At 43.4% G+C, this 576,716-nt stretch overlaps 1 protein-coding gene across 1 annotated transcript; it reads left to right on the forward strand.

Moving 5' to 3' along the window:
- The first annotated feature begins 86,336 nt into the window (after positions 1 to 86,336).
- EPHB1 (EPH receptor B1) lies at positions 86,337 to 456,759 on the forward strand. Its single transcript, XM_056850342.1, has 16 exons — positions 86,337 to 86,409; positions 213,529 to 213,593; positions 236,204 to 236,885; positions 372,619 to 372,774; positions 385,317 to 385,652; positions 404,233 to 404,414; positions 408,128 to 408,290; positions 415,576 to 415,684; positions 416,875 to 416,939; positions 430,669 to 430,791; positions 433,123 to 433,370; positions 434,770 to 434,985; positions 450,486 to 450,635; positions 452,663 to 452,856; positions 454,788 to 454,943; positions 455,818 to 456,759. Exons 1-16 carry the CDS (start codon positions 86,337 to 86,339, stop codon positions 455,924 to 455,926), a joined length of 3,027 nt encoding a protein of 1,008 aa, XP_056706320.1. The 3' UTR covers positions 455,927 to 456,759.
- The last annotated feature ends 119,957 nt before the right edge of the window (positions 456,760 to 576,716 follow it).

Consider the following 576,716-nt stretch of genomic DNA (forward strand, 5'->3'; position numbering starts at 1 on the left):
GGTTGGCCTTGGTTAGTACTTGGATGGGAGACCACCAAGGAAGTCCAGGGTTGTTAAACAGAGGCGGGTAATGCAAACCACCTCTGAAGTCTCTTGCCTTGAAAACCCTATGGAGTCGCCATAAGTCGGCTACGACTTGACGGCACTTTCCACCACTACCATCGGAGAACCTTGGGAACTGTAATTCTCAGTGGCAGGGACGACTGTCAGCACTTTCATTGGATTGCCTGTGTTTGATCCCTAAAATTCTGTTATCTGGGCTAGGCCAAAAACAAAGCTTGTAGCAGGTCAGGAGCAGGGCTACCTAAGTAAACAGTCATGAATGCACTCCTCCATATCTATCCTGGTACATTTTCTCATCATATGACTCTGCCATCACCAATCCTGCATTTCTTGGCTCATTAGAGATTAATGAAGAAACTACATAAACATGAAATGTCGCATGTCTTGGCTATACAAGGGACGCATTTACCCTAAGTGAAAATGATGCTGTAAGAAGCATGCAGCTGAAAGTAAATGCTTTGTCACAGGGCTCATAGTAATCATTCAGCGTAGCCCAGAGGGCTTCCATGCATCCCTCATGATTTCACTTGCAAGCCATTTCTGTTGAGTTTTGCAATATGCATTAGGTCTTGAGGAATCTGTGGCTGTTTCAATAGAATATAAGTGAAGATGGCTTTAAGACATAGAAAATATAGAGTTCTCAGTAGTTCTCATTCTAGTCTTTCACACTATTCTATAGATGTCGTAACACATTTCATGAGTCCTGTATAACGAGCAAGAAATATTTGCCACTTAAAGTCTCTCTCCTTCCTTTGGCACACAAGTGTAAAAGACAGAAATTCAATTTTAAATGCATTTGTATCAGGTTTTTAAATTAGTTGATGGCCATGTGGGAAGTCAAATTTACTATCATTTTTCAGACATATATTTATGATGTGTGATGGTTTCCTATTGTAAGCCTCTGTGGGTATCTTTTAAAGATAGAAAGGCAGACTATAAAGGGCCTAAATAAATATATAAATCACCTTTCTTGCATCATTCTGTATTACTTGTTCTACCAAAGCAACTTGTTATTCCTCTACCCACCAATATATCTGTAGAGTTGAACACATTCTGGGATGGCTTTTCACATGTTAACTTCTGTTCCATCTACAGGAATGTGTTTTTCATGAAGCACGGGTCCCTTAGGTGATTTCCCCTCCTTTAAACAAACAAACAGGAAAAGTTTTGGTGAAACAGGCAAGGCTTTCCCCCAATGCCGTTTTTTTTTTTTTTTTGGGCCAGGGGCTAATTATGCAATATTAGTGGAAACATGATCAGTTTCACTTGGGATGGTGGATGGCAAAAGAAATTGACTCAGCCAATCTGGCCTCCCTCCCTCCCCTTTTATTTATTTATTTATTTATTTATTTATTATTTTTTCCTATTTTTATTCCCATCTCTTCCCTTATTGTGGGTATCCTGTTGTTGTCCCTTCCCCAATCCTTTCCCCTCTGTCCCACTATGTTTTAAGGTAGCCTCTGGAATGTTTGATAGACATTGACGAGTTTTAAATTGAAACTGATGTTTGTTTGTTTTTAAGTGTTGCTGGAACTGATGTAAGCCATACTGAGCCTGACTGGGTCGGGAGAGGGTAGCATAGAAATCAAAGGAATAAATAAATGACTGGAGAGCCAGCGTGGTGTAGCGGTTAAGAGCGGTGGTTTGGAGCGGTGGATTCTGATCTGGAGAGCCGGGTTTGATTCCCCACTCCTCCACATGAGCTGTGGAGGCTAATCTGGTTAACTAGGTTGGTTTCCTCACTCCTACACACGAAGCCTACTGGGTGACCTTGGGCCAGTCACACACTCTCAGCCCCACCCACCTCACAGGGTGTCTGTTGTGGGGAGGGGAAGGGAAGGTGATTGTAAGCCGGTTTGAGTCTCCCTTAAGGGGTAGAGAAAGTCGGCATATAAAAACCAATTCTTCTTCTAAATAGATGCATGTCATGGTAACACCAAGACTAGACTATTGTAATGCACTCTAAAAGGGTCTGCTCTTGAAATCAGCTTGGAGACACCAGTTGGCCCAGAATGCCACAGTTTGGCCATTATCAGGAGCTAGGTGGTACACATATATATTACACCTATTCTGCAATCACTGTATCAGTCACCCATCAGTGGCCAGGTTCAAGGTACTGGATATCACATACAAAACCCTACATGGCCTTGAACCCTCATATGTACAGGACTGCCTCTCCTCCTATTCTCTGCTGTGACAGTTTCTCTCATCGGGGGCCTTCTGTAGATGCAACCTTCCAAATGGGCAAGATCAGCAACCGTCCATACATGTGGGCTTCTCTGTTGTGACCCCCACTGTGTGGAATGCTCTGCTTGAGGAGGTCAGGAGGGCTCCCATGCTGCTGTCATTCCATAAACTATGTAAAACAGAATTGTTCAGGAGGGTATTTCTATAGAGATAATAATACTATAATTAGAATGGTTCAGAAGAAAAATTATTAAGGGAAAGGGATGGTGGTGTTCAGCAACAGAACCCAACTTGCAGGGGCTATTCCCCTTAGCTGAGGGTGGCAGCTACTTCTGTCTGGCCAGGTCATGCCTTAAACAGGCAGGGTGGGGCTCTAGATTGCTTACTAAATATCCTATTGATCACATCTGTTTACACTATGAGCCACAATGAGAAGAATGGACTATTAACAGAGTAAAATAAAATAGAAAAGGGAATTTCACACTTAGACAAATTAGTGATTGTCACTAACCACTGAGTCTAGTTGCAGGGCAGTATGGGCTAGTATTCAGACTATCCAACTGGAGGAGGGAGGAATGTTTCCACCTGCAGTAGCTGGAGGGTGTACCTTGACGTATAACGTGTGAAAATGCAAAAGATGGGAACAAGCAGTAAGGCATGTTAACTGAAGCGAGGAAAGTTTGCTGTACGATCATTAAAGCATTTGAAAGCGCACATATAATTTTGGCCCCAGCTCTGCCATTTCACCCTGAGGCTTACAAAGAGCATGATTGCATATTCTGTCTTTTCAGAAATGTGCCAAAAACCCCATGTGCCAGGGGAGACCATCAGCTCCACTGCAGTGAACTATACTGCGCATTTAGTCCAAGAAACGAAGAACTCTTTTCAATCTATCGTAGCGTGCTGCTCAGAATGATACATAACCTTTAGTAACTGTAGCGTGCAGACATTGTTTGGTGCCATGGTCACGTAACATGGCATGGACAGCAATTTCATATGCATGCAGCAAGACACTTTGCGCTCCCCAGGTGGCATTTTTAAAATCATGTGAGACGGGAGGATTGGTGCTGACAGCTCCTCTCAGCCAAGTCATTATGACCATCTGCTCTCAGCTGCACTGAGCCAACAGCTTCTATAAAGAGAAGGCAGGCCACAGGATGTTGGGGGCTCTGGCAGTAACAGGATCTCTGGAACTTTGCAGAGGAGCTGACTGTGTCTTTCTGGCTATGCGTTTTGGACATCTTAGCTAAATATCCCAATTTAAAAGCTTGGATAGAGAGATGTTACACTGGTTTCTTATTCCATCAGAGCAACTGAGAACCTGCTCAAATGGTACTGCTCCCATTTAGAGGTCACTAAAAATGGTTCTGCGTGGCAGCAGCTTCACATGGATTTAAGCGTGTGACATCTTTACCTTCTTACAGCATGGATCAGGTCACTCAGTTCTAGTGCCACACTTTGTAGAAGGTGCAAGTTAAGAACTATGCTCCTCTCACTATAGGAGATGTCAACTATCAGGACCAGAGAAAGGTGTTTAGCCTGTATTCTGTGTGACTGTTTCTGAAGGTCTGTGGATGGAGAGGGAGAAGAAATTATGTGGTCCTATTGCAGATCTGTTTTTGTTTTGGCAATGGCAGAATGTAAATATTGTTGATGTTTCACTTTTGATTTTTAAGTCTGTACCTTTCGTGCGTCATCTTGAGTATAACAGATGGGGCAGGATAATAGCTTATGAATAAATAAAAATGCAGATCATGGAACGGTGGGGGCTTGAAATACCATTTATTATAAGGGCATAGTACCTCTCAGTAGCGTTGATTTAGTGTAGTTATTTGGATATGTTATTGGTGGTGGAAAGTACCGAGAAAAATGGCTAAAGTGAAGCCTGTGTGCCTTAAAGTAGTGGATCCTGAACGTGCTGTCCAGTGCGTGCCAGTTGCCTGCTGATGTATTTCTTGGTGCTTTCTTGCTTCTTCCCCAGAGCATCTCCTCACTAAAGCAAACGAGCCATTTCTGGCCCAGGACTTTTGTTGCTGCAAGAATCACCCATATGGAAACAGCTGCCTCCATGAAAGCGAGATATTTGGCTTAGAATCGCCCACATTTTGTGACTGGCACAGCTCCAATGGCAACCATTTTACGGTGGTGCTCATTACTTGTTGTCAAAAATCCAAAAGTGGCCAAAGATTAAAAAAGGCTGGGGACTCCTGTCTTAAAGGAATGGATGAAGAAACAGAGATCAAGAAACATAAAAGAGTGTAGAAAAAAAGAAGCCATATGGATGATGAGCACTGTATAACACAGTAAGTCCATAATATGCCCTTTGAATGTACACTGCTTGAGTCTATAAATGAACAGATGCAATACATAAAATGGTAAATTCCATGGAATTTATACTAGAGTTTTTCAAAGACCAAAAGAAAATTTGAAAGCATGGAAAATAATATTAAACTGCAAATACACTTTAAACTGCTTAATGTTTTAAAAGCTGTTAAAGAGAATTAATACAAGTTTAAAATGAACCTTTAAAATAAATTAAAAGTATGTAAATATATACAAAATCAGAAAGAAATTGTACTTTTTAGGTGCCATTAAAATGCTAAACACAAAATAAACAACTGATGTATATACAGAAAAATGTTGTCAGCCATTAACAAGTACAGATGTTTCATAGGCACATTTTGTTGTCAAAAAACAGAAGGAAAATAAAGTATGTAGATTATAATAAAGTAACCAGGGTGTTTTAAAAAGGAAAATAGTACGACAAACACATTGTGAAAATTCTACGTATTCTTTCCACCAAATGACTGGTTTCATACTAGTTCATGATCCCCTCCCCCTTCACAGCCATGATCCTCTATATTTATTGATGGGATCAGAGCAGGGCTTTTTTTTTAATGCTGAAATGAAATAAACTTATCAGTGCATGTTCTAGAATGTGCTGTGAATGAACCTTTGAGCTTCTGTATATCAGGTATAATTCTGAAACTGGAAAACCTGTATTTATTTCCCCATAAGAACATGATCAACTAGGCTGGTTTAGACCAATGGCCAAGGCTCCTCCTTTTGGTTGCCCCCATTACTGGTATTCAAGAGTTAATGCCTCTGAAACATGGAAGTTTCAATTAGAAATTGTGGCTCCTCTTCATCCTTCTCTTCCAGTGCCACAATATCTTTTTTGAAGTATGGTTGCCATGGTCCCTGTCACATTGTGGGGCAAGACTAGCCACTGTTTTGCCCCCCCTTACTGTTGCTGCCACCATTTCAGGTAAAATCCAGTCCCCCTTTTTCTCACATGGATTGTCTGAAGCCAGCCTCACAGAGGTGTCACTCAGTAGCATGCCAAAAAGCCAGGCAGCTGAATAAGGACTTCTACAGACTTCCTCTAGTTAAATCAACTTTATTTCTACAAGACACAATCTCAGGGTATTGCGAACGACAGAATCTAGTTGCGCTAAGGAAAATAAACAAAATAACAGTTGCTAACTAAAGTACTTATAATCCATGTTACATCTGATCCTAGGCAGTTGCAGAACGCCCCCATCCCTGGTGCATCTGCAGCCTCTTGAGTATCATTCTCTAACATCCTTCATGGTAAAACACACACTCCAAAAGTGTCCAAACAAAGAGCCCCCAAACAAAGGAACAGCTCTCTTACCCCACGTGCGCTCTGGGGCCGTCAGCCAATCTGGGTGCAAGCCTTGAGGTTCCAGCCCACCAAACCTGGACCCTTCAATCAAGAGGTGTTAACACATCAAAGATCTAGCATGTTATCCCCGTCAGTTGGAAAACCATGCTCTGTATCCAGCAAAGAGCCCCTTCTTCCTAGCCACAGAGATGCCTGGACCATTTTAAATCACCATAACTGTCAAGGCATCTCTTTCCCACCTGCCTCCATCTCATCACAATGGTGACAAGAACAAATGCAACTACATCATCTATCTATGCAAGGGCATTACAATGGTGGCCATTTTGTTTTTGTCAGACTTTGCACTGTCTCTTAACCCCAGACTTCAGAGGGGGATTACAAGGGAGTCAGAGAGATAGATAGGTCAGGACACTGAACTTCCTTTCTTCTGCTCTGTTTGCTATATCCCTCTGATGTTTAAATTGCTACTCAGGGAATTTTTCTTCCTTCCGCTTTTTCACCTTCTCTCCACACCCCTTTCTCTTCTCCATCATGGCACCAAGAGGGCATCTCTATCCATCCTAGTTAGTTAGACTAGACTAGAAACCTATCTCTACCCTATCCTGCCCAGTATGGAGCTTCTTACAATATAGGCAGAGTATTCGTTTTACAAAGATAAAAAAGGCTCTGTGTGTAACTTGGTTCAATAGCAGCACACAAACCAGATGATGCTCTGCTACGTGTATGTGCCTTTGAGCACTCTGTTATGCTTAAGGGTTAAAATCCCAACAGTTTTCAACCACTTTTCTCATAATCCCTAGCATAGAATGTATTTTTTTCCACCACTGCTGTGCACTGAATAGAGTTGCGCATCTAAATATTGCTCATGACCCCAAGATCTCTTTCCTGGTTAGTCACTGCTTGTTCAGAATATATATTTAAAGTTAGGCCGCAATACCTCCTTTACCAAGATGTTGCCCGCTCACCCAGGTTAGAAAGATGCCTTTGGAAGTCTTCACAACCTGCTTTGATTCTCATTATGATGATGAATAATTCTGTGCCATCTGCCTGCACCTGCAATGAAATACATTGACCGTTCCTCTGGGTCTCCACTGCAGCATCTGCCCTCACTGAGCCTTCCCCCTTTTGCTGCTCAGCAGCTCTTGTCAGAAAGTTATGTGGGAGCCCTCCCCGCAAAGGCAGCAGCTGAGCCGTGCACTGAACAACTTCCCACACTCCGATTCGGGATCAAGCCATTCATTCTAGAATCCTGCAGAATTAAAGGACAGAACGAGAGAGTCATGACAAGCAAAGGGAAGCATAAGCAAATTAACAAATAATAAATAAGATAGAACAAAGCTCAAATGTAAGGAAAGAAAGCAGGTCACCCTGACTCAGCTCTAATTAAAATAATTATTGCTGACAAGTTACAAAATGGACAAAAATTGTCACTTTGTTTGGTAATATAAATATTCATTGCTGGAGAGCAAAATTGTTACACAAAAGTTATTAGCCCACCCATCTTTTTTGGTAGAGGAAGAAGAAGAGTTGGTTTTTATATGCCGACTTTCTCTACCACTTAAGGAAGAATCAAACCGGCTTACAATCACCTTCCCTTCCCCTTCCCACAACAGACACCCTGTGGGGAAGGTGAGGCTGAGAGAGTGTGACTAGCCCAAGGTCACCCAGTTGGCTTCATGTGAAGGAGTGGGGAAACAAATCCAGTTCACCAAATTAGCCTCCGCCGCTCATGTGGAGGAGAGGGGAATCAAATCCGGTTCTCCAGATCAGAGTCTACTGCTCCAAACCACCTCTCTTAACCACTACACCACGCTTGCTGGTAGTCTGCTTGTATGCCTGTGCTATTTGTTGCTTGTTGCATCCAGAAACTGCCTCCTTGAAACAGTATCTGGATCCTGCTTTTTCAGGCTGAATAAGACATTCAGTAGATTGACTCTTCATGTGGATATGAGAGAAGTGATGACAATGAGTTCCCCATTTAACTCTGAAATTGACATCACTCACCTTCCTCTTGTTTAAGACACCTGGATCAGACACGCCCACCGGGGTCTGGCAATTACTACATGACCAGGCCTCTGGGATAATTTGCTGTGATGCTGCCAGATTAGTTGATTAAATGCTGTCAATAACGCCATGATTTAAATGCTGTCAATAACGCCATGCTTTTTATAGCTTAGCCACCCCTTCAAGAGATGTCAAAGTATTTAAAACCCACAGCAAGAACTCTGCCACCTTAAAGACTAATATATGGTTAGTATGAGTTTCATAGGCAAGATTCTATTTCATCCTGACCTGAGCCTGGCTTTTGCCAGGGCGGGTGGGCTAGAAATTAAAAAACAAAATAAAATAAACAAATTAAATGAACTCTCTGTCGTCCTGTGCTGAAACACACTAACTAAAGTGGCTGCTCTTCTGCAAAGTGTCTAAGGCAGTAGCTTCAAATACTACGCTAACATGGGAACTGGAAACAGATGGCTTTATGGGCCTTAATGGAAGAAATCCATTTCCATAAATAGAGAACACAAAGCAGGTAAGTGCTTTGCACACCGATGATGGCAACAGACATGAAAATTAGACTGGCACAAACCGTTAAAAAGACTCATGGTAGAAAAAAAAGTGAAATAATTACGCTGTGGCCTTGATGCACAAAGAATAGGATTGTTTAGCCTCGGAAAAGAACAGCTCTTGTTATATACAGAAGTCCCAATCCTGTTGCAGTTCTCATTCGGTCATCTGGGCTGAAAGAATGACTGCGTGTTGGAGGGGTGGGGGGGCAGCAGCTAGAACAGGCAGGAAAGCTGAAGAGAGCTCCATACCGCCCCCTAGCGGCCAAGAAAAACAATGACAGAACTTTTTGTTCTTAAACTGTTGTGATGATAACTTTGAGAAAACGCAGAGAAAGATGACATAATAAGCCAACACTGATGGACTTCATTTGAGAACAGAGTATAATTTCAGCAAGTTAGCATTTGCTGATATAAAATAGGATGTCTGAACAACAATAAGAAAAAAAGTCCAAGATAAATGGCATCAACAAAGTACCGAACCTCAGAACATAGCATCAGAATAATTTAAAGTTCACTCGACCACCAAAAAATATATATGACTACAAAGCAAGCATGTGACTGAAGCTGGCCATGCCTCACCCACAACTGATGAAAGATTATTGGCTTTGACATATACTCTCCATATACTTGCTAAGAGCCATCTGATGGTCTCTTTCTTTCTGAGGGCAGGATCTTTGCATTTGTTTTCAGCATTACAAGATGCTACCTTTTTTGTCTCTTTAGAGACTCTGTGCCTTTAATAGTTGTCTGACATCAGAAGTTTTACAAAGCCATCTTTCCCCATTGCCATCCCTGTGCAAGGAAGTGGTACACTAATTGAACTGGTGCCTGCCATTCTTCTATTAATAGTATGGAGGCGGGGCACTAACCTGACTCTCACCATCTCCAGGCAGCGGTTTTGCTCCTATAAGAAGCTTCCAATAATTAGGTCTTTCCTTATTATATCCCATCAGCCTAGGTATGGGAAAACTTGCTATAGTGCAGTACACTGCAATTGTGTTCATATTTCTTGCCATAATTATGGGGATTATAAAGTAATTGGGGGAGACCTGCAAGGACTTTTGGGAGGCATCTCATTTTGTCCTCCCTCACTATATCCTCTTTCCCTTCCCTGAAAGCCCCTATAGCCTCTCCCCTTTTCCTGCCCTCTTCTGTCTTGCCTCCTCAACAGCCAACCTACCTTTATCTGTCCCTCTATTTTCAGCTTTTTCTCCCCAGGCAGCGTCTCCTTGGGAAAACTTTCCATGGTTCCAGTTGCTGGGTTGGCCACCAGCCCAGCTGCACAGTGCTGAAATGACAAGGACATGTCGGGGACATTTTACTTTCTCCTGTATCCCCCTCCACACACTATTTCTTTTCTTTTCTTTTCTTCTCCTGGCAACTCCCATATCCTTACCATATTTCCTTTTCTCCTTCCTACCCACCAACCTTTTATCTTGTCGAAAGCTTTCACGGTCAGAGTTCATTGGTTCTTGTAGGTTATCCGGGCTGTGTAACCGTGGTCTTGGTATTTTCTTTCCTGACGTTTCGCCAGCAGCTGTGGCAGGCATCTTCAGAGGAGTAACACTGAAGGACAGTGTCTCTCAGTGTCAAGTGTGTAGGAAGAGTAATATATAGTCAGAAAGGAGTTGGGTTTGAGCTGAATCATTGTCCTGCAAAAAGTATCAAAGGTAATGCGCTAATCATTGTCCTGTAAGTATCAAGATAATGTGCTAATGAGGGTGTGGTATGTTAATATGGTGCCATATTAACATACCACACCCTCATTAGCACATTATCTTGATGCTTACAGGACAATGGTTAGCACATTACCTTTGATACTTTTTGCAGGACAATGATTCAGCTCAAACCCAACCCCTTTCTGACTATATATTACTCTTCCTACACACTTGACACTGAGAGACACTGTCCTTCCTCTGAAGATGCTTGCCACAGCTGCTGGCGAAACGTCAGGAAAGAAAATACCAAGACCACGGTTACACAGCCCGGATAACCTACAAGAACCTTTTATCTGTCCCGCATCTTCAGCTATATTTATTATTGACTTGCTTCATTTATGCCCCACCTTCCTCCACCATGGGAACCCAAAGCTCCTTATATCATTCTCCTCTCCTCCACTTATCCTCACAACAACCCTGTGAGGTACATCAGGTTGAGAATGTGTAACTAACTCAAGGTTGCCCAGTGAGCTTCCATGGCAGAATGGGGATTCAACCCTGGATCTCCCAGATCTTAGTTGAAAACTCTAACCACTACACTAGACTGGCTTTTGTGGGGTGGCTGTTGTTGAAAAGTAGCAAGCAACCAGGCCTGGGTAAGTCATGCAAATCATGTGGCAGCAAGTTGGTTGGTGGGTTCTGCCAAACCTGGCTCCGATGAGTCCTCTCACAAAGGGCAAGCATGCCCTAGAAAGGGCCCTGATCCCCCCTGCTTTTTCCTGACAGTAAAATGAAGGGTGGCAATACTGTTGTGATTGCCTAGCAATGGCCAATGAAGGCATCTGTTCTCAAAGCTACATGTACTCCTTTTACCATTTTTAAAATTTCATATTTTTCTGCAAACCTGGGGCTTTTCTCAGGGTTGTGGAAAGATTGGTCTTTTCTGCCCATGGCCCCAGTCTCCAGATTTAAGTATCCACAGATGGGGTCATGTTGAGGATTAGATTTATTGATGATAAAAAAATGAAAACAGACAAACCTTTGGTTCTATCCCAGCTGTGCAAATAAACTACTTATGTACTTCTTGTAAAGGTAAAGGTAAAGGTCCCCTGTGCAAGCACCGAGTCATTCCTGACCCATGGGGTGACGTCACATCACGGCGTTTTCTAGGCAGACTTTGTTTGTGGGGTGGTTTGCCAGTGCCTTCCCCAGTCATCTTCCCTTTACCCCCAGCAAGCTGGGTCCTCATTTGACCGACCTCGGAAGGATGGAAGGCTGAGTCAACCTTGAGCCGGCTACCTGAAACCAACTTCTGTCGGGATCGAACTCAGGTCGTGAGCAGAGCTTTTGACTGCAGTACTGCAGCTTAACACTCTGCGCCACGGGGCTCCTATGTACTTCTTGTGATGGCTAGGAATTATGCATTTTGCCACCATATAGTGTTGGATTTTACCAGCTTTTCTGCTAGCAGAATAGGAAAGAGGGCCACCAAAAATGCTGTGCTGGGGATCATTGGACCCATTTGGATTAAATCCATATAGTACAGAGACTGCAGTAAGGAGGAGAACCCAGTGGCATCCAACAGAAAAGTTGGGCTCTACCTGCTGCTAAGATTAGTCTAATAAACATGTGAGATTATATAGTTTACATAGGGTTCTGTAGGCAAAAGCTTCTTGATCTGATATGGAGCAGGACTTCATGACAACTGTGGAACTGCCCTGGAACATCTTAATAACCATGCATATAGTAGATTATACATTTAATTGTCTGTGCTGGTCAAATGGCAATTGGTTTAGTTGTGGAGGATATTGCAACAATTCTGTTGTAGTAGACCGATGATTACTTGGTAAGATTTAGTTTGCTGGGAGCTTGAACCTCTGCAGCAATAGGACATCAGTTAGGTTGTTCCATGCGTGGAGGCTGAGGGAATCAACGGACGTTTAACAGCCCTCAGGGGGTCCTGCTGAAATGGGCCTCTCCTTTCAAAGCCCTGGTTGACCAATGGACATGATGGACATGACCCAAGGGGCTGACATGATCACTCTGCTCTCTTCCATCCCATAGAGCCTAGCTTTCTCCTTGGTTTTATGAGGAGCTGGAAATTATGGAGAGTGAATTCAAAAAACTCAGAACAAGCGCAAATGAATGCAGGTTAGAGCAGTGGTACTCACCCTACAACTTACAGAAAGCTGCATTCGCAGTTACCATCAACCAAAAGAGCCACGTTTACTTCCAACTGTGGCATGAGGTCTGGAACTTAGAGAGGCTCACAGCTTCCCTGTACTTCTGGTGATGTCCATTTCAAGTTAGAAACTAGCTGTGAACCACAAGCCTCACTGGGCAAGGGCCTTGTCCACTTACCTGTCCTATGTTTCAGGGGCACCCAATGAAGTTGATGGGCAATATATTTAGGTCAGACAAAAGGAAGTGCTTCTTCACTCAAAGGGTGACTGGCTTGTGGAATTAATTGCAGTGGGATATGGTAATGGCCAATAGCATAGCTGGGATTAGATAAATTCTTTGAGGATGTCTATCTTTGGTCACAGTGAATAAGTGGAACCTCCAGGTGCAGAACCCTCTAAATACCAGCCTCAGTGAAATCTTCTGAGGATATGGAGTATCATGAGATCAGGCAGCAGTGTGGTCCACTGTTTGGCTGGGGAATTCTTCCAGCCATCTTCCAGGCCTGCCATTCTGCTAGCAGGTGGCTCAGCTGTTGGGCATGGCTCCTCAAAGGAGTGTCATGGCTGCACCAGTGCCTCTGGTATTTCCGTTGCTGCTGCTGTGCTGGTGCCAGCCAGCTTCTCCTCGGGAGATAGCAGTAGGGGCAGGGGCACGTTAACAGGATCAGCTGGGCAGCAGGTACCCTCCCCCCCAACCAATGATGCTGGTAAGTGCAGGAGTCGGCTCCCTGACCTCATGTACTCTCATAAGTATTAAAGGCTACTTGGTATCAGTGAAAAATGGGTCAAGTTATAAACCCTGATAATAGCAATTGCTAAGTAAATACATTCTTTCATAAAGGCATCATTGATCAATTCAGTTATGTAGTATCTAATCTAAAACAATGACAGCTTGTATTAATTGGTCCTAGACAAGTCACCAAGACATCTAACCTCTTGACCGCGAGGAATACACATTAGCGTGCCACAGCAGAGAAGCGCTGGGAAAGTTTTGCACCGTTTACTTGCATTGTGTTTACTGAAAGCCCCTGCAATTAATCCTTTATCTCGGTAAACCTCTAATTAACTCCCATGCTTTTAGGAAAATGAAACAACACAGCAATCTGCCACCAGTGAACAATGAGATAATGCTGATGTCACCAGCTAATGTTTCAAACTGTAAAGTCGCACTTAGGATGCCCATTGTTTCTCTGCACAATGTATTTGTTACTGGAACCATCGGTGACAATGTCATCCTCCCAAAGGTTACTGTCCTACCTTTCAGAGCAAATGTTTGTTCAGGAGCTGCAGTAGCACACAGGAAAGTGGAAAAGGGTTTTTTTATCTGATGTCCAAGTCCCAGGAAGTGACTTGCGCAGTGACATCTTTATAGTCCTATTCAGCATCTAGTTTTACTGGAGGGTTGCTTTGCTGATGGGTGCAGGGTAGGTGTTAGAACTCTGCGGCTACTCCTTGGCAAGTCTCATGTGCCTCAATACAGTCCTCTCTTGTCTCTGGATTAGTAATTGTGGGGAGGAATACAAGATGGTATTCCTTAGGGGTCAGATTTGGAGAAGGGACCTTCAGTTTCTGCTTGGGGAGGGACCATGCCCCAGTGGTACAGCACATGCTTTGCATACAGGAGGTTCCCATTTCTGGCATCACCAGTTAAAAGATCTCAGGCAGCCAGTGGAGAAAGGTCTTTCTCAGCCCAAGACCCTAGAGAGTCACTGTCAGAGTGCATAGTACTGAATTAGATAGACTAATGAGCTCACTGGTCCTGAGCGAGAACCAATATGATACTGAACACGGAGTCATGGGCTTGTGAGCTTTTACAGTGAAATACTAAGCAGAGTTATGCCCTTCTAAGCCCGTTGACAATTGATCTGGAATAGTGTAACTCTGCTTAAGAGTATACTGTGAGTTAAAATCCCTGTCCACTTATTGGACATTGGTCACACAGAGACCAAACTTACTTATTCTCCTTAAGATACTTTGGGAATTGGGTATGTGTGTAATTACAATTACATGAAGGGAGGACCTCAAAGAAAAGCCTAAGCACTTTTCCTGTGACTATGATATTTATAGCTGGACAAGGATAGTCAAGATGGTGATCAGAGTTGGTGGGATGATCAGAGGCAGCGGAGTACAAATAGAACTGGCTTCAGCCTCTAAAACCCTGAATAGTCTAGATCCAATGAATCTCAAGGAGTGCCTGCTCCCATATCACCTTTCCTGAAATTTTCGATCAGCAGGCGAATCCCAGCTCTGGGGGCCAGCTCATTCATATGTAAGATTGGCATCTCCAAGAAAAGGGTTTTTTTTTTAGTAGCTGCCCTAGAACTTTAGTTCTAGAACATTGATTCATGGCATAGTGTTCCCCATTACTATATATTGATGTTAAATTGGACAATGAAATAAGCTGACAGGAAGAAAGTTGAATCGTTTGAAATGCAGTGTTGGAGAAGAGTTTTACAGATTTATGGACCGCCAAAAAGACAAATCAGTGAGTTCTACACCAAATCAAGCCTGAACTCTCCCTAGAAGCTGAAATGACTAAACTGAGCCTATTGTACTTTGGTCATGTTACGAGAAGACAGCAATCACTGGAAGAGACAATCAGGCTAGGAAAAGTTGAAGGCAGGAGCAAAAGAAGAAGACCCAACAAGAGATGGATTGACTGTATAAAGGAAGCCATGGCGATCACTCTGCAAGACCTGAGCAAGGGTCACCATAAGTCGGAAGCTACTTGACCGCACTGAGCACACATGCACACACACACACACACACACACACACACACACACACACACACGTAAAAGTAGGAATATAAATTCTGTACATTAATTATAGTAAAGATGAAAATGGATGTGTTTTTATTGTTGCTTCTACCCTTCTTCTTATTCATCTCGGTAGGTGACTTGCTCTTTGGGGCTGGCACCATTTCTAAGAGTCTTGGTTTGCGACCAGACTGTACCTTTAAATTCTTTAATGAAGTAAGAGACAAGGGAGTCACTGGCCATTAACGCATGGCCGCTTTGTCCCTCCACTCTTCCGGGAATGTAGCGAATTGGCCAGGTTGACACACACGTGCTTCGCCCATGCACGTGCCGACCTTTCCTCCTTTCCTCTTTTGTTGCAACTTAAATGGAAGGCGCGCAACAGAGGAAGGAGTTCGCCTGTGCATGCCCAGCGCCCGGGTCAACTCCCCGCTGGGAGACTTCCATGGCCCAACAGCAGCAGCGGAGGCTCCTTTCCCCGCCGGGTAGAAGCTACTGCCAAGCCCCGGTGGGGGTAGCAGCAGCGGTGGCAGCACTTTTCTGCTCCCCCTACCCCTCCCTCTCTGCGTGCCAGGGAAGCTGATGATGTGATCCGACAGGGGGAAGTCGGCTGAGGCAGCGGCAGCGCCTCCCTCCACTGCTGGTGCCTTTGCTCAGTGCCGCTCCCACACCCTCCTTTCTGCAGTCCTTCACCGCCACCCACAGCCGGCTTCTCCTGGCCCTCCACCTTGGGAACGGCAGGGTGGAGGAGCAGAGAGTGGCAGCAGCTCCTACTGGGTGCTCCTTTGCTCCATGCGTTTGATTTTTGGGTTCTCAATACAAAAAAGAATGTGCCTTTACAGTCACAAAGGAGTCATGTGTTAATGACCACAGTCTCTCCCAGATGCTTTCCCCTGACTCTCTATTTCTATGAATACATACAGACTTTTTCTGTGTATAATATAACTAGAGATATACCTTTCTAAGCTCATTGATTTCAGTGAATTTAGAAGGGTGTAATTCTGCTTAGGATTCCACCATTCTCCTTAGGATTCCCTTTGGGCATTTTGAGCAGTGAAGTAATGTCAAGGTAGTGAAGTAAAACTGTGCAGGATGGTACCCATAAATGTCATCCTGCTCCTCCAGGCTGCTGTCAGTTGAGGAAGACATGCCCACTGATGCATCCTTCCTAGCTAGGTGTTTCGTGCCAGATTCTTTTGTTGCAGCTATTCTAATTTTCGTCTTTCGTCTTTCCCCCCTTTCACTTCCCACGTCTCTCTTGACAGACTGGGGCAGAGAAGGAGGACCAAGAAGAGTAGCACCACAGCTGCTTCAGCATTCAAACTCCCAAAATTTGGGGGTTTGCGTGTTAAATCGGCTGTGACGGTGCGGTGCTCCTGGAAGTAAAACCAGAAGTGGCGTAATTGCATGCATGCGCCCATGGCCACCCTAGTCCCACCCCCTAAAACCTCCTGATGATTGGGAGGGGGACCTGACAACCTTACTGATGTCACATGCCCTCAGCTCAGTAGTTCTGTAAAAGTAGACCACCGCTGCTGTAGGCAGAGGTTTTGAGGGGTGGTATTTAAAAAACTAACCCTCCACGTCTCCTCTCATGCCCCCAGCTTGTTTTAATTATGTTCCTAATATAAAATAGTTGCACAATGTATGCTATATCATATCCTTAACTGCTATGCAGCAGTCTTGCTAGAAGTTTAAGCCAGGCACAAAGCTCTGAATGTGTTCTGTAGGTAGTCCTAACTACTTCTATAATTGTCTTTGTACAGAGAAGGCTGACTGTGTGAGACAGCAGAAAATGCTCTGCTCCCCATTCTGACTGATCTTTATAGGTGATAAGGTCTTCAGGGCAGAGATCGTGTCTAAAGGAGCATGGCCTTTCTCTTGATCTGGGCCGGGTACACTGACGTCAACAGGTAGGTAATAGCATCCATCTGAGTGAGTTTAAAACCTCCGCTTGCTTTGAGACCAGTTCCACTTCAGAGTTGGCAGCAATAGCAATTTCATTCTATCCCTTTCACTGTGAGCTGCGGCTGACATTCCCTTTGAAACTGAGGTGGCGTAGCCTGGAGATACTTTTCAGAAGAGAAAAAATAGGGGCATTTTGAAGGGTTTCTCCCAATTGTGAGCAGATTAAATGCAAATTAGTTTCTTCTCTGCCCCTGTAACTGGTGCCACTTGTAGCATGTCTGCTAGCAATTCTGGGGTTTGTATTCTGTATGACATACCTCCTCTTTACTGCCTGTTGCTATTATTAAGTGGTGAATGCAGAGTCTTCTGAGACCCACTGCATGCTGAGATGTGTAGAACCCCTCAAGTGAGGAGGCTTTGTTTTTGTATTATTATTTTTTGTAAGTTCCTGGACTTTCTTCTGGTATTTTCCCATTTGACTAGAGATGCAAACATGTGACTTTGGGCTCCTAGCCAGTCTTGCAACTCATCTTATCTTTGTTCTGAGGCTGCTAGTAGCACTGTCTTATAAAAAGGGGAAAATGCACAAATTGGCGATTGCTTAAAAACAACATGCTCTTTTGGTTGTAATGAATACACATCCAGACCAACATTTTGGTAGGCGCTAAAGTGAGCAAGTCAACTTACCCTGGTCAGGTTTCCTATACAGGCCTCACTGATTTCTTAACTCTAAAAATTGTTCTAATTTCACAACCCACTCTAATATTCCTCTTGAATGCAAGTCTGAGGCAGCATAGAGGATGTATAAAGTTGTTAGTATTCTAGGTGTTGCCTATGACAATAAGGGACTTCGTTGGGTGAGACTAAGGCCCATGTAGAGAGTATGATGTAGTGGTTCCAGTATGAGACTTCAAACAGAAAGATCCCCATTTACCCACAGCACTCACTTGGCAACCTTGGTCCAGCCACTCTCAGTCTGCCTCACAGGATTGTTGTAAGGATACAGTTGAAGAGGGGAGAGCTAGGACCTTGAAGGAAGGCTAGGATGGGTAGAAGTAGTCCAGTATCCTGATTCCAACTATGTCCAGCCAGAGGCCTCTGGGAAATTTACAGGCAGAGCATAAAAGTTCCCATAAATAGCAAATTCCAAATGAGTGGATCCAGTAAAGTTCATGGTTCACATGTAACAGCAAACCCTAGTTTGTCCATTAGTTCATGCACCTTGTGTTGAAATTATGGTTTGATTGTAGTTTCTAGTTCTGGTTTATGATCAAACTGTGATTTGTTTATATACTCACACACACACAAAAGCCTTTATTGGCATATAATGATTTGTTTATATCAGTACATGATTAGAAGATGGGATATGGACAGTCACTGATCAGACTTCTACCACCTAAGTGAGGAAAATCGATTTGTTGTGATTCCCTTTCTCCAATGTTATACTGCTCATGTGAATGGGCCACTTGTATGAGGAGCTGAATGCTCATATCAATTAAGTAACATAAACTCTTTCTGTCTATATCACTGTGGGGCCAACAAAGCTACCAACTTGTGAATGAAGCTTTTAATACTGAAGGGCATTATAGTCTACAGCCATGGTGGCCACCCTTTTCACCAAGTGTACCAAAATATAAAACAATGATGCATATAAATATAAAACAGTGCAATAGGGTTTGGATTGCAGAAATAAGCTTCCCGTACAAGTTGTGCATATGGGCCTTAGCTTTATATCCCTCTTCCTTCTCATATTCCATCACTCTGGTATTCTGCTTCTCAAGGCTGGATGAGAACTGAAAGATGGTTTCCTGAATGTGTGCTCTTCCATGTCTGCTCAAGCATTCTTGAACTTCCAACTAAAATCAAAATATAAATGAAGCTTTATTTGACCAAGAAGTATACATATATGGAAATAGCTTACCATTCTTCAATACCAGACTTATGTTTAATGCCCAGATAAGCTATTGGCACTCATACCCATGGAAAAGCAATGAATGAAAATATTTATCACCTTCTGGGTGCCAGTTATGCAACTATGAATGAGTGTGGTTAAAACAGGGCACGGTTTAGCATATAAATAGCCAAGCAAAATCTGATATCATACTCCTGTATAGTAGCTATATTGTCTCCAGTTCATTAAGTCTGCGAATACATTTCATCGTTCAAGGGCAGTAGAAACCTATTACTGAATGTCATGTCAAATAGGTAGGATTAACAGAACAACTGTGGGTAAAACAACACTACATCACCTCCTAGGATGTTGGGGAATATGCCTTCATTCCTTATAAGAACACAAGAACATAAGAAAAGCTATGCTGGATCTAATCAAGGTCCACCAAGTCCAGCAGTCTGTTCACACAGTGGCCAACCAAGTGCCTCGAGTTTAAGATGCAGGTCTGTCAAAGGCTAAAATATCACACTGAACAATGTTAGAGCCATCTGATTAGTTAAATCACAGCAAATTATCAGACCTGGATCTTACACACCTACACAGTCTCAAGGAGCAGTGGAAAGAGATCTCATTAAAGCTATCAGTTAGATTGGCATTGTGTCTGGTTTTGATTCAAGAGGAACTAGAAGCAAAGGCAGTCTGTCTACACAGACATGTACTTCCTTGGAGGTGGCATTAGTGTTAGGGATGCCAACAAAGTGACAGATAAGAGCTGTGCCCCAGGATTCCTCCCTACATTGCAGAGGCAGCAAAATGTCATGAGCCAGCCGGTGCCTGGCTCAAAGAAGCAAGCTGCTTTGCAACTTTGGGTTAATATTGATTAGACCATCGTCCTTTATATCCAAATTTTGTGATATTTACCAGCCATTTGTTGTAAAATGTAAGCATTTTATTTTCCCATGTGGCAGCCCTTTCTGATATCTGCAGTGTTTGAGAATCCCACCCTCCCTGCGTGCTTCTGATTGGCTGTTCATTTCAGCTTTTTCCTTTAAGCACTTTACATATGTATCTCATCAAAAAAAATTGTGCTTTATTTTTTAAAATAGTTTGAAATAGTTTTTACATTCCTTTGCTATTTAGAAAGTACTCTGTGGCTTTGTGACTGACACAAGGGCCAGCCAATCATTGCTGTGCAAATCTGTACCTGATCAAACTTGGGGGGAAAAACAGGTCTCCTGAGAGTTCTGGGGTAGAGCAGGACCCTAATGAGTGTGCTCACCATGAAACTTACACATTCTCCCCCAAATCCTGGAAATGGTACTAAGATTTTCCTAGGCTTGCCAACCTCCAGGTGATGCCTGGAGACCTCATAATTACCAGATTACTTCTGAGGATACAGGGTTGTCTGCCCAGCCCTTAGCCAGCCCTTGTGTATCTGGAGTGAGAGGTAATGACCTGGCCACTTTCTTGGTACATTGGACAGGGTCCACAACTGGGGAGCTGTGCACAGAAGAGCCACAGGTAGCATGTCAAAGAGCCACATGTGGCTCCTCTGCCACTGAGTGAGTATCACAGTTCTAGGCAATTTATCTCATCTTCAACTGTGGATGCTGCTTCCTTATCGTGCAGCAAGAAGACACTTGTACTTTCTTTGGGCAGCTATTTAGCACAGGGAAAAATGATATATGTTCTCTCTTCACAAAGAGGGTTGCCGGCTCCATCACAGAGACTGCACCAATGTGGGAAACTAGTTTTTTTAAAAAAAATCTGTACCACACTGGACAGAAGAAGAGAATACTGAGATGGCTGAAGGATTGTGATGTCTAGTAGGAAAATTCTTCACCTAAACCAGTCATAACTCTGGAGATCCATCCTCTAGTAAAAATTCCATTTGTTCCAAGAAATAACGACTGTTCATCTTCACAACACATTCGCGCTAGAAATTGTTGACAAGGTACAACCACCTGCAGCCTGATTTCATTATATAGCGGTAGATGCAAGACTAATAAAGTTTGAATAGATATGTTCTGTGGGATTTAAATAAACCTACAGACTTGAATTAAAGACAAGATTACTCACAGAATTTTATTGAAGTGTTAACTATACTCAGGACTGTAATGTCATTCAGCATATTAGATTTTTGAGAGCAGATTTTTGAAAGCAGAGTGAACAGAGACAAGGATCTTATTTTTAAATTTCCAGATATCACAAAATCATACCTGTTATCACAAAATCATACCTGCTAACAACCCACGATACTAAACAGGGAATAGGGAATAATTTTTGCATGCTCACCCACTGTGACTGTTCAGAACCATGTCAGCAGAGTAGCTGTTTGATTATTAATGAACAAGTAATTTCAGTCAACAGGAAATAGCCTCAGAATATGTTTGTATTTATCAAGAGGGTAGCCAACAAGACCTACTTTTGTGTCGTCTAAGTGGTCTGAGATCCTTCAGCAGGCCCTAGAAAGAATTCTCAAAATTTGTCTTAGTGACAGTTCCCTAAGCAAGCACAATAATGTTCAAAGCGCCATATAATGTTTTGGCTGGCATTTCTTGTCCTTCACTGCAAACAGATAACAAGAAAAGGGAGGAGGGAACTGTGCCCTAATTTTTTAGCAGATCTGCAGGCTATACCCAGAGCTACTGAGAAGAGCCACCAGCCTCCAGACAAAGATTTTGTTTGGGCCCCCTCACAACTCAAACATCATTAGACAACTCATTCCATGGCTTGCTGTTAGTAAGGTAAAGTAAAGGTCCCCTGTGCAAGCACCGGGTCATTCCTGACCCATGGGGTGACGTCACATCCCGACGTTTCCAAGGCAGACTTTGTTTGCGGGGTGGTTTGCCAGTGCCTTCCCCAGTCATCTTCCCTTTACCCCCAGCAAGCTGGGTACTCATTTCACCGACCTCGGAAGGATGGAAGGCTGAGTCAACCTTGAGCCGGCTACCTGAAACCAACTTCCGTTGGGATCGAACTCAGGTCGTGAGCAGAGCTTTTGACTGCAGTACTGCAGCTTACCACTCTGCGCCACGGGGCTCCTTGCTGTTAGTAGGAATATGATAATAATTGGTCATCTCTCTATACACTGTGTACTTTTCCATTCCATTCCTCACATTTAAATTCCACTCCGTGTATCTCTGGGCTGTGCACATTCCCCTCCTATTTGATTCTCACAATAACACTGTGAGGTAAGTTAAACCAACTTACCTCGACCAAGGTCATAACGTATGTGTGTGTTATGGGCTGTCAAGAGGCTTCCAACTCATGGCAAACCTATGCATTAATATCCTCCAAAATGTCCTATTGTTAACAGCCTTGCTCATGTCTTGCAGACTGAGGGCCGTAGCTTCCTATATACAGTCAATCCATCTCATGTTGGGTCTTCCTCTTTTCCTGCTGCCTTCAACTTTTCCTAGCATCATTGTTTTTTCCTAGTGAGTCATAATTCCTTTCCCCAAATCGAGGATTTACTGGATGCATAGGCACATACCTGCGGTGCCTTGCCCAGCTCTCTGGGGCCCAAGACTTTTGTCCCCTTGGTTCCCCTCTCTTGGTAACCCTAGCTATAGCTTCAGTATAGATTTTTGCATTCATTGTGAGGTTTATTTTGACTGAAGGATATTTGTGAGTGAATGCCTGTCTCTAGTCATATTGAAGTTGAGTTTTATAACTGTAACCTACCCCACAGACAAAGCTAGCTGTACCAGTTCGTATGTTGAATACCACTCCTGTTGCCCTCAACCCTTGGAGCTCACTGAGGCCTGAGGTAAGTAAAAAAGGTGGTTTAAAGCCACCGCAGATCCCTTCCTTACCTCTCAGGCCTTGTGAAAACATTTAGAAGGCAGTAAACAGGATGTCCACTTCAGCAGCAGCTCTGCCTTTGTTCAATAGATAGAGATTACAGCTCTTTGTTCCTAAGGGGTACAGGATGCTACATTTCCCATAAAAAGCACCAAATGAGTGACAGTTAGACATATTTCTCCCACAAAGAAGTGGAGAATCAGTACTGACACAAGTTAGATGAGCAAATTACAAAAAAGCACCAAAAACAAAAATTACACACAAAAAGGATGCATAGCTTCTTTTTAAACAGTAAGCAATTTTGATTGCTATGCAATTATCTCTCACTGACTGCTCCCTTTTAAGACAATTTCATTTAAATGTTCAGTTTATTAATTATTATGCCCCTGCCAGTCCTATAAACAGTGTCTTCTAAACTGAGGTACTTTGGAAATTTAACACTTTTAAGTGCAGTAAGTGAAGTGTTAAAATGGAATTCTTTATATCTGGCCGGGGGCAGTATATTAACACTTATGTGCAATGCTACACCAGTGTTATTTATGCACTTATCCTGAGGTGACTGGAGACAGAAAGAGCAGCACGTTGCACGGAACAAAGCCTTGAGTGTTTGCACAGCCACTGCAAATGGCTGCCAAAAGAGGTGGAGCCAAACCCAAAAAGCCCACCATAGGAGGCAGAACCAAACAGGATACCTCCCTCCACTCTTTGCAGAAGAATCATGTGGCAACCATGCTGAACACATGAAGCTGCATTATTCAGATACTGGCCATTGGTTTGCCAAAGTTAGTATTATCTGTACTTTGGATGAAATAATGGTCCAGCCATGGGAGGAGAGCAACCCTGGAGGAGGAGTGTGTGGGCTAGGGTTGCCAAACATGGCCTAGTAACCAATTGGAGACCAGGGAGGGGACATGGAGGGGGTGGCCATCAGCAATGGTGTCAGAGCTCTTCTGGGAAAATCTGGAAGTGATGTCATGCCTTTCTAGGTATTGCTGGAAACTCTGTGGTAAAACCATCTTGCAGTTCCTACAGCAACATGACATCTCTTCTGGTTTTCCCTGGAAGTGGCATCATGTCGTCACAGTGATGGTGCCCCCCATGTCTCTGCCCTAGGCTTACCAGGTCCCCCCTCTCCTCTGGCGGTAGGTTTTTGGGGTGGAGGTGAGATCGCACATGCGGCTGCACCGATGCGATCACATCACTTCCAGTTTACACCCGGAAGTGCCGCATCGCAAAGGGCTTTTACTACTCAAACTGGGAGTCTGAGTGGTAAAAGGCCTGTTGTGATGTTGCACTTCTGGGTTTGCCCACCACCACCTGGCACTTGGCAACCCTACTTTGCCCCCTGTCTCCCACTGGGTGCCAGCCCATCAGATGGCATCCCTATACCCACTGTTGGTGTGTGAAAACAGGAAAGTTTTTAAAGTGTTTGCATCATGCTTCCTGCATAGCTATGCAGCAAGGTTGAGTCAAACTCATATTCCAACCCTGCAGTGCTTTAAAGTGCATATGTGATTCTAGTGTTAATTTATTCCAGAACCTCTGGAATCGAGTAGACTAAAACAGTTCCAGCAAATGACTAAACAAATATGTGGGCACCTTCTAGATGGCACAATTCTGTGAATATGGACACCAAGGGAAACGTTTTCCATGTTGAAAGTGGATCATTTTTTCCTTCTTCCCTTGGCTGATATTTGTGGGGGTGTTATATTTTATAGAGAGGTTCCCCAACTCCAATTCTTCCTTATCCTTCAGTAAATATTAGCCAATACAGTAATATGGGATTCCTTTGGTCAGCAGAAGATATTTTTAAAGCTCTGTGGCCTCCTGATTATATTCTAAAATCTCACCTGCAGTGTTCAAACAATTACTACATTTTCTAGGTGTGGGCAGTAAAGTTGTATTTAATGGTCTACAATGAATATTCATAGGAAATCATCGGCATACATTGTTCATGCAGACTTATTTAAACTCCATCACGCTTCTTAAAGGAACTGGAGCAAAACAGCCTCTGGCAGACTCTGCCCTCATGGCAAACATTATTAAATTCTGAGTGAAAGTTGACAGCATTGAGCATAAATTTAGCATTGGTAAATAAAAGCAAGGAAGCAGAGGCACTTTCCTAAACTCTTTGCAAGGTGGACAGATATTTTGTATTTCAAAAGTCCAAAATTAGCCAGTTATATCCAAGTTAAGAGTAATTTTCTACTACTGCTCTTTAAAATACTATTTTTAGATTCAGAAAGTAAGGTGTATAAAAATTAAGGCTGAGCCAAATCAGAGGGGCACATTTCACACAAAAAAACAAAAATCTTTGCATTCTTGTGATATGTGCTTGTTTCTTTCAGTGGTCATTAAGAAGGGCCTGGAAAGGGGGTGGAAAGGTTTGTGTCCGTCTCCCTAAAAAAACTTCTGTCTGTCCTTCCTCTCAGTGCCTTTCTGGGGGTGATACTCCCAAGTAAGTCTGTTCACAGCCCAGGTTGGTTTCTGAAGCTTCTCTTCTTAAAGTTTAAATATCTTCATTGTATCTGTTATTAAAAATCCCACAGTCACATTGCAAATAAGATTTGGCTGCATTCAGATGTTGCTGAGGGCAAATGGACCTGAGTAAAAGATGGCTTAACATGCAAAAGTTCAGGATACACACCTCCAGAGAAAACAATTTTACCTGCTGATTTATTATTTATTTTTCACATTTGTATTCTGCTCTTACTCTAAGGAGCACAGGGCAGTGTTTCCAGGGTTAGCTGATATTATGCTTATAATAATACTGTGTTAGACTGAACACATGAACACATGAAGCTGCCTCATACTGAATCAGACCCTTGGTCCATCGAAGTCAGTATTGTCTACTCAGACTGGCAGTGGCTCTCCAGGGTCTCAGGTCAGAGGTCTTTCACATCCCCTACTTGCCTAGTCCCTTTAACTGGAAATGCTGGGGATTGAACCTGGGACCTTCTGCATGCCAAGCAGTTGCTCTACCACTGAGCCACGGCCCCTCCACTGATAGATAATGGTTGACACTACTTAGGTTGACAGTCTAGTCAGGTTCACACAGACAAAACATGGGGATAGTAAATGCATTGATGGGAAATGGGATTGTGCATTTTGTCTCCACTTCCAATCTCTTGCATTCAGTGTCCTTTTGTGACTGTGAACACAAACAACTTGTATAGATGTAGGCTCTGTATGCACAATCTGGTACCCTCCAAAATGCAGGGTCGTCAGTTATGCAGAGAGTGACAGTACAATCGTAAGCAGAGTTTACACCCTTTGAAACCCACCGATTTAGAAAGGTGTAACTCTTCTTAGGAAGATCTTCTGCAAGCACTTACTCTGTTCTCAAAGGGATGTTGCTGAATGGAGTTTGAAAACAGGGACCACAGGCATGATCCAGCTCTCTCCATCCATGGATTTTGAGTATATGGAAATGACCGGTGACTTGGTTAAAGTGAGCCACCCCATGAGCTTAAGGGCCAAGCAGGGACTTGCACTTATCCTTCTGAGTCAGGTCCCCCCTCCATATCTATGGTCACACACATACATGTTTGTGGTCAGTTTCATACATTCCTGTTATTGGTATCCTTCTTTACCAGTGTTCTGGTATGGATTTTCCACTAGGTTGACTGGGGCATTAATGCTAATAAGGGGAGTAGAAAAAATGAACACAAATGAAACACAAATTACCTTAGTAGCCACCTTGGATTAAACCATGAGAATTTCCCCTTTGCCTTTTAATGTCATAGTGTACAACTGCTGATAAATGGTAAGGCTTATGAAGATAGAAGTAAAAATTAACCATGTAGTCCTGAATGTTCACAGTGCACCTTTCTCTAAAATGTAGGTGATTAGGATAACATATATTCCTCCACTTAAATAACTTTTCCTACTGTAAAATGGAATCTTTACATTGGGCATCCAATCTACAAATTCAGTTGTGATTTTACTCACACTCTGCTACTAAGGACAGCTCCTCCTCCCAGGCATTCACATGCAGAGGGATTTGCTTATGTGCCTTTGCTTGGAAGCAAAGATTAAGCTTCCTCTTTATATCCTGCATTTTGCACACTTGTCAAAGTCTGGTTTGCCACCTGGCTTGCTTGTAAACTGATTGCTCTTCTGGTGTTTCTCACTCCTGGTCAGCCTTTTTGTTTTATTTTTTATTTCAGCCTTAATTCTGGTCCAATGTGCAATTCTGTAAGTTCATGTCTCTATTTAAATGCATGAGAAATAGCCTTTCCATACCTCTAGGAATGCAGTAAGGCTGTATTGCAATAACACTAATACTGTTGCTTTACTTGGAAATGAGGTTTCTGCTAAAAAAGTAAAAAACAATCCAGAAGTTCTTTATTCACTTTCCCACTGTTGACAGGAGAAAGCCCATAGTGGCCTTAGAAAATCCATTGGCCAGTAGAGATATTTACACTTCTTGCCCCCTTTCTGCCAAGTGCTGAAGTCAGACAAATGGCTCAGATTCATTCCAGATACAGTTGTCGCTCTGGGATTAACATGAAGTGGTTTATACACACAGTGTAGAGTTACTGTAGTCTTTAACCTCCTACCACTCTGGTTACAGAATGAAGTTGACAGTGTAAGAAAAATATTACACATATAATTTTTGCTCTGCTAGTAGTTCTAAAACCTGTATTCTACATTAAAGACGACCACCTTTTTCAGTATAGCAGTGCTGTCTTCCACATATTCTGTCCTATGCTGTCGTGCCGTTGCCGGTTCTCCAGTACTTGTGGCCGCCTGCGTCTTTGGCTGCCCTTCAGCTGTTGGATGGCAGCGCCTTCTGGCCCCAGAGTAACCCAGCACCAGCAGGGAGTAACCCATCTCGAGGGTTTGGTCAGCCCTGCCCCACTCCAGGTAAGTAGGGTCTGGGGCCTGCCCCCTCCCCTCCTTCATCATCTTTGGGCTGGGGACTTCTGACGGCCCGGGAGCCCAGTTGGGAGGGCGACGTGGGACATATGCTCACAAATAACGTTGTGCCAAAAACTTTTGGGGTAAATTTCAGGTTCAGGTTTATTGGGCCCGATTCCCCCCCCCCCCCGGTAAACCCGGAATAAGCCGCATACCCATACTGGTAAATATCAATATTCAGCTTATTATCGGGTTTATGAAAAAATTCTGGCCAATTATAGTCTATGGGGATTTTTTTCAAAGTGCCTGTGAGGGCATTTTTGGAGGTAGAGTCCCTAAATTTGCAGCATGGCTGCAAGGGACTCTCCTTATGGTCACCGAAGTTTGGTGAACATTGGGACAGGGGGTCCAATTTTATGGGCCCGCTAAGGGGTCGCCCCCATCCTACAGGCATTTGCGAGCTGAGCTGTCCATTGGTTTTCAGGTTCAGAAGTTCAGCGTTGCCAAGGACTGGCAGAAGTAGCCGATTGGCAGGCTGGTGCTTCAAAGTCTGGGGCTCCCTTTGTAACTGGGGCACGTAGTATGATGTCCATGCAAATTAGCTTCCACACTGAGGAAAAAGGCTTAAATGCAAGAAAAATAAGGCACAGAAAACATTACTTTTGGTGGCAAATGATATCCTATAAACAGTCCTTTTTTATAGTCATCAGAAAATCTGATTTCAAGAGGTGGTCACGGTGTGATCAGCCATGATCAGACTCTTCTGCATACCACACCTAATCCCATCATGCCTGCTATTCACATTTACATACTGTTAACATTTACATACTAATGCTTGTCTGAATTCACTCTCTACTTAAAGACAGATGGATTCACATTCTAGCTGTATCTGAAGAAGTGAGCTGTGGCTCACGAAAGCTCATACCCTGCCAGAAAATATTTTTGTTAGTCTTTAAGGTGCTACTAGACTCTTGCTCTTTTCTACTCTCTCATTCAGATCATCTAGTGATAATCTGCCATTATTATGTGATTGGCATTATTATGAAAACATATTTTGACTGTTGCATTCAGTCACATAAATAGTTTAGCATGACCCCCAAAGGCCCATATATTATATCCATATTTTTTATTTATATATACACATATAATCAGTGTATATAATATACATATATAATCAACAACTTGTTTAGATGATAGAATAAATTGTGTTGGGTTGACCTCTATGAATTGTTAATGAATAATTATACTTTTACATTATCTTATCCATCTATTATCTACGAATCCATCTATTATCAGGCCTTTGCTGGCCCACAGAGAGCTCTTTGCCCTCCATCTTTGCACCCATGTTGCTTTTGAACACAGCCAATGAAGTTGATGGGCAGTAGATTCAGGATGGACAAAAGGAAATACTTATTTATACAGCAAGTGACTTAAATGTGGAATTCACTACCAGAGAATGTGGTGATGGCCACAGGCAGCTTTAAAAGGAGATTGGATAGATGCATGGATGAGAGGTCTATCAGTGACTAGTAGCCATAGTGATTAAAAGGAACCTACATGTTTGGAAGCAGTCAACCACTGAATCCCAGTACCAGCAGGCAACATCAGGGGGAAGGCCTCAGCCTGTATGCCCTGCTGTTGGATCTCAAAAGAAAATGTTTGGCCACTGTGTGAGACAGGATGCTGGACTAGATGGACCACTGGTCTAATCCAGCAGGGCTCTTCTTATGTTCTTATTTCTTATGTCAATAAAAATGGCATGCTGACTCAGCTTTTTCCATTTCCTAATTGTCTTCCAGAATAGTGTAGTGGCAGAATAATGGACTTGAATATGGAAGGCCCAGGTTCAAATCCCTACTCTGCCATGAAAGTTTGCTGGGTGACCTTGACGGAGTCACAAATTCTCAGCCTAACCTACTTTACAAGATTAACAACCAACCCCTTTCTTGTGCCCAAGAATTCCCAAAATTTCCGGTTTGTGGCTTGAATGCCCAAGGCAGATATCAAGGTGTATTAATAAACAACACCTAATCTTACACCAATCTTCCCTTTCCTCACTAAGACTCCATGGCAAGTCTGTGATAAAACTCTAGCAGATGAGATCTTCGACAAGATCTTTCACTGAAAAAGACAATAAAGCTAGGAAACGTGGAAGGCAGCAGGGAAAGAGGAAGACCCAACGTGAGATGGATTAACTCTATCAAGGAAGCCATGGCCCTCTGTTTGCAAGACTTGAACAAGGCTGTTAACAACAGGATGTTTTGGAGGTCATTAATTCATAGAGTTGCCATAAGTTGGAAGGGACATGACTACACATAATGCACACACATACACACGGCCCCAGGGCTTGCCTCTTCTTCCTCCCCTCCAGGCTTGCCTCCCCCTCCCCTGCCACCATCTACTCACAGCAATAGACCCCTTTCTGCAGCTGCCGGCCTGGAACTAGGCTGGCTGCGCCACCACCTTCTTGTTATTTCCTGGGCCGTGGGCCCACCCAGTCACACTCGTAGAACACCAAGGCGGCCCCAGGCCTGGATGGCAGCCATGCGGCCAGGGATGCCTTCTTACATTGGTGCGCTGGCTGGGGCCTGCCTGAGGCATACACGTGCTGCATGTAGTTGCACCTCAGAGTTGGCCTCACCTCGGCACCATGTGCCTGCCTCTTCGGCAGCAGCAAGTGGTGCAGGCTGACGAGGAAGGGCTGTGTCACCCTTATGTGCTCCCTGTGTGGCGTGTGCAACAGCCAGGCAGGCAGCTGCACCTGTACCCAGCTCTGACCTGGCTGCCAAGGTGGCACCCCCTCTGCCCACCACCTGGGGCAGCTGCCTCTTCGCCCCCCTAGATCCAGCTCTATATTATGGTCAACTAAGAATGCAATCTCAAGTAGAGTTACACCTGTAAGTTAATAGAAAGCCTCTAATTAGGCCAAGTAGCCAAAGGTGTTTGCACCAAGGAGGAAATTGTCAGGGAAAATAAAGGGAAGCAAGTTACTTGCATTGGACCAATTGGCGTTAGAAACACTGGACTACAACAGGTTAGCAACAACTTTTTCTGAAATTTTCATAAAAATGAAGTAAATCAAGCATGTTTATCCCAGACTAAACAATTAGTATGGAAGCATCTGTGGAAGCATTATTTGCCTTCGAGCCTGAGGTACATGTTGGAAATTATCTAGAGTAATGTGATCTTTTCTCCTTGGTCAACTATGGAGGAAAATATTGTGAAGGAATAAGGAAACAGGAAAAAATCCATGAGCAGGTTACTAGTCTTCTGCTCACAAATGTTTGTACATATTTCCAGTAAAATCTCTGTGGGGTTTTTTTTGGGGTTTTTTTTTGCATTCCAATGTACAATTTCCTTTGCCAGGAAAAAAACAAAACCAAAAACCCTTCATCAGAATCAGATCGTAATAGCACTGACCAGAGCAAGGCACTGATGAGGCAGACACAGTTTTAATGGAAGGCCCCATGGCTCCCTTTTGTCCTATCACTGAATATGCCAGTCATGCTTAATTGTCTCCCAAGTATGCCATGGTTTTGTGTTACAGACAAATATCCATTAGGGGATAGACTGAGACCACTACATTAATTTCACTTGTGTCTGAAGCAACATTGAACGTGGGTCTCTAAAACTCAAAGGCTAATGCATTGGTCTGTTATGCCACTATTCACTTCCTAACTCCCAAGACAGCCATTTATGTTTTATTTATGAAATTGTCTAAGTTGACTTGATTTATGAAGGCAAATTTACCGATACAGTTATCTCAAAAAAAGGAAAGATAGGACACAGAAAAGCCAATATCAAATATACAGGCCAGCTCTGAGATACCTTCTAATTGGCATAGCTTTATTGATTTCCAAACAGCAAAGCCAAGTTGAATTAGACCTAGCTCTAAGAATTCTTTATAATTGATCTAAAATTCTGGAAAATTTCCAGAAAGCTTCAGCTATCATTTAACATCCTACACTCTATTTATTTTAACAACTTGGTTCGTAGTAAAATGCTGTTGTATTTGTGGAATGGTGCATTGAATTAATCCTGATTCAAAACAAGCCCTGACCCATGCGAAATTTGTTTTGGTGCAATAATTGTCACACTCAGATGTGGGTTGGGATCAATGGTAGTATAGAACTCAGGTTGGGTTGCGAAAATGTTTGTGAAAAGATGGGTATGGAGCAGGTATAATAAATCACTGTGTTTATGCACATATGTATTGTGTATTAAGTTAGAAGTAGATATCTATTGGTATGTATGTTTTGACACTTTTTTTGAAATATACAGGATGGCCTGATTTCATCAAATCTCAGAAGCTGGTTAGTATTTGGGTAGGAGACCACCAAAGAAATCCATGGTTGCTACACAGAGGCAGGGAATGGCAAACCACCTCTGAACATCTCTTGCCTTGAAAATGCTACAGGATCGCCATAAGATGGGTACGCCTTGACAGCACTTAACATACATAAACATGAAATATCTCTATTACAATTATGATGATCTACATTTATAGCTTTCCTTTCTCACTGAGACTCAAAACCCAAATTAAATAATATGAAAAGCAATTCAATCAGATAGCAAAGACCTCCAGTAAACAATGTAGTAGGACTAGGACTACAGAAACTCAAAACCAATGTAAATAAAAGCTGCCCAAGGTAGGCCAGGGTCCCCAACGTAGCACCTGAGGGTGTGTGCACCTACATCTTCCATGATGCCTGCCAAGTGTTTTTAGAAAGTAGGTGGAGTCAGGTACAACATTTGCTGAGCGAGGCTTCTGATTTACTGTGCAGATTTTTTTCAAAAATACTTTGACAGCACCTGTGACCACTGCACAAAGATTGTCACTGTGTGGCAGTTACAAGCAGTGTGTAAACAAGAAAGTGCTTTTAAACAATATGTTCATTTTAAGAAGGCTTTCTGTTAAGTAGAGCTTCTGCCTGAAATGTTGAAGAGTTACTATTAGAGTTATGCATAACTTCACTCCTTAACGTTTTGTGGTTTGCTTCACCTCCTGTGATACGCATTTTGTGTATCAGAATTCCTCTAGGTTCAAAAGGGTTGGGGACCCTAAGGCAGTGATACTCACCCAGTGGCTCAGGAGCCACACGTGGCTCTTTGTTATTCCATCTGTGGCTCTTCTGAGCAACATTCCCCTATGTGGCACCTGCCTTATGTTTCAGGAAAGTGGGCAAGGCCCTTGTCACAGAGGGGCTTGTGGTTGGCATTTGGTTTCCACCTTGAAACAGCCATCGCTGGAGGAATGGGTAGGCTGTGAGCCTCTGTGCGGTGCAGGCATTGTGCCAGGGTTGGAAGTAAATGTGGTTCTTTTGGTTGCCCTCTCCTGCCGTTCCCCCCCCCATATCCCGTGAGAAAAACATCTGCCACAATCTGCATTAACAGCTAGGAAGAACTCCTTTAGGTATAGAGATTCACACCCTCCTGAGGCATTGTGAACATGAGAAGATCGAGTCAAGCCATCCCGGGGATGTGCAAATCATTGGTGCCAGCTTAGTTTACAAATTGTCACTGCCCGATCTCTGTAGCTGAAGTCTTTGATCCCTATTGTTTTAGATAGGAGCCATCTGGGGAATCTCAACCCACCCCACCCCTAGAGAAGGGTATATTTTGCCCTCCCCAACAAGGCAGTTTGGGTTCTGTCCTACCTCTCCCTTCTTTACCGTGTGTGTTGAGTTTTGCGGAGCTCCACACACCCCTTCCCTCCGGTGACTTGGCTGGCTCAAGGCTCCGGTACATCCCTCCCCCGCTATATTTTATTTTGTACCTATAAGCCACGGATTTTGGACATCTCCACTTCTAGATCGGTAACGTATTACCCAATCAACGACATCCTCTCACTTGAGAAACGTCTCTAGTCCTACCTCCTTTTTATTCTTAGTTTCTTGTATGTATGTATTTGCAACACTGAATGAATGAATATATAAACACTTTTAATCTTGAAATCCTTGGTCTGTCATTATTCTAAGATTCGCTGAAAACAACTCTGGTATACATTGGGTGATTCCGCTATATAAATAAATTAGTGCTGCTGCTCATGCTAATTTCCCCAATCAAAGAGCAGTTTCGGTAACAGGCCATCTCTGGGGATCAGTGAAGCTGAAAGAATGCCTTTGGTTTTGCAGCTGCTTTAACTGGTTTCTCTAGCAGTAATGCTGGGTCTAGCATTAAGACCTCTAGGCTCTTAAGAGAGTCAGCAAGTATCAACTGGCCTCCATCAAACTGGGAAGCACCGTATCCTTCAGGACCTCATACTTCCCAATTACATTACCTCCATCTTGTCAGGATTCAGTTTCAACCTATACAACCTTAGCCATTTAACTAGACAATAAGGTACTGGTTCAGAACCATCTAGCCTTTAGAAACCTGACTGGCAACTGGATTTACTTGCAGGCTTCTCAGCTGTTTCTGATAAGAGGTGGGATTGAATATGATGCGCTGGGACGCCGTCCTCATGGGGACCCTCATTTTGGATCCCCTCTACATGTGCATATCTTAGCATGGCACTAGCAATTAAAGTTGGAATCTTTATCAAACCAGTATCAAAACAACAGTGAGTCACGCTGAGGGCATGAAAGGAATGTAAAGGCAGCTTCTCCATCAACCAGGCAAATGCCCACCTCTGGTCCCAAGGACCCAGGAGCTTCCTCTTGGATAATTTTATCTAATTCAGTGATCCAAATATGCAAAACAAAAAGCAATAGGCCAATCCCAGCAATTTCCTCCTTATCTTAATGGCTATGCAGGAAGGTCTCTGTCATCACGGTGTAGTGGTTAAGAGTGGTGGACTCTAGTCTGGAGAACTGGGTTTGATTCCTCACTCCACCACCTGAGCGGTGGACTCTAATCTGGTGAACCGGGTTGGTTTCCCCACTTCTACACATGAAGCCTGCAGTGCTGGGTAACCTTGGGCTAGTCACTATTCTCTCAGAACTCTCTCAGTCCCACCTACTTCACAAGGTATCTGTTGTGGGGACAGGAAGGGAAGGTGATTGTTACCCCAGCTTTATAGTTAGCTTCTCTGCTCTCCCCACCCCACCCCAATTCTGCTGAGCTTTCTCCAGCCTGAACTGGCTCGTATGATGTTGTTTGTTTCCTCCTCTTTTTCTTAGCCTTCTCTCCTATAGGCAGGTAGTTTGGTGGGCAAAGGTTTTAATTTTTTTAACAGTCTCATTTTTTGTTTTTATTCTGTAAAATTGTCATTTTCTATGCAAAAGCCGCTCAATCTTTTAAAGCTTATTTGCTTTTTCTGTTAGTCAAATAAAAAAAAAAACTTCTTTTATTTTTAAAAGGCTATTTCCTTCATTCTTGCAAGTGTCGGTTTGGCTCTTGACCTTGGTATATATAGGGTTAAAAATCTTGATATTGAATAACCCACAATATAACTGTTTGCTCCATGCTAGCAAGGGGACGCTTTTGCTAGTAACAGGACCTGCACGTGTCTAGCGATTTGGGTAACAAATAGGAACCATGGATCCTCATGGATGTCTGTGGGTTTTTTTCTGCTTCTTCATACATGCTGCAAGAGAGCACACAAAACATTTGCCTACCCTCTCATTCTATAGCATTTCCTTCTGCTTGCCACAGAGTGTTTTGTTTGGTAGGTGGGGGGGGGGTATATATTTATTTATTTAGTACTTTTTTAATGCCATCTCTCCAAGGAACCTGCCCAAGGCAGCTTGTATTAAAGCATATTAAAAATGTTAAACATGATAAAAGCTAATTAAAACCAACCCGGAGTGGAAAAGGTAACATTATACATCTTAAAATGAATTGTAACCAGTTTCAGACTAAAAAGCAGACCATTAAAAATCAACCCCTTAATTAAAAGCATGGGCAAAATGGGACTTTTTTGGCCTGGCTCCTAAAAGATGGTGATGTAGGTGAGCCTTAAGAGAGAGGGTATTCCAAAGGTGAAGGGCCACCACTGAAAAAAGCTCTGTCTCTGGCCACCACCCACTCAACCTCTGAAAATTGTTGTACAGAGAGCAGGGCTTGTGGACTTAGCTGGCAGGCTGGACAATATGGAAGGAGGTGGTCCTTCAAGTTCCCTAGCCCCAAGCCATTTAGGGCCTTAAAGCACTTTGAAAGAAGGTTATTGGCATGTATTCAACTACACCGTTCCAAAGACTTAATGGCACTTAAGTGTACAGAAGAGGTGGCAGTGATTTCTCCTAATCCCCCTGCCCCCAACTCCAGATGAACACATTGCCCCAAAATGTGCCAATGTTTATGCACGATCTTCTGGATCTCATAAGAGAGATGATTGAATTCTAAAGAAGCAAAGATTCTCGGCTTGGTAGACTTGCTGTGTATCGATGGTTTCAGCAGTTTCTCCCTGTCAGTAGTTGCGGCTCGAGTTAGAGCAGTTTGTATCACTTGGGGATGAAAACCTCTATTGTTAAATTTCTTACATAAGTCAGAGGCAGCAATGGTGAAATCTTGATTAAATGTAGAATTACGTTTTATTCTAAGAAATTGGCTGTACGGTAGATTCAGGCGTAGGTGGAGTGGATGGTTAGACGCAAAATGCAAACCCGCACCCACGTCAGTTGGTTTATTGTATGGTTTCACAGCTGTCCTGTTCCCTGCAGTCCTAAAGACCGTCAAGTCAAGAAATGATATAGATTGATGATCCATAGAGCCTGTAAACTGTAAATGTGAATTCAAAGTATTCATCCACTGAAAGAAGGTGGAACAAGAGGAATCAGAGTCCAATATACAAAACAGATCATCAATATACCGAACGTAAAAAAGAACGTGGTTCCGAAAATACAAGCTGTCTAACAACATATCCGTTTCAAACGCCACCATGTAGATGTTGGCGACCGAAGGGGCGCAGGCTGCGCCCATCGCTACACCCTGAGTCTGCAAATATAATTGGTCTTTATAACGAAAAAAATTGTTATCAAACAAAATATCAATTAAACTTAAAATGAAATGAGTGGGGACAGATTGGTCTTCTCGAGTGTCAAGTTTCCTCTCAATGATGCTTCTTGCCTCTTCCAGAGGAATATTCGTATAGAGAGAGGATACATCAAAGGTGGCAAATACTGCGTTGTCTGGCAGAGCAAAATGTTCAATTTTATTGATGAATTCACTAGAGTCTTTGATGTATGATGCAGTACGTTTGCTAAAAGGCTACAAAAAGAAATCAACATATCTGGATATTGGTTCCAGCAAACTGCTAATGGCTGAGATAATAGGACGACCCGGTGGGTTCTGTAACATTTTGTGTATTTTAGGTAAGGAATAAAAGATAGGAACTCTAGGATGTCTAACCATCAGAAAATCTGCTGTCGCCTTGTTAATATAGTTGAGGGCCAAGCCCTCATGGACAACTGTTTTAATGACGTTCATAACTCTGAGCGTAGGATCAAGAGCCAGAGGAGAATAAAAGGAGCGATTGCTAAGTTGTCTTAGTAGTAGCAGGAGATCTCCTGCTAATTCAACTGATCTCCAGCCTATAGAGAGCAGATCACCCCTGCCCCCAACTCCAGATGAACACATTGCCCCAGTTAGGGTTGCCGGCTCCAGGTTAGGAAATACCTGGAGATTTGGGGGGTGGAGTCTGAGGAGGGCGGGGTTTGGGGAGGGGAGGGACTTCAATGCCCTAGAGTTCAATTACCAAAGCAGGCATTTTCTCCAGGGGAACTGAGATCTCCAGCCACTACCTGGAGGTTTGCAACGCTACCCCTGGTGCTGTTCCTGCGGGCCTACTGATCCCCAGGAACAAAATGGGGGGGTTTAGTGGACAGCAGTAGGAGTAGGGTTGCCAACTGCCAGGTAGTAGCAGGAGATCTCCTGCTAATTCAACTGATCTCCAGCCAATAGAGAGCAGATCACCTGGAGAAAAATGGCCACTTTGGCAATTGAACTCTATGGCATTGAAGTCCTTCCCCTCCCCAAACCCCGCCCTCTTCAGGCTCCGCCCCCAAAATCTCCCACCAGTTGCAAAGAGGGACCTGGCAACCCTAAGTAGGAGGTGGAAGAGGGAAAGTCCTGCTATGCAATGTCAATAGATGGATGGAAACACCTGGTTGATGTGTATTAGAGCAAAAGGACAAGGTATCCAGAAAGAAGAGGAGGACTCCCCCTTCCTCACATGCCCACTTTTTGTTTTGGGCAAAAGATGGATGAAGGGGAACATTATATTATTTAGTAAGGCTACATCCCATAGGAAGATGGATTTGTCCCAGAGACCATGCACCCCTTACTTTAGGCTTAGTGAGTATTTCGGGTTTTTTTTTAATTGTGTGGTGACAGCTGTTGATATTTTTGCTTTGAGAACATACACTTTTTTAAAAAGAAGACAACAATGGTATTGATGCAGTAAGGAAACAAAACAGCTATGGTCCTTATGATGTCCAAAGCACTTCAATAAATCAGAAGTTGGGTTTGCATGGGATTTGTTAAGAAGAGGAAAAAATGATCAGGGCATATAAAAAGTAGTATTGGATGGGCATGTTGAAATATGGGTGACATTAGAATAGGAGAGTATTCCTGGGTTAATTGGAGAACTCGCCACTCTTTTTCTTTGAATGTCTCTTGGAGATTTGCTCCCTATCCAGTTATATTTACAGTTAGAAATTGTTTTTCTGATATCTAACAATTTGTAGCAATGTAGTACAAAACATTAATATGAGGGTGTGAGGTGAAGAGTATTAGGGGTGTGCACCATTTTTTCCAGTATTTTTCGGGTTTGGGTTTAATAGTCACAGATTTTTAGAAAAAGCCGAAAAAGCCGTACCCCCATATAGGTGTGGGTTTTTCCTCTGCCTTTTTTTGGAAATTTGAAATTTTTTGGCTCTATTAAACCTGAACCCAAAAATTCCACACCGCCTCCAAAGTCCATGTGGGTCTCGGAGGTGGCAGGTGGCGCAGAGTTGAACGCCAAGTCCAGCATTCAGCTCTGCACAGTCTGCCACCTCGGAGCCCACATGGACTTCAGAGGCAGCAGCACAGATAGGGTTGCCAGGTCCCTCTTCACAACCGGCGGGAGATTTTGGGGGCGCAGCCTGAAGAGGGAGGGGTTTTGGGAGGGGAGGGACTTCAATGCCATGGAGTTCAATTGCCAAAGCTGCCATTTTTATTTATTTATTTAGAGGATTTATACTCCACCTTTCTGTTATAAATAATATATGGATGTTACAGAGGAGGGAAGACAAATGGAATGCTAGGGTAACTAAAAAACTGAATGCGAAAACCTCAGTTAGGACAGGATATCAAGAGTATTTGTTGAGATATTGTTGAGATATGAAAATAATAAAACTGGCAACATAGCCAATGTTGTCTTATTAAGGATGTTTTAAAACCCAGTGGTTATCAGCTTGCCTTGTTCACATAAGAAAACACATTTACGTACGGTCACCAGGAAGGAGGAGGACCACTGTAGCCCTGTGCTGACAACCTGTGCATGGTGCTGATTCACTATGTGGGAAGGGGAGGACTGCCAGATCTGGGTTGGGAAATTCCTGGAGATTTGGGGGTGGACCCTTGAGGAGGGTGGGGTTTGGAGACGGGAGGGACATCAGTGGGTTATAATGCCACAGAGTCCACTCTCCAAAGCAGCCATTTTCTCTTTTTAATTTTTTTTTTAATTTCAGTACATAAACAGCCATTTTCTCCAAGGGAAATTATCTCTGTTGTCTGGAGATCAATTATAATCTTAGGAGATCTCCAGACCCTACCTGGAGGTTGGCAACCCTAGGGGAAGGAGAAGGCATGAGTGCACTGGCCCTGTTCCTTCTGCATGATCACAAGTCATCTTCACAGTGCAAACACACCGAAGTGAGGGAGAGGCCTAAGGTTGCCAGGTCCCTCTTCGCAACTGGTGGGATATTTTGGGGGTGGAGCCTGAAGAGGGCGGGTTTTGGGGAGGGACTTCAATGCCATGGAGTTCATTTGCCAAAGCTGCCATTTTTCTCCAGGTGATCTGATCTCTATCGGCTGCAGATCAGTTGAATTAGCAGGAGATTTCCTGCTACTACCTGGCAGTTGGCAACCCTAAGTACAGAGCTGAACTCTGCACTCAGCACAATAAGGTATTTTGGGTTCCCCCCCCCCCCAGTTCAGCACACCCATACAGAATATAATGATGAGATACAGAATATCACTGCAGGGGGGTAAAGTGAATGGAATTTATACGTCAGTCTTATAAAATCTGAATTCATCCACAAAAAGGCTAAAAACAATTAAAAGGCGACAAGCTACAATCAAACACTAATAAAGAAAGATTACAGGTATCAGTACAAATAAATGACACAATTTAAATCTACTCTAATTGAACACTAACTATATGGTTACTGAATTTCTGTTTCAGCTAAACAAAGGTAAGATGGGGTACGATCCTATGAACACTGTCCTGGGAGTGAGCCCCACTTAATAACATGGGGCTTGTTTTTGAATAGACCTGCTTAGGCTTGCTCCTGTGGTCATATTTAAATATGTGTACTTGCTGAAGCCACAGCCTTCAATTTGCAAGATCTGAGCAAGGCTGTCAAAGATAGGACATTTTGGAGGACTTTCATTCATAGGGTCGCCATGAGTCGGAAGCGACTTGACGGCACTTAATACACACACACACTTGCTGTAAATATACCATTAACCAAGATAACCCAAACCAATTAAAATTTCCTTTTAAAAATGAATAATGCAAATGTCTGCTTATACCCTGTGAACTTTGTATTACGCGCAGGGACTCCCTGCCCTAGAGTTACAAAGCTTTTCCTCAATCTGCAGAGCACGTAGATTATCCCTACTCTCTCCTTCCTCCTGTCCTTGTCTCTGCTTTAGAAGAGGCCAGTGTAGAATATGAAGTGCACAAGGAGGCTTGTGCTGCAGCTGCCCAGACACAAGGCTGTGCTTGTCACAGCAGTGTGGGTCTCATGTTTCCCTGCAACTGTAGTGTTGCCCCATATTGGCTGTGGCTCAGTGGTAGAGGATCTGCTTGGCATGCAGAAGGTTCCAGGTTCAATCCCTGGCATCTCCAGTTAAAAGGACTAGGCAAATAGGTTATGTGAACGACCTCTACTTGAGACCATGGAGAGCTGCTGCCGGTCTGAGAAGGCAATACTGACTTTGATGGACTAAGGGTCTGATTCAGTATAAGGCAGCTTCATGTGTTCACTGCGCAGAACTGTAAGGGGTATTCAGCCTAATGCAGTTCAATGGAAGACTCGCCATTCACTTCACTGGGTAGATCATGTCTTTAATAATGTACAAAATTAAATTCAGTAGTTCTCCTGCAACCTCATCAGAAACTGCTACCACAACCAACACATCACTAAATCACCTTTCAACCCTTCCAAAACCAAATAAATACTTAAATACAATCTTCTTTTCCCATGTCAATAATCAACAAATGAATTCACGGACCATCTGTCATGTGTCTGTAACAGGATAAACTCCCATTGGGACTATATTTTTCACTCATATGCAGCCACAGAACAATTTTCTAAATAACCCTCAAATAAAACTTGGGCTGCTATCCAGATATCTTTGACGTGAAGAAACCCGTCTAACAGCATCCATCATTCTGCAACATGTTTGCATTCCATAACATTTTTTCAAGAAACTACAAAACATACAGATTTTAAACACTACTTTCTTTTGGGGGGGGGGGAAACCATTACTCTAACGAGCTAACGAAATTCACGCCACACAGACTCCTACACACCACCTTCTATTTCCCATATTAAAACATTTAAATGTATTTTACTTTCCTTTAATCAACATGTACACACACAAGGCAATCTTCAACATTCTCAAAGTGTCATACTCGTTAACTGCATTCTTTACTGATTACAGCTGTAATGGAGCCCTATTCAAATTTTCCATTGGTGATGATCAAGGCTGGACCTGGACTCCCAACACTTCAGGCAGGAGGCCGAGGGCCGCTGCCATGGTCTGACTGGACCTGTCACTAGGCTGGAGGGATCAGCGCCTGTGGTTGCCTAGCAACGATATGCCTTCAGGCCCTCCATCCTGAACCTCTGGCACAGCAGCCTGCATCCACCCCAAAAGTAAGAAAGGCTGGAGCTAGCTGAGCTCTGTTTGCCTGCTGGCCCGGCTGGCCTTCCACGTACTTTGTAAAAATACAAAGTTAATACATTGATACGGATCAAATAAGCCTCTATAGGATACTTTGGCATGAAATGTACCCCTGATCAAGATTACTGTTATCCTTCTGGAATAGTTTTATTCAGTTCTTTGCTTTGCATATCTGAGTGAGCTTGGTGCTATGTGAGCAGTTCCAACCCACTGCTTTTGATTTTGTAGCAACTGATGTAGCCTGTTTTAGTTCTGGCTGCTTTGGCTGTGTGTGTGTGTGTATGTGTGTGTGTGTGTGTGTGTGTGTGTGTGTGGGAGGGAGGGGGTGTTGTATAGGTATATGATCCTGTATAGGTAAGTCATCAGGATATTCTTTACAACAGATGGGGGTTACTACAACACAGAACTTTACTAGCCTTCTTATGCTTAGCAATATCGCTTATTAATTCGTTTAGGAGATTACAGAGCTCTGGGATCTCTATACCAGCAGAGTTTGGGGCAGGGTGACAGATGAACTAGATGAGATGCTGAGAAAGCCAGAGTTGGATCTTCCAGTATTTTAAAAAGTCAAAGTGCAGGATCAGGACCACGATGCAAGTGAGAAGGATTTAATCTTTCCTGCTCCTTGTCCTGACATTGAACCCCCCCTTGCAGTGTTAGTCCTGAAAAGGAAAAACAATCTTTGTGGCATCCATTACATTAGCTATTATGTAGTGTCCAAAGCTTATGAAAGATTTCTACAGGCTTTCCCATATTTTCTTTATCCTTTCATTGTGGATCAGAGCATCAGGTAGGGTTGCCAGGTCCCTCTTCGCCACCGGCAAAAGGGTTTTGGGGTGAAGCCTGAGGAGGGTGGGGTTTGGAGAGGGAAGGGACTTCAGTGCCATAGAGTCCAATTTCCAAAGCAGCCATTTTCTCCAGGTGAACTGATATCTATCGACTGGAGATCAGTTGTAATAGCAGGAGAACTCCATCTACTACCTGGAGAGAGGCAACCCTGGCATCAGGGGCTGATTGTTTGGCTACATTACCCCAATCTCTATAATCTTGTGGCTGTAGAAGACACAGGAATAGCTTGAGTAAATCTTAGGAAGGCCAAGGTTTAATCAAACCTTGGAAGAAATATTGTAAAATAAAATGCTGTCTCACAGGGTGGTAACCAGAAAACTGTGCAACTCTTTGGCTTTTGACTCCATGAGGTGATCCTAAAAGCTGACTAGCAGGATACCTGATACTTCATTCTGTCAGACTTCACACATTTCCAAAATAATAACCATCAGACAGAGCAGTCAAGCAGCCCTCCTGACTAAGTGAACAAAGAGAGGGTCCTCTGTGGTCACAATTAGCATAGTCTCCAAAAAAACTCTTGATAATCTCTACCACTCTGCTACCAGCATATAATCAGGAAAGCATGCAGATTTAGAGGGTAAAAAAGACTGGCAAATTAGGTTCAGTTTTACCCCACAAATGCCACCCATCACCATGACTCTTAGATGAAGCTCACATCTCAGGAAGAGGTAACATGATTTAACTCTCTTCCCTGATCTCCTTCTTTCCTCCTCTCTCTCCTGTGGCCTCTGCCCCTTGTAGTCTGTCTCTCCCTCCCGATTGTGGCCCTGCTTCAAAGTTCCCTGTCTCTTTCCACATCTGCCCTTTATGGTGCCTACCTGACCCAGCCCAGATGCCACAAAGTTTCCCTCCACAATTCTTCTGCTGATGCCATCTTCTACTGCCAGCAAAATCCTACCACTTCGAACCCCACATTCCCCCCTCCATTTCTTGCTCTCACCTCCTTTTCTTTCCTTGACTTCCTTCTCTGCAACCCTCTTCTCCTTTGTCCTTGGAGCCACAGTACATGCAACCATACTCAGGTGGGTTCCTTTGGACCAGCTGTGGGTGGGAACACATTTGGATGTTTGAATTGCATTGATGGCCCTTGTGGTCTCTTCCAACCTTTGTGATTTTGCTAGGACATGGAGTAATGGATTTAAACTAAGGGAAAAGTGATTCCACCTAAACATTAGGAAGAACTTTGACGGTGAGGGCTGTTCAACGGTGGAATGCGCTGCCTCGGAGGGTGGTGGAGTCCCCGTCTTTGGAGGTCTTTAAGCAGAGGTTGGACGACCATCTGTCAGGAGAGCTTTGAATGTGGGATCCTGCATGGCAGGGGGTTGGACTCGATGGCCCTTGTGGTCTCTTCCAATCTTGTGTGATTTTGTGATTTTTTTTTTGCAGTTTAAATTTGCTTCTCTTTCTTGCCTTCTCCTACCCTTTGTAGTCAGTAAAATCTGTAATTGCCTCTCTTAATTCTTAATATCACTCCAGGATGTACTTGTGTTTACAGAAAAGGTCCAATAACAAGGGTTGAGAAAGCACTTGTGAACAGCACCTACACTTGTAACCCCTGTTTCCTGGGTTACAGCTGCAATCCAAGAGAAGATTATTCCAAAATCTAAAATATGTTCTATGTTGTTCTATGAATATGGATAGTTCTCTGAACAGTAAACTCCGCAGTTCCCCAGCTCCCCAGCACATACTATGTGGGTGGCTTGCTGTGACTCAGAAATGTTTGTCTATTTATTTATTTAGAGGATTTATACTCCACCTTTCTGTTATAAATAATATATGGATGTTACAGAGAAGACAAATGGAATGCTAGGGTAACTCAAAAACTGAATGCGAAAACCTCAGTCAGGACAGGATATCAAGAGTATTCGTTGAGATATGAAAATAATAAAACTGGCAACATAGCCAATGTTGTCTTATTAAGGACGTTTCAAAACCCAGTGGTTATCAGCTTGCCTTGTTCACATAAGAAAACACATTTACGTACGGTCACCAGGAAGGAGGAGGACCACTGTAGCCTTGTGCAGACAACCCGTGCATGGCGCTGATTCACTATGTGGGAAGGGGAGGACTGCCAGATCTGGGTTGGGAAATTCCTGGAGATTTGGGGGTGGACCCTTGAGGAGGGTGGGGTTTGGAGACGGGAGGGACATCAGTGGGTTATAATGCCATAGAGTTCACTCTCCAAAGCAGCCATTTTCTCTCTCTCTTTTTTTTAAATTTCAGTACATAAACATAGCCATTTTCTCCAAGGGAAATTATCTCTGTTGTCTGGAGATCAATTATAATCTCAGGAGATCTCCAGACCCTACCTGGAGGTTGGCAACCCTAGGGGAAGGAGAAGGCATGAGTGCACTGGCCCTGTTCCCTCTGCATGATCACAAGTCATCTTCACAGTGCAAACACACCGAAGTGAGGGAGAGGCCTAAGGTTGCCAGGTCCCTCTTCGCAACTGGCGGGATATTTTGGGGGTGGAGCCTGAAGAGGGCGGGGTTTGGGGAGGGGTGGGACTACAATGTCATAGAGTTCAATTGCCAAAGTGGCCATTTTTCTCCAGGTGATCTGATCTCTATTGGCTGGAGATCAGTTGAATTAGCAGGAGATTTCCTGCTACTACCTGGCAGTTGAGCACACCAAACCAGCTGGTTTGGTTTGCTCAATTAACTTTACAGCACGCTAACATTTGTTTGCTACTACCTGGCAGTTGGCAACCCTAGAGAGGCCCAGTGCGCTCATGCCCGCTCTCCCTCCCCATGTGGTGAGTCAGCACGCAGCTGGGTCATCTGCACAGGGTTTGTCAGTTGTCGCATCCTTGGGGCAGCTATTCATAAGACGATTGCATGGTGATGCCTTGTGTTTTTGGATTTCTTTATCATGCACAGGTGTCCACCAGCACACATCTGGACAGCCAGCGTGGTGTAGTGGTTCAGAGTGATGGACTCTAATTTGGAGAACCGGGATTGATTCTCCACTCCTCCACTTGAGCAGCAGACTCTAATCTGGTGAACCGGGTTGGTTTCCCCACTCCTACCCATGAGACCAGCTTGGTGAACTTAGGCAAGTCACAGTTCTCTTAGAGCTCTCTCAGCCTCACCTACCTCACAGGCTGTCTGTTGTGGGGAGGGGAAGGGAAGGTGACTGTAAGCCGATTTGATTCTCCTTAAAAGGTAGAGAAAATTGGCATATAAAAACCAACTCCTCCTCCTCCTCCTCCTCCTCTTCTTCTTCTTCTTCTTCTATTTTTACATACAAACTGTTTATTAGACTGGTTTCCCAAATTAAACCATAAAACTAATATGCTACAAAAACAAGCAAACAAAAAACTAAACAAAAACTATGAGGCTTCGTGGCACTCAGGAAAGGCTTTGGTAGCACAGGAATCAATTTTTTTCATTCTGAATGGAGACACAATAGAATATTTTGTAATTATTAATTCTCAGCTCAGCTAGTTTTTTCCTTAGGGAACACTAGTTGTTCATGTAGATGAGAGTTGGAGATTTTCTTTTTTCTCATTTTGTATTCTTTTCTAGTCTGATCTTATAAGGTCGTGCATGTAGTCCTGCTTCTCCCACAAGGGTTCGAATCCATGCTAGTAAATGTGCTGTAAAACAACACTGTGTTGCAAAGCATACCATGTGTTCCTGTCTTTGGATGAAAAATAACCATGTGTTGCTGTCTTTGTTTGGATGAAAAATAACCATGTGTTGTTGTCTTTGTTTGGATGAAAAATAACCATGTGTTGCTGTCTTTGTTTGGATGAAAAATAACCTGATGCATGCCCCTCCACAAATGCAAAAAGAGAAATGGAAACACAGCGTATCAGAAGAAGAATTTCCCTCTTGTTAAATGTCAGATTTTCAGGTGACATGCAGCAAAGCTGAACTTTCTAGTGAGGACAAATGGTACCTCCATGTCCTCTGTTGAGGGACATAGTCCAGCATTTAAATTTAGTTAAACATATTAGCAGATCCACCATTCCTCCTCCATCTCCTCTCTTAAGATACCTGCTTCACGTGAACATATCCTATACAAAAGCTGATTGAGAAGGAAAGGGGGCCAAAGCCAAACTTCACTTTGGCCTAAATTTCCTTTATATTAAAGAGATGTTGATGGATTGGCTCAGTTACTGTGATCAATGATAGCCCTGTTGCTGGTTAATCAAAGCACCCTGCAGTCAGCACCAGGTAATGTTGAAGGCTTGTAGCAGTTAGGTCTAGAATTATGAACAGGTGCTTCACTTGCTGAGAGCCTTCCTGCATTGTGTGGTGTTGGGCAGCTGGGCAACAGCCGGAGACAAGTCCTATCCAGACAAGCCCTATCCAGACAAGCTGTTTAGTCCTGAATTTCCATAGTTCACACGCTCGTTTTTAGGCACAATCCAGATGCCATTGTGGTCAGCTTGTGGCATTCTTCTATTTTCTGTGTTGTTCCATATTTTTCAGACCAATTATGTGATAATCTTTTGACATAAAATATGTCTGCACTGCTCCTTTCATTCGCATCTTTCTTCTTTGTCTAAATTACTTCCTTCTTGATCTCTGCAGCTGGCACTGCTGCTCATGAATAAATGGGGAATTATTTTCGTATTTTTTGGGGGGGGGTCAGAACCTCCTCTGCTTCTCACTTGTCTTGAAAGCCCCTTGCTGGGGTTGTCATAAGTCAGCTGTGACTTGATGGCACTTTACACACACGCACACACAACTCTGCTTAGTATTGCACTGTAAGACACCTGAGCAGAGTAGGCTTATCATGTTTACGCTTACGACAGGAGATCTCCACCCCCACCCCCCGCTACTGCCTGCCACTGCTTACCTGGGCAGTGGGAGGAAACTGGTTGGTGAAATGTTGGGGGTTCAATCACCATCCATGATGTGATGAAACAACTTTCAGCAAGACCTGGAAGAGATGTCATCATGTTGGAGAGGCCAACACTCTAGCGCTCATCCTAAACTCTATGGTTTAACCATAGTGAGCTGAGCAAGGATGTGATGTTATACAGTCTGCCCTCTGAAGCTGCCTTTTCCTCTAGGGGAACTGATTACTATAATCTAGACATCAGTTGTAATTCCTGGAGAACTCCAGGCCCCACCTCGAGGTCTGCAATCAGATCTTCCTCCTAGATGCTCCCGTGCTTTGTCAGTGCTCTTGGGTGACTCAATTAGTATGGGAGCTTGCTCTGATCAGTTTGTGCTGTTCAAATATTCATTCTAATCATGCAAGAAGATTAAAGCAAGAAAAAGAGTCAGCTCCTTTCTTCTCCTCCCCCGCCCCCACCCTTTTCACCCTGCAGTGAGACAAGGCTACGGGAGAGCGGGGGTGGTACATCACAGAGAAGGGAACCAGGCAAGAAAAGCACCTTACATGGAGTGTTTCATTAGTGCTAATAAAATGGGGGTTGCTGGCATAGAGGTGGGTTTTTAAGCAAGTGCCTCTGGCCTATATTTGTGGGCTTGTCCTTTTGAAATTGCTTTCTTAAAGCTACTTGTGTTCTCATTAGGATTCTAGGCTTTCACTTCTGTGTTCCTCAACATTTTCTTTCCTACAGAATCCACACTCCCTCCCCCCATCATGCTGAACTTTTCATAAAAGCTCTGGCACTAGATATCACATCTGCACAGACAACTAATAAGAACAGGTGAAGTTAAAAATAGCACAATGTTTGGAAACCATAAAATGGACTTCTGTTGGGTGGGCCCTACTGACCTCTAGATTTTCAGAATAAGTGAGGTGGTTTATATACCACATTGGTGATATTGTTGAACCCCAAATGAGCAATGTAAGTTAAATTTAGAATTCTGGAACCTGAAAATTGTGCCCCGTTCCCAATCTTTAACACGGACCCATGCCCAATTCTAGCATAACCCAAGGCGTGCCCTGTAGAAAAAGCTGAACTGAAATAAAAGCAGAATTTTTTTTAAAAGGCCATAGAAAGTGCCTCTAATATCTTCAGTTCTTATAAGCCCTAGAAAAACAGTTCTTCTGGATTCCTGCAACAAATATATAATAGGGTCATACAGAGCCAGAATAGTGCAGTGGTTGGATTATGACCCCAGAGACCTAGATTTGAATCCCCTCTTGGCTATGGAAGCTTGCTGGGTGACCTTGGGCCAGTCACTTTCTCTCAACCTAACTTACATCACAGTGTTGCTGTTGCAAGGACAAAATGGTGGGAGAGAGAACATTGTAAGCCATTTTGGATCCTTACTGGGGTGAAAAAGCAGGGTATAAATGGCTGAATAAATGAAGTTATTGGGTAATCCCCCCATATTTGGAAAAGCTATTAAAATGGATTTGAACACAAACATAAAACACCAGATCTGCTGACAGGAAGAAAGTAGATTCCTTTGAAATGTGGTGTTGGAGGAGAGTTTTACGGATACCATGGACCACCAAAAAGACAATTCAGTGGGTTCTAGATCAAATCGAGTCTGAAATGTCCCTAGACGCTAAAATAACTAAACTGAAATAAAAACTGAAGCTAAAATGACTAAACTTTAGTCAACATCATGAGAAGACAAGAGTCGCTGGAAAAGACAATAATGCTAGGAAAGGTTAAAGATAGCAGGAAAAGAAGAAGACCCAACATTACATGGATTAATTGAATTGAATAAACCAAGGCCCTCAGTTTGCAAGAACTGAGCAAGGCTGTTAATGATAGGACATTCTGGAGGACACTGATTCATAGGGTCGCCATGAGTCGGAAGCAGCTTGATGGCACTTAACACACACATAATGCTCTGTCCACTACCCAGGATTTTAACTCTGATCCCAAGTGAGATGGTCTCTTTCTTAACACCTGGTAAATTTCACTGTGTTGTTGTTGTTAGCCAACTAACTGGAAATTGTCAAAAGTTGTTCCCTTTCCTTAGCAAAGCGATCCTCCCTACTAGATTTCAGCTAAACAGAAGAAAGGATCTCAGTTTTGTAGGTGGTCCAAATTCATACTTGTAAGTGTATAGCTTTTCTGATCTGGCTATGCTGATTCATATACCCATAACCTCAAGGCTAAACTATGCAGTATTGCATATTAGGGCTACCCTTGCAGACAACTCAGAAACTACTATTGGAACAGGTGCAAAGGAGTAGTAATGTGCCTCCTCAAGAAGTCTTTTTTAAAGTAGGGAACATTGGCATCCTCCAAATGAACCATAAACATAAAATTATCAGAGAATGATTGCACACCCCTAATTCCTCAAACAGCCCATTCTTCTATGATCCTTCAGGGATCCTTGCTAATTAGCCCTACCATTGCTGAGCAGCCCACACTATTCCTACAATCCCTAGTTATGGACTAACCAGTAACCAGACCACCTCCCAAGAGCAGGATGTGAAGAGCCTTGTGAAGCTCATTAATCTTATCACTGTCAGCAGTCAGTTCTCCTCACTGGGCCTGCAGTCTAGCACTCCTTCTTTGCTCATGTAGCTGTGCCCTGAGTCTCCTGCACCTCTGTTCCAGAGGCTTTAGGGGGTTCTCTGGTGGCACTGCCTGTGGTTGGACCTCTGACACAGATGAGTCTCCTGGGCTGGGTGGCTGTAGACACGGGGAGGACCCACCTGCCTGTTGCTGCTCAGCCCACTGTTGCTCCTCTCTTCTGTCACCTTCAGCTTCAAGTTCTTCGGCATTTGAGGATGCCCCAGCAGGTTGACCCATAACACACTCATCACCAAAAGCCTGGCAGAAAGGATGGGTAGCAGGATTATGGTATCTATGAAAGACAGATGTTTGGAGTATATCTGGAACCATAGATCAAAAGGAAAGAATTGCATGGAACACTGGGGGGAGGGATGATGCAGTTCACAGAAGGACAAAATAAAGATAAAAATGGAAATTTTATGTAGTAGGAGATTGAAAACAGGAACCAGACAATGCTGGGAAAGATAAAGTGAAGGAAATGACATTCCTATTTTCAATCTAATTACTCAGAAGTGGGTAGGTATAGGCTGAGAGAGATGTGGCCATTGGCCTGCCTTCATCTTGGATGAAAGTATCAGCCAGTGACAGCTCAGCAATAGAAAGCAGAAAATCTGAGTGAATTATTGCAAGGTAGACAGAATATATTTTACAATGTGACAGTGGGCTTCCGTTCTCTTATACCATAGCAAAGAATTGTGGGAATTTCTGATTTAGCTAAACGTCATTGCCTTGATAATCTTAGGATTTTGAATGGTCATATACCCCAACATTTTCTGAAAGGCAACGTATCCAGTCTGTTATTGAGTTCCAATCAAGCATCATTGGCTGAAAATCTATCCTCTGTTTTATGCAAAGGGCTTTGTCCACGAACCCTAACAATTCTTTTTGCTAAAGAAAACTCTGGATCCCTTATATGACAACATATTTTGAATGAACTGGTATATATCCAGGGTTTATGAACATTTATTTGGTCTTTAATGTCTGAACATACATTTGGCAAATGTGGACATGGGTGGGATCTGCTTGGACTTGTCTAAGAAAGAATTCTATCATTATGCTGTTATGATGCCTTCAGGATTAAGCCCTATGTTTGTGTGCCATTGTTCAGGAGACACGTTTTTGCCCTTGGATGCAATCATCCATGTAATTATCTTATGACTGATAGGAAGGGGGGCAAAATCACATTATCGTTATGATAGCAGGCACAAGGCCATTGATCAAGGTGACAATTGGAATTAATCACAGAATGGAACACAGGAGCCTTCCTGTGAATGAAAGGGGTGGGGGAGACTTCATTGACTCCATTGCAGCCAGTCAGAGCCAGCCTTCTTGTCACGGCACAAGTGCCTTAGGCAGCTTTTTGAAAAAAAGAAGACGCAGGCAACAATGTGATCTCTGTGTTATTTTCCCACTCACGTTGCCTTTCTGCATATGATTCTTTAAAACGTATCATTTTTATTAAGGGTAAGTTTATGACTTGAAACTGAATCTGGTTGAACAGAGCAGAATGCTTTGCTTGATGATATTTTCCTGGGGTTGTTTGTTTCCCAAGCTTCAAAAGATATATTGTGTTTTGCAGCCAGATAAGGACATTTCTGTGGAGGAAAGCATTTTTCCCCCCAATGCCTCTTTGGAAAGAAGGGCTTTTAGTTTTTTTTAAAAAAATATCTCCACTTGAAGTGTGCTTCTGTTGAACTGTTGCTTTCTTCATTCTGGAAACTCTGACTAGATGCAACCAACAAATTCCCCAACACCAAACATTTCTGTCACTTTTTATTTCTAGCCCTTCCATAAAATTTAATCTTAAGATTTATTTTTTATGCGAGGGAAATGAAAGTTGAAGCCAGATTAAGGCAGAAAGCCATCTGTCTTCAGAGGAAGTAAGTTTTAAATTTACATCTGCCTTTGGTAATCCTTTATCTTCAAAGAGAACAAAAGATTTTACCTTTAGTGACAGGAAAAAAGCAAAACCCTGGCAGTCAGCATTGCAGTCAGCTGCAGAATGGTATGATAACCGTGTGACTGATGCATCCAATTGGAGCCTTTAGTCATTAAGGAAAAAATGTCACCAGTTGCTAATTATAGAGTGAAGCTGCAACATATACTTTGGTTGATATAGAATGTTATTGCTGTTTTGATTCGGAAGATAAGACTGTCCTGAAGTAAACGGCCTAATGAGTAGGTATAAAAACACCCTTTATTTAGGTCTGTCCACTGATTAATATTTTTGTGAAGTAACTAACCAGTCAATGTATGCATTTAAAAAAAAAACACTCTATCTGTGATATACTGTATTTACACAAAACGAAAGCAACCCTGAATTACTGTGCATAACTGTAATTTGTATGTAAATTTTAGAAGATCCCCTTCTTTCTCTTAATAGCACTTGTGTGCGAGGGGGGGCGGGGCAAACACCAGTCTTCCTTTCAGGTAGATAGTGTATTACAGGATGTTTCTATTTCCTTTAAAAAAAAAAGTCTTGGAGAAAAATTCCTCATGGCCTAAGGAAAGTTGCCATCACTGTATAAGCAGGAGGCTGGGGGCGGGGGTAGGGTTGCCACCAGTGGGAGGTTTTGGGGCGGAGCCTGATGAGGGCGGGGTTTGGGGAGGGGAGGGACTTCAATGCCATAGAGTCCAATTGCCAAAGCAGCCATTTTCTCCAGGGGAACTGAGCTCTATCAGCTGGAGATCAGTTGTAATAGCAGGCAATCTCCAGCTAATACCTGGAGGTTGGCAACCCTAGGGGGGAAACAAGTCCTTAGAAGGTTCCCAGATGATATCCTCTTGCGTCAAGGATAACCCTCCATGGTTAGGGGTGTGAGCTGTTGACAGTGAGCGATTTGCTCATTAGGAGCATAGAGAGATGTGTTTGTGACAAGCATTTTGGATACATGGTGACTTTGGTTGTCTGGTACCTAGAGTTACAGGCATCATGCACTGTCTAGATAGGCTGGTAGGTAGGTAGCACAGGAGCAAAGTCCTTAGTTGCACTTGTCAGCACCAATAATGACATGTGATCCTGGAAGAGAAATTTAGATTGCTAGGCAGGATGTTAAGGACCAGGCTGTCAGCCTTAGCATTTTTGGGAATTCTACCTGTTCTATGGATGGGGTCAGCTCTCCAGGCAGATATTTGGCATCTCAGTATGTGGATAAGACTGTGATTTCAGGAGCAAAGGTTTAGATTTATGAGGGGGAATCTTGGGAACATCTTGGCCAACTGCATAAGATGTGGTCTGAGCTTCTGTTTTCCTTCCTGTTGCAAGAATTTAAGCCTGGATGTGGCCAGAGGTGCAAGCCAAAGGGCAAGGGCCAAAGAGCTCTTGACTGTTAGCCAATGATCTTTGACACTATCCCTGAATGAGCCAAGCCACTGGATCCTGGACTAGTGCAGGAAGTGGTATAATTACTGTCGAGGGCAGGGGTGGGAATGTCAGGCCCGGGGGCTGTTTAAGGCCCGCGAAATCATTTGGACTGGCCCTTCGTGGGTCCTGGCAGATCTCTAGCTCAGAAGGATCTAAGACTGGTGATCCGATCCCTCCTGCGGACAGGAATAGCCTCTGTTCAAGGCAGATGTGAGTTTGTTTTGCTGAGAAAAGGAACCCTTCCCCCCCCCTTGCAGAAGAGTCATTAGCTATGGAGCTGCTAGGACCCCCCAAGAAACTGTATTAACCCTTTCCCACCCGGGCTGTGGAGAAACATATTCCCTCTGTACTACAAGAGGGCTGGGGGCGGAAGTGGCGACAATAAAAGGGTTAAAGGGGGGCAGGGGCAGAATGCACGGGTGGGGGAGAAGTTATTAGCCAGTGTGTTCTCATTTCATCCCTGCAGGCGGAGGTAGCAGGAGCCGGCTGTAGAATCCGGCCCCGACCATGCAGAGCAGGAGCAACTCCGGCGGGTGGCTAGACAGCTACGCCCGGCTGGTGCAACAGACCATCCTGTGCCACCAGGTGGGCAAGAGTGCTACCAGTTGGATGCCTGCCTGCTTGCCTGTGCCGGGGGGGTCATCTGGGGCAGCTGCCTGCTTGGGGCTTGGTCGGCTAATTTTTAAGTTGATAATTTTGTTTGGCCCACAAATGATGTTATAAATATCCAAATGGCCCTTGACGGAAAAAAGGCTCCCCACCCCTGGTCTAGGGCTTTTTCTGTTTATTTAAATCAGTGGTTCCCAAAGTGGGCAATACCACCCCCTGGGGGGCAGTGGGATTACCTAGGGGGGCACTAAGAGGCAAGGGGGCAGCAGGGGGGTGCTAGAGGTGGGCCCCTTCAACTGTGTTGTTAGATAGGGTTGGGGGCGCTGGGGTTGAGTTTGTGTAACCAAGGGGGCGGTGGCCCGAAAAGTTTGGGAACCATTGATTTACGGTAAATTACATTTTTGTATTTGGAAACTGCTTTGGGTCTTCACTGGGGAGAAAGGTAGGGTAGAACACTTTAAATATATTACTAAATTGGTAAAGATCTGTTGGGTGCTGTGGAGCAGTTTGGGACAAGTCAACCCTGTAGGAAAAAAGATGGGCTTCACTTGAACTGAACTGGAACCAGATTGCTGACTCTTGATGCCAAAAAGGTTGTAGAGCAGCTTTTAATTGAATTCTTTCAGGAAAACTGACTGGAACTAGTGAGCACCCAATCTAAGGTGAGCCTGTCCCTAAGGAAAAAAGCTCATATACCCTACCAGAAATGTTGTTAGTCTTTAAGGTGCTGCTGGACTCTTGCTCTTTTCTACTGCTATTGACAGACTAACAGGGCTGCCCATCGTGAACAGTCTTACCCAGTCACAATCACCCACACATTTATGCCTTCAGCCTAACATTCCATAAAACAATGACTGGCAAAGAAACAATAACATTGTAGGTATTTTAACTCTGTTTTTATACTCTTTTTGGTTGTTTTAATGGTGTATGTTTTTATTGTACTGATTTTATAGTGTATGTTTTTATTATAAAGGTCTTATAATGTAATTTTATCATGTATATTTTAAATCGCTGCCTTGCCATCCCAATAAGGGCAGAAAGGTGGGAAATAAATTTTATAAATAAGTAAGTGCAGGCAAACGTATCATTCCAAACTCCTGTTGAACTTACTCCCAAATCCTGCCAATCCACTACAAGCTTAAAATTGTCTCTTTTGTCCATTTTACCTATCTGTCTGCTCTTCCTTGCTTTATTTTATCCAAAACAAGGTAGCTTTCTAGGGGATTGTACAGTATAATAAATGAGATTTGCTGTGTTGATTTGTGTGTGTGTGTGTGTGTGTGTGTGTGTGTGTGTTTTGAACAACTTGAAGCCACTTAGGATGAAATTCAGTTGTACCTTAAGGTTATTTATGATCAATTCTTAACTTCGAATTGTTAGGCCTCTCTCTCTCTCTCTTTCTGACAATGTAGATCTTTCTTTCTCTCTAAATGAGACTTTACAACATAGAATACTGTAAATATTTTTAATTTCAGTTCATCCCCATGTAAAAGGCATTGCTGGTCTTATGTCCTTTGCTTTGGTTTGTCTGTTCTTGACAGCATCAGGATTTCTAAGTGATTTTCTGTCATCACAGACACTTGAGCAGCGGCCCTCAAACTTTGTCATAACCACCATTTCCAAAGCATGAACATGATAAGCCAGGCTACCTATGGTAGCAGTGTCTTTTAAAAAAATAATTGGGCAGACAAGAAGACCAAAGAAAACTGAGCAAGGCTGTATAAAACCACTGCACATTTCTGAATCCACAGAATTCCTCCTTCAGATAGCTTAGAGGAAACTAATGGCTCCCTTGTGGCTAGCCCAGCAGTGGATATAAACCAGATGGATGGGGGACACCAACAGATTGCCCTGATGCATTGATAGGGTTAGCATTATAGCAACAGGACCAGGGCCCATCTCAGCAGCTTTCTCTGCCTCCTTAGAGATGGAAGCCTCTTATTTTGAGAACATTGTCCAGAATGTTCACGACAGCAGATTTTTTGGCTCTTTGACCCACCATCTGTAAGAACAAATAGGAAAGTCATCCATCTACATTGCAGGCTGGCTGCCTCATGCCTGGTATATGCTCTTTCCACAGGTCATGTCTTGGTGGCAGCAGTGGCAGGCTGTACCTGGCTGACTCCATTTGATCAGAAATCAAGTATAGCTATGACAGTAGCTGGTTAATCACACAAATTAATAAACAGTGCTTTTAGTCGTACTGTTAGTGGGCCACGGTCTGATGGCTACATTGTGCATGGTTTCAGGCTTTGCAGTTCAGCAGGCATTGGTTGTGATGGATCTGAAATGGTTTCTGTTTACTTCCAGTCCACCTGGACTTGCTCTTTGCCAGAAAGGCTTCTCTGCCTGCACTCTTCAGGGTTATACCACGGAACAGGATGTGGAAATAAACTGGCAGAAACATGAAATGTTAGACTTTTAAGTCACTTATATAAAAGGAAGGTTTGGGCTCAGCTGCAGTACTTTGTAGAGATGTTCTTATCAATCAAAAGAGTGATTAATTCGTGCTGAATCAATGAAAGGACATTAAAGCTCTTATCTGCAGATCTCCTCTGCATTTGCACTCAGTCTCTCGAACACATTGTTCAAGAAAGACGGACTCATAATTTATCTTTATTTTTTACTGAGAGATGAACAAAGTCTCACAGTTACTGTTCTGATTTTGTCTTAGCCAAAGAAAATATTAGATTCTCCTCCGTGCTAGACCTTTTCTTATTCCTAGGTTAGCTCCAAATTAACCTTCATCTCACCTAGTTTTCTTTTGTGCTGCATTTCCGTTTCCGTTTCCAGTTGTTCAGGCACATGTATCTCATAGCTGGACCTTTTGCCAAGAGAGGACACGATCTTTTCCAGTAGTAGTTAGTGAGGCTAGTTCTGTTCTTACCATATATCACCCCGAGGCTGTTCCTGTCTGGAGTAGCTTCAGCAATTAATAGACCAGCCTGTGAAAGTACAAAGCCATCTTGGAAACACATTTAAATTACTAGCACTAATTAGTATTAAATCATAATTTATCACTTGATCTTTCAAATATTGGCCTGTGCAAAATGACAGTCTAAAATAACACAAAGTAACTGGCGTTGAGAAAGTATGTTGATTCACTTGCCGCTCCATGCCCCATTTTCTTCAATCTTAAGGCAGTATTGTGAGATGACCCCCAGTATTGTACTCTGTAGATCTGGACTACACTCCTGGTACAGTGTGCATGTCTTGTGAATTTTGCAAGAAGCTTTTGTATGCTAACAATAAACACTTTATAGCAGTCATTTTAACACAAGCTCTGTTTCAGTAAACCTTCTCGCTTGTCTGCTTGTAGTTCCTCTACTTGGCTTGGCCACACCTCTCAATAATATTTATCTGGTTATCCTTTTCAGCCTATTGCTTAAAGGAACCTTAACTGCAAAGGTGCCTTATCTGCACACACCCCACTCCCCATTCCCTAATTCTCCAGTGGGTATCTTGTCTGAATTGGCAGAGGTGGTCTCAAATGTAGTGTTAGAGACACCCAGACTCATTGTCCTGGGGGACTTCATTCCAAGGATACCTTACCTGGGCTGGTCCAGGATTTTAGCTTCTTTGTCTGCCCTGGGTCTCTCCTAAATTGTGACTGGCCCAACACATGAATGAGGCCATACTTGGACCTGATCTTTTGCAATGAATCTTTGAGGGAAGGTTTGATTTCAGGGCTGGAGATCCTGAACCATGGCCTGACCACTACCTATTTAAAACCAAGGTCAATGTGGCTCCAACACCCTGAAGAAGAGGGGCCTGGTTAAAATTGTCTGCCCATGGAGTTTTAAGAATCCTACTGGACTCCAGAATGCTCTAGGGGATTTTAGGATTCCAAACATGCGCTCTGTTGAGGTTGCAGTAAAAGATTAGAATTTGAAGTTCCTTGAAGCCCCTCAATGACTTCTCCTGCCTTTGGGACGAAACCCAGCCCCCTGGTTTACCACAGGAGCTGGGTGATCTGAACAGGGCTGAGAGATATCTAGAACAGCACTGGCAGAGAACTTTTTTGAATCTGACAGGTAGTTACAGAGCTCACTATAAGACTTGTGAAGTGATGGTGTTGGCAGCTAAGAACTGTTACTTATCTGGGAGACCCAAAGAATTGCCATTGGAGACCAGGTATCATCAGTGTGGGACCTATCCTATGTGGTCCCCACAGGAAGCAATCCTAACCCCATGCTCTTCAATCTTTATGTTAAGCCCTTAGGCCAAATCATTTGTAGTTTTGGGGTTGGCCAGTCACACACTCTCAGCCCTGACCCTGGCTAGTATTTGGATGGGAAACCTCCAAGGAATACTAGGGTCATGATGCAGAGGCACTGATGATAACTGGCCTCCAATGGCAATGATGCAGAGGCAGGCAATGGCAAACCACGTCCCAGTGTCACTTGCCTTGAAAACCCTACAGGGTCGTTATAAGTCAGATGTGACTTGATGGCAAAAAAAGGGAGGGACATCTTTGCATTCAGTCTGAGACTTCCACACTATAAAAATACTTTCAGTATGTCAGCCACTCAGTTCTTATCTCAGCTAACATGAAGCTTAAAGATATGTAACTTCATTTGTTCATAATCATTCCTTTTTAACCTTATCCCTTTGATTCTTCCTCTCTGCTGTCACCCCTTCCTCCCAGCTCACCTTCTAAAATTATATAAGATCCTTGGGGCAAAGGCTTGTTTTTTTTTGCCACTTCTTTCTGAAGCACTATGTATATTTATGGTGCAACACTACATAATAATCATAACAATAGCAATAATAAATAGGAAGTTGTACAATGCAGCATGTTCTAACATCAGTCCCAAAAGAATAGCATATTTGTGCATTACTTGGGAAGAGGAAGGAGGTCTGCTCTGGTCACCACACCTAAAAAAGGATATTGCAGAGCTTGAGAAGGTGCAGAAAAGAGCAACCAAAATGATCAAGGGTCTAGAGCAACTGCCCTATGAGGAGTGGATAAAATGCTTAGGGCTTTTCAGCTTGGAAAGAAGGCAGTTAAGGGGAGACATGATAGAGGTCTATAAAATGATGCATGGTTTGGAGAGTGGACAGGGAGAAGCTTTTCTCTCTTTCTCATAATATTAGAATGCGGGGTCATCTGCTGAAGCTGGAGGGTGAGAGATTCAAAACTGAAAGGAAGTATTTCTTCACACAATGCATAGTTAAATTGTGGAACTCCCTGCCCCAGGATGTGGTGAAGGCTGCCAACTTGGAAGGTTTTAAGAGGGGAATGGACCTGTTCGTGGAGGAGAGAGGTATTCATGGCTGCTAGTTAAAATGGATACTAGTCATGGAGCAGGATTAGAGGAGCATGCCGAATATATTAGGTGCGGTGGAACACAGGCAGGATGGTGGTGCTGCAGTTGTCTTGTTTGTGGGCTTCCTAGAAGCACCTGGTTGGCCACTGTGTGAACAGACTGCTGGACTTGATGGGCCTTGGTCTGATCCAGCATGGCTTTTCTTATGTTTTGATGTTGTTTATGGAACTCTTGATCAGATGTATAGTGGAAGACCCAGACTGAATTTTTCATCTGTGGAATGGAACTTTCCTATTCCCCCCCCCCCCACTGCAGCCAACTGTTCTTTACAAAATGATGCTCTTTGGGGGTAGGGGAGCCTGAGGAATGACATGAAAGGGGGACTCAGTAGAAATGTCCAGATTAGTCTGGATCTAACCCAATGGTTCTACTACTACCAAAAAGTATCAATGGCATTTAAGAGCAATAGAATGCCCTACATTGAGTATCCACTGCAAAAGAAATGGTTGAGAGAAGTGTTCCTGTGGGTGCAGGACTATATCTCATGCATTCTTAATCTAGTTTGTTATTTCCTCTTTGAGTAGAGATTGTGGGTTTCACTGGGGGAGATCTCGAATGCAGAAGATGTGTCTTGCAGCACTGAGGGAAGGCAGAGAGGCTGAGGAGCTCACACCAATGTCATGAACTGTATCGTCATTGCCTGCAATTATTAACATGGATTTTCAGGTGCAGATGCTCCTTGCAGTGTGTGTTAATGCTTTACGTTTCTTTTCATCAGGCCTCCATAGCTTAATCCTTCAGAAATGGCTTGGCATCATTTAAAAAACACCACAACACAGCAAGAACAAACCTATTTCAACAGACCTGATTTTGATTTTAAGCCACCGCTGCCTTAATTTATTGACCTTTGGTTAGATTCATAAATATATCTACAGTTTTGCTAGAGATACTGTGAGTGGACAGTATTGTGAGTCATTTCAGGAGAAAATGGGTTACATTCATATTTGCAGTACATTGCAGAAAGACCTCAGGACACCGCTCCCAAGATTACAGTAACAACATTTGGTAGCCAAAGGACACTAGCCTTCAATTGAATTTTTATTATCAGATAGGAGGAATCACTTGGAACAGTTATCCAATGCTTTTCAGTGAGGCTTCCTCTCAGTTTTCCCAAGAGATTCATGGAACTATCCAACTCAGCACATACAGGCTTGAATCCTAACCTCTATTTCTATTTATGTTTGAGACTTCTGCTTGTAGTAGAGCGCAGTCCTAAGGGGGGGGGTAGTTAGGAATCACTCGGGGACAGTGCAGCCACGCCACCTCCTGAGCAGCTTGCAGCAGCAAGGTAGGGATAAAAAAATAAATCCCCCCCAAGCCCTGTGAAACACTAAGAAACTGCTCCTTAGTGTTATGGGGCTATGCCATAATTTTTGCAGGCACAAGTTCACGCCTGCAAAAGGGGGCATTCCTGGGGTGATAGGGCTTAGGGAAACACCTCCTTTGGCACCGGTGGGAGGACCAGCACTGGAGATACACTGCTTGGCGAGGCTCCGCGGGTGCCCCTGCCTTGCATTGCCGTGTCGTTCTCCAACACCAGGGTAAGTGCCAGTTTCATCAGTGCTAATGCCAGCATAGGGGTCATGCTGGCTCCTAAGGGCAATTGCCCCCCCCCCCGTGGATTGCTCTGCCCTGGAAGCATGATAGTTGCTGATTCATCAACTCACTACAGCCCCACCCCAGCTCAATGCCCCATGGTGGCCCAGTAACCCACATGGGCACAGTTTTGAGGGTCAAAGAAAAAAAAAATCTTAAAGGGGCGGATGCAGGAAAGGTACCATTTATGCTGATTATGCAGAACCACTTTGCTGCCTTGTAAAATAACTTTGTTTATTTATGTGATTAGTTAATTTAAATATTTTACCCTTCTTATCTCCCACACTACAGGACTCATAGCAGCCTATATGGTAAAATGCAGAAAATACAATTTAAAACAGAGATGCACAGAAAACAGCCTCTCTGTTATCCCACAACTTAACATCATCATCATAATAGCTGTGAATTTCCTGCATTGTGCAAGGGGTTGGACTAGATGACCCTAGTGGTCCCTTCCAACTCTGTGATTCTATAATAGTCTCAGGCAGCAGGACAGATTCCCCAGATTAAAGTTCTTACTGTGCCTCAGGCTGAGTCTTACTTAGGCCTGGCTTCCCTGAAGGAAGCTACCCTTAGAATGGGGGTAAAGACCTGGGCCTTTAGACTTCTAACCTGGTGTTTTATGGGATAATCAAACATTAGAGATCCAGACTCAGAAATCTTAGAAGGCTGCTGTGACTTAAAAGTGTCATCTTTGAACACAGTTGAGTTTCTTTTAATTTCCTGCTTATTGTACTCCCTGTTTGAGAAACCATGCTTGTCTCTTTCTCAAGCTTTGTTATGGGTTGCCAGCCTAGCTGGTAACATTTTGGAATACATGACCATCAAGTTGTGACCAGCTCTGGTCACAAGTATGATGCATACTAATGCAGTATGCTTCCGAAGCACTCAGCAGCCTGATAAATCTGCCTGGTATCGGTTGAGGTACCAAGGGACATCTTTTAAGACATCAGTGAATTTGTGGGCAAGGAAAGAGCTTATGGGATGAGCATCTTGCCCCTTTTCTGCAATAAAAAGACAGGCGTCTACCAACATTTCCTGTGTGATTATTTACTGTGTGACCAGGTCTTATCTGACAGGCAAAGCACTTTCTGTCTAGGATAACCAACTGGTTAAGCTATTGTAAACCTCCTTTGCATGTAGACCTCTATCAGTTTAACCCTAGCAAGAGTAATGCAGCACACGCCTTCATTGAAACCTCATTGCTTTGTAAAAAGAGTCTAACCAAGGCATTTTGGGAGGTTGAAAAAACCTCTTCCATAAATATTGACCTATGAAAATGGGTGGTGAGGTTTTAGTTTATATATATGGAAAGATCTTGAAACAGATGTCATTGATCAGCTCATTCTTTTTAAACATATTTTGTTTCATGTAGGTTTCCCTTTCTCTTCTTCCATGTTTACATACTTACAATGTGGTGCAACTTACACCAGGTGTTATGGAAGCCATTTAACCACAAAGGCACACAAAGAGACTTGAACTCTGAACCATAGCTACAGTGTTCTCTTTACTACAGGAGTGTAGTAAAGCAGCAGAATGTAAAAGAATCAGTAATTATTTCTATAGCAGCAGAATGTAAAAGAATCAGTAATTATTTCTAGGGTTCAAGGGCTGGAATTTTGAAAGGAAACTTTGAAGTCTGACTTACACATAGGGATGTTATCATGCATGTGTGGCTGGTCTTTTGTTTTTAAAGAATAATTTACCTGTATTTACTGATGTGTTCTCAGATATATCTGGTCTGATATATACCCCTGAAATACCTGGAGAGCCAGCGTGGTGTAGTGGTTAAGAGCGGTGGTTTGGAGCAGTGGACTCTAATCTGGGGAACTGGGTTTGAGTCCCCACTCCTCCTCATGAGCGGCGGACGCTAATCTGGTGAACCGGGTTGGTTTCCCCAGTCTTACACATGAAGCCAGCTGGGTGATCTTGGGCTAGTCAGGCTCTCTTAGAGCTCTCTCAAAGGGTGTCTGTTGTGGGGAGGGGAAGGGAAGGTGATTGTTAAGCCAGTTTGATTCTTCCTTAAGTTGTAGAGAAAGTTGGCATATAAAAACCAACTCTTCTTCTTTTTATTCATATTTTCTAGGTATATTTGCATGTCTGGAGTGGTGTTCAAATCACAGGGGTGTCCTTCCACCCTTTAACAGGTTTCCCAGGCTATGTGGGGAGGGAAGATGGCTCCCAGCTGACTCAATTCTTGCCCTGCCCAAGGAGGACTGCTCCTGACTCGCACAAGCCAGACACAGGACCCATAGCATTGGAATTTGGAACCCTTGGTCCAAGTTGATTGAGACTTGGGATGTCTTTAGTGGGCAAGCATCAAAATTGCTTTGCAATTTGGTGTCATCTGCTTGAAAAACAGCATCTCCAACCCCCAAAAAAGTCCCCCATAGGAAATAATAGAACCCAAACAATTCCAGAATCCCGGAAAACCCTGAACCTGAATCCTGAAACAGTACAGCTGGACACAAATACTATCAAATACCAGTATTCATGCCCTTCCCAAAATTCAAATGTGAAAAATACTGGGTGTTATACTAGCCAGAAAACAAGAATTTCAATAATAGACTTGATCTCTGCTGTGTTTTTGCTAACTGTATAGAGGTCAGCTGGTGAGATCACTTCTATAAAGAGCACAAGCACAATACTAAGATGATACATGTCACATTCACTATAGTACATCAAGATGATGGGTAATTTAAATCCATATTTGCTATTATTCATGAAATAAACATGACAGAATTTTGTAGGGTAGAAAAATAGGCTTGTGTGTACACAGGGGGTTCAGTGTTTGCTGTTGACCTGTAGGAAAAATAAAGCTGCTCATAATCAGTTTGCTGTTATCAGAAAGAAGATATTATATCTTCACAGTACATAGAGAATGCTGCTATGGCTGCAATCCCATACATATATTTTTGGAAGAATACTTGGGACTGACTGCCAAATAAACAGGTATAGACGTAGGTTGTTAACTTAGCCTATAATTCAGTGAAGTTGAAGTATTTGCAATATAGGGACAATATTGACTACCCTAAGGGGCTGGACTACCCTATGGCACTTCTGACCAACCTTTACCTTGAAAGCCCTATGATGAGACAATCCAAAATAGAAAAAGATATAGTGCTGGAAGATGGGACCCCCAGGTTGGATGGCACTCAATCAGCTACTGAGGAAGAGCAGAGGACATTTTGGAGGATTTTGTTTCATAGGGTCACCATGAGTCAGAAGCAACTTGATGGCACTTAACACACACACATGGGGCTGGAACAAGGGCGAATGCAAATGACACTCTGAATGCTGAAAAGTTGTTAGTAGAAACACTGTTGTCATTTTTAGTAGTAGTTGTAGAATTATAATGAAGGCTCACAAAGAATTGCAGGGGGCACACACAATTTCGCCCTCCAGGAAGCAGGGGGTTGTTTTTCTTCTCCCTGCCTTTAACCGATCCCCCAACTTCTCGCAACATTATGGGCCACCAAGAGTCCTCAGAGTTCTAAACTGCCTAGAGGCAGCGAGTATGCTCCGTCTTCAACAACCCATTTTGGAAGGTCTTTTTAAACGTACAATGCCATATTTTTATGCAAACCTGAGAGGTCCCACGAGTATACAAGACTAACTGTTCTGCCTGAGGGTAGTCTTGTTTTGCCTCTTTACTGATAGGCACTTGACCCTCAATTGTGCCATTAGAGGGAATGGTTGCTTGGATTCAAACTGATTGAATGCTTTTGGCTTTACCACATTTCAGATTTGAGTTGTATCTGAGGAGAAGGACCCAGATTCCTAACATAATAGTTCTGAATTTTATTACCAAACTACTCTGCTAATTCTGTTACAGTGTCTTAACAGCTGTTTAATTTTCTAGGGAAAGTGTGAAATCCTTCTCTAGTGGCAGATTTAATGTTTCTCGCATGCCATAGATGTTTGAAAAGGAGATTTGATTGCTTATTTAATTGTAAACATTGGCATATTTCAAAGGTTTATTTACAGTAAAAACTGAATCCTTTTTGGGATGCAATCCAGTACAGAGCTGAGCATTCTTAACTCCCACCAATTCTGCTAGGTTTTAGAACACTCCCAGCTGTGTACTGGATTGTACCCTGGGGTGTCCACCACCCCCAGAAATGAACATTTTAAATAAAAACATTTTTGCTCTGAGTTGCCAAATAATGATGTTCCCTGGTTTCATGCCGTGGTTGATGGCCAAAAGAAGAAAAGCAACTCAGAACCGGAGACAGCCTAGAGGCTTCCTAGGGTAAATGTTGTGATTTGTAGCTGGACCGTCCAATTGCACAATACAGATCAGGCCTCCTTATCTATACTGGTGTGCCACACAATCAATCTGATACAAGATATTCCCAGACAAAACAGCTTCAGATTACTGAAGGGAGGGAAGCTTGCTAGCTGCATGCTGCCAGGAAAGGCAATGTGGACCTACGACCCTGTTGAACCTAGGTGGAATTTGTATGGCCCTCAAAAGTGTGATCCATTTGACCTTGAGAATGAAGAAAACCCATCCATATACATTTTATACACTCACATGTAAGAATCCCCCTATGGTCTGCTTCTTCCTTGAATGACACCATTGAGAGGCAGTGATTGTCAGTGGAGAAATGGTAGTGGGAGGGATGTGCTTAATTCTCATCAGAACATAAGAGGTGCCCTGCGGCATCAGACTGGTGGCCCATTGAGTCCATCATCCTATTTCAAACAATGGCTACCCAGTTGCTCAGAAGGGCCACAAAGAAGGCATAGAGATCGTCTTTCCCACTGATATTGCCTCCTAGCACTAGTATTCTGAGGCTTACTGCCTCTGAATGTGGATATTTTGCTTATTTTGCACAGCACACCTCATCTAAGGGCCACCAAGAGTTTTGCAACTAATAATAGTATGCTCTCCAAGCCCTTAAGGCCCGCCGCCTTCACTGCAGCTCTCCTCCCCCAGCAACCTTTCCTCTTGTGGGGTTCTAGATGTATGCTTAGACTTGCAAGCTCATGTAACATCCTTGTCTTGAAGTCTTCCCATAAGAAATGTTATTAATGCAGCTACAATTCTACTTCTCTTTATTAAACATTCAGGATCCAGCTCCCAAGGAAGTCACCAATGCCCTGTAATGACAAAAGGTGTCTCCGAATTAGAGATGTTTTGATTTTAGAAGGCTATTAATAAATAATAATGTTTCTTGATTGAAAGTGTTTATGTTATTAGAAAAATGCAATCTTTGTATAACAACACTGGTTTGGGTTAAAGTCTGTATTGCCTGTTGGATGTATCTGTCAAAATATTTGTAAACATACATTTTGCTGTTTGTATCCTTACAAACTGATATGAAAATTATAGGGTCGGGGCAACATATTATTAGTTGCATAGTTCTTGGTGGCCCTTAGATGGGATGTGTTGTGCAATCTAAATCTAAATTATTGTTTTTATTATCCCAGCTGCTACTCTGGGGCCAGAACGGCACTGTCATTATGATTTAAAAAAAATTCTCACAAAATAACTGAGCCCCATGAGTCATAACTGCAGTCCTGCCATTGTGTTAAATAGAGAATAATAAAAGAACCACTTTCTTCGGAAAACAGTAAGATTTCTTTATAAATCAGAATTTATGGAACCCCCCCCCCCCGTTACTCCTTGATCAGTAACTCTGTCATTCATGGGTCCTTAATTTCACCCTTTCTTGCAGGCAGCTCAGTTCTCTGAAAAGGATCAGAGCACTAGAGGACATATTTTGTTTTTGACCTGTACCTGCCAGCATGTTGACACAACCCCTAGGATTTCTGTGTGAACTGGAAACATGAATTACAATGTCTGTAGCAGTGAAGGATCAATGCTCAGAAGCAAGTTGGCCATCTCTTCCCCTCCCCCACACACACAGAGGGTTGTTTTTTTGTTTGTTAACAAGTCACAAGTCACAGCTGACTTACGTCAGCCCTGATTTTCAAGGCAAGAATACATTCAGAAGTGATTTGCCATTGCCTGCCTCTGTGTAGGAATGCTGGACTTCCTTGGTGATTTCCCATGCAAATACTAACCAGGGCTGACCCTGCTTAGTTTCCGAGATCTGATGAGATCAGGCTAGCCTGGGCTATCAAAATGGTGTTTGGACACAAGAATCTCACAAAAACAGTGGAGGAACTAAATCAAGAAAGGATGTCAGTGAGATGTTGACCAATCACAACAGCAACCATTGCAGCTTTGCTAGAGTGCATGCTTAAAAAACAAAAAAAGGGGAATGGGAGAGTGTTCTACACATCCGCAGCATCACGAATGATGCAACGCTCCCTCGGGGAACATATCGTTTTTTCTTAGGGAAGTGTAGACAGGGTCAAACATTCTCAGGAACAAAGAATAAAATGGCGTAAGAGGCGAAATGCAGACAAAAAATTGGAATGGGCTGCCTAACCTTGCAGATCGACAATGAGGATACTGTGTTGTACGTGATTTGTGCGAAAATCGCCTGGGATAGAAAGGCTCAGGGATCTCCATTCCTGCTTGTATTTGAAGGGAGCTTTGACTCTCAAAGGTTTATATCCTGGAAATCTTGCTGGTCTTTAAGGTGCTGCTGGATTCGAATCTAGCTCTTCTACTGCAAACATGGCTACAGCACCTGAAACCAGTTTTCCTGTGTTGTATCCAGCCTCTTGAGAATCATGCACATTTTATGATACTTTGCCAGTTGCTTCACAAATGGTTGAAGCACACTACTTCCGCCACACGTATTCATATTTCCTTTGGCAAGGCATAGTGTTCTGTGAAGGTAGCCAGATTCTTTGGCAAGAGGCATGTCATCTTCATATTTAATAGGTGCAAATGGCCAATTTAGTTCTTGTTGAACCAGTATATGAAGATCCCATCTCAATGGTAGCTGTGGAGGAGACTCAGAAGGGTCATCACACCGGTGAGTTTTTTCCTTCAACATATTCTCAGGTAGGGATGACAACTCTGCTGCAGTATATTGTCTCTGTGCTTTATTTCAGATATGAAAAATAATTAGACGGTACCTATTATTATAAAATTAGCCATTAAGGAAAATTATAGCCCAGGCTTTCACAGAGACACCTTGCCCCTCCTTCAGATCATCCTACTGCTGAATTAATGGACAGAACCCTGATTTGGTATAAGCTGAATGTATTCTGAATACTTAAATGCGTACTAGACATTTCCCTCCATATGTACTATATATGTAATTATATGCATGTAGAAGATATATAATTTTTTTGCATCCTGAGTTATACTCTTTCATTAATAAGCAAAGCTAAACTTGCTAATTTGTTCTCTTGGATGGACAGCCTGACCAGTTTTGCATCTTCCACTGCCAGGATTGATTTATGACTAACTGGCTTCCCTGTGATATTACATGGGGGGCACATTTCCCTTGTTTCAAAATATGCTGTCCCCCTAGATTTTTCTACAGAGACTTTCCTTGGTTTAAGCCTACTGTACCCTGAAAATTAGGTTAGGATAACTGAACCCAACCTTGACTGATAAACACACAAACACAGTATTTTCCTTATATAGATTCGGTGTGGCCTGTATTGAGCCTTTGCCAAAGCGAAGGGGTGAAAATTTTTTGTTCCAAGCTTCTTAGCCTCTATTTCTCTCATAGTACCTATAAATAAAAGGACAAGTTGGGTGACAGATGTGATGTTGCCTTCATTTTTTTTTTGCTCTTTTACCACACTATGTATGTCAACCCACGTTCTACTCCCTAGACTCCAGAGCAGTAACTTCAAAATACATCAAAAGTGCCTGAGTTCTTCACTTCTCTAATGCACTAAGAAGATTGTATATGTTATTTAGCACTATATTGGGCAGCAATATAGTGGGGAATGTGCATGGGACTCTTTCTCTGAGCAATGGGGCAGTCCCTAGCTCTGCCAGGTGCCTCTGCCCTCCATGCAGTGGGGCCCTGTGAGATCCTTCTCAACTGTCTCGCTGATTGGTGGTTGGGGAGGGGGGAAACCCAGCTACCACATAGGCGATTGGCAGCTGGCTGGAGGAGAACCCTGTCCACTGCTCATCAGTTTGGTGGGGACTGGTAGAGGTCCAAAGGTCAGGGTACAGCTGGGCCAATAACAGGCTAGCTCCCTGATTTGGAAGGTCCTGGCCTTCCCCCAAGGACAGGAAGTCCTGGCTAGGTTTGTTTCATGACAGAAGGAGGCAGCTCTGACAGTGTTAAGTCACTACCTGATCCAGGCTGTGAGGGAGCAGGCCTGGTGAGAGAAAGACAGGAGCAGCACAAAAATCTCTCTCTCAGGCCTAATAGGGGTGGTGGAACAGTTTGTGGGGCCCAGTGGATTGGGAGGTAGATCATGACACTTGGAATCATGCCCCATCCCCCATCTTCTTTTTGATCTATATTTTCTGTTTAAAATAATGTGGCTTCCTGTGGCGCACAGCTCCATCTCTGCCGAAGTTCAGATTTGCATACCAATTGATTGCTTAGTGTCCTTTTGTTTCATCTCCCTCTGTTTTCACTTTGCGTTATGTTGCATTTTTCAAAGTGCATTTTCGGGCTATTTTAGAATTTTTCAGTGTTGACGACATTATTGACTGTGCAGCACAGCAGTAACATATCCAATAATGTTATTCATGTCCTTTTATCTAAGTATCTCACAATCTTTATTAAGGATGTCAAGCAGGTGCACAGAATATACATTTTGTGTGTGAGACAGACCTTTTCAAAAGGTGCTGAAATTAATAGCCAAGTCTATAAGAATTAGGCCTCTGAAGTTGCAGCCCAGGTCTATTAAAATCAATATGAGCCATGCAGCTGTGAGGATTGGAATATGGAATGGATTGCACTTTGTATGGATTTGTTGAGAAAATCTGCAATGGATCAGTCCAGAAAAGACACAGTGGGGTGGATCCATCCATCCTCCAGGTACCTTTCTTCCAGCCTAATGAGCCTTCCTCCAACTTAAATGGATCTTCCTGTAACGTAACTTATGTTGGAGGAAAGCTTCAAACTTGGGCCAAAGGAAAGGTGGGGTATACATATTTTCATAAATAAATAAATCAACATTGCTCAGTGGGGTGGTAGGATCAATGCCACTCAATAGTAGAACAAAGAGTTGGATGCTATTTTCCTTGTTCAAGATTGACACCAAACAGTTTGGTATTCATTTCAGTTTGTGTTAATGATTTTATTTCATGCATGCATGTTTTTGCACATCTTTATGGGTGGTATAGTTCCCCTCCCACATAATTTAATTACCTGGCCTCGCCATCCATGACCCAGGGAGGTGGGGGGGGGGTAGGAGGAATGAATCGATTGCACCTACTGTGAAGATGCAAAAGTGCCTAAAAGGCAAGGCCTGGAAATTCCATCACCACAAGGAGATAGAACTCCAGCTACTGTACAGCTGCAAAGCTGTTCAATAGATGTTCAGCTTGGGTGACAGTAAACTAAACAAATCTGAGGCTTGGGTCACAGGTGATCACAGACCTTGAACACAATATATTTGCCTACTGAACCTATTCAGGGCAAAGTCTGTGATAGCTCTCATTATGTGTGGATTCTTCTCTTCCCCGCCCCCCACAACCCCTTTCTGCAAATGTACCCCAACAGGAGGATCAGACATGAAGCACCATCCTTTTAAAGATTTACGTCTGTTTCTGGGAAAGATATGGTAGTGGCTCACACTCCTTCTGAAGCTGTTTGCTCACTGAGCACAGTCACTCACACTGCCAAAGCCTCTTTATTATCATCCTTTGTAGAATCGGAACTCCGCTGTTCTTTATTATCAGCCTCTCCATCCCAGCATGAACTGCAGCAGTAAAGAGTCAAAGGCCCCAATCCAAAGTGCACTATCATGAGACTCATGCACAAAAGACGCTTCCAAGTTCTTTTCTGCTAGTATTCCTCCTCAGTACCTAAAACATCGACTCTGAAATGTGAGGCAGATTCACAGTCATCATTCAATGCAGTGCCTGGAGCAATTGTCAGAGAAAAATTGAGACGTTCTGATGAAGTCCTGATGAATGTATGCAAAGATTTCCATGTGCTTAAAGGCTCTTGGATTGTGTCCAGTGTCTCCATAGGTCCAGATAGGAAAGCAGCTCCCTTAGGTGCTGTAGCAGATGCAGAATGACACCCAGCTTGTGGATCAGACACATTGGATTGATCAGAAAATGCCCGCTGCAAGAAAGATGGTTTTACACTTGCACTGTTTTTAATCTCTGTACTGCTGTTCAGTTATGACAAAATGATTTTTGACTGAACCTAAAAGCTTTTCCTTTCAAGCATGTGTCAGCCAAGAGACAAACTGTCAGACAGTAATCAGTTGTGGCATGAAGTGAAGAAATATAGTGTATTAGAAATAGGATAATCTGTATTTTAATCTCGAATTTCTCTGAGCCACAGGGAAGCCATGATTTCTGTTCTGTAGCAAAGCATGAAAGCATCTCTTTGTTCATTGTGACCTGTTCCTGTCAGGACAAACTGTGCCAGCGAGGACTGCCATTTGTTTGTGAAGGTCTCTCCCCTCATCAAAGCTCTCCAGTATTACAGATAATACGTCTACTAAATTCCTTTCTTCTTTGCCAGATGATGGCCCATCAAGCCTTAAGTACTGCCTATTCATTCTCAGTCCCTGGCAGGTAACCTCCTATAGGGAGACATGTCTATTTCTTGCTGCCTCATCTATCTCCATTATTGTACTACTATGAATAGCTAATCCTATTTGATATCCAAGTGGTCTTTCTAGGGAAACTGCTATGATTTGCCCATATTCATATGGGTAGGAAGATAGCTTTCTCTGTCCAAAATCTCACTGGCATTAATGATCATTCATCAATTTTCCCTCACCCTCCCATTAATGCTCATTATTGCTGTTCATTAGGGTTGCCAGGTCCCTTTTCGCCACTGGCGGGAGGTTTTTGGGGCAGAGCCTGAGGAGGGCGGGGTTCAGGGAGGGGAGGGACTTCAATGCCATAGAGTCCAGTCGTCAAAGTGGCCATTTTCTCCAGATGAACTGATCTCTATCGGCTGGAGATCAGCTGTAATAGCAGGAGATTTCCAGCTAGTACCTGGAGGTTGGCAACCCTACAGTTCATACTCTAATGTGCTTTTCTCATTTTAAATGTTGTCAGTTGTCTTCTAAGTGGTGCAGAAAAAAGATACCCACTTACTCACCTGCCTATGCCACTCTGGGACTAGGATGCAATCTCATCATGATGTGGTTGGGGACAACCCCTATTATCCTCTTTTGTCCTTACAGGCCCACTCACCCCTCCACACACCATTTAGTAGGCCTGTGAAACTGACAGTGTTGAGGGAATCCTTGTCAATGTCACTCAAGCCCTTATGATCTGGTAAGGAGACAGACAAGGTCAGGAGAAGGCCTGGTGAAACTGATAATAGTGGGAATTAGGTGAGGGAGGCACACTACAATTGTTAATAGTGAGCAGTGAGATACTTCCCTGTAGGTAGGAGAGCTTAATATCCACATGTATACAATTGTATGGAAATACTGGCAGACGGAGGGGGAAAATGAGCACCAGGTAGACACCTCTATTGACAGGTGACATAAAAAATACAGGAACGTTGAAATGTGATTGAAAATCTATCTTTCTACATGGCTATCAATCAGTTTTTAAAACATGGCACAAGTGCATTCAAAATTGCATTTATGTCTTTCACACAGGCCCACGAACAGTGAGAGAAAGTCTCAAAAGTACTTCAAATGTCATGTGTGAGTCCAGATTACAGTTGGCATGCTGTATAAAAGGCAAGTCTCAATTCTATTTCAGTATTTTTAGTTGTGTAGTAAAAAGAACCAGATCGATAAATTGCAGACAGGGTGGCGGTGGTGAGTCATTGGAAGATGCATTTATACTTATTCGTCTACTCAAAGGGAGATTTATAAAGCCATTGATTATTAACATCCAGAACAGTTTTGTTATTCATTTTATTCTTAAATACCTGGGACTTCCATTTTCTTGAGTAAAAGTCTTGCTTTTGATTAAATATATTGAGTTATATCTGGGTCATAAAAATCTTGGCTGAGGTCCTCAGCTTACCCTGCAGCTTAGTCTTAAACTACTAAGACTATAATTTTCAGGAATGGGAAACTGAGGTAGTAAGTAGGGATAACCATGAGTCTGCCAGATCCCAGATACAGTGATAGAGACTTCCTCGTATATTTTACAGTGTCGAAGAGTTGATAATTTGTGGACTTGCCCTAAGATCACATGACAGTAGTTTGTTCTAGAACAAAGTTTGATAGTGCTATACAATATGTTTCAGGCTGCAACCCTAATAACACTTTCCTGAGAGTAGGCCCCATTGAATAGCATGGGAATTACTTCTAAGTAGATGTGCTTAGGCTTACTCCATTAGTATGGTTGCCAGGTCCCTCTTTACCACCAGCGGGAGGTTTTTGGGGCGGAGCCAGAGGAGGGCAGGGTTTGGGGAGCGAAGTGACTTCAATGCCATAGAGTCCAATTGGCAAAGTGGCCATTTGAACTGATCTCTATCGGCTGGAGATCAATTGTAATAGCAGGAGATTTCCAGCTAGTACCTGGAGGCTGGCAACCCCATCCATTAGTTTCTCTTCCCATTAAAGTTGTTTCAAGCCATTCCTCATTCTATTAGTCTCTCTCCAGACCCAGAAATATTACAGGGTGTCAGAAGTGGAAAGTTGGAGGAGTACAGCAGATTAAAATGAAAGTCATTTCCTTGTGAGAGTCAAAAGACAAAGGAACTATGACACTCCTTGATCTGCATTTTTCAGTTTACCGCTTGTCCATTATTGATCTAAAGTATCAGTGCATCATAGCAATATTATTCTTGGATTTGCAGTGCTGGGGTTTAATCTGCTGAACCGAGTACAGTTTGCCACCTGTGTAAAGATATGACAGGGCTTAAAGGCCTTAAAGAAGCCCAACAGAGATTTTAGTAAGATGACAGTGGCTGTCCATATTCAACAGATGGTCACTGCACCCTGAAACTAATCTTCCGTTGATTCAGTCTGTGGCAACCATCCATTCTAAGGGCTCCTGTAATATCTCACGGTTCTGCAAATGCAAATCTGTGAGAAGTAGTGAGATGGTTAGTGTCCTTTTCCTCCTCTGTGTGCTAATCCTCAAGCCAGGCTCACTCCCACTCTTCAAAATCATTTAACGACAGGGATGTTCAAACACATAATTTTAATGATGTTTCAAAATTATTATTACTTCTCTTGATGGCCCAGAGGAGGGATTTCTTTCTCTTTTTCCCTCCTCCAACAGAGTCAGTACAAGAGCAATCAAAGCATTAAATAACCAGGTGTCTTTCCTGCTCGTCGGCATTAATAAGGTAGTGTCCCAGCTCTTTCCGTGCCAATGCCTGGAGATGGGGTCAAGAGAGCTCTCCAAGGACACAGCTTCTGATAGGGCTCAAAATGTATCAAAAAAATGGCTGCATGCCTTGAGATTTTTGAACCGTTTGCCTGACAAGAGAAATCAACTCAGCCTTCCAGTGCAATTCTTGGATCAGTTCTGGCCCGCCACCTCGATGCTGTGCCTGTCCCCTTGTTTGGGAACGAAACTGTTGATGCCCTTCTGGAAGACAAATGAAATTGCCTGATGCCAAACAGATGGTCCTTGCTCTATGGCCGTACATATTGGCCCAGAATACGTTGCTTGGATCAGCTTCCCTTTCTGAGCAAGGGAGGACTAAACAGACTGATGTCAAATGAGCTTCTGGCAGTTGTCATCCACAATAATGGCTTGCTGGGGAGCCCTCTTTGCCTGGGGGGGGGGGGGGGAACCTTACATGGATTACAATTGCTGCTGGAAAAGAAATTGGCCAGGAGCTCTTCTTAGTGGTTTGTCTCGTAGTATCAACACAAAGCACGTTCTCACTGAAAGATAAAGAGGCCAGCAGCATGGCAACACGATCACAGGTGAGTAGACTGGCTTTGTAAAGGCTGCTCTGCTCTGGCCTGGTCTGTGTTCTGAAAAACCCACAAGCTGGCTAGATAACCAGGCACTAGGGTTGCCAACCTCCAGGTACTAGCTGGAGATCTCTTCCTATTCCAACTGATCTCCAGCTGATAAGAGATCAGTTCACGTGGAGAAAATGGCCGCTTTGGCAATAGGACTCTATGGCATTGAAGTCCCTCCCTCCCCAAACCCTGCCCTCTTCAGGCTCCACCCCAAAATCCTCCTGCTGGTGGCAAAGAGGGACTTGGCAACCCTACCAGGCACTGCAAAGGGAACTGACTGACTCAACTATTGCCGGTGCTTCAGTGCACTCTGGACTCAGGAATTAGAGCATGTTGTTCAGTTAGACATTTTGGATCCTTGCTGGAGAGACCTATATGGGGAGGTGTGGGATGAGCGGGAAGCACAGGCCAAATGTCTGTTGAAGGAATGGCGATTGCTGGGCAGCTGAGGCTATTGTGGACCTGAGATTTTTTTTCAAGTTCGTAATTTTCAAGTTATGAACAGTGAACAGCTCTGGTGGTTCTGACCTGCTCTGCTTTGGATAGTAAAGTTCTGCTTTAGCAACAGAAGGATAAAGCTTAAGAAATGAACTATACCAGAGAGGGAGCCATCCTTTATACATCCACTGTAGCTTTTGTTTTAACTTGGAAATGCAGGTGGTTGGCATTTTTAACCTTAAGTGCATGCTTTTCCTGGAGGGAGTCTTGAAATGTAGTGAAGATAATTATAGAATGTGAAAGGCCGTCAAACATGGGCCTTCCTTCTATAACATACATGATAACAGTCTATGTTCTCCCAACCAGTGTGATTTTAAGTGGGCCTTCATTACAACAAGGTCCTAAGCATATGGCAGGAAACAGTGCTGCCAGCATATTTTCCTAACAGAAGCTCTGCACCTTCAGCTGTGGGGACAGCTTGTTTCAGCTTTGTGAGGAAGCCGTGGGAAAAGCTGTACCATTTGAGTTTTTTGCATGACATATCAACATAGAGTATCTGACCATGGCAACTTTCCTGTCTGGCCTGTCTTTAATCTTTCGTAATAGTTCTCTCAATGAGAATACATGGGTTGGATCCATGCTAAATTTCCCATTAACGGAAGTGTAATTTCGGCAAGTTCCCCATTCCTGCTGCAGAATCCCAGTTTGTCCCTCATGCCAATCCTGATGGTCCCTTGTCGCCCAGGAGCCCCATTTTGGGGAGATCAATGAATTGCAGTGGAAGGGGGAGGAAGGAAATTGCCTTCCATTAATGGAAAATTTAGTCTGGATCCAACCCCATGCGCCCCATGCTTTTTCATTAGCATCTATTTGGTCATCAGCATAAGAGCAACTTCTGCTAGACATCATTGTCATCAGTGACTGATGGGCTACAGCTTGCAAACTAACTCCAAAACACACCAAAAAAACCCTCCCTGTTTTATGTATATCATATACACACATATGGCACATTGGCAGAAAGTAAAAAGTCTTTTACCATTAGAGCATTACACTGTGAACTGCCACCATTTCCCTCTTTGTAAGCTGCCGTCCATAACATTTAACTGTTCATACATGAAAATGCAGATAATAAATTTACGTTTACTGTAATGCCAGTGTCTCGAGCACAGTCCCGAGCCTGGAATAAATCCGAGAAAGCCAGATGTACTTTCATGCTGGTCCTATGATCCTTCTGTGCTGGGCAGCCACTCTGCCAGTGGTTTACTGGTTCGGCATAATCACAGAATCAAAAACACAAGAACAGCAGCTGAAAAAAAGAAAACCTAATACTGAAACACTGACAGGCACTCCCACAGAGTCCACTACATGCCTTCCTCCAGTCACAACAACACTTGCCAATAATGCCCTCATATTAGAAGGCACAAATCAACATGCAGCAATTATACAAGGACACCTTGATATAATCATGGAACCCATACTACACAAAGGCACTAGCATACACCCAGGAGGAAATTACAGTGCCTCCTCTATCAGAGTTTCCTATGGTTCAGTGGTTAGGAGCACTACATTAAGAATCCATAGGCAAGAGATTCTCCAGGAAAAGGGATTCCATGCAATATGTATGACATGTTGACAATGGTGTCTGTTTGGAGGAGGGATGTTTCTGAGACGGACAAGGAGACAGGTGGACAAGGGAGCACGTATACTAAAACCCCAAGGTCACACAAGGCAATGCTATGGGTTGGCCAGTAGTTCCAGGGGGAAAGACAATACATTGTAATTGGAGATGGGGCTGGAATCATATGCTTGAATGCCTCTGCATCACCACAAACGCACAGCACAGAAACCACACAGATGAAATAGTGAGGCCCATAACAAGGCCCATAGTCTGCTAGCAGGGGCTTAGGCCAGTTCACACATCCCTTCTCCCCATCGTTATGCATGGAACTGAAGTATCTAAGCCACAGTGAAAAGAACTATAAGAGTCCCATGCAGAGCTGCAGACAAGCCTAACATATAAGAGGTTCCAGGTCAGATCCATAATTATGGCCTCACAGGGCTTAGAGAAGAAGAAGAGTTGGTTTTTATATGCCAGCTTTCTCTACCTTTTAAGGAGAATCAAACTGGCTTACAATCACCTTACCTTCCTCTCCCCACAACAGACACCTTGTGAGATAGGTGGGGCTGAGAGAACTGTGATTAGCTCAAGGTCACCCAGCAGGCTTCATAAACCAAGACAAGCCTGAACTTGTAAAACACTTAGATGCTTCCATCCTGGGAGTATTCATGTGGAGGAATGGGGAAACAAACCCGGTTCTCCAGATTAGAGTCCACAGCACTTCATCACTATACCACGCTAGCTCTCAAGGAGCCAAACCTACATGCCAGAGCCCATCAGTCCTTTACAACAAATGGCTTATAGATAAATAAACCAATCAGATGATGGTTCAGCTCACTCATGCTGCCCTGGGTGCCTTTCATGTTGCACAGCCCTGTAATCCCATCCCGCCCTGCTTTCTCTGTGTTCATCTAGTTTATTTGCAATGTTTGCCCATCATCGTTGCTGCTGAAGGCCAAGAACAATGCAATCCTCAGGAGAGCTATTCCAGTCTAAGGCCATTCAGTTCAATAGGCTCAGACTGGAGTAACTGTCTTTAGGATTGTACTGGAAATCCCTGTGGCACTGGCAAAACTGCTGGGGCTTGGCTCTGTTTGATCCTGGCTACCAGCCCTCCAAGAACATTCTTGGTAAGTCATATAACCAGTCCACCCCGGAGACCAGGCAGTAATCTGAGAGTCTGTGTGGAATCCAACAAGAATGTTTGCAGGTGTAATATTATATAATTGTTGAGAGTAGAAATGAATTCCGAGAAAGCATAAGCTTCCAAATAAGCCTTTTCATTCCCTGCCACTCCCTCCGTGTCTCCCATTTCCACCTTGCACTGGTGGTGGTCCTCTGACATGGCAGTCATACCAGCCTAGATTATCACTGCTGTAATGTTATTGCTATGGCAGCATTAACCTGCTCTACTGGTGTAACATTTTATTCTGCCAATTCGAAGTAGCAGTCCTAACCTACCCAGAAAACATGCCTTGGATAAAATGGTTTGCATTAATTTAGATAATATTTCTTGTTACTATAAAAGCCAAATTTATGACCCATGGTATTGCTTTTTCTTTTTTTGTTTTGGACTGAGTCTGTAGCCTTAAGACTTGTTTCTGAAAATGTGCATCTCAGTTGACTTGCAAATCACTTCTTTAAATTCCCAGGCTGATCTGGTCAGTCTCTGGTTATGAAATTTTAGCTCAGTTTTGGCAAATTTGTCTTTATTATCTTAATTGCAGTTAGTACTTAAGAAGTCTCTATTACAGAAATGAATACTGGGTAGCAGAGATAAAAGCATATTCACCAACAGGCAATACTATGATGTTTGGGGTCAGGCTGGAGCCATTGTTGTGGCTCACTGGTAGAACATCTTTCTTGCATGCAGAAAGTCCCAGTTTCAGCCTCTGGTGTGTCCAGCTGAAAACAAGAATCAGGTAGTAGGTGATGTGAAAGACCGTCAGTCTCCCTAAGACCTTGGAGAGCTGCTGTCAGCCAGAGTAGACAATGCTGACCTTGATAGACTTTTGTTTTGACTTGGTGGAAGGCAGCTGCATGCTTTTGGTTTTGTCAGTTGGTCGTGGTCAGTTCCTTCCATAATAAGAGTCAGTCTGCATGGCACACCTACCACAGGATGCAATGGTTAATGGAGGCACCGTCATCCCTGACTGAACCTGGTGAACCGTCTGATTTTTCTTCACATCATTGCAACTTACACTTTGCAGTCATGTAGGGGTCCTTTCCCATCCTTGCCCTACTCCAGCCTGGACCAGTATGGCTTCACAGCCAGGAGGCTGGAAATATGCCTCTTGCTTTCTCAGTACTTGCAGGACAGAGTATCACTGCCTTCCAGCCACTGACCTGCTGTAGCTTGCCACACTCCCTCATGCCAGCCTGGGTGGTGTAGGTACGGTCCTAGGAAACGGAGAACTGGGAACATGTGGGGTCCAAGTGGCACCTCCATGGGTGGGTGGGGGGTCCACTTAAAGGGCAGGATATAAAGAGGGAAAGGCAATTGAGCAGTGGAAAGTAGAGTGAGGGCTTGGGGCCATGGGCTATTTCTTAGCAGGATTGTTGCCTTGTGTTACAGCTTCATTTGTTTGCAACTCTGACCCAAAGCCATTCCCTCTATAAGAGAGTTCACTCAAATGGGTCCTCTCTCCTGAGGGTGATTTACCCATAATTCTAAGCCCTCTGAAGATTTTACACTGGCGTTCCATTCACATGTTGCAGGAACTCAGCAGATGTCCACTTGGAGAGTGTTACATGCATAGTTCTGTGAAAAGGGCAACATGTGTATTTTCTGATTTGTGTGAATGAAAGCTGTGCCCTCATGGAAAAACCACACATTGCTCAATTTTTGTGACATGGTGATCACATGTGTCAGGTGAATCATGGGGACACGTGTGCTTCCGATGGATGTAGCTGGTGGCTTCCTGCCTTTAATGAATAGAACACCAGGATAATTTCTGCAGAGAACTCACCTTGTGAGTACGAGAATACCCACAAAAACTGTTCCCAACACAGGCAGACTCCGTTTGCATAAAGCTAAAATCCAGAGAGGTAACTGCAATGTGAGGGCACATTATTTAAATACCCTGGAGAAGTTAATTGAACCTGGTAAGGGTGGGAGTCAAGCTTTTTCTGTTTGCTCCCTTTTATTTATGCATTTTGATTGAACAGAAAGCATCTAATGTCTCTGTATCACCATAAAACACATGTTGAGACATAAAATATTACCACGCGGTACAGTAGTAACTGATTTAGTGGCACCATTTCGCTTCTTCTCTTGGGAAGGGCATGAAAATCAAAGCACACAGGGCACCCATTAATAAGGAGGCTTTGCTGTGCCCCACAATATGTCACTCCTGCTCTTCTGTTTCCAGTCCAGATACCCTCTGAAGAAATGAAAATCCAGCTTGCTCCATATTTACACAATGTTGTTGAATTAGCCCTTTTTGCCCCTGTTGCAAACAGCTGGGAATGAATCCCCCCTCTGTGTTCATTGCAATGATGACGTAGACAAGACCATAAATTTCTGTTGAGTTCTGCCTATGGAATGCAAGCAGTTTGGGCTTGAATGATCCTTTCCTGAAGGAAAATGCACTTCAAGCCTGTAATTTCTTATTGTACTGTTTGGCTGTGCCTGGGCAGAACCCACGAAACACATAAAAGTAACTCTGAAGTTAGCGGAAACAAAAAGATCCTCAGCAGTTACAGCTTAGGTGAGATTGGTCTTGATTACAGAGAATGCAGATGCAGTCTTAGCTAGGGCTGTTGAATTAAAAAAAATTCGGTATAGTTCGGATTCGGCTGAATTCGGCCTGTTTAGATTCGGCATATGCCGAAGTCTGAACTCCCCCACTTCGGGTCCGTGCAATTCGGCGGGAATTCAAAGTTTGGGAAAAAAATTCGGCCGAATAAAGCCATTAAAAACACAAGCGCGCCTTTCCGCGGCTCTGGGGGGACATTTTTGGGGTTAGAGGTCCCAAACTTTTAGCGGAGCTTCAAAGGACCCTTCTTGCCAGACCCCCCAAGTTTTGTAAAGATTGGGTCAGGGGGGGCTGAGATATGGGCCCCGAAAGGGGTCCCCCCACCCTTAATGTGCATCTCTGAGCAGAGCTTGCCGCCCACGCACAAAGCTCCCAGCCCCGACAAACAGCTGAGAAGTTTGCAAAGCAACCCATCTGCAAAGCAACACAAACAAGTAAAGCAACACCTTTGTAACTGTGCAAAGCATGGAAAGGGACAGAGGCAGCTAGCTATGCATAAGGAGCAGGAGGGGGTGGAATTTCCCCTTTTGCATCGGACTCGGGACCAGGAAAATGCATTCTTTAAGTCACCATTTGAAAATCAATTTTGAGCAAGGATCAGAATAGACCTAACCAATCTTATCAATGAGGGAAAACCTGAGGATACACAACTGAAGCCCCCCCTCAAACCAGGGAGAGAGAGACTCGAGGGGGCACCCCCCCCCAGGCAGAACGGGTGAAAGCCCCCTTTGGCTTCCCCCCCCCCAGAAACTGCTCCCTCCCCCCCCACACACAGACTCTGCTTCCCCCCACACACACACACAGGAGAAAAAGTATAGATTAAAGCCCCCAAAGAGGTCTTACTGTGGCTGTCTTCTGTTCCATTAGGAGGGGCTGGGAGGAGGACTGGGTAATCCAAGACGATTTCATTTAAGCACGGGATGTTTTGCTCTGGAGATGCATACAGGGTGATCCATTCATCCCAATAGGGAAAAGGGGAAAGGGGAAAGCCCATATCTCGGGGGGCCCTGACCCAATGTTTACAAAATTTGGGTGGTCTCTTAAGAAGGCTTGTCTGAAGCTCCGCTCAAAGTTTGGGATCTGCACCCCCAAAAATGCACCCCCTGCAGCCACGGAAAGAGAAAAGGGGGGAGCCGATATTTCTGCCCCCACTGAACCCATCTTTACAAAACTTGGGTAGTATCTTAAGAAGGATTGTCTGAAGCTATGCTGAAAGTTTGGGGGCTGTATCCCCAAAAAAGTGCCCCCTGCAGCCACGTAAATGGAAAAGGGGGGAGGGAAAAGGGGTGGAGCCTATATCTCGAGACCCCCTGACCCAATGTTTACAAAACTTGGGGGGTATCTTAAGAAGGCTCATCTGAAGCTCCACTGAAAGTTTGGGGTCTGTACCCCCAAAAATGCACCCCCTGCAGCCATGGAAAGAAAAAAGGGGGGAGCCCATATCTCGGGACCCCCTGACCCAATGTTTACAAAACTTGGGTGGTCTCTTAAGAAGGCTTGTATGACTCTCTGCTGAAAGTTTGGGGTCTGTACCCCAAAAAATACGCCCCCTGCAGCCACAGAAAGGAGCAAATGTGCACAAGCACCCCCCCCACACACACACGAGGATTTCCCCCTCTCTCTCTCTCCCCGGCCGGGCCACACATCAGCTGATTCCTCCAGTACTCAATCCTGACTGATTGGCCAGAAGAAGACCCAGCTTGGCCACCGATTGGCCGGGGAAGGAGAATGCTGCTTACTGACGGTTATGCTGCTTACTGATGGCCCGAATTGGCCGGATTTATTCGTGAACTCCTGAACTCGCTGAATTCGGCTCCCCCGGTTGCCCTCCATTTTTGAGTTCGGTTCGTCCCGAACTAAAAACCACCGAATCAGGGGAAATTCGGCTGTTTTTCAGTTCGGGCCGAACCGAATCAACAGCCCTAGTCTTAGCCCTGAAGCAAACTGTGTCACCTGGAGAAGATCTCTCTGTCTCATACAACCAGGCCTCTATGCCTTGTTTGTTGGTCCTCCAGGGCAACTGGTTGGCTGTTGTGTGAAACAGGATGCTGAACTAGATAGACAATTGGTCTGATGCAACCGGGCTGATCTTATGTTCACAGCCAAACCAACTTCACAGTGTGGTTGTGAACCTACAATAGTGCATTGATAGGGTTGCCAGGTCCCTCTTCACCACCGGCGGGAGGTGTTTGGGGCGGAGCCTGAGGAGGGTGGGGTTTGGGGAGGGGAGTGACTTCAATGCCATTGAGTCCAATTGCCAAAGCGGCCATTTTCTCCAGGTGAACTGATCTCTATCAGCTGGAGATCAGTTGTAATAGCAGGAGATCTCCAGCTAGTACCTGGAGGTTGGCAACCCTATGCACTGAGCTGCTTGGGAAAGATGTTCCTATGGTATGTTTTGCACCAAAGGGAAGAGAGTAGATTGCAAAGCCGCAAAGGGCAGAAAGGCTAGAAGAGACTGCATGTGAGTTTCATCATAAGAGGATAGGATAGGACCACAGAAGGAATGGCTACAGAGGAATGGACAGACAATTGCATCCAGAGTAGGGGTAGTAATGCCCATTGCCTGGAGGGTCTGGTGTGCCTGAGGTTTAAGGAGCTGCTCCAACTGGGCAAGTGGGCAGGCTGTTTCCTGATTTAGTCAAAGTTGGCAGAAGCTATTAGTCAGCCGCCAATTACAAATCTAGTAGCTAGTTTTTGAAGAAACAGCAGCCAAAGGAGGTTTGTACATCATTACCATAGTGTTTGTGACAACTCTGTTCCTTGATCCAGGCCAATGTTTCAGACTGCTCTGGGTTAACCATGCTTAACCACTCCAAGATTTATAGTGATCTAGACAAACCAGAGGAAATTCTGGAATCAAGCTACTTCAGTTGTTGCTATTCTCTACTGTAGATAGAGATACTGTAGATGTTAATCCCGTGCCTTGATTCTTGAGAGTTCCTTGTCTTCTGGATTCAATAGATACCACCATCAAGAGGCCCCTTGGGTACCAAAGCTCATCTGGGGTACATTTCAGGTGCCACTAAAGACATCACCACCGCATAATGTTCAGGATGCTGAGTTCAAACACAACAAACATTGGAACAGAGTCAGGACATTGCTGAATTCTGGCTATAAGTGGACAGTTTCCATGAGTTTGTTTTATCCCTTGATGTAGTTTGCTAATTTGAGTAGTTTGCTCCTTCAAGTTAACTGTTGAGTGCTTGTTTCAATATTGCTTAACTAAGCATTAGTATTGCTCAAGTAGAGTCACTTTTCTCTAACTTCTTCCCCCTTTCCCAGCCAGCAAAGCATCCTATCTCACTCTGTTGCATTAGCAGAGTACTCATGTCTACCAGGTGGCTTGGAAAGCTGAAAGTAGGAGGCCCTGCAATGTAAGATGCAGACAGAAACCATAATTGTACTGCAGTCATGACACCCATACAGTTTTCTGTCTAGGTTCAGACAGAAACTTTGGTTGTTGGTGAAATTTACACAGCACTGATTGGCCCATGCTTATGTCAGTCATAAAACAACTTTTTTTCTTCTTTGAACAGAGCTGCACAGAGTCTGATTAGCTGGCCCTTGTTTCATTCAGGAAGCCATCTCTGGTCCAATTGTAAAGTGCAAAAAGAAAAAAGAAAGAAAAAAGAAAAGAACGAAAGAAAAGGAATCAAGGAAAAGGAAACAAATCCTTAAAAAGAATCAGAGGATTATGCCAGGTCTTTAAGAAAAACAAAACTAAGTGGACAGCTGCCCCCCCTGTCTTTCACTCCAGAGCCAGGTATGCTTGAAGTCTCTCCCCTCCCCAAACCCTCCCCTCCTCGGGCTCTGCCCCAAAAACTTCCCACTGGTGGCAAAGAGGGACCTGGCAACCCTACCTCCTTCCTTTTGTATCTTAGGAACACACACACAAAAGATATCTGAAGAAAAGCACAGCCCGACAGTGTAGAAAAGCAAGATCAGAGGCAGGCCTCAGCCTCTATGCCCTGTTTGTTGGTTCTCCAGGGCAACTGGTTAGCCACTTTCCCTTTATCCCTTAGAAGCTCCTTGATCCATTGATCTTGAGCAGCATATATCTAGTGTTTGAGGGATATAAGGAATGAAACAAATCTTGCCACTGACAATGTAGCCTTGGGATGCCTATCGCTTAGTAGAAAAGGCATTATGTACTGGTTAGCCACTGTGTAATACAGTATGCTGGACTAGATGGACCACTTGATCTGGTCCAGAAGGGCTATTCTCTGTTCTTATGCTTGTGAAACAGCACAAGGGGCCACAAGTGTGTGCACAAAAGAAGTTTAGGACTGATGAACCACAGAAACTCATGCCTGAGCAAATGCTTGTCCCTACAGGTAAAGGGACCCTGACCTGAATGGCCCAGGCTAGCCTGCTCTCGTCAGCTCTTAGAAGCTAAACTGGGTTGGCCCTGGTTGGTACTTGGATGGGAGACCACCCAGGAATTCCAGGGTCACGATGCAGAGGAAGGCAATGGCAAACCCCCTCCAAATGTCTCCTGCCTTGAAAATCTTACTGGGTTGCCATAAATCAGCTATGACTTTATGGCACTGTACACACACAGGTGAAGGGACTTTAGGCACTGAGGGTTATACTCTGTACAGTGGTGAAAAATAACCAGCTGGAAGAAAACAGGGCAAGGACAGGAATTCTTCTAAGACAACCCAAACAATTTTTAAAAGCATACAATTACAGTCCAACATGTGGTGTTGCTTTGATGTCACTCAGCATCTCTAGATACGCTGCACACTTCATTTGAATCAGAGTTGTCATTTTGTGATCCTGCTGTACTAAAATGGTCTCTGTGAAGCCCAAATGCAATTAGAATCCCCCCCCCCCAAAAGGGGCATTTGGTCCCAGGGGTTATTCGTGGGATTAAAATGGTCCACAGCCAGGGAAAGGCTTTGTCAGCAATAGGAGCAGCAGGTCCAGGAAACCTGGGGGACCCTGGAGACTAGGATGAGGCCCAGGGTGGAGATTGCCCGACAGGTCTTTAGCATGTAAAATTCTGTTCCCAGTTTAGACCGTTGCTATTTCCCTCCGATCGTCAGGAAAAGGGGAAATCTTGAAAGCAGGAGAGGAGACCCCGGAAGTCAGGGAGGCGCGCTGTAAATAAAAGCAGGCGGCGGCTGGAGATGAAAACAGGCGGATTCTCGTTGGGAAACAGGGGCTCGGTTCCGCGCACGATGACCGGAATCGATGCTGCATCCGTGAGAAATGCGAGGCCCGTGTCGCCAAGTGCCCACTAGGGGGAGCCCTCTCCCTTCCCTTCCCGCCGCCTTCCTCGTCCTTTTCCCCGCGGTTGCCTGCAAAAGTTTTCCTACAACTAACAATACCAGCGCAAGGGAGTGCTCGCCGCTGATTGGACGGCGGGTTTTTGTGGGTTCGATTCCTCGATTGGACGGGAGCCGCCGGGAGGTGGGAAGAGCGTCGACGGTGCGCGCGGGGGGGGGGGCGCCCCCTCTCCCCCCCTCCCTCCCGCCTCCGCGGCCGATCCCGGTTCCAGCTGCACACTTTCGTACCGCTTGCAATGTGACGCTAAGCTCCCGGCGCCCTCTCGCACCCGCACATCACACCCCAGACACACACACACGCACGCACACAGCCACCCGCACATACCGACACACGCTGGCACACCCGCACGCACACACACACACACACGCACCCGCGCGGAGGACCGGGCGATCCCGAGTGGAGTTCGAAGGGAGATCCAGATTGTGTGTGTGTGTATATATATATGCATAGATCTATTGAGCCCAGCAGCCGCGGGAAAGGAACTCGGTCTGGTCCAAGTGGGAACTGGTTTTGGAAGCGCCGTCCGTGCCCCTCCTGCATCATGTTGGGGACCCCCGCGGCCCTGGATTTTGTCGTGCTCTTCTGCTTGGCGTCTGCGATCGCGGCCGTGGAAGGTAAAATGCCAACTGCGGGGCGGGCAGCGGCGGCAGGGGGAGGGGGGGCAAAACTTTTGTTGGCTCAATTGTTGATGCTCGGGGGCGCGTTGCTGGGGGCGCGCCTCCGTCGCTCGGGCGAGAGCTGGAGCGACGCTGGCCCTGGCTGCCCGCCTGGGACGGGGCGGCGAGGGGCCGGGGGGGAGGAAGCCCTTCGGGGGGGGGGGAGCTCCGGGGCCGGCGCGACGCTCCCCGCGGGGCTTCCTCGGGGCGGCCCCGGCACGTGCCGCGGCCGGACGACCCTGCCCGCCTGCCGCTGCCCGCCTGCCGCTGCCCGCCCGCGCCTGGCGCGCGTGCCTGGCTGGCTGCGCTTGGCCAGAAGCCGCTTGGCGCGGGCGGGGCGGCTGCCGGGCGTCGGAAGGGGCGCCCCGGCGCTTCCTCCCCCCGGCCCCTGAGCGGGGGTGCCCCCAACAAGGGCCCGTGGCCACGGGGCGACCCCCGTGGGCAAATCGGGGCGGGCTCCGTCCCGGTTGCGGCGGGTCCACGAAGGACGGGGCGCGCCGGGATGGCGCGGAGCCTCGCAGAGCTCCCTCCGTCCCCGTCGCCATCGATCCCCCGGCTAGACGCTCGCGGCGGAGCTGCCGTGCTGATCGGGAGCCCCCCTCCCTCGGCCGCCGCCCCTCCGCCCCCTCCTCGTTGCCGCATCTGCCCCAGCCCCCCTCCCGGAAGGAATCCCGCCTTGCATCAGCCCCCCGGGCTCCCTTCTGCCTAAATAGGGGCTGGGGGGTTGGGTCCTGCCCCCCTCCCCCCCAATGGTTATTTTGCACAGCCAGGAGGCAGCCCGGCTCGCCAAACTTTCCCACCGGCGCAAAGGGAAGGGCTCATTTCCAGCAGTCCGCAGGAATGGGGTACCGTTCCCTCGGGGGTGGGGTGGGGGAATCAATAACTTTGGGTCCCGAGTGAAGGTGCTCGCAGGGTGGGGCCCGTCGATGGCAGGCATCTCTCCAGAGCCCTGCCTGGATCCTGGGGGAGGCAGGAGGAGGGAGCGGAGTTGGCGGTGCTGGAATGATGAACGGCAAAAGGTGACCCTGTCAAGAAAAGATGCTTCCCGGGTCCCCTCCGCTTAGCTGCTGCCTCAGTGCAGCAGGGAGAAGAAACTTTGGAAAACCCGGGATCTCATCCCCTCTTCTGAGTCCACGGGAAAGCCTGCTATTCTTATCAATGGGGCCATCTTCTGTGAATAACACAGCAGAACCCCCTTTTTGTTAAGGGCTGCAGGATTCCACCATCCAGTCCCCCCTTCTGACGACGGAGCTGGGAGAAAGGCTTCCCTTGCTGGTTCCTTGTTCAAAAGCCAACCTCTTGTTGTGATGCTGCTCTTCTCCCAGCTGGTTGCTTTTGCAGGGGCTCTTTATTAAAATTTGCTAGGTGAAAGGCAGGTGGACGCTGCCCGCCGAAAGCAGAGGGGGGGGGGCTCCTCTGGATAGGGCTGGATTCTTTATTGCTGGCAATTAGAAGGAGACAGGAACCGTCATGTTGTGCATCATTCCTTTCAATACTTTTAGGCACTGAAAAGGAAACCCAGAAGATTTAAAGCTGGGGAGCCGGCATCATTCAGAGTTTGCATTTAGACAGAGCAGAGCCAAATTTCATTGGCTTACAGGACGTTAGTGGCCTCATTTGTGTAATTTCTCTCACTTTTTTTATTACTGTTTTGAATTGCGGGGGTCATGAGCCAGAGTATGTGTGTTAAGGATACAGCCCCCGCTCCTGGCAGACAGATTGAAAGAGTCTCTGGTTGGTGTGGCCGGGGCTCCATTGATTTGATTCCCTTTCTGACTTGTTCAGGAGGAAAGATGCCTATTTAAAAATACTCTTTGAGTGTGCAAGGCTTGATTGAAAAAAAAAAAAACACCACTTGGATCAGGCTGCTTGCTCAGGGAAAGCACATAAAGGACCAGCCGAGGGTAATATCGGAAACAGTCCTTTGAGTTATTTTGCTGTGTGATCCTTTGTAACGCTGTTCATTGTATCCCCGCCTTTCACATTGTGTACCAGATGCCTTCTGCACAGAGAAGTTTTTTAAAAGCCAGGGAGCGATGCGCTCTGGCTGCATTTGCAGATCTGTACAGTGGACTCTCTAATGGCCCAAATGGGTTCGGCATTGTAAGAGGGCTCCTTGAAAGTCCGTGTTTTCAAAATGCAAATGCTTTCATCCAAAGGGTGGAGCGGCTCGCCTTTTAGGCAGCCCCTGGCTTTCCCTGGCACCTTCAAAACACTTGGCTACAGGTGAAACTGACCATAGACGGTCTGTACAGACCGATGGCAAAGCAGAGACCTGAGTCTGCCTGGGCTTTCATGCGAAAGAGTGATGGATGTTGCAACTCATCCCGCCCCCCCCCCCATCTCCTTCCCGTCTTCTTTTTGTTCTGGAAATCTCAGGAGTGCAGCGTCGAGCTAATCCCATGGCAAATAGCTTTGCTTGCCCAGCTAATTCCTCAGCAACCACAGTTAAAACGGCCCCAAATCTTGGCAAAGCAAAAACTAACAATGGCTGGGAGTGGCAAGAGCTGGTCGGGCAGCCTGCCTGGCTGCATAGGACCTGCATCATTGCCTGGGATTTGGCTGCTTGTAGGCTTGATTGGAATGCTATTCTAAGGAGTCCAGGGTTGGTTGTGGGGGGGAGGACAAGGGAAATATGTACAGGCTGGTACCGTGTTATATTGGGCATGTGTTCGTGGCAGAAGAGTGGCTGTTGGCGTCTGTAGAAAGCACAAGGGGAAGGGGTGGGGGATATGGCACTCCCTGAAGTTTCAAAGCCCGGCTCTGATGTCCTAACGCTCAGCAAAAGGACCCCATCCATCCAGGTTGTGGAAATGAGTGGGAAATTCCCAGGAGGGGCTGTGAATTCCTTCCTGTTTTCTTTGCAGGTGGGGTGAGGAGGGAGGGAAGGTGAGATGGGGTGTGGTGAAGGCACATCTGGTTGTCTTGTTTCTGCACCCATTTTTTAAGATTTTGGAGCTACTAAGTTGACTGGGGAAGGCACTGGCAAACCACCCCGTAAACAAAGTCTGCCTAGGAAACGTTGGGATGTGATGTCACCCCATGGGTCAGGAATGACCCGGTGCTTGCACAGGGGACCTTTACCTTTTAGTGAAACTTGGAAGGAGAGTATGTGACAAAATTGTTCAACCATTTGAGATCATGTACTGATGAAAAATAAACACAGATCTCCTAGCCAGCCCTTATAAAATGCACACATTAGGGAACTGTAGGCCATAGTACGTAACACCTTAACGTTTTTCTACACTTACTCTACATCTTAGCCCCTTTCACACAATCATATATTGTTTGTTTGCTGTACATCCATAAAGGATATGTGTGCGTATGTTGAATTGTTCTTACAGCCTGGATTTTTCTAAGCACTGATGCCCGATAACAAAATCAGGATGTTCAGACATGAACGTACACACATATCATAAAATGTGTGAAAAGCCCTTTGATGAGCAGCCGCAGCGGCCACATTTGTGTCCTGACTCTACTAGAAAGTGTTTCATTGCATATGAGGTGGGAATGGATTATTGTAGCTTTGGGATTTATAAGCATTATTGGCCAAAAATATCAATGGATATTTTCTGCCTCTGGATCCAGGACTGAGGACTCTTTTTCCTAGTACTAAGGTGGATTTAATCTTTCCCATCTTAATGGCAGCTACTTTCATGCTGGGTAGAAAATGGAATTTCAGACCAGGCCCCACATTGTTTATAGGAAAACTTGGGACTTTTTAATAGCAGGGGGGGAAATCGCACACCAGCTCAGCTACATGCCTACTTGCATGGGCTTATTTTATCTGATTTGCCAAAGAGCCATTAGGAATGATTTTGGAACCTGTAAAATGCAAAACTTTTTTTGTGAATTAGCAATTGATGATTTGAGACTTCGTTTCTGTCTTCTGTATAACCCTCGCAATTGCCTTTTTGCATGATACATTGGCAGGGTTTTATTTAATTCTGTATTCATGTTCTGTGTTTATATTCGCAGACTTCGTTGTTTTATGTTTGTACTTAAAAAGAACTTCAAAAATAAAACTTAGAAAAGAAAAAAATGTTTCATATGAAGGGATATAGAAGTTCTGCCTGTAAGGCTATCGTTTTTGGTGTCCCATCCACACATGTAAAACGCTGCTTGATGTCGAAGTTCCCAAATGATGAACATGAACAGCCATGTGTGAATCAGGCCACAGAAACCATCCCAGTTAGAAGGATTTTAATAGGTTTAACAGTCTCTGCTAAAGCAGAATATTCCTTGCTTAGAGTGTCTTACAGAGATTTCTTTCCAGTTTTTCTTTGACAAATTTGTTTATTTATATATTTATACCCTGCTTTCCCAAAGTGGCAAACAGCCTCCCCCGCCCAGTTTTATTTCATCCACACAACAACCCAGTGAGGTAAATTAGGCTGAGAGACATTGACTGGCCAGTCATCCAGCAGGCTTACATGGCAGAGCGGGGATTCAAATCCAGGTCTCCCAGATCCTAGTCTGACACTCCCAACTACTACTCCATGCCGGGTTGAAAATTGAGCTCTTCAAAAAGCTTATGGGAGAATAATGTGGGGCATTCTTAAGCATGGAATCCATGGAAGCCCACTTTATCATTCAACGTAGGCTAACATTATTCTCCAGACGTACAGACTATTCCTATGTACTGTTAGGCTATTATGTGCTTGTGTTGTATTCTGCCAAGATCAGAAAGGTTAGGCATTTAAGGCTGGGCCCTCAAGTAGTAGAGCCTGTTTGCATAGAGAATACAGTAATATCAATATACCTAATTCTCAACATGCCCTGACCTGGATGGCCCAGGCTAGCTTGATCTCGTCAGATCTCAGAAGCTAAGCAGGGTCAGCCCTGGTTAGTATTTGGATGGGAGACCACCAAGGAATACCAGGGTTGCTGTGCAGAGGAAGGCACTGGCAAACCACCTCTGTTAGTCTCTTGCCATGAAAACCCCCAAAAGGGGTCTCCATAAGTTGGCTGCAACTTGACGGCACTTTACACACAATTCTCAACATAGGCTCATCTGCAGATACTTATATCCGCACACTAGCACCATGTAGAGATGAGGGAGACCTTTCTACATCCCCAGGCAAAACCCAAGTGTGCAGAAAAATCCTCATAGTTAGTAAAAATGGAGTCCCCTTCTCAAGAGAGGAGCATTGTCTGCATTTGCGCCAGCTGACTATGGGGGATGGAGGGGCAGGGGGAGCCACTGCCGCTGTGTGAGCCATATAGACTGAGGTGATGGTGCTACAGGTGGGCAGGGGAAGGAGAGAGGAGAAGTTGCCAGTGCCCCCACCATCCCTCCCCACAAAGTTGGGGGATAGGCGAGTGGGCAGAGTGATGAGGGGGAGGCAGTTGGGTTGATGAGTGGGCAGGGAGGGCAGGGAGAGCCGCAGGGAGGGTAGAGTGAGGTGGGTGGGTGGGAAGTAGGGCTGCCAGGTTCCTCTTCACAACTGGTGGGAGGTTTTTGGGGTGGAGCCTGAGGAGGGCGGGGTTTGGGGAGGGGAGGGACTTCAGTGCCATAGAGTCCAATGGCCAAAGCGGCCATTTTCTCCAGGTGAACTGATCTCTATCGGCTGGAGATCAGTTGTGATAGCAGGAGATATCCAGCTATGACCTGGAGGTTGGCAACCCTGGTGGGAAGACTGGTGGGGCAGAAGGCAGGAAGGTAGAGTGGCAGGGAGGGGTGGGCAGGATTCCTTCTCCTACACAAGTTTCTCACAGGACCTGAAGGGAAGGAGGAGTGGGAGACCAAAGATGGATGGCTAAGCAAGCTAAGGTGGGGGGTGAAGAATGGAATCCCCACCTGCAAGTCTCCTGGGTCCCTGTTTGTATTTGTCTAAATGCAGAGTAATCCCTTCAGCATACATTATCCTGGATAAATGAAGGCTGTGTACTGGTTATAGTGTTGGAATAGGAAGTGAGGGATGAAGGTTCAAATCCCCATTCAGCCATGAAATTGACTGTGGGACCTTGGTTACATTCTTTCTGTCTTTGAGCCTAACCTACCTCATAGGGTTGTTATGATAGCAAAATAGAGGAGCGATTACCCTCTGAATTCCTTGGAGGAAAGGCAGAATTAATATTTTGATTGATTTGGTTTTGTACTGCATATTTTAATTCCTTGGGAGATGCTAGACAAATTTTAATCCCCTTTAAAAGGGATACTGGTCTCTTATTGGATTCTAGAGTGGTTGGGGCTCATGTTGATGCCAGCTCTTTGAGGAGGGGAATTAGTACTCAGCTCAAATCCAGACAATGGGTTCCCCCCCCTCATTTTCTTTAACTTGTTTTGTTGAGTCAGCTAACAACATCTGAGCTTCTATGTAGTTTGCTTTTATCATTTAGGGGAAGACCATAAAAGCTTAAGTTGTTGCTTCAGAAACAAGGAGGGCTTCAAACATGCCTTCAGAGTCTTCTAGCAGAATTTTATCCCACTTGACAAACATGTTGAAAGTGCAAACCCAGAGAACAGTTGACAACTGAGATTATTTGTAATAAATGTGATCTACTTTTATGAAGTGTGAAGGTACCCAGTACATCTTGTCTCAGGCCATTCAGATCAGCTGATTGTGCTGTCCAAAGAGGCACAGGCTTCTAAACCTTCAATGGACTTAAAAGGGTATGACTTTGCTTATGTTTGCACTGTAAGTTTGATGCTGCACACATATTCATTGCTACATTTGACAGATATGGCCTGACTCTGGGGATATAGAACAATTACCCCTTTATAAATTGGTGGGACAACCGCTTCTGGATGGAGGTTTATTTGGATTTTTTTTGCTGCAAAAAAAGCCTTGATGTGTACAAACAGTAAGATCCCCTCATTCAGGCATGCTTTGATTCCTACATGCTGGTTCAGAAGTCATTGAAGAATTTTAGGAGCCTTGTGACAGGGTTGTGTTCATAGAGTACTAACAGTGCAATCCTGTGCACATTTACCTGGGAGTGAGCCTCACTGAATACAGTGGGACTTTCTTCTGAGAAGACATCCATAGATGGCACGGTAAGAGTGTGTGCCTTAACAAGGGTGGTGGTGGTAAGAGAAGGTGGCACTTGTGAATCAAAGAATTGGCTCAAGCAAGGTTTGACATTCCATTGATCCCTTAAGCTTGATAAATGCTGTTGTGAAGAGCATCATTTGTCTTGGTGGTGGTGATCCTGCTGCAGAAATGACAGAAATGTACACATCAATCAGTTGAAATGTTGTAGGATTTTGTGGTTGTGATCTTTTTTGTTGGTTTTTTTTTTGCATTTTGTTTAGCTTTTCTTTGATTTCCCCCTTATCCTTTATGAAATGCATTCATTAATTGACATGGTCTAGATTATGCCAGTTTAATTCAGGTTAATGAGCCCTTACTAAAACAAATAGCCCTATTGACTTCAGAGGTGCTAGCTCTGTCAATTAGCGCTCATCAAAGTGAGGAAGAGTTTTGCATGCTCCTCCTAGCAAGACAGGATCTAATTTGCACTTGCAGAGGCCAGGGGCCTCCATAAATACCCTTGAATGTTACTAAAGGAACATGAAGTTGTATGAAGTACTGTATTTGTTACTGTGACTTCTGTACTTGACCCAAGGACTGGCATAACAGGTGCTAGGAGGTTGCAGGAGGCTAGATCCTGTATCTCAACATAAACATCCACTAACCCTGCCTAAGAGACCTTGCATGTCTTACTTATGGCCTTTTATGTCTTCAGTTGTCATGTTCTGAACATTTATTTATTCAAATATTTAGATCCTTCTTCTCTTCCCCCTGGGAACCCAAAGTGGCTAACAAATGCAATTAGTGAAACAAAGAACCAGCAACAAAAAGAAGATGCAGTAGACAAGAATGGTCTGGCATCCAAGAATGGTCTGGCATCCAGTTGGGTTGGCTGACTCCTGGCCACAGGCTGTGAGGCATGAGCTAAGAGCCAAGGGCTGAGAGCATTTATGACTGTAGTAACATTTATGTAGTAACCAAACACAAAGGATGTTCCCTTTTGGTTTTGTGGAGAAACACTATTCTACTCAGGAACTACCAACTTTTAATGAAAAACTAGCCATGTAGTATTCAAGAGAAGAAGAGAGAAAAAGAGTTGGTTTTTTAAATGCTGACTTTCTGTACCACTTAAGGCAGAATCAAACCAGCTTACAATCACCGTCCCTTCCCCTCCCTACAACAGACACTCTGTGAGGTAGGTGGGGCTGAGAGAGTGTGACTGGCCCAAGGTCACCTAGCTGGCTTCGTGTGTAGGAGCAGGGAAACAAACCTGGTTCTCCAGATTAGAGTCCACCGCTCCAAACCACCTCTCTTAATCACTGCACCACACCGGCTCCAGTAAGTGATCTTGCATAGTCTCCCTGTGTGTGTAAAGAGACCCAAAGAGAACCAATTTTCATACACAGTCACACATATTGGGGTCCATGGGTAAGAGGTCCATCTGTAGTGTAAGAGGTGAAGTGCAATCCTATGTAAGTTCTGAGAAGTAAGCTCTATTATGGTCGGTGGGGCTTACTTCCAGGGAAGTGTGCATAGGATTGCAGCTATAAGCCCAGCATGATCAAAGATGCTCCTGGGTTAAAAAAACAAAAACAAAAAACCTCTGTTTATCTGCATACTTATATGTTTTAATTGTCACAGCAACCAATTAATATTCATGTTTGTTCAGGTAGTATACCTTGTGACGTGTAACATGATTTAAATGAATGATTTAACATGGTCTTTCTGGTGTGGTGGAAAATCACTATTTTTAAATTACCTTGGTTTAGATCAATTTGCTGTGTTGCTATACAGCTGCAATTACTCCAGTGGAGTTGTGTGGGAGTCTGCTGTGGGCCATGACCCTTGATCACACAGAGAATGTGAATCTCCGTGAGCCAATCCGAGACACCTCTCCCTTTCAGAGCTACTGATAGCAGTAGGGCTGGCTCTGATCAGAATTCCACAGAAACGAAGCCTATGACAGGGCGGGGAAGATGCCTAGTGGGCAGCCTTTCTCCCCTCACATCTTCTCCAGAGGTTCCTCTCATCTCCCTCTTCCAATGTCAGGCTCCGTTCAAAAACTCTGCAAAACTAAATGTTACTTTTATTTATGATCAGACGATCATTCACATCCTGGTTTGCCTTGATGAAAGTTGGTTCAGGCACCTTTGCCCTTTGCCTCTTTCCGCTGCAGAGGCCCAGCCTTTATTATGGCAAGGAACTCCTTGCAGTATAGCTCTTGTTTCATGACAAGACTATGTGACTGTATAAGGGATGGGGAATCTCAAAAGCATTTGTCTCCACCAAAGCCCAGGATTTTTCTCAGGAAGTCTCTGTGTTGCAACACTCATTATGGAAGGATGGGATGGGCGTTCATACTATTTCTGGGATGCCTTTTGACATGCAGTGATATCTGATATCCTTGGTTGTGGTGATGGAAAGTACCGTCAAGTCACAGCTGACATGGCGACCCCTGGTGGGGTTTTCAAGGCAGGAGACATTCAGAGGTGGTTTGCCATGGCCTGCCTCCGCATTGGCTGAGAGAGTTCTGAGAGAACCGTGACTGACCCAGCAGGCTTCATGTGCAGGAGTGGGGAATAGAACCCGGTTCTCCAGATGAGAGTCCACTCTCTTAACCACTACACCACCCTGGCTCTCTCAACCCTTGGTTAGTAAGTAGTTTTTCTGAGAAGTCATGGAGGGTGCAAAGTGCTTTGGTTCGTCAACCTCCCATCCTTCTCAGCTACTCCATACCTCTTCCTTCCGTCGTCAAAGGGAAGATAAAGGGGAATGGTAGCTCTGCATGGACTCCTGTTCTCAAGCTCCTTCCCCACACCATTTTGCTTTCCTTTCTCCTCCTTGCCTAGAACTTGGGTTTGCCATGAATCTAGCAATTAGCAAACCGAGAGGACCAGGTTTGGCCCAGGGACCAGTAGCTACTAAACAAGAGTACTGGAAGGTTTAAGGCGTCACTTCCAACCCACTGCCCTAGTGTAGTCCATGTATAAAGCATCCTCCCTCCCAAACATGTTTCCAGCGTTCCCTTGAAAACCTCCAACAATGGAGATTTCACAGCTGCCCAGTATGTCTCATCATCATCATTGCTGTTGTTAATTATATTTCTGTCCCGCCCTTTCCCGACCAAAGTCAGGCTCAGGGTGGCTCACAACCAGAAAATACAATAAATACAAACAATATACCAATCATGAATAAATTCTACTTTAAAATCCCATTAAAATTCTAAATTTTTTTAACCATTCTAAAAGATTCCCAAAGATGTAGCCTGTCCTCTCTCACAGCCATCAGTTTCAACCATCAGTTAAGCAGCAGCTAAATGGCTCATTCCATTGCTAAATGGCTCTTACAGAGCTGTTGAACTTGGACTGTACAAACAGCATAAAGTGGCGTTACACACTTGGCCACCTGGATTTACAAAGGGTTTTCAGAATTTTCAGGGTGTTGTGGATTAAAAAAGCCTACCCAGGCTTTTGTCAAGCAGCACTGGGGGGAAAAAAGGAAAGGGGTTAGGGGCAGATGGATGAATCTTCAGCAGCATCTGGGTTGTTTCTTTATAGCCAGAAGAAATAGTGGAGCAGCTCAGTTTGAGCGGAGTCCTCAGACTCGCTTGGCTGCCATTGATTTCTGATAAAATGAGGCTCCCAAATGGTGTTTCTGCAGCGCTGAAGGCATTTAAGATTATAGCAGGATTCTGTGTTCCTGCGAACATTAGTGCAGCATTTCTCAAACTTTGGATAGCTGAGGCACATTTTTTCCTGGATTAGAATAGGAGGAACTCTTCCCTCTTATACACCCCCCATATGTTTTCTTGGCTCAAATCCCAGGACAATATTCCTTTCGAGTGTGTAATAGCCCAATTAATGCTGTTTTATGGCGTTCCACTCTCTCCTTTGACCAGTCTGTTGGGCCTCAAGTGTGGGACTAGGCAATAGTGATGCTATATCTCACCATTGTAAACGATGGCCGGGGCTGTGTCCATCAGAGCTGTAGTTGGCTCTTAGGGTGAGATTGTTACCTGAGCAAGGTTGGGTGACTTATCCAGTCCCTTAATTCAAATAATACCACCACAAAATGAGACAAAGCACTCCCATCTGATTTAATCAAAGCATGTGGGATGTTTATTAGCTAATTACGAATTTAGTAGCTAGCTTCCCAACAAACAATAGGAATCCACATATTCTCCACATCAAGAGGACAGCCTTGCGTACTAAAGTTCCTATCAGGATGATCGGTCCAATTTCAGGATCTCAGTTATAACTTTCCTTCCAGGCTTTAGGGTAAAATGTTCAAAGATGGAAAGAGTTCAGAGTCTTCTATACTATTGTATGAACTGGTGATACCATAATTGGGAAGTTCTGTTGATAGTTAGTTCCCCCCCTTAGCATAATGAACTGCTGATTAAAGCATTTTGGTTTCACTAGTTCACTAACTGTGTTGTTGATCAACCAATATCTAACCTCTTGACCTTAGCTAGCAAAGCATCCTGCCTATTGCTGATCTCTAACTAGTTGCACATGTTAACAAAGTGTCTTAATGCTGGAGACTGGGGAGAGACAGTAAGTTAGCCACTTGAGCACAGCACTTTTTCATGTCCTGATTGCGGTGGCAGTTTTGTTCTGTCTGGGACTTGAGTAAATGGTTGGCAAACATTTTCCATGGGGAACTTGATGCTGAAGATAGATCAGGTTCCCCCTTTTTCTGTACAAGGCTGCTGCCCTTTGTTTCAGGCTAATGGTTAACAGAAGTAAGAGCAAAGCAAGATGGGTTCTGAATCCTGTTGTGCTAACCACTGTGTATTTTTATTTAGTTTGCCACATTGCTGAGAAACAAAGGGGTGACAGCACAATTTTGGGTAGCTCAGATCCTTGGGCATGGTTGACATGAATAATTTGGGGACAGGGATATATCCCTTCTGCAGAACAGAGCAGGGAACAGGGAGGCTGTAATTGATATTGTCCTGGAAAAACAGAATGGCTCTCTGATATGTCATCTAGAGAGCTTGGAATATGCGTGGAAGTGTTTTCTATGTCATACTGGATGGTTTCCAAATATCTCTCCTGGTCCATTCTAAGTACTATGGCTAAACTGTCTCTTTCTCAGGACTCTGGTGTAGCTTTGTAATTGCTCAACTTTTGGGTAGAAAGTATTTAAAAAGAAGCAAATGACAAACTGTTGCCAAACATGAAATGTACTGTATTATACTGGGGGGAAAAAACATCCACCAATGAATTTTGACATTAGCCCTGCAGTAGTGGTTAAAACATTAGACTGAGATCTGGAAGATCCAAGTTCAAGTCCCCATTCTGCCATGGAAGCTTGCTGGGTGACCTTGGGACAGCCGCACACTCTCCCGGGGTTGTTGTGAGGGTAGATTGGAGGAGAGGAAAACGGCGCATGCTGCCCTGTGCTCCACAGGGAAAGTGCAAGATAAAAATGTAGTCAATTTTTTTTAAAAAAACAATTAGTTAATTGATCTAGGTACAATCAATGAACAATACATGTTCATAAGCATAGCCTAAGTCTGGAAGCTCTGTGTTCAGTAAACGTGGAGGTTTTGACAGATCTGCTGTTGAAATCCCACTACCCCGCCTTGACATGCTGATTGTACTTATTTAAGAATGATTGAACATGGCTAATATGTCTACTTGAGGGAGCAATAATTTTTGGTGCTCTCCTATTCCAACTAACTGTTCTTTCCTCAGTTCTACAAAAAGAGAGAACTTATTTTGAGAACTAGAACTGTGGGACAATATATAGACATTTCAGTGGCCACTGGATTCCTGAGCCTGTATAGATTCTTAAATCTCCCAAATACTGCAGCGCTGGGGTCCCCAACCTTTTTTCCGCCTGCGGGCACATTTGGAATTTTGACATGGCACGGTGGGCGCAGCAACAAAACGTCTGCCACAAAACAACTGCTGCAGGAGCCAGAGCCAGCCACGAAATGATTGCCACAGCTTAACTTCAGTAACACAGTGTAGATCCTTGTGCTGTGCTGGCAGCTGCAGCCAAAGCAACATTTTAAAAAATCTGCACATCCAATCAAATCTCCAGTAGTCAGTCAGAAGCCTTGCTGGGCAAAAGCCCTACCTGGCCTCATCCTCTTCCTAAAAAGCACTTGGAGGGCGCAAGAAAAGGTGTTGGTGGGTGCCATGGCACTCACGGGCACCACGTTGGGGACTCCTGCTGCAAAGCTTTTAGAGGAAGATGCCTCATTAGGCATTCTCATGGGCGAAGGGTGGCTGCTAAACTTAGAGATGTGCAGGAAAATTGTCTCCTGCATTGTGACTCAAAACAAAACCCCACCTGCATAGTTCCTTAGGAGGGAGGTAGCTTACTAACTTGGCTATCATTGATGAGAGACGACTTTGAGATTTGTAATAGGGTTTGGAAGCAGAATCTGGGAATGAGACAGAACACATGACCTTTGGTTTCCAATCTGATTTGGGAATCCCACCCCTTCCTGAACTGCCTTCTGGGTGGGGTTAGACCTGCTTTCAGAAGCAACAAAGAAAGGTGGCATAAGATGGTGGCTGGGGACAGCCACAGGGAGGCTATAGCAGGAAACCTCCCAGTCTCAACCCCCATCCCAGCCACCTCTTGATGGGGGGTGAAAATGGGGGCGATTTGGCATCATGCTGATACATGACATCACTCAGTGGGAAACCGGAAGTAAAATCCTTGTATTGGAGTTGTGCTCTAGGATTCACTCAAAACTTTATGGTTTAACCATAGAGTTTTAGGTGAACCCCACAGCATTGCCCCAACACAATGGTGTCACATCTGGTTTTGCAAAGGAAGTGGCTTTGCATGTTGTGTGATGCTGAAGCCCTTGATCCCACCCACCCCCATTTCTCCTATCAGGATGCCAATGAGGGCTGGCAACCCTATCCAGCCATGATTGGAGATGTGTTCTGTAAACCTGGTGCAGTGCAAAACCACGACTGATGCTACGTCTGGGAGCAGTCAGACCCATGCATCACTTAAGTAGTGGGATCAAGCTCATTGCTGGGATTAAAATGGGTTAAGGCCAAATACTCTGGTTTCGTTGGTTTCAAAATTTATTATGCGCTGCCTTCCTTAGTACCTCTATCAATGACTGCACTTTCTAAAAATTCATCATTCAAATAGCGGTTCTACTGAATGCAGCTAGTCGCTTTAACAGTCTGTCTTTGTGGAGTATGCTACAATTCTTCATGCTCCATGTGAAACAGTTGTACCTACATTCTATCTTCACCTGCTGGCTCCTTTGTCTACAATCCAGAGTCATGGGGCCTCTAAATTTGTTCCAAACACATCTTTATGCTTTTCTAACCTGTGCAGCCCCTGTTAGGATCTTGACAACTTTAATCATAACTTTCCCAAACTTGACGAAGAAGCATGTTATTATTTCTAGTCTATTGAGGAAATTACATTGATAATAAAGTAATATCTGGGGAGATATTTCCAACTGAAAGGGAAATTTTGGATGAAGTACATCTGAAGTGTGGTAGAGCAATTTATTCCATCTGATTTGATGTGAAGTCAAAGTGAGTGCCTCCCTCCTAGGTCCTATAAAGAAAACACCTTTTATGTCACTTACTTAATTCTTTTAAATCTTCCCAGAGTCACTTAGACTATTTTCCTCACTTGCTCAATGAAGGATGTAGGAGGCTGTTTTCCAGAGGTCTCCTAGGAGTGCTTTGTGCATCCATTTTGTATTAACTTTGATTCTGAGAGGTGCTCCCATCACAGCAGGGCTCTGGTGAGGGTGGGGCCAGTGTGCATTGCCCCACCTGGAGCACTGACTCACCTTTATCTATGCATTGTTGAAAAACTTGGCTTTTCAATACAAGCATTGTAGACTGGATTTTAAAGAATAAGGGTTTGTTTTTGGAATAGGAAGATTTCTGATTTTCAAATGAGGCTTGGAGGCCGGCAAAATCTGCCCACCTGACTTACTTGGCTTTGCCCATCCGGTATTTCCCCACTCATTTTCATTCTCATCATGCCTAAATTATGCTGACAACACACCCCTTTTAGCTACTAAGTTTGTGAACATGGCAACAATGCTTAAGGGAGGCAAGAGGTAACTTAAGGAAGTTCTGATTTGATTTTAGGTGTTTGTTATAAGTAATCTAAAGTTTTGAAGCATAAAATAAGTTATTCAGATAACCATTCATAGATATTCAAATGCACATGTGCACATATTCTTTGTCAGTGCTTTTTATTGTTGTGGTTTTAAAACAGGCTGTCTGTACACATTGATTTCCAGCAATTCCCCCCTCAAGACTTGGGGTGCCTTGAAAAAAGGTGCCAGTATTCAGTACCAGTCAATACCGCCACAAAAAAAATTCTGCTTTTGGCAGCTAGCTTCTGCTGTCTGTGGCAAAAGTCTGGTTTTCCCATTTATTCCTTCAAAGTATTCCCTGGAAATGTGGTAGTTGCACTGAGCAGGTAAATCTGGCTGTGATCCTGAGTTGTGACAGACAGTGGTTTGATTTGACTCTGGTTTCCAGTTTTGGTTTGGAGGGCAAGCACCTATCATAGTTTGTCACTTTGAATGCAATAGCAAATTATTGTTCTCCCAAACCAGAAAGTTAGGAAGAGACTCAGAGCATGTGAATAAGGGAAAGGGAGGCAGAAGAGAGAATGTATGAGTCTAAATTCAGAACCTGGCCAAGTTGAAATCATCTGTTAACTATTTATCACAGAAGAGTGAATGTAGTAAATCTTTCACTAGAAAATGTCTTCCACCCCTCAAATCATTCTTGCACCCCTTCTCTTCAACCTTTGAACATTTCTACTTGTTTTACAAAATATGGATTCCCGTTTTTATAGCAAGAGGCTAACAAAAGGCTGCAAGTGACGATCAATTTTTTTTTAACCAAGATGGAATTGACATTTGGTGGGGGAGGGATGAGGAATGATCTTGTGACTGGAAATGCTTAAACATGCTTGCAACACTCACCACTGTAGCTACTTGCCATTTCTGCTTCAAGTTTCACTTTGAAGCCTTTCTAAGAAAAGGTGATCTCACCAAACATTATAGATGTGTTGGAACATCCCCCAAAGCAGTTGCCATATTGGCAGTCAGCTTGAGATAGCCTCATTAGAATACAATGTGAATCACCTGAAACTGAGCAATCTCTGAAGATCCGCAATAATGCAAATCTAAATCACAGATCCTTCCTAGTAGTTATGGAATGGGTGCTGGCCCACTAGGGTTGCCAATCTCTGGGTACTAGCTGGAGATCTCCTGCTATTACAACTGATCTACAGCCGATAGAGATGAGTTCCCCTGGAGAAAATGGCCACTTTGGCGATTGGACTCTATGGCATTGAAGTCCCTCCCCATTGAAGTCCCTCCCCAAACCCCGTCCTCCTCAGGCTCCACCCCACAAATTTCCCGCTGGTGGCAAAGAGGGACCTAGCAACCCTATGGTCCACCCCCTTTCTTTCTGACCTGCTTTCTGTTGTCTGTCTGCAGTCACCACTTCTTCTCTCTCTGGGCCAATACATGGATAGATGGAGCTGGGATAGTCTTGCCAGCAATGCTGTGGAAGCTGTAAGTTGTCACTGCTTTCTACACTTGCTAGAAGCAGCAGAACAGGGCTTAATGGAGCAGTAGCTTCTAAATGGAGTTAGAATAGCACTATAGTTCTTCCTCCAGTCAGGATAAAGCACTGTAGTGAGAAGGAAATGGCTTCCCCTTAGCAGTGCTTGGCTGTTTCCTCTGGCTAGAAGAGCTGGGATGGGTAGGGGGGGAAAGGTGGAGCAGATACAATTTGCCACTTGGCTAGTTGGCCTGAGGACCGTTACTGCTAGACACAAGTAAGTAAGCAGATGGCAGATTGGATTGCTCAAACAGTATTGCCATCCCCCAGTGTAGGTAATAATCCCTCATAGGAAGAAGCATGCAAACCACCTGTAGATTGTCACATGTGATTAGTGTATGTATTCCTACACCACTACACGTGCACAGAGCAAAATGACATACAGGTGATCATCATATGTGACAATCTTCACAAGGCTTAAGCTATAAGAACACAACATAAGAAGAGCCCTTCTGGACAGACCAGTGATCCATCTAGTTCAGCATCCTGCGTCACACAGTGGCCAACTAGTTACTCTGGAGGGCCAACAACAGGGGACAGAGACTGAGGCCTTCCCCTGGTGTTGCCTCCTGGCACTGGCATTTAGAGCTTTACTGCATCTGAATGTGGAGGTTCCCTTTAGTCATAATGGCAAGTAGCTCTTGTCTAATCCCTTTTAATGGCATACAGCTGATCATCCTATGTGACAGTGTACACAAGGCTTGCTTACTACCTGTGGTCATTTATGCATGGTCGCTTTATCCTCCTTTATTCCCCGTTTCAGCCAGGATCAAAGTAACCCTGGTTGGGGGAAACTGTATGCATTGGCTGGAATGATCAGGGATGAAACTGTGTGCTAATGGAGGCATGAAGACAGAAAAGCAGTCCCCCAAGTTCAAATCAAGTCCCACCCCTTTAAATGCTGCTCTGTAATTGGCTGACTTAGCAGTACTCACCCTGAGAGAAGATTTCCTTCCCCCCAGACCCAACTGCCTCATAAAAAAGCTTTTTAAGAACAAGAAACGGAGCAATCTGAAAGGGGGGGGAAAATCCAGGCCTCGTTTTTAAAAAAGCCTTTCTTTTGCTCAGAAAGAGGTCCAAGGTAGCAGGAAGCACTTGAATCCCTGCCTCTTTACACACTGCTTTGTAATTGGCTGTGAGAGAAGCCAATCTTCTGTACTTTCCCTGTTTGGCTATCTGCATGCTGCCTTGAAGAGGGGTTTGGAAAAGGGTGGGGTGAAGCTCAACCAGAGAACAGAGTATGCATGCTCTGTGACTCCGGAATGAGCCGGGATGAACGGTTTAATTCGGGCCAGAAAAGGAATGGGAAAAGTCAGGTTCGTTTTGCGTTGAAACAGCATTGAGCTTCCAAAGAATGAGGTAACGTGCATACTGAAAAATTGATCCTGGCAGAAACAGGGAATAAAGAAGGGTAAAGTGACCATTCACAAATGCCCTATGTGTAAGTGCCATCTGGGTAGGAAAAACTTGTTTGTGCTGGCCATTGAATTGACATACAGCTGGTCATCATGTTACATATCATGTCACAGTACATGTGAAAGAGATCTGGGAGTCTTAGTGGACCACAAACTGAACATGAGTCAACAGTGTGATATGGCGGCTAAGAAGGCCAATGCAATTCTGGGCTGCATCAATAGGAGTATTGTGTCTAGATTAAAGGAAGTAATACTACCACTGTATTCTGCATTGGTCAGACCTCACTTGGAATACTGTGTCCGGTTTTGGGCTCCACAATTTAAGAAGGATGTTGACAAGCTGAAGCATGTCCAGAGGAGGGCAACCAGAATGGTCAAAGGTCTGGAATCCATGCCCTATGAGGAGAGACTTAAGGAGCTGGGTTTGTTTCATGTGGAGAAGAGAAGGTTAAGGGGTGACATGATAGCCATGTTTAAATATTTGAGGGGATGTCATGTTGATGAGGGAACTAGCTTGTTCTCTGTTTCTGCAGAGACTAGGACATGGAGTAATGGATTTAAACTAAGAGAAAAGCGATTCCACCTAAACATTAGGAAGAACTTTCTGACGGTGAGGGCTGTTTGATGGTGGAATGTGCTGCCTCGGAGGGTGGTGGAGTCCCGTCTTTGGAGGTCTTTAAGCAGAGGCTGGATGACCATCTGTCGGGAGTGCTTTGATTGTGGGATCCTGCATGGCAGGGGGTTGAACTGGATGGCCCTTGTGGTCTCTTCCAACCTTGTGAACATGTGAACTTGTATATATTTTTACCTGATTAACCAACAAATTACTTTTAAGTTAACTAGAACACCACTTTTTTTTGTCAGTAGGGGCATTTATCCAGCCACTTCTAAAATTGTTTATCTTTCTCTGCTCTGGCATTTTAAATCATAAAAGGTGGCAAAGATATTTTTTATGATTTTAAATTGTAAAAAGGTGGCAAAGATATTTTTATGAGGGTTCTTATTTGATTACCATCAAAGGTGTCTTGCTTTGGGTATGTGTGTGTTTAAAAAAAGGCAGACTCCCAGTCTGCACGTCATCAGAGTTCAGTAAATCAAAGGAGACCGAAACATAAAATGTTAGTGCAACATCTTTAGGGGGTGAGTGTGGCAGCTTTTACCATAATTAATTATAGTCACCCCTGCCTAAAATGAAGGGGAAGAGCTGTAAAAAACTCTTCCACTCTGCCAGATGTTGAGCACCTCTTGAAATTGTAACACCCCCCCCCCCCACACACACACACTTCTTGTAAACTTCAGAGTCTTTTGGAGGTTCTAATTTCACACATGTTTCTCAGCATTTAATCCCTGCATAGAAATGTGAATGCTGGGAGTAGGGAGGAACGGAGGGGAAAACTTTTTTTCAAGGACATTTTTTCAGAAATTTCCAGTGGGAAAAAAATGAAATTTTCAGGTGGGGGGGAACTCTATGAAATAGTCTCCCTGTTGAAATGAATGAAATACTTTTTTCAAGACATTCACAAAATGTGTAGTATGAAGATTTTTATGTAAAACCATCTAGGGCTTTAGAGAATGATAATTCCAAAGTATACTGTTGTTATATGCAATATTTTCAACATATAGAGCGTAATCCTAAAGGGGGATAGTTAGGGAGTGTCCGGGGACGACACTGCCACACTGCCTCCTGAGCGGCTTGCTGCCTCCCCAAAAAACCTGTGGAACTACTCCATTGAGTTCCATGGGGCGGTGCATCCCTTTTTGCTGGCATTAGTTCAAGCCAGCAAAAGAGGGTGTTCTTGGAGTGATAGGGCTTAGGAAGCTGACTAATGTCAGCTCTGCCCCCAGGAATGCTCCTTTTGGCACCAGCGCAATCCCCTGCACTGGAAGAACGTGGTGCCCGAGACTTGTGCTGCTGTGGTGCTCCCTCGTGCTACATCGGCGTTAGCGCCAGTTTAGCCAGCGCAGGTGGCACCACTGCCTGTGCAGGGGTCATGCTGGCTCCTAAGGGCATTCACCTCCCCCCCCCCCGTGGATTGGTCTGTAAGTTGTCATTTAAATGTCCCCAGTTAATGTGGTGTTATGTATATGATAATAATACATCACTGAAGAGTTCAGTGTTTAAGTATTATAAAGTATAATTCAATAACCAAATATGCTGTGATTTCTATTGTGACTCTACAAGACTGTTTTTCTCCAAATCACACACTTTGTTTTGCTTATGAAAAAATTTGTATTCGTTTTCACCTTCTGTTTTTCCTACCTCTCTCAGATGGCAGAAACTAAGATACATGTGCTAAGGTAGCATACGGTGCAGCAGGTGGCAGCTCTCTCTCTCTTTCTCTCATATCAGCTATATTCGCAGTTTTGCTTGTGGAAACTAACCGTGCAATCCTAAAAAGAATGATTCCATTTTAAGCCCATTGACTTCAGTGGGTTTTGATGGATGTAACTGTGCTTAATATTGCACTTTAAGGCATTTTACATTTCATAAATGTCTTCAATAGTACAATTTCATTTGCTAAATACATTTGAAATGATACATTTTACGTTGTTAAGGTAGTTGATAAGAAAGTAAGTATTGCCTATATTTCGATTTCCCCTGTGTCCTGTCCTGACCTGTTTCAAATTTTGGGGGAATTTTTTCATCAGTATCCCTGCACCATCTCACACAAACAGCTCTTGGTACAGGCTCTTCTGTTTTTGCCTTGCTAGTATAAATGTGAAGAGCCAGCATGATGCAGTGGTTAAGGTGTCAGACTAGGATTTGGGAAAGCCAAGTTTGAATCCCCACTCGTGCTGTGGAAGCTTGCTGGGTGACCTTGAGCCAGTCATACACGCTCAGCCCTGACCCTGGCTAGTATTTGGGTGGGAGACCTCCAATGAATATCAGGGTGACACAGAGGTAGGCAGTGGCAAACCACCTCTGATATCACTTGCCTTGAAAACCCTGTGGGATCGCCATAAATCAGGTGTGACTTGATGACAAAAAAAAGTATAAATGTGACCACTGTATCTGAATCAGTGGTGGTCGACCTCTGTTTGTGGCAAGTTAGTAAGACAGAAAGAGATCTCAACTTTGAAGTAAACTCAAGGAGATCTTAAATTGCAAATTCTAGGTGATACATCCAGTGCTTTAGGAAATAGCACAGCTGGCATCTCGAACAATTCCCTATCTAAAGAAGCATTTCAATTGCTATTGTATATCAAGCCTAGGCTATTTATATTGTTTCCATTTCCAGCCTAACATCCTCGAGTATTGGAAGGGGGAGGGAGAATTCCACACAGTGGGGTGTACTGTGCGATAACATTTTATTTGAGAGCGCAGGGAAGAAAGGAGGACAAAACAGGGAAGGTGATTTTACCTGGTACTTGAGCATGTGGGACAAAGGTATACTCAGATGTAATGGGGCTGATCTGTAAGCTCTGGTATTAAGCAGGAACAATGCAAAGAAGGTGCTTTTCTGTGCTACAGATGACCCTGATGACTCATGCTGTTCAATGTTATTAAACACTGCAAAGACTGAAGAGGGTTTTTTTGTCGTGACATTCAGAAAACAAGACTCTGTCTGATGCAGGGCTGACCTTGATGCAGCCATCCCTGAAAGACTGGCAAATTCATATGCAGATATTTGCTCTCCTCTGCGTTGCCATGAACCACTGACAGGGCTAGCTAATGCCAGCTCAAGCGCAGATGTGTATTGTTCAGGCTGCCCTCCATGGCAGTGCCTGATTGTGGGCATTGCTATTCCAGCATGCCCAATAAATTCCCTGGGGGACCTGGGCAGCAATTGCATTCCTGAAGGTGACTGCTTAATTGAAATGCTGAGGTGTGCTGGCACTCTTGGGCACACTGTGTGGGCACATTAAGGATTAATGCAAACCTCAGGTGTAATTGCTCTAAGGTCCCTCTTGTGAGATCATTGTGATTGACTTGACCTCACCTTCTTCTGATCTCTGTCATTGTACCCTGCTCAAACTGCCAAAAGACTTGAAATGCCTTAGCACAACAACACGGAAGGAAAGGGCAGGTGCTGCGAGGGCTGTAGAGCTTGTCAGCGGCTATCCTGGGTTAAGAACCTTGGAAATCACTTCAGCTAATAATTGATTTTGGTGTTCATGTGGGGAAACAAAAGGGTGAAGTGAGCTGAAAGGAAGGTACAGAGTCCTTGACTAACTCTTCTTTTATCCTAGAAGTGATCACTTATCCCAAGTGAACATGCAAAGAACAACAGTGTTGATCTCCAGATGAATGGGACACACAATTCCTAGACAAATGTCCTCTGAAGGATTCCAAGGGAATGTGGCTGAAACAACCCATGTCCATATAGTTGGAAGCTGTCTAAGAGTAACAAAACCTGGGATAACGACTTAGGAATAATGGGCCTTTATGAAGGTGAGAGAAATGGGGAAACCCTTTACTGTGTTTCTCTCCCACATTGACTGAGTGTCATCGTCAAAAGCGTCCCTTCACCCCCTTTGCACAGGCTACTAGCATTGTGCAGTACCCATTATCTGAACCAATTATTAGTCATGACAAGACTTGGTGTTCAGACGTTACCTAAGCTGAGAACTCACTAGTGTATTAAGCAAGTCATTATTCTCTGAGCCTCACTTCAAGATGAGGACACATTAAAGGATAATGGATTTTGCTTTAAAAATATACTGATGGAGACAGAAGGAGTAAGGCAGAGGAGTTCTCTAGTACCCTGTTAGCCCCCCCCCCCAGCTACAAGTCTAGTGGGTGTAATTACATTCCTGTTATAGATAGGGTTGCCAACCTCCAGGTACTAGCTGGAGATCTCCTGCTATTACAACTGATCTCCAGCGATAGAGATAAGTTCACTTGGAGAAAACGGCAGCTTTAACAATTGGACTCTATGGCATTAAAGTCCCTCCCCTACCCAAACCCTGCCCTCCTCAGGCTTCACCCCAAAAACCTCCTGCTGGTGGCAAAGAGGGATCTGGCTACCCTAGTTATAGAGCTGGGTGGGTCAAAATAGTTCCCGTGACTTCATGAAACGTTTCTTATTTCTGTTCTTAAACCCGGAAAAAGAAGGAGTTGGCAGAGATGCAGTGAGAGGGGCATGAGGTCTAGCATTCTGGCATTTCCACTGCAAATGCATAAGGTCCACACCCTGTGATGTGGCTGGGGTGATCAAAGAACTGAGCAGCTGTTGTGGCTCCATACCTGGTAAGGCCCTTCTGCATTCTTAAACCTGACATTGGTGACTCTGCCCCAGCTAGTCACTGCCTTTTCTTTTACCTGCTTAAGTATAGCAGTGGCTGCAGCAACACCTCAGCTGAAGTGCACTTCAGGAGTTGGAGCAAGGGATAAGCAACTGGAGAAGGACTCTTAGCTTCACACAACAAAGTGTTGTTTGAATGAAGCTTTCCTTCATGGAGCAGTTGAAATGAGCGGGAACTGAGGAGGGTACTTCTAAGCATTTTAGTAGAAATTACTGACAAAGGTGTTCAAAATAACCCTTTGGTGTAATCAGTGAACAATTACTTTATGCATCTTGTGAGCAATTGAGATCCAACATGGTTTACAATTGGTATTTTTAAGTAGTCGAGGGTAGCCGATAATTGAAGTTCAAAGTGTTCTTTGATGTGGAGAAGGGACGATGTATAAAATTCACAACAGCTAAAGTGCAATCGAGATACCAAGGCTTAAAGGGTGTTTGATAGAAAATGGACAGAGTGTAATTGGTTAAAAGGGCCTGAGTGTGGTGATTGCTCAAAGGTGAAAGTGTTAGAGCCAGGAAATAAGTTTTTGAAAGAAAAATATTAGAAGGCTTTTGCTAGAGTAAAGTATTCATCAGGCATTGTATTTTTGTGAAGGGAAAAATACTGAAGGGAAGAGTAGCCCGATCTGTTGAGAAGAGAAATTTTTGAAAGGACAGTACAGTGCCTAACCAAAATGGAAATAAGATTTTTAAACAATACAGAGATAAAAGAGTAAACATGGAAAGCTTGAAAGTCATTCTAGACCTTAGGAAAGCAATACCTATCAGAATATAAACTTGTTTAAGAGGGGATATTTTGAAAGAACATCTGTCAACAAATAAGAGAAGATTGTGCCAGCAATACAGAAAACTGGAATACTGAAAAGAAAATGCAGACATACTATCTTAATTTAGACATCATAAGAAATTATATTTAACAAAAAATTGAGGGTGGGAGTTTCCTGCCAATTCCATATATACAAGATGAAGATAAGCAGCTTCAATTAAAAGCAATATAGTTATGATTATTTGAAGCAATAAGAAAGTTAAACATGAATAATAAACACATATTATAAGACATTTTGGAAAGTGCTTGTGACATAATGTAGTGATGTAACAATAAATGACTGCTTAGTAGGAACATCCCAAAATCCTGGAGGGAAGCCAAAATAGTAGTGATTATTTTAACCGAATAAGGATCTGTTGTTTCTTTCCTTGTTAAGGTATGTTATCACTGTTGCTACTGATTACAAAATATTTGTTGTAATCGTACTGATTTTAACAATGATTATACAAAGTACTTCCTAAATATATAGAAATTAACCAGACAGGATCTTTTTATCTAATTGAAAATTTAATGACAGTATTAGTAAAATAAAAGATTTTATGATTCATGCAAAATATGAAAACATAGACCTACAAATAATATTCCTAGATATTGAAAAGGCACTTGACAATATAGAATTCTCTCTCTCTTTCTCTCTGTCTCTCATACACATACTTTTATCTGATCCTTCCAACACCCACTTTTATCATATCCTTTGTTTTAAATTTGTCACACATATAAAAAAAATAGATAAAAACTATATATTCCTAGTCTAAAGCAAGACTGATGGTAATCTTTTCAGTTGTCATAAGGGGCTAGATAAAGCTTTCCTCTGTCAGCATGATTATTTTGTTTTATGCCTAGTGCTTTAAACCAAGTAAAGAATGATGAAAATATAAAGAGATTTAAGATTATGGATAAAATATGGAAGCAAAGCCTGTATGTGGATGATATACTATTACAGGCTTATTGAAATAAATTTATAAGGATAAGTATACAAGGCAACACTACAACAAAAGATCTGAATAGAGAATATTTTGGACACTATTGGAAGAGCAATACTCTAAGCTACTGGTGTAATGCTGAACTGAGTTTTAAAAGGAGGAAAGTTTTATCAATAAAGTCTCAAATCTGGGAAACTCAATACCTGCTTGTTGGAAATGTATGAAACAGGTATATTTGGCCATATATAGTGTATACAACTAGTGGAAATGATTTCTGCGCTGAGACACATGTACATCTTGGTCCCTTGCTAGTTTTCCTTAGCCATATTAAACATTTAAAGGCAAAACACAGAGGTGAGTATGATGTGATTACTGCTGCCAGAAGCTCCCATGAAAAAGACCGGAGGAGAAACCAAATTCCTGGTAGTGTTAAATGAGAGCATAAACTACTTGACTATGCTATTAGTGGCCAAACTGACTAAGTACTTAAGAGTGAAAGACACAATGGATTATTTGGGTTTTCAGCCATTACATATTATTATTCATAGGTAAAGTACTGGTTCAACTAACATTCTGTAAAGCTTCTGCTAAGAGCACATTGTGCTGCAGCCCTTCATAGCATTGCAGGTACTCCTACTTCACAGTTAGTCAATAAATAAAAAATAATTGTTATTTACGTACTGCCTCATAGTCATAAGTGTCTTAAAGCAGTGCATAAAAATAAAATTACATGGTCACTGTATAAACAATAAAAACAAATAAAACAAACTTTCTTCTCCCCTTGCTAACTGCAGGGTTTATGCCAACAATCTACACAAAAGCTCAGAAAATTGAAAATACTTGATTAAAATCTGGCTATGTTTTTATACTCTTGGTTACTGATAAGAGTATAGGCCATAGTTGGGGTGGGTACTAGTAGTCATTTCGACAGATGGATTCAAGAATTCCTTGATCCAATTATGTAATAATTTTGCAGTCAGTTCCTTGCACTTTTGGAAGCAGGTGGGGAAAATCAGTCCTTTAGTGTAAAGTTATTTCTTCTTTTTCAAGAAAAGCAAGCAAATATTACTGCATTTTTACTGCTTCTGTTAGCCGTGCTGCTCAGTGGCCTGGTTCTCTTTGGGCAGCATTGCTTGTTGATTATGTAAATACCTGTATTTATACTCAAGAGTATTAATTTAACTTACTTTAATGTGAGCTGCTTGAGCACACTCGAAGGCAAGATGTTATAAATCTTTTCAGAACATACTTGCACTTGAAGCTCTGATTCGTGATCCGTGGAACCTTTCCATCTGACCCACACTTGGCTGGGACCTTTCAAAACTAGGAATCTGGGATTCCACAAGGTGCACCCAAGCCTTAGTCATATGGGAATTGTGGCTGCAAAGTGTCCCAAGCTAAGAAGTATGGATTGTATATTATAGATGGCTTTGTACAGGGGTTATAAACAGGTTACTGGATACAGGCCTGGTACCCACAGACTGGATATAGGAGCATTGTAAAGCCCATCTTACTTTGTATTAAGCTGTGCAACACCTAGTGCACTTATGGACAATTCCATCTCTTAGAAATGTGATATTTGCTTCAGTCTGTACATGGGCCTTTTCTGTAGACACCCCTATTGTATGGTCCTCTTTTCCTCCGGCGGAAGGCTTTTGCGTTTAGATCCGGAAGTGCTGCCTCTCAAAGGGCCTTTACCTCTTAGTTTGAGTGGTAAAGCAGCCCTTTCCCACTCAAACTAAGAGGTAAAGGCCCCTCGTGAGGCGGAACTTCCAGTTCTAAACCGGAAGTGCCGTGCATGGTATGCATGCGCGCATGCACTTTTGCCCGCCAACCCTCAGGTGGTTGGTGGTCAGAGGGGGCAATTGCCGGGGGTTTGCCGCCACCAACTGGCACCTGGCAACCCTACCTTCCCTGTTGGTCTTTAGGAAGTGCTGTAAGGTAATGTTCTTTAGAAGTACCCTCGATGGAGTTAAATATTCTGCATTGGAGTCTGGGCTGGTGGGCCTGTTGGGCATATTTTGTTGTGTTGTAAATGGTTTTATGTATCTGTATGGTTTAATGTTTATTATTCATATGCTTGCTTGAGATGTGTGTTCTGTAAGCCCCCTTGAGCCCCTTGTGAGGGAGAAAGGTGGGGTGTAAATCGTTGAGTCAGCCACTCTTATCTGTAGGATTGCCAGGTCCTTCTTTGCTACCGGTGGGAGGTTTTTGGGATGGATCCTGAGGAGGGCGAAGTTTGGGAGGGGAGGGACTTCAATGCTATAGAGTCCAATTGCCAAAGTGGCCATTTTCTCAGGTGAACTGATCTCTATCAGCTGGAGATCAGTTGTAATAGCAGATCTCCAGCTAGTACCTGAAGTTTGGCAACCCTACTTATCTGGCCCTATAGTGTGAAAATGCTGGACCACCCTGAGCTTGAAACAAAGCTTGGCCATAGGCAAGTAGTAATGGAAGAAATTCTGTAGAATTCTGATCTCAGCAAAACCCACTAGTTTCCACAAACTGGTAACCAGCAAAGGCTTCCCATCCTGCTAGAAGAGAAATTGTTGGTTGTTGCCAGGTATGACTGATTGCAACTTTCAGCACAACCAGTTTTCCAAGAATACACATAATGAGAACTAGTAAGAAAAATTGGACAAGCAAGAAAGGACCTTGCCTTTTTATTTTATATTTATGAATTATTAAGCAGCCCTGGATAGAGATTAAATTCCCTTTGTTCAATATTTATTACTGTTTCATTTCCTTGAAAGTGGGACTATTACGGAGGTCGACATATCCTGCATTTGCATGATACTCAATTCAAACATCACCCTATCCTTGCCATTTTGTAAATACATTGTAATGTAATGATACACTAGAGACTAGTGTCTTTCATACCCTCCCATCTTTACATTTGTTTTTAATCATAGGAGAACGCTCTGACTAGAAAATGTGAAATATGGAAATTGGCCATTTGTCCAGTTATTACATTGCCAGTTCTCAGTTCTCTGAATGGATGGATAACAGTAGCCACATTTCTCTGGCAGTAGAAACCATAATGTTGCTCTATCAATACATTTTTATTCCATCCTTTCCTCCAAATGAGCTCAGAGCAACATAAGTAGTGCTTCCCTCCTCCTCTTGATCATCATAATAATCCTGTGAGAAAGATTAGGCTTAGAGAGTGTGACTATCCAATAAGTTCCATGGCAAAGAGGAGATTTGGACTTGGGTCTCCCCAGTCCTAATTCATCACTCTAACCGCTATACGACAGGTTGTGGGATGGTCAAGGTTTCCTGAAGTAGGAAGCTTTAAGTAATGCTCTGAGACAGGAGAGAAAATGCAGGGGGAAGTAAGTGCATAAGCACAAACTGTATTTGCACCCAAACTGAGGCTTGTCAGGATGTCTTAATGCTAGGCAAGGATCCCAGCAAACCAGTAGCTATGATTTGGTACCCGGAACAGGTGCAGCTGTTACCCTTTCTAGACCATCTCCATTTTTAGATGGGAGAGTTAGCTTTTGGAGACTAGGCTAGTGAGAGGGAGGGGTATGAGATCTTTATACCCATTTTTATGAGGATGAGCACACCAGTGGAAATACCCTTAATAAGGAAGCATTGTTATAATTTTAAGGGATTTTATTGAAAATAGTTTGAAGCGCACACACCTACAGTAATAAAATCACACACCCGATACACGCAAGAGCACAAGGATATGAGGGGTTGAGGGCGATATTTACCTGTCCAGATGAATGGTGATGTCCCAATGATGGCAGTGTTGAGCAGCAGAGAAATGACCAGCGTCCCTCGAAATGAAAGAGCCTTATGGGCATAATGCGCAGGTGTTTCAGATCCAAGTAAAACATGCACACGTTTGAATGGTGAAAAGGCCACTACTTATACCTGAAAATAAGTCCTGGGGCTGTGTGCTAACTGGCAACACAATGGGTTTTGCCATGGACAAAAAGTTTAATTACTCCTTGAGTAGTTGAGATATTAAAGTATGAAAGAATATGAGGTAATGGCAACAGAGAAGAATACCTTAGTTTACCTGATTAAATACTGGCAATGATTGTAGTATAGAGTTTTAGATATGTTAAGTTGTTTGGAAGATTTTCCCAGGAAGGGAGGAGTGGACAGGAGATGTCTTGGTTTAATCTACTCTGCTGAAGGATGAGTCTAGGCTGCTGTGCCAGAAGGTAGCAGCTGCACTTGCCTCTGGTTAGGTGCAAACTGTTCTCTCATCAGTAGCTATAAGTAAAACAAGCAAGGATATACCAAGGGACGACTTTACCCACTGGAGTAGGGTAAGCGCTGTGGCTGAATGTCAGAGGACATCATGCTTCACGTGGCAGAAGGCCCCAGGTTCAGTTTTGGCATCTCTAGTTCAAGGTAGCAGGCCTGGGAGAGACTCATCTGGGCCTGAGCCCCTAGAGAGCCCCTGCTGGTTAGATTAGATAGTAGTGAGCTAGAGAGATGGATGGTTTGACTGAGTGTAAAGCAATGTCTGATGTACACAGGCACTCTTTCTTTCACCGGGCAACTATACTGGGAACAACGCTAACATAACCTGGAGCAAAGGCTTCAGAAAGTATTTGTGTGCAAAGCCCCAAAGGCAGAAAGTCTTTGTAAAATGGGGGGCGGGGGTGCAGTCTGCTGAACTGCCGATTTTGGCATGCTACTACAGGAGGCTTGTACAATGAGGAGTGGTACCTGCTTGGCTGTAGTGGCCAGCTATTGCTGGGAGTTTGTGAAGCGCTGGTGGGACCGGCAAGGCTCTGCTCCTTTCGGCTTAGAAGGTCTGTTTTTGCTGAAAGTAATATAATATTCATGGGAGTCTTGAGGCAAAATCTCTGTGCATCATAATGAAAACATGCCAGTTAGTGTCAATTTGCGCCTGCCAATAAAACACAAAGAGAAAAGCATCTGTTCAGCTGAAGAAAGAACTAATGATAAACAAAATTGTTATCCTTGCCTTGAATAATTGAACAAGCACACCATTCAATATTTCATTTTGATAATATTTGGTTAGCATGAGCCCCAGCCTTCTTTCAAATGCAGGATAATCTGCATGGCAGCGGGGAAAAAGCCCTTCTAAAAGAAGATAATTTTGCAGCAGCCTACCATGGATTTTTATTAATCAGTTGTTAGCTAAAATTGGTTAATGAGCTGAGCTCAATTAAGAAGCACAGACACTGAAACTTGATGTGGCTAAATAATTATAGCTTTTGTCTACTAAGCCTGTAACCCCAGGTGACCCAATTATTATGAGAATTCATGCGCTCTATTCCGATTTTTATAATTTGGCTCAGAAAACTCTTTAGTAAAATTCTCAGAGTGGGTGGTTATTTTTAAAATAACAGCATATAGAGAGACATGGATTTCTTCTTTGTGAGATAATTGCTTGGAGAGCATACACCCCCTATCTTTCTCTCACATATACTTGGCATCATCTATTTGAAAAAAATAAGAGAGAAGTCATATTTACCCCACCCAGAAAAAAAAATAAAAATAGGAAATGTTGGGAAAAATGACATTGTTTGCAATACTTACTTGACCAAGCCTAAACACATTTTACTGCTTCCACAGTATAAAACACATAATGTATAACCTAATTAGCATATAAAATGGCCCAATTTGGCATATTTAAAAAGTATAAATACTTTTGTTTTCTACAAGCAAAATTGCAAATATATCCAATACTAGAAAGAGAGAGAAAGGAGAGAATGCATTCCCTGCTAACTGCTATACTCTTACGTTACCTGAGCACATGTATCTTACTTTTTGCCATCTGAGAGGCAGGAAAAATTAAAGGAAAAACAGAGAACAAATGTTGCTGTAAAGAAAAGCGTTATTTGCCCAGAAACAGCCTCATACAGTCACAATAGATGTGGTGAGTGAGTGAAATCTGGCCTAAAAATAATTTCACTCATTCCAAAGAAAGGTGGGGGAGAGATCTTGAGTCCCCCCCTCCATGTTCTATAAAATTTCCAGTATTCTCACTGGGAAAGAACTGGGGAAAAGTTCTGAGGGGAAAAACAGAAATCCCACAAATATTTTTCCTCCCAATTTCCCCCCCAGGCCATTGCAGGAAGAATATAATCATTGGGTGAATTAATGTAGAGGATTATATAAAGTTCCTCCCCTCCCCAAACCTCACCCTCCTCAGGCTCAAACTCCCCCCCCCCCAAATCTCCAGGTATTTCCAAACCCAGAGCTGGCAACCCTAGACCTCATGTCAGGTAAAATTCAGTGCCTGTTATTTCAGAGTGGAAAGGCTGATAAAGTTAGAACATAAGAACATAAGAAAAGCCATGCTGGATCCGACCAAGGCCCATCAAGTCCAGCAGTCTGTTCACACAGTGGCCAGCCAGGTGCCTCTAGGAAGCCCACAAACAAGGCAACTGCAGCAGCATCCTGCCTGTGTTCCACCGCACCTAATAAAATAGGCATGCTCCTCTGCTATTGGAGAAAATAGGTATGCATCATGACTAGTATTCATTTTGACTTGTAGCCATGGATAGCCCTCTCCTCCACGAACATGTCCACTTCCCTCTTAAAGCCTTCCAAGTAGGGAAAAACTTCCGGTGCTGAGCTGGGCTGAGTGCTGCGTCTTCCCAGGGGCTCCTGGGGAGTATCCAAGTTTGCGTGTGATTTGGGGTGTTTTATTGCACCCCAACCCAGCCCTTGCAAGTGGGCTGAGAGGCAGGAATTCCCTGCAGCCATATATGCGGTTTGACCTCCTGAATACTCTGAGGTAGCTTTAATAAGCCCCCCGGAGTTTCAGACGTTTGGTCCCGTGGGCACGAAGGGATTGAAATCGCCAGCGCGCAACTTCGGCTTTAGACTCTACCCTCCAGCACCCTATAAACATCATAAGGACTACATTAAGATTAAAGCCTCACCTCCGGGCGCCCAAGTGAGTAGATAAGAATCCTTCGTCTTTCACTGGCGTCATCGAATAACAGGGGGTTGAAGAAAATATTCCTGGTAACCGTTTTTCTCCCTTAATTGAACTGGATGATTTTGTTGTATGAGATCCATCAGATTAAGCAGCAGGAGCCTTATCAAACTGATCAACTTAAATTAAAACAACGAGCGTGAATGATTGATGTAAGATCTGCCAATCCGACGCGTTCTTAAAGGAAGGGGAGGGAGGAACTTTTGAGAAGTTACATGAGGGAAAAAAAGGTCCTCCAGCCACGTGTACAACAAAGAGGATCCTTTGACCGGAAGACTCTGTGCTTTACCTCTCCACTGCTCTACAAATCAACAGGAAGAAGGTCGTAAGACCGGAAATTCGTCTTACTCGTGTTACACCAAAACCACTCCTGAAGGTAATAACCATAGAGAAGAGACGATAGAAGGTCTACGATTAGGTAATCCCTGGAATACTTCCTGGCTCAGCCGATCTAGAGCGTCTGGTAAAACTCGTTGGTATTTTTAACTTTAAAAAGTTTTTTTAAGTTTAAATACTTATTTTTTCAACCCGAAAAAGATATTAAGTTGGACAATAAAGTATTTTCTATTAACTACATGCTGGACTCCTGCTAGATGACCATCAAATTTTTAATAAAGTTACATACTCTGGAGCCTCTCCCTGATCTGGCTAAATACATAGCCCTGCTCTTATGAAATCAAAGGGAATTCTACTGAATTCAATCATGGAAAAAAAAGTACAGGACATGTTTGCTAAATATTCTGAGGCGACAATTAAACAATTAAAACAGATTTCTACACAGATGGCTCAATTGATTTCAGTGATGATGACTCTTGACCAATCATCACTGGTATGTAATCAGAAGTTGAATCTGGTTACAGAAGACATAAAAGTCTTGAAAATTCAAATGATGACTACAAATATGGACTTACAAGCAATGGATTCTTCTGCCCAAAAAGTCACGGAAGAATATCAGGATATAAAGAAGAAGACAGAAGTTCAAGAAAGTAACCAGCCGGCGACAAAGAGACCAGACATACAAGAAATGGACTTTTCATTTAAAAACGACATGGAAGGACGTGTGGATACAAGGAAGAAGAGAGCAGATCAAGGAACACAGATTGAAGCCACGATGGGGATTAAGCCCAGAAAGAATTATTTTTGGATATGCACCTTGCCTGAGGAAATGAGAGAAAACAAAGAAATCTTGTTCCCATACCTGACTGACTTATTTCAGTTACAGAAGGAAGTATTAGACCATGGTTAAAGGATTGACTTAAATATGATTGCTGGATTGGAAGGCTTTGACAGTGTGGACGGGTGGCATGGCTATTTTAAATTTATGTTAAATGGAAAGGGACAAAGGTTTCAGAATAAAGGGATTAAATCATTTTAACGCTAGAACTGGTGGAGTTGGAGAAACTGGGGAAAAGGGGAGTATTGAAGGAATCATTGTGATAATGTACAAGATCTGGGAATAATGGAAGGCTACTTTTTATTTTGATCCAGAATGTAAAACTTTATAAAATATGAAACTTTAGAATGAAATTAATGCTAGGATCAGTATATGTTAACGAAGGCTAATAATACTTTATTAAGAGGTAGATGGAGGTGATGGGGAAGTTGTCATATTTTTTATGTTTAATGGTAATTAAGACAACAATCAATATAATTGCGATTGTGATATTATTTTTACGCTGTTGTCAAAATTATGGAGAATTTATAGCTTTAAAAAATCAATAAAAATTTATAAAAAAAAAAAAAGCCTTCCAAGTAGGCAGCCATCACCACCCGCTGGGGCAGGGAGTTCCACAATTTAACTATGCACTGTGTGAAGTTACCTGAGATCTCAGGCAGCCATTGCACCTCAGAGGAGATGGGTCCAAGTTAGAAGGACTGTTGGTGGGTTTGGATACATATACTAAAAATAATCAAAAAAAGAATTCCAAATTTTGAAAAAATTAGTTGCATTCTATACATTCCAACCGTTATATATTATGAATATCTGCTTAATTGCATAATATGATTCTGTTAGCTATAGAGCAGAGGCGGGCACTGTGCTACCTTTTTTGATCATAAAGGCTAGAAACATGTAAAACCTAGAGTGCTCACAATTCTGAATCCTGTGCCTAATCCCAGATTCTGTTACAGAACACAGTTTGAGCAATAATAGACATACAAAGGAAGTGTGTGGGCCTAGTACTGAGGTCCCCACTCCATCTACAGAGAGGAATGTTAGATCTAACACATTATGTGTGAACATTGTCTACCATTTATCAGTGAACCACACAAGCTTTAAAGTTGCACAACCAGTGACTAGAGTGTCATACTAGTATCTGGGAGCCCCAGATTCAAATCCCCACTCTGCCACTGAAGCTTGCTGGATGACTGTGGGCCAATCACTGGCTGTCACAGGGTGGTTGTTGTGAGAATGGAATGGGGAGAAAAGTACAGGTTGAGTATCCCTTATCTGGAATGCTTGGGACCGGACGTGTTCCATATTTTGGATCATTCTGTATTTTGGAATATTTGCATATACATAATGAGATACCTTGGGGATGGGACCCAAGTCTAAACATGAGATACATTTATGTTTTATATACACTTTAAGCACATAGCCTGAATGTAATTTTAAACAATATTTTTTAAATAATTGTGCGTACATTGAACCATCAGAAAGGGGCTTGGCGCACTGCTGATGGCCTGTGAGTAATGCCTGCATGTTGACTCAAAATGTCCATATTTTGGATTTTTCCGTATTTTGGATGTCCGGATAATACAAAAACTTGTATTGTAGTCTGCTTTGGGTCCCCTTTTGGGGAAACAGTGGGGTATAAATATCTAAATAAATAATCCTGAAGAAGAGAGCTGTGAAGCTTGCAAGCGTGCTTACTTTTTCCAGCTGAAGTGGGTTAACAAATGCCTTTTCTGTCCCTCCTCTGAACCATCCCTGGAAGAGGAAGAAGAACAAAGTGGAACAACTTGGTGTTCTGCCAGCACGAATCCTTGCTAAGTTCTACTGTGCCAGCCCCTTGCTGAGAACCAAAATAATTTTTTTTCGGTGAGCAGAAGTGTCATCCTTAATATGTATGCGCCTTTTGAAGACAGGTGGAGAGCTAAAAAAAGTGTGAAGGGAGGGGATGGGGAACAGTTTCAGATAATGACAGTAATTTGTTTATCTTCTTTGACAATCATACCCCTAATAAGCAGGTGGCTTCTTTTCAAAAATTTTGGTGGGAGAAAAAAAAAAGAGTATTAAATTTATTTTGCTTTCTTCTGATTGTAAAGCTGGATGCCAAATGGATGAGCAGCTCCGGTTTCTGTTGTCTGTTAGCTACTTCTGTGCAGATAGTGTTTAATATCTGAGTAGCATCCAGGTGTTATTTCTGGCACATGAAGCTAACAGCCTAAAGTATAGCGCTAAAATCTTACTTTTTTTTCCTGCCTGCTCTTCCTCCAAGGAGCGCTCAGGTGGCTTCCCCGTTCCCCACCCCATCCTCAGAACAGCACCGTTAGGCAAGTTATGGGGAGAGAAGTAATTGGCTTAGTGTCACCCAGTGGCCTTTATAATTGAGTGGACATTTGAACACACATCTCTCCAGTCCAACACCCTAACCACCTGGCTGTGTTGTACAGTATGGTTTGCCAGTGTGTGTGTAAAGTGCCGTCAAGTTGCAGCCGAGTGCCGTCAAGGCAACCCCTTATGGGGTTTTCAAGGCAAGAGACTAACAGAGGTGGTTTGCCAGTGCCAACCCTGGACTTCCTTGGTGGTCTCCCATCCAAATACTAACCAGGGCTGACCCTGCTTACCTTCTGAGATCTGAGGAGATCAGGCTAGCCTGGGCCATCCAGGTCAGGGCTGGTTTGCCAGTATACAAAGTACCTGATATGTATCTTTCAAATTCCTTCAGGTGTGGAGAAGAATCCAGCCATGTTTGATTTCCCAAACGATTTCTTTGCAGATGTAGCAGATATTTAGTGACAAGAAACATGTGTCATATCAGAATCACTGGATACTTATGGCTTCCTCTGATAGACTGCTTTGCCTCATGTATTGTCCTATCTCTGGTCACTGTTTTTCTCCCTAAAACTTTTAAAGTCTTTGCTCCATATTTTCACAGAAGAATCTTTTCCATTATGCCTCTCTCTAGGTGGTTTTTTTTTGTTCCACTGTTTATTCCATCTTTCATGTAGTGATCAGAACAGAGTACTATATTCTGGTCAGTCTGTACCACTTGTCCTGTAAAATGGCTTGACAGTCTTCCGGTTACAACCGAGTAGGGTTTTCATCCCAATTTTTATACATGATAGCACCGTGTTGCGAAGAACATTTACTTGTTGTTCTCATTCTAAAAGCCTGTTGTTTTTTGAATGTTCATTCAGTTCAGTACTCTATAGAATATACATGCTGAGGCTTGCAATTAAATTATTCATAAATACTTCACAGTTTCCCAGGCTGAATGAAATCCACCACCGGATTCTACACTCAGCTAAGCTTTTTGGGATCATAAGCAGCAATTGTTCTTCGTTCTGCTGCCTGAGATCATTTCACTTGAGAGACTATGGGCCAAAGCGGATGCCTCAAACATGTAGAAACAATTCTCTTTAGTTTTTTTTCCCCTGATCACAAAGTAATGGGAGGATCAGGGAAGAATTAGACTTCAAAGGAAGTCAGCTTGCTATGTCTCCGTGTCCATATATGAATGTAGGTACATCTTTGTGTGTTGCTTTCAGGGGAGAAAAAGTTTTGAATACTTTTCTTTCTTTCCTTTTCTTTTATTTATTTATATATATATATATTTCAATATAGCACCAAACCCAACTGGCCTGAGCTTGGATGGATATAGGATCAGACTGTGGTTATTTCCATACCAGCTGTTTGGTCCAGATTAGGAAAAGGGGTTGTGCTGCATGTGTGCACCTTCTGGCTTTCCCACACCTTTTTGATGTCTTTTCCTGCTGTATGATTCTCTTTTGGAATGATTGCAGCAAACTCAGGGTAGCTGCTGCATGTGCAGGAAAAGCCAGCTCTTTCCTGGTCCTTCCCACATCAGCACCATTTGTTCTGTCACAGTCTCTAGTGGCAGCCATTCCTCCTTGCAGTACTGTGAGGGGCTTTTGAGGGTTTTTTAAATCAGCATTTGCTACACCATTGCATTGTTATAATGATCTTTCTAGTAGGCCCTCTAAATTCCCAGCTTTTTTTTTTAAAGTAAGTTTGTGGCCCCTTTTCTTGCAGATATATAAAGGGAAAGGTATATTTCCACAATAGAATGGGCGAGAGATTCATTGTTTAAAATGAATGTTAGGGATTCAGAAGACCTGTTAGATTGTTATAATGAGATGGCAATCTAGGAATTGTTGACACACACACCCCAAGATCCCAGGGACATAGGAGAGGGGCTGGCAGCCGAAGGGAGCTGGGACAGAGGAAATGCAGGAAAACCTTTTATTTGGAAGTCCCACTGCTGCTGTACTTATTTGGCAGCTGCTGGAGCAATGACAAAACCCAGGAAAACTGTTGCCGTATGGAAGATCCTTAAGTTACACACAGTTGCAGAGTTTTCTTTCCACTGATTTTTTTTTAACTTGCAAGTAGCATCTGAGGCTGCCAACAGAAATGGGGATGTGGCCAGGGAAGGATGAATGACTGCTTAATGTATTTGTTTCTGCATGCAGGGGACAAAATAAGGCCGAGAGCATCCTGTACATATTAAGAGGAGTCCATTCTTTTTTACTTCATACATACGTTTTGTATAAGCTTTGGCACTGAAACTTGGTGTCAGAATTTGGTCTCAGAATCACTCCTGTGAGAAAGTACCCTGTAAGTGTCTTGCATGCTGAGGCTGCAATCCTAAAGTCACTTTCCTGGGAGTCAGCCCCATTGAATAAAATAGTATTTATGAGTAGACCAGCATAGAATTGCTCCCTGATAAATGCTACATAAAATAAACGATGACTAGCTGATTCATTCTGCTGTTAGTTGATCTGGGATTGGCTTTCCCTTCTCTTTTACATTTCTGTAAAGAGCAGCTGTGTGTCGCCTGGTACACATGCCCCCTACATGTGTTGAGTCACTGCACTGGGAGGGAGTGTGGGCACTTGGCCCTGCCTCCTGCAACCACGCAGTTGCCTTGTCATCTGCAGAATGCAACAGTCCGGAAGAAGTGACAGTGTGCACGCCCCCTCCCTGGGATCAGCAGTGTCCTGAAAGCAGCGTGGTCACACTGCAGACTGGTCAGGCAATCCTGTGGAGGCAAAAGGCAGGGCCAGCCCGCTCATGCCTGCTTTCTCTCTCTCTCTCTGTGCAGTGACTCATTGAATGTGTGTGTGTGTGTAATCTGTACCAGCCTTGTGTGTGTAAGATGGGATAGGGTTGCCAACGCCAGGTTGGGAAATTCCTGGGTAGTTGCGGGGGAGCCTGGGGAGGGCTAGTTTGGGAGGGGAAGGACGTCAGTAGGGTATAATGCCATAAAGTCCCCCTTCCAAGCCAGCCTTTTTCTCCAGGGGAACTGATCTCTGTAGTCTGGGCATCAGTTCTATTTCGGGGAGGTCCCAGCTGGAAGTTGATAACCCTAGGGGGGAATTGGATCAGGACTGAAAAGCAGAAGTGGGGGGGTTTAACACTTCACCCACATACCATTTTCCCTGTGTAAATTTCCGCCTTCCCCAGAGGTTATTTGTCTTTGCAGGAAAAAAAAAACACATATGTTTTTCTTAACAGAGAACATGGTCGTGTCAGACTAGCATCTGGGAGACCCAGGTACAAATCCTCACTCTGCTATGGAACATTGTTGGGAGACCTTGGGCCAGTCACACACACTCAGCGTAACCTACCTCGTTGTGAGGATAAAATAGAGAAAGGGAATGATGTAAGCCATCCCTCGTTGGGGAGAAAAGCAGGGTATAAATAAAAGAAGTAAATATATACATAAACATGGGGAAAATAGTTCAGCTGTTGTGTTTCTAGGTCAGTTTGGAAGCCCCTGTAGCTTCTGTGTATAGCCTGCTGAAGAGCTCTGAGTTCCAGCCTCATCTTAATCTGATTCTCTGTGAAGCCGCAGCTGTGCAATCTGCCACTTAAGGGTATTTGCCTTGCTAAATGCAAGAGTGCAGGAAACCCTTTGACAGAGAATGTATTCTAGATCAGGGTGGCAAACTGGCAGCCAGTAGGCTGCATTGGGTCCCTTCCCTAGACATTTTCAGCCCTCCCCCCCCAGTTTCCTTGTTCCAGAACGGGACTGTTAGGCACACCAAGGTTTCTTAGCTGATAAGCACCCTTTTGTTTCCTGATGGTACCTACCTGGAAAGGAGAGGTAGAATGGCTTGCAGTTGCAATCGCTTAGATGAAGATTCAGCATTGCATTCTCTGGACCTGATTCATGTTGCTCTGGACAAAGCAGGATTTGCATATAATGATGTCTCTGCGTCTGTTTCTGGAAGGTCTGGAAGAAAGATTGCTCTGCTGGGATGTCTCAAATAACTTGGTTCAGTTTTTGCTTCTTCCTCCTTGAGTAATCTTGGACACACTGTCTAGTCATCCTCTGCTTTAGTTTCCTGTGCCTTGTCTTAAGGCCCGCAGGTATGTTCACGCAAGCACATGTAATGCTCAGAGTCAGCAACATAAAGCAATGCCTGTCATGTGTGAAATGGCCATCGCAGATCAAACATCACAAAGAATTTGTACCGCTTCACATAACCCCAAACACCACACACATTCAGTTGTGAATTAAGTGATGCATGATGGACTGCTTTACATCTATGTGTGAATATGAACTGATTCACTGTTGTTACTATTAGTTTTTTTTCTTTTTTACAACTGCTAAGCGAAAAAGCATGTCTATAATTCCCAAGGCAGTGGGCAGCACTTGTCTCATTTACATTAGAACTAAATTCCAGTTTGGAATCACTGAAACCCTAGAAGAGAAAGGAAGGGAGTTGCTGTGACTGAAAGCTCCAATCATTCATATGATCAGAAGCAGGGGACAGGCTTCCTTTGATTATTAGAGGTCTGCACTGGCTTAAACCACTCTCTTGAAATGCTTAGCTGCAGGGTCTAAAATGCCTCATTATCATCCTCACTGGAGCCCTGTTGATGCAAGGATAATTGCCTTTGTTCAAAAGAATAAAATCACCATGGAAGATTTGGACCGGTGCAAATTACTTACCTCTCCATCCCTTTGCAAACAGAGAACTCAGTGGAAGAGTTATAAATAAACCTGAGTGCTGACGTTGGCGTGGCTGAAGGACTTGCAGTTGGCATGTTTTCTTTTTCCCTTTCTGTTACGAGCCCTTGTCAATTTACAGGCCTCGTTCTGGCACTTGTGGTTGAGTACTAGTCTCTGGGGTCTTTCCAGGATAGGCCTTGGTGGGTCCAGGGTCCAGCTGAGACACTAGAGCCACTAGTGGCATGAGCCACTAGAGTAATTGAGCAAGACCCCCAGGGCTGGCTAGGAAGGAACAGGGAAGGAAGAAATGTTTGCTGTAGGGTAGTGGACTCAGTCTGGTCCCAGGGGGCAGATTATCACAGCCGTTCCTTATACTGCTTTCAAGCTGCTGGTGTCACACATAGATGAGGGCATATGTGTGCAGGCTGATAATGTATGAACAGTGCATATTGACTATTAGCATCCCACCGAGAGCCCTGGGCAAGATTAACTTGTGTAAAAGTCAATGTATGTAGAAGTCTGTCTGGTGAATCGAGAGTTGCATTTCTAGTTCAGTGCCGAGTGCTCAAAGCTACAGGTGGGCCAACACATGTCATTGCAGACAATAATCACATTTGGCCCTGGCGCCGCTCAGTGCATGCGGCATCTGCTCCCCCAAGGGCTGTCATGGAAATTAATCTTGAGTGCTACTTAAAAGGCTCCAACTTCATACTCATTTCCTCAGTGTAAGCCAACAGTGTGCCAGTTGTCAAACATGACAGACACACAGTTGGACATCCACTTTATACACACAAGGAATATTTCACAATCCCAGTATGTATACTAGTCATGATGCATACCTGTTCTCTACAGTCTTAGAGGGGCATACCTATTATATTAGGTGCTGTGGAACACAGGCAGGATAATGCTGCTGCATTCATCTTGTTTGTGGGCTTCCTAGAGGCATCTGATTGGTCACTGTGTGAACAGACTGCTTGGCTTGATGGGCCTTGGTCTGATCCAGGATAGCTTTTCTTATGTTCTTATGTATACAGTCACTAAAACAGTTGTGTGATCAACATGTAATAACCTAAATTTTGTTTTTCATGCAATTTCTGATATTAAAAAACACACCAAAACCCACTACCCTTGATTGAAATGTCCCCCCCCCATGTATGTGGGTGCAGAGGACTGTGCTCTGATCCCATCCAGTTATACCTATCTTGCAAAATGTAAAGATCATGCAATAAACATGGAAAGCCTCCCCAGCATGGCGAGAGGCCTCCGGCACAGCAGAAGCAATTAGGAAGCACCACTGCGGTGGAATGGATGCTCTCTTCTTTTGCCACCCGTGCAGTGGGAGGGATGGATTAGCTGTCAGCCCAGCAACTGAATTGCTGTCTTCCTCCCTTCCCCTCTGCATTGCAGGCATGACCAGCCAGCTCTTGTGCAATTTTTAAGTTGCTGTTAGGGAAAGGGAAAGGAGAGCCCACTTGGGGAGAAAGAGGGTCCTATTGTAGGCAGCTCATAAGCTGAGGCAAGTCAGAAAGGGGGAAAAAATCATTCTGGCCAGAGTTGTTTCTAGACTGAAGACAAAACTTCGCTTGAATAGTTTGGTTTGGTTGGGAACAGGTAATAGAGGCGCTACCCTTGAAGAAAATGGGCAAATCTGCAACAGGGTCTCTGAAGCCCTGGTCTTTGTTATTCTTGTTAATGAAAGAGCCACCCAGGTGACAAATCTTCTGTCATTGGCTTGGGGATGGAACAGGTGTGAAAAGGCCAATTGTCTGTAAAAGGCAAATGGCAAGTGCATGGAGACCCAGATTGGGGCTGTGTGGGGAATTCTCCCTGTGTTGTTGTTAGCATTTTTAAGGGCAAAGGACCTTTAGAAAAAAAAAGTCTCTCCCCCCCCTTTGAAAGGGATGATAATGGTTTATATGTGTTGGGGGAGGTTTTGATTAGTGAAACCATGCAAGGGTTAACACCCCTCCCACAGCCCTAATCCAGATTGAGGCCACTCACATTTACAATTTGCTCTTTTCCGGATAAATAGAGATCTGTGGTTTTCTTCATGTCTCCCTTGGCCCTGGCTGCTCTGATTGTCTCATCTTTTCATGTCACAGGGAATCTCGGCCCAGGCAGCTGGGGACCTTAAAGGCAACTGGGAAACCTCTGAGTATATGTTCAGAATCAACATGTACTAAATTGGACAGCAAAAAATATGGATTTATACTAATGGCTTTTGAATGAGACTGTGGTAGGGCAGATGGGTTGAGTGGTTTCAGAGCCTTCTTTTCATTGCTTGTAAAGAAGGAAAGGTGATGGAATCTTTTCCTCAGCTACACTATCAGTATTGAGTTTATCCATCACATGTCAATGTTCAGTATATATTTATTCCTCTTTTGTTGAAATCCCAGGATGCAAATCGTAAATGTTCACCTCAATTCTTCCAGATACCCTTCAACAGATTATTTCCACTGGTTAGAAATTCATAAATTCAGATGAGCCTTCTTATTGGCAAGATGTAATGCCCTGGACTCAGCCAAGTCACAAGGGTGATACAATAAAATTATTGCAGAGGAACGAAAATTTCCCCTTTTTAAAGTGTGAAGTGGCTGATGGATAGCCAGTGGCTGTTAAATCTAGGGAAAGGAAATTCCAGGATGCCTTCCTGGGAGCAGGCCCCATTGAAGACCATAGGGCTTACTTCTGAGTAGACCTTCTCTATTTCACTTGCAGGACAGGCTACAGTTTGTTGGTGGCTGAGCATTCTGGAAGGTTTTTGGATCGTACCTCTGTCGCAGGCGGTCCTGTGCCCGTGGATCTTCCATGGTTCTCAGAATGCATAGAAGATCCCATGCTATCATTCCAATGAATGGTGTGAAGGTGAATGGGAGACACAGTATACTATACAGTCTTCCAGGCCAGGTTTCAAAGCTCCCGCGATTCCCATTTCAAGGCAGGCGAAACAAAAATAAACATTCTGCAGAGGAAGTTAACAGGCACTGATTGCTGCCAGGTGCCGCTGCTTCATTATTTATTATTTATTATTTCTGAAAACATTGGCATCTCCAAGCAATGTAAAAACTAGTGAGCTATAAAAAAAAAATTCAATAGAAAAGCCGAAACCTACAACACTGAGGGGGGGGGGGGAATTAAACATTGGTATTATGTTGAGAGTCCTACAATGTAATAAACGACTTCCATCTTGCTTGGAAATTTTCCAGAGTTTGTCTGCCTTCGCAAACCCTTAAACAATAAGTCAGCTTCATCGTTTTGGCAACCTCCCATATCTTGTAAGGCCATTTATTAATTCCTTGTGTATTATTGTTCTTCCAATATAGAGTGGTTAAAACATTTGCTCCTATCAGTAAATTTACTGTCTGTTCCTGTTGTTCCTTAGAAACAGCGTCTTGAAGATAACCCAACAGTAGTATAATTGGGTCCCTTGGTAAATTAATTCCCATTATCCTATTTATAAAACAAGAGCTTTGTTCCAGAAATCAACAAGATTGCTGCATCTGCCAAAAGCTCCCTTTCCAGCAGTAAAGTTTAAATTCCTATGCTCTTTATTGATCCCCTTAAGGGCAGAGGTAGCAATGAAAGAGGACTTTGAAATGGGTCTTTTTAGAATGAGAATGCATACTCTGGTGTCCAGATTTTAGATCCCTCTTCCTCACATTCTTTCAGTGGCCATTTATGTAGGGTCAGTTTTGATGCTCGCTCAAAGCTGTTTTTTTAATGCGACCTTTAAAATGCTTATTCATGTCCCTACGCAAAAGGAGAAATCCCACCCCACCCCACTCTCCTGCTCCTTTGTTCCTTCCATTAGCAACCTCTGTTTGCATAGCTAAGGCTCGGCTGTGAATTCTGCATGCTTCTGTGAGGGGATTCTTCCTGGCGAGGGCGGAGCAAACACAAAAGGTCGCGTTAAAGGGGCTCTTAAGAAATGCGAAGTAGGTATGTGACGGCTTCGCAGTCACTCCCTAAATGACGGTTCAGCATGAAAAACTAAAAAAAAAGCTGCGGGGCACTTCAGCCTGGAATGCGCTGCTAATTTCCAAGCATAAATGGTGAAATCCTAAAAAACACTTTCCTGGGAGTAAGCTTCACTGAATAGACCTGAGTAGGATCCTGACTAGACATGTTTAGGACTGCTGTCTTGCTCATCCAGAGCCCTCTCCTCTTTTTTCCTTTATCAGCTATATTCAGTAAAGTTTCCTCATATTGTATCATGGTTCTCTTTTATCCTTTTCTCATATGCTAAGCTTCAGTATACCGCACCTGGAATTACAGGCAAAATGATGTTTTCTGACTAAACATTTGAGAAATTCTTCATGTCAATATTTGTTTTGATTGTGCTGTTTCCCGATCTTGTCACACCTTTCTTCAACCATGTAAAACGTTCGCGGCCTTGCTTCTAAGTTAAAGTCTAGTTCAAACAAATGTGCTGTCAAAGGTGATTTAGTTGGTCTTAAGACACCCTCAATATTGAGGAAATTGCAAAATTATTGGAAAATATACATTGCTAGTCCTTATTGGTACATAATGGACAGTCCAGAGGTATCTTAACATCTCATTTACATTTTCTTTCATTTTGCCCCACTTAGGCATTTCAGAATGGTCATAAAGAGGGAGGAAATTACATTCTGAAGCTCTGTAATGATGTGCATGTGGAGTGCTGGCCTTCATATAAATGAGTGTCCCGCTGCATACATGAGACAGCTTGTCTTTTAAAATAAGTGCTTGTGTCAAAGGGTCTTCAGGCTTGGTCTGTGGAGCTACTATCCTCTCCAGAGTTTCAAAGAGGAGCAGAGGTACACTTCTTTCCCGTGTACAGATCTTAAAAGCTCAAAGGGTCCAGAGTGCAGTGCTTAGCAAGGCAAATGAATACAATTGCGATAGTTTCCCTTTCCCATACTGTAACTTGTTTTGCCCCTGATAATGACACAATCTGTTTCCTCAGCTGAATTGCTGTCTGGATGGGGGCCAGCTTGCCCACCTACCACAATTTTATCGTACATCTTGGACACTTGTTTTAGGGCAGGGAAATTCCTGGAAATTTGGGGGTGAGGCCTGGAGAGGGGAGGTTTTGGGTAGGGGAAGACCTCAGCAGAGTATAATGCCATAGAGTTGACCCTCCAAAGCTGCTGTTTTCCCCAGAGGAACTGATCTCTGTCATCTGGAGATCAGCTGTAATTCTAGGAGATCTCCAGGCCCTACCTGGACATTCATAACTGACTTCAAGTTGCACATGCAAGAATGATTATAATGTCAGAGTTCACCTTTTTCAAAAGTCTGTTTCTCATTTTTAAAGAGAAGTCAAGCATATCAACTCTGAGTGTTCCTGGTATAGGATCTTCTTGGTATAGGCTTCTATTCCCAATTGCTCCTGAGCTACTGAGTGTTCCTGGTATAGGATCTTCAGGGCTCTCCACTATAGAAACTGCACTTTTCTGCTCTCTTGGCTCCCTCTGGCTCCTGTCCTCCATCCTCAGATAACTGAACTTGTAGCAGTTCATATTTTAATGAATTGCAAACAGAAAAAACAATGGTTTGGCTTCCCAGGCTGCTGGATCACAAACCTCCAATAAGGGTTATTTTCATAGTCATTTCAGCAGAAATCCAAAGTATTGAAAAAGACTGTCAGGAGGGACTTGAAGAAGTCTCTGCTGCCACTGTGTAACTTGATCAGATCGGTGGACATTCAGGGCCTCTTTATGCCAGGCCAACAGCTTAGTACTTAGAGGGACACTCTTGTCTCCTAAAAATGATGGCACCTCTGCTCTCCACTGTCAGATTCTGCTCCCCTTGGCATTTACAGTCATGGTTTGTGGTTTTGTTTTGTTTTGACTCAAAATGCAAACCTGCGAGCAGGGACTACTCTGAGTCCCTTTGGAAGGCTACTGAATCAAGTATGGGACTTGTCTGGACGCAAAGTCTGAGTCAGTGACTTATGGGAATAAAGAACTTGGGTTGTATCTTTCAATAGAAGCCTTTGTTTTCCTTAAAAGGGCGTAAGATTCTTTGTATATCTGTTCCTTAGGTACCACTGCAAATTCTCAAAAGGCTACAGCACAAAATAATATAATCTTTATATTCAAGCCATTGAGTACCTTTGCATAAGTATTTAGCAGTGAGTACAGCTGCATCAAAAAGTAACAAAATTGTGTCAAAGAGCTTGAGATATTGTCGAAGGCTTTCACGGTCAGAGTTCATTGGTTCTTGTAGGTTATCCGGGCTGTGTAACCGTGGTCTTGGTATTTTCTTTCCTGACGTTTCGCCAGCAGCTTTGGCAGGCATCTTCAGAGGAGTAACACTGAAGGACAGGGTCTCTCAGTGTCAAGTGTGTAGGAAGAGTAATATATAGTCAGAAAGGGGTTGGGGTTGAGCTGAATCATTGTCCTGCAAAAAAAAAAATTACCTTTGATACTTTTTGCAGGACAATGATTCAGCTCAACCCAACCCCTTTCTGACTATATATTACTCTTCCTACACACTTGACACTGAGAGACCCTGTCCTTCAGTGTTACTCCTCTGAAGATGCCTGCCACAGCTGCTGGCGAAACGTCAGGAAAGAAAATACCAAGACCACGGTTACACAGCCCAGATAACCTACAAGAAGCTTGAGATAGATTCACTTTCCTGTACTTAATTGCTAGATTGAAGGAAGGTTCATGTCAATGCCATTTTTTGTGTGTCGTGTAACTCAAATCCAGTATGAAGAACTTTCCGAAATATTGATCTAGGATAATTGACTATCTAGCCAAGGATGTATTTTAAAGAAACAATCCCAAGTGCTCTAGACTTCTATTCCCAATTGTTTAATTTTAACTAGAGCTTATAGTTCTATTTATTTAGCATTAGGCAGAGCTGAAGCATGTACAAACTTTGCCATCAGTCATTCAAGCTTGCCCCATCAGCTTATGAGCTACCACAGCAGTTCTCAAGCTTCAGTGACCCAAGGATCTCCATTTTGATTTTAAAAATGTCACATCCCCCTCCAAGCCTTCCCTTCCTCCCTCACCAGCAGATACCACATGCCACACAGCCCCTTTATGTGGCAAGCTGCTTGTATTAGCTACACTTTTAAGTTTAAGAAAATGTTTTTATTGTCCGTACATGGTCTGCAAGGTTAGGTCTTGGAGAGCAGCTGCTTCTGTGGGTCCCTGACCCAAGCTCTGATCACTCTCACCTCTTGATTGGAAGGTGCTCAGACGTCAATGAGATCAGTGGGCTTAAGAAGGGTGTAACACTGCTTAGAATTGTACTGGAAGGAAATTGATAGTGGAAAGTGCTATCAAGTTGCTGTCAAGCCAACGTGGTGTAGTGGTTAAGAGCGGTGGTTTTGAGCAGTGGAGTCTGATCTGGAGAACCGGGTTTGATTCCCCACTCCTCCACATGAGCGGCGGACGCTAAACCACATGAACAGCTGCGCCCCACCTACCTCGCAGGGTGTCTGTTGTGGGGAGGGGAGGGGAAGGGAAGGTGATTGTAAGCTGATTTGATTCTTCTACCTGAGACCCTGAAGAGCTGCTGCCAGTCTGAGTAGACAGTACTGACTTTGATGGGCCAAGGGTCTGATTCAGTATAAAAGTGGTAGAGAAAGTTGGCATATGAAAATCCAACTACTACTACTACTACTTCCTCTTCCTCCTCCTTCCTCTTCCTCCTCCTTTATTTTATTTACGTTATTTAAAGTCTGCCTTTCTCATTTGGACTCAAAGTGGATTACACAGACTGAGTCAATACAATCGACGGATGGGACATGCAATAAACAATGCAATAGGATGAGGGTTGTAGAACCAAACAGAACTCTGAAAACAAAACTGACACAAAGCGTAAGCATTAGCATGACATTTAAAATGATGCAAAAATTCCGTAGTAGGATCCTAGTGTCAACCAGCTCTGCACAGTAGTATAGACCACAGTCCCTAATAATTTTTCTAAGTAACTTTGTGAATCATTTAGTACAGTGCAAGTCTGTTGCCTGCATAGAAAATCTTCCTTGAATAATTCACTTTTGCATAGTTTGTGGAAAGCCATGAGAGTGGGAGCCTCCCTGACCTCCTCAGGCAGGCTGTTCCAAAAGGTAGGGGCCACAAAGGAGAAGTCATGTGTATGGGCAGTTATTGATTTTTCCCATTTGCAGGTTGGCACCTGCAGAAGATCCTGTTCCGATGAGCGAATGTACACTGCATTGTAGTAGTCTTTTCAAGTTTCAATTTATTCACTCTTAGCCAATGTACCACAGCAGCCAGGCAGTTATTCAGAACCTCTACTGCATCACCAGGGGATTTGAATAAGGGTATATTGAGCTGGGTGTCATCTGCATATTGATGACATCCAACCCCCAAAGCTAGGAATGAACTCTTACAAGTTCCTGCCCTTCAGAAGAGGAAAAAGCCAATTCTGTCCCCTTCTTTTGAAGTGGAGAGTCCTTGCTTCCATTTGTAGAAAACTCAGAGGGCTTCTTTTTCACATAAGATGTACAGCTCCAGAAGGGCCGGCTGCCCTCTGTTTTGACTAAGGACTTGTAGAGGATCCTCACATGCCTGGACCATAGTTTGAGAATGCTGAATTACCATAAAGAAATTATTTTCCATTTGTGTTAGTCATCTGATGGCCAGCTTTGTCTTGACAGTAAAAAAGAAAGAAAGAAAAATTCCTCCTTATACTTGGCTTAGGACCTAGGATGTTTCCTCCAAGTAGTTCACTGTACTATCCCTGAGTAGGGCTACATCTTGATCACGGTGGTGCATTTGCTTCTTCTGCTCTTTCAAGATTCCCCATGACTCTTTGTCTCACTGCTCTCCTCAGCTGCAATGTCCCACTTGCAGTTATGGTTGCCAACCTCCAGGTGGGGCCTGGAGTTCTCTCAGAATTACATCTGATCTCCAGTTTACAGAGATCAGTTCCCTTGGAGGAAATGGCAGCTTTGAAGGATGAACTCTGTGTAGGATTGCCAACCTCCAGGTGGGGCCTGGAGATCTCCTGCTATTACAACTGATCTCCAGATGACAAAGATCAGTTCCCCTGGAGAAAATGGCTCCTTTGGAGGATGGACTTTATGGTATTGTACTCTGCTAAGCTCCCTCCCCAAACCCCACCCTCCTCAGTCTCCACCTCCAAAATCTCCGGGCATTTCCCCACCCAGAGCTGGCAACCCTAACTATAGCATCACATCCCTGTTGAGCTCCCTCCCCTCCCCAGACTCTGCCCTCCTTAGACTCTGTCCCCAAATCTCCAGGAATTTTCCAAGCTGCAGCTGGCAACTCTGTTTGGCATGGATAAAAAGCTACTTGGCTTCTAATGGATGATGGTGGTGGGGAGTTTCTTTTCACCAGTTTTGTTGCTTTATTTATTTTGAAATTAGCAACAGTAATAGCTACCACTTCTTAATTCATGAGGGCTCATGAGTCCTTCCATAGTTCGGGAAAAGTTAATAGATTGAATTGGAAATGCAGCTTAAACTGTAGATGGAAAATGGAGGCCTTTTATAGATTAAATATGAAAGAAGGCTTTTACCAGTTACATCCTGCCTCACAGAGTAATGCGAGATTACAGTCTCCTAAAACAGCCTTTAATATTTGTCTTGATCAACATGGCTCTGATCACAAATGTGTTTTAAAAATAACGCTGAACGTAAGCAGTAGTTTTGCTGAGGTGTCCATTTTGATCCAGGGACTCAAATGATCAATAGGTTTTAAGGTTAGAAGCACTGATGGTGGATTTACGCACTAAAGAGTACTTTAGAGATCTCCATGTGACAAAAATACAAAGCAGTTAGTACCAGCGGTGTCTAGTAGCACATCCTTCAATACCACATCAGTGAAAAACAGACATGTCATGAGAAAAAACCATAAATGTAAAAAAACCATTTTGGTACATAAAGTGAATATAGGAATTTGCCCATATTTTGTTATCAGTGGGGCTAAAAACAGAACAGTACTGATTTCACACTAATGGTGGCATCTCAGAGTAGCTGCTTCTGCAGCACATTCTTTCTGCTATTATAAGATGACTTAATCCTGAGCAAAAGTCTGGAACTATAATTCCCCCCCCCCCCATCAAGTCACCACTGACTTTTGGCAAACCTGTAGAGGTTTCAAGCCAAGAGCCATTGAGAGGTGGTTTGCCATTGCCTGCCTCCACATCACACCCCTGGTATTCCTTGGAGGTCTCCCATCCAAATATTTGCCAGGGTCAAGGCTGAGAGTGTGTGACTAGCCAAAGGTCAACCAACAAGTTTCCATGGCAGAGTGGGGTTTCGAATCTGGGTTTCCCAGATCCTGGTCTGACACTTTGCCCACTACACCACACTGGCTCTCTAAACCTTTTAGAAAATGCATTCATTTTCTTTATTTCTGTATGTTTACAGTCCACCACTTCATTTTATGTTTGAAGTCCATCAGTTCATGATATATGACCAGTTCATTCAAATAAGTGCCCTGTTTTGCAACTGGCTCAATCTGCAGGGGACAATGACAGACCTTGTTAAACCTGAGAGTACCTCACAAGTTTACCCTGAAGCTGATAGCAGTAGACCCATTTGTGTGAACACAGCTTTGCCTTAGCTCATGTACATGATATTTTACCCATTTTATCTTGTCAACAATTCTGTGAGGTAGGTTAGGTTGTGGGAGAATGCCTGTACCAAATTCCCACAGTGAGCTTCACGGCTGCGTGGAGATTTAAAACCGAGTCTCCCTGGTCCCCCTGGTCTGACAATCCTAACTCAGGGGTTCCTAACCTTTTTTGTGCCATGGACCCCTTTGGCAGTCTGTCTGGTGAAGCTTATGGACCCCTTCTCAGAATAATGCTTTTTAATGCATAAAATAAAATACATAGGCTTACAAAGGGAACCAACTATACTGAAATACAGTTATGCTAAATTTCAGTTAGAGGTTAGTGAAAATAAAGATGTAATTTCCTCCCCCCATCCAAATTCACAGACACCCCTCCCCCCCAAAATTTTTGGCACCTAGGTTAAGAACCCCTGCTCTAACTACACCTTACTTATTCTCTTTTTAGAGGTGCAGAACCTCCCCACTGATGTCACATCCAACAGCTGAGCTCCAGTGATGGAAATGAGCCCTAATCCTGCCTCCCTTAAAACAGTCTCATGGTTAAACAAATGGGCCTGCTGCCATCAGTTCTAGTGTGAAGGTTGAGAGATTGTCCCCTAATTTGTGCAGGAGGCTTTTCAGTATGCCATAGTGAACTCCCATTCTCTATTCATCCCTGCTTCTTTATCCCAAGAAAGCTTCCATACTGCTTTGCCTTTTTAAAGTAATGTAGCAGTGGTAAACTAGAAGTGGTCACATCCAAGTAACAACCATTGCTACTTTCAAATAAATGCACAGTCCTTGTAAGTTTTCCTAATGGCATGATATTCACTTTTGACCATCAGAAGATGATAGGTCTGTGATATATTCTGTGCACAGAAGTAGGTTACAGCAAGCATCACAGGAGCAGAAACTCATGTTTCTCAGATCCTGAACAAGACACGCAATCTTATAATTTCACCTAGAAACCTTTCCTGAGTGACTAGAAGTATTTTATTAACATAGAAGAGTCAGACAATAATACTAGCATACGCTTTATGAAGTTGGTGAGAAATTTATTAAAAAGATGAAGTTTTATAGCCGATGCAATTGATACAAGACATAAATTTGAATTCCCAGATCAGTCCTCTTGTTATGGTCTTTATTACATGAAGTAACGTTTCCCATATTTAATAGTTAACCTCTATGTATTGAGCAGGGAATTCTGACTCTTCAAGTGTTCAACAAACAGGCATTCACCGTCCTTTGAAGGTTGTTTTGATGGCTTTCCTTGGGAAAAACCCATTGCCTTGTGTGATTATTGGCAAACACCTCCTCCTGCATTGTTTGAGGGAATGTAATAGAATAGTGGCCCTGAGCAGGATGGCCCAGGATAGCCTGATCTTGTCTGATCTTGGAAGCTAAGCAGGGTCACTTGTGGTTAGTACTTGGATGGGAGACCACCAAGGAAGTCCAGGGTCATTTGAAAACCCTATGTGGTCCTCATAGTTTGGCTGTGACTTTTTTGCTTTTTCTGCCACCAATAGAACAAGGAGGAGCAATGGAGTTGATAGGAAAAGATAAGAAAAGGTTCATTCTGCATGGAGAAAGAGTTTGCCCTTGTAGGTCAGGTATTGATTAAGATATCTGCCATGTTTGTTAGTTAGTTTAATTAGTTTTTCTGTACTGTTCCTCTGTCCTGACGATAGGCCTCTAAGGCAGCTCACAGTAAAAAAAGACTGAGGGACAATAACAATTTAGTCTTCTTTTTAAAGAAAAGAAACAGTGGCTGTTACGAAGACACTTGGGAGGGGGACACTGATATTAACTTTCCCCACCCTCCTGTTCCAGCTGTTTCTTTAAAGATAACAGGTCCCCACTTTTACAAGTGGGGACCTGCAAGAAACTTGCAGCAGCTATCCCATTTCTTTGCTCCCTCCCTTCTCCCCCTATTTCAGTCTCTCACTTTTTCTTCCTCCTGCCACCCCTTTTCTTCCACTCTCTGTCCTCCATGCCTGTCACCTTCTCTCTCTTTCTGCCCCCATCCCATCACCCTCTTTCTACCCCCCATCAACCTCCCAGCCACCAACCTGCTTCCCCCAACACACACGGCGGCAGTGGCGGCAGTGGCTCTCCTGGAATCATAATGGATCTCCCAACAACAGCTACCCTTAGGGAGATCAGTTGTAATTCTGGGTGATCTCCAGCCCTCACCTGGAGGTTGGCAATACCAGTTCCCCTGGAGGAAATGTCTGCTTTGGAGGGTTAGGTCTATGGCAGTATACCTTTCTGAGGTCCCTCTTCAGATCCCACCTTCCCCAAGCTCTAACCCTCAAATATCCAGGAATTTTCTAATCTGGAGTTAGCAACCCTATCTCCTTCTTACCCAACAGCCAACCTACCTTTATCTGCCCCTCTGTCTTAAGCTTTCCATCTCCTGCCCCCCTGCAGCCTCTACCTTGGAAAACTACAGTATTTCTCAAAAGCAGCTTACATTAGTCTCCTCTTTTACTTTTTATCCACACAACAGCCCTGTGAGGCCAGTTGGGCTGAAAGTATGTGACTGGGCCATAATCACCCAGTAGGCTTCCCCAGCAAAATGGGAATTTGAACCTGGGCCTCATACCACCATACCACACTGGCTTTCATTGGGTGGCTGCTGTTGAACAGTAGCAAGTAGCCAGGCCTAGTTGAGTCACCCTCTGACTGAATCGGGTGGTATCAAGACACCCAGAGGTTGCTGCCAGGCCTAGGGTTGTCAACTTCAAGGTAGGACCTGGAGATCATCCATCATTACAACTGAACTTCAATCGACAGAGATCTGTCCCCCTGGAGAAAATGGCTGATTTGGACTCTATGGCATTATACCCTGCTGACTCCTCTTCCTTTCCCTAACCCTACCCTCCTCAGACTTCACCACAAAATCTCCAGGAATTTCCCAACCTGGAAGTGGCAATCCTAGCCAGGCCTGGCCCCAGTGAGTCCTCCTTCAGAGGCCAAAATAGGCCTGGAAAGGGCCCTGCCCCTGCCTTTACTGGCAGAACCAAACCTGGAATCTATGGTTGACTAGCCACAGTCACTGAGGGAAATCTGTTGCTTAAAGCTACAGACTCTCCTTTTATCATTTTTGGCTTTTATAATCTATTTTTTGTTTAAGATTTCAGAGTTTTCTGCAAACCTCGGGACCTTTTCAGGTTTGTAGAAAGATCTGTCTTGCCCATTCACAGTTCCAGTTACTGGATTGAAGTATCCAGAGATTTGCTGAATTTGCTCTTAGATATATACATGTTGGCAGGGAGAGAATTGCCCCCCTCCATCCCCATAAGTGTGCTACCACACAACCAAGGCCAGCTACCACCAGATGTTTTTGTTCTTACAGGATGAGGCTTTTCTCACTCAGGCAGATGAGGGTCTTTGGCTCCTGGCTCTTCTCAGCAGCACTGGTGAATATGAAGACTTGGGGGGCTGGGGTTGGGGAATGACTCCATAGATATTTCTGTTGGTTGTTAATGCTTTCTCCCTACCTTGTATGGTGACTTAAGGAGGCATGTCTGGAATCTTTTCTTGCCATTGTGATTGGTTGGTCTTCACAATTCAAACTTATTTGTGTGCTACGAAACACAGACAAATAGGTAGCAAGTAAAATGATGAACGTTCCTTCTTTAATGTATTTTAATTATTGCTGTATTATGTTGTCCGAAAACTGATGTGCTATGTGGATTTCCTTGAATAAATGAATGACGGTAGCATGTAAAGCTTGCAATAAACAGCGTAGGTGGCTGAGGTCCATTCTCAATTCACCCACAATGAGATGCTGAATTACAGAAGTAATAAGCTGACCCAAATGAGTCACTTTTAAAAATAATGATTGTATGGTGTATAAGGGAGTATTGTTATCTATAATAATCTAATCATAGGGATGTGCATTCGTATATTCAGTAATTAGAACCCTGACTGAAAATTTATTAATATGGTTATTATAACTAATCCAAATTGAAAAACAACAACAAACGAATAATAAAGTAGGGGGGAAACAATGGTGGTCCTTTCGGAAGTGCTCCAGGTAGTTCAAACAGCACACCGGAGTGATTCAGAAGCGCAAGGAAGAACGGCAAACCAGAGAAAAGCAGTTTTCATAAAAAGCAGCAGAGCCCCGCGACGCCGACGGGATGCGAGCTGCTTTGCCTGAATTGGTTAAAAAAAATCCGTTAGCAGCTGGGAGCCAAACCGGTTGTGTCTGAATTGTCACACAAAAATCCGTTAGCAACCCCGCTGCTCAACTGGATTATGAGGGCCGTTTGAAAGGGGCCGGTCTCAGAGAGGGAAAGAGAAGATACATAGCTGACTGGATCAATTTCCAATTAGTAGAGTTACATACAGATCTTCTTACTGAAGGAGGATTACGGTGATACCTTTCTAAAATGGTATAAACAACATTGCCGGCTCACCAATTTGGGGAGAGCCATGATTTGATTCTATCTAAGCAGTGGCTTGCATTTACTTACTGTTACATTGCCGTTTGTGCTGTTCCTACTTGGCACAAGAGGAAACATTTTGCTTGCACGGACTAGCAGACAGAGAGGCAGTGCTACAGGTGGGGGGATATTAGAGGTTAATGCTATCCATTCCTCCCTCCCCCCCAGTAATATGGCTGTACTATTACTGAGGTAAAAAAACATGTAAACATTTTGCTCACACCCCAATGACCACAGTCAGTCTTGCAGATTGGGGCGGAGGGAGTGGCATAAAATGTTACTCTTGGCCCACAGGATTATCTGCTGTGCTGTCCTAATACTTATGCACTGGAAGGGACAGCAATTGTGTATTCTTTTGGAACCTTGGTTCTTTTGGTCAATATTTAGGATCGAGACCTGGCAACCTTAGGTAAAAACAAATCATATTCAAACGTGGAAGGGAGATTTGTATAGTAGCTTCTAGTCTTATTTTATACCTATCACTGGCCAGGTGCTTGGATGCCTGAATGACTGAATGGTTGCGACAAAGCCAGCTGAAACCGAATCCATCGAAGACGGAGGTCCTGTGGCTCAGCCGGGACAGCTCGGGGGGGGGGGAGTACCGACTCCCGGCTCTTGGCGGCATTCAGTTGACACCTACGCCCATGGTGAGGAGCCTGGGTGTGACCTTTGATGCCTCCTTGTCAATGGAGGTACAGGTCACAGCTGTGGCCCAGACAGCTTTTTACCATCTCCACTGGGCCAGGCAGTTGGTGCCTTACCTCTCCCGCCCTGACTTAGTCATGTTGATCCATGCGGCGGTCACCTCCAAGCTAGATGAATGCAACTTGCTCTACGTAGGACTGCCCTTGAGGAAGCTCCAGCTGATACAAAATGCCACGGTGAGGCTTCTTATGGGGACCTCGTCGCAGGCCCATATTACGCCAGTGCTCTACCAACTGCACTGGCTCCAGCTGGAGTATCGGATCAGATTCAAGGTACTAGTTATGACCTTTAAAACCTTACTCGGTCTGGGGCCTTCATATCTGCGTGACCGCCTCTCCTGGTATGTTCCCCAGAGAACTTTATGAACATCAAATACCAAGCTTCTAGTGACCCCTGGCCTGAAGAGTGTCTGGCTGGCCTCAACCAGGGCCAGGGCTTTTTCTGCCCTGGCCCCTGCCTGGTGGAATAGTCTCTCCAGTGAGACCAGGGCCCTGCAGGACCTTGGAGAGCTCCGCAGGGCCTGCAAGACTCAGCTATTCGGCTAGGCTTATGGCTGAGGCTGGCTACGGCTCCTTAGTCTATAAATGCTGGCCTCCCCAACCCTCCACTACTGATTCCCCCTGGGGGTCTATCCATCGGTTCACTCTGCTTTAGCTCTACGTTACAATGTGGGGGGCACCACTGGATATTTTTATGCTATTTAGGATTTTATAGGGCTGTTTTAATTGTGTTTTAAATGTTTTATATTATTTTAATATATGTTGGGATGTTATGTGAGCCGCTCTGAGCCCTGCCTTTGGCTGGGGAGGGTGGGATATACATTAAATAAAATAAATGACTGTGAGGTCCTAAGACATCATAGTACAGTAACTGTGGCTCCAGTGCTGCATTATTGGAACGGACTGATGATTGCTGATCTTTCTTTGTTCCCCTCTCTGCAGTAGTCTTATGGCCCTGGAAAGTTTATTCCTGGGATTGTGAGACTGACATGAACTCACAGGTCTATGCAGGTCAGGGAGCTACAACGGGGAGGGAGAAGGTGACCAAATTGCCATTGCTGCCCGAGGAGAGAGCAGTTTTGTTCCCTTCCTCTTCTCCACTGCAGCCACCATGACCCCCAGATTAAATTTACGAGGGGTCATAAATGGCTGCCAGGGGGTGGGGGGTCATGGTAAAGATCTGTGATCCTTGCATCCATAGACTGATGATTCCAGCCCATTATTCTCTCTCTCACTCTGCTTTCAGTAACACATGAAGACTGTTACAAAATTAAAACATTTCTAAGCCCCTTTGATTTCAGTAGTGAAAGAGTTGTGTATTCCTGTAGAAACTGGAGATATTTTGAAATGCTTTATGTTGACTGCATCGTAATATAAGGCTGGATTCAAAGAAGGTGTGTATGCTCTTACATTGAAAGGAGCCATGTTCAGAGATGAAGATCTTGTTTGGCCGTTTTCTGGAGCAAGTACTGCTAACTAAAGAGACAAGCTGGTGTTCAGCTAGAAATTGCTTGTCTCTTTGGCACTGGGAATGTGTTTTGTAAGAGGTTAAAACCAATCAGTGGTACAGCACACATGGCTCATATGCCCACATTCACAGTCCTCCTTTGGACCCCTTCCCTTCATGTAAATAAAGCTTCAAAAGAAAGATAGAAGGAGCTCAGGGAGTTGAGTATTGAAAGAAAGCCTTTTATCTTGCTTCTGTTTGCCTCATCTGTAGGAGTACATATGTTTATTACTGGGGGAAAATCTCTATTAAAATTATTTGTACACACATATAATCTATGCAAACAAGTATTTATTTAGTTGTCCAATTGATTAACTGATTCATTGTAAATTGCTTCTGAAGAGGGTGTAATTATTGTCCATATTTCCAGGAATTCTCTCCTCGATCATCTTTGTGGGGCATGTATACATGCAGCAAGTGTATGTGTAAATATTTGGTTTCCCATGAAGCTTTCCGAGAAGTAGCATTGTTAGAAAATTGAAACCAGACAGCAGTTGTGTTGTTCAGACATTCCTTACAAGGCTGTGTCTGTTTGTGCCACCTTAAAGGTGGCCTCAAAGGAAAATAAAATTGGATTTGTCCTTTTTTGTTTGCTTGTTTTCTTTATGATGTATATAAAAAGGGTTGCTTGTTCCTTTTTATAATAGAAATATACTGAAAGCCTGTACAGTGATTGGAAGGTTATTGCAAAGTGTAGGCTCTACAGGTGCCAGGAAATTGAGCATGGACTGAATACAAAGTGGATGGGAGCTTTAGACCGTCTTCTTGATACATTCACTCCAGAGAGATTCTAAACAAGGGTCAGGCTAGATGTTATATTAGACATGGCATTGCTGAAAAGGCAGCCCTGTGTCTTGTTCTCTCCGTTCCGTCCCCCATGCTTAGGCACGCTTACTGGTGTTGTGACATCACCACACTGTGCATTTTCTTGCCCCACTATTAACAACCACTGATGTCAGGTGGGGGCAAGGAAACGTGTCAAAATATGGGGGTGCCAAAATGTTATGGGAAGAGCAGGTGGCACAGGGCTGCAGTTTTGGGTGGCAACCCTGTATCAAATACAATGTCTAATTTCATGGTAAATTAGTCAGGTGTTAGACACAGATAAGAAGAAGAGTTGGTTGTTATATGCTGACTTTCTCTACTACTTAAGGGAGACTCAAACTGGCTTACCATCACCTTCTCTTCCCCTCCCCATAACAGACACCCTGTGAGGTAGGTGGGGCTGAGAGAGCTCTTAATAGAACTGTTGCCCAAGGTCACCCAACTAGCTTTGTGTGTAGGAGTGGGGAAACAAATCCAGTTCACCAGATTAGCCTCCGCCGCTCATGTGGAGGAGTGGGGAATGAAACCCAGTTCTCCAGATGAGTCCACCACTCAGATTACTTAAATGATAAAAAAATTGATGCTACATATACATTTTTCTGTGAATTTGTTTATGATAACAGCTGCTTACCTCCATTCTCTATTGAAAGCATTTGGAAAATGCATCTAGAAAGCCAGCGCCAGCTACTGTAGAAATCTGAAATCTTCATTCAGCCCTATACAGAGTTGGTGTCTAGAACTCTGAATCTGGCTACTGGGATCTTGAAAACTCCATTCAGCCTATTGAATATTTTGTCTTAACGCTCAGCGTTGAAGTCAGGATAGGAAAAGAGTTGATCCCCCAAAGCATGAGCTACCTTGAATGAAGCTAAACTGTGATAAATTACAATCTTGGCTGTTGAAGGAAATACTTGAACAACTCTCAAGGCTGCCAGCAATCATCTCTGAGAAGTCTTGGAAGACAAATGAAGTTCTGGAAGATTTGTGAAGGGCAAACTCTCCTTGCTATCCAAAGGGGGAAGAGGGAGGACCCAGGAATTTATAACTCCTTTAGCTAAACTGCTGTCCCTGGGAAAACATTAAAAATATTGAAACATCTATTTCTAAAGAGATTGGTTCATATTTTGGCATTAGCACTCCTTTTTGCTCTAGTTCATCATGGCATTCTCATAACTAAATAGTCGCTGGGCAAGTGGGCCAAGTGATTTCCCCCAGGTTCCAAGATGTTTCACATTTTTCAATAATGATTTGCCGCCTCATACTAAGTAGTCTCACTGTGTTTGAGGGGATTCCTCTTAAGTAAGTGTGCACAGGATTGCAGCCATACAGGATGATCCTGTACCACTTCGTAAATGGCACTTACTCTCAGGTAAATGTGCACAGGGCTGCAGCATTGTATAGTGCAGAAAGGTTGGGATGTGATTGTAAATCAGCCTTCCTGCATGGTAATCCATCGATTGGAAATGCCATACAAAAACACTGATAAATGCCCTTCTCTTCCTTACACATTTGAAACCTGGTAACTTCCATATTGAGAACTGCCTTTCTGTGTTTCACATGGACAGCAAAGAGAGAGCCAGTGTGGTGTAGTGGTTAGAGTGTCAGACTATGGCCTTTCCTGCATGGGTTTGTTTATGCTGGATATGCTGCTCTCTTGATGTACAGTATTTGCAGTCAAATTCTCAAATCACTCTGCGTTTCCCCCCCGAATAAATTCTTGGAACTGTGATTAGCATTGGAGTAAGGGGGCAAGAACCATGAAAGCTTATGTCCTTGCTGGGGTGGAGGTTCATCCAGCTGGAAAAGGAAGAAGTCTGTTGGGGGCGGAAGAGCAGGGCCCCCAAAAGAATGGAATCAGGAAAGGCCATAGTCTGACACTCTAACCACTAGTTGGGGAGACTCAAAGAACGTTGGCTGGGGAAGATGCTTCCAAGACCAGCTGTTGTAGCAACCAAAATCACTCCCCCCCTTCCGACAACTTCCCCATCTCCTTAAAAAAAGTTCCAGGAGACACGCACCGAGTCAGCCCCCTTTGAATGAAACACCCCACGCAGCTTGACTGTGCAAATGGTCTTGGGTGTTTCCTGCAGGAGAATGAGCTGAGCATGTCCGAAGCTCCGCCCCTTCCTTCCCCAGAGCTCTATCTTGGTATTGTCAGGTTCTCCAGCCAACCTGGGCAATTCCCAAAAAGCCACTCGCTCAGACTGCCAAGTCAGAAGCAGGTAAACTTTATTGTAGAAGCAACAGGTACAGCTAAGGCAACTTGCAGGTTCAAAGCTGCAAACACTGGCCTAACTTATGCCAAGAGCCTGACCGCTTGTACGGGTCAGCCCAAGCATGGCTACTATAGAAATCAACAGACATATAGTGAAGAATCAAAAGACAACCTCTGACAGGTATCACAATGAGGGGGACCAGGTTGCTTCATACACGACCGGGAACTCACTGGTCTCCTCTCCCCTTACCCAGTTCCATACACCCCCCGGATAGGGTTGCCAGGTTCCTCTTCGCCACTGGTGGGAGGTTTTTGGGGCAGAGCCTGAGGAGGGTGGGGTTTGGTGAGGGGAGGCAGTTCAATGCCATAGAGTCCAATTGCCAAAGGGGCCATTTTTCTCCTGGTGAACTGATCTCTGTCGTCTGGAGAGCAATTGTAATAGCAGGTGATCTCCAGCTGTTACCTGGAGGTTGGCAAACCTGCCCCCAGGCAATCATCAACTGACCCACTACCCCCTTCCCCCCCAGCAGGGGTGGTGGTTGAAGAGGACAAGATGAATGGAAAAAGGAGAAATAAGCAACCTCATTGGTCACTTGTGATTATTCCAGCGTTGTCTCACTAGCTCAGCCCTCGCAAACAAACAAAAAATGTCTTCGAGGGGAAGGGTTGGAGGAGGGGGAAAGGCAAGTGGGAGGGAGAAGTGTAGGTGTGGGGAGACAAACCTGAACTAAAACTACGCACAGGAGCAGCAATTGATTTCGATGTTAACCTCGGGGTAAAACAGCATCCAGAAAAAATAGGGAAAATGCAGGGAAAGAGTGAAGTAACTTCTAAAGGTCAAAGAAAACATGCATAATGAAAACGAAGCCCTGAAATAGTGTGTGTGTGTGACCGCGACAGATGCAACCTGTGCATAAAAGGCCTAGGATCTGGGAGACCGAGGTTTGAATCCCCACTCTGCCCCGGAAGCTTGCTGGGTGACCTTTGGCACACTCTTAGAATAAGCTAGCTCACTGGATTGTTTGTGAGGATAACATGGAGGAGAGGAGCCCACTACTGGAGCTTTGTGAGCCCACTAAGAAGAAACATGGGGTGTAAATGAAGTAAATAACAGAAGGAGAAATAGCTGAAAAGCACTTTTAAGAGGCGTGTGTGAATTTGGTCTGGTCACACAGTAACAGAAACAGCACAGAAATAGGCGAAACGGTCGTTTAATCCCTTTGTGGGAAGAAGCTGTTGCTTGAGGAAGTGGAATCTATGCGCAGATGTGCAAGTGATATGAACTTACAAGAAAGTGATGTATGCACAAATTCTGTGACTTCAAAGTACCACATGGGGAGGTATACTGGATTGTAATCTGACGTAACCATATGAGCCTGTATAGATGTCATCTGGATTGTGATAATTGAAGGGAATGTATTTATCACTAAGACTTGACTGGAAGCATTATGTCCAGGAGTAAACACAAATGGAAGAGGATTCTCAGAAGAACAAAGGTGAATAAGAGTTTGGAATGCATAAAGTGCAAGAAAGGGCTGTCTGCTAGATCGTCCACAGGTCCAAATGATTCTTGAGCATTTTCCACGCGAGGACAGCCTTGTGTGCTTTCCCTGTTGCTCTCATGGCTGCCAATGCAGGGCATCAACTGTGGGGGGTTCCACATCATGGCGGGTTTCTCTGTATTTTCTCTGCTTAATTCCCCTATAGTGCCACCTCCTCTCAAACCAGGGGGCCTGCAGGGGGCTGAAGCAGGGGAAATGGCATTGATGTGGGTGGAGTGGGAAGTTCTCCTACTGAGGCTCCAGCGTCTTGATTTGTGGGTTATTTCCTTCCATCATCGGGTAGGCAGGACCAATTCTTTTAACTTCCTGTCTCCCCCTGGTGGGAAATAGCCTGCAAAACCCCAGTTCCGTCCTGCCTCAGAAGGGTACGCAGGTCGTAAGCACAGCTCTGTGCTTGCTCAGCTTAAGTTAGCCTTTCAGGTTTTCTACCGTAGCTCCTTATCAATTTGTGTTTTTTGTCTGTTTGTTTGTAATATCCTACTGTTTGGGTGTTCCCTCCCTCCCTCATTGCGGTCCCTCGTTTCCCTTGTGAGATTGAGTGAACAGGAGCCCCGGTGTTAATCCCGGAGATTCCTATGGCAAACGCCTCAGAGGAGAGGGAGGATGGCCTCCTCTCAGTCTCGGACTACCTGCTGGTCCAGCCTACTCCGAAAAAGTCCGAGACGCCCACTCCCAATGCCCACAATGGTGGTGCCTTAGGGGGTAGGGATTTGGAAGGCTCAGCGCAGAGTGTGGATGATGCGCCTAAAAGAAAAAAAAAAAAGCGCGAAAAGCCGCGGCGGCTCTTAAAAAGTCGCAACGAGCTTACATGGCGTAAAAAAGAGAAAGCGCTGTCACAGAGCGGGGGGCATGTCGAGAGCCGGGAAAAAGGATCCCGCCTACTCGCTGCATGCCGACGGCACAGAAGGCGCAACCCCCACGGTTTTCCTGACGGCGACTCTGGACTTCCATCTGGAATCGGTAATGTTCAGCCACTGGTCCCGGGGGCAGGTGGCCATTTTCCCTCCTCCTTCCCGGCGGGCGGCCATTTTCCCTCCTCCTTCCTGATGACAGGAGTACAGGCTTCTACTGCCTTTCCAAAGGGGGGCGCCCATTTTCCCGCCTTTTATTTGCCAGTGCCAGCACAACCCCCACCATTTCCTTCAATGACGGGGGGGCAATTCTCTCCCTCTGCTCCTAGGGCAGCTGCCCCGGTGCTTACCAGGGAGGAGGCAGATGAGTGGATTAATATAGCCTTGCAAAGACAGTGGCAGGCTTTTCATGCACACTTAATGAGAATTCCCCCTCAGGGACCGGTTGAGTCAGCAACTTCCTCGTCTACCAGATCCCATTCCGTTGAGAGTGGGCAGGTTACAGGCCCTGGGGGAGGTCCTTCTACCAGTTCACAATGGCCTACCAAGGCAGCACTAAAACAATCTACTGATCTTAATATTGCTGGCACTAGCTCCCACACTTCCTCCCTCAATACTGATGTGTTTGACTCCTTGGACGAGTCAGCCCCTGTGGAGGAGTCACAGAGCCGCCTATTCAGTGGGGAGGATTATCAGGCCCTCCTGGCAAAGGCTATATTAGCTTTGGACCTGAATGAAGAGGCCTCCTCTACAGAGGACTCTAATTCTAAACTGAAACAGGAAGTGCCTGAATGCTTTCCTAGAAAGCAGCCGTGTCATAATTCAGTACCATTCCCAGAGTTTTTTCTCAGAGCCATTCAAGAGGAGTGGACCAGTCCTGCGTCCAATAAGCAGACACCTCAGTCCATCAAAACACTATACACCCTCGCTCCTTTTGAAAGTACCTCTTGTGGATGCACCAGTGGTGGATTTGCAGTCCCCTGGCCTTGCGCCTGAGGACGGCATGGGATCCCTGAGGGATCAATTGGATCGAAAGGCTGAGTCTTTAAGCAGAAGGGCCCACGAGAACGCAGCATTAGCTATACAGGCCAATGCTACTACATCAATATTTGCAAGAGCCTCCTTCCTTTGGGTAAAGAAGCTCATCCAGTTGATTCCTTCAGAACATCATAGAATAGTGGGAGGATTAGAAAGGGTCCAGGACGCCATCACCTTAATAGCTGATGCCTCTCTGGACTCCATGTCCTTTACAGCACGATCCATGGCATCGGTAACCTCCATAAGAAGGGCACTGTAGCTCAGAGCCTGGCCAGCGGAATTTAAGGCAAAAACAAACTTAATGGCCTACCCCATTCAGGAAGGGCGCCTGTTTAGAGAGAAATTAGATAAAATATTAGTGGAGACGAAGGATAAAAAGCAGGCCTTGCCTAAACAATTTAAAAAGGAACCACGAGTCCCTGGTTTCCAATCCTTTCGTGCCCCACGAGCAACAAACAGGTATTGTTCTGACTTCAGAAGGGGATTGTGGAACGCTTCACGACCCTTCCGTAGGGGGGGCAAGTTCACCAGACCTCAGAACCAACCGCCCCGGTCGGACAGAGGTGACAAATTCCCAAAGAATAATCCCCAGTGACTCCCATCTGTCTCCAGTGGGGGCAGATTTTCTTTTCTTCAGTGCCAGGTGGACCACCTCACAACCAGACCACTGGGTCTCTCAGATCATATCCAGGGGTTACCTCCTGGAATTCACATCTCTAAAAAGGGATCACTTCTTAAGATCTCCCATGCCACACAGGGCAGAGAAACATTCCAGAACATTAAAGGCCATTCAACATCTATTGTCTATTAGGGCCATAGAACAGGTCCCTGCCCTCGAAAGGGGCCTCCATATTTTTTACAGTCCCCAAAAAGAACGGGAACTGGCGAGCCATCCTTAACTTACAATATTTAAACAGGCGGATGGCTCGAAGGCACTTTGTATGGAAACGGTGAAGTCAGTAGTGGATTCACTGCTCCCAGGCACCTTTATGATGGCAGTGGACCTGACAGAGGCGTACCTACACATACCTATACACCCTTCACACAGACGCTTCCTCAGGTTCACCTATGGACAAGACCATTTTCAATTTCGGGCCCTCCCCTTTGGGTTGACATCCAAGACCCTAGTGACAATCATTGCCACTCTCAGACAGGAGGACGTCCAGGTACACCCGTACCTGGGCGATATCCTGATCTGTGTTCAATCAGAACACCAGTCCATACATCACACAGCAAGGGTGGTTCACGTTCTTCAGGAACATGGATTCTTATTCAATTTTCAGAAGAGCTCTCTCATACCCTCTCAGTCAATGTTACACCTGGGGGTCAGAATAGATTCCTCTCTCAATGCCCTATCACTGCCCCAGGAACGCGTTCAGAAACTAATCAATGTCTTTTCATCCTTAGCCAGAACAAGGAAAGCCGGGGTCATGTCCCTAGCGAAGTTGCTGGGATTAATGATGGCCTGTATAGCGGTCGTTCCCTGGGCCAGATTCCACTCCAGGCCTCTGCAGTGGCTGATTTGACCGTACCAGAGGGACATCGCAAAGAAGAGGAACAGATCCATTCCCCTATCCTCAGAGACTCGGAGGAGTCTTCGATGATGGACTGATTGAAGGAACCTGGTCAGGCACACCTTCTATATACATGGGGAGCCCACACAAGTGATCACAGACACCAGTCTGGAGGGTTGGGGAGCCACCTTGGCCACCAACTCTACCCAGGGACGATGGTCCACAGAGGAGACATCATTACATATCAATGTCCTGGAACTGAGGCCGGTACGGCTTGCCCTCCGAGCCTTCGCCCCACTCCTCAGGGGGACAATATAGTAACCAAGGCTTACATAAAGGGGGGGGGGTCCCGATCCTCTGCTCTGCATCGGGAAGCGGTGCAGATTTTTACCTGGGCCCAGTCAAACCTTCAGTTGATTCGGCCAGAACATATCAAGGGAGCTCTGAATGTGCAGGCGGACCATCTAAGCCGCCAGTCGGCAGATGAAGGAGAATGGTACTTAGACCATGCGGCCTTCTCTCAGATTACAACCGTCTTCGGAGCTCCCTTAGTAGACTTGTTCGCCTCCGCAGAAAATTGCAGAGTAGAAAGGGTTTTCTCGAAGGGTTTTACCACCCGGCAGCAGAGGGCATAGACGCCCTTCTGAGTCCTTGGCCCCGGGGACTTCTGTACGCTTTCCCCCCCGCTGTCCATTCTTCCCAAGGTTCTAAGGAAGACTGGGCCGAAGTCATCTTGGTGGCCCCCTGCTGGCCACACTGGCCTTGGTTCGCGGCTCTTGTCAGATGTCATGCCAGGAACCTTGGGCTATTCCAACCCATTGGGGAACATTGCGCCAGGGCCACTGGTGCATTCAGATCCTCACTGGTTCTCCTTGACCGCTTGGCGCTTGAACGGCAATCTCGCCTAGTTAGGTATTGATCACCATCTTAGTGGCTTGCAAACCCTCCACTTGACTCATATACAATGCGTCGTGGAAAGCATTTGTCCGATGGGCCAGATTGAAGAAGGTAGACCCACTCCGTCCGGGCATTCAGAGGGTACTGATTTTTTCTTTACAGGAAGGTCTACAGCTTAATCTCTTAGCCTCAACCTTAAGGAGACAGATAGCAGCGATGGCCACAGTTATTCCAGAACTGGATAGGGTACCTATTTCCAGGCACCAGCACGTCATCTCCTTTTTTAAAGGGTGTCTCTCAGACTCAACCACCGGTTATACACCGTTTTCCCTCATGGAACCTCAATTTGGTCCTTAGAGCCCTCTCAAAGGCTTCCTTCGAGCCCATATGTACCATAGACATGAAGTTCCTTCAGATGACTGTCCTTTTCCAGATTGCAATCACGTCTGTGCGACGGGTTTCCGAAATCAGAGCTCTGTCCATTCGTGAAGGTTTATGTACCTTCTATAAGGACAAAGTGGTTCTGATACCAGACCCTACCTTTACTCGAAAGATAAGTTCTCCCTTTCACAGGTTGCAGGAAATCAACCTACCTTCCTTTTGTCCTAAGCCATCAGGATCAAAGGAACAGGCCTGGCTTACCTTAGATTTACGTAGGGCTCTACATATATACATAGACAGAACTGCTGACATCTGTCAGACTGATTATATGTTTATTGGTATCAGCAATCCCAGTAAGGGCAAAAGGATGTCGGCAGCATCTATTAGTCATACCCTTAGACTCTGCATCATACAGGCATATAAGGCCTAGGGAGTTATAGCGCCACAGGGAATAACTGCTCACTCCCTGCGTAGCGCGGCCTCATCAGCGGCCTTCGATAGACAGGCCCCGGTTGAAGAAATTTGCAAAGCCGCTACCGGGGCATCTATTTCTACCTTCGTTAAACATTATAGGGTTAACACGTGGGCATCGGCTCAAGCGGCCTTTGGCCGTAGAGTTCTTCAGCACGTGGTGGAATAGGGTGCTCTACCCACCCAGTTGGGAGCTCTTGGAGGTCCCACAAATCAAGACGCTGGAGCCTCAGTAGGAGAACGGAGCATTGTTTACTCACCGTGAATGCTCCTTCTCTCCTGAGGCGAAGGCGTCTTGCCCACCCGGCACAGGTTAGAATTCTTAGTTAAGGCGGAAACGTTAAGGTCAAGGTTCTGGAAAAATTTTCGAGTTAGGTTCCTGAGATGACCGTTTTCAACCAGTTCAGTCCTCCTTGGTCTTATTACTGTGGTTGTTGTCGTCAATTATGTTTACATGTTTTTTATCAAGGAGCTTCATTCCTGTTGATAGCTAGGCAAGACTGTAACTGAGGTTTTGCAGGCTATTTCCCACCAGGGGGAGACAGGAAGTTAAAAGAATTGGTCCTGCCTACCCGATGATGGAAGGAAATAACCCACAAATCAAGACGCCTTCGCCTCAGGAGAGAAGGAGCATTCACGGTGAGTAAACAATGCTCCGATTTGGACTTGCCTAGGGACAGAGGGGCTCCCAGGAAAAGCAGGGAGTCAGAGGTTTGCTGTGGGAGGGGGCCACAGAGGATCCAAGCCATTACGTCCAGTTCTGTAATGTTTCCCTGCAGTGGATTTTCTTTTATCATTTAAAGCAGTTGCAGTTGAGTTGAGACCTGACAGAGCTGGGGTTGGGGAAAGGCTATTTAACCTTCTTCTTTCTTTCTAGCTGTTTGCTCAAAATCAAACCCTTTATCTTTTGGGGGAGCAAAGCTGCTGGTGGTTGACAGAGCAGGAAAAAGATTGGGGGGTGGGTTGATGCATAGCTCAATGAAAATGCCAACTCAGAGTGCGGCCACAGTGAAAAAGGAAAATTCTTGCGAGGGATTAATCGAAAAGGGATTGAAAACAAAACATCCAGTATCGTAATGCCCTTGAATAGATCTATGGTGCAACTGTGTTTGGAGTGCTGTGGTTGGCATATCTGAAAAAGAATACTGTAGTGCTGGACAATGTGAACAAAAGGGCAATGAAAATGATGAAGGGGTTGGAGCACCTTCCCTATGAAGAAAGGCTAAGGCATTTAGGGCTTTTCAGTTTAGAGAAAAGATGACTCAGAGGGAACATAACAGAGGTTTATGAAATTATGCATGGGGTGGGAAAAGAGAGAATTTTTTTCTTCCTGTCACACAATATCAGAATTCTCATGCCCTAATGGCCAGCAGATAGCAGAGCAGGCAAGTGGAAGTACTTATTCGACTTGTGTAGTTTACTGCATAGGATGAAGAGATGGCCACTAACTGAATTGGCTTTAAAGGGGCATTTGACAAATTCTCAAAGAATAGATTCAACAATGGCTATCAGGCATGGTAACTCAATAGAACCTCCATGTTCAGAGGCTGCAACCTCCTGAATCAGTGATGGAGGGCAACAGCAGGGTGATTCAGGCTGTGTGTCCCCCCTTATGGGCCTTCCAGACTGCTGGTTGGCCACGAGATCATTTACTAGATGGACCGTTGGTCTGATCCAGTGTGGCTGCTCTTATGAGTGGCATGAGCGATTCTGAGTGGAAGAAAGAGACTGAATAGCTCCCTTCCTCTTTCCACTTATTGTGAAGTCGCCTGCAACTGTTTCACATGAGGTTAGGAACCACAGGTCTAGGGGAACCTGGCATTTCAGAGGGATGGGCTGGGCAACCCTTAAACAAAATACTTCCCAAGTCTATGATTCTAAGCTCTAGCTAATTTTATGCCAAGATGAGAATGATTTAGTGGGTGGAAAAGAAGATATCTGGCAACTTTATTTGCAGGGCTATGAAATCTGAAGGCAATGGGGGCACCCTCCATTCCGCTAAGCTTCTAGCTTCCGGTCTCAATGAAGCAGCTGTTCTGGCCTGGTTCCCTTCATCTCCAGATGCATCACACAGATGCATCACACAAGCAAGAACTTTGCCCAACTCTCTGAGTGACGAATGCATGAAAACATTTCGTTTTGTCAGCACTGATGGATGACTCACAGGGGCCATCCTGGGTTAGGTCTCTTCCCTTCCTGTAACTAGAGCTGAGGCGCCTTTTCCTTAAATTAATCAGTAGATATATGGCACCTTTTCCTTAAATTAATCAGTAGATATATGTACAATATACATCTTCTGCTAGTGCAGCCTGTGCAGACAGAGCTAAAATTCCTTATCTTAAATAATCAACACTAAAACATTTTATCAAATTAGCATACCTAATTGTGCACTATAAAGGGACAATGGAAAGAAATTTTGCCAGCTTTTTGCTGGCAATTTACAGCAGGCGGGCCTGGCAGAGATTAAACCTTGTTGAGTTTCAGTGTTTTGTTTTCCTCATCAGTTTTTCAGACACCTCCCTGCTGATTTTCATGATCAGAAGTGCATTAGGGTGTGCAAGGAAGATCTCTGGATTCCAGAACCTGCTCCATTTAAAACCTGAAGATTAGATTAATGGGAATTATAAACCCAAATTAGATTAGCGGGAATTATAAACTTTACCCTGGCCTTCTGTCTCTCTTGAAGTTTTATGCAAACATTGTTATCATGTGGCATATTTCAGATCAGCAAAATAAGACAAATGTATTTGTGTACTCAGAACAGGTGTGGGTGCAGAACCTAAACAGTGCGCTACACAAGCTGTACGCTGCAGAAAAGTGTTCATGTTAGCTTCCATGGTTGACCAACATTCAGTTAGTCAACTGATGCATAGATGGATTCGATTGGCCTGTGCACTTCTGTAATGCAAACTTGAGTTTAAAAGGTGTTAGATGCAAATATATGAAAAGGCATCACAGATATAAAATTTGTGCTATCCCATACATTCTAACATCTTTAGTACCCTGTCCAACATCGGCAACACTGAAAGGGAGAAGGCAGCAGGACTAGCAGCAGTCAAGTTAGCTAGACTGGAGAAGAAGCCAGTTGAGTAAGATACTTCAGGTTGGACCCAGTGGGAAATTTCTGCTAATGGAGGTGGAGGGCAATTTTTGTCTACCTCCTGCTGCAGACCTCTAAACTCTCCTGTCAAGCTGCTCCTGCAGGGTACTTTGTCCCCCCGGAGCAGCATTTGGGGGAATGTTTTGGGATGCAAGCTGCAGCAAGAGGGGGGAAATGAGGAAGGCCCACTTCACTGACAGAAATCCCCTTTAATTGGTGGAGATTTTCCCTGGGACCCAAGCCTTCATCTTTACATAAGAAACTTTAGGATATGGTATGCTGGGTGCAATAAAGCTCTCCTTCCAGAATCTGTAGGGCTTCAATTAGGGTTGCCAACTCTGGGTTGGGAAATTCCCAGATATTTGTAGTTGGAGCCGAGGGAAGGTGGGATTTGGGGAGGGGAAGGACCTCAGAAGCATAGAATTCCATAGAGTCCAGCTATTTTTTCCAGGTGAACTGACCTTTGTAGTCTGGAGATCAGTTGTAATTCTGGGAGGTCTCCAGGCTGTCAACCCTAGTTTCAATTCATTAGTCTCAGAGCATTTATTTAAATTATTATTTATTTGTAAAGCAAGTTGAGCAAAATGTGATTTTTTTTTTAAATAGTGTTATATTTCTTGTGGAACCCATTGATGAAACTAGTTTTTTTTTAAAACATGCAGTTTTAAATGTTCATTAAAAACTTTATTTTTACAGATAATCACTGTTGTAATACGAATGTGGTTATCTTGGGAGGCATTTCTGATGTTAAAATTCTGGAACAGTGCTGAGAACTTTATTATCTTTCAGCATATTTCACCTTGAAAAATAATGATTAGTCTTATGTAACCAAATGTCAAGTATCTGAAAAATAATGTTGAAGACTTTTGAAGTAATTCTTTAAAATGCAAATGCAACAGTGAGACACTTAAAATTGTTTCTTTTTGCTAAAGTGTTGTCTCAAATACATCTAGCCATTTTTATATTATCCTCATACTTTTCTGTCACCAAGCATGCCATTTAGATTGGCTACTTTGAAAATAAGGCAGCTCTGATGTTTTATTTTCTCACCTTGGAAATAGTCTGAATTTATTTAAGAAGCTCAAGAAGGGGACTGGAGATTGTCTGCAAGATTTAATATGTTTTTAGTAGTTGAAATTCAAAGCCATCTGGGTATTTATAAAGCAAAATCTTCCAGATGAAGAATAGACCAAGGTAAGTCACATGACTGGGGCCAACATGAAACAAAAGAATCCATTTATTATCCCGGCAGGAAATTTGTTCTTCTAGATGTTGTAGCTGCAGACATAATGATTTCATTTCCTTCGGTTTGCTCAGATTAATAGTTGGTGCTTTTTTTTCTTGGTGTGTATATACTCATGTTATTTTTGAGCGTTTCCCAAGTAGGTGTAGTTACAAACACTTAAAAGATAGGTGTGAGAGGGACGGCACACTTTGACTTACTTTTAATATGTTTGTGTGATTTTTGTAATGGTCACCCTTCTGATAACTCTTGCGATATGAGATGTGACCAAATACATGCACTTACCTTTGAACCTGAAACCTGTTAGCTGAAGCAACTCCAGAGAAACAACAACCTAAAATCCTCAAACCTAAACAAAACTGGAGTTCACTGATGAAAATACATCCGAGCCAATAGCAGAAGAAATATTTTATATAAGAATTCTGGGTAGACTTTATACTCTTACGGATGGGACCTGGGGTAATATCAGTGGAGCAGCTAATCTTTATAAAAACCCAGGAATGCACATCTGAGTCAGCTCCACAGGGATCAGTGCTCTAACCTATAATGGGTTAATGTCTGTGGGCAATGATTAGCGGTTGGGATGGTATTTCATATGCATCCCTCTTGGCTTTGTCTTACCTTAATAAATTATCCAAACATATTTTTTTCATAATAGAGGGTTACAATAATGAAGCCTTTAGTGGATGCTCTGAAATATGTGGTTAGCTTATTCATTTGTAGTGAATCTCTCTGGCATAAATTTTGGTTTTGGTGAATCGCTATGTGGACTTGCTGCCAAATATGCTGCTGCCACAAAGTGAAGAATAGGGCAGTGATGGTCTCATTAGACCAGCACAGTGGAAACTGAGACAGACATAAGACATAATGTGAGAATTGAGAGGCTTTCTTGGATTTGAACAGAGGCACGGTGGAGCAGGGGGCAACACTGTGGAATCTCAGCTCCAAATCCTGTTTTTACCACGTCTTCTGTAGTTTCTTCATTAGCATGCCCAGCCTTTGCTTTTACTCTGCTCAAACTAAATTGTCCTGCAGCTGCACTGAATGTAGAAAATTCTTTTCTGAACAAGTGTTTAGCTTTCCCCACCCATTCCTAATGCACCAGAGGTATAATACAGGAACACATGGCGTCCTCCCAGGGTGGCTTGATTGACTTTTATTCTCAGAAATAGAATGAAAACAGTGAAGAGGCTTTATGTCCTGTGCATTGTCAAGATAGTTTGGTATCTTCCTGAATTATGCAGGGAGTTGAAATATCTCCTAATTAAAAAAACAAAACACCAAAGCAAAACTATTCTGATATGCTAGTCAAATGAAGTGATTCCGAAGACAGGCTACCATTGATTGATTATTTAAGTAATTGGCCATTCTTGTGTATTCTAATTATTCATAACAATTGCTTATAATGGCTTTAGGTAATTGAGATTTTTCTTTTTCCAGCACATTAAATACTGTTAAATCCTGCTAGGAGTTCTGGAGTGTTTCAGGGTTGTTGTTTCTTGCATTGCAACAATGTCTTGCTGTGCCAGCAAGCACTGTATGAGCTATTTCTGTTTTGTACTTCTATAGGCTTTTAATTTTCATCGTTAAATTCAGATAATTTGTCCCTTTTCCTTTACTAGCTTTCTTCCTCCAATATCCTTTGTGATAGGAGGAGGAATGTCTTAAATTACAATATGCAATGTCGAATTGTTTATAAAAATAACATTGCAAGGGCAGAAAGGCGAGATGTAAATTTTGTAGATAAACAAACACTGAAGTATTCTTTCTTTCTTTCTTTCTTTCTTTCTTTCTTTCTTTCTTTCTTTCTTTCTTTCTTTCTTTCTTTCTTTCTTTCTTTCTTTCTTTCTTTCTTTCTTTCTTTCTTTCTTTCTTTCTCCAAATGGTAGGTGCTTGCAAGATTTCTTAGGAGCTAGACAGGATGTTAAAAGTGTAGTCCTCAGTTGTGTTATACTCCTCTGAAGTAAGTCGTCTTAGAAGGGTGTAATGATTGCTAGGATTGCACTGTGATACCGCTTCCTGCTCTCTGTAGTGATTTGGCATCAGCTTCCCTCACCGAGAGGAAATGCCACATTTCCATTGGGGCTTCAATTAATGGAAACCCTGTGAAAATTAACATTTCTGTAACCCAGTCCATGAATTGTTAGGGTCAGAGAATATGTAAGTTGAGTAAAAACAATAATGATTAAATTCAGAAGCTTTTACTTATGCATAACAACACCAGCCTAATAAAACACACGCGCACACACACACACACACCACTTCATGTAACATGGTTAGATTTGCAGAGGAGTTTAGACAGGCTACATAGAAGTTTATAATAAAAATAATTTCTGCCACTTCCTCCTTCAGCTTCAGCTTCTCGTTTGCATCCTGTGACATTCCCGAGAGTCCTCAAACCCACAAGAATAGATTTTGAGAGGTTCAGGGGACTCTAGTGGGGAGGTGGCAGAGATCTCTTCCATCAGTTGTGCTCTATTCCTTGTGCAGAGTGGTGTAGTGGTTAGAGTGTTGGACTAGAATATGGGAGAGGTTTGAATCCCCACAGCCATGGAAGATTGCTGAGTTACCTTAGGCTATATACTCTTAGGTCATTTATTCAGGGGACGTTTGTGTTTGGTTTGCTGCACAGTCTTCTGATCCGAATTTTCAAACATCATTTGCATGAGGGCTTCCCCCCCACCCCGGAAGAAATTCCAGGAGTACCTTGTGATTAATTATGCATCCCCAGGGAATCCTTCCCCTGAAAACGCAGCCTTGTTACAGTTTACTTGGAGGGGGTGGGTCTTAAAGGGACTGCTCCCTGTCTGTGCATGGGCACAGCTGGGTATTCCTCCCCTCCTTTCTTCAACAGCTCTCTGCCAGGAGCTGCCTTCCAGCCTCTCTTCGGTTGGTGTCTTCCTGCAAATGTTCTCCCCATGCGTTTCCAGATATTTTGCTTGTGTTTTCTGGATGCTGGCTAAAAAGTATCCAGATGCTGGCTAAAAAGTATCCAGAAAAAGTGGGGGAAATGCACTGGAAGAGGGAGCCAACCTCTGATAGTTGGAAAATGCATGCATAATCAAAACAAACTCCTGACGTAGTTGGGGGGGACGAGAGATACAGCCATGAAGTAGTTGTGAATTTCCTGCATTGTGCAGGGGGTTGGACTAGATGACCCTGGTGGTCCCTTCCAACTCTATGATTCTATGATGCTATGATTCTATGCATAAAAGGCCTTAGACTAACCTATCTCACAAGATTATTGGGGAGAAAGGTGGGGTATAAATGAAATAATTAAATAAATTCATATAATCTAGGCCATTGTCCTTAATGCCTATATAGTATAAGAGCTGTCCTCAGTTTTTCCTGGAATTAAAATGACAGAAAATTTATCAAAAGTGTTGCTTTCCTTTTTTAAAGTGTGACTCCCTCCCCAGTTTGATAAGCATGGGTGAGTCATTGAAAATGACTGCTGTCGATTGATCTACAGAAAATGTTGCCTGCCCTGAATGGTGGGCAGAGGCCCCATACAGCAGCCAGGCAGTTTAAACATCTCCCCCCAAGGTCGTGATTTGCTGCTAAATTCCTTGAAACACATTTGTGTGCTGTCTTTTTAAAAAGAAAGCTGTAATCACAGTACATTATTTTTTTTTCTTCAGTAGGAAATCTCTGTGAAACTGTTAGAAATTCAAACGGTCTATAGATAATAATACTTAGCCTTTGAATAGCTCTTCCAGTGTTCAAAGTGCTGACATACATTATCACAGCAGTCCTTGGAGCACTCCTGTAAGGTAAACCAGTATTATTATCTCCATATTGCAGGTGGCAGGGGGAGGGGGCATCTGAAGCTGACCTGGCTAAGGCTACCTTGGGGGATGAGGTTTGAACTGGGGTCTTCTCAGATCACCAGTAATTCTCCTTGCCCCTGTCCTTTGGACCAACTCCCACAGATAGTGTGGCAGTGATTATTTCATTATTTCCTGTCCCTTTCAGTCAGTATATTATCAGGGGTTGAAAAACATATACATTATTTTCACTGTTTCTGTTTTTAATTTTTTTATTGTTAAAATTTTCTTTTTCATTGTTGAGCTCCTGCCATTTTTCCTCTTCTTGAACGGTTCATGAAAAAACATCATCATTCCAATGGCAGTCTGTTTTTGTGACTAAGGTTTTTTTCTTAATCACCTTTTTAAAATATTTTTTTAATTAATCACCAGTATGGTAGGTGGGGGCTAGAGTTGTCAACTTCCAGGTGGTGGCTGGAGATCTCCTGCTATTCCAACCGACCTCCAGCTGATAGAGATCAGTTCATCTGGAGAAAATGGCCGCTTTGACAATTGGACTCTATGGCATCAAAGTCCCTCCCCTCACTAAACCCCGCCCTCCTCAGGCTCTGCCCCAAAAACCTCCCGCCGGTGGCAGAGAGGGACCTGGCAACCCTAGTGGGGGCATATGCCCGAATATGAAGAGATTTGTTAAAGAGTGAAATGTATCACTATGTACTCAATGCAGAGATGCTTCTTGCCCACATGGAGCCCTCTCAGTGGCAGGCCATGTAGACCCAGGAGGAGATGGAGACAGCGATGTCTCCAAATCTACTTGATTTCCCCCCATAGCACTATATAGGAGACATTATTTTATATGGGAAAAAGAAAAGGACAGTATTGATAGCAGGTTTGGTGGAGGCGGGGTAGAGGAGAGAACATCATGCATCTTCTCTGAGTCTTGTCAGTTGTATCCCACTTACTTTATTTCATAGAATTTAATTAAATCCATTGAGGATGAGCCTGCTCTTATCCGTAAAGCTTCCTATTCTCATTTGTGTAGCTGTGCTCTGGCTTCAATGTGTTGGTCACATTGTAATGTGATAAAGAGACAAAGCAGTTATAGACATTATATGTATTATTATTATTATTATTATTATTATTATTATTATTATTATTATTATTATTATTATTATCTTGAGAGCCATGTTCAACCAAGGAGAAGAATTGAGCTCATTGCCAGAGCATCTGTGTTCTATCTTTTCAAAATAACAATGGCCACGTTGACATAATGACCAAGACAGTGTTTCATTGGTTCATTATTGACTTACAGAACGATTTTCACCATTAGCACATACATATGCAGAATACTATCATCTGAATCTTTCCCCCTCATGTTCACAGGGCAAACTGGTTCTTTTCATCTTTATCAGGATTAGCATATGTCATAATATCAGTTTCTGTTTGAAGGTAGCTGACAGCTTGATCCAGTTTTCTGAAGTTGTGATGGCTACCTGTTGAAATTTAAAATATATAGCAATCATGTGCTGCTTCCTTTGGCTTTTTTTTACCTGGTGTCACATGTTCCCAGTTCTTTAACATCTGAATGATGACTGAGTCTTTACAAATGCAGCACAAGGATGAGAAGAACATTTATCGTTTTTTATGTCTCATAAAAGTCTAGTGTTTATAAACATCCTCTACTTCCCTGAATTACCCTAACAAATGTCTCCCTCAGTGAAATTTCCATATCATTCTCCATGTTTAATTGTATTAATTTGTATGGTAATATGTTATACTGCAGGTGCCCCATGCATTCCAATGTAAAATATTCTAACCATGGCCTGTAGGTATGCAACATGTTTTGGTACATTTGAAGCACAATTCTATGAAGATTTACTGCAGTCAAAGGAAATGAAATGAAATTCATTATTTCAGCGTACTTAGACTAGAGTATGATAGGAGTGCTGTACAATGGAGGAATTACAAAATTCAATATAGGTTGCCATTCTGCAGACCCTGAGATAACAACCTTGACAACCAGCATGTACCAACTGCATGCTTGTATATATCATGGGCAGAAGAGCTGAGGCAGTAACTGCCAGCAGGACTGATAGCATCTGTTTTGTTTTTAGGTAACTTTCAGGGCAATCCTAAACATAGTTAACATCCGTCAAATTACATTTAAATGAATGGGATTAGAAAAGTGTAACTCTTTTTAGGATTGTTCTGTTTGCCCCATGTGTAATGTGATTGTACTACCCCTCTGTACAGGCAGCAAAGAGTAGTGATGAGCACCTGAAGCAGCCAGAAGGGCCCCACATTGCCAGTTTTTGAGATGAGTTTAAGATCATGAACAAACTTTAGGCAAAATTGGGGATTGTTCTGTCTGCTGACTAGCTGCAACTTAGAGTTTTATAGTATCAATGAACAACAACATTGATCATGTCAGAAAACTCAAATCCATTTCAGTGTAGTTAAACTGACTAGAAAATTGATGGTATCATGGTTTATACTGGATGGTTACAATGAGTTTCTTGCCATATTTATAGTATAATATTTACAATATCTTTAAATCTTTATTTCCTTACTTGAAGTGCTGCCATAGGCAAATATATGTCTGTCACAAAGCAATAAAGTGTTTTCTTTTCTTTTTTTAAAGTGGAAAAGTATTTTGAAGCTAGACTCCATTCCCATATTTATTGGAGTAACTCTGATGACTATGGATTTACACCAGTATAACAATACAATCTGGACAGTGAGATTTTGGAGTACTTTCTCAAGTGATGTTTAAATCAGTTGTTGAGTCTCCCATATTGGTAAATCAAACAAATGTAAGCATTTTTTTTGGTCAGCTGGATGAGACCAACATCAGTCTGGCACAGCATTCTGAATGGAAGTTCACATTCTGGAAGACAGGGATAAGCCTGCTGCTGAAAACAGCCTGCCTCATATCAACTTTTCCCCTTCCATAACTTGTAGTAACACCAATGACAGCTGATGAGGTGGAGCACATGCGCCATGTCAACCTGAGAGTGCATGACACAGTGCCGAGGAGGCAAACTCAACAGGGGCTGCCATTTTTGGCAGAAGCTCTCTGACTGCCGTAACCTGTAGTTCTACTCTCTGCCTTCCATGGTGGCCAGCCAAATGCCCTTAGAAACTCAAAAGCAGAACTTGAAGAGGATGACCATTCCTTGTGCCCAGCATTGGAACCCAAGAAGCCATACTGATTAGAGGGTATATTTAAAATGGCTATGTGCACTCTCTCTATTGCAGTAGCATAGAAAGTACTATCTGCAATATACAGTTTTACAAAACTACTGATAATTGGAGCCATTGGAAGGGGAGCCTATATGAAATTGAAGTGCTCCTTCCATCCAGTACAGATGGCCAGTGAGGATGACCAGGCTTTGGGATGGGGAACCTGTCTGCACTTTCTCAGAAGATGACACTGTTTAACCCATAACACTACACACAAAATGCCAGCAAGGAACAAAGTGGAAGGATGGTAAACTGAGAAGATTCAGAACATGGCTTAAAAAAAAAAAAGACATACTGCCGAGATGATCATTAGAACTTGGTTAAAAAACGAGCACAGATCTCAATGCGTAAAGTAGAACAATGTTGGCAGCAAGGGTTTTCACTTTCCAAACCATTGCTAATTTGCTATAGATCGCCGAGATAGGCAGGTCCAGGGGTCCATTAGCTCTGGTAATTGGGCTTGTAGATTGCAATAGAACAAGAAGTTTCATGTCTAATGGGGTTCTTCTTGCTGTAGCAAAGGAAATCTGCATGTAGAAGGAAAGGTTCCTCATGTGAAAGGAAATCTGCACCAGTCCCCAGCCATGAACTAAGAAATGTCCTTGTTATTCAGTAAAATTTTCAAATGTATTCCAGACTAATCATTGGTTTAATTTGGAGGGAATTCCATGAGGTTTTTCTTTAAAGATAATCCATTGGCAGAAGCTAGCATTAAAGGTGGGGACTTCAGGTGGTTTACAGCTGATTTTAGTTACACTTATAGTGCAATGGACAGGAAGGGTGTAACTGTTTAGGATTGCACTGCAACTCTCTGGTCAGCAACTAATTTTATGGGAGGTGCATATTGAGGCAGAGATGGAAGGTGATGGACCAATTTCCTTCTTCCACAGTGCAATCCTACATAGTTGTAGGTGGGGACTAGATGTTGCATGACTCCATGATGTCACCTTCAATAGTGTATCACATGTTGTGATGCTAGAGCATCGTGGCAAGATATAATATCACTTCTAGTTACATACATGGCTGAAAATGTCATTTCAGCCAGAAGGACATTTTAGACATTCCAGGAATTGTTGGCATTCACTAATATTTGCAGATGCTGTTAATTTTGTAGCAAACCTGTTGTGTGGGCAGACTTACTGTGATCAACTGTGTCGTTCATCTGTGAGCTGATTACTGGGTCTTTTCAGTTCAACTTCAAACAACTCAAATGCCTGCATTCAGTTTGTATTAGGTTTTTGCAACACTGTGCATGTGCTAAAATGATGCCAATCCAAACAGATTAGCAGCCATTAATGTCAAAAGGATTATTTAGAGGAACACCGGACAATAGGATTAAAAAAAAAACAGTATTTATTTATGACTCATTGATATGTTTTGTGACTAATTTACTTGTCTATTTAAACAATTGTCTGCTGAGTGGAGCAGCTGTCCAGGAAGGAGGAGAGGAACAGAACTTCGTCAGGTTCCATGTCCAAAATACCAGTTGTGCTGGATTGGACTGTTAGGAGGGAGCAGTTGAAACCCCCTGCCCAAAAGCCACAAACAGATCAACAAACAGGCATACATTCTGCTGAAGAATCGGCTCTCTGTTTATGACTAGTGGACAGGATGTGATCTGAACTGTCAGGTGTTCAAACATTCCATCCAATATTGCAGTTCAGCATCCGCTTAAGTTACTTACATTCATGTCAACAGGACTGAGCCACTTCAGATGTGAAAATTTTTATCTGTACACCATGGCCTTTACTTGTTCTGTTGTAGCTATACAACACCCAATCACAATGCGTTTCTCTGACTATTACATAGGCAAGAGCTGTTTTGCTTGCTTAAGCTTTTAGAGGAATGTAATTGTGCTACTTATTAGGCAGATGCTGTTCTGCTGCTAATTTTAACCGTCTTACTTTGCAGTTTATTCTTGCATTGCTTAGATCTGTTATGATCCTCATTGGAAATCATTTGATCACAAGGTGGAGTAGAAATGTTTGGAATGAATGAAATAGTGAAGGAACTGGTGAATGTAAACAATTAGAAAAACCTGCACCTGTGAATGTGGCATTCCCTGTATAGGCACAACTAGCAGCAATCTGGGATTGTCCCAGGCTTCCTGTGTACACATGCTGACAAGCTTGAGTTTGCCGCTGTGTAATGCGTGAAGCTACCCTTAAATGTGAGTAACTGGGTGCAGGAAGATTGTATCCCTCAGCAGTTTTACATCTGCAAAGGAAACTCTTCTCACAAATAAAAGCACTGCCTTGGCCTCTGTCCCAATGTGCAGATGGTTCTCCCCATGCTTGCTCCTTTGGCGTCTTTCTCAGCGTGTGCTTGCACAGGCCCCTGGGCTGAAGGCAGGAGTATGCTTTGCAGGAAAGGTGCCAAAAACCATGTCCTGCCAGCTTTTTCTTCCTAGTTCCCCAAAGATTATAGACAGGAAAGCCTGATAGGAAGCCAATTTGTTTAGAATAGAGAGAGGTGATCGTGTCTGCATATTGCAACAGGCACAGAGCCACTCATGTGATCAGGACCCTCACATTGTTTTGTCAAAATTACTACACACAGGTACTCTGCAATATCTTATAAGTTCTAAATACAGATATCAATTTTTCTAAACTCTGACAAAAACAAGGATTAAAACCACATTATAATGTAGCACGCTGGATTTTGAAAGTGGCCTCAGATTCTCTTACAAGTATCCTTTCTGTGTTCTGAAGACCAAACCCCCAAAAGTCAAACAGCAAATGTCAACATCCAAGATTTCTTCTTCAAGTGGCCCTATAAATCCCCACATGCAGTGATCAACTTTGGTTAGTCTTTAAGGTGTTAAACAGATTGGAATTAATTTAGATGAATTATCAATACTAGATGACAAAGCAGCCTTCTATTTAATTAAACAGGGACTCCTTGACCATGAATATCAGAAAATGTGTCCACTCACTCCACCAGTATGTTCCCCACTGAAAATAGGTCTGCTAACATCGCACGGAAAGATGCAGCAATACTTCCGCATACTCGAAGACCTCCTTCAATGGAGGGCATTTATGTTAGCTCAACTCAATTCCTTTCCATCTAAGGTTTTATATGGAAGATTCACCAAAACTCCCTTTAACAAGAGACTATGTCCATGCGGAATGGGCCAGCCAGATTCCCTACAACTCATTATCTTAGATTGCCATCTGCATGACGAACCCTGTAAAAAATTTATACTACCTTTAATCAGCAAACTGATGGCCCCCTATAGAACAACCATATTCCAATTTTTGTTGAATGATTCTCCTCCGAGGCAAGGGCATCTTTAGCTGTGGGTGTTTTCCCGCTCTTTCCAGGAGGAAGGACCAAACTTTACTTCCTGTCTCCTTGGTGGGAAGACCGCCCTTGATCTCCCAGTTTCCATCCTGCCTTTCATGCGAGAGCAGTGACTACGTTCAGCTCCGTTTTTTAGTATTAGAGCTAGAAGAATTTCGTCTTTGTCCTTTAGTATATTCGTTGTGCGTGTAATTCAGTGTTTGCCTCAGTGTCTGATCCCTCCTGACCTTCCCACCCTTTCCCTACTGTTCATTGTTCATAGCTGGCATCGGCTTGTAGAGAGCTCAAGATGGCCGACACTGTGACTGGGAGAGAGGACGATCGCCTCTCGGTGGAAGACTATCACAGTGGGCTGGTCCATTCCACCTAGAGGGACAGCCCTCCCAATGACCGTGATAGTGGACCATTAGGGATCGAAAAAGGCGTGACGGCACAAGCCGCAGGAGAGGAGGAGCCTTCGCTGCTGGTGCAGCACAAGAAAAAGGCGCCGAAAGCCGCTTCGCTAATGGCACACAAAAAGAAGAGGTGCAACAAATTCTTCTTCTTCCCGAGAGGCGGCAACTCATGAACAGTCTATTCGGCACCCCCCGAAATGTCGACCCTGGTTCAGCCTGTGAGCACCGCACAGCCTTTGAACTCAGGAGGTTTACCGGTAGGATTGCTCCCGGCGGGAGATGGCAACCCCCTTCCATTAATGCAATGGGCGGGCACATTTATTCTAGTGAGGAGGCCAACGACTTAGTCAACTTGGCCCTCCAGAGGCAGTGGCAGGCATTTCAGGCATTCCAAATGAGGCTCCCCCCCTTTTCGTGGGCAGTACAGGAGACCTCTCCAACCCCCTCCTTCTCTCATTCCCTTAGTGTGGGACAAGAGGAGCCTATGCCCCCTAGAGCCCCTGCCACTCAATGGGCCACCAAAGCAGCCAGAAAGGCCACAGCTCACACTACAGTAGTGCAAGCTGAACCCTTTTCCTCTGAACAGGAATCTGATCCCGAGGAGCACGAAGAGGGCGAGTTTGACTCTGATGAGGAGCTCATCCCCTCAGATGAAGCAAACCCAAAGTAATTCTATTCCTTTCCCTGAGTTCTTTTTAAGGGCAGTTAAAGAGACAACTCACAGTCCCTACCCCGAGAAAGGATGGGAAAAATAGTCACCCTAGCGAACTCCATAATATGGAACAGGAAGTCTCGCCTCATGTCCCTGACAAAGCTCATGGGACTCATGGTCTTCTGTATCACCACAGTCTCATGTGCAAGATTTCACTCAAGGCCACTACAGTGGTTACTCTGTCCCTTTCAGAGAGACATTACACACAAAAGGGACAGATTAATTCAGGTGATATTCAAGATGAAACACAGCCTGCGTTGGTGGGCCAGCCCCCTAAATGTAGGGAAAAGTCAACAGTATATTCACGAGGACCCTCTGCAAATATTCACGGACGCAAGCCTCGAAGGCTGGGGAGTCACCTTCAACGGGAAAGTAGCCCAGGGCCGCTGGGCCGCCCAGGAGAAGAAGCTTCACATCAATCTTCTGGAGCTTCGAGCTGTGAGGCTTACTTTTCTGTCGTTCTCCACAGACCTCAGACACCACCATGTGCTAGTGAGGTCCAACAATATGACGACCAAGGTTAACCTAAACAAGCAGGGAGGCTTGGATACTCACCGTGAGAATGGAGCCTTGGATACTCACCGTGAGGGCTCCTTCTCTCCTGAGGCGAAGGGCATCTTGCCCACCCGGGCTAAAATGGAAAACAGAAGGACCAAGATACGTTATCGTTCCGGTTTACCTGTTATCGTTTCAGTTACCTGTTAAAGAATCAACCTACTTGTTAAAGCATTAGTTTACCCCTCAACCTACCAGGTTCAGTCAGGGTCTGTGTTATGTTATAATGTACTATGGTTCCTGTTTCCTAACATCTCCTTGTTTGTACAGTTCCCAGTTTAATGTTGTTTACACTTCTCTAAGTAGCTGGGCAAGCCTGTAACTGGGAGATCAAGGGCGGTCTTCCCGCCAAGGAGACAGGAAGTAAAGTTTGGTCCTGCCTCCTGGAAAGAGCGGGAAAACACCCACAGCTAAAGATGCCCTTTGCCTCGGGAGAGAAGGAGCCCTCAGAGTGAGTATCCAAGGCTCCATTCTGCGACTGATGTTACGGTGAAGGTGGCGGGGTTTTTGGTGGAAGCTGTTAAGGTTAAGATTCAAACCTAATTTTAATTTGGTATGTATCTTATATGAAACATCTATTTATTTCTGACTCTGTGACTATAACTATTATGCCAATAAAGGTCGTCTGTATCTGTATCTTTAAGGTGCTACTGAACTCTTGCTCTTTTCTACTGGTGCAGCAAGAGGGGGCATTCTCTGGAAAGCAGCAACAGGGGAGGAGGAGTTCCCACCCACCCCCTCAGAGTGTTTGTTTCCCTTGTGTGTAAGGCAGGAGAGGAACCTTCCTCCTCCGTTCTCTTTCTTAACAATCAGCAGCATCAGTCAGGAAACCCTGATCTTTCCAATTAGGTGGGGGTGGCATTGTTAAATGAAGTACAGTTCTTTTTGAAGAACTTTTTAACAGGCGTGTTGTTATGTAGCTCGGCGTGTTTTGTTACCACATAGGTTTTAGGTTCAAGTTAGAAACTTTTAAAAGGCAGCCTCAAAACACTGCCTGCGCTAAACAAAACAGAAGCAATCTATAGAACTTGATCCTTCTGATGGTTGCACACTGGCTCTGGTTTCCAGAATGATACATTACACAGAAACATTTGGATCTAGGTGATAAGACCACCAGCTCTGTGCTAGACCCCATTACTCTTGTGCGGTGAGGCGAGGCCATTAGATACCTGGCTCCTGAAAATTGTATAGGTTTTCGGTCCTGCAATCAGTTCGACCACTTAAAAGCTCTGCCCTGAAATGAAATAGAAGAAGTGAAGTATAGGTTTTTAAGCTGAAGAGATGCTAGAATTTGTGAGGTATTCAGCTTCCTTTCTAATGGAGTTTGGGAAATACAAATAGTGGTTCTTTTTCTTAGAAAAAGAGCAGTCTCTGCCTCTTTATTTGGATTGACCATTGTCTTGCATGTGAATCCCAAGTTTCCCAAGTTCTCAGACTGTTTGCAAAGTTACCCTCATTCTACTGTTCCAGCTTGGACAGTGTGCCTTGAATGCTGTTAACGTAAAAATTGCCAGATTCAATACAAGACAGAAGTTCCATATAAAATATTTTGTAAAGAGGGCAGAATTTTGACAGGTATGGTTTCTCCCATACTCCTGTGTAAGAATCTGCACCTTCTAACGTTCTCCCTTCTGTGTAAATATTAGAAAGCTACACCCTGTACAAATAATAGTCCTCAAGGCATTACGTAACCTTTCCTGTACAAAGGAAAGGCCTGCACACACCTAATGCTGTGGCACACAGTCAGGTGCTGTGCAAGATCTTACACTCCAGAAAAAATAGTGGATCATAGCTATTGAAAAGGTGAGCTGTTGAGGCCATAGTAGGATTTAACCACAACAAACGTTAATTGCAAATCACAGTTTACACGCAGAAGCAACTGGGTTTTTCTGCTGGTGGTAGCTGTGATGAACCCTTCCATAAACATTAATAAGGCTGCAATCCATCAAGAGCAGAGCTGCTCTGCTCCTTATCAGGCAGCTCTAGAGGAGAGGAAGTAACCTTAGGAAGCACATGTTATATTCTCTTAATCAGTGGCAATTTGGAGGTTCATGGTTCACCAACTGGCCTCTTATTCATTGTTTAGTAGCTAAATGAAGACTTTTGGCCTTAGCCAGTGTCCTCATACCTAGTTTCAGGAGTGGCAGGGAGGTGGAACATGGCTGTGATAGCATGATTCCCAGAAGTTTCCTGCCCCTCCTAGGAAAGACAGCGCTACATTCTGGCACTTCTAGTAAGCCTTAACTGGCCACAGCAATTATGAGGAAGCGGGAGGGAAGCAGCTTGGCTCTATGATTCTTTGCTCTACCATGCACAGACTAGGGTTGCTAATTCTGGGTTTGGAAATGCCTGGAGATTTGGGGGCAGAGCCTCACAAGGGGGCTCAAGCAAAGATGCAGTGCCATAGAATCCATTGTTCAAAGCAGTCATTTTCTCCAGGGTGACTGGTCTCTGTAGTCTGGACATCAGTTGTAATTCTGGGAGGACTCCTGGCATCACTTACTTGGAGGTTGGCAGCCCTAAGACTGGCACACCAGCCGGTCTAGTTTCACACCTCTACCATAAATACGCACATAGTAAGTAATACGAAGGAGGAAAAAGCAGGCGTTGGGCCACTGGCTGCTCTTAGCACAGTTCAGATTACATGTTGAAAGCCTGTAAATGTGAAATTCGGCTCCATTTCAAACTGCCATATTTCCACCAACAGCTATCAGCTGCATCAACATACAGAAGACTCTTGTAAGCTTCTACATGATTCCACAGGTCTCACTGGTCCGTCCGCATTCCCTGCAGAAGGGCAATCCTCATCTATTATGTCTGGGCTGGTTTATATTCTGTCACTGGCCTAAATGGAGGCCACAGGGGTTGATTGTATTGTCTGTGAGCAGAAGACTCATTTGACAAATGGATGTGAAGATCACTAGTGGATGCTATGGGTACAATGACCAGGGAGTGCAGCAAAGCTGAGCCAATGGGTAGTGCAGAGGCTGGAACAGACAAAATCTCTCCTTCAGGTCCTCCATAAATTATAGCAAACTACCTGCTGGAAATACCTGCAATAATAAGTAGGAGATAGGGGAAAGGTGCTAAAAATTGAAACTTTACTTATTTGATGTTACCATTAAAGATAATTTAAAAATGGGTTTGCAGAGAGGAAAGTGTGATCATTCCTACCAACAAGCTTCATTTCAAAACACAGAAACAAGCAAGAGATGTGTGTTGCTAGTAGTTTTGCTTCTAGAGGAGAGAGCCAGCATGGTGTAGTGGTTAAGAGTGGTGGTTTGGAGTGGTGGACTCCAATCAGGAGAACTGGGTTTGATTCCCCACTCTTCCACATGAGCGGTGGAGGCTAATCTGGTGAACTGGATTTGTTTTCCCACTTCTCCACATGAAGCCAGCTGGGAGACCTTGGGCTAGTCACACTCTCTCAGCCCCACCTACCTCACAGGGTGTCTGTTGAGGGGGAGGGGAAGGGAAGGTGATTGTAAGCTGGTTTGATTCTTCCTTAAGTGGTGGAGAATGTCGGCATATAAAAACCAACTCTTCTTCTCCTTCCTTCCTTCCTTCCTTCCTTCCTTCCTTCCTTCCTTCCTTCCTTCCTTTCATCATCGGATAACCCCACCAATGCCCCTCAATTTCACCAACCTTTCCTTTAAAAAAATGTAAATGCTTCTATTTTGTTATGAAGGTACTGTATTCTCTCTTTCCAGTACTGGAGAGCTTGTCTATGTTTTGCCCATTTTTTAAAAAATGAAGGAACAAAGAGCAGTACTATGTTCTTCTTCTTTTTTTACAATTTTATTATTTTATTTGTTAAATATCACAAACTTTACTTGCATACAACAGACATACAGCAATTTCCCCCTCTTCTACTTTCATAGAATACAATACCATCCAACTAATTACTGATTCATCCCTGATTACAAAAACTATACTGAAGGTTCGCTACAATCCTACTCACCCTATATAACTGTTGCTATCTTCTAATTTTATGCTTGCTTCCCCCCCCCCCCCCAATACTGGTTCATTGATAATCTATTTAAAAAGCTATTCATTAGTGAAGTTATTATATCTACCTCTCTACTCTGTGCAGTGCTATGTTCTTAAAGCAAAGCAAACCTCCTACTGCACCCTGACAAATCCCATCATCTGCCCGCTATGGGCACACTGCTGTTTTTGGAGTGGTAATAAACACATTGGGAGCTGTGGTGTAGTGGTTAAGGCATCAGACTAGGACCTGGGAAACACAGGTTCAAATCCCCACTAATGCCATGGAAGCATGCCGGGTGACCGTGGGCCAGTCACACACTCTCAGCCCTGACCTGGCTAGTATCTGGATGGGAGACCTTCAAAGAATACCAGGGTCATGATGGGGGAGGCAGGTGATGGCAAACCACCTCCGAATGTCTCTTGCCTTGAAAACCCTATGGGGTCACCGTAAGTCAGCTGTGATTTGGCAGCAAAAAAAAATGCATAAAGGCAGATAATCAAATGTGGGGACAGGCTTTACCTAATTGTGCTTTCTTGTTCTACTGGCTTGTATATAAGCATGCAGTGGTTAAGATGGCCCACAGCACTGTTTGCCAATCTGTTGGTCAGAACCCAAAGAATCTGAAAGTGGGTCGCGGGCCAGCCCTCCATAAAAGCCGCCCTGGCCCTTTCCATTATTGTTTTTAAAATTTTGGAAACCAAGAGCTCACCCTGGAAGCAGTACCTTCCATGTCACACATTAGGTGGTATTTTTCTTCTTCACTGCATATACATGTTGATCAAATAAAATGTGTCCTGATAGTTACTAGAGTGAGTTTCTTAGAATCTTAGGGGGGATTAGAGGGGATAATGGATAAGGAGAGGGTGGTCAAAGGCTGGAATGCAATGCCATATCCAAAGACTGTGTATGTCAGAATGTCACTTGCTTAGGATTCATAGTGGGGGCAGCTGCACCCTTTGTGTGTGACGTTTGTTGGTATCTCAAAAATATTTGGTTAGCCATTGTAGAAAATGGAACGCTGAAGTGGATGGACGCCAAGGTCATAGTTTGCCTGGAACCCCACCATACCAAAATGGTTGGGAACCACCAACCAACAGTATGGCTAATGGCATTTTAAAAGTTACAACATATATTACTGGATTCCACAACATCTGGGAGTTTGAAAGCTCTTACTGGAGCGGCGATTGCTTACCTAACAACTCTCTTTTAATTCTTCCTGACACCATCATCTTCTATGTTTTAAAACACAACTTTATTTCCCCTTTATGTTGATGTATTTTATTTTGACTATAGGCGCTGAGAGTTCTTGACACGTGCATTATTTACTCGGTTAACCAGCTGTCCTATAAATGTCTATGTAAATACTGCTGAAATTGACAGTAAATTCTATAGCAAGTGGGACTGTAGTTTTGTTTAAAGAAGATCAAATCATAATGTTTTCTTTTTCTGAAGTGCACTTTGTGTCACTTTTTTGACAACTGTAAAAGAGAAACGTTGAACTTATAAATTGATTGATATAAGTTGTTTCTGGGATGTTTAATGCCCAGGCATAAGAATCCACCCATCCCTGCCAAAAATACAAAAAAATACAAAAAACGACAGCAACCCACCACAAAAAAACAAACCCCCAATATCAGTATTGTTGCCAAACTGGTATCATCCATTGACCCCCATCCCGCCCCACTGCCTTCTGCTCCTATTGAAACTTGGAGAAAGCAGGCTGGTAGGCAGTATATCTGCCTGGGAACTGCAATTCAGGCCTCAAAATGATCTGATACTTCTTTAAGAAAAATCTGAATGGAAAACTAACTTGTGGCCAGTGTTTTAAATGTGCCAGTCAATTTGTAAGATTAAAAAGCTAAGAATGGGTTGGCTTTAATATATCACACACATCAATGTTGATATTTAATAATACTTAATGAAAAATTGTTAACTTGAATGGACTTTATTGCACTGACTATAAGTAGGTATCATACAAGGATGTGCATGCAGGTACAGGCATAATATAGATAAAATTCACTCTAAGCCAGGCAGGGGTGGTTTGGCTCTTGAATTTAGCAGAAAGTTGTCTCTGGGCTTTGGAGGCTAATCTGGTGAACTGGATTTGTTTCCTCACTCCTACACATGAAGCCAGCTGGGTGACCTTGGGCTAGTCACACTCTCTCAGTCTCACCTCCCTCACAGGGTGTTTGTTGTGGGGAGGTGGAGGGAAGGTCATTGTAAGCCGGTTTGATTTGGCCTTAAGTGGTAGAGAAAGTCAGCATATAAAAAGCAACTCTTCTTCTTCTTGGCTGCAGAGAAATTGTTTTTGTACTTTTTTTTTGTTCCAGCATGGTTTCTGTATCATTGAAAGCTGTGTAACAGCTGGTGGACAGCTGTACCTGTTACATTCCTCTTGTCAAAGTTAGACTCTTTTCCTTTCTTAGGTGGTGTTGTGTTCCCATTGATGGAGTGGAGTTGAACTTTCTAATGCACATTTGTATGTGGAAGCTTGAGGCAGCATTCCTGAAGAGTTACTATATTTGTCTTTTTGTTAGGTGCTTTCTTTGTGCAAAGTGCCTTTCATCAATGTTCCCATCACCAAGGTTCCCTCTAGTATGCTCATGGTTCTCTAGACACTAGAACAGATAGCTGCATGCCAGGTGTCTTGATTTATGTGAATTGTACTTCTTAAGTGGGGTTTATATAATCCTGTTTGCTTTGCTGTGCCTGGCTCCTGAGTTAGTCTGGAGGAACCTGGGCCATTAGCTGGGCTGTCCGTTGACTACTACAGGACTATTTAACAACATTGAGTTTTCTGTCATAACTTTATGCTGGTACAAATGGTGGAAGCCCTGGAGAAAGATGGGGTGCCCACTTGGCTGCTTGTCCTATAATCTGCCCTACCACACCTCCCAATTCTTTTTTGTGCCTTCTTTTACAGTGTCATCCCAAACAGAGTTGTCTCCTTCTAAGTCCACTGAAGATAGTGCTGCTGAGGACATCATATCATGTGTAATGGCCAAAGATTATGACAGTATGATGATGTCCCTATGGGGGATGGACTGGTGGGTTTATGGAGACCTGGGCAATATTTGGGTGCCAACGCAGCTGGGGATGTAGCCCAGTAGGTCAGGACGCAGCATCTACTGAGAATTTGCTATCTAACCCAATCACGCTACAACCTGGAACACAGGAAGAGGCCAATAATGTTTGTTTCCACATCCAATGTTGTAGTGGATGCATTTTTGTCTTTTTATTAACCTTTGCTTTGTAGTTTAGTGTGCCTCTTAGTTTGTCGTTGGCCTCCTATGTGTTGCTCTGTCACCTCTTTGTTTCACCGCACCTCCCTCCACTTTATGTTTTCCTCTCATCCATTTTGCTAGGGGTCTTATATAAAAACATACAATGTATTCTGGTAAAGAACCTAGCTACGGGTCCAAACGGAATTTAGAAAAAAAACTACATTAAAACATATGTGTCGTCCTCAGATTGGATACAAGCCTAACAGGCCCACAGAATTTTGAGAGTGATCTCAAAGGACATTGAGCGTAAAACAAAGCAGTTAGATTTATCCCGCTGGGTTAGGAGGGGCTGTAAATAAAGTGCCCATACATTAAAATGGCTCCCCACTTAATTACTGGGAAAGGAATTAATGAATATTATGAGGATAACTTATTTGTTATAATGTCATAGGATTATATCTTTGTATTTATTCTAAACAAACCCTGAAGAACTAAAAGCACACAACACTCAGCTCATGCACCAGCCCCTCTCCCTTTCCTTTATGCACTGTCCCTGCCTGGATTTATTAAGAGCTAAACTTTGTTCAGGGAAACGGTTTGTAGGAAAGAGGAACCACAATGGACAGACAACTTATTTAGCTCAATAGCCGCTGCATGCAACTGGAGATTCTCCACTGAGGTTATTCTACTTTCTGCTGCCAGCAACCTGCTGCCTCTCTTCTTGGCCAATGATGCAGATGTTGGCCTGAACAGACAGCCACATAATTGGCCCTGTTGGCAAATGACCTATTGTCTGTGGCCTCTGTCCACCTTGATCCCTATGCTATTATGATTTAAGAACATAAGAACATAAGAAAGGCCCTACTGGATCAGACCAAGGCCCATCAAGTCCAGCAGTCTGTTCACACAGTGGCCAACTAGGTGCCTTTAGGAAGCCCACAAACAAGACAACTGCAGCAGCATTATCCTGCCTGTGTTCTACAGCACTCAATATAATAGGCATGCTTTTCTGATACTAGAGAGAATAGGTAAGCAGCATGACTAGTATCCATTTTAACTAATAGCCAATAATACCCCTTTCCTCCATGAATATGTCTACTTCCCTCTTAAAGCCTTCCAAGTTGGCAGCCATCACCACATCCTGGGGCAGGGAGTTCCACAATTTAACTATGCGTTGTGTGAAAAAATACTTCCTTTTATCTGTTTTGAATCTGTCACCCTCCAGCTTCAACAGATGACCTCACGTTCTAGTATTATGGGAGAGGGAGAAAAACTCCCTTTCCACTCTTCCAAACCATGCATAATTTTATAGCTCTATCATGTTACCCCTTAGCCGCCTTCTTTCCAGCTAAACAGCCCTAAGCATCTTAACCGCTCCCCATAGGACAGTTGCTCTAGTCCCCTAATCATTTTGGTTGCTCTTTTCTGAATCTTCTCAAGCTCTGTAATATCCTTTTTTAGGTGTGGGGACCAGAACTGTACACAATATTCCAAGTGTGGTCTCACCATAGATTTGTACAAGGGCAGTATGATATCAGCAGTTTTATTCTCTATTCCTCGTCTAATTATGGCCAGCATGGAATTTGCCTTTTTTACAGCAGCCGCACACTGGGTTGACATCTTCATTGAGCTATCCACTACTACCCCAAGATCCCTTTCTTGATCTGTTGCTGCCAGCACAGATCCCATCAGTGTATATGTGAAGTTGGGATTTTTTGCCCCAGTATGCATCACTTTACACTTAGTCACATTGAATCTCATTTGCCATTTTAATGCCCATTCTTTCAGTATGCAGAGATCCTTCTGGAGCTCTTCACAGTCCGATTTTGTTTTAACCACCCTAAATAATTTGGTGTCATCTGCAAACTTGGCTACTTCACTGTTTAACCCCAACTCCAGGTCATTGATGAACAGGTTGAAAAGCACCGGTCCCAACACAGATCCCTGAGGGACCCCACTGCTCACATCCCGCCATTGTGAGAACTGACCATTGATTCCTACTCTCTGCTTCCTATTTTTCAGCCAGCTCTCAATCCATAAGAGGACTTGCCCTCTTATCCCATGACTGTGAAGTTTGCTTAGCAGTCTTTGGTGGGGGACTTTGTCAAAAGCTTTTTGGGAATCCAAATACACAATGTCCACAGGCTCATTCCTGTCCACATGCTTATTGACGCTTTCAAAAAACTCTTAATAGGTTAGTAAGACAGGACCTACCTTTACAGAAGCCATTTTGGGTTTTGCTCAGCATATCCTTCTATATGCTTGACAATTCTATCTTTAATAATGCTTTCCATCAATTTACCCGGAACAGATGTTAAGCTAACTGGCCTGTAATTTCCTGGGTCCCCCCTGGAACCTTTTTTATAAATGGGTGTTACGTTGGCCATTCTCCAGACCTCTGGTACAGAGGCTGATCAAAGGGACATATTACATATCTTTGTTAGCAATTTCCCATTTGAGTTCTTGAAGAACTCTAGGATGAATACCATCTGGTCCCTGTGACTTGTTAGTTTTTCTAGACGTTCTAGGACTTCCTGCCTTGTTACACTATTTGCCTCAGTTCCTCATTCTCCCCTCTCCAAAATCTCTGTTCAGGAGATGGAATCTGCCCTGTATCTTCAACAGTGAAGACAGATGAGAAGAATTCATTTAGTTTTTCAGCAATCGCTTTATCCTCCCTTAGAGTTCCTTTACTCCCATTGTCATCCAATGGTCCAACCGCTTCCCTAGCTGGTTTCCTACTCCTAATATACTTAAAGAATTTCTTATTGTTTGTTTTGATGTGTTTAGCAATATCCCCCTCAAAATCTTTTTTTGCATCTCTAATTATCTGCTTGCATTTCCTTTGTGCAAGTTTGTGTTTGCTCCTGTTCGCCTCATTTGGGCAAACCCAGTCTCTGAAGGAAGACTTTTTTTCTGTAATTGCTTCCTTCACCTTACCCGTTAGCCATGCTGGTGACCTCTTGGACTTATTCCTACCTTTCCTGACCTGCAGTATACAATCTAACTGAGCCTCTAGTAATGTGGACTTGAGTAACCCCCAAGCCTTTTCAAGAGATTTAACCCTCCTAACTGTTCCTTTCGACTTCCTCTTTACCAGTTTTCTCATTTTAGAGAAGTTCCCTCTTTTAAAGTCAAAGGTAATTGTGTGAGATTTCCCAGTCACTTTCCCACTTACATATAAATTAAATTCGATGCCATTGTAATCACTATTGCCAGCTGGCTCAACTACATCCACATCCCGCATCAAGTCACTGGCAGCACCACGGAGTATTAAATCCAGGATCGCCTCCCCTCTGGTTGGGTCTATGACCAACTGTTTGAGGGCACAGTCATTTAGGATGTCTAAAATTTTTATCTCTTTGCCTTGACTAGAGCATACATTTATCCAATCGATATGAGGGAAGTTGAAGTCTCCCATTATTACTACTTCATTACCTTTACATGCTTCCCTAATTTCATTCTTCATCTCAAGATCACCCTGAGCCATTTGGTCAGGGGGCCAATAGAACATCCCCAGTACTAAATTTCTTAGGCTTTTGTAAATTTTGCCAGCACAAGAAATTTACAAAGCAATCTTAAGAAGAGTTCTACCCTTGTAAGCCAATTGACTTCAATTCATTCAGAAGGACGTAGCTCTGTTTAAGAATGTACTCCTAGTTTTACAACTTGAAGATAGGATTGCACAATAAATCAGGCATAACTGCTGGATATGGGTAACAAGTCTGACATGTTAACTTCCTGCCTTCCCTTAAAATCCCTCTGGCTATGTCATGGTATCTACTTTCTCTGGCAGTTTAGCTAGGGAAAAAAATTAAAAACTAGCTTTAAATTCCACTTTGATTTTAGATCTAAACAAAATTGGAGAAACAAGAGAAATTCCTTTGCATTTATAAGGAACTTTGGAAAGTCCCTCCTCCCTTTAAAAATGTTTAATTTCAGGGTATTTGTGCTCTCTGAAAATTAGATGGGTAGAAATAGTAATTCTTTTTTTTTTAACCCATAACCCATCATTATTACTAAATATCTGGTAAATTACAGGGCTTCCTTATGCTTGAGGTGCTACTTTTTATAGTGAGATTTTACTTGAATTACTAGGTATATAGAACTGGTGATACTGACACATAAAAATATGTCTTGTGGCTTGCGGAAAACTGCATTTTCAAGATGGCATTTTAAAATGATTGGGGAAGGTAAGCATAAGGCTAAAGCAGATACTTATTTTGCCACTAGCTGCCATAATATGAAACAGTAGTCCTGATATTTTAACCTCTTGAATGAAATGTTGGCAAATATATTAGAAAGCTTAAATTGTCTTGCCAGAGGTCATCTTGTGAGGATTAGTCAATGTCAGCAGCAGCAATGTACGGCTGGTTGGCTGCTCATTGTCTCTCTAGTGAGACGCAATTGATTGGTGCAGTTGAAGGGATGGTGTGGGTTGGTTGTGCATTGATTTCCATAAAACATAAGAACATCAGAGGAGCCCTTCTGGATCAGACCAGTGGTCTATCTAGTGCAGCATTGTGCCTCACATGGTGGCCAACCAGTTATTCTAGAGGGTCAACAACATGGCATAGAGTCACCAAGGCCTTCCCCAGTGTTGCTTCCTGACAGTGGGATTAAGAGGTTTACTGTCTCTCAATGTGGAGGTTCCCTTTATTCACCAAGGCTAATAGCCTCTGATCAGCTCTTTAGCCTTTCCTCATAGGGAAGATGACCCAACCCCTTAGTCATCTTGGTTGTCTTCTGTACTTTTTCTAGCTTTGCAATGTCCTTTCTGGGACATGGTGATCAGAACTCACACAGTATTCCAAATGAGGCTGCACCATAGATCTCTACAGCCGTATCACAATATTGGCTGTCTTATTTTCAATCCATTTCCGAATAATCCCCAAAATAGAGTTTGACTTTTTCACTGCTACAGCACACTGGGTTGACATTTTCATTCAGATATCCACTACAACCCTAAGGACTGTTTCCCTCTGTGCCCCAGCAAATAAATACTCCATTAGCATATACTTGAAGTTGGGATTTTTGTTCCAGGCTAGCCTGATCTCATCAGATCTCAGAAGCTAAGCAGGGTCAGCCCTGGTTAGTATTTGGATGGGAGACCACCAAGGAATACCAGGGTTGCTGTGCAGAGGAAGGCTCTGGCAAACCACCTGTTAGTCTGTTGCCATGAAAACCCCAAAAAGGGGTCACCATAAGTCGGCTGCGACTTGATGACACTTTACACACACACACATGCATCACTTTACACTTGCCTGCACTGTACTTCATTTGTCACATTGTTGCCAATTTGTGGAGCTCTTCCTGAAGCTCTTCACAGTCAACCTTGCTTTTCACCATCCTGAATAGTTCTGTGTCATCTGCAGACCTGGTCACTATGCTGTTCACCCTCAGTTCCAGTTAATTTATGAACAAAATAAACAGCCCCAGCCCCAATTCCAATCCTTGTGGTACCCCACTGCTTACTTCCCTCCATTGTGAGAATTGTCCATTTATTCCTACTCTCTGCTCCCAGTCGTTTGGCCAGTTTTTAATCCATATGAGGACCCATCCTCTTACTCTGAGACTGCTAAGATTATGCAGGAGTCTTTGGTGAGGTACCTTGTCAAAAGCCTTTTGAAAGTCCAAGCATATAATGTCTACTGGGTCACCATTATCTGCATGTTTGTTCACTTTCTGACAAGGTTGGTGAGGCAGGACTTGCCTTTGCAGAAGCCATGCTGATTTACACTCAGTGGGCTTTGTCCCTCAACATGTCTAATAATTCTGTCTTTGGTTACAGTTTCTACTCATTTGCATAAGACAGGTGTTAGGCTAACTGACCTGTTATTCCCCGATTCCTTTTTGGATTCCTCTCTAAAAATAACATTTTAATAACAGTGTAACATTTGCTACTCTTCAGTCTTTGGTGGAATGGCTGATTTTAGTGACAACTTCCATATACCGGTTAGTAGATCCATACCAGTTTGCAGCTGAGCCATCAGCCGCACACTGCCATCGAGTATGTTTACTGGTGCAACTTCTGTGTTAATACCTGTATATGAACACAGGGCTAAGAAATACAGCACACCTCACACTCTGACCTCTTCTTATGTGTCCATTCCAGTCTCTACAGTATAGGTGTTGCCAGAGCTATAGTTACTATTCTCTTCCATCCTGTAAAGACCAGTTGTGTGTGTGAATTGATCTTTGTAGGTTACAACGATAGTAAAAATAGCCGTGTTTTATTGGAGAAACATAGTGCTGCTGTCCCAGTTTGATCTCAAATTGTTCAGTGCCCCTGTCCTTCGCCAATAAAATAGCACCATTTTTTATTACAAAATGCTCACAATCCAGTGAACCTTTTTCTACTGGGGAGCTCCTAAGGTATTTATTGCTGTTCTTTCTCCCACTTTATTTCTGCTCTGGATGCGGCTAGTTTTCTTTGTTTAAAAGCTCATTTACTCCGCCTCCCCCATTAATCCCCTGTTCTGCAGGTTTGTATTTGAGCTCAGCAGTCACGGAATGCCAGGGAGAGAGCACCGAGGGCTCATGTTTCATTAGGCAGGCGTCAGGGAGAATTCCTTCACTTTGAACCTCTGCAAACTTTCTCCTTCCCTTACTCTCCTCTTTGTTCCTTTCAGACACAGGTTATGCCAGTATTCTCCCTGCATCCCCACCAAAATTTCATTCTGTTTTTGCGTGCTCTCAGCTTCACTTTCCGTACAATGCCACATTCACTACTTTATTTGTTTGACCAATTCTCTCTATATAAAGAGGAAATCCACATAGTACCCTGTTCTTGTACGCATCTTTGAATTGGAAAGGGGGTCTAAAAGTTCATCTAGGCCAACTCCTCTTAGGGTTGCCAACCTCCAGGTACTAGCTGGTGATCTCCTGCTATTACAATTGATCTCCAGCCAATAGAGATCAGTTCACCTGGAGAAAATGGCTGCTTTGGCAATTGGACTATAAGGCATTGAAGTCCCTCCCCTCCCCAAACCCTGCCCTCCTCAGGCTCCGTCCCAGAAATATCCAGGTATTTCCCAACCCAGAGCTGGCAACCCTAACTCCTCTGCCTAAAGGTAGATCCTACCAATGCACCAGTCTCCTACAAATGAACCCATCCAATCTGGATTACAGTGCCACTAGCTGATGGTAAGAGGTACAAAGCAGTCACTCCAAGTGATTCATGAGAGCAAGCCAAGCCATGTGCTGCAGAGAAAGGCAACTCCCTGCTCATCAAGGTGGCTGGCCTGTTCAATATGGGAGAAATTGCAGTACTACAGTCAGACAGTTAACTGTGTGTAAAACTCCTCAGCTGAGTCACCCAAAGGCAGCACCACTGGGTACAACTCGGTGCCACCTAATGCCCCTTCTTCAGTTGTGGCAGTCAGACGTATGGGATGGTATCCAAATCTGCCAGGGTGCCTGATGATTCCCCCCATGTATATCTTTCCTACATTAGAACAAACATCCTTGGCAAAGTTACACCCTTCTGACATGGGGAAATATAGGAATGGAATAAGCTTCCAGTAGGACTTGATGCCCTGTCTGTTGCTGCATGAGTCTGGTTCTTTCCAAAAGCAGCTAATAAGCATCAGTGTCACCATGCTACCAGGACAGATTTATTTCTCGTTGCCTCTCATGCTCCTTGCCTCATTTGCACTCTCGCACTTACTCCATATGGTGAAGAAATTGGAAAGATGTTTGGAATGCTCGCCAGCTTGGGGTGGGGGGATTGATAAAGTGAATATTGTACAGAGAAAAGGAGAGAGGGACTTCCCCACCCCCCACCCCCAATCTTGGTGAAACTGCACAATACTTTCCCCTGCTATTTCAGCATACCAGTTGTTATCGTTCGCAGTCCTGTTTCATTGTTTAAGCTGTTCCTTTAATGCAGGCATCATTCCATTATAGTTTAAGGCATTAAGAGGAGCTGGAGCTCATTGGTAGAGCATCTGCTTTGCATGCAGAGAATCCTAGTTTTGGTATATGGCATCTTTGATTGAAGGGGCCAGGTGGTAGAGTGAGACCCTGGAGAGCCGCTGCCAGTTCCAGTAGACAACAGTGACCTTGCTAGACCAGTAGTCTGACTCTGTAGCCCTATTCACAAGTTACAGAGTACACTTGGTTTTTCTTTATACATGCACTGAGTAATTCTCATGTTACATTCAATACATGCACAGCTGAACGTGTGATTGAACCCCACATCTATCCAGGTCCTGGTCTCCAGTTTTATTTGTAAAGTAAATGCACATTGGCTCTTTCTTACAAACAGATGTATGCACAATGATGCAAGATGAATGTGTGTTTTCTTTAACATCTGAATAGGGCTAGTATGAAGCAGCTTCATGTATTCATGCGACTCCTTCAGTGAGAATATGGACAGGAAGAGGTATTTACTTAAACATCAATTGCTTACTCTTTGAACTGCTTCCTGTTACCCAAATTTGTCTGTTATACTGTGATTCTCAAGCATTTCTGTGTAATGTCTCTGTCCGCTTGTGCTTCCATCATAGAAAGGGTGGTTTGGGGGTATTATCATCTCTAGTTCATAGGAAACAATCTGCTTTTTGCAGCAGTTAAGAAGCACCTCCTTCCTAACTGCAGCTCTGTTGCTCTTGGTAGACGTGGTTCCCTTCTCTATGCTGTCAACAGTAAACACTCATCCTCAATGATCTGCATTACTTTAGCCATCATTTTTTAAAGATGAATAGGATTCCTTCAGAACATCACTTAATGTGATGTTGCCTGATGACATGAGTCTTCTGATATAGGTGCAGGCCAAAAAGAGCTGTAGCCATTCTGGAGCTCCCTAAAGCATGCATGTGTCAGTGCCAAATGTGTATTTGAAAACACATGTTCAGAAGCACTAGATATTTGATGGTTAGCATTTATGATAGTGATACAGGCTAAAAACCATATTTAAGAAGCAGCTGTAAGTGATTGAGACTCCAAAGTACTTAGATGGGATTTCTACAGAATAAGTGATTGTGGCCCAAGGTATTAAAGCAGGAAAGCAATGCTTCGTTTACTTGGATAACATCAAAGGCAGCAGATGTTTCCCCAGAGCTGAATGTCGGAAAGGACCACTGTCATTATGTCGAAAAAGATTGGAGACGGGAGTGATCAGATCGCTTTCTTTGGTCTGAGTCTAAAAAGTCATCTGGTGGGAGATGAAAATTTAACGAGGACGTTAGAATATTTCTGTTGACAATAAATCCTGAGTGTACGTTGCATTTGTATTGATCTTAAATATTGCACGTACAGCAAATGCTTCATGCTCTATTAACACCAACTCTTGAGAGTCTTTTTTGATCATTGTATTTACAAGTTTCTGGGGTCATGTGGTATCACTGATGAAATCGCCAAATGCTGCTCTTATTGTGAAGAGAAAGCCAGCTGTGCACGACCTGCGTAAAGCGAGCTCAAGAAAAGATGGAAACTATCAACAGGGAAGTGGCGAGATACTGCATACCTATGGAGCATATGGAATCCTGCAAATCTCAGTTTGCAGTGTTATTTTTCATTTTAGGCTGTGGTTGTAAATGGAGGGACGGTGAAAGAGCAAAAAGGAAAACAAGATATAGCAGCTTAGTACAGAATGAGAGTCTACTCCTGTATGAATATCCTCAGAGTTTGAGATCTAGAACTTTGGGGCTCCTTTCCTAGAGTCACTTGTTTTTATGCTGATTTTTTTGTATTTGTTGAGATGGCCTTTGGTGGATTAGACTGATCTATGCAGCTGATTTTGTTTATTAATTTCTTGAACATTGAGAGGTTTCTTTTTTTGCTGGTTGATTATTTAACTTTTAACTGTGCAGTTGTGTTAATTTTTTTTAGCAATGCTTGTAAATTTTAATAGGTTTTAATGTTTGTTTCTTTGCCACTTTAAAAGTGCTAGAATAAATTGAGAGGGGAAAAAAAGAGATGAAGACGTTTGTACACCTGAAAAGGTTTGCTCAAGTTAGCAAAATAGAGGATTGGCATAGACTAAGAAGAGAGGAGTTGCAGAGAAGACTTATTATGTAGGAAGTCTCTATGGATTCTGGACCAAATTCATGACTATACATTTGGAAGCTCCAGTTGATTTGTGACCCACTATTTATGATTTATATACCACTGTTGTGTAGATTTGGTAAGCCCCTGGACAAGTGCATGAGGTTATCACAAGAAAGCTTGTCATCTTTATAGATGTAACATACCTGAAAGGTGTGGGGAGAAAAGAATTATTTCCATAGATTCCTAGAGATATTTACAGACTTCCAAGGGAAATGGGTATTTCACCTGTCTCTCTTGAATCCTATATTATTGTATGAGTAGGCATCAGAGACTCAGGGATGAAGTGGAATCTTCATGGCCTTATACTTGGACTTAGCCATATGAATGGCCTAAAACTGTGTTTACTCAAAAACTATTTGGTCACAGAATAGAAATAAAGGTATTCATCAGCTGCTGTGTTAAGCCTCTGGATTGGATGGGCTTGGTATGAATACTGGGAGCCCGGCTTTTCGGTATTTGGACTTTTCAGCATGGCTTTTTTTCATAGGTTCTGGCTCTACACTGGTTCACCCAGATTTCTGCACACATTTTTGTGCCTTTAGTTTCCACTTCTGGTTTTTTTTTTTTTTGCTTCCTTTTTTCTGGTTCTTTTGAGATCACTTTTACCCCATTGTTTTGCTAGGAGCTGATTTTGAGTTGGATTTTTCCTCATGCATAGTGTTTCTTTTGGTTTTCTTTGTCCTTCCCATTCCCATCCACCTCCAGCCCACTGTTCAACGACTGGACTGTGGTGGTCAAACCACTGCAGTGTGCTATAGTGGTTAAGAGCAGTGGACTGTAATCTGGAGAACTGGGTTTGATTCCCCACTCCTCCACATGAAGCCTGCTGGGTGACCTTGGGCTAGTCACAGTTCTCTGAACTCTCTCAGCCCCACCTGCCTCACAAGGTGTCTGTTATGGAAAGAAGAAGGGAAGGAGATTGTAAGCGGTTTGATACTCCTTAAAAGGTAGAGAAAGTTGGCATATAAAAAAAAAACCTCTTACTCTTCCTCCTCCCCCTCCCCTCCCTGAAGATGAGTGATTAGGCTAGGCAGGTTGTCTGAATTCCCAGGTTTTGTTTTTGGTTTTAAAAGTAAGTCTTTTTCTCCTTCCCTCGCAGAGATATAAGGCATATCTCTATGTCTCTATAGTTCTGTACACTGCTATTAATTGTTTAAAGAAAGAATACAAACACAAAGCAAATCCTTTCAGGGAAAAACTGAAAACACTTTACCAGTTACTGTTTATATAAGTCCATAAGACAGCCATTTCAATGGTTGCCAGTCTGTCCAGATGTAGAGCGGTTCACACCTGCATGCTCTTGCATGCCTTCATGGGACTAATAATTAGGCGTCTACATTTGACTTTGCCAGCCAAAAAAGTGCCCTTTGACAGCTGCCGAAAAAGCCAAATCCCAAAAAGCTGGGGAAAATTTGGGTTTTTCAGCTTTTCAGGATTCCCCATAGGCTACAATAGAGGCATTTAAATTGTCTCCACTGAAGCTTATGGGGAACCTTTGCAGGACTCTGGGTGGGGGGCTGTTTTTTAAGGTAGTGGCACAAAATTTGCTGCTGGTTACTCTTCTTAGGAAGAACCCATGAGTTTGGTAACGTTTGGGTCAGGGGTCCAATTTTGGAATTCCTGAAAAAGCCGGAAAAAAACATACTGGTCTGGGGATTTGTTTTTTGGAAATCTCGAAAAAATTTGAGTCTAATAGACCTGAATTTTTAAAAACCTTTTCCCCCCGTGCACACCCCTACTAATAATCCCCCTTGCTTAATTAAAACCAGTTTTAATTTTTCTTACTCAACAAAATGTATAAAGGAAATTGTGAAGTTCTGAAGTTATTACTTTGGTTGGTTTGCTGCTACTAAGGTACCTTCATTATGCAAAAGTTCATGCCCTGCTCATGACTTTAGGTGGTAAATTTTGTGGCCATAAATGCAAGCACAAGCAGGTGACATAACCCATGTCCATCATTTATATGATGCTTCCTACTTTGCAGCCACAAAGAGGGGACAAATGGAGTGCTCTGTGCTCTTTAATTATCTGACCTAACCATGACCCTGGAAGAAATCTGATTTTCCCAACTGTGCATGCACAAAAATGGCCACAAGGCAGAAGGGAATGAAACTAATCTACCACAGGTATTGGGCATATGTAAAGATGCCTGGTATGGCACTTAAGTTGGGCAGCAAATAACGAAGGCAAGACGAGCTCAGTCTGAGGCATGACTTGAAGTAACTGCAGCAGTTGAATGCTGGATGGTTGCCTAGTGGACATGGTCATTGTGGAATTCTCAGCATGTCTAGTGGGAAGGGCACATCAGAAAGGAAGGTAGTCTGTGGCCCAGGAAGGTCCTTGAAAGTACCCCAGCAGTTGTTGATTTATCACTTGTGATATGAGTGTGACCCACTGAAAGGCTGAGAAGCATGAGGTCTGCTTGCTTGAGCTGGTCAGTTTCTCCACTAAGCATGGAACGAAGATGGAAAGGTGCCAAAAAAGTGCAACAGCTGTGATCTTCCCAGGTAGCCTCAAAGAACAGCTTGGGAAGTTGAGATCAAAGAGAAGCTATCGATCACCCTGCCCGCTTTGACAGTCTAAAACGCGGGAGGCGGGAGAACTTTCAAACAAGGACTTGGCAACTCTTGGGCCTGCTGGAAAGTGACTCTGGGAAGGAAGATAAGACGCTCTGTATTGATTCAGGGCATATAATCCTACCTGGCTCCTCCCCCTTCTAAATCAATGAAGGTTTTCGTGACAAGGCCGGGAAATTGGATTGGATCCTTAGAGGCTTCTCGTGACTCTGTGCTATATTGCTTAAAAGAGACTCTGGAAAGGGGCCTGATCCTCTGCTGGCTAAAACCAATGAAGGGCTATGGAAGCAAGAGGAAGTCGTGTGCTGCTTTACAACAGCAGAGATGAGTTTTGTAAGGAGATCAAATAAGAGCTAAGTGTGGAAATGAAAGAGCACGGATTTGTAGAACTGAATTTCTGTGTGCCATTTCTTCTGTTCTTAGAAAAACTTTGCTAGTAGGGCACTGTAAGAAAAATGTTGATATATATATCAAAATATATAAAATGAACTGCCAATATTTTCCCCTTTTATTGTAACTGTCACCTAGAAAAATGAACAAACTGCAATACTGTCTCCTGCTTTTCTTCCTGTCTTTGTGTCTTTACTTCCTCCACCATTGTTCATATGTTGTCTGTCTTTGTCTTCAATGTGCAGTAAGAGTAGCTTTAAGTTAACAAAAAAGAGCTGCTTATATTAATACTTAAAGATGTTCATAAAGAAGTCAATATGTGCTCTCAGATTTCAGGTAGTTATGAGTATAGCAGCAAAAAACAAAAAGGAGACTTATGGCTCATTTGACATATATTAAAACATAAGCTTTCACAGGTTTTAACCCACTTTGTTGGATGTATGAAATTGATTCTCAGTCAGTTGAATATATACACAGCAAATGGAAAGAAACAAGCTCCTTGCAAAAAGCCCTGTAAAACTAAGAAGTATACCAAGTAAGCTAGAGGTCCCCAATGTGGTACCTGTGGGTACCATAGTGCCCGCCGAGTCCTTTCTGGGTACCCACCAAGTGCTTTTAGAGAGTGGGTGGGGCCAGGTGGTTGTTCCTGCCCAGCAAGGCTTCTGATTGGCTCTGCATATATTTTTAAAAGCTGTTTTGGTGACAGCTACCATGACAATGTTGGTTTTCATGGTGGTCATTTTGTGGTTGTGCCCACCACCCTGTGTCAGAATTCCAAAGGTGCCCACAGTTCAAAAAGGTTGGGGACCCTGAGGTAAGCAACATTCACACCAGCTATAATTGATGATCACCTAGTTAATACCTATGGCAGCTAAGGAAGGTGTCAGTTCTGTCAAATCCTTGTTTGATACAGTTAAACCTATTCATTAATTCTAATTCAACAGTTTCTCATTGGAGTTTCCCTTTGATGTTCCTTTGCTGGAAAATGATGACTTTCAGGTCAGGCCTGGTAGTTTAAATGCCCTTCAGGTTTCTGAATATTGCTGGTTTTATGTCAAACCTATATCCATGTATTTTGTTTGCTTAGAGACTTACCTGTTTGTACTATGTAAACTGCACAATGGCATTTTGGACAACTTATTTCATGTATCATATCGGAGGAAGAGATTTGGGGCTGGTACCTAGGAGGGTGGAGTTTTAGGAAGGGAGACAGCCCAGCAAGGATGTAATACTGTAGAGTCTACCTTCTGAAGCTGACATTTTCTTCAGGAAAATGGCTCTTTGTGGTCTGGAGATCAGTTGTAATTCCTGGAAAATTCCAGCTCCCATCTAGCGGCTGGCAACCTTGGGGCCACTTCTCTATGCATTTTGTCAAAGTGTAACTGGGGTAGATATTCACCCCAATGATGTCAGCAGTGCTAAAGAAGTTCCATACTTTATGCGGCAGTGTCTCCTGTGTTATGCCTGTGTTGTGTGTGTATTAAGTGCCGTTAAATCGCTTCTGGCTCATGGCGACCTTACAAATCAATATCCTCCAAAATGTCCTGTCGTTAACAGCCTTGCTCAGGTCTTGCAAACTGAGGGCCATGGCTTTCTTGATCAACTCCATCCATCTCATGTTGGGGCTTCCTCTTTTCTTGCTGCCTTCAACTTTTCCTAGCATTATTGTCTTTTCCAGTGACTCTTCTCTTCTCATAATGTGACCAAAGTACTGTAGCCTCAGTTTAATCTGTTATTTGTCTTTTTGTCAGTCCACGATATTTTTCTTTTTGGCGGTCCACGGTATCTGTACAACTCTCCTCCAACACTACATTTCAAAGGAGTCTACTTCCCTCCTGTCAGCTTTCTTTATTGTTCAACTTTCACCCCATTCATAGTAATTGGGAATACTATGGCATGAATTAACATGATCTTGGTTGCCAGTGACACATCCTTAAACTTAAGAATCTTTTTTATCTCCTTCATGGCTGCGCTTCCCAGTCTCAATTTCCTTCTGATTTCTTGGTTGCAGTCTCCCTTTTGGTTGATGATGGAGCCGAGGAATAGAAAGTCTTGAACAATTTCACTTTCTTCATTGTCCACCTTAAAGTTGAGTAATTCCCCAGTAGTCATTACTTTTGTCTTCTTGATGTTCAGTTGTAGTCCTGCTTTGGCACTTTCTGCTTTAACTTTCATCAGTAGTCGTTTCAAGTCTTTGCTGTTTTCTGTCAGTAATGTGGTATCATTGGCGTATCTCAAATTGCTGATGTTCCTCCCCCCCACAAATTTTCACTCCACTTTCATTTAAATCTAATCGTAAACTCATGAAATGTGAACGGCAAGTGTGTATCATTTACCACCAAGGTATTTCCATTGTAGAGCTGTGGGCCAATTAGGGCCTCAGGTAGATGTACAGAAGTGTTTCTAAGACGGCTCTTCTGTCAATCTGTGCTACCTTTGCAAACACACATTCCATGAAAAACATGAAGCTGTTCTTTGATACAAAGATGTGCACTTCTATTTACCTTCCAAAATGCTGTGTGCTTGGACTGAGGCAAGATAGGCTGTAAAAGCATATTTTGTTCTCTACAGGGCCATTTGTCCCCTTCCTGTTCTGTAGCTTCTGTTTATGCTTTGTGTGTGTGTGTGTGTGTGTGTGTGTGTAGCAGACCTGTTTCTATGGAAAGTGTGAAGCTTTTCTAGAAAAGATGGTGCAAGAAAATGAATCATTTTGAATTGCTAAGTAAACTGTGAAATGTCAAGAATCTCCGGATAAATGTTTTGACATCGTTGCACTCCTCGCAGCCTTTTCTTTTCTGGCAGGAGCCAGAGGAGTGATGCTGGAAAACGGCTCATTCGTGCAGTGAATAATGGGTTGCGTAGTCTGGTGATGGGAGGCCCAAGTTCCTAACCCTGCAGCCCATTGGGCAGCCCTTGAGAGGCAATCTGATAAAAAGTTGAGAAATCTGTAGCTCTATCCATTGCAAGTGCTTTCTAAGTGAAAGGTAGCAATGGTGAGCTTCCAGGGCTTCTAGACATATACTGACACATCAGGCTTGAGGGGGAGGGCACACACAAAATACTAAGCATGTTTCTCCAAATAATGGCATTTCCCCCCCTGCGATTGTGCTCTCTTAGCCTGTTAGCTAATCAAAGGGAGATGAAAATGTTTCCGTTCTGGCTCAGGTCAGAGACTCGCATAGTACAACCAACCTGCTATAACAAATTATGTTCAGCATGTGTGCTCACAAATATACATGCAGCAACAATAATACAACCCCAATAATGCACATATATACATATAAAAACATCAAAAAATATTCTAACATACTTATTGGCTGAAAGCCTAATAGTATCTCTTCAATAGTCCAAAACTAGACATAAGTTATCCAGTGGTGGCTGAAACGCCTAACTATGTAACCAAATCAGTCCAAGAACATGCACAAGACGGAAATTATCCTCCAGAGGCACTCAAGCCATTTCGTACTGCGTACTTTCTCAGTTTCTTTTCGTTCTTTTCTGTTTCTTTGGTTCCATATTGCATGTATTCCTATGCAAACACTTCACAATGTAGCATGCACCTTACAAAGTTTCCGGTTCCTATCTGGATACCTGTTTGTTAAAATCTTAAACAGTGTTACTGACTTCTAAATCCATTGAAATCAGTGGGTTTGTGTGTGTAAAGTGCCATTAAGTCACATCTGACTTATGGCAACCTCAGCAAGGGGCTTTCAAGGCAAGTGAGAAACAGAAGTGGTTTATTGCCTTCCTCTGCAGAGTCTTCCTTAATGGTCTCCCTTTCAGGTACTGACCCTGCTTAGTTTCTAAGATCTGACAAGATCAGGCTACACCATGTTGCCTTCCTCCCCTACCAGTGGGTATAGAAGGGTGTAATTCTGTTCAGAATTGTACTGTAAATTAATTCCAGTATCCTTTCTGCTTCTTTGTCTATAGCCTTCCTGCAGTGTTCTTGAGCTTTTAAATGTATTTCTTACCAGTATCTTTGCAGCATCCAACTCTCATTCTCAGGATTTCCTAACTGTTCATTCTTTCCCATCCATTAATAACGCCTGCCTCCCAGCAAGTCCATTAGTTAGGGGCTATAGCTCAGTGGCAGTGCACATGCTTGACATGCAGAAGGTTCCAGGTTCAATCCCCGGCAGCTCCAGCTTAAAGGATCAGGTGGTAGGTGATGTGAAAGACCTTTGCCTGAGACCCTGGAGAGCTGCTTTCAGTCTGAGTAAACAATACTGACCTTAATGGACCGATGGTCTGATTCAGCATAAGGCAGCTCCATGTGTTCATGTGATGTTTCCCATGACTGGAGATAACATTATCAATCTATCATCTTCTGTAATTTTGCACTTGAGAAGGCAGCTATAACGATGTCTGTGTATCCTTTTCTGGGAGTTTATGGAGTATATGTGTTAACAGCACAAGCTCTTAAGAGCTCGAAGGCCTTGGTTCAAATCTCAGCTCAGACTTGGGCCTGCGGCAAGACGTGATCTTTCAGCCTAACCTTCTCTTCACCTTCCTTCTGCGATAATGCAAGCCTACCACACACAATTCTTGTAAGGATTACAGAGAAGGCATATGAAGCTTATCACAGAACACACTTGATAAATGCTATGTAATTTTAATTTTTTCCTGATGGAGAATGGTAAGCATCTGTTAGATGTGAAGATCAAATGCACATTGGTATGTCTGTTGTCTAGAGAGGAAACAAATATACTGAGGTACCCTTTTTAAAAAGCTCCTATATATGTCAGTGTTTCCAAACATCCTTTATAAATAGGTGGTTTTTGATAAGACCACAGAATAGCACTAGTGTCAGACATGGCTGTTATTTTCAGGTGGCTCTCTGAGGATTACTGAAAGGATGGAAAACCATTACAGTTCCTAAGGATCTAGAATCAACAGTTCTAAGACTGTCTGGGGATTTTTCCAGCCATGGTTAGTAGAGTTGGTAAGGTGGTTTTTTAATCAAGATATAGTCCCTTGGTGGTATGTTTTCTGGAATGACTAATGGAATGTTTGACCCCAACTGCTTATATAGCCCTGGCTTATAGCTGTCACCTTTTTACATAATATGGGTCTGAGAAACATATGGAGTGTGCTTGCAGTGAGTGATCTTAGATTGCATTTCTTCATCCAGAACTTATTTCATATTTTAGCCCTTTTTGATCATTGCCCCCAATGTAGAGTATTATTGAGTGCCTCAGTGAAGATATCTTTAAATCATTGTCATTGTCCATTGCATTAGAAGTGACAGATTTATTAGTTGTTGGGGTTTTTTTTTGCAGGTAAGCCATGCTGTCCATTAAAGAAATTTGAAAAACCCCAGTCCTCTGTATTTCCTGCATTGCAAACAGTGTAGCTCAGAATGGGGCCAATCAGACTTTACTTCCCTTTGTGTTGTAAATTTTGCTATCACCCTGTAGAGGTTCCTCCAAAGGTTTGTTTGCCTTATAGATTTCTGAAAACAGTGAACTCTTTTAGGTATAACTGTGTCCACATGATGGAGGAAAGTTACACTCTTGATATAAGAATGGAATACCATTCTGTGAGACGTTTGAGGTTTGAAATTGTCTTCTTCATTTCTCCTGCTTTAGTTTCTTGGACTATTCCTTGTCTGCCTTTATCTCCCGAGATGCTTTGTTTCTTTCTCAATTTTCTTTCTTTCTTTCTGTTTGCCTCTTGCTCTCTTATCTTCCTCTCTCACCAACACCTCTCTCTGTAATTTATTTGCAGGCAGGTTGTCTCTTTGATTTACTATGTCTTTTCTCAATAGGATTATGATAAATGGATTGCTTTGCTCAGCAAGAGCTGTACCAACACTATTTACCCAGGCTAGGTCAAGCCCATGCTCAAAGAACAGAGGAGCTCATCTCCTAGTCTTTCCCCTATGTTCCATTCCTGTAATTGCCCCCCACCAGTCCTACAATGAACTGAGCTCCCATTGCAATAAACGGTGACCCTTCAGCTGCCATTGTCAACAGAGTGCTGAACATCACAAGAGTCTGGTTTACATATGAAAAGCACTGGATAAATGCTGCACAGCTCATCTCTCTATGGAAAAAAGACAACCCTGTTCTAGTTCATAATGAATGCTTATATGCTAGCACAAAATAATGTCCTGATCTTATAGATCTTGGCAAAGTTTAGTCATGGGAGGAGCAATGCAGGAAGATCAGCTTTGATGAGGAAAAATTAAAGTCAATGTACATCCGGAGCAGTGGCCATCAGAGTTGATGAGTTTAGACATGGGAGGAGCAATGCAGGAAGATCAGCTTTGTTGAGGAAAAATTAAAGTCAATGTACATCCGGAGCGGTGGCCATCAGAGTTGAGAAACTGTAAACAAGAACAGCATGGTATAGTGGTTAAGAGTGGTAGTTAGGAGCGGTGGACGCTAATCTGGTGAACCGGGTTGGTTTCCCCACTCCTCCACATGAAACCAGCTGGGTGACCTTGGGCTACTCACAGCTCTCTTAGAGCTCTCTCAGCCCCACCTACCTCACAGGGTGTCTGTTGAGGGGAGGGGAAGGGAAGGAGATTGTAAACCAGTTTGATTCTTCCTTAAGTGGTAGAGAAAGTTCACATATAAAAACCAACTCTTCTTCGTCTTTATAATCCAAGTAGCACCTTTTATTAGGACCAATGACAAAAAATAGTGTGCTAGCTTTTGAATTCTTCATCAGGGTGCATGTTCAACAAATAAAGGGGGTGGAGAACAGATGTCTTAGGTCATGATCTTAAGAACTGGTCTTGCCAGTGTCCTGTACAAAATGCTGAGCAGGATTTTTAAAAAGGGAGAGTGATAATGTATGCATGTATGTGTGTGGTATTCAAGATCAGGGCTAATCTATAAATCAAATCCACAGTGATGGTTCTTTGTCAGATCCTGTATAGGAGGAAGATTCCTGTCCGATGGCAATGCAATCCTGTGGTCCATCTAAGATATGAGCTACTATTGCAGAACTTGTGTTGTTATAACTAACCACTGTGCTATGCTCTTCCAGCATCATAGACATAGTAAGGGCAGTAAAAAGAACTGGGGCAACAAGTGACCAAAACAGCAATGCTTACAGCATCCCTAGCAATTCCATCAACCTGTCTATCATAGTGCTGCTTCTGATTATGCCCGCCGATATCCATGCATGGTCGTATGGTGATGGCAAAAATGAAATGATGAAATTCTGTCCACCGGCCAGAGCACACAAACATGTTCCCAGGAGGATCTTAGAATGCTTCTGCTAGTGCAGCAGATGCCATAGCCCAATATCTAGGTTCTTTTGTTTGTTTGCCACTGTCTGCTGATCCTGTATCCAGGACAACTTTTGGTCAGTCTTCCTCCTCCATGGCAGCAACAGTGCTGGTTGATCACCCCAGCAGGAAGCATAGGGGAGAGGAGGAGTCAGGAGTACCGTTGAGCTGTTGAAATTCATCCTTGCTGCACAGCTGTGCTGGTGTTCCACTGGCATAGCTACAGCCAAAATGTGGCCTTCGAACCCCAGTGAAGTGGCCGTCTGCTCTGCTCATTTTGTCTGTTCTCCCATTTTGACGATAGGTGTATGAGTAACTAGTGTGGATAGATCCCAGGGGTCACCTGGAATCATCATTAGAACAGAGACTGTGGTTGCAGTGGTGGATGGAGTCCTGACCACATCACAGATAACTGGGGTAGCCTGTCTTTTTGTCCCTGCAGGACCTGTATGCCCAAGAGAGATCCATGGGAGATTGGCAGATAACAAGTGCACTTTTCAGAATCATTGCCTCTCCATGCTGCATCTATTACTTTATTGTTCTTCGTGTCCGCGTGTGTGTGTGTGTGATTTAAACTGGAAAGATGATTGAAGAAGGTTTAAAGACAATAATGCTAGAAAAAGCTGAACACAGCAGGAAAAGAGAAGGACCCAACATGAGATGGCTTGATTCAATAAACATATCCGTGGACTTCATTTTGCAAGACCTGAGCAAGGCTGTTAATGATAGGACTTTTTTTTTTTTTTTGCTGTCAAGTCACAGCTGACTTATGGCAACCCCATAGGGTTTTCAATGTGAGAGATGTTGCCTCCGCGTCATAACCCTGGTGTTCCTTGGAGGTCTGCCATCCAAATACAAGCCAGGGTCAGGGCTGAAAGTGTGTGACTGGCCCAAGGTCACCCAGCAAGCTTCCACAGTGAGAGTGGAGATTTGAACCTGAGTTTTCCATGTCCTAGTCCGACACAATGCTGGCTCTCTATGACATTTTAGAGGACATTAATTCATAGGAAGGGTTGCCACTTCCAGGTTGGGAAATATCTGGAGTTTTTTGGGGTGGAGTCTGAGGAGGGCAGGGTTTGGAGAGGAGAGGGACTTCAGTGCCATAGAGTCTAATTGCCAAAGTGGCCAGTTTCTCCAGGGGAACTGATTTCTATTGGCGGGAGATCAGTTTTAATCGTGGGAGAACTCCAGCCACCTCCTGGAGGTTGGCGACCCTATTTATAGGGTCACCATAAGGCAGGAACGACTTGACATTACTCAGTACATACCTACAACTCAGTGCAGTTACACTGGAAGTATGTTGCCCCTTTCTATTTGTTTTTTTTAATGTGCCCTGGCTTGTATCTTGCAAGGAAAAATGACTGATATATGTGTGGGAGTGGAGTGCCTGGTGTCCACTACTCAAGATGGCTTTGTACCTGGTTGCCTTCAATGGTGAGAGCATAGCACGTCTGTGACCACAAGGGGTACCCTTTTTGCATATTATGTGCTTTACCCATGTTCCTTCTGGGGAAGATGTTTATATAGCCTGTTGATAAATTAGTTCCCACTAATTGAAAGGGGGAAACACTTTATGACCAGTTGTTTTTCTTAGAAATGTTTGAAGAGGGCTGCGGAAAAAAAGCTGCCTCAGAAGCTCCTGGTGAGTAGCCATGCAGAGGTGGTGAGCAGAGAATGCTTAACTTTTTTACTTCCAATTCATTTCTCTTCTTTACCTCCTTAGAGATGGGAGATTTAAAAAATAAATGTTTTTCACACATGGGAAGGGGGAGGTTTGGGTTGGGGCAATTTGGAGGGGGGAGAAGGCAGATGAGGAAGAGGAGTCTCAGATAAGTTGGATTGCTTGAAGGGACGGTGTTCCAACAATCTTGGATAATTTTTTGTACTCTTTGCAGTATCCTTTCTGTCTCCTTTTCTCTGTGCTTTATAAACTCTGCCTATGCTCAGGTAAGTGAACAAGGTCTGTACTAATGACATGATCACAACCTCTTCTGAAAGGAACGTCTGAAGGGAAGCTGTAATAGATTGACAAATAAGGGGTGTTAGAGCAGGCTGTATTTTTTGGACGTCAGCCCCAAACCTTGTGATGGATTGTTGTGTGTAAAGCCTTTGCCATGCTTTAAACTTGTTTGCTCATTCTGTGAATAATTCCCGATCATAATGAATCGGCAGGAGATTGATAGGGATTGCCTGTTATGTACTCGGAGTTGTTCTGTGGTGATTCTGGAGCAGCAAAATGCACCATTAAAGGCAAAGGGCCGGGGGAATGATGGGCCGTAGTTAGTTGTTGCTGTAATAGTTTTGATTGAATGTATATAGATATTGTAAGCGCCTCTTTGGGGAGCTGATGCTCTTAGGGAACTGTTAAACAGAACGGTGTTTAGCAAATGAAATCCTGCTCTTACCCGCCTGCCTCTCCAGAGCCATAATTAAAATGTCTGGCAGTTATGGGAGAGCTCTGGAAGACTCATGTCAAAGTGTTCAAAATATGCTATTCTTTAGGAGAGCCCGGTTCATTCAGAATGCAAAAGACAGGACGCAGAGAGCACAGCTGCACTCTTTCTTCCTTCAAATTAGGATTGGGAAGAAAACCACAGCAATACCTGCTAGGAATACACTTTCTGTAGGTCAAAGTTGTCCTTCTTGCTGTCTTGCAGTCCCTGTAGTGCTGCAGATGACAGGTTGGCCTGGATTTATTGATCTTTTTTTTATTTAAAATGTATATGCAGTCTTTCTTCAAATGATCCTAGGCAGCACCTCTTGCCCAAAAGTGCCTCTCGGGTTACAGGTAAATCTGAATCTGAAGAGTGTCCATCAAACAGAGGCAAAGAAGACTTCTCTGTCTCATTTTGAGGCTCAAGTAGAGTTGAGAAAAGGCTGGTTCCAACAAGGACCAGAATAAATTGTGATAATTCTTGATATGAGGAAGGTTGAGAATCACATTGTATTCTGAATTAAAAAGCTGTTTGGACTCAACTTCTGCTTACAAGGATTTCATAGATTCAGAAGCCGGTTAAACTCATGCAAACCTTTTGGATGTACCAATCTTACTGTGGATAGTGGCAGCTTTTAATAAAACACACACAGCCCTCTTTGGTCTTCCCATCCTGCCTTAGTACCTCTTATCTCACATTCCTTTGAACGTGTGATATGCGTCATCGATCTATTGCTTTCCATTAAAAAAAAAGAATAAGATTTTTTAAAATTTGGGTTTTTAAACTTGTGAGTGTGTTAAATTAAAAATGCCATCAATGTTTTCTTTTACTGGAAATTGAAATACTTATTTCCCCTCCAGAAATGACATGTTCCAAGATTGTGGAAATAATACACTAGCAGCATATAATCCAAAAAGTTATCATTCTCAGCATTGGACACGCTGCCCCCCCTTCCCAATTGAAAGCATAAAATCAGCCAGTTTTTTTTATTAATAGTGTTTGGCCCATTTCAGTTATCAAAGGCTGTTGAAACACCCACAGTCTTTGAACTCCCTATCTTGATTATTCATAAGCAGAGCAATATTGCCAAAAATTAGTGTTAATTAATATCAATCACATTTAACTGCTGCCAGCTGAAATCATACACAGTCACATTTTCTGTGCCCGTTTGCTCCTTAAATTTACTCAGAGGCCTACAGCTCTCTGCTGCTGCTTCTCTTCTCTTCTTTTCTTTTTTCTTTTCTTTTTGGCTGCTTGGGTTCTGTCATTTGTCATGTTCCCAAAGTATTTGTGGCATTGTCTTGCTCTATTATTCTCCCATCTGTAGATATTATCCATTCCTTTCCCTGTAACTGGCACGCTCATTCTCAGCGAGGGAAGCCTGAAATACAGATTTAGACATGCATCCCTTGGAGTGGATCACAGCTGAGTTCAATTATCTCAGTTTCATGGAGTTTTAGTGGATGTTCCTCAAGGAGTGCATACATCCAAGCAGGAATGATAGCAAAGAAAGAGGTGAGGTAAAGCAGATTTTGCTTTGGCCATTGTAGCCTATGTTATCTGTACTAACTGACTTCTCTCTTTCTGTCATATTTTTATCCACCTTTCCTCTAGGAAGCTCAGGGTAACAGACATGATTTCTCCCATTCTCCATTTTCTCTGCCGTTTGACTCCACCATGCTATTTCTGCTAATGTGCCTTCGGTGTATGTCTTTTATGACTCTCTCATTCTGACTGCTTCTGTGGCAAGGGTTTTCTCAGGAGCTTATTCACCCTCAGCAGAACCGTGATTCAAAGGAAGCTACCAACATGCAAGTTGTCAGGAAGCCGATTCCTCTTGGGAAATGAACCAATCCCCCCCCCTCTTTTCACCACCCTCCCCTCCTTCCTCCCAAACTGGTTTGTGTCTGGAACGTGAGAAGAACATCACAGATGGATATTCTGCTCCTCAAAGAGTATGTTCGTGCATTTTAATTGCTGGCATCTTTACTTGTTACTGGTGTAATTGTGAGTAGACTTTGTTTTTGTATTGATAATTAGGGAGTAGAACAGATGGTGAAGGCTTAGTTTAAAGTAATGTGTCCATTAAAGAAAATCTACTGTATGCAGCTGAAGAATCTTCACTCTAGCAGAACCCGGCTGCTCTGAACAGTGCTTATATCTCTGGTAGAGTGGCTTAAGATTGGCCAAGGGTGGGATCCACCCCTCCCCAGCAAATTTGATGAATGATCTCTAGGGGCAAGCCATTCAGAATAAAAGGAGTGGGCATTTATCCCCCACCCACCCCCTGCATTTACAGCAGGAGTCTAATGTTTGTATAGCAGCTCAGAGGCAAGCGGGCATCTGGGATGAGTCTCTTTAAAAGAAGTAGTTTTATGGACCAGCTTGCTGCATATCCAGCCTTGAACTCCAATACGGTGTGGGGTGGTGGGGCTTCAACCCCTCTCTCTTCTCTATAATTACTCAAACTGGGACAGGCTGTACTGCCAGCTGTACGTTCAGCAACAAAGCAACCCTCAGTGCTATAGTGCGAGGGTTGAGGGCTGATTGAACAGTAAGTGGGGGTGTTAGTCACCCCCTTATCATACTGAACCAGTCAGTAGGGGTAGGGTTGCCAACCTCCAGGTACTAGCTGGAGATCTCCTGCTATTACAACTGATCTCCAGCTGATAGCAATCAGTTTACCTGGAGAAAATGGCTGCTTTGGCAATTGGATTCTATGGCATTGAATCCCCTCCCCAAACCCTGCCCTTCTCAGGCTCCGCCCCAAAAACCTCCTGCCGGTGATGAAAAGGGACCAGGCAACCCTAGGCTGGGGATAACCATATACCATCCTTGCACTGCCACAATTTACCTCTCTAACAATTGCTTTGGGGAAGAAGAGAGTTGAGCACCTCATGAATCCAAGGCTCCCAATTTGTCCCCTCTTGATATGAAATGTGGCTCACCCCCAGTAGTCTAAAGCAACCAATCAAGTCCCTAGCAGATGTCCTGGTGAATCCCCAGGTAAGCTTTTCTGTACCCTGGGAAGCCCAATCACCTGAAATATAGGAGTAAACATCTTGGAAGCTAGAGAATGATACTAAGATAACCAGTGTCCTACTGCTTAGATACTGCTTTTAAAAGACAATACTTTCCTTAATAATGGTGCCAGGATTGGCAAGATGAAGGCTGAGGCATGGGCAGATTGGAGAATATTTCCATTGTATGGCTTACTGCAGAACGACTCTGCAGTCTCGTGTTTGCCTAATATTGGAAGGACCTCTGATGCCCTTTAAAGAGTGGATAAATTTAACTGAGTCCGTTGCCATGACAAAAGCTCGCAAGGAGGGTCACTTTAGAACTGAAACTTTTGATGGAGAATAGTTGGGAGTATCCAGTAGGGACAACCTCTCCAAATAGAATAGCATGTTCATGTGGAAGTAACATAACATCTGTGTGGGGAGTGAGTACAGAAAGCAGGAGGGACATTGTAAAACTGAGAGCTTATTCTGCCCCTTAACATCTGTGTGGGGAGTGAGTACAGAAAGCAGGAGGGACATTGTAAAACTGAGAGCTTATTCTGCCCAGAGCAGGTTTGATGCTGTGCTGCAGAGGCAGCCAATGGAAATGCCCCTTGCAGTGATGGAGGATACGGCACACGGACTTTCCCAAATGGAAAAACAAACATGGGACAGGAATCATGAGGGTTTGTTTTTTCTAGGAGGGACATGTGGGAGTTTTTGCGTGGATGACATGAGTAGGTGATGGTGGAGGTTGGCTGAGAGGCTTAAAATATATTTCTGAACAGAATGCAGGTGATTCCTGCCCAAGTGTAGCTACTGATCATATATTTCGAAGTATGTATCTGGATGTTTTGTGTGTTCTCCTTTCTTCCTCACTCTTTGAAGGATCTGTTAGTGCTGACTTTGCAGAATGGGCTAAGGATTTCTAATAACTTCTAATTTGTTGGAAAGTGTGCCAGATTCTTCAAGGAGTTTGGCCTGAGAAATAACTCACACTTTTTTGCTTCTTCGGAAGTCAGATCTCTCCCCCCCCCAACTCTGCTTTCATTGTGTTTGTAGTCATAATAGAAGAGTGATATCTGGCATTGCTTCAGCATAATAGGTACCAAATGATTGCAGTTGTTTGAGAACTTTAAGTCACTCATGTTAATGCTTAGGGTTCTCCTAAAAGTTGCTTCTGCACTGACCTACCTGTGTTCCTGGCATTTTTCTTATGCAAAAGTGCAGTGCTTATTTGTCTGAATATTTGATTTGGATGAAACTAGCAAAATATCTTGTCTTCCAACCATTTGGGTATCTAGCTTATTCCTTACTCTCCAGTTGTATCTGTTTAACATTCATGGTACAGTTTAGTTTTCTTGCTGAATATTCAAGTGGCTGGTGAGTACAGAATGTTTACCTGATGCCAAACAATATCTGCATCCATTGTCTGTTGTGAGGTAGAGATCTGCCAAAACTTTGCTATACTGCATTGCATTCTGGACTTTTGATAATTTTGATTCCTGGGTGAGATGTGCAAAATTGTTTAAGTGGATATGCATATATCTTTTACTGCAGTAAAACCAAACATGTTAAAGGAAAAAGAAATTGAAACAGCTCTTGGTATATTTATTTATTTAAAATATTTATATGCCCACTTGTCTCTTAAGCATTGTGCATTGTCACAGATTATATCTTGGGCACATTCAGTAAATCCCTAGAATAGTGACACATGAGAGCCAGCGTGGTATAGTGGTTAAGAGTGGTGGTTTGGAGTGGTGGAGTCTAATCTGGAGAACCGGGTTTGATTCCCCACTCCTCTACATGAGTGGCAGAGGCTAATCTGGGATTTGTTTCCCCACTCCTCCATATGAAGCCAGCTGGGTGACTTTGGGTTAGTCACACTCTCTCAGTCCCACCTACTTCACTGAGTGTCTGTTGTGGGGAAGGAAGCTGATTGTAAGCCGGTTTGATTCTTTATTAAGTGGTAGAGAAAGTCGGCATGTATTAAACAACTCTTCTTTTCCTCCTTCTCCTCCCCCTCCTCCTCCTTCTCCTTCTCCTCCTCATACAGCAGAGCCAGTCATGCTGCTTAGTACTAGTTTCAACATACTGGATCCCCACGCAACCCCTCCCCCCCACACCTTTACATGCATCCTTGGATTCTAAATTAACTGTTACTATAAAAGGAAAAAAAGATCTTGGAAAAGAATCCTTCTCATTTATTTATTTATTTATATTTCTAGCCCGCCTTCCCCAACCAAAGCTGGGAGGGACATATACGAATAATTGGGATGGAAATTGGGGGTGAGGGGAAAAAGGCAGGGAAAAGGGCGGGAAACCTCTGAAAGCAAGAAAGCAGATGAAAGAGCAACTGAGAACGAAACCGCAAGGCATAGAGGGGGACTGGAGAAATGGCTCTGCAGCTTCTTGCCTGATTAATGATGCTCAGGCTGTGATCCATTGTAATCCCCTCATTAGCAAGCTGAGAAAAGTAATTTTACTCTGGCCCCTGACCACCTTTCCCTCTGCTGTCCTCCCCCCTACCAGTGATTGATTATCCTGGTCCTTCCTTTGTTGTCTAGATGGACGCATGGCCAAGGTGGTGCATTAGTTGGTGCTGCACTTTGTGTCCTTCCTGCAAAAGCCCAAGATCCAGATCAGCCAGTTGACCACCATTCATGGCCTTTGAAATGAGTGGATGTTTGCTGCAGGAAATTAGGGTTTGTGAGCTACATCAGAATAGAAGAAGCTGACACATTCTTGGATAGCTACAGAGCTCCATGTAGTTTAACAAATCCAGATAGTTTTTTCCCCCTTAAGAAATAATTTATTGAAGTCAAATCGAAACTGTCTGGAGTTGATAAGAAGTACTTGTTTTTTTTTTTTACAAAGGATTTGTAATCTGAAATTATTTATATACATAAAACACCATGCTCCAATGATTGTTATAGGTATCAGGAGCTTTTAGGCCCAAGAAGAGCTTCTGTTTCTGCTAATGTTGCTGCCTTCATTTCAGAGAAGACGGCAGGTCCTTGGGCAATATTCTTTTTGTTCATACAAAGCTGCTGTCTCCAATGAAATGAGGTCCCACACCTCTTCTGCACAAGATTTTAGGGCTCTGTGTTGACATGAAAAAAATGCAATTGGACTGTATGAACTGTGCAAGTACTTCAGCAACCCTCTAAATTATCTCTTTGATTCCTTCTGTATCTGGTTTATCGAACCCTCACTGAACAAGGTGCACAGTGACAGTTTTGTCACAGCTGGTTCTGTCTCTGCTAAGATTTTCTGCTACTTCGTTAAAGTGCATAAAATCTGACCTGGGACATCCTTGAAAATGCTAACTATGATGACCAAAATTCAAAAGAGAGCAGAGCTTCTTGCACCTTCAAAGGTATTAGGAAGAAGAATTTTGACAGGAATATTTCAAAATTTTAGAACATGTCATGTTCTAAAAGCAGTTTAAACAAGTCGTATTTATTCTTAAATCATCACAACTTGCTTTATAGTTTTATGGGACCCCAATGTTGCATGCATGAATGTAATGGACTTTGATTCTTTTACTTGAACTTCACAAGGGGTAAACGGGAAGTACTGTATAGCCTGGAGATGCTGAGAGGGTGCTTGGAGAAATGTGTCCTCTATCCTTAGGTAATAGGCTGCTGAACAGGAATGCCTGGGGAATGCCTGGTTGGATCCAGGAGATTACATACAACCCCTCCATAAGAGAGGCAGTGGTTCTTGCCACTCTGAAGGAGGCAGGCTTGTAATAGCTCCTGATGAAATCCCTCCTGGCCTCAGATGATTGTTTGCTACCATTTGACTGCAAGCATCAACTTTTACTCAAAGTGCTTGACAAAGTAGTGGCTGATCTGCACTTCACTAGTGCTTTCAGATTGGTCCTTGAGTATGGATGCCCAAGGACATCCATGGTTCAGATAATATTTTATCAGCTTTGGTTGCTGTTGCAGCTGTTATCTCCTCCTGGAAAGTGATGACTCTGCCATAGTTAGCCATGATGCATTGGTAATATCCAAGTTGGATTCCTCCAAATATATGCAGGTCTGCCTCTGAAGAGAATTCAGAAATATCAACAGGCCAAGTTGTTAACTGGGACCTTCTATCTTGCTGGTGCTTAAAGATCTGCAATGGCTTCCATTATGTTTCTAAACACAATTTAAAGTATTGGTTTTGACCTGAAAAGTGTAAACAGGCTGGGACCCCAGAGTGCTTGAAGGAAAGGGTTCTTCTGTACTCACCCACTCATTCACTATTTGAGGCCCTGATCCAAGTATCTTCACTGTCAAATGTTAGATGCTTACAGGCTAGGAGAAAAATGTCTGGTCCCTTGTAATACAGGCTTAATGTATAAAAATGGTCAGGTAAAGCTTTCCATGGTATGAAGGAAAATAACATTTCTCTTTTCAAAAGTTCATCTCCGAAAAAGGTGTGATTAAACTTCAGCCAACTTTAAACAAAAAACTTGCCCTGATCCTGTAACTTATCAACAGCTTGCCATTAAACAGATGACATTCTTCCCATTTTTCTTATTCCAAGAAAAGCTTTACCAACTTGATTTCTGCATTTGGGATAGCTTTTTCAGAAACAGAGTCGGTAAAAGAGCTGGCAAACCCATTTGGTGCCTCTTAAAAAGAGAGAGAGAGACCATCTCTTCATTCACAATGAAGTTCAGTCATCAGGAGAGAAACTCTCAGCTTAATGCTGTGCAGATGTTTTCTATGGGGCTCTGGAGCAAAGGGCACTCTAATTGACCACAGGTGTGACCTGTGGCTAAGTAACATGCTCCCCTGCCTTGGAGAGGCTTACCAGGGGTCAGGTTCTAATCCACTGTCTTCAGAAGCTTTTATCCATCATAAACAAGTGGGGCTGAGGAGGATGAACAGACTAAAAGGAAGAAGAAAAGGAGAAAAACGTGCCGTAATAGAACCAAGCACTCATTTGTCATGTTAGAGCAAAGCTGTGTGACAAGCTCTGTCTGCTAACACTAATCCTCCTGTGTATTACAGTCATGCACTGCAGCACAGATAAGGAAGCTGAGCTCGGGGGAAGGCAACGTCGTCCTCCTCCTCTTTGGGTAGGGGATGATGGGAAAAACATATTTGATCAATGGGGATATTTTTCCTTCAATTCCCCTCCCCGAACTGCACGAGTCAACAGTTTCAAACAACACCCAATACTGCCAAGACTGGAGTATGCAAAGAGTTGTTTGCAGAGGAAGCACCTTGCTGGCTGAAGTTTATCAAAAGTACATTCCTGTGTCAATATGAAGCCAGGGGGGAAAAAGTTCTCCAGGCAAGCCAGCCAGAAGCATGCTAAGCTGCTAGACAGGAAGGAAAGATGGAGAAGAGAAAATCCTTTTGAAATAAACAACTCCCTTTTGTGAGGGGAACACTTTCCTATAATTGGACATCGTCAATTCAGTGATAGAGAGAGGGAGAGAAAAGGGAATGGGTAAATGAACAGATTCACTAGCGTAGAAATCACAGACTTTGCTTTTGGATTTCTGTCTCCTCTTGTCTTGGACGTTTCTTGCAGTTTACCTGATGTTTATATAAACTATCTAAACTATATCTACATCAACCCAGGAATGATTTCCAAGTAACTGTATTGAGTAGAGGCACTGATTTGCTTAGATGTATTTGTGGGGAAGGTTCCTTTTTCTAATTTTTTTTTATTATTTTTATAATAAGAAAAAACAAATTATACAAATCATAAAAAAGAAAACAGAGAAAAAAGAAACATAAAAAATACAGAAATACAAAAAGAGCACTTATACAACCGTCAAAATTACACCATATAATATAAATTGTAAAATACACAGTGCTCTAATACCCACCACCCACCTTAACAGTGTGTCCCACCACCAATCGACTTCCGGAGAAGTGTTTTGACAGTATTTAAAATTACCTTATACTATTATTATTATAAAAACATTACATTTTATCTAAAATTCATTAACTATTCTTGTAAAATTCATTTATCCCAAAATGCGATGGCCTTTAACCATGTTTTTTGAAACTCTTCCATATCTTTACCGTGTAAAGAATCAGTTTGGCCATCTGCATATACATCCACAATTTCTCTCTCCAGTCCTTAATTTGGGGAAGGTTCCTGACTGCCATGTGAAGCTGGATCTGTCCCACATGTAAGCAGACCCGTGGGTGAGAAGGGCTGTAGCTCTGACTTGAAAAGGCAACCTGGAATATTCACTGCTAGCAGATCTGTGCACAAGAATACCCTGCCTGTTGCTTGATATGGCAGGCAAGATCACTTACCTCTGCTTATGGTTAAGCAACCCAGCTTGATACACTAGCCTGCTGTTTTAAGTAGCAACCTGGCAAGGCAAAATGTTCCCCACAATATGTTGGGGAAACTTTTGAAAAACCTAGCAGAACCCTGAACAGGGCTCAGCTGGGATAAGGCACGGATTGCTCTAGCAGTCTCCAGGATAAATACGGAGTAAAATGGCTAATGAGAGCAACTGCAAAAACATAGGTGGTGTGAACTGTGTGGTGTGGTGGATAGAATGCTGCACTAGGACCAGGGAGACCTGGGTTCAGATCCCCACAATGCCACACAGGGTAACCTTGGGCTAGTCACTGTATCTCAGCCTTAACTACCTCCTTTGGTTGCTGTGGGAGTAAACTGGGGTGGGGGACTAGTGCTGTTTCTACATTGGGATTTTTCTTTGCAGGGAGGGTAGAAAGTACCATAGTGAAAGGAAGCATCCAGATAGGGTTGCCAGCTCCGGGTTGGAAAATACCTGGAGATTTTGGGGCGGAGCCTAAGAAGGGCAGGGTTTGGGGAGGGGAGGGACTTCCGTGCCATAGAGTCCAATTGCCAAAGCGGCCATTTTCTCCAGGTGAACCGATATCTATTAGCTGGAGATCAGTTGTATTAGCAGGAGATCTCCAGCTAGTATCTGGATGCTGGCAACCCTACATCCAGATGATGTCATACCCAAGCTGTGTGTGCCTCATCTGCTTCTTATTTTCTTCCACTTCCAGGAGAAAATATAAAATTCATCTTCTCTGAGTAAGGGGGAAGCGCCAGAGCAAGATGCAGGTGGAGTGTCCATCTAGATGCTCCCCTGTAGCCACCATAGGTGGGGGCTCAACTAAGCTCCATCCCCCAAAAATCTTTCAGCCCTTTAAAGGGCCTTTCCCACTTTTCCTGCAAATATGTGTAGCATTACAGCACTGCTCAGTAGCAAAAGTTAAGGAGGGGAGTCAGGCCATGGGGGTCTTTTGCAAAATTGCTGTGCGACAGGAGAAAGGGCGGGGGTGGCAGCAGCAAGCAGTTTAGGTATGTGTTGATGCTGTTCCTGCCCATGCCCACACCACTTGCTGAAGTGGCCCAGGAGATGTTGTCATGCTGCCATGTGGAATCAGCCCATGTTAGCTGCTTTGAGCTCCTAGGAGAAACAGTGGGATAAAAATAATAAAATAGATAGACCCTTATGCAGCTAAGAGTGTGTCAATTGAGTGTCCATCCCTGCAATCGAACTGGATAGCTGGCATAGATTTCTCATCAGTTTGTATTACAAGTGTGGGGCAAATGCATTTGTCATAAACTGGCCAGTGTAGATGGAGAACTATGCAGATGTATAAAACTGCTTGATGTATTCCTTTTGCAAGTCTTCCTGGTAACAGGCCTATGAACTGTTGAGGCTTTTGCAGTGTTGAGCCATGACCTCATTGGCATTGTTGAATGCCACATGCCCACTAGCTTTGGGCTGATCAACAAATGGCACAGGAAGAGGGCGATGCATAGAAATTAGAGGGAGGCATGGTTGGCTGGAGCAGTGGGGATAAAGACTGAAGCATGATAGGGGCTGGTCAGAGCAGTAAGGTTACCAATCTCCAGGTAGGGCCTGGGGTTCTCCTAGAATTACAGCTGAGCTCCAGACTACAGAGGTCAGCTCCCCTGGAGGAAATAGCTTCAGAGGGTGGGCTGGATTGTACACCATAAAGTCTAGGAGAAATGTAAGGACTAGAGTGACATCACATCCCCTCTTCTTTCCAAATGCCACCCTCCTGAGCAACTGACCCCAAATTTCAAGGAATTTCCCAAGCCAGAGTTGGCAACCCCAGGAAGTAGCCTAGCAGGTGGGGGGAAAGCTGCCCATGTTCCTTATTTAGTATCCAAGGGTAGGGTTGGGTCCAGAAGAGGGTTTCTGCAGATGGAAAGGTGTTTATGTGATTTTTTTTCCTGATTCTCCCCTCCCACGGCAGACTTTCTGCTCCCCTCACCCCAGAGTGTTCCTTGGGGACATTTTGGGCTGTAATAAAATTGTGCTCTGTTGAGGGCAATCTCTTTTCTGATATTGAAGATCTTATGCCATATTGAAACAAATGTATTCCTTTTCAAATAACAGAGGTACCATGATAACTGTGAAAAGTAACATACATCTCAAGTAAGGTATATTCTAGGTACTGGCTTCCTTTCTATCTTACTGTGTTCCATACTTTAAAGCACTTCAGGAGGCAACCTGTAGGGAGGTGAGGGAGTGGAGGTGTATGTTCTTTGAGGCCGCAGGCTGTGTGTTTCCATAGATGTTTAGATGGGGAAGGGCCTGCTTTGCCGTGAGGTTAAAGGTAGTCACTTTGAAGTATGAATCTATTGTAGAGAAGGGGAAAATATTCTATGCAGCCATAGAAGAAGCTGCTTGACCAGGCATTAGTGAGAAACGAAATTTCTTTTCACTGTCATATTTAGTGGAATTACAGCAGAAATCCAAGTTAATCTGTCGAACAAAAGTAAATAAAACCTGGAGGAATGTCCCCTCCCATCTGTCTGTCTGTGTTTTTGTTGTTACTGTTACCCTTAAAAGAGAAAAGCTGGGGGGAAATGTCAACAGTATTACAGCTCTTTCCTGTTTTCAGAAAAAAAAAACTTTAAAAAAAGATGAGAGAACACATTCCAATAGTATTGTTTAATATTCATGTTTCTGATTTTGGAATCCAAAATGGATTAGTTGTTTATGCAACAAATTAGTATAGCTACCATGACAATCTAGGCAACAGAAAAAGAATACGACTGACTTAGTCACGCAGCTATCAACTAATTCAGAAACAAGCTAATCATAGGCTACCTTCCTCCTCTTCACTGCTAGGCAAAACACTGCAATTTGTGAATAGAGGTGTAGCCGCTGGCATTTTTATATCCACTGTTCTGTTATCATCTTTGAATTCATTGCACTTTTTCTTTCTTTCTGGTATTTCATATAAGGGCTTAAATGCTAGAGGTGTATCAACCGAGATGCAAGCTTGAAATAATAGGTGATCTGAATCCTTGACCTGGATCTTACTTTCAAAAGGTGTTTGGATGCTTTAATACTTTGCCTGCTCTGGTTATTTAGATGTCTAATGGTCCAATCCATAACCCTTTTAATTCAAAGTACTAGAATTTAAACTGATTTAGAGCCATTGGATTTAGCAGGTCTAAGGCTGCAATCCTGTGCACACTTTCCTGGAAGTAAGCCTTACTGAATGTGATGGGGCTTACTTTTGAGTAGACTTGCATAATAGTATGCTGTATGCATCCTAATTCTATGTACATCAGCTTCATGTACCAAACCCATGTGATGAAGGCATGTGCAGGGTATACCTTAATTGCTGCTTTGATACAGCTCTTCTGTGAAGGACTTTGCTAAAGCCCTATACTTGGGATCCATTCATACATGTGAGCTAGCTATTTATTTTTTTACTGTGTAATCTCCCCCTGTATTTGGGACTGTGTGGAGAAAGCTTAATGTAATCTGCCAGCAAGTTCTGAAACAGCTGGAATTATTGATCAGGTGTCCAACAGATACTAGGTTGGTTCTTGTAGGTTATCCGGGCTATGTAACCGTGGTCTTGGTATTTTCTTTCCTGATACTAGGTTTGTCCAAGATTTAATTTCCCCATGGGATGGATCTACTAAATAAATTGACTTTATCTGGTCCCATGGTGACCTTGGCAAAGAGTGATAAAATATATTGTGTACAGTTTCCCTTGCAAAGAGAAGAACCTATGAGCTCCCAGTATATCGTAAAATCTAAATGTATGCTGCTGTGCCATATGTATTCTGAAAGAACCACTGCCAATCTGTCCCTCGAGGAGATCTGTCTTAAAGCACAGTCAATCTCCAGCCTCCCTCCCTTGTCAATTGATTTTGTAAGAGGGTTCCCCAATCTTGTTGTGTCATTGGGCTCTTGGAGTGTTTGGGCCAATCACAAGATGATGGGAGAATATATGCCAAACATCCTCCTACCATGGGGGAAGCTGTTACTGAATGTGTGCTCCCTTCAGACACAAAGGTGATGTTTCTTGGGCTCTTGTGTAGCAGTCATACTCCAAGGAGGTGGAGGAAAGCCAGAACAGGCTCTTTGCTTTGGGGAAGAGATGATTTCTCAAAGAAGCAAATTGTCACCATGAAACCCATCGATGAACACTAGGGCATCCTTGATCACCATATTGCTTTATAATACTTGATCACTTTTGCTGTATCTATACACCCCTTAGTTGAAGGTAATGGCAGGGTTATTATACAGCGTAATCACCCTTGTTTAGTGCCTGGAGAACAGATTGGTCCTGAGATATATTGAAATCCTGACCGAAATGAAATGTATGTATTGAGAGGTACGTGATCCAATCTCTAAGCCACAGAAAGTACCTAAACTTGTACTGACCTCTACCACCTAGAATTTATATTCATCTTAATGGACACATGGTATCCCAAGTGCACCTTTGTAGTATGTTAGCCATTTGGTTCAGAATCTCAATCGTTTAGTAATTTTTCCCTCCAATTTACCCCCAGAAACCCTAATGGATACTCGGACAGCCACAGCTGAACTTGGCTGGACAGCAAATCCACCTTCAGGGGTAAGTGGACGTCAGCTGCTTGACAATGTCTTTGCATATTAATTGATTTGGGGTGGGAATAGGATGGTTGTTATTTCCACTTCCATACAAATGGCTAATAAAATTGTATGCATGCGTATGAAATCTGTCTTCCCTTGATTAACAAAATTACTAATTTCCCGTTTTAGATGTCAGCTCAAACAAAAGCAAAACTGACAGATGTCATTTTCTGCAAACACAAATCTTTATCTCCCCCTCCCCACTAACAGCAGGACTGCTTTAATGGGTAGAGTGTTTTTCAGTGAGTTATGGATTATTATTATTTTTTTAAAAAGCAACCTTTTGATTTGGGGGCTGGGGCATTTGTTTTTAAAGCTGGGGCTTGATTTATTCCAAATCACAGATAAGACGGAAACCTGATTTGTGACTCACAGTCATCCGGAGTGTCAATGCCATTTCTTCCTCGTTGAAAAAAAGTTGAGAATGAAAAGAAGTTCCACTTGCTTTATGAACTCCCAGTCAGTAATAAGTAATTCCTGTCACAGGTTCTCTGGCCATGCCTAGCAGCTTGATATGGAAAGAACCAAACGGCACCTTCTTTCCAGCATTTAGAATGGAGTTTGTGGCATTTACTGAGAGTGACTTGTGTTCTGCTGTAGCAGGCGTGGCACCCCCTTTCCAAACCTAAACCTGGACACAGTGGAGGCAGACTGGGCACTACTAATGAAGTTTTTTTTTTTTTTTGTGAACTCCAACACAGTGATCTTTCCCTGTTGTGGAAAGTCAGCTGTTTTGTGTGGCTGTTTGGCCTACTCGTGCTCAGTTGGCAGTGGCCCCCCATGGAGCCCACTTTCTGGTGACACACAGAGTGTAGCTGGGAAGGGGCTGGTGTTTGCAAACCACTGCTTGAGAGAGAACAGGAACTCCTTTATCCCTGCCACTGTTTTGGATTTATACTTCTAATCACTTTGAACAGCAATGAGTCAGCCCTGCCTGTGTATTACCCATGCTGCCTAATGTACTTCAGCAGGAAACATCACATACTCATTGCATGCTGGAAATGTAGTTAATGTGCCTGAGGGAATCCCTTCACACCTGCTGCCTCGAGGGGATTCTGATCTGGGGAAGACCTTTTGGGAGCTGGGAGGCAGCAGGTTAGGAAGAGAGAAAGAATTATGGGAAATGGGAGAATGAGGGTAGCAACGGTAGGACTGAATATTGTATGAGAGCTAAGAAGATGGGAAGATGAGGAAGTCAGGAGGGTGAAGAGGGAGGGAGGCAGCAGCTTATGAAGCAAGGCTGCTGAGAGTTTTGTACATGGTAGTACAGCCACTTCTACTGTACAAGTGTGAACACCTGACACAGTGCTCCATGTGGCTGCACTAGTTCAAAATCATGTTGGTGTTTGTGGTGTGGTGTAATCTTGCAGCTGATTGATGATTGACAGAGAAGGAATGGAGTCTGTGTGTCTGCAGTAGCAGAGCGTGGGTGCCCTCTTGGCCATCTGCACAGGGCAGATACTGATGCCCTGGCCTGTGCTACTGCTGATTAGTTCCCCTAAGATATTCCTTTAGTGCTCATTCTGTGTATGTGCGATCTTCCATGCATCCATTCTCTCAAGGGGGTGCTTCTCTTGGAATGACCATTATGGGGATATTTTAAGAATATTCCTTTTTGGGGGGTTCTGGTATGCTGATTTTAGAAAGTGGAATGAAAGCGGCACTCAAAGCAACTGGAAGAAACAAATCACCAGGAGCAAAAGAATATCAATAGAGCTATTTCAAGCCACAGAAGCAGAGTCCATCAACAAGAACAGAGTTCATTAACAAGAATATGCCAACAAATCTGGGAGAAAAAACAATGGCCCACAAACTGGAAATGCTCAAGCTTCATTCCAAGGCCTATAAAAAGAAACGTCAAAGATTGCAGCAGCTATTGGGCCATCATGAGTAAAGTGATGTTCAAAATCTTACAACAAAGACTGTTACCATATATGGAACAAGAAATGCCAGCTGTTTCAGCTGGATTCAGAGATGGAAGAGGCGCTAGAGATCATATTGCAAATTTACTTTGGTTACTGGAACATACAAGAAAGTTTCAGAAGAAAATCAGCTTGTGTTTCATAGATTACAGCAAAGCTTTTGACTGTGTGGATCATGAAAAGCTGTGGCTGGTTTTAAAAGAAACAGGTGTGCCACATCTGATTGTTTTGATGCAAAACCTACATTCTGGACAAGAGGCTGCTGTTAGGGCAAAATATGGAGAAACAGCATGGTTTCCAGTTGGCAGTGGTATCTTCTGATATACCTCCCCAGAGAGCTTTATGCTCTTCAGGAAAGAACTTGCTAGTGGTCCCTGGTCCTAGAATTATCCAGCTGTCCTCAACCTTGGCCATGGCCTTCTTGACTCTGCCTCCAGCCTGGTGGAACTCTCTGTCTAATGAGACCTGGCCCTGAGGGATTTAGCTATATTGCGGAGAGCCTGTAAAACAGAGATGTTCCACCAGGCATATGGTTGAGGCAGCAATGGTTTAACAGATCAGCTGGCCTCCTTCCCCTTCTCCTCCCCCTCCCCTTTCCCTTCTTTTCCTTTCTCCTGTTTACCTTTTGTTGGTTACCTTTTACTTTTCTTGGTTCTTTTTGTCTCAGCTCATTGGAGTACCACAAATTCTGGGTCACTGTTTGTCATCTGTTTGTAAACCTACTCACCATTAGAAAGGAGATTGAGACAAACCATGAAGGGGCTAGAAAAGACCGTTAAATGTAAGGATGTGTTTCTGGTGACTAAGATCAAGATCATACTATAGCAATCCCCATTACTGTGTATGGGTGTGAAAGTAGGACAATGAAGAAAGCTGACAGGCAGGAAGTTGATTCCTTTGGAAAGTGGTGTTGGGGGAGTTTTATGTATACCGTGGGCTGCCAAAAAGAGAAATCAGTGGATTCTAGATCAGATCAAGCCTGAACTGTCCCTAGAAGCTAAAATGACTGAGCTGAGGCTATCATAATTTCGTCACATTATGTGAAGACAAGTTACTGGAAAAGACAATAATGCTAGGAAAAGTTGAAGGCAGCAGGAAAAGAGGAAGCCATCCATGAGATGGATGGAGTCAATCAAAGAAGCCATAGCCCTCAGTTTGCAAGACCTGAGCAAGGCTGTTAACAATAGGACATTTTGGAGGTCATTAATTCATGGGATTGCCGTAATTTGGAAGCGGCTTGATGGCACTAACATGCACATTGCTTTTTTTTGGGGGGGGGGTTTCTGGTGTGCAGATTCATTCTTAGGGGGACAGATTCTAGTCAGGAATCTCCCTGACGCCTGCAGAGATGGTACCTGGAAAATGTCATCTAAGAAATCCAGAGGGTGTGCTTGTATACCCTGAAGCTATTATTTTAGGTCATTCTGATATTGTCATTATGGCAGTCTGCCTATAAATCAAATGCTGTTGTTTTTCCTGTGCCTTTTGTTCTGGGAAGTTTGCCCTGACTGACTGCTTGTTTTATTAAATAACTGTCCAGGTGGAGAGGATTCATCCTTTCTGCGGTTTGCCATGTGCCTTTGGCAAAGTATAAAGCATAGAGCTCACTCTATCAGTATCAGATGCATGCTTTCAGTTGTCTCAGTATTCTAGTATCTGTTTCATAGAGTTGTATTCCTGGGAACTGGGCTCACTGCCTCTCAAAAGGCCAGTCCAATAATCCCTGGCTGCTGCCACCCTTTAGTTGAACGATGCGTGCATAAGTCAGCACCCCTTCTTCCCTCCTTCCTTCTCTTGCTCTCTCTACCTAAAGGTTTATAATTAGGAAACATTAGCAGGCTCAAAGCAGCTTTCATACCTGAACACCATTCATAATTGCACTCAGCAGTGCTCTTCTCTGGCTATTAATGTCACTTCTATGAAGTAATGAGGAACAAACCATCTTCAGGCACTTAAAACATCTTCTTTGTGCAATAGACATATTTGAGGAATGGGAGCATAAAATACCTTGACTCACATTCCCCTGACAGGGAAAGTGATCAACAAAGACAGGGACAGGTGCATGAGAAAAAGATCAGTTAGAAAGATGGTTGCTTGCTTAATAGGTTGGTTTAAACAGGTGATAGAGGGCTAGGTAGAAAGAGGGAGACGCTGCGCCAGACAAGATTGTCCTGTTAGGCAGTGGTGAGACCAGAGACAGATGACTTTGTCAAAGGGACAAAGATATAAGGACTGATAACTTCCAACGCAAAAAGAAAATAAATAGTTGACACTCATTTGATCTCTCCAGATCTCTCCCCTTCCTTCTTATTGCAAAGGTTTCCTCCTCTCTGTATAATTCAGAAGTGCCTAGGATGCTATGGTTGGTTGCTGATGCCCCAATATTTATTTGTTTTGTACCTCTTTTGGGTGTGACTCTCTGCAGGAGTTGAAATTATTCTTGTGGAGAAATATGTGGGAAGAAAACAAAGCCATTATAGAAGGTCCATGTAGATTTGAATGAAAAACTCCCTTAGAAGAATACTAGATTTTGTGTTTTCCTTCACAATAATTACATCAGGCTATGCCTGTTAATGAAAATCATAGCTTTGGAATCCACCCTCCATATTGGATAGACTATGTTGCCTCCTACCTGTCCATTTTATTACATCCTGCTTCCCTTCTTACTTCACATTCAGTGTGCACTGAAAGCTGCTTCTCATGGTGGACACGGTTATGAGAAGCATCAACCCCAGGTATGGTTGCCCAGTCTCCCTTTGGCACCAAGACTGAGATGTGGGGCTCATCCTCAGGACAGCAGATTGAGATGTCAGTACCGTCAACTAGCCCACTCATTTGATAGCTTCTTCTAACACTTTTTCTGCATATATGTCTCTGGTAACTACTGTACATGTAAATTAGACATGGGACACTATAATCTGCCACTAACTGTTCAACTACATTTTAACTTCAGTATAGTTATTTTTAATGCTTTGAAAAAATGTTTGTCCTTCTCTTCAAAGCCACACAATTGTGAATAGACAAATTCACAGATACCATCTGGTACAATGCAGAATGTGAAAGCACTAGATGGGCAGAGCAATCCTGAGGGCCTCTTGCACTGTGGCACCGCTAGTCTGGTTTGGTGGGGGTTTGGTTTGGTGGGGGTTTGGTTAGGTGGGGGCCGGCAGTTAAAAGTGGCCATAGCAAACTCAGTGCAAATTTCCCCTGCATAAATGGCCAAGCAAAACATGCAGCAGACTCAGATTCAGTTTCGGTGAACGCTCCATTTCCTTGTATGTGCCATTGCTCTGGGTGACTATCATAACTTCCTGGTCCACTAGTTCTGGGGAAAAATACTATTAGTGACATGGAACAGAGTTTGTTGTTGCTGTCTTAAAGAAAAAAGGGAAAAGATGTAGTCAACTGGATGGCAATGAGGTTTGTGAATGCAGACAAAAAACAGCAGGTGGATAGATGAATATGGTATCTAGCAGCAAGCATATGGATAGGCAGACAGATACAATAGACAGTCAGAGGCGGCAGAGGAAAAGAAGAAAGACTGAGATTGAAAGCAGAACAGATAGGAAGGCAGATGGAAGATATGAGGAGAGGAGACAGGTAGCAAAAAGAGGAAATAACAAGGAAAAGCAGCTCCAAATAACAGAAGGGACAGAAGCACTTGTATTCTTTCCTTTCTCCTGACCTGGTTTGGATGCATCCATGTTACCAGCCTCCTTACAAGCAGTCAGGATTATCGAGCATCTACAGTGGCCCATGCCACTGCTTCTTTCTCCTTCTGAGGCCTTTCCCATCACTTCCCTCTCTTCCCTTCCTTTCCAAGCCTTTGCCAATTCTGGGCATACCATCTCTGCTACCTTCTCCATCCTTCTCATTTCCAGCCTGTGGGAGATGCCTGCTGCCACACAAAGCCATCTTGATTGGCCAATAAAGGACAAGGATTCAGCAGCAGTGGCTTACACACTCTTCCCTGATGGATGCTGGGTTGGTAAGTGTGAGGAAGGGAGGAAATGGCTGTCCTCCCCAAATACTTTCTTTTCTAGCATGACATAATATATTATTCCAGTGCTGTTCCCCTGTCCCCATTCTGTCTTTTCCAAAGGTTGTCATATTAGACTAGTGCCAGTGGGGATGTTAACCCGAATTCCCTAGTTCTGGTGTTGAGGTATGCTGCTACTTCAGTGGCCTCTGAACCTGGATCAAGGAGGTTCATGGGAACTCTGGCCTGCAAAGAACAACAAGCAGGGATTGGGGGTGGGGGCTACATGTAATTCATTTACACTTGCTAGGATTGAACAGGCAATTCCAGACAAAACCTGGAAAATATCTCAGGCAATACCCTGGAAGAGTGGCACTCAGGGAAACTAAGGTCATAATTAGGAATCTCTTGTAATTACATCACTGTGCTTTTTGCCCCAGCATGTTTCTTGCTTTACTTCAGAACCATGCCCATTGTTTGGAGCTAGTCATCTCCTATTTGAATTTACTCCTGAGTCCAAGAATTTCTCCACCTTTCATACAGCTTAGACAACCTGGTCCCTGCTTATTTCTGATTTTATGCTACTTTGGCTCTTAATATATTTCAGTGATAGCACTTAATCACCCTTCCAGATATCATTATTGTTGACATGTGGGTCACTGTGCTGGCTTTGTGTTTTGGAGGCTATTTCACCCTGGGGAGTGTGTAAGGGTAATGCTCCTAGGGATATTCGCTCATATTTTTGCCAGTATTAAAATCTGAGGCAGCAGGTCTACAGTCAAGAGCAGAGCGGCTATGGAGGAGAAACCGTTTCTCCACATTTTTTTTCTAGTGCCATTTTGTGGGTAGCAGCTCCAGCTGGGAAGTGGAGCCTTGTTCACATGTCTCTAGCTGACCATATGTGGTAATAGGCATCATTATCAAGTCATGAATAGTGTGAAAGTATGTCCTGAGCGCAGAATGAAGTTTCCACACAGGCTGCTGCTTTGTCATCAAACCTACTTTGTCATTCTTATGAGTTAATGTATCATATCACATCTTTCTCACATTGTCAAGGTACAGTTATTGGTATAAAGAGGAATCAGGAGCTCAAGATATCTGGATTTACAGTAGTCAAGCTACTGAGTCCCTAATTTCCTAGCAATGATCACAATGAGATAATGTGAATATTTTTACTGTATGTATGAGGGAGTAAGAGTGAATGTGAAGCTGCACCATAATACATCAAGTAAAAGTTGGGTACTATGTGGTGAATTTATCCCATCCAAAGTGACCTCAAGTTATCCTTTTAAAATGGGCTTAATCCTGCTAGCTCAACTGAGCCAGTATGTGAATAGGAAGCTGAAACTGTGCATGGTTTTAAAATGCTAACCACAGGGATACATTTTAAAAAATATATTTTCTGCTATTACACATACCACAGATTCATCGTGTTCATTATTTGATCATCTTGGTTTGGAGGGGAAATGGTTGAGGTTAGGAGGGGCGGGCATCCTATGGAGTAATCTTGTCTGAAGTAGCCTTTAATTATTGGGAGAAGAAGGCCATCCTTTCCCTACATGACATTAATGATCATAAAATGGTCTGGACTGCAGGAGGAATCTAATTGGACTGTAATGGCATGAGTAAAACTGCCTAGATAACTACTCAACCAGATCTGGTGTTTTCATAAGAAAGAAAAATGATCAAAAAGCCATTAATCAGTCAATATGCTTATTTATAATGTAGGCATGCAAGGCTCCAAAATAGGCTCCAAGGCAGGACAGGAGTAGGTCCTTGTGGGTGACCATGGGATGCCAAAAGATGCAGGAAAACTTGGTTTTCCAAAGTTACAGTCCTGTCTCCATCTTCCCAACAAAGAATAACCACATGGCCTTGAAAGGAACAAAGACAGTTTGGACAGAGTGCAGGTGTGACCCTAAAGAATACTGACCATTTGTCAAATGACTGGCATGAGTGGACAAGCACTAAAAAAAGGGAGACTGGAGGCCAAACTATCTGTGATGCTGGAGTTCCATGAGTGGAACTCCATGAATGTAATTTGGCACCAAAAATGAGATATGAGAGACTTTATGTGGATTGTGGCTTCAGCACTGGGGAAGGGGGTTTAACTTCCTCCATGCCATCTTCCTGATCAGAAACGGCATCCGTGGACTACTTTTAAACCTGGTTAGGAAAAGAGACCTCTGATGTACTTGTGTTTTCCCACTTCCAGGGCTTAAAATAGTTTGGAAGGAATGCATTTTCAACCAAGGGTGCAATTTGGTGGTTCTTGGTTCATATACTACAGTCAAGCCTGACACTCAAAAGCCTTTTTCATGGTCTTATGTTAAAACCTCTGTGTAGTTCATTCTTATGCATATTTACTCTGAAGAAAGTCTCACTGTATTCAGTGGGACTTACTCTCAGGCAAATGTGCATAGGAATGCAGCCATAATGAATGGTTTTGGATAGAGATCTCCTATTTCCAGTTTACAGATATGTTTTTACATTCAATTTATGTTGTATTTCACAGCCTTTTAGTTATGCTCTTTGCTTTCTATAATACTGTGCAAAATTAGTTCACATATTCAACTTATGAAGATATATCTCATAGAAATAGGATAATTATAAAATTAAGTGAAATAAAAAAGATGATAAATGTAATTTGGCCACAGACGTTTGGAACAATTGAGAAATTTGGTAAGCTAAAGGAGGGGGGATTACTCTTCCCTTTAGAAATAAATTTAAATTAAATGGAGAAAATTAATTTTATGGAACCAGCAAACAAAAAAAGTTTCCCAAGCCATATGGAGAAGGGAGAAAAGGAAGTTAACTGCCCATTCTTGAGCCTTGCAACAGCCGGGGATGGCATGGCCAAGATGCCACTGCAGCACCTCCAAAGAGGTTTCCTGGCTGCTGCAAGGATAAAAAAAGGTCTGTAAAACAAAACAATAAAAAGGGGGGAAGCCCCATTGAAAACAGCTATTCTGCACCAAGAAAAACCTGGCGCAGCAGCGCTGTTGCTGGAGGGCCTTAGGAAGCTGACTACAGTCAGCTCCACTCCGGGAACGCCCCCCCCCCGGCACCGCATTTATCTTCCAGGATTTAGGTCCTGGAGAGGCTGCGGCATTGGAGGATCCCTGTGCAGCTCTGCGGTGCCAGGCGCCAACAGAACTACCCCCAGTGCCAGCGAAAGTGCCTCTTATTCCGTTATAAGAGTGCACTTACGCTGGCGGCAGGGTTATGCCGCCTGCACTCCACTTTCAGCCCAATCCTCAGGGATGGGCTGTTAGGTAGTGATGCACAAAAGAAAGGTAGGGAAAGAGTATCTAAACACTACTCATAATAGAAAACTAGTAAAGTATAGTAAGAAAAGTATAAATATTAATAAACTAATTGCTATAGATCAAAGAAGGGGCAGCCAAAAGCAAGGGAGAAAAGGAGATTCCAGGGTGTGTGTGGGGGAACCCTTTATTACAAAGCTGAGGAAATGAATTATTTTATCTTGGAAGGTGTGTGATGGGAATAGCAATAGTGACTTTTCTGACTGCCAGCTGCTCAGCCTAGTGATGGCCACCTGCCCCATCCCAGAGACTGGAGTGTAGAAAAAACCCTGTAAACCACTGATAGCTCCAGTGAGCCCCAGGGCAGTTGGGAAAGGGAGGGAACTCACCAGCTCAACTTGGGCACCCTGGGGTGGGGGTGGGGCTGAGCTGCAGCGCAAAGTCTGAGCCCTTTAACCTCCGTCTTGCCTTACAGCTGAGCAGCAGAGTGGAAGCAGCCAAAGGCAACCTTAGCCCAGTTAATGGGAGGTATGGTTGGAGGGAGGACTTGCCCTGAAACAACAAGTCATCACAAATGCATGCAATTAGGCCCAGCCTGGTGGCCAGCACTACACAACTCAGCCATGCACAACTCAGAGGAAAAGTGGAGGACAGGGTAGCAAATAAAGGTAGGTTGACTGGTGGGTGGGAAGGAAAGAAGGATGCAGGGGAAAAGGGAGAGCTATGGGGGCTTTCAAGGAAGGAAAGGAGGAAAAAGTGAGGAGGGGGAAATGTGATGTCTTCCACAAGCACTTGTGGGTCCCCTGCTTGTTATTCTCTAAAAAAAAATGTAGATCAATGTACACATCTGCAGAGAATATTCTCCCTTCTCGACTCAGCTGATCTAGGCACTCCGTGCTGTATATGGGGCTGCCTTGAAGACAGCACAGATGGTTCAACTAATGCAAAATAGGGCAACCTACCTTCTTACTAGAGCTAACCGCTAAGAACATCATAGAATCATAGAGCTGGAAGGGGCCATACAGGCCATCTAGTCCAACCCCTTGTTCAATGCAGGATCAGCCGAGATCATCCCTGCTTGTCCAGCCTCTGCTTAAAGACTGCATTCTTGCAATGGTTGTGCTGCTTGGTGATACACATCAAGGCTGAATTCAAGGTTCTGGCTTTTACTTCAAAGGCCATCCATGCCCTGGGACCCACACATCTGAAGGACCACTACTCCCTGTATGAATCCCCCCCCCCCATGTCAACTGTGCTCTTCCACAGTGGGCCTTGCTTATTATGACTGCCATGGTCACTGTGTTCTTCCATGGCTCATTCCTCCCATGCTTTTTTTCACAATAGCACTGGTTGTGTGGAGTGGGTTTCTGGAAGTGGGACATCCATACTGGATTTCGGGATGGTGTATGAAATAGTCTTACTTCGATAGGCTTTGGGCATATCTATTATAATTCTTGTTGGTTTACTCTCCCATGCTTTTACTGTGATCTTGACATTACACAGTTTCTTGTTGTATTGTTTCTGGTTTTAATATCAATATGTTTGGGAAGCCACTTTGAGCTTAATGGAAAACTATGGTACAAAATCTTACAAATAAATAAAGGCCGCATCACTTGCCCTAACAGAGTAGCAAGGTTTGAGCTGCATACATCTCTTACGCAGAAAGATGAGTTCTCTACAACTGAAACATTTCAAAATGTAAGAAGAGATTTGTCACATAGTCAAGTCTGAATACTTCCTGGTTGTCTTTCCTTAATGACTGATATTGCTAATTCGTCAGAAATGGCATCCATGGCTAAGTAGGGAGCAAACACCCAACATGACAAGTGTACACTGTAGGAAACCTCCTACCATTTCTGGAATACATGGCTAAATATAGATAAATAATAGTGTGTTTGTTTGGGTGGCAAGATGTTGTTTAGAGCTCTGCTATTAAGGAGCTACTCTCTAGATGTCCCCTCCCCCGTCCTGTTTGTGCTCAGTCTCTGAAGGACACGAATGATAGACAGCATTTATTTGACGGCTTAGATAATGACATGTGTGAACTGTTGGAATAATGACAGCTGAATAGCATGGCTGATATTGCCATGGTTACCAGCCAAGCTTTCCCTCAATTCTTCTTCTCTCCCTTCAAGTGTGTGTGTGTGTGTGTGTGTGTGTGTGTGTGTGTGTTACTCTTGTTGAGTTGGCTTCTGGGATAGTGAGGGGGAGGGGAGCCAGGAGGTGGAACAGTCCATTATAGTCTTTTTAAATCTCCCAGCTGGAAGTGTTTTAAATCTCAACAGAGACAGAGAAAAACACTGTCTTAATCCCCAGCTCCCCGTGAATTATTTAAAGGGATCTTGTCGGAACAATGAATTTGTCACTGTTGCAGTGTCAACAGCAGAGGCAGATGTCGGAATGGCTCTGGGATTTTGCCACAGGTAGGAGCTGGTGCGTTGGGGCGGGGAAAACATTTACAGGCCTTTCAGAAAGGGACTGTTGAGATCCAGAGGGTTGTGCAGATTGCTTCTTTGGAAACAAAAAATGCTCTGCGCCAGGGAAACACTTTCCTTTGCGCAGCATGGCTTGCCACTCTCCTAGGGAGACCAAGGTTGTGTTTCCATCTGTGGCTGTGCCGATGCAGTCAAGGGAAGCAGTACCTCCTGGCAGACAGTTAACTGTTTAAAAGAAGAACAGTGTGGTACAACAAGCAAACCCAGCACAGATGCTGCTCCTGATGCATCACTCAGCTATTGGTGTTGTGTTCATCTGGATTCCAGATTGTGTGGGCTGACTGTGTGGACAGGGCTTTGCACAATACTGGTTTCTTGGGAGGGATGCACATTGGTGACATCTGGTAAGTAGCTGAGCTATGGATCTGGACTTAAGAATCAGTTCTTTCTTTCTTTCTTTCTTTCTTTCTTTCTTTCTTTCTTTCTTTCTTTCTTTCTTTCTTTCTTTCTTTCTTTCTTTCTTTCTTTCTTTCTTTCTTTCTTTCTTTCTTTCTTTCTTTCTCCTTGTCATCTCCTTTGCAAAGCAAAATTCCTTGCAATGTTACAATCCTCTAAACCCAGCATTTATTTTCCTTGATGAAATCTCCTCCCACCTCTTCACCACCAACTAGGATTTCAACATTTTTATCTGCCTGGCTTCCGTTCTTCAAAGTAGCCAGACTCACCCACAGATCGAACAGGTGAAATCTTCCTCATCGCCCCATTGCCAGGCTCTGAAAAGCTTTAGCTGATAAATTATCTGGTGTTCAGTTGCTGTTCAGGGTACAGGTGCAGGGCCAGAAACAACCTGGCCATCTGTACTCTTGGTGAAACGTCCCACCACACCTGTCTGCCTTCCCACCACCATCCTTGCTTCCATTCCTTCTTCTGTGTCGCACATTATACCTTCTATGGATCTTTTAAACTCCATACATGCCATTGTCTCTCCTATCCTCATCAATAGCTTTTCTTCTCCTCTAGCTGTCATCACATGTCATCTCCTCAAGTTCCTCCTCATGTTCCTTAAATAAGTTGTCTGCAGTTAGTACCGGTATATCATTTTCTTTTTCTCTCTTTTCTTGAACCATTCAGTTTGGATTCTGTCATTTCTGTTATTTATTTATGTGTTTAGAAGATGTCTGTACTGCCTCTTTAGAGACCTGCACAGAATGGCTCACAAAGTCAAATGGTAAAATAATAAAAATGAACAAATCCATAGCCTACAAACAGCAGTAAAAACTGAGACCATATAGAAAAATAAGCATTCCATGCTATTTTGCTCTGTAAAAATTACAGATGACCTCTATGTCACTCAATGTGCAGACCTCATGTTATAAGACTTTGATATAAGTCATGTTATAAGTCTTTGTTATACTTTCTCTTCCTTCTTCTGTCTTTGCAGGGACTTTTCCAGGTAGTCAGTTCAGAGTTTGCCTCTAGTTCTTGTGTGTTCCTGTTCTAGAGTCTAGGTGTAAAAGGCAAAAGCAAACCTTGTGATTCACTGATACTCACTGGCATATCTTAAGAATCATCAACTGTTTTCAGTAAGTTACCCACTGTCATCCACATTTCCATCATTTACCAGTGTATTGCATTTCAGATTTTTTTTTGCACTATGAATTCTTAAATTCATTTCATATCAAAGTAAACATTATTCCAGCAAATCAGTACCTGTGGGCATGTGCAAAGAATAGTCCCATGTAACAGCAGCAGCAGCAGCAGTAGGAGGAGGAGGAGGAGGAGGAGGAGAGATATAACAAGGGAGACAAAGCAGGCTTGGATAATTATCTTAGGTAGGGAATTTACTCTTGAGCAAACGTTATTAGGAATCACTGTTCAAATCTGCCCCTTGAAATACTGGACTAGGGCATTTACTTATTAGTAGAAGTGTTTTTGAGTAGTACGATTAGATTTTATTGCCTGAACTCACACTAATTTTGGACTGATCATTGGATAATACATGTGAACTTGACACAGCCATTGGAAACCTATGACATTTGGAATTAAAAATGTATTGTCATGCTGGCCTATGGGTAAAGTGGGTATCCCTTGTATGGATGCACTGGAGGCCCCTCTGCCTCTCATTTGAAAGGATTGTAGGTTAAATCAGATATGTATCCAAGTACTCATCCAGTTGTAGATGCAGTCTACATGGGTATATTTTCAAAGGGATGTGTGTTGGATGTACTTCTAGATGCACATCCTGATGTGCATTTAAGTCTGCATTCTTTTGAAAGCAATGTAGTACATAGAACACATCTGTACTTGGCTGCACATTTAGATAAACATCTAATTTTCTTCTTGGTCCTTTGAACTATGGGGACATTTTCCTTCACATTTTAAGGATCCTCGGGAGGGGGGCTATATGGGGCTCTGAGAATTGCCCCCCCCCACTGTTTAGAGAAAGGGCAGTCACCTCCAATCTAAAGAGATCATTTAGGGTGGAAAAATATGAGCTTGGAGGAGGCATACCCTAAGATGCATTTTCCCCCAAGCTTTACTTAAAGGATTCTTAAACTGTGGGGATGAATCTCTTTCTCATTTTAAAGGGTGTGAAGGGTGTGAATGGCCCCAACTCGTTGACCCCAAAGACTCCTTCAAACTGTGAGTAGTTTAGCTTCAACTGTTATGGGGAACATGTATCAAAATTCATACTCCTTCCCTCCATAGGATCCTTTAAATTGCAAGGGTCTGTAATACTAGATTCACATCCTAATGCGTACCTGGGTACAGCTGCGGTCTATCCAAATGGCATTGTGTTCAGTCACATTCACACCCAGATGCTCATATAAATGCATTCTTTCTCATCCACATCAGGAGGTGCATTTGGAGGGGCACTGAAGTATACATTCCATTGAAAGTAAGGCAATGCAGATAAAAAACATCCACATCAGAATGCACGTTTGGATGTACATCCAATTTAAGATCACAGTTCCTGATCCAGCAAATGCATGCAGAGGTTTGCTTCAGTTCATTAATCTCTTTAGTTGGATCAGGCTGTGAAGGGTTGAGGATGCAGAGGAAGAATAAAAGAATGATCCCCCCCTTACTTGCTTTTTCTCATTCTTTTTCTTCTTTGGATGATGAGATGTGTGTGTGTGTATAAGAATAAGCAAAATATATACATTGCTTTTGAAAGAAATGGTCTTTTCTTGTCCTTGTTTACTTTAATCCTCAGGGCATTGAGTTAAGGTGGAGAGTGAGGCAGTACTTCCTTCAAACCACCTGGTGGTCCTTATGATTGAACAGGGTTCTGAGCCGAGGCCTAAAGCTACATCTAAACCAGCTATAAATGAAATCCAAGTTATTATCGAAGGGATAAATTCAGACTATAAAAATGTCGCATCTGCCAGTGTTTCTTTATGATTTCAACAAAAACATGACCCAGCTCTCTCACAAGCTATACTTCAACAAAGAATTCTCAAATGAATGACCAGTGAGGATTTCACCACTTTCTTTGCTCTCCACCCCCCCCCCCAGTCTCCTGCTCTAGGGGTGCGGCCCAGTGGGTTCCTATATAGATGCTTTTCAAGGGTCAAATAACTAGGGTTACCAACTATTACAACTGATCTCCAGCCACTAGAAATGGTTCCCCTGGAGAAAATGACCACTTTGGCAATTGGACTCTCTGGCATTGAAGCCCCTCTCCTCTCCAAACCCCGCCCTCCTCAGGTTCTGACCCAAAAATCTCTAGGTATTTCCAAACCTGGAACTGGTAACCCTACAAATAACAGATTTGCAGTGCAATCCTAAACAGAGTTGCACTCTTCCAATTCCACTGAAGTCACTAGGCTTAGAAGAGTGAAACTTTGCTTAGGATGTCACTATTAGAGTTCTGATCATGGGACTCCAGCATTGCGTGCAGTTTGGTCCTAAACTATGCTGTAAGAATGGACTGGTATCTGAATGATGATGCAGTTCATAATATCTGAGTTTGAGAGGAAGCACTGAACTCTCCAGATTTATCTGTGATACAGGAACATTCTCATTTTGGAGATGAATGCAACTTCAGTACTTGTATTAATATACTTCTTAAAGTCAGCATGGATTTTTTTTTTGGAATCTTGCTGATAGTGGGTTCTACATGTGAACTGCCTGTCCTTCATTACACAGACCTCAGATAAACTGCTCTGTTTTCTGAGAGATTGGAAAGATAAAGTGATAACCATACACAAAGATTATTTCTACGGTCCTCTTTTCTTTCAGTGGGCCTTTATTGTCATTATTTTCATTATCTTTGATCTGTCACTTGGAAAGCTACAACTCTCTTTATAAGCATATCATAATTATTAGAGAGGCTGTACCACATGTAAATTTTTAAAGACCAGATTTTGGAAATTAAAGAGAGGTCAGTGCAGAGCAGAGCCCAGGCAAAAAGGAATGACAGCAGGCATGTTGTAGCTGCAGCATGGTCTTTGCTATCTACTGTTTTCCCCCCTCCAAGACTCAAACCAAGGTTGGGATATGGTGGTCCCTTCAACCAGTCCCTGTTGCATTCCCACCAAATTGGCTAAAAACTTAAATAATTTAATCTGAAATAATTTGAATTATGGTTATGAATGTCATCAGATTTCAAAGTGAACTGAATAAAACTTAGGTAGTCTTTTGGAAAGTTCTGTGCTCAAGATCGAAAAGGTGAAGCTTTGGGACTCATTGACAAATTATAAATTAATCATTTACCAGGTCCTGATGACACGCATTCAGTTGTTCCAGGAGCTCTTACACTGCACATTGACAAAAAAAGGCAAATATAAAGATGGGAATTATTAGGGCAAAAGGGAAAGTAATGGCCAGTGTTATAACATTATTATATAAATGGGTGGGCATTACCACATTTAGAATACCGTGTACAGTTCTGGATGGCCTATCTCAAAAAATAGAACTGGGAAAGGTGGAAAAAAAACAGTAACTCCAATTATCGAGGAGTTGGAGCACGTTCCTGTTGATCACTAACTAAAGGATTGTGAGGTGGGGAGGGTTAATTTGGGAGGAAAGATAAAGGAGAGAAAAACATCACAAAGAGAGAACAGGGAGGGTGAAACATGACAGAGGTTTATAAAATTATGCCTGGTATGGAGGAAGTGGATAGAGAGAGACTTTTCTCCTTCCCTTATAATACTAGAACTTGAGATCACCCAATGAAATAGATGGGCTGTGGAATCAGGACCGGCAAAAGAAAGTACTCTTTCACATAAGTTTAAATTACGTCTGGAATTTGCTGCCACAGGAAGTGGTGATGTTCACTCAATTGGATGACTTTTCAAGGGGATTGTGCAAAGTTATGAAGAATAGGTAAATGAATGGCTCCTAGTTAAAATAGAACTTTCATGATCAAGCACAGTATACTACTAAGTGTCAAGTGCTGGGGAAAAAACTTCAGAGAGGGCTGTTGTCTTCATGCAGGGATGGCAGATCTTTCCCACATTCCTCTCCCTCCTTTCCGACCTGGGGGCAGGAACCTGCATGGATGAATATAATTCCTTATACCCTGTTGTTTTACTTGGCAAATGAATTACACACACACACACACACACACCCTGGGTTCAAAAGATATGCTGATGCAAAATAGCTGCAAGGCAGGCGGCAACATTTTAATAGTGGGTAAATGCTTCCTAATAGTACAGTTCTACGGGGCATTCTGGGTTCTTTCAACTGCATGATGTAAATATGTATAAATAAGCTATTAAAGGGGCTGGAATAATGGCCTTACAAGAAATGCACTTTTTGGAAAACCATAATAGTGTGTATAAATGCCCCTGGAAATAAAATTTATATTGTTACCCATATAAGCAGTGATGGCTGCTGTTAATGTGATTGCTATCACCAGATGGAAGTAAACAGCTGATTGGTGGCTAAATATACAGTCTTGTAAGGCTTTTGCTGCCGCTCAGCAGCTTCTGCCAGAGCTACAAGATAGTGGTGAAATACTGGAACAACCCCAGGCTGACTGTTTAAGTGGAGTAATAAGAACTGAAAATTTTCTAAAACCAACCTGAGCTTGCAGATGTACGGCACTCTGAAGTGTATACTAATCTCCTGCTGCCTTGCCACCACATTAACTTCGGTGCATGTACATGACAGCCCAACATTTTACACCGTGCAGTTTTGCTTACACATGTAAGACTCTCATCTCCATAAAAATATATATATTAAAATCCTTCCTGATAACGTGCTATGATACAACCATTAATTCATGCTTCAGTAGCACTGGAGCACCTTGGAATTATGCATCACATCCAGAGCAGCACTTAAAGGCTGCTGCATGAATAATGCTGTTGCAAACAATCAGCCGGTAAACACAGAGCTATTTGAATGGCTTATAAATTGGGCTGTGATGCTCTAATGCTGTTGTGAGCCCAGGCACACTTGGTGCCTGCCTCTTAATTGCCACAGTAGCCAATGTTACATTAATGCCCTTTCATTAATCTGCCTGCATATCGGCACACTCTCTCCTGTCAGTTTTGATGGATGTGCTACTCATAAAAGTGAGGAATGGAGAGCCCTGCCTGGAGCAAGTTTTCTCATATTCTTTTTTTCCCTATTTCCCAAACCACATGTGGACCACAATTTAATTCACTTTCCTCTTCCTACATGTGATTGCACAGATGACCTTCCCCCACCACCCAATTTAGGATCACATAACACCTACTAAATATAACCATTAGTTGAATCTTGTAATACTCAAAAGACTTTGTGTTTTAGCATGTTAGCAGATGTAGACAAGAAGGACAGACCTTTTTGTCGGCATGGTACTTAACAAATAGGACTTTCACTGTCCTGTTTGAAACAACTTGTTGTAGTTTAAAACCCTTAAGGTACACATTTTCCCGAAACAGCTATAACCTGAGTAAAGTACCTTTTTCCTTTTGAAATACGCTAGTTTGGATAACCTTTGTCTGTAGCAGCAAAACAAGTACCTTAAAAAGTAACAGATTTGTGATCAGATTTTTTTTTTTTTATGGATGTGAACCCAATTTGTCAGAGATGTGTTAGCCTCTTTTGGGAAATATATACCATTTTCAATTTTTTAAAAAAGTCAACCGTTTTCTCTTTGAAATCATTCAGAAAACAGTTTACAAACATTAGGAACCAGCAAACAGATGTAAATATTGGGGGGGGGGGAAACAGAATAAAGTAGCACAGCAAAATAAATCTCATTAATTACCGAAAGCCTAAAACGAAAAGGTTTTATTTGCCTTCACAAAGATACTGGGGCTGAGGTGAAACAAAGGGGGTTACCATACTTTGTATTCCCAGCAATGTATTAAGAGTTTGAAAATGTTGTAAAAAACATCGCTTTAAAAGGGTTTTTGAATACCATGGCATATAAATGGTTGGACGACGTCTTCACAGCTAGGGGCCAAACAAAGTGTGAACAGTATTTTTTATAACGTTTTCAAACTCTTAATACATTGGTGGGAATACATAGAAAGCACGAACAGTATTTTTTATAACATTTTCAAACTCTTAATACATCGCTGGGAATACAAGTGCGGTAACCCCTAAAGTTTCCAAGGAGAAGTTGTGGTGGCCATAATTTTTATGAACATATGAAGATGTCTTAGGACATTTCCTAAGAAAATTTTAGAACTGCACATGGGTGGCTGGTGAATTTTGGAGCTGGTAGCACCCTAGTGGGCTTGCATGAATACTCAATCATGTGCTTCTACTTTTGTGCCTAGCATATGGTGCTAAACACACTTGTGTATTTTCTTCTGTGTGCACAGGCACACAGACACTTTTAAGCATATTCTTCTTACCAGATCATCAAAGTGTAGCAGAAACCGGGGTTCGAGGGGGGAGAGAGAGACCCAAAACCGTTATCAAGAAAAACAGTTTTATTCGCAGCTGCGGCTCAGTTACTCTAGCAAGCCAAACACTGAGCCCCGATTCTACTGGGGATCAGACATTTATCCAAAATTCACACTCTGACATGGCACATCAACATTCTGTGCTTATCTGGTTGTTTTACATTGTCTGGAGCCCGAGAACTCCAGCGGTTCTATCCAGTTCCAGTTCTTGTTATCGTTCACCATGACATTCCATGATTTTCCCCCCACTACCTTTAGCACACACATAGAGTTATCCTGCCCAGCAACAAGCTATTCCCTTGCTGTTTTAAGACATTTCAATACATTTACAGAAAGGAAAAGAGGTTATCACATACTATTAAATCAGACTGCTTTAAGTGGATCCTCCACATTCAGGGGAAATCTACCTTGCTGTCACATTCCCCCCTTGTGATACAATTCCCTGCTAAGGGCTTGTTAATCACACCCGTGGCTTTAAGCATCACGACTATGCAAAGACATAAGCGCCGTCGCTGCTTTCCGTTCCACCATACTCTCTATTGCAGAACACCATATCTTGCTGATTAAAGACAATATACATGGTAACAATACACATCCTAAGACTAAAAGAACTACTGTTATGATTAAAGTTTTCAACCCTCCAATACCAGCAAACCATTCCCCCAACCAACCTTCCAAGTCCCATCCACCACCTTCAGTTCGCTCCCAGGCATGATCAGCAGTTGCCCAAGCCATGCTATGCAGTTTTATTGATATCCACCTGAAAAGTCTGTACGTACACACAACATTGTCCCTTCACCACCGCACATACTCCACCCTGAGCAGCAACAACATATCCAAAGCCTCTTCTTGCATCAAAACAACATTCCTGATTTGCCCCTATTCTACATTAAGTTTATTCAGGGCTTTAATACTCTCATTGAACATCCATTCCGTCCAGTTACTCCCGGTAGTTCAGCAAAGCCCCCACCCAAGGGAAAAATCCTTGCATGAATCCCTCTCCAACCTTGTGACTCAAAGGAGACAAACCTGGGGATCGTCGCGCTCGGCGTCTGGGTCGGAGATGATGATAGGGCACGTAATCAGTGTCATGAAACTGGAGGGATGGGGCTACCCTTCCAATGGTGCAGATACCAGATGTATGAGGGGGAATCACTTTGTAAGCTTTTCGTCCACACAACAACCAAAGACTTCCTGGAAATATGGGCAGAACTTTTCCCTTTGCTGTTCCTGTTGTGAAGAAACCTTTGGGATCTACAGCCATTTTAATCCAGGTGCTAATCAAAATGCATGGGGAACCATTACCTGTGCGATCTCCATAAACTTTATAATTACATTCATAGTTGGTTATGTCCTTCTCAGTGATATTGGTCTGATTAAGCGGCCAGATCGATGCAGTGTCAAGTGTCGTCCTGCAAGCTGGGAATCACACGCACCTGCCTGACTAGCAGCAGCTGGAACCCCACCATCCCCCACACACGCTGCCCCCACCCACATGGTCTCCCACTGTACAAATACAAGCCTGCAAGGAATGACAGCTCCCCCCCTTACAAGATGACAAGTTGTAGTCATATATGCTACTTGTGCAGGCTAGCTGTGGAGATGAAGATTCTGAAGCTTTCTAGATATATTGATAATTATTAGAAAGATGACAGTAACTGCTGTCATGAACGGGTCACTATATTCTTATCGAGTGTAGAAACATTACAGAACTACAGCTAACCCTTACATTTCATGACCTTTTGGCCCTACTGTGTGCATCTTTTCCTGTCTGCATTAACATGTGTGTGTCTGTCTTTATGTAATCTTCTAAACGAGGATTACACTTCATGCGTCTGATGAAGTGAACTTGGTCATGTCAATCAAAATTTATGCTACAATAAATCTGCTCTTTAAAGTGCCGCAAGATGGTCTGCTTTTTGCTTTTGCGTTTTAATTAAATAAGAGAAGTTGTACTTTGTCTAGCATGAACCAGGGGTAGAGTGCTGCACCAGACAATCTGTTGGGTATTGCAGTCAATCAACTTTCAATTTATTTTTATTTCTTTAAACAAATATAAAAGAATACAATATTGCAAAAACAAAACAAAAAAACCCCATTTTCCCTTCATTTTCAAGAAATGTATCCCCTGGTCCTCTTTTCTCCCAATCTTTCAACCATATGCACTGAAACCATGCAATCCTAACTAGAGTTACACCCTCTAAGCCCACTGACTGCAGTAGATTTTGAGGGGTGTAACTCTGCTTAGAATAACACTGAAAAACAAATAATTCCCATCTTTTGAAAAGTGACTCCTACAAAGGCTTCTACATCCTTTTTGTTGCAATGTAGGTTCTGTCCATCCTTTCATGTTTGCCTAATAAACAGCAGTTTGCAATCCTAAGCAAGGAGAATATTTTCCTAATTGAGAAGTATCATTTCCTGTGAAAACCACCTACAATTTTGGGTTACAGCTCCTTCCTTTTGTTTAAGAAATAAATATCCTATAATTTCAAAAGAATTATTGAATCATCAGCTAGATTTCAGTAATTTGTACTGGGCCATTTGGTAATTTGATTCTGGCCCACAATTCTGGTTTAAAGGGATATTTGCCAGCTCTGCATTCAAAAAAGCGTTTCTCAGGAAAGTGCCAAATTTTAAAGTGCCTTTGCCGATTGGGGGGTTAAAACAGGGCAAACTACCAGAAAAGCAGAAATGTGTTGATTTTGATTATCACTGCCACAGAATCTTGAGGGGTTGAGAATGATTCAGGGCTGCCTCAGCCTCAGGACACTGATTATAATATATGTGCATAGCATGCTTGTGTGTGTGTCACTTGGCTGGTTCAAAAAAAGTACTTTGTGTATGTGTGAAACTGGGCCAAGAGGTTTGGTTTTATTTTTTTGTTGGCTGATTCCATACTCTTGAGCACTGTTACAGACCCTAGAATTAGAGATGTCTCTCACAATTTGCAGAACTTGTGAAGTAGAACACCCTGATTCTCCAAGTCTGTCTATCCTTGCCAGCTTGTAATGGTTAATGACTCCATGGCTTGAAGTGCTCTTCTGGTGTGTGTGTTTTTTAAAAAACTCCATCGTTTTTAATTGCTTGATCCCTTTTTTTTTTATTTGTTCCATACAGTGGGAAGAAGTCAGTGGCTATGATGAGAACCTCAACACAATCCGTACTTACCAGGTGTGCAACGTTTTTGAGCCCAACCAGAACAACTGGCTTCTCACCACTTTTATAAACCGACGGGGTGCACACCGCATTTACACAGAGATGCGCTTCACTGTGCGGGACTGTAGCAGCCTTCCCAATGTCCCTGGCTCTTGTAAGGAAACCTTCAACCTGTATTATTATGAAACAGACTCTGTCATTGCCACCAAGAAGTCAGCCTTCTGGACAGAGGCCCCCTACCTCAAAGTGGACACTATTGCTGCAGACGAGAGCTTCTCTCAGGTGGACTTTGGTGGGAGACTGATGAAAGTGAACACAGAGGTGAGGAGCTTTGGACCTCTCAATCGCAATGGCTTTTACCTTGCCTTTCAGGATTATGGGGCGTGCATGTCACTATTGTCAGTAAGGGTCTTCTTTAAGAAATGCCCTAGCGTGGTGCAAAACTTTGCCATATTCCCAGAGACTATGACGGGAGCAGAAAGCACTTCTCTGGTGATTGCGCGAGGTACGTGCATTCCCAATGCTGAGGAGGTGGATGTGCCCATTAAATTGTACTGCAATGGAGATGGGGAATGGATGGTTCCCATTGGTCGCTGTACCTGCAAGGCTGGATATGAGCCTGAGAACAACGTGGCCTGCAAAGGTAAGATAATGATTTGCTCAAATGTTGTTAGATGGTCACTGGACGTTATCAGCCAAAGGACTGTTCAGAAGTCCTCACTATGGAACTGGACCAAGGTTGCTTTTTAAGGGCTGCATTTAAATCAGTTTCTGCCAGTAACAGGTTTAGAATACTGAACAATCATTAACACAAACACGGTCATTTTATGGATTATTTGGGGACCTTTAAGTTTACATGACCATCTCTGACAGCTGGAGCTCCAAGTTGGGTCCTTGACATCTGTTCCTGTTGTGACAAGGATTGCTAAGCCCTGGGCTCTAGTTGCATGTGCCTCAACCCCAATCGGGCAGCCAATTGGGATCTTCCTTAACAAATGAATATAGAGATGACTACCATTTTCTTGTGCTTGCTCTGTGCTTGAATCCACCAGATGTATTTTGCCTTAGATTATGACCTCAATGTAACAGTGCCAAAGTAGAAAATCCCATTTGTTATATCGTTATCCCATGGCTGAAGTTCCTGAAAGGGCCATCAATAGCCTCAGCAAATGACAGTTCTTCTGCCTATGTTCTTGGATGATTTATGACCTGTTGTGAAATGTCTGTGGAGAAAGCACAGTTGTGATTGGTCAGTACACAAGGTCATGTTTGCAGAATGGTTGTAGCTTAACTTATACGTCTTTAGAAGTTTGGCAGTGTTCTTTTCTGCTTTTTTTTTTGGCTTGGCAAATACTTTGGAGGACTCACTTTATTAGCATCATAGTTGTGAAAGAGATTTGGGGAAAGCAAATGGGAGCATTACTGTCTTCATACGTACCAATATTTGTCTACATCTATAGAGCTCCAACATGGTCCTTTCTCAGACCTATCCAGGGCTGAATTCACTCAGTCACCATTTTGCCACATGTTTCCTGAATTGTACAAAGTCCTACTCAGAGTGACCCCTATGGACTGATCCACTGACACTGTTGTGACATATGAACATCCTGTTGTCAGGAACGCCGTTCTGGCTGTTTCATATGCACGGCAGGATTGTGAAGCATTTCGTTAATCATTTTATAAATATTCTTTTGTTTCTTGCTTGGTGAAAACAGGAAGAGAGCCCATCTATCCCCCTCTCTAAATCTGGAGCCCGGATAATAGGCCTGTAGAATACTGTGAGCTTCCCTTTATAAATGGTGGGTACTTTAGATAAACTGAAATGAGTGATGATGCTTTACTGTTCTGAATGGAATGGCTTTGCCACACCGCAGCATTAAGCCTTAGAAGCTGTTCCAAGATTTATCTTGTCCAGATTGAGTAAGCAACTGGGAAGGATAAGAGTGAAAGTAAGTACTAAAGGTAGAACAAAACAGACATATTTTCCTCCATTGGTGGCTTTGCCAAGAAGCTGCTCTACTGTGTTAGGGAGGCAGTGGAACACACCAGAAAAGTGTCAACATCTGAGTAAAACCATGGGACTTGGCTTCTGCAGGTGCAGTGCCACCCAACTTGGGATTTTCACTGAGAAATGAGGTGAAATGTGTATGGACTATGGAGGCAACTATATGTCACAAAGTCATCACAAAAAATGCACAGGAACATACAAATAGCAGCACATCCTAGGCTGCCCACCCAGGAGAGCACATTCTGAATTCTTATCATAAGAACAATTGCACTAAAACCCTGAGAGAACTGCTTAGTAAATATTTCAAAAGATAGCAAAAGACGTGGTTTTTAATGAAACATATTAAGAGGAAAGTTATTTGACCTTATTTTCTCATTCACACAAAGAAAATCCTACCAGTACAGTCTAATATCAATAAATATACTTTGCTTTAACTGTGTTTTCCCCCCAGTCCTATTTAGCTGTTACAGTTTTAAAAAATATCAAATAGTACTGTTTGCAGTTTGGGGTATTGCAGTTTAAGAAAGATGTATACAATTGGCATTGGTTCAGAGGAGGGCAACGGAGTGATCAAGGGTCTGGAAAACAAGTCCTATGAGGAAAGGTTGAAGGAACTGTGTATGAGTAGTCTGGAGAACAGAAGACTGAGCGGGGACATGATAACACTGAACTAATACCTGGCTGTTGGGTACAAAAGGGCAAAGATTAGATCTCTGCTGTTCCAGGAGGCAAGACTAGATCTAATGGACTCAAGTTACAGGAGGCTAGATCTCAGTAAACCACTAGTAGAAACTCCCTAACAACAAGCAGTTTGACAATGGAATTAGTGATGTATGGGGAACATAAGGTATCCCTCGTTAGAGGTCTTCAAGCAAAGTGAATGGCAAATGTTGGGAACTGTCTAGCTTTGGATTTCCTCCATTAATCAGGAAGGCTTCCTTCAACTCTTTGATTCTCTGCAATTATACAGGAGGAACCTGAATCTAAGGTTAGCTACATTGCTCACTGCTTTCTAACAGAGTAAGCCTTGAGTTCATAGAGTCACAGAAAGAACTGAGGATACCTACTGACTTTTTCTGGCTATATGTTCAGGGTAGCTGAAATTTACAATGGCCTCTTCATGACCCTCTTTTGATTCTCTGGCTATATTGTGGCAACCTTTTTGTGAAATTGTAGTAATTCAAGAATTGCCTTGTTAATCAGAGACAAAGCCCTTCCCGTTTCTTTTGATTTTTTAAACTTTATTTTTTTTAAAAACCCAAATAAAATACAATACAAGAGTCTAGAATATAAATTACTAAATACAACTACAAAATATACAAGAACAAACTAATTGTACATTCTAAACAAAAAACATTCAATTTTACAAACTTTTTGGACTCTTGGCCATGTAAAAGACAGGTTAGTTTTCTCAGACGAATACAATCTGACAGCTTCTCCAGACACTCCTCCTTCTTTGGGGATTATATTTTTCTTCCAATTTTGGGCAAGTATTAATGCAGTAAGCACAAATTCATGGACTTCTTTTGGAAGAAAATCCACACAATTCAACAAGAAAACCTTAGGGGATAATGGTAACTCTTTCTTTATACCATGTGAGATCACAAAGCCCTTCCAGTTTCCACCCACTGACTTGGGTCTCCTCTAGCAAAAGACATTTCTCTCTGGTGAGCAGGGCTTCCTTGCCTCCTCTCTCCTACTGCACTCTGAAATGGCCTCTGAAATGCTGCTCCTGGCAGACAGCCCACCCCCGGAAAAAGCATGAGGGGGCATTGGAGGTCTAGAGCAGGAAGAGGGAATCAGCAAAAAATGTCCCCCTTCTATTAGTAGGAATTCTCCACAGGATCCAAGCCTTTATCTCCAATAGCAATCAGTTAGGTGTCCCTGGGAAGCTCGTAGAACAGGTCTGAATGGAGAGATCTATTCCCTGTTAATTGTCCCCCATATCTGATGATCGGAAAGCTTGGCAGATTATATTTACATAGAATTCCAAGTCATCGAAAGATAGGATATTTCCCCAATTGCAGAGGTTTAAATTACTCTTAACAACACTATTCCTATCTGATTTTAGAAGAAAATTGAAGCTGTTTTATACTGCAGAAGCATCCACCATGCTTTATTAGTATTTAATAATTGAAGTGCAAGATCCCTGGCAAGATAAAGTGCAGTGAATAAAAACCAGTAAAATAATAGTGACAACTCTCTCTATATCCTATGCAATGTAAAATGGCCATAAAAGACATAAGAGATAATTGATTGCCACATCATACTCACCATCTAGTGGCATCATGAGCAGGCGCTGAATTAAATTGAAAGCAAATTACAACACACAAAGATTAAATACGAATAATCAAGAGGAGCAAAAGTTCTCAGTTGTGAGGTTTCGTATGAATGCCTGCAGTGTGTTGTCTGTCGAATACATTCATTGCTGTTGCATGGTGTAAAGTTGTTTTTGTTTTTTTAAGAAGCTTTTTCCATCAAAATGTTTTCCCCTTCTATCTGCTAGAATCCCAAAGGCTTTTTTTATTACATACATCACTACTAGATTTTGAAAGGGAGTTGTTGAAGGCAGTATTTTAGGAGAACCATAGGCACAAATAACTACATAATCTTTTCTCTCTCATGCTGTTCGGAATCAGACCTCTGTGGTAGAAGATACAAAAAATCTTGTTCCCAGTGAACATAATATTTTAATAATCATGTAAACTAAACGTGGAATTCTTGAGGTGGGTTCCTGAGGTGGCAAACTACTAGCTGAACACACCAACAGCACAAGGTGATTTATCTAAGCAAACATGTCACATGAACATGAAAATTCTCCCATGATCAGCATATCATTAAACTAGCTGTCCAGTGTCATAAACTGAAAGACAAGCTACCCGTTCAGGTTTTTAACGAGTCGGGTCTGGGTTCCCTCCATGTGGAGCAGAAAAAATGGGCAAATAACTCCCCCATCAGCACTGTTTCCATGTGAGAAAATGGCTTGGTGGGCTAGGAAGGATCACTTCCTTCCCTGTGATAGCAATTCAAGCTCGCTTGGGCTCTTTTTTATTTTTCTAAAAGCCATTACCCACAGCTGCTGTGTACTTGTGGGGAACCCGAGTTGGGGCCACGGAACCCAAATTGGACCAAGGAACCCGGACCCAGCTTGTTAAAAATCCAAACATCTAGTTGGCTCTCAGTCCTCCCTCCACTGTGGATTCTCTAGAGATTGTGCTCCCAACATCCCTTTCAAGACTGTCATGTTTTCATTTCCTATTGCATCAAAAGCAGCCTTATTTATAATAAGCGGGGGATGGACACACATTGAGTAGTTTAATCCCATATGGGTTGACTTTCTTATTCAGCCCACAGTGGTTTAGGACTCATCCTAAACGGTCTGTCACACACACTTCGTTTCCAGATCATATTAAGATGGGAAGCCCAAGCCCAGGTATAGATGAGAGAAATTCAGCCTGGTAGTGCGAACTAATCCATGGCTAGGGTTGCCAGCTCCGGGTTGGGAAATACCTGGAGATTTTGGGGGTGGAGCCTGAGGAGGGCGGGATTTGGAGAGGGGAGGGACTTCATTGCCATAGAGTCCAATGGCCAAAGTGGCCATTTCCTCCAGGTGAACTGATCTCTATCAGCTGGAGATCAGTTCTAATAGTGGGAGATCTCCAGCTAGTACCTGGAGATTGGCAACCCCATCCATGGCTCTTCGATAGGTTATAACCTCTGGGTAGCCATTTTCTGAAGACATTTAACAAATACATTTCCATAGTTCCATAGTCCAACAAATCCTCCTTGAATACCTGCCTTGCTCCTGCCCTCTGTTGGCCACAGCTGCTTGTCACTTTCTTGTTTCACTGAAACAAGTCACCCAGCAAGGTTCCATGGCAGAGCGGGGATTTGAACCTGAGTCTCCCAGATCCTAGTCTGACACTCCAACCACTACACAAAGCTGCACTGTTAGTGTAAGCCTGAGCAATTTTCGCATTCCTCTTCAAAAGGCTGTGCATTTTCCCTTCCTGGTTTCAAACCCATTGCCCCTGCAGCCCTGCCTTGATTATTGGTTAATGCTAAGGAGCAGGGTCTGCAGCAAAGGAAAATCAAGCAGCAGATCAGCAGAAGGAGGCCATGCATCAGCTGCCACACAAACACAAAACTCTCCAAAGTGATGTTTGTGATTTCCTGGCTTCAAAGGGCTGCGCAGGGCTGCGTTGGCTGCCTGGGTTTCTTTCATCTTTCTCATTATTTCCTGAGTGAAGCTGCAGGAATCAGAACAAGCCTTGATTGGTTCTGATTTAAATGGAACTCTGGGAACGACACTCTGATTCTTTCTCTTAATTGGAACTTTTCTCTCTCTTGTTTTGGACTTTGCCATGTGTGCTGTCAATTTGATACTGCCTGCTGGAATCCTCAGAGGGGCTGGATTATAAATATGGAAATGTGGTTTCTTCTTTTTCTGTCCTGCTTTCTGAGTTTTTTATTAAAAAATGCCCAAATTTTACTTTATGCCTACTAGTTTTACTGATATGTTCCGTACTCTGAAATTGCATTTCTGTTTAAAGGAATCAGTCCAAAGTTTCTAGAAGGCAAAGTAATGAGAATTTGGGAGTGTTGAACCTGGTGATATCCAGGTAGTGCTGAAAGTAGCTTGTAAATAGTAATATATTACCTGATAATATCTGAATTGTATCATCAATACATCTGATTCTCAACATGGCTAAATATGTGGATACTTAAATACAGAGATTGGGGCCATGAACAGACAAGACAGATCTTTCTACAAACCTGAGAAAACATGCTTCAGGTTTGCAGAAAAATCTGAAATAAAAAAATAAGCTGCAGAGTTACACTCCCCCTCAAATAACAGAAGTAGTGCTTGTAGCTTTAAGAAATAAATGCCCCCTGTGGCTGTTGCTAGGCCATCATAACAATATCACCAATTAAAGCCTTGGTTTCTGTCAATAAAAGGCAGGTGGGGCCCTTTCCAAGCTTGTGTTGGCTTTTAAGAGAAGATTATTTGGGGCTGGGGCTGGCAGCAACCATGGGTGACTGATAGCACATGAAGTCCATGACTCACCCAAGCCCAGCTGCTCACTACTGTTCAAGAGCAGCCACCACATGAAAGTGACTGTTGTATAGTGTTTAAACTTTTAGTCTAGGATCTGGGAGACCCTGGTTCAAATCGCCACCCTGTCATGGAAGACGAAGAGCTGGTTTTAAAGAGAATCAAATCAGCTTACAATCTCCTTCCCTTCCTCTCCTCACAAAAGACACCTTGTGAGGTGGATGTGGCTGAGAGACTAGCCCAAGATCACCCAGCTGGCTTCATGTGTAAGAGTGGGCAAACCAACCCAGTTCTCCAAATTAGGGTCCAGTGTTCCTAAACACTACAACGTGCTGGGTGGCATCAGGTGAAGATAAAATGGAAGAGAATGATGTAAGTTGCTCTAGGTCCACATTGTGGAGAAAGGCGGGGTATAAGTGTAGCAAATAAATAAATATAGCTGAAGGTAGGGGGGAGATAAAATGTAGGTTGGTTGGGTCAGAGTTAAGGGAGCAGGATAAGATAATATGGAGGCTCTGAGGAAAGAGGAAATAATGTGGAGAGGGAGATACAGGAGAAAGTGAGGTGCTCCCCACAAGTCCTTGCAATTCCCCAGTGATCAACTGGGCCTTATGGTTGGCACCATGCAACTAGGTCTTGCAACTGGCACCATGTAACTGGGCCATAGTCCCCCTGGGTAGAGGCTGCCAGCAGGAGAGAGGGAAGCAGGGGAAAGCTAAAGATAAGGGGGCAGATAAATGTGGGTTGGCTGGTGGGTAAAAAGGAGAGAGGCAAGCAGGAAAAAGAGAAAGGCTATTGTGGGCTTTCTGGGAATGGAAAGAGGGGGAGGGAAAATGAGTTGTCCCTTGAAAGTCCTTGCAGGTCCCCTGCTTGTATTGACTAATCACCAAATTTGTGATTATACCACAGTTACCTCTACCTTCATAAAAATTATGTTTCTAGTTCTCAAAGTTGCCGAAATTGCTTCAAAATACAGCTTTTTACCCCACCCCCTGTGAAGTAATAATTTTAAACATTTAGACCAAACCATTTTTAGCTTTGTTAAGCCTTTGGGTACTCCAATTCCTCTTACAACATAAAGCAGTGCCACATATATGAGACAAATAAATTTCAGGTTAAATTTTTGTCGTTCCATTATCAGAAGTTCTAGTTATTTCAAAACAGTTGAGGTTAGTGGCTGCAGTGTGCCATGATCCCTAGCAAATATTGGAAACAATTTATTAATGTTTTAATTATTGCGATTGCCTGTTACATCTTTGATCAAATACTGAATTTTCTTTCAAAGTATGCCTTTTTGCTTCCCAGCTACAGCTGAGCTCCTTGGCTGCATTTCCATGAAACAGATAATGTTTTCAGTACTCAATTTAAGACAGATTTTTTGTTGGCCACAAAATATGTGGTTTTTGGTGTGTGCCTGGAATAAACTACATTGCAATATGACATTCAGTCACTAGATGTCTCTGTACACTCTGTGGAGTTAGATAGAGGGTGTGTCCTTGCAGTAGACAAAGAGGCAGAGTTCAAGGTGTGTGGAAATCTTTATTTTGTTTACAAGTAAAGCTGCATTAAATATAAAGAAACCTGTCCTTTATACAGTGATCATTCTGAGACCTGTACACAAATTGTGTCTCTCAAACCTGTACTTGTGTCTCTCAAACCTGTACACAAATAGGATCACACAAGTCTGCATTTTTGTTTAATGAAAGATGGAAGATCTCATCCGCGATATTCAATTATAAAATCATTATACCAAACAAGTGTGATTCTGTGCCTATCTACACGTTTCCAAGATCTTCCAGTCTCCGGGGAACAAGGCAAGGCGTGAAAGTATAATCTTCTTAAAAGATTTATGTGTGTTTTGCAGAGAAGACTAAGGGTGTAAAGCTGACAAAAGGGCCCTATTCCAGGTCACACTCGACAGTTCTTTCCATCTGTCTGTACTTTATCCTAATGTCAATTACCACACCGCCTCAGCATGCTGCTCACAGCCGTGCAATCACCCATTGCGGCATTTTTGCAGTTTAATCCAGGGCAAAAGGTTGTACTAGTACCAAACAGAGAAAGCGAGGCTGAAATTGCTCGCCAACTGCCAAATTACTGCTTTCAAATATAAATCATATATTAAATGCACCAGTTTTCTATAGGCCTTTCCCAAATTGGTTTTCTTTGTTCGCTGGAAGTTGTAGAAGCTTTCCCTTTATTGGTGAAAAACTGAAAATCAGAAATGTTTGGGATTTCTAACAAAAATTGAACAAAATGTTTAGTGTTTCTCTGAAAACACTGCAGTCATTGAAAAAAAAATGCTTTCAATCAGAGAGTTTAAAATTTACGTTGCTCTGTGGTGCGCCTCCATGTTGTATGGTATATAGATTTAACCAAGCCTTTTTGCTCTGCTGTGGAGAGGGATGTGCTTAGGTTGGCTGACATAAATGGGATAGAAGAATCTACTTTGCTTAGGGCACTGTTTCCTTTCTTGTCTGACATCCTTTGACACCAATTGCAAATGATAAATACAGGGGCCCTTTTCCAGCTTCCTTGGCAATACGGAAAACAAACAATGGTGCTAGATATTGTTCTTGCTGTTGGTAAAGCCATGATGTGACCCTTACACAGAGCTGCACTGATTTCCCATCTTTCTAGCATGGTTGTTTTGGAACAATTGGCAATGTTGTGGCTGACACACTCATCACCTGCTCTGTTTACTAAGGACCATCCGTGTTTGCCATCCCTATTTTTCCTGTACCAGTTCCCGTTAAGTCATTGTCGATGATTTTGCTGCTAGTTTTAACTTTTGTTTGATACCTTGATCAAATGGTGTTAGTGTGAATTCCTACAGATGAAGAAAAAGAGTTGGTTTTCATATGCCAACCTTCTCTACCACTTAAGGAAAATCAAACCGGCTTACAATCACCTTCCCTTCCCCTCCCCACAGCAGACAGCCTGTCAGGTAGGTGGGGCGGAGAGAGATCTAAAACAGCTGTGACTGGCGCAAGGTCATCCAGCTGGCTGCATGTGCAGGAGTGGGGAAACCAAACCGCTTCACCAGATTAAAGTCCACCTCTCCAAACTACCTCTATTAACCACTATACCAGGGGTGTCAAACTCATTTGTTACAAGGGCTGGATATGACATAAATGTCACTTGGTTGGGCCTGGCCATGCCCTGCCAGCCCAGTTTGAGATTGGGGGGGGGGGCAGTAGCTGCCTCAGCTGGCTTGTGGGCCGGATAAGAGCTCTCAAGGGGTCAGATCTAGCCCTTAGGCCTTATGCTTGACACCTCTGCACTATACCATGCTGGCTCTTCACGTTGTCATTCACAGTTCAGCTCTCTCCCCTGGGTACGCACGAATCTTGTGTTTGATACACATCCATGCAAATCCATACATATGAGCATTAAAGTGGGTGGAGCTGCATGGATACTATGGGATAGCCCACTGCAGTGGTTGAGATGTATTTTGAAGTTGAGAACATATTGTAGGACATGCATGTTTTCCCAAGTGTAAGTTTAATGAAAAGAATTGTCACCTTCTTGACTTCCAAATTATTGGAAAAGAGGCTGTGGGAGAAAAAGCAAACACAGCATGTAATAGGCAGAGTAGAGTAGTAGCTGTGTTTAATGGGGGTGTGCTTGAACAGTGATCCTTGGTATGATAATAGGACTGTTATAAAAATGTCCCTATTTTCATCTATTAATTGTTGGACTAATTGGCAGCAATATGCTGTTGATAGTTGTGCCTCGTTCACTCTAAAAACGCTGAACTACTTCCCAAGGGAGTCTTGTGCACAGATTTCCCGGGGCACTCGAGAAAATGTTTTGGTCATTGTCTGACTAAAATTTAGGCACAAACAGCAAGAATGTGCAAACAGGGCAAAGAACAATTAGAGTGTGGCGGACTTTCCCCACTAAGCCATATTAAACATCGGGGATGTAAGAACTGAAATGACTCAAAGTTGCGTAAAGGAGTTATTTTCGAAAGAAAACCCCTAAGGGTGTATTTACAGGGTGCTCTCATAAAACCAGAGTGCCCTTTAAACATCTGCTCATGTTGGCAATACTCTACTCACTCTCATGGATTGCGTTTGTTGTTGTTTGCCAGGACTTGGGAGTGAATCCAAAGGACTCACAGTATGGGCTGTGAATCCTTATCCTTCTAGCAGGGCCCGTGGTAGGATGCAGCAGCGACAGCAGATGGGCCACACCTTGGATCATTTTCTAGCCAAGAGCTTATACAGATGAATGCACCGTGTGACCTGTGCCCAAAAGAAGCTCTCATTCGTTCCTGCTGGCAAGCAAGGTCTCTTCCCTCCCCCCCCCCCATGTTTGCCTTGGTTTTGGGAGTCATATGTACAAAATAAATGTTTAGCATGACCTCCTTGCATGTCTCCAGGCCAGCCTAGAAATATGAAATGGCAACATTGATGTGCTAAAATATTGGTATTGGTATTTGCCTTCTCCATCTACCTGGCATATTTGAAGTACTGACCTTACTTCTGAGCTAATTGAAAACTCCTGTGCTAGACCACTTGTCTAGCAATAGTAAAAATAAATATTTGTGGGGTGAAAGGTCAACCCTCCTGAAAGCAGGATGAAAATGAAAGCTGCACTTGGATTACTGTGCTTTAGAAGTACATGATTTGAAGGTGGCTTTTGTTATTTTTAGATATTTTGAGCTGTTGGCTGTCCTCCAGTAGTGGGGCAGAACAAACTCTGACTTCATATAGTGCTGAATTGGCTCCTGCCATCTGATTCATTTTTGGTCTGTGTTTACCAAGCTTCTTTTGTGGTGACTAGAAAATATCCATTTCTGAATGGGAATCCTTGCCTGGTTTAACATGTTGACGCGTTGATGGTGCCTCTACCTGTGCATTTTAAAAATGGATAGCCTGATTGCTGCAGTGTGTAGGCTGATTGAACTTGGAGCATCATACATCATGATGACTCATCAGGGCTCCTCAAACTTACAACATGCCTCAGCACACCACAAAACACCATGGGATTGCTTTGCAGTTGTTAATGGATATACATTGAAATGATTAATTTTTTTAAACCTCTAAATTAAACTCAGACTTTGAATCTACTGACCAACTGGATAACTGTCTTATTTAGAGGATGCATTAGATGGAGCTCTAATAGTTGCTATAATCTATTGAAAAAGAATGCAGTTGTAAGTTTATGAATATTAAAAGTTGTCTTTTGTAGCAAATAAATTAATTAAATTAAAAGTAAGGGTGTAATACTGGGCACACTTATTTTCGAGAACCCAGGTTCAAATCCCTGCTCACTCCACGGAAGCTTGCTGGGTGACCTTGGGCTAGTCACACACTCTCAGCTCTGACCCTGGCTAGTATTTGGATGGGAGACCTCCAAGGAATACCAGGGTCCTGATGTGGAGGCAGGCAATGGCAGACTGCCTCTGAACATCTCTTGCCTTGAAAATCCTATGGCGTTGCCATAAGTTACCTGTGACTTGACGGGGGAGAAAGCATACATAGGATCAGGCTACAGATACAAAGTAGATCTGAACTTTGTAATGTGCATTCTACAGTGTACAATGTGATGATTGGAGGAGGTACTAAAAACAGAACCAAGCTAAAATACCTACTGCTTATTATTTCATCTGAAGACGAGTGAAATGGAATGCTGTGGCACAGCTAAGGTGATTTAGGAAATATCAACAACCTCAGCTGTATGATACAAAGTATGTGCATACCCAGCCCATTTTTTTCTCCCTTAAACTGAGCTGCTAACAGCTTTCAGTGTGAGTGGGGGAGGCATTTACAGCTTAATCTTGCCATTAGTATCACTCTTTGAAATGCTGTGTTGTATCCCACATTGCTGGTCAATCAACACTGTACTCAGTGGCAAGATGGACTTATTGTGTTTCAGAGTTTCTAAAAGTGGCTGGCTGCTGAGTTTCACTTACTTCTGTCCATTTTTTGGGCAATCAGGAAAGACTTCACAATACCTGATCTTGAGCAATGCCAGTTTATTTTGCTAGCCCTCAGCTATAATTCCAGGGACGTTGCCAGCAAAGCTGGACCCCCCCCCCCCCAATGTAGCTGCTGTGTTGTCCACGATTACGAACAATGCAAATCTATACTGCAGTTCATTATGGGATTCAGGGCCATCACTAATGTATACCTTTGGCCCAGGACTTCTCAAACATTGTAACTGGCAATATTCAAGCCTGCCTAAGGTCAATTAATCGTTGATTTTTATAATTTTAGTATTTGCACATGGTGAGAGGAAAACAGGTGATTGCTGTGTTGTTGTCCCATCACTGATGATCAGCACAAGGAATGTGGTATATAGTATGATATGGTTTGGGGTGGGCTTATAGGTGGATCCTATGTCCATAGACAACAACATATGCACACATTGAAGGGGAAGCTCACATTTCCCTGATACTGTTGCCAACTTCCAGATACTCCTGCTATCAAAACTGATCTCCAGCCGATAGAGATCAGTTCACGTGGAGAAAATGGCCACTTTGGCAATTGGACTCTATGGCATTGAAGTCCCTCCCCTCCCCAAATCCTCCCCTCCTCAGGCTCCGCCCAAAAAACCTCTCTCTGGTGGCAAAGAGGGTCCTGGCAACCCTATTCCCTGAGTACTTGCCCAGGTGTGTATCTGATCAGCATCTGCTACCTTTTGCAGTTCAGTACTGTATTGTACACTGCCAGTTTAGGATGCCTTCCCCCCTTCATCAGTCACTGCAGCAAGCCAGCCATGTGAAGTACTGTTTCCAGTCAACCACCTAGACCAGTGAGGGCTCTGGGGGACAGCCAGAGTAGACTGAAGCATCCAGCACATGAGAATTGAGGAGATGAGAATTGTTGGGTCATCCAATTCATAAAATTGTAATGGCCAAGCTCTAGATAGGCCCTTCACATAATCAGTGCTATAGAATATGAAGGTAATTAAACCCTTGCATGTTTCAGCTTGTTCTGCACTGATTTGCAATAAACTAATGTGTAGGGCAAGGCTTCTTGGGGTTAACAAATAAGTAAAGCTTGCTCTGCTTTGATGCTGGGGGAGCAGAGCAGAGTTAGTAGCTTTGGTTTGTCACTGCGAGGACTGCCTCGGAGGCACTCCTGTTACCCAGCAAGGTAGAAATCCACCTTGTGCAGTAAGTTGGAACATTCATCCCTCCCATTTCTGCCAGCTCCCAAGAGGCGCACATGCTCTGACATCTGTTCAAAGCTATCGTCAACCTGAGCAGCTGAGATGAGCCACTTAATAAGCCTGGGGGAATTGTCACTAAAAATTCCCGGTGTATGAAGGCTGAGAAAATGGGCCTAATTCCACTGCTGGGGGGAAATAGGCCTGCATTGTTTAGTTCCTTCTCCCCCTGTCCCCCCTCCCTGCCCTAGAACAAAAGCAGCAGATATCATGGGTCTATTAGACCAGAGCGCTTCATGCTGACAACCAAACTCAGGGGGCACTTAGGGAGCCATTAATACCAGCTTTTATTGGCACTTAGCTGCTCACTCAGAGTCCCCAAGTGAAAGGCAGAGGCAGAGCACAATCTTCCTCAGAGGAATTTTAACTTTCTAGGAGACTGGGAGTGTGATTTTTGGGTCAGCATGACCAGGGCCATTACCATGGTAGCTAGGGTTGCCATGTCCCTCTTTGCCACCGGTGGGAGGTTTCTGGGGTGGAGCCAGAGGAGGGCGGGGTTTGGGGAGGGGAGGGACTTCAATGCCATAGAGTCCAGTTGTCAAAGCAGCCATTTTCTCCAGGTGATCTGATCTCAGCTGGAGATCAGCTGTAATAGCAGGAGATCTCCAGCTAGTACCTGGAGGTTGGCAACCTAATGGTGGCCCTGTAAGAAGAATGGTTGTGTTTTGGTATTTCCCACCTTTCTTTGTTTATTCTGTATTTCCCCCCTCTTCAAAGGTGGCTGTTTTTCCATTTTATTGCACAAGCTCTCTTGGTAATTGTCTGCTTTCTCTGAATTTCAGAGCTTGTGGATCCTGCCAGGCCGGAATCTGAAAAATGCTAAGCTTGCTTTGGAAGCAAATAATACCCTGCAACATTCCAAAATGGCAAACAAGGAAAGGATTGCAAAGGTTTCCAGATAGGTAGATAGCGGTGGAGCATCCAAGCAATCCAACCTTGCTTCAAGGCTATTGACTTCTTTTTTGTTCTTCTAAGCAGAGTGTGAATAAGGGCACAAATAATGTAGTGATGCGTGCTTTGTGGTCATTGGTGGGATAATTTATAAAGAGGGGAGCTTCGGGACTTCAGCAAGCTAAGTTAGCCACCTATTCATAAAGTCACAGAAACAAATTTCCTCAATCAATGCCATTAATTTCCGATTCATAGCCGTTGTCCTGTGGACTATAATGTGTGAACAAGGCTTGAGTGGCAAAAAAATTGATAGTCTAAAGCAACATTAGGTAAATTATCACTAGAAGGAGATACTGAATTGAACTGAAAATCAAGGTTCACTTACTGCTAAATGGAAAATGAGAAATACAATACAGGGAGCATTTCACACATTGCTTACCGTGATACAAGATTCATTTTCTTTTGCCCTGGAACTTACTGTGTTACCTTGGGTTTTGGAATTGCCTTACCTTTGAAATTCATTGGCCACTTTGTATTGGCTGAAATTTAATTTGCTGTTGAAAGGTTTTCTTTTCAACAGTGCATTGCATTGTTTGCAAACTCGTTTCATGGAATCTAAGAGATTGTGCCTTCAGGAGTGCTGTAACTGCCCAATCTGAAGTCACTTTAGCAATATTGGCATGGAGAGAGGTATGTGGCAAAAATATAACCCTAAACCCAAGAAGAAGGAGAGAGCCATCTGGGCTTGGAATGGCGACCTCACCTAGATGCTGCCATTCCCACCTTTTAGAGTTGAAAAGCTAGTTGTGGGAGAAAGCATTCTCTGTTGGCCTTTTTGCCTGCTTGAGCTCAACTTTCATTATATTCAAAGTTCCCTAATGGTGGGACAAAATGTAGAGTTTTGTTTATGGTGAGCGTGGTGAAGTTGTTAAGAGCGGTGGTTTGGAGCGGTGGAGTCTGATCTGGAGAACCGGGTTTGATTCCCCACTCCTACACATGAAGCCAGCTGGGTGACCTTGGGCTAATCACACTCTCTCACCACACCTACCTCACAGCGTGTGTGTTGTGGGGAGGGAAAGGGAAGGTGATTGTAAGCTGGCTTGATTCTTCCTTAAGTGATAGAGAAAGTTGGCATATAAAAACCAACTCTTCTTCTTTTTCTCCTTCTCCTTCCTTTTAGAAGTGCCCATAGATCCACTTTGCACCAGACACTTTGCATCAAAACTAGTGGCACCGTGGTGTTAGGTACAATGTACATAAAGTATATGTGGGAAATGTGTGATATGATGGACATGCACTAGGTAAATGTGGATAGCTGTGGTTCCCTTGTGCACATCTGTTGAATGTTTGGAGATATGTCTTCTTCGTATTTTATATATTTACGGCAACCCATAAATGCTTGTGTGAAGCAATTTTTAGCTTTCCTGTTGGAAATGCGAAAAGAAAAGGCAGAGAACAAGGGGTGATTTTATTAATTCTCATTGTAACACAGGTAAGGAGTTTCAAATGATGCACTGCAGAGCAGAAGATAGATTTTGTTCCCCAACACAGCTGGATTTCTAAATCAATGGGGCCAGTAAATTGAAAAAATAAAACTGTGATGCTGCTGTAGTCCTATTCTACTAAAAACAGACTAGCAATTCTCTTGTGTTTCCTCTCTCTAAAACTTTCATTTTCCAGTGGCGTTGCCTTTTAGGTGTGTGCATATCGATAAACCCGAACTGAAAATAAACCCAAAATTAGCCATTTCGGTAAATTTCTCGGTCAGGTTTACCGAATGCACAAACCTGGGGAGAAAGCTGAAGCCAAATAGGAAATTTCGGGTCCTGGTGGTGGTGGTGGTCATATTTCGAGGTAGAGCTTCTAAATTCACAGCGTAACTTGAAGGGACTGTCCTTGCACAAACCCCAAAGTTTGGTTAAGATTGGGCCAGGCGGTCCAATTTTATGGGGTTCGGAAGGGGTTGCCCCCTTCCTCCATAGGCAAGCATTGAGAAGTTTGTATTGGTTGTCTATGAAGGAGGGGGCAGTCCCTTCCGGACCCCATAAAATCGGACCCCCTGACTCAATCTTAACCAAATTTCAGGGGTAAGGGCAAGGAGAGTCCCTTCAAGCTACACTGTGAATTTGGGGGCTCTACCTCCAAACATTCCCCCCCCCGTATAATTTTAAATGTATTAACCTTTTTAGACTTGTCAGTAATGGCGGCCGGTCTGCTTCCTCCCTCCCTCATGGTCGATTGTAAAGTTGCTGTTAATTATGGAATATTGAGTTCTTAAGGAAGGAAGAAGCCATTGCAAGTGTGGGAAAACTCAATTTCCCATAATTAACAGCAGCCTTGCAAAGGACCATGAGGGAGGGAGGAAGCAGACCGGCCGCCATTACTGACAACAAGTCTAAAAAGGATAATTCGTGGGAAGGCAGTGTGATGAGAGCTAGTGTGGTGCGATGGTTGATCAGACTAGGACTGAGAAGATTTGGGTTCCAATCCCCATTCTACCATGAAGCTCACTAAGTGACCTTGGGCTCATCTCTCTCTCAGCCTGACCTACCTCACAGGGTTGTTTTGAGGATGAAATGGAGGATGGGAGACTCATGTACACTGCCCTGAGCTCCTTGGGGGATGGGTAGAATAAAAATGTGATAGACAGATGCTTAGAAGTTTGTTCTTATCCAGTCTCCCATCCCCTGGTGAAAATAGCACAGGCTGCTGCACCCTCTTAATGTGGCCATGGGCAACACAGGGCTCATCTCATTATGCTTACCTTTGCCATTTATCCTAAAACTGACTTCCCATTCTTTTCAATAAACCCTGTGAATGTGAACTTTTCCTCCCTTGAGCTTGGGTCTCCAAAGATTTGCAACCTTCAGTGAGCAATATAGGGGGAGCATAATATAACTGCCCACCCTGGTCTATCTAACCACTCTCAAAGTTATATCTGAGCTTTGTCTCATTGTATTTTAATTGCCTTGGCTGGTTTCCTATCCTTTACTTCTTAAGTACTGGTTGAGGTGTTTTCTCTCTCTTATCTGTTTTGCTTCCCTGTTTAAGCTGTCTCCCCGCCTACATTTTTGCCATGTTACTCTCTTTCACACACCCTTCCTCAAATACTTCCCCCGCTGCCGTTTCTGTCTTTGTCTCCCGTTCTCATTTGTCTTTCTTCCTAGCCTGTCTCTGGTTCACTCCCAAGGCCAGATTCATGAAAGGGATAATGGACAACATTTTCCGTTGGTAGAATTTTAATGACAGGGTGGCCACATTCCTAGCCAATCTCTCCCCCCTCCTCATTCTCAGGAGCTGTGTTGGTAATGATTGATTTCCTGCATTTATAGTGGGCAGGCAGATGGAAACAATACTATGGTTAATAGTTATAGAGTGACAGTTTGTGTTTCCTTTAGGACAGGCGGGCATTCTGTAATTGCCACGGGAGCAATTTGCTATCAGTCAAAAGGTGAGAATTATGTCTTTGCTTCAAGGTGCCAAGCATCCAAGACATCTTTCCTTAATTTTCCTTTTTATGACTGTTTTTCTTATTCATTTTATTTCTGTTTTGTTGTGGTTTTGAGTTGGGCTTGTGGTTCTGCATTCATTTGAAAGTAACATACCTCTTATGAGGAGTGGCACATCTTCAACAGCGCTTCCTGTGCTGTGCTCTAAGTGGAATCTGGAGAGGCCTAGCTGTCTCTTTCAGGATGGGCTTACGTCTGTTTCAGTGCACAATGCTTTACAGCATATTGTTCATTATTGCCTCCATATATTTGTATGTTTTTATGCCCCCCCCAGGAGCCTTGCATATTATGCAACAGCAGACATAGCTACACTGAGTCTAGAATTGGTCACCATATTTAATACTTCTGAATTGTTTTTAACACTCTGGAAATGATTGTCCCAGATTTCATTTCCCACTAACACCTTCCTCCAGTTGTTTGAAAGTATATACTCTGTGACAATGGTCACCACGTAGTTTTTCTGTAGGACTGCTTTGAGAAGGGACATGGCAGTCTCAGGCCAAGGCCCACCCAGACTGGCATTACTACCAATTCTGAATGACCCAATTTTTTTCTCGTTCACACCCATGTTTTCTCTCTGGGATGGCAATTGGATGTCACTGAGTTTGGCCCAGACCCACCAGTTGTTGCTTCCAAGCCTGTAGATACCATGGAGTAGTTCTTCAGAGGTCCCTGAACAGCAGTGCAGCAATGGAGACTTCCCAACCTGAACTGTCTTATGTTTCATGAACTAGATGAGCAGCAGTCAAGCTCTTTATTGTCAGACCTTTGCCTTTTAGCTGGAGTAAAGGCTCTTGACATTGGGTTAGGCCAGGTTCTGGCTACACGTCAAGTCCTTGGTTCTCATGCCTATGAACGTCTGTGTACAGTTTCGCTCATCCTGTTTTCTGCAGCTGTGGTAAGGTTTAGTCTGTATTCCTGGGAACCGCTTATCTCAGGGTTGCCTAGCAATGTTTACCTTTTCAGTCCGTAGTGTCTTAAGCATGTAATCTGCCTGTGTTCACCATTACTAGCCTTACCTGCCTGTAAGCAGTCAGTCCTTTAATCTGTCTTATTGCTCCTAATAAAGTATTACTGCTTCAGAGCTACCTGTCTGGATGAGTTTACTTGTGGGATGCTAGGGACAGACGCCTGATCCTGACATTTATAAACCCCAAATACCAAACATCCACTGTGCAGGAAATGTCGTCAAACAGTTCTGAAATGTGTGCTTATAGCTAACCAAAAGAGATTGCTACTGAGTTGGACCTAGGATAGAGGACAAAAGTGCAGTTTTAGGACATGTGAGGAATACAGTCTTGTGTGCAGAGAACTACATGGTTGGTTCAGCAGGTGATCTGGGCCTCTGCTTTTGTGCTGGTGACCCACTTATTCTTGGGCAGCTGAAAAGCAACTCTATTTCCAGGCTCCCTCACCACCATCCCCTCCTTCATTCCTCCATTTCCATGCTTTCATAGCTTTTCATCTTCCTTCCTTTTTTGCTGTCTGAATGGGGAACAGCCAACCACAGACTCACTGCCTTCACTATGCTGTGATCTTTAGATAGACATTGTACATTATTTGCCAACAGGATGGCTCAGGCGCAAAGAGGGGCTTAAGAAGACACCATCTGCCTCTGTCTTTCACACACTTTCTCTGCTCTTTCTCTTTCTCTCTTTGTGTGTGTGTGTTTGTGTGTGTGTGTGTGTGTGAACATCCATACAGAAAAGCAATTGCTAATTAGAGCGAAAGAAAGAGGGAGCAGAGAACAGAAAGAGGGGATCTGGGAGTAATTCTGCCTCCATGCAAATCAATCAGTCTTTAAAGGCGGAGGGGGGAAGGTCTTTCTTCCAAAAGAGTGGGAGTGGGTTATTTTGACAAAACAAGTGACAAAGGTCTTTCTAATGTGAAAAGATGGCTTAAAAAAAACTTTTCACCATAAAAAGAAGGGGAAAGATAAAAAAAGATGTAAAAAGAGAGTGTTTCTTACAAACTCCCACTGCTAAACACTCTCAATGGATGCATTCTGTAATTGTCTCTATTAAAAGAACTGTAAAGTGTATCATTTTCACAAATGCTTGGTGCGTATATAGTATATGCGTGTGGATGCTTCCCCCTGCCTCCCAAGGCTGCCTGCAGATTTGAATATTGGAGGCTTTCCCTAATATCTTTGTAAGAGATGAAATGTTGAGGGCTTCCAAGAATTAGATCTGCTAAGATGTCAAGAACTGGCCAAAATCCCAAAAATTGTTGAGTGGTTTGTAAATTTTATTTTTGGGTTCTCCCCCCCTCTCCCTGGTGGTACTTACTCCATGTTTTCATCTTAATTATAGCATTTGACTTTGATCTCCAGGTATCCAAAAAATACCTCCTCCCATTTGGCATTAAGGTCTTAGCAGTCAAAGGTAAATGCTACTATTATTTCAGTATGCCAGATTTGATAAATTTGCTTCCAGATTTCATATATTTCTAATGGTGGCTGTGAGGCTTTGTGACTTCAGATAGGGACTCTCACCATTAATGGGGGCTCAACTTCCCCCTTGGAGACTTATAGGCACTTCTTGATCCACAAGGACTGAGCATGTTTTCCCAGCTCTTATCACTGCATTCTAGTAAAATGCTCAGTAATGGGCATTTTTGTATTAGGTCTGACATGTCAGAATGTTGAAGGCCCTTTGAAAAGTTGTATGAATGTGTTGGTTTACTTCTTGATATGATAAAGTCAATGGGAACACACAATGTCAGAGCTTGAGTGACTGCACTGACTCCCTGTTTCTTCCATATACAAATAAAATTTTTGGCTTTACCTGTGTGCCATTGGGATAACTTAGATTTGTATATAATAGCCTGTTTGTTGTACACCACATTTAGATGGCGTTCAGAGTCAAACACAGTTTGTTTATCCAAAGGGCCATAACAGTTTTGAACATCAGGTGGTGAAGTGTAGGTTGTAGTTGATTCACGGCCTCTGTACCCACCTGCCCATCATCCTAATGCCTGTTAGAGTACAGAACAAAATTCACTGGCTTGACTGCCATGTTGCTCTCTGTTAAATAAATATATTGTTGGGTCAGTCCAGGGGCACTTTGTATGATTTATGATGCGTGAAATCTCTTGCTCGTTGATAAATAAGGAAGAGCTGCTTAATGGGCTTTGAGCCACATTTTCCGAAGTGGTTGCTGAGTGCTAGTTGAGTAGCCAGTTGTGTGATTTTAAACATGCACCTCTCAGACATCACTGGGACAGCCCAGTGCACCTCCCTGTTTTGTGTGGAGTGCAGTAGTTAACATATCAGGTTGAATTCTATCAGCTTTTTTATTAGTGAAATAGGAAGGAGGATAGCCCTTTCAGTCACCAAAACTAAATTGCTGGGGATCGTGAGACCCCTGTGGACAAAGGTCACATGGAACATGGGCTGAGGTAAGGAAGGGAACTGGGCAAGGTTGAGTGGAAAAGCTGGTAGGGTTCAACCTGATGTTTCCTTGGGCAGTTGGAACAAACATGAATATCTGAAATATCCCAAAATTTGCTTAGATTGTTTCTGCATTGAACCTAAAACAATAATGATCGCTATATCTCATAGTAAACTGAAAAGGTAGGGATCTCTGCATGCTCAGGGTACTCTCCAGGTATGCAGAAAAAATATGTCTTTATAAATTACTCAAAAGGAACAGGAGAAAAAATCTTTAAGAATGTCATAATGAGAACTGAGCATGCTGTAATAAGGACAGAATGCTGAGTATCAGATGAAGAGCAAAATGGTTGGTAGTGGGAGAAATCAGCCTTACTCAAGCCCCTGACAGCTTAGATATCCTGGAGGGGAAGATTTGGGAGATTTTCAAATTGTTCTCCTCCCAGTTCCTTATAACCCCCAATGTTCAGTGCTTTCTAATGTGTAGGATTTATATTGAAGTGGACATTATCTAGTTGAAACCCTTCCAACAATCCTGAAACAATTCCCTTATTTCAAATGGGGGTTGACATTGAGAGTTGGTGTTTTACTTAAGGCTACCAAGTTAGTTCATGGCAGAGGTAAAATTCATACTGGGGACTTAAAGACCAAGCCACAGTGCTGTGGTATCCCAAAGATATGATTAAACATCTAAAAGTGAGCAAATAATGTATATTTTATTCCAATTTAAATTTTTACTGAATTGTAAGTAAACCCAACAGATATTAATTATATACATTGATAGCTTATGTTAAAAAGTATACTAGTTCAAACCAGCATTGGCTTTTCTTAGCTCAGTTTTAATTACCATGTCTTTTAATCATTTACCATCCTTCTTGCTGTTTCCTGTATCCTCTGCTAATCATGACTGACTTCTTTTTCTTGGCTGGTCATTTGCACTTTATCTTCATATGATTCTAGAAAAGGAGAGGAAATGTCCTAATTATCCCACTTTTGTTTTTCTTGGCATCCACCTCTGCAAAATAGTTTAGCGTGAAGAATGTTACTGATAGATTTTAAGGCTCCTAGGAGAGTTCTTCCATTGTCCCTGATGCTTTTTCCCCCCTTACATTTTTTGCCCATTTTCACCACTGGGTGGAACAGGCAGGCCACTTTTCTTGGTTGTCTCTCAAGTTTCAGTAAGATTTAGGTACTGGATGACTTTGAAACATCATACTTTTGCACACACACACACACACACAAATCCAGATGTAATTTTTCTTAAATGATGCGTTAATGAACACATCCATTAACACTCGTAATAATTTCATGAGGAAAATGGCTAAGAAAACCTAATGAGTACAAAGAGTTTTAATGGGGTTTGTAATTGGACATTATTAGCACAGATGTTACACCAGTGATTTGAGGCCTTTTCCCTTGGTGTTCCTGGAAACGTATGGTGCACACCTTGAAGATTTAGTTGATAGAATGGTACTACGTGCTGATGTCTTTATTAGTATGCCCTTAGAAGGGAAGTATCCTTTCAGTGTCCCAGTTCTTGAAGCATGAGGATAGAAGTGAAGAAGGGTGAAGCAAGAAGTGATGCTGCCATCAATTGTTTGCTTGTCTGTTCATTTATAGGCCTTTCACATGATGTCCTCAAAAGGTTCCAAGAAGAAAAATGATTGCCCTATTGCCTTCATATTTTGCACTGGCTTATTTGAGAGGGCTGTTCCATATTCCACAAACCTTACAGTCCCCAGAGAACAAAATGGGAGCTCCTTGGTTCAGAATGCGGCAGTTCCAATAAAAACCACTGTGGAGCCACACAGTGTCTCAAGGCTATCAACATTAACAAGAAGAACAGTGCCTCTAGCACTGGACACTCCTTATGCTATGTCCACCTACCTCTGACATCTTCTTGGTGGGACACAGAATTGTGCCATTAAAACTATCTCAGTTTGTGATCAGGTATGGATTCTGCGATTCTCAGTTTGCTAAGCAGATGTGTCAAGGAAACATGGCAGATTCAGGTATAAGAAAGTAGGAAGATCTGTGTAGATTTCCATAGCTATCTGGATTGTTTATAAAACTTCACATGCTTTGACCAGTAGTGCCTACTGTTGTACTGTATGCCCCCTTTCACTTTAGAGATAGTGGCCTGCAATCTCTCTGCAGGGCTGATTCCATATGGAGAATTTCCCCCTTTTCTGCCACCCGATTAATGTGCCTCCTCCATTTCTACATGACGTCATCCACCACTCATGTTCAAATCGTGAACACCCTGTCTTTTCCTCTGAAAAAGTCACTTTATTTTACAGCAAAAAAAAAAAAAAAGAGAGAGAGATTGTTTTCCAGAAATGACATTTTCCATATGATCTGTTTCTTGTGTCTTAAAGGGAAGCTACACTTTGCATTTTGATGAAAGGAAATGCCCCCTCCCCTCCTTTCCTTGCATTTTGAACTGGTCGTCTCTTGTGGTACTTCAGTGAAGCTGAATTTAATTTTTGTGTGTTTAAGCAACATTGAAGTGCTGTTTCAATAGTCCAACATTACAACGCCTATTGACTGTACCCTCTGCAGCACTCCAGGTAGTGGGGTGGTTGCCCAGCGACTGGTAAAACTCCAAGATGAGGAGAAAACAGGGAGCACAATCCTTCCTTGGGGCTCATGCTACTGCTACTGGCATGGATGTGGCAGCAGGAGCAGTGCAACAAAGGAGGCAATAATAGTTATTGCTACTGAGGGGCTGACACTGCTGCTGGAAACCAAGGTGGGCAGCCCAAGCAGACGAGGCCACCCCCACCTCAAGGGGAGCAACAGGTGGCGGTTCAGGCCCATAAACATGGCCAGATGGGAAGGTGTCCCTGAATTTTTGCTACGCAGGGGCAGTCTCAGGATGAGCAGCCAGTCAGTGTGGCTTCTTGAGCTGCCCTGAGGCTACCGGCAGTTGCAACATCCTCCTCCCTTGGGGGTTGAATGCAAGTTTCCATTTCTTGCCTCACTCAAGGAAAGTGCAAAAACTCAGCTGAAGGAAGGTACTTGAAAGGAATTTTGTGCGATTCCTATGCAGAGTTACACACGTGCCCCACAATTTTTTTAAAAAAGTGGGTGGAGAATCCTGAAGGTCACGTGACAACACAGCAGCGGAATGGGGAGGGGAGAGATAAGATGCACCGTTGGGGTGAAAGGTAAACAGAGAATACAGATTGCCCTGTACAGTCCGGAACCTCTGTTGCAATTGCAGTTTGAACAACAATTGCACTTGCAACATGAGCAGCATGGGAAAAACCTCTGCTGTGGTAGTAGCCCAAGTTTTATTTCTCTGTTGCCATGCAGAGCATATCCTGTGTAGATTTCTTCACTTCCCTAGCTTATCTTCTAGCACTTCTCATGCTGTACACTGTCCCTGAACTGGGTATGGTTTGGACACAAGCCATAGCAGTGTAGTAAACACTGCTGTATGTAATCTCCTTCTGTTGGGTTCTCTTTCCCCCAGAGTTGCTTGAGTAACAATATCTGGTTCTTAACCTCCTTTTCCAGTATTCTAAAAGAGATGTTCACATTTGAAATGACTGAATATCAAACACCCTGGTTGCTAACACCGTAGGTGGAGTCACGCTGCTGCTCCAGAAAAAGTGGCATCCAAAGATTGCCTTCTCCCTCTACAACATATACAGCGCAATCCTAAACAGAGTTACACCTTTCTACATCCATTTAAGTCAATGGTTAGGATACATCGGTAGTCAATTAGTGGCACCACAACTCTATATTTTCCTGTTGTGTGACAAGATAATAAAACATGTACTTTCCCCCTCAGATATCAATCACCCTTGGGATCTGAGCTTAATTTGTTCTTTTTCTGAAGTGATCATCACTCTTGTGTCTCGTCACATCCCAGGAGCAGTCTGGAAATGTCCCTTTAACTCTGAATTCAAGTCCAAGCCTATGATTCCAGACCAGGGTGATTATGTGTAGAGGTGGTGTAGGAGAAGTGATGTTCTTAGTTGCCCTCTATTTTTAGTCTGAAGACTGAAGCAAGCAACCCAGGCAGAGCGATCTCTTTGATGCTGTGAAGCTTAAAGGGGAATTCCACTCTGCACCCAGCCCTTGGTGTGAAAGCATGTGTTTGAGTGGAGATGATGCTGTAACGTTGACACCTTTGATCATAAACTTGTCTGTCTGCTCTGACGAAGTAAAATCAATGGCGAGATTCTGCGAAGCGGTATAGTCTCTACCTTTTTTTTATGTTGTTTCTGCAACAAACAGGAAAAAAAGGTCCCCACAAGTCAAGAGGATAACCTGAAAGGCTGCTCTGCTACTTTTTTTCTCCGCTGGTGCTCTTCTCAATGACGCTGAATACTGCGGGGGCTTTTCTCTTGTTTTAATGAGAACGTTTGAATGTCATATTGATTTCTAGCCTTAAAAAAGCTTGTATTGATTTTTTTTTTCTAGGGGACTTTTCACGAGCTTATTTAAAAATGGTGGGATAGAGCTGTTTCAGAATTGTTGACTTTGTTCTATTGCTTTAGCAGTCAATATAAACTTTTTTTTAATAATAGTTTAAGTGGTTTAGGGGGTTTGAAATTGGGGGTCAGGCCTTGGCAAAAGATTCTTGGGCCTTGTGTGCTGACATAGACTAGTCAGTGATGAAACTATCTAGTAAAACAGCCCTGTTAAGTCCTAGTTGGCTTTTCAGAATATGTTCAAATATTAAGTTCAAACTTAATGCATTGAGCCGTCTGTCTCCATTTTTATACTACAATATATGCCTGTGAACCTTTAAAATATAGGTCAAGAGAACACATAAAGGAGGAAGCACACATTTTGTTTCTTAACATACCTGTTCAAAGCTAGAACATCAGAACCCAATCAAGGAAATCATCAGTAGATGCGCTTACATATTCTGAGACTTGACATTTCATTCCTGCTAAGGAAAGCAATTGATTTCCTGACAAACCTGAAAAGGCAAGGACATTTTGGAAGGTGAGGAAAAGGTGTGTGTGTCAAATAATAGTAGAAATTTATCCAGATGAGAAGAGCTGTGGAACCTCTCCTAAAAAGAGAAACAAAATAACAAGCTGCTGTTTTTTTTTTGTTCTGGGCCCATAGGATTTTAAATTACCACAGAAAGGCAGAAACAAAGCCACATGAGCTTGTGAAATACCACAGAGGGAGTATCCTAAATAGGTTATTCAGTGGGGATTACCGCAGGAAAGTGTTCATAGGGTTGCAGGCAGCATGTATTCCTTTGCAGCATGTATTTAAAAGTGAGACTTTTTCCTATTTTAGTTAGCATATTCCTACATGATGCAAGACTTGCTAAATATCATGCTTGCTCAGGGGCCAGCTGAAGGTGATTTGGAAGCAATCCTAAGCATGCTTACTTGGAAATAAGTCCCATTTTATTCAACGTGACTCATTCCCACGAAAGAGTTCTTGGGACTTTGTTACCCCAAGCAAGGTACATTTAATAAGACAGGCAAGGATTTCTGCTCTGCTGGCAGCCAGGGGGCGAATGGCCAGGCCCCTTGAGTTTGTTCTTGGCTCATATAGCCTGGGGCACTCTTGCTGAATGTGTGTCAACAGTGTTAGGTGGGGTCCCTGTTTCTTCTGGTTCTAAAGAAGGCTGTGACTATTGATTACATTTAGCCAAAGACGCTCCTGATTCTGGAATTCTGTTCCCTGACAGGAAGGCCAGTGCATTGCTTATATTTGTAATTTATATATATATATATGCCAAAGGCATATATAGCACAGCTAAAGCATTGTCTCGTAGTTAGCCTACAGCCTTTTAGCTAGGGTTGCCAGCCTTTAGGTGGTAGCTGGAGATCTCCTGGGATTACAGCTGATGCCCAGGTGACAGAGATCAGTTCACCTGGAGAAAATGGCAGCTTTGAAAGGTGGCATTATACCCTGCTGAGGTCCCTCCCCAAACACCACCCTCATCAGGCTCTGCCCCCAAAATCTCCAGGTATTTCTCATCCCAGAGCTGGCAATCCTACTTTTAGCCTTGGCTGGTTGGAAGACTGTAGTATATATGAAGGTCCTATTCCATGGTCTCAGCCAATATGTATGCCTGCTTAAAGTAGTGGCAATTGCTGACTTGTTTGTTGCAATGATTATATATCTTCCCAATTCTAAGCTGAACATCTCACCATGTAAATTTATTGTTTGTTTATTTAAAATGTTTCTGTGCCACCTTTCCACCCAATTCGGGGTCCCCAGTGTGGTGAACATTTCAAACAATAACATCTTTCAAACGTTGAAACATTTCAAACATCAAAAAGCATTTAAATACAACCATGTACAACCTATTTAAAACAAATAAAACATAATATAAACACATAAATGCATAAAAGCACACAATAGGGAGAAGGGGTAATAAGAGTTAGTGAGGGAAAGCCAAACGAAGCAGTGTCTTCACCATCTGGCAGAAGACAATGGGCGAAAATGCATGATCGCTTTATCCTCCTTTAATCTCTGTTTCAGCCAGGATTGAGCACATGCATTTCGCCTAATGTGCGTTCCATCCTGGCTAAAACAGAGATTAAAGGAGGATAAAGCAACCATGCGTTTTCGCCCAATGATAGAAGGAAACGGTCAAATCTCCCTGGGGAGGGAGATAGAGGGAAACGGATAAGTCTCCCTGTGGAGGGAGTTAAAGAGTTTTGCTGCCACAACTGAGAAGGCCCTTTCTCGGGTTGCCAGCTATCTACTTTCAGATGACAAGGGCACTTGAAGCACACCTTAACACATGAAGCTGCCTTATACTGAACCAGACCCTTGGTTCGTCAGAGTCAGTATTGTCTACTCAGACCGGCAGCCGCTCTCCAGGGTCTCAGGCAGAGGTCTTTCACATCACCTACTTGCCTAGTCTCTTTAACGGGAGATGCCGTGGATTGAACCTGGGACCTTCTGCATGCCAAGCAGATGCTCTACCACTGAGCCACGGCCCCTCCCCTCTAAAGATGTCCAGAGTGGCCAGGTAGTTCTTATATCTGCTTTTGATGTGATACCTTCTTACTTGAAGAGCTCCGTTACACTTAATTGTCCTAGCACTTTCCTTATAGCAAGAATTAAACTGGCAACATTCTATTGATTTTTCTGAGCCTATTATACAGGGCTGTTTTACTAAATGAGCTACTGGAATCCAAGGGGAAACCAAGCATTTTGAAGGGATGAGAGCATGAACAGGCAGGGATGAAAATGCCAAGTTCCCCAGGGAAATTTAAACATGGGCTCCAACTTCCTGACCATTTGATATAATGGAGTTCTCAGGACTTTGTTCTCAGCAATTAAAGAAATTTAAGTTGAAGCTTCCTTCAGTCATCCAGTCTCATTTATGGCTGGGGCACAAGCACCAGCATTTCCAGCTGCATTTAAGCAACATGAATGGCGTATGAGCTGGTGCCTCGTAATGGACTCTGCCACAGCTGATGAAAACACCAAGCAGAAGCACTTGATGCTTATAATTTGATGTAGTCACAGAGCGTAATTGGACCCAAAAACTGATGTGCGATTAGCATTATTCCCATTATACCAACTCTGATCGGGAAAAAATGGACCCTTTGTATATTTCAAAACAGCTGCCTAGTATCCTTCTGAATGAGGAATGATTCCTGATAGTGTGTTAGGGAGCAAGCTGTTGTTCCCATTTTAAAAATGTTTAAAGCCTCATTTTTGTTTTACAAACAATATTTGAGCATTATAGCTGGAGGCATTCATGTTTTATGATCTTTGGCTGGCATTTCCTCAGCTCAGTGAAATCTATGCCACTGGTTGACTTGTGCTCTTATAGGCCTTCCTCAGTTTTGCACTATTCATGGTCAGGACTCTTCAAAGAAAGGTTCATGCAATGATAATTTAGTCTTTCCTCAAAGCTGCATTGGTTTTTTCACTGCTGAAGAGCAGCAGCACATAACAAAAAGACGTATAAAATGTTTCTAGTATGATGTCGTTGTTATAGCATGATCCTAAGCACAGGTACCCCTTCCTTAATGCATTTTAGTCAATGAGCTTAAAAAGGTGAACTCTGTTTAGGATTGCACTGGATTCCTTTTTTTACAGGAATCACTAGGATTTCCAGGTCCCTCTTTGCCATTGGCAGGAGGTTTTTTGGGGCAGAGCCTGAAGAGGGTAGGGTTTGCGGCTGGGAAGGACTTTAATGCCATAGAGTCTAATTGCCAAAGCAGCCCTTTTCTCCAGGTGAACTGAGTCTCTATCAGCTGGAGACCAGTTGTAATAGCAGGAGATCTCCAGCTAGTACCAGGAGTTTGGCAATGCTAGGAATCACAAAGATGGGTGAAATGGATACCAGACATATCAGGTCTCGTAATGGATGTTCTTGGTTCCACAGGTCATGAGGCCTGCCAGCCACTGGTATTTGGATTCACCTTAAATTGCCTACAACCAGTCCTCAACATAAGTAGTGGGAGACAGGGATCCATTGTTCATCTATCAGCCTTAAAGCTAGGGTGGCATAAAGAGGTAACCTTTTTAGCACACAGTCCAGTTGTTTTATCTTCAAAATGTGTCTCAAAATAGCCAATACTGAAATGAGGGGGAAAGAAAAGTTCTCTTGTTTGCGATTTGTCCAGAGAAAATGCAGCAAGTAGTTCAGGATACATCTTATGGTAACGAGACCCTAGTTCACACCAAAGTTGCCTTTCTGTCAGACCAAAGAAGTGCTACTGATTATATCCACATAAACTGGGTGGGTGGGGGGAACCTGAGACTTTAGCTCAGGGAATTTATACTTTATTATGTAAGATATAATTAACATCTTCTCCAGAAAGCAAATGTTTACCTTTGGCTCCAAGAATGAAGGCACTAGAAATAAGGAACCTGCTTATCTGGTAGATATGTCCAAAATTCCCATGAGAGTACATCTGAAGAGACAATAATTAGACAAAGGGATGTTGAATAGGATGTAATACAAAGCAAATAACTGAATGGCATTGTTGAATGCAGGACTTATTCCACTTGGAGGTGGAGAACAATGTTTGCAATGTGTAAATACTTATTATTTTACAAAGCTTCTGGAGAAATGCATTTGTGAAAGAGAATGAAGAAGCGTTTTAAAAGCCTGAGCTTTTTTTTCTTTTAAAAAATATTCTGACCCTAGGGACAACAGCACACAGAGTAGCTTCAGTAACAAGCGATTGTTGATTGATTTCATGTGTTGCTAATGTCAGCCAATTAGCCGGAATTTCACTTTTCATCTATTTATTTCTCCTTCTACAGTTTGAAGGGCATATTTTAAAAATCAGTCAATAAGCATCAACTGTACACTGCTTTACTTTTGCTTATTTGCAACAGTGTGCATAAAAAGGGAAATGGGCTTTAATGTATCCGAGAACAGCATATCATGATTCCGCAGCAGAGTACTTCCAACAGTGGTGACAGGTTGCAACAGAATGTTTCTGCTTAAAATGCAACCTGCCAAGCCTTGTTGCGGCAGGGGAGTTCAGTGTGATCTGATGGGGCCGGCTGCACGGAGATGTCACGCTGGCACCTTATCTAAAAGACATGCCAGCGTGCAATCTGATGGGCTTTGCTGCAAGGAGACTTGTCATCACAAAGTAACTTGATGGAAGAGCTTGCGGCATGGCTTAAATCTATTTTAGTTTGTTAACGAATGCCAGTTTATTATGAAAGAAGGCGCTGCAGGTAAAGAGTAGCAAGCATGATTGCATCACACAATAGCAAGAGTTATCACACAGGCGGATTTTCTTCCACTGTAGAGGGGTGCTGGAATGAAACATGGTTCAATACACTGGATCAGGACTACGAAACACAAAATAGTAGGGTTGCCACGTCTCCCCTCTCCACCCCATTGGGGGGGTTGAGCTGGGGCAATTGCACGAGCACACAGCCGTGCGTGATGCGATCACATCACTTCCAGGTTTACCCTTGGAAGCGGCGCATCACCACGGCCGCTTTGGCACTCAACCCCCCCAAACGTTGGTGGCAATGTGGTGCTTCCGGGGATAAACCCGGAAATGACGTGATCATGTCACGCTAGGATTGCCAGGTCCCTCTTTGCCACCGGCGGAAGGTTTTTGGGGCAGAGCCTGAGGAAGGCAGGGTTTAAGGAGGGGAGGGATTTCAATGCCATAGAGTCCAATTGCCAAAGCGGCCATTTTCTCCAGGTGAACTGATTTCTATCAGCTGGAGATCAGTTGTAATAGCAGGAGATCTCCAGCTAGTTATTGCTGTGTTCCATATGGAAAAATACCGAAATAATGAACAAAATTTATCACTAAACCTTGTTTGCTTTTACTGGATGTTGTATATACTTCATACAACTTACAGTCATATGACTTATCTCATACACATACATACAGATTTACATATTTGAATACACAGGCATAATATGCCCTTGCAATTTTTCCAAATCTGATATAATTGCCAATTTTTCTATGAGCATTACTTGCCCTTACAATCTATGCTGTTCCATATGCCATGCCATGCCAACTTTATTTCCTGGGATTGGGTAAAGTTTCAATAATCTTTATCAAGGCATCAACCTAAAAAATAATAATGAAAACATTTATAATCAAATAAAAACATCATAGATTAATTTCTTTTACCTTTACCATACTTACTGAATTGGAGGCAACAGCCTTCCCCTGCCGGTCACAATTGAAAAGTGCCGGACCTAACATGAGGTCCCTATACTTTTTATTCACCTTAATGCATTTAACTTTTTAACTTTTTCAAAAAGGGGGACAGATCCTTTCAATACTTAAAGAAAAGCTGACAAGTCCAGTGGACTGTTTAATCCCACTGGCTCAAGAGTGTTATGTTTAGAAATATACTTTGATTCCATTTTGGATAATGCCTTTTCAGCAGAAACTTGTGTAGAACACCTATCTACTGAATCCAAAACACAAAACCTAATTTTGTTACAATCATGATTATTGTCCAAACAATGTTTTGTTAAAGGAGCCGACAGTTCCTTCCTTCTAATGTGAGACAGGTGTTCCATGATCCTTAATTTAACCGGGTGTGTCGTTTGCCCAATATAGCCCTTTGAACATTCACATAATAAATTACATAGGCAGAGTTACAATTGTAAAAATTAGTAATATAATGTTTGCCATATCCCGGTATCTCAATTTCATGCCCCTCAAGCATATTTGTGCATATTTTACAATTTTCACACTTGAAGAAACCTTGTAGTAAAGACCTATTTGTCATTTTCACATCTCCAGTACCTGGAGGTTGGCAACCCTACATCACGCACGGCCATGTGCGTGTGCGATCCCCGCTCTTGAACAGCTGGTTGGATTAGTGAGCAATTGCCCACCGAAATCATCCACCTGGCAACCCTACAAAATAGCCTAGGACAAAGGAAGAGCATGGAGCTAATGCAGGCTTGTTTCAGAATCCCCACTGCTCAATAAATGTTCATGCCCACCCAAGTTTTTCTCCCTTCAATTGTTTTCTCCTTTTTTTGATGTTTTTTATTTAGAAAGATATAGAGTGGTGCTGATGGTGGTGGAAAGAAGATCACTGTCCTGGACTTCTCCAAACATAAGCCAGCAAGACAATGGCGGCCAAGAGAAGTTGTTTTGCTATTTGGCATCTTCTTCATGCCCTTCACTGTCTCTTGCCCAGTTTCATGAAAAGATACTGGTTGCCTGCTTGCTTTTCTTCCATTCCTCTACCCTTCTTGGGATGCAGCCTAAACTCAGTTGTTTACTAGCTTTGAGCCCCAATTATTTACTGGACCCTTTGAATGCATCGTTCTTCCTGTCTGTAGCACCACTGGGCATTGGAAACTTGGAGGTACAGCTTTACATCTACCAGTCTACCATCCATGTTTCTTTTGCTGGAATTTTCTATAGGAAATGTGTAGTGGATCAGCCTCCTGCTTCTGAACCTTTTGGCGAGGTGGTCTGTACCAAGAAATTCCTGGGGGTTCTTTGTGACCTCTCTCCATGATGGTTGTACTCAAGCTGTGTCGGCATCAAACAGGCACAGCCCACCGCCAGGTCCCACATCCTCAACCTGGTGGGGAACTTGCACTGTTCTACCATGCAATTGTATACAGCATATAATGATGCTGTTTGCAGGGAGTCTTTGCTTTACTTGAATGTAAATGTAATTGTGATTCGCTGGAAATCACTTGAGATGCCATGCTTTGATCTTTTTTACCCCTTCCCGGTTTCAATTACTAAAAGAGAAATCTGATTCTAAAATCACTTTGAAAAAGTTTGCTTTGTAGGTTTTTAAAAAAAATTTCCCCTTTGTTATAATTTCTAAAGTTAAGAAGACAGCGAAATGCAGCACAACCAACTGCTGTGACAAAATGCACAGAACAAAAAAAAAAGGGGGGGGAGCTGATTATACGCTGCATTTTATACAGTCAATGAAATAAAGAGAAGGGAGATATATGAAACACGACTGGCTTGGTTTTACCCCTTTAGGCATCATAATCATCAAATAGGGGTGATGACGAAGCACCTTTACTTCCTTGGCCCAGGACCCCCTTCCTCAGATGGTTTATGGGGCTGAGGCAGTTATAATATTGCTGCTACTCTTTAGCAGGAGCCATGCATTTACTGATGAAACTCAGGAACAGCTATGGAAACCATAGCAGTTGTCTTTTCTCATCTGATGCTATGCCCCCTTCAGATTGGACCAGCACACCCATTTTCACACATTTTTTCCCTGCTGTGTCACTCCTTCCTCTCCTATGCTGCTTTCATAATCCCTTCAAGCAATGTGCTCCCTGAAATACCTGTTCCACTTCCAACTTCCTAATGCCCTTTCAACACCCATTCAAAGCTACCCAGTGTCTGTGTCTACCTACCCTTTTAATCCCAAGCTCTTTTCTCCTTTGTCTGCTTTTTTTTTTGCTGTCCCAGAATAGATGATGTCCTTCTCCTGAGTATCTCCTACAAATCCCAAACCCTCTCTCTTCTACTGGTTTTCTGGAGCTCAGTCTCACGGGTCTTCTGATTGTGGCCTGCTGGCCTTCTCTTCTACTCACTCAGGAAGGAATCCCTCCTGAAGGCCTAGCCTCTTACCAGTCCTAGCCGTTTTCAAATTGTGTTCCAGGGAACTCTGGTGTTCCTCACTAGCTTATCAGGGAGATATTCACTGAAAAAATGTCAGACAGGCTTCCCTGAAAGGCAGTGTGCCGGCCACTCTTCATTTTCCCTTGCAAAGTAGAGCAGCCACAGAAGAGTGTTGCATATGCTCTATGACTAGGGGTGTGCATATCAGTATCTCAAAAAAAAAATGAAAAATACCTTTTCAGTACTTTTCAGGGTTTTTTCCCCCCCGATGTGAAAAAGACGTCAATAAAGGGAGCCCAAAAAAAAGCAGTTCCAAATAATGCTGAATGTTTTGGCATTATTCAGACTACTTTAGCCCTGCTGCCATTTCCCCCTCATTTCCCCATCTTCCCCCTTACTTACCTGCCTCTGACAGTAATCCAGCCCGTGCCACTCTTCTGGAGTCCAGAGAAGCAGCGAGTGCCGCATTGGTGTCAGATCTGATCCCCATTCTTCTCTGGTTCCTGGAGTAGCTGGGGTGTGTGTGGATCTGATACCAACCCAGCCCGTGCTGCTTCTCCAGATTCCAGAGAAGCCCAGGGGGTGGATCTGAAAGATTCAGGGTTTTTTTCTGTATTTTTCTGGTTCGGGTTTTCTGGATTTTTCAAAGATTTCCAGGTTTGATAAGCCTGAACCCAAAAAATACTGAAAAATGGTGCACACCCCTAGTCTAGGACACACACTTTCATTTTCTTACAGCACTATCCTAAAGAGTCATTCACTTCTAGGCCCTTTGACTCCAGTGGATTTAGAAGGTGGGCAACCATTTAGGATTGCACTGTTAAGGTATCATTGTAGCCCAGCATGTCTGGCCCATACACTGTGTGAATTAATTGAGTTCCCTGAACTAGAATACAGCTCAGAATCCTCCATAGCAATTAGGTTTTAGCAGAACTGCAGGGGTTCCATCAGTAGATAAGTCAGTGTGGAAAATATTCTGTCAAGGTAGAAAGTTTGAAAATCATTCTGTGTCTCCATGCTCATATCTGTATGCATGTTGGGGCATATGTTCTATATCTTGAGAATATTTTACCCTCCTCCCCCAAGCTAATTCTTGCAACCCAATCCAAAACCAAGTTAAACCGGAAAGCTCAGATTTAAACCAGTATAATCCTATTGACTTCAGTGAGACTAAACCATTTTAAATCCAAAGACTCTGTCTTAATTGGCTTGTGGGGCGAGGCTGTAAGAATTCATAACCATATGGTTTTTTATTTAGTTTTTGGAGAGCAAACTCAAAATGCAAATTATATTTCACAACTAAGAATTGCTTCCAGAGCTGCCTGTGCGTACTAAATCCCCACAATCTCATATGGCTTTATCATATATGCAGCAGATGATAAATGAGAGGGGATTTTTTTATTGCTAAGGAGAGACAGTTTGCTTTCCAATCCTCTTCAGAAAGGACATGACTGGAAATATTCAGATACTTCTCTACGTGACATTTGCGCACCGGACAGATCTATTACAATCTGGTGTTCATGTTAAATATTAGAAGGGCCATCGATTCTTTATGCTCTTCCTGGAAGACCATGCTAAGAAATGACAATTGATATGTTGTGTATGAATAGCAAGAGAATAGCATTAATGCAGGAAGAGTCATTCATAATATGTCAAACACTGTGAACATGTTTTCACTACTTCTGCAGTCTTGCTTATATGTATATGTAGACATATGTGGTGCCTTTGAAGCTATACACATATGTAGATCTCGCAAGGTAAACATCAGCTATACAGCCACAAATATTTTCTTGCTATCCTGTCTTTAAATATACTGAGACAAGCACATTTCTTCTATGCGTACATCTTTATTAATATTCAAAGCTCTTAATGCTCCTGACATGATACTGTACTTGGGGAGTTTTTTGAAGAAGGCTTTTGAAAAAAGTATACATTGAAATTCATGAGGTATATATTGTTCAAAAAATGATGGGGTAAAAAAGACACGGAAGCCATACTTTTTTGGCAGAATGCATAGAGAAGTGCCTAAACAACTTTATCCTTTTAGGACATTGTTACCTGTGTGTGTGTTAAATGCCATCAAGTCGCTTCCGACTGGTGGTGAGGGGGTTTGTGTGTGTCAGGGAAGCTGAGAGCAATACTGTAAGGGGTCTGGACTCTATTAAGAGACTAAATTCCTAGCAGAGTCACTCAAGAGGGAATGGTCACAGCTGAGACACCAGATGAAGATGCATCCACCCCCTTAAGGGATCATTGGCCACATCCGCACAAGAGAACAGGCAGCATTAGTGGAAGGTGACACTGGCGGAGGATCTTTCGTAGACAACGGCAGTGCCACTACAGCTAGCCCTGGTTAGAACTGCGCAAAAGAAGGCAATGGTAAACCACTTCTGACCAACCTTTACCTTGAAAACCCTATGATGAGACAATCCAATGTTACCTACACATTCATAAACAATGTCCCCAAAATATAGCCACTATTGGTTTTGATATTGGGGAATTTCTTTGTCCCACCCGTTGTAACATAGGGGGATAAAAAAAGTTCCATCCATATTTGCAAAAGAAAACTGATCTACAGAAGCACCAATGTGAATTGTTATAATTGTCTGTAAGTTGGTGCAAACAATGAGTTTCACTGGAAAAAATCAGTGAGGCACAGATAGAATCATAGAAACATAGAGTTGGAAGGGATCTCCAGGGTTATCTAGTCCAACCCCCTGCACAATGCAGGGAATTCACAACTACCTCCCCCCACACCACCAGTGACCAGAAGATGGCAAAAAAACAAAACAAACAAAAAAAAAACCCTCCATGATCCCTAGCCATTCAGGTCTGGACGAAAATTGTTTCCTGGCCTCAGAGTGGCGATCGGCATTACCCTGGGCATGTAAGAAAGGGACATGAGAGCCAGGTACTTATGCAACCCTTCCTGCCCTCCTTCTCATGATCTGCCTAAGTCCACAGAATTAGCATTGCTGTCCAATGGCATCTTGCCTATGCTTAAGAACCTCCAAAGAAGAAGAGCCCACCACCTCCCAAGGGAACCTGTTCCACTGAGGAACCACACTGTCAGGAAATTATATGCTTGGCATGGGAAAATTCCACCAATACCAAGAACGTGTCTGTGTACATTGCTGTCAAGTCATAGCTGACTTATGGCAAGCCCAGCAAGGGGCTTTCAAGGCAAGTGAAAAACAGAGGTGGTTTGCCATTGCCTTCCTCTGCAGAGTTTGCCTTGGCAGTCTTTCTTCCAAGCACCAATCCTACTTAGCTTCCAAGATCTGACATGATCGGACGATACCATGCCCCATTCCCTCTGTCAAAAATACTACTGCTTAATAATGATGTATGTTTCAAACAAGCTTTTGAAGTTGTGAAGTACACTGATTTCTGCTTTGACAAATGTAGATTTTGTTTGTGTGACATTGGAAATTTGGCTTGTGCTAGTGAATATTCCACAAATGCAATCTTTGTGAACCGTCAACAGAATGAGAACTCCTGCAGCACCACACATTGTCAGATTGATAACTTGAAACTGGATGGGGCTGTTTGGCCCCTACAGGCTATGGCCAAAGGAAATCTCAAGCACCTTGTTTTATCAGTGGAGCTTGTTACCAATGAATCTTAAGGAAATCTGGATTTGGTGTGAGTTACAGGATTCCTGGTCAGCAACTACTTTACTAGTGGGCCGCTTTAAATGGGGCAACAAGAGGTTTAGCAGGTCCCAAGTATCCATCTAATGAAGCCTGCTGAGAAGCTCGTACACCTTTATTTCTACTTGAGATTTATAAAATGCACAACACAAAATGAATCAAACTGAACAATAAACCTGTCTCTAAAAAGCTCCCTTAAGCTACAGTTAGCCAAACTGTTTGTTTATATGGGTGCTAAACAATATTACCTTCAACAGCAGCTTTCCCTTGATCTTCCCTGAAATCTTCCTGGGTATTAATTACCGTAGATGTCTTATCAGGACTTCTGAGATGCTTTTGTCTTAAGTCGTTGGCCTGCTTGTTTCCCTTTAACAGAAGGAGAGTAGACTCTCTCTCTCTCTGCCTCTCTAGCAAAGTATCTGAAAAATAATAGCAATTACTAAGCTTTCTCTTAACAGTGTAGCTGAATTTTATCCTTCGCTTGGAATGCAAAATATAATTTTGAATTTAGGGCTCTCCAGGAACACAATTATTTACCGAATTACTAAGTGTGCCACCAGCTGGATATTTTTAGAATCTTAGCACAATCTGTGTTCTTGCACAGCTCTCATTCATTTTGATAAGGCATGGACAGGAGAATTCCTTGGCAGATTGTGCCCATATTCTACATGGTGTTCTCTTAGACCCAATAGTCTACATTTCTGCTGTAAATGGGGGAAATTATTGGGGTGGATCCATCCAACTTCCAGTAAGCCTTCTTCCAGCCTAAGGAGCCCTGCTGCAACTTGCATGGCTCTTCCTCCAATGGAAGAGCCACTTAACTTGGAGGAAGGCTCCTTAGATTGAAAGAATCGAAAGAAGGCTTCGATCGTGAACCAAAAAGATAAGTGGGGTTAAAATATTTTAATAAATAGTTAAATGAATTTTGCTCAGTGGAGTGGTAGGATGGAGTAGAATCCATCCCATTATCTTACTGCTGAATTTGAGTTCATTGCAGCCAACACAATGAGCTACAAATCCCAATGAACCCACCCATGTTTTGTATTACCTTTCTCTTAACAGTCTCAGCTTGTTAACTTAGCTAATCTTGTAATATTCTTGAACCAGTGTTTATATGAATTTGCAGTGCCTGCCCAGTCCAATTCTTCACTAGCTTCTCATTCCTTTTTTCCCCTACCTGTGGTGACAGTGAATAGGCATATGCCAAGGAGGACTGAGGCAGGTTGCATAGCAACTTCATCTTTAGCCTTATAGGTTATTTAAAGATATACACACTGGTTTATGCTTGGGAGTTTTACCTGGGGCTCTAAGGTTGTGCGACCCACACTTTGCTGTTGTGAATCTATGCACCAGCAGACACCAAGCTCAAATCAGGAAGTCCCCGCCCCTTGAAACACTGGTTTGTAATTGGCTGTAGTGCTTTCTGTGAGAGAAATATCCATTTCCCCTCTCCCCCATGGAAACATTTTCAAAAAATGGAGCTCTTTAAAAGGAATGGGGAGAGAAACCCAAGCATCTTTTTAAAATCCTTTCTTGTGTGAGTCCCTGTTACGCGCTTTGGCTTATGCATGGAGATTTTACCCCGACTGATCTCAGGAGAGATTGAAGAATCAAGATTTCACAGCAACAGGAAGACCCAGGATTTGCAAGGAATGGCCACGAGGTCATCTCTAATGGATGGAAAACTCATGCATAACTCCAAGGAACTACCGAATCAGACTGGGGACGAAGGTGAGTGAAAGTACCCACGCATAAACAACCACTGTCTCTTCATGAGGATTTTGGAACCCTAACTGGAATGGATAGCTTAATTCTATCCCCCACTCTCCCCCCCCCTTTTGGCACCACTGAACAGTCTAGCTGGCCACATGACAAATAACCACCTGATTGTGCCTTTTTGTGGCTTGGTGAGATAACTTTTTCTGCATAATTCATTATGGGCCAAACCTTGGCAAGGATATATAGCAACTGAGTGGCCATGTGTCTAGAGCTGACTTTTCAGTTGGGTGAATCAGCCTTTATGAAGCAGTGAACATAAGAAGAAAATAAACTGCTGCTATTGACCTGAGGTGAAAAGTGATTGTAAAAACCTGAAGATGCAGGGATTGGTAATATGTTTTATAGACAAGTTGGCCAACCTCCAGATGGGGCCTGGAGATCTCCTGGTATTACAACTGATCTCCAGACAACAGAGATCAGTTCACCTGGAGAAAATGGAAACTTTGGCAGGTGGACTCTATGGCATTATACCCTGCTATGGTTCCTCCCCTTCTCATACCCTCCCCTCCCTAGGCTCCACCCCCCCCAGATCTCCAGGTATTTTCCAACCCAGGGTTGGTCACTCTGTTTATAGAGAAGGTACATCAGGGCTGAAGGAAAAGAAGGCCTCAGGTCCGAACACAGTGTGAGGTCTGATCTATACACAGGATGAAATTTGTAAAGTGCTGAGGCTGTAGCCATATGGCTGCTATCACACCTTTGTGTTACAAACTGCTCTGTGTTACAGACTCCTTATGTAGAAAACTAGCACAACAGAAAGTAGGCTTTCTAGAAGTTTAATCTCTGATGTGCTGGTTTTTATTTTCAGGAAGTTTTATTTTAACGTAGGGGAACAATAAAGAATGGCATTTTCTCCTGCAGCCTGAAATCAGCTGTTTAGGCTCAATTTGCTACATGGAAGAAGAGGAAGAGGAAGCAGAACTGGAAACAGTGTGCCAAAAGCCAGAAGCAATGAGGGCTAGGTTTCCTGCCTGGAGAAAGGAAAGGTACCTGTGGTCAGTCCCAGGACTAGAGCTGCCAACTTCTATGACAGATCTTGCAAAGACAAGCAGGAAGGTTTCCTGTGTGGCGTGTGGAGGAAATTAAGGCCAGGGCAGGCAGGTTGCGGATAATCTGCTCTGCAGGGAAAAGGAGAGATATTCATTGGTGCTGAGTGAAATGAATACCATCTCCTGTAGTGAAAAGGCAAAATAGCCTGAGGAAGAAAAAGCTGATTAAAGAACCCACAAGAGTTAATAATTAAAGATTAGGGATCAACCAGGAAAGAGTCTCTCTCTCACACACACGCACTCACACACATACAACTGTAATGACCACTATTAGTCGCCCAGCCATAATGTTCAAAGTTCTAAACTTGCTCAGAGGCTGCCTGCCAAGGAAATGCAATAAAATGTAATGAAATATAGGAAGAACAGCATGAATAAAAATTACACGTGGTAACATAAGAGTTTCTCTGAATAAGGGAAATAATCCTGCTCAAGGATCAAATTAGCAGAGGTGGCTACATACAGACCTGGCATTTTTGAAAATCTGTCCAGTAATTTTCAAGCCAGGAGATAAAATGAAACACCCATAAGTAGGTGTCCAAACTCAATAAAATTGAGTAAAGTCCTTTTGGGAAAATAAAATTGAGATATGGGTAAACTGCAGCTATGCCATTTGAGTGGAACTTTATTCCAGATTGTTTATAGATTGCCTGTTTTTCTTTTCCTACCTACAAAACATTTTCTTGATGATGTTAGACAGGACACCTCTGTGGTTTGAATCTTGTTTGTTATTTTTCTTCTTCATACTGCCCTTCTATTGCTTGTTGAGGGTGGGGAGAATAAAAGATATACTTTTGAAAAACTTTACTGATAGTAGGAACCAGCACATCCAACTTTTTAAAAACCAGCATACATCATAACTGCATCCCAGGGGTGGAGAATTCCAAGATGAGGGTGCCCTTAAGCCGTTTTCGTCAATTTTTATGACCAGTTTAAAAGCGGGCATGACATGACAACTTGAGGGGCTGTGGCTCAGTGGAAGAGCATCTGCTTGGCATGCAGAAGGTCCCAGGTTCAACCCCCAGCATCTCCAGTTAAAGGGACTGGGCAGGTAGGTGATGTGAAAGACCCCTGCCTGAGACCCTGGAGAGCCGCTGCCGGTCTGAGTAGACAATACTGACTTCGATTGACCAAGGGTCTGATTCTGTATAAGGCAGCTTCATGTGAGCAAAAACAGCCCAGTCTTGTTTGTACATGTACCTTTGTTTGGGCTGTGGCGATTAACTGGGAACCTGTGTGGACTCAGGTCAGGCTGCATATGAGGAACAAGTGGGCTGAGTGTGTATCTTTTGTGAATGCGTTGCCTTTTAGTTCTCCTTTTTGTTCTTCTGCAGAGGGAGTTTCGGATGAAGCTTTGCAGTGACATATACGCTCAGAAAGAAACTTCCTAGCTGGCTGGCTGGCTGGCTGATGTATCTTTCACATTATGATAATTACACAGACACACATATATAAAGGAGTTAGTAAGGTAGAGACTTGGCCAACAGCTTAATGGGAAAAGGTCCCTGTGAGTGAACTATCTTGGCAATGAAATGTCTCTCAGCTGGCAAGAAACTGGGCTGCTGTTGCTTAATGCATCGTCAGGGTGACTCAGTGGCAGCTTCCTGAAGGGCAAGAATAGGAGACGAGTTGGGCAGAGTCCTAATTTAAGAACAGTCTCCTGTTAAATAGCTCTGTGAATTGTTTTCCTTCTTCTCTTGTTTTCCCTGCTTCATCTTTCTTCCCTGTCAAGTTTCTCCAGCTTTTGCTCTGCTTCTCTCACTTCTGTTTGAAATGGACCCTCAGATGAAGGAAAGCTTCCAACCCATGAGAGCTTCTGATTTTAATGGTGATTTTTAATGGTATAACTTTGTTAAATGTTGCTGGGGGAAGAGGATAAAAATGTGTACTCACAGATAACCCACCAATCACTTATCCAGTCCTGAAGAGCAAGGACTCCGACCCAGCGACGAAACCAGTATGCTGGCCTGCGACGGGGAGTGACTTGAGGAGATGCAGAGGTCTTGGGGTTCTTGTCAGGGCCGGGGGAAGGCATGGCCAGGTGCGGTGAGGTCTGCATGGCCGGCAGGCACCTGCAGCATAATGGTGGCCATCCAAAGAGTGGGGAGTGGGAAAGTGGCCTCACAAGCCTTGGTGGGAACTTTCTCGCTATGGCATGCATCACCTGGCCTCCCTTCCCTCAGATTCAAATGGGCCAATCAGGCCTGGGGACCTCAGAGGCGAGGCCAGTGGGCCGGCCAGACCTGGGCATTTTTACTGTGGTCCGGCCAGTTGGGATAGAAAACAACTTCCATGTGGCCCCTCTCCAGCATTCAGCTTCGGGTTGTCCTGCCCTCCCTCCCTTTAATTATCAGTTGTGGTTTTGGGTATTTTACTTGTCACAACTTTTGGCGGTTTGGCATGGGGACAGATCCTGTTCGGGGGGAAAGCCAGCCTGCATGCTCCCTTTCCCCCGTTTATGAGGATCCCAATAAGGGATTTTGGGGGAGGCCTGGATGGGACATGCCCAGATCGGAGGCTGTCAGGGACTCACCCAGCTCAGGGGCAGTCGGGGACATGCCCAGCTTGAGCCACACAGCTGGCTCCCACCCGAGTGGTTCCACATACTGCCATCTCATGGACTCCAGCAGGTGGGCTGGGGTAGGAGCACATTGGCTGACAACAGGTTGGCCGATGGAAAGGATAACGCCCCTGCCAATGCCTGTTGCTGTAACCAATAAAAGTTGTGGTCTTTTCATCCAACTAAGTCTCTCCGTGTTAATATTATGCCAGTATCATCGGTGGGTGATCAGGTGGAGGGAAGTTGCATGCTACGCTCCAGTGGACAAGGTGGCTGGTTGGGTAGTGGGCTCCAGATGCTCCCCATAAGCGCTAGGTCAGCAATGCATGCATCCTTCCTCTGTTCCCCCTCTCTAATTGGCACCTTCATATTGTATCTTGGAAGTTGAACACTTATCCAGCATAATGCTTTTTAGCTTACTTTCTCCTACTTGGGAGCACTTACAGGAAAGTGGCTGGTCTGGTTGCCATAAAGCCGAGCTCAAACTAAGTTATGGAAAGAATCCTAAAGGAGAACAAAGTGCTTTTTCGTATTCTGGCCAGAAAGAGCTTTGAGCCAGGAACTCCTGAAAGAATGTTATTAACTTTGATAGAAGAGAATGAAGTGTGACAAACCCAACCACTGAAAAAGGCAGGCTTGAAACACTTTAGTTTATAGGTCCTGATAAGGGGGAAGGAATGGAGCACTAACAAGTCCATTTAGAGTGGAATGAAATTGGAAGCAGGTTCTGTGGTTAACATGCATGGTGGGTCTTGCAACCATGCCATGATGACCATTCCTGTTAGGTTGCATATGCTTTCAGATGCCCTTATCCTACTCTCCCCAATATAGAAGACAGAGGCACTTTGTTCAACATTATGCCAAGGGAGCGGTTGATATATATAAAATAACAGCAAAAAACAAGTACCTCTGATCATGTGGAGAATACCTTTTCAATTACCATTGAAAAGAAAAACCACTCTCATCTCTGACACAGCTGGGACTAGGGGCTAAAGTTTGATTACCAAATGCATGATATACCAACAGGCTTGAGTCCCAGCCCTGAAACCGAATACTTGAAAAAACCAGAGAGAGAATATCTGGAGTCATGCCTGGCATGAGAAGCCAAATGAAGATGCTGTGTAGGGGTGTGCACACACAAAAAATGGGTTTGGGCAAAGGTAGCAAAAAAAATGGCATTCTTGAATATTTGGGGGGGGGGTTGAGAGTCTGAATATATTTGGCTCCGTTATAGCCTATGAAGAATCTTTCTGGAGGTCTCAGGGGTTGTTTTTTAAGGTAGAGGCACAAAATTTGCAGCTGCTGATGCATCTCCTAAGAAGAACTCCCAAAATATTGTCGAAGGCTTTCACGGTCAGAGTTCATTGGTTCTTGTAGGTTATCCGGGCTGTGTAACCGTGGTCTTGGTATTTTCTTTCCTGATGTTTTGCCAGCAGCTGTGGCAAGCATCTTCATAGGAATAACACTGAAGGACAGTAACCTACAAGAACCAAAGAACTCCCAAGTTTGGGAAAAATTGGGTCAGAGGGTCCAATTTTATGGGCTCCCAAAGAAGGTACCCCTATCTATCCTCCATTATTTTCAGAGGGGGGGGGAGTCTTTTTTTCCTCCAGGGAAAAAGCAAAGAGGCATGCTTATGAACAACCACAGGTCAATGCCTCCCACCTCAAGAGCCAACATAAGCTAAACCAAACCATAAGCCAATGTGGCAAAGATTAACAGAACCAACATCAAGCCAGATAATCACAGCACAAAAATGTCAAGCGGGGGGCACCTTTGCAAGACCAACAGAACTCAGGGCAATGTGCAGATGCCTGGCTGAAGTCAGGCCCACTCTGGCAGTGCAAGCCCAACAGAACCATTCTCAAAACACAGAATGCCAGCATTGGGTGGGGGGGGGGTCTTTTTCACAACTGGCAATCCATAGAAGCCCAGCAGAGCAAGCCTGAGGGGCGGGGCACTTTTGAAAGGCCAGCAGAACCCATTGCAAAGTGCAGAAGCCCAGTAGAACCAAGGCCCACTCTGACAGTGCAAGCCCAGCAGAACCTATGTCAAACTGGAGAATCTCTGCAGAACAAACTGAAAGCCCTGAAGAACCCATCACGATGTACAGAAGCCCTGCAAAACCCAGGCACACTGTGGCAGTGAAAACCCATCTGAAGGAGGTCCCCCCCCCCTTTTATTCAGGTTGTAGCTGGCAATCCTGAAAAAAAGCCGGATTTTCTTTTTTGGGCTTTTTGGGGGTTGGGATTGCTGGCTACTGTCAGATCTTGCTGGGCTATTTTTTGGGGTCACCTTTATCGAATGCACATCCCTATTGCTGTGTAAGGAGCCTGTATGACTTCTTCTGCAAGGGAAATAGGGGAATAGGAATGGTTCTGGGATTAGAGAAGGATGGTTATGGTTCAGGATATGGTTATTCAGAGGGCTTCTAGTGGTAGTGCATAGCTATTTGTGCAGACAAAGGAGGGAAGTGATATTTGCAAGGTCACAAAGCAGAATGTTGACTTTCCTATTGGTCTACCCACACCGCATATCCTTTGATAAGCTGCACATTAAAAGAAACAGCCTGCAAACCGGCTCTGGCTCAGAAATGAATTACAAGCAAGAGCAGACTCTTTTTGTTTGATGGAATTATAATGATTTATAATTATAGGGCTCTTACATTTTCTTGTAGGGGTTGGGAAATGGGATTGGGAATCTTACTGCTACAGTGATAATACAGAATGAAAAAAAATATTGAGAAGACTATAGGGAACTGTATTGGATCAGCTTTTCTGGTGTGCATGTGCAGTGTTTCTGGTGTTACAGAAGGACTCAGTGCCCCGGCAATAGCACTGTTTTACTTGCTTTGGCTGTCCTCAGCCTTATCTGGTTTGGGGAAGAAGGTTTTGCAATGGTCTCATTGGCATTACTGCTGGGCAGTTATTGTGATTCTCAGTAACCCCTGCAGCCCCGAGTTGCATGATTTACATATTTCAAGACTACCAGTATTGCTTAGACTGGTGAAAACTGATTAATCTTCATCAAAGTCAGTTTAAAAAAGGAGCTCTGATTTACGAAAAATGTGTTGGAATGAATTCTGTTAATCTCTAAGATACTCTTGGACTCCTCTTTTAGATTATCATCTTCCCTGGATGTCTTGACCCACAGACATGTGTAGAAATTGGTAGTGGCTACTTAGTGGTGAGTAAAACATTCTCAGCAGCAGTCTCTCTGTTGTTATTTCTCACATAATGGGACTGAGCAGTGGCATTCAGAGCAAGGAATGTTGATTGTAAACTGCTTTGACACTCTTTAAGGTAGGAAAAGCAGGATATAAAAACCTAGTCTTCTTCATATTTCAGGACAGCGTTGTGGTGAATTCTGACTAAAAGTCAACAGCTGCTGAAGGTGAAACAAAAAAGTTGCCTCCTTGTTGTTTCTTGCGATAAACCAACATTCTTTCAATATTACAATCCCTTTGAAACTGAAGAGGCATACAGAAAGGTTGTTCAAAGTAACTACAAAGGCAAAAAATAAAAGGGGAACAGATGTAGAGTCACAGGGATGAATTTTCTAAGATTCTAGGAGAGGTGAAAAGACTTCAGCCTAAAATGATTGACTGGAATAACTCTGCATTGGATTGTGCTGACAGTGTTTCAGGTATGTAAAGACTGATCCTAATATTGATCCATCCTGTTTTCCCTAGTTCCTAGTTATTAGAAACAAAAGGGAATATTGTGGCACCTTAGAGACTAAAATTTAGTGTAGCATAGTCTTTCATGGACTTGAACTTCATCAGATGCATGGAGAATGTCCTTAGTCGGAAAATATCGTAGGCAAGAGGGACAAAAATTGTGAACACTGAAAATGGAAGGCAAAGAAATACCTTCTGATGTTTCTGTGCAAGGCTTCATTGCGCAGAAGATGAGCAGAGTGACCACTTACAACATTATCAGATGATAACACAGTTTTCCTAAAAAATGGAAAGCGAATTAAAAACCTGCAGTGTGATAGGAATACATTGTTGGAATGACAGTACATGCAATTCCAGTGTTGGACTTACATTACAATTTTGGAATTACAGTACCCACCTGATGTAGTCAGGAAACAGTTTGACAAAACCAGAATGGTACCCAGGGATAACTTCTTACAAGATAGCCTAAATAAAAACAACCATAGAACACCACTGGTGGTCAGAAAGGTGCAATGCATCATTAATGACCTATATCCTGTGCTAGATAATGATACTCCTCTCTCACAGGCACTAGGAGGCAGACTTTTTCTTGCCCACAGATAGCCTTAAACAACTTTTCAATAACAATAATGCACAGCTTAACATGGACACAGACTAGGGTTGCCAGTTGTAGCTGGCACCCTGGTGGGAGAACTGGGAAGGGAAAAAATGTTTGTCATTGTGCTGAAACACAATGTCACTTCTGCCGTGAAACCAGAAGTGATATCATTGCATCAGGATTCACCCAAAACTGTTGTTAAACTGTAGAATTTTGGGAGAATCCTAGAGTGCTATCTGAATGTGATGACACCACTTCTGGTTTCACAAAGCCGACCGCCTCCCATTTTTCCCCACCGGCCTATTTAGTCACGGTGGGAAACAGGGTTCCCAAGCCACTATAGCACCAGACCTCTGAGCCTTGGCCCCTTGTTCCCCACCCCAACTGGCCGCTAGAGTTGCCAGCTCTGGGTTGGGAAATACATGGAGATTTTTGGAGGAGAGCCTGGGGAGGGCGGGGTTTGGGGAGGGGCGAGACCTCAGCAGGGTATAATCCAATAGAGTCCACCATCCAAAGCAGACATTTTCTCCAGGGGAACTGATCTTGGTCATCTGGAGATCAACTGTAATAGCGGGAGATCTCCAAGTGCCACCTGGAGCTTGGCACCCTATTGGCCCCCCTAGCACTGACTCTGGGACCAGGGCCTGCAATAAACCAAGAAGCTAAATTGTCCCAGTGTGCATTGTAACAACACAATTACTGGACCTAACAACACGAGCCATACCATTTCAGGTTTATTCACTTGCTCATCATTCAACATTATATTCACTATCAAGTGTTAACAATGCCCTTCTACTCTTTACATTGGACAAAAAGTCCCGATGAAAAAGAATAAATAGACATTAAAAAGGGTAAAGGTCCCCTGCGCAAGCACCGGGTCATTCCTGACCCATGGGGCGACGTCACATCCCGACGTTTTCTAGGCAGACTTTGTTTGCGGGGTGGTTTGCCAGTGCCTTCCCCAGTCATCTTCCCTTTTACCCCCAGCGAGCTGGGTACTCATTTTACCGACCTCGGAAGGATGGAAGGCTGAGTCAACCTTGAGCCGGCTACCTGAAACCAACTTCCGTTGCGATCGAACTCAGGTCGTGAGCAGAGCTTCGACTGCAGTACTGCAGCTTTACCACTCTGCGCCACGGGGCTCCTAAAATGGACATTAACAGACATTAAATGGACATTAACAGACATTAAAAATCATGGTACTCAGAAACAAGTGGGAGGACATTTTAATCTTCCAGGACATCTCTCTTCTGACTTAATAATGGCAATTCATCTATAGAGAAGGTTCAAAGGGAACACATACTGCGGGGTTGGGGATCTAGAATTCATTAACAAGTGGATATTGGACTCCCTAGGGCTGAATAGAGACAAAAGAGTCTTACCTCATTACAGATGATAATTTTCTCCATTTCCTACCTCTATGCATGTCTCCCAGCTCTAATCAAGCTGATTACATTTTGCATTATACCTTCACATCCTGACTCCAGCTGGCTCTTCTTTATAACACCCCTCCTACCTTCTGATCTGTGTATAAGGGCTGATAGACCTTCATTCTTTTTATATCGGACGAAGTGAGCTTTGAATCATGAAAGCTGATACTCTGAGTGGTGTGGGGGGAAACTGGCCTTTAATGTGCTACTGGACTCAGCTTTTGTTCTGTTACTAAAGGCTAACATGGCTTCCCCACTTAAGGAATACACTGTGTATGTTAAGTCCTAATGAAAAGATATCAAGCTGGTGTTAGATGAACTCTAATTCACTGGTTTTGTGCTGGAATCTTCCACTGAAGTATTGTTACTGCTGTTGATGAGGCATGTTGACTTTTCAGGCCAGTTCTGGAGGGTCCTGGAAGCTTCCACAGAGATTCAGATCTGACCTGCTTTCAGAAGCTGTTGGAGTTTATGAGGAGTATCCTGGAAGATGGGACATGCTTTGCCTTTGGTTTCTAAATGCTGCCATTATGATATATATGCCATTGTTATGATTCTAAATTTGCTAAGATTGAAAAGGCTCATGTGCCATCTCTTTTTTAACACTTTAATATATATATATATATATATATATATATATATATATATATATATATATATATATATATATTTATTTATTTATTTATTTGTAATTAACACACTGTTAAAAGACAGCACACCATCATATGTAATACGTTATGGGTCCAGAAAGAACAGCTCTATTCTTCAGCTTTACATGTATGTACCCCCCCACACACACTTTTAAAGCTGAAGGAAAGCAAGCGAGCATGTAGAAAGTAGAGAAAGAAGGCGGAAGTTTCAGAAATCGCTTCTCTGTATTTCCAGGCTTTATTGGCACCTAACAGTTCCTGTGATTAAGGTTGATAATAGCTTCTCCACGGGAGTAACTGAAATCAATGGAAGTGGAAGCCAGGCAAGTTCCATTTAACTACTTAGGGGAGAATAGACGGTGTTATTAAAAAAGGGGCAAATTACACCAGATCTATATAAATGATGTTCATATGTAGAAATAACAGGGAGAGAATAAATTGCACCTAGTTGTGTGAAATAAGGCACTATTTTTCTCCAGAAATGTTGAAAATGAGATATCAGTGCATACAGAAGATATTAAAGAGTTTATTATGCCTCTCTAAAACAAGCAAAAATACTTCATATTGTGTACATGTAGGGAGAATTTATAATACTATAGGAGGGGGGGATGTCAAGTAAAATCATGTGGATTTGTAAGAGAAAAAGCCTATAAATCCCATAAAGTAAAATGTAAATTTTCAACTAGGCTTCTTGGCTGGATGGTTCAATATATGTACAGGTTGGCTGGGCAGTTTCCACAAGTAGTATGATTCAGAAACTAAATAGCATTCAAATATGGTGAGACCTACTAAAGAAGCCATGTTTAAAGGAAATTGGTAGAACTAAACTGAAATGGGACGGGGACAGTGAGTGATTTTTGCACACTTTGAAAAGCATCCACCTCCCTTTATCAGTTCTTTAGGATGTGGGAAAGGTAGATTGACTAGATACACACATGCTTCTGAGAGGCGTCCACAGTGCAAAGCAACCAGCCGGATACTCCCTGTTACACCCTTCTGAGCAGAAATATTTGTTCAATAGATAGAAGACAGCGTTGCATGCGGAACTGTTAGAAACCCATTCACAGCCACTGGGGTCTATGGATGCTGTTGTCCCAGCCCCTTCTACATTCAAATGGCACACAGGGCTTAACTGGTTGGCCAGCTAAGTGCCACGTCTGTGGGAAAGGCCGAGGGGTATATCATGTAGGGGGCTTCCTGCCCTTCCCTTTCAGGCATTTGTCCTGTGCTGCTGCTGATGAGTGAAGTCCTTGCGGAAAATGTATCTCAACACGCAGCCACTGTAAGAAATCTCTTTTTGTATTTCAAAATAAATGCTGCTGATGAGTGAAGAGCAATTTGGAGCAAGAGCTGCAGCTTTTCAAGTTTTTCTTTCTTTCAAAAAAAGCAGAAAAAGGGAATGTGTGTTCTTTTGTCTGTATGTGTGTGTTTGAAGGAGTGAGTGAACCTTTAGGTGCAGAGCTTTGGAGGTCATGACTAACACTAATGCATGTGAAAAAGGGCTTTAATTCTGTTGAGAAGAATGGTGGAGTTAATGTTATATCACATATGCTGGGACATCAACTGAGAATTCTCTGGGTACTTTTCTGAGCGCACATTATTTTGAGTTCCATGATTATTCTGAGTAATTTTTTTTTAGTTAACATTGTTCAGCTCTGGCACCTGTGATTTAAAGGGGCAGACCAACATAGGAGATGGGCTGTTTCACTGGTTTGCTTCATGCCTTTCTGCCATTGAAAATTGTTACTATCCAACCTATATTTACCTGTAATTAGGAAATAAATAATGGATACCCTTAAATTTTACCCAGGTTTGCAAAACCAACTGAAGGGGTGGCAATTTCCGGTAGAGAAAAGGGAACAACAGGAAATATGTAAATGTGTCTACTGCTGCTGTGGAGGAGAGCCAGATCCCTCCAGGATACTTGGAAACTATTTAAAACCACACCAACTGTGGCCCAAATAGAAGTCATACCTCAGGTTAGGAAAGATGCCACTAGATCTAAAAAGATGCCTACATGGTTAATGGCCTAAGTCAAGGAAACAATAAAAGGCAAGAAATATTTTTTTAAAAAGTGGAAAAGTGAACAGAAAGGAGCTCAGGGTCCGGCAAAACAAAGTTAACAGTAAGGCAAGCAAAAAGGAAATTTGAAGAGTTGGTTGTTAAAAATGTTAAAACAAACAATAAGCATTTTTTTTTCAATTATGGTGCAGAAAAACAGCCAGGAAAGGTGTAGGCTGTTGAATGACAAAGTAATGAAAGGATTGCTTAAGGAAGATAGGGACAGGGCAGAGAATCTGAATGAATTCTTTGCATCTGTTTTCATTGTGGAAAAGGTAGGGTATGTACCCATGCAAGAGCTGCTGTTTTAGGGGAGGATATCTAAAGAACTGAGCCACGTTGAGATAACGAGATGAAGTTCTATGACTACTAGGTAAATTAGAAATGAATCTGGGCCCAGATTCATACACCAAAGGGTTCTTAAGGAACTTAAATCTGTAATTGTTGATATACTAACAGGTATATGCAACTTGTCACTAAAATCAGCCTCCATATTAGAGGATTGGAAAGTAGCAAATGTTACATTGATTTTTCAAAAAGGGGTCCCGAGGGGATCCAGGAAATCACAGGCCATTTAGCCTAACATCTGTTCCAGGCAAATTAGTAGGAGCTGTTATTAAGGACAGATAGAACAAACCTGGTAAGGGAAAATCTGCATGACTTCTGCAAAGGGAAGACCTGGCTCACCAATCTTTGAGAAGATTAACAAGTATAAGGGTGATCTGGTAGACATTATATAGTTGGACTACTTAGATTTCCTTTTGGCAGGTTACCCCATCAAAAAGTCCTGAGTAAATTTAACTGTCATGAGATAAGTGGAACCAATACTATGTAAGTTGTTCATAAATTATTTATAATTGGGGGTGAGCTGTGTAGTGGCAAAGTTTGCATATGGTACAAAAATGTTCAAAAAATTGAAAACCAAGATGGATGTGTGAAGAGTTACAGAAGGATCTCTCCAAACTGGGTGAGTGGGCAGCAACATGGCAAATGAAGTTCAGGGTAAGTATGTGGATGGAGAGGAAGATTTTTCTTTTCCCCAAAATACTAAAAGTCATGGTCACCAAACAAAGTTGATGGGCAGTACATTGAAGACAGACAAAAGGAAATACCTCTTTACTCAAAGAGTCATTAGCTTGTGGAATTCCGTGCAACTGGATGTCATGATGGCCATGAGCACAGATGGCTTTAAAGGGGTATTAGATACATTTGTGGAGGACAGCTCCATCAATGGCTACTAGGGCTGTGCAGATTGATAAACCCAAACCCAAAAAAGCCATTTCAGTAAATTTCGAGTTTAGATTTACCGAATGCCAAAACCTAGAATTGGCCATTCCAAAAAAGCCAGGTGTTTATTCGACTTTTGTGGGTTTTGAGGTAGAGCAATGACTCATTGCTTTCAATTATGGGAAAGTTTTCCGAGCTCCTCCATAGAGAAGCATAGCAAATCAGTTCTTGTAGGTTATCCGGGCTGTGTGACCCTGGTCTTGGTATTTTCTTTCCTGACGTTTCGCCAGCAGCTGTTCCAGGCATCTTCAGAGGAGTAACACTGAAGGACAGTGTCTCTCAGTGTCAAGTGTGTTGGAAGAGTAATGTATATAGTCAGAAGGGGGTTGGGTTTGAGCTGAGTCATTGTCCTGCAAAAGTATCAAAGGTAATGTGCTAATCATTGTCCTGTAAGTATCAAGATAATGTGCTAATGAGGGTGTGGTATGTTAATGTGGAACCACTGTATCCTGAAGTGACCTGTTAACATGTGGAATCCAAAGCTAATCTGCATGGCTATTGTGGACTGTAGTCTTTGTTAGTCTGGAGTTTTTCAGGACAGGAAGCCAAGCCTTATTCATTCTTAGACTCTCTTCTTTTCTGTTAAAGTTGTGCTGATGTTTATGAATTTCAATGGCTTCTCTGTGCAATCTGACAAAATAGTTGATAGAATTGTCCAGTATTTCAGTGTCTTGGAATAAGACCCTGTGTCCTGTTTGGGTCAGTCTATGTCAGTGGTCGGCAAACTCTTTAGTCAACAGAGCCAAATATCAACAGTACAACAATTGACATTTCTTTTGAGAGCCAGTTTAACCGCCCGCAGCTGCCCGACAAAGCAGTTTAAACCCTTCCCCCCCCCGCCAGGCTTCCCGGGACTCCTGGGAAGCCTGGCGGGGTGGGGTCTTTAAACTGCTCCGTGCTGCCTGGAGACACGCCAGAGGCTGTGGGGGTGGGGGCGGGGGGCATCGCACCTGCTCACAGCTGGAGGGCGGCACGGAGGGTGGTGGCACGGACGGGCGCTGTGCCCTGTGGGGCGCCGGGGCTGTAGTAGGCCACCTGGAGCACCATCGCCTGGTACGGGGCGGGATGGCGGGGGGCGCAGGCCCGGCGCAGCAGCGCCTCAAGGCGCAGGTGCGCTGCTTCCCACTCGGCCTGGGGCGGGGCCGCCCCACCCGACGCCTCCTCCTGCAGCAGCACGTCCACCAGGCCGGCGGCCAGCGCCAGCTGCCCGTGCACGTCGCACACCAGCTCGCCCAGCCGCCACCCTGCTGCCGCCGTCGGGCCCAGACGGCATAGCAGGAAGGCCAACGGGTACCAGGGCCAGCAGCGGCCTGGCCCCACGTGTGCCTCCGCCAGCTGCCCCCTCCCCGCCGCCACCTTGCCGAAGAGGTCCCGCGCGAAGTGCTCCAGCAGCACGCGCGGCAGCAGATCCCCGGCCCGCCACTCGGCCACCAGTAGCAGCCGCTGCCGGCCCCCCGCATGCGCTGCTCGGCCACCACCAGCAGCCATTGCTGGGCCCCTCCCCCGCGCATGCCACCAGCATTTCCAGCTCCCGCAGCAGCAGCGGCGGCTCCATGCGCATGCTCCGCCCTACGGCCGCCGCCGCTTTTCTGGCCGTGGGAGGCGCCGGGAAGTCCTGGGAAGCCTGGCAGGGGTGGGGTCTTTAAACCCCCCCGCCCGGCTGCCCAACTAACAGCTGATGGGCGGGGGGGTTAAAGTGCTCCATGCTGCCTGTTCGTCAGGCAGCCGGGCGGGGGGGGGATTTGTGGCAGAGCCGCACTTAAGGGGCCCAAGAGCCACATGTGGCTCGCGAGCTGCAGTTTGCCAACCACTGGTCTATGTTCAGCCACTGCTGATTTCTCAGGTTGGCCAAGTCTGCAGTATGTTTCATGTTCTTTTATTCTTGTTTGTATGCTGCGTTGTGTGGTCCCGATGTAAACTTTTCCACAACTGCAAGGTATACGATATACTCCTGCAGAGGTGAGGGGGTCTCTTTTGTCTTTTGCTGATTGTAGCTTCTGTTGTATTTTCTTGGTGGGATGGAGAAACTTTTGAAAAAACATAACCTACAAACAGTGTTTAACCCTGCCACAGCTGCTGGCGAAACATCAGGAAAGAAAATACCAAGACCACGGTCACACAGCCCAGATAACCTCAAAGAACCAATGAACTCTGACCGTGAAAGCCTTCAACAATATTAAGCATAGCAAAGTTCGCAATGGAGAATCTGACTGTGGCCATTTCGCTATTTCTTCTCTATGGAGGAGGATGGGGCGACCCCTTCCCGACCCCATAAAACTGAACCCCCAAACCCAATCTTTACCAAACTTGGGGGTTAAGGCAAGGAGAGTCCCTTGCAGCTATGGTGCAAATTTGGGGGCTGTACCTCAAAAAATGTCCCTTAGGAGCTTCACAAAAATCCCTATAGGAGCGAATGCCCGAATTTTTTTTCAGGAAACCCGGAAATAAGCCAAATTCCCATATTTACCGGTATGGGAATTTGGCTTATTTCGGGTTTACAGAAAAAAAATGGCCTCAATAAACCCAAACCCAAAATTTACTGAATTATTATTATTATTTTTGCACAGCCCTAATGGCTACTAGCCATGGTGATTTAATGGGAAACTCCATAGAGGCAGAAAACCTCTGAATACCAGTGCTAGAAGGGAACAGGGGAAGCCCTGGCCTCTGTGCCCTGTTTGTTAGCCCCCCAGCAACAGGTTGACCACTGTATGAAACAGGATGCTGGACTAAATGAACTACTGGTGTGATTCAGCAGGGCTTTTTGTATGTTCTTATGCGATGTTGGGGAAGCTGACATCTGGAAGCATCTTAAAATGTAACATGACTGGGGAAGGAGTAAAGGAGCAACTAAGAACTCTTTGTTTTCTGTTTTCGCTATTGGGATGTCACCTGTTGTGAATAATAATGCTATAATTGTGTGATGATTGCAAATACTGGGACTTGGTTCTGCAATAACGAGTGAATGTGATAGGCTTTAAGTAGCTAGAAAAATGCTATAAATACTAGCTTCTGTTATTATCTGGGGTTTGGTGAAGTTAATTTTTCCTCATAGCCTCTCAAATTGCTAGCCCAGTCTTATAGAATTACTATAGCTCTAGTGGCATTCTATACTTAACAAAAGGGTTAATGCTGTTCATTTAATGGGGAAAGCAGGGTGAAGAGTTGCATTAGCAGACGTGCTGGTAGAGGGATTAGGATGCCATTAGCCTAATCTTCATCAGTACATCCCAGATATCCTTATGCATCACTGTTCTGAGATACTGCAGTTGAAAAAGGCTGCATCAATATCATTCTAATGATGCTTTAAATTTCACAAGTAACACAGTCAAAAATTGAATGTAGCCTGTTTGCAATGTCCATTTCTCTTGAGTCAAACATCCCATACGATTTGTTCAGATCTGCAAACAAATATTTTTTGAAGTGGTTTTGCATCTCTGCAGTTAGCAACATTTAGCATAGTGACTAGCTGGGTAAACCACTTTGGGGCGCATGTTCAGCATGTACTGGCCTACTTGGAATATGTATGTTCCAAGGTCCATTAGTGTATATCAAGAATGTGTGCTGCATTTGCACTAGTTAAAACCATTCATCAGTTGGCACATGCTCAAGGCATACTGGATCAAACTATTGTTCTCAGGAGCCCATGCAACAATATGAAAAGTATTTGTGATCCCATTTAGAATGGTTGATGAACACAAACATGCTCAGCTTTAGCATATGTTTTGTAGTTTTTATCATAGTATGGAACGAGACTTTGTAATATAATAGAAAAAATTATTTGAGGCTTTGGGAACGAAACATTGGAAACGAAGCATTCAAAGATGTGGCATGTTAACCAGGCATGGTAGGAATCAGTTTATTCTCTTTATATGTTTTTATGCTGCCTTCCCACCTAGTTTATGGTCCCCAAGGTGGCAAAAAACCAAAAACATCAAATAAAGCTTTTAAAATATGAAGTATAAAAACAAGAATTAGGCAGACCACATACAGAGTTAAAACATATACACAAGAAACAAACCTGCCTATTTCATTATTATTACAAATCCTTCATGGACTTACCCATTTCTAAAAGTTTTATCAGATGTTATGTATGAAGATTATGACTTTCATCCTGCATGTGATATTACTTAACCAAAGCTATTTTTTGAAAAGTCTTGCACCCTGAACTTTTTGTGTAGAACCTTGGTGGACACCCTGTACAAGGATTATGTTTTTTCCCCATCAGCTAGCTCTTTGCTGTCCTATGATCTTCGGTATGGTGCGTAACCTGTGCCACCATAGCCCATTTTGACACTCCTCTTTCACCTCTTTCTGTTCTGAGTGCTTTGTGCAAGATTATGCTGCAGAAAAAGGGACAGTGGCCATTGCTGGCACAGTACCATCAACTTGCTGCATTGTTTAGATCACTGGTTCCCAACCGGTGGTCTGCGGACCACCAGGGGTCCGCGAGAACTAAACCAGGGGTCCGCGAAACAAAGTTATAAAGTAAACCCATAATAAAATAATATTTACGCGGGTGCTCGCGGAGCGAGCGTGTGAAGGAGAGAAGGAAGGAAGGGAGCAGAGGGGATCCGGGCGCTGCCGGTGCGTGTTGCTTGAGCGCCAAAAGACAGTGGCAGAGTCCGACGCCCGGTTGGTGGGTTGGCGGCGAGCAGCATGCGGGTGGTGGCGGCGACCCAGGCGTGCATGGTGAGTGGCTTCTGGGCGTCCGGGGGCTCTGGCGAGCGACCCGCCGCCTGTTGAGCAGGGCAGGGGGCGAAGGGGGAGGGCGGCTGCCCCATCAGAGCAAAAATGCACCCCCAGGTCCTACCCCAGCTCCCGGGCTCCTTTCAGCGGGAGGCACTGTGAGTGCGGTGCCGCTTTCCGCGGCACCTGTGCGCATCGGTCTCCCGGAGCAGGGGTGCCGCCTCTCCCCTTCTCCTCCTCCTCCTGGAAGCCTTTCTCTGCTCCTCTGTTTCGAACTGTTGCATGGTAAGGCATGCATATCTCCCCACCCTCCCCCCCATCAGGATTTGTTCTTGGGAATCGTGTTTATGGCAGACAATAAGAAAAGACTCTTTATTTTTTTTAATCGAAGGGTGGCGTTGGTTGCAGCCGCTCATAAAACAAAAAAGTACATTAAAAGGTTGTGGAAACCCTTTTTTCCAGTTGTGTGGTAAAAGGTGTTAATGTTGTAAAAACCTGGTATGCGGTGGATACAAATGAGTGGCATCAAGTGTCCAAAAAATCTTGCAGCTTAAAAAGAAGAAATGCATTTCCATATTAATGAAAGTAGCCCGTGTAGCTCTGTACGTGTAGCTCTGAGCAACAGTATTAGCCCCAGAATTGCCCAGCTTGTAAAAAGGATGCAAGCCCAAAAATCACATTGATTTTCAATTAAAAGTTCTCTATTATAACAAATATATTCAAATAGTATTCTAAGTTTAATGTTTAACTAACAGTTATGATTAAAGTTTATTTTTCAAATTCTCTGAATTTTATTTTGAACCTTGGGGTCCCTGCACCGAACAAAAAAGTCCTAGTGGTCCCTGGTCAAAAAAAGGTTGGGAACCACTGGAGATGAAGCAACAATTCTTGCTCCCACCAATTATTTCCCACTTATTTCATGCACAAAGGCAAATGTACCCACACAGGGTTGCTGAGAGGGAGGGGCTGGGGGGATGACAAAATTCCCGGGGCCCAAATCAGCTGGAGGAGGACCCCCTGAAACCAGCATCATTCTGCTTCTAGAATGCATCTGATTTGGAACAGAAGTTAGTCCTCCCTGCTTAATTAGATGTATTTACATTTTACATACTATTCAGGTTGTGGGTTGTTGTTGTATTGGTTGGGCATCTAATATCCCTTTGTAAATGCTACTTAGCTGCTGTAGACATTAAGCTTCATGTAATATGACAAATGACACAACCTTTTTTAGAAAATATGTCAGCAAAATCAATCCCAGTGATTCTAGTACTTCTCATCCAGCATCACTACATAATCAATTTGCCCCTACTTTTGTGCTAGATAAAGTTACAGGGGTAAACATAAATAGTTTTTTTTTTAATGATTTACTTACTGAAGATTTATTGTGATACCAAGTTTTTGTGAACTACATCCCACTTCATCAGATGTAAGACGTGTGTCCTATATTGGTACACATGGGTATCTATGTAAATATATAAAATTACAAAATTAGACTCATGGGTTAGATTGGAGTCATATGGGGGGCTCCAAGTAGAATCTTTGTCTGGGGGCCTATGGTGGCTGTTAGCACCCCTGTACACATACATCAAAGTTTGTAGAATTTAGTTAGCATCAAGGTTTCCATGCCTCACAGTCTATTCTCCCATCAGAGCTTCTGCTTTCTACCAGGCCAGCTGAGGTCATTTTATCTAATGTGTATTCTGTTTGCTTGGGAGAAATAGAAAATAGTTTTACAATAAATGCACAGTGAATACATCTTCCTTAACTCAAGAGAGGAAGGAATCTTTAGCACATTGACAGCTTTGAGGTGCCCATGCTGAGCACAGACTCCCTCCAGAACTATTGGATGCCTACTGAGGGATGGCTCTCCGTTCCCCAGTTGGCCTTCCTTTTTTAGCCTCAGGCTATGCATCTGGTGAGGGGGAGCCACAGTGATAATGAGAAACCGGGCGTTTTTCAGCGCTGGGATGTTTCTTGACATTTCTTGGCTCCAAGCACTGCTGAACCCTTGAGTAGTTTTTGTGCAGGTATTTTCAACAATGTTGCATTCCTCCGGCCCCTGTGTATGTTTGTTTGGATGACTTGATGGTAAAAATGTCCGTGCCAAGCTGAGCGAGAGCTTCCTGCAACAGTGGCAGCCCGTGATAAATGGACTATGCATGCAAGTGAATAAATTACAGAGCAATAATAGTCATTCTGCTGCTCTGATCACTCGATTAGCTCAACATTCCTCCCCCTTCGCCCCTCCTCTTAAAAAATAAAGTTGTTCCATGTAATAACAATTATGGGCTTTTCCATTATTAATATTCATGGGGGAACATTTCTTAATTATTTTTAAATTAATTACATATACAGGGTCTTGTGGGGAGGGTGAAAAATGTGGGAGAATGATTATATCCCAGATGATTAGTTCCAGCCCTGGTGAATTAATCCTCTCCTTAAAATCCCCAGCAGTGTGCTGGCAATAAAGCCAGATACAGCAGCCCCATTGTCAGTGATATATGCAGATGGGGATAGAGAGAAAGAGAGGCAGCATCATGTTTAGAATTGCTGGATTTCAGTCAAACTTTGCTGTCTAAATAGGTTTGCACAGTGGTTGTGCCAATGGTTTGATGTGGAGTGGCTTCCCTTAACTGGTCTGTCAAAGCCACTGCGAAACTCCCAGCAGGCAGGGCAAGTCAATTATGAGGCAAGGTGAAGCAGGATCTTTGTTTTTAATTGATAAGATCAGGAGGAAGGGAGTGAGGGTCCTTCATCTATCCCTATTTGAGACTAAAACAGCAGTCTCTTAGGTGACCAGCCAAGGGAGGCCAAGTTGAACACTGTCTCATTGAGGGTAATGGGCTGTTTACGGTCTGTCAACCAAGCAGTGCTGTTCAGTGGATTGAATGTTCGGTGCCCTGCAGAGCATGCTATGCAGCAACATGATTTTTATTGTTGCTACCCTTAATTTCCTTTTCCTTCCTTCTCTTTTTCTGTAGCAGCATATTTCGTTTATTCTGTTGCAGCATAGCCAGCGCTTTATGGAACAGTCTGTATGTATCTATGGAATCGTACAGTTTCTTGACCAGTCATGGCTGGATTCTTTGGGCGCAACAGGTTCTGATACACGTGAATGGAAACACCTCATGGTAACTATGGTGGAAATCTTTAGTTAGCACACGTACTAAAGAGTAAATATAATGGATTCAGACAGTTTTTCTTTTGGTGAAACATGATTAGAGTTGCACTGCATATTGTCTTGAGAGAAATGTAATTTTTTTTGCATTCTAAATCATTTTGCTTTTCAAGTAAGATGAGGCATGTCTTTAAAGCAATGGTGTATTTTAATAACCCTGTAAAATCCTTTCACTGTATTAATGGCCACCCAAATTTGTTAATTTTGAAAAATAATAACCCATTAAACTTCAAGGACACAAATTTTAACATCTCAGACAAAAGTGTACGTGTGCAATCAATGTAGAAATAATATCAAAAATAATCAAGTAATAGCAGGCCTTTAATTGTCCCGATAAAGCAATAGAGTCCACCCTCCAAAACACTCATTTTCTCCAAGGGAACTGCTCTCTGTCATTTAGAGATCAGTTTTAATTGCAGATCTCCAGACACCACCTAGCAGTTGGCAACCATAGTTGCAAACCTGGGAAAATTTCAATGAGACATACAAGACAAATGGCTGAGCATAAACTACTTACGGTATCCTGTTGTATGTTCATGTCAAAAAGTGCTTCCCAATTGGAGCTATTTTCTACACTTGCTACAAATATATTGTTTTGATGTTGCCGATTTCTGGTATCCTTTTCTGTCTTCTTTGGCTAATATATGTTTTATTTTGCTGGCCATGACCATCATAAATTATTGGTTGTCTTCTTGGCCCTCACTGCTCTTGGCTTCATTTACTCACTTCTGTTTAATCCAATTGGTTGTAGTGACCTTTGTCAATTTTGTTGATGGTGTCAGTTGTGGCACACTGATTCTATAGATGGTCTTAAATGAAGCTGCATGGGATAATGAAGCCAATCACATTAAAAAGTGATGTGAGCAACTGAGGTTCAAGAACAGTGAGGTTAAAGAAGAAGGTAAATGACATACAGAAACAGCAGCAGCAAACATGACAAAAGGCTGTTAAACAGCATTGGAATAACATGCACATTTGGTGTGTAGGATATTTTCCCTGATAACCTTTTGGGCTTCATTTAATAAAGAACATGCAGAGAGAATGTTTGATGCACTCTGATTACAAGATGAAGAGATAAATATAGTAGAAATCAGTAACTTAGTAACTTCAGAATGATTCTCTCCATCACATACTCAACAACTGGAGCCCGGAAGGCGAGGCTTCTACACGCTTGGTTTCTCAAAGGGCGAAATAGCCTATATGGACAACTGTTCTCTGTGTAAACAGCCAACAAAGGGTGCAACCGTAGTTTCAAGAAGGGGCTGCTTTCCATGACATTTACCTCATGTTGAGGCTGAGGAAGACTTCCTATGGAAGTGAAACTACATGACCCAGCTCCCCTATTAATAATATTTACTTTCTTACATTACTCTCCTGGTTGACTCTTACTGTTTACTGCAGGCTTGCATTACAATGCCATGTTATTGTGTATCCCCCCCTTAGGGTAGTCATGAACACCAAGGTTGGTATCACTGTACACATTTGCAATATTCCATTATTTTACGCTTACCAGGAGAGTTAATTAAAATGCATTTGCGCTTGGTAAGCGAATAGATATATACAGAGAAAGCAATGTTTGGTTTTTTCATTCTGTGCAATTTCTGTGGCAACTTTACAAGGAAAAAGATGCTCCCTTCTACTTGCCGGTGCTGCTAACAGTTAGGAGTCTGACAGTTGTGCAGTGTCTGTTTTGCACTGATCAGCGCAGTTATGGCTTAGGGTCACCAAATAGCCCTTATCTTTTTTTTAATTAAAAAAATCCTTATTTCAAAGGGTGGTCTCCTTTATTATTCCAGAGTATCTCAGCATCACATATCACAAGGTACGACTCTTATTGCCACACTACCAGAGAAAAATACATGTCTGTGACTTCTGACACCACAGCTTTCATGGGTGGTTCCACATGGCAAAACTGTCTCAAGGAAACTTGCTGTCACGGGTAGTAGGTCTATCTGGCCTTCGTGTTTGAGATTTTGATCTGGAAAATGTTCCATTTGTCTGTTGAACAGGATGATGGACTCAGGAACAGCTACACAAAACTCCCCCCCCCCATGTATGTAATTGTCCCATTCATCCCTGGGACTGTGCTCACATGACCCATCATAGTTGGGAAGGGCTGTGGCTCAGTGGTAGAGCATCTGCTTGGCATGCAGACAGTCCCAGGATCACTCACCTGCATCTCCAGTTAAAGGAACTAGGCAAGTAGGTGATGTGAAAGATCTCTGTCTGAGACCCTGGAGAGCTGCTGCTAGTCTAAGTAGACAATATTGACTTTGATGGACCAAGGGTCTGATTCAGTATAAGGCAGCTTCATGTGTTCATGTGTTCATAGTGTGTGAACTGAGCTCTTACAGATGTAGTCAACATCAATTCCTGTGATCAGGGCCTCTGAGCATCATTTATACTGATGCACTCTTGAGGGGCAGACTTCTGACGATACCGATTCTTTTTGATAATCTGCTGCTGAAGTAGGCCTCTGTATTCCTCTGGCTTGTCTATTTTCAATGCTACATTTTAGTTACACCTGTATTCTGCCTACTCTTTTCTGCATCTCCTGCCTTGTGATAGGTGATGATGTATGTTAGCTGCAGGGGAACTGCACGGCCAGCTCTGCATATGCACACACTGGTTGTTAGCAATTCAGTCGATGATGTGCAAAGCACAAAGAAAATCTAAGCTCCATGCCCTAGAGCTCAGCAGGGTCTGCAGTGCTGACAGGAGGAAAGGGGAGCCAAACCACGTATTTTTCACTACTCAGCAGATCTGGCCAAATCCAAGAGGGAGTCAAGGTGAAGAGTATGACTCTACCAGCTGTGCAGGCCACCTTTTCCCAGACAAAAGCCATAGTATGCTCCTGTGGTTTCCATTCGGATGTTTTAAAACGGTATGACTAGCCTCCCCCTTCATAAATGATAGTCTATAAACAGCATAATTCCTACCAACACACACACACACACACACACACACACAATATATCAAGTCTTTACTGGGTAAAACATAAAGAAGAACTTGCCTGCAGGCTTAGAATCCAACTTAAAGCCTAAGACAAAAGAGAAGGGGATGTGGAGGGAAGAGGAAAGCTTTGCATTTCCTGAGCAAAGCTAAAAGAAGGAAAGATCAGTCATAGCAAAGGGACAATGAAATAGAAAAATAATGTATTAAGCTGACGTGCATTTAAATGCATTAGCATATGAATTGAATCCACAGGCACTGCAATGAATTAGCAAAAAGAAGATGCAGTTGTGGTGCAGGTGAAACAGGTTAGTTCAATGTCTGCTAACATACAGAAATAGCAAACACTTCTTCATCTTCAGTGTACCAACCAGTGGAAGAACTCAGAGATCACGAATCCCTACTTCTTGCACCTGGCTAGAGATGATTATATACATTCTGCAATGTACGTCTTTCTCAGCTTTGTAGATATGGGATTTTTTTCTCATCATGTAATCTGCTTTGAACTTCAGCTGTTCCAAGCATGAAACTCATGTGATTGTCACTGATATTTTAAAAATAATTCCAAAAGAATTGGAATTGGAAGTGGCAGGGGACCCACACAGCAGGCTTCCATCCAAGTGGGTCCCACATACTGCCATCTCAGGCTACTCCCAGCAGGTGGGCTGGGAGTAAGATGCATCGGTTTGCAGGCGAGTTGGGCCGATTCCTTGGATCCAGCCCCTATGCAACACCAATGCCTGATGCTGTAACCAATAAAGTTGTGGCCATGTCCATTCCAGCTACTGTCTCCGCATGTTTAATTGTATGCTAAGGTCATCATAGGAGCCCTGTGGCGCAGAGTGGTAAACTGCAGTACTGCAGTCCAAGCTCTGCTCATGACCTGAGTTCGATACCGACGGAAGTTGGTTTCAGGTAGCCGGCTCGAGGTTGACTCAGCCTTCCATCCTTCCAAGGTCAGTAAAATGAGGACCCAGCTTGCTGGGGGTAAAGGGAAGACAACTGGGGAAGGCACTGGCAAACCACCCCATAAACATAGTCTGCCTAGTAAACGTCATGATGTGACATCACCCCATGGGTCAGGAATGACTCAGTGCTTGCACAGGGGACCTTTACCTTTACCTTAAGGTCATCATATTATAAGGATCATGGGGTGGTTATTGCATGCCAAGAATGGCCAGGGTTGGGGGGCTGCAGTAAGTAGCCGGCTCCAAGACACTCCCCAATTTAGCGCTATGTCAGAAATCTGGAAAGGATTAAACCAGTGATGTTGAAATGGATGCGAGATTTGGGGCATAATATAGATCTGGAAATATGGGAAAAGTTATGGAAAAAAGAGTGTAAGTTTACCATCTCAAATGAAATAAGAGAAAATTTATATAAAATGTTTTATAGATGGTATATAACTCCAGTATTATTAAGCAAAATGAAAAAAGATGGTAAGGCCTCTTGTTGGAAGTGTGGTACGGATATAGGTACATTTATGCATGTTTGGTGGTTTTGTAAAAAAATTAGGAGGTTTTGGAGATTAGTTTTGAATGAAACAAATAATTTGATTAAGTCCAAAATTAAGAGAGATCCCGCTTTTTGTTTATTGGGTATTTCAAAACAAGATTTAGATCTAGGTGACAGAGTCATATGTCAATATAGTTTTGCTGCGGCAAGAATCACAATTGCTAAAAAATGGAAGCAAATAAATAAACCTTCAATTAAAGAGTGGAGAGAAAAACTATGGTTGTATATGCGGATGGCCAAACTTACAGCTTTTCTACATGATAAAGATATGGAGGATTTTAAATCTATATGGTCAAAGGCCGCCGCATATTGGGATAAATCGGCAAAAACGGATTTTGAAACTGTACTTAACGAATTGTAGTATTATGTGATTCTTAATTAACTATAAGATGAGAATTTTTTTTTTTTATGTAGTGTCATAACACCCCAACGGAAGTCCAATGGTGATGGGCACTGAGGTGGGGGCTGGGACTCATATATATGGATATATATTTTAAGAGAATGTATCTTTTAATTATTAGATAATTAGTGCTCTTTGTATTTCTGTTTGGTTGTTTTGTTTGTATTTTATGTTTTTTCTTTCTTTTTTGTATGTTTTATTAAAAATTTAATTAAAAAATTATATATAAAAAAAAGAAATCTGCTTTGAACTTCAGCTGTTCAAAGCATGAAACCCATGTGATTGTCACTGATATTTTAAAAATAATTCCAAAAGAATCCAATAGATACTGTTGCAAATTGCCTTCTACATTTCCAGCTCCATGGGATTTTTTTTTTTTTAAGCCAGCCCTTTGTTCCTGGAGTTATGGAGGTTTCCATGAATCTGCTTTTCCAACTGAAAATCAACATTTGCTTACAGTCATGTGCCGGTATGAATTCTCAAATTAGGAACATAAGCACTGAACAAAGGAGCATAATCTTACAATACAGTATTAATATTTTTTTTTAAGGTAGGGAGAAGTACAGGATTTGATTTTGATGCCTTGTTTTTGTCATAACAGTGGTCTGAGTTTTATTAATAATTTGCTAAGATTGATATAAATATAAAGAGAGGCGTTGCTGCTGGAGCCGTTGATTGTAATTTGGGCAGAGAGACTGACAGGCTGCCCAGATAATTATACTTCTCAAGTAGAACATTACTAATCCCCAAACCTGATATTTATTAAAGAGACACCTGGTGGTCTCACCCCGCGTCTCAGTAAAGGTTTAGTAAAAAGAGTGCTGTGATGGGGATCCCATGGTTCCAAAATGTATTTTCTCAGCACATTAACTCCTGTGCTGTGAGACATTATTTAAACTGTAAGCTGTAGTTGCAAGGAGAGCAACGAAGTGTATTTTGGGATATAGCTTACTTGATTTCTTTTTTACTTGTGGTTTTCTTTTCAAAATCTTTTACAAGTTTACAAGTTTCATGTGATAGGAATATCTGCATGAGCTTGTTATTTGAAACATCAGCACAAGCAACAGCTTTTAGTACATACATGCAGGGCCGGTGCTGGTCATTTTTGCACCCTAGGCAAGGCTAACTACTGGTGCCCCCCAATTGCTAACCAATTTTGAAAAAAAAACATGTCTTGTAGAAAAAAATAAAATCACAAAACATTTTATAAGACGTTATAATTAATTCTGTTCCATAGCACTGTTGTGGTGCTTATCTTAAAATAAAAAATATTGTCAGTTGCATTTTTTCAAGAAACTATCCTGTTTAAAACAGTGCTCCTCAGGCCAGTTCTGCACCCCGCTGAGGTATGCTCCCTAGGCGACCACCTAGTTCGCCTAATGGTAGCACCGCCCCTGAATACATGATCCAGTTTTCAGTTGCTTGCGTGCTTCTGACTGAGTTGATTTAGTTCCAGAATTTTTTTAAATAAAAAAGCGAATTTGAGCATGGCCTTGGCTGGGTGCTAGTTCTTGCTCTCTTCTACTGGGAGATACAGCCTGTGCATAATAACTTCAGCCTTTTGTATATTGCAAAGATCTTCGGTTGTTTACTGATGCTGATCCATTGAGCCTGCTGCTTCATGCAACAACATGGTGTGGCTGGCTGCAGCCTAAGGTCACAACACTCAGGAAGTGAATTTCACGGCATGGCTTGGGAAATTCCTGGAGATTTGGGGAAGGCAAGAGTTTGGAGGGGGGTGAGCTCAGTAGGTGCGACATATTTTTGCCTCAGAAGGTGCCATTTCTTTAGGAAGCTGACTTCTGTAGTCTGGCAATCTGCTGTAATTCTCAGAGAACACATGAACACATGAAGCTGCCTTATACTGAATCAGACCTCGGTCCATCAAAGTCAGTATTGTCTACTCAGACCGGCAGCGGCTCTCCAGGGTCTCAGGTAGAGGTCTTTCACATCACCTACTTGCCCAGTCCCTTTAACTGGAGATATAGGGGACTGAACCTGGGATCTTCTGCATGCCAAGCAGATGCTCTACCACTGAGCCCCTCCCTCCAGAGAATGGGCACTGTTAATTCAAACCATACAAACATTCCTCTCTCAAATAGCCTTACATCCACATCCATGTACAAGGGAAAGAAAACATGAATTATGTTTTAAAAATGGAATCAGGCTATATCCATGGCCAGGAAAGCCTTTTTTGAAATACATCCCACATATAGAAAATTGATGTGCATGCCAGGAAAATAAAGTCAGAAGCTGTTTGGGTGCGTGCCCCCTCCACTGCTAGATTTGGCAACCCTACTTGGAGCATGCCTAGAATGTTGCCTATCGGAAACGTTTGATGTGCAAATTGTGAAGAGAATGTTCAGGAGCCATTCCCCCCTCCCAGGTTATCCTACCCTGGTAGCTTTCCTTTAGTATTTGCCTGCCATCATTTTTTTATTTATTTAGCACCTTCAAAGTACAAGGCACTTCATAGAGTACAAGTCAATTCCACACCCCAGGGAGTTTAAAATCAAAACTTTTGCCACAAGAGAGACAAAATGGGAAGAGAGGAAGATAAACAAGGTAGAATTATGTGCTCATTCCAGTTACATATACTTAGGCTTACTTTCAGTAGGGGAGAAACAAAGCTGTGTTTTTCCATAGCTTGAAGTAGCAACCATCAGACAAAGAAACAGCCTAGCAGCTTCCATCAGTATGTCCCATCAACCCCTGCTCCACCTGCAGAGGTCCTTAATGCATGGAGTGAAATTGCCTACTGTACAGCTAACCATTTCTTTCCTTTGATATTTTCCTGCTTCTCAGGTTTGCCTCTACCACAGAAAAGAAAGGATTGGTCTACTTTGACAGATTGATATGGATAGAGTCAGCCTAGTGAAACTACAGCCAGGCACACACCCAGTTAGCGATTAATAGTCACAGAAATTCCATACAGAGATGCGGAGGGTTGGCCAGCTCCAGCACTGAGGTGAAGACATAGGAATGGACTGACTGATGGCGCTAGGAGATGTAGATTGATTGGGGAGCAGTGTAATAGACCAGTGAGCAAAGACAGATTTATGGATAGCTTTTAAGTGGATAGATGAATCACTGCCGTCTGACAGAGATAGAGCCCCTGAGTTTTTCAACCAGTGTCTGCTAAAGCCACCACACTAGACAAAGGACAAGCCAACCTCATGTAGATGCTCTTCAGTTAGGCTTGGAGTATTTTTAAAAAAAACCTCAAACTCTGCCTGCTGTCAAACACTCAGTGCCATGGGACCTCGTTCCTGGTGCCCCTTTCACCAGAGAGCTTCATCACCCCAATATAAGCAATTTGAAGTAGTCTATTTGGCAAGAATGGCCATGAAGCAAGCTAGTGGCAAAACAGAAAGTGGAGTAGATGGTTTTGTCCAGCCAGGCTGCGGTGTAGGTAGATTTATGTACTGTTTAATTATTATTGTCACACGTGTGTGAAATACCTGAAGGACCTAGGCCAGGACGCTCAAGCTTTCCCCCACAGACCCTCCTCCCCCAACACCATGTTCAGAAGCTGCCACCCCTCCCTTCTTGCCCCCTGCTGGAGGGGTGAAGCATCGCCCACTCGCCTCATTCTCTGTGGCAGGGTTATGCTTAGGGTAGACCTTATACCAAGATCAGGCAAGATGAGGAGAGGGCTGCAGGGTGGGGGCAAGGAGCAACAGGGCCGGGTTCTCCTGCCCCCATGATAGAGGGTAGGAAGGTGGGGAGCAGGCTCCCTGCCAGCTGCCCACTGGGACCAATGGCACCTCTTGGAGCAGGCCCAAATGTTGCAGCCAGGCGGGGAGGGGGGAGGCTGCTTTTGCCCATTCCTCTCTGGTGCCCTAGGCAATTGCTGCCTAGAAGACTGTCCATCCCTAGCTGCCATGTGAGTGACTGGGGAAATCTGAACTGTCTCACTCACGTAGTAGCCATCCAGGTTTTGCTGCAATCTTTCCCAGCACTTGGCAGTAAAGCAGGCTTGGTAAAGTCTGAAGAAAAGCTGGGGGAATCCTTGGAAGTGCGTGAACGCACTGTGATGCTGTAGGAAAGCAAGGGGAAAAAACACTTCCGCACAGTATTAAACTTGGGACAGGTAACATGCAGAAATGGCCTAAGATAGTGTTATGATCTGGTGCACATAAGAAAGGAGGTTGCTGAGAGTGACTCAGGATCTGTCTAGTCCAGCATCCTGTTTCCTACAGTTGCAAACAGGATCCTTCCTGGAAGCTCACAAGCAAGTATCAAGGCAAGTCTTCCTTCACTGCTGCCCCCATCAACTGATGTTTAGAGCCACACTGTCTCTGATGTGGGACTTCTTTGGCTGATCAGCCAGCCAAACCTAACACACCACTCTGAAGTCCTTGGGGGAAGGGTGGGTAAAAAATGTTGTTAGATACTATAGATAGACTATGGAGGTGTCATTTAGCCATCACACAGGCTTCCCTCACCGTACACCAATTAACCTTCCCTCTTGCACCCACCACACCAGGCAGCTGATCACGAACCAGGTCTGTGGACGATCACTTCTAATCCCCTGAATGATGATTCTTGGCCATCAGGTTTCTCCTCTCAAGTTTAGCAGAGGAAATGCAAAGCTTCCTCCCAGTTATGACAAGAAGAAATGTGCTCACCTTCTCCTTCCCTCCCTCCTCCCAGGCAGAAGCTTTAATGTTGCAGTCTTATCTTGTGTGTTTGTTTGTTTTTTACATGGCAGCTGCAAAGGAAGGAGTTGGCAAAGTGTTGTCAACAGAAGGGGAATGGCTGGCCCTTTAATAAGGATTTGCCACTGGATGATGCATATATAGTTAAGGACATCCGTGGTTAAACATGGTATACATCAAGTCCGCGTATGCTGGTGCAGGACAAGTGCAGCTGTAAACAAGAGCTATGGGCAATACGAGTGAAAGAGGATGCTAATATAATGAAGCAAATTAGGACATCTTGGCTTTAATGTTGTTGTTGGAGTGCTGATGGTACGTTTGGGAAGAGAGTAGTTCATACATTTGTTCATACAATTTTAAAGTTGCTGAACTAGGGTTGCCAGGTCTCTCTTCGCCACCAGCGAGAGGTTTTTGGGGCAGAGCCTGTGGAGGGAGGGGTTTGGGGAGGGGAGGGACTTCAATACCATAGAGTCCAATCGCCAAAGTGGCCATTTTCTCCAGGTGGACTGATCTCTTATCTGCTGGAGATTAGTTGTAATAGCAGGAGATCTCCAGATACTACCTGGAGGTTGGCAACCCTATGCTGAACAGTAAGTAATATCATAGGCAATGATCAGACAACTTATCACTGCCAGATAGCCAGCTCATAGCCTTTTAATATATTCATCCATATATTGGATTAATCAATATTACCAGTGTTATCAATGCTGGTGGTTGTGTTTGGACAGCACTGGTTTACATTATTAGTACAACACATGCTTTGCATTAATGAGGTTTCAAGTTCAATCCCTGGCACTCCCAGTTAAAAGGATTTCAAGTAGGAAGACTGGGAAAGACCTCTGTCTCTAACTTTGGAAAGAGGTTGTTAGTTCAGAGTAGTCTTGGGAGATATATAGAGAGTATATTTAGAGTATGGATTCTGGTCAGAATTAGCAAGGCCAGCATGAAGAACTGGTTCAGATCAAGTGTGGTTTGTTGTTCATTTCAGTTGAGGTCTGCAACAAAAACAGATATGGCTCTGGAAGTGGGTGGATCTTCCAGCATTTTACAAGGCCAATGTGTGCCACACAGGGCCCTGATTTGGACTGGAGCTGTAGCACAGTGGGAGAACCAACACCACTTCTCACTTTTCCTACACTTATGTTAACCAGGAAAAGGAAGAAGGCAAGCAAGGAGACGGTGTATTTCTTTAAACGTTTCTCCTCCTGTTTTGAAGCCTGATGAGGATAAAGATCCCATACTACTGCTGTTTAACTTTTTTTAAAACCCTGGGAATATCTGGTCATGGACCCCCCATTATCTCGTTTGTTTTGTCTCTAAACTGGTATGCATATTGACATGGACTAGAATTAAGTAGTGCTTGGGACTGTGTGTCAGTCAGCACAGAACATGATGCCCTGGCAGGTCTGCCTTTCTGGTATTTGACACATGCAGCACATATGAGAATATTGGAGAAAGGTGTCTGTGGAGTTGTTCTTAGACTGGAAAACACTGGGCATGGTTGAATTATTGTGAGCCAAAGATCCAGGAGGTTTACCAAGGTTTGGGCAGGGGGCTTATGTTCATGGCAGTGGGGAGTGGCGTCCTGTCCATCGTTTCCTTAACAACCTCACTCATAATCCCATTGATTCACAAGCGTTCCTTGCCTTAAGGGTTTACTGCAGGAGGCATTAAATATCTGGCTCTCTGTACAAGGTGTGAGTGAGCTTTTCCATTTCAGGCTACCTAGGGAAATACCAGATGCTAGTAAATTTCCAGGGCCATGAAATAATAATAATGGTGAGCAAATGTTTCTTCCTCTAATCCGAAGGGGGGAAAGCTTTGCTTGCCTTCACCATGACTAACGAATACACAGGAGAACAGGCATCGAGCCTCCACTTGAAGTTCTATAGGCTTCTCTGCTATTATATTTTTGTTCTGTTCAGCTCCATGTGATCTTGGTGGCAGGGAGACTTGGGGAGAGGACATGGGTGAGTGGAAATAAGAAGGGCAGTTCAGACTTCTCTAAAGAGAATGGTTGTATGACTGTAAGTAGGCACTCCTTTCAGGCGGAAGCCTTAGACACTAAGGAAGGCCCTCACTTTTGTGGTCAGCTTTAAAAAGCAAGGAAGTAGCCAGACAGGCAGGATGCTTGTGTTCCTCTACCCCTGGGTTCATGACTCTGCTGTAATAGTAGGGAATGGGATATAATTCTGAGGGCCATTTCAGGAGAGCTGAGTCTTTGTATTAAAAGCATGTCTGGTACAGTTATAACTGATTGTTTTTCTTTTTAACCCATCCTCCATTGATCCTGCTTTTCTCTACACACTCTCCTTTTCTCTGCCCCACCTTTGGTCTCCTTGACCCATTTTCTCTGGCAGCACTTTCTCTTATTTGATCTCCATTGTGCATTGCTCTCTCTATCTGCCCCACCCCCCAGAGAGCATGCTTTTTTCGATCTTTCTTCACTACCGCTGGTTTGACCCTGTTAGCTTCCCTGCTCTTTCCGTACCCCACAGGTCTGTCTGCACCTACAGTTACCCTTTTTTCCCTCTCTCTCTCTCTCTCTCTCTGTACACTCCACAATGCTCTCTTCCTTATACCCCCACACTAGGGTTGCCAGCCTCCAGGTGGTGGCTGGAGTTCTCCTGCTATTACAGCTGATCTCCAGGCGACAGAGATCAGTTTGAAGTGGGTCGTGCTGTTCAGATGACAGGCTCTTAGAATGTAGCACTTACTGAGAAGTGAAGTTATCTTATTCAGCCGGTCATCGAGTAAGCAGGACTCAACAACTTTGCCTACTTTTAAAAAGCAAGTATTTTTATTGATATACTTCTAGTAAAATATGTGCAAATGCAGATTATCAAGTCTTTAACACTTCTATAAAAACTCTTGTCAAAGTACAATGTATGTATTTACAATGTATGAAGTAAAAGCAAGCAAGTCTTACATACTATTCAGTTTCAAAATCCAACTTCTAAAATATAACAGTCAAATTATTCTGATTCAGTTCAAAGTATCTAACTCATAAAGTCTAGAGTAATGTATTTAAGCCATACATACCAGTCAGCCTTTTCTTGAGAGCCTTTGGAATGTTCTGATTTTTGGGTTACTGTGGCTGTATTTATACTGTTTCAGATTCATTAAAAGTGTTGATTTTACCATCAGGAGGGATATCTTCCTCCTCACTTTCAGATAACATGAGCAGTGCAATAATGTACAGTTGCAGCTGTTCAGGTTATTAGCTTCTCCCCATGACCAAATATGGGCTTCCTTTTCTTTCAGTCTATTTTGCTTAAAGTATAAACAATTATTTCTGAGCTCCATGATCACTCCATACACTGAATTTTCATACCATTCTCATCTTCAGTACAATACGCATTAAATGAGACTATTTAGAAATCTACAATACAATATATAACTAAACAAATCATAAAACACAATTATTGCTCACATTGTAACGTAACCATCTGGTCAGTAGGAAACATAGCCTTCAGCAAGGTTATAGAAAACAAGAAGCTTATTTCACTTATAGCCTTGAGGTCTTTGAGTAGACCTTCTGAAGGTTTGAGGATAGCAAGACTTTTCTGCTCTTGAGATATGAGCAGCTGACAGCTAGCAGCTGAATCAGGAAGGGTAATTTCAGATACACCTTTCTGGCAGATAGTGAAGAATGACTCTGTTTTTCTCCCTTCAAGGACAAGACCAGGGTAAGTTAGTTAGCTCTTGAAAGCATTCAGTCCTTGAGAGAATTCAGTCAGCCTGGTCTAAGGACATTTGCATTTTGCAAGCTGTTGCCAGGCTTTTCATTACACAAACCTCTGCAGTTTGTGGTTCAGTTTGTATGTTGTGTTCAAGCTCTACATAGAATTAATTCTGCACATGTACACAAAATACCATAATTATGTCAGAGACCGTGACAAGTTCACCTCAAGAAAATGGCCACATTGGAAGGTGAACTCTATGGCATTAGTATCTGAAGTATCTCCACTCCCCAAAACCCCACCCTCATCAGGCTCCACCACCAAAATCTACAGATGTTTCCCAATCCAGAGCTGGCAACCCTACACCACAGGTTTGTGTTAGACCTGGTTCTAGATTCAGTATTTTAAAATCTTCAGTTAGATTTTCAGTAGCAGGTCTGGGAAAGATCCTGGAGAGTCCCTGCTGCTCCAAGGAGAGATAATACTGGCCCAGTAGTCTAATTCACTCCAAGACAGCTTATTATGGCCTCATATAAAGGGGAAGAAAAAAATCACACACACAAGGTACTGGGCTCGGTTCCTGGCACCTCCAGTTTAACACTCAACTAAATGGGCACGTTTATTTATTTAAAATATTTATATCCCATTTTTCTTCCAGTCAACAGGACTCAAAGCAGCTTACATCATTAAAATGTTCTGACTCTAAGGCTAGGCTTACCAGGTCCCTCCTCTCCTCTGGCTGGAGGTTTTTGGGGTGGAGGTGAGGTGCGATTGTGTGCACACGCAGCCATGCCAACGTGATCGCAGCACTTCCGGTTTACACCCAGAAGTGCTGCATCGCAATGGGGCCTTTACCACTCAAACTCATCCTTAAACCAGAAAGTTGTATTCTCAATATCTTTTCATTGGAAGATCATTTTAATCAGAAATTCTTTTAACTGTCCCCAGTTGTAGCATATCTATAAAATTACAACTCACCATTAGGGAGATCATTCTTCATTAGGGTTGCTAACCCCTACCAGCTGTTAGAGATCTGTTCACCTGGAGAAAATGGCCGCTTTGGGAATTGGACTCTATGGCATTGAAGTCCCTTCCCTCCCCAAACCCTTCCCTCCTCAGGCTCCACCCCAAAAACCTCCCGCCTGTTGCCAAGAGGGACCTGGCAACCCTATTCTCCATCAAAAGACCCCCTTTGCTGTTTTAAAATTGGTCTTATCCAAGATTGCTACACATCCTTTTTGTTAGCAAGAATCCCCTGTATTGGCACTAACGCTTTTAAAACGATGTCTCTAGCCCTTAAAGATGCAAGGATAATCTTAAAACGTGATTGCCTCATTCCTGAACGGCTCATGACCCAGAAACCAAATAAAAATAACTAACATTTCAAAACTGAGCTGGAAAAGATCAGTCAACCAATACAAGAAGTTATATTCTGAACCATCCCTGGGTAATGACACTGCTGTGGAAGCGTCTTGCAGTAATACCAGAGGCATGACCTACCTTTGGTCATTCACCTGTTTCAAATTCAGTGTGCTCCCCCCCCCCCGGGCCTTAGTGCTATTAATCAAAGGCGCACGATTGATTCATCACTTTCCAAGCCATTTCAACACACTATATGCAGAGGAAACTGTAGTTTTCTCAAAATTGCCTGCAACAGCAGTGGGCTTTCTTTTGCTGTGTGTGTTGGTGGATGAAGCATCAGATTTACGGATTTTAATTATACAGAGCTGATGTGCACTATCTGCTCTCCCACTAGTTAGTTAATCATCTCATCATGCTGAAATCAGGTGGTACAAAATCAGCCCAGTGCCTATGAGGGCAATGGTAACAATGCCTTTGATGCAGCACTGTGCACACTTTCTTGGGAGCAATTCCCATTAAACACATTGGGAATTAATTCTGAAGAACCACTCTTAGCATTGGGTTTCATGAATGTTATGGGTAACTGGGTCGTGGTGCACCATATGCATGAGTTAAAATGAGAATGTGACAATCAGACTTACGTAGTTGAGAGGTGTTAGTCAGTGACTCAATAGGTCTTTTCTGTGCAAAGATGTCTTCCAAGTGATGTCCACATGAGGCTGTAATTTTTCTTCACCCAGTGACTCTTGGAGTACACGGTTCTTTGTCCGTCAGCAGGGGCCCATCTAATTGTTCAGCATGTCCTTTCCAACTCTATCCGGCAACCACAAATGTGTAAACACTCTGTGATATGCCACCCAAAGATGTACCACAGTTTATAAGGAACAGAATCCTGGATGGTGAAGACCTGTCAAAGTAAGACACTGAATACTGTTGTATTCAGTATGAATTCAGATTGGCCTAACCCCTCTCTGGTTGTTAACATCTAGCAGAACTTTGATCATGGCTCCCTTCCCATTTTGATTGTAATCCAGAGGCAGCATCTAACTCTGTTGCAGCCCCTACATGTATCCATATATACTATTTGTTTCACTGTGCAAAGCAATTTCCTTCCTTTATTTACAACTGTCCTATATTTCTAGAACATTTCTTGTGCTGCAGGAGCTCAATTGTAGCTTGTGAAATTTCATGCGACAACAAATGCTTGAATGAGTTACAGGGCTCTTTGTAATTTTTCCTAACACTGCTGTGTTGCCAGTAATAGGGAAAGGGATCAGATGAGCTATATACCTTTCTGCTTAGGGTTGCCAACCTCCAGGTTGTGGCTGGAGATCTCCTGAGGTCACAACTGGTAACAGATGATAAAGATCAGTTCACATGGAGAAAATGCCCACTTAGGAAGGTGGACTCTATGACATTATACCCCATTGAAGTCCCTCCCATCCCCAAACCCTGCCCTCCTCAGGCTCCACCCCCAAAATCTCCAAGTATTTCCCAACCTGGAGCTGACAACTCTTATTTCTGCTGTATGCTGTCTGATGGGCCCTTGCTTTATCTCCCCACATAGAACATTCACCAGATCTGCTAATTCTGTCTGATTATAGGGTCAATGTCTCTTGTGCACTGTCGGATTCCTCTCTTCCATTAGCAGGGTCAAAGTGTAGAGGTGCAGAGTAGAGCCAATGGTTGCATAGCTGTTCAGCTGGTGTACTGGGAGTAATTCGAGGGGGAATCCTGCACATGTGGCAGAAGCTGTATGGTTGAAGGTATGACCTCTGCAGATGTCTGACCTTCCTTTCTTTTGTTCTCATTGCCTCTGCATAAAAAGGTAAAAAATAGAAGCCAGCAGCTGCAAGTTTGTACATGCTATGGCTGATTGGTTTGCCTTAGCACAGGGGTAGGCTTGAGTGCTGAAAAATGGAACGTCTGCCTATGAAGATGTTGGTGTTCTGGCAAACAAAAGGTGGCTGGGGGTGGGGGTAGAGATGAGGGGTTATAAATGGTCCAGCCTGACTGAGAGAAAGCTCAGACCTGGCTGGCTACTGCCTGGGTCCATGATGGGATGATCGGAATAAGCCATGGCCATTGTCTTCACTCTACAGACTGGCACTTGAAGGGCTCATCTTGATTGCTTGTGTACAGAACAACCAGCACTGCATGCAGAGCAACATGATCCAACTTGCGAGAGGTTTCCCACCCATGCCTCAGCACCTTTCGGTTCGGTGTGTGAATGTGCATCTTTATATTCGCATGAGGAACCTCAAGGGAAAGAAAGGCAAAAGGGTAAACATCAGCAGTCCGCTCTAACAGCTCATTCCTGAGCCTGGGGGCTGAATGGGCTTAAGAGGCGCCTTGACCCCTACACTGGCATCTGTGCCACTGGCACCATGCATACTGGCACAGATGCCGTCGTAGTGCCTCTTGCACCGGCCCTTCAGGACTGCTGTGGCTGCGCGGCCCTAGGATGCCAGCACGGCCTCCCGCCAGCATCCTGCCTGCGGAATTCCTCGCACCAGTGTCCCAGGAGGCATTCCCGGGGCGTTCCGGGGGCAGGGCTGCCAAAAGGCAGCTTCCTAACCCCTTCCAGGCTGGGAACGCTCCCCCCCCCCACAACTGTGGTGCTGCACCAGCTTTTCATTGGCTCAGCATCGCAGTTTTCAATGGGGCTATTTTCCCCATTTTCTCATTTTTGTTTTTTAAAGGGGGTTTATTTTGCCTCCCAGCAGCTGGGAAGCCTCTTTGGAGGCACCGTGGCGGCACCTCGGCCACACCATCCCCGGCCACTGCAGGGCTCAGGAATGAGCTGTTAGAGGAAGATTGAAGAGAGTTGCCGTTTGTATCTTTACAATAAAGCTCTTCAGGCCTAAGCCGAGGATGTAATTTTCAGGTTTCTAGTACACAAATGTTCAAGGCCAGCACTGGCTTCATGCCTTGCTAGGCTGTGCACCTTTTTGTGTTGCAGGAAGGAAAGGGTAGCTGTATATCAAGAACAATGAAAGGTAAATGAGAAGCAAGATGAAGAGGGAGGCCTATGTGGGGTTGGAATGGGGGGAATGTGGCTGTTCCCAAGATAATATATTCCACCTGTCCCTGTCTCTCCCGATGTTGCTCTGTGCTCTTCATTTCGCTTCCACAGAGTTCATAAAGGGAGATTAGGTGATCCTCATCCCTCATCAAAAGCTCATTCCTCATCCACCTTCTCTGCTCTGAATGCTGATCACCTATATCATATCGGCCCTTCACAGCGGCAATGAGCTATTGCTACACTCCCTCGGTCAATATTTACCCAGCAGTCATTGTGCACCGAATGAAGATGAAGTCATGGCAGGCAGGTTTCTCTGAGCTATTGTGTTTACTGCAGTAACGGCACCGCCACATCTCTCACCCATTACCTCTTGCCCCATTCTTGCTGCTAATGTATCTTATCTGTTCCCGTTCATTTTATATACAGTTTATTTGTGTGTGTGTGTCCCCCCCACCCCTGCTTTTTAGCATTTTGCTTCCACATTCCCCACATGTAAAGTGTTTTCCTTCTTAGCGTATAACATTGCGGGTCTGTGGAGATAACAGATGTAGAGGGAGAGACGGTATTTGTGTCTCCCCTCCTGACGCTCTTCATAACACCCGAATTCCCCTCTGTGACGTTGCTGCCCACACTCTCCTAACTTTCTGTTCTGCAGTCTTTGCTGACAGTGGGAGACTCGCAGGACATAAAGGGGAAGAGGCTGCTGGCAGAGCTGCACTGGGAAAACCATCTGATTTCGAGGATGCAGTTCTTTGCCTGTTCAGGAGAAGTAATGAGGGGGAAATATTGTAAAGGACTCCTTTTAGAGCGTCTTTCCTGGAGGCTTGGTTTGGTGCGGCTTCTCTAGCCCAAAGAACAAAGGCTGTCCAATCGAAATTATCCCTACACCCTTTCACGTGAAGAGGGAGTGGACCCCGAAGGCACCACCCACTGATAATGTCTGCATTGTAAAGAACAGGAAAAACGGTCTATGGCTTTTGGAAATCTGGGCACATTTCAGATAAATCTTAGACACTGCAGAAAGCCTGCAAAGTAAACAGCAGAGATGTCATAAAGGTGCTCCGGGATCCCATTTGCACATGAGAAAGTAGTTCTTCTGTGGGGCAAGGAGAGGAATGCTCACTTCAGGACTTACCACTGAAAATATAGTGTGATGGCACTGTGCATTTTATGCCCTTTCTATTTCCCATTTGGGAATTGTCTTGCTAAGCATGAAAATATAGGCTTTGTGATGGATGTGTCTCTGGCTGAGCAGAATGTGCATTAACTGGTCGGATCTCGGTTTCATTTTGTGGTCTTTTAAGACACCGTTGATTATATACAGTCGTTATTGTACTCTGCACTTCAAATGCTATGTGCTTCAATGGCAACGTCATCTTGAGCAAACAGGCATGCACTGGTACAACCGATCTAAAATGCGAGGCCTTGCTAGACATCAAAAACCATTGTGCTGGCTTTCCTTGACCCTTCGTGCCCTGATGATTGACTGCTGTTATTACAGGATATCGTCTCTATTGAGATGAAGGAATGCATTTCAACTACTGGCTCATCTGTGCTCAGTACGGCAAGTTTTTGATGACTGCCTCATCCTGCTGCCTGTGTGCACTGCATCAAAGGAGGTGTTCATTCTCAGCTGATTGCAAAGCTTATTGCCAGCGATGAGGTGTGCCTCGGGTGTCTAGAAGCAGAAAATGAGAAGGGTAAAAAAAAAGGCTCCTTGTCTGTGAAGGAGGAGACTTTCACAGCAATTGCGTCAATAAGATTTGTTTCTTACATGTTCATCTATCATCAGGGAAACTGATTCCCCTGATTGCTGTCATGCTACAAGTGCGTGGGGATTTGATAAGCCTATAGGATGTAAGTTAACACTTTTCTTTCTTGGAGGTATTTTTGTGTTCCAATTACTCATCATCTTTCTGCCTTCTTGGAATCTCCATCTTTGTTTTAGATATAAAGCTTGCCCTATCTGCTAGAGCAAACTGGGGTGCCTTTGACATTGTGCATCATAGGTTTTGTAGTCTTAAGACTGCAGTGTGCCTTAAGATCCCAGAACTGTATAGTGTTTATCATGTCAGAGGAGGTCTGGGTAGACCCAGGTTCAAATCTCTATTCAGCCATGAAGTTCCCTGGATGAGCTTGGGCCAGTCCCTCTGAGCTGAGTTTACCTCACAGGTTGTTGTTGAATAAAATGGAAGATGCCAGAGACCACACATGTTGTCCTGAATTCCTTGGATAAAGCAAACGGTCACTTCTGCTTCATAGGAATGTTCCTATTATGGACTTGAAGAGATCAAATTTCTTATTGTTGCACTAACTTATTCATAGCTGCATATATATTGTTATTGAATGATTAATGAATATGTACTTTGCATGATTATTATTGTTGTTTGTTATTCTTTGGGGTCTTTATTAATATATCTGTTTTAGCCATCGTGCTGTTCGTTTAGATTTATGCTCAGCTTTCAGCACAGGTTTATTCTTGTTGTTCTCCTTGGATAAAGGGAAGGATTAAAATTAAAACAGGAGCCCTGTGGCGCAGAGTAGTAAGCTGCAGTACTGCAGTCCAAGCTCTGCTCACAACCTGAGTTCGATCCCAACAGAAGTTGGTTTCAGGTAGCTGGCTCAAGGTTGACTCAGCCTTCCATCCTTCCAAGGTCGGTCAAATGAGTAACCAGCTTGCTGGGGGTAAAGGGAAGATGACTGGGGAAGGCACTGGCAAACCACCCCGTAAACAAAGTCTGTCTTGGAAACGTCGGGATGTAACATCACCCCATGGGTCAGGAATGACCTGGTGCTTGCACAGAGGACCTTTACCTTTTTAACTAGACCTCTTAGGAAAATATATTTTGTAATGAATATAAGGATGTAGTGGTGTGGCAGGGTAAAAACATAATTGGAATACACTGATAGGTTGGAAAGGTGTGCAAATGTATTTATAGTATTTATTGGTTACCTGACAAAAGGAGGATTCACAGGCTGTTTCCCATGCAGGCACTGATGAGACCCAGGCATATTTGGCTTAAGCAAGGTCGCTTTATTGTGTGATTTTTAAAAAAATATATATCACAGTAAGGTAGATGTCACACTAATGCTAATTTGTGCAAGCACATCTGTTATCTTTTAGATGGAACTGTTGAAAGCATAGTGGCTACAAGAATTTCCAGATCAGAATGTGGAAGTAAGGAAGAACAATATTTGACTCATTTTGTGAAATGAGTGACAAATATAGATGAAACCTAACCTTCTGTCAGCTTCAGGCTTCCTCCCAGAATCTGGGCCTAGGGTTGCCAACCTCCAGGTACTAGCTGGAGCTCTCCTGCTATTACAACTGATCCCCAGCTGATAGAGATCAGTTCACCTAGAGAAAATGGCCGCTTTGGCAATTGGACTCTATGGCATTGAAGACCCTTCCCTCCCAAACCCCACCCTCTTCAGGCTCCGCCCCTAAAAACTTCCACCAGTGGTGAAGAGAGACCTGGCAACCCTATCTGGGCCAGATAAATGATTTTAAACACCTTCTGAAAGCTGCTCAGCTTGCTTCTCTATTTTCCTTTGCTGTGTTGCTGACTTGTTTTATTGATGGTAATCACGTAGAACATGAAGAGGAGGCAGCTTCACATTGCATTGCCTTACATGTCATTTTATACTCATGTTGTGATACCTGAGTATAAATTACATCTTGCATCTTGTGTAAGTTCTGATGGATTTACATCTGAGAAAATTAGAGCCTTCCCCCTCTAAGTTTATCTAAGCAATAAATAGAGAAATATGGGGCTTTCACAATAGATACTCTCAAATTTCACTAGCTTTCTAGTGAATTTAAATATCCCCGTTGTGCTTTTTTATTCAAATCAAACCCGTGAGTTTTTATTGACTGTTTCCTTGCTCAACCTTTTCCCCTAAAATGTATGTATTTTTTAGTGTCATTTGTCAGTCAGTCAGCTCTGTACATTATATACACACAAAAACACATAAGGTACATTGTATGTACAAATTGCATAGCAATTGCATAACAGACATGACTAAATGATCAATATCAGCAGTGAAGATATGTGGACTGAATCAACAGTGAGAACATATAGAAACAAAAGGAAATGAAAAAGGGCTTATTTGTCCACCCCTGGCTCCCACGCATGCATCTGAAAGACAAAAGGTGTAATTTATACAATCTTGCCCCCTTTATCACTGGTGCAAACCTTAGGCATTTGCTCCTTGGATGCTGGATGGTCTGAGTCCCCAGTGGCATGTAGGAAATGCCCCAATGCAGGCATTCTCAGTGGTTGTTGAAGAGCCTAAGGGTAATAGCGCAGGACTGCCTGCCTGTGGAAATCAAGCCAGCCTTGCTTGAGACGCACGCACGCACACACACACATAGAAAGAGACCCCCAAAGTGTTAGCTGGCATATGGAATCAACCTTGCAGCCCTGGAATGAGCGGGCCTGTCAAGATGGCCCATCCATCAGGTTTTGAAGGATCCGTGTTCATTGTACCCAGTAGGGGTGTAATCATTCACAGAACAACATGATTGTGATTTTATATAATTAGAAAATAGCCATTACAAAGTGGATAAGGGCAGACTATGCTGCTGAGCTGGGCTGATTAAGTATATATTGAATAATTAGGTTAAGTATCCTGAAATCTTTTCTGAGAACTTCATCACTTGTCTTTTGTTGATTCAGATTAATAAACTTGGTCAGTGTTAGAGCAGTTTAGCACAAGCAGATGGTAATCATTGCTGTTGCTAAGCAGCAGCCATTTATTAAGCTAGGAGACCGACTGTAGAATTACACTGAATTATATAGCATTTAATCAATGAAGCTGGGTGCAATAAAGAGTCCAATGACTCCCTGTTTCTTAAAAGACTGCATATGTATTTTGGTATCTGCTTCCTTATGGAGCATAGCTAAATGTGCAGTAATAAAGAGGCAGCTTCAGACTCCAGCACCATGGTTATTTCTGACTGAACTGGGTTAAAGCTTCTTACTTACTAACCTGTATTAGTGGGTTCAATAAAGCTGCAGTCTATCAAGCACCAACTCTTGAGCTCTTGAACTGAATGGAAATGATCCAGAGTAAGCAACTGGCAGATTGCAGTTTATCAATCAGAGTTTATGGAGATGAGATTTGGCTCTTCATCTACTAGCATTTTTAGTTCTTCTGTATTGGCATTTTCATACAAGAGGTTTGACTAGTCTATTTATTGGTTTTAGTACATCCATACTCCACCTTTGGTGTGTATGTGTGTGTGTGTGTGTGTGTGTGTGTAAAGCGCCGTCAAGTCACAGCTGACTTATGGCGACCCCAGCAAAGGGCTTTCAAGGCAAGTGAGAAGCAGAGGTGGTTTGCCATTGCCTTCCTCTACAGAGTTTTCCAGGGAGCCAGCATGGTATAATGGTTAAGAATGGTGGTTTGGAGCGGTGAACTGTGATCTGGAGAACCGGGTTTGATTCCCCACTCCTCCACATGAGTGGCAGATGCTAATCTGGTGAACCAGGTTGGTTTCCCCACTCCTACACAGGAAGCCAGCTAGGTGACCTTGGGCTAGTCAGCCCCACCTCCCTCACAGGATGTCTGTTGTGGAGAGGGGAAGGGAAGGTGATTGTAAGCCGGTTTGATTCTTCCTTAAGTGGGAGAGAAAGTAGGCATATAAAAACCAACTCTTCTTCTTCCTTGGTGGTCTCCCTTCCAAGTATCGACCCTGCTTAGCTTCCGAGATCTTCTGAGATCAAGCTATACCATGCTTCCTTCCTTCCCACCAATATTGGTACAAAGCATTAAAAGCAAGACAAAAATTACAATAAAATTCAATAAAGATGAGAAAACTGGGTCTGCAGTGAGCCCAGACTTCTCTTCTTTCTTCTGTGGTCCTGCTGGAGGACCTGAGGGCGTGGGGGAGGGGGAGGCAGCCTTCAGATGGTCCAGCAGCTTCCACAGCTGCTCTCTTTTCACGAAATTAGATTATTGCAACGTCTCTTGTGCAATTTTGGCCCCATGTAAGACTGAGCAGAATTTTAGTTGAGTTTCAGTTGTTGAATCAAAATGTGAATTTCAATATGCATCCACATTTGGGACTATAATTTTTGAACACATGATAGTGTAAAGCTATTGGCTGATATTGTCCATTCTGTCTGGAAGCAGCAGGGACTCAGAGAATTTTTTTTGGTCAAACTGTTATGCAAGTTTCACTATGTTTCATCTGACTCCTGCATTCAAATCACTACTTATAGGGAGCTGTGTTGCAAATCATAAAATGATGGGTGTTTGTTGAAAGTTCCAGAGATCTATAAAGTTCCCAGGCTTGTCCATAAGGGCTAAGGGTGTACTGATACTTCCTGAGGAATTTTGCTCCTTCTTCATGTTCAGCTGTAATCAGGAATGATTCAATTCCCACAAGTAAGGCATTAGAAAAAATCAGTTACCTTGTTCCCAGTGTCCTTTTCCTCTCAGGCTCTTCACATGATCACACTGATGATTGATTCGCAAATCGAAATGAGCAGCATTTGAGTAATTTAGCATCTGTACTGTGGCAGCAGTTTGCATGCAGAGTGGATGAATAGCCACTGTTGGCATGTGCTTACAGTCTTGCTGCATGCGCAGAACTTACTGTAATGAACTACAGTTCTCAGGCAGCAGTGTGAGAATGTGCAAATACTTTTTGCGTGTGCACCATCAGCAGTATTCATCAATCAGTAATATTCTACTGGGGTGGCTGGTGGCGGATACTTACCAGCAGCAAACTGAGGCCTAAGCTTCTGCACTGGTAATGCAGCGACATCACTTCTGGCATGCCTTGGAAATGACATCACCACATCACTGGCAACAGAGGCCCAGGCCTCAGTTTGCTGCCGGTAAGCCCTCCCTTACCAGTTGCCAAGGGGTACCTGTTTATAGATGGCAGTACAAGAATGTGCATAGGATTTCATATAAGTTAAGAAAATTAGACCAACACAAAAATGCTTGGCTTTGGGAGCCAGGCAGTTAAACAGAACAAGCCTGCAGTGCCATGCAGCCCCATCCCTCACACCTCAATATGTGAGAAGGATGGAGACAACCAAGGAAAACGGTTTCTTTCAGACAGGTTATCTGCCCTGAGTTCAGTGCTTTTGGGAAGCAGTTTTTTTCCTGCTTCCCTACACATCATTGTGCATTCATGCACTTCCAGAAATTTCCCCACCTGTTCTCCAATCTTTCTCGAACCTGCTTTTTTCTGAGGTTTGGGGGAAAGACTGCAGTAGAGGTGTTCGCCCTCCAAAAATTAGGTATTTTTTTGGATTTGGGTATATTAGACCCAAAGCTTTTTTTGGTATTTAAAAAAAACACACCAAAAAACACCCGAATTCCTATACCAGTATGGTTTTTTCAGCTTGGGGGGGGGGGAGGATATCCAATATTTTTGGCTCCGTTATACTCTATGGGGAATCTTTGCAGGGCTCGGGTGGGTTAAGGCAGAGGCACCAAATTTGCTGCATGGCTACTGGTGGCTCTCCTTAGAAGAACGCCTGAGTTTGGTAAAGATTGGGTCGGGGCCGAATTTTATGGGCCCCTGAAGAGAGTGACCCATCCATCCTTCATTGTTTCCAATGGAGGGAAATTGGGGGCCCATCAAATTGGACCCCCTGACCCAAACTTAACCAAATGTGGGGATTTCTGTAAGGAGAATCACCAGCAGCCATGCTGCAAATTTGATGCCTCTGCCTTAAAAAACAGCCTCCCAGAGCCCCATAAAGGTTCCCTATAGGCTTCAATGAAGGCAATTTAAATGCCTCCATTGAAGCCTATAAGGAATTTTTGCCCTTTAACAATAGTTGACAAAAGCTGAAAAAGGCTGGAATTTTTCAAGTTTTTGGAATTCGGCTTTTTTGGCTATTGTTAAATGGCACGTTTTTTGGTACAGCGCATCCAAATGCACTCCCCTACACTGCAGTAAAGCCCAGCATGGCCGCTGTGTGTGTATATGTGAGTGAATGAGTGAGTGTGTGTGTGTGTGTGTGAGAGAGAGAGAGAGAGAGAGAGAGAGAGAGACTGGATTTTCAAGCTCCCATGACAACCATTTTCCCTGACCCTGGCCCTGCAGTAGCCATTTCTTCCCCCGGCCACTGGGGGGCAGGGGCGGGGGTCTTTTATTAAATAAAAATCAGCACTAGAATATAGTTATATCACTATTGGGGGTGTGCACCAATTTTTCAGTATTTTTTAAGTTCGAGTTTATTAGACCCGGAAATTTTCAAAAAACCTGAAAGAAAAAAAAACTTAATTCTGCTTTTCATGGATTTTTCAATAAATAAATAAATATTCAGGTTAATAAACCCGAACCTGAAAAATATGGTGCAGAGCTGAAGGCTGGGCTCAGAGCAAGCCCAGCCTTCAGTTCTGAGTCCTGCCTCAGTCGAACTCCACATGGAGTTCAGCTATGGCAGCGAAGGACTGAAGGCTGCGTGGGCTGGGAACTCCCAGTCAGCCCCATCTTCAGTTGCTTTGGCGTGGCGGCAGATCTCGAGTTCTGCAGCCGCCCTGAAGCAGACTGAAGGCGGGGCTCCTCTCCCCCTCCTTTACTTGCACTTTGCTTTGGCGCAGAGGCAGACCTTGAGCTCTGCCACTGCGCCGAAGCAAACCAAAGGCGGGGCTAGCTGGGAGCTCCTAGCTAGCCCCATCTCCAGCCTTTCGGCATGGCAGCAGAGTTCTGCTGCTGCACCGAAGCAAACTGCAGGTAAGTAAAGAGGCTAAAAAATGGCAGTGGGGCCATAGTGGCCCCAAAAAATGCTGCATAAATTCAGCATTATTTGGAGTCTGCTTTTTCTGCCCCTATTTATTGCCACCATTTTTTTTGCCAGTAAACTCCCCACCCCACCCCAATACCAAAAGTAATGCCGAAAGGTATGTTTTGGCTTTTTAAAATTTGGCATATCAATCTGCACACCTCTAATCAGTATACCATTGTAACAATAGGTGCAGTAGGTTCTCTGAATTCCCAACCTTCATTAAAAAAAAAAAAATCTCTAGCCGTTTCCCTTGCAGATCTATAAGGGAAAAAGGCATATCTCTGCAAAGCAGGAGGATGGAGTCTGACCTGTTTGAAAATGAAAGTTGGGGATTCAGAGAATCTGCCATATCTATTGTTACAATGGTGTATTGATGTAATGATATTCTAATGCCAATTTTAAAAAATGGCAAAAGCCCTCTTGAGCCAGGGGAGGGGGATGGCTGCTGCTGGGGTATTGGGGCAGGGAAACTGGGGAAACCTGCCAAAGGGAAGCCCAGTTCCTGCTGCACGTAATCTGCATGCGCACTAGCAAGTCTGTGAACATTATTCAAGGAGCCGCTGTATGTTTATGATTCAACTGTAATTAGAATAGAGAATCTTTTCTTCATTATTACTGCTAGTAGTATTAGAGTTCTTTACAATTCTATCATAGTTCAGTTATTGGGTCCATTAACATTTTCTTCCCAGGCAGGGGGATAGTTAGTCACAGATTTCCTGGGGCTGCTTGGACCTGGTATTCAGTCTTGGAACTGTAATCTGCACATGCTCAGAAATCCCAGATTAAAAAATTTCCCTCTTCCTCTGCAGCAATCCTCTTGACATTCTTTCACATCGTTCACCTTAATACCCCTAAAGGCACAGAAATGCTAGCCTGGGTTTAATTGCAGAAAAGGAAAACTCTTCCACTCTGTATTTTGTTTTATGAAAAATGGCAGGATTAGTGGTGTGAGAGAGGGTGAAGAAGAGTCTCACAGGAGATAAAGTAATATTGGCAAAATGTTTTCAAGAAAGACTTCTGTACCATTTAATAACTCATGTGAAGTGACAGTTCACCAAGGGCTTAGTGCATTGGTCTGAAAGAATGTTCTGAGTATATTTGAAGGAAATGGGCATTGTTTTCTTCTCCCTCGTGCCATTATAAATACATATTGGTTTTAATTAGAGTTGGATGGAGACACCTCAGTCTTCCCTGAAGAATTTTACTTGGCTGATCAAAACTCTATAAGCTTTCTCAGAAATTTTTGAACGTTTCTTGTGAGGATGGCTGTCCAATGTTCTTTAAGTGAAATTTGCTCTTTAAGTGAAATTTTGTAGCACCTCTAGCAAAATCCTAAACTTGCAAAAGCTCACTCCATTTCTTGGATAAACAATGCTCACTGTGCTGGGAAGCCACGTTGGAACTAGGGTTGCCAACATCTAGGTGGGGTATGGGGATCTTGTGGAATTACAACAGATATCCAAACAACGGAGGTTGGTTCCTCTTAGGGTTGCTGCTTCTAGTCCTGTTGGGCCAATTATGTGACATCACTTCAGGGTGGGGAGAAGTGACATCAGTCCTCTGTAGGAGTCACCAGAAACTTTATGGATTGACCATAGAGCTTTTGACAATTCCTAGAGAAATGTGACATCACTTCCATGTTTTCCCAGAAGTGACATAACATCGTCGCCTCTGGCCACCCCCCATGTGCCCATCCCCCCCAAGTTTACTGCTGAATGCCAGGCCAGGCCTGGCAACTCTTGTTGCTTTGGAGAACATGCTTTGGAGGGAGGGTTCTATAGCATTATTCCCTTCCTCTTCCTAAATCCCTCCTTCACCAGGCTCCAGCTCCAAATCTCCAGGAATTTCCCTACCCTAACTGGAAACCCTAATTGGAACCAAAGATGTGTACTTGAGCTGCGGAAAATAACTGTGGCGTTATAGTGGGGAGTGTTAGTGCTCGGATGGGAGAGCACCAAGGAAGACTCTGCAGAGGGAGGCAATGGCAAACCACCTCTGATTCTCACAAGCCCCTTACTGCTGTCACCATTGGTTGGCTGAAACTTGAGAACACTTCACAAACACGCATGGTGGGGGGGTATGCACTGGAGCACCAGTTCTGGGCAAGAGGGCATTCTTCTCTGCACCATTTCTCTGACTGGAAATGGCTTTTCTTGTCTGGCTTATGCCCTAAGAGGGGAAAAGGCATCTATATTAGCCCTGTTCACAAGTTATAGTGAACACATGTACAGTCTGTGTACAGTATACACTTGCTTTTTTTTAAATATGTGCAATGATTATTTTTCGTGTTATATTCAACACATGTACAGTTGAATGTGTGATAAAAACCTCACATTTTTCCAGGTACTGGTCCCTGGTTTCAATTGCAAAGTGAATGCACATTGACTCTTACGAAGATGTATGCACATATATGCACGCTGTATGTGCATTCAGTATGCCATGTGAATAGGACTCTTTTATGTTTGCCTTTTTAACTCCAGGTAGGGCCATGGGGGATTAGAGGGGTTGTGGGGGTCCTGTTTACTGTGGGGACCATGAAGCTGAGCAATTCACCTGGTTTAACTTGTTTAGGATATACTATCTCCAGGGGTTTAAAAAAGCCCATGGGGGCATTTCCTGTAAGGAAAATGGTTGGAGAAGAGATAAGTCTCATTTCCTCAGTGCTTTTTGCAGCCCAGTTGCCTGTCTTTGGATCACATTTGGATCTCCAGGGCGACCTGTGCTTTGGCTCCTAGCTGCCCTCCCTTTATATTCTTCTGTGAGTTACCTCAGAGGCTGCAAGCTGTCTGGAACCTTAATAATGGCCCTCTGTAGTTTACAGCACAGTTTCCTGTGAGCAGTAGTGTTTTGTCTAGGTCTTGAACAGAAAATATAGCAACAATATCAAGGGAGGTATTAAAAAGACTTGGAGAACAGAGATGTTTTTGATAATAACAAAACTGAAAATGAATAGACAGTGTTGGCTCAGCTGAATTTGTTATGGGAAAGTTATTAATGCTGGGCAGAACGAGAAGTAAATTGTATGTTGTAGCCAATATAGGCTGCGTTTACATTACAGACCAATTTTATACAAAGCTGAATTAGCCTCCCGTGTAAAACCTCTATATGATATTTGGAAATGGCTGCAAATATTTTCTTCAGTGCAGATCTATTATGGACAGTGCCAGGCTTCTCTGCAACTATTCTGTATATCTGATGAAGATGGGTAAGTTTCAGTATGATCGGTAAAATGAAGAATAATCCAGACTGGTTCACTGCATCCTCTCGATTGTGTTCTCTGGGGTTTTTTTAAATTATAATTCCAATGGCTTTGAATAACAACAACAATATTTGGTGCATTCAGTGTCCAAAGTACCCTGTAATCCCAGTAATCATTACAACAGCCCTGTAGGGCAAGGTAAAAAAAAGTAAAGGTGCAAGCACCAGGTCGTTACTGACCCATGGGGTGACATCACATCACGACGTTTACTAGGTAGACTACGTTTACGGGGTGGCTTGCCATTGCCTTCCCCAGTTATCTACACTTTACCCCCAGCAAGCTGGGTACTCATTTCACCGACCTCGGAAGGATAGAAGGCTGAGTCAACCTTGAGCCGGCTACCTGAAACCGACTTCAGTTGGGATCGAACTCAGGTCTTGAGCAGAGCTCATTACTGCAGCTTACCACACTGCGCCACGGGGCTCTTTTTAAAAGGCAAGACAATATTATTATTCCCGTATTGTACATGGAGAACTGATGCCGAGAGAAAGTGGCTTGCTGAAAGTCACCTAATGGATTTGTAGCTGAAATTATGTTGGAACTCGTGATCTCACCGCTTATTCTCCTAGCTGCCTCAGTTGTCTTAGAATTTTGATGGTCTTATCCTTTTGCTATGGAAATTGCAAATGCATGTGGAGTAGGATGGTTTTTTATTGCAGAATTAACTGTCCACATAGAGCAGTTTGCTCACATAATTTTATTTCAGGTAAGACCGTTTTGATATGATTCAAGTTGAGATTTCTCTCAGCTTTAACCTTCCTCCCATCTGTTTTTATTTGTGCCTATCAGATACACTGGAAATAGTATAATACATCCAAGAAGGGTTTTGAAAGTATGTAAATGAGTACCTGAATTCCCGGCTGTGTCTAATATTGCAAGCTCTCCATCACTGCCTCATGGCTGACATGTGACTTTGATTCTGAGTAAAGGCACGCCTTTATATATGTTGTGGACTGAAACTATTGCTTCAGTTCAAGGCTGTCTGGTATAAGAACATAAGAAAAACCATGCTGGATCAGACCAAGGTCCATCAAGTCCAGCAGTCTGTTCACACAGTGGCCATCTGGGTGCCTCTAGGAAGCCCTCAAACAAGACAACCGCAGCAGCATTATCCTGCCTGTGTTCCACAGCATCTAATATAATAGGCATGCTTCTCTGATCCTGGAGAGAATAGGTATGCATGACTAGTATCCATTTTTACTAGTAGCCATGAATAGCCCTATCCTCCATGAACATGTCCACTCCCCTTTTAAAGCCTTCCAAGTTGGCAGCCATCACCACATCCTGGGGCAGGGAGTTCCACAATTTAACTATGCGTTGTGTGAAGAAATACTTCCTTTTACCTCTTTTGAATCTTTCACCCTCCAGCTTCAGCAGATGACCCCACATTCTAGTATTAAGAGAGAGGGAGAAAAGCTTCTCCCTGTCCACTCTCTCCATACCATGCATAATTTTATATACCTCTATCATGTCTCCCCTTAACTACCTTCTTTCCAAGCTAAACTGCCTTCTTTCCATTGGTTGAAGTCCCTCCTTTTTAGCTGAGTTTTTTCATGCCACTTTCCCTCTCTGTTCTTCTGTAGTTTCTGGTATATTATCTTTAAGAGAAAGGGTGTGAAATAGTACCTAAAGATACTGATTGTCTCTGATACTACCTCTCACTGTGTTGGTGCTGTATGCCTTATAACAAAATGACACAAATCCATCCAATTCTCAGTTATCTGACGAACTGAGCTTGGACTCATGAAAGCTTACACCCTGGAAAATTGTGTTGGTCTTTAAGGACTCAAATTTTGTACTACTACTATAGACTAACATGGCTACCCACCTGAATCAACCAACACTCTAGATTCTGCCTGTGTTTTCTAGATCACCTCTTGCTAGGGTTGCCAACCTCCAGGTGGTGGCTGGAGATCTCCTGCTATTATAATTGATCTCCAGCCGATAGAGATCAGTTCACCTGGAGAAAATGGCTGCTTTGACAATTGGACTCTATGGCATTGAAGTCCCTCCCTTCTCCAAACCCCACCCTCCACAGGCTCCACCTTCAAAATCTCCAGGTATTTCTCAACCTGAAGCTGGCAACCTTACCTCTTGCTCCAAGCCTCTGAATATGCTATCAAGCAATGCTGGTTGTTGTTCATTTACTTTACAGAAGGAAGTTATGCTCATGGTTTTGTTCAGTAGAGATTTTGTGGGTGTAATGGTTTGAAGCATGGATGTACTCTAGCAGCATCAAAATGGATAGGTGCTTCATGATTGATTGAAGTAGGAAGCAAATTATACCACAAGACCCTGAAAATTAAATGAATGGGTTTGGAAAGGAAGTACATTTTATGATTTTGAATTAACTGCTTGAGGTAGTTCCTTTCTTGTCTGCTTGTCCTGACTCCAGGATATTGGCAGCAAGGCATGATCCATGGATTGGGCTCTGCTAACCTGGAAGAGGCATGATGTGCAAACAGGGCTAGCTATACAGGAACATTCCCAGGGATGGAAGGTTTTCCACCCACAGAGTGATTTTCTTGCCTCCCACTCCTTGTGTAACCCCAGATGTCCCCCAAAATGGAATAATGTTTGGGGGAGGGGAATTTTGCGCTGCAGTGGGAGTAGGGAAGAATGTTGTGACTGAAAATCCTTCTATCCACAGAAACCTTTCAGTGGATCTAGCGTTCCCAATTGCCAGTTATGGCAGGCAATTGCCCACCAATTGCTTCTTCTGCCCCCCGACACTCTGTTGGTCGGTGAGTGGAAGCAGGCCGGGGGAAGGGAGGAGGAATGATTGGCGTCATCTACACAATGACATCACTTCTGGTTTATGCAGAAGTGCCAGCATCATGCTTGGGGGAGACCATAGAGTGTTCACAAATGCTACAGGGTCCCCCCCCTCAGCGTGATGCCAACACTTCTGCATAAACCAGAAGTGATGTCATCGTGTAGATGATGTCGATCGCCGCCCTCAGTCCTGCCTCCCTAAACCTCCCACTGGTTGGGAGGAGGAACCTGACAATCCTAAGTGGATCCAAGCTAGAGAATTCTTTCAAGCTTCCTCTGATCTTCTTGGGTTCTCTGTGCAATGTGAGGATGGTGGTACTGTTGTGTACAGTGAGCCCTGTTCTGCCAATTACCATCTAGATCCAATTCTGAAGTCAACTCAGATTTTGACATTGTGTTTTAAACTGATATGCATATGTGGTCATATCTGTATGAACATCTTTTAACAGGGGTCCCCAATGTGGTGCCCATGGTAACCACTAACATCTTTTCTGGCCCCTACCAAGTGTGTTTAGAAAGGGGGGGCACATTAGGATCATGCCAAGCAGGGCATCTAATTGGCCACTGGAGATTTGATTGACTGTGCAGATTAAAATAACATTGTGGTTTGGGTATTATTCTCTTTTGCTCCTCTTTACAGCATGGTGTAGTGGTTAAGAGCGGTGGTTTGGAGCAGTGGAGTCTGATCTAGAGAACCGAGTTTGATTCCCCACCCCTCCACATGAGTGAGGGATGCTAATCTGGCTAATTGGATTTGTTTCCCCACTCCTACACACGAAGCCAGCTGGGTAATCTTGGGCTAGTCACAGTTCTATTAAGAGCTCTCTCAGCCCTGCACTTGGGCTGCCTCTGTGTGTGTGGCTCCACCTCCAGCAGACATTTGTGGTTGTGTCCACCACCCTGTGTCAGAATTCCAAAGGTGTCCACAGGCTCATAAAAGGTTGGGGACCCCTGTCTTACAGTAAATGAGCAATCACTGAATTCCTTATATTCAGTGTAACATAACACAAACATATATGCATCCATATAAGCATTCAGCCCTGCTAGGGCCGAATGTTTTTTATTGACACCAAGAGAATGGTAGGTGCTCAGTGCTGTGACTGAGTCAGCGCATAACTCTTGATTTAAAGCCTTTTATAGTCTTACAAATTATACTACAGCACATTTACACATGTGCTATAGAAGCGTTATCATTAATAATTGAAATTGCTTTTGTCAAAATAAATGAACAATGTACTTTTCCTAGACGTAGTGGCTTAAAAATATGCAGACTGTCGGGAGCTTGTAAAGAGTGTGCGCATATTAGCTGCACTGACGGCTCCCCCTCCCCCCCATCCATGATTAAATGTTCCCTTCTGCCCCTCACAAAATTGAACAAATAAGTGTTAACACAGCATCAACAAGATCTTCAGACGAAAAGCTTACAATTAATGAAATTCAGTTGGCTAAGGTTGGCATGATGTTAATTAATGGGTGACGAAAGTCCCTTCACATTTTAAAATTCCTTGCTAAAAAATCTTTAAGGTGCTCTTTTCCCTTTCCTGTGCTGCTAATTCGCTTCACTGGCTCTCTCCAGTCTTTTGTACTAGATGCAGCCATAGTTCTGTCATGGAGGTGCTGGGATCTTGCATTGTTTTCCAATGCAGTGTTGTACTTGCAGATCCGTATCTGGACAACCCAGGTATTTTGAGTTTGGGTTGTTGATTATTTTGTCCTCACTGTTTTGAAAAGGATCCCTTTGTTTTTATGCTGTAATATTCTTTAGGGTTTTAAGATCTTTGTCAGATTTCTTTTTACCTCATTTGCTGCTGTTCACATTTTGTTGCGCTGTTTTATTTATATGGCTTTGTCTTTTTGTGAGCCACCTCATAGGAAGGCAGGGCAAAAATGTTTATAAACACATTACAAATAATAGCTGGATTTTTCAGATTAAGCTACGAATCTCAGGCTCTGACTCTTAACCACTGGGGTTTTCAGATGTTACAGCAACATGTACGGGAGCCCACCAACTACACAAAATGGGAGGGTGCGCTGCCTGCGATCTTCCCAAGATGTGTGCTTGCCATGTTGTGTGAATGTGGCAATACATGTATTTACCATGCATATACAGCTTTGGTACATATGAACTGATGGATGGGTTTTTCAGGGCTTTCATTCATGTGTACCAAGGCTATACATTCATGGTAAATGTGTGTGTTGCCTCTGTTTACACAACATGGTGACTGTGCATATCTGGAGGATTGTGGATAGTGAGTGCTCTTGTTATGCACAGTGGGTGGGCTCCCGGTCGGTGTGCATCGTTGTAATGTCTGAAAAGCTGTGACCACAGTATATATTTATTTAGATACTTTAAATATTTATATCTTATGCTTTCCTCTTTAGCCCAACTTGTTAGTATTCCCTAGTGAATCCAATAAGTAGGTGTTCTCTAAGGAATTTAACGTGGGGGCACATGAAAGCATGAGAAGTGGGACCTGGTAAACCAAAGTCGTTCAGTTGACTTCGTCACCTAGCACTGCTGCCTTGTGCTTCTCAAAATGCCACCCAAAAGCTTCTTAAATTAACGACACATGCTGGCAAATAAAGGAACTGTAGAAATTCCTGGTTGGACAGTAAGATTTTACACATGAACAAGCATTTGTGGTGGACCTCGTTGAGAGGCAATTTAATTTACTTATAACTCAAGGCAGATTTGATCCTGTTTTTCTAAGGACAGGCTGATTTAATTAACCCACTATGACACCAAGGGCAGGACCCCTTCTTCCTTTTTTACATTTCTGATAAATATGTACCATAGCCTGTAGGGGACAAAGCCAGCTGCTCTCAAACTCATGTTTATCTTTTGAGTTTTCTGTGTATATATTTTCAAAATATGGAAATAAAAAGTGCTGTGAATGAGCACTGTTTGCAATTATATGTAGCAAGAGCTCTTGGTTCCAAACTAGTAAATAGCTCCTGGTAATCAACTCAGCCTTATAATAGCATGAATCACATCTAACACAGATGTAGTGCTAAGTCATATGTTTCAAATGGCAAGTTTTCCATGACATAAAAATAGAATGTCACGTATAATGTGTTTTTAAACTGCTGTAGGTCTCAGGTGGCAGCTGTCCAAAGGACCACACATAGCAGGAGATCACTGCATGTCAGCTACCCAAATATAGTACTAGGCCTCCTTTCTTTGCCTCCTTTATTATATACATACAAGAGTTACTCCAGGAGTGGATTTGTGTGGTGGTCCAATTAAATTGACCAGTCAAAAGCACAGTTTCTTCTCTCTTTCACTTATACACACACATTCTCTTAGCTCATGCAAACACAAAAACATACCCCTCCCATTCTTCTCCAGCAATACCAGCTTAGTTTGGTATTGTGCAGAAGAAATTCCAGCTGTTGTAAAAATAGAAAGGAGCACTCTTCCTGACACACACCCCAAGTTGCTTTTATTTTCCCTCAGTTCCCCGTCTACTATACCACTGTATCTGGCTGCCATGCTGCAATGCCATAATGGGGGGTGGGGTAATTTTATAAAGCTTCAAAGGGCCAGGGAGGGTGAATTAGATATAGAGTTAGAAGGGACCACCAGGGTCAACTAGTCCAACCCCCTGAGCAATGCAGGAAATTCACAACTACCTCCCCCCATGCCCCCAGTGACCCCTACTCCATACCCAGAAGATGGCCAAGATGCCCTCCCTCTCATCATCTGCTTAAGGTCATAGAATCAGCATTGCTGACAGATGGCCATCTAACCTCTTTTTAAAAACCTCCAGGGAAGGAGTGCTTACCACCTCCCGAGGAAGTCTGTTCCACTGAGGAACCACTCTGTTAGAAAATTCTTTTTAATGTCTAGACGGAAACTCTTTTGATTTAATTTCAACCCGTTGGTTCTGGTCCGACCTTCTGGGGCAACAGAAAACAACTCGGCACCATCCTCTATATGACAGCCTCTCAAGTACTTGAAGATGGTTATCATATCACCCTCAGTCTTCTTCTCTTCAGGCTAAACATATCCAGCTCCTTTAACCTTTCTTCATAGGACTTGGTCTCCAGACCCCTCACCATCTTTGTTGCCCTCCTCTGGACATGTTCCAGCTTGTCTACATCCTTCTTAAACTGCAGTGCCCAAAACTGAACACAGTACTCTAGGTGAGATCTAACCAGAGCAGAGTAAAACGATACTATCACTTCACGTGATCTGGACACTATACTTCTGTTGATGCATCCCAAGATGCCTTTTTAGCTACCGCATCACACTGCTGACTCATGTTCAGTGTTTGGTCTACTAAGACCCTTTTCGCACACACTACTGCTAAGACAAGTCTCCTCCATCCTGTAATTATGCATTTGATTTTTCCTACCTAAATGCAGAACTTTACATTTATCTTTGTTGAAGTGCATTTTATTAGTTTTATCCCAATTCTCCAGCCTGTCAAGATCATCCTGTATCTTGGTTCTGTCTTCTACCATATTTGCTACCCCTCCCAATTTAGTATCATCTGCAAATTTAATAAGCACCCCCTCTATTCCTTTATCCAAATCATTTATAAAGATATTGAACAACACAGGGTCCAGGACAGATCCCTGAGGCACTCCACTAGTCACTTCTCTCCAAGTGGATGAGGATCCATTAGCAAGCACAATGTAGTCTGAAAATCCTTCACACCCAATGACAGCAAAGAAAAAAAGAAAAAAACTACAAAGGAATGAAACATATCCAGAGATGCGTAGTATTCATCCCAGTGTGAAGAGTTTAACAACTGCACATGATAGATATCAGTAGGGTTACACCTTTGTATAAGGACCAACTAAAATATCACAAAGTAATATACAAATTTTCAGGTTCACCTAAACTCTTCTTAGGCTACACAAAGTGAGGGAGTAAAATATATAATTGGAAATAGTGAACAAGCTCCTGTCTGCACTTTGTAAGATGGGATGGAAGAAATTTTATGCAGAGTTAATTATACCTCCCCACCCCCCCAAAAAAATCTGTTTGTACCAAAGTTTACTAGGAAGAACTATTCCTTTCTGTTAGCATGCTTTCTTTAGTACTATTGCTTTTACTGCTATGCAAATGTAATAAATCCATTGATTGACTACTGTTCATTGTCTAGATTTCTTTAATTGGGTGACAGCCTTCCTAAATATGCCAGCTTGACAAGATTGCTCTGAACTGACGACTATTTCAGAATTGATTTTTGGAGGTTTTGGCAGGGCCGGCTATTGCAACCAGTGTCTGACAAATCTTGCAGCCTTATACTGGTTATCTCAAGTAGCAGTGTGTGGTGCTGCCCGATTTGGAGTAGTCAGGTTGTAGTTGGCTTGAAATGAAAGAGTATAAAAATCATTAAAAAGTTGTTTTAAAAGAAATGTAATTGCGAGGAATAAGAAGTACCTTCCCAGAGTTCCAATTAAACCCTAGCCAATCAGTGCCCACACTCCCTTCTCCTATTCTGTTGGAAAAATAATGAGAGAGATGAAAGAGACCCAGGCGAGTGAAGTCCTTTGCTGCCCTTTGAAGATGGGGAAATGGCAAACATTGCCTGGGAGAGGCCGTACTTATCTGACAGCTGTTTCTCGCTCTTTAAGGTATGGGAAGCTTGGCAGGAGGATCTAGTCTGCTTGCTTCAAGTACTCCTCAAAATAAAGCCTGCCTCGGTAGCTTGAGTCTAGTTCATCTTGACTCACAAAGTTACATTTGTGGAAACTCGGGCTTTGTAAAGAGGAATGAGTGAATAGGATTGGCTTGGCAGCACACAGACCTTCATACCTAATGGTGATGTCATCGTGAAAAGCTCCGATCCATTCTGTTGTCATCACAGGTACAGATTAAAAGGATAAAGGGAAAGAGAAAATACCACAAGACTTTCAAAATTAAAAAAAAAAATCTATGAGGAAACCAGGTGTGGGATGCTATTTATTTCAACAAAAGCTTAGGATTCTTGGCGCCTAATTTGTGTGCAAGTGTAAATGTTGTTAAGGCAAGGCAGAAAGTAGAAAGTTGTACACTCTAGCCAGTTCATGGTTTCTATTTAATGGCAGGGAATGAAAAAAGAAGCTACTATTTTCTTTTGCATGTGAAAAATAACCACATTCATTATCAAGGGTATGGTTTCTTAATAGTGCTGTATCTGAATTACATCTTTGATATATATTAAGGATTTAGCATTTCAAAATGTGGCAAATGCAGCCAGAGACCTTGACAGCAGAGGCGGGGGGAGGAAATTGCATGGCAAGAAATAATTAAAGTGAGGGAAAGTCAGCTTATCGTTCTGACATGGCAATGTATGTTTTTTAGCATATGTTGCACCATCAGGTACATTTGCATGAATTAGGATGGAATGAATTTGGCTTCAAATTTCTTTTAGATTGCCCAAAGTGACTGTCAGTCATTTGGAATTAGTGGCCTTGCACTTTTAGCATTTGTGTCTTCCTAATTCTTGAAATTGCTATATCGTTTTGGTCAAAGGCCCAGTTCACTTAATTAAAGGTGAATGAATATTGCTGGGTATTAGAAAATGTATGTAAGCCTGTGGAAATTTTGCTTTGGCTTTGTCAATGAAGTATAGTATGCAACCATCAGAAATAGATTGTATGCACTTCTGAATAAACACAATGATTTGAACAGACTCCATTTCATAATAAATACTGAAGTTTTTAAGTAAATAGAAACATTGTTATTCACATTAATGTATTAAACATTAATATTTCTGAGTTTATATGAATTAATATACCATTCATCAACTACAAATGGCATGAATTTTCCCATATCCTGTTACATGCTTTTATCTTTTTTTAAGTGTACCTTTGCCGCTACTACTAATTTCCTTAATTTTGGCTTCCAGAAACAGTGCAGAGAATCCCGAGTGTCATAATCTACCGGTGGTGGTGGTGATATCTTTTCATTCATATGGGCCTTGCTTGCTCCAGTTAAGAAGGCCCAGTCCTATGAATTGACTTTGTGCTGGGACAACACACATAGTTTGCAAGGTAAAACTAAATCCAGCACTGGCAAATCAGACAGAGACATAATTTCTCACATCAGAATAATAATCATCATAGAATCATAGAGCTGGAAGGGACAAGGGTCATCTAGTCCAACCCCCTGTACAATGCAGGAAATTCACAACTACCTCCCCCCACGCCCCCAGTGACCCCTACTCCATGCCCAGAAGATTGCCAAGATGCCCTCCCTCTCATCATCTGCTTAAGGTTATAGAATCAGCATTGCTGACAGATGGCCATCTAACCTCTTCTTAAAAACCTCCAGGGAAGGAGAGCTTACCACCTCCCGAGGAAGCCTGCTCCACTGAGGAACCGCTCTAACTGTTAGAAAATGCTTCCTAATGTCTAGCAGGAACTCTTTTGATTGAATTTCAACCTGTTGGTTCTGCTCCGACCTTCTGGGGCAACAGAAAACAACTCGGCACCATGCTCTATATGACAGCCCTTCAAGTACCTGAAGATGTTTATCGTATCGCCTCTCAGTCTTCTCCTCTTTAGGCTAAACATACCCAGCTCCTTCAACCTTTCCTCAAAGGACTTGGTCTACAGACCCCTCACCATCTTTGTTGCCGTCCTCTTGCCGTCCTCTGTTCCAGCTTGTCTACATCTTTCTTAAATTGCGGTGCCCAAGACTGAACACAATACTTTAGGTGAGGTCTAACCAGACCAAAGTGATACCATTACTTCGCGTGATCTGGACACTATACTTCTGTTGATACAGAAGAAGAGTTGGTTTTTATATGCTGACTTTCTCCACCACTTATAGAAGAATCAAACCGGCTTACAATCACCTTCCCTTCCCCTTCCCACAACATATACCCTGTGAGGTAACCACTACACCACTACAACATACACTGCTCTTAACCATTACACCACGCTGGCTCTCACTTACTAGTGCTATGCTGCTAGAAAACAAAAGTATGCACCACTGCTCTCAGCTTCACTTTATAGCCATGCAGTCCTTAGAATTCTGCTTTCACCAACTCTTTCCCATGATAGTCCCATTCTGAAAGAGCTCATGCTGCTCTGCCAGGCAAGGGGAAGACTGCTGCAGGCTGATTGTTGTGCTATAGAGATGCATATGTGGTACAGAGATTCATACGTTGTACAGATATGTGGTACAGAGATTCATATGCTGAGCTTAGGATCTACTACCCTGAAACAGAATCTTATAGGATAATGCCATAAGATAGCAACTAGTTAAGACACTGGAGATCCATAGCTGGATCTCCAGATGGCTTAAAAGTTTGTTTGTTTTTTAAATCAGCCAGTGCAGGGGGGTGGGAAGGACTGATTTCAATCTGGGCCACGACACTGAGGCCGGGGAGGGGGAAATTTCCTCCCATGGTGTTTTCCTGAGGAACTCCCCCCTCCCAGCTGCTGTTAGCCCTGGTAAGTATCAATGACAGCTCCAAGAAGATGTGATTTCTATGTGAAAATGACATTGGGGAATGGGTTAAATGCTTCTGTACCCCAGCACCACAGCTCCGGTTCACCTCTACGTACCCATCTGCTTTTAAAGAACATTAAAGACAGCTGGAGATCTAATCTTGGACCTCCAACATCTCATCTAGTTGCTCCATTTAGGCACTCTTCATTTCCAGAGATGCTCTGTTTAGGCACCAAAGGATAATCTTTGCAGATGTTCTCTCCACAGGGAAAGATCCATTTAGATCAGCTGGAAACATTTAATGAGAATCGTGATTAAGAACCATTCTTCTTTCTGGTAGAAATCTTAAGTTTAAACAATATGTCTTGAGATCCCCCCCCTGCCCCGACCCCACTTTGTTCATAATATTTGTTCTGTCTAGATATGTGCAAAAGCCCTTCTTTGTTAGAAAGGGTTCCAGTTCTTCTGACAAGAAACATTAGTAGCTCTATTGGCACATGGGAGCTTAGGGAACAGAAGCTGAAAGTAAGAAAACTCAGCATTTACTTTGATCAGCAGATAGGAATGGGAAAGGAATAACTTTTTTTTTAAAGGGAAAGATGTGAAGTTTATGGGTTTTTATGAAGATGGACGTGCAACCTGAACAAGACCAACCCATTTCATGCTTGCCAGGGGTTGGGCTGTATCAAAGTCCTGACCAAAAATGCTTTTATCCTGATAGTAAATCCAAGATTTATGGAGCTAGCTGCTGAGGAGGGAACACAAGGGAGGCTGTTAACTCTAATCAGTGCTATGTTTTTTTCCCTGTGTGACAGATGGTTTTACCATACCAATCTGGCTTCTCTCTAGTATTTTGTGTTCAGAAGGCCATCACTCATGCCCCACCACTGTGATTTACCTGTTCACACTGCTGCAGTAAGTGACTGAGAGCATTACCTCAGCCCTCCAGCCACTGAGCCACAATAACATTTGTCAGGCTTGGGAGGGCGGGTGTGCGGGATAGAACTGGGAGGGCAGGGGCACAGTTTTCTTTTCCTTGCTGGAATATGTAGCAGGGGGAAAAAGTTTTGAAAGAAAGAATGTTGTGCTGTATAACATCAGCAACTTCACTGTAACATCATTGTGTATCTGACAAAGGGAGGTTTGACTCTCTAAAGCTGATACCCCGAAAATCTTGTTGTTCTCTGAAAACCTTGTTGTTCTCTGAAGGGGAGGGCCTTGGCTCAGTGGCAGAGCATCTGCTTGGCATGCAGAAGGTCTCAGGTTCAATCCCCGGCATCTCCAGTTAAAGGGACTAGGCAAGTAGGTGATGTGAAAGACCCCTGTCTGAGACTCTGGAGAGCCGCTACCCTCTGCAACATTTGTTTTTAACGAATGCGTTTTCATTACCAGCCACCAGCACACAGAGAACTTGTTCCATTTATTCTGAGAACACAAAGAAATCGAATAGGTTGGCTGCAAAGCAGGGAACTGATATAGCAGAGACTGCAGTGCATAAGAAAGTAAGAAAGAAAGGAGGGAGTGGCAAAAGGGGGAAGCTAAACAAGGGAGGGTGGAGGTGTAATGTTTCTGGCCCTGAGATGTGCACCCTGAGGAAGCAGCATGAGGGATCTCAGGCATTCTTTGAGGCAGGGTCTCTCTAGTCAAAGAAAAGCCAGTCGTGGATTCCCAAGTGGCAAAGATCTACTGTCAGACCAGGGCCAGGTATCAGGAATGCAGTGAGTAGCTTCAGGCCTCCAGGACTCCTATACTTCCTCCTAAGTCCAGCCATCCATTTTAATCCTGACTTTTCTCATTTTATGCTTGCAAGAACACTATGAAATAGGTTAAGTTGATACAGTGTGACTGTCTCAGAGTCCTTCAGGGAACTTCATAACTGGGTAGGGATTTGAACCCAGGTCTCCCAAACTGTAACCTGATACTCCGGCCACTACCTCAAACTGGTCATCAAATAACTCATGTCTGAGGTATCAACAGACCTGTCTAGAAACTGTGCGGTGATTGCAGGCCAAAGAATGGATCATTTAAGTCCGCTCCACTTGTCACTAAAGGGTGGGACTCAGAGCCATCACGAGGCCCTTCCCTCAGACATAAGGTTTCTGTTGTGCTCTAGCTCAGCACAGTAAGGTGTTTGCTGTCCCTGGTATCTGTCCAAATCAAGAGGAGCTCCAGAGTATCCTGTCTCTGACCAGAGACTATAGCCTAGTTCTCAGTGAAATCACAAACGTGTGTCTAGCCATCACCACTACAGACCGTTAGAGGGGTTCACGTGACTTGTCCATGCAAAAAATATTCATCATACATAGAAATCTAGATTTTAGGGAGAAGGCTAGGCTATACCTCTTCTCGCTGACATTTATTCTATGTGGAGGGCATCTTTTGTATGGAATAGTATTTAAACATGTGAGCTCCCACTTGCAGTCTGACGTAGTACAGCTGACACTGGTTTACCTACTCCATAAGAACTAGGCTTAGGAACCCCTGGCACAGAGTGGTACGCTGGAGTACTGCAGTCGAAGCTCTGCTCATGACCTGAGTTCGATCCCAATGGAAGTTGGGGTCAGGTAGCTGACTCAAGATTGACTCAGCCTTCCATCCTTCCGAGATGGGTAAAATGAGTACCCAGCTTGCTGGGGGTAAAGGGAAGATGATTGGGGAAGGCACTGGCAAACCACCCCGTAAACATAGTCTGCCTAGTAAACGTCGGGATGTGACGTCACCCTATGGGTCAGGAATGACCCAGTGCTTGCGCAGGGTACCTTTACCTTTAACAGGAGGAGATGCAAAGCAACTAGTAAATAACTACAATTGATGTGTTCGATATGCATAATTTGCGTAATTAGGAAACCTGGATTTGGTGGATTTGAATATGGCAAACCTGTGCAGAAGTAAGAAGGATCTTTAAAAGTTTTAGTTGCTTCTCTGAGATTTTCAGCAGGGACCCCACTGTGGAAATAACACCCACTAAACTTGTAACTCAGGGACAATCAAGGTTAAGGGAATCTGTTGGCCTTCTTGGAGGATGAGAAGCTGACTTGGAGGATATGTTGTGCTGACTGGTTTGTCCTTGTTCCCCTCATGAAGCTACCTCCCCCTTTGTTAAGATGGACAGCAATGATTCAGTGGCTGTTGGATCATTCATGAGTCCACTTCCTCCTCCTTTGTTAGCATGTCGCAAACTTTACAAAACTGATTTATTCAGGAGGGCTTTTTTTACGTGGCACAGAGTGATAAGCTGCAGTACTGCAGTCAAAAGCTTTGCTCACGACCTGAGTTCGATCCCGGCGGAATTCGGTTTCAGGTAGCCGGCTCAAGGTTGACTCAGCCTTCCATCCTTCCGAGGTCGGTGAAATGAGTACCCAGCTTGCTGGGGGTAAAGGGAAACAAAGTCTGCCTTGGAAACGTCAGGATGTGACATCACCTCATGGTTCAGGAATGACCCGGTGCTTGCACAGGGGACCTCTACCTTTTTAATCGGACTATACGGTAAGGAAATGGTTTTTCAGAAAGGGATGGAGACTGTGATTTCCACTATGGTGTCTAGTGTGTACGGTCTGTTGCTATACATGTGATTCTACTATGTAATTCACACACCATTTAATGTCAGTGTATCTGCTTTGTTTCAGCTGTGTCATCAAATTTCTGCTCATTCTCACATTTCTTAAATCCAGACCTCTATTGCATTGTTCCATTGGATGGGACCTCTATTGGTTGTTCTATTCCTGTGCGTTTAAATTGCCTCGCACCTTGTAATCCACCTTGAGTCTCAGTGGCAAAGGCAGACTATAAATAATATAAATAATTAGACGCCAGAGTTTAAAAACAAGAGGGGGGAAGCCTAAAAGCAATGAATACACTCCTTTTGATTGGGTAATCTGCAGGTGCGTTGCAAATAAAAGTGAAAACAAATTGGGCCGCATGTCTGAGGCGGAGGGTGCAGCATTAGCTGCTAGGTACAGTTGTGCTACAGCAACCCCTCCATACCCCTTCCTGTTCCTCCGTGTGTCTGTATGCGGACTGTTAACCTGAGGCATATAAAATATCAGAAGAGGAAAGTTGCCTTGAGAGAATCTCTCAGTGGTCTTCCTGCGGGATCCCAAAAGGTAAAACAAATGCAACCATGGCCAGCACTAGGAAAATATTGTAGAGCAGGGGTCCTAAACGTGGTGCCCTTGACACCCGCCAACGATTTCTCTGTTTTTAGAAAGTGGGTGGGGCCAGAAAAGGCTTTTGCCCAGTAGGGCTTCTGATTGGCCACTGGAGACCCGATTGGCTGTGCAGATTTTTTTTTTTAAATGTTGCTTTGGCATCAGCTGCCATCACAACAAAAGAATCTTCACTGCAGTTACTGAAGGTAAGATGTGTGTATGCAAGACAATATTTTAAAGCAATAGGTTCATTTTATGGCATCCTGTTAAACACAGCTTCTGCCTGAAGTGTTCAAAGAGTTATTGTTAGAGTTCTGCATAATCTCACTCCCTAACATTTTGTGTTGGCGCTGCCGCCTGTGGCAGTAAAGTTGCCAACCTCCAGGTGGTGGCCAAAGATCTCCCGCTATTACAACTGATCCCGAGGCGACAGAAATAAACACTAGACTCACACTCTGCTGCTGGCATCACCCTTCAGTCTGCACACAAATGTCAATTCATTTGATTTACTCAGGTTTCAGGAACTAGCCGTGGTTACTCAGATGGATTTCTTAGAATTACACATTCCATTATTATTCTAAAGAAACCCACTAAGTTCTGTTTATGAGCCTCACTCAGAGAAATGTTTTTTGAACTCTTGATTTTGTTTATACATGAAAAGAATTAGAGCATCTCTTCTGCTAGCTGCACCATGAAAATGTTTAATGTGGGGCAGACATAGAACACACACATGAACACATGAAGCTGCCTTATACTGAATCAGACCATCAAGGTCCATCAAAGTCAGTATTGTCTACTCAGACCGGCAGCAGCTCTCCAGAGTCTCAGGCAGAGGTCTTTCACATAACCTGCTTGCCTAGTCCCCTTAACTGGAGGTGCTGGGGATTGAACCTGGGACCTTCTGCATGCCAAGCAGATGCTCTACCACTGAGCCACCGCCCCTTCCTTCTATTACATAGAATAGACTCATAGAGTTGGGAGGGACCACCAGGGTCATCTAGTCCAATCCCCTACACAATGCAGGAGATTCACAACTACCTCCCCCCTCCACACCCCCAGTGACCAGAAGATGGCCAAGATGCCCTCCCTCTCACGATCTGCCTAAGGTCATAGAATCAGCACTGCTGACAGATGGCTCAGCTCGCTTCTGCTACACCACATTGGCTTTCACAGAATGACTGCTGTTGAACAGTAGAAAGCAGCCAGGCCTAGTTGAGTTATGCAAGTCAGGTGGTATCAAGCCACCCAGAGGTTGCTTCTAGGCCCCAGGTTGCCAACCTCTAGGTAGGACCTGGAAACCCCCTAGAATTACAGCTGAACTCCAGATAGCAGAGATCTGCCCCCATGGAGAAAATGGCTGCTTTGGAGGGTGGAGTCTATGGCATTATATCCTGCCGAGGCCTCTTCCCTCCCCAAACACTGCCCTTCTCAGACTTCACCACAAAATCTCCAGGAATTTCCCAATCTGGAGTTTGCAACCGTAGGCCTGACCCTAGTGAGTCCTCCCTCAAAAGCCAAAATAAGCCTGGAAAGGGCCCTGCCGTCTCCCCCTTACTTTTACTGACAGAACCAAGGCTTGGGCTGTGGTTGCCTAACAGCCATTGGGGGGGAACCCATTGCTTAAAGCTACAGGCTCTCCTTTTATCTTTTGTGCGTTTTCATAACTCCCCAGTGTTGTTGGGTTTTTTTAGATTTCAGATTTTTTCCTGTAAACCTGGGCCCCTTTTCAGGTTTGCTGAAAGGTCTGTCTTGCCAGTGCAGCTGACGGAGTACATATAAAACCCACATAGCCTGAGATGCACAAAACAGAGAAGGCAGGCAGGAAAGCAGGCATGACTATGTGCCTCTTCTGGATCCACATTCAGATATCTCACAGTCCCTTCCTGCCTGTGCTTACATGTTGGCCATATTCTTCAAGTGAGAATATACTCTTTAAAAGGTTTTCAAGTCACAGACAAAGATCTAGATTGGTATATCAAATGTATATATTTTATCATGTCAGAAGGTCTATGCCTATGTCTTATTTTTTTGATTTATTATATGAATTTTATAATGGGGTTGGCTGGCAAAAAAAACTGGCAAAAAAAACGATGGTCATGTGGCCATTCTTCTAATGCAAAGTAGCTGTGTCTTTGTAGGCAGATGTGGATCTGAGTGCTGGTACTAGAAGCTTTTCATGCTCCCAGCTCAGTGATTGAGACTACAAGTTCATAAGGACAGAGATGCTGGGACGTTCAAACAAACATGATAAGACATTTGAACTTAACATAGTCAAGCTGTTCATTTACACATGAGTCAATCTCCTCACCAAATCACCTCAGTCTTTTTGTTTGAAGTTGGAATCAAGTACCATGTCGATGACAGGAGACATCAGAAGAACTCGGGATCCTTGAACACCAGCTGGTTCAGTTCATATCCTGTTCATCAGTCATGAAGTAGGAACTGATTTTTAAAGAGACTGTTCCCTGTTCATCAGCCCATTCATGGTTGGTTGACAAGTTACTTCAATGTATTCCCTTCTGAGAGTACAGGTACAGCACAGTTGGCTTTTTGCACATGCACATCCTCACACACCTATTGGAGTGAGCTCAGCTTGATAACCAATTGTACAGCTTGATAGCCAATTGGATTTGGCGCAGCTTGATAGTCAATTGTACAGTTAGTCATGAATTGTATAAATCATAAATAAATGCTGTTTAAAAAAAAAAAACCCTACCATCCAGTGCTTGTCTGATAGTCCTTAGCGACAGTCATGGCTGCTGATCTGTTTGGCTTTGCACTGTTTTTGCACTGAAAAATACAGTGCAAATCTATTTGGCAGGTGTCTTAGTCACTGGTGCCCAACTGAACAGACCCAGTAATTGTCTCACATGTGATCATCACAGTTGAACACAGCAAGTTGGACTGTTGTACAAGTTTGCAGAAAAATTCATAGCATTCCTAGTAAGAACATGTATTTAATGTGTGTGTTAAATGCTGCCAAGTCACTTCCAACTTAGGGTGACCCTATGAATTAATGACACCACCCCCCCAAGCGTCCTATCATTATCAGCCTTGCTCAGGTCTTGCAAATGGAGGACTGTAGCTTCCTTTATTGAGTCACTCCATCTCATGTTGGGTCTTCCTTTTTTCCTGCTGCCTTCAACTTTTCCTAGCGTTATTGTCTTTTCCAATGAGTTTTGTCTTCTCATAATATGACCAAGTACAATAGATCAGTTCAATCATTTTATTTTTTAGGGAGAGTTCAGGCTTGATATATAACCCACTGATTTGTCTTTTTGGCAGTCCATGGTATTCATAAAACTCTCCTCCAACACTACAGTTCAAGTGAATCAATTTTCCTCCTGTCACCTTTATTCATCACCCAATTTTTACATCCATGCATAGTACATGTACTTAATAGCTGCCATTTATATAGTATTTTCAAGTGTTCCATGTACTACACCCTCTCAGCAAACCTTATAGTGACACCTTAAAGTGTCTTCATAGTGCAGAGGAGGCTGAGGAAGAGGAGTGGCTTGCCAACGGCCACCTTCTAAGTTCATGCCCAAAGTAAAACATACCTGATTCCTAGCTCAATCTCTTCACCCCTGTAGTTCTCTAGCTGAGGATACTATTTCTGTTGGCTTTGATTTTTCAAACCCAGCTGGACTGGAGGCAAAAGAGACAGGAGATGGTGTCATACATTTCATCTTTCCCTTATTTCCCTGAGTGGATGCATGAAATTGTTTCTAAAAGATGAATTTCCCCAAGAGTAAAATTTACCTGCAAGATTTCCCCTATGGCAGCCTAACTAATTGCTATGCAAAGACCTACTTGTGTATTTTAACAGCCTTTTGTATCCCCAGATTTATATAGACCTCACAACACTGAATCACTGACAAATATTTCAGAGGGACTTGATTAGTTAAGGCTGATGGCAAGTTAAAGAGGACATATCACTGCTTATTGGTTGTGGCTGCAGCTGGCTTGCATTATAAATCTTAATGCCAGTGAGAATGTTCCTAGAGATGCTAAATTGTTCATCTCAATGTTGTTGGGTTTTTTTTCCCAGGCATAGATTATTTTAAAAGTTAGCCTGATTTGTTGAAATGCAGGCATATCGGATGTCTCTTTGCCTATTCTTATGAAATGTAGTTTGCTATTTTGCTTTTTCTCTTGACACCTTGGTGACTCTCAAGTAGATTCTACAAGTTAGGACTTTATGACGATTCATGGGGGAAAGGGGCAGCTAGTCTCACAGCTTGGCTCACTTAGGGTTTCTGAGTGGTCAAAGTATGTCTCTACTAATACCACAGTTTATATTTGACATATAGGCGAATATTATTTTTTTAGAGGATGGAGTCTGTTTGTGTTGCAGAGAACTTCTCTGGATTGAGTTAACAGTACCCCAAAATGTGAGTCCAGCTGCCTTGTGTGAGAGAGCCGAAAAAGGAAGAGACTTGGATAAAACTTGTGTGGTTAATTTGGTTTAATTCTGTATTTAAAATGTCTTTCCGCTGCAGTCTGTTTACCTCTTCTCCCCTCCCCCCAGTCTAGGTCTCTCTTCATCAGTCCATTTAGATTTTATTATTTTATGAACTGTATTTTATGAATGTTTTGAGCTACTTTGGGTGCTGTGATGAAAAAGTAGAATAGAAAACTAGGAGTAAATGTTTGAAGGCTGTATGCATTGGCTGTGGCATGCCATAATGGTTGTCAGGAATAAAGGTCTTTATAATTGCATTTCATAGACCAAACACTAACTTGGGGACATAGTAGCTTTTCCATAATTTAATAGGGGATCAGTAGGGTTCCCAACTGTTCGGTGAGGGCGAGCAATTGTCCACCAACTACTGGGCAGCCTGCCACACCTCAGCTGGCCGGTGGGTGGAAGTAGGACAGCTGGGAAAGTGGGCGGCAATCCACTTGCACTGCACTGCTGGCACTTCCAGGTTACCCCAGAAGTGCTGGCAATGAATTGCTAGAGTGTCTCGCACATATGGGGCCCTTCCGGGGTAAACCCGATTCGCTGTCTCTCATCCGCACAGACATGAGGCTCCCACTGAACTCCAGGTAGGAACAGGCAACCCTAGGGGACAGATATTCCTACTGAACCAAAACCAAATGATACAGGAACAGAATCCATGCCAAAAGCTGAAGGAGGTTGTGTGGAGGGGTAAACATTGCAGGGAACGGCAGCCTGGGTGTAGAGGTGGCAGTTGGCTTCTACCCATGTCTGCCCTGTAATTTGACCCAGCAAGATGAAAGTATGAACCACTCCCCCAGCTAGCAACTACAGTCTGCTCAACAGTAAAGGCCTACTCTTGAGGAAAGGCCTACTTTAAAGAGTGATCCTACACATGACTGTGGGGTGGAGCAGGTAATCAGTGCATCTTGCAGATATGTCTATAGGAGGCATGAGAAGGGAGAGACCAAAAGGAAGGATCTTCAGAGCCCCTCTCAGAACAAGCAAGGGGATGAGAGAAGGAATGTAGATAATTGCTAACTGCTAGCCTCATTTCATCGCTATGAAATCTTGGACAACCGGCTGAGGACTGGGGTGGTCAGGAAGGAGAGTCGAGGGGTCTGAAGTGCACCACTTCTAATTGTATATAATTGGACTGATTTACTTCCATAGTACCTTCCATAAGGGAGAGAAATTCTGCTGTATTCCACTGCTTATGGTTAAGTTTTATTGACAAGTGGAAAGCATTCAGAACGTTTAAAAAAAACTTTCAAATAACTCCCCTTTGAAATCTTGCAAGAGTATTCTAATGCTTCTTTCTGTCTTCCTGACTTGCAAAACAAAATCACATTATGCCACAGGATTTGGAGGAAGATAGATTCTGACATTAATTCATGCAAGAGGTTGTTTTCAAGGGCAGAAATGGTAAGATGTTTAGGAAATTGCCATTAGTTGAAAACTCAACACATTTTTTATCATTGAAGCTGATGGAAGAGGAGAGAAACCCACCATGCAATACAGAATTTATATAAAGGTTCTCCAATCTAGCCTAGGCTACATTTCAGAAGTAAAAAGAACACCCAAATCTGATGCAGCAGATCCTTCAAACTGAATAGTGAGCTTTTCTGTACAGCAAGAGATAGTTGACTTAATTGTGACTGGGCATACTTTTAGAAGTGCTAGCTAGGCAGTGTTGCTGTACAAAATCCACTGTAAGGTGGGAAATAAGAACTTCAGCTATTTTAAAATGTGGCAGACACTGGCTGTATATTCTTGTCCTTGATGAGACTAAGCCTGGTTTAGGAAGATTTCAGTCTAACTTCAGCTTGGTATGACATCCCAATATGTGATGTCACTTCTAGGTATTCGTTGATGCGGTGGTATTAAATTTTTTCCGTCCCGTTGGCCCTCAGAGGGCTGGCAGGCAACAAAAAGGGGGAGCAGGAGACCCTAGTCTCCACTTTAGTGTGTGTGCCACCATGAGCCATGGAATGTCTTCCCTCTCAACAAAGTGGTATACAAGCAACTATGTTGCTCAGATTAAAGCAGTTTTATAGTGCTCAGTTAATATTGTGCTGTCATGTATTTGGTTTACTTTAAACTTCCTTGGAACTTTTAAAATGGTTAGTGTGTGTGTGTGTGTGTGTGTGTGTGTGTATATATATATATATATATATATATATATATATATATATATATATATATATATATATATATATATATAGTCTAGCTTAAACAGAGCAATTCCAGTGAAATTACCTCTTTCCTGGGAAAATGTCCCTTGACTCATAGACCTACATGGCCCCCTTCTCCTCCACCACTTTGATTAATTTGGTTGCTGTCTGAGATAGATTGTGATATCTTGGCACTGGCTCAGCCTCAGTGGCAGAGGCTTAATCAGTCTTTTTTTTTTAACTTGGGGGAGGCTTACAGTGACAATGAGCTTTTATGCATTCTCTTTTTCTTCGTCTCCAAGTTCCTGTTTCGCCAGTGTTTTTTAAAAGTTCCGCACATATTTTGCTGCCTCTAGTGTTCAATTTGATATCACACCCAATTTTATCAAGAGTTAAAAGCTGCTGCTTAACTCAGCAGAGAAATAAACTAGATTTAATTTTCTGCTATATTGAATTGACCACTAGAGGGAGTAAAATACCCATGGAACTTTTAAAAACCTGTGAAGAAACAGGAACTTCCAGATGAGAAAAAAGAGAATGTGGAAAAGGAATGTTTGAGAACCTCTGACTCATTTAGCCAGGCAGGACTCATCCAGCACTTTCTAAACAGATTTTCTCATAGAAAAACAATTTAAAAAAAGGAAATCATAGTTACTCTTCTTAAGTCTTACGGCCAAACGATATGTTACTATTTTTAAAGAGTTGGGTCCATTGTTCAAATCTGCAAACTGAGATTTGAATCTGTGGTTCAGTCCTGGCTTAGCACCTCAGTTTGTGGGAGAGAAACAAGGTCCAACTTGTTGCAGCACTTAAATTTGAACATGACAACAAACTGACTCCATGTAAAAGGAGGCGGGTGAGTAGATAGAGTTCATAAAGCTGAGATTCCAGACTCCTTCATCATTATGAACAAATTGTGATTGGTTTGTGGTATCTGAATGCAAATGTATTTTTAAGAAATACTTTCTTCCTATGAATGCCAAAATGGTATGGGATTTTCAGTGTCTTAAACAGAAACCGCAATGGCTTCCTACATTTTCTATTACCTCACCTATAGCGCAATCCTAAAGAGAGTTACTCCAGTTTAGCCCCTTCATTTCAGTGGGCTTAGACTAGAGTGACTCTGTTTAGGATTACAGGTAGACATGTAAACATTTATTTGGGCATGATGAAATATTACAGTTTGGGTATTTGTTTGTTTATGTAGTTTTACAAGGTCCTATTTAAGTATCTTCTGGTTTTGGTCACAGTAAATCCTGCAGAATATATCACAGGCTAGAAGGAAGGAAAAGGCAAAAAACAAACCAACCCAAAAGCAGTTCTATAAATACAAAGAGGTTAAAAGGCAATGAAAGAGAATAAAAAAGAACACCTTCACCCCAGGTTGGGAAATATTTGGATATTGTGGGGGCAGAGCCTGTGGAGGGCAGAGTTTGGGAGTTGTCAGATCCAGGTTGGGAAATTCCTGGAGATTTGGAGGTGGAGTCTGGGGAGGGCAGGGTTGAGGAGAGGCGGCAGCCGGATATAATGCCATGGAGTCCGCCCTCCAGAACAGCCATTTTCTCCATGGGGGCAGATTTATTTGTCTTGAGATCAGTTGTAATTCTGGGAGATCACCAGGTCCCACCTGGAGGTTGGCAAGCCTAACCTTGGTACCCACCAACACCTTTCTAGGCACCTACGAAGTGTTTCTAGAAAATGGGGATTTTGCCCAGCAAGGCTTTTGACTGGGCATTGGAGATTTCATTGTGCAGATTTTTTTTGAAAATGTTGCTTTGGCAGCAGCTGCAATCACAGCACAAGGACTGTGTGACTGAAGACCCTGCCTCCTCCAGTAACCATTTACGGCAGCCATTCTGGGGCTGCACCCACCACACTGTGTCGGAATTCCAAAGGCCCCCACAAGCTCAAAAAGGATGGGGACCCCTGGCATAAATCAAGACAAATCCAGTGCCAACAATACCCTGTGTCCTTGTAGGTGCTGGCACAACAGCAGCACTGACAATTGTACCCACATCTGCTGAAGATCTTGCATGGAGTTGCCAGGTCTGGGTTAGGAAATTCCTAGAGATTTTGAGGGTGGAGCCTGGAGTGGGTGGGGTTTGGGGAGGGGAAGGACTCCAGTGGGGTATAATGCTATAGAGTCCACCTTCCAAAGCAGCCATTTTCTCCGGGGGAACTGGTCTCTATAACCTGGAGACCAGTCGTAATTCTCCAGTAACCACCTGGAGGCTGGCAACCCTATGTCAGGATCAAAGTAGATATGGTGTGAGCCATGTATGTTTGTAATCCATGTTTCTGCCTGATCACATGTAAAGTTGGGGTGCGTGTGGATCTGATTTTTCTGCCTCTCAGAGGGCATGTGGCTAAAGAGAGCTGAACCCTCCTACGCCTCACCCTATACTCTGGCGCTTTTTTCCTGATCCAGCTCTGTTAGAATTGAACTGATCGGGAGGAAAGAGCTTGAAGCAATAGACCATGGAGAGTTAAGCAATGAGGGGCGTGTGTGTGGAGGATTTTGCTTGCCTCACCGATGTGTTCTTTTTGACACAGAAACCACGCCTACCCATCTCCAGCTTTATATGAGCTGGCAAACCTTCCCGATAAGCAAGCATGGCTGCTGCTGTCATCTCTAGGGTGACTTTCAGGTCCACTGGTGAGTGGGCTTGACATACAGCCAACTCACAACTCACCAGCTTCTCATCTGCAAGTTCCATAAACTGGTTGCACCTTCCTACATCCAGCCAAGCCACAGATTTATGGCCACAGCCACAGTGAGAATCTATGCGAAAGCTTTCCAACACTGTCAGCCTGTGTTAACCTGGACCGGTTATATGAATGTCAAAATCCACCCGATTGATTACCTTTGTGACTGTGCAGATGAAGCTGAAAAGTGGACAAAAGGTATCCCGATGAAGTCATGTAAATGATTTAGACAGTGCCGCTATTAGGGTTTTTATTTATTATTCAAAGTAATTATACCCCCTACTCCCAGCACATGAGCCCCCAAGGCAGCCCCCTGTTCGCAGTAACTGAAACAGAATCAACAGCATGATGCAAAAGGTCAACGCTCTGTAAAATCATAAAGGATTAAGAGTAATAAAATGCATAAAATCAGGAATAAAGGAGTCAATAAATATCTTCCCAAACCTTTCTGCGATCTGGTCTGGATGTTGTTTTTCACTAAACAAACTGATTTGCGAATCCAGATAAGCATATGTATTTATCATTGCATTGTTTCCCCCTACAATTTATTTCTTAAATGCTATTTACACAAACTAGTTGCACATATTTAAATGTCTCCTTGTTGTAGTCTGGCTTGCCAAAATAATCACTTTGAACAGCAAATGATATCACAGAAGGATCGTTAGATGTGAGTAAGGCTGATTTAGCCTTTTGGTTCCAGCACACTTTGTTTAAGGGATTAAAGGATTTCCACCCCCATCCCCAAAGTGCTAATAAAAATAGAAAATCTGCTGCCTTTGTTTGTGGTGAGAATATTTTCTGCAAGTTAAACACCGCAGACTCATTTGCATGATATATTTTGTCTCACAAAAGGAACATTCTCCTCGCAAAAGAATATGCGGTAATTGTATGCAGGGCAGGCCTTTTCTCATGTTCAGTCAGGTTTTCTAGTCTGAGCAGTTGTGTGACATTTCTAGTCATTGTGAAGAGGCTTTTTTTGCAAAGTGGCAGAGGGTTTCCATAGCACAGGCGATTACGCGCAACTCTTGGTCCCTCCGCAGCTGTCCTTCATGCTCAGACCATTTTGCTTTGATGGTGTTTAGACTACTGCTTCTGAGGTGGCCGGGCTTTCTTTGGCTGTTTTCTTGCATTTTCAGCAGACTGGCGTTTCAGACAACGCAGGAACACCTCTCAAAGGCTGGGCCCAAGCCAACGCTTTATCTGCGTAATATTGATTTGGAAAAGTTAGATAATACGTCTGCTCCCCCAGTCCTTTTACCTCTCTGGCTATTGAACAGTTTATATTCCTGTGGCAGGCCAAGAATCTCTTTAGGGATAATTAGCAGCTCACACATTACTTTGTTGTCTGCCCTGTGCAGTGGAAATGCTGTGACCCATTGGGTGTACAAAAGCCGATAGACAAGACAAAGAGCAGTATCTGAGAGAGGAGTAGCAGAAATAGCAGGCGTAATGGTGGGTTCTGCAGAGGGCGCAGACATAAGCATTCATGAGTATAGTGACAGAATGTACTATTCAGAAGCATTTGCTTAGTGTTAAGGAATTGTTGTGAACTTGCCCCAAGACCACATGACCTTAGTACGTTCTGGAACAAGATCATAAGAACATAAGAGAAGCCATGCGTGAGCCAGCGTGGTATAGTGGCGTCAGAGCGGTGGTTTGGAGCAGAGGTGTCTGATCTGGAGAACTCATCCACATGAGTGGTGGAGGCTAATCTGGTTAACTGGATTTCTTTCCCCACTCCTACACGTGAAGCCAGCTGGGTGACCTTGGGCTAGTCACATAAAAACCGACTCTTCTTCATCATCATTGTCGTCGTCGTCATCATCATGCTGGATCAGACCAAGGCCCTTCAAGTCCAGCAGTCTGTTCACACAGTGGCCAACCAGGTGCCTCTAGGAAGACCACAAACAAGACAAGCCTTAGGGTCAAACTAGATATGATGGCATCCTCATGGCTGCCATGAGGACGAGGCTACCATTTAAAATTAATTTAAAGATGCAAGGAGCCATCCTGATCAGGGCGTCAGCTCAGGGTAGCAGCTCAGGGCTTGTTTCCCCCCTGCTCTTTTTCAAGTGCCGAAAGAGCTGGATGGAGGGCGGAACCACTTTGGCACTTGATAAGATGCATGTAGGGGAAACAAGAGCACCTCAGACTTCTGCACTGGGGCATTTTATGGTATTTTAAAATCACCTTAAAATGGCTACGGTGCCCCATGGTGATCATGAGGATGACATCACGTCTAGCTTGGCTCTTAGAGACTGCTGTGCAAGATTGTCTCTTGCTGCTTTTATTAAAGTTGTTTTAAGCCATTCCACATTCTGCTTCCAGTTTCATTCAACTGACTGATAATATATGCAATCAAGAAGAAAATGACCATCAACAGGAGGGCACATTAAATATCCATGATGAACCACTAGAAGGCGTTTGACTAGAAAACCCAAACCTCCAGAACAAGTGCTAGAGATAGGTTAGTGTATGATGAACACAGTGTAATTAACTATACTAACTGGTGAAGATCATTTTTATAAATAATATGTTTTTGTTATGTAATTTAAATATGTATTTTTAATTTTAATTTTGTTTATTATTTTTCTTTTGTTATCGTATAACAGTTAAGGGGGAAGATGTAGTGAAAGAATTTACAATTTACTGATATCTATATATCTAACCCCAAGTGTGCCCTCTATCCGTGAATAGATAAATCTGCAGATTGGGGCCACACTTGCACTAAACAGATGTGTCTGCAAACTTGGGGAAGCCCCTAAGTTTGCAGAAAAATCTGGCATAATTTTTTTTGGAGAGTTTAAATTTCCCCCTGGGAGCCGCAGCTGGCCTGGTGAGAGGGTGGGGTGAGAGAGCAGGGGGAGGCCTCAGTGGGCCCACTAGAGCAATTCCGGGCCAGTTGTAGATAGCGGGATTATGGGGGTGTTCTCGGTATGCCTGTGGAGAACAACTCCAGGTGAGCCGCTGAGGGCGGGGCTCTGGGAGGGGAGGCTACAATGCAATTCTGCTGCCAGCTTCCACCCTCCTCCCTACAAGGCTTCCCCCATTGCCAATTCTGCTGGGATGTGGCTTCCTCCAGAGCTGGCATGACAGGCCCAGCACAGCTTCCCTCCGTGTGGCCAAATCCACCGTATTTTCCCCCATCACCAGCACTGCTGAGGGTGGGGGCTGGGGGGGAGACAGGCGTGCAGTGAGCCAACCTGACCAAGGCTGGGGGTGGGCAGGGAGCCACACAGCCAAGGCTGGCGATTGGTGGAGAGACAGCTATGCAAGGCTCTTCCCTACTGCCTGGGATTCTGCAGCAGGATGGGCTATTGGTAGGGTTTCCAAGTGCCCGGTGGTGGCGGGTAAAATCCCGCCGATCCACCGGGCTGCCCTTGGGCCAGCTGATGACCAGTGTGCACTGTGTGCACATGTCACTCTATCAGCTGAAAGAGATGTGGACACTCTGGCAGTCTCGGAAACCATAGAGTTTTGGCCGAGATCGCTAGAGTGTCTGCGTCGCTTCTGAGTAAACCTGGAAGTGATGTAGGTATGTCACATGGGGTGCACGCATGTGTTGCAGCCACTGCCCCGGAAAGCTCCTGCCAGTGGAGCTATGGGGCCTGGCAAGCCTAGCTGTTGGCAGTGCTGGCAAGGGCATGGCCTTGAAACTTCCCCAGAGAAAGGAAGGTGGCCCAGTCAACCCTTCAACAGCCAGTCAGGGAGGCCAGACAGAGGGTGGGTCTGAGAGAGGCAGGTGTCTTGGAGCCACTTCAGCCTGGCTAAGTCAATGTGTGTGTGGGGCATCTTGCAGGTCCCCACTCGTTCCCTTATATTTTACAGGGTTAAGCAACTGGTGATTCGCAGACTTGCCCTAGGATCATATTGACTTTGGTAATAGGCTTAGAGACAAGATGGTAATCGTTGCTGCTCATACTAGCATTGCTTTCAGACTTTCCACAATCTGGCAGCATTTATCTATGGACCCAGAAATACTATAGGAGGAGTCTGGGTTCTTAGGAGGTTTTCAAAGAAAAGGAAGAGAGCTGGACATGTAAAAGAGAATGGGAAGGCTAATCCTAGCTACCACATGGAGTGATATGGAAAAGGGAATCAACAGGGGGGAAATAGTTAGTGAATTTGTACGGAAAAGATAATGAGGCTTAATTTCAACGTGACACCATCTTCACAGTTCTTCACAGGAAAAACTTACCTGTGTGGGGTTGCATGTGTATGAAAGCTGATTCAAACCAGACCCTCATTTGCTCTGTAAACACTATTAATATGCCAGTACTGTTCCTGCTGAAGCCTCAGATCCATGGTCTACTAGCACTTAGTAGTGGCTGGGGCCTACTTTCAATCAGATGCTGGATGCATGTAACGTAAGATGCTCCTCCATGCCACATTTAAATCAAGGCTGGGAATAAATAGCATGAAAAGAAGTAAGAATGCAGCCCACGGGCTATAAGAATTAGCATGGGAAGATGAGTTCTTGTTTCTATATAGGGGTGTGCTATTGTTACTGTTTTTTGCCACAGAGAGGGAAGCCTCTCGAGCATTTGTCCTCTCTCTGCCATTCAGCACTCCCTGCTTTCTGGGTAAGGCAGAGTGCATGGCAGCCATGGGAACAGCAAGATGGAAGCAGCACAACCATGGAAGAGGAGGCCCATCCATGTGAGTAGTCTTCAGTCACAGCTGCATGCATGATGGAAGGAGGGGCAGCGAATGTCTGAGTCCAAAGATAAAACAGGCATGTTCTCATCTTTAGAATTTGTTCAGAGAGGGGAGGACATTGGTTTTGGGACTAATACAAGGGCCAGCCATTCCACACTGTGCAGAACCCAGCTTTGGAGAAAGCGTGGGTGGGGAGAGAGAGGAAAAGGTAATTTCATGACTGACACTCAGGCCGGCCAGTCAGCACTATTCAATCCCGCTTCTGCTGAGAACTTTACGCCAGTGTTGGCATGAAAGGTATGTGATAATAGTGCCACTGTAGCTTTGACCAATTTCTTTTGCCTCTCCTCAGCCTCTTTTTACAAGTTATACAGCACTCTCACTGTGTGGCCATGTGGCTGGCAAAAGCATGGGCTTTTTAGCGCTAGACCGCTTAGGGAGTGTGCCTTCTCAGCTCTTGGGAAGGAAGGGAAATGCTACGTCTTAATGGGGGTGGAATCTAAGAGCGCTGACATTCCCTCAGCAGCGGTGTCAAACGGTTCAGGACAGGAAGTGAAAGATGATGTACACCACTGAAACTGCTGGGGAATGTAGGCAGGCAGACTGTAATTATAGGAGAGAGATGCTAATTTGTAATAATAATGGAGACACATTGCAGATTAGAGAAATTTGCAAATTAGCACGTTAAGCAGTAACAGAAACCCATGCATACACACTATTACAAAAATGCACTTTGTTCATTTGTTTTGACAAGAGTCATTCAGATTAATTGTCATCACAAATCAACAAGCGCAATCCATTAACTGGGCCCCCAAGTTGTCCATATGGGAAAGAGCATAGGCTTGCTGTACCCCTGCTGTCCTCCCCACCTCCTTCCCCCCCCTTCTGTGATTGTTTTTCATCAACCTTGACACGTGGGCGTTTGAGGAGCTTGGCCCAGCTCCTCCCCTACAGTTCTTCTTCCAAACTGCCAGGTCCTGGACTACTTGGAGTGCTTTGCATAGAAGAGTAGCTTAATTCTTCATGATGAAGCTTCATAACAGGCTACCAGGCAAATTGCTGCATGGTATTTAGTAACTTCCATAATGCAATCTGTGCAATGAATGTCACAGGGAGGAGCTGTAACATTGCAGTATTGCAGTGCTATAATGATGATATAGTAAACTATTAAACCTTTTCCCTGGTTGAGGGAAGCATCAGTTGTTTTTGTAAATAAAGCAGTGGAGTTAGCAGCTAGGGGTGATATCGAATGTGAGGGCAGGCTGAAGTTACAGTTAAGGCATAATATGGATGGTGGGACGCAGGCAAGTGGACAGACTAGGGTTAGGCCAAGTACAAGACACTTTTGCCGTGGAATTCCCCCAGCCCCAGGCAATTCCTGTTCCATTATGACTTTTCCAGAATTTATGATTACAATGTTTTTGTTCTGCCAAGCCTCTTGATTGGTTTATTTATTGAGAAAAAGTCTGCTGATTTGGTATTGCACAGTATTTGCATTTGTGTTTAGTTTTCTAATGTTTAAAGGTTTTTGTTTAAAGTTAGGGGACCCTGTGGCAAAAAGGGTATTGTAAATAAATAAAAATAAAGAGGCAGGCAGGGAAGGAGGCAGTAACTAATCAGGAAGCAGTCTAGTCCATATAATGTAGATTACAGTGCAATACTCAACAGAGCTATACCCTTTAAAATCCATGGTTTAAAAGGGCAATTCTGCTTCGATGCTCGGTTGCATAGATTGAAAAGGCCAAAGCAGATTCTGGGAAATTATAGCACGAGATGAAATTTCATTGGCTCCTTGTGTCACATGACACAAATTTGGAGAAGTGAGATTTACATTTTACTGCAATGCAGCTGAAAAGACGTTGACTCTGGATTTGATCTGATCACAGGTGGAAGGAGGGCATGCTTATATATTCCAATGCAAACTTTTTTCGTAAATAAAATACCCCTTCCCCCAACAGAACACTTCCCCCTACGAGGAAAAAAGGAATTTGGGGAGGATAGATTTTGATTAGATGGTGAGAAAATGGTTGAGTACCTCTTTCTGATCAACTTTGGGAGCCAAAGCAGCTACATTAAAGTAAACAAAACCAAACCCTGGAATATTTTCCACTTTACCTCTAGATAGGACCACGGGCAGGGCATAGCAGAGAACCATCTGCAGTACCTCCTCCTGGTCAACTGTGTCAGTAGCACCCAAGACTATCAAAGAGAAATACGCCTTAACTGTTCCACTGACGCAGTGTAGGAATGACACACTGACTGGGCCTTACCCATTAAAGCAGTAGTTCCTAACCTTTTTGGTATGTTGACCCACAAGTCCAAATTTTCTTGGTTTGGTGACCCATCCAGGGCTGGCCCAGTTTTTTGTTTTGCACTCTTAGGCAAACTATGACCATAGTGCCCATCTAGTCCCGAATTCCATTTTCTACAGTAGCCAACCTTTTCATATGGAGGATACATTCCAGCCTTCATTATTCCCTCCAATCCTCCCTAAGATTCTAAGAAAATCAATCAATCACCACTTCTAGTTTCCATCTAAACTTAGAAGGCAGACATGGTTCTATTTCAACTGGGTAAAACCTTCCATGCATGGGAGGATAGATGCTGGTCAACTGCTGTTAGCTCAAACTACTTAGCACTAAGCATTATGCCACCTTCATCAGTGCCTTTACTGTGATGCGAGGAAAGATTTAACCCACACATTACTAATTGTCTGAGTACTGTAATTAAAAGGTCTCCATTACATTGACCAACCAAGTCCATCCATACAACATGTCATTAATGGGGGAGGAGGAGTTACAACAAAGAGTCTTCTCTTCTTCTGAGTGAAGAATTCACAAGGCTTCCCTCTGAAGTCAAGTACCCATGAGGTGAGGTCTTTATCTGTTGTCTATTCCTTCTCTGCCAGCTGTGCCACAACAGTCTGAGGAGCCTGCTTGGGGTGGGGGGACAACCAGGACGAGGAAATGTATGAAGCTGTCAGGTGGCAGCCGAGGGGTTGTTGGTGAGGGGCTTGGTACAGAACATCTTCCACAGCAGGCTGAGGGCAATGAGGCATTGCAGAGGGCCAGGCAAGAGATCAGTCTGCTGAAGGAGCAGCCCCAAGACAGAGCCCACTCACACACATGCCACTTTCTCTCCTCTTGCTTTTCTCTCCAGTCTTTTTCTCTCTTTTCAGCTATTACCATAAAGTTACTAGTTTCCAGAGCCCCCCCCCCTTTTCTGTTGCAAAAGGAAGGGAGAAAAAAAGTGAGTGCTGTAAAAGGCGGGGGCAGCCATTAGGGAGGGTTGGCCTGCGAGACACTTTCAAAGCCTTCATGACCCACAGGTTGGGAAACACTGCATTAGAGCATACAAACAGCTGTACAAGTTGTACAGCTGTACCAACCCAATGATTCATCTAACAGTCCTATAGTTCATTCCTGTACAGTTTTAAAATGGTTCCCCAAATGTCTGACAAGTGCAGACATTGGTTAAAGGCCTAAATATTAATTAATTTAGCGAGTCAGCATGGTGTAGTGGTTAAGAGCAGCGGACTCTGCTGTAGAGAGTCGGGTTTGATTTCCCACTCTTCCACATGAAGCTTGCTGGGTGACCTAGGGCCAGTCACAGTTCTCTCAACTCTTTCAGCCCATGAGGAGGCAGGCGATGGCAAACCACCTCCAAATGTCTCTTGCCTTGAAGACCCTACGGAGGTCGCTATAAGTCAACTGTGACTTGATGGCACTTTCCACCACCACATTAATTTGCAGCCTTTGGGAGAAACACTAGACTTTAAATGACCAAGCGAACACAGTAAAGGACCTCTCAATGTTCCTCTGTCTGCATTCATCATTGCCATGAGTAAGCAGTCCCTGTGGCCTGCCTGTGGGACAGATTACATCTAAACTGGCTCTTATTTCCAGACAAATGCACAGAGGGCGGCAGCCAGCAGAAACTGACTGCAAAGTTATAAGCACTTAGGCTAGCTACAGTCCTCCATGCAGCTAGGCGGCTTAGCTCCTCTTGGTTTCAGCAGGGCTGTAGCAGCCTGAAAGTGTACGCCACATTACAGCCCTACATTCACTAAACATTTTCCAGTGAAAATAACAACGCCAGAAAAGAAGCCAAACCACACCAGGCTACATGATATATACACAGGGGGAGCTGGCATTTTTCAGGCTTTGATGCTCATCAGCTATAGCTTTACTTCTACTACACCCGCTAGAGTTTTCTGAAAAAAGTAGGTCAGTCTATGCAAGAGTGGCATAGTCCTCACTCTTTTGTTGGCAAGCCCCGCTCACGTAGTATAATGCCACTGTGATTAAAAACTGAGCCCAGCAGCCACAGCTGACAAGCAGAGGAAATCAACTTTGCCTTCATAGCAGAAGTTTAGTGTAAAGTATCACATTCTGGATGCACATAATAATTTTCTACCCTGTTTTACATTAATCCTTTGAAATAGCAGGGTGGGCACCTTTGTGTATGTTTGGGGCCAGACTGCTGGGACTAAAGAGCATGTATAGAAGGGGAATGGGCATAACTATACACAATTGCTGGCTCGTGAGCATGGAGTCTGTGTATGCAGGAAGTGTATACAGACATTCTCCCCATGTCTGGGACTAGTAAAAAAAGCATCATTCCCAACCACGGGGAGGAAGCCTAGGTGCATACGCTTCCTGTGAATGTAGACTGTCTATGCCCATCAATTAGCGATTGCCCCTGAGAATGCTCTGAGAATGCCCGCCCCCCACGCTGGTGCAGGCTTTCCCTTCTGGGATTTCCCTGCCAGTGTGGTAGCGACGGTGGTGGATGTCGGCGCAGCTCCGTGGCTCCCCAGTGTTGCCGTGTTTGCCCTGGCACTGGTGTCCGTGCCATTTCTTGCTGTGGTAAAGTAACAAGGACGCCGGCGCAGGGCCACGCCGGCTCCTGTCAAGCTTCAACCCCCCCATCAGAAGAAGAAGAGTTGGTTTTTCTATGCCAGTTTTCTCTACCTTTTAAGTAGAATGAAACTGACTTACAGTCTCCTTCCGTTCCTCTCCCCACAACAGGCACTTTGTGAGGTAGGTGGGGCTGAGAGAGTTCAGAGAACTGTGACTCACCCAAGGTCACCCAGCTGGCTTCACGTGTAGGAGTGGGGAAACCAAACCAGTCCACCAGATTAGAGTCTGCCATTCATGTGGAGGAGTGGGGAATCAAACCCGGTTCTGCAGATTAGAGTCCATTACTCTTAACCACTATACCACACTGTTAAAGTAACTTGGGGCAGAGACATTTTCAACTGGGGCAGAGACATTTTCAACTGGGGAAATGGCAGGGGTGGCTGGAGAGTGAAACCATCCCTTTCCTAGTGCTATGGTCTTGATCCATATCAGGCCCCTCTAGCTGTTTTTTGCATTTCTGTTTAGATGTCTGGGGATACCAGCCTGGATCCTCAGCATCACATATGGTTTGACTGCTGAGGAGTAGTTTCTGCTGAGTTCATCAGGACTTACTCCATAATTAGTATTCTTAGCATTGCAGCCTATATCTATACCTGTGCTTCGTTGTTCTTCTGTATCTATGTGTATTTGTTGCGGTGACTTTTGGAACACTGCATTTGGAGTTGGACATAAAATGCACAGTGCATATGTTAAAAGATAATTTGGAGCATATAGCAGTATAATTGTTGAGACTGTACAAAAGGGACTCATAAATCACTTGTCCCTGCAGCTCATGAGATACCAGACTTTGTCTTTTGGGAATTGAATCTATAGATATTGAAAAGCAAAGGTTGGAACAGCCTGACAAGTGACCCATTGATTGCCCTAAATATCTCCATTGATTTATCTAATCCCAGCCCATTTGGCGGAGCATTATTATGTTGCACTGTTCCTTTCCTGCCACTAGGAATAGCAGCCAAAATAAATAAATTTAATAACCACAGAAGAAAAATTCCAGAGTCAGAAAGGAAAACAAAATGAATAGTTTTGGCTGGTATTTGACTTTTTGATTGCTAACAAAAGAGACAGTGTAGGGAACCTAATGGCAGCTTTATGCAAAGTAGGAATTTCTGTTAACTCTTTGGCAGGTTCTGTCAGTGCTTTGCTAGGAATAGATGTGGTTCGTAATGTCTAGCAACCTGGAGGTTCTGTAAAGGCATTGTTTTATTTTGTTGGCTTTAGATGGAATGGAGGAAATGGGGAGGAAAGAAATTAGTGATGTGTTCGGTCTCTGTGCATGTGTGGCAGGGACCTGCATTTTGCTTATATTACTTTGTAAAGTGCCAGGAACACTGATGGTACACCATTATATTTTGAAATTATTATGATTACTGTAATAATGCCTCCACTGATTTAGTAGAAGCAAGTATAATTTGTGCATAGATTTGGTGCTTAACCAACTCCATATCCCTTAAAAGACTGTTGTGCGTGTGGTGGTGGTGGGGGGAAGAGTTGTAAGGCTTCCTTTCAGCAGTGTTTATTATTTATTGCTGGATACAGAAATTAACTGTTTCTCATCATGGTATTGGTTCCAGAGTGACCTAACATGGGCACCTGAATCTGATTTTATGGTCTGTATAGTAAGTGCACATGAGGCAAAATAGTGTTCAGATGAAGGCTTATGGGTAAAACCATTTGCAGAAACCTAGAAGAAATGCATGTATCCGTTAGCCAAGTTCAGTCTGATTATTATCTTGCTATATATACATGCACTGCTAAATCTAGCCCATTTACCTCTTGTTAGAGCAGTAAGGGACATGTTTTGTAACACCTGCAAGCTCCATCAGAGCTGCTGCTACCGTCTGTTTCAATTAGCCTGCTGCAAACCTAAACCAGAATGAGAAAGAGAAATTAGACTTCTATTTAAAAACTTGTGAGGACTGGTATAGTGTTGTGGCTCAGGTGGAAAGCTGGGACCGTAGGAAATCCTGCTGCAGATCTCACCCCAGTTATAAATGCATGGAGGTACAAACTATGCATTATGAGGGAGATCTCTGCATATTCTGTAATGCTGGAAAACTTCTGCTGGTGGGGGATCTTTACCACCAGATATGCTTGTGTTGTGGATCCCAGGTCATAAATAAGTCTTCCTGAAGAACAGACTGGTTATCACAGCCACCATTAGAGCTATTCTCAGGGTACCTACTGTGAATTGGTTCTGGGGCAGTGATTCTTAGATTTCCCTTATGATGTTTTCCATCCTTCATCTATGATGTTTCCCCAACTTGTTACTAGCCATGCTGAGGAAGAAAGGTACAATACATTTACCTGTTTCCCCCCTGTAGTTAATAGAGTGGTAGAGCAGGTGCATTAGGGGAAAGGCACAAAAGGAACATTTTAACTCCCTTCCCCCAGTACTATGCCCCTGAATCAATTTGAGGTCCTATTACTGCTTTTGATGTTAGTATGAACACATGAACACATAAAGCTGCCTTCTACTGAATCAGACCCTTGGTCCATCAAAGTCAGTATTGTCTACTCAGACTGGCAGCGGCTCTTCAGGGTCTCAGGCTGAGGAGGTCTTTCACATCACCTTCTTGCCTAGTCCCTTTAACTGGAGATGCCAGGGATTGAACCTGGGACCTTCTGCATGCCAAACAGATGCTCTACCACTGAGCCACAGCCCCCTCCCTGTGGAAACTTACAATGACAGATCTCCCACATAACACATAGTTTGGCTTGTCCATCAAGCCATTATTCTCTCACTCCCCCATATGTGGAAAAAAATCATACTGACTCACCAAACAGGGGTGTTTTAAGACTCACTGAGACATTGCATGCGGATTACTTTGAATGCAATTGTTTCCAGGAGAAAATAGGTTTATGCGCCAGGCACGTATGAAGCTAGTGAACTCCCTTTGTATACCTTGCAGTTTCCAGAATGCCCATGTTTTTTAAAAAGCTGGTGGCTATAGCCTAATCTGTCATGCTGGAGGATTCCCCATGGTGCTTGTGCCCATCACAGGGGAATTTCATGATAGATATTCTGTGTCCTTTTTTTGACTATTCGAAATAACTGAAAGGACAAGAGACCCGTGTGTGTTTTGAATTATAGGTTAAAGGACTCCAATAAAGATTAGATGGCCCACTATCTCCCAAGGAAATTGCATCAAAGTGGTTGCTCCAGCTTGCTCTTGTTAATTTCCTCCCTTGGCTGTGAGGAGATGCCTCATATCCTGAATGCAGCAGACTGGGGATAAGAGGCACTTTCCATTATCTCAATCACTGCGCTGTTTATGAGACACTTATAGTATGTTTCTTTACGAATTGATGCGGCTGTGGGAGATGGGTTCCTTGTGGGGGTGTGTGCACACAAAGGGGCTTAAAATAAAACAGGGATAGATCTTAAATTTACACCCATGGAAACCTGTGGGGGGAATTGTGCCTGTCTTTTTATTTTATTAAATCCTGCTCCATTTTTCTTATACATTAAATATAATGTTTTAATTAAAATGGGTTTTATTTATTCCACACAAGACATGATGCATTTAAAACAAAACTGTAATGAATATTTTATGTTGAAAATATATTATTTGTACTTTCTAACAGTTTCATTTTTCAGCTTTTTTCCTCCTTAGTGTGTTCCATTAAAATATATATATCTAAAAGCCTTTCTTTTCAACATTAAAAACTTTCCTCAAACTTTTAAAAGTGAATAATTCTTCCACTGGAGACAGATTTTTTTTCCTGTTAAAAAATATCCATCATCCTTTTAAAATCTCTGTGAAGCTCCTCTAGTGCCTCTGCTTGCTTGCTTAGTAAATGATGCAGAATTCTGTCAAATTCAAGTTGATGCTTCATGATATTTAAATAGTGAATGTCATCTGTCTGTGCATCTTTCCAGCATCAGACTGTAAACCTTTCTTATCCTTTGCTTCGTTGACCTCGAAATGTGCAGTGTGCATAAGGTTGCCACCCTCCAGGTACTAACTGGAGATCTCCTGCTACTACAACTGATCTCCAGCTGATAGAGATCAGTTCACCTGGAGAAAATGGCCGCTTTGGCAATTGGACTCTATGGCATTGAAGTCCCTCCCCTTCCCAAACCCTGCCCTCCTCAGGCTCCACCCCAAAAACGTCCTGCCGGTGGCGAAGAGGGACCTGGCAACCCTAAGTGTGCATGACCTCCATTTCTTTTCCTGTTTATTGAAACAATTGAATCAATATATGGGTTCCTGAATCCTAGTTTTGATTTTTTTAAAATCTTGACTATGATAATGTGTTGGCTCCAGTCCCTCCACAAATGGAGCAAATTCTTGGAGGAGAGTTTATCTGCCTTCTCCTTCCCAGTGAAGCCCTCATGTCCTCAAAAAATCCACGTCTGAAGAACACCATGGGTTGTGGCATGGAGGGGGAAGGGGTTGTCAGAAATCTCCTTGCAAGTAAGGGGAGGATAGCTGCTAGTTTCCCCTTCTTTCTACATCCTCTTCCACTTCATCCCAGGCTGTTCCTGAAGGTCCTCCAACCCCCAGGGAGGGTGTTTGGGGAGGACACAGTGAATAGTTGGGAAGAAGGAGGCAGATTTGATCCATTCAAGGAAAGGCTGAGTCTAACCCAGTATCGTTTGCATCCATCTTCTGAGGATGGAATATTACTTATTTGCCCATGTAAATAATATTTTTTTCATTTTCTCTTTTTCCTAGTATTTTGGACTTTAATTATCTTTGTTAAATAATGCTTATCTTTTTAAAAATAATAATCCTGAAATGTATAGAGTCTTAATGTTTTAAAAATTTCTTGTTATAAACCTACAATATTTTCAGGTCATATTAACTAATGACAGTCAGACTGCCCTGACCTGTGATTCCTGGGATCCACTGAATGGAATGATTGCTTCATGGTTATTCTTCTCAGCCTTTCACTTTGCACCATACTGTGTAGGGAAGCTGAGAGAAATTCTCACTTTGCCCTCAATCTGTTGTTTGCAACCCTCCCTCACTGGCCATGCCGTCCCTCCTTGTGTGGGTTTTACCCACACAGCCCTCAGCTGTGTTGTTTCAGAATCCTCTCACCGCACATGCGCATCCCAATCGATTCTTCCCAGTTTCTGGCTTTATTTAACAACACAGTGTTTTCATCCATGAAAAACACCAGAGTCTCTTCTGTCTGCAGGTAGGGAGGGCCACCGTCTCCCTAAGGCTGCATTGGTCCTCAGTGTGTCTGCAAATAAGACATCTTCTTTAATAATAGTAGGAATGATAGGTTCCAGTGCCAGGCTGGGAATGAATTCCCCAGGGAATCCAATGTTAAAGGGCCCCAGCATCGCATCTCCCCTTAGACTGGTGGTTTTTAGCTCATGGGTTGGGGCCCTTGGTTGGGTTGTGGAGCCCCATCTGCTGAGTTCTAAGCCCCTATAGAGCTCAACAGCGAATACATTGAGTGGCATTAGTCAAGCCATCTCTTGGTCATTGCCTACATCATAACGGTTTTAAGAGTTATTACCTGGCTTCTCAAATAGCAGGATGGGCACCTCTGTGGGTTGTTGGGGCTGGAGAGCTGAGACTGCAGAAGCGATCCATAGCACCACTGACAGAAAATAGTAGCTGGGGACTGCTCCTTCCTGGAAACTTCAGCTTTCACTTTTTCTAACCCAAACTTCACAGCAGATGCAGAGCAGTGAGAATAACGGGGTAGAACATGAGCAGGAATTCAGCCTGCACCAAATGCTGTCTAGATCAGTATTTTTTGGAGGGGCCAACTACACTTTATTCTTAAATGCTTATAGAAAGTCAAGGATGGGTGGAAGCAGCTTGGGAAGGGGTGATTTTTAATGGGAAAAGAGTTGCCAGGGAAAGGGATGAGTGACCTTCTCCCTCTAGCACTCCTTTGCTCAAAATTGCAATATCCTAAGTCTGCTTGGGATACTGCAATCAGGGGAGGGGCTGTGGCTCAGTTTGTAGAGCATCTGCTTGGCATTCAGAAGGTTCCAGATTCTATCCCTGGCAGCTCCAGTTAAAGGGACTAGGCAAGTAGGTGATGTGAAAGACCTCTGCCTGAGACCCTGGAGAGTTGCTGCCAGTCTGAGTGGACGATACTGACTTTGATGGACCAAGGGTTTGATTCAGTATAAGGCAGCTTCATGTGTTCAAGTGCTTTTCTTTTTTAAAAAAAGATCTGGTCTTTTTAAAAACAGTTTAATATGGAGTGTGCTCCTTGTTTCAACCTGCATTGCTCCCCCCCCCAAGCCCTTGCTTCTCTCCCTGCATGGAGCAACCCCTTCCCTTTCCTATGCCCCAGACCCTCTTCCATGGGATCATGCAGGGCTAACCCCACTCTTGGCACTGGAGCCAGCCAAACCTGGTCATGTTTCCTTGCTCCTTCTAAAGCCACGTTGCATGGAAGGAAGTGGAGCTGGGCAAGAGAGTGATAGGTATGAAGGGAAAGCAGGAAAATACCCCTCAACTGGAACTTCAGTATCTACAAATTCTGGTTCACAGTAGGACACTGCTTACAAATTGTTGCATCTAGGTATTTCAGTTCACTTACCCACTAAACAGAGTGCTTGCTTTGGGTTAGCCCGTCCTGAATAAGTTTAAGTGTGGCCGGTGGTGGTAGAGTTGAAAAAGTATAAGAAACAGTAAGTTATTGGGATGAAGTACATGAAGTATTCTTAGTACAGAGTTGTGCATTCCACTCTACACAGCAGTTCTGTATTCTTGGTTGACTGCAATCTGGGAGCTGTTGAATCTGCCAGTAATTTCTGTGATCTACTGCAGCTCATCCCAAATAGAATTTGGGAAGCCTATATATGCTGAGGAACACCCGAAGCCATCAAGTATAATGTCTATCTACATTGTCATCAGGTTCATCTCGATTACTAAAGGAGACTTTGTGCTGTTAATTACCTTGGGGGTGTTTCTAGGTTTCCAGGTTCCCCCTGGCCACCGGCAGGGGATGAAAGGGTAGGGCTGATAGATCCAGATTAGGAAACTTCTGGGCCATTTATGCAGGCTCGATTTTGATGCTCGCTCAAAGCTCCTTTTTTAAATCTGACCTTTAAAATGCCTATTCACGGTCCCGATGCAAGAGGAGAAAATCAAACAAATTCCACTCGCCTGCTTCTTCATTCCTTAATTTGCATAGCCATTAGCAATCATCGTTTGCATAGCTAACCCACGGCTGCGTTTCTTCATGTTTACTTGAGTGGATGCTTCCAGGCAGGGATGGAGCAAATAAAAAAGGTTGCGTTAAAGGGGCTCTTGAGAAATGTGAAGCAGGTATGTGCCAGCTACCCAGTGACTTCTGGAATGACAGTTCAGCATGAAGAACTCAAAAAAAATATGCGGGGCACTTCAGCCTGGAACGTGCTGCTAATTACCAAGCATAAACGGCCCTGGAGATTTAGGGATGGAGCCAGGAGAGGACAAGGACTTCGGTGGGTACAATGCCACAGAGTCCACCCTCCAAAGCATCTGTTTTCTTCAGGGGAACTGATCTATGTAGTCTGAAGATGAGCTGTAATTCTGGGGGATCTCCAGGTCCCACCTGGAGGTTGGTATCCCTAGGTGTTACAAGTAAGGGTTTGGAGAACTGCTGCGCTTTCAGTAGAGCTTCATTAATAAGGCCTGGCTTTTTCCTTCTCACTGTCTCCTTTCCAATCTGGATTTCCTATTTCTTACTGTAGCAAATATACAGTTCCCTTTCTCTCTACATAATGCTTTAGTCAGTGTTCTTTTCTGCCCTTCTGGATAGCTCAGCAGGGTCTTTCCTATTTTTTCTCCTACTGAATTACGCATGCTATTAGGAATGCAACCCTGAGATCTATTCTGCAGCAATCACAAACTGTATTTTCACAGAGTAAGTAAGATGGGGTGGGGGGAGGAGAGAGCCAATTCAGCTAGGAGCTGCACATTTTGACACCCATATTCGAGCCAGTGGTTCTTTGTTGGTTCACGTGGAGGGGGTGGGCGGTTATATATATACAGTCACAAGCCACAAAGAACTGGTTGATTAATGAATCCTCACATTGGCAAGGATTAAAGCATTATTATACCTCTTGCTGGAGAGGGTTTCCTATTTATGAATTAATTGGTAGCTTCTGGTTGAATAAGCTCTGAGTGATGGTCTTAAAATGCATTAGCCCTGGGAGGAGTTTATAGGGAGATAATCAAAAGACCCTTCCAGGTATCGCTGTCATTGTTGTACTGGCATTCCAAATAAATGAGGAAAATGGCTCTGAAAGCAACCAAAGTAAATTACTGAAGGCTGAATCTAAGTGGCAGTTCTCTGAGATGTTCTGTTGTCCCTTGTTTTTATCCCCCTCCCCTTCCTGTTTCGGTACCTACCTGTCATGACAGGGATTGGAAAATCTCGTAAGCCATTTTGGTTGCTGTCACACAGCTTGGAATATTCTACATGCAAAAGCACATTACCATGCAGTGATTATGCAAATCAGGTACCCACAACCAATGAAAGGGAGAAGAATTGTGTAAGTGAGAGTAAGCTGTATGATTTTTTTTCCTGTCCTTAATGGCGCGTCATCCATCATTATGATTCGATGAGACAATTCCATGTCAAACTAATGCTTCTTAACTTTATTTTAGCTTTATAAATGTATTTCGGCTGCTAAATTTCACCACCCTTATACTGCTGCATAGACAACCAGCTATTATGCAAAGATTTCACCCTGGACTCATGTCAACAGCCCATTTCTGCTCACCCATCTCATTAAGACAAATATCCCGGCTGCCTCGGCCCACTCCATATCATTGCGGATTAGCATCTCGGAGTTTGAAAACGAGAACCAGCTTCTTCAGAGCACAGAATCCCAGTGGCTTGAATAAGTTTTCCCTGCAAAGTTGCTCGTGTGTCAAAGGTGCCAATTAGATTGAAAATAGCAGTGTCATTTTGTGATGCAGACAGTTGTGTGTTAAAAAGGATGGACTAGGGTTGCCGGTTGTTGCGGCAGGCGACTAGAGTCATGATCGCTGACAATAATTTCAAGTTATTGCCAGGCAGAGGTGGTTGAATATTATAGCACAAGCCTGATGTAATGTGACATTTGTAATTATGTGTGTATTTGTGTGTGCTTCTGTTTAGTACTCGTCCTACCCTGAAAGTTTATGGCTGGTATTAGCAATTTTACATTGATATGGAACCCTGGCTCCACAGCTTTCTACATTTGTAGGCTAAGGGAGTTGCAGATGAATCCAAGCAGACACCAGCAGTTAGTGATGCTTTGTACGACTTCACAGCTGTCTTCAGACAGCTTCCCATGGATCATCTTTATCAACCTTGTATATCAGTACCCAAAACATTTACCATCCCACAAAATATGTTTACTGGTCTGCCCAGCACCATCCTGTAACTATATGTCATAGGATGGCCCAAACATTGAGTTTGGTAAGCAGCAGCACTAGTCTTCCAGTGCAATCCGAAGCAGAATTACACTCTTCAAAGTCCATTCAAGTTAGAGGGAGTTGAATGGTTTAACTCTGCTCACCTTTGCACAGTTAGGCAACCTGCAGTAAATAGAAAAAGTTTACCATACCTACATGTCAGTGGGCGTCTAGCATGAATCAGAATGGGATTAATTAATTAGATGTTTAAAGATTTTCTTTCAAAAGAATTCTTGCAAATTATTACTTAAATGGGTCATTGGAAAACCAAATATTGCCAAGAAGTATTGCTGCTACTGGATAAGAACATAAGACGCACCGGGATGGATCAGACCGGTGGTTCATCTAGCTGACCTTCCTGTTTCATACAGAGGCCACTTGCCTAATAGGGTCAGCAAAGAGGTCACGCAGGCCAAGGCCTTCCCCTGATCTTGCCTCTTAGCGCTAGTATGCAGATGTTTACTGCCTCTGAATGTGGAGGCTCCCTTTAGCCACTATGGCTAATAGCTGCTGATGGATCCATGCATCTGCTTAATCCACTTCTAAAGCAGTCTATCCACATGGGCATCACTGCAACCTCTGGCAATGAATCTCACAATTTAATTAGTCATTGAGTGATTAAGTACTTCCTTTTGTCTGTCCTGACTCCTGAATCTACTAGCGATCCTAAACTATAATGGGAGCCCTTGAGTTCTATTACTATGGGAGAGAGATAAAACATCACCCGTATTTACTTTCTCTACTGAATGCATAATTTTTATAAACACTCATCATGTACTGCCCCCTGCCCCGGCATTTTCTCTCTACACTGAAAACCTCCACTCTCTTTAACTTTCCCTCATTGGAAAGGTGATTCAAACATGTACTCATCTTGACTGGACTTTTCCCAGCTCTGCAATATCTCTTTTGATGTACAGTGACCAGAACTTTACATAGTATTCCAAATGGGGCTGCACCATAGAGCTACACAAGAGCATTACAATATTGGCAGCTTTATTTTCAGTTCCTTTCTTTAAAATCCCTAGCAAGGAGTTTGCTTTTTTCACTACTGCTGCACGCTGAGTCAGCATTTTTAGTGAACTGGCTACTGCAGTTCCAAGATCTCTCCCTGTCGGTTTTGTCTGGATCTCATCAGTATATATTTAAAGTTAGGAATTTTGCACCACTGTGCATCAACTTGCACTTACCTAGAATGACCAGTGTGGTGTAGTGGTTAAGAGTGGTGGTTAGGAGCAGTGGACTCTAATCTGGTTTGATTCCCCACTCCTCCACATGAGCGGCAGACTCTAATCCACAGCTTCCTGATAAGTGTTCTGTCCTCTGGTTTGCTACAATTGGATAAACTTTGCATATACAAGGATTCTAAATGCTATATTTATGGTTTAAAAGTACGTATCTTGGTAAAATGTAACCCAATATGGCTCTTTCTCATCTTCTCTGTGTACTGTGATGAAAAATAAACACCTGACTGTTTTCTTTCCTTCTCTCATGATATTCCAGCATGCCCGGCAGGGATGTTCAAGGCAAACCAAGGTGCAGGTATCTGCACTCAGTGCCCCCCCAACAGCCGTTCCACATCAGAAGCTGCTCCCATCTGCACTTGCCGCAATGGATATTACCGTGCTGACTCGGATCCACCAGAGATTGCATGCACCAGTGAGTAAACAACATTTACTGCTGAAAACATTTATGCCTCAAATCCTCATTTTGGGAATCTGTACGGGGAAAGATCTAAATAGTGTTTGGTATTACTTCAATGGAGCTATTAACCTTCTTGTTAAGCAAGCTAGTAGATGACATTCAGTGGCTGGAGATCTCCTGCTATTACAACTCATCTCCAGGTGACAGAGGGAGTTCCTCTGGAGAAAATGGGAGATGGACTCTATGGTATTGTACCCCACTGAGGTCCCTCCCCAAACCCCACCCTCCTCAGGCTCCACCCCCCAAATCTCCAGGTATTTCACAACCAGGAGCTGACAACCCTATCTACTGTCCATATATGATAAGGCATAATCTCTTGCAACATGGTTACTTATTGTTGTCATGGAAATTCCCAGGCATTCTTAATCCTTTGTCTCCAGATCAACATAAAAAATGGCATTTACAGTAAGTACAGTTAAACCCTAGCAAAGGATGCAAAAATGCCAGGCCCCCTTGTGAGAGATCATCCTGTTCTTGTTTAGTTCTCTGAGTTCCTAAGAACACATTGTCATGTGACCTCAGAGATATGATCGCCATCTCTATAAAAATGATGGGACAATGATTATAATTGTAGAACCCATAGTTTAGAGCTCTTGGTTCTTGAGACTGTGCCTTTAAGATTCTCATAGCTGCACCTTATCAAAGATATGAGACAGACTGAGAACTAGGAAATGCATCCTCTCCCAGGTTGATTGTGGGGAGTAGTAGCTGTATATGGATAATCCTGCCTTGGAAAAGGATTGAGCGGCCTTCCATACCTTTTCAGCTGTATGATTCTATGGGCTAAAGATGGAGAAGACTCTCAGTTTATATAGTCCTTATATTCTGTGATTACCCAAGAAGCTGTGCTCAGTCTTTTACTTCTAGTATGACCATTTGGAGATAAATTTGGAATAAAAAGGGGATAGTTTTAGAGCAGTATTTAGCTTAGTTCTGCTGAATAACATCTTTGCAAAATTGTGTTATTCCTGTGGAGAGGTTACTGGGAGATCAGACCTAAACCAGTCTCCTCAAAATCCTACTTGGGTCTGCTCAATGGGGATTACTCCCAGGAAAGTGTCTCTCAATGGGGATTACTCCCAGGAAAGTGCCCTTAGGCTTGCACTGTGGGTCTCTATGCAGCTCAAGAGAAGAGACTGATCTTTATTACAGTTTGCCTCAACAGATTCCACATCAGCATACTCCCTTCTGCAGTGATGCTTCTGTAGGTAGCAATACACTTATGGTTATGTGAGATGTCTAATGTGTGTCTGGAATAGAGATTAATTTCCATATTCTGCCTGATCACTGATAGCGGGAAGTGCAGTAGTAAATAAATCTGTTTTTATTGCCTCTTGTTATATCTCTGATTTACAGTATGCCTCACTAGAGTACTGTATAAAAAAAAGTCCATTTGTTGATTTTTATTTCCTCTCGTTAAAGCTTAATTTTAAAATGTTCTAATTTGAGATGCCAGCTGTTCAATTTCCAAGTTGTTACATGTCATAGGAGTAAATAAATTTAGTATTGTGTATCTGTGGGTGCTGCTGTTCTCTGGTGTAATAAAAACATGTATTTGCCTTTTTTCAGGGTATTCCCTGGTAAGGTAGATGTGCAGCTAAATGTGAATGGCAATTCCATAGCTGACTCAATATGCACAATTTTCTTTGAGCTTTCGTGAATTTCACAGGCCAGCTACTGAAAAGTAGGGCAGTAGTAGCATCTCATTAGGGACCATTTTGCGTGAATTTGATGTGACTTTAGTGGATTTGCACATAGTGAGCTAGTCATGTGGATAACTCAACACTTATCTAGATAACTGACACAGCATGAAAAAATCTCTTAAAGGGGGAGTTGACCGCAGATGCATAAAACCTATTCATCAGGACAATTCAACATGTGCACATCCATTAAAAAAAAAAATGGGAAAAAAACCCTGACTTGTGTTGACTTTTATTTGCTGAAAAGAGAATCAGATGGAAATTTAACTGTATAGATCTAATCTAAGCCATTTAAGAGTACACTGCCTTGGGATATTGTCGGTTTTCCTAAGCTATATAGTTGCCCAGTCATCTTCTTACTGTTCTGACCAGTAAAGCCGCTTTCCAACGGTTTACAATATAGGGGCAATCTCTCTCTCTCTCTCTCTCTCTCTCTCTCTCTCTCTCTCTCTCTCTCTCTCTTTCTCTTTCTCTCTCTCTCTCTCCCTCTCTCCCTGTCTTAATTGATCCTGCTTCTGGTCTCACCAGACTGCTGTGTTCTGCTAGATTCTGCCAAGTTTGGCCCTTAACTTACCATTCCGGTTTTGCCCTGACACTAGGGTTGCCAACCTCCAGGTAATAGCAGAAGATCTCCTGCTATTACAACTGATCTCCAGCCGATAAAGATCACTTCACCTGGAGAAAATGGCCGCTTTGGCCATTGAACTCTATGGCATTTAAGTCCCTCCCCTCCCTAAACCCCGCCCTCCTCAGGCTCCGCCCCAAAAATCTCCCGCCGATAGCAGAGAGGGACCTGGCAACCCTACCTGACACAGTTCTCCAACAATGCTAGCATAGCGAACTATAGAGAGGAACCCCCGTGGTGAAGTGGTTAAGAGCTGTGGGTTGGAGAGGTGGACTCTGATCTGGAGAACCTGGTTTGATTCCCCCACTCCTCCACATGAGCGGCGGAGGCTAATCTGGTGAACTGGATTTGTTTCTCCACTCCTACACATGAAGCCAGATGGGTGACCTTGGACTAGTCACAGCTCTCTCAGCCCCACCTACTTCACAGGGTGCCTGTTGTGGGGAGGGGAAGGGAAAGGTGATTGTAAGCCTGTTTGATTCTTCTTGGTGGAGAAAGTCAGCATATAAAAACCAACAATTCTTCTTCTCCATCTTCTCCTCCTTCTCCTCTTCCTCCTCCTCTAAATGGGAAGGCTGGGGATCAGCTACTGATCAAATCAGGATTAGGAAGGGCTACAAGGAGGAATGGGGGGGGGACAGTGAAGAAAGTAAGTGTGGGGAGGCACCAAGGCGCCATGAGGAGAGCCACTTCCAAGGAGGTTGCTCCAGAGACTGGTAGAGGGCTGTAAGAAAGGGTGCTTTTTTAAATAAAGTGGAGGGGTGAAAGAATAAGGGGTTGCTGAGTGCAGTTAGTAAAGGGGTGGAAGAAAGGGCAGTGGCAGGACCATGCCTGTGTTTTCCAGCATTCTGATGTAGCAGTCTTGCATGGTTCCCCAAATGTGGAAACCTCTAGTGGGAGAAAAAGGATTAATCTCTTAAATTATCAGACTGTTTATCGATTCTTGTAGGCTATCCGGGCTGTGTGGCTGTGGTCTTGATATTTTCTTTTCTGACGTTTCGCCAGCAGCTGTGGCAGGCATCTTCAGAGGAGTAACACTGAAGGACAGTGTCTCTCAGAGTATCAGACTGTTTCTCCGCAGGAATGGTTCAGCCAGGCACATTCACGACAATTGGGGCTTTTAAAGTGCCTCTCACCAGAATGCAAAATTGAGATACGTTGAAACATAGACCATGCGTTAATATTGTATCATGCCTTCATTTACTGTGCAATAGCAAGAGTACCAAATATCTCCTTGCAGCTGCAGTCATGAAATGGCAGATTGTGCCTTCACCTTAGTGGTTTGTGCACATGCATCTAGACCGCAAGTTGCATCCACTTCTCTCTCAGAGGTTTAACTTCTAGGGCAGGGGTGTTGAACTCATTTGCTACGAGGGCTGGATATGACATAATGTCACTTGGTTGGGCCGGGCCATGTGTACCATAAAATTTAATACCAGAGATACAAACTTTATAGAAGATACAGGCAAAGCCAATTAATGATATTATTTTTTACATGGAGCACTGAAAAAACCCACATCGGGGATCATTCCAGGTCTGATACAGTTATTGTTCTATGTAGGAACATTTAATGTATGAAGTGGTCCAACTGTATCCTGTTAATAAAGGTAAAGGTCCCCTGTGGAAGCACCGGGTCATTCCTGACCCATGGGGCGACGTCACATCCTGACGTTTCCAAGGCAGACTTTGTTTGCTGGGTGGTTTGCCAGTGCCTTCCCCAGTCATCTTCCCTTTACCCCCAGCAAGCCAGGTCCTCATTTTATCGACCTCGGAAGGATGGAAGGCTGAGTCAACCTTGAGCCAGCTACCTGAAACCCACTTCCGTTGGGTTCGAACTCAGATCGTGAGCAGAGCTTTTGACTGCAGTACTGCAGCTTAACACTCTGCGCCACGGGGCTCTTTATTAATAGCATGAACTAAACAGAGCCAGTGTGGTGTAGTGGTTAAGAGCGGTGGTTTGGAGCGGTGGAGTCTGATCTGAAGAACCTGGTTTGATTCCCCACTCCTCTACGTAAGTGGCAGAGGTTAATCTAGCGAACTAGATTTGTTTCCCCACTCCTACACACAAAGCCAGCTGGGTGACCTTGGGCTAGTCACAGTCTCTCAGCCTCACCTACCTCACAGGGTGTCTGTTGTGGGGAGAGGAAGGGAAGGTGATTGTAAGCTATATTGATTCTTCCTTAAATGGTAGAGGAAGTCGGCATATAAAAACCAACTCTTCTTCTTCTAAATGATTTGTTGTAGTCACTGCCTTGTATTTTTATGGCTTTCATCTCTCTCTCTTTTTAAAAAGATGTTTAGCAGAAAGACAAACAAGGTCCCAGGATTTAAAGCCTGGCATTAATTTGGTGTGTGTGTGTTTTTTTTTTACAGAGCACTGGGAATTGTATGCTACATCTTCTGATCTGAAAGCCCTTATCCGAAATGTGTGTTTTTGTTGTGTGTTTTGGATTGTGGCTGTTTCATGACACAGGGAAAAGTGCATCATGGGATGTAAATGTTTATTTAAAATATTTGTATTCCATGCTTTCCTTAAAAATACTTCTAAGGTCTTGGTATTGAAAGCAGATTACAGGACTGTTCTCTAATTTGCATCAACACCACGATTCCACCTGGGTTTAAAAATCCTAAATACATTCTTGTCAAGAGGAGTTCAGTGATATCGAGGGATGACTCCTCTGCCCCTGGCTATACGTTAGCATAGTGCTTATACAAGCTGGACAATATTATACCAGTATATCAAGAGTGGACAAAGAATGGGGGAAAGGGTAAATTGCTGGAAAATCCCACCGGTAAAATATCATGCCTGTTGTTTCTTTGCTGTGGTTCCAAGTATGACTGCAGCAGCTGTATATAAGTCAGATAGTGTCAGAAATGCTACTGTAAATCATTTCCTACTACCATGCTCTTTTTGTCATTCTGATTTTGAAGTTTGCTTTGAGATGCTTTAATATGTGTTTGTTCCATGTAAAAGAGAAGGATTTAAAAAACAGAGTGAGTTCCCTCTCCCCCATCCTTCATTGCCAAGCATGGTCCCCAGTCCTGTATCTCTTTGAAGTTTATGGGTGTTTTGCCATATTTTTCATTCAGAATAGTCAGGCCCAATGATGGACCAGTGCCTTGGGGAGGGGAAGAATGACAGGTTCAGAGTTTGAAGTCAGAGCCAGGCTGATGGCCAGTAGTGTGGTGGTGGCAACATCCCAAAGAGAGAATCTGGGGGTGTACCAAGCAGGCACTGGACCTCATGGTCTCCCTTAGTGACAGGTTGCTTAGAGCAGGCAGCGGTTCTGGGAGCTTTATACCAGCCTCTTACAACAGATGGCTTGATTTAAGGATTATGGGTTGTGGTGTGAATGCCCAGCTGGAAGAGTCTGTAATACCCTCTTTTGACTAGCAGTCCCAAAAACACAGGTCTGTACCATGTACAGCAGCTCCAGTGATTACAGAGTGAGATTTCTCTGCCTCTTTTTCCTGTGGCAGCCCAAAATGCCTCCTGAAATGCTGCGTCTCAGGGACATGGGACCTCCAGGAACACCATGAGAGGGGAATTGGAGGTTTGACACAGGAGGGAGGAATCTGCTAAAATTGCCCCTGTTCTATCAAAGAAATATTCTTCTGGACTCAACCCATATGGAAGATGAAATCAGTACCTGACATGTAGGGTTCACACTTTCTACTTGGCAGCACCTGACAGGAGCATTCTTATTCTCTTCTGGCTGCAGCATGAAAATATACACGACGTGACTTCCATATAGTAGCTAAAAAACTAAGCCACCGAATAATGATCAAAAATACATTTATATTCCAGTTTAAGTTAAAAAGCTCTAATGCCTATTCCTCAGAAGTCTGCCATCAGCCCCTCCAACGAGATGGTAGAACACTCTGAGCTATAGTTGATGGAATCACTTTTAATAATCCAGCTTCAGATTGAATCTTTGAAAGCAGGACATAGAGGCTAGAGATACATACAATCAAGCTTCTGTGATATTGGCTGTCCTGTTGCAATAGGAAGTGGCACGGCTCAGCCAGCATCCTCCTTGCCACTCGCTAAGCAGTCGTGGAGTCAAAAGGGCCTAGAGAAGAGGCAGGTAGGCATAGAGACAAGGAAGCTGGCTGAAAAGCCATGGACGCTGAATATCATATATTTTAGATGTGAAGACCAAAGATATCTTGATGAAGTACTGGTCTGAGGGAAGCAGTGGGACCTACAAAAGGAGAGATTATAGTAAGGATGGGCAGAAAGAATTGGGGACTTGGAGAAAGAGACTTGAGACCCCAGGGGGCTTGGTTGTATTTGGGCAGAGCCTCAACATGCTAATGTGTGTGCTGTCGATAGTATGGGGTGCAAAGACATGGAGGCATCTGAATTTAGAATAAACCAGTTAGAATAAAGCCTTCTGCAAAATTCTCAGAGTTTCTGCTCACACATACATAACAACAGTTTAAGCGCTGTGCTACTTTAGGACACCACGTTCATTACATCACCTCTCTACTGTGTACACAGCAAAACCTTTTGCTGCTAGATAGCTCATGACAAATACTTTAACTGTGCTGACAGCAAAAAAATGAAATGAAATTTTCGTTAAAAGATAGCATTTTTCTAGCAATTTTAACAAAATGCTTTCATCTGCAGTAACCATGGCAACAGATCAGAGAAGCTCTCTCAAAGTGCCTCTCTGAATGTAATTATGAAGAAAAGGGGAGAGAGAAGGGAAGCGGGGCGTTTGGAATGGGGACAACAGTCGAAAAACCCTCGAGGGCTCGAGCAGAGGTAGGTCGTTTCAGCAGAACCGCTTTGGATTCATTTTCTTCCAAGCGAGGTGCTGAAACGTTTGCCTCTTAATTATATTCCTTGATCTCAATAGACCGGTCAGCTTGTTCAAGGAATGCGCTTTCCTCAAGGAACTCAGCAACCTTGTCGGTTTGTCCTTACATTGAAATTCCTGGAGTTGTCACACCGCCTAAATGTTGTGTTCAGCTCAGGATGGGAAGTTAAAATATTCACCCGCCAGTTAAAATATTTACCCGCCAGCTTTAAATGTTTTTTATTCTTTATGCCAGTTGTATGCCATAAAATAAGAGACCTGAGAGGAGCCATCCTCAAACAGCTGATTTCAAGTGATGTATGGTGCATGAAATAGCAGAGCAGGAATTAATTCAGAAATTTGACTTATGTTAATCAAGACCTGAACAGGGATTTCAGTTTCTTCTAGCACAATAAGACCTGAGAATAATATTGCTTTTGTACATTTTTATTTTATTTTTTGACATTTTTAGCCGCCCTCAATTCCCAGTCAAGCTGGGCTCAGGGTGGGTAACAACTTCTCTCTGTGTGTGTGTTAAGTGCCGTCAAGTCACTTCTGACTCATGGCGACCCTACTTCTAGAACTTCTAAAATCACATAAAACTATAAAAACATCAAAAGTTAAAATACAACATCAGAACTATAAAACCAAGATGGCATTCAAGAACCCAATAGCTGCCATGGAACTGGAAGCAGATCAACCCCCACAGATAGCAAGAGTGGGAGGCGGGAGAGATGGGGAGGCTAGCAATGATGGACTACTCACGACTGCCCTCAGTTATAGGCTTGGCAGAATAGTTCCATTTTACAGGCTCTCCTTGAGGTCCCTGATGTCACTAGGGAGACTATTCCTCCAGGCTGGGGGCAGGGCTGAGAAAGCCCTGGCAATTGTCAAGGACAGTTGCACATTCTTTGGGATCACCAGTAAATTGTTATTTGTAGAGCGCAAAGCTCTCTGGGGGGCATACCAGGAGAGATGGTCCTGCAGGTACGATGGTCCCAGGCCATGTAAAGCCTTAAAGGACAAAACCAGCACCTTGAACCTGATCCAGTGCTCCAGCTGGAATCAGTGTAGTTGTTTCAGCACTGGTGTTATATGGTCACATGAACACATGAAGCTGCCTTATACTGAATCAAACCCTTGGTCCATCAAAGTCAGTATTGTCTACTCAGACCAGCAGTGGCTCTCCAGGGTCTCAGGCAGAGGTCTTCCATATCATATACTCGCCTAGTCCCTTTAACTGGAGATACCGCGGATTGAACCTGGGACCTTCTGCATGCAAAGCAGATGCTCTAAAAAACTGAGACACAGCCCCTCCCCATAAGGAGCCTCGCTTTGGCATTTTGCACCAGCTGGAGCCTCCAGATCACTCTTGAGGGCAGCCCTATGTAGAGCCCTACATACATTAACTTTACCATTCATAATCCTAAGTAGGGAATGTCCCTTGAAGAGTTCGTACATAAACATTTCACCAACTATGCTGACAGCTTACAGGTCCATTAGCATCTCATCAAGTAGGTAATAACCTACAAAAGCTTGTGCTCTGTAAATAAAAAATAGTTATTATAAATATTGTCCTGATATTTTTTTTAAATTACTGAGCCAGTTTTAATTCATCATGTGTGGGTGTTCCAAGCTGCTGGCCCCACTTTTTACTTAGCATCCAGAAAGCACAATTCCCTTTTTTTCTTCATGTTCTGTTCCACATTCACTTCCCCTCTTTTCACAGAAGCCATTTTCTTTTAAAATAAAAAAGTTTGTTCATGCTTTTGCATAACATACACATTTTCTCTGTGTAGTCCTCCATAGTTTGATTGATAGTCGTAACGCTTTGAAATCGATCATTCTCACATGAACATGCATCATTTTGGCAGGAAAAAATGGTATCATGCGATTTGGTGAAATTAGAGTTGAGGATGTCACAGTCACACAACAGTGTTAAGATCCTAAGAGAAATGTAGTTGGTTTGTAGCACATAGGTTAAAACCAGTTCCATTGCAAAAAGAGCGCCTGTATGCAGATGAGCATTTAGACGTAACTTGGTTAGAACATTCAACGTAACTTCAAGGCAGCTGTTAAGCAATAAACTACAGCCTTATCTTTACCAGACAGCAGATAAATTAAATGATAATCATGAGAACAAACAGGAGTGTGAAATCATTGGTTAAAACATCACACAAATGCAGATTATGCAGTAATATGTAGTACACATTGATCTACATAGGCCAACAATTGAAAAGTTCAGGTTCCAGAAGGATGGATTTGTTGAAAACATGGCAAATTTCAACATGGCCACCAGACGTTCTAGAGGAGGATTTGGATTTGTCCAAACTGCAGTATTTCTGGCCTCAGTTATCTTTTTGAGAATTTAAGTGGCAGCTCTACTTAAGTTTTAATTCAGTCCTCCTGTTTAGGAAGCAGTTGCTCTGAGTAATCTGGAGGCTTATTATGGTAGGTTAGTACAGCTTGACCAGTTACTATTCTATTCACCTAAGCTTGACTCATCCTCATGGTCATTCTGTGTTGCCCTGAAATCTTCCTTGGTGGCACGACTGCCTCCTCAGCAGTCCCCTGTTATATATGTACGCCTTTGATTGCTCTTTCTAACTAGGATTGCCATCCTCCAGGTGGGGCCTGAAGATCTCCCAGAATTACAACTGATCTCCAGATGACAGAGGTCTGGAGAAAATGGATACTTTGGAGGGTGAACTTTATGACATCGTACCCTGTTGAGGTCCCCTCTCCCCAAACATTGCCCTTTCCAGGCTTCACCAGCATATCTCCAGTAATTTCCCAAAACTGAGTTGGCAACCCCATTTCCAACACGAGCCACACTGTTTTTGTTCATATTGAATCTCCATTAATTGCTTTCAACCTAGGGTTGCCAGGTCCATCTTTGCCATCGGTGGGAGGTTTTTGGAGCCGAGCCTGAGGAGGGTGGGGTTTGGGGAGGAGAGGGACTTCAGTGCCATAGAGTCCAATTGCCAAAGCAGTCATTTTCTCCAGGTGAACTGATCTCTGTTGGCTGGAGAGCAGCTGTAATAGCAGGAGATCTGCTATTACCTGGAGGTTGGCAACTCTACATCAGCCCCGTTTCCTCAGTGTTTGACTTAACCTGTAAAGCTCTTGCAGGATGATGCTGCCTATGGATTTGATATATACACTTTGAACTCCAGCATCCAAGTTGCTAATAAATAGTAACTGTATAGAGAACAGATGCAGAAGGAGACCCTTGCAGAACCCCACTAAATATCCATCCTTTCAGGCTGACATACTGCATGGTATGATTTTAAATGATGTTACTCGCCCTGAGCCGGATTGCTGGGGAGGGCAGGCTACAAATCTGAAAAATAAATAAACTGTTAACAACTGCTTTCTGTTTCTGACATTTTCTGCTAGCTCTGTATCTGTTTTTTGGGGGGTTGCCTCCGCCCTAACAATGATAATACTTCTTGAAATATTGTAAAATGTGCACTGTGCCACCTCTGTTTTATTTGTCTAAAACGATACGATTCCTGCAGATTGGATTTGACTTTCAACGGAGTGTGGCTGTACGTAGGAGATTTCTAACAGCATAAGCTTGCAGCTTGAATTCTCATCATAGCACTCCACATAGTGCTATCAACGCAGATTGGCTGAGGATAGGCTGATGAGATATAAACAGACCAGATTTCTTCTGTCCACATGATGTCAGGATTGAGATAGGGTCGGTATTTGGAAGCCTCAGAATTTAGTGAAAGTTAGCAGAGGAAAGTGGCCACTGGTGGAAAGAAATGGTAGAATCCAACTTGTTAATGATGAAGAAAGGGTATTTACAAAAACTGGAATATAATGTGAAATGTGGTGTTTAGTTAAATACATTGAGTTGCTAGAGACAGAGAACTTTAGGAGGGGGTTAAGATAATCTCTGTGCCTGATGTTATAAAGACATATCTTATACTTAGTGTTAGCATTCAGACAGCCTTCAGGTAATTTTCACTTAATTGAGAGCTACAAGACACACAGTCCCCTTTCACTTTACTGCTGTCTTTCTCCATAAATCTTCTCCACAGCTTTCTCATAATCCCTGCCTTTAGTTTCTTCTACTCATACAATTGTCCCGTTGTCAGAACCCATTGCCATTATCCCCCCACATTTTAGAACATCATACCATGGCTTCATCTCTTTTTCTTTCACTCATACTTTAGCTTCAGCATTTAACTGGAAGAGGAAATGGGTGAATGGCAAAAGGTCAGTTGTTACATCCCACACACAGCATTTCTCCCTCTTGTCCATCCCCTTCCTTTTGGGAAGGGCATTGTGTGCCTTTACTTTTAATTGCATTCCTGTTTGGTCCCTTGAACTGCCCAGGAGCCACACCTTTGGTGCTAGGGTAGTTTATGGGTCTCATGAGCTGTATTCTGGACAGCCCTGTGAAAACAGAGACAAGAATTATATGGGTAAAGTCAGCAACATTTGGGGAATATGGAAATGCGAGCTGGGAGTACGGTTGTCAGGCTGACTATTAAAAAGAATCAGGGACCTCACAGGGTTGAGAGGACTCTAGCAACTACAGCTAAATCCAACAGCCCATAAACCTTTAGTAAACTAGGGGGACCTGTAAAGCTAAGGAAGGAAAAGACTTTAAAAATGGAACCATGTGGAAGTTGCCTTTCAAAGAGAGGGGATAGTTGGGTGTTATAATTTAGTAGAATCGCAGCTTGAAGGGACAAAAGACCATCTAGCCATAACCTCATGCCCCAAAGGCCAACCTAAATAATCCATATCAGTGCAGAAAGCAGGTGCTGTTCAGCACGAAGATCTCTGCCTAACAAACAGCTCTCAGGGATCCGAACAAGTGAGCCAAGACACAGAGGAAGAAAAATATCCTTACCATTCTACTTACCTACAAAAGAAAATTTCAAGTTATGACAGAATGCAATTTGCTAAGCAAAATAGGCTAAAAAAAAAACTAAAAACAAAACAAAAACAAAATCCAGGCCACTTCACAGGAAAAGGCAAAAATCTCCCTAGAATCACAAGTCATTCTGACCTATAGTAAATTTCCTTCACTGTTTAGGTGATCGCTTAAAATCTGTGTGACCTAAACCTGTCTGTCAAGTCTCCCCAGAGAACTCTGGGAGGAGGGTGCAAGTTCATGCCGTAAAGTAGGGGGAAATTTGCAAATCATAGGGAAATGTAAAGTTTTCCTTTACCCCAGTGATCTTCAAGAAAAGCACTATCCTAGATAATCACAAGGGGTGCTTCCAAATTTGTGTAGCCCATACTTTCTCATCTCTAAACTCCAGCATTTCAGAAACACTATACATTTTATCATATCTAGACATTTGCTTACATAAGCTTTTATCTGCAATTGCTTTCCAACAGGCGTTCCTTCAGGGCCTCGCAATGTGATCTCCATTGTCAATGAAACATCGATTATACTAGAATGGCATCCACCTCGGGAGACAGGTGGACGTGACGACGTGACCTACAACATTGTTTGCAAGAAGTGTCGCTCTGATCGTCGTAGCTGCTCCCGCTGTGATGATAATGTGGAGTTTGTGCCAAGGCAGCTGGGCCTCACAGAAACCCGGGTCTTCATCAGCAATCTGTGGGCCCACACACCATATACCTTTGAGATCCAAGCAGTCAATGGAGTCTCCAACAAAAGCCCATTCCCACCACAGCATGTCTCAGTGAACATCACCACCAACCAAGCTGGTAAGTCCCTCAGTAGTAGTTTCACAGACCTTCCATGTGATTTGCTTCCTGACATGAAGAAAATAAAACAGGAGTGCTTTAGGAAATTGCATTTATCACTGTGATGTAAACGTGGTTGATTCAGTATTATCAAATATTTGCAAGTGTGTTACTGACCATCAAGTCACAGCCAACATATGGCAACACCGTAGGGTTTTAACCCTGAACTTCTTTGGTGGTCTCCCATCCAAATACTAACCAGGGCTGACTCTGCTTTGCTTCCAAGATTTTACTTGATCAGGCCATTCAGGTCAGGGTGTTACTGACCATAGCTGTAGCTTTTGTCACTTTCTCTCCCCACCACCACCACCACACCATTCCACTGGGGACATACCTCTTACCAGGGGCTTCTCTACCTAGACACAGTCATCCAAGTGATCATGAAGAAGTGGATAACCTGATATTGGGAAACTAATATTGTTTTTTCCTGAAGTACTAGAAGTGCCTTATATGCATCATCTCAGCAGTCCCTTTACTAACCCAGTAAAGTGAGCTAGTATTATGATATCTTTATATTAAAATGGGGTATGGAGCAGACAGATAATGGCTTACTGAAGGACACTCAGTGAGGTTTTTGGCTGAGGTGAGATTTAAATTGGCAATTTTATTCTTGTAGTTCATGCTCTTAACCGCTATATTATATCAACTTCGTTTAGGTGGGGATATTGTCCAGGAATTCTGATGCGAGTAAGAATGTTTGGAAGGAATAGGCAAATCAGCATGAGTGGCGCCAGTTTAAAAGAGTTAGGCAATAATATTTTTTACCAAATGGGGAGCATAACCAGCAGTGATATCCATCGAGTGCTCCTCCATTACTGTTGTGCGCTCTGCACAGGGTAAATGAGCTTTCTAACAGTGTGTTAACACAGATCTTCTTTAAAGTTTTTCCCCCAAAGATGTGTGCTAAGCTTGCAGATAAAACACAGCATTTTAAAAGGTGCTATTAGAATTAAATAGCCTCATAAATATGGACAGTGCTGGTATTGACCCTGTGGGCTTACAGTAAGAATAGAACTGTGGGCAGCTTTGCTCTAGGCCTTTTCTTTGGTAGATTCTTCTCTTTTAGACTCAGGATTGATGTCAGAATCAATCTTGTGTCTTATCAATGCCATCGGACGGTCCAGCCAACCAGGCTGCCAAACCAGCTCTGCAAAAAGTAAAAGTGGAGGGAGGTTGCACTAGTATCCCTAGTGATGGCAATCACATAGTGTGCCAATCACATAGCCATGGCCATAAAATAACAACAGAAGCATTACTTGAGAGAAGGCATAGGCCTGGATCTGCCAATGGACACATGAAAATGTGAACAGATTTAACCACTGTTCTGCTTGTGTGAACTCTTCAGCAACAACTAGTGGTTTCCTCTTTATCTTATAGTGCCCAGAAATTGCTTGCACAACATCTTGAGAAAGCAGGAAAATGACTTAGGTTACACTAAGGTTAACTTAGTGCAAAGGTCGAGCATGAAGATGTTTTATTTTCACACTTCTGCTCACACAAGGCCCCAAGCACAGGCACAAATCTGCTGGATCCAAGTCAGAATGAGTTGCCCAACTTTTCAATTATTGTGCAAGTATCATATAGGAAATCCCTTAACTCTGCTGCTGTGCTTGTAAAAACTTTCACAGATTGTATTCTAGGGCATATTCATACCTCAAGCCAAATTCCAGCATATTTTGAGGTAAAAAAAAAAGAGTCCCACAAAAAAAAATAATCTATTTGTGGTGACAGAAGACACTGTGTTTCACAATATATAACACCCAGAGCCTGAAAGCATACATTCACACGAGGCAAAAAACATGTGGCATTTATAAATTGCTAACACCCTTTGTTACATCTGTGGTAAAGTTCACCAGGTTATCAGAAGGGTCACCTGGTTATCAGGAAGGGCTGTATCTCTCCAAACCACATAAAATGTTTCCCTGGATCCTTGTTTTCTGGAAATAAAATTTATGGATAATTTTACCCTAGTACGTTTTTGGGTCTGTGGTGAAAGACCACCTTAGTGGTGAAACTAGTTGATTTCTGAGTTTGTTTTATACCCTAGGTGGTCTTTTTGTTTACATAAAGGAAACTATAAATTGTTACGTGGATCCTGCATTAAGCAGGGGGTTGGACTAGATGACCTGTATGGCCCCTTCCAACTTTATGATTCTATGTATTTACAGGACATTGATTACTAATGTGCAAGTGACAGTGTCCTAAGTTCTAGTGCCAATTCTCTATGCATTTTGCAACTACAGAAAGAATGCAAACGGACTAGAAACTCACTCCCAATGACATTTTAATCTCCTTGGAACCTTCTGTCTTCCTTTCTTTGTCTTTTCTGCACAGGTTTGTGTTTAATAACCAGGAGCAATCCTAGATAAATGATTACTGAAATGGAGAGGCGATATAGTGGAGCTTGAGTGGTTAGGCCAGATGGCAATCGATCTGAAAAGTGCATGCACTATACATGTAGCTAGGAGGATGGTGGGGAAGTCCTAGCAGCCAGGTGGTGACCCTGTCCTAAAGCTTAATGAAAGGAAAAATTGACACGCGAAGGCAACAATAGATGGCAATCTGTTTGGCTTGGCTACAAGCAAGGAGATAGTAATTTCCGCTTTGTACGGTACATATAAAATGGGAAGTCTTTGTTAATTCCACTCCCCTGAGAGAATTCACAACAAAAACATGGCACGGATCATCTCATCTCCAGGGAAGAAGAATTGTCAGATTGTTGTATTAGGTTTGCACCTGAATGCCACTTCTATCTCTAACCAAGTACAATCCAACCTGCCACTTGTATCCATGCTCTTTTACATGCTTTGCCTGCTTGCTCCTCCTTCCCTCTCTCCATTTAGACATTTATCCACCTGCCCATCTGCTCCTCCATCCATCTGTGGCTGCCTTCCCTCAGAAAGCAAAGGGCCTAGGAGTGGCCTCAACATGAGCAGGTCAACCACTCCTATGGTCTATTGTCTAGGCTTGCATTCCCCAGAGCCCCATCTACCCCTACTCTTCCCATCTTCCTGCTTGTGCCAGAGACCCTTTGCTTTGTTATCCTTTTAATGGCATTTTGTGGGCTTCTTTTGTGCCTACCTGTCAGTCACTCTGCTCTCCATCTGTCCATCCACACTCTTGTCTCCTTCCCTGTTTCCATCATGAAGTCATGACTATTAAAAGCTGATCTATTTGCACTCTGTTGGGACATGATCAGTAATTATCCTGCGCACGTGTGTTTGCTTTCAGTGCATCAAGATTCCAGTGTTATTTGAGAAAGCAGAAAGATGAAATGAAATATTTGGTGGTTGATACAAAAAAATTAACTTTTCGTATTTGTTTAAGCAGGTAGTGAATGGGTGCCAAGCACCAGAGGCGTTTAAAGGGAGGTTAATGGGAATGCCCAGGCAGAATAGATGTGCAGATTTAGCTCTGCCTCAGTCACCAGTACTTAAGAGTTTCATTTTGATGGCCTCTCTTTTTTGTTTTACCACTGACCTAAAAATGCAATATATTTCTAACTGCAAGAGTCACTGGCTGGGCAGTCAATAACAGGGAAACGCATGTTATTACAGACAGCTGTATCTCCATAGACTGACTTTCAATGGGAGTGTGCATTCAAAATCTTCATGGGGCTTTATTAAAATCATGTATGAGAGTCGGGGGGGGGGGGGCGGGGGGAACAGACAGCCTGTAATGACAAATGATGGAGAAAATTGTGTGCTTGGGGTTCATGGAAAAACTAGTATTTGTGTCAGTTCTCTTCCCTTTAATTAGTCTAATTAAGCATTTTTAACAGAAACAAACTTGGATGCCTTTCTCAGGTTCATAAGAATTGATCAGTACCCTTATCTTAACCATCTGTCTGCCCATTCACCCAGCCATCCATCTCCACATTATTTTTTCCTTTCATCCCTCTGTTACAGCTATCTCCCCCATCTGTCCCTCTTGCCATCCAAATACCTCTCCACCCATTGAGTTTCTAGCTAATTGCTTGTACATTCAGTGCTCCCTTCAGTTCTTCAGCTTTTATGGAAGTGCTTAGCCTGGGCGCTTCTTTGAAAGGGTCCTGAGAACTTCTGTAACAATCACAAATTTTCCTGCTTGCCTGGAAGGGTGTTGTTTTGTGGCACACACAGGAATCAGGTCCTTGCAAAAAGTGGGGAAAGCAAAGGGCTATATTTCATTGCAAAGAAACATAACCCTTTGCTCTGCCTTGGTAAGAATGACTGCTTTTATAGCCTGAGGAATATCAATCCATTGGCCAAGTTTGCTACTTGACAGACTGGAATTTAAAATATTATTCCCCTGATTAATGAATTTCTAAGTTTGCTGCTCATTCTTGAAATGGTCCTCTCATTAGCCTGTTGACACAAATTGCCGCTGTGAGTCTGATCTAGAAATGGCTAAAGAAATGGCTAAATCCTACATTATAATCAGCCAAAGATTTCTGTCCCCTTCCTGTGAAAGGCTCTGAGACTTAAACTACAAGATGTAATTTCACCTGTCATATAAGAGGAAGTTTAATTTCATGCTATTCTAGAGGGGAAGCCGTGTTAGCCTCTTGCAGCAAAATTAATAGGAGTCTTGTGGCACCTTACATTGTTCCAGAATAAGCAATTGTGGACCGTAACCCACTTCTGAAGTTTGCTGTAGTCCACAAAAACTTGTGCTGGAATAAAATTTTGTTAGTCTTTAAGGTGTCGCAAGGCTGCTGTTGAATTTTACATAAGATGTTCATGGGTTATGCAGTTTGAAACCTAAGATTTTCCCATTCTTCTAAGTACAACGCAATCTAGACCAAGTCTGGTCTAGGCCCTCTGTGACATCAGAAGCACTGAACTGATAGCTTCCAGCTTTGGGCAAGGGGGAGAGATGGCATCAGAGGGTCATTACGCAGAGCCAAACAGTTATTACCCTCTTGCAAATGTAGAACAAGCGCACAGTGACCATAGAGTGGCATCAAGGCAGGCAGGAAGAAAGATCAGTGACTCAGGAGGAGATAGAAAGTGATTTACTTACTTCTAAATAATTGTGTTTAGGGCTAGGGCATAAATTGGCTTCTCCTGGAAGAGGGGAACTACATGATCATCAATGATGCTCAGCCCTGTCATACTGATGGGACTGTAGCTAATTATATATACCCTCAATGCATTGCAAAATCAAATAATCCTGAGTAGTTGCCTGTATTAGAAAAGTAGAACATCTGGTTTCAAGCCAGAAGTGCTGGGGAATGGGTTACTTTTAAGCCTTCTCAATGTCTAACTTACTGTAACAAATAGATTATAACAGTGATTGCCTGTAGGAGCAATTTTTTAAGTTGTTTGTATGATTTAGGAGCTTAACAGCCCAGTCCTCAATGAAGTTAAACCCGGGTGCTTGGATTTAAGATGACATAGTCAGTTGGCTTCAGTTGGTCTTCACTAAAATTAAATTGGCTTAAATCCAAGTGTTCTGATTTAAGTGAGTTGGCACATAGGGCTGAAGATCCCATTGTATCAAGTGATGCAGACCTTTAGGCAGAAACCTTCAAATACCGATTTTGGAACCGTCAATGGAGCATTCTAAAGCAGGTGGAGGGATGGATAGGTGATCGTGAAGAGGAATTTGTGGCATTGTGGCATCTAGGATTGTGGCAACATCCAGGTACTAGCTGGAGATCTCCTGCTATTACAACTGATCTCCAGCCGATCGAAATCAGTTCACCTGGAGAAAATGGCCGCTTTGGCAATTGGACTTGTGGCGTTGAAGTCCCTCCTCTCCCAAACCCCGGCCTCATCAGGCTCCACCCCAAAAATCTCCAGGTATTTCCCAACCTTAGGGTTGCCGGGTGCCTGCTGGTGGCGGGCAACCCCCCGGAAATTTACCCCTCTGCCCACCAACCACCTGAGGGTTGGCGGGCAAATGTGCACACGCTTCCGGTTTAGAACCAGAAGTTCCGCCTCGCAAGGGGCCTTATACCTCTTAGTTTGAGTGGTAAAGGGCTGTTTTACCACTCAAATGAAGAGGTAAAGGCCCTTTGCGAGGCGGCACTTCCGGTTTTAAACTGGAAGTGAAACATGCGCATTGGCGCACGTGCAAGCACATGCACATTCCAACAACAGCCTCCTGTCGGAGGAGAAGAGGGACCTGGCAACCCTATCCAACCTGGAGCTGGCAACTTTAGTTCTGTATCTTGCATGGGCCAAAAAGGAGATACTGTGCCCAAGAGTCAGATGTGATCTTGTTCTGCCAAGGTGCCGCAGGAGCTGGGACAAGCGCTGGCACATCAGTGCCAAAGTCATCTGCTGTACGAGGGCCAGAGTCAGTTCCTAGGGGGCAAGGCAACAAGGGCACTTGGACCCTATGCTAGGAAGTACTCCACAACTAAGGTGTAGGCTTACACTGCCATCCTAAGTAGGTCTACTCAGAATCCTATTCAGGGCTGTCCAATGGGGCTTACTCCCAGGAAAGTGTTCTTAAGAATACACAGTTAGGCTGTTAAACTGGGAAGCCACCAAAGCGATAGTTTTGTTATACACAAAGTCACCCACGTTTCAGTCATGTAGCAGTCTCTACTCGAGGCATGCATGTGTTTAAGCAAAGCAAGTGCTGTATGAAAACATAGCAGTAGGCTGCTGTGACGGAAGTTCCCAGAAAGTGTTGGTAGCCCCATCTTGCAGGATTCTTCACACAACCTCACTTTTAGCATGGGAAGGAAATGTCTCCCTCCTGATTTTTGTTTTCGGCCGTGCATCTCTGTGGTTTTGAGAAGCCATCATCCCTTCCGTGCAATTCTTTTGCTTTGTGCAATGATACTGAGCAATCCGTCTGAATATGCAAGGATGGGGAGGCCTCAGTACTGCCGCCCGTCCACCTGCACACCGCTTTGATGCCGATCATCTTTCTGGCATTATCCGTGTTAAACAGGCAGGAGCACCAGGGGGGTTTGTGAATGTGGCAATTAACAAAACAGCAATCAAGCTAAGTGTTTAATTTCAGAAAATTACCATCTTCTCTGAGCGGATGTGGAAAGATATATTTTTTTAAAAAAAATGAAAAACCAAGGATTAAATGTGCTGTATAAACAAAGGCAGTGCTGGACTGTCAACATCACCCACTGGAAAGAAGCTGCAGCATCTCACTAAGTGAATTCCTGAACACCTCCTGGCTGCCTGACCCAAAGCAGGCGGAGCAGCATAACAATAAGATTCACATCCACAGAGGGATTTTCCCCCCTCTATCCCTTGTAGAACATTATATGCTTACAGTCACTTCAGACCTATTTATTTATTCCATTTATTTCATTTTTAAAAACGTTTTATACTGCATCCTCTCCTGCGCTGTCTCGGAGCGGTTCACAATACAACATTCAGCCTAGCCCAGCATATTTAAGTGCAATTCGGCTCTGAGATGATGATTCAAATTCTGTTTTGCCTTGACAACTGCGGGTTTCATTGCCCATGCCCTCCCACCCCGACAGGCAGCTGCACAGTGATGAGGGCACCACTGATGAACAAACCAGGACACCCATGTTCCTATGTCATGTGAAACCATAAAGGTAAAGGTTGTCCCTTGTGGCAACCACCAGGTCATTCCTGACCCATGGGATGATGTCAATGTTTACTAGGGAGACTATGTTTATGGGGTGGTTTGTCATTGTCTCCCCCAGTCATCTACACTTTACCGTCAGCAAGCTCGGTACTCATTTTACCGACCTCAGAAGGATGGAAGGCTGAGTCAACCTTGAGCCGGCTACCTGAAACTAGGGTGCCTGTGTTCCTACGTCATGTGAAACCATACTTGTCACTTAGTAGGCTTGTGTGGGACCAGAAGAAGGGGGGGGGGGGGACAGAAAAAAATCAGGATACAACCCAACCACTGGACTCTTTCCTGCCCTTAACCTGGGAATTTGGAGGAGTGATGGGGAGAAAAAAACTTCATGTGAAATGCTTTTAAGACAAGGCTTCCCCTGCTCAAAATGTGTAGCATGCATATTTTTGTATAAAATAATCTAGAACATTGTGTTTGTGTAAAGTGCCGTCAAGTTATGGTGACCCCTTATGGGGTTTTCAAGGCAAGAGACTAACAGAGGTGGTATGCCAGTGCCTTCCTCTGTACAGCAACCCTGGACTTCCTTGGTGGTCTCCCATCCAAATACTAGCCAGGACTGACCATGCTTAACTTCTGAGATCTGACAAGATCAGGCTAGCCTGGGCCATCCAGGTCAAGGCAATCTAGAATATTAGAGAATGATAATCCTGATGTATCATGTAGACATAAACAGATTTTAAAAGAATATAGCTGTTTAAGTGACAGATTTTGCCCACAACAAAAATGCCTATAATTTGTATTATAATAATATACTATCGAACAGTTCAGTGTTTTCAATATTACAAAGTTTAACTCCATATCCAAATATGCTATTATGACTGTGGAGTAGTTTTTTCTGCCCAAATCATATACTTTCTTTTGTTTATTACTAAAATTGTGTTTTATAATTTAAACCTTTTCCACCCTGCAAAACCGATTTATTTATTTAAAATATTTATTAGCTGTCTTTCTTCCTTATGGAGCTGAAGGCGGCTTACAAAATAGATAAAAACATAAAATAAAGCACATTAAAAACATAAAACCCAAAATTTAAAATCACAACTCAGGATTGCTAGTAAATTAACCAAAGCTATATGTTAAGGTAGCCCAGGGAACAGCAGCTTGCAGCATGCTGTCTCTAGGGTTGCCAACCTCCAGGTGGTGGCTGGAGATCTCCTGGGATTACAACTGATCTCCAGGCAACAGAGATCAACTCCCTTGGAGAAAATGGCCACTTTTGGAAGGTGGACTCTATGGCATTATACCCCATTGAAGTCCCTCCCCTAGCCAAACCCAGCCCTCCTCAGGTATTTCCCAACCGACAACTGGCAACCCTAGCTCTCTCGCTGTCTCTGTATGTAGGTGTCGTCAAGTCACAGACGACTTTTGGCAACCCCATAGGGTTTTCAAGGCAAGTGATTAAGCAGAGGTGTTTTGCCATTGCCTTCCTTGGCAGAGTCTTCCTTGGTGGTCACCCATCCAAGTACTGACCCAGCTTAGCTTCCGAGATCTGACGAGACCAGGCTATAACTTCCCACCCCCCACCCCCCACCATTCTAATATTGGATATATTCACAATTTTGTTGTAGAAAGCTTAAGCATTTATAACATTTAAGTATGCCAAGTAAAACAATCTTATTTGCTAATTCACAGTGCCAATTCTAAGCTGAATTATACCCTTTCAAGCCTGTTGTCTTGAGGGGGTAACTGATTAGAATTACACTGTAAGTTCTAAATAATGCACTTTATGTTGTTAAAATAGTAAAATTAGGATTGTTAGGAATATATTTACATTTGTCCTTAAGATTCCATTTTGTTCAAAAAAAACCTGTAAAAGAATGTGGTTTCCAACATGGTTTCAAATTTTCTGGAAATTTTCCATTACAACTAGTTGTGGTTAGATAACCAATTTGAAACCACAGTATCAAATCCTCGTTTGATGTACCATAATTATGCTGTGTTATTGAGATGGCCCATATTCAGACAACCACGCTAACCATTATTAGTTTAATTAAACCAAGGTTACAATGTGATATCTGAGCCAAACCATAATTTAGATTGCAAACTAGTAAATCCAGTGCGGCATAATGGTAGACTGGAGACATCTTGGACACATCCATTCTCAGTTTACTAGGTTTGAAGACAGTTTTAAGAGAAATGAAGACAGAACTACTATTGCCTGTGGGTGAACACACCCTTTTCTTGTCCTGTTGTCACTGGTCATAAAGGTTTTGCAGATTCTTAAAGTAATACACAAACTTCTGAAACTTTTGGGCAGAGATGATTTAGTGCCATCACCACACCAGAGGTTTCTGGGGTAACCCTGCTGTGTGCACTGATCTAGGCTCAGATTGATAATGGGGTTGAAATTGTTGAAGCCCTAATGCAGGGTTCCCCACTGTGATACCCATGGGCACTATGCTGCCCCCTGGCACCCTTTGTGGTGCCCACCAAGTTTTTAGAAAATGTGCAGGGCCACCTGGGCTTGTTGCCCAGCAGGGCTTCTGACTGGCTGTTGGAGATTTGATTTCCTGTGTAGATTTTTTTAAATGTTCCTTCTGCAGCCCTGTTAAATAGAGTTGCAACCCTTTCCTGCCCCTGCTGTTCTCTCCTGGCAGGGAGCAAATTTGACTGGGGGGAGAATGGGTTCAACACCCTCCTTCCAATCATTGCTACTGTGCTCAGAATCTCTGCCCCTTTATATCTGTTCAGTGCAATGTGGGTAAGACCCTTAGTCTGCATGATGGTTTTAGGCCCGAAAGCTCTCTCTTGTTTTTTTGTCTTTCCACCTAAATGACTGCAGGCGGTCAATGGAATGGGAGTACTGCTAACATGCCAGCAGGCTTCATTTGCTTATGTAATTCAGTGCTGCTCTCAGGTGTTCACCCTCCATGCTTGAAGAAATCTTTTTGAGGAGGATGAATCAATCTGCATCCATTTATTTGTTCAGTAATGTATAGTGGCAAAAGCAGGATTAAAATTAAAAGGTGGGGGGGAAAGGCATTTCTTCTAGAAGAGGCACATTCAAATCATTAAATTCAAACCAAATCAGTCAGCGTCTACCCAGCACCAGCAGCCGGTAGTATCTCATGTGTAACAGAGTTGGCTCATGAATCTTAGATCTATTTAGATGGGCGGTTCCATGTGGACCATGTTTGAATCGGTCGTCATCAGCATCCCTTTCCCTTGTACAACACATTGCTCTGTATTGGTGAAGAGGCAATTGACTGTCAGAAAGCAGCATTGCTCTGTGCACCATTAAATTAACAGGCTGCTCGCCAGGGACCTAGGAGACGGTGAGCTCCAAAGACACGTGTGGAGCAGAGTATTTAGGAGACTCCTGAGGATTAGTCTCTGCAGAGCCCTCGCCACATGCTTCAGTGGGCTTTAAAATGCCACACTTTGATGTCTCAGGAGGACCAGACAGGAAATTAACTTGTTTAATGAAGCGCAAGTTATATTGCCTTGGTTCTGTGTGGACTCCCCCAGCAGGGATTCAAAAATAAATGCAGGAGGCAGATTCAGAGGTGACGTCAATAATTCTCTAGGAGTCTGGCTCGGAGCAAGACACAATCCATTCTGGTGCGCATGGTAAGAACAGAGATTGCATCTTCATCGTTGTCGGGCCAAGTTGTCAGCTCGAATCAGGCAGTAGTATCACATCCATTGTCTTCCCAAAGAATCATTAGAGTCGGAAACACAGCCTAAAATTAAAACCTCAGGCACAACCGCTCAGTCTTAAAGAAGACCGTCCCGTAGGTCCCTGCTAATTGCGCTGCTGAAGGATCAGGTTCCTGCATCATTTCCCTCCCCCCCCCCAATGATCTCCGGACTTATACAGGTTAAGACTGGTGGAGGCAGTCAGGTGCTTTGGACTGAAGCTGTTTGTTTATATTCATATAACTGTTGATATAATGCTGGCCTTATACGCAACATATGGTTGCCTTCATTACCATGCAGTCGATCCACCACAGCACACATTATTGTCAGAATTTTGAGCGGTTGAGGTGTATTAAACTGGGGAGAATCTGGCAAGCAGAAGTGGGGCAGGAGAAATGAGAAATTCATGGGTCCTTATTTTGCTGACCCTCTGCAGAGGCTGGAGATGCTCCAGCAGATCACCTGCAAAGTCTGCTCAGATCTGTCCCAACTTGGCATAGCATCCTTCTCCCTTTTTTAATCTGCTGCTCCAATAATCCTCCCCTCACAGCAGACCCTGTCCATATATTCTGTGTGACCCGTGTGCAGTTTTTTTTCTTATCAAGCATAGCTCCTCTTCAACAGAGATACATGTTTTGAGGAAATTTGGAAGCCACGAGGAAGAGGTTATTAAAAGATGGGAAATGAGCTGAAAATTGAAATATGTGCATTTTTTAAAACCAACCCTAAACTTATTTTACTGTTTTAAGGATATAAAATGTATAATTCACGACTTTGTTAGCATATAACATTGTACTGGCAAACATAATACATTTAAATATATATATAAATGCCGTAGTTTTTTTCAAACAAAATTGCAAGCAGGTTTAGGGAGTTTGTTGCTGTGATAGAAAGTGCCATCAAGTCACAGCTGACTTGTGGTGACCCCCGGAGGGGTTTTCAAGGCAAGAGGCGTTCAGAGGTGGTTTGCCGTGGCCTGCCTCTATGAGGGCTGAGAGAGTTCGGACAGAACTGTGAGTAGCCCAAGGTCACCCAGCAGGCTTCATGTGAAGGAGGAGGGAATCAAACCCAGTTCTCCAGGTTAGAGGCCGCTGCTTTTAACCACTACACCACGCTGGCTCTACCTAATGATTACTCTCTTTCTACTCAGCTGCTGAGAGCCTCCACAGGCACCCATGCAAATGTTTCCACTGCTTCCCCTCACACCATCCAGAACCAGTCGAAATTGTCAGGGTTGTTCTAGGCTGATCCTGCATTGAGCAGGGGGTTGGACTAGATGGCTTGTATGGCCCCTTCCAGCTCTATGATTCTATGATTCAAATACCACAAAACCAGTCACATAAATAGTCTAGGCTCCATGGGCCCACAGGGCCTCAGTTTTGTCCCTTTAATCCCTGTTGTCAGAAGCCCTTCTCCCATTTAGAACAAGTTGCTTCCTTTGAAACTTATGAGGAATCAAGTCAGACAAGTGAATTGCCATGCTTTAGTTGAATTGACCTATGCAGAGACTGCCACATAGTATAGTGGTCATATGGTTGCTTCCCCATGTGCCCATTCGACAACTCAATTCATTTTTGCTGAAAAGTTATTGGAAGTTATTATTGCATTAGGGAGCAACACAAATAGATTGAAGTATGAATTCGGCACAAGTTAAAGCAGTCGTACATTACCCCAGCAAACGCCAAGCTGTCCACATGAATCCATTCAAAGTTTTCTCATCATTTTTTGTTGTGTGACTTCTCCGCAGAAAGCAAACCATAACTCTTATTTTGTAAAGAATTGTATAGAGTAGCTAGGACTGAGTCCCTTTTTGTGGAACATTTTTGCCTGTACAAAATTAGGCCCTGTCTTGGCAACTTTTCAAGGACAGACACGCACACGTAAGTTAAGGCGTAACTTCCGCTTTAAAGGAGGCCATCTGTTCATTGTCCTTCCTGACAACTTTGTGGGCAGTATGATTGCCTCCCTTTATTGGCTGTAGATTTTTTTTCCCAAAAGAGGGGGAGGATTGTGCTGGCCACAGTGCTTCAGATGGCCTCCTTTAAAATGATTGCAAGAGCCATTTTAAATGAGGCCGTTCACAGCACTGCGCCCTGTGCTATTCTCCCCCTCCCTTGGCAAGCATTTTCTCAGGAGATGGGACAGACCATGCTGCACATTACACTATGGATCATCTCCTTTAAAGTGGTCACTGGCTTTGAAAAGAAGCAATCCACAAAAGGATATCCAATATCCCCTCCCTGGCAAGAGCTTTTCAAAAGTTGGGGAAAGGGTCACTATTTTGCATCAAATGTCAATTTGGTATAAGGGAGCAAAGACCTTTGTCCCCCGAATGGCACTTCTCACCATGAAAAACGGACCCCCTGAAAATGCAGCAGAGTTCTAAGGGTGCTGCTGTCCTCAATCCAGACTCTCAGGACGGGATGCTCTGCTGTGTCACAGCCAGTCAAACCACCTCTGAACTTGCTTATTCATTCTGCAAATGGGCCTGTATTGCTTCCTTTTGCTAAAGAGTCCCCAGGAATGTTAAACTCTAATTAAAAAATAACTGGCTTTTAAAATATTAAAACTTTATTATTTACATACTGTTCCCATTTCATTCCTCTTGCCGCAGTAATGTTCTTCAAACAGCAATTAAATATGGGGAAGCTTTATCACCTCAGCAAGGGGAGGCTGCTCTGCTGCGAACGCTGGCTCCACTGCAGGCACGGTCTACTCGTCCCTGCTAAATGGAGTAACTATAGGAGAACGATTACTAATTCTGTACCCACTGATGTTCCCATAACAGTACTCAACTTTTTAGTGGCCAGAGGCATTAATTAAACTTGGGGGGGAGTGGCTCAGAAAGTAAGGATACTGAGAACTTTTAACATGAACATGATTGCCTGGTGACGTTATCTTGGTTTAACTCCCTCACTTACCTGTGAGGTGAACATCTGACTGGATTGCCTACATCTTTTCTATCAAAATGTATCTCGAGCACTGTGCCAAGGAGCTTTGTGCCTGTACAGTAGACACTTGTGCTACAGGACCCAGGTGTGCCTTGGTAAGAACAAATTTGTGTTGCACCTTGCAGGTGCTTTCGCACTTGCGTAGTCCTCAAACTTAATCTTATGTTATCAGAGAAGAATCATGTATCCCTCCCTCATGATCATGGTTGGCTCCTTACTTGTCGAATACAGGATCGCTCACAGTTTGTTCCTTCTTTACTCTTGTGCTGCTGGATACATTCTTTAGATAACCACTAGAGGCTGGCTGTTTATTTATTTAAAACATTCACCATCTGCCTTTCTGTCTACAGCAACTCGAGGCGGCTTACAGTGCGCACATATACAATGCATAAAATCCACACATTAAAATCAACAATTTAAAACTGCTAGTAGGGCATGTGGCCTGCAGCTTGCACCTGTGGAGTCAGTGGGATCTATTTTGAAGTGATCACAAGGATTGAAAACAAAATTAGCTAGGCTCATTGGAGGACACATGGAACAGAAGGTGCCCTGGTTGTTCTGTTGGATATTTACCAGGAAAGAGACAGGGGAATTGCAACCCTGCTAATTCTCCTAGACCTCTCACCAGCTTTTGATACCATTGACCAGGGTATCTATTTAGATAGGCTGGCAGAGGTGTGTATCAGAGGCAGCATGCTACATTGGTTCCATTCCTGTCTTACTGAATGGTATCATAAGGTGATTCTGGGGGGATATTGATTGGAGCCATGGCAATTACCTTACAGAGCTCCTCAAGGCACTGTTTTAATTTCCCATACTGTTCAAAATCTACATGGAACTACAGTTGTCTGGAGATTTACAGAAAGTGTTCTCAGTTAATGGGGTGGACAAGGGCTAATAAATTGAAGCACAATGCAGATGAGTTAGAGACGCAGTTGGTCAATTCTGTACCAAATCAGAGACTGATGAGACAGCCTGTTGTGGGTGAGGGTGTGCTCCCTAGAAAGATTGGGTTTACAGTGGGGATGCTGTTAGATTCCTCTTTCCTACTAGAGAGTCTGATCTTGTCTGTGACATATTACAACTCTGGCCAACTTGGAATGGTTTGCCAGCTGCAGGGTTGGATTGAAACTAATGCTAACAGAAGGGGGGTAATTTCCATTAATTGCCCTTCCTGGTGCAAATCCCCAGTTTGTGTCTCATGCTATTCCTGAGGGTCTCCTGCCTGCAGGAGCAGCTTTTGGGGGAGATCAGTGGGCTTCACTGAGCGAGGAGGCAGTAATGTTTCATTCTAGTGACAGAAGTCCTTGCACAAGTGGAAAATTTAGTCTGCATCTAACCCGTGGCCCTTACTTAGACCTGTTCACAAGTTACAGTGAATGCATATACAATCTGTATACAGCGAATACTTGATTTTTCTTTATATGTGTGTTGAGTAGTTCACATGTTACTTTCAGCACATGTACAGCTGAACATATGATTGAAATCTCACATTTATCCAGGTAGCGATCCCCGGTTTTATTTGCAAAGTGAATGCATGTTGGCTCTTTCTTACGAATAGATAGATGTATGCGCATACATACGGGATGTACTTACCAGTACATTTATTGTAACTTGTGAACAGGGTTTTTTAAAAAGGTGATTTTAATCATAGTTATCTGTACTTCAGTCACATCTGAGCTGCACTACTGCAATGTGCTCAATGTGCAGCAGTCAGTTCAGCTTCAACTGATTCAAAATTAAGCACAAGATTATGATCTGGTATAAATTACTGAATTCAGTGTGTTGGTTATGACCAGGCTATTTGAAAGACCACTTATTTCCATATAAACCTGCCTGATTACTACAGGCATCATATGAAGCCCTACTCCATGTGCCACCATTATATGAAAAAAAATAGTTGGCCACTCAAGGCAGGGATTCTTTCTGTGATGGCACCTTGTTTACTCAACTTTTCGCCCATAGATATTTGGATGCTCTTAAGTGTGCTAACTTTTGCATGCCAGTGAAAGACATACTTGTTTACTAAGGTTTCCTGTTGATTATGTTTTTAAAAGTTATTTTAATATGCAATTGTTGTTTGTATTTTTTAATTCTCTGTAAGCTGCCTCAGATGCCTTTGCTGAATAAAGCAATAGGGAGATTATTAAACATTATTTCTGAGTGCTCAAACAGACAAAGATCAGATGTCTCCTTTCATTCATAAAATGCAAATTGAAGTCTCATGCAGCCTCAGTTTGCCTCAGGGCCATGCAGGGAAGGGAGAGGGTGTTTAACCTTTCAACTTCCATTCAGTTTGCTGTTTTAACTGGGATCCCTGCTTTGCTGTTAGAATTTTAAAGGGAAAAGACTGTATTTTTCCTCTTTAAAATGCTTAAGCAAACAACCCAGTTTTAAGTAGCAAAATAGAATGGAGGATGAAGGGTTAATCACCTTCTCCTGTCCATGCATAGCTTTGAGATAAATTGAGGCTGCAACCTAAAAATTGTATCTGATGGATGGAGTGAGATGTGTGATCTTCCTCTTTTGTGTTTGAGCTCTGAGTTTGCATTCTCAGGCTCCCCAAACTTCACTTTGTGGCCGGCCCCACCCCACAAGTTCCTGAGAAGACAAAGGGCAAGGCAAATAATGCAAGACATACAAGTGACAGGGTGCCCCAGTGATCTCCATGGATAAAAATTAAATTCTGATGAAATAGATGAGTGGATAACTACGTCCACAACATATGATGCACTGTTCCTTCTGCGCTGTAAAATTCACATGTCAACAATTTTTAGTGCATTTCCCTCTCACATTTAAGCAATGTAAGGGGAGTACATGGTACGTTTTCTTTAAATTTTTACAAGTATTATTCTAATAAAAATAGTTTCCACATAAAGCTTTGCATTTGTTTGAGTATAATATTTAAACCACATGATTCCCCCCCCCCCCCAAATCAAATAGTTCAGTTCAAATGTTTGTTGCTATTGGAATAAAATATAAATGAAAACAAACAAGCTAAGTCAAATCACATTTTATCCAGGGTATCAGATAATTTTCTGTAAAATGTTCTGGTTCTCATTTTTTTCCCAGAAAACACACAGCAGAAAAAGTACACACACACACACACTGCTCCTTTGAATGCTGTTGTGCCATTTCTGTTGCATCCTATATGCACCTTTCAGGGAATCCTACTAAGAAGTTGATCCTAATCGTTCGCAGTGTTCTGGCCAATCACAACAATTCCTACTGTTTGGGATGTAATTGGCCAAAATGCAGAAAAGTAGGATAGGATTCTTTAACTTTAGCACCCAGTTTTCCTTTTGGCATGCTGCAGCTAATGTGAAAATTCAGCATATATTACAACATTTCTACGAGTACAGAGCACTAAAATATATTACCATGCTTGGCTTTTCAGTATAAATTGAGGAGATAGCTTGTGCTGTTGTGTTAGTAAAAGCAGAAGAGCAGAAGGCCTAGAGAGAACGGTGAGAGGAAGAGAGCAGGACAGGTCCAGGCAGGAGGGAAAGACTACATTGCATCCAGAAAGTCTGGAGCAATGGGCATAGAACTAATAGCAGACTGAAAATTAGGAAAGGTGCAAGGCATAGGGGGTTGGGGGCAGGCATTAGTAGCAAAGCATGGATACAGAGAATATGAGGGGAAAGGAGGACTGAGGGAAGGAAATGGATAGGGTTGCCAGGTCCCTCTTCGGAACCGGTGGGGTTTTTTTGGAGTGGAGCCTGAAGAGGGCGGGGTTTGGGGAGGGGAGGGACTTCAACGCCATAGAGCCCAATTGCCAAAGCAGCCATTTTCTCCAGGTGAACTGATCTCTATCAGCTGGAGATCAGTTGTAATAGCAGGAGATCTCCAGCTAGTACCTAGAGGCTATGGCATCGAAGACTCCCCTCCTCAACCCCACCCTCCTCAGGCTCCAATCCCAAAACCTCTTGCCAGTGGCGAAGAGGGACCTGGCAACCCTATCCTTGTGCCACTTCGGTTCAAATTAGCAGGACTTGTGTAGGAGACATTTCTGCCCAAAGGCTACTTAGGAGCTCTGACAATGACAGCCATCTCCTCCAGCCTACCAATAACTTACTGATCTGTGTTATGGTAATTTCAGCTGTAAGTTTGATACCAGTTTATAAGGAAGTCTGAACATTGACTTATTGTTTAGTATGGAAATACATTTTCTTGTTTGTTGAAATACGGTTTGCTGTTTTGTAGAGTTGTATTATTTTTATATAATATTCATTCTCCTCCCTCACCCTCACTGCCCCCTTCTTTCCCCCTACTCCCATCCCAGTGTTTTATTTTAACCAGAGTATTCTTACCCCTCTTCTTCCTGAGTTAATTTTCACTTTTCTTGCACTTCCTGTTCCCTCCTTTCTCCGTAGCTCCCTCCACAGTTCCCATTATGCACCAGGTAAGTGCCACCATGAGAAGCATCACACTATCGTGGCCTCAACCGGAACAGCCCAATGGCATCATCCTGGACTATGAGATCCGTTACTATGAGAAGGTGAGCCGGATCTGCATCCCCGAGATTAGCAGCACTTTGGGCTCAAGACCAGCCACCGTAAGCCTGAATGTATTTGAGGGAAGGGATTTGGGCTGGGCCATACTTGGGGGCCTGATGCTTATTGTTGTTTTCTGTTGTGTTGTGAGATGTATAGTACTGGCTTGGTTCAAAAACCTGGTTGAAGTCAATGGGGAGGCACCCAATGATTGCAGTGAGATTTGAGAAGGCACTTTCCTTAGCAAAGAATCCAAGTATTTTCCAAAATCTATACCAATTAAACTTGTAACCCTCCTTTGAACACTGAGGTGTATAAGATGGAGTAAGCTACTCTTTGTATTGACTTTCTCTGTGATTTCAGCTAAATTACATTGCCATACAGATTTATCACACCACGGGATTCTTCCTGTACACCCTACTAGGCATTTTTCCCCTGTTGAGTATGCATTCTGTCAGCGTGGAAGCCTCAGATACTTCTCTCTCCTGTGGACCGGCTCATTCAGGGCTCTGTACCATCTAGCCATATGGTGGTGCCTGGAACACAATTCCCTTGGGAGATTTATTATGCAGCCTTCAGTGGTGCTTCACTGTCCCTGTATTCTACTATTTCTGCCAGGGGACCTAGAGCCCCACCTTCTCTGTCCTTTTTAGTCCCCTTACATTTTGATTACCTGGGTCGTATAGTTGGGGCAGAGAGGGGTTTCCTGTTCCAAATTTCTCTAAACTTTTCTGCTATGTTGTTTTTGAAAATAACCGTTATTTTTTGAAAATCACTGTTAACTGAAGCCAGGGACTCCCCATTGGTTCCTGCTTGCCTGCTGTGTGTACTTGTTTCATTTCCTCATATTTGTACATTATTGTTTCTGGCTGCAAATAGCTTGCTAGGAGTGGCTGCCTGCAGACAGAAGTAGCTTTGGTGACATATAGCAAACAGTTTGTCAGCTCTGATCTACTCTCCTGTGTCTGTAATATCTTCCTCAAGACAGAGATGACTCCTGTTTCATTATCTTTTAAGAGCTGGGTAGATAGAACCCAACACAGATTGCAGCAGCTGAGGCTAAGAGTTAGTTCTGCCCATGAGTCTCACGGGTACAGTGTGAGTGATAGCAAATGCCAGCTTTCAAGAAGGAAGTGTCAACTGCAGTGCAACTGTACAGACTTGTGGTCCATGCTTGGCATTGGTTATCACTGCAGATGTACCTATGCAGATATGGGAGGCCAGCAGTATACACCTCTTTGCATTGTCACATTTGTATTAATCCTTAAAGGTAAAGGTGGTCCCCTGTACAAGCACCGTGTCAATACTTACCCATGGGGTGATGTCACATCCTGACGTTTACTAGGCAGACTTTGTTTACAGGGTGGTTTGTCATTGCCTTCCCCAGTCATCTACATTTTACCCCCAGCAAGCTTGGTTCTCATTTTACCAACCTCGGAAGGATGGAAGTCTGAGTCAACTTTGAGCCGGCTACCTGAAACCGACTTCCGTTGGGATCAAACTCAGGTCATGAGCAGAGCTTTTGACTGCATTGCTGCAGCTTACCACTCTGCACCACGGGGCTCCTGTATTAATCCTTAGTCCCTGATATATCTGAATGCTGTGGGGAAGAAGACAAAGAGCATATGGGATATGGAAAGAGAGAGAGGCATAGATTGTAGCAGGAGATACGAATGGTAGCCAGAAAAGTTTGCGTTAAAAATGGATATGTACAGGGAAATATACTGCAGTTGCCTATGGTTTTTTGATACTCAGTGTGATCTTGGTCTAGCTGGCAGGACTTGGACATCAGGGAGTCCTGAATTCAAGCAGTGGGTACCATAGTAACCTTGGGCAACTCATTGACTTTTGCCTTCAGTTTTCTGTCTGTCAAACGATTGTCTGGGAATTGAAGCGTATGAAATAGTGTATGACAATCTGCAGGCCAAAAAGCTGGATAGAGTTGCATTGTTTCTTCAGGCTTCCTTGTCATACAAACAATAGACTGTGATGGCTGCTATGCCTGATGCAGCCTTCATTGTGTCAGAACACTGGAGTGGGCTGTTGTAAATGGAATTTTATTTCGTGCACCCCTCCTTTATCATAGCAGAGTTGAGGGGAGGAACAGAGAGTGAAAGGACAATTTGATGACATGTTAAATGTTGACGTTGAATTTTTTGTATCAAAAACGACATTTTCAGCAGCAAACCCTAGTAGCAAAATAGTCTAAATGGCTTTTTTTGGTAGGCAGGTCATAGCATCATTTTCAAGAGAGGTACAGTACACTTGCTAATGAAATGATAAACCAATTAGGCAGCAGACACCCATGCATATCCCCAATTCTTAAATTGAAATCCCCCCCCAGTCTCCTGTTTTGAATATTGTATCTGGATATAGGGTACAGTGTAGGCTGAATGAAAAATAATAACTGTGAGAGTGCTATCAGGATGGGTATATTTGCAGGCCACGGGCCAATTCACACATGCACTCAATCAGCTCAATAGCTCATCACTTGATGACTCACAGCCAAATTTGTGAACGGCATCCTGTGAGAAATGCCATCTTGGGATGTTAGGTGATATGAAAGCTCTGTCCACTGTATTTCATTCGTGATGGCTGTTTCACACCCCCACGTCATCACTTTGTATTTGTATCACCTCAAGTGGTAAACTTGTGTATGTGAATTTGTGTCCAGCTTCGCTTTTGCTGCCCTTTAGAAAAGGTGATAGGCCTGCAAGGATCAATATGCCCTGAATACTGAACTTGTTACTCCGCAACTAAAAGCCTTTCTACAGTCATATTTTTGTATGCCAACAGTGCAATCCTGATCAGAGTCAGTGGGCTTAGCCAAGTATAAGTCTGTTTAGGATTGTACTGTAAACATTACTCCTTAGTTGTAGATGGTATACGTTTTCACTCTAGGGGGCACTTTGGTTGAAGGGATATCACATTTTCTGAACACTCAAGATGCAACAGACTGTATCATCCTCCAGCCAACACATTTGTTGCTGTTGCAAAAGTAGTGCAGAACGTGGTTGTACAAGTGTCTACGGCATCTGCTGGCAACCCTGTAATGATACAATCAAACAAACATAACATAACTCTTTCCCTCCAAGGCTTGTACTATATTTGGTGAATTTTTTTTATTTACTCTTCCTTGTTGTTTGGAGAATTTTTACCCCAGACCAACAGAACAAAAATGCTTGTCTAGATATACTTTTTAATGTGGCATATAACAGCAGGTCTAACCATTCTCTGCTTTGTTCATTTTTGTGTGAAGCTTTTGATCTATCTTTACCTTGTTTTAAATTGTTTGGAAACTGGAAGCTTCCCTTTGTATTCATTTATATGTGTTTATTTTTGAAAGGAAAGATATCAACACAACGTATCTTCTTTTTTTATTACATGTGGAGGTTACATTCTATGATCGTTGCAGGGAAAAAGTTCTGAAAGGAGTATTGCAGATAGGTGAAAATGTAGTTACGGCACCGGTTGATTCTGCGTAAAAGCTCCAATTCCACCAGTCCTTCCTCTCCTTTGCCAGTGCAGAATACTGTAATACTAGATAGGTAATGAAATGATCTAGTTACCAACCATTGTGCCCCTCCATCTCATGCATCAGGCCAGATAGAAAGCTTGCAAAAATGGCATCATTGCATGCTCCTTGAAAGGAATGTCTCGTTGTTCTGCATTGCAACTGCAACTTTAATGACTCGCCAGCACAGAACAGTTATGGAAGCAATGTTGTTTCCTTCCTTTGTATTAATACTTTGTCTTTCTATGCTGTTCCCTGAAGGACCACAGTGAATACAACTCGTCCATGGCCAAGAGCCAGACCAACACGGCACGAATCGATGGTCTGCGTCCAGGGATGGTGTATGTGGTACAGGTGCGGGCTCGGACGGTGGCTGGCTATGGGAAATACAGTGGGAAAATGTGCTTCCAAACTCTGACGGATGGTGAGTGTGAGAGAAAAGAGATGGAAGAGTGGGGGATGGAAGCTGACTGAGAGAAGGAAGGAGGTTGCACTTTTCCCTCAAGCCTCCAAGCCGTAATTGGATTAAATCAACTTGTCTCTCCAAACCCTCGCCTCCCAGTGGGGTTGCGTGGGGAGAGCCAGGTGATTTACAGAGATGTTTGATTAATTGCCAGCTGGAGGACTAATCTGGTTGAAATCTCCTATCTCTGTTTTCTCCCTGAGCATCTAAGTGATTATTTATCAAATGTTGTGCTTTCTGCATATGAATGGGCTCTCATTGTTTGCATGCAAGCTGAGGAGATATAGGGACTCGATGGAGTCCCTGGGTCAGAGTGGCTGTCCATTTTGTCCAGCCTCCAAGACTAGCCACAATTGAACGGTACAGAGAATTTTTACACAAGTGTAGTATTATGCACCATTCCCAACATCTAATAAACGACAATTTAGAAAGACAAAGCACCACGTGTAAAAATCCGGGGCCTTGTCATCGCTGCTAATTAGTTTATATTTAAGAAAAACTATTGTTCACCATTGCAACTTGACCTATAATGTCCTTTAACTCCTGTGATCTGATGAGGGCACTGATCTAAAGTTAAATGTATCTCTTGCATGAGACATGGTCCAGGGCATGATTAGGGTTGCCAGCTCCATGTTGGGAAATACCTGGAGATTTTTGGGGCAGAGCTTGAGGAGGGTGGGGTTTGGGGAGGGGAGGGACTTCAATGCCAATGAGTCCAATTGCCAAAGCGGCCATTTTCTCCAGGTGAACTGATCTCTATTGGCTGGAGATCAGTTGTAATAGCAGGAGATCTCCAGCTAGTACCTAGAGGTTATGCAATAAAAAAACAGCACCAAGGCTCGTATTAGAAGATTACAGTACTAAAACTGAATGATTCACTCACAAAATAAATTTACTGATTGAATCCAAAAAAAATGTTTCACTGAAAAACGTTCTAAAGCATACAAATAGCAAATACAGGTAAGGAACAGAATATAAAGATTACATCACCAAAGAGCTAGAACAATTGAGGGTTACATCACCTCGAAATAAATTCTCAAGTCCATAAATCAAGAGTCCAAAAAAGAATCAAACTGAGGTCCAAATATAAGGAGGTTACGTCACCCCAACGAACCAGTCCAGAACCGAAGTCAAGGTAAGGAATGAGGACGAATGCTCCAAACAGAACAGAGGAGAAATCCAAACAACGCAAAGAGATGACACTTCCAGATAAGTGGTCGTTTCGCAAAGGAGTTGCTTCTTCAATCAATCTTCATGTTTTTAGGGCAATTAAGCCTCTGAAAAAAGTCATAAATGCATGCATATATATCCAATTGTATAACAATAAATTCAAACTCTATATCACAGCTGAACAGCAATGACCCTATCAATCTGAGGATGTAAAGAGTCTTCATAGACAAGAAATGAAACTCATATTTTTATTCAAAACTCTGGCTCCGGCCGGTTTGAATAATGAATTCGATTTAACATGTTTCCTGTAACTTTAAGACTGTGACAACCTTGTTCAGCTGTGATATCGGCCTCAGTGCATTTAATCAGCATAGCAAAACCCCATAGATAACTTCTCTGAAGTTAGGAGAGCCCGTTGGGTCGGTATATGGTAAGGATTTTTTCAGGTCTAAGAGTTTGAATTTATTGTTATACAATTGGATATATATGCATGCATTTATGACTTTTTTCAGAGGCTTAATTGCCCTAAAAATATGAAGAAGATTGACTGAAGAAGCAACTCCTTTGCAAAACTTACCTGGAAGTGTCGTCTCTTTGCGTTGTTTGGATTTCTCCTCTGTTCTGTTTGGATCATTCGTCCTCATTCCTTACCTTGACTTCGGTTCTGGACTGGTTCGTTGGGGTGACGTAACCTCCTTATATTTGGACCTCAGTTCTTTTTTGGACCCTTGATTTATGGACTTGAGAATTTATTTCGAGGTGATGTAACCCTCAATTGTTCTAGCTCTTTGGTGATGTAACCTTTATATTCTGTTTCTTATCTGTATTTGCTATTTGTATGCTTTAGAAGTTTTTTCAGTGAAACAATTTTTTTGGATTCAATCAGTAAATTTATTTTGTGAGTGAATCATTCAGTTTTAGTACTGTAATCTTCTAATACGAATCTTGGTGCTGTTTTTTGATTGCATAATAACATAGTTTCCAGCACTGGTTATTGTATTATATAGTACCTAGAGGTTGGCAACCTTAGCCGTGATCCCACTCACAAACACTGGGCATGCAAATGAACAAGCTCATGCAGCAATTTGGAGCCTAGTGCAGGGGAAAAAAACAGGCAGACACAATGGTCAGATTTTGCCACATCCTTAATAAAATAATATATTTCAAAGACTTCTTTCAAACCATGCTGACTCTAGGCCCATACACATGATGTATTTACAGTATATACACAGCTTGCGTCAAGAGGGGAGCTGGATTATGCTTATATGTAGGTACAGCCTACCATTGTCATACAGCCTGTGTGTGCAGAAAATAAAATGCCCAATTATCTGAGTGGAACCTACACACATATTTAGTAAGTGCATAGGCTCTGAGCTGTCATCAGGTTGAATGCATTAAAATGGGGACCGGTCCTAGTGGGGTTGATCCCACTTTTTTTTCTACATTAGTTTCTTGGTAATAGATCCCCTTTCAGTTTACCCAAAAGGAACAGTAGGTTTTTCCTCCAGATGTGCCATCAAGATATGCATCTAGTTTGTACTGTAATAAAAAATATTTTGTGTGCAACATTTTATTAGGGGGATTGCCTTACATTCAGGGTCATCTTCCTTTCAGGGAAATATGGGTTCTGTTTAATCTGTTTTAATTTCCTATGCAAGTTTTGGTTTGATATTTCCCCCCCTCATTTTGGAAGGCTTCTTCCATGGAGAATCTTTCAAGGTCTAACAAAGACTATTTTTCAATAAATTCCTCCTTGTCCAATGTCAGAGCATTGCAATTGAATAAGGAAATGCGGAGCATGCAATAAACACCGTTTGACTGAATAGATGGATATTTTCAAAAAATGAATTTTCCTAATACTTGCAATTAGACAGACCGGGAGAAAAACTCTGTCAGATACAAGCAGCTAATTGAATTCTAACAAAAATGGATACTGTGCATTATTAAATAATAATTGACTGTTAGATGAGAATTTTCTCAGGATTTAAGCATCAGGCAGGAGATAAAGCAGGTTACGAACAATTAGCTGCAAAAAGGGAACAAGAAAATTAAAAGTAGGTGTGAAATATTTCTATTTGTATGAATTTATTTAAAACCTATGGTACGTGTGCTATGTGTAGCTGTTGGGCATTACTGGCAGAGTGTCAAAATGTTAATGAAATTATTTTTAACTATTGCTGTCAACAGACCTATTGTGGAAGAAGCTGTACATGTATAAAGACATAGTGTCCTATATCTGAACAGCTTATCAAGAAAACCAGAGGGTGGCTTACAGAGAATATTATTTTCCATGGTCATACCCAGAGCTACATCCACTGTCTAACTTGCAGTTCAAGAGCTGACAGAGCTGGTCTCAGGGGTGGTATTGAGAGCCCCTAGGCTGGTTGTCCTGGGAGACTTCAACATTCATGTAGAGGCTGTCTTGTCAGGAGCTGTTCAGGATTTCATGGCCTCCATGACAACCATAGGCCTGTCTCTGGTAATAACTGCTCCTGCACATTGTGCAGGTCACACTCTTGATCTGGTATTTTGTTCTGGGCAGGGGAAATGGGATCTGAGGGTGGAGGAATTGACAATAGTACCTTTGTTATAGACAGATCACTACCTGCTTGGATTTAGACTTACAGGGATATCAAGATTCTGCAGGGGTGGGGATCTATTAAGATAGGGTTAGAACATAAGAACATAAGGTTGCCAGGTCCCTCTTTACCACTGGAGAGAGGTTTTTGGGGTGGAGCCTGAGGAGGGGGTTTGGGGAGGGGAGGAACTTCAATGCCATAGAGTCCAATTGCCAAAGCAGCCATTGTCTCCAGGTGAACTGATCTCTATCGGCTGGAGATCAGTTGTAATAGCTGGAGATCTCCAGCTAGTACCTAGAGGTTCAATAAGTGAAAACACCTGTGCCAGAGTTAAAGCAGTTTGAGGAAATAGGCAGTACAAGGGCTCAATTATACAAGCCAATTAGGCAACCAAATAAAGCATGTGGTTTAATGAGGCATTAAATTCATGCCACACACGCAAATCCAAAACAACATGAAACAATAATAAAACAATACCACAAGTAAGCATTCATAAATGCAAAGCTGTCCATTCAACCAGGGCAAAGCCTCCAACAAATTGTCCTGCCCAGGAGTTCTGGGAGATAAATTCAAGTCCAAAAGAAGAGGTCCAAAGGATTCAAAATCAGGTCCAGGGGTATGAGAACGTGTGGGTAGTCTTGCGTCCACGTTTCAAAGGGCTTCATCAGCTCAATAATAAATCATAAAGCAACCGGCAAATAAAGACAGATTGTGGGTATAGCCGGTGGGACCGTCACTCTGTGAAATTGACAAAAATAAGTGCCAAATATACAGCACAATGCAATAATAGAAGAAGAACAGCATTCCCAAATTAAGGCATATCAAACATAAGCTTACCTAGGAAACACGTGTCTAAGAACGAATTGTGTATAGCCGCATAAGTTCCTCCTAAGGCGGTGAGCTATTAGGGTTAGTTGCTAACTATATGTTGCAAACATCCAATAGGAAACAGGGATGTGGGGTTCTCAGCTAACTGCAAGCCGGCAGTTTAAAGAGACAAAGACCTTAAAGTATAGAGCAGGAGGTAGAGATGTTAGACAAAACAGGCAAGATCAAACTCATTATTAAGTCCTTTAGGAATGAGTGTTTGGAAAGCGTGGATCAGACTCGTTTCCTGTTGCAGCAAGATTTTCTTGCTGTCTTGAGTATGGAAAGGTTTAGGCTTATACTGCCACAGAACAAAGAAGAGAAGATCTGTGTCAGAATGGTGGCAATTGATGTAATTTTGGACAAGAGGTGCTTCCAATGTTCTGGCCCGAATGCGGGCACGGTGTTCACCGATCCTGAGGCGTACGGGACGGGATGTGCAACCGATGTACATCAAACGGCACGGGCAAAGTACCACGTAAACCGCCATGGCTGTTCCACAATTACTGAATTGTTGGAGAGTATATGAGAAATTAGTTGTTGAAGATCTGACATTGGTAATGGGAAGGCTGAATGGACACATAGAGCAGTGTCCACATTTATGTTGGCCTATGATATTGATCGTTTCATGTTGTTTGTAAATGTCCGTTTTTATGAGAATATCCCTGATTGATTGGGTTTTTCTCATGCCCCAAATCGGCAAGTCATGGCATCCTGGGATATTTTTTATGAGATGCCAGTGGACCTGAATGGTCTGGTCGTGGACCGGAATAAATACCTTTGATGAGATGAGACCTGAATGGCTTTCTGATAACTCTGGGGATTTCCCTGATGATATGGTTGGTGCTCCTGTCGATGCCATGGGATGAGGAAATGACCCAGGCAGTTGACACAATCACTCCCAGGTGTGCCTTCTCTTAGGTGTTAGAGCCCAGAAAGCGCCTTGGTTTGTTGAGGGGGCTGCAGACGATGAAAAGACAAGGGAAATGGTTAGAGTGATAGTAGAGGAAGACTTGGGTTAAATCCAATAGGACATGAGCAAAAGCTCATTTTAAAGCATATTCTGTGGTGGTGATGACAACAAAGAAACAACACTTTCCTGCCACCATTGCATCTTCACAGTGAAGGCCAGCAGAGCTGTTCCAGCCAGAACATTGACTGGAGTGGGTCATAGGGACCATATCATTCCAGTCTTGGCCCACCAACACTGGTTTCCAATTTGTTTCTGGGCACAATTCATGGTGCTGGTCCTGACTTCAAAGCCCTATATGGCTTGGGGCCAGCATACCAGAAGGACCACCTAGTCCCTTAGGTACTGCCTGACCATTATGGTCATCTTTGGAGGCCCTGCTTTGGGTGCCCCTGCCTTCTGAGATAAGGCAGGTGGCAACCCGGGACAGTGCCATCTTGGTTATGGCACCAAAGCTCTCTCCCCAGGGAGATACATATGTCCCCTTCTGTTGCTGTCTTTCGTATGTGCGTGAAGACTTTTTTGTTTCATTTGGCATTCCCTCAATGATCCCTCCTTTCTAACCAATGTTGTATATGTATTTTAACTGTTTTATTTGTGTTTGAACTTGTTTTAAAATTCTTTAAAAAAATTATTTTAATGAGGTATGTTTGGGAGAGGGGTTTATTTTAATGGTTTTACAATGTAATTTCATCTTGCATGTTTTAAATTGTTAGCTGCCTTGGCAGCCCTTGCAAGGGCTAAAAGGTGGGATATAAATTTTGAACAACAACAGCAACAATAATAATATTCATAATACAGAAGGTTTATTCCTTCTGTATAGTTCAGGGTCAAACTAGCCATTACGTGTGAGACGAGTCAGGATGTAAGTGCCCATCCTGACTTGCTGATGCATGGAAGAACTCTGCTGGTTACCTTAAAATTGCTCGCTTGTTCCATTGAACTATAGGGTGCTGCAAGGGCGGGGGGAGGACATGTGGAGCCAGAGAAATGGACACAAAGGACCCTGGTCCCACGGCCATTTCTGCTGGCAAAAACCGCATGAGAGAAAATCAGATGCTCCTCTTCTCTCCTCGCAGTACTCTTCAGCCCACTGGAGGAGTGGAGTGATTTTTAAGGTAAACTGCACAGTCCTTAGGTGTGACAACAAGTCAGGGTGGGCCCCTGTGTCCCAATTTGTGTCACCTGTAACATCTAGTTTGGGCCTCAGTCCCATTAACCTCTACAGGACTCCAGCAGGTCCAGCATTTCTCTGGATTGTACCCCAAATTGTCAGATTCTCTGGGTCAAACAGATTATGTGGGGCTGTCATCAAATGTTAAATGTTTATGTGCCCTAAACTGCAAAGTTCCTTCCAGGGATGGCAGAAACTGGCTGTAAGAGGATGGAGTATTGTATTAGAACCAGGGAGCCTGGATTTAGATCCCTGCTGAACCGTGAAACTCATTGGGTGACTCTGGAAAAGAAAATCACGGTGTCTCAATCTAACCTATTTCACAAATAATAAGTTAAATCAGGATCAATCTATGCCATTCTGAGCTTTTGGAAGGAATGGTGGGATGCAAATGTGACAGTTATATATATAGTAGAGATGTACAATTAGTGGTGGGAGCTGCTATAAGCAGGCAGGAAGATTATAAAAACTCTTGTTCTTTTCCAGATGACTACAAGTCAGAACTGAGAGAGCAACTGCCGTTGATTGCCGGCTCTGCAGCCGCAGGAGTTGTCTTTATTGTCTCCTTAGTGGCTATTTCAATTGTTTGCAGCAGGTACCATTTGCCACATTATATAATTAGTGTTTCCTTTTCATTCCCAAAAGCGGGATTCTCCCAGTGAAGGCCACGGGCTTGTCTAAGGGGAGGAGCTGTGGCTCTGTGGTCGGGCACAAGCTTTGCATTCAGAAAGTCCCAGGTTCAATCTCTGATATCGCCAAAGAAATAGTCTCAGTGTAGCAAGTATTGGGAAAGACCTTCCCCCTGCTTGATACCCTGCCGAGCTGCTGACATCAGGATAAGGCAGAATTGAGGGACTCGCTCGGTGTATGGCTGCGTCATAATTCCCCGTTCTTCCGCAGGGCAGTGGTGGATGAATTGAATTTACACCACAGCTGATCAACAGTGGCCACACAGAAAATGTCCTGGGAATTTAGTAGTAGGAATGTTCCCGCTAGAAGGCACCTTCCTTGCACAATGTAAGGACAGAATCTTGTATGTATTCTCCCCTTACAAAGGATGCCAGATCAAAATAACAGTGTTTGGCAAGACACTCTGAAGTCAGTGAATTCAGCTCTGCTCCTAGAGAGCTGACAGCAGCGTGCCCGATGCCTTCCAGTAGTAACATCTTTTCTGAACTAGAATCATACAGATCTGCAAAAAAGTATACCCTCATGGCTTCCTTGGAGAGAAATACATTTGCAGCATCCCATGCTATACAATATTCCATGGTTGCCTCTCCTGGTGCCATGAATAGTGCCAGTTTGGTCTATCTTTAGTTGCTCCCCCCACCTTATTCCATTGAGCTGGGTATCTGGGGTATTTCAAACAAGATTTAAAGGTTGCATTTTGATTTCCCGGTTATCCCTGACACAGCTGCAGAAATCCTCATCATATATTTGCCCAACAAGTATTGTTTCAGTGTGGTGACAGTTTTGCATTTCTCAGTGAGATGTTTTTAACGGTGTCATAGGAAGGTTGCAGAAAACCAAAAGTCCACTACTGTAATGCAGTAAGGAAACCATGCTGGCAGATTCTGCAGAGCACTTTTCTGGCATAGGTTAACCAAATACAGAGTAACTTAATTTGGCATCAGTTGGAGGGATTAGATACAAAAGCTTTGGAACAAATAACAAAACAGTTTACACTATACTGTAGACAAGCATTATGCTATTCCACTGATACGTTCTGTGTAAAAGTATATCATTGTGGCATTGATTGAACTAGCTTTTACTTTGTTTTCCCAGGAAGCGAGCTTACAGTAAAGAGGCGGTGTACAGTGATAAGCTACAGCACTATAGCACTGGTCGAGGTGAGTGCATAAGAAGCCTCTGGGGCCTGGCTGGGATGGTTGGTGGAGCCTGATACAATTTTTTTCTGTTGAACTTGATTAGGAAATGTAATATTGTTTGCAGTCCAATGTGGAGATGTCACGAAACCAAAGGATTCAGAGAAGTGGAAGACATATTTTTTTGCGGGGGGGGAAGACAGGGGAAATGGGCAAGAGAAGTGAGGTCTTTGGGGAGGGCAGGGGTTGATATTGAGGAAGCTGTAGAAGGCTGCTTTGACTTCAGCAGCATTAGCCAGGAAGTCTCTTGACCTGAAAAAGTGGAATATAGAGAATAGTGCTTATGAACATATCTCCTGGGACTGGGAGCTTAGAGCAAAAGCAAGCACCATTCTAGGAAAAGTTCAAGCTTATATTGGGATGGAGATTTCCTTCAGAGGTGTTCAGTAGAGCAGATCTAGAAAAGATCAAGGAGCCCAGGAGAAAGCAAGGATTCAAAAAGCACTGGAGAAAATCCTCAGCCACAGATAATTGGGTCTCCTGGCTTTTATTTAGTTGGTCATTTGAGCAGCTTTGTGGCATTGAGTATTGTTTTTAAACCAATAAATAGTTCTGGAAATGAAAGAGCCAGGCCATCTAGCACTTGTTGTCATCTAGGCTCAATCACTTTTTATAGGCTTGTCAGCCTTTCTGCAAATGGCCCTCCCCAAAATGGTTGGAAAGTAGACTTTAGCTCACCAGGGATGGAAATTCATGATTAATACAGAGAGTAACTGCTTAGATGCCTGCTATTGTTTGATTGACAAGCAAATACAAGGTCCTGGTGGGAATTCACAAACAACCCGTTTTATTTATTTTTTGACAATCTAGATATTGCCTTTTTTAAAACTTCCACATTTAAAAATGTATAGATTCATTAGTCACAGTGAAATATAAGTAAATGGCTTTTCATCAGCTGTTTAGTAAACAGATCATATTCTGATCCTTCCCAGAATACAAACCGAGCTCTTGCAAAAAGCAGCCGGCAAGCCTTTATAACCTGTATTAGGAAAGTTAATAGGATAATAAAATAGCAAGGCAGCAATCTTGGCCAGTGAGTAATCACTGCCCATCTACCCTCCTCTGTCTACACCTACATATACTTTACATGCTCACCGTGCATGCCGTACCAGCTGCAAACAATTATATTCGACAGTTCCCAGGTGTTTCAGGGGAAATCTCCAACACAAATGCACACAGCTCTTTAGGGCTCTTCAGATTACAGCCAGAAGCAATACCTAAGTAAACCACAGCCAAAGCAGGAAATGAGATAGGTGGAAGAAAACCAAATTGGGAGCAGCTGAAATCCAATTTGCACTTTAGAAGAGAAGCCTCCCAGACTTTCCCTTTCTTTAAAAACAAAATGTGAGCCTAAGGTCTAGAAGAGAACATACCCATTGTAATTCAAATAGATAGATCATGGACATGCAGTCATGGAATTAAAGATTAACCACAAGTATACTGTAGAGGGGGAGAATTAAGGTTTCATGTTGAACATTTAGCTGTTGTTGTACTTCCTGACTTTCAAATGCTTTGCCTTACTGCCCTGAGACTTCCACAATTTTTACTTTGGACAAAACTTTCCTGAATCACTTCTTATTTTAAAGAGAAGTCAATGTGACTGAAAACACAGGTATCAATGAAGTCATTTTTGAGACCAGTATAAATAATAGGGATGATGGTGGTTTTTATCCTAGACCAGTGGTCGGCAAACTCATTAGTCAACAGAGCCAAATATCAACAGTACAACGATTGAGATTTCTTTTGAGAGCCAAATTTCTTAAACTTAAGGGGGGGGGGAGGTGTCAGGAGGGGGCTTAGTCCCGGCCGCTGGGAGGGTCTCTGCCCGGGAGGATGTCGGGGCTGAGACAGTCTCTTCCGCCTCAGACCAGTCCGAGGGGGAGTCAGAGCTCGACTCTCCCTTGGACGTCGCCAGGTTGCTGCAGGACACACCTTGCAGGCAGCCTCTGGCTTCTCTCCTCCCCGGCGGTTAGACTTCTCTGGCCTTATATACCCTCCAGGCCAGAGAAGCTTGTCAGGTGGGGGGGTGCCCCTCGCCTCTGGGGGGGTCTCTGTCTGTGGAGGAGGGTTGGCCGAGACGACCTCTTCCACCTCAGACCAGTCGGAAGGAGAGTCTGAGCTCGTCTCTCCTTCTGACGTCACCAGGGTGCCTCAGAGTTCTCCTCCCAGGCAATCCCTCATGACTATCCTCCCCAGCGGCCCAGCCTCTCTGGCCTCTTATCCTCACAACCGCCCCTAACCCTCCCCCCGCAAGTCCATAAATGTCGGGGAGGGGAGGTTCCTCTCTCCCCAACCCCGTGTTGCCAGGCGCGCCTCGCAGCGGTTTCCACACCGGGCTCTCCCGCCTGTCAGCTGTTGGGCGGGGCCGTAGCCTCTTGCCAGGGCCCTCAAATCGGCGGCGGTGGGACGCGGCGGCAACACCTACCCCTCCGTTTCTTCCTCCGTCTCCCTGGGTCCCTGTAGGGAAGACGGACAGGTTGGGATCGGCTTGGCAAGGCGTCGGGAAGGTGAGGGGGCGTGAGGGAGACCCGGGGCGAGGGGTGGGGTCCCCGTCTCGGGACAAAGCTCCTCCCAGACTCCCCCCCTAGCCCTCCACCAGGAAGTCCATATAAGGGCTCGAGAAAGCCTCCTCCCAGCCCTGAGATGCCGGGCGAAGGGCGCGTCTGTTCCCTGCCCTGGCTCGCCCGTACATCAGCTGGGGAGCAGAGAGATCCGCTACAGACAGCGCCCCGGTTGCGGCGGGGCAGGGACGCGCTGCTCCGCCTGTTTCTGCAGTGGGACGTTTCTGCAGTGGCGGCTCTCGTGGGGCGGTGGCGCACTGCTCCAGCGGTGGCTGCAGTGGTCGGACTCTCCCCTTTCCTTCCGGCTCCAAGGGCCGCTGGGGAGAGAGACAGGCCCGTTGGTGCCGCCCTGGATGAGATGCCGCTGAGTGAGGGGGCAGAGCCGCACTCAAGGGGCCAAAGAGCTGCATGCGGCTCGGGAGCCGCGGTTTGCCGACCACTGTCCTAGACAGTCTGTAAGCTTTTGTGGAGTGTGGGTCAGAAAGTAGTGACTGTACATGCATCTTAACCAGTTTTGCTAAAACTCTGATTGCCTAACAGTGTAGTGCTGTGCACAGTTCCCTCCAGCCATTGACTGCAGTGGACTTAGAATGGAGTAACTCTGCATAGGATTGCACTAAAAGTGTCATGCCATGATGCCATATTTGTACCAGTTGATTATACAAAAGGACTGTTAAAATTGCAGAGAAATTACAGTTATAGATATAAAGTTACACTGGTATCAGCTTTTTAAATAAAATAACTGGTATTTCAGTGAAAGCTCACAAACTTCATTTACAGACCATAACTTTTTTATTGGACATTTTTTTACTAAGCAATAAGGGACAATATATGCTACAAGTACCGGTGCTTATAGTATAAATGGAAATGTGAGAGAGTTTGGAATTGAATTTTGAGAGTCTGTCACCTCTGAGGGTCCCATTTATTGTAACCATTGGAGCTGAAAGAAAGGAAATGTGAACATGTGGTGGTAATACTGTGCCAGCAAATGCTGGGAAGGATCAATGTAAGGCACAATGAAGAGGCGGGACTGGTCACCCCAGATCTTTTGAGATATCCGTGTCTGTGGTATACTGGATATCAGATGCCATCACACAGCCCTTCACTTGAGGCAAGGCTTCTTCCCCCCCAATGGCTTCTTTCTCTCTTCCTCAAGGCAGTAAAAAGACCACGTTTAATGAGCGAAGGGAATAAAAAGCAGCCTGACAACAGACCATCTAATTGTCATCAGTCAGAGGAGTAAAACTACATGAAAGGGCATGGAAACAGCCAGAACAGCTTAATGACACAGCAGGAATTGGGTGGGATGCCACCCCAGCATGTTTGCTATGTCAGAGGAAATGGAAGCATCTCCAAATCATTTGTATTTTATTATTCTGTGTAAGCCACCTTGGGGATTCTTCTGGATCGAAAGGCTAGGTAGAAATCAATTGGGGGAAAAAATAGATCCATAGTTCTTCTGAGGAGTGTGACTATAGAATGCTAGGGTAGCACACTCACCCCATGAATCATTCACTGCAAAGACGTTCCCTCACTCAACCAAGAACTCTTTGTTGAGGTTCACTTTGCATCCATGGTCATCATATGACTCCAGGATTACTTGTCCTTACTCAGTTAAAAACTGAGAAACAGTCAGAAAATGGCCAAAGGTGTGCATTGTCATAAAATCTGAAAGGTCAGACAGTAACTGTGACAGTTATGGCACAGAGTGTATTTAAACATACCTGATTGCAGTTGCAGCCTAATTCCAAACTGAGCTCCATTCTTAGGACTTTTCAGCCATCCTTATTATTTCAGCTCTGAAGTTAAATGGATGACTTTTGTCTGAGGACTTTTCAGCCATCCTTATTATTTCAATAGGTTGAAATTAAGTCAAAAGAGTTGCCGTCTAGACATTAGGAAGAATTTCCTAACAGTTAGAGCGGTTCCTCAGTGAAACAGGCTTCCTCAGGAGGTGGTAAGATCTCCTTCCCTGGAGGTTTTTAAGCAGAGGCTAGATGGGCATCTGTCAGCAATGCTGATTCTATGACAGATCATTAGGCAGATCATGAGAGGGAAGGCATCTTGGCCATCTTCTGGGCATGGAGTAGGGGTCACAGGGTGTGTGTGTGTGGTGGGGAGGTTGTTCTGAATTTCCTGCATTGTGCAGGGGGTTGGACTAGATGACCCTGGTTGTCCCTTCCAACTCTATGATTCTATTATTCATCTCTGAAGTTAAATGGATGAGGCCCTGCATCTGTGTGATCAAAAACCTCCAGGTACATTGTTCAGAACTATTTAGAGGGAGGTTGGGATACAGCTACGACAAGTATACTACCAGTGTTTCTCAAATATCCTAGACAGTTTGTCAATGGACAATGTACAGACACTTCCAACATAACAAAGACATGGATATCTAGCTTATTCCTACTTAAGAACATAAGAAGAGTCATGCTGGATCAGACCAGTGGTCCATCTAGTCCAGCTTCCTATCTCACACAGTGGCTAACCGTTTATTCTGGAGGTCCAACAACAGGGCATAGAGCTGAGGCCTTCCCCTGATGTTGCCTCCTGACACTGGTATTCAGTGGTTGACTGCTTCTGAATGTGGAGGCTGCCTTTAGTCACCATGGCTAGTAGTCACTAATAGAGCTATTCTCCATGTATCTGTCTAATTCCCTTTTAAAATTCTATACTGTGGCCATCACTACATCCTCTGGCAGCGATTTCCCCCTTTTAATCACCTGTTGCATAAATAAGTATTTCTTTTTGAACATCCTGAATCTACTGCCCATCAACTTCATTGGATGCCCTCGAGTTCTAGTATTTGGGAGAGGAGAAGATGTTTGCTCTGTCCACTCCCTCTACCCCATGCATAATTTTGTAAACCTCTATCATGTCTCCCTTTTTGTTGTGTCTTTCCTAAACTGAAAAGTCCCAGGCTCTTCAGCCTTTCTTCATAGAAAAGGTGTTCCAAATGCTTAATCATCTTGGTGGCCCTCTTCTGTACATTTTCTGGCTTCAGTGTCCTTTTAGAGATGGGGTGACCAGAACAGCACACAGTATTCTAAATGAGGCCACACCATAGATCTACACAGGGGCATTATAATATCAGCTGTTTTATTTCAATCCCTTTCCTAATAATCCCCAGCATAAAGTTTGCCTTATTCACTGCTGTGACACCTGGGTTGACATTCTCATTGAGCTATCCATTGTGTCCCTTACCCTCTCAATCTCAGCAAGTTCAGATCTCATTAGCATGCACTTAAAGCTGGGATGTTTTGTTCCAGTGTGCATCATTTTACACTTACCGACACAGAACCCACTCACCCAATCTGTGGATATCCTCCTGGAAGTGAGAGCCAGTGTAGTGTAGTGGTTAAGAGCAGTGGACTCCAATCTGGTGAACTGGGTTTGTTTCCCCACTCCTACACATGAAGTCTGCTGGGTGACCTTGGGCTAGTCACAGTTCTCTCAAAACTCTCAGCCTCACCTATCTCACAAGGTGTCTGTTGTGGGGAGAGGAGGGGAAGGCAATTGTAAGACTCCTTAAAGGTAGAGAAAAAGCAGGGTAAAAAAAACCAACTCTTCTTCTTCTTGACAGTTGGCCTTGGTTTTCACCATCCAGAATAATTCTGTGTCATCTGCAAATGAAACATTACAGCCTTCACATGGAACAGTTAGATTTGAGTCCAGTAGCACTTTAGAGACCAGCAAGACTTTTGGGGTATAAGCTTTTAAGAGTCAAAGCTCCCTTTGTCAGAAGGGTATCCAATGGATACCCTTTTACCTTGAAAGGGTATCCAAGGATACCCTTTTACCTTGAAAATCTTGTTGGTCTCTAAGGTGCTACTGGACTCGAATCTAGCTGTTCTACTGCAGACCAATATGACTACCCTCTGAAACAGCCTCAAGTGGAGGCCACTGAAAAGTGTTGAGGGTCTACATGGCAGAAGCAAAATTTAACAACTCTTTGCCCCTCCATTCATCAACCCCAATGCATACTGCAGCTCAGTGCCAGTGGTGTACATCCCAGATGCCCACTGGCATGGTAGATATTGTATACCATGAAGCATTATACACTTTTGACAGCCTCCATGCAGGCTCTGCTTGTACTAAAATGAAGCAAAACAATTCCTGGAATCTGAGTTGTTTTTTCTTCCCAGTAGTTCTGAACATGGCAGTGAGAAGAAAGAGGAGAGAAAAATGCTGTCAAAGTTACAGTGATATTAATGCAAACCTCATGAGCACATAAAGCAAGACCAGCAGGAGATTTGGAGAGAATGCGGAAACTGGAGCAAGCAAGTGATCTAGTTAAGCAAACAGCATAATTTCTCCTAACTTCAGATTGCCTTACTTATTCGAATAATGAAAAGTCCAAGTGGTAGAATAATGGTCAAGAAATCCAGAAGAATATGCAATTCATGGCCCAGAGGATGGTCATTCTCTCATAGTGTTACTCACAATGTCAGAATCCTTTTACCTACCACAGACCCATGAGGAGTATGTGAAACAAGGATGAAGAAGAAAATGAAGGGCAAGGCAAATGTTTCTTTTAAAAGCTAGAATTCTAAAAGAAGCACAGTGCAAGGGTCAATCCTTCAGGCCGGTGGCTAGCAGACAGTATTCTTCTCTACAGCTGCCAGCTACTAGAAAGAACCCTCTAGTCCAGTTCAATTCCCTCTGTTTGGCTAGTGGAGAGAAGAGTGAGAGCAAGGTTTAAAATACTCTTTTCCTTTCTGTTTCAGCACATTGTATAACACATGGATCACTTACAGCTACAAAAGAACCAAAAAAACTCAACACTGGGGACCCTAATTGTTTCTAAATGAAGCAATGACTGTTAGGCTAACTAGTCTTTTAACATCTCAAACCATCCTTTTGTATCCACTACTGGCATTTAAGTGACTTGTAAATACTGAGCATCCACATAAAAATCAAGCAGCTTCACCTACTACCTTGTTTGATACTCTGTTTTCTCCTCAGATTGGATAAATCTTTCGCCTTTTACTACTTCATTTGGCAGTTCAGCCATATGCTTTCCTGATTGCAAGTATGAAAGCAAGAAGTTAAGAACATGGGGCTTGTTGGATGGATTAGGTCAGGTTCCATCTAGTCCAGCATTCTCTTTGCAGCAGTGAGAATCATCTGGGTTCTCACAAGCATGTCAGGACTGCAGTGTACATCGCCTGTTGTCATCACATGGGCATAGAGGTTCCCATAAACAATGATGGCTAATAGTTATTGATAAACATATCCTCCATTAATTTATCTAATCCCTTTAAAAAGCTATCTCAGTTACTGGCCATTAACATCTTGTGGTTGTTTCTGTAAATGAAATACACATTCTGTATGCTTGTGAGAGCTATGTGTGTATGCAAATACTGTCTTCCATGGAATTTGTGGTAGATCTGTGTTGTCAAACATTGTTTTGCTAATTTTTCTGGCATGGTGCAGGCCATTGACCCTGAAAACATTGACAGGCAGAATAGGTGAGATGTATCTTTTGTTTGTTTTGTTGCTGGTGGGGCAAGGGTGTGCAACATTTGAGGCAGAGAAAAGTCTTTCTTGGGCTATACCTTGATTCAAAGGGGGTTTGGGCCTGATTCAGAGAGCAGTGAGGCTTTTTTTAGTTGGGGAGATTCACATTACAATCCCCCCCTTCTCTGTGAACTTCAAATGTTATTGCTATCACTGATTGGATGTGCTCTCCGTTCTGTGATCTTTACTCTTCCGTACCTGCTGTTCAAAATACGTTGAACCATCTGGTTCTAAACCCTAGCAAATTCCCTCAGGTTTGTAAAGAGCAACAAGCCATTTGTTAACACTATGAACACTTTCTATCTGCTCTCTGGCATTCTCTGTTGCTGAACATTGAGGAGCTGCTTTAGACTGGCCAAGGTTGCAGTTACGAGGTGTAAGGTCATGGTGTCCCCCAGCTTGATCCTTCGGTGTTATATGTTTGTTTTGCTTTTCTAATCTGTAAACCAGCCTTGGTTATGATCTTGTAAATTCCTTTGTAATCCTGCTAGAGCATCAGCTGCACTTATAAAAGAATTTATGGAACAGTTAAAGTGTATGTGATGAAGCCGTGAAAAGATTTATGAACTGAGCAAAGCACAGATGGCTTCCTTGCAGCTTCATCACTGGCGGTGGAAGATCCTTGGTCCAGGTGGTGCCTCAGGCTTCATCCAGAAAACAGTTTCCCCATTTGTGCGTTTCCTGCTGTAGTATTAAACTGGAAGCTGTAGAAAGTCATGGCTCAGTGGTAGAGTATCTGCTTGGCATGCAGAAGGTCCTGGGTTCAATCCCCTGCATCTCCAGTTAAAGGGACTAGGCATGTAGGTAATATGAAAGACCCCTGCCTGAGACCCTGGAGAGCCGCTGCCAGTCTGAGTAGACAATACTGACTTTGATGGGCCAAGGGTCTGATTCAGTAAAAGGCAGCTTCATGTGTTCATGTGAGGAAGAGGTACCAAGTATTGTGTATAGGGTGGAGCTGATTGCACAGCAGGAGCTGTTGTGGACAGCGCCACCTACATTGATCTGCTAGACTTGGCCCACCATTAGAATAAGCAGCACTTGGTATGGAGATCTGCAAAGCTCCCATGTGGTTTGTGGGTGTTAGGCATGCTGAGTCACTATTCCTGACTCTCAAAACAAAACCACTCAGTCTGGAAATATCCTTAGAGAAAATAATAGTTCATCGTTCCTCTCCCGTCTTGGGATTTCCAAGAGCAAGATCTTCACGTGTCACATGGCCTGGAGCTGTTAATTACATTAACTCTGTAGCTAATGAGCATTGTTTGTTTCTAATTAGCTGAATTATATTGAAATTAAAGCTGCGATCCTCAATGCACTTACCTGGATGTAAGTCCCATTGACATTAGCTGGGCTTACTTCTGAGTTAATATGCTTAAGATTGGCATGCAAGTAATTGTTTCCTGGCTTATGGGCTAGGCAGGCTTCTCCAGTTATAGCATATGAAAATATGAAATTAAATGGCATATGCAGCATATCAACACTGGAAACTTATTTCCTTAGCACCAGTGCTGATGCGTACCTTTCATAATTCCTTGCTGAGGGCTACCGTTGCCAGATTCAGGGGGCGGAGCCTGGTGGTGATGTCAGGGGGTGGAATTGGTGTTATCACATTGAACAGTAGTACTAATGGTAGTGCTTTCACACACTATTAAAAATTGTAATTTATGGTGTATTTAAATGTGAGTAGTCACAACCCCGTGGCTGTGAAGAGAGGCACTATTCACCAAAGCGCACACACACACAAAAACAATTAAAACAGCATGGAAATTAACTGTTGAGCATAAAATTTCATTGAACTCTTAAGTGCCAGATTATTGCCTTTCCCTCTCCAATGTGCATGTCAATACTTGACACAAGCAGGCATGCACAGAAGACTTAAAAGAAACCATAAATTGTGTGAGATAGCTACTATCTCAGACATTCCCATCTGCTGATCTGAGGCCCTGAGATTCAGCCCCAGAACTTGAGTTCAAGGGTCAAAGCCTGGGACCTGGCAACCCTACAGGGCTGTGTTAACTTACATAACAAGAAGCAGAAGCAAATATGACTAAAGGACAAACATTCTGTTCTGTATTCATATATCTCCTGGTCAAATGAGGCCTGCATAATACTGTCATTTGAGGGTTTTTAACGAATGATCTCTGACATAAACACTTGTGGTGATGGTGGGGCTAGATACAGTGGTGAGGTAGAGGAGCAGTAGAGGACCTCTGCTCTTTTAAAGGTACTCCAAACACAAGGAAGGTGAGGAGGAACAAATCTGGGGTTCAGTGAGGGAGGTGATGGAAGAAGTGACCAAAACTGAATAATGGGAAGAGAAAAGAGAGGATATGTGTGCTGTTTTTTCCAATATAGCTAGTATGTGAGAAAACAAATGTACAGTTTGTTCTAAGCGCTAATTTCAGATATCAACCACAATATTTTGGTTTTTTTCAGTAACAAAATAATGATACCACTCTTTGGCTGAAGGTACACAACTAAACATTCCCTGAATTAGTTTGTCATACGAAGAGAAAGGTGGACAATAGATGAGTGGTAAAGTTGCTTCGGTCAGGGGAAGGAATACCTTATTTTCTTGTCTGAAGACATTTGTTCCTGGTTGAGTTAAGAATACACGTTTGGTTTTCTGACTTCCAAGCTAGAGCTAGACTGTATGTCCAAAGGCATTTAATACAAGTCCCCACTTGTGCTCAAAGGAATGGGTCCTACAGCTAAAATCTGCTGGACTTAACAAACATAACTACAGCAGCACCCTTCTGGGTGCTACAAGTAAGGTAACAAGACAAGACCTTTCGAGAAAAGGCCACAGAGGCACACTCCACAATTTGAGAAGGAGGGGAGGCTCTCATTTCTCTTGACTAGCATCCAGACACAAATCAGAAACATCCCTGACACCTTTATATCAGGTGGTGCCACCACATTTCTCATGCTTAGGTTTACAGAGTTTAATTCCGTAAAGCGCAATTGCAAAGCATTTGAGTGGTCTTTGTTAGATTCATGGGTTCTATGGTTTTAATATACACCAGATGGGAGGAAGTGCTTCCACCAATACAATTTGAGTTCCTGAGTGTGAGATTTCTCTTTAAAATTTAATGAGCGAAATAACAAGGTTTCTACCAGAGTTAACTCCTACAGGCAGCCTCCCAAATTCCCTCCAGCACCATACAAATTCCCAGCTATGTCTGGTAGAACTGTGGCAGTCTGCTATAAGGGCCCTTGTAATACTTTTAGGCTGCTAAAGTAAAACCTGAGTATTGTCGAAGGCTTTCACGGTCAGAGTTCATTGGTTCTTGTAGGTTATCCGGGCTGTGTGACCGTGATCTTGGTATTTTCTTTCCTGATGTTTCGCCAGCAGCTTTGGCAGGCATCTTCAGAGGAGTAACACTGAAGGACAGGGTCTCTCAGTGTCAAGTGTGTAGGAAGAGTAATATATAGTCAGAAAGGGGTAGGGTTTGAGCTGAATCATTGTCCTGCAAAAAGTATCAAAGGTGATGTGCTAACCATTGTCCTGTAAGTATCAAGATAATGTGCTAATGAGGGTGTGGTATGTTAATATGGAACCATTGTATCCTGAAGTGATTAATGTGTGAATCTAAGGCTAATCTGTATGGCTATTGTGGACTGTAGTCTTTGTTAGTCTGGAGGTTTTCAGGACAGGAAGCCAAGCCTTATTCATTCTTAAACTCTCTTCTTTTCTGTTAAAGTTGTGCTGATGTTTATGAATTTCAATGGCTTCTCTGTGGAATCTGACAAAATAGTTGGTAGAATTGTCCAGTATTTCAGTGTCTTGGAATAAGACCCCGTGTCCTGTTTGGGTCAGTCCATGTTCAGCCACTGCTGATTTCTCAGGTTGGCCAAGTCTGCAGTATCTTTCATGTTCTTTTATCCTTGTTTGTATACACAAAACGCAACATACAAACGCAGCATGGTGAAACGTCAGGAAAGAAAATACCAAGACCACGGTCACACAGCCCGGATAACCTACAAGAACCAATAAAACCTGAGTATTTATTATGGAGGCTGTATTTTATCATTAAGATGTTCACTTGTTTATAATTGCTGCATGCTGTCATTTTAGTAGCAGCTGCAAAGCTAAGGTATTCTGAGTAAATTAAAAAAAAACAACCTTAAATTATGCATAGACTGGAAGCATTGTAAACTTTCACTGTCTTTGCCATAAAGCCAGCCAAATAGTTTTGGTTTATAACTTTGCTCTTGTGGATAGAAAGTTCAGTCCAAACAAGAGAGTTGTGGAAGGAGGCATTTAACTAGAGGCTACAGGGCTGGTCAGCCTGAATCAACTGGAAGACTCCTAGAATGTCAGACAGCTGACAAATGGCTTTCTCCGCTCTCTTAAGTCTTTCATCTATTTGTGTACGCCTCCTTCTTCAGAAGGGCACTGTAATGATCTCCTTTTACTCTGATTGAATCCTTTTCACTCTTTTTTTATTTCTGAGAAAACTTTTTCTGAAGTGAGTTCCTTCTTTCTTCCCTCTCTGTCTTCCTGCTCCTCTCTTCACTCCATTTCTCCTCCCAGCTTGCTGCTATTCTCTTTGTTTTATTTTTTTGCTCTGCACTCCACTGCTATACCATAGCTACCCAGTCTCACCCTTGCAATCAGACCTCCACAGAAAGGTGTCAGATTGATAAATATTGATCTCTACCTGCAGTTCTTTCCTTGACTTTTTGGCTAATGGATTTGCTACTGCTTCAATAAATAACGGTGTGCACCCACTTTCTGGGTGCCACCCATGGCCTGCTCCCAATCTGCCAGTTATAACTAATATGTTCTAAATCTCAAGGAGAACAACAGGGGAAAAGTTAATGCAGGAGAAGCAGAGAACAACAATATAAGGAGAGGAATGGATCAAGAGTATGGAGTTTCCCATATTCCGTTACTTTACATTTCACAATATTTGTTCTGTCCTGTATTATCCTTCTCCTGAATTCTGCTTTAACCAGGATAATTTCTAAAATTAGTTCTGGAATTGGAACAGGCAGGTTACTGCACTTTCTTCTCCTTCAGTTCATTTGTACCATTCTCTCTCCCACATTACCCAAATGCACATTTGTGTGCATTTACAAAACGCTGCAAAAAAAAAAAAGCAACTTTGATATGCTCAAATTTGTTAATGCATCTATTTACTGATGCACACCTGTCCTCTGCATCTTGGTAGAAAACACACAGAATCTTAGTCACATAAAGATTACCTTTTTGCAGTGTTTTATCAAAGCACATGTTTATTAGTAATGTAGGGGCAAGAAAACATAAATGAACTGGAAACTGTGGCAAGCTGTGCATGCGCAGTGCTGTCTCCAAATTCAGAAATAAAAATGGAACACTGATGAATTCTGAATGCATTCATTCCACTTTAGAATCAGATAATTCAGAATTCCAAAATGTCAGGAAGCAATGCACATTAGGAAAATTTGGAAGCATCCCTAAATCAAAAGGACAGTGAACAGGGGAGCTACAAGGAAGATAATAGTGAAGATGGTCAGGGAAGGGAGAAGGGTTTATGGAGACATGCTGTTGATGCCTCCTCCCAGAGATGAATATGATTTTTTTCTTTCCCTCTGTTTGTTTGGCTCTTCTCTCAAATGAGAAGGCTCCCCAGGAATGAAGATCTACATTGACCCTTTTACCTACGAGGATCCCAATGAAGCTGTTCGCGAGTTTGCCAAGGAAATAGATGTGTCTTTCGTGAAGATTGAAGAAGTCATTGGAGCAGGTGTGACTCATTTCCCATCGGGAAGATTTTCGGTTCCATTCTCCACTTCCCTTCCTCCCTTCATTTTCCTTCCTTCCCTCTTTTCAGGCTCATTCTGCTCAATTAATAATGGACTGGCACTTTTCCTCCTGAAAGCCTAACTGAATCTTCTGTGATTTAAGAGTCTGTTCTTAATAAATTGACTCACTTTAATACTGTGTTGTGTTCCCTGATTTAACAATAAATAGGCAGGACAATCGCTCCCTAGTTTATGGCATCTCTCTATCCACCATAGCAGGAATCTTACTTTCTCTGAGCAGTTAGCTAATTTCAGTTGAAAAAGCCTGCATGTCCTTCATCAGAAATTCTAGCTGTTCAAACAAGTATGTTGCATAAAACAACTGTACACAATCAAAGCATTCAAGTTCAACATGTTTATTTTACACAAATCACTAGTCCCACATGTTCTCTTAACTAGGTTACAGGTGTCCCTGGGCACATCTCATATTCATGCCCACAGAGATCCATCCCCATCAAGAGAACCAGCTTTGTAAGTATTGCTCAGTCACCGTACAACACCAAATTGCCAGTAAATATATGTTAATGGCAGGTAATACTGAAAGAAACAATATTTTCTTTCTCGTTCCCCAAAACTGAGCAAAATGGTGATTGTATTAAAAAAAAAACACCCTGGGGATTGCCATCAAAGATATGGAAGTATTCCAGAGTCAAACTTGTGAAACACAGGAAAAAGTATTATTAGCAAAAGATTCCACATTCCTGCATGTCTGTTGCATACATGGTGCAATCTAGAATCTGCTAGAAGCCCCTAGAATTTGCTAGAATCCCTGTTGCCTGCCAATGTGTGTTAAATTTACAGAGCCAGTGTGCATGCCCGAGATCTTTTCAGCGTTAAGGCATAAGCTGTCCTGATTATAGACTCTTGCTTAACAACATAAAAAGTGCCTTGACACATAATGCCAGAGTCCACCTGGTATGGCTTTCTTGACAAAAATCCCTACATTAGGTGGTCCAGAAGATACGGACAACTCTACCTTCTGCCCACCTCTTGTACACCAAGTGTTGTGTTTTCTGGAGTCAGCTTCCAGAGAGGGGGTTAGATGAACATCTGCTTGTTGCCCTGTCCTATTGCCACATGTATTATGTCTGAACCCTCCCTTTACCTGTCTCTGCTTTTTTCATTCCCTCCCAAGCCCTCTTCTAGTCACTTGCATGTCTGATAGCTAACACATTGTTTGCATGTGCTATTTGCCTTCAGCACTTCAGATTTGCTTCTCTTTCTTCCAAGGGTGCTTCCAGATGGAGCTGTTTGCAAGCATCAGGCAGGCTGGATTGGTATGCTTATCGCCTGCAAGCAGATTCCCAATTCTGATAATTATCGGTTCAAAATGCACTTATAGCATCAGCAAGATGCCACTAAGGTAGCACCATCACTGATACAACCTTCCCAGTAGGAAGTGCCTCTTCTCTGGGATGTTTCCTGTGTTGGCACAGCACTCATCAGAGAAACTGCTATCTGGAAGCCTCTTTAGTTCTTCTTCCACTCTTTCTGTCACCATTACCAAGTCTTTTGATCACTCCACAGCCTTGCCTTCCCTACTATGTGAGAGAGGATAGAAGACGATGGTAGCTCACTAGGACTGGGAGGAAGAGCTCCAAGAGCAAGCCACCTCTTTTGCTGTGCTTTAAAATCAGGCTTACTCTTTTCTGTCCTCTGTTTCTTTCTCTTTTACCACCTCTCATTAAATTGGCAGAGCTAAATTTTTCATGCCTGCCTGGTTTCCTACAGGCGCGTCCAGAAGTAAGTCTCACTGAATTCAGTGGGCCTTACTTCCTCTTAAGTATTTGCAGGATCACAATGTTACCATGATGCCTTCTGTAAGGATTGAGTGCAGTGCAAGAAGACTGAGCAGACGAATGAATTATCAAGGGTATGTGTATTTGTATACAGACAGAGGCCAGTAATATTTTTAGTGTGACGGGTTGGGTTGGATGAGTAGGTTGAAAGGAAGACAGAGCTTCTCGATATTTTTGTAGTTGTGCAGACCAAGGAAAATCAGCAAGGACTAAAGAGGCAAGAAAACCTGGACCTGCCAGAAGCACCCTCTTTTAGGGAGCTCATAAAGGCCCCAGGCCCTTGTCCTCTGTTTCATCTGCTCACCTTATGTAGGGATGGGTTGTTGTTTTTTAGATAAGTTTCCAGGATTATTTTGGATAAAGCACCTTGCCCTTACAGGCACCCAAGTGAATGGCTGGTTAGTTGTGATCTTTCCTTTTGAAGTGCTGGGTCAGACAAAATTGGTTGTGTGACTTGTATCTGTCTTGTTACAGGGGAGTTTGGCGAAGTATATAAAGGGCGCCTGAAACTACCTGGAAAGAGAGAAATCTACGTGGCTATTAAAACGTTAAAGGCAGGCTACTCAGAGAAGCAGCGGCGGGATTTCTTGAGTGAGGCCAGCATCATGGGTCAGTTCGATCATCCAAACATCATTCGGCTGGAGGGAGTAGTCACCAAGAGCCGACCAGTGATGATTATCACAGAATTTATGGAAAATGGAGCATTGGACTCCTTCCTGCGAGTAAGTGTTACTATTTTTTTTAACAAGTAATGTAATGTAAGTAATATAATACTCTCCAAGTATTTGAAGGGCTGTCATATAGAGGATGGAGAAGAGTAGTTTTCTATTGTCCCAGAAGGTTGTACCAAAACCCAATGGGTTGAAATTAAATCAAGAGAGTTTTCAGCTAAACATGAGGAAGAACGCCCTGACAGTGAGAGCGGTTCCTCAGTGAAACAGGCTTCTTCGGGAGGTGGTGGGCTCTCCTTCTTTGGAGACAGATGGCTATCTGGCAGCAAGGCTGATTCTGTGAACTTAGGCAGATCATGACAGAGAGGGCAGGAAGGGATGAATCAGTGCTCGGCTCTCATGGTCTTTTCTTACATGCCTAGGGTAATGCCAATTGCTACTTTGGGATCAGGAAGGAATTTTCCTCCAGGCCAGATTTGCCTTCCTCTGGACATAGAGTAGGGATCGTTGGGGGAGTGGGGGAGGAAGTTAGTTGTGAATTTCTTGCATTGTGCAGGGGTTTGAACTAGATGACCCTTCTGAGGCCCCTTCCAGCTTTATGTTTCTGTGTTTGTAAGGGAATCACCTAATGAGACTAGCTCATGTGATAGTGTTGCCTATGGAAATCGGGCCCTACCTGCCAAAGCCCATACCATTTTACTTCAGTTAATGAATCCAAGGCCACGGCTTGGATCCTGTGACATCTTTCCTCTCATATTCCTAGCCACTACAGAGGCTTTCTTCCTCTGCAGGGCTTGCTTTTTCTGTTGCTAGCACTTCAGCATTCATAATGGGCTCCTTGAGAAACAGTCATCTTGCACTAGTGCTAGTGGCAGAGGAAACAGGCACTGCAGCGGAGGAACTCCTCCACAGCGGCCAGAGATAAGTGCGAGTGGAATGAAATCATAGGATCCAAGCCAATTACACCCAGATCCTATGCTCATAGCTGCTAACACTGATTAGAAGTTGCACAGCACTATAAATGTGCATTTACAGCTTGGCAAATCTCCAAACCTTACTCCATTGTAGTGATTGTGAGCACAAAAGCTCTGCTCCTGGTATTGTTAGATCTTCTCCCATCCCCTTGATGACTCCATTTTTCCTGCCCTGAAACATAGCCCCCTTTTTCATTGCCATTTTGTTTCTTCAGGTCCTTGTGTTCTCTGCCCTTTATCTCAGGCCTGCCTCTCCTCAACCTATGGTTTCTTCAGGTTCCTTCTTTCTCAGCCTACTGCCTCTTCTTTCTGCCATGGCCTCTGCCCTAACTCCTGGCTTCTGTCCTCAGCATCCCTATCTGTCCGAATTGCCCTTCCTGTGTCAGACTGTTTGTGGCAGCAGCTTCTTCCTAGTCTGCATTCTTTGTTCACTCTAAATACATATTGACTGTGGTGCTTTACTTTCACAAATGCAGCAAAACGATGGGCAGTTCACGGTCATCCAGTTAGTGGGGATGCTACGAGGGATTGCAGCTGGTATGAAGTACCTTGCAGAAATGAATTATGTCCACCGAGATCTCGCAGCCAGGAATATACTGGTAAACAGTAACTTGGTCTGCAAAGTGTCTGACTTTGGACTCTCACGCTACCTACAAGATGACACCTCAGACCCAACCTACACCAGCTCATTGGTATGTACCAGTTCCCTATTCTGTCCATATAAGAATCATTGTGGGGATCAGAGAAGGTGTGTAATTTCTAGCAGTTAGCATTCAGGCAGTGAAAAGAACTGCAGTAATGTTACATTCTCACCCATTCTAGTTTTCATACAGAATGGGCTGACCTTGAACATTAATTCTAATGATTATTACATAAAATATTGGGGGGTGTTGATAATAATGAGGATCAGGGTCCAGTGGTAGTCATATTTTAAGAGGCAATCTTGGCCCCAAAGACATTTAATTTTAAATATGTAAGACAAAAAAAGGTAGAGGGGAGAGGGAAAAGTGTCTCTTCCAAGTAATCGTTGCCAGAAGCAAACAGGTGACAATAGCAGATGGCAATTCAAGGGAACAGCAAAATAGTATGCATGATTAGGATGTGATAGGCTCATCACAGCAGCCACCTCACCGCCATTCGAGCTAAAAATGAAATTGTGAAGACAGTGGAAATGTGCTCTTGCAGGAGCTGATGTTATTGTCAAGATAGAACACCTCCTCTATCACATCCGAGGTTGCCAACAGCTCATTAAGTCCAGGTTCTCCTATTGCAGTGTTATGTCACCTCTCAGTGGAATAATGGCACAAGTTGGGAGCAGGATGTCACCACTTAAGTACATGAAAAAGTTTTAATGTGTGGTTTAGACAGCAACTATAGCCCTTTAATGAAGAGTTTAAATGCTCCATTCATATAAAAATCTATCAGACAAGAGAAATCACACTTTCAAAGAGTTATAACAGAAAAACTGGATTCTGTTGCTCAGGATTTAAAATAAGACCAAACCAGATGATGTGGAAAGATCCATGATCCTATCTTTCCATTTTTTAAAAGTTAAGTTGCCTTTAATCAAGCCTAGGGGTGTGTACTTCAAAAATTTTCATGTTAATTTCAGATACAGATTTTGGGAAGGGCATGCTTTTTGTTATCCCAAAGTTTTTGGACCCCCATTACCATTTTGGGATCTTTTTCAGGTCCCAAAAATCTGGGACCATTTTTCCAGTTCTCCCCCCATACGTTCCCCAAGGCAATAGGAGCAGGGAAGAAGAGTTGGTTTTTATATGCTGACTTTCTCTACCACTTAAGGAAGAATCAAACCAGCTTACAATCACCTTCCCTTCCCCTTCCCACAACAGACACCCTGTGAGGTAGGCAGGACTGAGAGAGTTTGGAGTGAACTGTGACTAGGCCAAGGTCACCCAGCTGGCTTCATGTGTAGGAGTGGTGAAACCAACCTGGTTCACCAGATTAGAGTTCTCTGCTTATGTGGAGGAGTGGAGAATCAAACCCGGTTCTCCAGATTAGAGTGGGAGGGAGAGAGAGGAAGACAGCTTTGCCAGACAGCTGCCAGACAGCATCTCCATCTCTTAAATTTTAAAGGGCCTTAGAAGTTCCACCTAACAGCTGGCGATTGGGTAGATGGAGGCCAGGTCTACTGCCATTGGAACTAAGAGCTCGATTATTTCATGTAGATAGACCTGGCCTCACCAATACTCAGAAAATAATGGCCACATTATTTCCAATAGCAGCACACTTGGTGTCCGACTACCTGACTATCAACTGTTAGGCATGGTTTTTACAGCACATTCCTGAGAGGATTGTGTGCGCCAGGCTTAGGAGGCAATGCAAGCTCCATCGGCGTCCTGGCCCGGTGCTGCTGTGGCAGTGGCCAGAGACTGGCGTCCGGCCCAGAACGCCGGTGCTGGGACCACCAACTTCGGCGTGCGCATCCCGGACACCGGCGCTGTGGGCCCTTGCGCCGGCGTGGGCTGTCGCCGGCCTCCAAAGGGCTTTGGCGTGGCCATCGGCACAGCTCAGGAATGGGCTGTAAGTCCTTTTAAAATTTTAAGGGGTGGAGGTGATGACTAAAAGCTGTCTGGTGGGGCCAGATTATTCTCTCCCTTCCTATTTCTTTGCCTCCCCAAAGCCAAAACAATCCTGAACTTCTGGGAGATAAATTGTTATTACCCACAGAATTTTGGGAATGTTAGGAGTAATTTAATATACAATCCTTGATTCAAGGCATCTGATTTCGCTTGGAAAGAGGGCTTAGCCCTTCCTACCCCTGTGGTTTTGCCATCATCATTACCTTTATTAGGCATTTACATCAGCATACAATAAACAAAGTTGCAAAAACGGTTAAAACAGGTTACATTAAAATGACATTACTTAGAAGTACAAAACAAACTGCTCGCAAATCCTTTGTGCAGACAGGAGAAAACTAGCTACTTGTTGGGTGACAGAGGGTTTTCTATCAGATAAAAGGTACATCACCAACTGCTGATCTGAGAGACTCTGATCACTGGGCAGTAGGGGTTTAATATAGGTATTCCTTGGCCTCATGTAAAGCTGGCAGTACAACAGCACGTGGGTTAAGAGTTCAGGATCCCCAGTCTTACATGGACAATACCTATCAATAAAAGGGATTCCTTTGTATCTTCCTTGTAGAATAGCTGAAGGAAGAATGTTAAGTCTAGCGAGCATGAAAACTCTGCAAATGTCCGGTGACTCCAAATAAGACAAGTAGGAAACTGTAGCTCCATAAGTCTGAGTAATACCATGAAACATGGGGGAACAGTGTCTATTAGCTAGGGAGGTTAGGGTCTGCATTTCTATATCTAGTAGGTGCTGACGTATCAATCTAAATGCTTGCTCTTTCCCAAACATCAAAAGAGAATCAAATGGAATACCAACAGACTTGATTTTCCTGATAATTAATTTCGACCACTGGCTTAAGAATCTCCCAGCAGTGCAGGAATATAACCAGGATATTCAGTTAGAAAGTGCAGACGTAACCAGAACTTAATGGTATGGATCCAAGCTCTAGTCTCCAAAAAAACCTGTCCCGTCTCAAGGCACAGAGGTGCATACCCTATGCCAGGGGTCGGCAAACTCATTAGTCAAAAGAGCCAAATATCAACAGTACAACGATTGAGATTTCTTTTGAGAGCCAAATTTCTTAAACTATATAGGTAGGTACACTGTTTATTAACTTAATAAACTTTAATTAATTTAAACTTGATATCATACTGAATAGTGATCTTATTTATTGATAAAAATTAAATTGTAAGTCCCTGCCATTTCCCCCTCCCCGTCCGGAGTCCTCGTCTGGAGGCCTGGTCTACCGCCCTAAAAGCCTATTGGTAGACCTGGCCTCCAGCTGAGTCCCATTGGGAGGCCAGGTCTACCCATTGGCTTTCTTGGCAGTAGACCTGGCCTCCGGAGGCCCATAGAAGCCAATTGGTAGACCTGGCCTCTGAAGGGGGACGTTTTCCCCTCCTCGGAGTCCAGGTGTACTGCCAAGAGAGCCAGTAGGTAGACATGGCCTCCCAATGGGACTCAGCCGGAGGCCAGGTCTACCAAAGGAAGCCCGCCCCGCCCAACAGCTGATAGGCGGGGGGGCAGGAACCGCCGAGCCGCCTGCCCAGCAATCGCGCGGCTAGAGGGGAGGGGAGGCTTTAGCCTCCCAACCATTGAGGGAAAGGGGGACCCGGCCATTCTCCACGGTGTGTGGGGGGGAGACAGCGCGCCCGCTCTCTCTCTCAGGCGTGCCGGCTCCGCAGCCCGGCTGCCGGCACGAGCGGGCGCAAGAGCAGGGGCTCCAAACCAAGTTCGGAGAGCCGCACTCAACGGGCCAAAGAGCCGCATGCGGCTCTGGAGCCACAGTTTTGAGACCCCTGCCCTACGCAATTGGGGACACCAAGAATACGGCATAAGAAAGTGGACTGAATCCTCTCAATGTCCTGATTAAAGGCACTTACCCAAATAGGAACTCCATATAGGAGTTGGGAGATGGATTTAGCCTTAAACACTCATAAGGCAGCAGAAACTAATTGGCCACCATAAACATAAAAGAAGCGAATTGTGGCCTCATTATTACATTTAGCTGAGGACACAACATAGTTTCTGTGAGTTGTCCAATTGCTGTTGTATTGGAAATTCAGGCCCAAGTATCTGAATTGTTTCACTTGTTCAATTTCGTGCCCCTTAATTGTCCAACTGTGACGTCTCCAAAATTTAGAGAAGACTAGGATCGTAGATTTCTTGTAATTGATGGATAATAAGTTGGCATTGCAATAGCTTACAAACAGGGACAGCAGCCATCTTAGCCCCTTCTATGTTAGTGATAATTCTGTGGTTTTGCCTTTCAAAACGGAGTCTTTTGGGCTGTTATTAGCTCTGCATGGGGACAAAGGCAGGCTGTCCAGTTTGGCTCTTACAATAAATTATCTCATTTAGGAAGAAGCGTGTTTTTTTCTTGGCAGATGACTAGCAAGACACTATGGTCTTGGCTGACCTTGTGATCATATTGGACCTTGCGGACTGTAGTTTTACTGTTAGCTCAAAGGGCTATGACTGGTGTCTCACTGAGATGTGTAGCTAGTTTCTGCAAATCCCACACTTTATTAGTATTGATGGCTAGTAGTTTTTGGTCCTTAGCAGAGTTTAGGCATTATCGATACTAGAATTTCAGATATCATGGAGTTGAAAAGAATCTTGTGAATAATCTAGTATTAACGTCTTAGCTTTCTCAGTAATCTATGCTTAAAGCACCTCTGACCAATACCGCTCCAGTCTTTTTGGGTGGGGGGGGGGAGGAGCAGGACCTCCCAAGGAAGCAGATTCAGTAGTGTTCCTGAGAAATTTATCCCAGCACTGAATTTTCTTTGGGAAAATGGTGACTAAATCTTAAAATCAGCCTTCTGTTCCTTGTTGTTTCTTGATATATTATAATTAATAGTTCATCTTTAAATCTTCTACTGTGTCAACATCCTTCTGCTTATAGCATTCCAAATGATGTCATTAAAATGGTATGGGAAGATACCCAGAAAACAATTGAGCCCTTTTCCCTTGCCTGAAATCCTGATGCCTGCCACCTAAATCATCACAAAAGATACTTGTGTAATAACTACTTTCATTGTGGTGGGCGCAGGTTTGCATATGTAGGGCTTGCATATTACAGAGACTCCTGTGGTCACAGTGTAGAACACGCTGGGAGTCATTGCACCACCTGCTCGTTCTCCCATGATCTTTCAGGTCTGGTCTACACAGAATGAGGTGCAGCGTGCTGATGTGGTAGAATGGACTATATCACTGGAGACTGCAATGGACAGATTACATATTTTCAAAGTTTAGAAACATTAATAATTCCATGAAAATGACAAACGAACACAGTATGTGAAAGGGTACATTTGAACTTTTCTCCTAAAATTGTTTATTTGCAGGGACGTTTTACATTGGGAACCATTTAAAATATTACCCCCCCAAGGCCCAAGAGTCTGAAAGAATACAGCCCATTCTACCACTTCATTGTGTTGCATGTTTAGACTAGGGCTCTGTGCAAGCAGGCGACTCACTGTCAGGGGTTAAAGGCAGGTTTAGTCCTCCTCCACACAACAGTGTCCCTATGAGCTATATTATACTTTCCTCCATAGGAGTACATGGCAGCTAGCAACCTGTACAAGTGAAAGGAACAGGGTGTACTGGGGAACACCACTGAGATAGAGGTTAAACCTGCCACCTGTCCACTAAGCCCGGTGGCCAGATATCATGTTTGCATCTGCGTATCCCTAGCCTAAAGGCAGTTCTCCAGTCACACTTTCTTCCATTGAAAGAGCCAAGTAGGGCTATGCAGTGTGTAGATATATTAGCTCTTGCTCTGACCAGTAGTTAGCTTCAAAGACATATGTACATTTTTCGGTATTGGAGCTTCATGTGGGGTACCCTGTAAAGATTTGAAAGTAGTTTTGTGCTAACAACATTCCCAGGTATTTGTGCATACATATTCAACATATGCTCCCAACTCCAAGCAAAGACTGAAGGAAAACTTTTTTTCTAGGGATTAATTGGGATTACCTCTAATAGAAGTCAGCTGCTTACAGTTGATGTGCAATATAACATGGGAATTTGCCAGAATAGAACCTAAGAGGAGGTCAAGGGACAGTCTAAGCATCAACACAACAAGAGCAGCAGTCAAGACTATGTAATCCAGGAGCCAAAGTGGCACAGTAGTCAAAGGGTCCAAAGCCAGAAAAACAAGAGGGCAAGAATATGTCAAGTTATAAGCTAGAAACAAAAGTCATGATGAGAGCAAAGGGTAGAGATCAGGGAAGCAGTGGGGAGAAAACAGTAGTACACCAGTCCTTACAGTAAGGACGTACTAGACAGGAAACTCCTTCCTTGAGGCTTTTATGGTGCTTCCTGTTTCAGGGAGCCATTGGGCTGTGAATATGGGAGGATCATCTGTGAGGCTCTGAACTTGTTATTGTCCCTAGAGGTGGGTTACCAATGTGATTTACTGCATAGGATGGCAGAGTTCACAGTTCAGTGAACACCCGTGGGAGAGGCTTAACAGCACAGTTTTAGCCAGCAGCCAGTAAGAGCAAGGCTTCAGGCTGCCAATGGCAGGTGGGAAGCTGGAGGAGTTGGGGTGGTGATGCTGACGGTTTTGTCTGTTGGGAGTTGGGTTATGACTGTTGAAGGTGTTGGTTGAGGAACATAGTGAAAGGGTTAGCTGAATGGGAGATTGTGTTAAAGACAGCATGAGAGATCAGATTAGTCATTTAATCCCCTGAAATTGTGAGAGAGGGTTGTTGAATTACAGCTGGTTTTAAGTGTAACGATCTTGATTCAGAGTGTAACATAGCAGTAAGCCTGCCATTTCCCCCCCTGGCTGTTGGAGTGTTCAAAGTTATGACTCCATATCTCCACGTTAAGTATTAAAAGTCTTCCTTAGTTTGTGTTTTGGTAAATAAACTTAGTTGTGGTTCTCTTTTAAAATCAAAAATTATCTAGGCCTCTACCTAATTGTACCTCGCACCATGAATAACAGCAGCTAGTTTGTGGGTGTTTCATATCACAGCTAAAATTCAGTATCCTCAATTAATGTTTCCTACTGGAATCCCCTTAGGCAAAGGAGAAGGCAGGAAAGTGGTGGAAACACATTTGGTATGGTGTCTAGCCCTAGGAAACTGTCACAATCAATTTGAATCTCAGCAGCTCCTGACACTAGCAGAGTGGAAATTTGAACCCAGGTCGTCCTGGTCATAATAAAGCATTCTAGCCACTATACCGCAGTTTATGTGAAGGATAACAATGCAGTTGGAGCACCTTAATGGGTTGTGTTAGAGAACCTGTTAATCTGGGATCCCTTTAGTATTATCAAGAACTACTTTCTAGAATAGTCCCTGAATTCCTTTCTCATCTTAAACTCTCAAATCTTTCATCTACCTTCCTTTCAGATGACCTACAAGACCCACCTTTTAACTTGTTCAGTTAGCAGATAGGAATGGTCCCTGCTTCAATGAATTTTGGAGCCCTGTTATGGTATTTATTCTTGGCATTGGCTAGATTGAAATTAAGTACATGACTGATGTCAGCATGCACTTGGAAACTGAATGCCAGGTTGAAAGTCTGAGATGAAAAAACAAGGAGAAGCCAGCTGGTGTAAGTGTGGTATACATTCCAGGGGCCCGAAGAGTTGATTCCTTCCTGCTGTTAATCCATGGAACAGTCAATAGAGCTAGATTACTCTGCACCAAGTGAGAATCTGAGCAGCCGTCCTTGAATCAGCCATCTATGGCTGAACTGGGAGCTCTTTTGTTTTCTCCAGGCAGCATACTGCAGTCCGTTTAAGTAAATCAGTGTGAGTTTTGAAAGGCCCAATGCTAGCCGCCTGCGTTGAGCATGAAGTAGCCTCTCCCACCCCTGGAGAAAAAAACAGATTCTCTCATCTATATTTCTGCAGTTAATTTATTCCACAAATGGCCTTCCCAGCAGCTGGGAAATGATGCACTGCCTGCAATTACATCTGTGCCTCCCACGACAGGTTCGTAGCTCACTCTGGGGAAAAGGTAAAAGAAAACAACCTTTAAGCAAACGTTGCCTTTCCCCCCAGTTATTTAAAGTAGAGTTTTTATTACAAAGACCAAATCTGTTTTGCCATACATCATCAAAAACAGAGCCAATAGTTCCACCCAGAGTCGGTGTCATACTTTTTGTCTGTGTTTCCGTCCCCCCCCCCCCGTTAGTTTTAATTATGGTATGAATCATTTACATGGAAACAAGATCATTGTTTTCTAACAGTGCACATGCTCTGGCTTCTGCTTATTTCCTTCCTGGTATCTTCTCTCCTGCAAAGTAACTCAACAGTCCTTCCCTGTCTAACAGATCATGATATCACAGTACAGAGTTATGCCTCTTCTTGCAGAATAATCAGGAACTGTTGAACACCTCAAGTAGGATGCACACTAACCCTTGTCATAAATGTCAGGTCCGCTGAAGAGATATTTTGGTTAAAAAGATTTGTCAGGTTGAGAAGGTTTCTCAGGATTAGGTGAGATTCCATGCACCCTCCCCCAATTAAACAGGTGAGATATCCTACTTGCCTGCCTCTGGGTGAGTTGAGTTCAACCATTTCCTCAATGTTCTTGCTAGTATGGCACGGCAACAGTAGGAAAAAGTTGACTACCCAGAGAGTAATCCTAAACAGGGCTATTCATTGGGGCTTAGGGTGAAATTAGTTCCCTCATCCTTGCACTTACTTTATTTCAAACATTTTAGCCCACATTTCTACCCAAACAAATTTCCAAGTCTGCTTACAAAATTACTTAAAATCAAGGGGATATTCACAAGAACTTGTGGGGGAACATCTCATTTCCCACTGCATCCCCCTCCCCACTATTCTTTCCTTTCCCCGGCAGCCCCCATAGTTGCTCCTGTTTTCCTGCTTCCCTCTCTCCATCCTACCCACCAGCCAGCCTACCTTTATCTGCCCAGTCTCCAGCTTTCCATTCTTCCCTCCTCATGGCAACCTCTCCCCAGCCTCTCTCATCTCCCAGTCTACCCCTCCCCCCATTGCTTTACAGAAACCAAGGCTTGGAAGGGTTAGGAAGATTTGTGGGGGGGTTGCTTAGCAAAAAGCAACTGCTAAAATGGGCTGGAAGATCTCAGAACATAGTCTCATGGGAGCTCTGTGGGAATTATATTCTTAAAGCTACAGGTGGTACACCAACAGAATCCCTAATATATCTTCAGCACCTGACACCAGTTAAAACAGAAATATGAACTTTAGATGGATTGAGACCCAGGAGGGGGATGGAGCTCCAACAAACTTTAGCAACTCTATCTCCTTGACCACTGAGTTCATACTGATGTTCTACTGAAAATGTGGAAGGACATGGCTGAGACAGTCCAACTCCACCTTCTTGTCCAACTATGTCTTGGTGATACACGTCAGGTTGGTCTCCTTAACCAGCATTTTGATGTGAATGGCTGTTGTTTTACTCTGGATTCAACATCAAAACCTTTAGACTTGATGATGAACTGGCCTGACAGCCATGGTGTCCTAGGAATGTACTGTAAGGAGCAACAGCTCTCAGTTATTTGAACCCACTCCCCTTTCCTGACGTGTCCTCATCCCACTTCCATGTCTTCTAATAGCACAGTGGACTAAGTTGTGGCACTAAGAACTCCCCCTCCCTGTAATCTATCCAGGGACATGCACAAGCAACAGAAATGGCCTAGACTGAAACCAAAAGTTTCAAAATGTAAGGCAAATTTAAGGCACTTTCCTCCTGACCCCTGCAGTACAGCTCCGTCAGCTTCCATGCGATTATTTAGAAGTTTGGGATGCATAAAGAGTGGGGACATTCAAATGAGCATGAATGGCACCATTGCCTTGAAGTCATAATGTCAGCCTCTGCATAGATATAGATTTGCTCATGGAAACTAAAAGTTAATTGAGATGTCTGAAATGGAGGAAGCAAGCAAAAATACATATTCATACCGATGGAACACGGTCATCAAGTTGCCTGCAGTTGCCGTAGGAATGACTTTGGCCTCATGAGTGTGTTTTTGAATAAGCCCCTGCCTATCATTCCATTCATAGCTATTCTCCCCTCTTGCCTAACCATGATCAAAAATGCTCAGATATGCATATCTGAAAACATGCTATGCAACCTAATGAAGGGGAACCTGTATGAGCTACCTCACTGAATTGGAAGTTAATTAATTTTAGACTGAGTAACTGCAATACCTGTTGCTCTTCACCTGGGATGCTCACTCAGTTCTTTATGATGAGATATCCTCTCTGTGCCAAGGGCAACCCCACTTCTTTTCTTTGCCATCTTCCTTGGGAAAAGGGGCCTGGAGCAAGGGGAGTTAGCATGTTTCCCAGTACAAAACAGGCAGGGTGAGAAAGTGTCATGCAGGCTAAAACCCTGAAGGCCATTCTTTCTGCTTTATATGCGAAGAAGTGCTTGGAAGCAGCTGTTGTTGTCGCTGCTTTGGGGCCTAGGAAATGTGAGCGAGCACCTATATATTCTCGGTGGGAAACACAGGGTCCTTTCCAAAACACTTGCCTGTTCATTGGCATTCATGGGGATGAGAGTTTTGTTAGTTTGGCTACTGTTTACATTTAAGAAACACATCTGGAATAGCTATCATTACAGACATTCATTATCTGAATCAGGAGGGATCCTGCATGATCAATGATCAGAGAACCAGTGTGATATAGTGGTTTGGGCATCAGAATAGGTGTGTGTGTGGGGGGGGGGGGTCTGGGTTCAAATCCCAACTGAGCCATGAAGCTCACCAGATAACCTCATGCCAGTGACTTGCTCTTAATCTAACCTACCTCACAGGGTAATCTGTAACTTGCTCTGCTGGGGAAAAATATTCAGCTAACTTTATGTTTTCCCTGGAAGAAGCAAATAGTGGCTTTGATGAAGGGGGAAAGAGTCAATAACACACTCCTTTATTGCCCAGACCAAGGGTGCATGTGTGCACATCCTTGATGTGGAGAAAGAGGAGATAAGCTAATGATATAGCTTTAAAGGAAAGGATAAGAAAGCTATTTCAGCAGCAGCACTAGAGGAAGGGCAGAGAGCTACTTTTAATTGCATGGCAAGTAAGTGGTCACTCCGGAGTGACCTTCTGGCCACCCCTAAACTGGATCATTAGACAGAGGTCTGTTCTGCTGGGCATATCTATACCACAAACCTAAATTAGATTGATTGTCATACTTTCCTATATTACAGTTCTAAAAGGCAATAAGCATATGGCATAGTCTTTAAGAGGAGGGAAGGCAGCATGGTACAGCCCGATCTTGTCAGATCTCAGAAGCTAAGCAGAGTCAGCCCTGGTTAGTATTTGGATGGGAAACCATCAAGGAATACCAGGGTTGCTGTGCAGAGGAAGGCACTGTCAAACCACCTCTGTTAGGCTCTTGCCATGAAAACCCCATAAGGGGTCGCCATAAGTCGGCTGCGACTTGACGGCACTTTACACACACACACATAGTCTTTAAGAGAGATACTATTCCCATGGTTCCTGGTGGAAAATGTGACAGTTAAAGTACTTGGCTGATGGTAGTCTAGCCCTAGATCCTCTGGGATGCCTCGCTGTTTCTCTAACCACGCATTTTTCCATCCGCAGCAGAGACAATAATAATCATGTCCTTTGTAAAATCCACTTCTACTAATAAAGATTAAATTATTATCTTCCTTTAATTGAGATTGCAGTGCTGAAATGGCTAATTTGGCTGAAAATATGTCTTTGGTATTTTTTTCCTACTTATTTTAATATCATCTGGATTTGCAGTGACTTCAGAGGCATCAGGATAACCTTTGGGATTTTTTTATGACAAATGGCTATTGAAAACAAACTATTAATGGTTAAGGTTAGAGACAGCCAATTCTTGGGTAAGGGGAGAGGGCACTGTAGTCTCCAGAGCCTAGTGTGAGTACGATCCTAAACTCTCACACTGTTCTCAGTTAATTAAAGTTAATGGGTTTAGAGGGGTGTAACTCTTTTTAGTATTGTATCTGAAGCTCATGCTGGAATAAATCTCACAAAAGCTCATACTGGAATAAATGTCATTAATTTTTTAACTGTCACTGGACTTCTGTTTTGTGTTACATAAAACTGATACATTGTATCATTTTGTGTACCTGTGTAATCATTGTTTGCTAGATTTGCTATTGGAAATCCTTCCTCTAATAACATGTGGAGCAGGATATTTGTATCCACTGCTGTGATATGCTGCATTAGGGTATCTGTGGAAAAAATTAGGGCTAGAAGACAAATTATGACATTGAATTGCCTGCTTGAATCCAAGTCCTTTCGGTCCTTTTTGCAATAGGTATGATGGACAAGGCAGAGGTAATGAGAACTCTGGGTATGTGGTTTAGATCATGACTCAGAGCCCCTTTCTCTCTGTTTTCCTTGTAATACTGATAAGGTAATACTGAAGGCTACTGACTTGGGTATTCATGCAAAGGAATTCAAGAAGGGCAGCTTTTGAAACATAAATTATTGTTTAAGGAACTGGGAAGAGTTGACTTGGCAGGGTCTTCTGTTTCACACCACATGTTCTTAATTTGGTGTACACGTATGCACAAAAGTGTGCAGCAAAATGTGCACATGTATGTCTATATATGTTCACTTATATATGTACTATATAAGCAACCTTTTGGATAGGGCTGTTGAATTAAAAAAAATTCGGTATAGTTCGGATTCGGCTGAATTAGATTCGGGATATGCCGAAGTCTGAACTCCCCCACTTCGGGTCCGTTCAATTCGGCGGGAATTCAAAGTTCGGGGAAAAAAATTGGCCGAATAAAGTCACTAAAAACACAACCGTGCCTTTCCGCGGCTCTGGGGGGGCATTTTTGGGGGTAGAGGTCCCATACTTTCAGCGGAGCTTCAAAGGACCCTTCTTGCCAGACCCCCCAAGTTTTGTTAAGATTGGGTCAGGCTGAGATATGGGCCCCGAAAGGGGTCCCCCCACCCTTAATGTGCATCTCTGAGCAGAGCTTGCCGCCCACGCACAGAGCTCCCAGCCCCAACAAACAGCTGAGAAGTTTGCAAAGCAACACAACTGCAAAGCAACACAACTGCAAAGCAACACAACCCTGCAAAGCAACACGTTTGCAACCGTGCAAAGCATGGAAAGGGACAGAGGCAGCTAGCTATGCATAAGGAGCAGGAGGGGGTGGAATTTCCCCTTTTGCATTGGACTCGAGACCAGGCAAATGCATTCTTTAAGTCACCATTTGAAAACCTGTTTTGAGCAAGCATCAAAATAGACCTAACCGATCTTATGAATGAGGGAAAACCTGAGGACACACTGAAGCCCCCCCTCAAACCAGGGAGAGAGAGACTCGAGGGGGCACACACACCCCCGGCAAAATGGGTGAAAGCCCCCTTTGGCTTCCCCCCCCACCCTCAGAAACTGCTCCCTCCCCACACACACACAGACTCTGCTTTCCCCCACTCACACACACACACACACAGGAGAAAAAGTATAGATTAAAGCCCCCAAAGGGGTCTTACTGTGGCTGTCTTCTGTTCCATCAGGAGGGGTGGGAGGAGGACTGGGTAATCCAAGACGATTCCATTTAAGCACGTTTTGCTCTGGAGATGCATACAGGATTGGGTGATCCATTCATCCCAATAGGGAAAAGAGGAAAGCCCATATCTCGGGGGGCCCTGACCCAATGTTTACAAAATTTGGGGGGGTCTCTTAAGAAGGCTTGTCTGAAGCTCCGCTGAAAGTTTGGTGTCTGTACCCCAAAAAATGCGCCCCCTGCAGCCACGGAAAGAGAAAAGGGGGGAGCCGATATTTCTGCCCCCACTAAACCCATCTTTACAAAACTTGGGGGGTCTCTTAAGAAGGCTCGTTTGAAGATATCCTGAAGGTGTGGGGGCTGCACCCCCAAAAAAGCACCCCCTGCAGCCACATAAATGGAAAAGGGGGGAGGGAAAAGGGGTAGAGCCCATATCTCGGGACCCCCTGACCCAAAGCCTACAAACTCGTCTAAAGCTCCGCTGAAAGTTTGGGGTCTGTATCTCCAAAAATGCGCCCCCTGCAGCCACGGAAAGAGAAAAGGGGGGAGCCCATATCTCGGGACCCCCTGACCCAATGTTTACAAAACTTGGGGGGTCTCTTAAGAAGGCTTGTCTGAAGCTCCACTGAAAATTTGGGGTCTGTACCCCCAAAAATGCACCCCCTGCAGCCACAGAAAGGAGCGAATGTGCACAAGCACCCCCCCACACACACACATGAGGATTTCTCTCACTCTCTCTCTCTCCCCGGCCCGGCCGTGCATCAGCTGATTCCTCCAGTACTCAATCCTGACTGATTGGCCAGAAGAAGACCCAGCTTGGCCACCGATTGGCCAGGGGAGGAGAATGCTGCTTACTGACTGCCCCGAATTTGCCGGATTTATTCGTGAACTCCCGAACTCGCTGAATTCGGCTCCCCCGGTTTCCTGCCATTTTTGAGTTCGGTTCGTCCCGAACTAAAAACCGCCGAATCGGGAAATTCGGCGGTTTTTCGGTTCAGGCCGAACCGAATCGACAGCCCTACTTTTGGACATACTTTGATAGCAGTTTTCCACCACATTATGCTAAACCAGAAGTGTAGAATGTAGAAACTCCAAAGCCAGATTACCTACATGTAATGGAGAGCAAGGACAAGGATAAGAGTCCACCTTACCTTCTTGGCTCGGTACACCTGCCACACTTATGGTGCCACTAACCACCCAAACAGTGGTATAAAGTTCAAATCCATTGTGCAGAGGTTCAGATTCTGAGTTCCTGGATTTGGACTGGGAAATGATCATGCAAGCTAGGACCATGGGAGACAACATTTTCATGGTCTCTCCTGCTTCTCACATCATCTTATCCAGCCTGTACTAAACTGTGTGGAAATCTGCACAGCCAACTCTTGTTATATCCTCTCTGGAATAGCTAATACCTGTGATGCCCTGGGATTCCTCCAGCATTAGGACTTGTCAGACACTTGAAAATGCCTCCATTTGGAAACGTAAGGGAGACAATGGTCAAGGTTCTGCACCTGTTTCTTTTCTGCTAACTGGCTAGGCTATACCACTCAAACAAGGCCAGAAATGGAACACTGAACTTCTGGAGGTTCATACTGGGCTGTTGCTGATAATGGAAAACACATTTGAATATAGAGTGGGTTCAGAGGAGAATGATGAGGATGTTCAGGTGCCTGGAGACAAAGCCCCATGAGGAAATGCTGAGGGACTTGGGAATGTTTAGTGTGGAAAAGAGGAAAGGGGGAACATGATTGCTGTCTTTAAGAATTTGAAATGATGTCACTTAGAGGAGGGCAGGGAGCTGTTCCTGTTGGTAGTAGAGGATAGGAGTTACAATAATGGGTATAAATTATAGGCAGAAAGGTACCACCTGGACATTAAGAAAAACATTTTTTACAGTGAGAGTAGTTCAGCAGTAGAATCAGCTGCCTAGGGACTCCTCTCTGGCAGTCTTCAAGCAGCAGCTGGACGAACACTTGTCCTGCATTGAGCAGGGGGTGGCTCCTTCCTACTCTATGATGTGGAAAGTGCATGTGATGCCGAACATGGACTAAGCAGAACCTTGTGTGGAATGGGTGTTGGTGTACTTGACCACTCAAAGTTAACATTTCTCTTTCCTTCTGCTCCAGGGTGGAAAGATTCCAGTGAGGTGGACAGCTCCAGAGGCCATTGCCTACCGCAAATTCACTTCTGCCAGTGATGTATGGAGTTATGGCATTGTCATGTGGGAAGTAATGTCCTTTGGGGAAAGACCTTACTGGGACATGTCTAATCAAGATGTGAGTGGTGTGAATCTTGCCTTAGAATACAGCAATCATATCTTTGTATTTTGGGGTGGAGGACTCACCGTCTGAGTAGACCTTGATAGACCCATGGTCTGATTCAGTATAAGGCAGCTTTATGTGTAAAGCAGTTGCTGTCCCACTGGGCTATGGCCCCACCCACATTCTTGAGTTAGTGTTGCCTCAGAACTCCTGGATAGGAAGTTGGGGCTCATCCTTTTCTTCCCAGTAGTTAAGGAAAGACAGTACTCTTGCCCACTCAGGTATGCAGGAACAGCACAGTCTCTTTCCCTTTTGCAAAGACAAGAAGCGGAAATATTCATTACCACTTTCATACTAGACTGTCCACCTGGACTTGGAATAAAGAAGAATGTTTACTGGCAGTGTAAGCAATACAACTTTATAGTGGATACGTGAAGTACAGACTGCTATTTTTTAATATCTGTGGGGAGACAGCACAACTTTCCACACATATTTGCTGTAAAAATTAACATAAATGTATATTGTTTTTTAAAATTTCTTTGCTGCCTTGTGGATTTAATGAATTCAAAGGTAGAGTATAAACATTTCAATAAAGAGGTAATCACCAAACATCTCTTCAGAAGAATTCATTGCTGTGCTACACAAAAATAGAAGATAAAATGGGTTTTGCCTGGTGTCTTGGGGAGGCAGGAATTTGGACAGGGAATCCCTAAGGCTATCAGGGAAAGTGTAGTTGAGGTTAGGTTTTGTTTCTTACCCATAACCTTAGAGCTCAGATGAGGGGAGAGGCCAGACAGAGTTACCTGAGTCACCCTCAACTGTGCAAGACTACTTCTATGTCTGATTTTTAGACAGAAATGCTGGCGTGTGTGGATTCCAAACTCCCCCCCAGCCCCCTGAAGCTCTAGAGAAAAGCGTGGAAGTGTTAGCTGTGAGATGTAGACTTGCCTTTTTTATTTCAAACCTCTGCAGTAGGAAAGAGTTTCCAACATGAAAGGAGGGGAGGGAAATGGGAAGAGAAGCCAGTGTGCTGGTAATTGGGCACTAGGAATCTTGCAGGCCCTTTGAAAATGTTCAGAAGGATTGTGAGCCAGGTGCAGTGACTGGAGCAAGTCCTGTACTCTGGCATGACAGCCAGAGATAATGAGAGAGGTGGCTGCCTAACAGGGAAGGGACTATCTTTGTCTTGAAGCATCTGCACTCTAATTAACCTCTGAGTGCCCCACTTCCTTCAGAGCCAAGAACATTCCCTTTGCTTCCCGTGCACATGACAGACTGTACTCCAACATCCAAGGCATTATAGTGCAGAACGTTGGAAAAAAAGGGATTCCCTTCTGAGAGTAAGCAGGGTAGGTGTGCGGCAGAGGAGCTCAAAAGACCCATTAGGTTGAATTCAGTGCTGAGTTCACAACATCCAAACGATTCAACGGCTTAATCCATAGACTCTAACAATGGAGATGCATGTGAAAACTACAAGTGGAGAGTAACAGGGGCACCTTTTGCCTCTAGAACCTGAAGTAAATTAGGGGAAATGTTTCCGATAAGTAAGCTTTATCCTAAGCAGTAAGTGAAAAGAAATACTTCCTATCTTTTGCTAACATGTGAAATCAAACTCTCAGTATACACTGTGCAAGGCAGAGAATAGTAAGTGTATAAACAATGCCATATTTATCCCAGTATAAAAATGTTAGAATGTTTACATGATAAATGAGGGCAGACACATACACTTTTGCTCCAAAACTTAAAACACTTTTTTTTAGGGGGGTAGGAGCTTAATATGAACAGGTACACAGGTGTAACAATACAGAGCACAGGAACAGATGCCTACTGTCAGTGGTGAATACGTATGTCTTGTACAGATGTGGACACTCTTACCATTGGTTCCAATGAAAAGGTTTATCAACACCCACCAGGAATCTAGTCACTTTTTCTTCAAGTCAAAATACAATTTTGACCCTTCAAAATATAGATACTTTCATAACCCTGATTTTTTTTAATTCATCCGTATTTTTCTAATATGCACCATACATTTCTTTCTGTAGGTTATTAATGCAATTGAGCAAGACTATCGGCTCCCTCCTCCGATGGACTGCCCAGCTGCCCTCCATCAGCTAATGCTAGACTGCTGGCAGAAAGACCGCAACACCCGGCCACGTTTTGCTGAAATAGTGAACACCCTAGATAAAATGATCCGAAATCCAGCAAGCCTCAAAACTGTGGCCACCATCACCGCTGTGTAAGTTTCCAGCTGACTTGAATCGCTGCAGCAAAGCCTCTGAAGGCAGTATTGAGCATTGGGCTGTCAACCAGCCATTTTTTTTTTAGCTGATTAATCATCTGTCTTTGGTTTTAACCAATTAATTAATCTAGTAAATTTGAATACATTTGCATAGTACCTAATCATCAAATAGGTGTCTCTTGCGATACTGGAGGCAGCAAACGATAATTTACAAATAATTAACGAAAGCTGCTAGTTACTGTTTGAAGGAATTTTTAACTGTTTTTTCCCCCGACCCATACTACAGGAACACATCTGAACATCAATATGCTTACATGTGCTCTTTCATTGTCCTGCTGATTTAAATTGGACCTCATCATTTAATTAGCTACAACTTTAGAAAATTAATCTACCAGTTAACTGTGATAACCTTATATGCAAGCCATCTCTTATTTTTCTAACCCCAAGTCTAAGGGTAGCACAGAAGCATGGATTGTGTACATTTCATTATTTAATGAGCTTGGCCTTGTTTTCAGTTGGTGGTTGCTGGTTCATAAGTTGTAGTCCCTGTCTCATCCCCCCGTGTGACAAATTTCCCAGAAGGAAATAGGATATAGGAGCAGCCTAATTATGCTGTGTAGGCCACAGGCTACACTGAGAATCTGCATTATACAATTATCTGCATTGTAAAATTAGGCATGGGGTAGAGAGAATGAACAGAAAGCACTTTTTCTCCCTCTCCCGAAATACTAGAAATTGAGGCCATCCAGTGACGTTGATGGGCAGTAGAATCAGGATGAACAAAAAGAAATACTTTTTTACACAACAAGTTATTAAAAATGCGCAGTTCGATGCTAGAGGGTGTAGTGATGGCCACAGGCATAGACGGTTTTACAAGAGAATTGGACAGATTCATGGAGGTTAGATCTATCAGCAGCTACTCCACATCCAAAGGCATTAAACCTCTGAATACCAGTGTGAGGGGAAGGCCTCAGCCTCTATACCCTGATGTTGGCCCGCCAGAGTAAGTGATTGGCCACAGTATGAGACAGGGGTTTGGACTAGATGGACCACTGGTGTGATCCATCATGGCCCGCCTGGGCAGAGGAACTCCAGTTCCCATTTTATAGTGTGGCATTGCAAATTCACTACAGCCTTCATGCTCCATGTGGATACCCCTTGCCATATATACACATCAGATGACTTCTCAGTGGGAACATCCATCTGTACCACTTTGGCTGTAGCCTGCATAGATGTCTTGGATGCTTCCAGACACATTACCATGATGCACTATAACTGCACATTTGCATCAAAAGGCTTGATGGCCTCTGAATTGTGTGGCATGAAACAGACTCTCTCCATTCCCATTCTGGAGCCTGACAGGGACGCCCTGATTTATACCATGCAGGCCACAGTCGCTATATCTAGTATCGAAAGTCTCCAAGCACATCCCAACAAGCCTGTTGAGAATATTGTTCTAGCCTAAGTTTTCTTCCTGACATGCTTATATTGAATATATGTGGGGAGGGTTGGGAGGGGTTCCCCCACATATTCCCCCCACATAAGGTAGCAGTCCTGATATGGCAATCTGAAATGGTCCAGTGCAGCAGCAGGTGAGCCTGATAATAGTGTTTTGATTCAGCGAAGGGGGCGAGGAAATTTTAGAGTGTGATTGGTATATCTGTGTTAATGGGAGAGGAAGGAAGGTTGAAGGAAGCTCTTCTGGAGTTAAGCTAGCCACAAGAACGAGTGAGTTAGTGAGAAGAGATGAGCAATGCAGTTACTCCAGTCTAAGGTCATTGATTTAAGTGTGCTTAGACTGGAGTAACTCTGCATAGAACTGCACTGTCAATAACCCTTGTTTTGTTTGTATTGCCTTTCTTTTTCTAATCTTAGTTCACAGCTAGTGGAATTCTCCTCGCTGACTCTGTGTTTACGTCATACTCTAGGCCTTCTCAGCCACTGTTAGACCGCTCCATCCCAGATTTCACTGCCTTTACCTCAGTAGAAGATTGGCTCAGTGCCATCAAAATGAACCAGTACAGAGACAATTTTCTGACCGCTGGATTCACATCTCTTCAATTAGTTGCGCAAATGACATCAGAGTAAGTAGTGCATTCTCATCCTGACCTCAGTCTTGGCTCACTGATAGGTTGGTATTGACTTCAGTGTTGGGAAGAGAGGGAATTGGGCCTTTTGTAAAGTTTCAGGAAGTCATTTATGGGACAAAGGAGAACTTTAGTACAGGGAGCATGTCAGAAAGGGAGGTAGTTCATATCTCCAATAGGCTTGTAACACAAAATGTCCTTACTCCCCAAGCCATTTTGCTTCCTCCCTTCTTGATAGGGTCTGCTTACTTCTAGTATTTGTGGGTACTCAGAAACTCACACGTGTTCCTTCTGCACAGCCCACCTCTGTCAGATTAATGCACCCTGAAAGCCTATTCAGCCAGTGGCCTCTACTTCCCAATATTCACCCCGTTTCCATCATCCATTAGCTCTCCATATAACTATTAAGATGTACTAAATCAAAATATTATGGAATGTCTCTCGTGAGAGTATCAAACAGTGGGCAAATCTTGAATGTAGCAGCCTGCGGGTATACGGTTAATCATTCAGGTTATTTCACTCACAGAGAATTTTGTCCTGCAGTTTTTGCTCGAAATATCTGTTCTTGCAACAGCAGGTAGAGTAATGTGTCTTCTCAAGAGAACTGCAGAGACAGTCACTTCAAGGAAAAGAAAACAGACTTCTTAGTACTTTTCTACTCACATGTATATTTGCTGTGGGTTTTGGATCATACAAATAAACGCATTCCCTCCACATCTTTTAGCAATTCTGATTGCTCTTCTTGAATTAGCAGTTCACATTTTTGCTGTAACAGTTTATATTTGCCATCGCATGACTAAATAACTAAAGTAGGCCTTCAGGATAAACCTCTTTGCAGCCCTTATGTGATCCTGTCTCTTCTGTTTTGCAGAGATCTTCTAAGAATAGGGGTTACCTTGGCTGGACACCAGAAGAAGATCCTGAACAGTGTGCAGTCTATGAGGGTGCAGATGAGCCAGTCGCCGTCTTCAATGGCATGACCCTCCATGTCTTCTTACAACAATGGGGAAAAGATGGTTGAACAGTGCGTTGGAAGTGGGAGGGGAGGGTTAGCTGACAAGAAAGTGAGATGTTTGCAGAGGTTGGATTATTGTCTGAGAACTTTTGGAGCCACAGACAAAGTATATGCGGGACTTATTTCTAAGTGACAACTCCCGTTTCTCACCAACAGAAGCACACTTACTGATGCCATGGGAAACAGTGTATAAATAAGTATAAATATGTATAAATCATGTATTTAAAAAACTGAAGACAAACCAATGTGTGTTGGGAGAAAAGAAACTTAAATCCCACCACCAGTGAGCAGTAGTCAAAGGGTCCAGAGGGAGAAGAGAGGTGCAACCCAGAGCAACCATCTTCAGCGATCATATTCCTTCTCTTCTTTAGTTCTCCTTCCAGAGCCCTTCTCACACACCACTTCCCTTTTGTGTTCATAACCCATGGGGAATTTTCTTCAAAAGCTACAGCTACCTACTAGCATATAAAGAAGTTGTTCCATCAGTTACCAAAGGACTTCACTGATCACTGCACGGGGGATCCAGAACAATGCAGTTAATGTCTTCATATTGAAGAGGAGATGTACCTTCAATAGAAAACCTTGTTTTTTTTTTTCTTTTGCTTGCATTTTTTTGCAAAAAGGAAAAAAATCCTCATGGAAAAAAAGAAAAAAGGCATTCCCACGAGTGTGTGCGTGTGCGTCTGTATGTCGTCAACTTAACTGTGGAGTCACTCACTGCTTGTCCATAGCAGAAGAACAAGAAAGGGAGACTGACAGATGATAAATCCATCACCTCCATGGAAATCAAAGATTCAGTGGGGGTCTAGATCAACTGCACATGGAATGTGTAATGGGAAATGGCAAAAGAAGGCAAAATGAATTTGTTATTCATAGGAGGAAGAAAGCAGAAGAGTGGCATATGCAACAAGGGTTTCATGTTGAACTGTTACAGGATTCACAACTATAGAGGCAACTGGACAGCTGAACACTTAGACCTTCAGCATACCATTGAGCTGTACGCGACGGCTCAGGAATCTAGTTTAATTGTGTGGACCTCAGGATTTTCATATGTATTGGCTTTGATGTCACGGCATCAGAGGTAGGTTCATGCGTTGCTTCTGTACATTCTTCTGTCCCCCATTCCTTCCTTCTTTTGTGTCATTATTTCTTTAGCAATCTGGCCTTTTCGTCTGTTTTTGATTTTACTATATATTTAACTACCAGTGCCATTACTCATTTAAATTAGGAAATTCAAATTAGCACTTTCTTAAAACACTCTGATGTAAATACAAAGGGATGAGTGTTTTAAGAAATGACAGTGGTACCATCCTGCAGTGAGAAGAGTTAATGTAAATTAATTAATTGCCCCTCAATAAGGATTTTACTTAGACTGTCTGTTACTTGGTAACTTAGCCAGCTGTCAGACTGTGCCTCATACTAACAGTGTAAAGGATGGGTACAATGGCCCATTCTTCCAAAACTTACCTGGAAAATGCAGCCAGCTTTCAGAATCATATAGTCAGAAGATATCTAACAGGTGACGTAGTGGTTGCATTCCCTATCCTAAAATAGGTTCTCCCACACTTCAAATATCCCCAACTATTTTTGACCCTCTTTAATACTCCCGCTAATGCTCCCAGCAACTGGCCAGGTAAGTTCATTATCCATGCTCTCACCTTATTGACTCATACCTTTGCAAGTTGCAGCTGTGTTCTAAATGTTATATCTGGTATGAGTACTTGCCATGAATGTTGATTATTAGAGGCAATAATCTGCATTGTGTAGTGTGAAGGATAAAAAAATACTTTCCAATTGTGGTGTGTTCCCCCACCTTCTCTTAGAGTTCAATAAGTTTCTTATCTCATTTTCAAGGTTTCTAAAGGACGTTGTAGACGTCAGTACTTTGAAAAGACCATAGACAAACAGACATACAACTAGATAGCCTCCATTCTTTCAGATGGGTTGGAATCAGAACTGAGTGGTAGAAGATACTGGAAGCTTCATTCCCCAGGAGCATACTTCAAATATTCCAATTGCCACAGCTAAAAAAATATGTGACATTGTAATTGAACTGTAAAAGGTAAACATAGTCCCCTGTGCAAGCACCGGGGCATTACTGACCCATGGTCACATCACAACGTTTACTAGGCAGACTGTGTTTACAGGGTGGTTTGCCATTGCCTTCCCCAGTCATCTACACTTTACCCCCCAGTAAGCTGGGTACTCATTTTACTGTCCTCAGAAGGATGGAAGGCTGAGTCAACCTTGAGCTGGTTCCCTGAAAACGACTTCCATCGGGATCAATCTCAGGTTGTGAGCAGAGCCTTGACTGTAGAGGTGGATTTTTGAGGTGGCAAGCTAACAACTTGGAAATGCATATGGTAAACAAATAAATATATAATGTGAAAACAGAAATCTCCATGTGATGCCTACCTCAGACACACATACTCCCTTAATGATGGATTTCTTCTCGCCTAAGGGAACTCCTGAGTTCTTGTGTCCATCTTGCTTGCCATTACCATAATGCTAATTTCTGGGAGCAGTGTGTGTGTGTGTGTGTGTGTGTGTGTGCAAGCATGTGCCCAATTATAGTCACTAATCACCGATGGAAATAGTAGAAACATGTGGAAAAGCAGTTTCCTTGGTACAGACGTGGAAAAGCTCCAAAAAGAAGCTATTGACAGCCCAGGATGATTTGGCAGAACAAAGAATCATTACAAATCAAAGCTGAAGAGTTGTTTATCCCTTCAGAGCCAAATTGGGGGTGCAGGTCCCTCACATCAGCCATGCTTGTTACATCTGTAACATTGCAGTTGCAGATTTTTTTCTGGCTGCTCAAATATCAAATACAGGAGTGTTAGAAAGATGGATTAAATACAGTTGTAACATCATATCCTCCAAACATATGTTTTACACTTCTTCTTACTTCAGGGCATTACACAGTTTCTTTCTTAGCATCACAGCCTTCTCATGAGGCAGTAACTGATTACTGCCATCTCAGCCTCAGCGTGGGGACAAAGAACCTTAAATATTTTGAAACAGGACTGAGTAATTTTATTAAAGTAATCTTAATATTTTTATCCTGGTGTTTTAACAGTGGCCCAGTTGGCATTCACCTTCTGATCTTGAGCTACAGGATGCTAGGTGGTATGGATCTGTGTCCAGTAAAATATTGGTAGCAGTATTTGGTGTGGAAGAGAATCTAGAAAATATTATTTGGAACAGATTTGGGACAAAGCAAGCAAGAAGGGTCCCAGAAGGTCACCGTTTCTGTCCTTGGCATATCCAGTTTAAAGCTTCTTAGGCACCTGATGTTGGAAAAGGCCCTTCTAGAAGATCTAGGACAGATGCTGCCTGCCAAAGGAGCCAATATTGAACTATATGGGCCAATGGCTGAAAGTCAACTTGATATGTTCATAATTTAGGAAGAGTCACTAGTAACGTTCTTGGATTCAGTAACATTCTTGGATTGAATGATCACCCTATTTGGAGATGGGAGGTTTTTCCTTCCTTCCTTCCTTCCTTCCTTCCTTCCTTCCTTCCTTCCTTCCTTCCTTCCTTCCTTCCTTCCTTCCTTCCTTCCTTCCTTCCTTCCTTCCTTCCTTCCTTCCTTCCTTCCTTCCCTTCCCTTCCCTTCCCTTCCCTTCCCTTCCCTTCCCTTCCCTTCCCTTCCCTTCCCTTCCCTTCCCTTCCCTGGAACTTTGTGCATGGAGTTTGTTCTTCCTCCCACTGAGTCATGGTGCCTTCTCAAAGGAATGGCCCTCCAGAAGGGAAAGAACATGGAGACCTTTCCTTTCTCATTAGCACCTGGGCTTGTCTTCCCTTGAATGGTTTGGAGCTTATTTGCTTGTGGATATGCACTGTGTAGCCCCAAAACTCTGGCTGTGGTACATGCTAGTCTGGATTGGTTTGCATTGATCTGGGAGGAGTTAATGAATGGATAGTGATAACTTATGGAAAGGCATTGGATTAGATGGCCTTTCAGACCCATTACAGTGGTTTGGCACCCAGAAAAGTCATGTGTCACAGACAGGAGGAGGGGAATGTATGCACAGAAAGGAAAAAAGACTGATGGGTCATCAGCCAGTCTCTGACAGATTGCCAGAAGGAAGGGTGGGGGAGCTCAAGGCTTCTTTATATCACTGGCATTTGGTTAAACTAGGTGAGTTCCCTGAAGCCCCGGTTAGAAGTAGATGCTAACAAGATGCAAAGGAATGATGTTTTATCTTGCAGAGCCACCCATAGAGATGGCGAAAGAGAAAAAATGCCCCTTGTTTTACAACACAGGGGAGTGTTCTTAGCTCTGTCTGATAGTCGTGAATCCCTTTTGGAGTATTCAGCGCAAAAAATCTGTATTCAAGTATGTTGTCAAACCAAATGCAACATGCACAGAAAAGGTGTATTCTGAATATTAATCATCTATACAAGTCCATTGATATTCACAGAAGGTGGGTTGAAGGAGCTTTTGTGTTCATTTTTTTATGACTTTTGCTTTTATTAGGAGAAATCCAAAGGCATGAAAAGTGCAGCAGGGATGACTCAGGCGATAAATATGGCATTCTCCTTCTGGCAGCCCTGCTGCTGATTTCATGGAATATGGAACGGTTGTCTGCAGCTCTAAAGGCTGACTAGGTATCATTAGTGGCGCTTAGAAATTTTGCACAGCCACTTCGGTGGGGGCTTGTCTTTAGCAGCTTGTGGCAGCCACTGGAAAACAGCCTACTCTGAGCCCCTGGTGTGCCAGTTGTGTGGATCTCCTGCAGCACACAAGTTGCAGCTTTCACTAGACTTTGGGAAGCATAATTTCCCTACCCCTTCCCACTGTAGGCTGAAGACAAATTCTGTACACAGTGATGCTTTAAACACACTTTACATTTTTAAACTTGTTGTTATCTAAGTACTTTTCTACTGATGATTTTTACAGTGTGCTGTAGTATTTCTGGGCAGTGATTGTGATTGGGGTAAATGTGATATATTTTGTGGAGTATTCCTTTTGGTCCTTATGATCTATAGTAGAAACGACTCATACATAAACCATCATTCCTGTGTGTGTGTGTGTGTGCGCGCGCGCGCGCTCGTGTGCATAATGTGCCATTTCCATAGCCCCACTGAAATGGTACAAGGAATAAGCCACACTGGTTGCAGGAAGGCAAGTGGGTTCGCTCTGCCTGTCTGAATTAGAAAGTGGACAGACAAAAGAAGCACTCCCATGCCTTCCAACACTGCTGTTGTTCCATGGGGCTCAGCTACACTAATTACCTAATTTGTATTTTCCTCTGATGGATGACCTTTGCACTCTTTCCCATCTGCCACATTGTCCACCATTCCAAGAAAATTCTGTGTTTCATATCATGCTGTGAACACTAGTTGTGTGCCTAGTTTCCCCAGATGGGAAGGAAAGTAAGCCCAGAATGATTACTGGGATTTGTGCCAAAATGCCCCAAATATATGACCCACCGCTTTGAGATGCAGGACACCCAGTGACTATCATTTGGGTCTTCTGTCTCCATATGTAACAAAAGGAAAGGCACATGTCTGATAGTCTCTGTTAGCCCACTCCCTCTATATCTCCATCACCTCCTCAGCTTTCTGTGTGCATCTAAAATGTATACCTTACCTTATCCAATAAAAAATGAGAATCCGTGACATCTCCAACAGATGCAAGCGCAGTATGTACCAAGTAGAGCTGCGGGTAGCAAAGCACTCACCCAACCACCAAGCCAGACTGTTTGAATGCTCTTAAGCCACATACTTTACATTCTAAAAGTTGCCATGTGAATTGCTGCTTTCATACTGCCTTTGTACAAATCTATGGTAAGACCACATTCGGAATGCTGTGTACAGTTCTGGTCACCACACCTAAAAAGGGATATTGCAGAGCTTGAGAAGGTGCAGAAAAGAGCAACCAAAATAATCAGGGGGCTAGAGCAACTGCCCTATCAGGCGCAGTTGAAACACTTAGGGCTGTTTAGCTTGGAAAGAAGGCGATTAAGGGGAGACATGATAGAGGTCTATAAAATTATGCATGGTATGGAGAGAGTGGACAGGGAGAAGCTTTTCTCCCTCTCATAATACTAGAATGCGGGGGTCATCTGTTGAAGCTGGAGGGTGAGAGATTCAGAACAGATAAAAGGAAGTATTTCTTCACACAATGCATAGTTAGATTATGGAACTCCCTGTCCCAGGATGTGGTGATGGCTGGCAAATTGGAAGGCTTTAAGAGGGGAGTGGACATGTTCATGGAGGAGAGGGCTATTAATGGCTACTAGTTAAAATGGATACTAGTCATGATGCATGCCTATTCTCTCCAGGATCAGAGGAGCATGCCTGTTACATGAGGTGTGGAACACAGGCAGGATAATGCTGCTGCAGTTGTCTTGTTTGGGGGCTTCCTAGAGGCACCTGGATGGCCACTGTGTGAACAGACTGCTGGACTTGATGGACCTTGGTCTGATCCAGCATCGCCTTTCTTATGTTCTTATGACCCTAAGGTGTCCTACACCATTTTAATGAAGGCCTCTGAAGAGCCTGTCTGCTGGCAAAATATCTCTTCTGGCTTTAGATACACACTGCTGCAGGTTTATCGATATTCCCAGATGGCCAGCCTGAGGCTGCACGGCAAGGGGATTGATGAAGCTACAAAAGGGTGCTAAGCTGGCAAGGGGCCCCCAAGTTTGATGATTCTTACACCTTTAATACATGATGTTGAGATTTTTTGTTGTTGGGTTTGTTATAGATATAAAGATATTCCATATGCTGCTCACTGTTGCCTTAGATCTTTAATTTGTTCTCCAAATTCATAATACGAAAACCTTATTACTACACATAAGCATCAGAAATGACTTGAAGATGCAGCTAGCAATGTCTTGGGGAAGGATGGTGTTGAAACACAATTAGCAAAGCAGGCACCTCCTTTACCAAATCTGGAGAAGAACATATTTTGTACTACTTGTGCTATTTCTGGTTTTTCAGCCTTCAAAATAATCTCCATTAAGATTTTATTGTGAAGGTTGGACACGGAGCTGTGTTTTCCATTTTATATTGGCTTCTGGGTGCATTGTTGGAAGATGCAATCTGCCATGGCTAACTGGCTAGAACAATTGCATAGAAAATATTTATCTAATCAAACACCAAGTGACTATTATGGGCGGAGAAAGGGCACTGGAATCCATACCAAGTCCTCCTTGCCTGTTCTTTCATAAGATTTAATATTTGGGTCTTTCTTTCCAGCTTAATTTGTAGATCTGGTACTTCTTTCCTGTCTGAAAGGTTTCCATGCTATATTTATGATTTACCCACAGTCCCATCAACCAGTCTCAGTAAAGGGGGTATAAAATTCAGGTGGCTTGCTAAGAAGTACTTAATCCCATTCATTCTAGCTATCCGTGTCACTCAAAACTGTGGAGAGGGGATTGCTGCACTCTATCAACTCTGTCAATGGGTGGAGGAGGTGGCTGGATATGTGTTTCGTTGGTGCCAGAACGGGCCACCGCCGCTCGGCTTCTGATGGTGGGGCTCTGGACAGCTGGCTGCAGGCTGCTGGAAGGTGGGCTGAAACCCTGGCTGGTGCTGGGGAGAGGCAGAAGAGGGCACGGGAGCGGGGGGAGAGAGAGAGGTGCAGGGACCAGGGGCAGAAAGGTGCTGCCACCGCTGCTGCTGCCGCCGGGGCCGGGCAGTGGCTTCTCCTGGTGGGGAGTTGACTCGAGTGCTGAAACGCACCAGCAAACACCCGCAGCTGCTGCGAGGCTTTCCTTTTAATCGGGACAAGGCAGGAACAGGAAAACCTGGGAAGTTTCGGGAGGACGTGGGTTGATCTCGGAGGCTGGTGATGACCATGTGTTTTGCATGAGGAGATTCACTACATTCATGGGAGAACCGAGGGACAAAACTGCCATGCGTTTTTTACCTATGCCTGGTCCTCACAGCTAATAAGAGAGGATATTGGTAAGGTTACTTCCTTGCTCTTGACGCTTGTTTACAAAAATGTGAGCATCACTTTTCTGGTCCAAGAGGCATGCAAGGTGGTTTACTATATATAATTGCAACATAAAATCATATCAATCAGTGGCAATAAATACTCCAATAAAAGGTAACAGAGCTAAATGCCAGCTCCCTTAACTATCAAAACGACAAATTTTCTCCACAGAACATTACAGAAATGGCTCCAGGATGACCATCCCTCAGCAGACGGTTCATAAGTGTGGGGCAAGCACAGAAAAGGCCCTTCTTACACAAAAGATGTTTTCTTCATGTTCAGTAGCACATGGAGAATAGCCTTCAATGACAATCTCAATTGGTGGACAGGTTCATAGGGGTGAAGGTGTTGCCCTACCTGCTTTTTAAGTTTACCGTCAGTATTTCTCTTCTCCCCTGATTCCTACAGCTAAGCCTGTTCACTTCTCGGGCTGGATCTTTCCCCACTCTGCTTACTTCTTACATCTGTTGATCAATTTATTTGTCTGTCTTGTCTTTCTCTTCATTTCGTTTGACTGAATCTGTCTTGTTCTCCCTTGTTCTCAGCCATGTCTTTAAATCTATGAAATGCTTTTCAATTATCAGTTTCATTTCTGCATTTCTATGGCAACGGCAAATTCCCATCCTACTCTTCTCTCTCCACCCCCAGCCTTGCCCATCCTTCCTCCTATGTAGTGGATATGCTGTGAGAATGCTGACAAGCTGTAACACCAGGTAATTTATCTCATAAAACAGGCCGCTGTGGCCGAAGAGGAAGAACAGAGGAGACAGGGAGTGGGAGGGGGTGGCCGCAAGGGGGTTGCACCATGGAGAGGAGGGCAGAAGGGAGGTCACCGATGGAAGGTTTCCTTGGGCCGATAGTTAAGGTAAAGGTAAAAATAAAATCCCCTCCGTGTGGCTAAGAAAGTTGCTAAAACGGCCCTTGCAGATATGGACAGATGGTGTGGTGTTTTTAAATGCCTGTTTACAATTCCACTGAGCGGTGCAAAGCCATAACCACAGCTCAAGAGCAGGAACAAACCTGGCAGACTAGGTGAATTGTAACAGAGCTGTGGTAAACTGGAAGAAAGCACTGAAACCAGTGCTAGGGGCTGCAACCCCAGATATCTTTCCCACCTGGTGAGTAGGAATCAACTGAGTTCCAAGATTCCTCTCTCCTTTACTGTTCCCCTGGCGAATGTGTAGGTTGCTCCCAGGGTTTTCTGCTCCTCTCTATTTATTATCTTTGTGCGCCGCAATCCAGGATGGAAGGGTTAGAGAGGGGCTGCTTTGTGATAACAGTAATTCAAGAGGGATGATGGAGTGCGTCGCTGGTAGCCAAGGGGAGTCAATCGCTTTCATATCGGAGATAATAAATGCTGCAGGAACCGGGAGAGGAGTCCATATGTATAGCATTATTGTGTGCCTCTTTATAAATAAAAGAAATATATTTTATGCTCTTTAATGACCTTCAAATTAACAGCTCTTTGAAAGCACTTATGTATATTTAATTTGAAATGGTGCTGAAAGCCTGAGTGGGGATTGCAGGGAAAGCAGCAGGCAGCCGGTTTTTAAATAAGAGTAAACTCAGGCCATTATTTCTCAGCCTGTCAGCTTTCCCTGGATTTAATGTACCAATTTTTAAAAGAGAAAACCTTTTCTTTCCTCTTTTGTGCTTTAAAGCTCCAGGATCCTTCTTTGTAGACAGCAGCAGCAGCAACAACAACAGCCATGCATTGTATTTAATTGTTTCCCTTTTGTGCTTTGTGTCAGGTCTCTAGAGTAACAGCTTTTGCTGATGGGTCACTCTTAGGAATACAAAGAATTCGGCCCCTTTATGACCTGGATAGTGTGCTAGCTTGCGATTACTGATGGGGTATCATCACGGGATTATTTTCTGCAACAAGATGTACAACTAGGCTGGTGTGTGACATCCATGACTTGTAAGCCTCAAGATGTTTTGAACTGTCAAGATTTTTTTTTTAATCATAATGCCCAGGTAGACAAAAGGTTAGCCAGAGCCTCATACATGTAGGAGCTTTCATTTCTTACCTATGAAATCGAGTTCTCTGCTTTTTTCTTTTGTGCCCACAAAATCTTGCCTCCACTACATAAGAATAATAAGCTCCCACAACCATGAGGCGCTGTATCATGAACAGAAAACTGAAACAAAGGTTAGAGAATCTAGGAATATAAATGTGGAAAACTGTGCTGTATTTTTATGCAAAGGTGAACTTTTCACCTTCTGAAAAGACCAATTTAATTGACAATGTGTGTGTATATATACAATATATTATATATATATATAAACACACACATGTACACACGCCCGGACACAGGGGCAAGAATTTCTATTTGTTTTTGCTGAACTTCTCCCCCAGTACAGAATTTGTAGACAAAAATAAAATGTTTCATTGAAGATTTACAGGTACCAAGGCTTCAATATTTATTCTATGGTCCTGTGAGATCAGGCCCTGACTCGTGAAGAGAAAACCACATGGTGAAAGTTTTGCAGGGAGGGAAACCCTGAAGCTGAGCTTCTTTCTAGCAACACATGGACTGGTTTCCATCAGGCTGTTGGATTGTGATTGTGGTGGCGTTTTGAGAGGAGCTTCGAAATGTTGTACCTGGTTCCCCAGTATGTGAACTTAAGATCTCTCTACCTTCTCTGCCTATTCTGTCTTCTCCTCCTGCTGCTCCTTTCACTCACTACACACCCTCCTCTTTTCCCACCTTCTTTCCAGACCGTTCCCTCATACCACTCTCTATCTTTGCTAAGCCCTGATTCCTTTGGCCATCTGCCTTCTTTTAGCTAAGCCCTGTGCCTCTTTCAGCAGACTCCTTTTTGGCATCAGAACATACTCAGCTGTACTTTCTGAGGCTTTAACCAGTTGAAAGACTTCACCACTGGCACATTAATAAGCTTCGTCTGCCAGGTATCCTTTGTGAGAATCACCTTTCCTTTGGAGCTCCAAGGGCTGCAGAGGCAGAATCTTTCAGTGTAGCCTGACATCCAGCATTTTTGGAGCTGGATACAGATTATAGGCATGGACACTCAGGAGTCATTCTCCAGGTCTAGCTAGCACTAACTTTGATGACTGTTGCTTCCTTTCCATTTCTTTGCACCTTTTTAACAAAATGGGTGCCATCATGATTCCACAAGAATCCTGTGCTGCTTCCATTTTGAAAGAAACTAACTCTGAAAGTGCTGCTGCCATTTATGGGGCAGGAGGAACGAAGTAGTAATTCAGATTTCCGTGGCTCCTTGGGCAAAGGTTAAAGGTGAGAGCAGGCACTTAAAATCCCATTCTGTGTCCTTCTAAGTGCAAACAGTTCTCTTACAGGATCGTCTGCAGCAAACCAGTGCTTGACCTCACCATTTCCTGTTGTCATAAAGTATAATCGAGCAGATTTCACATCATGTAGGGACAGTGTTTGTAATACAATGAGTTGGCGGAGAAACTGGGGGCTGTAGTTGATTCTGATGCTGTAGGAGTTTTCCAGCTGGCAGAGTGAGGGAAACAGAGCATCATTTATGCATTATGGTTTGGGGCGAATTACTATGATTACTGCTGCTGATTTGCAACTACAGACTACACATTTGCAAATCTAGAATGCAAGGTAGATTCTCCCTTTGATCTGTAAATGTTCCTAATAAGTTTTAACTACAATGTGTTCACTTGGAAAGCTGTCAAATCGTTGGGTTTTCTTTTTAAAATTCATTTTCAGAGTGTAGCAAATGAATCTTAATATGAACAGGCTCCCCACTCTGGGCCTATTTGTGTGTTTCAGTAGCAAGCAAATCAATTTGTAAACTGTAAAAGCTTTGCGTTTCTGATCAGAGGTTAAATCTGACTCACGCACTTCAACAAGGCATTTTGCATCTGGTTCCCCTTTAAAGGTTGGAGTGAGCAAAAGAAGATGATCTTCAGAAATGTTATTCATTTGCATGTCATAATCTGATTTGGGGGCTGTCTTTCATAAGATCTTGCTGAGATGGAAACTTTCCAGAAATAGACTGGCATCTTTCCAAAGTATGTTGAAGAGAAGCTAAAAACCAACAGAATACTTCCTGGACCTTGAAAGAGAAAACTTGCTGCTAAAAATGTCCTAAGATAGGAAGATCAGTCACTGGCCCCATTCCGTATTTCAATGCCACTCAGAGAATTGGGTTGTCTGCTGAGAGAGAAAAAAATCCAAACATAGATTCAATAAATCAATAATGAAGGCAATAAATAAGGAATAACCAAACTGATGTACAGAAATAATAACTAATCAGAAGACTACAAAAACAATGACCCAGTTGCTTATGCAATAAGGCACACTATATAACAGTAAATTGTTTAGAAAGAATAAAGTATAGAATCACAATATAAACATTCACAGTTCATTTACTGCAGACGTTGACGGAATTCTGTTCATTGTGCTCAAAGGGTGATGTCTTAGTTTTACAGTATTCAATGTTTGTTTTGCATTTATTCACATTATACTGATACATTATGTTTCAATTATATGCTCTTATACATAGTGATACATCGTGTATCACAATATTGCTCCTACTAATAATCATGGTGGGTGGGAAGTGGTGTAGCCTTCCTTCTTGACCAGGAGCCACAAACTGGTTCTGAGATTCTGATAGGAGAAGGAAAAGAATGACATTATCTGCAGTTGACCACGCTCACAATTTTGTTTTTCATTGGATGAGACAGACAAACTGAGCTTCATAATTGCCACGGACATGTGGGATTCAGAAAAGGCAGAACTGGGGGTGGAGGGTGCTGTTGATATAGAAAAGTTGAAACACACTCACCCTGGAAAGTCTGTTGGGCTGGGAAGGTGTCTCATGGGGAAAGGATGCCATTAATTGATAAATTGCCGTTTCTGCCTTTTTGCTTCTCTGACACTTGTCCACTCCTCTGTGGTGGTATTGGAAGAGGAGTGAATCTGCCCTATCAGAACAGAAAGGTACCCAGAATCAGTGCCTAAAAGCTTCTTCATTTTTTCAACACATGCAAATCTATTTGGGGGGTTGCGGGGAAGGTTCAGGTAGTTTAAGAGCCCTTTTCAGTCATCATGTTTTGAGTTCTTCTACCTCGTTACCATGAAAGTGTGCTGTACACAGTCCTCCCCATGCACCTAGTTGTCATTTGATGTGACTAGAGCAACACCTGTATTTTCAAGCGTTGGTGCCGCCGATCAGAAGAAACCCAGGTTTGTTATGCACCAGAGCCTGAAGATTGGTATGGTGTATTCACACAAAATGGTGACTTGGGTCGCACATAGTGTGCTCTACTGATTAGTGAGAAGCGCCAACACATGAAAGCTGAAAAGGGCTCTTAACCTACCTGAAAAGAACTAAGGGCCCCATCAGATCCTGATGCTCAGCTGAAGGGTGGGATGTATCTTTGTATTTTTGACTGCTGGGGACCTGTGTGGTACCTCATATATCCTTTTCCCTCAGTCTGGGAATCTTAAGGTTTATTTCAAGTGTGCTTTGTTTTGGTTCACAAGTGCTCATTGTAGTAAACTACGCTCCGAGCTCTTGTGTTTCACTTAACATAGTGAAATGTTGGTCTTTTTGCAGACTGGGGGGGGGGGAGTTTTGCCCCAGTTCATTTCTACTGAGACAAGGTCATATGATCATGATTCTTTGGTTTGACATTGGGTTAGATCATCGGGTTGTATGTTGGTTGTGTTAGGCTTGCCACATTGTCCTGTGGTTCTGTCAGGATTCCCTGGTTCTGCATTTGTTCTTTGGGCTTGTTGGTTCTGTCTGCTTTGAGAGGCTTTTTGCCAGTGTTTGCTTTGCTTGCTGTTGTGTTATTGGTTATTTTTTGCCCTGGAGAAAGCATGGCATTGCCCCCCCCCCCCATAGCAAGCAGTGGAGGATGACTGGATACCTTGTTTTAGGGGCCCATAGAATATCAACTGATAGGTTACGTGAATATACTCTATTAAGTAACCCCTTGGTCCAATTTACTTGACATTTGGGGGTTATTTAAAGGGCAGGCACCAGCAGCTCTGCTGCAATTTTGGTGCAATTTGTTTTTGCTTTTTTTAAAAAGCCCCTCCAGCCCTCCATAAAGATTCCCCATAGGGAATAATGGAGCCAAATAATGTCAGAATTCCCCTCCCTCCAAAAAAGGACCCTGTATCTGAATACCAAACCAGTATTTGGAACCTGGAAAACCGGGAATGCCAATATTTTTCAGCTCCCTGATATGTCAATCTGAAAAAGACCAATTATTTTTGAGCTGCACATCCCTGGTTCAGAGCCATTTGGAAATTCCCAATAAAGCATCAGCCACCCAAAACAAACAGAGGGATTTAGATCTGAATTGGTGGTGGGGACAGCAACCACACCAAACATTTGCAAGTAACAATCAAGAATATTGACCTAAACAGAGAAGACCCAATAAAAGACTGCTTGGTTGCATAGTCTGATAATGCAGTTCACAGAAATCAATGAGAGTTGCATTGAGAGTGAAGAACTTCAACCCATGATCTGTAAAGATGCTGGATTTGGATGCCTGGTCTGCTGAATGCACATGCTCAGAATCTCATTTTACATTCTAATTCATAGCAGAGCAGCTGGGAAAATGGAATTCAGTAAAGCCAAACATTTATCGGGTGCTTTTTTCTGTGTGTGTGTGTGTGTGTGTGTGTGTGTGTGTGTGTGTGTGTGTGTGTGTGTGTGTGTTAGGGAGGGGGATTTCTGCCAGTTCCTTCTTCCCACTGCAAGAACTCACATCATATCCTGCCCTGCTCTTGGGGGTCCTCTCAGCTATGAGGGCAGCCCTAATGCACAGTGGGCTACAGTAGGAAGAGAAAAAGGAAAGTTTCATTCCTCAAGCAGAGCTCAGCTCAAAGTTCCCTGGAAAGAACTCTGTAATGCTGGACAAATGTGTATACTGAGCCAGGTAATTAAGAGCCATCACTAGCACACAGCGCAGGGCATCAACTAGACAGTATCCGTGCCAGATCAAACAGAACTGTAAGGGAGTTCCTGACTACATATTACGCTTACCCCGTGAGAACAGGCAAGCTGTGACTGTCCAGAGGGAGCCTTAGAATTCTTAGCAATCCCAGCCCACCTGCTTTCCACAAAGGGAGAGTAATATACAGCAACTCTAAAGCTCGTGTGAAGAAGTTAAACATGCATTAGGAAATGAATTAACATCACTGTACCATCTTAGAGAACATTATCCTCTCTCATTTTGTCTAATCCTTTCAAAGCCAGATGTGCTGTCTGCAATCAGTTAGAGAAACCAATTCTGAATGCTAGGAAAATGAAAAGCTCTTTCATGTACAACCCAAATATCAACACGACTAAGGGCCAGACTGCATGTTATAATTTGTACTGTGTAGAGTCTGGTTTCTTCTGATCTGACTTGGACTCTGACAGCCAGACATCAAGAGTAGAAAAACTTGTTCTCCTCGTGTGTGTGGCCTCTACTGGGATTGGGGCCACAGTGCCAAGAGAGAAGGAGCTTCTGCCTTGCACCTACTCTGTTTTCCCAAACCCAAAGCAGCCCTCGATGGATAGCCATGTTAGTCTGTGTGTAGCAGTAGAAAAAAGGTATCTGAAGACGTGAGCTGTGACTCACAAAAGCTCATACCCTGCCAGAAATTTTGTTAGTCTTTAAGGTGCTACTGGACTCCTGCATTTTTCTATTCTAAAGCAGCCCTAGGGGAGTTATTTGTTCCACTGGTGCAGTGCATGTACTGAGGAGCTTCACATATTGCCCCCCCCAATGGGGTAAGTAGCACCCCTTCACAGTGTTTTCAGGTCAGGATAACAGCACGGGCGGAAGCTGAAACCCCCTCCCTCTTGCTCTATGGTAGCAATCTGAATCAGGGCTCCCCCCCCCCCATTTGGATATCAAGTTCTTTGCTCCGGACATCTGACTGTCAAAGTCAAGTCAGGGGATCCGAGATGCTACATGATACAAACTGTAATGTGTAGTTTGGGCTTAAGGAATTTGAGTTGTGAATTCAAACAGCAGTCCAGTGACCAATGTAATGGCAGAACTATGAGGAGATTCCAAACATGCCATCTGCAGCCCATACTCTTGCATGCGATTCCAAACTACCTCATGTGTCGGCTTTACAATGTAGTTTCCCCCTTATGTCTTTAATTTTCATTTTCTCTCTCCCACATAATGTGGTTATAACTTTGTTTCCATTGCAACTATTCCACTCTGGGAGTAGTAGCACTAAAGTTAGCAGGGCTACACCATGAACGAATTTGCCACTTTGCCTTTCTGATTATCCGCAGGGGTCTTATTAGGCAACTGAACCCTCGTTTTGAAGGTGGGGAGAAAGAATGAAAATGATGGTTAACATCAGTGCAATTCTCCGTGCTAATTAGCAACGAGTGGGACTGACAGCGTGAAATACAGCCCATGCCAAGAGATGCGTGGCAAGAGGAGGATGCCTGGAGAGCATCTTATCTAAAATATAAACGTTGCTTGCCAAAAGCCTATCAGGAAGATGAGGAGTTCGTACAAGACACCCCCATTTCACCCTCAGATGAATAACCGTACACTCAGAATTGTTGCTACGATTCTTGCATTAATTTTTGAGGAAGAGGCTCACACAGAGACGGTTTGTTTCTGGGCATGTTTTATCCCAGTTTTTCTCTGTGGGGAAACAACACTGATTTAGTCAGGGGAGGGCAAGAAATCCAAATGCTCGGTATTAACAGGGAGATAGATCATCCCATCATCCGCATACTGTGCTTTGGAATATGCTCCCGACACAATTGGGTTAGTGAGAGAATGTGCTCTAATGAACATTTCCCTCCTTTCCCATATGGTCTGAGTTTGAGAACTGGCTAACAGCCTACAGCAAGGCCACCTGCTCGGTCCGGCTCAAACTCTGTGTGTGCTGCTGAAGCACTCGCTGGCTAGTTCTGTTCAGGACATTCTCCAAATCAGCTTGATCTTGCCACATGGCAGTGCTGCTTCCGATGCTTCTGGGACTGCTCTGCCACTTTTCTTAACCCGTGTCTGGGTTCCTTGGCTCTCACTCTCCCTCCTGTCCCATTTCGAGCCTCTGTGTACACAGCCAAGTGCTCTGCTTGTCTTCCCACGGACCTCCACCTGCTGGAAAAGTGACCAGTGACAAAGATTGGGTCAGTGTTAGAGTATCTTCTGCTTTCATGGTCTGATGGGGGGAAGCTCACAAAGGCATTTCCCAAGGTGTTAGGCCGCAAAGAAGAAGGGGGTTGCCTGTGTGCATTCTGGCCCTTTCATAGGTCTAGCACTAAGAGGCATGGCCAGTGTCCAAAGGGAGGGGGGGGCAAAGGTTTAACTACACACTTCTCTGCGTGCCACCAGTGCCCACTTCATTTCTTGTACTTGTTTTCCTGTTGTAAAACTAATTGATTTCTAAGATTAGTTGGGATATTTCAGTGAGCTTAACTGGAGTAACTGAATTGCATTGCACGATTAGTATCATTGAACATAACCCAGAGAGACGTTAAGAGTGCCTAACGCTGCAATTAGATGCCTATTGATTGATTTATGCCACCTTTCTACCTCTTCCATGTACCAAAGCAGCTCACAGTCGAAAAAGCCCATAAAATATACATAATTCAGGCTATAATAAAACGTCATACAGTGTCAATCGAAACAGTCTCAGGGAATACTAACAATCCTCATGGCATCTAGTTGTGTGAAGGCTCTACCAAAAGGAAAAGGTCTTCAGCTTTCTCTGGAAAGAGCTTTAAGACTTGGGATTGGGTCCTACTGAATATAATGTCTGTGTGTAAAGTGTTGTCAAGTTGCAGCTGTCTTATGGAGACTCCAGCAAGGGGCTTTCAAGACAAGTGAGAAGAAAGGGTAGTTTGCCATAGCTTCCCTCTGCAGAATCTACCTTGGTGGTCTTCCTTCCAAGTACCAACACTGCTTGGCTTCTGAGATCTGACAAGATCGGGCTATACCATGCTACCCTCCCTTCCCTACTGAGTATAGTAGCTATCTTTATTTATTTAATTCATCTCACCTGCCCTCTAAGGAGCTCAGGGTGGACATTGTCTTCCCCCACCACACTTTAGCCTCACAACAACCCTGCATGGTAGGTTAGTAGGAGACAGATAGAGAAACTGGCAACGTCACCCAAGTATGCTTCATGGCTGAATTGACATTTGAACTCAGTGTCAGTCTATGTCCTGTGAAACATAACTACTACACTGCACTGGCTTACTTCTGAATAAGTGTTACAAGATCAGGCTGTAATTCCCGCATAATTTAAGACTAATTCACTTAAATATTGAGATCCTGTTTATTTCATGTGTCTCGCACCTAAACTTGGGACCGATTCATTCTGATAGATCTTAAGCATACCTGACTTACTCTGGGTTGCATCCTTAGCCTGGAGTGCCAGTTTGTAATATATTGGTATTATCCACTAAGGGACTACACTGCCTGCCCCCCTAAAGGGGATCCTCAAAACAAAAATGTTTATTACTACGATGCCTGCATTTCTGAGGGGCTTTGCCATTTTACTTGGGTTTCTAAGATTTTGCTGGAAGCAGCCATATTGTCAGTTGAATCCCTTGTTCAGTCCAAAATGAGCTCAGTACCTATCCAAGCTTGGAAAGTTTGTGTCTCCTTAGAACCTGAAGTGTTGAGAAGCTTATTTTTTAAAATAAAGCATAACAGGAATTATTTACCAACCTTCATCATATCTTTCACTAAATACTGCTAAACCTCCAAGACTCTCCAAACATTAAGGAATCTGAAGTACCAAGGACTCATCAAATTTCGAGTGGTGCTTGACTTATTGAAATTGGCAGAGAAGTGTGGAGGAAAAACCAGGTTACCAAACCTTAGGGACTCACCACTGATTGATGGCTTCTTTAGTAATCCTGAGTTGTATCATTGTATGAATCTAGGATTATGCCTCCGGGTAGTTTGGGGAGAGGAATTGCAGGGGTGGCTGGTTTAGTGAATTCCAAATGCTTGATAAGATTTATGTGAATTGTTTAGAAGAGAAATCTAACCCTAAGCCACTGTATTGTGGTGGTTTTGTGAGGGAAATATTAGGTGTGACTCAAGCACTCTGAGGGTTGAATTACAGGCTCTTAATGCCCTCAAAAGCTAGACATGGATTCTTTTATTCATGGGTTCCAAACCTAGCCCAGGAGACTGTGGATTTGCAGCACAGAATCAGGGGCAGGAGAAGGAGGGGTTCAGACCCCTACCTTCTTTATGAGTTTTCCCAAACAACTTCCTTTCACTCTTTTTTTTTTCTCCCAGAAGAGGTACCAGACTTCTGTTTGGGACTTGGAGGGGGAGAAAAGAAGCTGATGGGGAGTTGCTGGAATGAACAAGTGTGTGGGAAAAGATGTGGTCACCTTCTTAAGATCCACCAGGATTCGGCCGCTGGATCTGCTCTGGATCTGGGAAACCTGGATTCAAGAGCCATCTCTATCTTGGCTTCATTGTTTAGCTCTGGCCATTTTCTTTCTGTAAAATGGGAATAATAATGGCCAATTTGATGTGAAGGCAAGTGCAATAAAGCATTGAAAATACTTTGCAGGACAAAAAAAGTATAATATGTCAATGATCAGAACAAGATGTACCGCTTCCCTTTCAGTGATGATATAGGACATTTTTTTGTAGTTTTATGTGGATCATGTACTGTAGTCTGAAAGAGGACTTTTTAATTTTCATGGGAAGGATTAAGGGTCATTTGGTCATGTAGGATAATTTGTGCCGGATGAAGAGTTCTGGAGCCCTTGAAAGCTTACACATTGTTCTGGGTTATTTTGTTTGGTCTTAATAAAAGGCTGTTGTTTCTGAATTTTGCTGTGGACCAACATAGCTACCTGAAACTCCTTTCTTTACTGTGCTGCAATTACCATTGTTCCAGGCCTCCGGAACATGTTAATCTTGGCTTACTTTAGCAGAAACTAGCTAACAGTCTGCCAAGTACATGCTCAGCAGCCCCTTGAATTTTACTCATCACCCAATATACCAAAAGCAGAGGAGATCCGGAACCCACAGTGGGAGTTATGTTCCATGTTCAGGTTTCCTTTGCGCCTGCCTTGTCTCTTGAAACCCCTTGTCTCTTGAAGTCCCACTCTCAAGTGCTTCTGGAAATTAACAAGCTTTGCCTGGTGCACCTGGCTGGGGAGACAGCACGTTTTAACTTTTAACTATTTGATGGCCTCCCTTCAGAGAATCCACGCCCCATTTGAGTTAATTGTGGCTGTCAAATTCCCCTTCCTGTTAAGTGTGAAACTGCACTCCGCTGACAATTTGGATTCCCCTAGGAGATGACATTGTTAGGGCGGCTAGTCCAGGAGTGCCAGTGCGAACCATTAGATAGAGCAGCGGCTGCTGTGCCTTCCGCCTGTCCTTGCTCCTCGAGATTCCCTTGGCTTCTCTAGGGCTCGTCCAAATTTGCAGGCAGTTTTTGAATCCTGACTGCCTGTGTTTTCCATCCTTCCACTGTCATTTATCACGGCAGCGAAGCCTCCACGCTCGCTGTATATTAGAACCGGATAGCAAAGTATCTGTGCACCGTTCTGCAAAGCTACTTTTAATACATGGGATTTGAAGCAAAAGATGCTGACTGCATTAGATGTGTTAACAGTGTTCTTTTGTTGGGCCTTTTAATCTCAAATAAGTCTTAGTAATGTGGTTTTGTCACTATTAGGTGTATTGCACTCTTTCCCGGGATGATGTCCAGGTGTCAGGTTTAGGCTCCAAATAAGATTACATCCGTCTGATGCTGCTATCAGAAAGAAATCTTCTTAGAAACATGAAAATATATTTTCATTCTGTGTATAAGATCCACTTCCCTGGTGCAATATTTGCATTTAAAGGCAGAGAGAGGCTGGTTAAGTTTTCATTGTCTCCCACTGCAAAGCAAAACAGTTTGCAATCTGAGAGAGAGTTGTGAGGCCTGGGGAGAGACCAGTTGCCGAGTCCCGATGCCGGAATCACTAGAAGCGGGGAGCCTCTATGACAGCAGAGTCCCAGAATGCCCCCCTTTTGCTATCCCCGCCCCCCTAAGAGAATGGCTGCACTCTGGGCCTATGGATCATTTCCTTTAGCTTGGTACTTAGAGTCATAGAATAGAATCATAGAGTTGGAAGGGACCACCAGGGCCATCAAGTCCAACCCCCTGCACAATGCAGGAAATTCACAACTACCTCCCCCCTCTACACCCCTAGTGACCAGAAGATGGCCAAGATGCCCTCCCTCTCATCATCTGCCTAAGGTCACAGAATCAGCATTGCTGACAGATGGCCATCCAACCTCCTCTTAAAAACCTCCAGGGAAGGAGAGCTTACCACCTCCCGAGGAAGCCTGTTCCACTGAGGAACCGCTCTAACTGTTATAAAATTCTTCCTAATGTCTAGACGGAAACTCTTTTGATTTAATTTCAACCCATTGGTTCTGGTCCAACCTTCTTGAGCAACAGAAAACAACTCGGCACCCTCCTCTATATGACAGCCCTTCAAGTACTTGAACATGGTTATCATATCCCCTCTCAGTCTTCTCCTCTTCAGGCTAAACATACCCAGCTCCTTCAACCTTTCCTCATAGGACCCCTCACCATCTTTGTTGCCCTTCTCTGGACATGTTCCAGCTTGTCTATATCTTTCTTAAATTGTGGTGCCCAGAACTGAACACAGTACTCTAGTTGAGGTCTAACCAGAGCAGAGTAAAGCGATACCATCACTTCGCGTGATCTGGACACTATACTGCTGTTGATGCAGCCCAAGACTGCATTTGCCTTTTTAGTTACAGCATCATTTAGTTACTTGTACCTCCAGGGACACAGGATCCTAGGCCATACATGCAATCGCACAAGTCATGAAAGGAAAGTGTCTGTTTTATTGGCCTAGTGCCATAAATAGACCTTATCATGGTAACAGACTTGCAGCTTCAACTGGCCTCTCTTGGACCTTTGGCCCTGTGAATTGCACCTGTGCCCCCTCCACACCCCTATGCTGGGGGCCCCTGGCTGCACTCTGGCACCATTTTGTCCCCTACAATCTATCACTTGCCTTGGATGCTAGATGATAGGAACAGGCAAATTTTTTCTCTCTTCACAGAGTGCCCCAAGATAGATGGCACCCATTAGGTGACCTTGGGCCAGTCACAGTTCGCTCAAAACTCTCTCAGCCCCACCTACCTCACAAGATATTTGTTGTGTTCTTCTAGCTCTTGCTATGTCCTTCTATTTCTCCTCCATTCCTGTTTGTAAATTCTGCCCACCCTCTGGCTACCTTCCTGTGTTCCTTTCACCCCTGATCATAAACACATTTTCTTGGAAGTAAATCAGATTGATTTCAGTTGAGCTTTCATGTACATTAACTATGATAAAGAGTGAAGCTTTGTCTGCATAACTCAGTTATACGCGTGTTTCATTTCCTATCAGATGATTTCCATTTTTGCTTCCTTTCCCCTTGCATTTCGTTCTGGTTGGTTCCTATCCTTGCCTTCTTTTGCTTTCTTTCTCCCCCTTGCCCTCCTCCCACCTTCCCTTTGGGGGGGGGATTTTTTGGGTGAACTCCAGATTACTAAATAAAAGTTCTATTACTACCTAGGTCTGCAAAAATGATTTGATTCCAAAAGATGATGAATTTTAACAGAAGCAAAATGTCAGGCACAGCAGGGACATTTTTAAGCTTCAGTAGGTTAGGATGGCGGAACGCGAGCCCCAGAATAATTGTGTTGGCAGTCCCTAGTTATCAGGCGCTGGGCAAGAGGACACAGCGGTCAATTGCTTTGCTATTTAATGTGGCGGCTTTATGTTTCCAAGGTGCAATTTTATATTAAAAGCATCTTTGCCCCCCCGCCCCCGACGGGGCTAAACAATAGGATTTTGTTGCCGGGCTGCACTTCTCTGTTACAGCATGGGTAACAGACACTCCCTGCACTGCTCTTTTCGAAATGGAATACTAATTTCCGCTACAAATGGACGCAGGGCCATTTCTCACTTTAAGAGACAGCCTCGGCCAGCACAGGAAGCTCCTTAAGAGGGACACCTGTTCTTTATGTGAGCAGCACTTTTGGCCTAATTCGTCTCCTAGCTTCTCCTAGCTGATGAAATATGGGACAAAGAGCCAGCTGCGTTTGTTCCTGCAGAGGACTGGATGGTGGGCGAAACAAATCAATCATCCTGGGCCCGATGTGCACAGGAACTTGACTGCCAGTAGCCCATATAGGATAACATGGTGCAACTTGAGGAGCTCAGAAAACTGTCGGTGCTCCAAGGATTCGCGCGGCTTGAAGCTGACATGAGGCAGAGGCTAGGGCACATGTTTGCACAGGGGAGAGCTGAATACCAACCTTATGTACCACCGCTGGTCATTGTGTGGCCGTGAACAAATCTCTGCCCTTTCATCTGTTGGTGTTCAGTGCACCTAATCTGGGTGGCAGCTAGTCCAGATCAGATGACATGGTTTAAATGGTGCGGTCTTGTTCGTGCGGCATGGAAGTGATGGGAGAGGCTTCTGTTTGGGAGGCTTTAACACACTTGTCCCCAGTATGGTCCCAAGACTTCATCCTTCAGTGTCCATCTGTAGGAGGATGAAGTGTATGTTAATCCCGAAAGGCGACTTCAGCTCAGACATGCACAACCTGTGACTTTCCAAGCCAAACACAGCACATCAGACAGATATAGTGCCCTGCCACATGCCTGGCTCGGGTTTTTTTTTTTGGGGGGGATTATTTATTTATTATTTTTAATTAAATTTATAATCCACCCTCCCCAGCCTAGACCGGGCTCAGAGCAACTCATATAAAATGGATTTTAAGATAAAAACATGTCAAAACAATTAAAACAGTAATTAAAACCAGCCAGTACAATTGAACTTGCACAGTAATTTAAATCTGAGGTGTCACGCTGCTCAGGGTTGCCAGGTCCCTCTTTGCCACTGGCAGGAGGTTTCTGGGGCGGAACCTGAGGAGGGCATGGTTTGGGAGGGGAGGGGCTTCAATGCCATAGAGTCCAATTGCCAAAGTGGCCATTTTCTCCAAGGGAATTTTTTCCTATTGGCTGGAGATCAGTTGGAATAGCAGGAGATCTCCAGTTAGTACGTGGAGGTTGGCAACCCTACACACTGCAGCATGCCACATCTCCAAGGTGGATAAATTCAACAGAAGGGGGATGGGTATGCAGGGTAGGGTAGGGAGACTAGCACTGATAGAAACTAACCTCAACCATAGGCCTGGTGGAATAGCTCTGCCTTGCAGGCCCTGCGGAACTCCCTGAGGTCCCACAGGGCCCTGGTCTCATTTGACAGGCTATTCTAACAGACGGGCCAGGGCAGATAAAGCTCTGGCCCTGGTCAAGGCCAGCCAGACACTCTTTGGGCTGGGGAGAGGCGGTCCTGCAGATGCTGCTTTTTATGTGTACCTGTAAGTTTAACCCAGCTGGCCAAAGAGTGGCTCCCTGGAGCTGTTTCAGGTGAGGAAGAGACTTTAAGTCCTGCTTTTTGATCTCAGTCCAAATAAGGGGGCGTGCAGCATCAAACAGAGTTAAAATTACTGGTAACTCTTGATTCCCAGCTCGTGTCCGGTTTGGCCCTCAGACAGATAGTTAATGCAGGAGATATGCCAAACTGCTGCTGGGCTACTGTACAGGGCTATTCTGCTTGGTGGGTCATCCATTGTGCAGGGTTTCTGTGGCTGATTCTTGTGCTGCTGTTAGGACACATCTGTCTCATCTTCTGCTTGTTCCTCCCTTGCTTGTTTCAGAAAGAAGTGAGCCTTGTGGGATGACCCAAAATTTCCAAAACCAATGCAAACTTGTGGTTGCATTTCTTAAACAGTTTCTTATTTGTATTATTGGTCCCACCCCGCCACCCCACCCCATGAGCCTGAAGTTGTGGGGGAGAGTGGTGGGTAGCAGTGAAGGCTCTCCAGAGCGTTTGGTAAAATGTAGGCCCTTTTGAACCATGGTGAGAGAACTGCAGAGGGGAAGGAGGCAACCTTTGGACAGGGGTTATTACTGCTGCAACATTAAGCAAACCCTGCTTTATTAAAGTTATGGCTCATGCTGGCATTAGGGCAATAGAGATGTCAATTCTCTTGTTATTAACTCTCCTGCCTGGGGGCACAGATTTCAGCGAACACATCCGAGAATGGGAGCTAATCTCTAGTGCATAGTGGAGGCCAAGGGTAATTACCGTAGCCAAACATAAAGCCAGAGGAGGGGCAGTCAGGCAAAACTATAGTATTTTGATGGAGAAAAAGGAAAGGAGGCAAAGAATGTTTACCTATCAGATATTCTAGAAATGAAACATAAAAGACGTCGGTGTAGTCAAGGGGTGCGTATGTTACCATGGGACTATTATTTGCCCTTTGCAGGTTGTTTTCATAGCACAGCAGTGAGAAATCATATAGAGTAGGTAAGGATGGCATGCAGACCTTCATTGATCTGTTTTAGGTATTGTGAACTACCAAGCACTGAACAGGGAGAAAAGGCTGGACAGGCAGGGAGAGAAGCTGTCACAGGATTCTCCTTCTTCTACATGAGCAGCTTTTTTTTGGTGTCAGGTCTTACTACACTAGCAGACACTCCGGATTTGGACTTAAGGATCAACTAATTAGTGGACAGCATGAGTGTTGTCCATGCAAAATGAAAAAGTATCCTCGAGTGGAGCAGATATATAACTCAACTGGACATTATCTGAAGGCGTCAATTTTAAAATGTGTGCTATCCATACATAATCCTCTAATGTGCTCATTTGTTCACTAACAGTGGCCAGGAATATTGCTAATAAATTGGGTGGGTGGGGGGTGCAGAGCACAGCCTGGAGATTTTCCTTGAAACTCTAGTAGTTCTGAGCTCTCCATATAGGAGTTCTACAGTGTTTCGAAAACAAAAAGAACCTCCCAGCTCTCTTGGGAAGCCAGGCCAAGATGCTGGGTGCTTGTTTTATATGCTTCCAGGTTGATGAATCCCCTTAAGTACGACTCCACACTGATTCAGAATATCATTCAGCTTAGCTAGGGAGTAAGGCATTTACAATTCAGGGTGGACTCTAACGTAGGCCCTGGAAGCACTGAATTACATGCAGAGTGTGCATATGATACCACAAGTGACACTTGGTAAATGAATCATGGATTCTGGTCTCCTTTGGGCTTATCTTGCCCAATGATATACCTTCTGTCAGATCAATAACATTGTGCTGTTACTGTTTGCTTAGCTTCTCCCCTCTTCACAGGGCTAGCACTATAGTCCTCAACCACATCACAGCTGAGACCTGAGTTTTATCTATCGTAGTTGCCATCTTGGCATTACAAGACCTTTTCTCCAGGCTGAGGCATCTCTCTTAGGACAGTGGCGGGGCCTTAAAATGTTGGTTGTGGGGCCTCCTCCTGTGCTTCTAATTTCAAACCTCCTCCATTGATGTATAGTTAGCCCTTATTTTATTTTGTTGCTTTGGTCCTGCAGTCTGAACCTGACTGTGACAAGATAACAGGTTTAAGTAATTCGACATTTTCTGGGGCTAAAGCACTCTGGACAGTAGCTATACAGCATTAGTTGATCACTTCTTTAAAAGAATCGTAATCTAGATGCCATCTGATGCCATCACTGTCACTCCCATGCGCAGGACAGCACTTAAGAACGTATTTAATCGAAGCCACAGAAGGTGCCATCCTAACAAACATAGCAAGAATTTATGAATAGCTGTGACAAGGCATAACAAGAACACTCCACAAAATTAAGACATTCTGATGGAACTGTACCAGTACCCTTACACACTTGGTGTGTAAGCAGAGGGTAGCTGTAGTTCTCTAGGGCACAGCTACACCATAAGCAGTGGCAAGAAAGCTGTATGCCCCCATATCTTCAAGCCTATGGAAAGAACACCTTCTTGTGCTACAGTCATTTTTAGAGTTGAGACTGTCGTTCAAATAAAGAAATCATCAGTTGTTTATTTTTGAATTAATTTGCATATGACTATGTGTCGTTGCGGCGGGGAGGGAGAGCATACTTTGTATTCTCTCCTATGCAAGTGAAGGGACTCTTTGTTCTAAGATGGCATCTGCCTGCCACCATCAGTTTTTTGTGTATGTATCCTACCCAGGTCTCCCTATAGCTACTACCCTACATTGTGTGTGCGGGTGAAGTGCTGTCAAGTGGCAGCTGACTTATGGTGACCCCCGCAAGGGGCTTTCAAGGCAAGTGAGAAGCAGAGGTGGTGTGCCCTTGCTTCCTCTGCAGAGCCTTCATGGTCTCCATTTATTTATTTATTTGTTATTTATTAGATTTCTAGCCTGCCCTCAATCCCCAACTGAGGCTGGGCTCATGGCGGGTCACAACAAATTCATTCCAATAAAACAATAAAATCAAAACATCTCTTAATTAAAATTCCAAGTACTGACCCTGCTTAGCTTCCAATATCTGATGAGTTAGGGCTAAACCATGCTGCCTTCCCTCCCCTATGTTGGCTTTGTATAAATGCTTACAGTAAAAAATATTGTTAAAATCTGCACCTTTTAGTCAGTTGAAAGATTCCATGTTACAGTGTAGAACAGGGGTATCAAACATAGGGCCCGAGGACCGGATCTGGCCCTTTGAGAGCTCTTATCCAGCCCATGAGCCAGCCAAGACAGCCATCCCACCCTGTCTCGATCTGAGCTGGCAAGGCATGGCCCGGCCCGACCAAGTGACATTTATGTCATATCTGGCCCTCGTAATTAATGAGTTTGTGCCCCTGGTCTAGAACCTTGGCTAGCAATGAAACCCTATACAAAGTTATTCCAGTCTTCACCCCCTTCCTGCTCTTATCTCCTAAAATGTGGCTATTATCAGTGACAGTGACATAAAGGGACACATGATTTTACAAACAAATTAAGTTCACTTTGGTTTCTGTCTCTCCCCTTTTAGGGGCACTTTTATGCCGCTTTTTGATGCCAGGAGGACACGGAACGAGGCCAGTCCTGTCAGTCAAGCTTCCCACTGCGAAGCCCTTCTCCTTTTCCACTGGGGAGGTCACCGTGGTATGCAGAAGAGCCATTACCTCCAGGGAGGGAGGCCAGCCTCTTCCTTGAGGAGCAGAAGCAATAGGAGGCCTCCTGCAGTAGCCTGCACTGTCCCAGCCAACAGAGGCCCTGCCATGTACATAGCCAATGAGATGTCTGTAAAGGATTTGCACCCTCTTGTACATTTCCCCCCTTGCCCTTACAACTTGTTAATTGTGTCAAAATTGTCAGAGTTTGTAACAGTAACTTTCAGAAAATATTGTACTAAAAAAAAATTGCACTCAATAAAAAATTATGAAATAACTTTGTGTTATTTTTTTTAACTTTGCTACTTGAGAATGAAGAATATTACCAAAAGAGAAGTCTATGAATCTGATGTGTGGTGACATATTATCAGTTGATATAAACCTGCATGAGCAGAAACTATGACCAGAGCCACAGGAAGGGCCTAGTTCTGATTTTTGCATATTCTGGGACTTAGGAGGGAAAATGAAGGAGATAAGAATATTTTTGTCTTTAGCCTTGTTTTTTGTCTCTGTGCATCTGTACATGGAAGGGGGAGGGAGATAAAGCTGGTTCCCCAGCAAGGTGATTTTGCTGTCTTGGGCCCTACTATAACCATACAAATGCTCCCATATTTTCAGGGCAAGATATCCAAGAAGGTAGTATTTACTATAGATTGTGGCATTTGGAGATTTGCATTTGGAGATTCATGCTGAGTATCCAGTATATGAGTGGTGTAGTTGTTAGAGTGTCAGTCTAAGATTGGGTACACCAGAGTTCCAATCCCTACTTAGCCATGAAGCACACTGTGTGACCTTGAGCCAGTCGCTCTCAGCCTAACCTGTCCTCGACAAGAGCCTGGTGGAACTCCCTCCTGAGCAACAGTGAGCAGTATGAAGTGGTACAGCCCAACCCAAGTCCACCACCTCATTTAGTACTTATCCTGAGAAAACTAATCATGAATGGGATTTACTAGTAATTAGGTCTTTCTTTCTTTCTTTCTTTCTTTCTTTCTTTCTTTCTTTCTTTCTTTCTTTCTTTCTTTCTTTCTTTCTTTCTCTTATTCTTTTGTGCTGCCTGTCACATCAGTAAGCGTAAAGCAATGCAAAGTATTTCACAATTTGTACTTAACAAACTGCTTGTATTGTATTTCTTGGCAAAGGCCACTTGGGAAGAACTGTGGCTTTGAGAACTCATGAAACATTTGCGCATCAAATCCCTTGGCTTTGCTTTTCAGAGTAATACTTTGAAATAACATCCCTCAATTGCAGCGCTAGATTTAAGGTTATTCTTTACAAAACAGAACGATGCCGCCTTGTCGTTCTGCTTCTCTTTGTCCCCTCTGACCTGCTGCCTTCTCTCTTGTGTCACTTCTACCTACTGATTTGTGCAGGCCTCCAAGTCTTCCACCCTTAAGGTGGTGTTTACTCCCTCGACAAAGACTTGAAACGGTATAGGCTGTCACAATGACTTGATGTCGCATGTTGGATAAAATCTCTTTGGAAGCTCAACCATTACACGTCAATTCAGTAATAGCCTAATGGAAATCCCAGCCCTCTGGATGCGACATAACAGCCCCGATTTTCTAAAAAGCATTGCTTTCCAGAAAAATACAGACCTGATGAACTCTAACTCATCAGGTCACTTCAGACATTAATGGAAAACCATGGCTTATTTTAGCTCTGGTTAGTCAGTAAAATGAGGATTGGGCCAACAGGAAGTGAATGTCATGGCAAGTCCTGGCTTCGGCACCCTTGCTCTTTCCCTCCCTGCCGTTAACTGTGGTTCATCTATCCACTTCACATCCTGTTTTAAGACCTTGGTTTGAGGTACCTGAGCTAGCCATAGTGAGCATGGTGGCACAGGTCTGAAAACAAATCACCTGTGGTTACTTTAATCTATGGTTTTGCCTGACATCTGAACTGAGGTAGGCAAGCTGTGAGGAAATGGCTTGAGTTTTGGGCTTCAGGAAGTGAAAGAACCAGAAGATTGGAGATGGCGTCAAGGTAGGAGTCGTAGGTTTCCTCCTCCTCCTCCTCTTTGTAGGTTTATGACCAATTTTAGTTATTGAATTGGGTTATTAGTTGGTAATACTTGATTTAAAGCCTTCGGATTGCTCCAGCATTGATATTTGAACTATTAAGAGCAACTATTCAAACTTTTCCGCTGCTGGACTGATCAGGAGGGACGGACTGTTTGGGTGCTCCAGCGCTCTGCTTGGGTGCTCCATATTGATGTTTTGACACCTCGGTGCCCTTAATTTCCATTGTGCCAAGTCCCTGTTACAACCTCTTACAACTGCAAGGAAGTGACAAGCAAAGAGGTTATGCTGGTGGAGGTGATTGCAAGAGCCATCAACTGAGTGAGAGACGGGAGCTAGCGAATGCTGAACTGATGTATGCTGGATTCCCCTGTCCTCCAGCAATCCCCTGGGAGCATCTGGCGGCTGGTCGTCCGGGTGAGACCGGGGCTGGGTTGGGCCTACCACCACCGGACCTGGCTTGCGTGACTGAGACCTGGGTGCGAGAGGGCGAGGTTACCCTGGTGGATACCCTTACAAGGTTGCTAGAGGTAGTGGCAGGCTGGGCCTTGAGGTTCCCAAGGCTATTATGAGGCTCCCTATAAAAAATGCAAAGGCAGTTTTGAATACACTTGTATCTGGCTTCTGAAATTAATGGCCTGTTAGGGAGATTGATTCCAAGATTGCATTTTGACCTTCCTGTGTGATTTCCTCCTAAGAGAAAGGAGGAACATTTGGTTTTATTTCTGCCTGACCCTGAATCATAGATGCGAGATAGAACACTTGAAATCATTGCGAAGTCACACAACAAATAAGGAGCAATATGCTCGCATTACCTCCTAGCCCTGATTACCAGCACAGCAGTGGCTGGCACATCCAATACTGTAATCTGATGGTAGCATAAATATTACAAAGGCTGCTGTCAATGCAAGCAGGCAGTAGTTATTTCCATATTAGCCAGTTTATTCCTCCCAGTCATTCAACAAAATATATAGACAGATAAACCCTTGCAGAGAAGCCTGAAGTACTCATAGGAAGAGGCCGAGGAGAATTCAGCACTAAGTGGTTTGGCTTGGTGGAGTCTTTCTAAGAAGGTTCAGCCCATAGACAGAGCATGGATAATGCACAGCAGTGCCAGTGCACTAGCAAGCCGAGTTGCATTGATCAGAGAAGGGGGCTTCTGTGCCCCACATAGCTCTTTGTCTCTACCTGTGACTTTCCACAGCAAACTGCCTTGTGGAAAATATTGAAAATAACAGAATAAGATATGGCAAATCAAAGAAGCCACACATAGTTGTACAATTCATATAGATTGCAGGAATCTGCTATTGTTTTCACAGAATTTGATTTATCTTGGTGCAACATTTTGATTTCAGAGGATGTACACTCCTGATCACAGCTAGATACCTACAACAGTCTTTTAAGTTGCCATAGTTTGCCAATTTGCAACCAGCATAGGGGTTCCCAAGCTTATGTTCAACACCACAGTAGATTAACAAGGAGGGTGATCAACTTGCTTGTTGCAGCACGTTTGGAAAAACCAACTCTGCAAAATATGAGTTGTTAAATAAGCAGGAGCTCTCTGGAGGCCAGGAATTACAAACCTCAAAGATGGCCCTAATCGCCTCATTTTGATTTTAAAACAGCCATTTCATCTTGCCTTGGTGGCTCAGCTTCAGGGAAAAGCCATTCACAATTAGGGGGACACTCTCAGCAATGGACAGAGGCCAGCCTGTTTGGAGAATTAAGTGAGTCCGAAAACCATCTGCGAGTTTTCAGGAAGCTTAGCTAGAATTGCCCATAAGCCTTTCTCCACTCAGATGTTTGGCTGTGTTACATTTGCCAAACAGGCAGGCAGTTCTACAGAAAAATGATAATAAAAAGAAGCTATCAGATTCTGGGTGAGATAAAATATTTACAGTAAAATCCTCTGTCCCTCTCACCATATCAGCTACATACAGAAGCATGCCCAGTAGTGCCGTCAGCTAGATTATAATTAGAACAAAACGGCCCAATGGCAAAGATCTATGGCCATTTGAATCAAAAGGAAAGCATCTGCTTGGATTATTTAAGGTATTTCTCTACTAATTACTAGAGGCATACCATCAAAAAGAACTAATCTGTGTTTAAAAAAAAAACATTTTAATATAACTAATCAAAAAAAAAAAAAAAGACGGGGAAGATACCTGGTCACCTCCAGAAATCTTCAGAAATGGCTATACTTACATCTCACTGTTTGATCCAGCAGATAATATTTAAGGGAATTTTTTACAATTGGAAGGGTTAGCAAATATTCCACCTAATCACTGCACTGTCCCTAATGGTTCTTTTTTTAATCCAGGTAAATTGCAAAATATGATAAAAGCAATTCAGTCAAACAGAAAAGATATCTAATTAAAAAAAAACCCAATGCATCAGGGCTAGGACTGAAGAACAATGAGGAAATTGAAATTGTTCAAGACTTTCTATTCCTTGGCTCCACCATCAACCAAAAGGGAGACTGCAGCCAAGAAATTAGAAGGAGATTGAGACTGGGAAGGGCAGCCATGAAGGAGCTAGAAAAGATTTTGAAGTGTAAGGATGTGTAAGGCCACCAAGACTAGATTAATTCATGCCATCATATTCCCTATTACTATGTATGGGTGTGAAAGCTGGACAGTGAAGACAGCTGATAGGAAGAAAATAGATTCCTTTGAAATGTGGTGTTGGAGGAGAGTGTTACGGATTCCGTGGACTGCCAAAAAAACAAATCAGTGGGTTATAGATCAAATCAAGCCTGAACTGACCCTAGAAGCTAAAATGACTAAACTGAGGCTGTCGTATTTTGGTCACGTCATGAGACGACAAGAGTCACTGGAAAAGACCGTCATGATAGGAAAAGTTGAGGGCAGCAGGAAAAGAGGAAGACCCAACAAGAGATGGATTGACTCAATAAAGGAAGCCACAGCCTTCAATTTGCAAGATCTGAGCAAGGCTGTCAAAGATAGGACATTTTGGAGGACTTTCATTCATAGGGTCGCCATGAGTCAGAAGCGACTTGACGGCACTTAACACACACACAGGACTGAAGAATGGGAAAACAGCTTGATTGTTTATGTTATTTATTTTTAAATTTTTATTTTTATTATTTGTAGTCTACTTTTCTCACAGGGATTCAAGGTGGATTACACAAAGTGAGTCATTACACTCAACAAAATTGGTCATTCAATAAACAATACATTAGGATTTTAGAAGTTTGGAACCACCAAAAGCACATCAGCACAGAGGCTTAAAAAATCCACACAATAATTTTGTTTTAAAAGACGAACTGATAGCGTTAAAGCAGGAATTCATAAATATAGCAAACTGCCATTTCCCTGAAAATATGAAATCTGCTTCACCTGCTCTCAAACATTCAGATATTTCAAGCACGTTGGCTACATGCCACTATTTGATGAACCATTCTTTCAATAAAGGTGAATAACTTGACACCAAGCTTTGGCAATCAGTGTTCTGGCAGCAGTTAGCAGGTTCCAAATGAGCTCATAATATTATTATAATAGTGCTTCCAAAGACCCCAATGATACTGTCAGATTATTGGTTCCTTTATCAAAACCAAAAAATATGTTGGGAGGGTTAAAACCCACCAAAACTATAGAAGCAGTGCCTGTGGCCAATCACACACTCTCATCCTAACCTACCTCACAGGGTTGTTGTGAAGATAAAATGGAAGAGAATGATGTAAGCTGCTTTGGATCCATGTTGTGGAGAAAGGCCTTATATAAATGTAGTAAAATAATAAATATAGGTGAAGATAGGAGACAGATAAAATGTACCTTCATTGGTGGGTGGGAAGGAGAGAAGGAAGCAGGGAAAAGTGAGAATATGGGAGCTACCAGGAATACAGAAAATAATGTGGCGAGGGGGATAAAACGGGAACTGAGGTGCCCCTCGCAGGTCTGTATGGGTTTCTGACCATACAGCTGGGCATGGCCTGGGGGCTGGCACTGAGCAGCGTGGTCATAGTTTTCCTAGGAAGAGGCTGCCAGTGGAAGGAGGTAGGGAACGAGAGAAAACTGAAGATGGGTGGGGAGGGAGAAGTGAGTGGGAAGGAGGGGAAATGAGACACCCCCTGCAAGTCCTTGCGGGTCCCCTACTTGTCTTTTCTATTTTGGAAATCAGTTTTCAAAAGCTCAGGCAGAGCTTTTCCTCAGCCTCCAGAGATATTTCTCACCAGAGATATCAGGGTTCTTATTCCAGGGGTCTCCAACAGGAAGTAGTTTGGCAGCTGCTGCAGAACAGCATGTGCATCCCCTAAAAGACCTAGGTCAAGTTCCTTAACATAAGAACATAAGAAAGGCCCTGCTGGGTCAGACCAAGGCCCATCAAGTCCAGCAGTCTGTTCACACAGTGGCCAACCAGGTGCCTCTAGGAAGCCACAAACAAGACGACTGCAGCAGCACCATCCTGCCTGTGTTCCACCGCACCCAAAATAATAGGCATCCTCCTCTGATACTAGAGAGAATAGGTATGCAGCATGACTAGTATCCATTCTAACTAATAGCCATGAATACCCCTCTCCTCCATGAATATGTCCACTCCCTTCTTAAAGCCCTCCAAGCTGGCAGCCATCACCACATCCTGGGGCAGGGAGTTCCACAATTTAACTATGCGTTGTGTGAAAAAATACTTCCTTTTATCTGTTTTGAATCTCTCACCCTCCAGCTTTAGCAGATGACCCCATGTTCTAGTATTATGGGAGAGGGAGAAAAACTACTCCCTGTCCACTCTCTCCAAACCATGCATAATTTTATAGACCTCTATCATGACTCCCCTCAGCCTCCTCCTTTCCAAGCTAAACAGCCCTAAGCGTCTTAACCGCTCCCCATAGGACAGTTGCTCTAGTCCCCTAATCATTTTGGTTGCTATTTTCTGCACTTTCTCAAGCTCTGTAATATCCTTTTTTAGGTGTGGGGACCAGAACTGTACACAGTATTCCAAGTGTGGTCTCACCATAGATTTGTACAAGGGCAGTATGATATCAGCAGTTTTATTCTCTATTCCTCATCTAATTATGGCCAGCATGGAATTTGCCTTTTTTACAGCAACCGCACACTGGGTTGACATCTTCATTGAACTATCCACTACCACCCCAAGATCCCTTTCTTGGTCTGTCACTGCCAGCACAGATCCCATCAGTGTATATGTGAAGTTGGGATTTTTTGTCCCAATATGCATCACTTTACACTTACCGGTACTCACATTGAATCTCATTTGCCATTATAATGCCCATTCTTCCAGTATGCAGAGATCCTTCTGGAGCATTTCACAGTCCGATTTTGTTTTAACCACCCTAAATAATTTGGTGTCATCTGCAAACTTGGCTACTTCACTGTTTAATCCCAACTCCAGGTCACTGATGAACAGGTTGAAAAGCACCGGTCCCAACACAGATCCCTGAGGCACCCCACTGCTCACGTCCCGCCATTGATTCCTACTCTCTGCTTCCTATTTTTCAGCCAGCTCTCAATCCATAAGAGGACTTGTCCTCTTATCCCATGACTATGAAGTTTGCTTAGCAGTCTTTGGTGGGGGACTTTGTCAAAAGTTTTTTGGAAATCCAAATACACAATATCCACAGGCTCATTCTTGTCCACATGTCTATTGACGCTTTCAAAAAAACTCTAATAGGTTAGTGAGACAGGACCTACCCTTACAGAAGCCATGTTGGGTTTTGCCCAGCAGACCTTGCCCTTCTATATGCTTGACAATTCTATCTTTAATAATGCTTTCCACTAATTTACCCGGAACAGACTTTAAGCTAACTGGCCTGTAATTTCCTGGGTCCCCCCCTGGAACCTTTTTTATAAATGGGTGTTACATTGGCCATTCTCCAGTCCTCTGGTACAGAGGCTGATCGAAGGGACATATTACATATCTTTGTTAGAAGTTCAGCAATTTCCCATTTGAGTTCTTGGATGAATACCGTCTGGTCCCTGTGACTTGTTAGTTTGCAGTTTGTCAAGACGTTCTAGGACTTCCTGCCTTGTTACCACTATTTGCCTCAGTTCCTTATTTTCCCCTCTCCAAAATCTCTGTTCAGGAGAAGGAATCTGGCCTATATCTTCAACAGTGAAGACAGATGAGAAGAATTCATTTAGTTTTTCAGCAATCACTTTATCCTCCCTCCTTTACTCCCATTGTCATCCAATGGTCCAACCGCTTCCCTAGCTGGTTTCCTACTCCTAATATACTTAAAGAATTTCTTATTGTTTGTTTTGATGTGTTTAGTAATATGCCCCTCAAAATCTTTTTTTGCATCTCTAATTATCTGCTTGCGTTTCCTTTGTGCAAGTTTGTGTTTGCTTCTGTTCGCCTCATTTGGGCAAACCTTCCAGTCTCTGAAGGAATACTTTTTTTCTCTAATTGCTTCCTTCACCTTACCTGTTAGCCATGGTGGTGACCTCTTGGACTTATTACTACCTTTCCTGGCCTGCGGTATACAAGCTAGCTGAGCCTCTAGTAATGTGGACTTGAGTAACCCCCAAGCCTTTTCAAGAGATTTAACCCTCCTAACTGTTTCTTTCAACTTCCTCTTTACCAGTTTTCTTATTTTAGAGAAGTTCCCTCTTTTAAAGTCAAGGGTAATTGTGTGAAATTTCCCAGTCACTTTCCCACTTGCATATAAATTAAATTCGATGCCATTGTGATCACTATTGCCAACTGGCTCAACTACATCCACATCCCGCACTAAGTCACTGGCAGCACCACGGAGTATTAAATCCAGGATCGCCTCCCCTCTGGTTGGGTCTATGACCAACTGTTTGAGGGCACAGTCATTTAGGATGTCTAAAATTTTTATCTCTTTGGCTTGACTGGAGCATACATTTATCCAATCAATATGAGAGAAGTTGAAGTCTCCCATTATTACTACTTCATTACCTTTACATGCTTCCCTAATTTCATTCTCCATCTCAAGATCACCCTGAGCCATTTGGTCAGGGGGCCGATAGAACATCCCCAGTACTAAATCTCCTTTGGGGCCCGGGATTGTCACCCATAAGGATTTTGTGGACAAGTCTGCCCTTTTTATGGTCTCTAGCTTATTAGACACTATGCCTTCCTTGATATACATAGCAACACCCCCTCCAATACGCCCTTCCCTGTCATTTCTATACAGTTTGTAACCAGGGATGACTGTATCCCACTGGTTCTTTCCCTTCCACCAGGTTTCTGTAATGCTCACTATAGCTATGTTTTCTCTTAAAACCATGCTCTCTAATTTTGGCTTGGAGGCTTCTAGCATTAGCATAGAAACACCTCCACACTGTTTCTCTCTTTCAACTTGCCTGGCATGTGCCTTTGGGCATCTTTAAGTGGCTATCCATCATTTTAAAAGATCTCTTCTTTAAAAACAAAATTACTCGCATAGCATTTTCTTTCTATGCTGCTTAGCTGATAGCTCCACTTCTGTCGCTCTTTCTATTCCATGTTCTGATTGCAGGACAGAACAAACCTTGGCAACATGCCAGGGGAGGGGGAGAGTCGCGTGGGATCTTTTTCATTACTCAGAAGTAGTTCCCATTAAAGAAGAGGTTGGCGGTCCCTGACTTAGACATGCCAAGCATATGGTCGAGAACTGAAGTATAGCCCTTCCATGAAACAACACTGGTTCTTCTATATGACCATCCTATCAACCACTGTCTGTCTTTTTGGAATCTGGAAGACAGCTGATAGACCCAGAGGTTCTGAATGTGATCGATCTGAAAGACAAAGCACCTTTACCTTGCACTCTTATTTTCCTTGCTTCATTCCACACACACACTTAAGATCTGAGCTCCTTCTGGTGTCATCCTATGTGCATGTACTTGGAAGTCAGTCTCACTAAGTTCACTGGATCTTGCTCTCAAATAAGTGTGTATAAGCTTGCAGCCTTCCGGGAACTGATCTCTTCTGCTGTGTGTCACCTGGGCAGAAGACATTCTTGGCAGTCTCCAACTGCTTATGAGACAGGAACTTCGAAACGTGGCCGCTTTATCCTTGGAATGAGCAGAGTCCTCTGAGGGATTCTGCGTAGGCAAGTGGTTGTATTGGCTCCATTGTTGTGAGCTGGTTTTCAATTACCATCTTAATGAAAAGGATGCCCAGGTGACCTGCTGCAGTTTGGCTGCCCCCATAGTCAACAGCTGCTTTCAGAGTCTGCAGACCCAGGGGGCTTATTTGCTCGCCTCAGGTGGAACACCTTGATCCAATTACTTCCTCTCTCATCACAGAACTGGAGGCTGGCACGGCAGCAGCTGATATTTGATCACTGTTCCCAGTATTATATCCTCCCCTTGGCATTAAACATGATAAGCATGCACGCACACACCTATACCCAATCGTGCAATAGCTGTAAAACATTTTATTTTCTGACAGCATGATGTGTCCAGCCACTTTAGTCAGAGATGTACACTCACCCAATAATGCTGCGCTAACAAGGGAAAGCAAGAAGGAAGGAGGAATATTCCTTCTTTTATTTTGTTTCATTTACACAGGAGAATGTATAGTGATTTTAGCTGCCTTTCAACGATTGCCTTAGTTTAAAAAAAAATGCCCGCTGGTTTGGCATGCATTTATCTCCTCAGCTTGGCCAACAAATGCCCATTGGGGTAGGAGTGGTAATGGACATGGGCATCTGGATGTTTTCCTTTGATGGCCTATATGGGTTGCTCTATCTGCTGCTTCTGGTTGTTTCAAACAATGGCCATGGTTTCCCTGACTTCAGTGGCAGAAATTCAAATGCCTGAAGAAACAAATGAACAGATAGCCAGGAGCCAAATGGCCTTGGGCATGAGCATTCCAACTGTATTATAACAGCTCCATTACAATGGAACTGTTACAATCCTGTCTCGCTATGATTCTGGAAATCTATCACATGTTCACCCCCACCCTTCCTCCAAGATGCTCAGGGGAGCACGTGTGGCTCTCCCCTCCTCCATCTGATTCTCACAAGAGCTCTCCAAGATAAGTTAGGCTAAGCGAGAGCAACTGGCCCGAGGTCATCCAGCAAGATTTGTGGGGAGAAAGAGAGTATCTGAACACAAATCTAAAAAATTCTAGTTTGAGACTCTACCCCCTCTTACAACACTGGCTCTATCTGTTCAAAATGTTCTTAAATCTTGGGGGTGGGAGGATGGAGAGACAACTCTAGGGCAGCACCGACTTGGACACTGTCCAGATGCTCACAACTGCACCTCTAGAGATTGTGTTGAGTGTCAGTGGAGGTGATGTGGTAATATAGATTGTGACGCTCAGGGTGGTTCATCAGTACATGTCTAGAGTGCAACTGAACTGTAGGCTTGTGCTAATTAAGTCATAAGCTAAAGGCTGGTTTGAATGTTCTCTGAACAAGGCCTCCCTGCCCCCTTTTCTTCTAGGACTGTTAATATTGCAAAGAAGAATGTTATGTTATGCTGTGGGAAAATGCCTTGGTTGCATGGTGCTCACCATCACAGAGAGGGCAAAAGCATGTTAGAGTATGCCTGAACCATTCCTCCGTATGCAGATGCACAGGTCTTATAAGAAGGCAGACAGCCATGCAAGTGGGTTCTATGGGGATGGTGAAAATGGGACTATTCAGACTGCAACTGGGCTGCTATGATCAGGTGATGGCCATTGGCTTGGTTTGCCTTTTTGCCAGGCGGCTTATTCTTAGCGCCCTCTTCACAGTGAGCAGCCAGCAGTAGCCTCCGAGCTGCATTCTCTGCACTGACAGCCTGCCAGAAAATGGGCAGCGTGGCACCATTTGTCCCCCTCCCCCGAGCTGTACTGACAGCCTTCCAACTAGAAGGGAGGGGGAGAAACTCCACAGACCTTCTTGCACCTACAAAACCGTATTTTTAGAAGCAGCTTTTATCATTAGCTGCAAGTAGAGAAGCCATCTTCATCTGATAATGAGAACCTTTGGAAGGAGCTTTCCTCCCACTGGCCAGCCCACCCTTTTGTCTGTTCGTCCCTCCTCTCGTGTCTTGTCATACTGAGAGATTCACAGCTCTTTGCAGGCACAGCCTACCTCCATCGCTTCTGTATAAGACATTACGTGGGAGGGGTTCCGTTGCCAGTGCGACTCAGGATAAGGCACAGCAGAGGCGCCACTGCATCCGGGTTTAAGGCCAAAAGTTTAAATCTAATGTCTTGGCTGCAGCCTTTTGAGGCTGGGAAAGGAAATCTCTCGCCCAAGATTTTTAGGCTTCTTCCACTCATCAACATAGTGCCAAAATGGTTAACCCTGGCCATCGTCTTAACTAGTCCAGTGACTCTGTAGGTGGCTAATATGCCCAATCTATGCCCCGAGTGTCCTACTTCAAGTCTGGCTCATGCCTCCAAAATATCCTGGCGTTCCTTCCTGGTCTTCTGGCTCGGGCATCCTGAGCTACAGCATCACACTAGCAAAGAGGAGTCTCAATGGACAGCCAAGACAAGCGACAATTACCGTACAGCCAAGATTACCGCACTGCCAAAATAAAAAGTGGGAGCTGTTTTGGAAACATTTTTGGAAGTCCTGCTACTGTGGAGAAGTAGGTGTAATCACATACAAAAATGTATCTTCCTTAACAATCTTTTAATTATCTGCTCAGGTGAACTATAATTTGAGAGAGGATATATTAAACCTAGTCTTTTAATAAAAGCCTGGATGGTGACGGATGAGATTTTATATAATAGAGTGATGGCAGAGGATGCAGTGGGATTGCAGCAATGTGTCACAGAACTTCCTGGCTGACAAGAGATGACAAGGACTACCTTGGCAAGACATTTCAGCTCACTTCTCATCCCCTTCTTGCCATGCTTCTCTCTTCCTAGTCCGGTTTATCTGAAATCTCTTTGCATGACGGGCTTTCAACTGAACAATACAGTCATTGGTGCTCGGGTATCTGCAGCCTCCATTGAAATGAATGGGGTGGCCCGCACAGGCCAGAGTTCAGCATACAGCTGGCATCACTGCATATATGGACCTCTGAATTGGGATGCTTACTTCAAACAGGAGAGACTGAAAAGCTGGGAACAGAAAAGCAGATTATAAGAAACGAAACACGGAAGTATAAATATGTAAGTAAGGGATGGAGAAAGAGTCTAGGGTTGAAAGGGTGGTTGTGGGAGTCGATTGGAGAAGAGAAAGGTATTGAAGAAGGCAGCAGGGAGCAGGGATGTCAGAAAATTCATGGTGAACATAGTTGATAGCTGAACATATGGTGCTTGTCAGCCACAATCACCCAAGAGCTGAACCTGTGATCTGTTCACCTGTCTTCCTTGAAGACTGTTTGACAGCCTTGCAGGTGTGCAGGAGCTGTGGTGGTCGGATTCCATTTGCTTGTCTCGTCGGGCTTTGCTTAATAGGTGAGATGATTCTATCCAAGACAATGGATGGTTGGATCAGGTAATTAAATTTTGTGAGGGGGAGCTATGCAGTGCAGAAATGAGCATGTGTGAAATAACATCAATAAAACAGATTTACATAAACACCAAAAAGTAAGGCTTAAAAAAATACAGTGTTTGATTTGTGACCATTTGTTTTGCTCATGGTTATGTTTGGCTTTCAAGAGGCATGCAGCAACAACAGGTCTATGGGGGAAGGGGAGGTGGGACTCCCATCAGGCTGTGTATGAATGTGCTCGCAAGAAACCCAGTTGATTATAGTGTAATCTATGGTTAGGGTTGCCATGTCCCTCTTCACCACTGGTGGGAGGTTTTTAAGGTGGAGCCTGAGGAGGGTGGGGATTGGGGAGGGGAGGGACTTCAATGCCATAGAGTCCGATTGCCAAAGCGGCCATTTTATCCAGGTGAACTGATATCTATCGGCTGGAGATCAGTTGTAATAGCAGGAGATCTCCAGCTAGTACCTGGAGGTTGGCAACCCTATCTATTGTGCTGTATGAATATGTGAAAAGTAACCCAACAAAAAGGCTCAAAGTGTTTGTGAATGGCCAAACTGACTGATGAAAAATTGTTTCCCTGTTCATAATCAGCAAACAGACCATGAGTCCAACTGGCAGTTGTTTGAGCATTCTTACCAGATAAAAGGCCTAGGACTTAGGGGGGCGTGTGAAGAATCGTCCAGTGGCAAAATCCCCACTGGCCAGTTTGCAATCAACCTTTCCACTCTTTACAACCACTCTGTGATTTCTGATATGTGAAAGAGCTTCCTCACCCTCCTGAGCTCCTACATAACAGTGATAGCCTGGCAGTCATTTCATTTCATTAACCTTTATTGGCATACCAAAGACAGAGATAGAAAAAACAACAACAAAATACCTCCAAAGGGCAATACATATAAGTTACAGTCGGGTTAATAAAGCTTTTCTTGTTCTTTAAGAACTCCTGTAAGAAATTCAGCCACGGTAGCAGTAATTTTGGGATCATGGTCACTCAAAAGAAATTTGCATTTCACTTCATTACTCCTGTATGTCTTGTACTGTAGCAAAGTAGATAGCAGTTTATCCCGCAGAGTCACATAGAAGGGGCAATCTAAAAGGATGTGGTCAATTGTATCTAACAAGTTTAAACCGCATGTGCATAGGCGTTCATGTCTAGGGATCTGGAGGTATCGGCCTAAGAGCATCCTAGATGGGAATGCATTAACCCTAGCTAATAGAAAAGCGCGGCGTTGAGAAGGTATCTCTAGGTTATCTAGATACCTAGCCATTTTACCCAATCCATTATTAAGGCCTAGGGCCGCCGGAGAGCAGATGGGGGGAAGAGCTGGGTTAAAATTCTGCAATTCTACATCAAGGAGACGTTGCTTGATTCTTTTAAAGATGTAAGATTCATTGGCCAAAGCAAGATTATCTAAATCAATTCCAATTTGAGAGTCTAGATCTAATCAATATGTCCCATGAGAAATAATGAAGTTCACTTTTCAAGAAATATAAAAGGGAACTTGGCTCAGTTTGAAAATATAATTTGAGCCAATATCTTATTGTTTGAATCCAGGCTTTGGTGGCAATCAAGTTTTGCCCAGTTTCATAACAAATTGTGAAATATGAGACACATTTAGGTATCCCCAATATTTGTCTAAGAAATATGGCTTGGATGTTCTCCACTTCTTGATTAAGAGTTCCAAGCCATAAGGGAACTCCAAACAGAAGTTGGGGGAATATTTTCAAATTCAGGATTTTTATCACTGCAGGAACACACTGATTCCCCTTCGCGTAGAAAAACTGCTTGAGTTGATTTAAGGAAATCCTGGTGGCTTTAATAGTATTTTGTCGATGTATAGACCAATTGAGATTATAGTTATAAGTAATTCCCAAATACTTATAGCTTTTAATTTGTTCAATTGAATCCTTCCCAATGTGCCATTTGTATGAGGACCATTTTTTGGAAAATACCACTACTTTTGATTTGGAGGAGTTAATAGAAAGTAAATTAAAATGGCAGATAGCCTGGCAGTCCTCCTTGATGTAACCTGCTGTTGGAACTACCTAGCTGTGTCCACACTTGGAGTTCTTTGGGGGAAGGAGGTAAGCAACTTGCCCATAAACTATAGTGAGAGAGCGTGGATACCAGCTGAGCTGGGCAGTGCAAGTTCCTGTCAATGCTGCACAGAATCCTGTGCCAGCGATACATGCTCTGCTCCTAGGGGATGGATCAAATTGAGAACCCAGGTATGCCGTTTTCCCTTTCCACTTCATATTCTATGTACCAACGATGGGGGCAGGGATATGCTTACTAATATGAATGTCACTTGTCTCCATCTATAACACTCTCTTCAGAGTCTCCAGTAGATGCTGCTGGACCTAGAAGACCACGTCAGCCACAAACTCACTTGGTGAGTCTCCATTGTTTTGGTTTATCTCTCTCCCCCCCTTCCATGTACACACACCATTACATGGAAATTATAGTGACTGTTCTAGCAACAAGATGAAAGACTGTGAATCAGACTTTGCACTTTCAAAAGCTCTCTATATGCTATAATTAATCAGAAGAATTTTTCACAATTTATTCCACCCTTCTCCCCCATGCATCGGGTGCTTTCAGCTGCCACCCACCTCTTTCCAGTTACACTAATATCTACGATGCTTAAGTCTACTCCCACTACACTTGCTTTGTGCATATTACAGTATTTTGGGGGGCAGTGAAATAAGAGACTTTTTTAGTTCATAAAGAAAAATTCACAAGTGCCAACCTTTGATAACCACCCAGGTTTTCAGCTGCCTTCTTTAAAATTTTCTCCTTGTTTTGTATGAGTTTAATTTCCCCTAACTTTATTTTATCCTGGGTTTTTTTTTCCTCCAACCCTTTTCACGTCATATTATCAGCATCTTATCAGCTGGAATGGAATGCTGAAAAAGCAGGGATCCCCCCATATCAAATCAATACTGCTGCGTCATTATCTACAGGAGTAACTTGTCAAATGGTATATGAGTTCCAAAACCTGGTTTTAGTCATAGAGTTCCGTTTTCGCACGTGAAAGGCCAAATTTCGGTACATTTGCATTTGTGTACCTTACTTGAAAGGGGGACAATATTTCAGCCTCGCTAATGCCCCCTCCACAGACAACTACTTCTGTTCTAGAAAGGTATAGAAGTACCCACATGAACACAAGCTTGATGGAGGGGAATGGGAATAGCTTTCTTTCATACTCCCCACATGCCTCCTCATCTCCTTCTCTACATTGCCTCTATGTAAGCAAGTTGCACATTGATCAGACCATTGCTGCCTCTAGCTCCTGATTGATCTGAGAACTAGACTAAGTGGACTGGGTTGGTGGTACCAATGGTGGGGGCCTCTGAGCTGCAGCCATGGAGATGATGTGCAGATTATTGCCTCTCCCTCCACTTTTCTTGGTGCAGAAGCACCATGTTCCATGTAGGGATGTGCAGTCATCTGACAAATTACAAATCAATTATTTACAGATCAAGAGCAGGCCTGTATATATCCTAAATGCTACAAGTCTGAACAGAATTATTTCAGACATTCAGGAGTGGCTGGAAAACTTCCAGTGTGACAAGCATTTTGGCACTTCATTGGTTTTATTTTCCTGGGCAGTGACAAGTGAGACCGGCAGAGAGGAAAATGATGTACCTGATAGGTTCATCCAACCAGAAGAGTTAACTCATCTTCCCATCAATCAGGATTGTTCTGATTCATGTTTCTGTGCATTTTGTGCCAATCCTTGTACTCTCTTACTGGCTTTGGGAGGGATTTCTGATTTTATATAGGCACAAATCCTATATTTGTACATTTAATTCTCTGATGCTATACTCACCACCTGCCAAGCAGGAGTAATGGTATTGCTTGCTCACTCTGTAAGGAAAGTAATGGGGGAGGGGGGGTTGTCATTTTTAAATGACAAACAACCAAAATATGACTTTGATTTTTTTGTATCTTCCTAATTCTGTCTGGACTGCAAGCAAGGGATCAGCATCTGGCCTGGGATATTGCCAGCCATAGCTTTACAGATGTGCTTTGGTTAGTGAGAAAGTAGGCAGCAGCAAAAAAGCAACCTAGGGTAACCCTCTTCCATTGTGATTTGTTCCTTCATTTTGTGAAGTCATTTTTTCATGGCTCACTCTGCAATGGCCACATCATGATTCCCCCCCCCCCCAATATTCCACATAACAGGCACATGAATCTGACTAGAGTGCGGTAGTTAAGAAAAGCATCATCCAGAAATAGAATCCAAGCGTGAATGAAGAAACAACCCTTTTGGTGTGATAAGATATTAGCTGAGAAACATGGCCTAGAGCAGGGGTGTCAAACTCATTTGTTACGAGGGCCAGATATAACATAAATGTCACTTGGTTGGGCCATGTGTACTTTAAAATTTAATGCCAGGTACTGGAGATACAAACGTTATAGAAGACCCAGGCAAAGCTAATTAATGATATTATTTTTACTTTAAAAAAATTAAAATATAAACAAGCTTAACACAATAACACTGTTATAGAATTTTCTTTTATTTAACAGTTTTTGATCATTAATACCTTGGGACTGGAGCGGTGGCTGCTCGGCTGGCTGGCATAAGAGCTCTCAAGGGGGCGGATCCAACCCACAGGCCTTATGTTTGACACCCCTGGCCTAGAGTTTCCATAGAAAAAAGGATGACCTCATATTGTTGGAATCCAGAAACAACCAAGTGCCAACATTGTTGAACTCAAGAAGTGAAGCTCATTCACTGAATGATAGCTCAGGGGGGCGGTATATAATTGAGCGCATTTTAAATTACTATCCTCTGCAAGTAAAATAAACTACTACTATCCTGGACAAATAAAAAACACTAGTGATTATTTTGAACTGTAGAGAGAGAGAGACATATATATATATATATATATATATATATATATATATATATATATATATATATATGAATGAAAGTGCAAAATCGAAAAGGGCTTGTGTGGCTCCAGAGCCCAAGAAAGTAAATAGGACCAAAAGCATACATAAAAGCATTCTTTTATGCAAGGATAATGTTTCCTTAATCACACACAAGTGTTCTATAAAACAGAAACTTCTCCTGTTGGGCACTGTTGGGAGACCACTGTATTAATAGCTGCAGCATTAATGTAAATAGCTAGTCATATATTTAAACACGAGCTGAACGCTGGTACCTTCCCCAACACAAAACTAGCAGGGGCTATGATTGTATGCCAAGTGTATGTGGCATTTATTCTGAACATGGCTATATAGCACATTTCACTTCTGTTAGCTGTGAACATCCTCTCCTGCAGGATCAGACTCCTCTGCCTAGCTCTTTCCTCAGAGTTCCCCATCTCTCCTTCTTTCTGATACTCATAAGTCTCATTATTCAGCCAAATAGAGTTATAAAATATATGATGCTGTCAAAGCAATGGCCCTGTGCTTCAGTGTGTTGTTGCTGGAAGCACATAATAGACGAGGAGGTTGGCTGTCATTATCTGCACATTGGAAGGATAATATATTTACTTCACCAATACTGTTGTGATGGTAGAGAAATGGACTTCGCAGTATAGGTAACTAGAAGAGGGAAAAGAGAAGTCCAGTTATTGGAATAGTGATACCTATAGACATTACTTCTCATGTTCCATTTCGAAGAGGCTAAGGCATTCCCTTTCACTTTTTGATCCCACTCTTCCTCCAAGGAGCTCCAGATGTCATACATAGCTCTCCCTCTTCTCTCAACTTTATCCTTACAACAACCCTGAGATATAGATTAGGCTGACAGAGGATGACTGGCTCCAGGTCATCCGCTGAACTTCATGGATGAATAGGGATTTGAACCTGTGTCTCCGCAATCCTAATCTGAGACTTTAACCACTCGGTATACTTCTGAAAGCCACACCCATGGATAACAATGTCCGAGAAGAATTATGACCTTGTCTCCAACATGCCAACCTCCCCTCTGCCTTCCCACCCCTGTATTCCCAGTATTTTGGGAAATGTGTTGTTGGGAGCTGTGTGTGTGTGTTAAGTGCCGTTAAGTCGCTTCCGACTCATGGTGATCCTATGAATGAAAGTCCTCCAAAATGTCCTATCTTTGACAGCCTTGCTCAGATCTTGCAAATTGAAGGCTGTGGCTTCCTTTATTGAGTCAATCCATCTCGTGTTGGGTCTTCCTCTTTTCCTGCTGCCCTCAACTTTTCCTAGCATGACTGTCTTTTCCAGTGACTCTTGTCATCTCATGACATGACCAAAATATGATAGCCTCAGTTTAGCCATTTTAGCTTCTAGGGTCAGTTCAGGCTTGATTTGATCTATAACCCACTGATTTGTCTTTTTGGCAGTCCACGGAATCCTCCAACACCACATTTCAAAGGTATCTATTTTCTTCCTATCAGCTTTCTTCACTGTCCAGCTTTCACACCCATACATAGTAATAGGGAATACAATGGCATGAATTAATCTAGTCTTGGTGGCCAGGGACACATCCTTACACTTCAAAATATTTTCTAGCTCCTTCATGGCTACCCTTCCCAGTCTCAATCTCCTTCTGATTTCTTGGCTGCAGTCTCCCTTTTGGTTGATGGAGGAGCCAAGGAATAGAAAGTCTTGAACAATTTCAATTTCCTCATTGTCAACCTTAAACTTGTGTAATTCTCCTGTAGTCATTACTTTTGTTGGGACCTACACACATGCTAATAAAACATATACTTTGGCCACTAGAGAGAGTGGCATCTGCTTGATTTCAGTTCTCATAATATATTTGTACACATCCAAAGAGAAGGTTGCTGTTCATTAGTGTGCATGTGTGTTTTTTTAAAGGACAAACTGATAATATAACTGTGGTTTTCATCCCCTGTTTGGGCAGTTTATATACTTTCTGTGAGTGTGTAAACACATACCAATTTGAAATACTACCGGGGTCAGATCAGCTCCATATTCCTTTTGTAAATATTGGTAATGCTCTGAATCTGAATTCTGAACAAAAATATTTCCAACATTTGGAAGTGGATGAAAACCTTTTGATTTGGTGATTAGTTGAGTGTTTTCCTTTCCCCTGTGACCCAGGAGACTGCAGGTCATTCCCAGGGACATTTTGGAAGATCTGATCCCTATGCTCATATTCTCATCTCACTCTGGATATACTACACTACTAAGTAATGGACCTATTCTTCCATCCTTCCAGTTTTCCTTCAGGCTCTGTTCATTCAGTGAACAGAGTTTTCAAGTGATAGTCACATCATAAAGAGTGGTGTATAGCAGCACTTAAAAACAATTACATAATTCTTGAACATGTAGTAAGAGACTACACCTATTTTATTGATTAACTGAATTATTTTACTCCACTAAAGGAGATTCACAGCTTGAACTGGGAGACCTCAGGTTCTAGAACTCAGTTAGCTATCGGCCATGATTGTGTGCTGTGACACTCAGGCACAAAATGGAAAATGGGTGAGCAACATCAGGTGCTTGACTGGCAAACATAATGATGCTCTTGGACTGGCCAGGTCATGTATAAATACTGAGATGGTCAAGATAATAGAACATCCTGCCTGCTAGACTCCATATCTCTTCTCCAGTTATATCCACACATTGTTGGATATTGCCCCTATAGGAACTGGATTCTGTGTCTGCACCGGGAAAATCCAGTAGTGGATTATTGCTGTAGCTTAACAATAAGAGAGTGTCAAGCAAAATGTGGATGCAGCTCTACTTTCTGCTCAACCCTCCTCCCTTTCAGCTCTATCTTAATCCTCCAGCTCCAACTCCCAACTGCAACATGTAGCCCTGGAGTGGAGAACACCCACTCCAGGTCCTTTTTACAACAGCCTGCAATTCCATCCCTGCCAAACATTGTCCCAGGGACAGAAGAGGCTTAAAAACATATAAATACAATACAACAGTCAAAACAGTCAAATATGACAATTAAGACCTCCTCCCAAGAATGGATTAAAGAGGCTGATATTAGGGATGTGCATTCGGATACACCAGAGCAAAAAATATACCCCAAAAATATCTCATTGGTATTTCTTGGGTATATTTGGCTCTCCCAAATATTTCTGGGATTTTTCAGGAAACTGAGACAAATGGTCCTGAAAAATTCTGGAAATATTTGGTGTTTAGTGACAAGATCAGGAGCCAGTGTTTGCATCCTCCCAGGAACTGTCCCCCCCATTTCTTTCTTTTCTTCCCTTTGTTTTTGTATCTCAGGGGAGTTCCAAGGGCTTGCTAGGCTGCTTCTGTCAGTTTCAGGTTTGTCCGTTTCAAGAGGGTTTTTATTCCTTTGCGAGAGTTGCTTTGTGTCCCCTTCAGGGTTTTTACAGTGTTGTTCACTGTTCTGTGCTTGAATTTGTTCTTTTCTGGATACACATTAGTCCTGTTGAGCTGACACTGCCAGTCTGGCACTGTGTTCTGCTGGGCATTCTGTATATTGCCATTCATTCTGCTGGGCTTGCACCCATTCAGATTCCACTGCAGAGATTCTCTGGTTTGACATTACTTTTTGTTGCGCTTGCACTGCCAGTGTCCCTGGGTTCTTCGGAGCATGCATACATTGCAATTGGTTCTTCTGGACTTGCAAAAGTACACACACACCCTTCCATTTCTATTATAGAGATTCTCTGGCTTGAAATTGGTTCTGTTGAGCCTGCACTGCTAAAGTGGTGTGGGGTTCTGCTGGACATTTGGTACATTGTCATTCATTCTGCTGGGCTTACAAAAGCCCCCCTCCCCCAAATATCCACTGTGGAGATTCTTTGGTTTTTGGTTCTGCTTAGCTTGGCACATTGATTTGTTATTCTACTGAGTTACTGGATTCTGCAATGGTTCTGTGGGGGCATGTTGAGTTGGTTCTTCCCTGAGAGGCACGGTTTGACCAGTGATTGCTGCTTGCAGGCATGACTTATGCCTGGAAGCAGCTTGGGGTTTTTTTCCCTTCATAAGAAATAATGGAAAATGGTTGAGGGCACCCTGTTCAGGGGATCATAGAATTGGACCCCTTGGGCCCAATCCACTTGAAATTTGGATCTTATTTAAAGGACAGGCACCAGCAGCTCTGCTGCAATTTTTGTGCATGTATCTTTAAATAACCCCTCCCCAACAACCCAGACAGTTCATCCATAGGGAATAACAGATGTGGAAAAATTCAGATCCCCCCCCCCCAATCTGAATACTATACTGGTATTGGAATCTGGGAATATCAGGAATACCAATATTTTTTGGGCCCAATATACCCAAACCACCCCACCCCCCATTTTTTTGCACATCTCCAGGTTGATATCACTAAAGGATAATTTTACCTTTTCCCATAAAGTTATGAGAAAGGTGTCTTGGACTGTGACCATTCTCTCAGCCTTGAAGTGTCAACAACAACAGAAAAAAAGACCCTTCTCCTGCCCCAGTTGATCTAACTTTATTTTATTTTGGAGGCATAGCCCCAGGCCCTATCCATGGACCTTAACAAGCAAGAGGGTTCATGCAATTTAAATTTATTCTGAAAGAGAATACAAAAAAATAAGGCAGGCCAGAGCAAAAATTAAGCAAGTAAAAAAATTCACCCAAGGTTGCTGCCGAGGTCACTGGCAAAACTAATCTTCTGGTTTCCACATTGCCTCTCTTCCTTTACGAACAAGCCAAACAAACTACAGAAGACAGACCACAGGCAGGGTTACAAATGCTTTCCACATCAGGAAAGGGGGTCTCTATCTGCAAATCTCTGGCAATAATGAAAGCCAAGTGCTTTGCAAACAGAAGAGTTAAATGTCAGATCGAGTCCTGACAAGTCTCTGCTGTAAATTGAATTATCGGCCATGCTCTTGTCTTGTACTGTTCTCATTCTCTCAAATGATAAACAACATCCATCATATCATCATGTCTGGAAGCGAAACCAGAACCCCCTTTTCATTGCCTAGCCAAGGAAAAATGCATTTGTTGAGATTTCTGCATGTCTTAAACTTTTGGGGGCCTGATTCCTAAAGGAGGTAAACTAACTAGTCTTGTTTCACTGGAGTCTATGCCAGTTCTCCAAGTGTTTTAAATTAGCAGCAATCCACACAAGTGAAGGACTCACCATCAAAGTCCTGGCACTTAATCAAAACTGAATTTCGCTAGGTTAAATATTAACACTAAATAGAGGGGTCAGACACATTTTTTGGGGTCAGATCACTCTATTTGAGTTAACCATTGTCTTTTAAAGCTCCCCTGGCTCTCCATTCCTTCAAAAATTTCCAAATGTGCACATCCTCATGTTTTTAATGTCCCAAACTGGTCTGCAGACCATATTTTGGTCTGCAGACTGCCTATTATATATTTCTGCTGCTATTTCTGAACTTTCTTCTGGCTTCCATTTGCCTAGATACCAGCCTTTCACTTCTCTGTGCATAATCCATAGGCTGTCCTGGTTCAGGTAAGATGCAGTCACTCTAGAATTTCTTACAGAATAATTTCCAGAATGCTACAGGTCCCCAGCTCTGAAGAGATTTGTTACAGTTGGACCCAATTTTGCTATCACTATTTCCTCTCAACTTGAGGCTTAAGGGTTTGTTTCTCTTGCGTGAGCCTTTGGTATAGAATTGAATTCAGGGTCAGGTAAATCCTACTATCATTCACTTTTCTCGCAGACCCTGTTTCTGCAAAAGCTGCGCACAACCTGGGCACCTGTTACATGGAACCACATTCCTACAGGGAATTATTCCCTTGGATGCAGATTATGAGACATCTGTTTCAAGACAAATTTACACAGTGAAAATAAGCCTGGTTCTGTAAGGGAATATTCAGTTTCCCTTCCAGCAGGTTACTCTTGCTTGGAAGGCAACCACAAAGCCCAATGCATCTGCTTACAAGGTTAGGGAAAATCCCCCTTCCCCCGCATAGCCAATAAGCTACACTTTGCTTTCAATATTCACTGAACTCTTGACCCAAAATGTTCTCACCGCGCATGTGTATGATGAATGTCAATGAGAGTTCTGTCCTGACTGAATGTGAGATAATCAAATTTCTTGGGAGCAGAAGAGCTGATAAAGGGGCTAAACAAATAGATTCAATCTGAATCCCCCCCTTCCAGTACACAGACCAGTAGGTAGCATTTTTATCGGCCTGTTTGTGTGTATTTTTTTCCAGGCAGAAGTGCTGTAGTTTTCTTCACTGTTGCAAATTGACAGCACTCATGCTCGCCCTCAATATAACCTGGGGAATTCAGGACTGGGCTTTTTTTTTGGGGGGGTTGCTGTTAGCATAATTGCTCTTCCCACAGTGCCTGCAGCAGTTTGTAAGCACATTTTTGAGCTCGACTGTGGGGATTAGTGATAACGCTCTTTATTGTACAGTATGCCTTCTTATTTTAAAAAAACAAAAGAAAACAAAAGCTGTTTGGTTCCTTTTCTGCACATTGTGGATGGAATAATATTTCTTGAGAATAGCTGCCAAAGTCCTATCCTGTTTGCCCATTGATTATTGGGTCCCTAAGTTTCATATGAGTACCCAGCTTGCTGGGGGTAAAGGGAAGATGACTGGGGAAGGCACTGGCAAACCACCCCGTAAACAAAGTCTGCCTAGTAAACGTCGGGATGTGACGTTACCCCATGGGTCAAGAATGACCCGGTGCTTGCACAGGGGACCTTTACCTTTACCTTTTAAAGTTTCATATGGCTAATGAAGAGCACAGTCAATATTAAGGTTATTAATCACAATAATTTATATTTAATAAATTTAATCTGTCTCTTACGGTTGTGGTATTGAGGTGTTTTAAGAAGTAGAGGTGTGTGTCCCCCCCCCACCCCCCACCACGAATGCAGGATAATGGAGTTGTGTCATCTGGCAGAATATTATCCCAGCAACATTCTTTTGGTATTACTAGGGAGATTGATTTAGTCTAGAAACAAGAGCAAATTAACCACATTTTTCATGCCAGAATATCTCACAGTTATGTCAAAAAGGGCAGCCTTGTGCTTCAAAGTATCATTTTGCCCAGCCTGAATTAAGCTTTGCTGAAATGTAGACATGCTTACTGATGGTTTCAACGGCCTTTTGCGGGAAACACTTGCTGGAACCCTGCCTCAACCATATTCAAACAAACATGGCCAAGAGTGAATAGGCAGACAAAATTACAAGAAACAAAACAAGCTATGGTCAAGATGTGGCACAATGTCTCCAAGCCCATTCAGAGTGAGGACAGGAAGCATTGCCTTCCTACTTCCAGCCCCCTCAAATCACAAAAGTGGAAGAATAATTTTTTTGCTTCTGGGAAAATGTTTATGAAAGGCTACTACTTTTTTAGTTCAGCATTAATTTTACTTGGTTTCTCTTTAATCCATAATAATGTGTTCTTCCTTCCCATCAAAACATCAGTAAGGTCTCTTGTTTCCCTTTCCTTTGGGCCCCATCTTCTCTCCAATCTATAATATGCTCATTGGAGAAAAACTGCAAATGCACAATAATCCATGTGTGCATGAGGACAGATGGTGAAGAGTTCCCACCATCTTACTTTTCCTGAAAGAAACCTAATCCCAGCACCCCTGAGTTTTGCTCTGTCCTCCTCAACCCCAGTGACTAGCCAAGACCTGTCACATTTCATTGGTAATTTGAATTCCTCTCTTCATCTCCTGCACACAAACAATAGGAATCATAAAGATCAGCGTGTACGAAACAAACTGGAGGTTAAACTGCAGGGACCTCCTCTATTTTAATCTCAGGGGCTGTGAGAGGGAAGCAGTTTTGACTGCACCATCGGTGCAATGCTATTGTGGTGCTGCTCATTTCACTCATGAAAAGGAAGACCTGGACTGTGACCTCAGCTGTCCTCTCCTGACCTCAAATCCCTTGTGCCCTCTGTTGGCCCACACTGCTGGGTATTGAAGCCAATAAATGAGTGATGAGTAAATGAAAGGACACCCAAACTGTAGTCTGACATTATGTACATGATGATTCTCAACAGATGATTTTACTGACAGTTCCTAGTCGCCATTGTGACAAAGCCAAGTTCTTTCTGAAGAGACAACACAATTCTGAAAGTGATCTTAGAGACATCTGAAAACCCTTTGCTGTTCTGTTCTAATTCAGGATTCTGAAGAGGGAGAGAGGGAAGACATAGTTATCATTCTTGCCATGGAGTTGCACCATCCCCAGAGCCTTCTGCTGAAGCAATATGCCCTCTTTATCACCCTCCTACTTTCCTAATCTGTCTCAAGCGGCATTGTTCAACAGTACTTCATCTCCACGCCTGATTCTTGCCCTACTGGCTGAGGGATGTCCAATACGGTCCACTCTGCTCTTCTGAGGCAATAATAGGCCTGTATGTTTCATTAAAAGGATCTTTTAGCTTAAGTCTAATGCCTCCCCCCACCCCACTTAAATCCTAATATGGAAAGGATCACAGCGAAAGAGGAGGGGCCAGTTGAGGGGGGGAGATAGAACTCTGAATGCACAAAAGCTAGAGGAATGGCAAGCGGCAGTAACCTAGCAACAGTGTCTCAGGATTTGAATGTAATTATCCCTCCAATGTGATAAATACTCTGAAGGACTCCTTATGTGGCGATCATACTAAACAAGTCTTTGAAATTACCCTCATCAAATATTGATTGAGGGAGAGGGAAAGAAAGAAAGAAAGAAAGAAAGAAAGAAAGAAAGAAAGAAAGAAAGAAAGAAAGAAAGAAAGAAAGAAAGAAAGAAAGAAAGAAAGAAAGAAAGAAAGAAAGAAAGAAAGAAAGAAAGAAAATCTGGAGAGCCCATGCACTGTCGGTTAATGGGACAAAGCTGATTTATTAACATACAACAATTGTACCAATAGCCTCAGCTGGCAACAAAAGGAGCAGTTAAAAGCACAGTTATCAGGAAAGGCCGTTGTATTGATTCTCCTTTTGTTTTATGTCCTGCATACATAGCGGCAATCACAATAAGCAGGATTTATCTTACCCAGCTGAACTGATGAAAGTTTAATTGTTACAGAAGGTGAAAGGGTATTTCCCAGAGGACTGTAGAAGTAGGAGAGGCTAGGCTGAGAGAGCATCTTTACTCATTAATAATCTGAAGGATTGCTTCCTCATGGAGGCATGAGGAGGTCTGTATGCTCACTCCCACAGTTTCCTCAACTATCTATCATCAGAGCACACCTGACTGGAAAAGAGATGGTTCTATTTGATTAGGAAGGAGAAGGTGGGTGGCTTTCATGTAGCTCTACAGAAGAGCCATTTTTTCATGCTACAAAATCATGCACACAGGTCCAGCAATGAATTCCAACCCATGTCTAAAGATTAAGTATATGTTAGCAACAGTAAGGTGCACCTATGTACCAGTTACAGTAATTTGTCTAAAGACCCGTTCCAATGTTCTCACATGGTAGTAGTATGGCAATGACTCCCCTGAGTTAATTTCCCATGCTGCTCTGGTGAAGGAAAAATGAGGGTGATCACATAGGAGGGGATGATGATATGGTTACTTCTATCACAATTTTATGCTGCCTTTCCTTTGAGAAGCTCAGGGTAGTATATATGCTTCTCCCCTTCTCTATTTTATCCTCATGACAACTCTGTGAGGTAGGTTAGGCCGAGAGATATTAACTGGGCTAAGGTCACCCAATGAGCTTTTGGGCCAAGTGATCATTTGAACCCAGATCTCCAAAGTTCTAGTTCAATACTCTAACTACCACATCACCACTCTAAGCACCACATCACAGCTCTTTTGATGATATCAACCTCCCCACCCCATGACTCCAGTAACATAAGAATTGTCCTCGTGTTCTCAAACACTGTGCCTAGACTAGATGTGACAGCATTCCTGATCCTGCCATTTTAAAGCCTAATGTGGGTGATTTAAAAATGCCACAAGAGCTACCCCCACCCCGTGGCTGTTTTGGCACTTGTAAAATTGCTGTGGGGGAGATAAGAGCATCTTTTCCTGCTGCACTCCTTGCAGCATTTTTAAATCACCCGTGATAGACTTTAAAAGTGGCGGTGGTGTCCCCAGTCAGAGCTGGGAATGCTGTCATGTCTAGTTTGGTGCACAGATATCAGTTAGATGTTCCTCATATTCACTGGATTACACACATTTGGCGGGGGGGGAGCCCAACACAAGGTGAGTTTTCCATGTGGTAAAATGGTCTTGCAAAAGCATTCCTAACCCATTTGTGGGTGTAAGGACTGATTCCGCCATACATATACATCATCCAGTGTTTCATAAAACAAAATTATTATCAGTCATTGCTTGTTAAATGTTTGTTTTGCACCTTTTGACATACAAAAGGCCTTCAAGATGGCACAAAATTAAAACTGAGAAGTAATACAGCAAGAACCACCTTTAAAACAGCATAATAAGGACCCAGAACAGCAATAAAAATAGCACATCAGAATTATTCAGCCCTCAGTGACTGGCTTGTGGCTTTCCTCCACTGAAAAGCAGAGTTTTTGAAATGATATCACGTGATATGGAAGCATGGCAAGTACTTGATCTTTGCTATCATTTTTACCCATGTGAGTCATCATTTATCAAGAGATAAACATGCATTAATTCATGCTAAGATCACTTCAGGGTGACTAATAAATTCATTAGTCTTTAAGGTACGCAAGACTCTTTGTCAAGGGATCCCTCTGGAATCAAGCTGACTAAATCCTTAAGAGGATAAGCAGCTAAAGCGTTGCTGACACCAGTAACAGCCAGGAATGGATCCAGTTATTTTATCTGCTAAATGTGTTATAGAATGTTAAATTGTATTACATTGGCCAATTAAATTGTGTTAAATTGGCCAAATAAAGCCAATTCTTGAACTCTAAGAAACATACTTCAGAGTTTTCTGCCCATCAGTGCTTGCTTTTATGATTTCAAAACCAATGTAAGGATATGTCATGCTACCTTCATCTTGCTAGTGGCTCCTCCAGGCTCTTTCAGGATGTTGGCAACCCTAGGTTGGCCATTGTGTAAAACAGTATGCTGCTGCACTAGTCTGATCCAGCAGGCTCTTATTATGTTTTTATCGTAGCCAATCTGATGGGAAAGATCAGAGCAAAGAAGGAGAAAACCTGGAAATGGATAAATAAAGGGCAATGTCACATGGATACCAAAAACAACAACAACAACAACAACCCAGTATGGAAGGCAAGGCAGAGGAAGTTATCTATGCGCAAGCAGCCAGAATCTCATTTTTGCTGCTAGGCCTCTGATTTTACAAGCCACATGCAACTCTGTTATTGGCTCTACATACTGTGTCTTCATAAAGAACGGAGTCCTTTGGGTGAGGTGCTATAGTCCCCAGGTTTTTTTTTTTTTTTGCTGATTTGTAAATAGCTGTTTGGCCCCCAAAGCATCAGCCTAGGAGCTGTCAGACCCAATGAAGGCCAATGACTTGAAAGAATTCATTTGGTGCTGAACCCTTTGGCAACAAAAGGAAGGTGACTTCACAGCCGGTCCTAAAGTTTGAGTAATGATATAAGGCTATGATTTGAAAAAGTGACCTCATTCCCTTTGGGTGAGCAAGAAGGAAATGTTAACTCAGATTAAAAGAGTGATTAAATCTCATCTTGGAGGAAGTATAGAAAATGTTGCTGAATGTTGCTGCAGACACAGATGATCCCATAACCCTGGTAAAACTCAGATCTCCAGGAATATGCTTGGAATGGAACAGAGTACTTTAAAAAGGTTAGTTTTCATTTCAAAAGCTGATGAATCCTGGCGCACTCAGAAGCTGTTATTGGGGTTAGCTATTTTGAAACAATGATAAAATGTGTCCTAATTAATTTCTCTGCGAGCCTGATATTTTCTCTTAATGCGGAGGCACAGAGAGGGAACGCTTCTGGAGCAAGTGCTAACCTATATTCCACCTCCTCCTGCTCCAAGGTGGCAGAATAAAAGAGCTCCTGCAGTAATCTTTCTCTAAGAGTTGCATTGTTAAAACCATCCTTGGGGAAATTCAAGCGGCATAATTGCTCTAGTCTGACTGTGCGTGCTAAGCTGCTTGAATTAAGTGGGTGTTTTGGAATCCGGAGCAAAGCCTTCTGGGAAATGACCTTTGACCCAGGCAGTTGCACTTCTCAACCTGCCGCTAATTAGGATGGAGAGAGTCCCCCTTTGTTTTCAAATACTAGTTTACCTCTGTCTTAACTTTCTGCTGGGAGCTGACCGCAGTGACTTAGTGCATAATGAACAGGGCACGGCAGATGGTAACACGCCAACATGCCACTGCCAGGAAACAAAACTTTCGCCGTTGCAATGCAAAGAGGCCAGGCTTTGAGTTGTTTGTTGAGCCTCAGCACAGTGACGCTATTTGTTAGCCACCTAGCGCTCAGCCCCGGCTATAATGTCTTAGAATGTGGCTTTCTTAGAAAACATTCTCCTCCCCATTCGCTACTGCCAAACTTCTCCTATGGGAGGTCTAGAAAGGAAAATGCCTCTGGAAGGAGAGGAGAGACTTGTCTGATTCGACACTGGAATTGCTCAAAGCCTACAGTGCTGAGTTGGACCTGAACAATTTATGTCAGGTCAAATGGAAGGACCGAGGCATTCCTACTCACTCTCATCATTCTGATCCATGTCAACAAGTGTCAGTGCTTTAAAGATAGCAGAAACGTTGTGGGGTAACTCAGTGGCGTGGATCAGGTGTAGTGGCCAAACCATAGCTTGGTTCTGCCTGAAAAAGCCCTGTGCTTGTATGTTTCCCTTTCTCTGTGGCGTCAGAGTCAATTAATGACATTGATTATTGTTTGATAGGTACATGCTGCTCCCAAATCTGCCTACAAAAACTAGGTAAGCTAGCTGAATGAAGTAAAATACAGCGTAAAAACAATACATACAGAATTATACGAATGTAAAACCAAAGAGGAGCTCATTATCCCAATAAATAATTATCTCCATTCCGCTTGAGTTCAAACCATGATTTTTTGGTTGCATGCAAATCATCAAACTATGCTTTGTGCTTCCATGTTCCAAGCTAGAATTGTAAACTGCAGTTTGTTTGTGGTTTTTAATCATGACTTGGATTGTTTGGTAGTTCAGATGTAATACTAAATTATGTTTTGTGCTAAAGTAGAAGTCCTTGGCTCTGAGTATGCAGACATAGAACTTAGTTTCTGAACCATCCCAATGTAAAACTGCAAAAAGTGAAATATAAGTAGTCTCATGTGTTTCATTTCATATAACTTTTATAAAATAAAAAGTGCTCAAATAGTGCTAATCAATCATTCAAGTATTCACTAGCCAGAATAATAGAAACTGAGCAGATTTAATTGTAACTGGACCATTGGATAGAATTTTCATGCACATTTTCTCCGTAAGAAAACAGCATTAGGGATTAAACAAAAACCTGTGATAATTTCTGCTCACTGTTGCTGGTATGCAGGAGATGAGACATTACTGGATGGAAGGATGCATGGTGTAGAGGTTAAGAGCGGCGGACACTAATCTGGTGAACCAGGTTAATTTTCCCACTCGTACACACAAAGCCTACTGGGTGACCTTGGGCTAGTCATAGTTCTCTCAGAACTCTCTCAGCCTCACCTACTTCACAAGGTGTCTACTGTGGGGAAGAGGAAGGGAAGGTGATTGTAAGCTGGTTTGAGACTCCTTAAAAGGTAGAGAAAACCAACTCTTCTTCTTCTTTGTCTTCCTCCTCCTCCTCCTCCTCCTCCTCCTCCTAAGACGGGCTTTACCATAAGGCAGAGAGCTGTGTTATACAGTAAATTAGATGGGTATTAAAGTCTCATTCACTTTATGGGAAAAAAACAATAAAAACCAGGGAGGTACACCATTAGACTTTCCTGCCTCCAGAGCCAAAAATCTTGGGGAAACCTTGCCCACTCCCAAGTTGATGGTTATTTAGGTAGCTCTCAAGACAGAAGAGAAACATTACATATTTCCTTTTTAATTGAATTTTATAATCTGCGACATGTTCTGAAAATGCCCTCAGGATGGCATATGAACAATCAAGCTGCAATTGTTTTTAAAATTCAATATATAAAAATTGTTCCACAAATTAAAACAGCAAGCACAAAAAAGAAGCAGCATCATAATAGTCCAAAGTCATCAACATTCCCAATATAATCACAAAATAAATCTGAAGAGCAATTTATTTCCACATGCTTGTTGGAATTAGAAATGGGTGAGCTCCCCATTCTCTGCCGCATAATTGGTTCAGTTTTTCCAAACTTTCATGGACAATTCTTGGGGGGAAAATGGGGCCTTTTTTGAGCTTTTCCCAATAAAGAAGGCAAAGAAGAAGCCAGGAAAGCTGGCTGCCCAGCCTTCCCTTTGCTAAAGTATCTATTGCTGCTGGGGAGCCTGAGAAATGGAATTCCCGATGCCTCCTTACTTTGACTCATTAGGTATTTGGAGCTGCCTGAGCAATCTGAGCATGCTCAGAAGAAACCAGCAGCATCTGGGTCTTCAAAATTATACCTTGCTGGAACTGGAGAGGGTTGCCAGCTCTGGGTTGGGAAATACCTGGACATTTTGTGAGTGGAGCCTGAGGAGGGTGGGGTTTGGGTAGGGGACTTCAGTGGGGTATAATGCCATAGAGTCCACCATCCAAAGTGGCCATTTCTCCAGATAAACTGATCAGTTGTAATCCCAGGAGATCTCTAGCCACCACTTGGAGATTGGCAACCCTTGCACTGGAAATTTTTCACAATAGTCCTCTCCTTCTCCTCCCACCTTTTTTGGGAATGAGGGACTGGTAGAAGGGAGGGTGGTACAGAATTTTTGTTCTCTAATAAGCAACTGCAGGCTTGGTCTATAATTTAGCCGAGATTGGGCCCAGCTCATACTTGCTTTCAATTTTCCAAACTAGGAGAGCTCATTTCTGAATACTCCCACTTCTGAATTTTGGCACCATATATAGCTAGAATAAAATGGTCTTTACACCTTTAAGAACCACAGCTGAGCAGGAGTTCCACAATATGGGCACCACTGTGAAAAAGGCTCTTTTGCTAGCTCACTTAAGTTCAGAATTGGATGGCACTCGAAACAAGTATGACCCAGCATTTTTAAAGGTGATTAAATAAAATTGTATTCTAACCTTCCTCCAAGGGTCTCAAAGCAGAGTACATGACCTCCTCCTCCTCCATTTTATCCTCACATCAACCCTGTGAGATAGGTTGAGCTGAGAGAGAGTGACTCGCTCAAGGTCACCCAGTGAAATTCATAACTGGGTGAAGACTTGAACTTGGGCCTTCAAGGTCCTAATTCAACACTCTTAACTGCTATACCACTCTGGCTAGCATGGTAGAAGGCATTTCACAAGATATTTTGGTCCAAAGTATTGTAGGATTTTAAAGATCAGAAGCAGAAACTAATGGGCACTAATGCAATTATTTCAGCACCTATGGATCCCCTACAGCTTATTTTTTTATCATAAATGGACTGCTCCATTCTGAACCAAATGCAGTTTTTGAACAGTTTTTAAAGGAAGCCTCACATACATCATGTTACAAATGCCCAGACAGGAGGTTATCAAGACGTGTACAACAGATGCTCTTCTTCAGTAACAGAGTCACAACTACATATAAGGGGAGATTGTGTTAGGCATGTGTGTGACCATTTGTGTGTGAACAGAGCAATTAGTATATTGTCCAGCTTTGGTATCTGTTATTGGAAACTTGGATTTTTGAGGGTGGAGAATCTTCCAAGAGCCCAGGGGTCAAATTCTCAAGTACAATCAGCCAGTGCTTGCTCATGCGATATGCAGCACATGTTCATAGCAAATAGATTCAGCGTTTGCTTCTGAGAACCATTTTATCAGTGATGAAAAATTATAGGTACAGGGCAGCAGTCATATACATGCAGCAGGCATAGCTTCAAATGCTACAGCTCAATGCACTAATTTATCATAGGCCAGGTAATCTATTTTACACATGACAGTGCTTCTGATTTAGCCATCTCCATTCTCTCCATCTTTTCATGTGAGGAAACATGGCCCATAGGAGACTATTGCTCTGTCCCCAAGAAAAACAGTATGATACTAGACTTCAAACATGGAGACATACAGAAGGCCCACACACTGCCAATTAAGGCTTCTTCTATGGAACATCTAAAGAAACTAAAGATCCATCCAATGTTCTCCCCAAATGAGCTCAGAGGATGAGCCCAGCAATTCAAAGTCCTCACTTTCAATGCAAGGTGAAGACTGTTTTCATGTTTGGATGGTCCATCCTGCCCACATTCCTGCTCTCACTTCTCTCTTCCCCTCGCCCTCTTCTTTCCATCATTACCCATCATTTAGGTACATAAGAACATAAGAAAGGCCATGCTGGATAAGACCAAGGTCCATCAAGTCCAGCAGTCTGTTCACACAGTGGCCAACCAGGTGCCTCTAGGAAGCCCACAAACAAGACAACTGCAGCAGTATTATCCTGCCTGTGTTCTAAAGCACCTCATATAATAGGCATGCTCCTCTGATCCTGGAGAGAATAGGTATGCATCATGACTAGTACCCTTCTCCTCCATGAACATATCTACTCCCCTCTTAAAGCCTTTCAAGTTGGCAGCCATCACCACATCCTGGGGCAGAGAGTTCCACAATTTAACTATGTGTTGTGTGAAAAAATCCTTTTATCTGTTTTGAATCTCTCACCCTCCAGCTTCAGCAGATGACCCTACATTCTAGTATTATGAGAGAGGGAGAATAGCTTCTCCTAGTCCAATCTCTCCATACCATCCATAATTTTATAGACCTCTATCATCTCTCCCCTTAACTGCCTTCTTTCCAAGCTAAACAGCGCTAAGCATTTTAACCACTCTTCATAGGGCAGTTGCTCTAGTCCCCTAATCCTTTTGGTTGATGTTTTGTGCACCTTCTCAAGCTCTGCAATATCTAGGCTTGCCAACCTCCAGGTAGTAGCTGGAGATCTCCCACTATTACAAATGATCTCCAGCCGATACAGATCAGTTCAACTGGAGAAAATGGCTGCTTTCACAATTGGACTCTAAGGCATTAAAGTCCCTCTCCTCACCAAACCCCACCCTCCTCAGGCTCTGCCAAAAAAATCTCCAGGTATTTCCCAACCCAGAGCTGGCAACCCTAGCAATATCCTTTTTTAGATGTGTTGACCAGAAATGCATACAGTATTACAAGTGTGGTCTCACCATAGACTTGTACAAGGGCAGTATGAAAGCAGCAGTAATCATTAGTGTCTGTTGTGCAAGAAAAACAGTGAATGGCTTATATCTGAGAGTAAACTGGGAGAAAACTACTTTAAGAATCAGACTAAGGGATGGGAAGAGGCAGGGTTTAGCTCCCCTTAATCATGCACTCTGGATTCCCCTCGCCCTGCCCCCCCCCCCATCGTAGATGTGAACAGATGGACTTACATATACAAAGGAATTGTCCAATTTGGCTCTGAACAAAGAATGTTATCGTTCCCCCCCCCCAAATGCCCCAGCTGCTTTTAGAAATACAATTAAATACATTGAGAGATTAGAAATTTTCATTCAACAGTTATCTGCTTCATGGAGATCTGATCCTTTCTCATGACTGGATCTCTTGTGTATCGTCTGATTTGAAGAGTTGGTTTTTATATGCCGACTTTCTCTAACACTTAAGGGAGACTCAAACTGGCTTACAAGCACCTTCCCTTCCCCTCCCCACAACAGACACCCTGTGAGGTAGGTGGGGCTGAGAGAGCTCGAAGAGAGCTGTGACTGGCTCAAGGTCACCCAGCTGGCTTCATGTGTAGGAGTGGGGAAACAAATTCAGTTCACCAGATTAGCCTCCGCCACTCATGTGGAGGAGTGGGGAATCAAAGCCAGTTCTCCAGATAAGAGTCCACCCTCCACCGCTCCAAACCACCGTTCTTAACCACACCAAGGTGGCTCTATATGGTGGGTTTACTGTTGGCAGAATAACTTGGTTTATGCCTCTGCTGTCCTCCATTGCAGTCTGCAAAACAGGTAGGGTACCTAATTGCAGGGGGAAGGGAAAAATCTATGCCACTTCCCCATACAGTTTGGGTAGAATACCTTCCCTGCCACCCAGCTAGCACAAGCAAAGCATTTGTCTCTGTCCTCTCCTGCTGGGGAGAGGAACTACCTATCCCAGTGCCAAGTCTTAGTCTCTGCCTCTATTCCTTCTCATGTGAAAAGTAGGGGAGTGGTCAGTCATGCAAGGGCATAGCTTTAGCCTCTGCCTCTATCTCCCTAAGGCTGTACAACCTTACCTACCTGCCAGCAAGTTCAAGAAAATATTTCCTCCATTATCTACTCCAGGTGAGGTGTGTTGCTTATTGCCAGGATTATTTGCATTCTGCTTCTATCTCCGAAATTACACAGCCTTTCCTGCCTATGAATTGGTACAAACAAAGCTTTGCCACTGCCTGTGAGCTGCAGTCCTAGATCACAAAACAGCCAACAAGTCCAATTTTTATGCTGGATCAAAAATCCAGTAAGATGGTGTAATGAATGCATGGCAAAAAATGGAAATGCCTTGTACAGAAACACCAACTGAAATAATCCCATTTGGAGGGAACATCAGCAGTCTCTTCTGGTTGGATGACATATCTGTCAGGCACATACAGTATCAGCTGAATTATTCGTCTCTTCTTTTGCTTCCCCTTCTACTGCTTGGGGAACCGAAACCAGAGATGCCAGAATTATGATCAGAGCCTAATTTTTGCTATCTTTACTAAATATCAGAAGTTATTGTAGTAAAATTATTTATTTTAAAGAATGTATTTGACTCAGGTTGAATCTTAATTGTTTTTGAACAACACATCCATGCAAGTTTGACCTAAGTCTTTGGATGTGATAAAGACGCTGGATGAAATGTTGTATGTGCGAAGATGTGAAAATTCCCTTCTGCGTATCACAAAGACATGCTGAGAAAGGGAAGCACTCGTAAATCCTGTTCATCGTACATTTCTAAATACCAGCAGCCATAGGCATTCCCAGCTGCTTACCCATACATACTTCCATCCTACACTGAATTTTACCTAAGAATGAATCTACAAGCTCAGAAAAATCAACAGGATACAGCCCTCATGGGACAGTAGCACTTCAGAATAATTAGACATTGAATGCATAATAGATTTTCACTCACTTCCCATTTCCCATTGTTAAGGGAATGCCAGTGATCATGATAGTGGATCAGCCATAGCAGTTTTACACACATTCTGGTTATCAGATAATAGCTGCAGTGATCATTGGGCAAACATAATATGACATTGCACCCAAACACTGGTGCTGTGAGTTGCAAAGGTAACTTCCATTGGCCTGGCGACAAAAGGCAAGACCAACTGTGGCTTGTAAACAGCGTTTTCAGATGATGAACATTCCAGATGTTCTTCTTTGTTCTGCATCAGGGACAGAATGTTCCATCCATGAGCTTTACATAGCCTTGCTCTGTATATACGGGGGAGGGAGGTATAGCCATTTCCTGCTTTTAAATAAAAGAAGTGGCCGGGTAGGCTAGATATGCACTGCAGAGGGGAAGCTGTGTTTCAAATATATAACAAAGTAAACGAAATTAAATGCAACAATTAAAAAAAAGTCGTTGCAGGGTGAGACACTGCATCATGAGGAGTATGCAGGAACTCATTGCCTTCACCCACTTTGAAGGGTCTCCTGTCAACAGGGTCTATGATAAAGAAGAGAAGCACACTCCTTCACTAATTACCTGTGTGTCACAAGGTGGGAGAGGCCTTCCCTTCTTTCCCCCTTTTCTTTTTCTTCCCTGTTGACAGGGACCATGCAGTCTAAGAAGAACGCTTACACCATCTTTCATTCACAACTCTCTACCTCTATTTTTATGCTGTCTGAGAAATAGCTTTTCAGACCCAGAACCCACCTAGTTGTGAATGAGGGGCAGATGGCAGATATTCTGTGACATTTATGGAGATGGACAGGTTGGGATGAAGCCCAAGGACTAGCAGAGTCTAGGAACTGATCCACTCCACTGGATAGAGGGGGGTGGGGAGTTACAACCCAAAGGGAAAACTTGCCTTCTCTTTGATTTGTTAACATCAAATTCTGGCAGGCTGGAGCCCCAGGACCTGGCACCCTGATTAGCTAATGCCCTGTGAGCCCACGTGGGAAGGGTCTGAAAATGGAGCTGTTCCTCTATGTGTGAATTCGCAGAGGGGAGGAGATGAAGGTGAAAAGGATGGAAGAGATTGACAAGAGTGGGGAAGGAATGTTGCTTATTGCAGGTGTGGCTGGGCAGGTGCACAATGCATTCAGCAGCCAGCCTCCCACTGAGGCTGGATCAGATGTTGAAGTACTATAAAAGTTCACTTGTGTGTAAAGTGCCGTCAAGTCACAGCTGGCCCATAGTGATCCCTGGTGGGGTTTTCAAGGCAAGTGATTAAACATTGGTTTGCCATTGCCTTCTTCTGCAGAGTCTTCCCTTCCAAGTTCCAAACCAGCATAGCTTCTGAGATCTGTTGAGGTGAGGCCATTCCACATCCCTGTAAGTTCACTTACCCAGTAATTATCCTTTTATTTACATAGCTGTACCGAGCACTGTCTTGTAGTTACTCAGTGAGTTTGTGCCTTGTAGTATTAAAGCTATTTTGCTAAGGAGCCTTGCACATATTCCTACCCACAGCCAAGACTGCTTGCCAGGGCTACTGTACAATCCCCCTTGGGTTTCATGCCTCTGGGCAGCGCCATGTACGAGAGCCAAATTAAAAAAGCAGAGGTGATAGACAGCAAGCTGCCAGAGTCAGGTTCCAACTTCCCACCTAACTGGAGTTGGAGAGGTCAAAGAGGCCCAGTTCTGAGTGCTGGCGAGTGGATCTCACTGGGAAGGCTGGGGGAAAAAGCACCAAGCTTCGACACACCTACACCATGGAATTTACTTATAATGTCTTTGACCCCCATATGCCCATTTTCCTCTTCTGTCTGGTGACCAGATGCAAAGGAGGTTGTGCCTTTTGGTTTCCCTCCATTGTTACCCCCAGCAGTTATCTTCAGCAGGTTACTGCCTTCGAAGTGAACATGGAGGTTCCATTGAGTCACCAGGAGTAACAGAACATATCCACCATGAATCTAACCCCCCTTTAAAGCCAATTAAAGTAGGGACCCTCACTGCATCCTGTGGCAGTAAACGCCACAACCTAATTACTGAATGGAGAGTTACTTCCTTTTGCCTGCCCTAAATTGAGGTCTTTGGGTGCCCTCAGGTTCAGCATATAAGCTTTGCGGGGAATGCTGCAAAAAAACAACAACCAGGGTCCTGATCATGTATGATGCCTCTATATGTATACTTACACTGGCGTCCTGCAAACATTTGTCTGTGGACAGAGCTGTTGGTTGGTTATGATCTTGCTTCTCTCTAATGTGCATAGAATGACTGAACAGTTGTGTCACAGTTGTGTGCATTTGTGCTCTGACAGAGATCTTTGGTTTCTTATAACAAATATAGAAAAGTGTTCCTACTTGCATCTGTGAAATGTTGGAATGTAAGAAGGGACACAAGCCCATTTCCTATGTGTCATGGACCACAATCAGTTCTCTTTTTCTCTATTTTCGTTTACCCTGTTGTTTTGAGCGATGAACACCTTTGCCTAGTGCAATGGGATATGCTTTCTCTCCCAATGGCAACTTGAGAACACAGTTCTGTGGAGGGGACATTGATTCCAGGATTTTCAGCCATGTCAGATTTTTCACCACTGCTGTGGCTCCTTTAACAAGAACTAACATAAATTCAAATGGGGGAAGAATCAATTAGGGGGCAGAGGCAGGAAAGGCCGTGAGTGAGAGACTCAGCTAGCATGACAACTGGGAAAAATCCACCAGGAATGTCTGAGTAAACCCCCTGATTGTGCTGGCTAGGAAAGAAAAAACAGCCAGGCCTTAATCTGTGGCTAGCAGTCAGTACACGCCGCCGATTAAATATCCATCCATTTGCACATCACTCTCTCTGCTTGTGTACCCAGAGCCAGCAGCGCACTGAATTACAGCGCAGCAGGTTTACCAAATGGGTGCTGTCAACTGACAGGCCAAGGGGCCCTACGGCAATTTCACTCACTTTTGATTCATGGCTTGTCAGAACGCTAACCAAATATTCCATTTTCACCCTCAGGCTGCTTTCTGACTGCTGACTTGCATTGCCAAGTAGAACTCCGCTCTTGCTTCTTGGAAGGATGTGCTCGGCTCCCCATTCCCTACAGGCCAATCTCTCGGGAGGAGAGATTCTTAAATAACGATCTGAATTCCTGCAGAGAAATAGTTCAAAGATGGAGGGGGCCAATGTGATTGCAACTTGCAGAACATATTATCATGGGAATTTTTTATTCTCTCTCTTGGATGATTTTTTTCCGCCTATACTCAAGGGATCTATATTTGAATCCAGGCTTAGGGAAGTTAGATAGTTTTTGCATTGACCTCTTTGCTGCAGTTTGATATTAAAAGAGACCAAGACACTTCCTGCCTCTTGCAAACATCTCCCCACCCTCTCCCCTATGGTTTCATTACCAGTGGCACTGCTCAGGAGTTGATTTGAAGGAAGCAGTTCCATGGGCATGTTGGCAGGAGCGCTCCTGCCTATGTGGACTTGCAAACAGTGTATGGGCACTAGACTCCTTGCCCTCTCCGCTTTACAGAAGGAATGTACAAACATTTCTGGTGGCTTTCATGTGTTGTTGTTGTATGCTGCTGCATTTTGCCTTATTTATTGCTAGCATTCTTGATTCATATGTTTCTTCTATGGCATTTTACTCCATTTTAACGCCAATTATACACACACAATTGATCCAAAAATAATATTTAAAATGGAATAGGGTGAATCCAGTATGATTCCTGCCAAGGGAGGGAGTTGGGAAGAACTTGCTTGCTTGCTTGCTAGCAGCAGCTGAATACCATCTCAGCGGTGTTTGTTTTCTCCTCTGCTCGCAGGATCTTATCACGGGAGTAGCCAGAGGCCTGAAACCTTGGCTCATGAGCCCATGCCTCACAGCCTGGTGCCAGTGTTGTGAAGAAGTTGGTTTTAATATGATTTTCTCTACCTTTTAAGGAGAATCAAACTGGTTCACAATCTCCTTCCCTTCCTCTCCCCACAACAGACACCTTGTGAGGTAGGTGGGGCTGAGAGAGTTCAGAGAGAACTGTGGCTAGCCCAAGGGCACCCAGCTGGCTTAATGTGTAGGAGTGGGGAAACAAACCCAGTTCACAAGATTAGAGTCTACCACTCATGTGGAGGAGTGGGGAATCAAACCGGGTTCTCCAGATTAGAGTCCACCGCTCTTAACCGCTGCACCACACTAGCTAGATCAATGAATCAAGATTCACACAGAATGTGTTTGTTTTCTTTGATTACTCAAACTGCGTGGTTTACATTGGTTGTTTTGTATTTTGGAAATGCCTTAATAAGCAAATAAATAACAAAAGTAAATGGTGCAAAATATTGATTCCTGTGTTCAATTGGCACAAGGGATAGGCACAAAAGAGATGAAGGATTTCAAGTAGAAACTGTGGAGCTGCAAAATTAGGTACCATCTTGCTGTAAAAGCACTAATATTGGGCCTTACTGATGCCTTCTGCACTGCATTATATTACCAAACAAACAGCAGATTTTCTGCTTGTGCAATTCCCCAGGGTACCTAAATTCTACACTCTACCTAAGGTACATAAGTCATTGCTAAACCCACTAGGTAGACCCATCATCAGTTTGGTGGGATCACTTTTGGAACCAGTATCGAAATATATCGATTCTTTTTTACAAGTATTCGCTAAAGACACTCCCTCATATTTGGCTGATACTAGACAATCAAATCAAGCCTGAACTGACCCTAGAAGCTAAAATGACTAAACTGAGGCTGTCGTATTTTGGTCACATCATGAGACGACAAGAGTCACTGGAAAAGACAGTCATGATAGGAAAAGTTGAGGGCAACAGGACAAGAGGAAGACCCAACAAGAGATGGATTGACTCAATAAAGGAAGCCACAGCCTTCAATTTGCAAGATCTGAGCAAGGCTGTCAAAGATAGGACATTTTGGAGGACTTTCATTCATAGGGTCGCCATGAGTCGGAAGCGACAGCACTTAACACACACACACACAGACAATTTATAACTCAGATTGAAAATGAACCCATCACAACAGAATCCACTTTAGCCACTTTTGATGTGTCCGCTCTGTATACAAACATTCCTCTAGAAGTTCAATTAATAATTCTCACAGCTGCTACTGATCTTTCCACCACATTATACAGGAGAGGCTATCCTATTGTAGAACATGCGTTCCACAGAGCTCAGGATTGGGACCACAGATCTTTAATTACCAGTTCCTCTTCGAATAAACCTTTACCCTATAGACTAACGGCATCTATGCAATTTTCACATTTGTCTTATGACATTAAAAGAATCATCCGTCGCCACTGGCACCTGTTAGAACATATTCCAGGTTGCCAAGATCCTCCCCTCCTAGGTCTTAGGAAAACCAAATCCTTGAAAGAATATTTAGTTAGAACTGATCTATACCAACCATGGGAACGGCTCAAAGTTTGGGGCCACCACAAATGTGGATCATGTTCCATGTGCCCATATAGTGTTCCTATTAAGCAGGTTAGTTCTACCTCTTCTAATTTTTCTTATACTCTAAAACAATTTAGTAATTGTGGCTCTGACATGGTGATTTATTCGGTCATCTGCCCCTGCAGATTGATGTATATAGGCTGTACATCTAGACCCCTCAGACTTAGGATAGGGGAACACAGAGCGAGGATCCGTGCCAAAAACTTTGGGGCCCGCTTGTACAACATTACATTTCCCATGGCCATTCCGACACGGATTTATTATTTTTCGCACTCTGGCAATACAAACCTCGACCTTACCATCAACAAGACATGAAAAAAATCTTAATGCAACAAGAAATGCGCTTTATTTTTGCCTTTCAAACGTTAACACCTAAACGATTAAATAATGAATTTGATCTTTCCTGTTTCATTTAACTTTTTGATACTGTCCCTTTAAAAAAATCACTCTCAGCCTCCTGCTTGCTTGGGAGCGGTTCGCTCTCGATTGATCGGAAGGATGTTTTAGCCCGGCCTGAGCGGTTGTAATTTACCACAGCTGGAGAGAAAGGCAGCGCTCTTACACATCCCTCTAGGAGTACTAGATGCGATTTGTGGGTAAGCAATGTTGCCGCTTATTATATGATTTTTTTCTGACATTTTCTGACTTGTAACACTTTAAAATAAACTCAAAAATAAGTGTAAATGACGAATATTATGTTGCATATTATTGCTTTTTTATTTCAGCCACAAGGTGATTTACCAGCAGCATACAGTACAGTTCATCATTGAATGCTTGCAAATATATCATAAATGATGAAGCTGATGAAGCCATCGTGAAATGTGAGGTGACTGGTCTCACATCACCTCCGAATTCTCCGAGGTCTTCTTAGCACCCGATAGACATGACTTCTCCGTGCTGGTCAATTTCCTCCTGGACTTGCCGGGTCCACCCCCGGGTGCTGGCAACTTATTGGAGACTTTTTGCCCATGAACTATTGTTGTGCTGTTGTTGAATTGCAATTCTTATTGTATACCTCTTAGGCTGTTAGATGTTTATATTATATTGTATGTATATGTTTGGCTTTGCATATGTTTGGTTTATCTTGGGGCATGACATTAATGCCCAGTAAAAATATTTTCTGAATGTTTAATTGTTATATGGTGTATGAGAATTTATTGCACCATGCCATTCGTTGAGCCCTCATGCCGCCAACCTCCAGGTGGTGGCTGGAGATCTCCTGCTATTACAACTGATCTCCAGGTGACAGAGATCAGTTCCCCTGGAGAAAATGCCCACTTTGGTAATTGTACTCTATGGCATTGAAGTCCCTCCCCTCTCCATACCCTGCCCTCCTCAGGCTCCACCCCCAAAATCTCCAGGTATTTCCCAACCCGGAGCTGGCAACCCTACATTATAATCTGCGGAGGTTCTTCCCCTCCCCAAACCCCACCCTCCCCAGGTCCCTGCCCCCAAATCTCCAGGAATAATTAATATTGTTTTATGGTGATCATATGTTATTTTGATTTGGTCAAATAACTGTAAATTAAAGATTGATGAATCTCCAGGAATTTCCCAATCCAGAGTTTGGAACACTAGCTTTGTGGGACACCAGTAAGGGAAGGGAGGGGAGTCACAAACAATTTCAAATATCCTATTAGTAGATGTTGGGTTTTCCAAATTGTAAGTCATGATTTCACTAAAAGTGAGGGCTGGGGCCTTAAAGTCAGATAGCTGTGGTTCCAGCTGTATTCAGAATGAAGATAAAATTCAGTGTAGACAGAAGAGTATGCAGGAATCAGGGGGATGTGGCAACAGGTGATAGTCACAGATACCAGATAAAAATGAGGTTTTCAGAGGGAGACTGGAAGGTTAAAATGGCCCTAGAGCAAGCCAAGGTAAGCTGAGGTGCATTGTGAGGACAATGCACTTCCAGTTTGTGCCTTTGGGAAGCTCCCAGTTTGCATGACTATAATGTCTGAAGACTGCTAAGGAGCATAAATTGTCAGAACAGATTGGCTGCGACAGGTTTTTTCAGGATGAAGAAAGGCAGAGACAGTCCAGAAGGGCCCTATTTTGAAAGTTGCCCCTATATCTCAAGAAACTTTTCCAGAAGCAGTATGGGAGGATGAATGAGGGATTATAAACCACAGCCACATGTCTTCCTAGCTGGGCATGATGACCCTTTTGTGGTTAAGGCGGGAGTGAGGGCAATCTGTGCATGTTTTGTGAAAACAAGATCAGAAGCATTCAGGGGAAGCTTTACCTTTCTGGCCAATTTGCTCCTTATCGCCTCTGCCATAAGCTCCGTCCTCTGTTGCTGACAACAGTGAAGCCAGCTGCTGCTTTCAGTGTCCCTGATGACAGCTGGCAGCTTTCTCCTCTGCCCGATGCAAAGCAAGCCACTATTTTCCTGTAAGCCAGCACAATTCTCAGTGACCCTAGCTGTGGTATGTCAGACAGGCAGGGATCTCTGGGTTTTTTTGGAAGACAGGCGACTCAGATTTCTAGGGTGCTTTTTGATGGCGCTGCTAAAAACCACAGTAGCAGGAAGAGAGTCCTTGAAGCTGGAAGTATCACTTTAATGAAGATGTTTTCTGCTTCCACTGCTGTTTACTCTTGCTGAATAGCCCTCAGTCTATGCCAGTCCTGCTACTGCATGTGGACTAGCATTGACAGAAGCAGGCATGGCTCCTCTTCTTCTGCTGGCAAGTGCAATTGGTGGGCAAGCAGCACTCCGAATCAGCTTTGGTGAGTTTATTTATTGATAGAAGGCATATCCTGCCTCTCAGCCTAAAAAGGGTGGTTTACATTTGTGATTTTAAATATGACCAAACAGTTGAACACTATACAAATGCCAATCTTAACTGTTAAAATTTACAGAAGAACAGTCTAATGAGACCCCTAAAATACTGTGAGGGTCAGTGGCGGTTTCTTTCCCATAAGGGTAAAGGTAGTCCCTTGGCAAGCACCGGGTCATTCCTGACCCATGAGGTGATGTCACATCCTGACGTTTACTAGGCAGACTTTGTTTACAGGGTGGTTTTCCATTGCCTTCCCCAGTTGTCTTCCCTTTACCCCCAGCAAGCTGGGTGCTCATTTTACCGACCTCAGAAGGATGGAAGGCTGAGTAAACCTTGAGCCGGCTACCTGAAACCGACTTTTGTCGGGATCGAACTCAGGTCATGAACAGAGCTTGGACTGCAGTACTGCAGCTTAACACTCAGCACCACAGGGGCTTATTTCCTATACTTGGAAATTTTTGTGTGACCCTGGGTCCAGTTGGATCCAGGCCCATTTGCACAAAAGGTGTTTCTAACATATGCATAAACATACCTTATACAGCAGCAAGACATGTTTCTGAAGAGACCCATCTCCATCTGTAAGCCCAATATAATAGTACTCCCAAACTGAGGAACTCCTCCTTTAGGACAGAAACATCTCTAGAGCAAGCTCCCGTTTCAGCCCTTTGGTTAATATTACTGACCAAGAGCATCTCCGTCGTCTCTGGATTAAGCTTCAGTTTATTGGTCCTCATCACCACCTGGACTGGATGAGGACCAATAAATGTCATTATTTGGGAAAGAACTGATGTCTTAGAAGTGAACCCGAACAATTCACCCTGTACACAAAGCCTAGTTCTCACGGATCATCATTTTTCTGGATCTGCAGCCAGGGAAAGATGTCACTTTGACTCATTGCAATGTATGACCATAACAACCTGTCAAGTACTGAATATAATGCATCACCATGTAGACCTTAGCACTTCCAAAGCCAGGCACACCAGTTGAGTTGTACAGCCTCAAGGTGCATCCAGTGGGCTTTTATGAACGTTGGACCCAAGCGATCTCCACCATGCTGTGAAGTTGCTTTTCAGTGTTTTATGTCTTTGATGCCAACAATGTGAGCTGTTGTGTTGGTAGCCACAACAGCTCACATTGTCTGCAGCAAAGACATAACACATTGAAAGGCAGCTTCACAGCATGGTGGAGATTGCTTGGGTAAGATGCACATAAAAGCCTTCTACAGGATATTCCAGAAACGGAATCAGAAAATGCTGACCTAACTACAGGAGCAGACTTAAACATTAGGCTGTCCTAGAAAGGTGCTCGGGGCCATTTTCTCTGCCCAGGTGTTGTGCCCCCTGGAGCAGCTACCAATTTCTGTACCCACCATATTTGCACCCTATTATCATCAATATATTTATTTATATACAATTACCACTTTTTAAAAAGTCACGGTAAACAAGACAGCAACCAGGATGCAGCAAGAATGGCTAGCAGAAACAGCAGCAATGAACATCAGCCAGGAATGATGCTGTGTGCTGTTTTTCTCTAAGCAGAAAAGTCCTTAGTTCATTGTGGCAAATGGAGGAAGAATATGCACACTTTGCTTGCCTGTGAACTGTTATTAGTTAAAAATCCTGCCACTGATCAATTTGGGGAATTCAAAGTGTACTGTGCAGAAACTGTCAAAGACGTTTCAGTATTAAAATGCTGCTCCTCACCAGTTCTTTGTGTATCTGTTTTAATTGCATTATGGGTGAGGAAAAGCCCGAGGCCTAATTTATGGATCCCAACCGAGACTATCTGAAATGCTGATGATGGTGAATGCTGCAGGCATCCAACGCACATGAGGGAAGACAGCAAACTTCGCCCCTGGGGCATTGTCTCTAGATTGTTTAAAATAATGTATATTCCTTACACCTTCCTCAGCCCTGACCTGGATGGCCCAGGCTAGCCTGATCTCGTCAGATCTCAGAAGCTAAGCAGGGTCAGCCCTGGTTAGTATTTGGATGGGAGACCACCAAGGAAGTCCAGGGTTGCTGTGCAGAGGAAGGCACGGGCAAACCCCCTCTGTTAGTCTCTTGCCATGAAAACTCCAAAAGGGGTCGCCATAAGTCGGCTGCGACTTGACAGCACTTTACACACACACACACACACACACACCTTCCTCACAACTGTGCTGAACTGAATTCTACTCCATGGATTCAGGGAGTCTGCAAGTCTCTCAAATGACTGCTCCTGTATACTCACAAAGACTCACACGCCACCTCCTTCAAATTAATTCTGATTTAATTAAAACATAAGTACAATTGAAGACATAAGAAATACCACAAATCCACCCCCCCAGCATTCAACAGATGTTTTGGATCCCACAAAAAGCTTCTCTCCAGCAAAAATTCTGGGTCCCCCCTCCCCAGATCTGAACAATGTCTGCACCTATCACCTTTTAACCACTTCCCTTTCCCAGTAGGCATTCATTATTTAGTGCCATTGATGCATGGAGGCTGTCTATTAGTTGCAGGCATGGTAAGCGGGGTAAAGAAGAGGGAATTGTGGGATCAGGGGAGGGTCATGGCTTAGTCCTTGCATGCATGAAATATGGCAAAAGTTTGTGCTGAACAAATCAAACCATCTCAAGTACTTTGCCAAACCATTTAAGCTTGCATTATTTGTAGTTCTGAATAACTGGTTAAATTTTTGTGCCATCTCTAGTCTAGCAATAATTCATTTCCCCATAAGAACAGTAGATAAAGAGATCATAACTGATTTACTGTTTTGACTCCTGAGGGGAAAAAAAGTTACATTCTTAATTATATTTTTCCTTTTGCTTTGCTAAATAATTACATGTATGCAGCAGTTAACAACAGGACTAATATTTTTAAGTCTTTTCATTAAATGACTTATGAATTATGGGCATCTTACTGGTGTTGAATAAACATAGGCGGAACTGAGCAGCCACTATCTTTTTCTATCTTAACAGAATGTGGAATGCAGTATCATAGTTCTGTGGATTGCCTATGTACAGCATAGGGTTGCCAGCTCTGGGCTGGGAAATATCTGGAGATTATGGGGGTGGAGCCTGAGGAGGGCGGGGTTTGGAGAGGGGAGGGACTTCAATGCCATAGAGTCCAATGGCCAAAGAAGCCATTTTCTCTAAGGGAACCAATCTCTGTCACCAGGAGATCAGTTGTAATAGTGGAAGATCTCCAGCCACCACCTGGAGGTTGGCAATCCTAGTACAGCAAGATGACATCACTTCATACACTAGACATTGGAGTGGCTCCAACCAGGTTTTATGTTGATGAAAAAGGTAGGAAGGGGTCCCATTTAACCACCCAAAAGAGTATGCTGGGATCATGAGTGAACAGAAGCCATGTGGGATGGGGGCTGTAATTAGGGTTGCCAGTAAGATTGCCAGGTCCCTCTCCACCATTGGTGGGAGATTTTTGGGGCAGAGCCTGAGAAGGGTGGGGTTTGAGGAGGGGAGGGACTTCAATGCCATAGAGTCCAATGGCCAAAGCGGCCATTTTCTCCAGGTGAACTGATCTCTATCAGCTGGAGATCAGTTGTAACAGCAAACCTCCAGCTAGTACCTGGAGGTTGGCAACCCTAGCTGTACTAAAGAGGAGAATTGGGTCAGATCTACCAAAAAAGCTGGCTGGATCCAACCTCTGACGAGGAGGGGGAAAGAAGTGCTCAGCCATACCCACAAGATTGCAAAGAAAGTCATGGAAATACAAATGCAGCCAGGAAAAAAAAGCAAGAGTGTATACAAGAGTGTTATGCAAGAGTGTAGAGAAAGCTTCCCTTGTAGCGCTTCATTTTCTGGCTGTGGTTGGGGTGACTATAGCTACCCTTTCCTTTTCTGTGGCATTTTTAGAATGTGGGCAGCTGTAGGGTTCCTCCTGGCGATGCAGCATTTTCGTTGAGCAGTCAACACACTTCCAAGGCACCAGGATGCTTTGCCAAAATGCCACCTGGGCCAGTGTGTTGGCTGCTTGCTTTGTTTGCCTCCCAGATGCTGTCGAAAGATACTGAGCCTTGGTTAGAAGCGCCGACTTGGCAGTTTTTGATATTGCTGTAACATAATCAGCTTTTGCTTCTGCAGCAATTAGCATATTATTACCCATAATGTTTTGCATGGCAATTTTGTTGTAAACATTTGTACTAATTCACCATAACCTAATTATTTTTATGATGCATAATTATGGAATATTTTCCAAGAAGGAATATTTCTATTTTCTAGCAATGGGGAAAAGTCAGATACTTCCAGATCTGCACTCTTTCTAATTACTGCCCTTCAAATTTCTCTTTGCTTGGGTTAGGACAGCAGCTCACCAAGGTCCCTGAATGCCAGGTGCTCAGGAAGGGATGTTGTTGAAGTTTGAGATGTATGGTTGCTAATGAGACTAAACCTAACAAAGTCCAACAGTTGATGGGGCCTTCAAAACTTGGGGCCAGAATCCCTGTCAGGTCTGCCTTGCATGGGGTGAATAAGAACTTCTTCTGGGCTTACCAGAGTTGTTGCTCAAGCTCCCAGGCACAGACAGAGGGAGACACATGAACAAGTGACTATGGTGAGTTCATCTGCCAGGCTGTATTAGGACATGAACTCACTGGTGGGCATAGGTTTTATCAGCCTCCAGATGGGACCTGGAGTTCTCCTGGAATTACAAATGAGCTCCAGACTACAGGCTTCAGTTGCCTGGAGGAAATGAGAGTTTTGGAGGCTGAACTTTATAACATCACACCCCTATTGAAAGCTTTCCTTCCCCAAACTTTTCCCTCTCTAGGCTCTGCCCCCAAATCTCCAGGGATTTCCCAACCTGGAGTTGGCAACAGGTTTGTTAGGCATGGCCTGGCAACCAGCAGGAAAAGGGAGGTGTGGAAATGTGGGGTTGCCCTAGGGTTGCCAGGTCCCTTTTTGCCACCAGTGGGAGGTTTTTTGGGACAGAGCCTAAAAAGGGCAGGGTTTGGGGAGGGGTGGAACTTCAAGGCCATAGAGTCCAATGGCCAAAGCAGCCATTTTCTCCAGGTGAACTGATCTCTATCGGCTGGAGATCAGTTGTAATAGCAGGAGATCTTCAGCTACTACCTGGAGGTTGAGCAACCAAAATGAACACCACTGCACTATTACGAAAGGTAAAGAAGAAAGTGCAGGATAGGCTATTGGTAATAAACAAACAACGCAATATTATAGCAACAAAGTGTATATGGTGCACAATTTAACATCTAAGTATAAACAGACACAAAACTATGTACAAAGATATCTCATAGTCCAAAGGGTACAAAAATCTGGTTTCAAAGTTAGGAAGAAGGTATTCTTCATGCAGAAGTTGCTAGGAAGACGATTGTTTCTATTTCTTCATCAGTTCCATTTAGTTAAAGCTTCTATATATGCACATACAAGTATCCAAATTTAATCCAGTCTCTCATAGAATTGAGGAAACCAACTGTGTAGAATAATATTTTTAAGGTTCCAATACAGGATACAACATTGTCGATACACAGTTGTACAGACGATTCTAACAATTTGACTATTCCCAGTGGGATAACGCAAGTAACCCTAGGGTTGGCAACCCTAGGGTGCCCGGTGAAAATGTCAGGACACCTCTCTAGGAATCACTAGAATTATGATGATTGCTAGAGAGGCATAATATCATGTTTGGGTTTTCAGTTACATTGCTGTATTGGCCAATGACCATTTGTGGGAAATGGGAGTTGATGGTGGGATATCCCCTGTTCCTCCAGGGGGCTGGCATGGCAACCCTGGTTGGCAACCCTGGATGGGTATCAGCAAGTCATTGTTCTCAGAATCGGTTCTCCATATCGGGAATAAGGGTAATTTGCCTACCATATAAGAAAATTGTAAACACACACACACACATACAGACTGACAAAAAGACCCCCGCCCTTTCCAAGTGCTACTTTTAGTAGTGCTTTTATAGCAATGGTTTTCCATTTCCACTGCAACTATCTGAAAGTGTTTATGGCTGATATTCATGCTGCACAGTACTTCTCAAATGAATGCACTGCTCTTTCAAGATATCTAGATGCATCCCTGGTAATGCTTCACACAGTTACACTAGGAGGGTAAAATATTTTCCATTCCCCACTGTCCCATATTCAATCTTGTCCTGGACTTGACTCTCCTAATGGAAGGAAATGGCCAGAGCCTCCCTGACTTTGAAAGTGCCTGGTCATGCCCTCCAGCCTTTCAGAGGAAGGAAAAGAAATGAATCGTAGTAACAATTGCAACAATAAAACCTCACAATCTCTCTGGCCAGGTGTGCAAAAAGGAAATCCCTCCCCAGTGTTCCCAGGTGATCAACTTACAGGCTGAAGCATGAAGTCTGATTAGCCCTGCAATGTTTTATAAGCTTGCATAGCTGCAAATGTTATGGACACCCATAAAGTTATCCAGGCCTTTAAAACCCTATTGAGCCACAGTTCAGGTCTCCTTTGCTTCCTGGGGCAACACATTTCAGAGGCAATGCTGGGCCACAGAAAAACCAGTTCTGTTTCGTTTTTCTGAAGGGGTTTGCCTGTAACGTTAAATGCTTGATGCCTTTTAACTGTAGCTTACGATGTTCATACAATAACTGGGTTTTTACAAAGAGTGAGTCAAGAAGCCTGGGTTTTGTTACATTTTTTAATCTTCCCAGGCTCTAAGAGCCACTTCACGCATTGAGCGGTGATGGTGGAAACACTGACTTCCCCTCATGAAAGTACATACTGCAGAGAACCTTGGTAAATCACAATTTTTCTGCAGCGTACACCTGTATTAAGTATACTTTCACTATGTATTTTAAAAAACCCAATATCAGGATTAAATTGCAAAAGGCCCCTTGCGATGTGTTTACACCCGGAAGCGCCGCATTTCAAGGGGCCTTTTACCACTCAAACTGGGAGTTTGAATGGTAAAAGGCCCCTTGTGATGCGGCGCTTCTGGGTGTAAACCAAAAATGATGTGGCGTGATGGGCAGGCACACATGCACGCGTTGCCGACCGACCCTCAGCTGGTCGGCAGGCAGCCAGGTGGATTGGCGGGGGTTTGCCCGTCACCACCTGGCACTTGGCAACCCTAGTGATGGCCCTAGTCCAATCAAAGCAGCACAGTGTCCATGGCAATTAAAACAGAATGGCCTGGCTTTGTCCTACTATATGGGCAACCCCCTGCCTTTTGTCCACTCCTGCTTCAGGTCACCACAGAGTTTCATGTTTACCTTACAAAGTACTAAGAGATAGCCAAAAAGGCCCTGAGATAATGTTTATATTGGATTGATGTCACATAATCTTCAACTAGCTCTTCTTTGGATCAATAAAGTTGCAATATGTGACAAGCATGAGTGTAATATATGTAGTGCAATATGGATTTTAATAGCTGCCATCACCTCCAGTCTGTCTGTGGTTAAACTTTAACTGATAGAAGTGATCAACTGAATTTTGGATGTGTTAGTGTTATAAACTTTTCATTTATTTTAGTTATTATTCAGGAAAACGTCTGCCCTGTAGTCAAACAGGAGAACTGAGGTAAAATAAACTTTCATTTATTTCCCTGGAAGGGGTTAAAAGCTTAGTAAGATCTCGCAGACTTGAAGATATTGACAAATGTAACTCACCGCTTCTGCTGGGCAGGAGATGTAACATTTAAAGATATAACTATCTATTGTGAGAATAGCGAGTGACTAGCAGCCTATGGCTCTCAACTGGAATGGAGTCTGGGTGGGGGGAATGAAGAGCTGTCATGTCAGTGTGACAGTATGACATCACTTCCAGGGAAAATCTGGAACTAATGTTAGCCCGCTCTAGGAATTGCCAGAAATTCTATGTTTCCCCCCCTCCTGCCAGCTGCTGTAGCATTGGCAAGAAACAAATGATGGGGGAAGAAGATCCCCTGTTCCCACTGGAAACCTGGCATCCCTATATAGCAGCAAATCTGTGTTTCGGAAGAAAAATTCTGAATAAATGGACACCAGACCACTGACTTCCAGACTTAAGAAGCTAATGTTCCCTTTCTCTTAGCAGACTCCCCTCAGGAGATAACCACTCAAGTAGCCAAATTTTGTCTCAGGTCTAGTGGGATTCGTAAACGGCTGATTGAAAACCTTTCCCCATAGAAGATCTTTCTTCCTCCTCCTCTTCAAATCATCCCTCCCAGAATCATCAACTTTTATTATTTTATCTTATTATTTTAACCTAACTTTTATTTTTATTCAGAGCTGATATTGTATTGAAATAAAATTTGATTGACTGATTGACTTCCAGACTTGAGCTACCAAGGTGCTTTTATATGAAACCACAACCTTTTACTTTAGCTTTCCTGAGCCTTGGAGGGCCAGAGAAGATTACCTTCTTATCAGTGTGAGTCTTTCCTAGACACCACACATTACTGGCCCATTTACCCTGAAGGCAGCTGGTTATGGCTCAGTTTTTACTATCAGTTCAGCTTCCTCTACACTTTTTAAGGTGTAGCCTCGGGCCTCATGCATGGAGGGCCCACATCAGCACTGACATACAGTACTGTTTATTTGGATTCTATAAACTGCACACACAAAGAATTTATGAAGGTAGATCTTCCCCATAGCCCCCAGTGTCTCTCTCTCTCCCCCTGCTCCCAAGCTGACAATGAATGTCAGAGAACAAGGGTGGATAAAATGCCATGTGGCACAAGGATCTAGTGAGGAAGATAAGGTACACCAGCCCTTTAACTCCTTCCCGACTCCTATCTCAAAAGTAGGCTTGCCAACCTCCAAATGGGACCTAGAGTTCTCTTGAAATTACAACTGATCTTCAGACTACACAGATCAGGTCATTTGGAGAAAATGACAGCTTCAGAGGGTGGGCTGTATGGCATCAAATCCCTGTTGTAATCCCTCCCCTCTCCAAATTCCACCATTCCCATGAACCACCTCCATGTAGGTTTTTAAAAAAAGATCCCACCTCACACTGGTGTTTTGTTCTGAAGTCCCCATGTTGTGCTGATCCAACTAGTCCCTGGGTCTGCCATTTGGATTGGTAGTAATCAGTGCAGGGATTGGCACAGAACCTGTATGGTTTCTGGATGTCAGGAGCACTGCTTCACTGTGCTGAAGATTTGCCAAGCCCTCCATCTGGAAGCATTCTGAGAGATCACTCTAGTGGGGCATTGGAAGGGCAGCACAGACAAAGGGGATAAAAGTGAAGATTCATGCCTGCCAGCTTCAGAGTCTCCATCTCACATCCCGAGGTGCCACTGAAAATGGCATCAATCCCAACAGCCAAATGGAATACATAGGTGAGTAACTGAACCAAATTGGAGTTGAAATGTTGCTTCCTGGGTTTCCTTGGGCCTGTTTAGCTCTCTTGTTCTGTTTTTAAATTTTAGTAGCATGCATTTGAGTTGAAGCCTTATCTGATATGCAGTTGAGCTCTTGCCAACCTCCTGGTGCCTAGCTGGTCAGGCCCGAGGGGGTGGGAGCAGAGTTAGGTCTATGCAGACCCATTTCTCATACATCTTTGGAACCTTTGCATTCATATGAATTAATAGCCCTTCACACCAGTGGTGGACCTACATTTTTGGAATCCTGAAGCTTGAACTGTTATGGGGGCCCCTTTGCAACCAGCAACAATAGGGCAACATCCAACAAGGTCCAAAGGGCCTTGCTGCCTGTGCAAGGACCTCGAGGCCCAAATGGCAGAGAACAGGGTGGTGGGGTGGAGTCCTTGAAAATGGGCCATACAGTGAGCCCCTCAGCAACAAGATCTGGATAACCACTGTTATCTTCTTCAGTGGGGTTGTTCTATGGCAGATGTATTGGTTCATTCTCTAATAGAGAGGTAGAAGGTCATCAGAGGGGGCTCATTAGGATAAAGAGGTGAAAATCTGATTTTTGGTGTTAAAATGCACAAGCGAGATGAATGCAGCCTGAATTGAGAATGTCTTTTTATGGTTCAATTGGCTCTAGCCTAAGGGCTAAGCTATAGAACTATTAAACTATGCACCAACAAAGGATTTGAGGATCCAGCTGCCAAAATGCAGGTTATGAATAGATTCTGGTGAGCTCAGCAAGCCCATACTGCTGGGGGTTCGGGAGCTGCAAGCCCCCAAGAAAATTTTGAAATTTGACCAATTACAGGGACATTTCGAGGCCTTATGAAATGGGTATTAGAGCATATTCTAAGGTCAATATTAAGTACTTCAACCCATTTGCTTATGATTCTATCACCAAAATAGCCTTATTTTAATAATCAACACTAAAAAAAAAAAAAAAACAACTCCATCGATTTTGTTGAAAAATTCACTCATTAAAAACAAGTTGCTTCAGGGCCCCTCCGGGATTAGGGGCCCTGAAGCTTAAGCTTCATTAGTTTCATAGTAGGTCCGCCATTGCCTCACACACAACCCAAAGCATGCCAGAGTTAATAACAAAGGCAGCTATTCAGAGAACAGCAGGTAGAGAGGTGACTGGGGCGGTGTCTCCAGCAGCTGCCTCATTGCCTTGCCTGCTGCTGCAGACTTGTAAAATGAGAATTTCACATGGCACAGCCCTGTGCTCTGACCTGTGAAGGCTCCTGATTCCAAAGTCTGCTCTGTGGTCCTGGGGGGGTGCTCCAGTTTATGAAAATAGCCACCCGCCGTGCCCTAGATTACTAAACCAAATGCAGAGTGCTGGAGTCTATATTTCACTTAGCAGCCCTTCTCATCTGGGCTAAGTTGCCAAGCTCTCCCTATTTCCCACATGGCATCTTCTCAGGCTTGTAAGAGCAGAGAGCTGGATTCATCAAAGAGAAGGCAGCTCTGCCTTCCGAATGACAATGCCGGCAAGATGCTCTCAATTTGTTCTCTGTTTGTTTTGGAATACCTACAAATAGTCCTAGTGGCATATAATGCACTGCCATGGAAAGCAGAACTGGAGTCGGCTCAAGCAGCACGGTTTGATCGCCAGGTTAATAAACCACCAAGCCTTGTTTAGGACTGGCCAATCCTTAACACTGCATATTTACATCCCTGCATGCTTTCCTCAGCAAACAATTGCTTGATAATTATTCCTTGGTTCCGTTCACTAAAATGGTCAGATCATACTGAATTGCCACCAGGGTTATAACATTAATGACAACCCAGTCTAGTATTCAGTGAATTGCAATTGCTCAGTGGACATTAATGAGCAAGCTTAGATCCAAACATCTGTGAACAGTAGATCGAAATGGGTGGTTTAGTGTTAGCCCTCATCATTATGCACCATTCGTCTGGTAGGTGTAAGCATGGCCTGGCCACTGATGATGGGTGGGGGGGGGATTGACTAGTCAATTAGTTACTCCAAAGATCTATAATCTGAATGCACCCACTTGTCAAGGTGGGGTTAAAAGACATTTTTACCTGACCTGGCAGAGGACAGCATTCTTGTACTGCTAATAGCCGTGAGGCTGGTCATGCAGAGGTGAGAAAAGCTGCACTTAGAAAATTTCTTCTGCTATGTGACAGAAGGGACAATCACCCTGTCCTCCTTGTGGTCTGTCACCCTAAAATACATCACAATAGCAGAAGCTTGGGTTTTGGCTGGCAAAGAACAGATTTAGATTCTGGAAGACAGGATGAGTGCAGTAGTGTAACCAATGCTGCTTTACTTTTTGGGGTGCTTGCTGTTGCATCATTGCAATGCCTGCTCAGTCTTGGGGGGAGGGCTTTTCAATTTTTAAAAATGCACAGTAATAGTATTATATTGATACAGCAATATGTGTACCAGTTTCCCTGAATTTCTGTCTTTCACTTTTTAAAAAAAGTAACAGCCCATTCCTGAAAAGTCGGGGTGCAGCGTCGGCGGGGAAGAGGCGCAGCAGCACCTCTTCCTAAGCCGATTCGCATACACCATGGCAACAAAAAAAGCCATTTTGCAGCTTTTTTTGTTTTTAATGGGGCCAAAAGCCCCACTGAAAACAGCGAGGCTGCGCCTGCTAAATAGCTAAATAGCAGGCGCAGCACCGCTGTTCCCGCTGCCGGCATAACCGGCTGGCCCGGGATAGAAGGCCGTCTAACCGGCGGCTCCTCCCTCCAGCCCTCCCCCAGAACACCCCCCTGTGCTGGTGCGGCCTCTCTAAGCCTTTGCCGGTGCCACAGAGAGGCCTCACCGCCATTGTAAATACGTGTAATCACTAAAGTTTTGGCCCAATTCTGAGGAATGGGCTGTAAGTTTCTAACCCCCTCCATTGCAGATATATAAAGGGAAACGCATGTCTTTTTAATGGAAAGTGCTAAAGACTTTTTTTTTTTTTTTAAATGAAAGCTAGGAATTTAGAGAAAGTGGTGAACATGTCTGGTATATCACTATATCAATATAACGATATTCTAGTGTGAATTAAAGCTCCAGAAGACTAGGACACGAGGTGTGTGGCCATTACTGGGGGATTGGGGCAGGTACACTGTGTGTGTGTGTATCGGGGGAGTTAAGCAGAGATCCAGTGTGGTGTAGTGAGAGCCAACATGGTGTAGTGGTTAAGAGTGGTGGTTTGCAGTGGTGGACTCTAATCTGAAGAACTGGGTTTGATTCCCCACTCCTTCACATGAGCGGAGGATGTCAATCTGGTGAACAAGGTTGGTTTCTCCACCTCTACACATACAGCCAGCTGGGTGACCTTGGGCTAGTCACAATTCTCTCTGAACTCTCTCACAGGGTGTCTGTTGTGGGGAGGGGAAGGGAAGGTGATTGTAAGCCAGTTTTATTCTCCCCGAAATGGTAGAGAAAGTTGGCATATAAAATCCAACTCTTCTTCTTCTTCATTCTGTCTTGAGTCTTTCAAGTATAGATTCACTTTGTGAGGAAAAAGAGGTATGTTTCTTACATAGTGACTCTATACTTGAAAGACTCTTGACAGAGTTAACCCTCTGCCTTATCTCCTCCCCCACCTTGAAAACTACCTCATAAGTTTGATTTCCAGTTTGATTTCCATACATATCTGAAGAAGCAGGTGGTGACTCACGAAAGCTCATATTGAATTAGATGTTCCTGATCCAGCCCACATGCTGTGCCAATGCAATTTCAGCAATTGCCAATTTAAGTCATGGCCATTTAATTCCATTAAAATGTTTTCTCTTATTCTGTTGTAAGTTGCATGGTATTGTTGGTTATTATTAAGTTCTCTGCCTCATCCCACAATTTAGCCCTGGGTCAGCAATTAGTCTTTAAGATGCCCCTGGGCTTTTTATTTTGCTACAATAGATAACATGGGTACCCCTTTGCAATGGTTCCTTAACACTCAGTGACATTCAGGGTAAATGGGAAACTGAACCCAGGTCTCCCCTTAATGAATACAACACACTTAAGAACATAAGAACATAAGAAAGGCCCTGCTGGATCAGACCAAGGCCCATCAAGTCCAGCAGTCTGCTCACACAGTGGCCAACCAGGTGCCTCTAGGAAGCCACAAACAAGACAACTGCAGCAGCACCATCCTGCCTGTGTTCCACCGCACCCAAAATAATAGGCATGCTCCTCTGATACTAGAGAGAGAACAGGTATGCAGCATGACCAGCATCCATTCCAACTAATAGCCATGAATACCCCTTTCCTCCATGAACATGTCCACTCCCCTCTTAAAACCCTCCAAGCTGGCAGCCATCACCACATCCTGGGGCAGGGAGTTCCACAATTTAACTATGCGTTGTGTGAAAAAATTCTTCCTTTTATCTGTTTTGAATCTCTCACCCTTCAGCTTTAGCAGATGACCCCTTGTTCTAGTATTATGGGAGAGGGAGAAAAAACTTACTTTATAGATGGCAGAAAAAATACTACCAAATTAATATTTTAAACATTCTGTATGCCAGGATAAGTGAATGTGACAAATGTGTACCCCACATGGTGAAGATATGCTTTGATACATGGTAGGATTTAACATTGTTTACTATCTTTGTGTGTATGAGTCCAATTTAGCTTGTTCACACAGAATCCACAGCTTCACTCCTTTCTTCCCTTAAATCTGGAATCTGGCATTTGCAAGTAAAAATTTCTGTTTGTGCACTGATTTAAAGTTATAGTTGAAATAAAATTAGTAATGCTAATTGCTGTAATTAGACTTCTTGAGACTCCATATTAATTTTACAGCTCTTATCACACACAGGACAGAAGAAAGGCTTTCCCAAGAGAGATGGAATTAACTGGTAAAGCAATAAAATCCCTTGCTTATTAGCAGGTGAGGGAAGAATGTGCTAGCATAGCATCTCTGTCACCATCTGGCTGCTACCTAGTGGTATATTTTCAAAGGATGTAACTCAGAGATTATGGTGTGTGTGTTGGGGGGGTGTCCTGTGAAATTTTATAGAAAATGTGAGGACTTACCTTTGACTGAGCCAAGGGAACACATAGCAGTTCAGTGGGAATGTTTCAAGTCAGGAATATGGCAAGGAGTGTGATTTAAAATCTCCTTTTCTGGCACCATGGTTCCTGGTCTGTACTGAGGCCCCATACACTTGTTATTTTAAGGGACAAACAAACAAAAAATACTTTGGAGCTCATTTACAGAACTCCCAGAGTAATTTCAGATTTGGCCCTTAGCTTCTGAGTGATACAAAATTTCATCACGGTGAAGCGAAAGGTAACAGAGGTTTGTTCCACTTGGCGACTGCTCTCCAGGGTTTCACTGTTGTCACTTTGGTTGCCAATGCAGCGCAGTGACAACAGAGAATCTACATGGCGGGTTTCCACATGGCATTTTCCCTGCTCCAGTGACTGCAGAAGCCTGGTCTGTGTGTGTGTGTGTGTGTGTGTGTGTGCATGCTTTCTTTGGGAGTTTTTAAAACTCACCAAATGACATGTCAATATACCATATTATACCAATATTATACCGATATACCATTATATTAGGATATGAAAAGGCCTCCCCTGGTGGGCAGGACCAGGATAATGTAGATTTTCCTGCCTTCACAGCAGCCATCCCAGCTTTGATGGGATCTTTCATAAACCAGGTTTAGAAGGTCACAGAAAAGATGGGGAAACTCCCAGAGGTGCATGAAGCACTATGATGCGGTGGGAAAACACGACCCCTGCTTCCCAGTTCCCAGGTACTAATTCTTCAAGTGGCTCGGCCACACTGTTAATTCTTCACGGGGCTCAGCCTAATTCTTCAAGGGGTTCAGCCACCCCCTGTCTCCATTCAATTGCTGATTCGTTAGCATGGTTCCTATGTGCAGAGGAAGTATACACCCCTTCCCCAGTGATCAGGAGCTTTTGGAAAGCAGCATCTTTAGTCATGGGAAGGGAGCATACTGTACACTTCCCCGTGCCTGTGGGTGCTGTGCTTATGAGCCAGCAATCATGCACAGGGAAGGGGTGAAGCCAGCATGCTTGCTGACTGAATGCAGAGAGGGGCTAAGTGTAAAGGGCTAGTATAAGGCAACTTCGTATGTCTGCATGCTCTCCATAGCCAGAAATAATATTGAAACCACTGACTGAAGCTCACTTTGTCCATGAAGAGGAAAGCAGACAGTACCAAAGTGTAACAGTAAGTATTTGGAATGTAGAGAATGCCATTAGCAGCTGGGTAGCTGCCCAGCTGAGTGCTAAGACTGGCAACATAGAAGCAGCTTCTGGAACTCATTGTTGTGAAGATACATTTTAAAATATGACGGCAATAAATATGGAGGGGCTCAGCTTCCAGAAGGTGCAGGAAAGAAAAGCACATATACTTTGTGGTTGTAAAATGTAACAGCTTAAAACCAGCCACGATTTTGGCGAGGCTGACTTAGGGGATACTTTTACATGTTTTGTAATCAGTGGGGTAGCTCACACATTGGGGTGTGACGATGTCCTTCACTGTGTCAAAGTAAAGATGCCTTCCTTCCCAACTATGCACTAAGATCTCTTTCCTTCATGTGGTGGAAACAATCGAATAGCAACAGGTAACTGTAAAAGGCAGGATTTTTATATATATATATATATAAAATCACTTTAACAAATTCTTTAAATTTTTTATGAATCTAGAATGGCTTCTCCCATCGTGTGAGAATTCTAATTTAAGGCTGGCTGTAGGAGAAAGGTAGATAACCTTGACATGTGCTGAGAAAGGAAGGAAAGTAAAGATAAGGTTTAAAAAAATAGGAGAGACAGGCTAGAGAGAGAGAGAGAGAGAGCTGGCTCTGGCAGACAATTTCCATATCAGTGGGGACAGAGCACAAATGAGAAATACCAAGTTTGCAAACTTTCTGAAAAGTGAAGTCTTAAAAGGAAAAAAAAAGGTCTAAGGAGGAAGCTTAACGAATGAACAGCTCTTTAAAAACGGCCGTTCTTCTTATTCAATGGATTATATTTTAATGTTGTGGCAATTTGAATGCCAGTCAATTTGCATATATTAACCCAAGCCCTCCTCCTCCTGTGCTGTATCCCCTCCCTTTCTGAGTCACATCTCATTTCAGGTCTTCTGGGACTAGGCAAATCATGGCTCTGGAGGCTATATTAATTTATCCAACATATGCTGTGTGGGGTCTCTTCTTTATCACTCACTGCATATTTTGGACACCCAGTATCTTTGAAGTTGTTAGTTTTCCTCAGTCTGGCGTTCCAAGTCTCCAAGAAGCAGAAGCAGGGGTGGGGGGATGGATAAAAAAAGGAAAGTTAAAATTATGCGTAATGTGTAGAAGTGGGGCTAATTTGGACAAGCTGGCAGAGGCGCAGGAAAGGGAAAGGAATCACCTATATGCATGCCACTGCCTTTGATCTGCATAATTTTTTCTGTTTTCTCGTGCCCCTTACTGCCCTGGGAAGTTTCAATCTAATGTTACAAGGACAGTTTCCTTGTGAGGAAGGGGGGGGGGTGTTGGCTGCTACAGGACGTTTGCTCAGAGGGCTGCTCAGAGCCACCATAAACCTCCATTTAAAGATTCCCTAGGGGTTTCCACTCATACCACCCAGCCCAATCCCAACACGACGTGAAAACAAATCACATGCTTTGTGCCCTCTGGATCTGATGCCTTCCTGAATCAGCCACTCTGCCAAATCAAAGAGGTGAAAGGCCATTGCGTTACCCTGCTCATCTGGTTCTTCAAACTAATCTAAAGCTCAAACCTGGTAGTTGAGTCAATCTAATAAAGTGAGTCCTCAGGTTATCCAGGCTGGCAGGTATCTCCTGGGAATGTAGCTGAACAGGTCCTTTCCACTTATTGGATCCATCTTCTGGCTGTTCAAGCTTTGCCTATTGGCTACCTGCTAACTACCACTTCTCCCCCTCTCCCAAAGGCAAACACAATAGATGTCTCTTACTTCATGTACACTCCCATTTCTCTCCCCAATGGGAACCCAAAGCAGCTGGCATTGTTCTCATCTCCTCCATTTAATTCCAACAGCCCCCCTGAGAAGTCTGTTAGGGTGAGAATGTGTGACTGGCCCAGGGTCATCCAGCAAGCTTCCACGGCAGAGTGGGGATTCCAACCTGCCTCTCCCAGATCCTACTCTTGCCATTCTAATCACTGCAGCACAATACGCTAGAACTGCAGACCATCATGGCTACCTTCTGCAACTATGTTCATGATTAAAGTGCTCTTTTTTATATAAGTATTGATGTGGGAAAGGTGGTGTTTTTTTTTTTTTTTGCTTTTACGTAGCCCAAAAGGCACCAACTGCCATTGCTTGAGGAAAATGTACAGAAGATTTGTTATTTTGCAATATTAAGAATACTTAGGATTTTTGGATATTCATCTTGTGTCACTTATTTTATTGCACAGATTTTTCAATAAATGTGCATGTCAGCATTATGATTTCCCCTGCTATGCAGAAGGCAGGAGTGGGGTTAAGGCTAAGAGAAAGATGTTTTGTCTAAGGCAACTTGGGTTGAGTCTAACTAAACACAAGCAAGAGTCCGTATGCAAGCCTACCTTATAGAATGTTGGCAGAGAAGCCTTCTAATGAGAGAAGGTGGTTTCAGCTGCATTGAAGAAAACAACTGTAAGGTCTGACGAATCTATGCCTGAACCCAAATATCTTCTGGTGGTAAATATCCCCATTTTGGACAAAGTGCTCAAATAGATGCTTGCTGTACAGCTTCAGCTTTCACCTCCTGGGTAAAAATGATGATCTCAACCCATTCCAATCCAGTGTTCTGCCCACTTATGGGACCAAAACTGCTTTAGTCACCGTAATATGTTATTTGTATTGAACAAGAAGGGAGAAGTGTTACCTTGATGATTCTCTTCGATCTCCCATTGGCCATTGATAACACCAATAATGCTATCATTTTGGATCATTCATCTGTCAGGTTTAGGAACTGGAAGCAACTAATCAGGTAGATTCCAGAATGTGGTGTTATGGGATCATTTCACATTATGGTATTTAGGCTGGGGAAGCCTCTGAGATCAATTTGGTCCATCACCTATCTACATGAAACCCCTGGGTAAGAGTATCTTGGGATTCAGAGTGAGGTATCAGGAGTTTTCAGGTGATACTTAACTCTGTCTAGAAAGGTTCTCAGTTGGTGCGTCAGCTGAAGCTGGTGAAAGGCAGTCCATGCCACAGATAATGCCATAAAGTTGAGCCTGGACCCAACTTGTTAAAAAATGTAACATGTAGTTTGTCCCTTAAAAGAGATTGCAAAGTTCGGAATTTGTGGAGTTGCAGGGGAAAAAAAACTGCGCTAGGTCCCAAACTGGCAACCACATTAAATAAAGAGCTTTCCAGAATATGCCTCAGTCCAATCATTGGGTTCCATAGAGTATGGAATTAAATCTATAAGCGTAAAAAGTGACTATGGGAGGGAAGAGTGAGATGGAGGAAGAAAACCAATGAGGGGAAGAATTAAGTTTTAATAGTATATTGGTGTGTGAAATTGTTGACTTATGAGATAAAACATCTGAAATATCCAGTAATAATCATCCTAATAGCTTCATCCTGGGCTGTTGTCTCCATCTTCAGCTTGTATTCAATCTCTCTTTTCCATCTCAGAACTGCAGCGTACACTGCTATTTACATTTCCCCAAATGTCAGGACCTTTCATTTAGATTGCACAGGAAAGCTTTTACCTTGTTTACCTTTGATCTCTCTTTATGGTAAAATTTGCAGACTTTCACAGTTTTATCTGAGGTACACAAATGCTTTGTAGGTGCTTTTGTTTAACAAATAATATTTGGAAAATGCCAGGTTTTTTTTTAATTGAATTTCTTCCTATCCGGATGAAACTTGGCACATACCACAAGAAAAAAAAAAGATATAATAAGGAAGAAATATATTTCAATGCATATCCAAAGCATGCTGAAATGAAGGGCATGAATAATCTTATATTAGGCTATATAGCTGTTTTATGAAATGAGTAGAATTGACACTCTCACCTTTTTGTTAGCCAACCCCTCCCCCACTGTCTGCCACTGCTGTATGCAATGCTTTTGGGGGGATTAAAAAAATTGATCAAATAAGAGAAGGATTTTTAGAAAGTATTTACTCAAGTAATTTTGCTGTATTTTAAATGTTGATTTATTCTCCAAGTTTAATGGAAAATGATCTCACAGCCTCAGGGTTTGAAGTGGCTCACGGGATCATGTATAGAGGTCGGTTTGAGAAGACAATTCATCTCTTTGTACTAGTTACTGAGCTCAGCCTCAGCCCCACAATTGACTTGACACAGCCGCAGACTTTCCGCTCTGAGTCTGTAGGTAAGGCTGAAGAAGTTCTCCTTGCTGTAAATGCCCCATGGGCTGCTCCCCTCTTGCTAGTGCTGATTCACCAAGGGGTTGTTGTGGAACTGGGTCTTTGGAGGCTGCCTGGCTACAGAGGAGTTGGTGAGTGATGTATCCGGGCCCATGGATGGAACTCATTTCCAACACAAGAGAACAATACCCCTTCTTCCAGCCAAGAACCATTTATTATTATCCTCCGTGTTTCATGCTGTATGCCTCTTTAGGGAGGAAAAGAAGCAAAGGGAAATATATATCTTTTCGTTTTACTGCATGCCCGTGACTGTGCCGTCACATAATGTAATAATTATCCCAGCTTGTGGGTTGGAAGGAAGGGACATTTGGAAGACTTGCCAGTTCCGTGCTCCAAACTAAACAGTTGTGAATTTCTAGTGTTCCCCCCACCCCCAGAATAAAATGGATAATTAATTCATAAGGAAAGTTAATTGTTAATTGTCAATTCCCTCCTTGCTTCCACTCTCCTTCTGTTTAGGTTAAACACTGAGAGGCACAAGGATACAGGGACTGTGGCTGTTCTGTCTGCCTCATAAAACAGGCCCTGTCATCTTTATTGCCAGTCTGCCTGCCTCTTCCCTTCTGCCTCTCTTCAGGACTTTTGAGGTCAGAGGTGTATCCTGGTTCACGTCTTCTGCTCCTGAATGAAAATTATGAGGTCCCGGGCCTACACTGGTGTAAATCAGGATGGACACACTGATTTATCCCACTTGTGGCTTGGTTTTTTGCTGTCTCACGTTTTTTAAGATGCCAGCAGCAGGCCCTAAAAGCCCTTTGGGAAGGAAAAAAAGGGGCATCCTAGGAAAAAGTGTTGCCATTGATGCTACTAATAGCTAATACCTCTGTGTCTGACTAGTTTTTGGGTCTTACTTATGATTCCACTTCCTACATGTACCTCTCAAATTTCCACAAAACGAAGCTGCAGATAAAAGCAGGAGAAATAAATTCTGTTGTCCCTGAATAGGATTGCTATTAGAAGAAAATCTCCACAAGCAGCTAGGTGAGGGAAGGGCTGATACTCAGCAGCATAATTGACCATTAGCCATCTTGAGGCCCCAAGATTTCATTCCTGGTATATCCACTGAAAGGGATCTCGGGTAGCAAGGCTGAATAAAACAGATTTTCCAACTTCAACTTGGAAAATTCTCGGAATTTTGGGGTGGAGCCTGGGGAGGGTAGAAATTGGGGAAGGGGAGGAAGTTCCATGGGGATGTAATTTCATAGGTCCTATATGCATGGGTACTTGGACTCACGTTCACCTCTCAGTTGTTCCTTGGAGTTACGCATGGGTTTTCCATCTCTCAGAGATGACTTTGCGTCCAGTCCTCGCAAAACCCGAGTCTTCCCATTGCTGTTAAATCCTGATTCTTCAATCTTTCCTGAGATCAGCCTGGGTTAAACTGTCCTCCTCTCCATGCATAACCCAAAGCATGGAACGGGGGAGCTGGGGGATGACTTTTTTTACAGTAAGCACTACAGTCAATTACTAAGCAGATTTTCAAGGGGCGGGGACTCAAATGCTTCCTGATTTTTCATCTCCCAGCCAGAGTTCTTTTTGAGTAGAATTGTCACAAAAATGGATTTTTTGGTCCCCCACCCCCAATTCTGTTCCTTTAAAAGAGCTTTTTTTTATGAAATGTTTTTTAACACAGCACTTGGGTTTCTGCGGGAGGTGGGAGGAGGAACTGGACTGTTTTCTCACCGTAAGCACTACAGCCAATTACTAAGCAGTGTTTTCAAGGGGCGGAGGCTCACTCTTCTGGACTTGAGCTGGTGATTGCGCTGATGCATAGCATTTTTAGCAGAAAAATGTGGGATGAGCGAGCATCGAGCCCCAGGTAAAACTCCCAAGAGAGTCTACCCTCCAAACTTGCCATTTTCTGCAGGAGGACTGATATATGTAGTCTGGAAGTCAGTTGTAATTCTAGGAGAACTCCAGCCCCAACCTGGAGATTGGCATCCCTAGCCAGAACTGAAAGTGGAAAGTTGCCTGATGCCACCTTCCAAAGGGCAGGAGGACTTGGACTCAGCACTTCACCAAAGCAGTAGAAGGATTAGAAGAGCAGAGGTTCAGGGCAGAGGAGGATCGTGGTTTTGCTTAGAAGAGTAGGGTGAACGCATTGCTAGAATTTCCTTTGCCTGAGTGGGAAGCAGGCAGAGTCTGGCAATGATTTCCATCTTTGCAGTCCAGAGAAAGGAGCAGATAGGGGTAGCCTCCTGCCACCCATGTTTGAAGGACCAACCTCTCCAGCCAGCCACAACAAGAGAGTGTAGAGGATTCTGCAGTCACTGGATTAGTGGCAAAAGCCCTCCGATGGAGATTAACCTTGCCAAAGAGAAGGTGAGTCTTATTTCTTCATTGCTTGCTGATGGAGACTTGAGCATTTGTGCCTGGCCTGGTGGAACTCCACTTTCTGAGCCCCCCTTTTAATCACCTATCTCTAATGATAATGGCGATGCTGTTGGTAATGACAGAAATTTGCTTTCCTGTGCCAAATGTGCTTTTTTTTCAGGTGAATATTGAAATTAGAAAACACCATCCTTCCTTTATAGTTCTGATGGATGGAACATTGAGCTCATTCAGCATAAGCAGAGGTAACTGATTTTGTCCCTGTCCCTGGACCTTTAATGCTTCATTTAGTAGTCTTATCATTGCATGAACTGAGGTCCCTGGTAGGGTTGCCAGCTCCGGGTTGGTAAATACCTGGAGATTTTGGGGGTGAAGCCTGAGGAGGGCGGGGTTTGAAGAGGGGAGGGACTTCAATTTCATAGAGTCCAATTGCCAAAGCAGCCATTTTCTCCAGGGGAACTGATCTCTGTCACCTGGAGATCAGTTGTACTAGCAGGAGATCTCCAGCCACCATCTGGAGGTTACAATAATAAGAATCACCTGTGCCAGAATTAACGTAGTTAAAGAGAAGGCGGCACGGGGGCTCATAAATACCAAACCACACTGGAATTAAAGCATAAATAAACTAATTATTGGAAGCATTAACCCATGCAAAAAACATATTACACATATTAAACACAGCAGAGCTTCACAATGATATGCCACGATATGTACAACAGTTTCAAAAATCAAATACAAATCCTCAAAGTGGGCGGGAATCCCCCATCCCAGAACAAAGTCCAAAGTCCAAAGAGTACAAGAATTCAAATTATAAACAACCAAAAAAGGAGAACGTGTGGCTAGTCGATTCTACAAGCCTATGGGCGTATGAATAAGGTTTACCTTTTGGAGCTGAAGAAAGCTTTGTGAAATGTGCAACATTCTTGGGGAAGTAAAGTAGTACTGGGTGGGTGGTATATATCATACTGTCAAGCATTGAAAATACAGCATTTACAAGGTAGTCATTGGCCAGGAACAGAGTTCCAGTTCCTCTTCTGTGAATTGGCTTTCTCCTCATGGAGTTCAACCTCCAACACTCCAGTGCTCATAAAACGTAGCGCTGCATCACTGGAGAAAAGCTTGCTTATTGAGGTGACGTTGGCCAGAAAACCGCACATCTCCCATTAGATTTACCATCCACACATTGGTTTATTATAATACTTCCTTCCTCAGCTCTAATGGGCTACACAGGAATTTAATGGTCTCGCTTCCCATAAAAGCCAATTGCTGCCACATGAGAACCCCCACACCAGTTTGGAAAGTTTGGAGGCTTTGTGCCAAATTATGAGAGCTGGAAAGGGATCTTTCACGTGGAGCAAGAACAGCTTTCTTTTCCAACCTCGCTCTAAGAACAGAGGCCTCAAGAGATTCTTGTTTATAAAACTGTTTTAAAGGATTCCCTCACCTAATGTCATGCTGCAACAGGGCACTTTGCTAGGCTAAAGAAGGCAGGAGGGTGGTGTTTTTAAAATGTGCCTTTCTCCTTGGTTAAAAACAGGCTTCTGCGTTCGCGTCTGACTCCTCCCTAACTGTGGGCTCCTTTTCAGCACAGTACAACAAAAGTGAAATGCTGCAACATGAGTGCTCCTCCATTCAGGCTGGTTGCATGCAAGTTGTTAGGCATTCAGATGCCTAGCAATAGTAAGAATAATAGTATTTATTAGCACATTTCAAGTGCTATATAGTACTACTTTATATGCATTATCTTAGTTACAATTCTTATCTTTGTTCAATGAGTAATTAAATTGTGGAATTCACTGCCAGTGGAGGTAGTGATGGCCCCGAGTATAGATGGTTTATTTATGTTATTTATAGTCTGTCTTTCTCACAGGGACTCAAGGCTAGGGTAGCCAGCTCTGGGTTGGGAAATAATAATAATAATAATAATAATAATAATAATAATAGTTGGTTTTTGTATGCCAACTTTCTCTACCACTTAAGGGAGAACCAAACCAGCTTACAATCACCTTCCCTTCCCCTCCCCACAACAGACACCCTGTGAGGTAGGTGGGGCTGAGAGAGTTCAGAGTGAACTGTGACTAGCCCAAGGTCACCCAGTTTTCTTCATGTGGAGGAATGAGGAAACCCAACCCCATTCACCAGATTAGCGTCCGCCGCTCATGTGGAGGAGTGGGGAATCAAACCCAGTTCTCCAAATCAGAGTCCACTGCTCCAAACCACCACTCTTAACCACTACACCACACTGGTTCCCTGATGTTAACTGATGACTTGGGGGGGGGGAAAGCCTGGGGAGGGCAGGGTTTGGGGAGGAAACTCAGCAGGTTATAATGCCATAGAGTTGACCCTCCAAAGCATCCATTTTTTTCCAGGGGAACTGATCTTGGTCGTCTGGAGATCAGTTGTAATAGCAGGAGATCTCCAGGTGCCACCTGGAGTTTGGCAACCCTACTCAAGGCAGATTACATATAGTAACTCAGTACAATCAACAAAATGGGACATTCAATAACCAATGCATTAGGATTGTAGAAGTCTGGACCCAACCAGAAAGGACTGAAGCATAGCATAAGTATGAACATGACACATTAAGCGGTACAAAAAAAATACAGAATAGGATCCTACTTATCGTAAGCTGTATACAACAGTATAGACCACAATCCCTAATCATTTCTCCAAGTAAGTTTATAAACCATTTTGTACAGTGCAACCTTATTATCTGGGCAGAAAACCCTTCTTGAATAATTTCATTTTGCATAGTTTGCAGAAAGCCAGGAGAATGGGAGCTTTCCTGACCTCCTTGGGCTGGCCATTCCATAAGGTGGGAGCCACAATGGAGAACGCATGTGTATGGGCAGTTATTGATTTTGCCCATTTGTAGGTTGGCATGCATAGAAGCCCTCTGCTAACATAACCCTCTATAGGGCAGCCCGGTGGATTGGCAGGTTTTTGCCTGCCCCCAATGGACAATTGGCAAGCCTAACATAAGTTGTTGCACCTTTGAGTGAGATTTTAGCCAATGTATGCCACTCTGACACCACTGTGGGTGTAGTGATTTGAGTGCCAGACTAAGATCTGGGATACCCCTTTTCAAATCCCTGCTTGCTGGGTGATCTTGGGCAAGTCACTCTCACTCAGTCTAAAGGACCTTACAGGGCTGCTGTGGTGAGAATAAAATGGAGGAGGGGAGAACAGTGTTTTAAGCTACTTTGGGTTCCCCTTGGGGAGAAAAGTGCAAAATAAATTAAAATAAAAGAGATAAATCATGATTGAGGGCTACTTCAAACAACCCAGAATTGTCTCCGGCCACACCAAATAGTGCAGTGGGTTTTATTGCATGACAAATGGATTATCCAACTGCATTTTCAGCCTGCAGTGAGAAGACACTATTTACTTCTGTGCAGCAAATAGATCAGGCCATATGATGAAAGAAGCAGAAAGGCCTTGCTGCTTGCAGCTAGCTGGAAATCATACTGACCTCACCACCTGCCTGAGGTTGATTTTCAATTATTTCACATGACCCTAATTCAGATTATGAAAAACAAAGTGTTGATGTACTTGGTGATTCAAAGAACTGGATAAAAAGCCAGGAACAAAACCTATTGTTATGTCTGGAACCTGAACTGAAAAGACGTTAAACCTTTTTTGGAAGTTCAATAAAGTTGGCATTTGTGGGGAAATCCTATTTTACAAAAGTGCACGGTCTTGCATTTCCTCGTTCAGGCTGTGTCCAGAAGCCAGAACATTGCAATCTTGCACTATCAGCTCTTCTCAAGGAATTTCTGACCCACTAGAAACCTCAAAGTGCTTTAAATCTCATGATTAAACACTATGCTCTTGTATGATTCCCGCCTCATTTTGAGAAAAAAATAAGGTTTATTTCATCATCCAAACTCAACCCTCAGCATTTCTTGCATACAGCTGAAAATGTGATGGTCTTTAAATCTTTTAGCTCCTAGGCTGGACACCTAGAGGCGCTTTCACTTTAGATCGAAAACTGTATTTTCCTGTCTAAACTGCAAGTAGGGCTGTCAATTCGGTTCGGCCCGAACTGAAAATCAGCCGAATTTCCCCTGATTCGGTGGTTTTTAGTTCGGGAGGAACCGAACTCAAAACTGACGGGCAACCGGGGGGGCCGAATTCAGCGAGTTCGGGAGTTCGCGAATAAATTCGGCAAATTCGGCCGTCAGTAAGCAGCATAACCGTCAGTAAGCAGCATTCTCCTCCCCCGGCCAATTGGTGGGCAAGCTGGGTCTTCTTCTGGCCAATCAGTCAGGATTGAGTACTGGAGGAATCAGCTGATGTGCGGCCCGGCCAGGGAGAGAGAGCGAGCGAGCGAAATCCTCGTGTGTGTGTGGGGGGTGCTTGTGCACATTCGCTCCTTTCTGTGGCTGCAGGGGGCGTATTTTTGGGGTACAGACACAAAAATTTCACTGGAGTTTCAGACCAGTGTTCTTAAGATACCCCCCAAGTTTTGTAAACATTGGGTCAGGGGGTCCCGAGATATGGGCTCCCCCCTTTTCCTTCCATGGCTGAAGGGGGCGTATTTTGGGGGGTACAGATCCCAAACTTTGAGCGGAGTTTCAGACCAGTGTTCTTAAGATACCCCCCAAGTTTTGTAAACATTGGGTCAGGGGGTCTCGAGATATGGGCTCTCCCCCTTTTCCCTCCCCCCTTTTTCCATTTATGTGGCTGCAGGGGGCGCTTTTTTGGGGATATAGCCCCCAAACTTTTAGCATAGCTTCAGTGAATTATTCTTAAGATACTACCCAAGTTTTGTAAAGATGGGTTCAGTGGGGGCAGAAATATCGCCTCCCCCCTTTCTCTTTCCATGGCTGCAGGGGGCGCATTTTTGGGGGTGCAGATCCCAAACTTTGAGCGGAGTTTCAGACCAGTGTTGTTAAGATACCCCCCAAGTTTTGTGAACATTGGGTCAGGGGGTCCTGAGATATGGGCTTTCCCCTTTCCCCTTTTCCCTATTGGGATGAATGGATCCGATCCTGTGCATCTTCTCCAGAGCAAAATGTTCCGTGCCTAATTGGAATCATCTTGGATTATTTACAAGTCCTCTCTTCAGCCCCTCTTGATGGAACAGAAGACAGCCACAGCTTTAATCTATAATTTTTCTCCTGTGTATGTGTGTGTGTGTGGGGGAAAGCAGAGTATGTGTGTGTGTGGGGAGGGAGCAGTTTCTGTGGGTGGGGAGGAAGCCAAAGGGGGCTTTCGTCGGTTCTGCCTGGGGTGTGTGTTCCCCCTCGAGTCTCTCGCTCCCTGGTTTGAGGGGGGAGGTTTCAGTTGTGTGTTGCAAAGGTGTTGTTTAACAAGGTTGTGTTGTTTTGCAAACTTGTCAGCTGTTGTCGGGGCTGGGAGCTTTGTGCGTGGGCGGCAAGCTCTGCTGAGAGATGCACATTAAGGGTGGGGGGACCCCTTTCAGGGCCCATATCTCAGCCCCCCCTGACCCAATCTTTACAAAACTTGGGGAGTCTTTCAATAAACGTCCTTTGAAGCTCTGCCAAAAGTTTGGGACCTCTAACCCCAAAAATGCCCCCCCAGAGCCGCGGAAAGGCGCGGTTGTGTTTTTAATGGCTTTATTCGGCCGAATTTTTTCCCCGAACTTTGAATTCGCGCCAAATTGCAGGGACCCGAAGCGGGGGAGTTCGGACTTCGGCATATCCTGAATCCAGACAGGCCGAATTCGGCCGAATCTGAACTATACCGAATTTTTTTTTCCAACAGCCCTAGTCTGTTGGTGAGTGATAGACCTATCCTCCATGAATACTGTATGAAAGTTATCTAAGCCAAGTACCACTCTTGTATAACTGTGTAGTGCCAAATATCCCAACTCATAGCCATTTCTAGGACTCTTACATTTGCAAAGTGCTTGACATCTATTGTGTTTGATGACACAACAGCTTAAGGTTGTCAACCCCCAGGTGGGGCCTGGAGATCAGTTCCCCTGGAGAAAATGGCTGGAGAGTGGACTCTATGGAATTATACCTGGCTGATGTCCTCCAGGGGAACTAATTCTCTCTGTAGTTTTTAGTCTCTTTTTCCGTTCCTTCTGTCTAGATCAGCAGAACTACATCCCTTCTTGACTCTCAGTCATTTGCTCCAGACTAAATGTTTGCTGTGAGGACAAAAGGGAAATCTCTAAAATGGAAGGAAACATGCAACGCTCATCAATAACTGACTGTAGGGAGGCTTCGGATAATTCTAACCCTTCATCTGAAAGCAGAATTTCTCTGTTTCTGTCTCTGCCTTCTCAATGCCGTCTTGTAACAAGAACTTAACAGGCTTTGACTCGACACAAAAAGGACACATTCAGCCAATTAAAAATATAATAATGGAAAGAGGGAAAGGAGCATGGTGCTTCCTGTGTGAAAGGGGTTCATTCTTATGCTGCTGCAGGGATTAAAATGCACGGGGGAGGTCCATGTCAGACTTAATGTTAAGCTCCTGAGCTGCAGTTACATTCTTCAGAGCACAGAGACAATAATTCATTACTGATGCAGAGGGAAGGATTACTACTTTAATTTGCTTATCGATTTGTATCTCTTTCACGGGTGCACACAAATGTTCGCACATACACTTCACTGCATTCACAGTAGAAATTCAGTCCCAAGGGACATAGGGTCAAACGCAGAGGCAATAGGTGAGCAGTAACAAAAAACATATCTACACAGTGGATAACTTTGTTTAACTGATATTTACCCCTCTACCTGAATGAATTCTGGGAACTGTAGTTCAGAACCTTCATGAGACTACATTTCCTTAGGTTCTAAGGGAGGGAACCATGATAATGAAACTAGTATAAAACAATTTTATAGTGTAGTTATGCCCACAATATAGCTATGCAAGGAAAAAACAACTTGCAGGAAATAATGGCAACCCTGGGAAGAACAGGACAGAGGAAACACTACCCTTTGTAGTTCTATTCTTACCAGTAGCGTATGAAAAGGTAATTTTCTTGAGACTTCTCCTTCATTGTCGTTAGGAACTTCAAATTTTATTTGATTTAAAATATTTACAAACCACTTTCCCAGTAGCTCAAAATGGTGGTTACTGATCAAAACACAAACAGTAATCATGCAAATATAAATAAAATATTAAAAAGCCGTAGAAGTTCCTAAGTTATCAAAATAATTTCTGAAAAGCAAGATTTTACAAACTTCAGAAAATTCTCATAAGGATGTGGGCTTCCTGATGTCTTCAGGCAAGGCATCCCTGAGTTTAGGGGCAACCACCGAAAAGGCCGTGCTGTTCACTGCTACCTTCTTAATCTAATGCAAGGAAGGAACACTGAACAGTGCTTGTTGACCAGATTGCAAGTGATTTAAAGCAGTGGTGGTCCTTTGTTGGTGCTAGACTGTGTAGGGACTTTAAAGGTTAAAAGCAGCACCTTGTCTTGGGCCCAGGAGTAAACAGGTAACCAATGATTAACAGGTAACTTTGTAATAGGGTAATCTATGATAACATCATGCCCAATGTCCGGTCTATGCTTAAGGTACCCAGATGGTGTACAGGAAAAAAAGTCTGAGGTGTAGCTGTTCTGCATTAGGACATGATGAGCCTCACCAGTTTTCATTCTTCCTTCTGTACAGTTATGCAAGGTCCCGAGTCCGATCCTCCTACACTCTGAATGTGGCTTAATGGTATGAGACACACTTGTCAGCAGATGCAGATAAGAGTAAAACAAACAAAAAACAAAACAAGCCAGAGATAGCATACAATCTAGCCACAGAAACTGCAACTAATCATTCTCTACACTTCTAAAAATGTGAAATGGGTTTTTCCTAAAGTATGGAAGGATTTTCCACGTTGAGGTAATTCAGGCTGCAGGATCAGGCCTGATACTGGTAGCTGGTATTTTAATGTCATGTGCTATTCAGAACAAAATAAAAGCAGAAAGATCCCTTAGCATCTTCTATTCCTTGAGTCCCCAGGGTGAATGCCTCCTAGAATTATGGTTGCCAAGTCCCTCTTTGCCACCAGTGGGAGGTTTTTTTGGGCAGAGCCTGAGGAGGGCCGGATTTGGGAAGGGGAGGGACTTCAAAGTCATAAAGTCCAATTGCCAAAGTGGCCATTTCCTCCAGGTGAACTGATCTCTATTGGCTGGAGATCAGTTTTAATAGCAGGAGATCTCCAGCTATTATCTGGAGGTTGGCAACCCTACCTGGAATTCTGACCCATAACCCTCTCCCAGTCAGGAGTGGCATAAGCAAGTTTACTGTGCAATAATAAGGCCTGGCAAATCTTTTCACTTGTTGTCAGGGTAAATTTAAAGGCTTTGCAAACATGTAATACTATCACTTACAAGACTGATTGCCTTATAGCCCGTGCAGCATTCAGCATCCTCTCCCTTAAATTTCAGTTTTGAGAAAAATCAAGAAAGTAATTACTTGGCTGAGTCATTAATTACTGGCTACTGGACAATTTTGAACAGAGTGCATGGAACGCCTGAGGCAGCTATTAAAAGCAGCTCTAATGCTATTGATCTATTTGTGTTTATCATTAAATTTCTCTTGCTTTTGTGACATTTTATTGAGTATGCTGCTAGGTGAGTGGAAGCAGAGCATGGCACCCTTTGCCCTCTCTTCCAGAACTAGATTCTGTGTTGGCAGTTCAACACATGGAGAGAGACTTGTTGGTGCTCCGGGCACTGAAATGGCATCTGCTGGCACAGCAAACCTGCTCCAGATCTGAGCTGCTGCTGAGGAGGAGGGAGTGGGCTGTTTTCTCTCTTGTGAGGAAGAAGTGACATTCTGCACATGCTCAGAGCAACCTTCCGGTCTGCCTGTAGGGGAAAGACATTCTGAGCTACGGACGATACCTTTGCTTGCTCACTGAAGATAGTTTTGCACTGCACTCTCAACAGGGTTCCCAAGGCAGTTGACAGTTTAGAAATTATTTTAAAAAGATCAATAAAACAATACATGCATTAAAAGCAATACAGTAAATGCACAAAAGGAGTACAGATAGGGTTGCCAACTGCCAGGTAGTAAAGCAAAGAAAGAACCAGCACTCGGCTCTATATGCAAAAGTATCAAAGTGTATTACAAAACAGTAAATACAATGGTGAAGTGCAAACAGAAACTTAAACACTAACTACGCACAATAATATACACAAAAGTTGTCATTCTTCAAATGAGTCAATAAAGTCTTCCATAAATAACTCTATTGCAGATCTTTAAGTAATGTCCAATGAGACATTACTTAAAGATCTCCTATTCTCCAAAGAAACGCAAAAACGCACAGTAGTCTCATTGGACATTACTTAAAGATCTGCATAGAGTTATTTATGGAAGTCTTTATTGACTCATTTGAAGAATGACAAATTTTGTGTATATTATTGTATGTAGTTAGTGTTTAAGTTTCTGTTTGCACTTCACCATTGTATTCACTGTTTTGTAATACACTTTGATATTTTTGTATATAGAGCCGAGTGCTGGTTCTTTCTTTACTTACTGTACAGTACAGGTGATTTATTGTGTTTAACTGACTCAAAACCCCACCCTCTTCAGGCTCTGTCCCCAAAATCTCCCGCCGGTTGAGAAGAAGGACCTGGCAACCCTAAGTACAGTGCTAAAATCATTAATAAAAAACAAAACCAGGGAAGATTGCTGTTGGGTCTTCCCATCAGCTTCCTGGTATTTTAGAACTGGTATACAGCACAAGATTTTTTTTGGCCTTATTTTCTGAATGTCCCTCTGATGTCAAAAAAACAAACTTTTTTTTTTCATTTGGAAGATCCATGGGCTTTTCAGTATGGTATATATTCAAATTTTTAACAACTTCCTTGATTTTAATCAGTTTTCCAGACTTGCAAACTACTTATGCTGCTACCCAGAAGAATTGTATTATTGTCCAGTTAGTGTGTATCATCATATTATTTATTAATTGTACCATTGGAGTCCATGCCCACTAATAGGAAATACTTGTAACATTTCACATGCTGGACATGGAAATTAAATGGTCTGCCAAGAAATTATGGGCCAAAAGCTTCTGTTTTTGTGCGGGTCTTGTACATTCAGTGTATGTGCTTTTTTCTTTTTTCTTTTTGTGTCTTACATTTTCAGGGGTCATGAAAATAATCCATGCCAGAGGAATGATCTTGGTTTCCTGTCTTGGTTTTATATATTACACAGCAGTGATGGAAGACAACATTAGCCATGCACCCTCTCTGTTTCCTATATAACATGAATACATGAGTGTGGTGTAGAGCTTAGAGTGGCTCATTAGGATCTGGGACACCAAAGTTTGAGTCCCACTCTGCCACGGAAGCTCTCCGGGCCACCCTGAGCCAGTCACTCTCTCTCAGCCTAACCTTACCAGGTGGTTGTGGTCAGGAGGAAATTGGGGAGGGGATCAATGTTATAAACTGCTTTAAGTTTCCATTTGGGAAAAAAGCAGAGTATTAATGTGTGTGTGTTAAGTGCCGTCAAGTCGCTTCTGACTCATGGTGACCCTAGGAATCAATATCCTCCAAAATATCCTATCTTTGACAGCCTTGCTCAGATCTTGCAAATTGAGGGCTGTGGCTTCCTTTATTGAATCAGTCCATCTCTTGTTGGGTCTTCCTCTTTTCCTGCTGCCCTCAACTTTTCCTAGTACGACTGACTTTTCTAGTGACTCTTGTCTTCGCATAATGTGACCAAAATATGATATCCTCTGTTTAGTCATTTTAGCTTCTAGGGTCAGTTCAGGCTTGATTTGATCTATAACCCACTGATTTTTTTTGGAGGGGGGGCAGTCCACGATATCTGTAACACTCTCCTCCAACACCACATTTCAAAAGAATCTACCTTCTTCCTATCAGCTTTCTTCAATGTCCAGCTTTCACACCCCTACATAGTAATAGGGAATATGATGGTATGAATTAACTTAATCTTGGTTGCCAGTGACACATCCTTACACTTCAGAATCTTTTCTAGCTCCTTCATGGCTGTATAAATGCCTAAAGAAAATAAATAAATAAAGAAGGCCCCTCAAGCATCTCTCACATAATCTGATGCATAAGCCCCTAGGTTTGCCAACCTCCAGGTAGTAGCTGGAGATCTCCTGCTATTACAACTGATCTCCAGCTGATAGAGATCAGTTCACCTGGAGAAAATGGCCACTTTGCCAATTGGACTCTATGGCATTGAAGTTCCTCCCCTTCCCAAACCCTGCCCTCCTCAGGCTCCGCCCCCAAAATGTACTGCTGATCGTGAAGAGGGACCTGGCAACCGTATAAGCCCCATAAGTGTCTCACTTTGGGGGAGAAATGTGAGTTCCTCTATTGCCTGTTGTATGAATAGTGTAAACAGGTGAGAATCATTTGCAATTCAGCTCCTGTATAATGTATAAAGCCCCGTGGCAGATGAAAGACTCTTTCTTTCATCTGTTCAGTTTTTTTCTGTCTTATCATCAGTCACATAGTACTTGAAAGATTAACATAAGCAAAAGGTAGGTCAGTGACATTACAATCCAAATGGTCATGCTGGCACAACTGGTGACAGAAACTGAACATGGAGGGGAAACATGCAAAGAGGATACCTTGCAAAAGGGAAGAATATGGATGCAGATACTTGAACACCATCAGGACTGATATTTCCAAAATTAACCTAAAGGAGCTGTGCAGGGATAGTACAACTGTAGGAGCGAAAAAAATGAACTGATTTGAGAGGCCCCCTGTGTCAAAACATATCTGCTGTTGTAAACTGACCATGCAGCCTTGGACAAGCTACTATCTTTCATTCTTAGCCCCTTGATCAGCAATAAAATAATAATAATATTGCCCTACCTTACAAGGCTGTTGTAAGAATTGCAATGAGATAAGATACAGTATAAAAGCCCTGACCTGGATAGCCCAGGCCAGCCCAATCTTGTCAGATCTCGGAAGCTAAGCAGGGTCAGCCCTGGTCAGTATTTGGATGGGAAACCATCAAGAAATGCCAGGGTTGCTGTGCAAAGGCTGGCAATGGCAAACCACCTCTGAACATTTCTTGCCTTGAAAACCCAATGGGGTTGCCATAAGTCGGCTGTGATTTGGCCATATATATAATTTTAAACTCTGACAGCACCATATAAATGCTATATAAATATAATTTTAAACTCTGACAGCACTATATAAATGCTTACTACTACTACTACTACGACCACCACCACATGTTTTCCTACAGCTACAACTTAGTAAATGGAATTGAACATTGCCTGGAGGTGGGTTATTTATTTATTTATTTGGCACATTTTTATGCCATCTCTCCAGTTTTTTTTTTTTTTGCTGTCAAGCCACAGCTGACTTATGGTGACCCTGTAGGGTTTTTCAATGCAAGAGACACGCAGAGGTGGTTTACCATTGCCTGCCTCAGCATCACGCCCCTGGTATTCCTTAAAGGTCTCCCATCCAAAAAAATAGTAAAAACAAAACATTAAAAGATATTAAAAGATACGCTTGCTGCCCAAGTTGGTTTCGCTATCAACAGAGAAGCCCTTTGATAAGAACAGTATGTAAAACACCTACAAAAGCCTTCCTTTTAGGTGCAAATGGACACTTTGCTTAGCCATCTGCACTTGTTATTCTGCTGCCTTTCTAAGTGGTGTTCATTCCACCAAGTGAGCTCAGAGAGGCATTGGATGTCTGTAGGTCAGGGTGGGAAAGGTCAGATTACACCATCTTCCTCTTGTGTTCTGACAGCTGAAGAGAAAGTTAACATGATTTAATGGTGCAGAAAGGACATAGCTGTTCAATAACCTAGTTTCACTCCTGCCCTCTTCCCTGGCCCACAGCATCCAAGATCTTCCTTGTTCCTTAGCCAAGCAGAAAGGCGGCCTTTAGATCATAAGGCAATTGCAAAAGATGCTCAAGAGGTGGAAACTTTGATGAGCCAAGTTCTGAATCATTTCCATGGGGGAAGGCTTGTCAGTACTCTCCTGGGTAGCTGTGAAGTCATGTGTGTTGCAATTTCATGCAGAACAGCTGGACAAAAAGGGCAGTGGGTGATATGGATGCTTTACTGGCCTGTGCCTACCCCCTTTTAACTACTGTACTCAGAAAATTTGCCTAAATGAACAAAAAACCACCCAATTTTTCAGCAATCCAAAGCCCCCCCCCAACTATGCAGAAAAAAACAACACAATTTGAAGTAAATTGAAGTAAATGTCCCTGGTGTTCTTTGGATTGCCTCCACAACTTGGGATTTCTCAATTAACTTTAGATATATATTTTTTGCTCATTTTTGTGGGGTTGGCTGGGCAAGGAGGATTTTGCTATCAGCTATCAGCCATCAGAGCAGGATGCCAGGTAGTTTGGGGACAAACTGTGATGGTCAGACCTTAAATGTCTGTGCACTGGGAGGGGAAGAAGAAAAACACACCCAGAGAGCTATGAACATGCATCCTAGCTCATTCATCCCCTGTGGCTCATCCATACCTCTCTAGGTTGAAAGCAGCATGGAACCAGCATGAGCCATGCAGTCCAAGCCTGTGCCATCTGGATGTGTCCTAGGAACCTCTCCTTCCCTTCTGCCTGGGTTACCAAGACTGGACATAATTACTTTCCCCTGCTTGTTTGATGGAGCAGAAAAGGCAGTTAGAATGAGTAGGATTCAGGGAAGGAGAAAACCTCGTTCTTCTGAGAAGTCAAATCCTTTCTATACCAGAGGCAAGAAAGTTTGCTTTCATCGCATAGACCATGACAAATGTGCAAGCTTTACGGCACCTTATTTTCTAAACCATGGATTTTGTTCTCACAATCATGGTGGGTGAAAAATGATGAACAGATGGTTGCCCCCACAGTGTCTTCTTCTGGGAAGAAGGGATTATAAGTTGTATTTTTTGTGGAGACTAAGTGTGGCTGTTCCTACAGCTGGTTGAATTGGAAGACAAGCACAGTCCCTTCGTGAAGGAACATGGACTGAAAGCAACAAGCTCATTTGCATCCTTCCTTTTTACAAGAGTTTGGTAATCTTCTCAGGCAGTTCCTATTCCATCTAATGCCTCCTGTGCTATGAGTATAAAATTGATAAACTCTACATCTAGGTAGTGAGTGGGGAGAGATTAAATTTTAGCATCAAGGTTGTTGATAAGGGCAGTAATTATGGTACAGACCCATTATCTCCGGTTGTTAAAAAATCAATTCACACCCCTAACTTTAATCTGAACACACAGCTTCACTCTATCCTATTGTGCCCTGATTTGTGTGTTTTTCCCATGATGGTGATCTTTACTGTACACATTTCGTTGCAAAGGAGGCCCGTAATGATTTCCCCCCACTCCTAGTTACGTGCCCCCTGCACCTTCGTCCCTCAGAAAAGAAACCCACCCTCCGCCTCTGAGCTCGGCAAATCATCCTGTTCCCACAGGCATCCGTGGGAGAAAGGCAGATCAAACAGAACAATTAATTCAGCAAACAATGCAATTAAGCCGTGATCCCAGCATAGTTTCCAGCCTGAAACAAAACAAATAGCCCTGGCAGCATGGATAAATAAGATCACAGATGGAGGGATTTCACAAGGAGCTAACTTTTCCTGCTCTGAGATTTTGAGAACATAAAAACATTGAGCAGAGAGCTTTTTCCCCCAGATCCTCTCAGCCCTTCGGCACGGAGCTTGTGAGCCTGCCGAGAGACACCATATTGGATTCCGGCACCCCTGGGATCCTCTGATCACCAGCTCCAAAGGGATAATTATGGGAGGAAAACACATGCAAAACAACTGGTGCTACAGAAGAATTTCCAGCATCTCCCACTGGGCTGGCCCTTGTCACCATCTTGACACATAGCACAAAACGATAAAGCCATGTAAAAGAAATCTGGTTCACACCTGGCTGGGCTGGCTTGCTGTTTTACAAATCTATATGTTTAAAAAATCCCAATTCAGGATCAGCATAGCTGCTTCTTAGCAGCAAACTGAACTGTATGTGGAATCATGAGGCAAGATGCTGCCACCTGAGAAAGTCTCCAGGCATACCTTGTTTTATTGCGCTTCACTCTATTACGCCTCACAGATATTGCATTTCTGAGCAAGACTATCGGCGCCATTTTTCCAGCAGCATGTGCTCACTTCTTGTCTCTGTGTCACATTTTGGTAATTCTCACAATATTTCAACCTTTTCATTATTATTACAGTTCATTTTTATAGACATAATGCTATTGCACACTTAATAGACTATGGTATAGTGTAAACATAACTTTTATATGCACTGGGAAACCAAAAATGTGTGCGACTCGCTTTACTGCGATATTCAGTTTATTGAACTGAACCAGCAATATCTCTGAGGTATGCTTGTACTTAGGGCTGTCAAAAAAAAAAAAAATTCGGTACAGTTCGGATTCGGCCGAATTTGGCCCTTGTGGGTTCGGTACGTGCCGAAGTCCGAACTCCCCCACTTCGGATCCCTTCAATTCGGCGGGAATTCAAAGTTCGGGAAAAAAAATCGGCCGAATAAAGCCATTAAAAACACAACCGCGCCTTTCCGCGGCTCTGGGGGGGGGCATTTTTGGGCTTAGAGGTCCCAAACTTTCAGCAGAGCTTCAAAGGACGTATATTGAAAGACTCCCCAAGTTTTGTAAAGATTGGGTCGGGGGGGCTGAGATATGGGCCCTGAAAGGGGTCCCCCCCCCACCCTTAATGTGGATCTCTCCGCAGAGCTTGCCGCCCACGCACAAAGCTCCCGGCCGACAAACAGCTGATGAGAGCAAGGGCGGGGCAGGTGCTAAGAACTTTGCAAAGCAACACAACTGCAGAGCAACCCCTTTGCAAATATGCAAAGGGCGGGGCAGGTGTGAAGAATTTTGCAAAACAATACAACTGCAAAGCAACACAAGCACGAAATGCAAAACCTTTGCAACAGTGCATAGCAACACCTGACACCTGGGAGTTTGCATACCATGGAAAGGGACAGAGGCAGCTAGCTATGCATAATGAGCAGGAGGGGGTGGAATGTCTCCTTTTGCATTGGACTTGGGACCAGGCAGATGCATTCTTTAAGTCACCATTTGAAAACCAGTTTTGAGCAAGCATCAATAACCTAACTGATCTTATGAATGAGGAAAAACCTGAAGAATAAAAATGAAGCCCCCCCTCAAACCAGGGAGAGAGAGACTGGAGGGGGAACACACACCCCAGGCAGAACCGGCAAAAGCCCCCTTTGGCTTCCCCCCCCCCACCCACAGAAACTGCTCCCTCCCCACACACACACACAGACTCTGCTTTCCCCCCCACACACACACAGAAAAGAAAAAATATAGATTAAAGCCCCCAAAGGGGTCTTACTGTGGCTGTCTTCTGTTCCAGCAGGAGGGGCTGGGAGGCTGGGTAATCCAATATGATTCCATTTGTATCCAATATAAGATCCATATGTATGCATCTCTCGAGGGTGATCCATTCATCCCAATAGGGGAAAGGGGAAAGCCCATATCTCGGGGGGCCCTGACCCAATGTTTACAAAACTTGGGTGGTCTCTTAAAAAGCCTTGACTGAAGCTCCGCCGAAAGTCTGGGATCGGCACACCCAAAAATGCGCCCCCTGCAGCCGTGGAAAGAGAAAAGGGGGGGGAGCCAATATTTCAGCCCCCACTGAACCCATCTTTACAAAACTTGGGTGGTCTCTTAAGAGGGATTCTCTGAAGCTATGACAAAAGTTTGGGGGCTGAACCCCCAAAAAAGCGCCCCCTGCAGCCACGAAAATGGAAAAGGGGGGAGAGGAAAAAGGGGTGGAGCCCATATCTCGGGGGCCCCTGACCCAATGTTTACAAAACTTGGGGGGTATCTTAAGAAGCCTAGTCTGATGCTCCGCTGAAAGTTTGGGGTCGGCACACCCAAAAATGCGCCCTCTGCAGCCATGGAAAGAAAAAAGGGGGGGAGCCCATATCTCGGGACCCCCTGACCCAATGTTTACAAAACTTGGGTGGTCTCTTAAAAAAACCTGTCTGAATATCCCCTGAAAGTTTGGGGTCGGTACCCCCAAAAATGCGCCCCCTGCAGCCACGGAAAGGAGCGAATGTGCACAAGCACCCCCTCACACGCACATGAGGATTTCCCTCTCTCTCTCTCTTTCCCCGGCCGGCCGCACATCAGCTGATTCCTCCAGCACTCAATCCTGACTGATTGGCCAGAAGAAGACCCAGCTTGGCCACCGATTGGCCGGGGGAGGAGAATGCTGCTTACTGACGGTTATGCTGCTTACTGACGGCCGAATTGGCCGAATTTATTCCCCGAACTCCCGAACTCGCTGAATTCGGCCCCCCCGGTTGCCCTCCAGTTTTGAGTTCGGATCCGTCCGAACTAAAAACCGCCGAATCAAGGGAAATTCGGCTGATTTTCAGTTCGGGCCGAACCGAATTGACAGCCCTACTTTGCTCTGCAAGAAAACTAATCTAATATAGACAATACTTGTCAGGGCCTGCACGGGATCATAGGAAGGGTGGAAATTTAGGGGGGGGGGAAACCCACATTCCCTAGTGCCCCCCTCTGGAATCCTATAAGCTCTTAGGGAGTTGAACTGGGTAATTGCCACTGCTCTGCTCCTTCCCTCCTGACTTGCAACTGCTCTCACCATTCAGTCCTAGAGCATATTCAATCCTCATTAGGCTGGGTTTTGTTTTGTTTTTTTGGCATTTTTTCCTTTTGGTTAATTTACAAAGTCGTATTTTTCTGCCGACTTGGAGCCTTTCCCCGCCCCTGCAAGTTGGTTGAAACTCCTGCTCTCTCTGTGGGTGGCCTGGCTTCATGGCTTTTGTTATTTATATGTGGGGCCAGCCAGTTAACTATTAAATATAATGATATACAGTAGTCCCAAATGGGGTTGAACAGAATCTTTGTCTCATAAAGTATACTATAACTATAGAGAAGTTGTCTCGCATTCTCTTATGGTTTAGTTACATTCTAATAAATGTCAAAAAGGTGCCTCCCATCCCAAAAAAGCAAGTCTGATAGACTTTTTATATGCTTTTATAATGTGTGTATAAAGTCATAATATGACTTTTTAAAACTCCTTTTTCAGTGGAAAGCAGTTGCTGTTTTCTTCCCAAAATCTCTCTTTAAGAAGCCTAACAGCAGCAGCAGCAGCATTAGGTCTAGTGGCAACTCGTTCCCTGTAGTGTTTAATCCCTAATAGTTTTCCAGAATATCTTTATATATTTACACATACACCAAATATGTTTATTTGCTTCATTTAGACTCTGCCTGGGAGGGAGGGTAGCATAGTATAGCCTGATCATGTCAGATCTTGGAAGCTAAACAGGATCAGCCCAAGTTAGTATTTGGATGGGAGACAACCAAGGAATACCAGGGTTGCTATCCAGAGGAAGGCACTGGTAAACTATTCCTATGAGAAGGAAAAATGGGAAGACCCTAAAGAGGCCAGGGTGGCTCCATAAACAGCTTTTTAAACATTTGAGAAATAAAAAAGACTCATTTAGGAAGTGGAAGGAGGGCCTTATAACCAAAGATGAATATAAATCAATTAGTGTTTGTAGGCAGAGTGTTAGAAAAGCTAAAGCTCAGTATGAGCTTAGGCTAGTGTGAGATGCTCAACACACACAAAAAAGGTTCTTTTCCTATGTACAGAGTAAGAATAAGAATAAGGACACGATAAGCCCATTGCGGGGACCGGAAAGTGAAATTGTAACAGGAGATGAAGAGAGGGCAGAACTCCTCAATTCCTACTTTTCCTCAGTCTTTTCTTGCGAGGGAAGCAGTGCTCAACATGGCATAAACTGAACAAATGGTGAGGGAAGGGATTTGCAGCCGAGGATTGGCATTGGGGTAGTGCACAAACACCTAGTTTCTTTAAATGAAACAAAGTCCTCAGGGCCAGATGAATTGCATCCAAGGGTACTCAAAAAACTTTCAGATGTAATTTCTGAGTCTCTGTCCATAATTTTTGAAAATTCTTGGAGAACAGGTGAGGTGCCAGAAGATTGGAGGCAGGCAAATGTTGTCCCCATCTTCAAGAAGGGGAAAAAGGAGGATCCAGGTAACTACCAACCCATCAGCTTGACTTCTATGCCGGGAAATGTTTTTGAATAAATCATCAATCAGTCCTTGAGCATTTAAAAAGGATGGATCTGATTACTAAGAGCCAGCATGGGTTTCTCAAGAACAAGTCATGTCAGACTAATCTTATCTCCTTTTTTGAGAAAGTTACTACCTTGCTGGATCAGGGGAATGCTATAGACATAGTTTATCTAGATTTCAGTAAGGCTTTTGATAAGGTTCCACATAATATTCTTGTTGACAAATTGGGAAAATGTGGTTTAGATCCGTTTTCTGTTAGGTGGGCCAGTAACTGGTTGACAGATCATACCCAAAGAGTGCTTGTTAATGGTTCCTCATCCACTTGGAGAGAAGTGACTAGTGGAGTGCCTCAAGGATCTATCCTGGGCCCTGTGTTGTTCAACATCTTTGTAAATTATTTGGATGAAGGAATAGAGCGGATGCTTATTAAACTTGCAGATGATACCAAATTGGGAGGTGTAGGAAATATGGTAGAAGACAGAGCCAGGATACAGGTGATCTTGACAGGCTGGAGAACTGGGCTAAAACTAATAAAATGCACTTCAACAAAGATGAATGTAAAGTTCTGCATTTAGGTAGGAAAAATCAAATGCATAATTATAGAATGGGGGAGACTTGTCTCAGCAGTAGTGTGTGTAAAAAGGAACTTGGGGTCTTAGTAGACCAAACAATTAACATGAGTCAGCAGTGTGATGCAGTAGCTAAAAAGGCAAATGCAACTTTGGGCTGCTAGCAACAGAAGTATAGTGTTCAGATCATGCAAAGTGATGGTATCTCTTTACTCTGCTCTGGTTAGACCTCACCTAGAGTATTGTGTTCAGTTTTCAGCACCACAATTTTAAAAAAGATGTAGACAAGCTGCAATGTGTCCAGAGGGGGGCAACAAAGATGGTGAGGGGTCTAAAGACCAAGTCCTGTGAGGAAAGGTTGAAGGAGCTGGGTATGTTTAGCCTGAACAGGAGAAGACTGAGAGGTGATATGATAACCATCTTCAAATACTTGATGGGCTGTCATATAGAGGATGGTGCCGAGTTGTTTTCTGTTGCCCCAGAAGGTTGGACCAGAACCAATGGGTTAAAATTAAATCAGAAGAGTTTCCATCTAGAAATTAGGAAGAATTTTCTAACAGAGTGGTTCCTCAGTGGAACAGGCTTCCTCGGGAGGTGGTATACTCTCCTTCCCTGGAGGTTTTTAAGCAGAGGCTAGATGGCCATCTGTCAGCAATGCTGATTGTATGACCTTAGGCAGATCATGAGAGGGAGGGCACCTTGGCCATCTTCAGGGCATGGAGTATAGGTCACTGTGTTTGTGTGTGTGTGGGAGGTAGTTTGGCATTTCCTGGTTTGTACAGGGGGTTGGACTAGATGACCCTGGTGGTCCCTTCCAACACTATGATTCTATGATTCTATAAACCACCTCCGTTAGTCTCTTGCCTTGAAAACACCATAAGAAGTCGCCATAAGTTGTTTGCGACGTAATGGCACTTTATACACGCACACACATAATCTGTCTTTCTTCCCATTGGGGATCCAAAGTGGTTCACATCCTTCTCCTCCCTTCCATAACCTGTCCTTGGATGATGACAGTGACAACATTTGGAATTCCTTGCTCTATATGTTTGGTTTCAGCCAGAGAGAAGGAGACAGTTCCTTCTCCTCCTGAGCTAGTAATTAAAATTATCTGCTCTACACATTACAGAGTACACGGCTTGGGTCCAAGTTCCCCTCACTAGAGCCGGTGTAACAGTTAGACATGACTTGTGGGTTCTGCTCCGTTGCCGCATGTGTGGTGCCCAATTCAGTCTGATGGTGGCACATGTGGATAGAGGGCTTCATTCTCCTCTGCTGTACCATTTTACCAACCTGAAACAATTCTGGGAGGGCATTATTTGGCCCATTATTTGGCGAAACCCACATGTCCACTTATCGATTTCCCCAGCTGGCAAAATTCCCAGCCATGCCCACTTCTTGCCTCCTTTATCTGGCTGATGGGTAGAATTTCATCCTTCCCAGCCCTACTCTTGAGTAGGTTATTGTTCATAAGGAGGGCTCTTTTGGAAGAATAGGAACCAACTGCCTATTGGGATATTTGGTTAATATAGCCCAGTTTGCCTAGTCATAGAAGCATGATATCAAGTGCAGTAAATAAATCTCCCAAGAAGTATATTGCAAAAGTAAAACGTACATTTATTCAAGCAGATTTAGTTCACATTCAGGTTGCAGTCAAAAGGAGACAGAGAAGCCTAATCTAAAGATTACTGCCCCAATCACAAGTGGCCAGCTAAATCCGGCATTGTATGGAAGTATGAGGGCATTATATCTACAGGAGAGGCCTGTAGAGAAGTGTGACTCCACACAGAGCCATGTGGATATTGTGGAAGAACAAAGGACACACAGAGAGAGGAGGGGTTAGGGCAGCTCCCAGGTTAAGACAAAGAGACATCCCATTCAAAGAGATAACATTTATGTGCACTTAGAGTGATGCAGCACCTCCCAATGGCCAGGCACTCTGAGTCGCTCACTCCCAACACTACCCACCTCCTCCACAGAAGGGTTGCCCCCTGCCCTCTATCTCCACTTCCTCTGTCTTTGAGGTCTTTGGTGAGATGGAAAAGTCCAGAGTTCAAAAATTGTGTCTGTAACCCAGTCTACTTCCATTTTTTTAACTGAATTTTGTTAGCTTTGGGTCCTGACAGATTGCTCCCTACGGGCTGCTATTAATGTACGCTATCCATCTCTAGTCATATTACACCAAGCGGATATTGCACGGTCGCTAGTCAATGCTATGGCACTCTGAGGTACCTGCCAGCTCCGCCTCGATTAACAAGCTAGACTTCTTCCTGCCTTCCTGTCTCTAGCTTCCAGCTCCCTCACCTAATTGGAGAAGTCCCTAGTCCTTGCCTCGAGTCCTCATTCACAAGAGTTGTACAGACATCCACCTTTAATACAGAAGAAGAAGAAGAAGAGGAGGAGGAGGAGTTGGCTTTTATATGCTGACTTTCTCTACCACTTAGGGAAGACTCAAACCAGTTTACAATCACTTTCCCTTCCCCTCCCCACAACAGACACCCTGTGAGGTAGGTGGGGTGGAGAGAGCTGTGACTAGCCCAAGGTCACCCAGCTGGCTTCCTGTGTAGGAGTGGGAAAACAAATCCAGTGCACCAGATTAGCCTCTGCCACTCATGTGGATGGAGGAATCAATCCCAGTTCTCCAGATGAGAGTCCACCTCTCCAAACCACCTCTCTTAACCATTACATCATGCTGGCTCTCAACATACCTTTAGTTTGTGAAGAAGGATTAACTTGCTGAGGGGTTTCTCTGTCATGCCCTAAAACATATTTGTCCCATCCTCCTCCCCGTTTTTTGTACTAAACACCCAATCTTATGAAAAATTCTTGGAAATGTGGAAGTTTGCTCCTTAAATATGTTTGTGTGTGTGCACTGTCAAGTCACAGCTGATTTATAATGACCCCATAGGGCTTTCAAGGCAAGAGACCTTTGTAAGTAGTTTGCCATTGCTTGCCTCTGCGAGGGCTGAGAGAACTGTGACTGGCCCAAGGTCACCCAGCAGGCTTCATGTGGAGGAGTGGGGAATCGAATCCGGTTCTTCAGATTAGAGTCTGGCACTCTTAACTCCTACTCTTGTAGCACATACTGTGTTCCACTGTACAACTCTTGCGAATGAGTCTCGGGGCAAGGACTAGGGACTAGGGACTTATCCATAATGCCTTGAAACGGCTTCTTCTCTCCCTCCCCCCTTTTATTTGGTACTGAATATCCAAGCTAACAAAGAGTTATAGGGAACTTAAAAATCGTGCTTGCTATTTTGTGATGTTTTTGTTAGTCCTAATATAAAAGTAGGGCACATAATTTTTTTTTGGGGGGGGAGGGGGTATATGGCCGGATTGTTACTGCCCTTCCCACCCAGCCTGTCTTCACAATATATCTTTTTTATTTTAACCATTATTCTCCTCCCACCCTGCCCTCTGTCCTTCCTTTTCTTCTATCTTTTTTCCTCATTTGTCAAGACAGTTCATCATCCCCCCCTCTAATTATCTCACATGCCCTCCTCTCCCCTGTTCTTCACACACACGTTTGGGTCTCCACCCTCCTCCCCCTCCTCTTTATATTCCTTTTTGCTATTATATATTTAAGCCCATGCAGAAACAAATTATTTATGAAGGAGTATGATTTACGATGCGTTCTTAATGTCTTGGAAGACACAGATAATTTATTTAATGAGTAAGGACACGATAATTCACAGAAGATGATTCCAGTCAGAAAATTAGTTTCATTAATTCGCTGTAAATTCTTTGCCTTGATTTAGTACAGCAGGAGCTCCTGTAGCCAAGGTACATCATCGCCAGCGTGTTTTTGTCATCCCAGAATTTGAGAGCAGGTGTTCTTTTCTCGTCCCCCCCCTTCTCTTACACACGCAACGTGCCATCAGACCCAGGCATCTTGCTGCTACCTACCCAGTGGCATCCTGAAAGCAAAGGGGTCTCCTTTGACAAGAGAGTGGCTTGGAGTAGGTTTCCCAGGAGGTTGTGGCAAGTCACTTCAAGACTTGAGGGGAGTTAAATTACAAAATGGTTTTGTAGACCCCCCCCTTCCCCCGTGCATGTGTGAATACACTGTTCTATGAAGAGGAACACTGTTCAACGAGGCAGAGCCGGACCAAACGTCCCAATGGCAGGATGGAACTTTCCTGCCTCCCCCTCCCAGGGGAGCCCACTGATCTCCAAGAAATCTCCTGGCAGATAGCAGAGGAATGCCACGAGGGGAGTCTGCTGTGGGAAGGGGGAATCTGTGGAAACTTTCAATTTAGTCCGGATCCAGTCCATTAGGACGTTTTGCAGAAGACGTTCAGCACCTGGACAAAGACTGAATCTCAAAAACTCACTTTTGTGATAATTCACAGTGGGTCGCCGTGTTAATCTGTCTGCACTAGTAGAAAAGGGCAAGAGTCCAGTAGCACCTTAAAGGCTAACAAAAATATTTTCTGGTAGGGTATGAGCTTTCGTGAGCCACAGCTGAAGAAGTGAGCTGTGGCTCACGAAAGCTCATACCCTACCAGAAAATATTTCTGTTAGACTTTAAGGTGCTACTGGACTCTTGCCCTTTTCTATCACTTTTGTGAGTGAGGGCAGAGTGAGCTCGTAAATGGCTTCCTCAGCTGTAATGGGGCAAACAAAGATACGTTATACTCCTGGTAATCCTGTTAGTGGTGGGTCATGACAGCATGGGCTGTGGGTAGAAGCCCATTATTATTTAGAATGGCAGGAAATCAGTGTCTGTTCTGTAGGTCCTTTGGATCCCAAATGAGGGGCCATTGATTACCCCTCCCCTCCCCAAGGAAACCCATTACACGGCATATAAATATTGACCCTGGAAAGGAATTAAAACTTATTGGAGGACCACTGGGATTTTCTGGCTGCTGCTGTGTTCACATGTCCATAATTTTAGCCTCTTACAGGCCTTATGATGTTGGGACTCCTACCTTACATATCAGGTGCAAGGCTGGTTCCAGCTGTTGGAGGCTCCCAAGTTTAGGGCCCCATCTCCTCCTATCCTTTCTACTGTGTTTCCACCTATTTCACCTCCCTTTCCGTCCCTCCTGCCCATGTGACCCTCCCACACTGCCAGCCTCTGCATCCTTCTCTCACTCCCCTGTGAACCCGCCCACCATCTATGCTTCTGGCTGCACACACCACCTGCACGCCTTTCCACCAAGGGAACTAGCTGGTGCGTGCATCTGGAAGTACCGCCATTGGGAGCATTACTGCCATGCACCTCCTACATGCCCTTTCCCTGGTGTTGCTGGGCAGCCAGGAGTGCAGGTGGTGGGAAGATTTGCAAGTAAACAAGTAGATGTTGGAAGGGTGCATGGACAGGAAGCAGAGAGGTGAGCAGTGGCAGTGGGCCTCACCATAAGCTCTTGGCCTCTGCCTTATTTGGTATACTGATGCCTTCCCTGACCATGAGAGCACATTATGCATGGCCCTCTGGAAATGTATGGTCACTATTTTATGTGAACAGGGCAATGCACATATTTTCCAGCTTCATTACATGTGACCAGAAACCCAGATTTGTTTAGAGTGTTCATTTGTGTAAGGGATATGAAATGGTATAGTATAGTGCGATCTCATCAGATCTTGGAAGCTAAGCTGGGGTCAGCACTTGGAAGGGAGAACTCCAAGGAAGACTCTGCAGAGGAAGGCAATGGCAAACCACCTCTACTTAATCACTTGCCTTGAAAGCCCTAC

Source organism: Euleptes europaea, chromosome 5 (genome assembly GCF_029931775.1).
Source record: "Euleptes europaea isolate rEulEur1 chromosome 5, rEulEur1.hap1, whole genome shotgun sequence".
Taxonomy (NCBI): domain Eukaryota; kingdom Metazoa; phylum Chordata; class Lepidosauria; order Squamata; family Sphaerodactylidae; genus Euleptes; species Euleptes europaea.

Coding starts and splice junctions, on each gene's coding strand:
- EPHB1 (XM_056850342.1), top strand. CDS start 86,337: ATGTTGGGGACCCCCGCGGCCCTGGATTTTGTCGTGCTCTTCTGCTTG. Junction 385,653..404,232: donor CATCACCACCAACCAAGCTG/GTAAGTCCCTCA, acceptor CTTTCTCCGTAG/CTCCCTCCACAGTTCCCATT. Junction 408,291..415,575: donor CTTCCAAACTCTGACGGATG/GTGAGTGTGAGA, acceptor GTTCTTTTCCAG/ATGACTACAAGTCAGAACTG.